Source organism: Oryzias latipes, chromosome 24 (genome assembly GCF_053564925.1).
Source record: "Oryzias latipes strain Hd-rR chromosome 24, Olatipes_Hd-rR_3.1".
Lineage (NCBI taxonomy): Eukaryota > Metazoa > Chordata > Actinopteri > Beloniformes > Adrianichthyidae > Oryzias > Oryzias latipes.
Window position 1 is genome coordinate 17,062,510 of NC_136260.1, and position 562,435 is coordinate 17,624,944.

At 39.1% G+C, this 562,435-nt stretch overlaps 24 protein-coding genes and 2 long non-coding RNA genes across 70 annotated transcripts; 13 read left to right on the top strand and 13 right to left on the bottom strand.

The window, feature by feature from the left end:
* Positions 1-13,487: 13,487 nt before the first annotated feature.
* Positions 13,488-17,109, top strand: alkal2a (ALK and LTK ligand 2a). Of its 3 annotated transcripts, none has more exons than XM_011491616.4 (6): positions 13,488-14,213; positions 14,551-14,865; positions 15,098-15,151; positions 15,334-15,414; positions 15,489-15,566; positions 16,197-17,109. In XM_011491616.4, exons 2-5 carry the CDS (start codon positions 14,592-14,594, stop codon positions 15,551-15,553), a joined length of 474 nt encoding a protein of 157 aa, XP_011489918.1. In that variant the 5' UTR covers positions 13,488-14,213; positions 14,551-14,591; the 3' UTR covers positions 15,554-15,566; positions 16,197-17,109. The 3 variants fall into 3 exon arrangements, with proteins under 3 accessions (XP_011489918.1, XP_078799370.1, XP_011489916.1); XM_078943244.1 differs by having other exon boundaries at positions 13,489-13,606; XM_011491614.4 differs by lacking the exon at positions 13,488-14,213 and adding an exon at positions 14,256-14,439.
* A 2,097-nt stretch (positions 17,110-19,206) lies between these two features.
* Positions 19,207-28,334, bottom strand: acp1 (acid phosphatase 1). 2 transcript variants are annotated; one of them, XM_004083485.5, is made up of 6 exons: positions 28,101-28,334; positions 27,062-27,135; positions 26,504-26,617; positions 22,792-22,853; positions 22,024-22,129; positions 19,207-19,513 (listed from the first exon to the last, which is right to left on the bottom strand). In XM_004083485.5, the coding sequence occupies exons 1-6, from the start codon at positions 28,141-28,143 to the stop codon at positions 19,436-19,438; spliced, it is 477 nt and encodes a 158-aa protein (XP_004083533.1). In that variant the 5' UTR covers positions 28,144-28,334; the 3' UTR covers positions 19,207-19,435. The 2 variants fall into 2 exon arrangements, with proteins under 2 accessions (XP_004083533.1, XP_004083534.1); XM_004083486.5 differs by lacking the exon at positions 26,504-26,617 and adding an exon at positions 26,331-26,444 and having other exon boundaries at positions 28,101-28,312.
* Positions 28,335-43,179: 14,845 nt separating this feature from the next.
* On the top strand, positions 43,180-46,149 carry fam110c (family with sequence similarity 110 member C). The gene has a single exon (XM_011491613.4). The coding sequence runs from the start codon at positions 43,359-43,361 to the stop codon at positions 44,385-44,387; it is 1,029 nt and encodes a 342-aa protein (XP_011489915.1). The 5' UTR covers positions 43,180-43,358; the 3' UTR covers positions 44,388-46,149.
* Positions 46,150-47,602: 1,453 nt separating this feature from the next.
* Positions 47,603-57,637, top strand: fbxo25 (F-box protein 25). 2 transcript variants are annotated; one of them, XM_004083484.5, is made up of 11 exons: positions 47,603-47,724; positions 48,277-48,455; positions 53,071-53,174; positions 53,929-53,978; positions 54,062-54,154; positions 54,231-54,324; positions 54,796-54,980; positions 55,169-55,351; positions 55,648-55,791; positions 56,636-56,662; positions 57,058-57,637. In XM_004083484.5, the coding sequence occupies exons 2-11, from the start codon at positions 48,328-48,330 to the stop codon at positions 57,145-57,147; spliced, it is 1,098 nt and encodes a 365-aa protein (XP_004083532.1). In that variant the 5' UTR covers positions 47,603-47,724; positions 48,277-48,327; the 3' UTR covers positions 57,148-57,637. The 2 variants fall into 2 exon arrangements, with proteins under 2 accessions (XP_004083532.1, XP_011489914.1); XM_011491612.4 differs by lacking the exon at positions 56,636-56,662.
* A 49-nt stretch (positions 57,638-57,686) lies between these two features.
* On the bottom strand, positions 57,687-70,724 carry si:ch211-225h24.2 (testis development-related protein). Its single transcript, XM_004083590.5, has 4 exons — positions 70,254-70,724; positions 64,838-64,894; positions 60,491-60,606; positions 57,687-59,595 (listed from the first exon to the last, which is right to left on the bottom strand). Exons 1-4 carry the CDS (start codon positions 70,338-70,340, stop codon positions 59,178-59,180), a joined length of 678 nt encoding a protein of 225 aa, XP_004083638.1. The 5' UTR covers positions 70,341-70,724; the 3' UTR covers positions 57,687-59,177.
* A 5,017-nt stretch (positions 70,725-75,741) lies between these two features.
* LOC105357153 (uncharacterized) lies at positions 75,742-78,809 on the bottom strand. Its single transcript, XR_911180.4, has 3 exons — positions 78,577-78,809; positions 77,696-77,860; positions 75,742-77,607 (listed from the first exon to the last, which is right to left on the bottom strand). It is a non-coding gene; the product is annotated as an uncharacterized LOC105357153 (long non-coding RNA).
* A 1,140-nt stretch (positions 78,810-79,949) lies between these two features.
* cmtr1 (cap methyltransferase 1) lies at positions 79,950-90,794 on the top strand. 2 transcript variants are annotated; one of them, XR_002293153.3, is made up of 24 exons: positions 79,950-80,368; positions 80,971-81,072; positions 82,821-82,960; positions 83,260-83,418; positions 83,514-83,606; positions 83,692-83,763; positions 83,994-84,088; positions 84,533-84,605; positions 84,678-84,876; positions 84,954-85,072; positions 85,160-85,256; positions 85,349-85,481; positions 86,139-86,318; positions 86,405-86,461; positions 86,539-86,596; positions 86,699-86,767; positions 86,954-87,085; positions 87,680-87,805; positions 87,909-88,000; positions 88,397-88,465; positions 89,258-89,315; positions 89,426-89,538; positions 89,616-89,724; positions 89,865-90,794. XR_002293153.3 is itself a non-coding variant. In XM_004083483.5 (24 exons), exons 2-24 carry the CDS (start codon positions 80,976-80,978, stop codon positions 89,998-90,000), a joined length of 2,466 nt encoding a protein of 821 aa, XP_004083531.1. In that variant the 5' UTR covers positions 79,950-80,368; positions 80,971-80,975; the 3' UTR covers positions 90,001-90,794. The 2 variants fall into 2 exon arrangements, 1 of the variants encoding a protein (XP_004083531.1); XM_004083483.5 differs by having other exon boundaries at positions 89,258-89,305.
* Positions 90,795-91,497: 703 nt separating this feature from the next.
* Positions 91,498-94,365, top strand: hebp2 (heme binding protein 2). Its single transcript, XM_023952836.2, has 5 exons — positions 91,498-91,605; positions 91,746-91,876; positions 92,375-92,510; positions 93,026-93,206; positions 93,326-94,365. Exons 2-5 carry the CDS (start codon positions 91,802-91,804, stop codon positions 93,510-93,512), a joined length of 579 nt encoding a protein of 192 aa, XP_023808604.1. The 5' UTR covers positions 91,498-91,605; positions 91,746-91,801; the 3' UTR covers positions 93,513-94,365.
* Positions 94,366-96,687: 2,322 nt separating this feature from the next.
* nhsl1b (NHS-like 1b) lies at positions 96,688-178,530 on the bottom strand. 9 transcript variants are annotated; one of them, XM_023953319.2, is made up of 8 exons: positions 177,842-178,530; positions 114,435-114,587; positions 108,653-108,780; positions 107,631-107,829; positions 107,037-107,168; positions 102,690-105,803; positions 101,856-101,988; positions 96,688-98,772 (listed from the first exon to the last, which is right to left on the bottom strand). In XM_023953319.2, the coding sequence occupies exons 1-8, from the start codon at positions 178,161-178,163 to the stop codon at positions 98,130-98,132; spliced, it is 4,824 nt and encodes a 1,607-aa protein (XP_023809087.1). In that variant the 5' UTR covers positions 178,164-178,530; the 3' UTR covers positions 96,688-98,129. The 9 variants fall into 9 exon arrangements, with proteins under 9 accessions (XP_023809087.1, XP_023809089.1, XP_023809094.1 ...); XM_023953321.2 differs by lacking the exon at positions 177,842-178,530 and adding an exon at positions 142,125-143,223; XM_023953326.2 differs by lacking the exon at positions 177,842-178,530 and adding an exon at positions 136,732-136,875.
* A 1,301-nt stretch (positions 178,531-179,831) lies between these two features.
* Positions 179,832-186,423, bottom strand: acbd3 (acyl-Coenzyme A binding domain containing 3). The gene is made up of 8 exons (XM_004083587.5): positions 186,084-186,423; positions 184,769-184,910; positions 184,466-184,606; positions 183,241-183,399; positions 182,923-183,097; positions 182,362-182,608; positions 181,832-182,119; positions 179,832-181,739 (listed from the first exon to the last, which is right to left on the bottom strand). Exons 1-8 carry the CDS (start codon positions 186,355-186,357, stop codon positions 181,525-181,527), a joined length of 1,641 nt encoding a protein of 546 aa, XP_004083635.1. The 5' UTR covers positions 186,358-186,423; the 3' UTR covers positions 179,832-181,524.
* Positions 186,424-189,091: 2,668 nt separating this feature from the next.
* mixl1 (Mix paired-like homeobox) lies at positions 189,092-190,797 on the top strand. Its single transcript, XM_004083482.5, has 4 exons — positions 189,092-189,382; positions 189,548-189,768; positions 189,873-189,996; positions 190,100-190,797. The coding sequence occupies exons 1-4, from the start codon at positions 189,286-189,288 to the stop codon at positions 190,663-190,665; spliced, it is 1,008 nt and encodes a 335-aa protein (XP_004083530.1). The 5' UTR covers positions 189,092-189,285; the 3' UTR covers positions 190,666-190,797.
* Positions 190,771-199,593, bottom strand: lin9 (lin-9 DREAM MuvB core complex component). 2 transcript variants are annotated; one of them, XM_004083481.5, is made up of 15 exons: positions 199,342-199,593; positions 198,488-198,520; positions 198,136-198,227; positions 196,525-196,638; positions 196,246-196,376; positions 196,008-196,133; positions 195,558-195,715; positions 193,924-194,057; positions 193,706-193,834; positions 193,303-193,404; positions 193,120-193,200; positions 192,904-193,029; positions 191,841-192,023; positions 191,623-191,720; positions 190,771-191,555 (listed from the first exon to the last, which is right to left on the bottom strand). In XM_004083481.5, exons 1-15 carry the CDS (start codon positions 199,370-199,372, stop codon positions 191,450-191,452), a joined length of 1,644 nt encoding a protein of 547 aa, XP_004083529.1. In that variant the 5' UTR covers positions 199,373-199,593; the 3' UTR covers positions 190,771-191,449. The 2 variants fall into 2 exon arrangements, with proteins under 2 accessions (XP_004083529.1, XP_078799117.1); XM_078942991.1 differs by lacking the exon at positions 199,342-199,593 and adding an exon at positions 198,729-199,305.
* Positions 199,594-201,399: 1,806 nt separating this feature from the next.
* parp1 (poly (ADP-ribose) polymerase 1) lies at positions 201,400-211,765 on the bottom strand. Its single transcript, XM_004083480.5, has 23 exons — positions 211,448-211,765; positions 209,789-209,954; positions 209,511-209,626; positions 209,226-209,440; positions 206,952-207,042; positions 206,761-206,877; positions 206,504-206,680; positions 205,647-205,809; positions 205,423-205,563; positions 205,111-205,350; positions 204,971-205,036; positions 204,747-204,879; positions 204,464-204,659; positions 204,256-204,384; positions 204,101-204,184; positions 203,558-203,680; positions 203,356-203,484; positions 203,139-203,237; positions 202,881-203,033; positions 202,668-202,795; positions 202,511-202,572; positions 202,254-202,368; positions 201,400-202,053 (listed from the first exon to the last, which is right to left on the bottom strand). Exons 1-23 carry the CDS (start codon positions 211,568-211,570, stop codon positions 201,972-201,974), a joined length of 3,048 nt encoding a protein of 1,015 aa, XP_004083528.1. The 5' UTR covers positions 211,571-211,765; the 3' UTR covers positions 201,400-201,971.
* On the top strand, positions 208,040-209,094 carry adorb1a (adenosine receptor B1a). The gene has a single exon (XM_078943236.1). It carries the CDS (start codon positions 208,123-208,125, stop codon positions 209,092-209,094), a length of 972 nt encoding a protein of 323 aa, XP_078799362.1. The 5' UTR covers positions 208,040-208,122.
* A 1,509-nt stretch (positions 211,766-213,274) lies between the features above and the next one.
* Positions 213,275-227,129, bottom strand: LOC101162414 (adenylate cyclase type 8). Of its 3 annotated transcripts, XM_078942986.1 has the most exons (22): positions 227,029-227,129; positions 226,666-226,738; positions 224,690-224,901; positions 223,847-224,581; positions 222,392-222,541; positions 222,190-222,320; positions 221,964-222,075; positions 221,762-221,889; positions 221,474-221,632; positions 220,366-220,594; positions 220,121-220,291; positions 219,936-220,036; positions 218,776-218,977; positions 217,270-217,362; positions 217,019-217,179; positions 216,864-216,945; positions 216,570-216,728; positions 215,593-215,739; positions 215,331-215,423; positions 215,140-215,254; positions 214,856-215,058; positions 213,275-214,712 (listed from the first exon to the last, which is right to left on the bottom strand). In XM_078942986.1, the coding sequence occupies exons 3-22, from the start codon at positions 224,864-224,866 to the stop codon at positions 214,497-214,499; spliced, it is 3,564 nt and encodes a 1,187-aa protein (XP_078799112.1). In that variant the 5' UTR covers positions 224,867-224,901; positions 226,666-226,738; positions 227,029-227,129; the 3' UTR covers positions 213,275-214,496. The 3 variants fall into 3 exon arrangements, with proteins under 3 accessions (XP_078799112.1, XP_011489911.1, XP_078799113.1); XM_011491609.4 differs by lacking the exon at positions 227,029-227,129 and having other exon boundaries at positions 226,666-226,972; XM_078942987.1 differs by lacking the exons at positions 216,864-216,945; positions 227,029-227,129 and having other exon boundaries at positions 216,570-216,795; positions 226,666-226,972.
* Positions 227,130-229,918: 2,789 nt separating this feature from the next.
* Positions 229,919-253,125, top strand: LOC101157100 (protein EFR3 homolog B). Of its 9 annotated transcripts, none has more exons than XM_011491606.4 (24): positions 229,919-230,128; positions 230,723-230,864; positions 239,095-239,171; positions 240,973-241,100; positions 241,391-241,541; positions 244,601-244,722; positions 244,983-245,144; positions 247,427-247,561; positions 248,350-248,428; positions 248,513-248,648; positions 248,736-248,897; positions 248,980-249,091; positions 249,200-249,251; positions 249,337-249,509; positions 249,585-249,660; positions 249,747-249,908; positions 249,989-250,120; positions 250,208-250,275; positions 250,360-250,487; positions 250,599-250,690; positions 250,773-250,821; positions 250,974-251,080; positions 251,158-251,207; positions 251,299-253,125. In XM_011491606.4, the coding sequence occupies exons 2-24, from the start codon at positions 230,858-230,860 to the stop codon at positions 251,402-251,404; spliced, it is 2,466 nt and encodes an 821-aa protein (XP_011489908.1). In that variant the 5' UTR covers positions 229,919-230,128; positions 230,723-230,857; the 3' UTR covers positions 251,405-253,125. The 9 variants fall into 9 exon arrangements, with proteins under 9 accessions (XP_011489908.1, XP_078799115.1, XP_011489909.1 ...); XM_078942989.1 differs by having other exon boundaries at positions 229,932-230,128; positions 230,726-230,864; positions 244,983-245,132; XM_011491607.4 differs by having other exon boundaries at positions 229,938-230,128; positions 230,726-230,864.
* Positions 253,126-254,636: 1,511 nt separating this feature from the next.
* sesn1 (sestrin 1) lies at positions 254,637-308,963 on the top strand. Of its 2 annotated transcripts, XM_011491602.4 has the most exons (10): positions 254,637-254,954; positions 255,575-255,885; positions 304,475-304,540; positions 304,616-304,816; positions 304,902-305,084; positions 305,259-305,495; positions 305,572-305,826; positions 305,906-306,096; positions 306,187-306,331; positions 306,421-308,963. In XM_011491602.4, exons 2-10 carry the CDS (start codon positions 255,613-255,615, stop codon positions 306,505-306,507), a joined length of 1,638 nt encoding a protein of 545 aa, XP_011489904.1. In that variant the 5' UTR covers positions 254,637-254,954; positions 255,575-255,612; the 3' UTR covers positions 306,508-308,963. The 2 variants fall into 2 exon arrangements, with proteins under 2 accessions (XP_011489904.1, XP_011489905.1); XM_011491603.3 differs by lacking the exons at positions 254,637-254,954; positions 255,575-255,885 and adding an exon at positions 303,624-303,884.
* Positions 308,964-309,671: 708 nt separating this feature from the next.
* Positions 309,672-322,659, bottom strand: armc2 (armadillo repeat containing 2). The gene is made up of 18 exons (XM_004083585.5): positions 322,475-322,659; positions 320,547-320,770; positions 320,406-320,478; positions 320,145-320,292; positions 319,605-319,713; positions 317,761-317,819; positions 317,130-317,228; positions 316,154-316,338; positions 315,967-316,069; positions 314,851-315,065; positions 314,260-314,405; positions 313,857-313,956; positions 313,302-313,605; positions 312,196-312,318; positions 311,993-312,106; positions 310,599-310,731; positions 310,123-310,277; positions 309,672-309,978 (listed from the first exon to the last, which is right to left on the bottom strand). Exons 2-18 carry the CDS (start codon positions 320,753-320,755, stop codon positions 309,830-309,832), a joined length of 2,424 nt encoding a protein of 807 aa, XP_004083633.1. The 5' UTR covers positions 320,756-320,770; positions 322,475-322,659; the 3' UTR covers positions 309,672-309,829.
* A 15,261-nt stretch (positions 322,660-337,920) lies between these two features.
* foxo3b (forkhead box O3b) lies at positions 337,921-372,742 on the bottom strand. 5 transcript variants are annotated; one of them, XM_011491476.4, is made up of 4 exons: positions 372,281-372,742; positions 371,259-371,961; positions 341,049-342,519; positions 337,921-340,844 (listed from the first exon to the last, which is right to left on the bottom strand). In XM_011491476.4, the coding sequence occupies exons 2-3, from the start codon at positions 371,811-371,813 to the stop codon at positions 341,068-341,070; spliced, it is 2,007 nt and encodes a 668-aa protein (XP_011489778.1). In that variant the 5' UTR covers positions 371,814-371,961; positions 372,281-372,742; the 3' UTR covers positions 337,921-340,844; positions 341,049-341,067. The 5 variants fall into 5 exon arrangements, with proteins under 5 accessions (XP_011489778.1, XP_011489777.1, XP_078798472.1 ...); XM_011491475.4 differs by having other exon boundaries at positions 341,042-342,519; XM_078942346.1 differs by lacking the exon at positions 372,281-372,742 and having other exon boundaries at positions 341,042-342,519; positions 371,259-372,201.
* A 2,363-nt stretch (positions 372,743-375,105) lies between these two features.
* afg1lb (AFG1 like ATPase b) lies at positions 375,106-424,843 on the bottom strand. 2 transcript variants are annotated; one of them, XM_078942993.1, is made up of 13 exons: positions 424,473-424,843; positions 424,085-424,353; positions 421,670-421,724; positions 421,460-421,561; positions 421,092-421,219; positions 393,770-393,869; positions 390,468-390,526; positions 382,116-382,198; positions 381,345-381,415; positions 380,064-380,164; positions 378,432-378,572; positions 375,700-375,807; positions 375,106-375,365 (listed from the first exon to the last, which is right to left on the bottom strand). In XM_078942993.1, exons 1-13 carry the CDS (start codon positions 424,579-424,581, stop codon positions 375,216-375,218), a joined length of 1,476 nt encoding a protein of 491 aa, XP_078799119.1. In that variant the 5' UTR covers positions 424,582-424,843; the 3' UTR covers positions 375,106-375,215. The 2 variants fall into 2 exon arrangements, with proteins under 2 accessions (XP_078799119.1, XP_078799120.1); XM_078942994.1 differs by lacking the exons at positions 390,468-390,526; positions 393,770-393,869.
* Positions 393,764-394,415, top strand: LOC144990161 (uncharacterized). The gene is made up of 2 exons (XR_013654140.1): positions 393,764-393,904; positions 394,033-394,415. It is a non-coding gene; the product is annotated as an uncharacterized LOC144990161 (long non-coding RNA).
* Positions 424,844-424,911: 68 nt separating the features above from the next.
* Positions 424,912-437,333, top strand: snx3 (sorting nexin 3). The gene is made up of 4 exons (XM_023952899.2): positions 424,912-425,365; positions 432,841-432,936; positions 433,122-433,246; positions 436,601-437,333. Exons 1-4 carry the CDS (start codon positions 425,204-425,206, stop codon positions 436,704-436,706), a joined length of 489 nt encoding a protein of 162 aa, XP_023808667.1. The 5' UTR covers positions 424,912-425,203; the 3' UTR covers positions 436,707-437,333.
* A 1,074-nt stretch (positions 437,334-438,407) lies between these two features.
* Positions 438,408-444,581, bottom strand: nr2e1 (nuclear receptor subfamily 2, group E, member 1). Its single transcript, NM_001104873.1, is given in 9 exon segments — positions 438,408-439,333; positions 439,482-439,587; positions 439,691-439,840; positions 439,921-440,017; positions 440,190-440,336; positions 440,727-440,962; positions 441,211-441,298; positions 441,893-442,038; positions 444,078-444,581. Coding segments are annotated over 9 exon segments (1,191 nt in total). The 5' UTR covers positions 444,136-444,581; the 3' UTR covers positions 438,408-439,170.
* A 14,551-nt stretch (positions 444,582-459,132) lies between these two features.
* On the top strand, positions 459,133-467,369 carry ostm1 (osteoclastogenesis associated transmembrane protein 1). The gene is made up of 6 exons (XM_004083474.5): positions 459,133-459,591; positions 460,956-461,070; positions 462,281-462,378; positions 462,448-462,552; positions 463,363-463,528; positions 466,454-467,369. The coding sequence occupies exons 1-6, from the start codon at positions 459,226-459,228 to the stop codon at positions 466,507-466,509; spliced, it is 906 nt and encodes a 301-aa protein (XP_004083522.1). The 5' UTR covers positions 459,133-459,225; the 3' UTR covers positions 466,510-467,369.
* Positions 467,370-472,862: 5,493 nt separating this feature from the next.
* Positions 472,863-478,797, top strand: drc1 (dynein regulatory complex subunit 1 homolog (Chlamydomonas)). Its single transcript, XM_023953258.2, has 14 exons — positions 472,863-473,066; positions 473,188-473,272; positions 473,681-473,787; positions 473,886-474,069; positions 474,151-474,288; positions 474,776-474,862; positions 474,962-475,072; positions 475,239-475,351; positions 476,438-476,581; positions 476,679-476,991; positions 477,724-477,851; positions 477,987-478,139; positions 478,211-478,313; positions 478,701-478,797. Exons 1-14 carry the CDS (start codon positions 472,984-472,986, stop codon positions 478,734-478,736), a joined length of 1,785 nt encoding a protein of 594 aa, XP_023809026.1. The 5' UTR covers positions 472,863-472,983; the 3' UTR covers positions 478,737-478,797.
* Positions 478,798-480,635: 1,838 nt separating this feature from the next.
* On the bottom strand, positions 480,636-557,868 carry otofa (otoferlin a). 15 transcript variants are annotated; one of them, XM_020714481.2, is made up of 48 exons: positions 557,534-557,848; positions 543,664-543,722; positions 532,737-532,825; positions 515,791-515,890; positions 512,472-512,671; positions 507,251-507,321; positions 507,052-507,178; positions 505,863-505,917; positions 505,121-505,252; positions 503,940-504,002; positions 503,610-503,694; positions 503,324-503,483; positions 502,329-502,515; positions 501,823-502,009; positions 501,034-501,257; positions 500,743-500,851; positions 500,425-500,611; positions 500,221-500,341; positions 499,945-500,045; positions 499,595-499,685; positions 499,203-499,319; positions 498,978-499,130; positions 498,671-498,863; positions 498,067-498,191; positions 497,851-497,985; positions 497,305-497,466; positions 496,987-497,058; positions 496,675-496,794; positions 496,438-496,599; positions 496,172-496,334; positions 493,987-494,153; positions 493,766-493,795; positions 493,524-493,661; positions 493,356-493,431; positions 492,757-492,872; positions 492,542-492,676; positions 492,320-492,457; positions 492,097-492,224; positions 491,829-491,999; positions 491,447-491,607; positions 491,220-491,362; positions 491,055-491,143; positions 490,416-490,514; positions 487,225-487,466; positions 486,254-486,432; positions 485,391-485,491; positions 484,864-485,051; positions 480,636-482,959 (listed from the first exon to the last, which is right to left on the bottom strand). In XM_020714481.2, the coding sequence occupies exons 1-47, from the start codon at positions 557,613-557,615 to the stop codon at positions 484,871-484,873; spliced, it is 6,126 nt and encodes a 2,041-aa protein (XP_020570140.1). In that variant the 5' UTR covers positions 557,616-557,848; the 3' UTR covers positions 480,636-482,959; positions 484,864-484,870. The 15 variants fall into 15 exon arrangements, with proteins under 15 accessions (XP_020570140.1, XP_078799196.1, XP_020570141.1 ...); XM_020714480.2 differs by lacking the exon at positions 490,416-490,514 and adding an exon at positions 490,704-490,802 and having other exon boundaries at positions 482,304-482,959; positions 484,828-485,051; XM_020714479.2 differs by lacking the exon at positions 490,416-490,514 and adding an exon at positions 490,704-490,802 and having other exon boundaries at positions 482,809-482,959; positions 557,534-557,868.
* Positions 557,869-562,435: the final 4,567 nt, after the last annotated feature.

Sequence of the window (562,435 nt, forward strand, 5' to 3'; positions counted from 1 at the left end):
TCGGCAGCATCTTGTTTTCCTCCAAGAGGTTGTTTTTGTTGTCTTTTAAAGCAGTTAAATCCGGCAAAATAAAGTTAAACTTCCTAATGCCGTCTGCCTCCTCCACTGCTTGTTTTCTTCACCAACAAAATAGACTTCTGTTTCAATGTGGGAACCTAATAAATACACCAAGTAGTTAAGCAGCTAACCGTTGCCTTTCACCAAGCACTTTGTATTCATTATTTTTTTAACTCACACTCGGTTAAGACAAAGTTTGTAATCCACGTTTGTTATCCTTATTCCATATTTGGTAATCCAATAGAGTTCAAACGGCAAGTTTCACAAACATTCAGAGAATTTAGAAAAGTGACGCGAAACCATTCAACCAATAATAACAATTAAGGAACCATCAACAACTGGATAGAATAGAATAGAATAGAATAGAATAGAATAGAATAGAATAGAATAGAATAGAATAGAATAGAATAGAATAGAATAGAATAGATATTTCTTTGTCAAATTAAAAGTACTTGTCTGTGCAACACTTAAACCTTAAATACCCATGGTAAAACTTACAATTAAAATTAATGAGAAATAAATTTTTATTTCATTTGTTGCTGAATACAAGTGTATTTTCTGTTTTTAAAAAATGGATCAGAATAACCTACACTCTATTTTTTAGAAGTTAAGCAATTCAAGAAGACAAAAACTACTGATCATGAAGGGTATGCTGCAGTTGTTTTTTTATATTTTATGTTTTTGTAAAAAGAATCAAAAATGTTGGATTTGGGTGTTTGAGCTCTGTGGAACCTTTTACACAAACCTATAGGTTTTCAAAAGTGAATTTAAAAGAAAAAAAGCATAAATTTGGATGCAACCCCATAAACTACCCCAAATGGAAGACATCAGAGTCTTGGCTCTGCATTGCTTTTGGTGTTGCAGTAAATACATGTTTGTGTTTTTTGTTTTTCATAGATTGTCTCAATATTGATGAGCTCTGGAACAATTTTGACGAGTATCTTTTTCTTTGGATCAACCGTGCACTTTTTCATCAATATTTACCAAATGGTTTCATGTGTGCATTATAAATCCTAAATTGAGAATGAAACTTTGACTTTCACAAAGAATTTGACTTGGCATTTTAACGATTCCTGTTTTGTATCAGTCTAATACGCAGCGGTCTGCCAAGTTGATCCAAACAATGAGAACAACTTGTCTTTACAGTTTACCTTGATTGTAACTTCGAAAAATAGAAACCAGACAGTAAAATAATCAATTACAAAGGCGCTCATCAATATTCTGCATGTGTTTGGGATCCGAATACAGCGACTTGTGTGCTTGTTAAGGCCACTTTTTAGCGTGGTTTTTAATGATGCCTTTGATCCAAAGCATCTTTTTCTTTTTAATTAAACTGAGTCACAAAGATTTCTGTTACTCCCTAAAATTCCTGCACGTCATGTTTAGTAAACTCCCTTGTAGAATCATTTCTGTCTCCCCATTTAGCTTATAGGAGCACAGAGGAACACCAATGCCACAGTGATGTCCTTTGATACCAATGAGCAGACAGGGAGGTAAGACAGAGTCAATTTATGAGATGACTAGGCTGTAATTAATCTTCTTAAGAGTGAAAAAACCTCCCACACGCTCCACCCTGTACACCTCAGAGAGATCACATTCATGACCTGTGAGGGTATGTTTGTGTGCGCATGCTCTTTTTAAATCTTTCCATGAAATGCAAAAAAGGCTGAGGAAAACAGCAGCTGTTTATCAATGCCAGGTTTACTTATTGACTACTTTCTAAGTTTTACTTTACATTTTTTACTTGGAAAGAGTGTGCAGAGCAGAAGTATCAAAGCAACTTAAGGTCAGGTTTTTGTGCAGTTTTTCTTTGACTGAAATTGAATGTCAGTAGAACAAAAAGCAGAGATATTGCCCTTCCACTGTAAACAAAAAAAGATAGGGTTAATAACACATGTCCAAAGGTTTCCATACATACTAACACTTTGTGAACCCACAAGTACCCGTGGAAAGACCTCTTAAAGACCCACTCCAATAATCTTTTGATCAGTGTTCCCAGTGGTCTTTAATTATGTTGTTTTCTAGGACATAGTTTCTGCAGAGCGGCAGCAGTAGTTCATTAGAAATTTGCCTCTCTGCTGTGGTTGGAAACGTTTGCCCTCTCCCCTTCCTGTCCCCGATAAATGAGAGCTACCTGTTCGCGTACTTACAGCCCCTCACAACCCCGACCTAACATATCGGGTGCAACAAAAATGGTAAGCAGTATTGGAGCTATCCAATTTTGAGTCCGATGATGGCTCAGAATAAGAAAATGAAGACTAGATCCATGGATCTGGTCGTCTGCAAGTGGATGCATCGGAATGGGGCTGAGCAGGGAGCTTAAGGCATGCCCAGTGTATTTTCTACGTCCCAAATAAGCTCTTTTTCAAATGGCACTCACAACGATTTGCATAAAGACATGCTCAGAAATACAATTTTAAGCTTAATTTTCTTAATCGATGTCCTCCATCATTAGAAAAATGCTACAAGAACATGTTTAAAACACCAAAAACAGGATTTTCATTGGAGTGGTTCTTTTAACACCCACTAAGAATGTGTTCTTACCACAGTTACATTTCTCTCCAACTGAGACAAAGACAACCAAGACACCCCTGGAACTTCCTGTTTGAAAATGATTACGTAATGCATGGATATTTGAAAATCTATAAAAGCATTGCATGTACAGTATAACAGTGGATATGATTACCCACAAGGCTGAGAGTCTTAAGCAGCTTCTTCTGTTATCTTTCCATCTTAGATATATAAACTGTTTGCACACTATATCCTTAACAATGCATCACATTTGATTTGCTTTTACAAACCAAAAGTAACAAAATGTCTCAGTTTCAGCCATTTTCAGGAAGGAATAAAAACTATGTATCTTACAAAGCTGTTGATTTTTTTTACTGCTTCTCTGGTGAAAGTAGTTTATTTGTGATTAGAAACACATGTTTACAGCTGCTGTGATCACAAAGAAATTCGGTGCAATGCTTGGTAACCATCTGCTGCCTGTAGAATGTATCTTGATAACTGCAGATACTCTTTTTCATCTCTCTCAATGTATTTGTATAGTCTGTCTTTACAGTTTTAATTATTTTAACTGTTTGCTACTTTTACATCGTGTTAAAATAGTTAAATTTACTACAATATTAATTTTGGTTTTGCCACGGCATGATGCTTGGCAATGAGCTTTTTTTTTTTATTTTGCTGTGTGTGGAAACACGTTAGGTCTGTGACGCTGCATTACACAGCAGACAATATCTGGTTTCATGCGTGAGGTCACAAGGTCCCTCTATCATCAGGGTCACAATGTAACCGGAACTCTGTATTTCCATCCAAGTGAGGGTAATGAGGAAAAAAAAGAATGATGGGAAGTGTTCACTCAATTATTACAACACAATAAATAAAAATATAGAAGTAATGCATCGTGTATGGCACACCGCGTTCATTGTCAGTAGTTTTAAAACTAAAACTGTTCTCTGAAAGAAAGTACTTATTGTATTAAAATAGCAAAAACTTCCTTCAAAGTGCATTCAAGGTCTGCTGGACACAGTTTTTGTCTTTTCACTTTCTACCTACTTTTAAGCGGATATAATTGACCTAATCTAAACCTGTCTGATCCTTCATGTGGTTGCACATTGTAAAAAGGAGATTAACTGTTAACCTGTAATCCCTGTGAAGCCTGTGTCTAATTGAACTAAGCACCTTAATTTGGATTTATATGAGAACTGCAATGTTGTGGTGATCAACTGCCCAAAAACAAGTCGAAGTTGTGAAAAACAAAATAAACAATTTTAATTTAATAGCCAAGAGTTTGTTGTAATCTGGATTAATGTTGTAATACCATTCCAGTCAGTCCACAAAAACTGTTGATCAACACTCAGGACCAGCAGAGTTTTCATGTCTGTTTTCCCTTTTGAATAGCCAAAAACAAAAATAATAACAATCAAGTGATCATAGTTTGACATTTTCTTTCATGGTGCAAATAGAAAGCATCATATCAGCCATGTTTACTATTTTATAAACTCATGTTAATACAGATGTGACCAAAAAGATCATTTAGTTCTTTGTCTTTAGGATGTCTGGTTGTCACAAATCTCTCCAAAGCATAAAAGGGAAGCAGAGCTGCAACTATCAGGCTCTTCTCTTGTGGAATCAATTATCTGCATCCATTCCAGAAGCAGACATCATCTCTGTCCTTAAAGATAGACCTTCAACTTTTTTTATCCTTGATAGGCTTGGAATGTCCCTGGGCCATGCTGCTAGTCATGAAGATAAAGATAAACTGTGATTTTATTTTTCATTGAAGATCTATCGTCCCTCTGTTCTCTTTAAATTGTTCTTATTGTAATGACTTGGACTAATCAGGATTATTACAATCTTCCTTTTTTGGTATTGATTATGGCCTTGATTATGATTTGGAACTCAAACAATCTTAACCAAACCAGATCTCTCATCTCATAAATCCCATTATTTCTGCCTCAAAACAAAAAAAAAGTAAAAAGGATTCGGTCAGCACACAGTAAGTCATAAACTAATAAGTTGATATAAAATATATATTTTCTTTCATGGGCCAGCTTAGCGAAGAGAAAGATTATGATAAAAAAATAAAAGACAGGCCAAAGCTGCAATTTACTTCCTTAAGTTTACCTGATTCTTGATCAAAATTGAATAAATTATAACCAAAAACCCATCTGAGAATTTTCTCTTTCAGTGTGGAAGTCAGAAGGGTTGTTGTTGTGCACTCTCCACCTGGTCTTTACTCTGGATTTCTTCACAGATAATGTAATCTAGGAAACTTGTGACGACACATAATGGTAAGTACCACAATCCTTCCAGGGAACTGGCCGCTGGTCGATGGCTGCAGCTACAGTAACTGATCCATGCCTGAGTGCATTTTCCGCACAGAGATGGTGAGGCCTTTTTCTTGAGAATGCAGTCAAAGAACAGTCTTCTATGAATTAATTATTATCTTGGATCTATTACCATATCTCTTAGAAATGTGCTTCTCTGAGGGCATTTGAGTCTTTCTTCCCTATAAAAGCTGTTCCTGTGCATCCTATCACAGACAATGTGACAGTATTCACACTCATGAGCACAATCTTCAGTGAAATACAACACAAGTGCATATGCTCCAGACTCTCAAAGAAATGTCCTTTTACAAACACCCAACTGACTTTATTTCATGGTTGTCTTACTATGAATTTCTCTTCATGTCACCTATCCTGAGTTGAATGGGGAGGCTTCCGCAGAAGTGTTCGTGTCGTCATTCCATTTTGCAGGGCATTCATCATTTTTACAAGATTCAGCTCACAAAAAAGGTGTTTTCAACCGTTCAATGATGGTGAATGAAAGGCCACTCTTATTGGCTTGCAGTTTCAGGATCAGATGAGCAAATATGACCATATGTGGAAACAAAAAGGACAATAGTTTCACAAACGGATGTCCGCTTGGACCTAATGGATACAAAATTAAATGACACTGTTGTGAAGCCTCACAATGTTTCTGCAGTAGGAAATAACTCCTCCAATTAAGTTCAGGTTATTTATAACAGCGGTAATTCTGCAGCCTTTCAAATTAAAAGCTGGGAGTGCAGCATCTGGCCATAGTGAGTAATTCAGCATGGGATAAACATTTCCCAGAAGTTTAACTGTTTCCACACTGGATATTGTGTCTGTCGCAAAACAGGCAGACAGCAGCAGGTTTTGTTAGCTCAGCTAAAAGTCCACAAAGCTAAATCAGGGTCAGGCAGGTAGGGTTCAACAACGAGCATGAGAGCGTCAGGGAAACAACAAAAATTCAGGGCAGGCGGCAGACAAATGGGGTCAGAGACAAAACAGGGTCAGGAAATCAGAAGTTTTAGTCTTTATTTTCAGTGCACTTTGGTGCACAAATAAACACAAGCAAAAACTCACAGCATACAACAGAAAGAAGCTTAAATATTTCCGATATTGGAACATTTAAAAATTAAAATTATATATTATAATGACAGCTCAAAAAAATAAGATAAAACAGAGGTAAATGCCATGTTAAAAAAGACAAAATATTTCTTAAATTAAATGTTTTCTTTAACACTGGTTTTTAAACTGTCTGCCTTTTTTAAAATATTTCTATTTATAAGTGGTAAAATGATTAAAGCGTTTAGACAATTTTTAATTTTCATTGTTGGTTTATTCTGGGGTTGTTGTTTTTTTGGTAGAATAAGTCTTTAATTTTTCTCGTTTTAAACTCAGCTTAAACAGAGGTGTGGTCCAGTCCAGCTTTGATTTCGCTCAGTCTTGAATACAAGTTACACATTTTTTGTTTTAAAACACTTGAAGAACTGATGCACACCTTTATTTCATGTAATCCAAACTCATGAATGTGCCTGGACTATGGAATTAATAAAAAACCCTAACAGTTTGCCTAAAACTCAGCTGCCAACAGACATCGCTGGGGTTGCTGGAGCCTATCCCAGTTAGTGCTGGGTAAAGGTGGTTACCATGGACAGGTCGCCAGTCCGTTGCAGGGCTTCAAAAAGAAGTCGAAGCTGCATTTACTATTTCTCATTGGTTTTTTGATGATGTTAGGGGTTGCTTTAGTAGTAAATTGACGCCTAATAAAGTTTCAATTTACATTACCCATAATGCATTCCTCTTAACCAATCATCACTTGCATTTTCTGTTTAGTTTTGTCACATTTTGGTAAATTTTCAAAGTCAAACAAGCCATTTTATATTATTATGAGACCACATTTGCTGCCATATTTTTTTTTGATTTGTTGTTGTTTTTAAACCAATAAAGTGTGCTAAAAAGTTTGAAACAGATTAGATTCTTCTTGTAACTTGCAGAATACCAGGTAAACGGTCAGTGTGGCAGCAGAAAACATACATGGGTGTGAGATGCATTTCTACCCTTCATGGATAATTAGCGCAATAAAACTGGAGGCAAGGAACCAAGAAAGAAATAGAAATTTCACACGGAATACAAAAACATCTCTTTACATTACCCCAACCCTGTCCATTCCAATTTACTTTGTATATTTTTTGTAAATTGGTTAAGCAATTATCAGATGATTTCGCTCTTTGCGCAATTAATCAAGATGTCACGGAAGATAAAGATGACCATAGGAGGCAACAGTTTGAAAGTTACAGCACAGATTTTTTTACACATTAATTGAACACTGTTCATGCGCTGCTAACAACACTTGGATCCATCAACACTGATAAAAAAAAATAAACAAATGTTGGTCTGAAGATAAGGACAGCAACAAGGAAAATGCAGTCATTTCTGAGGAAATTCTAAGGGACTCCTCAAAAATCAACACTGCCTTTGTTTGTTTTTTCCATATATTTCTGTGAATTCTTACATAAACTTAGAGATAATTCTTCTCCCTGGAAAGTTCAACATTTTCTTTTACCATAATTTGAACATTTGAGTTAATTTTTATGTTTGACAATAGATTGGAAATGAAAAAAAAAATGTGTAAGCAATTTTGAAAGATTGTAATAGCGTGCCTTCAAACAGTTGCTTGTTCTCGTTGTAGGCCAAAGACAGATTTCCGATCTTTTCTAATGACCAGAACGTGGTGTTCAGCCCAGACATCTCACGCGGCCAGTCAGTGGGATCATAGAAAGACAAAAGCAAATGAGTTATCATGCAAAGAAAGGAAGGGAAAACGTGCAGATTAATCAAAAGAAACATACAGGACAGCACTGGCTCAGGCGTGGATCTTTTGCTGCTTCCTAACTGTTTTTGCTGAGAAACAAATTTGGGAGTATGAAGTCCAGACACTGAACAACAGGGTAATTTTATGCACGTTATGGTTTGGTTCTAGTTTAATAAAACAGCTCTGGAGAACGCTTGAGTTGTCATGTAGTGCCAGATTATATGATATGAACAAAACCTTGTGCACATAAATCTCCTTTGACATGTGAAATCGAGCTTGTTATTATCAAATATTGCACTAAATAAAAGCCAACTTTTAGCTGGGGAAAGAGGCCAAAAGGCTGTATAAAAAGTAGATAATTGATAGTTGATTCCCGTAGTTTGTTTCATTCTGTTAGTCACATTATGATCTGGGATTTTCATATTTATTTTTGGTATTCTTGAAAAGCCAAAGCACAAAAACTTAATTTGAAGTTAAGAAAGTTTCTTTCATCTTAGGTTAGAGTGCAAATATCTCCAAATCAGAGGTCAAATTTTCATGCAAAGACGTCAAAGTTTTTGCCATTACCAATGTAAAATAAAACTTCACTCCTTCTAACCCTCTACATGCACAAATTGTTTTTTTTTAGTTCCTTCATAATAAGGGAAATTAAAAACTAAATTAGATAAAGGATTCTTTAGAAACATGTTTTAAGTTCAGTAAAGGTTTATATACACCAGGATGACAGAAAGGTTTTGGATAATTTTTAAGTCTCCATCCTGCTTTTTATCCTACCATACCTGCAAATTTGTTTATTGTCTAGAGTTGAGGTATAATAAAGGATCGCGTTAACAAAGAAAAATACCCAACTTATTGTTGACACCTGTTGATGCAAATATGCAGCTAACCGCTTTAGCTCCAAAATGTAAAATGATTTAACATGAAAGCAAAAACATACCTTGTTTTTTTCATAGCTGGGAATAAAGTCAACTGTCAAGCATTTAACCGTCTGTATCCTAACTTTCTGGCAAGCTTAAAGATAAAAATTCTAAACAAAAGCAGTAAAATTAGTATTTTTTATGTTGAAAATATTGTGAGAGACTTGTTTCAGGGTTGAGTCACATCTTGAGAATATTAATTTATTGTTTCATCTTTACATATAAAACTGGGTGATGGGAAGACCCGAGTGCATGACGGGAATCAGAAGGGGATGTTGCAGAAACTAAGTGTATTAATTGACCAAAAACTTGACCTAAAACTTTAGTTTGAAACACAACAGCATTGAAGGACTTAGACATAAAACACTAAAAACAACATAAAAACAACATAAAGAAAAATAAGACCCTAATACCGCCAGCTTAAATAATTCTGAGTTTATTGTTTATTTATTTATTTTAGGGTTTAATAAAATGATATGGAGGTGCAGACTTTATTATTTTTTTGCTCTTCTACATGCCCCATTTTATTCTTGTTTTGGTCATCTTTGTTCATTATAGTTTACTTATTTTGTAATATATGGAATGAAATAAAGGGGAATGAGGCTTTAGCTAAACTTCCTCATAGGTATAAATCAATCCTCCGGGATGTTTCCCTCTAACAGTGACGTTAGTATAAGCATTTCAGTAGCAGACACTTGATGCAAAAAATACAAATTAAGAAATAAAATTAACAAAGCTGTTGTTTAGGTTCCCTTAAATGCTCTAAAAGTCTTCTAGATTGTGACATAAGATTGACAGAGAAGTCTTACTAAATTTTAGCATGGTGTCTTATCTCTGGCTTAAATGTTACATGAACTTGTAACCTAATCAAACAACAATATGCATCTTTTCCTGCACTTTGAAGATTTTGAAACCTTTCACACACTTGTTAATCTCATTCAGTCAGCAGAGGAATATACGACGGAGTTTTAGGGCCACGGTGAGGAAAAAAAATTCTGGCCAACGTGGCGAGATTAAAGTCGTCACGTCGACTTTAATCTCGTCATGACGAGAAAAAACTCGACACAAAGTTTCGAGAAAAAACTCGTCTTGTCGAGATTAAAGTCGAAATAAAGTTTCGAGATTAAAGTCGCAATGTTGCGCGCGAGCGAAAAAAACTCATAAATTTACGAGATTATTGTGGAAGTGAGCATGCAGAGCAGCAGGTGAACGCCGTGCAGCAGCAGAGCAGACCGACTAAACTTTGTTGAACAGGTGAGCTGAATGTTAATTGATAACGTTCCAAATGTCTGGAAGCTCATTTGTTTGATTTAGAAGTTATTAAAGTTTTATTTATTGATGGTTGGTTTGCAGGATCACTGCAGCTCGATGAAGCCATCATCGGTTGTCCCTGCAGCTGTTTGCTTGAATCCTTTCTTCCTCCACCAGAGACCAGATCTCTACGTTTGGGTGACGCTTCCGTCTGAGGAGGAGAAGCACTTTTTGCCTTTTTCAACGTTGTAATGCTAATATAACAGACTATTTTCAATCATCTTTGTTTTTTAATGATCAAACGGGTCGCTTCATCTGCCGGAGGGGGCGTATGTAACACTGTTTACTTCCGCATTGGTGATCGGATGACAGATTCATGACGTAATGTGACAGATGAACTTCAGGTTATGTGAATGAAAAGGAGAATAAAGGCTGCAGCGGTCCTCTACACCCAAACGTGTCTCTGAGCTCCTTATTTTACATATAAAAGTCCGCTTTACTGACACCGAACCCTGGAAAGACTGCTACACGGAAACTAATCTGATTTTGAGTCGCCAAAAGACTCAGAATCTCTTTGTTTTAAACCTATAATAATCCGGAAATAAAGCTTCACAAAAGGCTCCACATATTTCATCTTCAAGCGATGCTCCGATAAACAGACAACTTCGGGGTTTTCTCCTTGTTAATCTATGACTTTTTTCCCGTAAATTTACGAGTTTTTATCTCCTAATAAAATTTCTTTTTTTGGTGGCCATAAAACTCTGTCGTCAACTCTTAAATACAAAGCCACTAGCTCACTAACATTAGCCATAACACTGAATATTCCTGAAAGACTCAGCTTCACTGCTCTCGCTCAACATTGCGACTTTAATCTCGAAACTTTATTTCGACTTTTATCTCGACAAGACGAGTTTTTTCTCGAAACTTTGTGTCGACTTTTTTCTCGTCATGACGAGATTAAAGTCGACGTGACGACTTTAATCTCGTCATGTTGGCCAGAATTTTTTTTCCTCACCGTGGCCCTAAAACAACATTGCGACTTTAATCTCGAAACTTTATTTCGACTTTTATCTCGACAAGACGAGTTTTTTCTCGAAACTTTGTGTCGACTTTTTTCTCGTCATGACGAGATTAAAGTCGACATGACGACTTTAATCTCGTCATGTTGGCCAGAATTTTTTTTCCTCACCGTGGCCCTAAAACTCCGTCGTAGGAATACAAGTGTAGATCTTGGAAAATAAAAAGAAACTGAAAGACAGGGGGAAAGTGTCAGAAGATGAAAAGCATGACCATTTCACAACAAATAAGTTGGGATTCTCAGCTACATATGGGTGTGCTTTAGACGATCCTGGTATTAAAACGGGTTATTTTGTAGAGTTCACATCCTCTTCGGATAATCAAACCGTGAACTTAAATAAGAGATGCTGCAGGTTAAGGAAATGTGACCACGTTTCAGGTCGTGGTGGACAGGAAAGATCTGACCTCATAGAGCAGCTAAGCCAATCAGGTTGCTTTAAATGAAGAGGGGGGAAATTAGGGGTACCGTTCATTCATAAAATCCCAAACCTGACAGGTAACAGTAACTCTGTGCCAGAAGACAGTTTGAAAGAGGTCCAACAACCCATAATTAGGTCAAATGGATGGTGACTCCATTTAAAGTGTCTTAGTAACAACATCATAGTACCTTCTTGTGGACAAAATGCTACTTCCCTTCAAGCAAAGGATATAAAATATGATTAAATCAACAACTATTTGCTGTAACTGGTTTATCTTTGTTTTTTCTGGTGCCTTCTAAGGCATTACTTTTCTCAACACCTCTGCCTTTTCAGCTAGGATTCACCGTGCTCCTCTTTCACTCAAAAGCGTCTGCTTCAGCACTCACATTCAAGGTGGTTTCAGGTCACGACCTCCTGGGAGCAACGATTCTCAAAGACTTCCACATATGTGGAAAAAAAGAAGAAAACAAAAGCTTTTATGATTCCAGAGAGCATACAAACAGCACAGATCGAGGAAGTGAAACTCAAACTTGTTGCTTGCATTTCATCTCAGCTTGACTCAACAGCATAAGCTGCTACTAATAAAAAACATTTGAACATGTGCAGATCTGACCCTAATAAGAATGTGAATCTGTTTGATTCTCAGACTATGGCTGTCAGAAAAATCAGTTTACCAATGGCTCACTACTTTTAACCAATGATAGAAACTAAGTTTTTTTGGAGTAAAGGAACAAGAAAAGTCAACAGGAAATAGTCACGTTCTTGGAAAGACAGACACATCCTCCTATGATTAATTCATTAAACAGACTTTTAGAAGAATCATGCCAGCAAGAGTTCAGGAGAAAAGAGAAAGTGAGACAATCAGTATGTTGACACAAGCCTTGCACCTCGCCTGTGAAGTTCACCACATGAGGTTTACTTGGAATCACATTAACTTGAGTCGCTGTCTTACACATTTGGTCTTCACTGCCCGACTACACGAATGCTTTGGGCTCACATTACTGTGCAAATTTAAAAGCAGAGGTTAAGCAAGGTTATTTACCAACCCACGTGGTCATTTCAACAAATGAAGTGATGATTTCTTTTTATCTAGACGGCAAGTAAAAGAAGAGCTGATTAAAATGAAACACAGAAAGGATTTCCAAATATTTCCAGAAGCAAGAAAAGTGCCAAAGCTGCACAGTCAGAGCGGTTCTTCTCCTGTCTTCACTGACCTCCAAGCCAGGCCACTGACAAGAAGGCTTCCCACAGATAAAAATCATTATATTTCCACAGTTTTTCACAAAGTTCTGCAAACATGTAAACGATTTTCTGTTTCTACAATGTTTTCCGTTTGTGTCATTGCAAGCTCAGAGACCTACAGACATGTTTCTTGTTTTGTAATCTGAGTCTTCAATATCTGTTTGTTTGAAGGTTTGCTCCTGAGACAAACCATTGCAGAAGGACGCCCCCTATTGAAAGTCCTCCTATTAACTATTGATGATAATGGCATCATTTTTTTCTCTTCTTGAAATGTTAAACACCTGCTTTATCTTTTAAACTAATGGAGTATCACACTTTTTCAGATTGTTCAGAAGTTGTCTGAAGGTTTCATTTCATTTGACGATTTGTATCTCAAATTAGTCAGCCACTCCAATTTGTAATAAAGTTGGATTCTTTATCTTTGTCAAACAATTTAATTAGCTTAGACAAAAGTCCTAGATAAAGATGTGAATTGTCGCTGGAATTTTGTGTCTTTTCGTTGTGCGCTCTTTGGATGCGTCATTTGGAGCAGGGTGGCCGTGCGCGCTGTCCTTTCAGCACCAAATTTTACTGAACGCATGCACAGGGAAGCACGTTACTCTGAAACAACCTTCTATTTATAGTCTGCAATAATCCGATTATGACAAAACAGGAAAAGTATGTGCAACAATATGTGTGGTTTCGTAGAGACCGCACGTAATGAATGTGGCACTTTCAGAAACTTTTACTCCACTTCAATAAAAGGCTGGACTTCAGTAGCACAATTTACAGGTCCGACAGTCTCCTCACAGAATACACTGGAAATACTTGGAAAGTCTGAGAGGCTTGAGGGGGTGGGCATGGAAGCCCCCTTGCACGCCCTGACTTTTATAAAGCTGTTCCAGCCTCAGCAGCCAATTGCAGACTTCATCTCCAGCAATGACAAACCTCAACAGGCTCCATGAGCTTCACTCTGAGCAGAAACTGCAGACAATTCGTCTTAAAAGATATCAAATTTTCAAAGAATCGTTTTAAAAGGTAGTTAATTGGGTTTTAATTTCCATTATGGATATAAAGCGCGCTACTGCTCTAAATGAGGTTATGAGGATCGCAAGAAGGATATGGGAGAATTTCCACTGAGATGTTCGTTGGTGTCTGCGCTGCTCGCTGGGCTGATTGGAAATTTCAGTGGAAGTATTAGTAGAGGAAGACGCTTCCTGTAACCGCGTATCGCACATATAATGGAGTAACAGAAAGGAGGGGGCGCAGAAAACTTGACACAGCCTTCAAGTGATGGTCAGTCAACTCGCGCAGACTTTACACTTCAGGTGCGCCTGTTATTTTTGATCCTCACCAGGGACGACTGGCCACTATACCGGAGAGAAACTTTAAATAGTGAGCTTCAACCTGGACAGACGGCTCTGCGGCTTCAGCGAGGACGCACGGTGGATTTGGGCCATTTTTGCTCTTTGCGCGCTCTCTGTGCTCCGTGACGGCGGATGACCGCGGATGCTGGGAGACACGTCACTTCTAAAGTTTTATCTCAAGACAAATAAGCCCCAAGAGCAGACGTCCGAACGGGAACTATACCAAATAATTTCTTTCTTTTTCATAAACAAGCAGGGCTCTCTATTTTTTTAAAAAGGTACAGAAAACTCTACGTTTGACTGAAATAATTTTGGGGATGCTCCTGTCTGCATTTGCTTAAAACTGCCCTAAGCTTTGATTTACTTAAAGAGCTCTCGGAAAGTCTCACTAAATGCTTGTAAAGCATGGTCCTCAATAACATCCTTGTCAATGGAAGCGTTTTGAAAGTGTTGGAGTGCAAGATTTACATCTTCTGGTGGTTATTTTCCATTTGAACTCAATAGGTGTGTGTTGTTGAAGGTAGCTTTAGGACCCTCTAATCAAATGTGAAGTCTCTGTGATGTTCTATGTTTTGATGGTGAAAAAACTCAACTTCATCTTACTCCCTCCTGCAGGTGCCACTGAAATAAAAGCTTCTTCTTACTTTGCGGGAACTATGAGCGGACCGCGCAGCCACACCATCATGGGACTGCTGTTACTGATGTGCGCGCTGACCGAGCACGTCTGCGAGAGCGCGCCCTCCACTGTGCCCGTGGTGCGCGGTGACGCGCGGCCGGACTTGAGGCGGATGCAACACATCATGAGGCACGTGGAGGACAACCGGGGACGACACCATAGCGCAAAAACGGAAGCCCCGGGGCTCACGGAGAGCTCCTACGCCGAGCAGAGGGACTTTCGCAACAAGGCAGACAAAGGGAACCAATCTGTCGGTGAGTGTTGTAAATGTCTGCTAAAAAATCCGCATAAAGTACATTTGGAATGATGCTCAAAACCTACGGATCTCCTTCATTCTTGCAATTTGTTAATGTTTGCATTTAATATCTGATATTTACACTCATTCCGGCATAATGCAAAAGCATTAACTGTTTTATTGGACTGCCTGCATGTGGCATCATAAAAAAACGCATGCGTAAAAACGCGTTTCTCCATCTTTTCCAACAGTTATATTTCCCAGAGATCTGAGAAAGAAAGAGAAGTTCATAAAACACATAACAGGTAAGACTTCCCCTAAAGTCAGAAACATTTTTTGTCTTAACAGACATACAGGTTGCATGACTAAAGGGAGTTTAATGTGCTATAAACTGAGTTATAGCCTTTAATAAAAGTCATAAAACAGATGTCGATGCATTAGAGGATGAAGGGAAAAAATTGCTTCAGTCTCTTCTGTCTTCTGTCAGGTCCTCTTTTCTTCAGTCCAAAGTGCAGGAAGATGGTGTACAGAGTTTACCACCACACCAGAGACTGCACAATACCTGCGTGTAAGCATCTGCAAATCAGCCAATGTCATGACTTTGTCACTTTGTCATCAATAACTGACATTTCTCTTTTAAAGACTTCAAAAGATGTGCACGACTACTCACGAGGCTGGCAGGAAGCCCACAGTGCACGGAGGGGTAGCAGCGCACACAAGGTACAGCTCCTGCTTCCTAAAGCGCACATACATATGTAGTTATTTATGTTTCAAGTGCATGAGATGTTTCAAGATGTTAACAAGTCCACCAGTGTTTGATACTGAAAACAGACACATTTTAGTTCCTCTTAACATGCAAACTCTACAAAAGTGTCTCAAGCTTTGCAAAAACTCAAAGTGAAGCGGATTTTCCTCAAATTTGCACTTCAGGAGTGTGTTTTTATACAGATTTCCAACTTTTTCCACATGTTGCTATAAAATAACATGCCGATTTATATTTCCAATCTTTGATCAAATATTAACCTCATGTTTCAAAATTAATTTGCAAAACTCCAAAGGGGTTCACAAATGCATCTGATGGTTAACTTTTTAGCTACAATTCGCAGCAGAGGATATACACAAAGAAACATCAAAGTCACTTAAGGCCCAGAACCTACTTGGAAATTGGATTTAAGTTCACAGAGTTTGATCATGCTGTTGAGGAAACACTTGGCCGTTTGTTCTCAGCGTTGTTCTGTGTTCATACAGCCAGGCTCTTGTGGTGGGACAAGGAGAGCAGCAGATTAGTGTCAAGTCCACACTCTTGATTTATCACTGAAGTTTACTTAACGTCTGTCTCCTTTATTTCAGGCTGAAAACAAAGCTCCAGAAGAAAAAATAAACACTTTGGAGATAAAAGTGCCTCGGACAGTTAAAGGATAGCCTAAATCTGAGAAGCCTGACAGATATTAGGCAAAGAATTGTCCTTCACTCAGGTCCTTTCAGCTGAGGCGTGGACTGCTGCCAACCATTACACTGTTTGGACCTTGAAGGCCAGCTGTCATGACCATGGGAGCAACAAGACCTGGACTGGTGTGGAGATGATGAAAGTGGGGACTGGACATAGAAAAAGTGACTGAGAAAGAAAACAGGGGCCTTTATGTCTTCGCTGGAATCCAAAAATATGTTCCTGAAACAAAGAAAACCACTATTTTTCAATGATCTGCTTTCAGCAATTAGTTTTCTTTTCCAGTTTGAGTTCATCAATTCTGCTGCAGCATTTAGAGACCAGTCGCACTGCAGGATCGTCTGATGTGTTTTCATAATTATGGGTAGACGTGAGCGGAACTCAAAAAGTTACCAACTTCTTGCTTAACTGTGGCAACATTTGACAAAAATGTAATTCCTGTATTTAAATCTACACAAATAATAATTTCTTGTAAATTCAAGTACAGTATAAAAAGCAAATATGCAGTTATTTGACAAAGCTTTACACATCAGAATGAAAATTAGAACTACAGATTTGATCAATATTTAAAGTTTTTCATCTGAATGCAACCTTAGATGACATCAAATTTGTTTCCATTAGTACTTCAAATAAAGATAAAATGCTAAATCTCCTTATAGAAGCTAATTACACCCATAGTTCTTTATTATAAAAAGCAAATCAAATGAGTTTGGAGTTTGCTGGTATAATTTAGAAGAGTGATGAGATGACATCATGAATGAATAGGCAGAACTAGAAACATCTGATCTACCTTCTTCTGGTTAGATGATAACAAAACAAGAGAATACACACACCTGATCCTACTGTTAGGTAGGATGGTGGATTTAAAAGGATTTGGGTTTTTCATCCATCTATTTTCCAAAACCACATTCTTCCCCTTCAGGGTCACAGGGATGCTAGAGTGAATCCCAGCTACTGTCCATTGCTCCATTGCAAGGCCTGATCACAAACATTAAAGTAAAAAAAAAAAAAAAAAAAAACAGGAAACAGAACAATGAGTTGAGCAAATCCAACAGGGCTGCTGAAAAAGAGCAGATTCCTGTGTTAATAACACTGATTAGGAAGCTGTGGTCCCTCCTCAAGACAGCTGCATGAGGAGAAACTCAAGAGATCATGTAAACATAGGGAAGTATTTGTCCCAAAAGCATAAAATCTCATTAACTTTATTCCAATTTATGTTTTTCATTTTCTTTTTGGGTTTTAAAGTGAGAGGTAACGTTTTTTATTTAAAGAAAATGCAGAAATGATTTGTTTTTCTTATCCAAGGCTGCAGAAAATACCCTATTAATTTACAAAATATGATGTGTAAATCTTTGACATAATATGGTTTTTTACACAACTTTCAGTCCATTTCAACAGAAATACCACAGTAAGTCAAGACAAATCCATCCAGCTTCCATCAATGATTAAAGGATGTTAAAAAAATGTAAAAAGTAAATATATTTAAATAAATTATGAGATTGATAGAAATGGGAGGAGTATTTTTTTGTTTGCATTCCCCTCTTAAATGTAAGAATGTACCGGAATGATCACATGACCAGACTAAGTCCTGGGACTTCAGATCTGGTGGACTTCACTGCTGCTTCACACAGAGCCGTTAAAAAAGGAGATGAATCTCAGAGAGCAAAGTGTTTCTTTGGAATAAATGTTGATGCAAAATCTTTTATGTAATTACTTTCTACTATAAATATGCATTGATTTTATTTTTTTCTTCCTCTTGTTTTATTTGATATTCCTGCATCTATTTACATCCTTATCCCCATTGTTTGGTTGTTTCACAATCAAGAATATCCTGGCTGGGGAAGGATTTTGTGATACTTGAAGAATATGTTTATTTTTAATAATTACATTTGCACTCAACTACCTGGGCTTGCATGAATGTCAACAGTGAAAAATACCATATTTATACATTTATATGTTCATTTTTTTATGTCTTCAGCAAGTATGAAGATGGTATTCAAAGATTGGTGTCACTGATTGTGACAAATTTTTGTTTAAATAGAAAATCCTAAAGATTTCTAATTGTAATCTAAACCCCACATTTTTCCACAAGACACCAGCAAAAGAAAAGAAGCAGAAAGAAAACAAAATTACATTATGGGTTAAATAAAAAAGCTATCGAGTAAGAATGCTAAACTTATAAAGTATTTGATTTAAACATTCACATTTCTCAGTTACCCATTAGTACTATGCATTAGCCTTATCAGCAAAAATGATAAAAGCTTTGGATATTCAGTATTTAAGTTTATAAAGTCCTTAAACTAACTTCTTTGTTTGAATGTAGCTACAGTCAAGTGTAAAATACTTAACAACCCTCGAAAATCTTTACATTGTCGTTTTTTTACTCTCCTTGAGGACTTTTTGATTTAATTTGCAGCTTTTCAAGAAAGTTTTACATTAAAAAAAACACTGAAAGGTTAAGGAAAAAAATGAATTCCGGGCAATGGGAATTCCAGCAAATGTATTTTATTTCTCTGTTCAAAATCCAATTGATTTTTGCAGTAGCAAGTATCATAATTTACTATCTTATTTCAAGTCCAACTCGTTTTATTTTCTATTAACCCTTGTGCTATCCTAGGCACTTTAACATTGGGAGTTGGGTCATCTAGACCCACTACAGAGTGCTCTGAACCTTTTTTCTTCAATGATTTGTGATTTTCAATGGTGTCCATGGATTACATGAAATCTTTCCACCTTTATCATGGTAGGCAGAACACGTCAATGTAAGGGTGAGGTCAGCTAAGATAGCACAAGGGTTACACTAAATATTTAGGTCATAAATGGGGCATTTTTTTAGCATTATTCTGCTACAACCTTCAGTTTTTGGTCTATAAACTCAAGATACAAAAATGAATCACTTCTAATGAAACAAAACACAGTCCAAATTCTCTTTTAATACAATCAACTGCATAAGTTTACAGTGCACGTGTACAGCTGTAACCCTCATTTAAATGTAATGTTTGCATCTCTTTTATTCAAACAATCCAAAAATATATGGGTCTTTAAGTGATTTAATGAACTATAATGGTAAGTGCTCGTATGACACAATCAAAAATATCAGGTTGATATTTGAGGTTTCTCCTTGAATCCGTGAAGATTTCAGTTAGGGGTTCGCCTCCAGGAAAGCTTTGCAGCATCGCAGACACTGTTCATAGACTTTTTCAAAGTCCTCGTCGCCCCCCTAAAACATAAATGTAAAAGTATTTAGAGTCACTTTGGAATAAACGTGAGGAATGTGAGAATGTAAATGTTTAACAGCATGAATCCCAGAGCCAAAATGAGTCGTAAATAGTTTTATGAAATATACCTTTTACTGCTAAGAAAGTGGAATTAACACCCCACTTTCTGCATATGAGTATATTTACCTGTACAGATGTGCATATTTAAACTCATGAAAGATTGAACTGTATTTGAAATGACTGATGTCACTAATATGGACTGTCCAGACAAGTTTTATCCTTTTAAACATATTGTTCCTATTAAGACACCTATCAAGATCCATCCCCATAGATAAAGAAGTGAGAAGAAAATACTTAAACGCATCTTCTGAGGGTTCATTTACTCGTTCAGCTGTTAATATAAATGTATTTTTGTTAACATAACGGCAAAAGGAAAGTCACAAAATAACTGTTTTCAGAGCTGAAATGTCTGAACTTAAACTGGAAACAAAAAAAATACATCCTTAAAAAAATCCTGTAGTTTGCAGGAAACTGATGAAAATTTTATCAAGTTGGACAAAAACCAAATAAAGTTTGACATTTAAACTGACAGTAATGCAAAGAAATAAAGTGGTTTTAGAGTCTGTGAAAAGAAATGAATCAAAAAAGGTTATTGGGAATTTTTTTTAAATAAAAAGAGTAATCAATTGAAGTGAGAAAAAAAAGTTTTTAGGTTTTAGGTCCAATTGTAAAAAGGAAATAAATGTCTCTGTTTATCCAGATTGTTTGGCTGCTTTTTGCTCATGAGGTTATTGGCGAAGAACCCCAAACTCAGTGCTCCTGAATGGCTAAAGTATTTACAAAACTTCAAAATCAGACTCATTATCCAGTGTCTGCCGGGAAGACCTTCAAGGTACATAAATGTTGATGGCTGCACAAACCCAACGTTTGCACAGCAGCCAAATATAAGAAAACTGCTTTATTTAGAGCCCTGACCTGCAATTGAGCTGAAAAGTAAATTCAATATTTGGTCAAACATAACCACCAAGACGACACCGTTAAGAAAAAATTGAATATCCAAGAGATTTATTAGTATTTAGTCAATTTTCCTTGGTGTTGAAGTAACGTAAGTAACACCACTTCTGCATATAGTGCTGTTAAACCAATTGATTAGTCTTTCTTAAAGTGTAGTATTAAAAGCAGAAGACTTTCCAAACAAACATCTTTCTCTGCTGTTTGGGTGATGAAGTGAGTCTTTTGATGTCTGTTCCTGTCATTTCGGTTAAGACAGAACTTTGTGAGGTAATCCTAGTCTCTCTCAGTTGCCCGTAGTTAGAGGTGGAAGACCCATGATGCCCTAACGGCGAACAGTTCACCCCACTAATCCAGAGGGTCGCATCCCTGCCCCTCTGGCTCTGGGACAAGTCTCTCAGTTAGGGGTGGGCGTATCGATCTGAGGGGAAGTATTGATACTAGCGTGATGAGATTGATACTTTCGTTAAAGTTTTTCTTGAATACCTACAGTAAAGAGCTTGAATTTACTTACAGAGTTCATGCGAGAGCGCAATTGTCTGTCTCCAGTGTTGCCAGATTGGGCAAAAAACAGCCCAATGTGAGCAAAAACCTGCCCAATTTGAGCGGAAATCTACCCAATCTGACAACCCTGTCTGCGTTACCCCCTCCTGATGCTCACAACTTGCCCCTCCCTGCTTCATCGGGCAGTGGAGAGACTCATCAAAGAGCCACATATCTGCACTTATAGCAGGATTGTTTATATTGTTCTTTACATTTTTGTATGTAAACCACCACAGGGTTCCTGAGCGGCTGTGTCTGCAGCGCACTGCTCCCCCAGCGGTCAAATGCAGAGAACAAATCTTCAACTTAACTTTATTACAGGGTCGCTTTTGGTTACTTCTTTTGAGACATTGTATTGGCGTCTTTTAAATTTCGCACTGATTACCGTTTTCTTATTATTATAACTGTATTATGCCATTACTAATATACAAGTTCTATATTTGATGCATGTTCATTTCAAATTTTTATTAAACATTTTTATTTGCCAAATGTCTCTGTCTTGTATTTTATTAGACATTTAATGAACAGAAAGATTTTCTATAATCACTCATTTTAAGAAAACGTATCGGCATCGTGATACTGGCCCTGAAATTACTTGGTATCGGATCGATTCCCATTTAGAGTTTCAATTTTTTTTCCTTCAGTTTCAGATTTTTTTATTTTGTGTTTTTCTTTAATGACAATTTCAGATCAAAATCTAGAGCAGGAAGTGCAGCTCCAGAAAATCCTCGGTAGAAAGATGTTATTTAGGACTTTTGTTTAAGTCTGTTAGAGATGTTTTACTTCATTTTTTAAAGAAGAAATGTAGTTGTACGATTATCCCGCCCAAATTCTGACTTTTTCGTTTACGGTCAATTTAAATGCACAAATCTGACGTGCTTGAAGTTTAAATGATGTTGTTCCAATAGATCCCAGATGAATAAAATAAGGATAGAACCCTAGAAGTTGCTATACTTACATAATACGGGTCTTTGATGATGAGCTCCTTCTCTGGGTCATATGAACCGAGAAGCTCGATCTTCGCAGTGCTGTTTTTCACCTGTTTTGCTTTTCTGTTCAAGTCACTGTGAAGATGAGAGAAAATATGCAACTTCAGAAGAACAAAGCACGAAACAACACTTTAAGGTTTTGACCTCTGGATCATCATCTGAACCCTTGTTAGATGGAGTTCAGGTAACGTTCTGCTCAGCAGGTGAGACCGAACTGCCAGCTTAACAGCTGGGACATAAACATCCAACGGCTGTCTAAATGCAAAAAAATGAGGTTTTATAAAAAGCAAAACTTCCCAAACACAAGATCAAACCAGTATTGAACTATCCGAGGAAGAACTTGAGGGGAACAGAATCTGCCTAAAGAGCAAAGACAAGGCATCCAAAGAACTCAGTAAGCTGCTTACAGATCAAATCTGCCACAGGCATGTGATCTCAAAATGATCCCTAAACGTTCAAAGTAGCACAAAATACCCCCCCTCTAACCTTTGGAAAGAGCTTAAGAAAGGTTATTGCTCATTAAAAGGAGGCGTTTTGCCAACAGTTTTTTTCCCCCACCGCTACGATGAAACTGCAGAGCGCAGATCGCTGTCAACCTTGTCAACAGCCCTGTGCGACCCTGCTCTGGGCTTAGATCCCATGAAGCCACTTGTGTAGAAAACTAGACGCTCAACCCTAACATTTTCAAAATCTGTGAGATCTAATAAACACTGCTTTGAGGAATGGAGCAACCGTACCTCAAATTGCTGTCGTCCATGCATAGAATGTGGCTGAAGCTCATAAAATCATCCTTGGTCACCTGTGTGGGGAGAAAAAAAAATACAGAAAAAAACTGCATGAATGGACAGTGAAGCAAAGACTAACAGAAAGCGTCCATAATTAAAAATATGGGTATGCAGTTAAAAACAAGAAAAGGGAATTTTAAAAAGAATTTCTGTCAGAAGTGATCACAGACAACATAAAGAGTGCATTTTCCCATATAAAAGGTGTCACAAAATTTACAATTATAGATTTTTATTTTTCAAAGTACGTGTTAAACCCTTAAAACTTGAAGTCGACCCTGACAGATCAAAAGGTCATCCGGGGTCTCAGCGCATAATTCACTCCGGTAAAGCCATGGCGCTACACACTTCCTCAGGACACCAGGCACTACAGTGTTTGCTAAAGCCATTAAATTAACATTAATCAAGCTTTATTTGTCGAGTGACAAGTGGATAAACTGTAAGAGATGTTGTCACGTCAGCTGTGAGAACATCTGTAAGCATTTTGAGGAGCCTCCACTTTGACTTGTAATGATTTAATGTGACAAAAGCAATTAAAGAAATAAAGAAAGGGAAAAAATGTGGGTAAAAAATAAAAATGGTCTTATATTTTCATTTAGAACTTGCTTTAGAAAACTTAGGCTTTGCATTTTGACTATTTTTTGTGTGTGACATTCTTTCAGTTCTCTGGTGGTGACAAACACTGATCACATTGACTGCTGACCTTTGCTCCCGCTGTCTCGACACTCACGGTTTACACGCAGCATAAGTAATCCAAAAAAAAAAAAAAAAACGGTTTACAAGCCTGGCAGAGATCTCGACTCGTTTTCTGAAATATTTGGCCGAGCATGAGCAGGGAGGGAGGCTTGTATTGGAAATGAGGAATGAGCGAGGGAGATGCAGATAGCAATGTTTGTGCTCTGATAAAATCTCAGAGATAAAGCTGTAATGAAGCCACGAGGGGAATGGTACTAGTACAGTTAGAAAAAAAAAAAAGAAAAATCAGTCTTTTTAGAGAGAATCTCCTTCAAAATATTGTTAACAATTCCAAATAATGTCAAGTTTTGATTCTATTAGTCATAGGGCTTGCACTTCAGTCAATGTATATGTGATGTCAATTAGTCCACATTTTGTAGAAATACATTCACGTCAAAGACCTTAAATGCTGTAAAACATGGAAGTGTCACAATTTAGCCTATATGTTTGAAATGCAACGTAACAGAGACTAGAAATGTTATTTTTTTAAACCCACTGCGTATTTACCCACACATTTTTAGGTTACTCAGATTGTGGAATAACACTGGTATGCAACAGATCACATTAGATAATATCGTGTGACTCATTAAAAAAAATAGGTAAAACAATCAAAAACCCTTTCAAAACGGCATGGTTTTCATGATTCAGTATGTGAAGAACCCGCAAACGACATTAAATAAAATTCAAACACAAATATATTAAACAGGACAAAAACAAACTATAACCGCAAAACATAACAAGCAGCAACTGATAGATGTGAAGATAAGTGATTGGGAACACCAGAAATAATTTACTAAAACCAGCTGGACAGGTAAACCTTAATTTCAAATCTTGAAATACGCCAGTATGTCCAAAAGATTTATTTTTAAAGTCAGCATAATATTTTATATAGTTTTTACCCAAAATGATGTAACCAGAAATTAAAAACATCACAGAAAAAAGTGGAAAGAACATCAGCTTCACAAGCATGCTGACAGCTGAAAACGATGACAGGACAAAATGTCAGTGATTACTGCTGATTTTTTTGGCTATCGTGGAAGTTCATTCCACATATTTTGTTGATTCAATGATAAAATTTCAGAGCACACAAAATTAAAATGTCATTCCTCCTAACTCGTTTGTTGGCAGCTGCTGAAGGAGAGAAATATCCCACAAATAACTAGGAAATGTGTGTTTTTTTTAACATGCGTGTTCATTTGGGAACACAAGAACCTCCCCTCTGACCTTCCTGTTGGACACAGACCAAAGAAAAGAAATTGTCAAATTATGAAAACAAGAAAATATAAAAACAAAATGTATAAAGAAAAAGGCAAAGGCTTGTGAAAGCTCACTGCACGGATTTGAACGGGTTTAAGACGAAAGGTCCAGACTTCCCATGCCTAATTTAAAGAGATTTAATCTGATTTAGCCGTTTCTTTCTGTAGGACCAACCTAGGAGGTGGCCGTTTTCAAGCTTGGTGTTAAATCCAAGAGCCAAAGGGTGAGAAAAACATTCTGAAAAGGCGTTTAGAATCCGCCACCACCGCTTAAGGGTTAGTCTAAGCATGAATCAGAACATGAGGCTGAAGGTCTTAAAATGGACTAACATACTGCGGGGTTTTTTAACAGAAATTTGGAAACATGTCATATAATGAAAGCTACAGAGGCTTCATGAACATATTATGAGCATTTAAACAGTTTAAAACGTTAAATGCAACGTTGGTGAGACAGCCCCTATCGTTTTTTTGTTTTTTTCAAATAAACAGTAAAATGATAAATACTTTTCATAAGCAAATTAAAAAATATATTTAAACAAGACAGCAGCAAGAGTAATTGCCATATTTGTTTTTTTAAAGCAAAAACAGAAAATCTCTTAAGCTACGTAAACACTATGTTCACACTGGACAAGCAGGGAGGGGTTTCTTCCTCCTCTTTCTGTTTTTTTACTGTTTACTAGTACATGTGCGCCACCTACGGTTGGATGAGGTTTGGTGCAAATCTTGCAAATTGGGCACAAAACTGACACGGTTCGGTTCATTGCTAGCGTCCTTAGCATTAGTTTTATATCAGGGGAGTGGCCTTGGTTTGCCTTTCTTTAAAAAAAGAATAACGCAGACGTCTTAAGGCTCATCAGCGTGTCTGGGTTTACCAGAAAAAAACAAATCTGTACTCCACTACCAAAGAAGAGTTCCTGATTGGTCAAAGTTTGACCTGGTTTAACTGGCAAGGCGCTTTCACTGGCCATGTGTTTTTGTATGCAGAGCGTGAAATCGGTCGTAAAAACTTGTGTAGCCGCGTGTGAACGCAAGAGCTTTGAACGCAGAAGCCCAAACGCGCGCTTACATAGACTTTTTATTGGAAGTGGCACGTTGCCGAGGGCAGTTTGAATGTAGCTTCACATTTCATTAAGGACACAACGGTCTTTGGATTGAAAATGAAAATGTTTTTTTGTTTTGTTTTTTTAATGTTTAAATGTTTCTTTTAATAAAAACCTTGCAAATTTTTTTGGCTTTGAAAATAATTTCTGAAAAACGTTACAACAAAAACTGTGAAATCATATGAAACACTTTAACCTCTTGGATTATTTTGCTCCTTCATCTTTTCCAAGCCTGTGCTTATTTTGAGCTTTGTTAAAAATAACGTGTGGAACCTGACAAGAATTCCACCTAAATTTGGACTCAGTAACAAGAGAGTGTTATCTGATATGACCTGGTTGCTATGGAGGCACCATAACTCAGACACCCACTTCCACTGGTGTTATGAACCAGGTTTGTTTGTACCTGTCGGGCTCTATGGCTTGTCTCAATGCCATGCTTCCTGAGGCAAGCCAGACCACGGGTGTCCGGTGAGCTGCCTGTATTCCAGTCAGATGTAGCAGCACTGTCTATGACCCACTGAAACAACAGAGAACAAAAATGCTAGCTACCCTAAGAAGTGTGGAGAGGGGTCGTACCTGCCTAGCCACATGCCTCATGGGCACGTTGTGCCTCTTCATGCACGCCTGACCGCGGTGGTCTGGAGGGTTTCCTATCTCATAGGTAGAGGTGGCAGCACTGTCTATCCGCCACTAGACAAAGAGAGGCATTGAATAATTTCACCAAAGACGTTTACTGCAGACTGGTTGACTCCTAAGGGGAAGAAATGACTGGAATGGTTAGAACATGGAAAACACTTAAATTAAATGTACGTTTAATATCCCACACATATTTAGGGATAGGAAGTACTAGATTAAAAAATAGATGAAATATGAGGACAACAGGTGACGCTGTCTCCCTCGATGTGTAACAATTGTTAAAAAGCTTCAGGATATCTTTTACGTTTTTCAGTGGGATTATTATTTAACAAGCAGTTGACAAAAAACAATCATATCAATAGTAAACACATTTTTTGCCCAATACTTACATTCTGATGGCTAAAAATTCCAATAAGACAAGCACTTGAATTGATGTCATCTTCACAACTGAGAAAATGAGATTTTCTTTTTTTTATATAGTGATAGAAGACACTTTACCTGATCAACAACACCAGAATCAGCTGCCATTTTCCTAAAAACAGCTTCAGCGATGGGGGACCTGCAGATATTCCCTGTTCCGGGAAGAAAAAAATTATGTTTTAATAATAAGAAAAACTAACTACAAAATCATCAAATTTGCTAAAAACAACTTAGATAGAAAAAGGAAAAACAAACTATGATAGAAAACATTTTTATTAAAGCAACCTAGTTAACCCTTTTTTTTTATTCTAACACCATTTGTACGTAAGGGAAGTATTACCAAATTAAATAAGAATCCATTTCAGTTGTACATTAACAAACTATTTTAAATAAAGCTGTATCTGTCTCACAACACAATTTTCTTTTCTTTTTTTTTTTACCGTTGGCTATGCCCAAACTTTTATTCAGTTTAGGGTTTTTAGCTTAGGTACATACATTTTTATACAAAAGTAAGATCTTCTAATCTTTTCTTTTCTTTCAGAAAAGTATCTAAAAATAATGTATTTTCCTTTAAATAAAAGAAATGCCAATTAAATAATCATTCTAATGCAAAGTAAACTTTAAGAGCAAAATTTTCCCTCGTTGCTCATCGCATGCGCCGTGTTCATCTACTGTATTCTCTTTTTTGAGTTCGTTTAATTAAAGTTAGTTATTTATTTGGATTAAAGCAGGATTTCAACAAATAAATGTTGTCATTTTTGTCGCAACCAGACTTATCTTAACCATTTTACACTGAAACCGGAAGCGCCTCGTGCCTTCTTCAAATACGCGGAGCAGCCAGTTATTCATCACTAACGACCACAAAGGGGTTAAACTATTAAGTAAATACTTAAAAGAAAAAAATTAAATTAACCCAAATACAATAATGATCTGGTCTGTCACAACCTGATTCCTCATGATGAATCATTTTGAATTGAAACCGAAAGCGCATGCTCTCAAACTCTTGAACCAATTGTTTCCCATTAGGAAAGACCGCAAAAGGTTTTTAGTTTTAATGCCAAGTGTCTGATTTAAAAATGATTTTAAATTTTGAATAGGTTCAACAAATAAATCTTACCTAGACAGACGAAAAGAACAGATTTTGAGCCGGGTGCCGCCATGTTGATTTTGTGGTCTTACTCTGACAGAGAAAATTGGCGACTAACTGCCGCCTGAGCAAAATAAAAAATAAAAAGATCATTTTGGCTTGACACTGTGGGATATTTTGATCTGGCACTTTTGTTGTTTCACCCTTAATTTCTTCCTGTTATGTTTACTATTTGTTTGCACCATGAGTTTGGGAAGGGGAGAGGATGATGACGTCAGTGCGATGCGCAATGAGAGGGTGTGGTCAACGCATCAGTTAAGTTCGTCATATGACGTCACTCTGTCCCCATTGCAGGGTTGCTGCAATGGCTTCAAATGATGTCATTTGATAATATTAAATGTTACTGTGGCATAATTTGACAACATATGACATCATTTGACATTCTTACAGTTGTCCAAAAAGTTAATATATACACCCTCTAATCGTCCTTGTCCTTCGTTTAAGGGAGTTAGAGAGGCATCTGAGAGATACAAAGAGATGGCGTGCAGAAACCCAATAGTTGCGGCACCGCGATATTATTTCTCTGAAAACAGCATTGTAACAGACAATGATGAAGTGATATTGTGGACGCAAAAGAAAAAAATGGAAGAACCAAAGAAAAAGAAGGTTCTCGAGCGCCAGAGAAAGCTGGAAGAAGAAAAAGACTTCCATGCTGAAAGGGATCAACATGAGGCTTTGAAGAAAATCAGCCATCAAAAGAAACTTGATGATCTTAAGGAAAAGAAGCACTACCATGAACAAAAGAAAAAAAAGGTAGTGGTCAAAAGAAAGAAGGTGGATCATCAAGCTCTTCTTTTACAAGAAGAAGGCAGAAAAACCCTGGACATAATAACGGCGTCACAAATGCGCGACATCGATGGCAATGTCTTAAAACGCCGTGGCAAAACTCTGCCTCTCCTCATAAAAAAGCGAGGAGTAGCTGAAGAAATATATTGGGATGAAGAGCCTACTGATGAAGAGCTTCAGACTGAGAAGGAACTTCAGCAGGCTCTGAAGAAAGTGCGTCATCAAGAGAGACTCGATGACATTAAAGAAAAACAGCACTCTCGCAAGCTACAGAAACAAAAAGAAGAGGCCAAAAGGGAGAAGGTAGCAAATGATCCAGCTTCTCTGTCACAAAAAGAAACAAAACCCATAAAAAAGTCAGAATACCACAGCGTCTGTGGCGCTATATTAACGCGTCGCGGTAAAGCTCCACCTCCCCCCATAAAAAAGCTAGGAATGGCGGCAGAATTAAATTGGGATGAAAAGCTTACTGATGAAGAGCTTAAGACTGAGAAGGAACTTCATCAGGCTTTAAAGAAAGTGCGTCATCAAGAGAGTATCGATGACATTAAAGAAAAACAGCACTCTCGCAAACAAAAGAAACAAAAAGGAGGGGCCAAAAGGGAGAAGGTAGCAGATGTCCGTGCTCGTCTTTCACAAAAAGAAAGCAAAAAAAGCACAGACTTAAATTTGGAGACACAAATTTGCGACGTCGAAGGCAATAGTTTGAAACGTTGTGGCAAACCTCTACCTCCCATCATAAAACGAGGAGTCGCTGAAGAATTGGAATGGAAGGTAGAGCTATCTGATGAAGAGCTTCATGCTAAGAAGGAACTCGAACAGATTTTGAAGAAAGTCTGCCATCAAGAGAGTCTCACTGACGAGGAAAAACGGCGCAACCGTGAGATGAGACGCAAAATGATGGATGAAGAAATGAAGTTCAAAGGTCGAATAACAAAGACCAAAGCAGAGCAATTCAATGAAGAATTCAGGGTCTGGATGGATAAAGTTAACAAAGCGGAGCAAAAGAGAAAAGAAGAAAGAAAGGCAGCTGCAGATTTGAAGCTCAAGGAAATGCGATTAAAACCCAAACTTCCTTACCCGCGGCAGGAGTATTGTGACAGCTATGGAAACCAACTTCCATGTCGTGGCAGATATACAAAATTACCCCCAATCAAACCTAAAGGGGCATCTGAAAAAGAGCTTCAGCAACTGCCTTTACAGAAATTCCACCCTGAAAAGCTTGACATCAAGGAAAAAGAAAGACAAAAAGACACAAAGACAGCTCTGGCCGAAAAAACAAGAAAATGTACGGCTGAGCTCTTGATGCCAGATTATCGCGACCTTGATTACAACAGACTTGGTCGTCGTGGTGTGAATCCAGAGATCAAACAGAAACTGGAGGCATGCCCACCACCGTTTGAAACCTTTGATTTTTATAATCAATGGACGAAACGTACGTCTGGTAACACACAAATAAATAAGACAGGAGCAGAGAGACTTCAGGAAACCAAGGACAAAGTGAGGTTTCAAAGGGAGCAAGAAGTGGTTGACACGAGGGAGAAAAAGACAGGTTTTGTCAGGCCATACATGAAGGAAGATTATTGCGACACTTATGGCAATCCCCTTTGTCGTTTTGGCACAAAGCAGACTTCTCTCACAAAAGAGACACTGCAAGACAGAACTCCCCTCCCACTTTTGGGGGATAGAAAGGATCCTTTTCAAAGGGTTCGAACTCCTGCCATGGACAAGTACCTGACGTCTCTGGCACAAGTGGTACACGCGCCATCACCTTATGCGCGCGGAAGAAGGACAGTTTTAGCAACAATGGGTTAAAAGATTAGCAATTTCAGTAGGATTAAGATTAGGGTTAGGGATAGAGTTAAGGTTAGTATTTAGAGGGTTTTTTTAGCTTAGAAAAAAATGGTAGGACACTGGACAATATAAATTCCTTATATTGTTCATTAAAAAAAAATCAAATAGAAAATTAGTTATGGTAGGTTAGAACTATTTTTTTATTTGTGTTAGTTACTGTTTTTTTCCCCAAAACATCAAATTGGCAGGATATTCCTGTGTTTTAGAATACACATTGAGAAAAAAATATAATAAAACATAAAATTAGTATAATCTTTCTATGTTCGAGAATCCATAGTAAAAAGGCGCAATTAAAATTTTATACAGCCTCTTCATTTGTAAAGCTCAAAACCCTTGGGCAAGAGCCTTTGCGCTATACTGCCTAACTGTATTGCCGCAAGGGAGCCCAAGACTGGGTCTCCCTGTGCCAGTCCTTAGACCTGATAAAATACAGGATTATGTCAGGAAAGGCATCTGGCATAAACATTCCTAAACACCTGTGCAAATCGGTTAAAGCTGATTTTCTATGGAAACCCTCTGAAGGGATGTGTCAAAAGATGAAGACCCTTCGCGCTACTGCCTAAATATGGGGCAACAAGGGGGCCCAAGACTGGGTCTCACAGTTGCACATGGGGCCTAAATCCAAAACACGCTTTAGGTTTTGGGCCTAACAAAACAAACATTTATTGGACACAATAAAGCTAAACTTTTAAAAAATTTTAACCTTTAAAACTTAACTTTTTGAACACAAATATGCATTATAAACAGACATGCATATTAATTAATTTCATTTTAAAGTTCAACCTTAAATAATGTATAATATTCTGCTCTTCATAAAAATATATTCTGTCAAAATTATACAATATATGAACATGCTGCAGAACAAAACAAACAAAGTCTGGAAATATTAGTGATAAGAAATAACAAATCAAATCCTTCAGTTTCTTTGCTCTTTAGTCAGTTTTTTTTGGGACTGTTCGCCCTTCTGTTAGCCATTTGGGGTTCAATTCAATTTAATTCAATTCAATTTTATTTGTATAGCCCAATATTTACAAGAATAGTCATCTCAATATGAAGCCCATTTGGGCGAATTTTAAATGAATCTGCTTCCTCCCACATTGAGGATTATGTGGGGAAATTGTTCAGTCTAAACGAGAAAGAAAATGTAAAAAAAAACATTTTATAAAATGCACTGGCTCACATAGAAACAACTGTATACTTGTAAATCACCAGGACAGATCGGTGTAGGCAGTCGCTGTTAAAACATGCCTGCTGGGGAGTAATTATAGACAGATTTACAGTTTTTATTGAACAGTGACACAATTAAATAAAAAGCAAAAAAAGAAAGAAAAACACTGTACTGTCAGATCAAAAAGAGTTTGACTCCGTTTGCTTCCTGTAAACAAGTAACTTATTGTCCCTGGTGTATTTAGGCTCAGTTTAGCCAGTAATTAGGAATATGATTTATTAGAAGTAATTGGCAGATATTGCAAGCACTCTGAAGGGATCACGTAAGCTTTAAAGAGGCTGTGGGTTTTCAGAATGCATTTCAAACATGTCAGTTTGACATACATAAAAAAATAATTTTATTTGTAAAAGAAAAAGAAAAGTTTTACCCATTTCTTTATATCAACTTTAAACTTTATTTGAAAAATAATTGTAAATTTTACAGTAAAATGCAAAAACTGAGAAAATTATTCTTTTTAAAGCATGTTGGTTGACTGAAAGGCTGGATAAGTTCCTCTGTAGAACCTCTGAGCCACATTAAAGAGACCACTGCAAAAATGCAAAGACTTACTAAATGGCAGCTAGTTGCAAAGAGAAGTCAGTCTACAGTTTTTCAGCTCTGCGAGGAATGTAGGAAGGTGTTGGGCTTTAAAATCTGACTAAAGATGAAAAAAGTAGTGTAGTGGGTTTGATAGGTTGCAGATGTACAGACAGACTCCTAAATTTCCAAATCCCAGTCTCCCATCCCCAAGTTGTGAAAGAAATACAATACTGACATTTATAGGATTTTGCAAAGCAAACCAAATGTTTTGGAAAAATAAAAAGTGTGTAGATTCAATTTAACAGAGAGGCCAAACAATGATGTGTTTGAAGATAATGTTTTGTTTAGCACCTTAACCAACACTGAGGTGTTTTGTTGGGATCTTGAAAAGTTGAGATCAGACACTTCTTATATTTTAAGTTAATTTGAAGTTTTATTTGGTTAAAGTGAATTGTGTAAATGGGAAACATCTGGTGAAGTTCAACTTTTTCAACACTATAAAATACAGAAAAACATGAGGGTATTAATTAAGATTTTGGAACAATTTGGTTCTAAAGTTGGAAGATGTAAAAAATAAACAAAAAAAATGACCCATTTATCATTACTTTAAATGTTTTAAGTTAAATGAAAACAAATAGCTTTTCTTTCTCCTCCGTGAACCGCCACCTTAACGTGGTGGGGGAGTTTGAGAGTTCGAGTATCCCACGAGCGTCTTAAACCCCTGGTAGGGTCTCCCATGGTGGACAGGTCCTGGGTGACGAGTCAGACAAAGAGCAGTTCGGGAGCCCCTCACGAGACCGGGGCTCTCCTCAATCCCACTGACAGGCCTTCTTTTTAGGAAACAGAGAATGAGGACTTTGGGGTGAGGCTGCCTATCACCCGAGCTTAAGTCACTGAGTGGCAAGGCTCCGGGAGAGGACAAAGTCCACCCTGAGTATCTCAAGTCTCTGGATGCTGTGGGAGTGTCATGGCTGACACGTCTCTGCAGCATCGCGTGGCAGTCGGGAACTGTACCACTGGACTGGCAGACGGGGTGGTGGTCCCCCTTTTTAAGAAGGGCGACCGGAGGGTGTGTTTCAACTACCGGCGAACCACGCTCCACAGCCTCCCTGGGAAAGTCTATGCAAAGAGTACTGGAGAGGAGAGTCCGTCCGATAGTCGAACCGCAGATCCAGAACCAGTGCAGTTTCTGTCCTGGTCATGGAACTACAGTGGCCCAGAATGGTCACAACAAAACACATTAATTCACAGCACAATAACTCACAAAACAATAACTCACAACACAAAATAATAACTCAAAACATAACACTTAAAGTCACAACACAATAACACCCAACACAAAACAATAACTCACAATCCAACACAATAACTCACAACACAATAACTCACCACACAACAAAATAACTCACAACAAAACACATGAACTCAAAGCACAAAACAATAAGTCACAACACACCACAATAACTCACAACACAATAACTCACCACACAACACAATAACTCACAACAAAAAACATTAACTCACAGCACAACACAATAAGTCCCAACACAACACAATAACTCACCACACAGCACAATAACTCACAACAAAACACATGAACTCAAAGCACAACACAACAAGTCACAACACAACACAATAACTCACAACAAAATAACTCACCACACAACACAATAACTCACAACAAAACACATTAACTCACAGCACAACACAATAAGTCACAACACAACACATTAACTCGCATCAAAACCACTTTATCCCAAAAATAATGGGGCAGCATTTGTGGGTTCTTTTAACTAGTTTTTAATGGGAGGATGCATTAAGAGTTTTAGAGGAAAAGCTATATAATAAAAGCTGATTTTTAAACTCACATCAAGGGTTAAAAAAGTAAAGTAAGAATAAAGCAGCACAGATGGTGGAGTTTAGTATCTCCAGCCACAGCGAAGCTCTGTGTTTTATCCATCTCCTCAGGGACATTGCATCTCTCCATACTGTCAAAGGTTTGGGTGGAAAATATTTGTGGTCTTTCTGTCCAGAGCAAACATCATCTTTATCCACTTATACTCACCATTTAATCCCAAAGGATTATTTCCATTAGAGCTGGAAGTAGGAGGTTAGACACAGACCTCGTCTCCTTGCAAAACTGTTAAAGTTTTACCTCCAGCTGTCAAGGTGTTGATGATGTTTTTGGACCTGAATCATGCTCTTCAGTGATATCTTTCAGTGATAACTTTATTAACAATTGAGTTATCATAAATCGATCAACAGTAACTATATAAACAACGTTACCACGAATAACAATCACCGTTGCCAAACATAACATATATATAGAACATAAAAGAAAAGACATGAACATAATGCACACACACATACAAAACAAAACAAACAAAACAACAAAAAGACATAAACTATCCAAATGGTTTAATACTTGTTAGGGGTTTTCATTAAGTTTATATTTCTGAACAAAACCAAGTAATTTCAAGTGATTAACATTAAAAACAGAGGTCTTTATGAAAAGTATTCAAAAGTGGTTTGGTCTTTTTTTGTTATATAAAATTTTCCTTGAAACATCAGGACATTGAGAACAATATTTTATGGTCTATTAGATACAAATAAAAATATTTTTGCATCTAAATGAACTGGAATTGCAATTTTGGAAGAAAACCAAAAGCAGAACTCTTCCCAAAATGTTTTTTTTTGACTCCATAGTTAAAGAACATATGATCCACAGTCTCAATATCATTCAAACAAAAACTACAGCCATTCTCTGCAATTCTTCAGTGATATCAGTCCAAGTAAAAGAAATTCTGTTCTAATGTCTATACCATCCCCAGAATTTTGGACTCCTTTCTATGTTTTTGTTAATCTGGTCCAGAATTCCATGTGGCGTTCATCCAAGCTGGCGTTAAAAGGGAGGAATTCCTTTAGGAACCTGGAGAATCTCCCATACTGTAAACACCAAAGCATTTAGTCCATTTCTCAAAAAGTTGAACCTGAATAATGATCATAAAAATGGATCCTGAAATCTTGCCACTTTTTAATAACCAATGTCTAAATCATTTCCATATATCAGAAGAATAAGAGGTGTTTATGTTGAGTCAGGGTGTATAACCGGCCAACAATTTAAACTGTTTGTAAGAAAGCAGAGTATGAAAGATCCTTGTAAAACTGCTTCGCATAAACTTCAATCATTGTAATCAATCAATTTTAACAATCACTTTAATCAGTCAAGTCCTTTCAATCAACAAACATACTGTCGAACTGAAGGTGCTTGACCTAAAAGGCATTTTAAAACATTAGTTAAAACCATAAAAAAATCAAAATTTACAATAAATTGAAAGCAACAATAATAGAAGAAAAACATTTAAAAGGAAACGTTGTGGCTAAATGTTATCAGTGGTCAAGAAATAATGCTAAAGGTCTGAAACACCAATGTAGGTGCTACAGAATAACACTGAATAAACCCTTTGCAAAGGAAACTTTTGTCTAATTTTTACTGGTCATGACAAAAAAAGTCAGAAACCTAAATTTATTTTAAGTCATGAATCTAAACTTCATTACTTGTTAATGTTACCCTTTTGAAACATGTTTTAAAGCAAAAAGTCCAGATTTTTCCATTCAAACATTAGCATTCAAACAACTTGACTTGCCAGACTACATTTTGCTTCTGATCCACTCTATATTATGTGTCTTTTATTGAAGTCTGCACAACATGTGAACTCTGGTTCCCAGCAATTATCAAAGACAGTGTGCTGAGTTTGACCCCTTTCAGTTAAAGAATCAGGTTTAAATAAATAGGAAGCTGTATAAGTGTAGCAGTTTTGTTTGTTGTGGAGCAGATCCAGAGGAATCATTGTACTTTATGGTAAAGGATTTATAGCCTAGCCATTATAAATGAATATTTTTAGACAAACATTTGCTGCTCAAATATTTATTTTATGTGTGACGTTGATTACTTTCAGAATTTGGCTCTGTTTTTATATCAGTGGTTCATATTTTATGTTTGCAGTTGTTTTGTCCCGTAGTGATAGATTTTGATGAATACTTTATGGAAAAAAGAGACCTACTCTTCTCATGTTTCATTTCTTTTTGAAGGAAAAGACTTCGCACTGCTAAATACAACAAACTAGGTGCCAACTTTCAAACTCATATTGCTTTCATTTTGTTCCTTTCATCATCATGTTTCAAATTATTTATCATCCTAAAACTAGTAAATGAAAGTTCACCAGCTGATAAGAGGAAATTAAAAAAAATAAAAAAATAAAAAGATTTATTCCTTTAGGTTACCCTAAGTGTGGCTGATTGAAATTCCGTTTTTTGCATGTCTCCATTCAAACGTCTTTGTCTGCCAATGAACTGCCTCACTGCCAAGTGGACAGACATTTACAAATGTGCAATTTGAATTATTTTCACAAATTTATTTCATTCTTTAAATCGTTTTCCAGAGATGCTGCATCTGAGAAAGTAAACAATTTTCACTCGTGTCTCATAGAGTGTGATATGAATCTTTTTCCAGGAGGAAGCCTCATTCATCATCACTGATGAGTGACCACCCACTCTAATATTTAAAAAACAAAGTTTGACTCGTGCTTGACTCACTTTTGCCAACAGCCTCCAATGGTCATTTGAGAAGCTGTGGGCTTCAAACTTGCTGTGTATTAAACCAGGTCACTGTTAAGAGTAGAGGATGGAAAGTTTTTTTATTCATTTTATTTTTTTTTTTTCAGGGCCAAACATCCAACATTAGATGGAGCTTGAAACATACTTAAAATTTCCATCCATCCAAATTCTGCTTTTTCACTTTCAGGGTCACATGGTAGCTGGAGCCTATCCCCGCTACTTTAGGCGAAGGCGGGGTACACTTTTGGACAGTTCGCCAGTTTGTCATCAGAAATTCTCCAAACACTGTCTGAATATTAACTATTTTCTTACTTATTGTATTAATAAATAATGTAATTTTGGAAATACATATATAGTGTATTTTAGAAAGTCTACAGCTTTTAAAACCATGTCATTTGTGAAGAGGGCTGTCAAAAAAATTCTAATTAACTGGTCCAAAATGATCAGTGATTTGTGTCGTTGTACGCATTGCTTTCCTAATAATTCTGCAGTTTTGTGACAGCATCGTGTCAACTTTCCTCCTGTGATTAGCATCTAGCTGATAGCCTTAAGAACTCCCACATCTGCTTTTAATTTGTGAAGAGCTACCATATCTGTTTTTTTGTGAATAACAAAACAAATAAGTTAATCCACTTATATTGTTAGTACACTTCATAAGCTTTAAAGCTTATAATATAGCACCCCAAAATGATTAAATTAAGCAATATGTGAAATTTCTGGCTTCACTCCAATTATGTTTTTCCTATTAGTGCTATTTTTGGAGGGATGTTTTTAGTCCATCAAAGCTCTAATTTTACAGGATCACTTGTCTATGCAAATGTAAACATTTTTCATTGTGGATTTTATTGAACTTTTTAGTATCAAACTGATTTCCGTTTTACAAAGTTTAAAAAATGCTGGAAAACGACAATGTAAATGGCAATTAACAGTGGATAACAGCGCATATGTCCATATGTCAAGGAAACGAACACTCCTGAAGAATGCATGGGAGTTGGTTAAATCCCTGTATGTCAAATACTACAAACTTCCTGCAAACACCAAAAAGATCATTTTCAGCAGGTAGGAATCTCTTTGTTAAAGTAGGACTTGCAACATTTTGCTTATTTATGTTAGGCGCATCATTATAATCCAGAGAATCCCAACTGAGAAATGTAAGTCTTAACAGGATTTACTTTAATCTAAGTTTAATAGCCATAAAAAGGCAATAATGCTAGCAAGAAGTCTAGTTTGAGTGTTGGTAAAACAAAGTGCTGTTATCTGTATCTTTCTATTATACAAATACTATTCTAATATATATGTCTTTGGAGTTGAAATAAATTGAAGTGTCCTTTATTTTTATTTAGCATGTAAAAAACCTAATTTGAGTCACTAAAAAGAAAATTACTTTTTTAGATTTCCATCTAATCAATGTTTGAGTTGTTTAATCTTTTATTTTTAATCGCAATTTGCTTAATTTAGAATAAAAAGAAAGAAAATAAGTGTTTTAAAGTGACTTTATAAAGTCTGTAAACCAAACGCAGTTGCTTTTTGGAATACAGTAAGACAAGTGCTTATTAAATAAACTGACTAATTGACTGTGATGTGACTTTTCAGTACAGGTAATTCAAGCTGAATGCATAATTACTAATCATAAGTTACTTTACATAATGCTAAGCCAAAAATGATAAAAAATAGAAGGATGAAATAATATTTGCAAACCAAATGGCATTTTTTAATTGAGGCAGTCAGTTTCATTCACGTCTCAGAGAAGGGCCATAATTATTATGAATGACACAATAAAAACACAATTAGCAAGATGATGCAGTGTCACATTAAAGAGGGAAATGTGTTTTTCCAACACGCATTTGAAGTTTAAAGCTGCTGAAAGCAAGAGGGCTTAGGGGAAAGGGGCAAATGCTGTCAGGTTTACTTTGCTCCCACATACTAACCAGTTTTTCTCATCCAGAACAGATTCATCATTCACCAAAATCAAATCAAATCAAACTTTATTTATATAAAAAGCGCAGAGCGTTTTCAAACAAAAACAAAACAAAAACAAAAGCACAATATTACAATGAAAACCCAACCCACCCTTCACCTTTCCCACTCTCCTCCATTAAAACCAACGGCCCATGACCTCGCACACAATGAATACTGATAAAAGTAACTTCTAAAAGAAATGTAAGGCTTGGCTCTGCTGTATGGTAACAGTATTTGGGAATCTCTTCATACCAGGAACCAGCTAGGCCGTAGGGACATCGCCACAGTGCCCACCCAGATCCGGGTCCAATTCACACCCATTAAACTCCAGCCGCCTCAACAAGGGCGACAACCGCAGCAACGACCACCGACCAAGCCGGCAAACCTGGCAGACAAGATCCCCACAAGAAACACTGGGGCTAAAATCATGATCAAGATACTAAAATTAAAGACATAAGATGAATATAAAAACAGAAAATTGAGAATAAGATTAAATGTATAGAATTAAATAAAATACATAAAATAATTTGTACGCAAACTAATGGAATAAAAAAGCAGATAAGATCAACTAAAAGCGAAATTAAAAAGGTGGGTCTTGAGCCTCTTCTTAAAAACTTCTACAGTCGCTGCGGCCCTGAGGTTCTCCGGCAGGCCGTTCCACAGGAGACAACCGTAATGGCATAACCAGGCCTCACCAGAAGTTTTGGTCCTCACCTTAGAGACAACAAGAAGTCCAGCACCGGAGGACCTCAGGGTCCGCAAGGGCTAACCAGAGGACATGCTAAACGTGGCATCCGCACTTTGTTTCAATCCCAGCATTACTGCTGGAGGATATGATGCGGGAATGAAAAGGAACAAAACCCTGAACTATTAAACGGTGTCAAGCTAAACATTAAAAGGTGCAACTTTCCAAATTTTAAAGCACATGTTTAAGTTATGCAATATTTTTCATTGAAAGCTTGTCTTCCAGCTTCCTCCCCCCAAGATAACAATTCCTTCCCTTAGCAAAAGGAATCTATTTAAGTGTACTTTAAGTATACTTAGTCTATGCTAAAAGTGAAGCAGCATACTTGAAGTTTACTGCCATATTGTGAACCTAAAATTTTCCAATTTAGTCTGAAGAAGGCTTCAGTATACTTCTAATACTTCATGTACATGGTCTTTAGCAGACTGGGTTCCCCTATACTCAAGAATACTTACCAAAAAAACGTTCTAGTGTAGTACTTTGTGCTAAGGGTTCATTTATTTAAGAAGCCTTTTTAGAATATTTCAGTTCTTTGCTGAGAATGACAAAAAAGAGGACATTTTTGACTTATTTTAGAATATTTACAAGTTGATAACAAGAAAAAAAAACATTTTAAAGCTGAAATGTACCTGTAATAGTATTAGCCCCTTAATCACAAGTAAAAATGTTATCATGTTTCCCATAATTTTATGTGATTTGTGATAAATAAAAAACATCATGTACAGTCAGCTCCCATGGGGATGATGGGCCAAAAAGTAGGTTGTCAACCTGAAGTCAAAATTAAGCTTGAAGGAGACCCAATTTCCAAAGATAACATTTTCCATTATATTTCATTATTAAAATATCAATAAATCCATCCAATGCTAACCTAATTCTGAGATATTTAACAGAGGATGTATGCAAAAACTGCATTTTAATTGAAAACATGTGAACACCATGAAAGAAACACAACTCAGGATTCTTGAATCTGATTTAGTTTAGGAACTACACAAATAACTTGAAAATGTTTGCATTCCTCAAATTTAAGTAAAAAAATGCAGTTGTTGCAAAATAAAATAAAATCATAGTTTCCATGATTTAATGTTTCTTTTATTATTTTCTTTGCTTATTTGCATGGTTTAATGAAAGCAGGTTTCATCAGTTGCAAAGATCAAAATGTAATAAATTGGAAAAATATTCATCAATCTCAGAAATACGGCCATGAAGCTGATAAAAGACAATCAAAAAGTAATTCCTTGAAATGTTATCTGTTTGTAATAACACACATTTGTCTCGTATTTTTCCTTTCTTTTTATATAAAGCTATGTCATCCCTGCAAAATATCATTAATCATAGTGACATGTCCGGCACAGAAAGTATCCATCGACTCTCATGATTTGTAATGGAGGTCAAGAGGACTTAAAATGCAACGCAGCTTGAATCCCAAGTGAGTTGTTTGAATTGATTTAAGGGAAGCCAATCAAAAGAAATCATGCAGCTGAATAAATGTAATCAGCACCAAAAGCAGATGTGGTATGAAAATTATCTTTAATTCTTTAAAAAAAATAGTCTCTTAAGATTATCCTTGTGTTTTTGTTTAAAACAAGCATTAAAAAACATCAATATCTTATGATTATAGAAAATCTCAGAGATGAGGGTTACAACTTGTTTTGGGGAATTTCTTTTGAGCCAGCAGCATGGGAGGTCCTATATCAATAACATCTATACTATCCATTCAAGTGCTGCCCTCTGCCTTTTCAGCAAGTAACCCTGGTAATCTGGCATCTTTCTGCCTCTCTGTGTACACATATGTTTCAGATTCTGCGTGAACAAATGTTTCCAATTATACGAGGAAGGAGAAAACAGGGAGTTTTGAAATGGGATTTGTGCATTGTTTTTTTCACTTTATGTTATCACCCGCTGCATTCACAGATGGAGAGGTTTTATACTGTACAGACATTGCCTTTTCACTGAAACAAAATGAAATTAACCAGGTTACACATGTGCTTTAAAGAAACAAAGTAATTAAATAAGTATGAAAAGCATAAAAAATAAACACATTCATGTTGCTTTGTGTTAGAATTGGCAGCACTGTCTCTGAGTATCCATTTTTTTTTTTAATATTCATGGGAAACCTTCAGTTTTCAGTTTAGGATGTTGCATAAAATGTGTTTAATTTCAACTGGTTTGTTGCGATGGTGAAATTAGCACACACAAAAAACACCAAATGTGAAATAAGCCTTCAAAGTAAAAGTTGTAAGACTTTTATTGTTGCTCTTTTTGAAGACAAAAATCTTCTTTATGTCGATTTATCTATATTTTTAAAGCTTCTTCTTTAATCAACGTTAAGCTTTGGCAACGTTGATGCATTCGTTGGATAATGAATGACCTCAACCTGTCAATGTCCAATAAGAAAAACATGATCAGAATTTCTTGAACATGAGCTTGGATTAAACCAGAGAGCAAAAACAGACTGACAACAGAAAAAAAGAAAACAGACGTAATCATTTATCCCGGAAAAACCTGCAGAAGAGTCTGTTTTGCCACAGCCGAGGCTTCACAGTAATATTGAAAAGTTCACTTCAAGTTTAACATTAGTAAAAAAAGAACTAAGTTCTAAGTTATGCATTAACTAGTTAATGGGAAGGAATAGAAATGTTGGCTTTGTAACTCTTGTCTTGCCATTGGTTAACAATAAAGCTAAGATTATTTTTACACAGCTTCTTTTTTTTTCAAAGCAAATGTTTTTTCTTTTTCTTTACACCCTTCCAGTCATTATTTTAGGAAATTTGAAGAAATGCAGAAAAATTTGGGGAAAGCATGTGACCCATGTAATGTGTTTTATGGAAAAATCGTGAAAATTCTAGGAAGAAAGGATGTTCAAAAACGAAAAAAGAGTGAAGACTTCTTGCTTTATTCTGAAATAATTCACATTTTTGGCCTTAGAGAAACATAGATTTCAGGCAATGTAGATAAATTAATCTGTGCCCCGAAATAAGCTTATTTTCCTATAAACATGACTTGGGTGCAACACTTGTCTTGCCTTAGCGATCTCTGTGTCACACTGTAACCACTACTTCCGAGATGAGCATAGATGGGGCAAACATTTCTTGCGCAATGTTTTTACAATGGGGACCTAAACTGTTCTTTGATGAGTCCAATTTCCTGGAAATTTGATAACAGTTAAACAGGAGATTTAGCTGCTAAAAACCAGTTCTCCAAACAGTTATTGTGTTCTGAAAACCCCACATTTCCACTCCTCAACAAAAAAAAGCAGTATCGACTCTCACAGTTCTCACCTGTGATGGTATCAGGTGTACTTTGGACATGCCTGTGTTTGGTTAAAACACAACCTTACGCAGAGTGGGTGGGGTGTATTGATGGGTGTTTGAGCAGACAAGGCGAAGTTTCCTGTCCTGACTCGTGCTCAGGCGAAGAACAGACTCGAATGGAATCTGTCAGGAGCAACTCTGGAAAGACCTAACTCCAAGTGATTAGCTTTCCTGTGGAAAGTGTAAGCCTGGATGCTCGCAAAACCACAATGGAGACCAACAGTGACGCCACAAAAATCCTGGGAAAGGGTCCTGAATACTTTCGCAAGCAAATGGAACGCGACAACAAAGGACACATGAGTGCTGTGGAGAGGCTCGCCGCAAGTAAGCCCATATATGTCAAGAGCCAACAAGTGGTCAACTCGTGCCAGGAGCCAGTGATCAACCTCAGCCCTTTTACTGTGAGCAGCTCTGGATCTTCCAACCTTCCATTGAAACATGGTGGGAATCTTGTTACAGGGAATAGCCCAACCAGTGTTGCACAAGACTCCTCACCAGGACAAGAGCGTCGGTCCAGCTCCAAAAAGAGACCAGATTCACTTCTAATCTACAGGCAGAAATGTGAGTCATTAAGAGGGCCTGCAAATAATCGCAAACATCCGATGTCTCGTAAGCTCCTGCTTGGTCCTGTGAATGGAAATGTCCCATTACTTGAGAATGCTAGCAAGGAATGTGAGTCTAAAGGCAACAAGGAAAAACTTTTGCTGGCTCAGGGAGCAGCAGAGAACTGCAGCTCCCGTGTCTTTGTCTCTCAGTCAGAGAAAAGGTCAAATAGAGCTGTGGAGGAACACAGCACGGAAAGCAGCAATGACTCTGGCACAAAGAAATGTGCTGGCGGTCTTCTGGAAGTTCCTCAAACTGAAAGGAGATCTGGGAAGGGGGTCAGCCGGTCCCACTCTGACATTAGTTCCCGGTATTCCACAAATTTTGCAGACTTTGACGTCTTTTTTAAATACTGCGGCTTGGACAGTGACATCATCGATTCTTTGGGAAGAGAGAACTTCTCAACATGTTCAGATGAAATCTCGATGAGCATCATTCGGAGCGTCAGTGTATCCACATCAGACGACGGCTTCTCCAGGGACAGTGGTGACAGTGATGGACTCCTGGAGAAGGAGTTGGAAAAAAAAGAGAACCAGGGCACGTCAGTTATTGAACGCAACGCACGGATCATCAAATGGCTTTACAGCTGCAAAAATGCAGCAGAGACTGGGAAGATGCTGCGAGATCTCAACTAATGTTTCTATAACACTTGCTTATTTGAATATACAGTACTTTATACACTCTTAGCAATTTATAATCTTTTGGTGTTGGTTGTGGAAATCTTTCACTCTTGGAGTATTTTCTGGAATTGTCAGCCAATTCCGATACTCCATGTTGATCCATCAATGACAAAATAGCTCAGCTGCCACCTTTAAACACAAATATTACACTTAAATTACACTTAAATAGTTCTGAGGGAACGCCTTTGTCAAGTCAGATAATTTAAATGTTATATAGAGTGACATTTTTCATACTCAATTAGTGTTTTCACACAAAGATTTCTGACTACTCAAGTCATGTTGTGAAAGAAAAATGTGAGATATTGTCGGCTGAATATTTTCTGCTGTAAGGATCCAGGGGCAGAGTCCATTCTACCCAAATAACAGGCTTGTTATCAAGTCCGATCAGAATTTCTTGGATGTTTGGGGGTAAAAAAAACCTCAGACTAATTTTTTTTTTTTGTATGAACTTCCACAACCCCGTTTTGTTGATGTCCTGAAGAGAGAGTTCTTTCCAGACTGTAGTTTTACTTTATTGGTCATTTCAAAATGAATATTAAAAATGTGTCATAAAACTGATGCATTTCTTTAACAACTAAACAGTGAATTTATGTGGCAAGTTTTTTGCTCTAAGCAGTCTAATACTTTTACCTTCAAAATTGTATAACTTCACAATCAAAGCACTAATATAAGTGACCACACCAAGATAAGAAGCTTAGAGCTCATGACTCCATGATTTATTGTTTCACACATTTAAGGATAGCTCTCAGCAATGCTGATACATTCTTCTTCTCGGGATGTCCTAAATTGTAGTTAATGTAACAAATCTTTGATGTATACAATTAACTTTTTGGTTTTCTCCAGGTGAAAGGTGCACTTTAAATTAAACATAAGCAGGTTTATATACATTCGTATGCATAAAAGAGATTATCTCATCATGCCTTTCAGTATTAGTAAAGGCGAGGTACAAAGAAAAGCTGTTATTTTCCACCCACCCTTTAAAATGTATATGTGAGGAATGTGCCAAGTAATCTGATGGGCTTATGTCCAGTGACCCGTTGAAACTGTATCTCCATTTCCCTCCCAGTTTACGCCTTCTTTGTCTCCTGACCACTTTCTGTGTTTCTGCCAAGTTTCTTTGTTGCTTTTTTTAAGCTCAGAAGCTGCAGAGAAAATCTTCAGAAGGTACTTAAGGTCACTCAGTTTCAGACTGAGTTTCTCTCTTGCAGAGCTAGACATGAACAGTTGTTTGGTGAAATAGTGTTTACAGCAAAATTTTGCTAAACAAGTTATTTTTGGCACATCTGTGATAAACAACATGTTTCACATCATTGTTTCTCGTGCTGAAGTTCAATTTTTAATATCTTTTTTATCAAGTGAGTTTTTCCATATTTGTTGTTAAAAGATGAATATTCTTGGTTAAAAACAGTTGGCAATCCTATGTCAAGGATGGTGATGCTGTTTTGAAAAGTAGAAGCTAATTTTAATGGATAAAAAGAGACATGTGACTAAAAGAAAGGCACAGTGTTCAATGTGATGAGGAAGACCATAGCATAGAAACTGAATTTAGCTACTTGAGCCTTCGGAGGGCAGTATTTAACCACAAGCCTGTTTAAGATCTGCTGAATGCAATTCAGAGGCAAAGAACTTTTTTTTTAAGCGATCATAAAAACATTTTTAAACTTGTTATGCAGCACATTTTTATAAAAATATACAGGAAATGTGTTGAACAACCAAACACTTGCTTCCTGATCTTTTTCTTCTTCAGAAAAGTGTTTCATAATATGGTTAGATGTTTTTCATTAGAGTAACTATTATTTTGGAACAGCTATGATGATGATGGAAGGCGGATGATGAAAGCAGGTGCTAAAAAAGTTTTTAAAATATGTTATTTTAAGGAAGTACAACAGACAGGACAGACAAGTTTAACCAGACATTTCAGACAAGAAAACTGTCTTGAAAATTACGTGTAAAGGAAGTAAAACACCGGCTTGATGAGCTAAGGCCAACATTACATAATTGTGAATCAGAAATTTTTTATTAACTTTTAAATAATAAGGATATAATATAAAAGGCAGAAGTAAAATTTATACCAGGCAAAAATCCAGCAGACAATTTCAACTGGGAATTCTTCACATCACTCTTCACTATAGCTAATTGAGGTGGTCTTTATGTATTTAAAATTATTTTATACCAATTCTTTTAACTTTAATGCAAATTGGAGTTTAAATATGTGTCTGAAAAGCTTTATCAAAGTTTGATCCACATTTTTGAAACTGTTGGGCAAATAAAATCCTACAAGCCAAGTCTGTGATTACCGTACTTGGTTGTTGTCCAGTAATGCAAGGCAGATAAAATATAAAATGTTAGCAGGCAGATAAAAGATAAAATGTTAGCAGGCAGATAAAAGATAAAATGTTAGCAAACCTACCAAATTAAATGCTTCACTAGTTTTGTCTAGGGATTAACATAAGGATAAGTCCTTGCAACAGCCCTGCGACTTGTCCAGGGTTTTCTTCACCTTTGCCCAGCAGTAGCTGGGATAGGCTCCAGCATCCATTTGATCCCAAAAAGGACATAGTGTGTTAAGAAAATGGATGGATGGAAAGTATAGGCCAAAAAAAGGCAGAGGTTTAGATTTAAGCTAAAACTTTAGACTTTCTTTTGTCAAATCAAACACATTTTATTTTAGTTCAGATGGACTGAAGACCAATGATATCCCTTGTGGTTAAGGATATATAATAAAAATAAGCATTTTATTTAATTTTGTTTGTATCTATCCTATTACCCAGGGGTGTATTGTTGTTAATGTTGATGTTTCTGAACATACATTGAAAAGAACAGGGACGTTGAGAACACAATGTGCTTTTTTCATTACGACATTATTGTTAAAATCAAGGGTTCGGGTAATCAATGCTGAGTTGTTGTTTTTTCTTTTTTTAATTACAATAATCTAAAAATAATTTTACTTCAGGCACACAGTAATCATTTCTGCAGCTTTTCCCCATCCCCCACTGCAAAATAAAACACAAGTACTAGTGCGCAGTCCTCTGTCACGTGTCGGAAAAGCCCCAACAAAACAGAACGGATTAGAAAGTTGTAGTTGACATCTCCTCTAACCAATCAGAAATTAGTCTCTGAGCAGAAGCGACGCACTTTTAGTGATTCTATCCAATCAGAGAGCGGAGGCGGGTGCACAGCCCATGATGACTCCGCCCCCTTGCATTTACTTCCGTCAATATTTCCAGCGCAGCAGTGGCAGAGGAGAGAAAACTGAGCCAGACAGCAACAAAGGAGTCGATTGACTTCAAAGGTTCGTCATATTCTGATGGTTCAATCGGTTCTTTAGAATCTCATTCTATCTATTATTGTAAAAACCTGGGTGTAAACGACTGACAGCTTGTTTTTACTTTTATTTTTAATCGTCAATGTCTGCTCTGACTGAGCGGCCGCCGCTTATGGAAAGCGTAGATCATTAATTAATGTGTTGTTGTTGTTGAACGAGAGTTATGCATTTTATTTTTGTATCAAAGCAGTTTATTTTTTAATTTACTACCAGTCACTGTCTTGTTTATTTTATTAGTACAGTTGTAGCCTTAGAGTCTAAACGGAGGCCCTCGTTGTTTATATTGTTTCATTAAGCCGTTTTAAAAACCGCATTTTTGCGCATATATTTTTATTTCTGTCTTCTACTTGCATGATCTAATTCAATATAATTTATTGGCGTATTTCCTTTAAGTAAACAATCTTATTTTAAAATGATGTCAACAGAGATCATCAATTAGCATCAGAAATGTGACATTGCTCCCATGTTTTTTCTTGAATGGTACATTCCTTAAGGAGCATTCTTCCTTCTGCTCCCCAGGAGCCTGGAGGGTGAGCTGCCCTCTCTCTGCTCAGTCCCTCCCCAGCTAAAATGCCTTTTCTGGGCCAAGACTGGAGGTCACCAGGTTGGAGTTGGAGAAAGACGGAGCACGGCTGGAAAAGGATGGTGTATTTTGGGCATGAACTAGAGGACAACAACAGAGAGATAAGCCTGAAAGAGTAAGACCATAACTCTGTTGATGTTTATCTGCCTATAAGTAGGTTATGCTTTTGTTGGTCACTGATTTACCAAAAATGAGTCATGGCATCAGTTCTACTAATCTTTCTTTTTCCTGTTCAGGACATTATTGTGAGTGCTAAATATGTAGTTCGTTGCAATAAATAATCCTTATTCTAATATTATCATGTAAAAAAAAATAAAGGGTGCCAAAACATTATATTTTTATATTTCACGCTTTTATTTTGAAAGAACTTCATCAGAAGGAAAGAGGGAACATTTAACCTCAATAACTTTTTTTTTTGCAGTACCTGCATCCTTATTTTTTTCAATTTTTGACTTTAATAATATAATTTCTAATTCTGTTTTAGGTTCTATAAAGTTCACCATTGTTTACAATATCTGTTGTCTACAGAGACACTATGTTGTTTTTTTCTGTTATGTATATGTTGTTTTGTCTGAGTTTCGTGGCATCCTCTCAACGCCACGTGTGAAAAGTAACCAGCTTGACCTCGTAATTCTTCAAGCCCCAGGCTGCAGCTACATTCAGGCTTGGTCGTGTCATTTTAGCTAAAGATCTGAGAAACTCTAAAACTCTGTTTGAAGTAGGGTTGTGCCGATGGACGATATCATCGTCCATCGTGATGGGTGACTGACATCCCGATGGAGAGACCACCATCGTGATGCCACGCCCCCGCCACGTTGCGCGTCGACACCATAAGCCGCGGTTACATGTACAAAATATCCTGATGGGATCAATGGTCGGATTAGAATCCAACCGTGTACATGGGCCCAGAAAAATGTTTTCAGAATATAAAAACGTTCACTAAGGTCACAATTTCGGTCGGAATAAATCATTCGCACACGCGCAGTATTCGCACATGCGCAGTTTGAAAACCGGAAGAGGATACAACTTCCGCCGAGCGGCTTTTTTTCCAAACTTTATTGAAGGTAACAATTCAATACAAAACGATAACAGCGCCGAGCGGCTATATGCATTGACATGTCAGCTCGGTAAAATACGAGACGATCTTCTAAACGTGCTTTTAATAATGTTACGGTTATTATCAAACACCTGTTCGCTCATCATTTGAATTTTAATCCGTGTGGTCAGTGCTTTTTCTGAACGAAGCCAGGATTAGCAGTATGCTAACACGGGCTAACAACATTAGCTTTGGGTGGCTCTGCATCCTGTGAATAACATCAGCCTTTATTTAGTCGGGACACGACTGGAAACACAAATCCACGTGATTGATTGAATGTTTTCTAAGGACTGAGCGACATTTCTGCTTTGAAGCTCAAACCGCTGTGTGTGCTGACGATCCGAACTGTGCTCAGACACACGTTTAGACCCGGTTCTGAGTTCGGTTGCTTGTACCCCTAGAGCTGCGGGACGGATCGCAGTCTTAAATCTCCCATACATAGCGCTCATGTAACAAAGCACCCCCCCCTTCCCCTCAAACACAAAGCTGTAAGTCCACGCTCCGCCGGTCCACTTCGCTAGTTAAGTGCGGGAGCGGACTACTTCTTTTCTATTTTGCTTGTTACTTTTTCTGTTAAAATCACTTCCCTCAGTTTATACTGGATCATCGCGGATTTACCATTAGTTGGGAAATAAAATGAAAAAAGCAAAATAACGAATAGCAGTTATATAAGAACGAAAAATGTAAAAATACCCCCCCCCCCCCCCCCCCCCCCCCCGACGATGTCATCGTCCATCCCGATGGTTGACAGCAAACATCGTCAACGGCCAAATTAGGGGACATCGCCCAACCCTAGTTTGAAGGCAGATTTGCCGCCAAGGCTCCCACTAAAAAGCCTCAACTGGAAATCTCCTTCCAGCTCGCAGAAATTCTTGAAACCATTTCAAAACCAAACAAGGTGAGCCGGTGCAGAAGCCTATAAAGTTTTGTCTCAAAGCGGAAATGTTTTATCACAGATGTTGAGCTATTACTGCTTAATATCTCTGATAAATCTCTTTGCGCTGCAGGCAAATGTGTTAAACTCCTGGCTCCAAATCTCATTTCCATTAAGATATACACCAATGAAAGATTAACGGCATATAAGCAATGACTTCACTGAGCAGGAAAAGAATTGTTTACATAGTCTGTGCTTTTTAAATACATTCCCTCTTAAACATGTTTGATTGGGATAACTTCTGAAAATGTCTCAATCAGGAGTTGGGATTGCATTTTAGCGCTGTTCTTTTTGACTTATAACTAATTGATTACTTTCGATGTAACTCCCTTTTCTCCATTTATTATACATTTGTATAACTTTATGCCTATATTCATGGTAAATTTTTGGGATCAAAAACTGTTAAAAACCTAAAAGTTTTAATTGTGAAAGTGTCGTATTTAGGCACTAAGTCTATTAAAAACTGAAATATATGTTAGTGTTTGGTAGCAAATTGGGCTATTATAAACAAGGAATAAAGTTAGTTTTGAATCCTTCCTAAGTTATTTTGTCACTAATCAACATTTCAGGCTTTTAATTATTTGGTCAATCTTTTGCTTTTTTTTAGTACAATGAAAAATGAGAAGCTAACTTGATTATTAGGAACCAGCTGTAACTATAAAGAGGTCTAGTTATTGTCCGCTGAGCGAGTCAAAGCTGGAGATATCTCCTGGTCTCAGCCTCTCGCTTTGTTTCTACCACTTTCCTCACACAAGCCTGTTGTGAATCTTGGCAAACAATGCAGCAACACACAGTGTGAACCCATGACGGTGTCTCTATAAACTGCCAGTCCTTTGTCATTCCAGTGATTTCATGGCCAGGCAGATAACAGTAGTCAGCAAACGTTTCCTCCAGCTGCAGTGTCTCTATGATGCATTCATTACCTGAATGGTTTTGTCTTAAGTCAACGTCATCATCACGCTCTGTTGTCTCACAGTCTTATATTCTGGATTTTATTGGAAGCTGTGTTTGAACTCAGAGCATGTTATTACGTTTATTCCTGGCTATAATTCGCTCTGACGTTTTTCTTCACTTTTCAGTACATTTGTGGTTTAAAAAAAAAAAAAGAATTCTTTGCCGCCAAAAAAGTTTAGTTCCTCCAGCAGGAAGTGATTAAAGTAACACATTGTGACTTTTTTTATGGGTAGCCTGACATCTGCATAAATTCTATAGCTGTTAGTGGTGTCAAGTCCTGCTTTTCAGAATGAGTCCACTGTTTGGATGGAGAAATCTTTGAGATTTGTTTCTAAACTTTTTAATTCCAATCTTTGATTATAGAAGAAACTATGGAAAGACAGCAAATTAAAGGTGCCTTCATTTTTTAATGTTTGCTGGGGGTTTTTTTCAGTAAACCTTAGTTAACACAAATATTCAAAAAAGCAAGGCAATAATTTAAGAAACATTCCCAAGTTGTAGAAAATAAAATGGCAAGGAGGACAATAAAACCTAAATAAAAAAATAACCAGACTTTGACCTATATCTTCTTACTGGTTATTCATTTATGAACCGTCTGAAAACTTTTTCAAGCTGAATTTTGTATATCGTTTTTAGTGTCAATCTATTTATAGTTAACAGTTTGACACTGAATCTTCCTACCCTGCGTCAATATAACAGAGTATTAAGGCCACCACTAAAGAAAGATGCATAAAGAAATATATGAGAAAATTGTTTAAAATCTTATATGGAAAAAAAGAAAAATTTTACAAGATTAAAATTGTACAATACTTTTTTTTTGTTGACAAAGACCTTCATTAGTTAAAATGTTTATTAGCTAGAAACTGGCCTGCTTTGAAACATTTTTTTGAAAAAATGTAAGCAGCAGTAAAAGATTTGAGCTGTAATTGAGTGGCTGATTTTGATGACCCATGAGCGTTGTGCAAATCATCTGTGCTTTGTTCAGTTTCTGCTCAACTTTGAGATGAAACAGCTGTTGCTCCACATTGAGTCTTTCCTATTGTTGCCTTCAGGTCATTTCCTGTTTGTCCAAAAAGTGGGAACCTAAATCCCAAATCTACATCTTGTCTACACCCCATTACAACATTTCTGAGTCTTTCCCGCCTTTTGATCTGAATTAGAAAAGATTCAGAAACAGAAAAACAAACTCCAAATAAAACTTTGGAGTTTTATTATTGTTTCATTTTCAATAAAAACTAATGCTTTCTCCCTGGAAATCATTAACTGGTTCTCTAAAAATCATCCGTGACGGTTAGTTTGTGTGGTAAACTTTAAAGTTCTAAAAAAATTGCTCAATGGAACCATCAAAAAGTAACATTTGATGACATAGAGCATGGAAGAGCCTGACGTATTCAGAACTACGACCCGTCAGAACCACAATCCCCTCTGTCAGGCTGATGGACATCTGCCATCTGCAAAGTCTCTCAGTTTCTGACAGACAGCTTGTCTTGATTAGTCTGGGTTCTGTTCCCTTCTTGATGGTGTTCCTTCGATGTCCAGTCAGATTTTTCATTCATTTTTGGCTCTGCGGACTGTAAAACAGCAGCTGGTCATCTGGCATGAAGCAAAAAAAAAAAAAACAGCCTCCTGAGCTTCTTCAGGATGCTGCAGAGCAAAGCTTTCACCGTGGCCTGTGTTTGACCAACAATCAGAATTCCCTGGTCTCTTTGAACGTGCTGTTAACTTCTCTTTTTTGTGTGTGAACAGGCTTTGCAGTGACAACAATGATCACTTGTTTGTGGGGGACGTGTGTGAACTCAACACTGCAAAGAGGAAAAAGGACTTCTACAACAACAACACCAAATTTCAGTGTGAGGATTGCCATTTATTCACATTTTTGCTGCTTTCTCAAACTTCACACACAGATTCTTGTTCTGCATTCAAGACCAAGACATCTGTCAGACTCATGTCGGACTATTAAAAAACCTCTGCCTTTGCTTTGTCTCTGCAGACATGAAAATTATGATTTTCAATCGATTTGCCTGCTGTACATCACATCTAGTGATGCATTTTTTGCAATCTGCTCTAAAAATGTACCTTTAAAACTATTTTACATTGTGTGAAAATGCTTTATATTTATTTTTTTAGTACTTCTCCAGCTTCCTTCCACATTCTTTCCACAATAAGACTGAAATGTCACAAAAAAAAACTTCTTAGTAGTACATTTTGTTCTTTTTTTGACTGCGAAAATTACAACATTTTAGATCAAACTGTGTTTATGTTTTCATAATAAAACTCAAAAGTGTAAAGACGAATTAAAAATGCATAAATCCAAAAAATAAGCAAAAACAAGGTCAAAACAATTAGAAAAATGACTTTAAAAGACAAACGAAACTTCTCTCAATGATTTAAAAGCTTCCAATTATGTGTCATAACTCTTTTTTTGTTTGATTTAAATAAAAAAATTCAAAGTTTTGAAACATTCACGTTAAATTTTAAAATGATAACTAAACTAATTGGCGTAAATCCGACATCATTGATATTAGCAAATGCACCAGTGAGTTCAGAGGCTTATATTTCAAAACAGGGGAATATATAATAACATTCATTTACTTTGCTTTTTAGTTGTTTTCCGTGACAAATGGATCTATGTGCAGAAAGGGAGCACCAAAGAGGTGAGCACCGAAGCCTTTTCTGTGGTTAACCAAAGGCGGTTTGGTTTGCGTATGGAGTTGATTTTCTCCCCTTTGCACCTCAGCGTCATGGGTACTGCACACTCGGTGAGGCACTTAACCGCCTCGACTTCTCCAGCGCCATCCAGGACGTGAGGAGATTCAACTACGTGGCAAAAGTGAGCAAAGACGAGCACGATCACCTGCTTTCGGAGCTTCATCACTCATGTTCGGATTCCTCTCTTTCATTTACAGCTTTTTCAGTTAATAGCCAGATCTCAGCTGCCATCTTTGAGCGGAGCTGCCCAGAAAAACTATTTCAACATTCTGGAGAAGATTGTGCGGAAGGGTAAGGAGGCCAGTCACCAATGGGGCCAACTTTTTCTATTTTCTGTGGGGACTGAAAGACTTTTAGCTCTTTAAAAGATATGGATTTCAATAAGTAAAACATCACATTCTCATGAGGTTTTTATTTATTTTTTAATCATCTGTAAAGTTAATTTGAAATACTATTCAGATAAGGCGCAGGTATTCCTCCCTCTGCAATTTTATGACAGATAAATCAAGGCTTTTTTCAGCGGATTCCTGGCCACTCCCTGATTTAATTGGCAGTTTTGTGTGTTGAATTCTCATTCATGAAGCTGTCCTCCATAAGAGTTCTCTAATTTGCTGTAATCTTTAAAAACATGTATTTGAAATGAACTTTTATTTTCTAGGTAAGAATAATAAAAGTTGTTTTATTTATTTAATTTACAGGATGTTTAGTTTATATTTAGAATTCAGTGTTTTCTTTTGTGTATATCTTGAATTTCCACTGAAGTGCTGGAGGATCACTACAATCCACGCCTCGTCAAGGAGCTTCTGCAGGACCTGAATTCCACTCTGCACAGTTTGACTCTCCACGTGGGCAGATGCGTCCTCGTCGGTAACGTCAACATCTGGTTGTGCCGCCTGGAGACCATCGTCAAGTGGCAGCAAGAGCTCAACGACCTAGAGATCCCCAAGGTGCTGGTACAGTTTCTTTTATATAGCATATGAATGGATAGGTCTGTTTTCCCTGAAAACCAAACCTCACTATGTGTCAGCATTTCTTTTTCTACTGTGGTAAGAAATTCTAGCATTCAAGCAAATCTGAGCTTTTCTTTATCTATAACCAGGTCTGTTTGTCCTTTTCTTGCTTTCTGTTTCTTCAGCAAATCTATAGTGGCATGTCATTTAGTGACCTGCCTCTGCACATGCACAACAAGATCCTCTGCAACCTATCCGATGCCTTTGACATCATAAACTTGGGACAAGCCACGCCAACACTGCAAGTCCTCAGCGAGAACGGGACTCTGTGGAAAAAACTCTGCCTCTTCCACTTTTCTGACAAACTGGTAAGAAAGGGATCCTTGTTTACCTATAATTATAACATTCTAAATACAGATTTGGACAGTAGCTGCTGGTGAAATTCCTGCACTGGAAAGAGAAAAAAAAGTTCCATTTGGGCCACTAGAGGGCAGAATTGTCAAAGCAATAGTTGTTGGTTTGTCTCATCTTTTCACACATGAATCATTTAAATACTCAGTCATAACCAGTGTTAATTATTAAGCAGATCTATTTCTTTAAATAGTAACTATATTAAAGCTCTAATTACGTGTCTCCTCTTTTCTGTCGGTTTCCAAAAACGCAGTTTTGTAGGAATTTGGTCATAAACAAGAATGATAACGTGGACTGGAAGCTGATGTACTACAGTTTGCTGAAGCACTACCCCATGAAGGAGCAGTACGGCGACACTCTGCACTTCTGCAAACACTGTAGCATCCTGTTTTGGAAGGTAAGCCCGACTGCAGCCACCAATCACCTCAAACACTCCTGTAAGAACATTGGGAACACATGCAAATTTAGTGGAGGGGTTCGTTTCTGGTAAGCAAGAAGGAGCAATCTTCCTTTATGAACTTTAATGACTTACTAGTGGAGCATCTGATTGGATATTCTGTTCAAAATATGTAGATCAAATGATTAAAAATGCTTGTAATTATTAGATTTATGACAATTTTGGCTTTAGGTGTTGGGCCTCTGACATTGGCACTTTCTGTACCAAATAATAAAAGTGAATGCAGAAACAAACCTGCAACGTAATAGTTTGCTTGTTTTGGAACTTTGGAAAAAAGCACATTTTGTTAAATCCGATTTCAGTGCCTGTGTTCTAATGATGATTTGAGAAGTCTCACTCCATCCCATTTTTTAGAATCTTTGGAAACAAAAAGCTTTTATTACGTTGAAGTCAAAACAAAAAATGGCATCAGTTCTTTTTTTAATAATAAAAGACTTTTGACTTAATTCTCTTGGCATGCAAACTTTTTGAACCTATTCAAGAACATGTGTGCCCTGCTGGCTCTGCTAATCCTTGAGTACTCTGGATTTGTGGACTCGTGTTTTCACACGTGTAAATGACGGCGTCTCCTTGGTGACTGCTCGTCAAACACAAGAAGAAAGAACCGCAGGAAATTCCACAGAGAATAATGTCACTCTTAAAGCTTCACTTCCCTTTCTTTTTTCCTCCTCGGCTGCTCCCTGTAAAGTTTAACCCTTTTTTTCTCTCCTTCCTTTTCCTTGCCCGGTTCCTCTCCTTCCTGCCTCTCCTCCTCCTGGTTACCTCCTCTCACTTTTCCCTTTAGGATCGCAGTGTGGCTTTGTTATTCAAGGTACTCATTGTCCTATTATGAGTTTTTGTTGGTCTTCTCTTTTATTTCCTGAAGATGTGACTGTGTCATTTTACTGAAATATTTTAAATAATTATTCAAAATTGTCCCTATTAGCTTAACATGTAATCCTATTTTTCATAGGGGAATGTTAGGAAAAACCTGTAATGTAATTAAAACAGGAATAAAAGAAGATGTGAGAACAAAATCTTTTAAATATTGCCCCCAATAATCAACCAACTTAGGTAAAAAAAACTGTTTTGATATTTCTGCGCACTCTTGAAAGGCTTTACAATTGAACCTGATAGTTCAAGATAAAAATGGTGTTTTCACATGTTCTTGTGTTATGTTTATGGGGGGTTCCTGCTGTTATTAATATGCTTGTCTTCTCTTCTCAGGACTTTGGCCATCCATGTACAGCCAGCGACCCGGACAGTTGTCTGATGCCCGTCTCTCCACAGCACTTTATCGACCTCTTTATGTTCTAAACTCCATTAATTTAATTTTTACTCCTTCGACCCACATCCAAAGGGCTCTTTTTTTTTTGTTTTTTAGCGCACAAATAGCTCCATAGGCCATTGTGAGGATCAAAGAGTCACCCTGAGGGAACATGTAAATAATTTATATGTAAAAAAACATATGTTGGATATTTGTGAGTAAATATTAGTTATGTGCAATATGACAAAAGACTTATTTATGGGAAGTCCAAAAAAAATCTGTAACTATTTGATTATAATGACTTTGCATTGCCAAGCCTGATCCTTTTTGAGTTCTTTAGTGTGAACAAAAATATTGACTGTCTTACTCAGATGTGGACACTTTTCTACTTTTGTTAGAAGTTTAAAGTGACAAAGGCATCAACATTGCTTAAGAAAAACCTTTTTTTTATCCGTGCTCCAAGTTTTTATACTGTTCCTTTATCATTCCAGCAGTTTTCATGGTACTATCTTGGCTTACAATAAAGCCTTTTTAAAATTCTCTGAGTATTTCTTTTTATTGGGTGAAGCTGTAAAGATAACAGAAGCAGAACAGTCATAAATTTCTTTTATTTTGCTTTGAGGAAATGTGAGCCAGCACTTTAGATGAGAAACAACAGGACACAGGTATCTGTGCACACCTCAGTGATCATCAATTCAGGAAACATTACAAAAAGAGGAGGAAAGACAAGTAAATACGTTTGTCAGTGGCAAAAGAAAAAAGGATATATTTAAAATGTAACTATACTTCATGTAATCTAACATCCAGATATGTACAAAGAATTTAAAAATAGATTTTTCTATTATTTTATTTTTTTGAAAATCTATTGCAGGTAACTGGAGATCGGAAGCAGGATAGTGTGAGATTACAAAGATTTGGTTAACCATTAAGGCACTTCAAAAGGTGCAGAACAGGAATTTTTACTATTATTTTTCTAACTGATAAACTTCGTCAGCATCTGATTTATTAAACAGTGCAATTTATTAAACAAATTTTCACAAATCTGGCTTTCATGAGCTACAAACCGATGCCAAGGAATGCAGAGAGTGGATGTTTGTGAGCATAAAACCTGGCATTAGCTGCAAGATTCCCATTACATTGCAATTTATAAGCTGTTTTGTGATTGCACAACCCAGTTTTTTTACATTTAGCTAAACGTCAGCAACACATCAGCGTGTTAAGGAGACATAAAAGTATTTTTTTCTCAGTTCTGTGCAACATCTCATGGATAAATGCAAGGACTTTGTAAATCACAGCTTGTTACAGCAGTTGCGTGCTTTTATTTGATCGGATTCTTTGCCAGTGAATCAAATGTCCTGTGAACTAAAAACAAAAGCATAAAATAAAAACTTGAAATCAAGAACTAAAAACTTAAAATAAAGAACTTCATAAATAAATTCAGTACTTCATCATGGTAAAATAACTGCAAACAGCAACTAAAAAAAGTGTGAACTGCCGATTTGAAGCCTCAAAATGAACTTTTGTGCCTTAAATGATTACCAGTATACTGACATGAGTGATAATAGGCTTGAAATGTGTAAAAGCTTTAATTGACTTACTATTATAAGACTTTATTTATTTAGCCCATTTTGGATGCAGAAGTCTGAAACAAAAAAGCGAATTAAAAGATGATTTCAGTCCAGCCTTTTCTGCTGTCATGGTGTGGAATAGGTGAAGGTGAAGTTGACAAAATTCTCATCAATGTCAGCTGGGATCAAAATATTCCAGGTTTTCTCAACATCTATTTATGTATGATGTTCAACTTCCATTTTTAGATTCTGTCTTGTCAAAAGCTGAAAAAGATTCCTAAAGTAGAAATGCAGCCAAAGTTGAAAAACGTGTCCTAATGGTCGTCAAGGGTACTGAAGTTAAGGCACTTTGGCATCATTGCCACACGTGATGGTTGCATATAGTTGTTTTAGTCAACAACACCTTTTTGTTTTTTTCTGCAGTTAGGAAACAATTGGATAGTTGGTTCAATTTGTTGCTCTTGGTTACAGTGAACTAATTAGGAGGTAGAAATGTTTTTCTTTAAAAACAGCTATTTGAAGCCCCCCCACACACCCTCAGACACAATCCCTTTTCTTATCCTGCTGATTCCAGCCAGCTTGACCTTGGCGCGGGCCGTCCATCTGACGGCCGCTGCTGAGTCGTTGGAGTCCGACAGGTTAGCGTAGCGGGAAGAGTCCTCCTCCAGACCCCGCCCTTCCCAGGTGGGTATTTCCACAGGAAAGCCTATGGAGTCAGCGGGCACCACGTCTTCTCCCAGTCCCGGGGGTTCATCACACGCAGTCTCTGGTAGATTCTCCAGCTGAGGCGGCTCCCACCCCTCTATCTTTTCTAGTTTTTTTGCAGGAGAGATTTGCCTCATCGTCATGGTGACGCTCTCCCAGAAGCAGAGTGCTTTTTCCTGTTTGTCCTTCTTCTCCTTCTCATCATCCTTGATTTTCTTCTGAGGCCTTGAGAGAAAACAAAGGGTAAAACTTGTTCACATATAGAACCATTATGAGTGAAGCACAAATACTGTAACTATAATTGGGACCGACCAGTTTGGGAAATGGTGTTTATAAGACGTCTAAACATTGTAGACTTGAACTTTCCCCATACAGTGAGAAGGAATTCCCTTTTGTTTGACAGAGCTAAGTGATTAATGTCGTTTTTTTCTTTTCATACATGTTCCACTTCCTTTGCAGGTCTAAAAAATAACAACTGCAAGGAAACTAAGTTCAGGGGTCCATATGAGCATTACCAAGTTTATGGAGATGATGATCATTTCTGGTCATATTTTCACACATATCCAAGTAAAAGCTGCAACTGTGATATAAAATAAAAAAATAAAAATGTGTGCATTTAATATACTAAACAAGTTATTGCACAATTTGTGTTTCCAGAAAAACAGAAAAGCTGATTTGTAATTAAGATTTAAAAAAAAACTAAAAAAAGACTTATGAACTAAAGCACACTTTAGAAAGCGTCCTGATCCTTATCTAGTATTTTTGGTGTTTATTTATTTGGTGTTTATTGATTTCTGTCAAAAAATTTTACCCAAGAAGCCTCATTTAAAGAAAACTGCTTTAATATGTGATGAAAACCTCAAATTTGGCCTAAATGTAATTTCAAATGTAATATCAAAAAGTTTCATTGGAATCCTATGTAAAGTAAAATGTCTAAACTCTAATTAGACCCAAAAAAAAAAGATAAATCCTTTTTGTTTTTTTCATACTTTCCCTTATATTTTCTGTATTTTTTGCATCTCCTCATCACAAGACTGAGTCTGTTCCCTCGCTAACATTAGTAAAAAAAAAAATTCTTATGTTAGTCAACTAATTTGCTAAATGAAAAGGGCCACCCTACCCTTTCCGATCAGCAGCATTCACTCCGGTCAGCAGAAGATGCTCATCGTCCTTGGAAGACAGCATCTTCTTCTCCCTCCTCTCCTTCTTGGACATAATTTTCTTGACTTTGGCCTCCTTGCAAAAAAGAAGAATAGAGCATGAATTCATATATCTCCACAGTAGCCTTATGCCCATCCCTATACAGTACATCAGGATTTACAATCTCTGGAAGATGGAGACTTTAAGGAATTAGAAAGATCTTGCAGTTTTCCAGACCAACTGTTCAATCTGTAAGCTTCCCGGGTTCTCAGCACATTCCAGAGGGAGACCTTTTACACTCCCTGTGAAACTCCCAGCTATCCTCCCTGCTCTTCAAATGCTCTCTAGTGAGTGAAGATATGTGCCTTTTCATAAGCAAAGGAGTAAAAATTTGGATTTGTTTTTTTGCCTGAGAGGAATTCCTGATCTCAGAGCTAAAGTTCACAACCTTTACTCCTCCTCACATCCATGCCTGCCTTTGCTTTACTTGTGCTACGCACAGGATTATCTGATTAAATCCAGACTGTCCCCCTCTGCAGCTCCCCTATTGTTACTATAAATTCATAAATCCAGACTCCTAGGAGACAAATAGGAACATCTTCAAAAATGTCTGTCACCGGATGAAACTTGGGAATGTCAGATTTTTATATTAGATAAGTGCACAGTTATGCTATTTAAAAAGAAAAAAACGATAATAAATGAAAAAAATAATTTCCTCCCAGTCGTTTCTGACTCTTCATCTTCACCAACAGCCCTGAGGACAAACCTCCCGCCGGTTTCTCTGACTTCATCGTAATCCAAAATAACCTCGGCATTTTGTCTTTTCTTTACTTATTTGCTAACAAACAATTTAATATACTGTGTTTTAAGTGTTTCAGGAAAGAAAGCGGATGCTAAAATAATGGAAAATCTATTGGAGCTTTTCATCCAGTTCCTCAACTCATAAACAGCTCTCACAAGAAGGCTGTTTGTCCTAATATGAGCATAAAACAACATAAGGAACAGGACAAGCAGCCGCGCGGAGTATTGAAGCGGTCTGAAGCTATTTTCAGAGTTGTTTTTCCTGCAAAGTTATTGTTCCAGTCCAAAAGGTACGGCTCCTCGAAAGAATGCCACATTTCCTTCCCTTCTCCAGACCAGACGCTCTTCTCCTGACAAACACGACTAAATATGTTCTGGGTTCAAGGTCGCCTACCGTAGACCAACAATGTCTGGAGCTGTGCATTGCCAAGGCAGTCACATTTTAACACATTTGTGTAAGCCATATTTTACTCAGTACATGACCAGTGACTCCATTATTACAGAAAAAATGTAGAAAACTGTGTTTCGTTCAGTCAAACCACGAGACACCAACAAATCAAAAATACCACAAGAAATGTTCTGTTAATGGTCAGAAATTTGAAGATTTCCGTGTTTGGTTTTGCTGACGGGGACATATTTCCTTTTAGGTTCAAGTTAATTATTGAGAATTTGGCATAATTATAGGTTTGCAAAGCTTGTCTTGTTTTTGGAGTCTAATTAATGGAAAGGTCCGCAGCCTTTTTTGGAATAAAGAAGTCAAAAGGCCACAAGTTTTCGATTTGATCAATCTGTTTTATTTTTATTCTAAGTAGATAAGATTGTACATTATATTTATTTTCTTCATTTTTTCATTGTAAACTACACTCACTGACTACTTTATTAGAGGCACCTGTCCTACTGCTTGTTGCTATGTGATTGGCTTCTAATCAGTCAATCACATAGCAGCAACTTAGTGCATTTATTCATGCAGACATGGTCAAGGTGATCTGCTGCAATTTAAACCAAGCATCAGAATGGAGAAGAAAGGTGATTTAGGTGACTTTGAACATGGCATGATTGAGATAGAAGGCCTGGTATTTCAGATACTGCTGATCTACTGGGATTTTCACCCACAACTTTTTCTAGGCTTTACAGAGAATGGTACAAAAAAGAGAAAATATCCAGAGAGCGTCAGTTCTGTGAGAGGAAATGCCTTGTTGATGCCAGAGGAGAATGGCCTGACTGGTTCCAGCTGATAGAAAGGCAACAGGAACTCAAACACCGGTTACGACCGAGGTCAGCAGAAATGAAATGCATCTCTGAACACACAACACGTTCAAGCTTTAGGCAAAACGTCTACAGCAGCAGAAGAACACACCGCATGGCACTCCTGTCAAATAAGAACAGGAAACTGAGGCTGTCATTCAAATTCAAAGTTTAAATTAATTTTATTTCTATAGCACCTTTCATGTAAAGAAAACAGCTCACGGTGCTGTACATAAAAACACACAAGAATGCAAAAACACCAATGCAAAAATAAATAAATAAGCCCCTCATAATAAAATACACAAAAATAAAATACACACGTAAAAGAGAAATTACTTAAAAAGAAAAAACCTTAAGAACAGAGAACCAAGAAGGTGCCGTCTGCTCTGTCCTCCTGGTGGCCTGGGTGTCAGCATAGACACAGGATCACCAAAATTAGACAACAGCAGATTGGAAAAACCTTGTCTGGTCCAATGAGTGTCCATTTCTGAGTCAGAATTTGGCATCAAAAACATGAAAGCATGGCTCCATCCTCCTTTGTATCAATGGTTCAGGTTGGTGGTGGTGGTATAGTGGTGTGGGTGTATTTTCTTGGCCCACTTTGGACCCCTTAGTACCAATTGACCATTGTTACAACGTCACAGCCTACCTGAGTACTGTTGCTGACCATGTCCATCCCTTTGTGACCACAGTGTACCATCTTCTGATGGCTACTTCCAGCAGGATAAGGTGCCATGTTATAAGCTAGAATTACCTCAGACTGGTTTCTTGAACATGACAATAAGTTCACTGGACTCAAATGGCCTCCATAATCTCCAGATCTCAACCCAGTAAAACAGCTTTGGGATGTGGTGGAACGGGAGATTGGCACCATGGATGTGCAGCCAACAAGTCTACAGCAACTGCGTGATGCTGTCATGTCAATATGGACCAAACTCTCTGAGGAATGTTTCCAGTATCTTGTTGAATGTGTGCCATAAAGAATTAAGGCAGTTCTGAAGGCAGAAGGGGGTCCAACCCAGTAGTAGCAAGGTGCACTTAATAAAGTACTGGTGACTGTATAATCCTTGAGGCCCAGACACCCCAAGGTTTTTCAAAAAGTAAAACTCTCTTCTGTTGTTTTCTTAAAAGTAAGTCGATTAGGAGTCCTTCAACACATTGAAACTCTAAGGCAGCAATGTTGTAATGTAACATGCTATTAAAATAGGTATTAAATAAGAGGGGTGGCAGACCAGAGTTTTGAGACAATGCATTCACGGCTTGTAGAAAGATTTGAGCACATAAAATATCAACAGGGCAACACCTTTCAGCAAAGCACGGCTGTCAGTGAAGATTATGAAATGATGCACACTTTTTAATATCCCGTGTTGAGAGAAAACAGCCTTCAAAAGCTTAGCTGGGAAGGTGAATTTCATAACTGAGAAAATTCTGTCATCATCTATTCAAAGCATTGATCTCCTCTTGTTGTAAATTTGCTTGTTTGCTGAGACAACCATAGACATTATGGTTTTTTACTTTAATAATTTAATGTTTCTTTAGTGTCGGGTTTTCAGCTCAGAAATTATACCATCTTGTTTGAATGTGAGGTCCTAAAACTAATATATTTTTCCAAAAAAAGGCGAAATTGGGCAAAAAACCAAACCCATAAGGCTCAGAAAGGCTATTCAAATGCCGCAAGAGTATGGAAACAATATTCATGCCCTCAGATCCCAAAACAAGAGAGAAAAGACATCAAATTTACGTCAGTTTATTATGTTTATTAAAAAGGAGTTGAATCTTTTCAATTTTAAATGTTCAGCTGGGTCGCTACGGCCTCTGAATGCAACGCACAGAATATTCAAAAGTCCCTGACGGTGACCTTATCTTGTAGCTTCTGCTCATCTGGATCAAGGATAGCTGTACAAGCATGAACCATAACAAGAAAGCAGTCAGTTTTTAAAGCCATGAGGCTCCTGATAAGGCAGCAGATGATTGCTGGTGTTTATAGATAAACAGTGCAGCTGAAGCCGTCCTCTGACTCACCATCTGAACTCCGGCTGCACTGTCACACTGTTCTTTCCAGGGAAACTATTGACTGTTTCTCTTCATAAACTATTGTTTATGAAGAGAAACATAGATAGACTGTTAGGGAAATTTAATACACTTTGTGTGTGTGTGTTGTCTTTCTTTATTGTCTGCAGAAGGAGATAAGAGAACAAGAGGTGAACGTGCTCAAAATGCAGAAGCAGAATCCATGTTTGCGTCTGGGTAACATCCAAACACCTCTAAAGGTGCTATTTACCTTGGAGAGGACCATGACAGCTTCCTCATCCTCTTCTTCTCCTTCTATGTCTTTATCCTGCAATACACAAACGGCAGCAGTAAGTTACAACAAATGGTGACGCACCAAAGTGCACAATTTACTGTTGTGCATCTGTTTGTGTGTCTGTTTTTTGTATCTGTGTGCAAGCATGTTCCTTTAAAAGAAGAGTTTTAGAGGAGTAACATAAACACTTTGCTGTGTGAAATGGATGAAAGGAAGAAAGGAACTCGAGGGACAAGTGTTCAGAGTTCACAAGAGTTCAGGTTCTTGTCAGAGAAAGCAGACTATCATAATCAAAGAACCCAAAAGCGAATCAAATCTGCCAGTGTGAATGTGCCCTAATAGCACGGCTGCATGCATTCATAGTCAGATCATGTCTTTTCACCTATTAGCTTCCTTTTATCTTTAATTTTGATCTTCATTAGATGTTTAAGATTCTATTCTTTGTTTTTTTGTTGTAGCATTTCAGGTTAAATTTTAATTGTTAAAGTTGTATTCACCTTTTTCTTTTTTTTACATTTCAGGCTTGTTTTGGCATCAACATCCCTAAAAACTAAACTGTGTTAAAGACATCGAACCTAATCTAAATTCAGCTGAGGTAAAAATAAAAAAATAAAAAAAACAGATTAAAAATAAAATTTGTAAAAAGACAACAAAGATAGTTTAGAACTATAAAAAAAAGTGGTGTCAAGGTAAGTAATCAACATTCACACAAAAATATATCTCTATATGCGGCTTAGTATTCATGCAACAAATCTACTGATATGCTAAACAATAATGTATCATTTTATAATACACAGATATTATATGAACATATATAACTGACCAATTTAAATATGATTACTTTCAATGTCTTTATTCAGCTTTTATTTTATTATCCTCTTCTATAATAAGGTAAATATTCTATTTAAAACTTGATATTGCTCAGCATTTATACCACAATGAGTCCTTAAATATTTCATTACTGAAGTATTGCATGATTATCAAAAGCACAAAACAGACCTTTCTGAATTCATTACAGGCATTAAATCCTGGGATGTCAAAACTTAATAGACTCCTGAAATGAGGCCATAATTCATCTGAAACAAAGTTCTAAGAACTTTCAACATAAGAACTTTGTGGAGAAAGCCTTGGAATTAACAAGTCTGAGCAAACTGCTGGACAAAAGCCACCTAAGCTGATCAAAGGCCCCTGTGCACACCCATGGTGAAAAGCACTAAAATTCACTTGGGTAGAAAGACGGTTGAAGGATCGCAGGTCCTAAAGGCAGCAATCAATTGAGTAAAAAAAAGGGGGAAAATCCTCCAAGCACAACAACAACAAAAAGGAAAGTTTTCCTATTTGTGCCCAAGAGGACACCTTTCTGCCGGCCTCTGTCTTTGTGTGTTGTATATGTTTCAAAACCCAGACTGGGTTTTCAGCTCTGCACCCAAAACGCCACACTTCCCCAAGTTCAACATAACACCTCAATTTCAAACAGAACAAGATTCCAGAAATCCGGGAAATTTTCCAATTCACTTTTTTTTTTCCTAAGACAGGAAGCCGATCCCACACGAGCTGGTGGTTAAAGCAAAGAATGAAGCATAAAATGGTAAAAATGTAAAAGAAAGTTGGGAATTTTTGGAAGACTTCTGCAGAATCCTGATCCAGGAGATAAAATAGTTTAGACTGCTCTTGGCCTTGAAGGGGTTTCTTTGTCAGCATTTTTCAAAGTCTAAGAAGCGTCATTCAGCCAACCTAATCCAATTAGTTTTTGCACAAAAGCAGAAATAAGATTTGGTGATAAATATTTGCTTGGATTGCTGTAACTTGACTCTTGCAGATCCGCAGATTTAGTCAGTTTTGCCCAAACATGTTTCCATGACCTGATGACATTTAGCGCGGAGGTCAAGAAAAATTCCTTCAAACAACGTTCACATCATGAACACGAGCAGGAACTCTCCATGAAGTAGAGACTAGCAGCAGGTAATCAAAAACCTTTTTATGGAGACCTACAGCTGGCAGCTCACATGTTTTACAAAAACCTTATCGTTCAGCAGAATGCTTCACTTTTTCATGCTTAAATCAACCTCAGCAATAGTTTTCAAATGCAACTTGATTTTGTTTTCTTCAGCAAAAGTAGAACACGGGCATCGCAAAGCAGAAAAACGTAAGAAAATGATTTTACCAACAGGATTTTGTGTATTTTATATTTTATCTGAGCAATAAAACTCAGATGATTAACCCCTTAAAGCCTGACTTAATTTTCAGTTACATAAAAATATTCTTCAAGGTTTTTCCTATTCAAAATAATGTGGAGTCCTAGTTTTAATTGTTTTATTGTAAATTAGCAACAAACAGAATGAAGGGGTTAAATCACTTCATTGCCAGAAATTGTAAAAAAAATATATATTTTTACATTTTTTGTTTGTATTTTTTTATTTATCTTATTGTGTCTATTTTTCATTTATGTATTATGGTGTTAATACATATATTGTGCTTTTTTCTGTTAAATTACTATTTTTAATTTTTAAGTGATTTTCAAGTTACTTAATTGGGACTATGAGGGGTTACGTGTTTTGGCCAAGGACACAACGATTGTCTAGCCAGGGATTTGAACCACTGACTGTCTGCTGGGCGGATATGATGCTCAAAGCAGGGAACTGGCATGAACAAGAGGCAGGTAGTGGTGACAAAAGTTGTACTTGAGTAAAAATATTTTCACATAAAAATTACATTTCTCAAAAAGACTGTTTTATTTTTAAATAACGATGCAGGTAAGAATTTAAAAAGTAGGTGATGAGAAAATTTGGCACGACAGTAAACATTACAAGTTTTTGAAAAGTTACTCATGTAAATAAAACGGACTGAGGCTACTGTATGTTCAAATTTCCTCACTAATCCCTAATTACTAAAATAAAAATATAGTGCGAGATGTTCTAGTGCCCTGGATTTTAAAAGCAATTTGAATCCCATGTGCACTACTTTTTTCTACTTTTTTCTTCAAATTACAAATTTAACGTCACCCATTTTTGGAAGTAAAAACCTAATAAACATTTCTACGGCACTAGATTTAGGATTTCTAGATTCGAACCCCTTGACAAAAGGGCGAACGTCCTATTTGGTGCACTAAGTAGTGAAGGAATTCAGACACAACCTGAATGAAACTGATTACTAACCAAGAGAGAAAATGATACAATTATTACATATTTATTGTTATTCTGCAAAAACGCAGAAAGATGTGTACAGAGTGAACATTGTTTGGATTTCATCTTTTATTTTATTTTATGGCTTGATGGTTAAGATGCGAGTCTATTGTATGCGTTCTTCAATGGGCCCTTATATGATCCCACTTCACAAAGAAACAGGAGTTCTTTAAGCAGGCAGGTGTGCCAACATCTTGAGCCAAAGACAAGCCTGCTGTACCTGCAGGCTTACAGTCACTCACTGCAAAATGAACTTCAGAGGAGTGACGGAGCATGCATGCCAGATGAAGATGATACCACCAGTGTTTCCTCTCCTCCCACCCGCTTTTATCTCCCTCCTCACCTCAAGATCCTTTAGATTTAGCATCTCTTCATTCTGTGTCTGTACCTGTCTGCCTCAGATGTGCTGATTTAACCTCTAAACATGTTAACTATCTGGTCCGCAGTTAAACCCTAGGGGAGATAAGAGGGAATAAATGTCTAATGACTGTGTAATTACAAGTGATTCATGAAATGGCCTTTTCTAACCCAATGTTACTCTGTTCAGGCTTGAAGGAAAACCAGGAGAAAGAAGTAAGGACCTCACAAACAAGGTCTCTGGCAGAGGAAAAACTACCTTAGGGTTGCTCTATAATTATGTCACTGATTAGATATGTTACATATTTTTGAATTATTTAAAACTAAAACAGCATTTGATTATATGTTAAAGACATTTTTGTTCTACTTTCAATCCTACTTTGTTTTAACAGATGATTAAGACACAAAAATGCCTCACATTTTATGACCTTTTTTCCATTTGAATGGTGCGTTTGAGGTAACTCTGATAAACCTGCTCTCTCATTTGAATGAATGAAAGACGCTGTTATCACAACTTTCACCCTTACTTCATCCTGTATCCCGGTTCTGCCCTATCTGCTGTGTCTATGACATTTTCACTTCCAAAACCTCGCCTTGACCCTTGGAAGTATTTTACTGCCATGGCAACTCAAGGAGACCTTCCTGATGATTTTCCCAGGAAATCTGCAAGGAACAAGCTGCTCCGTCTAATCTCAGATCGGCTCTTAAAGTCAAACCCAGCTCAAAGTCAGTTCTCAGATGTCGAAGGCCACAGGCGCTGATTCCCAGGATACATGAGGACCAAAAAAGTTAAGCCAGGGGTCTCAAACATTTGTGCCGCTCTGTATTAGAGGTTTTCTATTTTTATGTTATTTTTATTTCATTTTCCGTGAAGCTATACTTCTCTGTTCCAAAAGGGCACCTCATTTTGAGCAGGTTTATTCATCATTTATTTAGGTTCAGAGGTTACAGTTCCTTCCTTAGATCCCCTTTGTTGATTTTTGTTTCCAGTTTTATAAATATATACATTAAAAATGACAAGTTTTGATTTTTCTAAAGGTCAAGTTTGTGGTCATTTCTGTCAATCTTAATATTGGTGGAGTTAAAAGATGTTAAGAAAACTCTTTCAAATACTAAAGTGTAAAAGAATGATGTGTAAAACTTTAATAAAGCTTGTTATCAGAACAGTTTGATATTGCAGGACTGTTGCAAACGAGCTTGAATACATTTCCTGGCTAACTGCATGGCAAAATCTAATTTGATTAATCATTTTTAAGTTATCCTTTTTTATAAAATACAAAAAAATTTTTTGTCACCAAATAAAAAAATATTCTAGGGATCCACATTATTAAGACATTTCCACTAAAACGTTCAAAAACCATGTTTTTTCTTCATGGGGGGGCTGCTGGAGGCTCCCCCTGCAGCTTCTATGTGCGTGAAAATTCTGTCTACCCCCGTGGCCCCCACCATGATAGAACCAGCTGCAGGCAAGTGCTGATACAGACTCTATTCAGACCTCACACATGATGTTCTGGAGCACCTGGGACATATGGGCCTTACATAAGCACAACAAAGAATCGTTTATGGACTCCTCTGTCAACTCTGGAACTTGACCTAATAAATAAAATAAAATTAGAAAAAACTGGCTTGAAATGTTTTGTTTGTTACTGTAAGAAACTTTTGTCTCACCAAAACAGTTTTTTTTTTCACTTCAGTGCGCACTAGGTGAAAGACCGACAGGCGCTTCCTCTGGAGATCTCTCCAGAGGAGAGTTGAGAGTTGCTTTATAAATTACCACATCAGAAATGTCTGTTTTCTTATATCATAAATAGCAGAGGTGTCAGTAAAGTGCCGCTTTCTCTGCGCTCTCATACCTTATACGAGTGATGACTGTGCCAGGACATGTCGTCTTCCTCTGACGCATATTCCACCAAAACTTTGCTTTTGGTTTTCTTAAACATATCTTCCTTTTTTTCGTTGAAACAATCTCCCTAAAAACTATATTCAAAGGAGAATTCTTCGTCTTCTTCTTGAGAGGAGATTCACTGCGCTCCGCTGCCTTCTGGCGCCGCGATCGACGCTTTTCTCCCCGGAGCGCAGAAACGCGCGCAGCTCTGCGGCTTCTTCCTCAAACCCAGGACGCGCCGCTCCCCCAGAAAACAGCTCTGTTATCCGAAGATGATCAACAAGCGGCACTTCTTTCAGGAGGGTTTTTGCTGAGTTTCTGGACGGGCTGTACCACCTGAACCTCCTTTTTGGCTCCTCCCACATCCCCCCCTGGCCCGGATCCTTGAAGCCATCACAGGAGGGGAGGAAGGGGTCTCAGCAGGGGCCAACGAAACGCACTAAAACACTCATTTAGTCAAAACAAGGTAAATATATATATATATATATATATATATATATATATATATATATATATATATATATATATATATATATATATATATATATATATATATATATATATATATATATATATATATATATATATTTATGTATATCAAAATTTTCGAAGTTTTGATCCAAAACTGTTCATCATGTTTTCCAAAATTATGTACAACAGTAAATCCTTCAACCCACAGCTGTTTGTCAAATTAAACACAGAAATAACATATTAATTATAAGGTATTTTCATTAAAACCTTGTTCAGAGTAAAAGATCTCTTTAAGTTTTATCTCCAAATTTCTAAACAAAGGTCAAAATATTTTTATATCTAAGTTATGATGTTTCATCTGAGCTGTTATAGCTGTCTTTTAAGCTTTTTATACAAAGAAATTAGCTTTTCAAAATGACTAATCTCATAGATTCACACACACAGACTGCTTGTATAAATTATACAGTACCAGTCTGCAAACTAAATCTGTCCCTCTCTCTCAGAGGCCTCTGACGCCAGCGGAAACAAAAAACACATTATTCTGGTGGGCTAATCGAAAATAGCCACGGTTCAGCTCCAGTTAAGACCACTCACCTGATTCAATGATCCTTAAAGGCTTCAATGTCCACATTATACGACCAGTCCAGGGGGAATAAGTTCCTAAAACACGTACCGGAAAATTACAAACTTTCAAGCGCAGAAACTGTTTATTTCCGTTCCGTCCATCAGGCTTATCTATATTTACTCTTACAAGAATTTCATTACTTTGAAAAGCAACACAAATATCCCAAACTACACCTTTCCAATCCAGTTTTTATCAGTTTGTTTTGTAAAGCCCTTTATCAGGGTGAGCTGATAGAAACCATGACTGCCTCTGAGGACATTCCCATCACAAGTCAATGAGGTCAGTGACCCTTGACCTCCAGGCCATCTCTTTGTCAGCTGCTCAGTTGTTGACTTTTTGTACATTTGACATGTTTAGACAGTGAAAAAAAATCATTTCAAAACATTTTAACAAGAAAAGCATCTAGTAAAAATAAAAGTGGGGATAAACTCATTTCAAATCAGATTGTAAATTTTTTTAATGCTTTTTTTTACTACTTTTAAAAAGCATGTAAATCTTGTGTTTGTACTTGTCTAATATCTAATTAACTGTAGTTTTTGCACCTACACAAGATACAAGAACATACTAGGTCATGTTTGACTCATGCAGATTAAATGTTTTTTTTAATTTAAAGTACTTTAAGTATTGCTAATATGATGAACAGAAACATTTTATTTAAAAAATAAATAATCTACCAAAAAATGTAGAATTAGTGTTATATTTAAGTTTTGATGTCAACAATCAAGTTGTTCTAGTTTGTTAAAGTTTTACCAGTTATGCCAACAAATTACACCAACAAAGTTTATGATTAGAGATTTTAGTATCTATTTCAAGCCCTTAAACGGACATAAATGGCCATAAATGCATTAGAATCTATGTTAAAAAAAAGGCCATGTTGACATTTATGACAGTCCTGATACACAAATGACTGAAAACACAGAGCCCCAAAGGCTTTAGAATGATAAATACATGACTTGCATCAGCTGTTCTGATCTTTCAGAGGGCATGTAAAGTCACTGTCATAAACTGACACAACTGAGATGATCCAAACTGGTTTTCCAGCCTAACATGGAGCCCACAGCTTCAACAGCTGATCTATGCTTTGAACTGTGTCTGTCGTATTGTATCAAATATCATTTTCTATTAGGTTTTTTGCAACAACCAAAAAAGTTATATATGTTCAAAAGACAAAAATTTGGGGGATTTTTTTTAATTGCAAAGTAAACAAAATGTTACAAGAAAACTTTGAATCGTCAAATTGCTTTGAATTTTGAAGTTTAAAAATAATTTTAAATCAAATTCATGATTAGTCAGGTAAAAGTTTCTCTTTTTTTTCAAATTAAACCTGTTGTTTCACAGCCTATTGATGCAAATATGCATCAAACCACTTCAGCTTCAAAAATAACCTTTTTTAGCATCTACTTGAAAATAAAAATATAACTGAATTCTTTTTCATAGTTCGAAATTTGCTAGGTTAAAAATTCGTTTTCATACTGAAAAGAAATGAATAGGCGTTTGAAAAATAAAGTATACATTGTTGATTATACTAAAATGTTTAATCTAATCAAATTCTGAACCTGACAAATAACCTGTATATGACACCAAATTATGGTTAAAAGATAGACAGCTGCTCCACACTTGCTGAACAAACATGTTACACTGCATACCTGCAATTCCTAACCCAAAATATGACTTATAAACAATTCTTATCATTCTAATATTTGGAAATGGATTTTTTCCCCCGCTGTTTGAAAGTAGGCAGAAGCTTGTTAATTCAGTCATGCGATTTTCAGCTACAAAAAAAAAGTCAAATTTTTGAATCACCAACACTTTTTATGTAAATACAAACAAAAAATGCTTATTTTATTCATCTTGTAATAAATTGTACGTTTAGTTGAACAGTTGTTATCCAAGTTTGGCAAGGAATTATTTGTTTAAATGCACTATGTTCATGGCTTTTGATGTCAGAAAGACTTAACAGAGATTAACTGTGACTCAGCAATTGTCTGATGAGATTATCAGGTCATCAAATCAGCACTTGTTAGCCAGAAACAGAGATTAAAGCCTTAATTATGTTCAAGCAGTCAAAGATGTTCTTTTGACAGAGAACACGTTGCTTGTGATAACTTTCAAACTTTTGACGTCTGGATAAAAGGAATCGTTTTGATTTTAGAAAGAACAGTATAGTCAGATTTAGATATCTTGGAGTAAATTACAATTGGAGCACAAACTGTTCATGTGAAAGCAGAGAATGTCAAAGGTTTTACATCCTGATCCAACCACCACAAGCATAAATCAACTTCTTCTCAGATTTTAGATTTGTCATTTAGCTCATCCTGGTAAATTGCATGTACAACCTGTTTTTGCTGTTAAACACTAATCTAAACTTAAAAGCACTTTACATTTGTAAGATGCTCACTTCTTGTTCACTTATAGAGACTTTAACGCAAAAGTAAGCAATGATTTAACTCTAAGACAGTTGCACACACTAATCTGTTTATCCTTTTTAGGCTGCATTGCCATCAGACAGCTTTAGTTTTATGTCCGCCGCCTGCTTAAGAACACAGCGAGGTAACTATGTGTCACAGCTCAACAACTGGACCTAAAAAAGACTGTTTAGGCATAAACATTCCCTCTTTAGGATTTCAGGACATGTTAGCAGGTAGGATCACACTGTTTTTTCCACTGCCAGTCCATAAGTGAGGGCCAAAACAACAGAAAAGTATTCTATTGCACTTTATTAACCTGGAGGCTAACACTTGATTATTTTCAGTCTGCTTTTTTTTAAGTGCTATCAATAAGACCTTTTGAGTTATTAGCTAAAACTATTACACAAGTAAATTATTTCCATCATGCAGAAATAATATAATGATACATATTAACACTTAAAACAGTTGAGATCAAGTAAATGTGATGAAATCAAAGGGAATCAATGTGCAAATAAATGATAATCTAAAATAAACGTCAAAGTTGCTATTTGTTTTATTGGTTTGTTAAAATGTAGGAGAATGTAAATATTCAGAGGAGTGAATGCATTTAAAGAATTTATGGATATGTGGCAATGTTTATTTATGGACAGTTGTGTTTTGATTTAAACTTTTGTGACATCTAATTTGATACATGAAGTGTATGAATAGGAAAAGAAGTGGAATAAACTACTTTACACTTCCTGTTATTTAGTTTTATTTTATTCCTTTTTTCTTGTCTATATTTTGCTGTTTATTAAAACAAGCAAAAAATGTATATTGTCATTTTTTCATCCTCTTTTATGCGATCCTCATCCCCTTTGTGTGGTGTTGCTTGGTTTACCCACCAGAAAAACGAGTTCTACCACAGCCGAGATGCCCTTCAGCTCACAGAGGTTCACTGTTCCAAAAGCAGCAACCTTGAAATATTGTGTCTCATTACAAAGTGGCAAAAGAGACAGGTAACACACTTTTGTGTGAAGAAAAGTAAAAAAACATTTTGAATGAAATATGTCAAAAGTGGATTTAACCAAACGAGATGAAATATATATATTTAAATACTTTCTAGACTCCTTTTCTAGCATCTATTCTGTGGAAAAGACATTCACCTCTTTGTTTGTTGCCTGTAAAGTCAGGTAACAAGATCCTTCTGAGGAGGAAACCCTAAAGCCAACACACAAAGAGCCTCTGTGTGTGTTTGTGAAGGTGGAGAGAGTGTGTGGATGTCTAAGAAACTGGGTTTTTCCTCAACTCCACTGTTACTTGAGGCTGGAAATGTAAAGAAAAAATACCCAGCAGGTCTGTTTTATTGAGCAAAAAGTTTGTGAGCATGTGTATATGAGTGTGAGAGTCAACCTACAGTTTGAATGAAGGGTTTGGTTTCCAGTCCGTCACACGTTTCTTTGTGGAGCTCAAATCTAATCTGTTGGTGGAATAACTGCAACACCTGACTGGCTGCTGCTCAGATACATTTGGGCTCTTTTCCAAAGCGGCTTACATTTGTAAGTGGGTCATATCATGAGGCCCAAGCATTCATCCAGGTGCTGGATGCTAACAGACATCAACTTTCTGCACAGATAAAGAACTGTTTTTATTATTTTCACAATAATCAATCATTTCTTGGTGGGCTTAGAGGAGTTTGTCCCGTTATGTGGTAAAACATTAGATTGGGTACTACTGAAAAAAGAACGTCAAACCCTTTCTGGCTCTGAAAACAAAAATGTATCTGTGCTGACATCTAGTGCAAGCAATGGGCAAACCTATTTTCCCTTTAATTATATTGTATTGAAATGTGCTGCCTCTTGGCCAGGACTCCCTTGGAAAAGAGGTTTTTAATCTCAATGGGACTTCCTGGTTAAGTAAAGGTTTAATAAAAAAAAAATCAACTTTCTACCAAAAAAATCTCACACCCAAACCAAGGTTTGACCGCTTTATTAATATTTACAGAAAAGTTACATTAAAAACAAACATTCATATGATATGAAAGCCTTCATCAGTTCTAAAAAATTATAATAATTTTCTGTAATGGTACTGAAAAATATTTTTTAAGCTTACATGAACATTAACATGATAAGCATCGACAAAGCAAACGTTACAATCTCACAATGCAGTATTTTTCTTCCTCACGGTGATGTTAGGACATCCCATGTCCTAAATCCACCATTTTCTGACAGTAAGCAATTAATAATTTCATTTAAATCCTTAAAAGCATAATGAAATCATTGATTAAATATGTCCAACATCTTATAGCTTCAAAAATATCCTAAATGCGTTTGTTGATGTGCATCCCTGACCTTTAAAAGTGAGCAGGTCTCAAAATAAGACTTTTATCTTAAGAGGATCAAGAGGGGATTAATACATCACTGCTCTTGTCTTGTGACCTGTTTTTATCTTTCCTAATTATTCTCTTGTCATAAACTTTCATTGCTTTTTCAGGGATGGGGCAAAACAACCGCTTTTTTTAAACTTTACATAATACATTCATGTGCTGTCAAAGTTGTTTTACTTCATATAAAGTCACAGTGCAAATTAAAAATACAGCGTGTTAGGAGACCAAGGTGGTCATTTATCTAACAGCATTTTAACTGATGACAAGTGTGTGCAACTGGGAGAGATCCGGGTGGATTCACATGTTGATCCAGATGGTGTCCAGGGTGGCTGTCCTGGCCCCTGTGCCTGACAACATCACAGCAGTGCTGCGCGTCTATCCAGCTGGATGTCACCCAGTCCAGCTCACAACACAAGCTGGTCGCACACCATGTCCTGGATTACTAATCTCATACAGCATCCAAGTGACACGTGCATGTTTATTTACAGATATTGTACAAAAAAAGTGCAAAAGTTGCTTTTCTCATATCTTTATGTGTTCTTTTTAATATTTTTCTCGAGATTCTCGCGTTTCTAAATGACCCTCCTAAAGCAGAAAAGAAAATGACTTCAGTTACATAATGAAAATGACCAAAGCACCAAAGGAGAAGCAGGGGATGATTAAAAGATGAAGGATTTTGGAGCAGATTCCCTGATGCTGGCTCAGCTATCTTTACGGAGCTGACGCACTCGAGAAAATTACTAAAATGTGATGAATTTCGCAAGTAAATACTTGTTCGGGGCCAATATACTCCCATGATAAGGCACGGGGTAAGGAGGGGTGGGACATGTGGTCCAAGTGCAACATCTGTCAGGTTCAAAAAGAAACAGCTGCCTTTCTGCTGAACGTTAAATACAAATACTCCAATTTCTTAACAGAGGAGGTATAAGTAGGAGCTCTTTCAGATTTTACACACCCTTAAGGCAACAACTTCCTCAACTCACACAATAAAATACAAGAACGGACATGACTTTGAACCTGAACCACATGAACGGGATTAAAATCCCACACGGGAATCTGAAAGCATCACTTCTATTAGTTTTGGATGTATTTTCTGCCTTGAGTTTCAGTTTTAAGATCTTACAACCTAATTTAAAATTAAGCTAAACAACAAGCAGCTTAGCTGAGAGTAAAAAGTTTAACATCCTGGAATCTCCACTGATGTCGGCAACTTACAAAAGCCAGGAAAGATGTAGCATTTGTCAAAAACAGCTGAAGTAAATACATGTAAAGAAGAATAAAAAAGCCTCCATCTCTCGTCTCATCTGAAGAGGTTCCTTGATGGCTTGTAGTGCAGTGTGAGTTGGCGGGAGCTGTAGCCAGACACGCCAACCCCTATGAGGCCGAGCAGGATGGCCATGCACGGCGTGGCAGGACCGTCGCGGCTCTGCAGTACAGTCTGAGCTGCCTGAGTCTGAAAGAAGAATCAAGGTCAGGTCAGTACTTTGTGCTTTTGTTTTGGAAGTAACTGCATTGTTAGAGACTCGACTGTGGCCACACACCTGTCTCATGCCAGCAAGGGTCTTTCCAAAAGGGAAGAGCCTTGCTAAAATTTCCATTTTTGTCAAGTTTGAGGTCATATTCAACCAACCCATGGCTTTTTCTTTGTTTCAGTTGGGCCAGGATTTGAAGTCATCTTAGAGTTTAGCATCAATCCAAGACATGACCTAAAGCCAGATGCAAATTCAGTTATTTCTAAACTTTTTTACCAACATCTTGCAGAATAAGGTTTAAATTCTGTTTGAAAGGTGAACATTTTTCATTACTAAAGGAAATTATTACAATGAAAAATAAAATTTTAGTTTTTTCTTGATCCGTGATTGGATCATTATTATTACAAATCTTCCTATTAGTCAATAAAAACCAATAAAAGCTTAATGTTCCTGTGCAGAAATAACTCAAGGAACTTTTGTGTAATTAGTTTTTTAATTTTGAACTCGAATCAATAAACTCAGACAAGGATATTTTGCAAGGAGTAAACACACTCCCATTTCAAAATGTTGACAACGTTGTTTATAAAAGTCGGACAAGTCTCTGCATTTGCATTATGATTGGTTTTTGTTCAGGACATCCAAAGGCCATTCATCTCAAAGGTGAAACAGCTTAGGCTTACATCCTTATGAGGTTGCTGAAATCTCCCATCGGTTATGTTGTTTTTCTGCCAGAGTTCAATTTAAGGTCTCACTTGAAGTGACAATACTGTTTTTGTGAAACATCAAATTCCATTGAAAAAAGATTGATGGTCAAGGCAAAATAAATAAAATAAATAAATAAAACATTTTTTAATGATAAATGCTGAATTTATTCTGCTGCTCCACTACTATATATCTTTCATAATGAATAATCAGCAAACATAAAAGACACCAAACAGCCTCTTACCAACCTGAAGGTATCTAATATATCCAGGGGTTAGTCGAGGGATGCGGAAAAACATTTTTCTGTCACACAGCTTTGTCCCTTTTGCTTCAATTTCTCTGGAGCCTCCTGTTTAGTCCAACGCTCACCGGTTTCCAGAGACACGACTCACCCAGGTACCAACTCACACCTGCACTGAGCTCCTCTGAGGGAATCTAATCTCTACAGTAATATATAAAGCCTTGGCTTTGTTGTGTAAGATGATCACATGGCACATCTGTGTCTTTGTGCGCACCTCTATTTATGTCAGCACTGGATTAGCAAAGTCACTGCAGGTCCATTGGATTAAACTTGTGAGACGTCCTCTGAAGTCTTTTGACAATCACTTATGAGAGGAAGAAACACATCATCTCCTCAAAGGATGTCAAACATGAGCCTTATGACGTCTGCTAGGTCAGTCTAAAGTAGTTTTATCAATTACAAGTGATTAAAGGTTGTCTGTGGCAGCGGTATATAGGATTCTGGCACAGGCGTCTGCTGGCACAAAGAAAAGGGAACATTTAAAAGCCTATTTTCTGACCTGCATGTCATCTGATTCTAGTTTCGACAATTACATGATAGCCTCACTTGAAATAATACTACAAAACTGTAAAAACTTCCAATCTTATAGCAACACAAATTAGGCTTCTCACAACAATTAACAAAAGGCCAGATCTTTTTTGTAAATAAGAAATTCTTCTTTAACATATCTACCTGGGTAAATAAAATGTGGAATCATCTAATTTTTTTGTGTTCTTTTATTATTTATCTTTACTGTTTTGTAAGATGTTCTATAAAAGTCCTGAAATAATCAAAAAGTCTGCTTTACATTTATCATGTGTAAACATCTAATTTGAATAATTAAAATTAGGGAAGTGCTTATTCTAAATAGGTATTACAGCTTTACAGCATCAACTTTCAATATTAACAAAAGGTGGGAATGGTTCAAATACAGTGTTCAAAGCAGGATATTCTACACTGTAACTACCTTTTTCACTTCAAGACAGTGTGAAATCAAGACACCTATGTAAATAATAATATTTCAAAAAGAAAATGGGCCAAGAAAAGAAGACAATGTTTGTTACTTTTGGGATTTTTTTTTATTGAATTGTTTATTTATTGAATTTGTTCTGTTTCTCTATCCTCGTCTGTTTCTCATAAGTAATTTGTCACCAAAGGGTCTACATCATTAGTAATAAAATAGGCAATAAAATTATCTTTATATCAATCTAATTCTAACCATGATGATAGCTAAAGTAAATGTTCTATTTAATTCAAAAACAAAAAAAGTTTGACTTACATAAATATTGAATGGAAAAAAAAACAGAAATTCAAAATAACAATAATAGAATTTGATTGTTTACTTCTCAAAAGTTAAACTGTTGAACCGGCACTTGAGTCGACAGCCCGTGATGTCATCACCGAGCGTCGTCAGATTGAAGGACCCCTGTATGCAGCTGGCTAGCCGTTAGCTTACTGGTCTTGTAAACACTATTCTTCTACAAAGGTTTAGTGCAAATAAAAATGTAACGCAACTTTTTGAAAGCATCAGTGGACGCGAGAATTTATGGCCTTGTTTTCTATCAGAAGAGCAGGGGTTTCTGTGAGAGCGCTGGAAAAACAAACACTTTCCTAACGTCCAAGCTGCGCAGTTTCGTTTCTGCGGAAACATCGACGGCCCGACCCAGGAGTTTATTCACTGAAACCGGAATATTCCGCTCAAATAAGTTTTTAAAACTGACATGGGCCTGACTACAATATATCTGTGTCGCAACAAATAGGTAACGCTTCTGTATTGGATCTTTTTAAATGTATTTTCTAATTGATAAGCCTTAAGCCAAATTGAGTAGAAAAACAAATAAAAAAACTGTACCTTTGTTTATTTATTTTTATTTTTTAAAATTCATTTATTATAATTTTTTTGCATTATATGTATGCTTTAAGTATGTTAAAACAGAGGGAGCGTCGCAACAACGTCCAGTGTATCCTCATTCACGCTAAAGTTAACTAATCTGGACCAGTCAGTCAGTAAAGAAATTCCCACATATATCGTTTTGTGTAAATATACTTTAACATGTCCTACATGTCTATTTTAGAGATGTTCTTTTTTCTAACTAGATCAGCTTAAAAGTTATAGACCCTATAGGGAAAAACCTCATGCAGATTCTGATTTTCACAGAAGCAAATCACCTTAACCACAGTTTAAAAGAACATAAGCAAAACAACTGAATATAGTATAAATATTGCAAACATGTGTTTTCCAGTTTGTTACAATAAAGTTATAATATAAAATCTCTTCAAATGACGTGCTTCCAATGTCTTTTCGGTTGAGGGTAATGTTTGATCAATCTTGTTTCTCTTTTCTGATCCCTCTTTTTTTTAGTCACGATGAAAAGAAGAAACGATGCAACGCTTACTCTGCTGCATGGGAAAAAGAGATGTCTCGATGACAGCAGTTCAGATGAAGAGTCACAACCCACTCAAGGTAAACACGTTATTTATTTGACTACAAAAAAGCAGGAATCCTAATTTCTAACAAATATTTGCTTAGCATTCAAATGGATATTTGTGCTCATGCATTTATCTGCTTTTTAACATTTGTGGAAACATGGCAGACCTGTAGAGTTAAGTTATTTTTTAAACATAATCCTTACAAGTTGATCAGGGGAAATCCTCTAAGGAAATTGTTTACGTTATCTTAGTCCTTACTTTGATAAATCGTTTTTACTTGGAACGTCATTTGGAATGAGGAAACGCGATGAGGAGGCTTGGTGGAAGGAAGTTCAGGAGTGTGTGTATAGGAAAAGGTTAGTTAGAAGAAGTGCCGTACTGAAAAGACAGCAGACATGGAGATGCAGCACAAGGTGGAGCTGACCAAACAAGGAGCGTATGAAGACTTGTACAATAGGTTAGATACCAAGGAGGGAGAGGTTCAGATGACCAAGGACAGGAATGGAAGTGTGTAGACAAGAAGTAGCAAAGATCAGTAAGGATGAAGGGAGGAAGACATTGAAAAGGATGAAGAGTACAAAGGCATATGGTACCTTTTTTTTTTTCCTTTGTTAAGAAGCAGGGAGACATAGACTTGTGGAGACTACAAAGGAATAAAACTAAAATGTCACACAACAAAGTTATGAGAAACAGTAGTGGAAGCTAAGCTGAGGTCAGAAGTGAGCAACAGTGTGGATTTATGTAGAAAAAGAAAACTGCAGATGACACATTTGCTTTCTAGAGAAGAACGGAAAAGGAGCATTGTGTCTTTGTAGGTCTAGAAAAATCTATGAGGGGAGCTGTGGTTTGGATGAAGAAGCTTGGAGTAGCAGAGAAGTATGTTGGAGTTGTTCAGGACATGGATAAGAGCTGGAAGACAGTGGAGAGATGTCCAATAAGTGTGACAGAGGGGGAGGTCAGTTGCAGTGATCTGTATGTAAATGAAAGGAACTTAAGTGGGACAATGAGGTGACAGGGAGCAGAGGGGAAGAAAAGTTTGTAGGGTCACTAGTCCAAAACAACAGAGAGTGTGAGAAAGTGGGGAAGAGGCAAGCAGGTCGGAATAGGTGGAGGAAGGTTTCAGGTGTGATGAAAGAGTATAAGCAAGAATGAAATGCAAGGTGTAGAACTGGAGGCTGCAGAGCTGACGATGTGACGCTCTCTTTGGGACTGCCAAGGATGGGATGAATTAGTCAGAGGAAGAACTCCTGTTAGATGTTTTGCAAATAACTGCAAGAAGTAAACTGATATGGGTTGGACACGTTGAGAGGATGGGCAGTGATGACGTTAGTAAAGTGATGCCAGGAAGGAGGCCTAGAGGAAGACCAAAGGTGAGGTTCATGGATGTAGTGAAGCAGGACATGGGGGTTGTTAATGTGAAAAAATAAAGATGTAGAGAATAGGATTAGATGGCGGCAAAGGATGATGGCGGCAGTTGAAACACAAGGAAGTGTAAAGCACAAAGAATATAAAATATTAATATAAAAGGGGGCATCTCTGAACACTACGTCAAACCATAAGTGTGAGCAATATGTAAAAAACGTATTTTTTCTTTCTCAGGGAACCTCTGAAAAGCCATTAAATAAAAACAGACGATTCCTTTATTCATGTGTTAACCACTTGAACCTTTACAGACTCCTGGGAATTAGTGTGACATCTATTTTGCTTTTCTAATATTTCATGGCACATCAAACATTTCTAATGATCTGTTTCGTATATTCTAAATATTTTGAACATTTTTAGACGGCAGCCAAAATGAGTCCCTCAGTGACCCGGAGGATTACAGGCCAGGGTTATCCTCCCACCCTGTCTCACCCTCAGACGACCCAGATCAGAGCGCCTCAAAGTTTTCTATGTACAACAGCGTGTCACAGAAGCTCATGGTAAGAACTCACAAAAAGGGTCCAGGCCAGGTTTTCTGTTAGAACGTTTGTTCCAAAGAAACTAAAAATAAAATGTGCTTCTGCTTTTGCTTTATTATGAGGTTTATCTTTGAATTTTTTAAGTTAAAGTTTGATAGTCTTAGTGTTTAATTAGATTGTTGTAGTTCAAAGTTACATTTCAAATTTAAATTCTTATGTATTTGAAATAGGTGGAAAACACTATCAAAAAGTTGTGATAACTTTAAATGAAAAAGAAATTCCAGGATAATTATCTGACCCTTAACTTCCTACATCTGTAGGCCAAGATGGGCTTCAGAGAGGGTGAAGGTCTGGGAAAGTTCGGCCAAGGACGTAAGGAGATCGTGGAGGCTTCCACCCAGCGTGGCAGAAGAGGTCTTGGTCTCACACTTCAGGGTTTCCAGGGAGAGCTTAACATTGACTGGAGGGACGAACCAGAGGTCAGCAAAAAAATGAAATATAATAAAATGAACCACTTTAAAGTTTTGGATCAAACATTATTCTTTATCTTTTCTGTTGTCGCTTGTTTGCGCAGCCCAGCGCCATAGAAACTGTGCAGTGGTTCCCAGAATGCTCCACAGAGATGCCAGACGCAGATGAGCTCAGAGACTGGATGACTCTGGGGCCGGTAAAATCATTGGCTCTGGGAGCAGCGTGAAGCCAAGCGCCCTCAGTGCTCCGATTTAAACAAGTCCTGCTTTTTGTCTCTGCAGAGAAAACTGAAGATAGAAGATGAAACTGAGTTTTGTGCTGAAGATCTCCTGCACACTCTTCTGAGATGCAAGGTTGGTCTAAAAGCAAAAACCTTCGTTTGAACTGTTGCCTCCATTTAATAAGTTTAACAGAACAAAAGGTTTAAGTTCAACCAAATTTTGGTTTTTCCAAGCCTAATCTAATTTTAAACCTAAAATGTGCTTTTTCTTTTTAAAGAGATGTTACAGATTCTCTTGAGGCTCCTCTCATGGGTCACATTTTTGGGTTTCTTTTTGTCTCTTGGTTTGCGTTAATTTGTCAGACCGTGTTTGATGACTTGGAGGGGGAGGAGATGAGACGAGCACGGACACGCTCCAACCCTTATGAGACCATCAGGGGAGGCATCTTCCTCAACAGGTCAGTGTTTTAGAGGTACATCCTTCCCTCACTATATCGCCGTTCCTTTTTTTGCCGTATTGTTTTTAGTACAAATCTGCATGCCCCTTTATTTTTCAGTGCATTGTTTTCTGCGTCCTGGTCTATGAAGGTTTAGACTTTGAAATCAAGAGAGAAAGGTCTGATGTTAAAAATGTTCCTGTCTGTGTGAGAAAAGTGGATAAAGTGTGTAGTGAGGAGTTTTACAGCCTTAAACATCCGTAGTCCTACTTCACGGGTTACTTTTAAGATGTAACTCCCGTGTTAAACGAGGGACTAAAGATGAGAACAGAGCGAACATTTGAACCAACGATTGATTGATTTTCCACATTTAATCACAGAGACGTTCTTTAATGGATACATAGTGGAGTGGAGCTCTAACGTTTGTGAAGAATTTCAACATTTATTGAATGGTTGTGTGTTTAGAGCAGCCATGAAGATGGCCAACATCGACCACTGCTTTGACAACATGTTCACCAACCCAAAGGACGGTCAGGGGGTGAGTGGGATCTGCCGTGTGGTGAACTGTCCTGGGGTGCCGCCCACCGAGGTAAAGCCTCTCGTTGTGTAGAGACCCTTGACGAAGGACCGTGAAGGCGAGCTGTTGTACTTCGGTGACGTCTGCGCGGGGCCTGGAGGCTTTTCCGAGTACATCCTGTGGAAGAGACGCTGGCACGCCAAGGGTTTTGGAATGACGTTGAAAGGACCTTGCGACTTCAAGCTGGAGGATTTCTATGCGGCTCCTAGCGAGTTGTTTGAGCCTTACTATGGTAGTGTAAAAAACTTGTAGGTATAGGAATAAATGTGATAAATGATTGAGTAAACCCCTGATCACCGTGTGTCTCAGGTGAGGGAGGAGTAGACGGGGACGGTGACATTACTCGGCCCGAAAACATCACTGCGTTCCGCAACTTTGTCATGGAAAGTACAGAGAGGAGGGGGCTGCACTTCATCATGGCCGATGGGGTAACTTCTGGTTTGCTTCAGAGCATCTAAATATCCAGAAAAAGATTTTTTTTCCCAATTATTTGGGTTTTTCTTTGGCTCTTTTAGGGTTTCTCTGTTGAAGGTCAAGAAAACCTCCAGGAGATCCTGAGCAAACAGCTGCTGCTCTGCCAGTTCCTCACTGCTCTTTCCACTCTAAGGACAGGTACTGGGCATTCATGTCAGGTCTTTGGTTATGGGATCCGTGTACATTTGCGCTTCAACTGTTATCTTGTGTGTTTTTATTTCACTGTTTAGGTGGTCATTTTGTCTGTAAGACATTTGACCTCTTCACACCCTTCAGTGTGGGTTTGGTCTACCTCCTCTACCTCTGCTTTGACAGGATCTCCCTGTTCAAACCCGTCACCAGCAGACCAGCAAACTCTGAGCGGTGAGCAACATCAAACAATTTTAACTCCCCGAGAAGATCAATGTGACTATATTCTCAAAGCAAATTTGTCTTTAGCGATTTACTGTTTGTCAAATAGTCTTTAGCTCATTTGTGACATAGAAAATACACCGGGAGGACAACAAGCTCCCTCCCCCAAGGTCTCAGCAACAGGGACGGGAAAGGGGGACGGGATTGCTCGGTGCCAAAGGTCCCGCCCGCAACTCGGAGACGGATTTCTAATGAATTACTGCAGCTCTGTAGAAACTATTTTCTAGAAAACAACAAGCTTTTTTTTTTCTTCCGGCCAAAAACGACATGACCCTAGTTAAAAGGCCAATCGGGAGCGCGTTTAAAACATCACATTTGTGGACAGTCATAGCTGTAAAATGCTGCTTTTTCAAGCACTAAAGATGCTTTTTAAGAATCAAGCTATAATATTTTATCATTTATATCACTGTATTTGCTGTGATGAGCAGCCACAGTGTTTTTTTTACACTTTGATTCTTTTAAACCATAACATGTTTGTTCTAAGGAGCTTTTATCTGGAATTTCATTACCTCAAACTGTTTCCTTAACTCAGATTATAAAGGAGTTTTTTATTTTTTTAAGGAATAGCCCCTAAGCGGAGCTGCTGATGTCTCCTGTTGTCACCTGCAGGTACATCGTGTGTCGCAGTCTGAAACCCGGTTCAGGCGCCGTCAAAGATTACATGTTCAAAGTTAACATTAAACTCAACCAACTGCGCAACACCGACTCAGACGTGACCGACGTGGTGCCTCTACATATCGTAAAGGACGACCCAGACTTTTACCAGTTCATGGTCAACTCAAATGAGAGGCACAAACACATTTTCTATTGAAAAATGTTTTTTGTATATCTCACAGCAGAAGAAAACAAAATTCCCTTTTTGTCCTCTGTTGCAGCTTCTGTGCAGTCCAGATTAAGGCCTTGGCAAAGATCCACGCGTTTGTCGTAGAACCGTAAGTGTCACACCTCAACTCAACTACAGTTTGGACATTTCTCTGTAACTCTGCTGCACATCTGCTCTGTTTTTCAGGACGCTCTCAGAGCCAAAGCAGGCTGACATACGGAAGGAGTGCTTGAAGCTTTGGGGAGTAAGTGGAGAAACTCTTGACAAGAAAATCTGGCAGATTTTCTATTTCCTCGCATGATGTATATTAAAGACTTTAGGGCTTAAAATGTTTGTGTGTTTTCAGGTTCCAGACAAGGCCAGAGTGGCTCCTTCTTCATCAGACCCAAAGTCAAAGTTTTATGAGCTCACTGAGGTCAGACAAGTTGGTTTAGCAGCATTTCACTGAACATACATCTTATTTTAAGCTGTAAACTGAACTGAACTACCCGTAAATGCATTTAACTGATCTTTCCTGTAATGTTGGATGGAGGGATGTTGAGGATTTTGTTTCAACGTTCAGCCTCTGTGCCTGACTCTCTGTTCATCTGTTGCATCTCAGAATGCAGATGTGAATCTGTTCCAGTCTAAGCTCACCCCGCTCAACTCCAGCACACTGGAGAAGCTGCGTCCCATCCTGGACCACAGGTGCATTGTTGGAGGAGGAGAGCAGATCTTTCTTCTTGCAATGGGGGTGAGTTTTCAAAGACCTCCTTTCTGGGTCTCGCAAGCAGATCTGGCAAATGTGATTCCAGCTACATGAAGTAATTAAATAGATATAATAAAAGGATTTAGAGGAAAAATGATATGAATACAACCATCAAAATGCAGAGTTCAGCTGATGTTTTCTTTAATAGACCCCATAATGACCAAATGCAAGAAACGTTGTTTATATAGCACTTCATCATCATTTGGGTGCCTAGGTGTTTTACAATAATAAAAGAGATAAAAGGAAAATTAAACACAAAACATTCAAAACAACAGTAGAAATTACAAAAGGCAGTACAAAGAATTAAAAGACAGAAAAATAATTACAAAAAGAAAACAAGATGAATATTAAACGCAATATTAAAAAACATTCTAAAAGATAAGTCTTTAAGAAAGCTATAAATGCTTATATTTAGCTTTGTGATGGCAAATACGGTGTAAACCCCGCTTCCTTCCAGTGGAAACAGATTTATTGCAGACCTGAGTTAATTTTTCATTTTCCTAGAATATGATCAAATATGGAGCTTTAGGCTTCAGAGAACCTTTTTTTGGCATTCGACCTTGTATTGAAATGTTGCAGAAGTCTCAGATTTACACGTGGAACGGCAAGATGCCTCTACGATGGAAGAAGATGGAGAATTTTAAGCTGGAGCTGCCAAGAGATACACTTCTGAGTGTGGAGATTGTCCAGGAGCTGAAGGGGGAGGTAAGATGGAGCCTATAGAGAAGGAAAACTGCTGCTTTGGCATGTTAGGGTTTGAGATCTACTGTAGTTTTTATGTGACTGACTTCCTCCATGTGTTTCTCAGGGCAAGGCTCAGCGCAGAATCAATGCTGTTCATCTTATGGATGCACTGATACTGAATGGCACCGACGTCAGAGATCGGCACTTCAATCAGCGGTAACAAATTAATTTTCAAAAAAAGTCCAAAATCCAGGGCCATGGAAAGTCTTTGCCAAAAACTAGTGTACTTGACTGGCAAACATAGACCATATTGCATTGCAGTTGAACGATCCTCCAAGTTTTTATCATCAGAACAGAGTGGATTCATAAATAATTTTCATAAAATGTTCATATTTATTTGGTTTTTACTTCGGCAAATGGTAATGTCATTTTTGGTATTTTAAAAATAAAAAAATGTAGAGAAAAAGCGTGTGAATTCAATCAAAATCTAGGACACTGGATATTCTTGAACGATACAGTCTTTTTAGGGGTTAGAGAGTAGTGAGTGAATTGGGATACGGCCTAAATGGATTTTCTTTTTCACTTTAAATCCACATATTTTGTATTTCCCAGGATCCAAATGGCTGAGAAGTTTGTGAAGGCTGTGGCCAAACCCAGCAGACCAGACATGAACCCCATCAGGTATTCACTGAACTAAAGGTTTCTTTCATGCTTCCTTATTTAAGGACAGAGGAATTGCCAAATTGTAATATCTTCTTGTTTTTCATTCTTTTCTAAAGTTTTCTTCCACATGTTCAGGCCTAAAGGTGGAAAACCACTGTACTTGGTTCTTTCTATAGCTGCTGTATTTCAGAAACGCTGGTAGACGATTTTAGTTTGAGATTAAACACCTTAAGCATCACCTGTCATAAAAGCTGTCTGATCTGGTCAGTTAGTTATCATGGAATTGTGGTTGTAAAAGTAATTTTATTACTTTACGAGTGTCACCAAAAGTCATTTAAACTTCCCTTTAAACATGAGAGAGATCGCCATGAACTCTTAGATCAAATACTTTCTCAGAATTCACTTCCTGATCCTGAACTCAATCACTATTCAGTTGCCTCAAAAACATTTTTTAATCAAATTAATTATCTTGTTATGACTCATTTTTGTAAAAATACCTGTTGTGCTAAAAAAGATGAACACTCTAATGTAAAAAAAAAAAAAGTCAGAAAACATCCCAAGATGTTTCAAATAAAATTTGTATTTATTGAGTTTAAACCTTTGTGGCAGAATTTTTGAATAAATTCTGACAAAAATATAGAATTAATATTCAACTCCAAAGAAAAATTGTGTTTGCGGCGAGTCCATCACCTTTACAGAAAAGGTATTTTTGAATAAAAATGTGGAAAGAGATGGTTATTGCAGTAAAATATTTATAATGTATGGGAACTGAATTGGTAAAAACACCTTTTTTTAATCTTTTTTTTTTAGAGTGAAGGAAGTTTACCGGCTAGAGGAAATGGAAAAAATCTTTGTCAGGTAAATTTAGGTATTAGCCTGTTTAACCTGTACACATGTTCACAGATTGATCCTTCTTTTAATCGGCAATGCTGTTTTTATTGTTATAAAAATAATTTGTCTCGAATCTTTTGAGTTTAGGTTAGAAATGAAGGTAACGAAGAGTTCCGGAGGCGTCCCCCGACTGTCGTACACCGGCAGAGATGATCGTCACTTCCTTCCCACAGGCCTCTACATCGTTAAGACCGTCAACGGTTTGTACATCTGCGCTCCATCTGCAGAATACCTCAAGGGGTTTAAACCTCATTCTTTTCTGTTCATTCCCTTGCAGAACCGTGGACGATGGCGTACAGTAAAAACTCCAAGAAGAAGTTCTTTTATAACAAAACTACAAAAGAATCAACCTACGATATGCCGCCAAACTCTGCAGCTCCTTTCCAGTGCGTCTCCCTCTCTATACTGTCAATGTATTTGTTTTAAATTAGCCTTTACATTGCAACAAGCAGACGTGGGAGGAATATAATAAAGCATAAATCACTGATTATTTAACTGAATGAAGCTTTTTTTTCCTCTTTTTCAGCATTTGCCATTCTGAGTGTCTCTTCTGGGCCTGGGTGGACGGCGTTATAGTTCACGACTCCCAAACCCGGATCGACCCAGAGAAACTGTCCAAAGATGAACTGCTGTCCTTCATCCACCAACATTACCACCCCTGAAGAAGAAGAAGGGCTTCTGGAGATGATTCACAGAAAGGACTGGTTATGGAGCACATAAGCCGTTGGAAAGCGAATCTGTTTCGTTTATTTTAATTTGACACCAAAAGCAGGAAAATTGGAAGAAAAAGTCAATTATCTGCATTTATTTAGCAGCTGTGACGCTCATTGAGCTTCTTCAGTAGACGTGAAGACTGCAGGAGTTTGAATCTGAAGTGGGGACTGGTTTGTTGCCCGCTGTAGCAGAGATATCTTTAAAAACCAGTCTGCCTTTTCACTTTTTCAACAAATCTTTGTGTGTATTGAACAAAAAGATCAAGAAAAAGCTGCTGTTGTTTCTGCTTTGCTGTGCATGTTCATGTAGACTCCTTTTTATTCTCTGGTTTTTCCGCCGTTTTCTTCTTGGTTGTGTGTTGATCATACTATTAACGGCAGGTAGGGTAATAAATACAATATGCAACAGTTTTTTGTTGTTTTTAGTGCCCTGTAGCTTGTTTTATACCTGCTGTTAGAGAAGTTTGTCTGTTTGAAGTGGACACAGATCCTTTTTCTTCACCTAAAACTAACAGACTTGTGAAAAAATGTTCCTGAACTCCGCAAACATCATGCTAAGCATCTTACTCAGCGTTTCAGTGCAGATGTGTCCTATCTAGACTCCATCTACTTTGAAAAGTGTGACTGACTTTTTTAATTTGGGAGTGGTCTTTAAATGTTTTCATGTTCACATGCTAGGTTTTAGCTTTAGTTGACCCCTCAGACTCTGATGTAAATAAAAATAAAACACCCAAATAAATGAATCCAGTTCCTGCAATATTTATAAAAGTGGTAAGAATGAATGCACGTAATAGGAACAAAAAACATTAGTCACCAAGATCTTTTTTATTTTTATTAGATTATAAAAACCTGGTTTTCCCGCGTTATTTTACAATGGTTTGGGGGAAGCTTTCTTTAATATTTCTACGGTTTATTAAATTTCCAATGTTTAAGAAAGTAAATCCTTTATTTATTTGAAGGTGATCATTTGGCTTTATTTTAACTGGATGGTATTTTATTTTAAGTCTAAGTTAGTTGAAAATACTTTAGATAAGCCTTTTTGATTAAATATGCCTATTTTTAGCATAAAACTTGATATTGTAAAGTAAGGGAAAAATTAAGAATATTGCTATTTTTACTTTTAATAGAAAATATTGTAAATAGATATACTTGCTGAATTTTTCTATTCTGCAAAAGTATTTGTTTAGTCAAAATCTGACGAAAGCCGATGGCTTTCAATCTAAAATGTCGGTTAAAAAAAAGGATCGTGGATTTAATTTCAAACAAAGAGTGAAGAGTGAAGCGGTAGAAATCAGATATGTTGCCCAACTAACTTTAAAAACCTCTTATAATATATATATTTTTTAATATATTCGAAAAAAAAGTTCATCCAGGAGTGTCATGATGTAATCTTGCTACGTAATTGGGGCTTTTATTGTGAAGTTTTTTATGTTTTAACCAATCAGATTGTGCCGTTGCATTCGCCCCCCCCCCTCCCTTGAAACCGGAAGTGTATTGCATAAAACACAAACAAGTGCAACACCCTGAAGCAACACGGCGCGCACTCATTTCCAGGTAATTTGGGCTAATTTGTCTTCGTTTTTCGTTTGTTTTGTAACCTAAAATGATTTTTAAGGTTAAGAATTACGTTAAATTAAACTGGTGCCTCATCGCATTTTTTTAACTCTATATATGTTATGTATACTTCACTGTAGCTCGGAAGCCTGAGTTATCATTTCACCTGTGAAATAAACAAAACAGCGGCTCCGTCATGCTCAGAGCTGTGGGACAAGTCTTATTCTCATCTGGACTGCAGAATCCCAAATTTACAGCAGGAGAGAAGAAGGTAAATATTTCACAATAATAAAGCTTTTGGGGCCTTTGACCTGCTGCTTTTTGTTTGCCTAAACTTTTTTTTTTTTTTTTGGAGCAATCAAGCAAAGAACTTAAGAGAAAAGTCAACAATAAAAAGTATACTGCTGTAACTTTGATTACACATTAACTGTTTATGTTTAGTAGTAATCCTCACATCTCGTGACTCTGCTAGAATCACCTATAATGTCATTTTTATTTTAAAGATGATTTTTCTTTCCTTTTTATCTGTATTGGTTGTACATTCTGTGTTTTTAAAAGCTTATATTACTTTTTATTATGACTACTACTTATATTGTAGATTTCTTTGCATCCTTTACAGTCTTTATCTGCTGTTTTAGATCTTAAAGTTTTTACTTATTTCATTAATATTGGTCATTTTTGAGACACAACAAAACAAAAGTTTTTATGATCGATTTATGTCACTACAATGATTAAAATCGTAAAGTGAATGGAGTTTTTTTGGTGCCAGGCACAGGACTATGAGATCCGCACCTACCATCCTGCAAAGTGGGTGAGCACCACCCTGAGTGGGATGCAGGGTGAAGAACACATCAAAACTGGCTTCCGCAGACTCTTCAACTATATTCAGGGCAACAATAAAAACAGTGAGTGTGTTTTATTTTTGACATCTGTTTACTTTTTTTTTTTTTCATGGTTTGTGGTGAACAAACTGCAGGATATTTAGTCATTTTGAACTTTTATTTTGCGAGTAAGCTGAATTTGAAGGGCCAAAAGAGTCTGACGTGTGTTGAGGTGAACTTCCAGGTGAATAAAAGCTGCCATATAACTTTAACATAGGAGTTAATGAATAAATGCAGCAGAAATCAGGCTTTAGCTCCTGCTCAGCAGTTTGCTGCAGCGCCTTTGTCCAACTCAGCAGTTTCCTGCAGCATTATTGATGGAGCATCTGCATCCTCTGTGCTCTTCACTCAGGCTTGGAGCAGAGGAACAGTTTAGCTGTTCAGTCCTCTTATTTTGTTCACGTGTCTCCAATTGATGCATTGGTTTTAATGCAGCGGCTGGAAGCTGCTTAGAAACCATATTTCTATAGCTCTTACACAATCTGGTCACATGCCCCTTCAGTGCTCTCCTGAGGGTAAATTTGCTGTTTGTGCTTTAGAGACAAAGGTGGATATGACGGCCCCCGTGACTTGCCATGTGGTCCCTGGGGCCGGACCGGCGTGCGAGTCTCAGTTCACCATCTCCTTCTACCTGCCAGAGGAGCATCAGGCCAACCCCCCTGAACCCAGCGAGGCTGGGGTTTTTGTGGAGGACAGAAAGGAGTTCACTGCCTACGTCAGGTGAAGAGCAACTCTCCTCTTTTTTTAATTTCTTTTTTTATTTTTATTTATTTATTTTTGGTGCAGGCGAACAACATCTTTCCATAAAGCTTGAAACAATATCGTCTCTGTTCTTCTAGGACTTATGGCGGATTCTCAAATGAAAACATGAAGCGAGAAGAACTGCTGAAACTTCTGGAGAGCTTGAAGAGGGATGGCGTCGAATTTGTCGACAAGCCGTACTACACGGCCGGCTATGACAGCCCCTTTAAACTGACCAACCGCAGGAACGAGGTGTGGGTCCTCAAGAACGCAGAGAACCAGTAGATAGAAGTCTGTCCTCCTCAACCGTGTGCAGCTGACATTTACTTACATCAAAGGAAATTGTTTGACCACTTTCAGATTCCAGAATTATTTAACATAAAAACGTTGCAAATTGTTCTGTAAATAAATGATTTAAATAAGGGAACAGTTAGATGCAATGTGGTGGGATGTCCAGCAGGGGGAGACAGTCAAGTGCATTTCTCTCACTAAGTGCCCTTTATTTTTACTCTACATAAACATTTTAAGAGCACTAACTTTTAGGGGTTGATACAGACATTTGAATAAAAAATGACTGACAGATTAATCAAAAATACTTATAATAAATACACTAGTTGTTTACATTGTCCTTTTTATATGACCCTCTGGTGTCTCTCAGGTTAAATTTAGCCAAATCATTGTTGGGGGTGCTAAAAATAAATTTTTTCAAAGAATTGCGTTGGGTTATGTTCAACAAGGAGATATTTTAGGAATGGGAGTAAAGATTTATTTGCGTTACAGAAAAAATGTGCATAAAATAATTCCACGATCTTTGATGTTTTGTGTGAACTTGGACCCTGGATGTATAAATGGAACTTTAACTTTAAATGGAACAGCTAATGGAACTTTAACTTTTAATGTTTTTGGTTTTGTTATTTTGCTCTTTTGCTGACCTCAGTTTAACCTCCAAACCAACTGGTTGTTGTGAGTTTGTGAAGAGCAAATAAGAAAAAAAAAATGCTTTCAATTGAAACAATCTGCTTTAAAGGGATGCTACGATACTGCTTTAACAAAAGAGACCAATGATTTTTTTATGGTTTAAGTGGGTTCTAACTATAAAAATGTTTTGTTTAATAAACAATAAACAGGTTCCCAGACAGATGAATGTTCTGAACATTTATTCCTTCAATCCTGACTCACCTTTTTGGCTCCATGTGGAAAACTTCCCATTCAGCGCCACGGTTTGAGTGTTTTGACCTTTCTGTGGCCAAATGAGATCCTCTTCTTTATCCACCGTGACCCCCCCCCCCTCCTCCTCCTCCTTTTCGCTTGTCCCCGTCAGTCTGCTGAGTCAGTCGTTTTTTTTTTTTCGGTTGGAGGATTGCTCCAAATATCATGTTCAGACACTCAGCAGAAATCACACCTTTTTATCCTTTACAGCAAACGCGTCTGACGTCAGTCGTTTTCAGAGGCAAATCGCTGCTCCCAGATAAAAATCATGTGTCATGTTCTAAGTTTTACCTGTTATTTCAGAGTTTGTATGCTGATCTCAACTAAAATGTTGATTCTGCGGCTGGGTGTCACGGCCAAAATAAGAATCTGAATGAAAATATTGGAGAAGATACTAATTTAACTCCAACTCAAAAACATGTTTTGGTCTTGTTATAGTATAGAAAAGTGGTATTGCCTACAGATAAAAGAAAATCTAATGGTATTTTTTAGTTATTAAATATGACGTTTTTAATAAACAGTTTGTTCTGGTTGGTCTATTACTTAAAACTAGGCCATGTTAGTATTTCTTTGCCACTTTGACTTCATTTATTGTTTTTTATAGTGATTTGTGGACAAGCAGTCTTGCTTAAAACAGCTGCTCCACCTAGTGTCAAAACTAAGAATGCGTTTAATTGATCAGGAAATACTCTGAAATGCAGCAAAGTCAAAATTATTTTGTCTTCAGTGATGGAAAAATTGCTACAAAAACATATTAATTCCATAATATTTATATATATAATATATATAATATAATATATAATAATATATATAATAACTTATAAATTCCATCAAGTACGCACGCGCGCACGCACACACACACACATATGTGTGTGTGTATATATATATTGGAGTGGGGTTTTAACCCCTTCTATCTTATCTTAGATGACCCCACCCTTCCATTGACGTGTTCTCCCTACCATGACAAAGGTGGATAAAAGTGGAAAGATTTCATGTAATCCATGGACACCAGTGAAGATCACAAATCATTGAAGAAAAAAGGATCAGCGCACTGTCTAGTGGGTCTAGATGACCCAACTCCCACTGGTAAAGTGCCTAGGATAGCAAAGGGTATTACATGTGGGCAATCCTTCTAAACGTGAACTAAAGATAACAATTTAGCCCCAAAATACAGATCTATATAAAAATCCCATAGATCAGGCTGGTGACTGATGGACAGCAAAGTTGACTTTTTGGCTCAACATCCTGGATTTTACAAAGATACCTATGAAAACTCCCTGTTTTTTTTTTTTTTTTTTTTTTTTGCATCTAAAAAAAAATCTAAGTTCCGCCCCGCTGCCTCACCGTGTTTCTCTTGCAAATGTCAGCCAATCAGATCAACCGGAAAGGTTACCCTCTGAACACTGCACGGGGTGTCTTCTTTCACGTCCGCACCTCCCTCCTTACCGTTCGCATGCCGTCCTCTCCTAGGTCGTCTTTACCGAAGTCACACAACGACAAATTAGAGCCGCACCATAGGGCGCTGCGTACATTTTTGAGAACATTTGACCCTCGTGTTATCTTTGATGACCCCACCCTTACACTGACGTGTTCTCCCTACCATGACAAAGGTGGATAAAGGTGGAAAGATTTCATGTAATCCATGGACACCAGTGGAGATCACAAATCATTGAAGAAAAAAGGTTCAGAGCACTGTCTAGTGGGTCTAGATGACCCAACTCCCACTGGTAAAGTGCCTAGGATAGCACAAGGGTTAAATAAAGTTTAGCCTAAATTACAAAAGGGGTTTATACAAATTTACACCTCGTGTGTCAGAATATCCAGAACCTCCTGTTGTAACAGTAAAATATGTCAAACTCAAGAGGCCTTCAGCTCCCATCTGTTTGCTCAGCCGTTGGACAGGACCAGTTAAAAATAAATAAATGAATAAATAAAAAAGATGGAGGCTGTCCTTTGTGGAGCGTCAGACAGGACTGCTGGCTCAGAGGTGAAAACATTAAGAGCAAACCTGCCTCTCCTTGGCGGGTAAATATTTTTTTAAAACGATGCTAGACAGCTTCACTCAGAGGCTGTAATTCAGTTTGACTCTTTATGGGATGTCCAGGACACATAAATGATGAGCCCCGAGGGCTGTGGGGAGGCAAAGATGGCCTCTGGAGCCTTCCAGGTGACAGACGGTGCTGCGCCACCAAACGAGGCTTTGATTTGAGGCAAGCAGATGGTCATAAACCACACGAGAGAAACACGCCACTTAAATATCACCTTGTTTTTTTCTTTTTATTAGACAAACACAAGAGCGTCCAGCCTTTCATTCCTCTGTCCATTTTACAAACCGCTCACGATGAAGAGGCGATTCTGGACCCAAGTGCTTAAAGTGGGCAGCAGGTGGGAGAAACAATGTGGTTACAGGTGATTAAACCACAACCTGGTAGGTTTCTACCTCGTCACCGCCATGCAACACTCAGCTGCAACACCAGGGGCGCGTGCTACACAAACCTGAACAATAAATACCAACATTTCTGATTTTTTTAAGCACCATATCAAACAGGAAGCGGTGCATTCAGGATGTGGCCGGGTGATCCTCACGCCTTTCTTCCATTTCCAGTTTTTGATTAATCAATGAAAATAAATAATCTATAAAAAGAAAACCACTCCCTTCCAGCAAACGCAGGGCTCTAAAAATATACAAAGCATTTGAAAAGAAGGTAAATGTCACTGAAAACTAAACTCTCTATGTATTTACAGATAGAATCATATCAAACTGCAAAAGAGTTTAACATTAGCAGAAATCCTTTCAGGCTTGAGAGGGCCTCCGCGTCAGCTGGATCACATCCTTTGAAGAGCAGTCACACACAAAGACTGAGTTTGGATTAACAGCCAGTTCGGTTTAATGTCTGAACTCTTTGGTTACCCACATGAAAAGAAAAGACCTGGACAGTAAAACGAGGCTTTTACATTTATAATTTTATACTTAAATCTCAAACACATAACTCATTCATTAAAACATGTTATAAAACATACTTTTAAAGTCACGAAAAGAACTATGCACAGTGCAAAATCTACAAACTAAAAGAAAAAATAACGTTTTGTTTTTTTGGAGTAATGGTGCTGCTTTGGTTGTTTTCTCTTCCATCATCAGTAGGTGGCAGCACTGAGCCCTCTGCGCTGGCTATGAATCACTCTTGAAACGCAGAGAAGTGCAGCTGAGCTGTGAGTCTGTACCTCGTCCAAATAAACTGAAGCTGTTTAAGAAATCCTCTCACTAATGTGATGCAACGTTTTAATCTGCATGCAGGAGCTGGAAAAACCTTTGCAGCCCAAAACGGACATCAGGAAATCTCATTCCACTGCAGACTCTGAAGCCTCCAATGCGTACGTGTGAATCCTTTCCGGGGTGACCCAATCTCTCCTAGCAGAAGGCTGGGACTTTGCAGTTCCTTCATTTTTTCCATCTCCACTTTAAAGAAACTAAAATGTTGTTAAAACGAAAAAAAAAATCAAAACTAAAAACTCCAGGAGTTAACAAATCCCTCTTTATGAAACAAAAACTCCTCAACTGAAGGAGAGCATGGAATCAGACTGCATTCTGGGTGATCCGTAACGGGGCGGCGTCTCGGCTCGCATCAGGACCCGACACGTCACCGCCTCAGAGACGGCATCATTATTGTCTTCCATGAAGTGCGCTGCTTCTCCTTAACCTCTGCTCTCTTCGGATAAAGTGCCGTTGGTTTCTGGAAGCGTCTGGACTCCTTCCCGGCTCTCGCCGACCTCTCCAGATTCGCTCTCAGTCAGCTCCCCTTCACGCTCACAGATCACAGTCATCGGGCTGCTGAGGATTCGGCTGCGAGTGTTGTATTTGCTGCTGGCGGCGGAAGGCGGCGCGCGAGAGCGCCCGAACTTTGATCCAGGCGAATATGTCGGCGAGGACAGGGCATCGTAGCGGCTCCACTCATCCGTTACCCTCTTACTCCGCCCAAAAGAGGCAGAGGGGCTGTGAGGCGCCATCGGTGACGTGGGAGACGCAGTGGGGGGGTCCAGCGCAGACTCGGAGCGAGTTCGCTGGAAGCGCGGGTCGGTGGAGCGCAGCATTTCAGTAGCAGACATGCGGAAACTGTTCTCAGAGCGGCTTCCCTTCCGAAGCAGGAGGGCCTTGAAGTTGTCGCTGCTGGTGGCGGACTTGCGTAGGTTTCGCTGGATGGAACCCATCTGACGGGCCGACGGAGAAACCGGCCCAGGAGAGACGGGTGACGGGGTGGAGGGTGGAGACTGTGCCTGAACCCCGGGGCGGGACTTGTCTTCATCCGACTCTCTGCGACCGAGAACCTTTCGCTTTGACCTGTGAGTGGAAAGAAATGTAAAAGACTGAATTAAGTCTAAGAAACTTAATCTTAAAAATAAAAGTTTAACATTTTAGAATTTTGGATAAAGAAATGGACTAATGCAACTAAGCCAGAAAAGCTCCCATGAATATAAATAATCCTCAAACAGAAAGTTCTGAGCAGGTTTCTTATCAAACAGACCTCAGCCCACACTTAAAGACCAACTCGGATCTTTTATGTCAAGATACTTGAATTTTCTCTATTCAAATTGTCAATCAGGAGCAGACGGGGGAAAAAATGCAGAAAAAGAGCTTATTTCCTGGTCTGAGCGGGCATCTAGCTTCAAACTGCACTGATGGATAGCTCCATTCCAACATTGCTCGCCATTTTCGTTGGCCGCTAATATTAGGTCAGGGGTGTGAGATGCTTTAAGCTAGTGGGAGAGCACGTAAACAAAGAGGTGTTACTCCACAGCAGCCGTCCCGCCCACAACTCAAGAGGTACATTTTGAATAAACTACTGCCGCTCTGTAGAAACTATGTTCTAGAATTTTATTTTTTTGATTTTGGCTCAAATTAAACATAATCATAAATAAAAGACCACTGGGAATACTTTTAGAATAGATCAAAAGATGACCTTAACGAAACGTGGGCATCAAAGCAGCTTTAATGATATGGGCACTTAAGGCCCAGCAGGGAACTCTAAAAATGTAATGAATAAAGAGTTTATATCACAGACCAAACTAAGTGAAATCCCAAAACCCCACAAACATTTTATTTTCATCTTCTTTTTTTTTTTTTTTTTTTTAATACACTGTATTTTATCCCATGAAGGGAAATTCTTTCTCCCCATTTGACCCATCCCCTTGGGGAGCGGTGAGCTGCAGCCGAAACCACGCTCGGGAGGCAGTAGCGTTAAGGGTCTTGCCTAAGGACCCTCACTGGGTGATGTTAACTGCTCGCCATTGATATGGTAATTGCCCCCAGTACCATTGCTCATTCCCTTCCGGGAATCAAACCCTGGTTTCCTGCATGGTAGCTTCCCACCTTACCAACCGAGCTACCCAGCCGCTCCTTCTTGCTTAAATAGAACAAAAATCGGATGCAGATAACCTTTAAACTATTAGGTCTTGTTATTTATGTATTTAAAGATCGACTCCCATCATCTTTTGATTATCTTTAATTATTATTAAATACTTATTAGTTATGATTATGCCATTTTTAGTCAAAATCAAAAACCCTGTGTCCCTTTTAGGAGAGTTGTGGGCGGGACCGTTGTCACATAACAACCCCATACCCCTCCCTGTGGCTCAGAGCAAGGAGCAAGGAGCTTGTAGTCCACTCAGCGTATTGTCTATGTTAGAAAGAAATCTCTTTTTCAAAACGGCACTTTTTCATTTGCCATTGATTCACAACCTTTTAAATAAAGAAATACTCAGAAATGCAATTTTGAGTTTAATATATGTCATCTATTATTAGAAAAATGCCAGAAGAGCATGTTAAGAACACCAAAAATGTGATTTTTATTGGGTTTAAGTCTATTCCCGTCAAAATAAAATAGTCAAACAGAAAAATACATAAAATCTTTGAGTACTTAAGTGTTATTTTTCTTAATCTCTGTGACTTAATTTTATATTGCTAACATTTGCTTTTAGGGTTAATTTTATTGTCTTTTGTTATGTATCAATTTAAACTTAAAAGGGAGGGGTGGCCTAGTCTTTTGATTGACAGGTGAGCTTTAAGGTGGCTTTAGTTAGAAACTAGTTATTCTCCGCAATAAAGGTATTAAGGTGAGATTTTAAGACAACTTTTTGTCAACAAAGGTAAAAACCTACCATAGCTTTAATACGCCTTTACCAATATAAACATCCCCTTCATCTGAATGAAGATAATCTGCTAAACAAGTCAGTGGCCTAAATTCAGACTCATCTAGCAGAGTCCCGCTGTGAGTTGCCACATTAACATTACATAAGATATTTTTCCCTCTGATTCACATGTGCCAGCGCACACCTGAACTCGGTCAGCCTTAAGGAGCTGGCGGCTTCAAACGTGGAAAAACAAACGCCGCTGTAATCGGAGCTGCAGCTAAGAGCATCTGATCAATGCTTTCTTCTCATGGTGCTGCCTCTCAGAGGATCTCCCTCAAGATAAAGTCGTTTCTGCAGCAGCTGTGATGCCGCTTCACTTTGTTCTCACAGGAACAGACAGACGACTGGGAATTCTCCGGAAGACGAGTCCTGAAATGATGGCGTGTGCCGGCTTTACATGCAAAGATCTGTTACTGAATCAATTCCCAAATCTGATCAGATATTCTATATGTTCAGTCCTCCTGAGGAATTGTGCAGGAGCACAACAAGAAAAAACGCTTTTGGCTTCCAAGATGTACACAATAACCACATCTAATAAAACAAAATCCTAAACCAAGCTTGCACATGTGATGGGAGTCCAGAAAATGACCGTAAAAAATAATCACGTGAAGATCAAGGGAGTGCTGCTGCACGTGACCACGAATCAAAAACTGGCGCTGTCGCATGAGAAATTAATGTGTGCGCTCCATCGTATGTCAGAGCATGTGGAAGAGAAGGCGGACTCAGGGAGAATATACGTCTCCTGTGGTGTCTAACCCAGATTAGGACCAGGGGGTGTCAAAAAGCTCAATAATAAATGAAGCGCCAGAGTGTTTTCTCCTGCTGAGAATCAGGAGGAGTCTCTCCAAACATTTGCTAGGAAGCCCTATCGTTCTCTGTGTTGTTGCGGATTGTCTCGTCGCTGGCCAGGAACAGAAAAAGGCACTTTTCTCTAGGAGTGGGAGAATTTAGACATCTGCTCTGTGACAGCTGATTTATAGGAGAGAGGGGGCAAAGTTATGGCTGCTGGAGGAGTAGGAGGAGGGAGATGGAGGATGAGAAATGGTGAGCTAAAGGGAGGGACTCTAGAGTTCAGGGTGACAGGATTTATGAGGAGGGTGACGGATTTGTTATTAGAAACAGGCGAGGGGGTTAGTGTGGAGAAACACCATCAAAACAGCACTGGAGACTTCATAAACAGAGAAAAGTGGAACAAACAAGGATAAATACAAAATAGAGACATTTCTTACATACCTGTGTATGACAGCAAAAAGGTCATCAGTGGTTCGGGGTTTGGAGGGAGTCGGGGTCACCATTTTTTGCTCGCTTGCCCCTACGGCCGACTGGGGTGAAGGAGGTTCAGCCGGTCTGGATTCGAAAACTTCACCTGAGATGCAGAGACGAGCTATTTACATCCACCTGGTTAATTTGAAGTTAAAAGAGCAGGTGGAGGACTGTCCTCTCTTCTCCTCCTCCTCCTCCTCTCATCCGCTGAGCCTCAGCTGCCCGAGCCTCTGCACATTTAGCCCCCCCCCCCACATCCTACTTTATGAAGCCCCTCCCCCCCATCTCCCTCCAATCACAAAAAAAGCATCGTCTCCTGGGACAGTTGCCCCTTCTTTGAGGGAGAGGATGGGATGGAAAATACACAAGAGTTGGAAAGATCGGAAGATTACCTAAATGAAAAAGGGTACAGAGAAAGCTGACAGGCTGGAGGGGGGCGTCGGGGGCCAATGCAGGACAGTGTGATGGGACAGCAGCTATGGCAGCACTCTGCATATAGACTCCACGAGGAGGATTTAGACCAGTGTGTTGGATTTCATGAAGCTGCAGCGCTGCTCTCCGTGCGATAAGAAGCCTCTTCTGCCCCATTTTCACACATTTACACATCTTCAAAAGCTCCATTTATCAACCGTTTGCTTCAGAAAAATTGATTTACTAACACAAAAAGTGGCCAGAAGCCATTCCAAGTACAAAATTTATTCCTGGAGCATTTAACCGACAAAATAATCAGCGTTTTAGCACTAGGTTTAGATTGTACAAGGCAGACTTCTTGAAGAAAAAGAATAAATGATTTTTCAGACTCACTTGTGTCTTCCTCTTTTGAGCTGATGGACCCCGTGGTGCTGCTTGCTCCTTCTCCTTCTTCCTCTTCTTCATCCTCATCAAACACCTCTCCATTAGTGCAAATGTCGTGGTCAAGATCTGCATCTTGGCAGCTCTGGTCCAGGTTCTCAGTGGAAGCCTTTGTGCTCTCTGACGCCTCTTCCTCCCGGTTGTTCCTCTTATTTGTTACGTCATTTGTCGTTTGTGCATCGACCTGATCCTCTGGCGACAGACTGGCTGCATTGTCATTTTGAGTTTGAGCTGGCTCGCTGATTGGTTGGGATGGAACAAAGGTAAGTTTGGGTTTCTTGGAGACTGGCGGAGGCTTGGCTTTGATGGAGGAGCTTCCACATCTCTCTGGACAGCTAGGCAGTGGCAGCTCTTCCTCATTGTCTTTTCCATTTGATAGACAGTAACTCTGGTCCTCAGCTTTTCCATTGATGACACCACTATCCTGTGTGTCGATTATAAAACTGCAGTCCAGACTCAGCTCTTCCAGCAGTTTCGTCACAGGCGAAGGTGTGGACTCCCGCAGCTCTTCGTCTGGAGAGCTACTCGTGACAGTGGTGTGCTCCTGGATGGGGGATGGATCTAGACTATGGAGTTTCAGCTCCTGGAGAAGGTCCAGTCCATTTTCCTGAGGTTTCATTTGGTCCAGCTCCCCAGTGATCTCCTCTTGTGATCGCTTGACGGAGCGCAGCTGGACACTCTGCAGGGCGAAGGGGGTGATGAGGGGCTTGGGGGACTCTGTGGAGTGTTTGGAAGGATGTGGTTTAGGAGTATTTTTTGTCAATTTCCTAATATTTGGGGATCCAAAAGCTGGGGTGAAGTCAGGCAGTGGAGGTGGTGGAGGGATCCCGGTCTCAGGGGGAGGTGGAGGACTAAAGCTCCCATTTAAGGACGAACTGTGGTGCATCAACAGGTCTGGAGATGGAGGAGGAGGGAATTCTGGTGACGCAGATAGAGGGGCCAAGAAGGTTTCTCTTGGAGAGTTGGGTAATGGAGGAGGTGGAGGAGGAGATGAGGGAGCTGATGTAGAATTTGGAGGAAGAGGAGGAGGAAAGGGCGGAGGAGGACCAAGAGGGGTGTTTGGGGTAGAAGAGGTGAGATGGAGGGGATTAGGGGGTGGCAGAGGAGGACCTGAACTCTTTAGTGAGTCTGAAGTGTTGGAGGACAAAGAAGTAGAGGACGAAGAGACAGAACCCGAAGAGAGGAGCGAGGACTTCCTCTCCGGCACTTTGGGTTTGGGCCGACTCCCTGAGGAGGGAGACATGGATCTGACGAAGGCTGGCACCGGGGTTCCGGCTGTAGGCGTGTTGGACTGGCTGGAGTAACCGCTTGACGGGGAGGTAAGTCTGTGCACCCTGTCCGGTGAGGAGCTGGATGGTTTGGGCTTCCCTGACTGCCCTCCCTCCTGGCCTGGAGCTCCATCTGTTTGAGTATTGCTGTGAATCTCTCCTCCATTCTGTAGGACTCCTGGATGACCCCCAGCTGACATGTTATCTGTAGCATGGGCTGGTGGGGTCTGCCCCCCCTGGTCTCCAGGGTTACGAGGGTAGTCCATGTAGTATCCCCAGGACTCTGCATAGTCAGAACGCAAACTGCTGGTGTCACTATGCGTGGGCGTGACATGGCATAATGAGTAGACATTAGACACACCATTTGTGTTAGCTAATGAGGCGGCAGAGCTGCCTGCACTGATGCTACTCTGACTGCGCGGTCGCAACAACCAAGGGTCATCATAGTCACTGCTGGGGCTGTGAGAGGGTGAAGATAGAGAGGTACCCTTTCCCTTTGACCCCCTCAGTCCCATTTGCAGGCTCTGCTGCAAGCTAGCAAGGAACGTTTCATTGAGCATGTTAGCACCGTCCCCATTGGCAACAGTTGTTGGACCAACACCACCTAAGGGCTTTTTTGCGGCAGGCTTGCGCCTCAGAGAATCTGTGCGTGCCGGAGGTGGCGGTGGCTTCTTTGACTTGCGGAGCGAGATGCTGCGCGACAGAGAGCGGTCGCTGTACACGCTTCCAGAGTCTTCTCGATTGGCCATCTCGCGACACTCATACATGCTGTGTCGGGACCGCCCAGCTCCTGCGCCGTGCCCACTTCCGTGACTTCGGGAGCGCAGCCCTGAGTCCATGTGCATAGAGGTGAAGTATCCATCGTTGTCCTGGGAGTAGAGGGAGCTGGAATCAGTCCGTGAGGAATGGTCCAGGCTGCTATAAAGCTGGTTGATGGGAGTGGAACAGCTGGAGGTCAGAGTGCGGTGTGGAACCACATTTTCGGGTGAGTCATAGATCCACTGTTCTTCTGGAGGACATGATGGTGAAGTGGGAGCCAAAGTACTGTGACTATGAACACTTCCATCCAAGTGGCCCGACTCACTGGGGGGGCCTGAAGGCGTCACACCGTTCTCTTGTGGTGCACGCGTGGGGGTAGAAGTGGCCAAAGCTGAGACAGCTGATAAGGATAAATGACTAGATGAGCTGAGGGTGATAACATCCGTGGAGTTGGACAGGGTGGCATTGGGAATGAAGGAGGTGGAATAAGCTGCCTGAGGGGAGACCACACATGCTGGACCACCTCCCCACTCGCTGGACTGCGTCCTCCTCACCTCCTGAGACGTGGGTCTGGGCAAGGTGCTCGTTCGTGGGGCATTCCTGATGTGTACCGCTGTTTCGTCAACCTGGAATTTTCCAATATTCCTCTGCAACTGATCCTCTGACTTAATGGGCGTGCTGCTATAGATGGGATCAGCACTGAGGGACACTCTGGCACCCTGTCGCGGCAGACTGTGAAAGCGGGAAGGGTCTCTGAAAAACTGATTGGGCAGAATCAAGCCATCTGTGCTCGAGATGGAGATGCTTCCAGTAGAAGAGGAAGCAGATATCCCAGCCATTTGAGCGGCGATTCCCTGCCCTCTTTGTGCTCGAATTCTTCTCACAGATGGAGGGACAATCTTCACTTCTTCTGTCTGGCAGCTGGAGTCTCTTTTCTCGAAGCGGAGTGTTGAGTTGACACTCCCAACTCTCCCCAAAGTGGAGTACTGTCCTGGGATGAACATGGAATGTGGCCGAAGTTCCCCGCCTCGTCCTTTAGCTGCATAGATATTAAATAAAATCAGAGGAAAAATTCTAGCCAGTCTGTCTGATAAACTATGTTCTCAGACAAGCAAATTCATGTTCATGTCACTACAGCCCATCTGAAATAACTTTCATTAGGAAGGAAATGATGCAGGAAAAACATACTAATAAACTTCCCTGCTAATCTGGTTTGAGCTCAGACTGATAGAAATAGGAAGCAGTCTCTAAGGCTCTGGAACATATTCAAGCATCTCCACACATGTTAACATGCTCATGCATCATCACAAACAGACCACACAAATGCAGATGAATGCTAACATTTTTAAAAAAGCTGTGTAAGAAGTAAGAAATTCAACGCATCTCTCCCACGTGATCAATTCCTTGTAGATGATTTTAAGTCGTCCATACTTCTGTGCCCTTGCGTTATCCTCAAAACACCCTGTTTCGTCTTCGCTAAAAGCTGGAGTGACAGTCTGGCTGCGGCTGAAACAGATTAAGCTGCAGGTCTACTTTGCAGGCAGCTCCAGTGCAGGCAGAGGGAGGGGAGGAAGCACGGGGACAATTACCCCGACTCCATAATCATGGCATTCAGACGCTGTGGTCAAAGGCGAACCAACTACACTTTAAAGCCCCTTTTTTCCCCATCAGTAATGGTGATTGCACCACAAAATTGCATGGCTCCCCTGAATCTGACAGCTCAGTGGCATATAAATAAACTTCAGTCAGGCTGCATCATCAGCGCACGTTGTCGGGATTTTCCCAGACTAGACTCACATAAAGTAAATAAGATTAGGAGATATTTTGAACTTCTAAATTTAAGAGATTCCACATTGAACACCAAATAAATGACTCTCTACATAGATAATACAATCAAAGGGAACTTTTATGGACAGAATTGACAAATAAAATAATTTTTAAAGGACTATTATTCCTTGTGCATGTGTGGAAGCTTGTCATTTAGCCTTGTGATTAGCGTGTAAAGGCGGGAGGAAAGTTGGAAATAAAGTGGGTTCATCTCTAACCACTAAACTACTAGAAATGTTTGATTGATACAGTTTAGGTGGGTGTGTGGAAGCAAACTGACTATATATCATATGTAGAAATGAAATAACACAAGGGGGCCTTGATCCATCCTTTCAGCTTGTGTAAAGTATTTTTATTACATATAAGATAGGAGATGTTCATGCAGAGAGTTGCTGTAGATCTATGGACAGCGTACGGTGGCATTAAGCTCCACAGACATCCATACCTAGCTCCTGGTTGAAGTTGTCAGGCAGCCCTGATATAGTCTTTCTGCGTTTGACCTTCTTGGGCCGACGGGACACGGTATCAGTGTTAATGAGGGAGCGCCGGATGCTCGCCTGGCGGTCAAACACTGCCCCTGGTGGCCAAGAGGGCGAGAGCAAAGGCAGGCAGACACACAGGCAAACAGCAGTCGGTTAGTCAGAAGGAACCGAGTCAACAACATGCAGAGGGCGCTCGAACTTCTGAGTGAGCATGCAACATCAGCATTAAAAAAATAAAATCTGTTGCTGTGCATGCATGCTCGTCTGTCAAACACAGTGACATAAAATCAGAGTTTCTTGACCTTACGGTGGGTTAAGGTGAGGCACAGGGTTACACCTGAAAGCTTCTGTTTTAGCCCAAAGTTTTACATTAATGATTAGTACAGGCATACAGAAATGATTAAAACAAAAATAAGATATTTTAGAATTAAAGGTATAAGTTAGTGAAAAAGAACAGAAACCGAGGCCACACTAAAACTTCTCTGTCTTTAAAACATGGATGTGGGTACTCGCTAAAGGTGACAGGTTGGCTGGATGAGTCTTTATGGGGGGAATACCTGTGACATTGATGGGGACTATGTCCGTGGGCACGGCCTGAGCTGCTTGCCTCATCCTCTCCTCCGGCGTCGGGAGGGGAACCGCTTTATTCCACACCATCTGCCCGTCAACTTCCAACATCTCGCCCCTTTCACCGCAGCGCTCCTGCAACCTCAGCGAGAGCTGGGATTTATCATCCTCCATCGAGGATGCTAAAGACTGCAAGACGAAGGGAACAACAGAAATAGAAAGGGAGATTTCCTCACTTTGAACAACTAATAGTGAGCTGTCAAAAGAAAAGCCAGCAGACAAAACCGTTCATGTGCAAAAGTGTGCACTCTTTAATAGTGACAGCTCTGCTTTACAGCAGGCAGTTAACAAAAGAAAACAAAAAATCATATATGTGTTTAGAATGTCTAAACAAAAATAAGCTAAAAAAGAATGTCTCTGACCTATCCAAACATCGGATCGGCAAAGACAAAGGTTGTCAGTGTTTTGGAGGAAGGAACCCCAGCCATCACCCCAGCTAAACACACAGGGTTTTTTTTTTCCTTTTGGGGGGGGGGTGTTCTGTGACCCAACCAGGAGCACATTTCTCCTTTTGTCGCTGCTGTCAGGAAGAGTTAGGCTCAACAGCTTCAAGACGACAGAACAAAACTAAAAAAACAACAACAAAAAAAACCCACGGGGGGGGGGGGGGGGGGGGGTGAGCATGCAGAAATGGAAAGAAGAGACGAGTGAGGGGCCGTTTTTAACAACAAAGGTTGAAGGTCAGAGCAGGAAGTAAAGTTTTTTTGAGGGAAAACCACTGAAAATTTTCTTTATGAATCAATAGTGTATTGTTTCATACAAAACGTGTGTAAACAACGTTAAATAAACCAACAATTCGTTTGCTAGAATGTGAATTTTCACAATAAAAGAAGGAAGCCAAGTGACAATGTACTTGCAGTTTTTAACCACATGGGGGCAGACAGTTCAAACTCCAATGCTGCACACAATTTCCTGACCCCAGCATGTTTTGTGAGTATGTTAGTGCATGTACCTTCTTGTCATTTTCCTCATCTTCCTCGTCTTGCAGGCTGCTGCTGGACTGTAAGGGCTCGGAGAAGGTCGGGCCCTGAGAGTAGTACTGGGAGCTCCGGAAACCATCTTTCCTCAACTTATCACATTCTGAAAATTGCAACACACACAAAAAAACATTTTTTTTAAATGGATTTTCACATTTGTACTTGATTTTTATTAGTTTTCTGCCTTTTGGATTCTACTCATCCCTTTTCTAATCACCACCTGCTGCGATGAAGCTGTGGATGTGTGTCCGTTCGTGTGCGTCAGACAGAGACAGGAAGACACATTTGTGAGTCCAACCAAAAGAGGGGGTATCAGTCTGTTAGACACAGATGGCAGAACAGTCTACCCCTCCATCCCCCCTCTTCAGAGGACATATCCAGTTGTCTTATAGCTAATTTCAATGGAGGCATCCTTTTGCATGTTTAAATTAATTAATTACCCCAATTTTTTAAATATAGAATAGAATAGAATAGAATAGAATGCCTTTATTGTCACTGTACACATGTACAATTCACATCACACACACATGCAGTGAAATTAAAGCCGCTCACTATTCAGTGCAAACATACAAGAGAGAAAAAACTCGCAGAATAATATAATAATAAAATAAAATAATTTCTCAAAATGAAGGGCACAATTTACAAATTACAAACTACAAAAGAACAAAATCTACAATAGAAATTTCTGCAGAGAGGTAGTTATGACAGACAGAAGAAACCTGCTGTGTCTATGAATGCAGAGATATATTGCACTTAATGTATTGCACATGATGGGATGGTATTGCACATATTGGGATGGTTTTTACATGATGGGATGCGCATAGTGAGAGAGAGAGACATGGAGGTGGAGCTGTCAGTGACCGTGCATGTGGGAGTTCAGGATGGTTATGGCTTTTGGGAAAAAACTGTTTTTAAGGCGGTTTGTCCTTGATCTGATGCACCTGTAGCGCCTTCCTGAGGGCAACAGGTCAAACAGTCCAGAGCCAGGGTGGGAACTGTCTTTTATGATCTTCCCCGCTCTGCCTAGACAACGGGAGGAATAGATGTCCGACAGGGAGGGGAGGGGGGAGCCGATGATCCTCTGAGCTGCTTTGACTACCCTCTGCAGTTTCTCCCTGTCCGCCATGGTGCAGCTGCCGTACCACACTGTAATGCAGTACGTCAGAAGGCTTTCTATGGACGTGCGGTAGAAGGTTGTCAGCAGGCTGGGGTCCAGATTGTGCTTCCTGAGGACCCGCAGATAGTGGAGTCTCTGCTGAGCCTTCTTGATGACCTCTGTGATGTTCTCTGTCCAGGAGATGTTGTTGGACAATACAACACCCAGAAACCGGAAGGTGTGAACCCTCTCCACACGCTCTCCATTGATGTAGAGGGGAGCTGGGTCGGTGCTGTGCCTCCTGAAGTCCACGATGATCTCTTTGGTTTTCTTGGTGTTCAGAGCTAGGTTGTTGTCTGAGCACCAAGCTGCCAGCTTCAGGACCTCCTCCCTGTAGGCTACCTCGTCTCCCTTTGAGATGAGTCCGACGACTGTGGTGTCATCAGCAAACTTCACGAGGAGGTTGCTGTCGTGCTGCGGACTGCAGTCGTAGGTGTAGAGGCAGTACAGGAGGGGGCTCAGCACACAGCCCTGTGGGGAGCCAGTGCTCAGTGTGCGTGTGGGGGAGAGGTGGGGGCCCAGCCTCACTGCCTGGGGACGGTCAGTGAGGAAGTCCTTTATCCAGGCACATGTGAGGGGGGGCAGGCCTATAGTGTCCAGTTTCCTGATCAGAATGTCCGGGATGATTGTATTAAAGGCAGAGCTGTAGTCCACAAAGAGCATCCGGACATAGCTCTGCTGCTCCTCCAGGTGGCTCAGCGCAGCATGCAGGGCTAAGGCGATGGCATCTTCTGTAGACCGGTTTGTGCGGTATGCAAACTGGTGGGGGTCGAGGTCTGGGGGGAGGTGATCGTTGATGTGCTGGAGGACCAGTCTCTCGAAGCACTTCATGATTACTGGAGTGAGTGCCACTGGACGGTAATCGTTGAGGCTGGAGATGGGAAATTTCTTCGGTACTGGGATGATGGTTGCAGATTTTAGGCAGGAGGGTATCACTGCCTGGGCCAGGGAGAGGTTGAAGATTTCTGTGAAGATGGGTGCGAGCTGAGGAGCACATGCTCTAAGCACTTTGCCAGGAACCCCGTCTGGGCCAGCTGCCTTTCTGGGGTTCACTGCTAGGAGCGTCTTCCTGACGTCATCCTCAGTCACAGTTAGTGGCATGACTGGAGAAGGAGAAGAAGGAGGAGTGGAGCAGGATGGGATTGAGGGTGGGGGTGGGGCGGCAGAGTTCTGTTGGTTTGGAGCTTCAAAGCGTGCAAAGTAGTTATTCAGCTCCTCTGCCAGCACTGCACTCAGATGGTCTGTAGTTACTTGACATCCCCTGTAGTTGGTGATGTCATGTATGCCCTTCCACACCTCACGCGTGTTGTTGCTGGACAGATGGGCCTCAATGATCCTCCTGTGGTCCAGTTTAGCCTTTTTGACCCCCTTCCTCAGGTCAGCACGGGCAGCTCTGTACAGAGCTCTGTCGCCTGACCGGAAAGCAGCGTCACGGGCTTTGAGGAGTTTGCGGACTTGGGTGGTCATCCAGGGTTTCTGGTTAGGGAAAACCCGGATGCTTTTGTCCACAGTCACATTTCCGATGCAGAACTTGACGTAATCCAATACAGTGCTTGTGTGTGTTTCCAGCTCCTGGTGTTGGAACATATTCCAGTCCGTCTGCTCAAAGCAGTCTTGTAATCTGCTGAGTGCATCGTCAGGCCAGGTCGTTATGGTTTTTGTGATGGGCCTCCCACTGCGTCTGAGGGTGGTGTAGGTTGGGGGTAGCAGGAGGGAAAGGTGGTCTGACTGCCCAAGGTGGGGGAGGGGGATGGCTCTGTATGCATGTTTGATGTTGGTGTAAACATGATCCAGAGTGTTTTCACCCCTCGTGGCACACTTAACATGCTGGTAAAAATTCGGCAGTACAGTTTTCAGATTGGCCCTGTTGAGATATAGAGAGTTGAGCGTGTTTTTTCAGCTGCCCATCAGTCACTAAAACACAGATATTTACCATCTCATCTGCTTTCATAGATTTATTGAACATAAAATCGCTAAGTGACATTCCTGCCATGGTTATTATCAGCTTGGCTTTTTTTTATTTTGTTTTTATTTTTTAAAAGGGAGCCCTTTTATGAGCACTTTGTATCGAGTGATAAAAACTCCTGCCTGTTTTAAACACACCGATGCATGCATTATATCAGCAGCTAATGGGGATTCTGCATGCAAGTGACAAAACCAAGAGCTGCTGAAGTGGCAGCATGCAAAGTGGGACTTGTTAAGCATGATGCTAATTAGGATGACGACATGGCGTGGAACTGTTGAAATGAGTGGCGGTGCCCGATTGGGAGTCGGAGAAGGAGAAAAAAACTGACTGATAGGGCAGCTGCTTGTTGCCGGGGGAATTGCGAAAAAAATATAACTAAGCATGTAGAGATGAAGATTTCCTTTAAAAAGGTATCCATGATTAAAAAAAACAATTTTTAAACATGCTCTTGTCGCTTTTTCTAATGATGGAGGACATACATAAAAAAATAAGTATCTTAAATTGCATTTCTGAGTATTTCTCTATTCAAATTGTTGTGAATCAGGAGCAGACAAAAAATGCTGTTTAGAAAAAGATTGTATTTATTGCTTAGAAAATTCGCCGGGCGGGTCACAAGCTCCCTGCTTCGAGCTCTCAGCCATAGAGATGGGAAAGGGGGGTGGGGTTGTTGACACCAAAAATCCTACCTTACAACTACGATGTGACTTTCAAATGAACTACTGCCGCTCTGCCAAACTACAGAGTTTTTATTTTATTTTGCTATAATCATAATTAAAAGACCACTGGAAATGCTTTTATTATCAATCAATTGATGATTGGAGCGGGAAAAAAATGTTTTTTTTGCTCTAATCATATTTTGAAATGTCTCTTAATGCCAACATGGCTTCTAAATCAGCAAAATCAGCTCAACTTCTGGTTTGGTTTCTTAAAGGCAATATTTTCTGTCTGACATACTGCGTATTTTATATGAAATAATAATGATCAAATGTTAAAGTACATTTTATAAACCAGATTATGAATGGAGATTAAATATCAATTAATCTGGTTTCATAAATTTCACATGAACCAGAAACTTGGTGTCCATCAACCTGGTGGGAAGTTAGGGAAGACAATTGCTTCTATTCTGTAAAGTTTTTAAAAGGAGAACTTGATGAGCCCCCCACTGTGATCGAGGCAAATATAAACTGCTATCCAGTTTTCTCTCGGTAAGCACCCTCGTCATCCATTACAGCTGTCTTTGCAAATGGGCCGGACTATATTTTTAACCCTTGTTCTATCTTAGATGACCCCACCCTTACATTGACGTGTTCTCCCTACCATGACAAAGGTGGATAAAGGTGGAAAGATTTCATGTAATCCATGGACACCAGTGAAGATCACAAATCATTGAAGAAAAAAGGTTCAGAGCACTGTCTAGTGGGTCTAGATGACCCAACTCCCAATGGTAAAGTGCCTAGGATAGCACAAGGGTTACTTAGCATCTGTCAATCATCATCATCACCAATACAGATGTCCAATCTGCATTTGTTTTTATGAGTTCCATCAGAATGTTCAAGAACCTTGCATCGCTAAACTTTCAGCCTTAAATAAAGGCTGTTTTTTTTAACAAACCTTTACAATTGTACAGATTTTTATTCTTGAGTCTAAGGCAGGCGCTACGTAACATGATCATAAAATTCAATGTATTCAAAACAGTCAAAATGATAATTAAAGCAATGAAGATTACAAGAATGAACATCTAATTTAACAATCGGAAACCCCATCATTAAACGGGGCAGAGACCGGATGTATGCTGCCGCCTGATTGGTTATTGATCATTTTACCAGACTCATGCAACTTGTTCAACCTATTAAAGTAGCTCCAGGCATCCCATTCTAGCTGGTTTCAAAAAACTGCTGCAACGGATCCAACTCAGAGTTAAGCTGACTTTAATAAAGAAAGGTCTTTTTTTAGACAATGTTCAATGTCAGATTTCCAAACTCATCCAGCTCCTCCCTTAGAAAATGAAGTCCGTTTTCAGTTTACCCTCTCTGATTCCAATGAGGGGGCAAAGAGCTGCAGACCAGGGGGCTCAAATGGACAACCCAGGTGCTCTCGCTTGACACCTGTTGTTGTTCAGTTACGACCCCCCAGGGCTGAGAGTGTTGAACTCAACAAAAAGGCCTGGAGAAATCCTGCAGTGTCAGAGAAGGGGACATATATCCATGTTTTCCCTCTTTTACCACCATTTTGGGTGGACATAAACAAACAGCCTTGAGTCAGCGACAAATGTTTACTGCAGCACAAACCTGCATTCCTATTTTTGCCTCTTAGGTAAAAAAAGTGTTGGGAAAAGCATCTTGTCCATGAAACCAGTATCAGCATTTATTAACATTCCTACGTCCTCTTCTCAGCAGGTTGTGAGAAGTTGCCTCTGTGCTGTAATTCGACTCTGTGTTTGTTTGACAACAAGCTTTTTCTCTCATCACGCTCAACAAACAGGAAGGGAAGGGTGTGACGCCTTTGTGTTGTTGGCTAAACAACGTCTTGAGCAGTTTTACAGTCTAGAAAACATTAACCAGCAGCGGGTTTCAACCTGAGAAAGTAACTGTGGTGAACGTTTTGGTAGAGGAGTTTGAGAAAAAGTGATCCTTACCTCGCAGGGTGGTCTTGAGGTTGACTTTGGCTTGGCGGTGGAGGTCCTCCACGCAGGACGGCCTGCTGCCCGGCAGGAAGACGTTTTCCTGCTGGTGCCAAGGAGCCGTGTAGTGTACCGTCCATTTGCTCTCCTCATCCAGGTTTGACACAGCTGCAGAGACACAACAGCTTGATAAGGACATTTCTTTCCATCCTAAGGTGTCCTTGGAGTCTTCCGGAAACATTGAGGAATATCACTTATCCCACCAAGAGTAGAGTTATGGCACTTGGAGCATCCGTTTCTCCATATAAGATAAACCAAAAGTTTGTGGGAAAGACTGCAGAGTTTTGTGAGTGTTCACACCCTCAAGAGTACACTTCTCTGAGACATCACAACCAGCAGACAACACATGTGGGAGGGATAAACTATTCAAGCAAACATTTTTCAATAAAAATGAGTTTTTTCTGAATACCAAAGCCACTTCAAATGTCTCATTTTCAGATATTCATCAAATTTTTTGTTGGAAAAAAGCACAAGAAGTCCAGATGAAACAGAGAATCTGTCACTTCTTTTCAGTAAAATCCTCCTAAAATTCTAAAATGAGTCTTTTTACCAAACATCATGAACTCCAGAAACCAAATCCCTGATCTTACCGAGTGATTGTAACCACGCCGCAGTAGGTGATCGAGGATGCAGGACTACTTCCATTTAAGCAGAAAAATGTTTGACCATTACCGCATGTCTGTTGGACTGAAATAAAGGCAGAAGTCCGGATGAAAAAGGAGGAAGGGGCTGGGCGGTGGCTCTAGATGGAGGTGCGAGGAGTGTTTTTGTTGGAGGGGTTCTCCTTTTCTTCACAGGTGCAAATGAGCCACAGAAAGTGTGTGAAAGTGTGACGGGGGATGATGGGGACTAGCAATCATTTGGGCCATGGGGGCCTGAAAATGTGAAGGGGGCGGTGGTGGACAGCAAGCATTTCTTAAAAGATTTTTCCTGAAAAAAATATTTTAAAAAAAGTTTAAAATTAACCAGTTAGATTCAGATAAAAAGGCTTTTGGAGCCAACTTTTCTAACTAAAACTGCAGGCACCTACAAATTTCACAGACAATTTGTGAATGATTAGCAGCTTTTCTGCTGAGGACTGTTGTGTTTTTGTTAGTTTCTTAAGGGTTGTGTTGTGTATTTGTATTATAACTTTAGAAGTAGATTGCTAACAGTGTCATGTGTTTCCAGAATATATCATAGCTGCAACATCTTTAATTCCTTTGCAACCACTAGATGGCTTGTTACACAATCAAGCATGTTACCATTCACTTCAATGTAAAAGGACTCTGTGTTTAATTATTTTTTCATTTGTTTGGTTGAAATTGATTTGTTTCAAGCATTGCCTAAAAGGAATTGGAAGGAACCAAACTTAAAGTTGAATTTATGCAAAAATATAAACGCTTTTATATCATATTTAACAACTAAATAGGGAACAAATTGGGTCTTGGCCAGGGTGGGTCTTACTGACATGTGCCCGAATCTAACACACCTCAGCTGCTGTTCAACTGTTTGTCCTAAATGTGCAGATTTTTCGACTTAAGGGGTTCAATGTCATCATATTTGATTACAAGTAAGGACATCCATAAACCTGAAGAAAATGTCCTTAGAATAGACCAAATCATTGGGTCACATGACCACCGTCTTTTTTTTTTTTGTTCCTCAGTCGATGGTTATGGCCAATGGGTTAATTGGTCTGATCAGAGCAACCAAGCATGACAAATGGACGGATTAAAAGCCGTCAGCTAAGAAGCAAATCATAACTGTTGCACCAAGTTGCACTAACATTCTACAACTACTGAATTAATTTACAAGTAACCAATCCCAATTAGATCCAAGACCACATCCTCACCCCAAATGCTTGCACGTTCTACTTCACTGATGAGTTCATAAGGTAATCATTGGACTTCTGTCACTATCAATATAGCCTCCACCGACACCAAAATAAACACCTATACTGTCCCCTTAACACTCTTTTAAAAATCATTGGTGGATATCAAACTCCTGCTGTCCATCTAGATGTGCCGTCATTGGTTCAGACAGGAAGTCATTGAGTTTGTGCCCCTTTCTTCTACACATCTCCTTTTTATTGGATTCTTAATGTGTGTGTTTGTTTCTTACTCTAAATGCCATGTGACAATCCTACATTAAGTCTAATTGTGAACTTGTGATTTGAAATCGAATCCTATCCTAACCGTGATATCCAGCTTGACACCTGCCTAAAGACAGTTAATGAACAGAGAAAACACACAGATTCTGACAAAACAAACAATTTAAACCATAAAAATTCATTTCAAGACATGATTGTGAGAAAGAAATCAAGTTAGTTCTAACCACAGACACCCCCCCCTCCCCTACCAGTCTAACCATGGCGCTTGAATAGACCTCATGAGACTATAGGCAGACCAAGGACATAGGGACTATGGACACAAAGCTGGTATTGTCCCTCTGCACCAGTCCTGACAAAAACCCAGCAGCTTTTCCACAGAGTCTCAGACCCTCTGGACTCTGGTGTGCAGGTCCTTTCAGAAGTTCACTAATCCCTGTGCGCATTAGTGTCGCAGGCAAAAGGAGACTTCTAAAGAGCAGGTTCGAAGACGCGTCAGAGCTTTAAACTACAAAGGCTGCTCAGAAAACTCCCATAAACATGCATGTAAAACCCAACTGGAGTGTTAGCTGACGATGTCCGCATCCGTCGCAGTCAGCCTTTGCTATTTACCAACAAACAAATGGCTTTTCAAGGGGAAAAAACCCCTAAAAAAATTATCTTTGCTATTTAAAAAAAAATGATTCTGTGATTAAAAAAACAAAGAAACCCCTGATAATTGAGTTTTCTTTTGACCAATAATGCTCAAACTTAAGGTTTGCATAAACGTAAATATTTGTGAGGACAGATATGTCCTTAACAAGAGGGAAACGCTGATATAACAATTACAGGTATCAACTCAGACAGGAGTGGAGCTCACAAACACAAGCTATAAATACACCTTTATAGTCTCCACAAGCTGCTTACACTTACTCCTCACGTGTTTAATACACAACCATTGATAAAAACAACACACTCGCATCAGGGATTTATTAGCATTAGTTTATCCACAATCGATTTACGCGATGAGCTGATTTTAATACATAAAGAATGTACCCTAAGAGGTGTTAATTGTCTAACAAGCTAAAGCTTTTGGCTCCACCTGTTGTCACTTTTATTATTATTGAAAGGCCTTCAGTGTTGGGACTGGTTGGCTTTGACTGCCGGTTACCTGGTAACAGACTGCAACACAAGATGAGGATCAGTAGAGGCAGAAGCACAACAAAAACACATGAGGAATATTTTAAAAATCCCATTAAAAATAGTTGATCTGCAAAGACATTTACAACAGAAAAAAGTATCAACTAATCAAATCCTGTTTTTTTTAAACCACGATTTAATGCTATTTAATGACGTGGGCAGGTCTAATACACCTACAGAACACTATTTCTTTAAAACAGACCAGAAGCAACTTACCCTTTCTTTTAAAGTACTTAATTATAGACTTTAACGAGGTCCCGATAAACACCATTTTCCCGGCTGGCTGAAAATAATTCACTTTTTTAAAAAAATAAAAAAAAAATAAAAAAGAAGTAAGGCACAAAAACCTGACTAATCCGATGCAAAGAAAGGAGTTGGGCCGCTCACATCCTCACTCTGAGACAGCCGGTGAGTGAGCGCATCCCAGCGTCTACTACGCTGATAATGCTGCTATGTCACACACACACACACACACACACACACACACACACACACACACAAAGCCAAAACTCCTCCCTCAGGCAGTCCAGTCCTGGGAGATGTTTGCACACACAAACAGTGCAGGGAGGGTGTGGGACAGGCCTTTCTGCACTCTTCTGGCTGCTGGTTTCCTCTCATCTCACTACATTTATTTAATATGAGAAATTCTTGACAGCAACCAATTCCTGTTAACATATTTGCCTCCAAAAATCATGCATCTAATCAAAGTGTTAATGCTGATCAACCACGCTAACTAATCTCAGAAGGATGCAGCTTCAGCCTGGATGGAGAAACAACAGGACAAAAATGCAGAAACTGGTCCGTTTTCATGCTTTGCAGCAAAATATTTTTAATAATTCTTCACTTTTTAAAAATCGAACCATCATTAAGACCCCCTTTGTCCACGCACAGACACTGAAACCATGCTGCATAAAAATAGACCACATTCAATCCTCCCATTGTCCCATCAGCTAACAATCTATCACACACACACCAGAGCGCCAGCCTATTTAAACGGAGGGAGGGGGCGGCCCTCCTTTTGGGACCGTATTTCATTTCAGGCTCCCTGATAAAAGGACGGAGACACAGTGTGCAACAAAAGCTTGAATGGGGCTGCAAGTAATGGTTGATTTTAGGGGTAAAAAGGTTTTCTGCCCCATCAACACTGACGTTTTGGTCCAAATGAGGACTTTGAATTTCATTTCAAATGTCATTTTTGCATAATATTAATATTAATGCAGTAAAATCATAAGATATGACAAATTATTTTAATAATAAGATAGTATTAATAAGATTCATTAAGTAATTTATCCCATTAAGCTGCTATTTTAATGTTAATGGACTTGCTTTTTTGGAATGAAATTATATAAACAATGAATGTCAGCCAATTTAAAAACTATCACTAATACAGAAATCGGAGCATCTGCAACACCTCAGAGACGCACAAACTTTTTTGTTTATCCTGCTTGCAAAGCAGCAGTGATGAGTGACATTTTAACTGTACACACTTTTATCATAACTGTTGACTAAAAAAAAGAGTTTTTGTGTCCTGTCTTCAGTAAATAAAAGTTAAAATGTCATTTTTGTATCGACCACCATGTTTTAAAAATCCAAAGAAAAACACATTTTCATGCATCCCTAGTTTTTCTGCATCAAGAGTTAATTAAATGTACTATGTTTAGATAAAACATTTAAATTACCTGAGCAGAAGGTGTATTTTCTGTTTCTAAAGATAATTATCAAAACTAATTGGATTTAATTAAAGAAAATTCCACTTGACTTGAATCCTCAGCTGTCATACTCAGCTGCTCCGCTTGGCACGTGTACAGTATTAGTGTAATCAATGCAGACACAAGCTTAAGCAGCAGCTCTCATTAAAAAGCGTATTGTTCTCTGATCCATGCGAACCAGCATGCATGCAGGCCAGACAGGCAGGTCAACATCTCTATCTGCTGCAGCCTCAAATCTAGGACACCCTTCTGGATTAGGGATATCCATTCAGCCATACCTTCATCCTCTAAAGAGAGGAAGACCCCAAACACCATCAATCTTTCATCTGTTTTGGCTCTGAGCAGATCTCTAAGGAGACCCTCAATGCACATGTGGTATTTATTTGAAATAATATTGATTTATTCTGATAAATGACCACAGAACAGGACTAAATACTTTTGTGTGCAACATATTATAAGAGAAATGTAGAATTATAGGCTATAAAGGACCTAAATGTATCATCTTATGCAACTTTAAAAATGTATTTTATTAAATTTTACAAGCTCATACCACTTAATGCACACAAAACTGAAAAGAGAAAAGTTTTTGAATATTAATATGAAGTCAGAATTCTACATTGATTGATATTCTGACATTACTTATAAATCCCCTCCCAAACTGTTCTTTTACTGCTACACTGAGTATCGCTGCCAAAAGAATAAATCAACTTCAATTTGCAAGTCCAAATCCAATCTTTCAATGCAATGCAAAAAAGATAATTATTTGCATTTTAAAGTAATTTAATTTGGTTCAAGAGCAACATGTTTTGCCTAACTAGTGAAACAAATTAAACTTAAATGGAATAATTCATAACTAGATCACACTGCTACTGGGAATTATTATTTCGCAACTAACTAAAAACAAAAAATAATTTCAGTAAAATTGATTAAAAGAAGATTTTCTAAGTAATGTCTGTATCAATTAATGAGTTCTTAAAGTGCAGCCCTACACATTCTGAGACAAAAACTCACTATAGGAGTTTAAACCTTTTTAATCTAGAAACGTAAATATATTTTGCTACCAATTTTTTTGCTTTGAACCAAATTTGAGTTTTTCACTATTAAGTATGGAATGTTTGTAAAATAGATACAATGGAGTCTATGGACTCTATGGACAGTCATGCAGGACAGACGACTATACTCATCCTCAAGGGGACACTTGGTTCTCTGGTTTTCATAATATATAAATAAAAGTCCAAATTTTGCAGAGAAACTAATTTCTGTTATGCAGATTTAACTTTTTTTATTTTCAATATAATAATCCATGGCAGCAAGCAATTTTGTGAATAAAATAGAAAAGGAATTAGGTTTTCAGGCCAAAAATAAAGAGAAGAGTAAAATCAAAGTTATTAATGAGGGTCGGCTGCTCCTCCTGATTCTAAAGTGTTTTTATCCTCACGCTGCTTTTTTCACACCCCATTTGGATTTCCCCGTCAACCACGCCAAAGCAGCTGCACAATGTCTGCCACATAAACTCTGCTCCCCCAACCAAACCAAACATTCCGTGGACTTTCTCTGTTCAGCAATTTCCAGGTAAACACCTTTAAAATGCAGGTAAATATGGATAGATAAATAATTAATAGTTTAAGAACATAATCTGTTTTAACAGTTTTAGCTAATTATATCTGCATAACTGAACAAAAACGAATAATTAAAAAATAAAAATAATATACTATAAAATTCATCGCTCTTTTTTCTCTCTAAATGAAATGAATCTATTCATCCCTCTGTAAATGAATACTGAAAAACTGGATTGGAACTGGATCGCTTTGGTGTTTGCACTGAGCAGACAATGAATAATAGATTAGAAAAAGCCATGGAAGGGAGTCTCTGAAAATGTTAGGCTGCATCTGTAAAGGTGGAATGAATAACAACATAATCCTAATCAATGCAATGAAAAAAGCAGAAAGATGTAAAAATATAAATAAATAAATAAATAAAGAATCAAGTTCTGTTTCAAAGGGTCTAAAGTTTTAATCGATATACTTTTGTGCTTTTCTGAATAAATCGAAGCAAAATACTTAACTTTATTTTTCCCCCAGCTTTTTCCCAAAATGCATCGAAGGTTTTGAAATAATAATTCTCAAAGTTTAGCCGTCCTCTTTTTCTTTTTTTTTTTTGTTTGTTCAGGAACAAAACAGTTGTTCTGCTCCAAACACAAACTCCTAAAAAGAAAGCAGTTCAAAGCAAAGTTCAACTTTGAACTTTCCACTGAACAAAGGGCGATTTTCCCTCCAACGACACAAAGTGACCCAAAACAAGCGGGGAAAGCACTTTTAGGCACTGATGACTTTAGCATGTGGTGAAGTTCCCATGCAGCACACATCATGCTCAGAATTCTCACAGTTGTTTGGTGATCTGTGACCAAAAAAATAGACCCAACTTTCTTTTCCGTTTCTGTTGACTCATCAAATGGAAGCTTCTGGGTAACTTCAAAAAATCGTTAAAAAAGCATTTGTCAGTCACTGATTCTGCATGTTCTTCCACTTAAAAAGATGATAGAGCTCTGTAATGTTCATCATAGCTACAACTCAGAATTTAAAATAAGAATCCACTTCAATACTTCAAAAAGGCTTGAGAAATTGGACTCTCTTTACAGCAGCATGTGAAGTCAGGGTGAGTCCCAGCATGCCGTGCACCTACTTACACATCCCAAACACGATCAGAGCTCTTTGCATGTGTTCTTTCAAGAGCGTGCAGGTGCATGAAGCCTTGATGTGGTGAGAACAATCCTGTAAAATCTTCAAACGTGTTTCTTTTCTTCACACAATGCTAATGCAGGGGGGGGGGGGGGGGGGAATAGACGTGAACAAAGGCATAAACACTTTGAAAATGCATCATGTGATGTGGCTGAAACTGAGATGCAAGGCAGTGAAAGAGCAACAGGAAATCATAGAATCACAGGGTGGAAACGTCAGAGAGGGGATGCAGGGATGCAATACGACATCCACAAAAACCCCTAGGTTTAATCAAAATCGTGGTAACACACAGATTTAAAGAGGCACAAATGCTAAAGTCCAGCAGGATGGGCGGCCTTGCCTGATTTACTCTCCTGCAGCACCCTCTCCACAAAATGTCTGACATTTAACCCTAAATTAAAAAAAAGTTGGTTGAGACTAAATAGATCTCCTGCAAAAAAAAATCTTAACTTTAGAGCAAAAGATGCTTCAAAAAAAGATGCCAAGAGGGCAAAATACGACTTGACTGAAGAAAGAAACTTTAGTGGGTCACGTCAAAATAACTTTTTAAAATGTGCACGCCTTCAATGCTGAGGCTTAACTGCTCTGCGCCCACAAAAGAGCCGATTTATATGGATGGTCTTTTGAAGGAGGTGGCAGTTTAGTGGCTAACGTCACATTTTATGCCCTCTTTAAAGTGGGATTTGTAGCAAACACTTGATGTTCTCCATGGAGACACAGTTTTAAATCTATTGCAAACGGATGCCACCGGCCGGTCTGCTCAATGAAGCTGTTCAACCAAACCCCACTTGTGCTTGGAAACAGTTTGCATGCTTAGGATTTTCCCTCTCAAGAGTTTTAAGGCTACGAAATTTAGTGCATTTTCCCTCAGACCAACATTTGCAATCAGAAGAAGTGAAAAAACTAGAAAACAGAGGAGTTAAAGTCAGCTTTTTGTGTTTGTAAAATATGTCGGTGCAGTAAAGAGGTAAAGGCCTCGAATATAATTATTGGAGGTTACCGGTGAGCTAAATCAACAGTTTTCTGTGGGTCTTTAAAAGATTCCCTTTCTTCCATGTTCTACACATCATCAGGATTAAGGTGGGGCACAAGACTGACAAGATCTGAAAACCGACTCCCCACAAATAAAAAAAATAAAAAAAAGGCTCCCTCGATCCTGGAACTGTAACCCGAGGACCGACCCCCGCCCGCCTGCAGAGCACACTGGGATCCATTAGCATCCAGCCACTTCGTCTCCACTCACATTGACCCCCAGCCCCTCTGGTTCTCAGTGGTCCCTCCTAGGAGCAGACATATCAATGACCACTTGTGTTTACGAGGAGAAAGTAAATATGAGCCATTTTCCACCTCAGAATCCACGCAAGATGTGTATTCATGCCACATTTGTCTGGATTCAGACAACCAGTGCATCTGATAGCTCCGCTATGAGCTTCAACCCTACGAATGAATGCTTTTAAAAACCAAACAAACACTCTTTAGCCATTTTAAAGGTGTTTAAACACGTGTGGTTCATGCAGGCACGCTCACACCTCTCTCTTTGCACGTCCAAACACTGCGATGGCTGCCAGCCAGCCTCTCTGACCTACATTTCAACAGCAGGTTTGTCTGCTCGTCTCCCCTCAGGGACTCTGTGAGAGCGCCTTTCCTCCTTCATAGCATCACACAATCATTAAAGCTATTCTGTCATTACATTTACATCCAAACGCCATAACTCTGTCCTCATTAACACAGATCCAATCAATGCAACATAAAAAGCAATTCACAATTTATCTGAAAGAACAATGCTGGAAAAAAAGACACCAATGGGTTTTTTATTGGTCCAAACACAATCTTAACCTAACTTCTGTATTTTTCTGTTTAATGAATTGTAAGATGTTCTCACAGATTACTTAAATTTAGAAAACATGCCGTATTTTTTAAAGTATACTTTTTCACAGTTTTTCCAGGGGTGCAACATATACTCAGAAGTGACCTGTATGCAAATTTTTTATAACATATACAGCTTATCCCACACATGACAGGAGCGTCTGGTTTATGTACACTTTTTTGGACAAACGTTGAGTATTGAATTTGAAGCGCGTCGAAAAACCAGGCAGTGAAAGCAAATTTGACACGTGAATCGCAAGTGCTACTTATACTTCGGAGGGATTTTTATTAAATTTTTTTCTTCTTCATTATGCATTTTATGGCTCCTGCAACTTATACTCCAGTGCGACCTATACGCTGGAAAACTGTTCTTTTTTTTTTTTTTTTTTACTCCAACCATGAATAATGCGGGAATTAAAGGGAAAATGAACAAACTGAGCTACCGTATTTTCCGGACTATAAGTCGCCCTTTTTTTCATAGTTTGGCAAGGGGTGCGACTTATACTCCGCAGCGACTTATATTAGAAATAAATTGAAATAAATACATTGTTAACCCTCCTGTTATGTTCATTTGTGAGGAACAGAGATGATGTTCCTGGCTAAATTTGATGTATGAGGTATGTTAAGTGTTAAGAGTATGTTAAGTGACTCAGAGAATCAGCAAACCTTTTTTTACAGTAAGATCTTGAAGGCTAACAACATAATATTCTATTTTCCAATGATTTCATAGATTCAGAAATGCAATAAAAATGACAACTGTTTCTACAAATACAGGATGAAAACAGAGTATTAGTTGGCCAATGATGCTTCATGAAAAGAATAAATAAATAAGCTTGAGAAAAAATTACTGTGAAATTATTAGATAAACAGTCTGCTATGATTGTGTCATATAAGGTTGTGAAAGTTAAAATGCGACTTATAGTCCAGTGCGACTTATCTGTGTTTTTTTCTACTTTATAATGCATTTTTGGGCAGGTGCGACTTATACTCCGGTGCGACTTATAGTCCGGAAAATACGGTACTTTAGGTTGAGTGCCTCCAGGAGCAGAAAAGCATTAAGCCACCTATAGACATCTAAGTTACAGACAGAAAAAAACTATTTTAACCAATGTTACACAACCCAAGGGTTTAAGCAAATCAGCTGAAATGTGGAATGAGCCATTTTCTTCTATACAGTATTTAAACCCACAGACCCACTTCTCTGCTCTGCTTTTTCCTGCAGTATCAGGCTGATTATGATGTTTAAGGGGAGAAAGTTGGATTGCAAAAAAATATCATTGAATCTAAGAGCAATAAGAGACACGCCCCACTGATCAATGGTTACAAATTTCGGAAGCAAAGCAGACGATCAGTCTCGCCTGGGGAGGGGGACGACTGGAGGGATGGAGACTGAATCGGATGCAAGCGTTGGTGGCTGCTATCGACTGCTGTTGTCAACTAGTTATTTTACAATGCATTACTAATTTTAGCTGCAAATCCTCTCTAAACAGACTCTAAACAAACAGACAAATAATACATTTAGTGTGGAGAGCACATGAGAACATTTCAGGGGCTGGAGCTGTTTGGTTCAGGCCAGTGATCATTTCTAACCTATGGAAACATCAATCAAGAAAAAGTTAGAAAATGTTTCAAAGGCAAACGCAGAGTCAGTTTTTTTCTGGGGAGTCCTTTTTTGGGGGGAAATGTTTAAGTAGTTCGATCTCTAACAGAGCAGAATGTTGTGGGTTCATTTTCTCTCCAATGGACCAGAAAGGTGGAGAGTTTAGCTTCGAGACGTAGCCAAAGTTAGCTTTTGCCGGGAGTTCAGAGGAATAGTTACTAGAAAGATTAGTCCATTCTCAAAAGTGCATTGTGAACGAACACAGAACCAAATGAAGGCTAAGGCTTTTTGTCTATTTTACTATCCGGATCGCATTGTGTTTTCCTTTTGTAAACTCCTGCGACTCCCTAAATGAAAAAAAAAATGGAATGGATAGGATAAAATTTACATTTCACGTAATAAGGTTTTGAATGAACCTCAACTTTCTCAGATTCTTTCTTTGGATTGGTTCTTGACACAAAGCAGATCAGGTCTGCACAATATATCGCAAATTTATCGTTACTGCAATATCAAGCTGTGCAATTTGCATATCACAAAAGACGCGAATTAATTATGCTAAAACAATCTTATGGATACTTGAAGTATTTATTTATATCCCTTTATGTATTTGACCAATCGAATGGACTCCTTTACATCATAGACCACGATCGGATGGAGCCCTTTTATGTTAGATGTTCGTCTCCAATGTAGATGTGGGTCATTTGGTGTGTAATTTTTGAACTCTTGCAGTGAAATGAAAATTGTGTTTTTGGTTGTTTTGCTCTATGTTCATGTACCGCAAGATATATCGTCATCGCAATATAAATCCCGAACATCGCATTTTGCAAGTTTTCGTCATATCATGCAGCCCCCAAGCAAATGTTAGTTAACCTCAGACAGTACTGCCATGTATAACTTTGATCTGTCCGACTCTTTGAGCTTCTCCATCTGCCAACATGGATATGTGGTTGAGATAATGTCAAACTTGATTGCACAATGACCATCGGATCAAACCCTAATTGCAGCTTTTGTCAGGACTTTACAAACGAATGTTTGAACAATACTAGACAGTGATAAACGACACCATGCAGATGGCTCATCTAATTTCACATTGAATGAGAACAGATAAAATTCGTTGAAAAATGTGTCAGTTTTATTCATGTTCCACTTGACTGACAGTAATCCCAGAGTGTCATAAGTAAAGGTCATAGTTTGCTGTAGATGAACGTCATTTATAAAAAAATCTCCATGTAAAAACTGTTAATTTCTATTTAAAGGTAACTGAGAAAGAGGTTTGTACTTTGAGGGAGACCATCCATTTGTTAGACTAGACTCTTCCAACCATAATCCCATGTTTAGACCTCGTCTGGGAAAAAAACATGACCCCCAAATCTACTTAGCCCTGCTTTCCCTCCATCTATGCCCTCATCAATCCTTCCTTCTATAAAAAAACAGCAGCCCCCCTCCTTCTCACCGTCTATCACCCCTCATGTCCCATCTGGGCATGAATGGGTAGAGGGATGGAGGCTTTAATAGAGAGAGCAGGCCCCCCCTCTGACACAATGGCTTCTTCTAATGGGCCTCGAGGGAAACTAGTATATTTCCCTTATCACATTTTCCCAAACATTAATCCAAATTAAATTCTGGTGATGTCCACTGGGTCGTTTTCAGGTAACCAATGTGTTGATAGTGAGTTGAAGACACTTGATGTTTTTCTGGATTTTTTCCTCAAATCTATGTAAAAATCTATGTAAAATGTGTAAAAATAAATAAATTCTGAAACCTTTAATTATTTTATTCTAACCCAACTTTATTGTTCAAATAGATAAAATAATTAAACAAGGCAACATTCAGCTTTTGCTCTCTTCTGCCACCTAGTGGTGAACATGAGAAACAAATCACATCCTGACATTTGAAAATTATTCATTAAAAATTGGCAGCAACACATTTTTCTCCATTAGGAAAAGGTCATGCCCCCCCCATGTGGATTCAGCGGGAGTCTTCAATTTTCCATTATCTACAACCCAATTCCCTCTAAGCAGAAAGACTCTTAAAAACTTGTTGCCATGGTGAGGAAGACAACTCAGTAACAAGACAGATTTAAGGAGGTTCTTAAAACCACTTTCTCCCCCAGTCTGCTTCACTTTCTCTTTTTTATTAATATTTTTGGGACTTGACCTTTTTTTTTGGAGGTTTGGATGGCCTTCAGGGGATTATCGACACCTCCAGCTGATTGGAGCAAAATTGGGGGCCAGAGACGAAGAGAACTGAACCTGAAATAAAAGATTAGTCCCACTTTGATAAAAATCATGTTTTTAACATGTTCTTGTGGCATGATGGAGGACATATATAAAGAAAATAAAGCTTAGAATGGCATTTTTGAGTGTTTCTTTAGTTAAATCATTGTGAAATAGGAGCAGACGCAAAAAATGCTACTGGAAAAAGTGTGTAAGTCACTACTGCAAGCCAGAAGCTCCCTACTCCTCTCCATGCTGATGCATCCACCTTTGTTTTCCTCGTCTGAGATGGTAACTGGTTCAAAACTGTACAACTGGATAAGCTTTAATATTGCTCGCCATTTTTATTTGTTTGGGGTTGTGAGGGGCTGTAAGCTAGTGGAAGAGCGCGTAACAAATGGATGATGGGAATGGGGCAGGCTTACTCCACATACTCACCCACAACTCAGAGGCAGATTTCTAATAAACTCCTGCCGCTCTACTGAAACTATGTCCAAAAGATGATCCAGGTTTTTTGATTTTGGCTAAAAATGGCATAATCATAATTAAAAGATCGATCTAAAGATGATCGGAGTAGTACTTAAAAGAAAATAGAACATATTAAACACTGATTTCTGTACTTACATTAATGCATAAGTCATTGCTTATTCTGTGTAAAAGAGCTAGTAAAAAAGGGTTTGCAGGAGACTTAGTCCTCTTTGTGAACCATACAAAGAAACTGTGAGCAAACGGGGAGAAGGAGGTCAACAGGACAAACAAGGCTGCAAATCGCAGAGGAGACAAGTAAACGCAGCATGAGTGGAAGGAAAATAGGCTCCCCTCTTGCAGCAGCTTTCATTAAAAACAAGCTGAAGGAAGTCTGCTCAGCTTGGAGTGCTTAGAAATACCTCAATCAACACCAAACTCATTTAAATATTCTGTTACTTGTGTAATGTTTGCTGCGGAACTTTTTTCAGGAAGCCAAAAAGATAAAATGTCAGTGAAGAAATGCATTTTATCTCCGAATTCGACCTCTTCCACAATCTGGGTGCTCCACAGTGCAGTGTGTTGACTTCACCACTAGGGGTCTCCCTATGCCAACTGATACGGATATGCACAAACAAAAAGGCGAACAATTTAAGGATTTAAGTCCAACCAATCACTATTTCATGTCAGACCCTCAATATTAGACATTTCTAAGAGTAGCATCATGCAGACTTCAATGATCATCTGATTATATCCTGATGCAGCAATCAATGTTGCTGCACTCATAAGGGTGAGGGGCTCTTCCTTCAATCACCTCCTCCACTCCGTTCAATCATTCCCGTCATCCTCTTCCTCTTTTTTAATCACTTCCAGTGTCCCAAAGTGAAAAGAACAGCTGAGACCCGATCGAGTTAATCAATTCAAGCTTGTTTACACTCGTTCTTAGTACAAAACTGTTTGAAATTCACTTCATTTTAGGGAAGAGTTTAAGAGGCCTTCATCTAAATTAGTTCAGACAAGGGTAAAACATGTTGACAATTATCTGGTTTTATAAGTATAAAAATAATTTATAACTTTCTTGAACTGAAAATGCAGAAAAATAAAGGAAGACATACATTTCTTTGTTTGACTGCTTTATATGAGATTGGATGAAAAATTGGTAAAAATACAAAGTATGTAAATACGTTGCTGACTTTTTTTCACTTAAAATCACTTTTATTAGAAGACTTTGCTTCATTTTTCAATTGCTACTATCCATTATTTGTTAGTTTATCAGACTTTCAGTTATTTGGTCTCTAACCCGCCATTACTAAAGTGTTCAGCAAGTCATAAGGTGAGGAAAATAAGAAAGAAGTCAAGTTTTAATAACATAGGATGCATCAACATGCGCAATACAGAAAATGTATATGAATGTGTTTTTTTTGTTCTCCGTTTGCTGGAAACTGAAAACAACGTTAGCTGCATGTCTAACTGTCAGCTATAATTCACTGTTTTTAAAACATACTTGATGGATTTTTGGGTCACAGTTTTGTTTTGGTCCGATATACAATTTGTGTATAAATTCAGAAACATCCTTTTTAATTTTGTTTTACAAAAAAGTAAAAAGGAAGAGAAACCTTTCACAGTTGTCTTGCACTATGCTTGGTGTAATGAAATAAAACTAATGATAATAGCTCCCTAACCTGCACCTTCCCTACCTGATAGACAAATTCATCTAAGAAAAGTTAGAGAGTGAAGGCAGAAAATTGAATGCTGACGAGTCTACTTAGAACAAAAAAAAAGCAGAATATCAATTTTACAGTTGAGTGACTCTAACCGACCCCTGACCCCTGAAGGTGTGTGTCATTGGCCTGCGTGTCAATCTCTGCCCCACTGTGCTTTAAACTGATAATCAGCCTCATGCTGTCGATATCTTTACCCGTCTGAAATATGATTTTGCACCTGTAACCCCAAAAGACGACGAAGATGTGAGGCCGAGGTCAACCCCCCACTCCCAGCTTCCACAGAGCTAAGTGACATTACCCTAACTGGGTTTCAGCAGCCCCCCCACCCCCCCCCCCCCCCACCCCCATCCCCATAAATGCAGTCGATCCATTTCAATTGGCCTCATCCAGTAACTCTCCAAGGCCAGCCACCCTCAGGTGTTCCCCCCCTGGGAGCAGTTGGCTTGGATTGGCCGACAGCTGAACTTGCCTATACCCACTAAGGGATTATGGGGGATCCGGTTGAACACCTGCTCCACTTTTTAAGCTGGGACGAGACGGCGGTTAGAGAGTAAAATCAAGGTAAGATCACAGCTAAGCCCTGCAAAGTTCCAAAACGCCTCAGAGAGTAAGGTGAACCGTTGATGTCAACAAAACCAGACGCACAAAGAGTACAAGAAGCACGGCAAGGGAGCAAGAACACACAAAAGACGAATCAGCCAAACTTTAAACGGAGGGTTTTGTTCCATAGAAGCCTCGTTTGCTCAGCGATCCATGAACACAGACTAATTCAAGCTCCAGATCAGAGACAATACTGTACCAACAGCAGCGACATCTTGAGCTGTCACTGCGCATTAGCCAAAGAAGTCGTAAGACGGGCCAAGATGGGTCATTTGACTGAAAACTGCTGCTCCACATGCAGCAATTCTGCTTGAAAAAAGCATAATTCAGACAAACTTGAAAGGAAATAAGTAGAGAAAGTAAAACTGGGACAAGAAAAGAAGTTCAGAGGGATTCAAACTGTAGTTAAGAGTTATTTGTTAGAGCATAAAAACAGCAAACAAAGGAAGTCTGACCACAGGTCAAAGCCATTCCTTTCAGTTTGTCTTTTACACCGTCTTTCTTCCACTTAATGGCTCCTTTATATAGAATCGAAGGTGAAAGTGGGTCACCTCCATAACTCAAGCAGCATCAGCTCCGTCACCCCCAGACTTTCAGCCTTCCCCTGCAGGCCTGCTCATCACCTTCAGCTCCTGCAGTGGAGGCAGGGTGCTCAGATTTGTGACAAATGTGTAAAGCACAGCCTGGTAGACTTAAAGTCTAAACTCATGCAGCTGGAAAGTCGCATGAAAAAAGTTTTCTTAAGCCAAAGAGGTCTGAGGTCACAAATCTGGCATTTATCCGTGCACACAGATGAAGGCTGGGCTCCACTTCATGTGTCCGGCGTCTCTGGCATTTAGACTAGATGTAGATTTATTTACCACAAACAGTTCAGGCGACTTAAGGACACTGGGAGGAAGCAGCTTGTTGCTTAGCCAAGACAAATACAGATCACCTGTGCAGCAGAACAGCAATGTGTCACTAAGTCTCCTAATTCGTCCTAACAGAGGCTGCTGTTGTTGTTTTTTTAAATCTACAACACAAATAGTGACGTTTTTACCTTTCCCATCCTGACAACTTTGTGTTTTCCTCTGTAAGTCATCGGCCGCGGGTCCCAGCAGAGGTTTGGGAGTCCAGAGCGAGTCCGGCTTCTGGTGCACTTTCGACACAGAGAGCAGCCGCCTGCGCAGGCCCCCCTCCGGTCTGCACGGGTTGGAACTGGGGAGGGCCTGAACCTGGAGTTTGTTCCCCATCTCGCATCTGGGCTTGAAGGAGCAAAGAGTTTTGTTCTGGCCAGAGGGGTCCTCATAGCAGGCGCCGTGCCAGCAACTGACCGCCGGCTCCGAGGAGAGGCAGTGCATGTATGTGATCATCCTGGCTAAGAGCTAAACCCCCACCACCTGCCCTCCCCGGCTCTGCACGGGACCCTCAACTCCCCTCCTCCTCCTGCAGCTCCCCTCTCAGGACCCTCAGCTTGAGGTAACAGGATGAAGAGAGGCAAACCTCCCCCCGTACTCTCAAACCTTCAATAGGCTTTGCCCTCTATTACCGAGAAGACAGGGTGGAGGTTTGGTGGTCTGTGCAACCCACACGAGACCCTATCCCCCCCCTCTGTCTCCTCCTACTGTTTTTGTCTTTCCTTTCTCAGGGGAAGGTTGGAATTGATTTGCCTAACAAAGGAGGAATACGCTCAGCTTTCAACTCTTAGATTAAATTCCAGAAAATGTATTTTTTTGTAGCAAAAATCCATTTTCAAAATACCGCATGGCTGTTTTTTTTAAAAAGAAATCCTCAACAGAAGGAGAATCAACAAACCACAGAAAAGTCCCTGAACGCTCCAATAGAGTTAGAGTAAAAAACTGTTTTCCTTTTGACTGTTTTTCTGTCCTCACTGATGACAACTACAAAAAAAAAAAGAAGGCCACGAGCATCTCCTTCAAATCACAAAATCAAAACTTGTGCAAATGAAGCCTTCGCTCCCCTTGCATCCACATGGCTTCTCCTGATGGCTCCACCTCCTTCCCTCCTCTGCACCTAAATGCTGCTTTTCTAATCTGTAAACCCAGATTATCCAGCCCCCTGCCTCTGTTTGAGACAAGACGCAAACCACAGATGGACGCCGGGCTTCAGTGTAAGTTCATCAACTCCATCTGACAAATGTGTTGAAGTTTCAGGAGGTCAGGTGCATCGAGTGTCAGCAGATTAGCTCAGATGACGCAAAGTCAAGATGCATGAAGGATCTGGTCTGATGAAGGTCTGGTGTTGAAAGCTAAAATAGTTTAGGATGAAGAGCCGCAGCACATCTTACCCAAAATATATGGTAGGAAAAAAAAGTATATTTTTAGAATCAAGAAAAATAAAACTTATAAATGTCTCCCTCTAGTGGTGAATCTCATCACTGTCAAAAAGAAAATGCAGAGGGGGGAAGGAAATCTTTTGTCTGTGAAGGTGCACAAGTGAAATGATGCAGAAAAATCTGAACTGCAACCACGGTAGGATTAAGGAAGTGCAAAAACATAATTGAAGTCACACAATCTAATCATCTTTAATCTATTCTTAAAGCGTTCCCAGTGGTCTTTTATTTATGATTGTGCTGTTTTTAGTGAAAGTCAAAAAGCCTGTTTTCTAGAAAATATTTTTTTGCAGAGCAGCAGCAGTTCACTAGAAATTCACCTTCTAGTTGTGGGCGGGACTGCTGGCACAGAGTAAGCCTGCCTACTTCCTATCATCCATTTGTTTACACACTCTCCCGCTACCTCAGAGCCCCAAACCCAACATTACAGGTGCAACGAAAATGGCGGGCAAGTAGATGCATCGGCATGGATCACCATGCATCGGCAACTTTTTCCAACAGCATTTTTTCATCTGCTCCTGATTCATAATAATTTGAATAAATTAATACTCAGAAATGCATTTTCAGTCTTAATTTTCTTTATGCATGTCCTCCATCATCAGAAAAATACCACAAGACAAATAACAAAAATACGATTTTCCTCGAAATCCTGTCTTTAATTTGTTTAGAAGAAAAACGTTCCTTAAGCAAAAGAAAAAAAAGTCACTTGTGCTTAAATGGGAGTGTTGCATAAAACTAAATTAGAGCCAGCACTGTGTTAAAGCTCTAAAGCTGGCATTTCCCTAACAGTTTCAAGCCAAAATAAATGGTGTAAAACTGAAAATCTGGTGGCCTGCTTGCACAAAAAACCTCCTGCAACATTTGGTAACGGCGAGTGGTTATCCTCCCCAAAGCCTCAGCAGGAAACTGCAGAGCAAAATCATCCGTTTCAAACGGTTATCATCATTTCTGCGGCATGGTGAGGCAGCCAACACGCAAGCTGATTAGAAAAACCACAGCGGGTGCAATCCCATGCACAACTCACAAAAAGCAGGGAGAAAAAGTCAGCCAAAAAGACTCTGGCTGCATCCAAAACTGCACTTAACGCTGTTTTGTTGCCCTCAATCCAAAACGGCATAAATTTAGCAGATCATTGAGGTCAGAGCAGAACCAGGCAGAGAGGATCTTCATCATACATTCAGTCCAGTTCTTGTAAATGCCAATTAACAGAGCCTTGCTTTTGCAAACCGGGACACTCTGTGTATGTTTACATAAATAAATGTCCTTGTGTTTAAGAACTAATTAGTGTTTATGCGTGTGTGTGCATCCAAAGGGGGGAAGAGGAAGGCTTCAGCAGAGAAACAATGGTTACCAAGGAGACGAGCAAGTCTGAATGGCCTAAGAAGAGCACCTGCATGCTGAGTTAGTCCTCCGACTGGGGAAGTCATCCACTCGCCTATTGTCCTCTCAGACCCACAACTAAACTTTTCCACACTGGCCTGGGAAACATCTTTTCTACGCGGCATCTTTTCCGTCCACACGCAGAGTGGGACCTCATTAGTGACACAAACATCTTCCCGAAGGTTCTGCAGAAAGCTTTTGTCGTGCAAACCAGTTTTTCAACAAGACAAAGGGTCCGCTGGAGTCCCGGGCGGTCTTTTCAAAGACAACTGGAACTTTAGCATCTATTGTTTACGGATGAAAAGCAAACTCTTGAGGGATTTGATATTTCCATGAGCGTCCCTTCATTTAAGCTCCATACACCCGGTCATTCTGAACTACACGTTTCATCTATTACAGCACTGATAATTGCAGAATTGCATTGAATTGGTTTTAATAATGAGAATCCTATGTTGTAAAAATGGCCAAATCTCTCTAATCTGAAATGTAACCAGTTCATGAAAAGACTTTCTTGATATCAAAGAGCATAAAATACATCTAATCGATGTAACTCCTCCCTCCTGCTCTCCTCAGAGACAGCCTGCCTCGTTTGATGGAAGAGCATCCATCATTACCAGAACCCACCAGGCCAGAGGGCGGGTACCAGGTCAGCAGGTCTCAGACTCTGTAGACTCACAGCTCAGGTGCTTCTGAAGGTCCATCATGCTGAGAGTTCAAACAGGTCAACAAGATGAGGCACTAAAGGAGGAAGCAAGCTCCAATCAGGACTTTTGAGTCCCTAAAGCTCCAGTGAACATACCATTCCTGCTGAAGATTTCAGGAAACATCTGAGCTCATGGCCAGTTATGAAGGCAGTGGGTTTAACTTCAAGATATGAGGAACAGTTTAGACATTTGTTGTTAATTTAAAATGTTTTTTTAATAAACCAATAACAACAATAGCTGTTTAAAAAGGAAAGTAAAAAATGAAAACTGTGATTGTGTAGGACATCAAAAAGCAGCAAATAAAACAAAATCTATGGAAAAATTACTCATTTGGGATTGTATATTTTTAAAAATATATAAATATTTTTGTGTTCTGTGATTTTAAATAAAACTAAAACAATTTTTAAGCTCAGCAAAATTAAAATATTCAAATATCTTCATAAACAGGACTTTAAAAATATGTCTTTAAGTGACTAGAGGCTGAGCAAAACTTTAACTAAATCCAAAAACTGATGAACTCTTTGCAACACTTGTGTGACATAAATCCTAATCTTCACCAACATGTAAGAACTTCTTAAAATCTTGAACCTGTTAAAAAAACAAAAACAATCTTAGCAGCATCGGGGTCTCCGATAATCTGTCCAAACATCTCCTCTGACAGTCGGAGCATCCAAAAAAAAACCCTTATGTAATAAATCCTGTCTCGATCTGGCTCACACGCTCATATGAGGCTTTGCAGAAAAGCTCGGTTTTGGTGATGGAAGCAGGGGACCGAACTGAAATGAGTCTGGACAGAGGAGAGGGGCGGGGGTTCTTCTAATCACAACACGAGTCGACTGAGTGTTCGCTCTGTGATGTGCATGTTTCAGTCGGATGACAGGATGTAACGTGCCGAGTATTTGGGTCAGTGTGTTAAATGTTTCCAAGCTGAAAACAAACACCTAAAGACGTTGTAAACCTTGTGGCATGAAAATGATGAGGTACCACGTTCTTGCAGACATACAACATCTGTTTGAGTTCATTTACCAAATCAGAGTAACTTCATCCAGCAGGAGAAAAAGAAAAAAAATGTTTCACAGGATAAGAAGTCATTTCTGAGATAAAGTTTTAGTTCCGGCACATTTAGATGACTTACTCAGCACCTAAACAAGGTTAAATGACCTCATACTCTGATAAAAACAGCTGTGTTATTCCCAAACTTGCAAAAATGAAAAATATCATTTTGCACAAATGAGAACGCTGAAAGTTGCGACTTCATTTCCAGCTGATCCATAAGGTAGGAGCCAACACATGGCTTCAGCTGTCCGGCTTCAGCAGCTGTTACCTCAACAGAACCGCAGGAAAAGCACCACTCGCCGGAAAGTGAAGTGCTCTGAAGCATTAAGCTGCAAATAATCACCGTTTCCTTGAAGCCGAGGGAGGAGGGATCAAAACAGCAGGCAGAGAAAAGGAGGATCAAAGTCAGTGAACCTGAATGATTTAGACAGAAGACACGAGGAACAAAGGAGGAACTTCTCAAAGTCTCCAAAAATGGAGGGATCACTTTGGAGGAAAGTCTAGAAGAAGCTGCATGAAAGAGATGGAGTTTAACTTTTCTTTGTCTAAGAAAGTCAAGTTCAACCCCCAAACCAATCCACACACACACAGGCTTACCTTTCAGACAAAACATGGCTGTCTGCGTATTTCCACGGTCAAATCCAACTCTTCACTCCCGCTCCTCCACTTCCTCGCGGTCATCTCCCTTAGCTTCCCTCAGATCCTGACCCATGCACTCCTCTCTCCATCTCCCTGTCTCCCCCCAACCTCACACACAAAACAGAGAGGAAAGCCAACACTACAGGAAATCTCCCCAAGCCCCCCCCCCCCCCCCTTCCCCTCTGACTCAGTGTCCACCTCCCTCCTTTTAGACTCCTCCCCCTTTCAGCTCTTCATTTCTTCACAAAAACCTTCATTGGGTTCATCTGTGAGTCCTCTTTAGTTGTTTTTTTTTCTGCAGTTTGACACTCATAAATAAAAGTATCCAGCGCAGCATGAGGACCGCAGAGTCAGCAGTCCCCAATGAGACGGGGGCCCCCCAGCACGAGACCCACCCATTGTGCTCTTATCAAATGTAATTGCTTTGATCCTCACAATTCAACCGCGTGTTATCAGACGGGATGACAGGCTGGCCGTGTTCCTGCTTCACCTGCGGAGAGCCGCACAAAGCAGAAACGGCGTGAAGGCAAAAACACACCAGGAATAAATTCATCAAAAAACAAATTCCCCATACATATAACATATGTATGTTGTGAAGAGATTTTGATCCAAACTTGTAGCAAAAAACAGAAGTGATGGACATCAGATGAGGTCACATGACCAATTTGATTCCAAAACTCTGTTGTGTTTCTTGTTTATTTATTCATTTGCATGGGGAAACATTTAACTTCTGGGATGAAGCCTCTTTGAAAATGTAAGAAGCTGGAGCCAGGTGCAGTTAACCATGTAACCACTAGGGGGCTTGCTGAACCTAATGCCTTGTTCACAACTGCGCTTACGGTGGGATCAGAGCAGTCTGCATGGAAAAAATGGAAAAACCTGTACAGAACACCCAGGCGAGCCACATGAAATTTCAAAAAACGTAGGGCGCTCGGTCAGCTTGTAGAACTAATTGTTCAGACAATCAGAATCAAAAAGCCCTAGAGGATACTTAATGAACTGCTGCTGAAGCCATTTTCATTTACCAACCTGCTTCAACATGGAAGTCAAACTCTTGCCCCTTGGTAAGCACCAGCAAATAAAGGCAGACTGCTGAATAAAGATTCATTTTTGAGCCAATGCTGTCACGCAGGAGCAGCACAGGCTGTTGTAACGTGCAAAGCAAGCAGCAGGCATCTGCGGCTGAGCGGAGCGCCATAAAAAAAACACACAACTGGAAATAATTCACAAGTAAAACCACACAAATCCCACACTTAACCAACCTTACCAGAGTATTAAATCCCATCTCTCCAAACCACGTCTTTAACTGGAGGCTACTTTGCTTGTAATGGCTTTAATTTCAACCTTATCCAAAAACCTCCAGGCTCAGGCGCAACACTTTGAGGTCAACCCAAACCGGCACTCTTCAAACCAGAAGGGGGATTTTCTTCACTCATACAATAAAGCAAGTTAGGATTATAGGTACTTACACCTTCTGGGATGAGTTTTATTATAAGTTACTATGAGTATAATTTATTTTACTTCTTAGTGACACTGTTTCTTTTTTTTTTTGTGTGAAGACATCCATGCAAAACCGCTTTCACTCAGTGTGAGATCCTGCCATTTAAACACGTATAATTACCTCAATTATATGATAGAGAGGAAAATTATACACATTTCAGAGCATTTTTGTTGAAATTACTGTTAGCACGTTCATTGTAATGAGCAGTAAAAGTAAATCTCTGCCAGACCTCACACGTTTTTATATTCCTGCTGCAGCTCCATCAGTGCTTTCCATCAAGTGCTTCTGGACACCGTTTGCTCTTAATTTCTATTCAGTTTATGCAGCATCCAATTTCTCATGTGATTTAAGTATTTTACGGGAAAACAAATTTTATCTTCGGATCAAAACATCAACAGAGGCTCTGAATCACTTAAAAGGGGGCCCCCGCATTAGTCACCTATCTAAGAGTTCTTCGGTGCACTGCACATCCTCTGCACGGTGTCATTGTGCGCTCTGTCAGTGAAAGATAAGGACAATGAAACGGGCAGATAAAAGCCAACAAATCTACCCTGTGGACTATAAAAGCCTGCCAGGCCTCTCAGGTGAAACTGGTTTCTCAGTAAAACTAATACAATATGAGAAAAAAAAAATCCCTGATTGGATCTGAGCAGAAAAATGACACCGTCGTACTGTGTGCTGCAGTTTTTAAGCCGCTGGATTGTTGGGTAAACAGTATTGTATCCTATCAAAATAAACCCACTTCCTTTATCCCCTATCAAGCTCCAATCCTGTTCAGCAGGTAGGACCTTTTTTTTCCCCTGTGTCATGTGTCATATTATCGCAAAAAGGGTTTTTACAGAACTAAATTTAGAATCTTTGATGAAAAAACTTAGTATATTATCTGCAGATTTGCTTTTTTTATGTATTTCTATGTTTTGTCTTAATTTATTTTCAAATAATTAGGTTTTTTTAAACATTAAAAAGAGAACATTGATGAGCAAAACCATTTATGCTAAATATTTTAACACATGTGAAGAAATAAAATAAACCTATAAGTAAATGTAAGAATATAAATGTATAAACTTGAAAATTAGTTTAATTCTTTTATGCAGTTGGTTTAACTCTGACAAAGAGTTTTTTTTTCCCTAAAATACAATTAAAATTTTAAAAAATGTTTATAGTTTTTAACATGTATTTTATTTACAAGTCCCATACATTGAAATATTGATAGATTGCTTTTTTGCATTTTATCAATATATACGTGTGGGGAGCCAGTTTAGCTCGTGCTGGTTTGCGGCGCCTTCCGTCCGTGAAACCCAGGTTCGACTCCGGGCTGCTCCCTGTTCCCTTCTCTACCTCTGCCGGTTCCAAGCCCGGTTTGAGAAGGTTGCGTCAGGAAGGGCATCCGGCGTAAAACATTGCCAAATTTACCATGCGACTCGTTCGCTGTGGCGACCCCTGATGGGAGAAGCCGAAAGTGGAAGAAGAGATCAATATATACGTGTGCTGACACAAAACATCTGAATTTTTATTTATTTTAAAGCATTTAGGATACAGTTCAATCAGCTGATTTAGACCAAAAAAAAAAAAACGCTTTCCCAAAAACCACTACAGCATCATTTACACGTAGACAAAACTAGACCTAAAAACTGTCCTAGACATTTATAAAGTTTCTAGTGTGATTCATCATAAAGTTAGCATTTATGCAATGTTAGGTGTGCGTGTGCATTTATGGCGTTTGCTCATGTCCTCGGCATTCTGCCATATCCCCAGATTTCCCTGTCTGGGTTTTAATGAGACCCTGCTGGTTAATACATGTCATCTCTTCCCTTGAGCAAATCATCATCATCTGCTAATCTGGATTTATGCATGGACCACGATGACACGGAGAGCTGTTAGGAGTTGGGAAAGGTCTCCAAAACACCCAAAAAAAAGTCCTGTTAAGCAAGGGTTAAGCCGCGTATGAATCCTCTGGAAAGTCATTCCATTCTTTGTCAAACTTTCAAAACTCTGCACGTTCTTGTTTCGGCTTCTGTTTTACTAAGATGTGCTGAATATTTGGGTCAATTTTCTGCTGCTTTTGCATGTGTGGCTTGTTTCAAATGCCACATTTACATACTGTAGGTCCCTCAAAAAACTCCCAAATATCGACTAAAGCCCACTAATCCTCCAATCTCCCAACTTTCATGTTAACAGAAATCTCGTGCGCCAAAGATTTAAAATCAGTATTGGAGGGTTTTTTTGGGATAAATATGTAATTCAGAAAGAGGCTTTTCCAATGTTCTAATATTTGCATATAAGCATGCAATCAAAATGAGTATCTGAGTATATGAAAAAATTACAAGCTTGCTAATAAAGCTTAATAACATCTCAAACAAATATCCATGTTTTAGGTGAAACCAGAAAATCAAACCACAAGATTTTTATGAAAAGTCAAATCAAGCTAGCAGAGATGACAGCAGTTTTTAAATCCAGACTGTCCTTTACCACATTATTTATTCCTAGTGACCAACAAATGGAAGAGTAAACCATGCTCAGTCATAGTCACGTTCCCATGACGACGGAGTAAAATTAAGTTGGAGTTTGTGGAAAAATTGCAGGTTTTGGATCTCCAGGAGCTTATTTCAGTTCTATATTTACACCCAGGCAGTGAGCGTGTCTGCTTATGTGTCCTCCTCTGCGTCCTGGCATTGCAGGAACGCCAGCGCCAGATGTTATAAATACTTGGGGTTAAAAGAAGAAACTTATAAGATGTTTCCTCTGTGAGCAGAAGTTTATGCGAGCAGAGAATAAAATATACTGACCTGTCTGTGACACAAGAACTGGCTATAAAAAGACACGCAGTGTACAACCAACACAAAAACAATAGGAAATGTCTCTTCATTCATACATTCAGGTCTGCATAAGCAAATCTCCGTGTACATAGGAAAAGTACACTTAAAAATTGTGTTGCCCTACAAAAGCTCTTATAATCAACGATGGATAAAAGTTACAAATGACACAAGCGTTTCACAAAAGTTTGAAAAGATGAGTGACTAAGATAAATATTCCAACTTCTCCAGTGAAACATTTGAATTGCCGTATTTTTCGGACTATAAGTCGCTCCAGAGTATAAGTCGCACCGTTTGCCGAACTATGCAAAAAAACGTGACTTATGCTGCAAAAAATATGGTATATACAACAATATGATGTTGACACACAGAAGCATATAAAGTCTTCATTGTAACTCATTGTGTTACAAAACTAAAGTCTCACTTAAGAAACATTTCAGACGCTCAGATAATTCAAGTTATGTGCTTCCTTATGTTTTTTAGATATGAGCAGTTTTGGAATAAAAAACATTGTTTTCATTCCAGTAAAGCAAAAGCAGATGTAGTTGGAAAATAATTTCTGCGCATATAATCAGTTGAAACTATCGATGCCAGTAAGGGTCAAAGTTAACAAGCCAGTGTTGTTGCCATGGCGTAGCATCTGTATCTTTTTCCATTATCAGCTGAGCAAAGATTACTGATACCACTGATCCAATAAAAGGGGAATTTTCTGGATTAAACAGAGAACAGAATAAAGCAGAGATGTACATCTTACCTAAAGAAAGACGTCCAAATAAATTATGTGATAAAGTTTTCAGTGATAAGACAAGCACACCCTGAGCCTGGCACAGTTTGCATTTGTGCCCGCCTGTGACTTCATAAACAAAGCGGCCTTTGATCGGCTACAATGAGCTTCCGTTGTAGCAAGCAGGAAATCCAGGAACGAGAGGCAATAAAGAAGTTGGAATTTTGCTTGTGCATGTACTGAAGTCCCCTTACAGGATCCATCCCTGTGGTTGATTACAACAGCTTTGTGTGTGTGCAGCTTCTCCTCTCACCCATTTTGTGTTGAGGCTTGTACACCCAGCTATCGTCGTCCCCATCTCTGTCTGAGCCTTCGAGGTGAGCGCTCGAGGGGCTAGGAACGTGAAGCTCGTGTTGGCTCCGGAAGATCCGTCTCCTGTGCTCGGACAGCGAGGACAAGCTGAGCCAGCTGAAAGCCCGCGACAGGCCTGCTGGTCTCTCCCTGTGGAAGGATGCAGATCTCCTGCCTCCTTTCATCCTCGTCCAAGAAAACAGTCCAACACTACCGGACTTTTCAGGGCTTTTTCGGTTTTATCAAAAATCCTCAAACACTACCCCCTTTTGGTGTAGAAATGGAAACTAAGTTTGAAGTTCATAGGAATCCACACATTGGAAGCACTCTTTAAGAATCCAAACATGATCCGAAAAGCTTTTAATCCAACAGAAAGTAAAACTTAGTTATTTTAGTTTCCTTTGCTCCAACATTGCGACAGAAACTCAGCATCAAACGTCCTCAGGTCATCCATGTAAAAATCTAGACTTTAAATCATTTTGGTGTATAGTCAAGTGTGTTTTCCAACGTCAAAAGGTTAACCGTTTAGAATTTAAGTTCTGCTTCTATTCTCCAAATAGAAAAAGTCTTAGCCATGGCACTCCAGCATGTTTACATCCATGCGTGCTCTTGGGTGCCGTTATCCCCACTCGTTGGCTCATGCCGTGACATGCGACCCTACAGTTCCACAGGGTTAAAGGTCCGTGAGATTTCAGGTCATTTCCCTGCCTAATGAAGGCGGTTGCATGCTCCAAAACACACTCACGTGGGCCGAACAGAGAAACTTCCTGGTTAGCTCCTTTGTATTCCACTGCCTCCTGTTTTTTCCTTCCAGCGTTGTTTTTCCACTAAAGAAGTGGAAGAGGCAGCGCCGCTAAAATAAATATTATCAACAGGTGCTGACAGCCAGCTGGAGCAGGTGATCGGAGCAAGAAACGAGCAAGAATGAGGAAGACAAAAACCAAAGCTGCTGTTTTAGAAGAATAAAAGAGAAATGGTTTGTAGGTGAGGATCTCCTTCATTCCCCTTTGGTGGCTCCTCCAGACTGCAAATGTGTGACTACAAGAGTTGTCAATTTGTGCGAGGAGTTCAGGGTTAGAATTACAGCCAACCCTTCAATACTCAGCGCTGAAATTTGAGCCAGCCCATCCCTTCTTCCTTGTTCCATGGCTCTGTTTTCTTATGTTAGCCACGCCTCATTTCCACCTTCCCTCCTTTCTCACCTCCCTCGTTTTTGTTTCCCTCCATGTTAACCCACAGCCCCTCGGGCAGTTTTGCTCCTACCATATTCCCTGTTGACAGTTTGCTCCCCTATGAGTCATGTTTACTCACAAGTTCCCTTTAAAACCTCAAGCTTCGTGTTTACATGACGCAGAAATTCTTCTTAATGTGTAGTAACATCAGTTTTTTTTATCTATTGATTGCACAAGCTAAAACATGTTCAAAAAATCTTAGTGATAAAGGTGCCAAAAAAAAACACATTTATTCATGAATGAGGTGCAGAAAATTATTTAAAGCAAAAAAGTTACCCAGTAGAGTATTTTCTGACAAACTGTAAAAAAAATAATAATAATAATTAGGCAAAATTTCCTAAAATCTGGTTACTGTGGGAAAGTTAGTGCATGGAGGCCCTGCGGTACAACAGCAAAGACTTTACTTAGGTTATTGTGGGGGGTGGAGTTTTCCCACCCAAGTGTAACTGTGAAGGGTGTGTGTGACCACCGAGGTGTGACAAAAAACTGTCTACAGATCCCAGCAAACCCGCTCTCAGATTTCCACCTGCACAGTCTTGATCAAAAATAAATATTTGTCTCTGGCTGTAGATCCATGAATGAAGCCGGATCCCGTATTTGAGTAAACGCAACCGACAAGTTCTTATTTTCTATTTCCTTCCCTTTGCTGAGGATTGTCCTGCTGAAGCTGCAGACATGAACAGAAAGCTGCACATTCATAGGAACATTAACATGATGACACATGAGGACACGGCCCTTTAATAATTAACCTGCACTGCTGTTTATGTCGAGCAAAAACTCAAAGACCCATTGTAAGGAAATAAAAACATTAAAAAAACATGGACGTGAAAGCACAGGGGAAGCTCTAGATGTGGAAATGATTTCATCTCAGAACTTAAGACATTTATCATTAAAAAAGGCAAAAGTGACCCCCCCACCTCATATTCATTTCGTGGTCTGATCCCACAGATAATAATCAATATAAATATTTGGACATCTGCAGCAGAGGTCTACCAAAGCTGGACCACTTTCTACTGCCAACAGTCAGAATATATAAAAAACAAGCATAAAAACTTGACTTTAGTTTTATTTTTTAATTCTCATTTTATAATCAGACCTTCAACTAAATTCAAGTTTTTAAACGTTTAAATGAGGAGCTTTAACTACTAAAGAATGTACTTATCAATGTAAAGTCAAAATCAATAACCTCACTGAATCTTTTATGCAATACGTTTTTATTTTGCTCTCCTAAAATGTAGACTTTTTTTCCAATAGATGTACAACAGGCCTGCACAATAAATTGCACATTTATCGTTATCAAACTGTGCAATACGCATATCACAAATATGACATATTACGGTAGCTTGAAGTATTTAATGAATCAATTAAATCCCTTTATGCATTTGACCAATCGGGTGGACCCCTTTGATATTAGACGCTCACCTCCTATAGACAAGGGTCATTTGGAGTGTAATTTAAGTTATGTTGACTTTTATTTAAATTAAACTGTTGCAGTGAAATGGAAATGATGTATTTAGATGTTTTGCCATTTTCTCATCATCGCAATATTGATCACCAATATCACGAGGTTTCCTCATTTGTGCAGCCCTAATTTAAAACTTTATTCTAGTAAAATATAGACTTTTTTTTTTCTCAGAATCTGATTACTTTTTTATTTTACGACTTTATGTTCATTCATAAACTTTTTCCTTAATGGTGGCCTGAATACCAGATTGTATGTTTAAAAATAGAAATTTAACAAAAAAATTAATAGGAATTCATCTGAAATGTGGATCAAATCAACCCAGTTTCATCAGCCCAAGACAGGTTAGCTGGGGTTTTAAATAAATCATTTTATACTTTTTTTGGATCAAACAAAATACGTATTGGTACATAAATTAACTTCATATCAAGAGCCTGATATTGGTAAGCATCATGATATTTTATATGAGATCTGCAACATTAGAAAACAAAAGAAATTTAGCTAAAAATAGAATTTATAAAGAAAGGAGTAAAAAAAAAAAAAAAGCAGAACATGGCTTTTAAAATAAAATAGTTGCACAGGCAATATACATAATGTATCATATCCTGCTTTTATTTAAAAAAAAAAAAAAAAAGAATTAAATGAACAAGGAAGCTGCAGCCTTTAATCCTGACATGAAGGCTGTTAGCAGGACAGTATGATGGAAGAAAGCATGTTCAGCATAATATTTTCATAGAGATGATCTTGATTTTATCTGCTCGGCTCTAATTGCCAGAGCTTCACGGTGAGAAGATAAAAATACTAAACAAGCTCTAGGTTAGGCATGAGATGCAGGTCAAGAGAACCCGTTTCTGGCATTCATCCCAACGGAGAAGAAAAAGCACAAACCGCCCTAAAACGTCAAAGGCGGAGCTACCTGGTGGTTTAGGCGAAATTACATGAAATCAGAGAAGAATGGGGGGAAATCTGAGGAACAAGACGGACAGGGCATGTAATTTGAAGCTGATTAGTTGACATTAACGATTCAATGACATTTCTCACACAGATGGTGAAAATAAAGAACAAATAAAAAGAGAAAAAACTCAACTGATCATCACGAAAACCACGTAATTCAACTAAGCATGAAAGCTTCATGCTAAATTAAATTTTCTATTTCTGTGTCAAAAATGGCCAGCTCTGATCAGCTCTTGAGCTACCAGTATTTTAAAAGAATTCCCAGTCGTCTTTTAATCATAATTATGCAATTTTTAGCCTAAATAAAAAAAGGTATAGTTTCTAAAGAGTGCCAGTAGTCTATAGAAATTCACCTCTGAGGTTTGATTTTGTCTTGTATGGGTAGTAAAAGAGCTAAAAAAATAAAGAAATGCAAGAATCAATTTCATATCAGTAATTTTATCTTCTGTTTCAAGAGGAAAACAGGTCAAATATTCAGTTAAGATGTTTTTGGTGATAATTTATTAATTTCTTTTTAGTTTAAAACACAATGAAATGTATAAATAAAATAGGATTTTTTACATTATCTGTATGTAATTACAGTAAACTTTTAAGCATAATTATGCCATTTTTAGCCCAAATAAAACGACGCATAGTTTCTAAAGAGTGCCGGTAGTCTATAGAAATTCACCTCTGATGTTTGGGTGGAACCACTGGCTTGTTGAAAAGCAGGGAGCTTGTTTTTTCGATGTCACAATTACGCTCTTTTTCAAACAGCATTTTTCTGCGTCTGATTCGCAAGGATTTATATAAATCGTTTTGAGCTTTATTTTCTTTATGTCCTCCATCTTCAGAAAAATGCCACAAGAAAGGTCATTTTGATAGAAATGGATCTTTACGTTTGATACTGATTACTGAACTATTTTGATTCAGAAATTTTTAACACATTACAGCCTTAATAAAGTTCAAGCAATATTAAATAATTTGGTTTATGTAAAATTTGCTGCCTTTACCAGCCAATGATATTTTTTGGGTATCAAAAGTTGGAATTGAATGAAAACTATTCTTTCCATATGAAATAGTCTTGAGTTTGTGCTTTAAAAATATTGTACTTTATACCCAACCCTAAAACTAAACACCACAAAGTCCCAAAAACCCTCTCCGAGTGGAGATCGGATAACCTGGCAACCCAATCCTACAAGAGAGGCCGACCGCACCTGACACTGATCCAGCCTGACCAGACATGGCGAGCAACCACCTGTAAATCACAAGTAGGTCACAAACACACAGGGGTATAACTGTCCTCCTCACACAGACACTTTGGCGATGTTTGTTCTGTACTGAGCTGCTTCAGGGAGTAACAGACCTTTACGAGGAAGAGGAGGAACTTGTTCCTAGATAGGTAAACGTGTTTTCTATGTGTGTGAATGTCGGCTAAACAAGCAGAAACATGTACTTAGTTTTGTCATTCTTTACTGAAAATGGCACGTTGTGTTCCTGACGGACAACAGCTGCTCAGGAGATGAGAAATGACATTGAGCTGAAACACAACCATATTACCGTGAATAGGTTAGTAAATAGGATAAGTCTTTCATTCGTAATGTGATGGTTCTGATGTAAATAAATTTGGAGAAATGTCCTTAATGACTCTTTCAATTAAACTCTATTGGGAAAAAGGTTTGGCATCATTTCTTCCAGTCATTTATTTGTCCCCATAACTTTCTGAGTAAAATAAATCAACAGTATTTGTGTAATTCTTTTTGAACCACGAGTTCTACATGTGACCTTGCAGTCTCAAACTAAACTTTGAACAATTTTATTTTATTACTTGTGCCACTTGACTTAAGCCACATAAATAATGAGAAACGCAGGTTCGATTGAAAATCCCAGAGGATCCAAAGTATTATTACCACCGATAATTACATCAATTTTAAGGTTTTAAGCACCAGAAAATGAAAACTGTGCTATTTTTCTTGAAACTTGTGAGTATTGATAATGCTATTTTCAAATAACTTGCTGGTTAAGAAAAAACAAAACAATCTCTCAAATTAAAGCACTGTATTTGATTTCAGTAAAAAAAATGTGAAAAATAAAATGCTAAATTACATTAAAGGCAATAAACTCAAAAAATGGATGCCTGTAGTTTCGTCCAAAATAAAGGCAATCGTTTTTTTTAATGTTTTCTTTATTTATGAACATAAATGCACATATGAGCAGTTTCGTTACGAGGGTGTTAACTAAACTTATGATTGTATGAATTATTTATGAATTCCTATAATAAATGTATTGACCAATTATGTTACGAATTATTATATAGACTTTATTTTTCTATTTATTTGACAAGGACAAAGCATATCTGCCAATGCACCTGTTGGGTAAAAGGCTGTTTTTACTCTGTAGTCCCTGGACATGTAGTAAATGCATCTCCCTGAAAAAAAGTGACAAAAAGACAACATAAACATGAATATATAAATTAATATGTGTGAGTTACTCAGTAAGTTCCAAAAGGTTCAGGACACACATACAGCGCCCCCTGCTGATCATGACCTCTCAAGCCTGATTAGAAAACTTTTACCTATTTATTCTGGCTTAATACATTTTTAATTAATTTGTAAATCTGACCATAGCATGAAAATATTTTTTCCAGGTTAGGTATGAAATGGTTACCGTTTGTCTTTGTGCTGTAGTGAGTCACTACAGTCAGAGATTCAAAGGAAAACACAGAGATGAGAGTTATCTGGAAATTGAAAATAGGAGTCATGCCTGTCCCGTGATCAGGTGAAAGCACCTCCTGGAGTGTCACTGCTTACATTAACCCTTTAACTGCCTACTTAACCAAATGATAGAGCACATTTAGAAAACAAATAATTAAAACATTTTGTTTTACTTCCCCAAGGGCAATAAGCAGCAGAAAAAAACAATGTTTTTAATTTATTTTCTCTTGTATGGGTAGTTAAAGAGCTAAAAAATGCAAGAATCAATTTCATATCAATACCTTTATCTTCTTATCTTTATCTAACTCTTCTGTTTTCAAAAGGAAAACAAGTCAAATATTCAATTAAGATGGTTTTGGTAATAATTTTCTTTTTAGTTCAAAACACAACTTTGCAATGAAATGTAGAAAATAAAATAAGATTTTCTACATTATCTGTGTGTAATTACAGCGTTCTGCCACACGGGGGCACAGTCACATCAATGCCTCTTTCCAAAAGTTTTCAAAGCTGCTAACAATTCCTCAGGGCAAGGTTAAATGAGCCAGAAAATGGGTGCATGTGTGTGTCACTTCATTTGTGAGTGCCTGATTTGCTCTGATTGCAGTATATAAACAGATTCGCTGCCTGGAGGAAGGAAAGTTTCAGCGTTAATTGGTGTTTGTACATGAAGAGCGATAGGAGCTCTCGGTCAGTGATAACAAAGCTATTTCAAACATCTGAGGCCTATCTTTGGCCTCAGTGAAGGGTTAGTCCATTTAAAGGAACACAACTCACAAGAGGTGTTGCAGTCATCTGCTCCAATCCCCTGGAGTCAACTCGTCAGGGATCTTCAGCCATGTGCCTTCTTCCAGCATTTGAATTGCTAATATCTCATGTCAAATTGACAGAAAACTGAGTAATAGTTTGCATTATTAGTGTCAGCCAAAAACATGTTGTTAGCCGTGCAATCTTTACCGGTAACTATATGTCAGAGCATGATGGTGTGCAACTTAGAGGGGTTGGATTTGCAAAAAGGAGAAAACAGGAAGCAGATAATTGACCTTAGACCTCAAGCAGCAGCTGATTCAAAAGTGCTTCTGTGTGATCAACATTTGTGCACCAGATATACCCAACATGGGGAAATGGAGCATACATGATTGAGCACCTGAGCCACATCTGGGAAATTGCCTGCATAACAGGCAGCACAACAATGTTTGCAGCCAAGTTTAAAAGACTCTTTAGGTCATTCTACGAGAATAAAAACAGAAAAATAAAAGGAGAACACAGCACTAATCAAAAGGTTAGAAAAGAATTAAAGTTTGACAGAGGAGTGGCCTTGCAGTGTTGAAGAATGGACCGGTAATCCTAGAAGGGCCTTCACTCACACACCCAGCCGGCCTGAGTCCAGCGGCTGAGGCAGAGAAGGGGTGCGGTCGTCGATGCATTCCTGATCAGTCATGCCTGAACACAGGGACTTGAACAGCAGACCTGCAGCCAGATGTGGTCTGTATGTGCGCTTACATGCATTTCCCAACCCGTGCACAGATCATAAAGGTGTGGTGGCAGTGTTGGGTGTGAAGACTGGTGCTTAAGGCACATTTACAATAATAAAACAACTACACCTTTTACCCAGGAGAATTTTTGTTGACTGGAAAAAAGGACCATTTGTCTATGAAGCAAAAATCAAAAACATCAAAAATGTTTCATGATTCAGATTGACTGCCAGTTACTATAGGAGTTCCACAACGTTTTATTCCTGGCCCACACCTATTCAAAAATGAAGAGAGGGGGGATTTTGTTTATTAGATGGGTGACATTAATATTTATTTAATTCCACCAGCATGGGAAAAAGTACTTACAGTTGACCTTTGACAATGTTTTGTTCCAAATAGATCCGTCAGTTTTTGTGTGTGAATTACACAAAATGGGAAATGGCTTTCTTCAGGCTTTAATTAAGTTCATTCAGTCGCCATTTTTTTTCACAGTATGGATGCTGCCATGTTGAAGCCAGAAATTGTCAGTGAGCAGTGATTGGTCATAGTCTGTTTGAGCCATCGTTTCTGTAGCAACCACTCTGACCAATCAGGATTGAGCTTAATGGAAGTCCACACCCGTACCACTTGAAACGTAGGCTCGGGAGAATCTGTCAAACAAATGTTTCGAATTGACGTAAAACCACTTGCTTTCATTAAGCCATCTGATTGGCCAGTTTATGACTTCAATTCCTTACATTACAGGAAAAAAATGATGAGCAGGAACATGTAAGAAAAGAGGTAGCAGAGCAACAATGGTTATTTTGACAACTATGCTGACTAATAGCTGTTTCTTTCTCTATAGAAGTCTATGGGATTTTGGATTCTTAGAGTCTTCTTGTTTGTAATGCGAGGGGCGAGGCGTCACTCAGTCCAGTTCTCATTTACAGTGAATGGTTTTTGGACAGGTTTTTACCAGTGGTTACCACCTTTTACTTAGTCAATGACTTTGCAAACTCCTAATTATCTAGGCGGTTTCATCCACTTCAATAGATTCTTGAAAAACTGGTATGATGAACAACAGCAAAATAAAAGTCACTCAGTATTTCGTTGATATCTCACAGAAGAACCTGTTTATGACAGTTCCTGCATACTGTAAAAGCTGCTTGTGTTGAAGTGGCACGGGCCTGAACCGAATATTGTGGCAACACTTTCGGAGCAAATCCTTGACCAATCAAAGCAGAGGAAGGTTCAGGTGCATAGATACTGGTATGGAAACAATAACACCCTCAAAGTGGGATGTTTTCTGTCTGACCTTCACTTTAGATGCTTAATAGAAGGATGGAAACTAGTCAGTGTGTGTATGTATGTGCATGTAGGCATGATCATGCATGCCTATCCATCTATTTCCTAAACACGCATCGTCATGGTCAGGGTAACAGGGATGCTGGGGCCTATCCAGCTACTTTTGGGCTAAGGCGGAGGACAGCCTGGATGGTTCTCCAGTCCATTGCAATGCCACACAAAAACACACATCGACACTAAAGAGACAATTTCATGCTTTTGGACTGTTGGAGGAAGCCGAAGTGTCCGGGGAAGAGTGTGCAAATATCACACTGGAAGAATCCAGTGGGATTTGAACCACTACATCACCATGCAGCCCTGCTTAGAATGTGTTTTATTAAAATGTGAATCCTTGTTAAGTGACGTAAAAGCAGAAGAACTCATCTAAAATGAACTGTCGTTATTAATTCAGCACAAATTCAAAGACTTTTTGAATGACGGGATACCAGAATCTCCAGTCAGTCCAATTACCGTTTGTTAAGTTTTTGTTGTACTACATAATTTAAGAGTTTCCGATTTCCCTTCTGAACCAAACGGATGCAAAAGCACACAAAAGTAACTTAAGACAAAAGCTTTGATCTTCCGCCAAGACTGGACTCCCGTTTAAGATTTCTGCATAATCCAGGGGATGACAGTTGGACAGTCAGGCAAAAGTTCAGCAAAAAAAAGTTTGGCTCCTGCACTGACAGCCTTTCTGGCAACCCATCTGGCAGAGTGCCTAGCAAACCCCACAGGGGCCGGCCCTCTGCGGTGTGTCTGACAGCACATGTTTACAGCGAACATGCACACAAAAAAAACAAAAAGAAAATCCTCCCTGCAGTGGAGGGAGCGCTGCAGCACATGCAAGTTTACGGTCCAGAGGCGTGACTATTATGTGCTACGTGTTTACATATAACAAGCTTTTTTAACAAGCACACAGGAGGAACCAGAGAGAGGAAAACTCTAATAAAAGGCAGAATGTGTGGAGGAACAGTAGCAGGAGCCTCCAAATGCAGTCTTTGGAGTTTGGGTGGCCCTCGCCCACAATGTGACCATCTGACTGTGGATGTTTTCTTTAGTTTCCGGTCCTGCTTCAACACTGATACAGAAAGGAGTGTAAAAGAATGACAAGGGAAAGAAATGAAGCTGATAGGCAAGGACGTCTGTCACCGTGACAATAGCCAAAACCTTTGGCTTTTTCCACACACCAACACTCAGAGGCCAAACATGTGCCTTATCCTGGACTCATCCTTCTTATGCTGGCTCACATCAAAACATTAAGCTCCTCTCAGTGCTGGACTGAGACCAGCTTTGATTCACCAACGCACATGCTTAATCACGCCTGTTATCTCCTTCCAAAGCACAAGCTTACTTCCCTAGATGCTGATCCAGGAAAACAGCTCCACAATTGAGTCATCTGACTAGATTTAGATTTAAGAGCAGAATTCAGATCCGCGGTTGTTGCACAGACCTGATGACCAGTCAGATGCCAGCTTAGACAAGGAAAACGAAGACCTAGTCATCTGCAAATTGATGCATCAGAATGGAGCGGAGCAGGGAGTTTGCAGATTGTACTTCCAACGTCACAATTACAAGCTTTTTCCAACCACATTTGTTTCTTCTGCTACTGATTTACAACGATTTAATCAAAGAGTAACTGTCCTTTTATATGTCCTCCTTCATCAGAAAAGTGCCACAAGAACGTGTTAAAACCACCGAAAACACCATTCTCATCAGAGTGGGTCTTTAAACACGTCTCGCTTTCAATTCCGCCTTCCTCCATGATCCATCTTCTGTCTTTTCCATCTTCTTCCATTTTTCTTTGTCATCATCTGATCCCCATTTCAATATTTTCCCGTTTCCACACCTCTCTGCTTCACTTTCTCCTCAAACACAGCCTCTCTTTGTGTCTCTCTTAGGGGGAGGAACACAAACTCTGGGCCCACCTCCAATTCAAAGCCAAAGGCCACCAGTTGAGGCCACCCACCCACGGAGCTCCAGCTCAGTTGGGTCTTTCTGGGTTTGTGGCTGCAGGTGTGTTTATGCTGCATATCCAAGTGTCTGAAAAGCCTTTACAGTTTGCACATCGGCATATGATTTTATAAAACACCAAAGCATTAGAAGAACTAAAGCAGTTTAGAAAATTGTCCCTTCTATAAAAACTAAACTGTTAAATTTACCTTCTTTTCATTGAAGTCCTGATTTTGATACTGGTCTTTTCCCCGGTATCTCTCTCTCCTCAAATCATCTTATTTCTGACATTCTTAAGAATCTTTCATTAAAGCTTGACTGTGTGTCTTTCTAACCCCGACTTCAGAAGAAAAAACATTTCTGTTCATCGTTTTACAAGCCCAACTCTGAATTTCATTGGCAGTTTTTATTGGAAATCGTAGTATTTACTTGGTAAACAGAGACATATTTTCTTTAAAAGCCAACATTTCAAACAACAGATGAGGCCATGAAACCAAAGTTCTTCATTTGGGTCGAATTCCTAAAATATTGGAAACTTGTGTTCCAGCTGTGGTTTTCTACAAGCCAATAAAAAACTTTTATAATTCAAGTCTTTGACAGAATAGAAACATTTATGCCATACACCTAAAAAAAAAAACACAACTCAAAATTGAGACAAACTTTTACTAAACTTCCACATCAGAAGGGATGGATGACTGACGTTTTTACCAACTTCTGTTTAATCCAGCGTTCAGTAGTCTCCAGACCTCCAATAAAAGTCTAGTCATAAAACCTGCCGACCCAACTATAGCAGTGACTCACACAGCTCAGTGTTTGGTAAAGCCGTGGTTTGTTCCATGGTGTAAACAGGGTTACCTGTGGGTGTAGTCCACACAGCAGAACTCATCTGGACTACACAGTCACTCATAAGCTCCAGATTCAGATCGTAGCTGCTGCTTCAAAATAAAACGACATACTTTTCAAAATAAATACTTTAAATAGATTTTTTTATTTAGTTTAACTGGAGGAAACTTTTTTAGCGACAAGAAATGATTTCATGCTTTTGTAGTTCTGTGGATTCAACATCTTAAGAGAAACATCCATCCATCCAACAGCCTTGAAATAGTCTTAGCCCAACTTTGCACTATATTCAAGAAAACATAGTATAAAAATGTTAAAGCACATCAATTACTGAACCCAGACCAACATTATTTGCGGGCATACAACTTTGACTTGAAGTCACAAACAGCAGAAACACCTCCCTGAAAGAACTTCTTCTATATGCTTCTCCAGTCAAAGTCAAATATAAAGCTGAATAAATACAAAAAATAATAATATAAATATATATATATATATATATATATATATATATATATATATATATATATATATATATATATATATATATATATATATATATATATATATATATAAAGCTGAATAAATACAAAAAATAATAATTTTATATATATATATATATATATATATATATATATATATATATATATATATATATATATATATAAAAATAAAAAGCTAATTTTACAATAGGTTTTCAATTCATGAGTTATTTCAAAGTCTAAGACATTTAAATTTACCACTCTAAAAAATGCTAACATTAAAATTAATCTCATTTTTTCTCAGTAAAAATATAATAAGTTAACAAGCTCAACAGTAAAGTGAGTGACAAAGTAAACTACACTCAACACCTTCCTGATCTTTTCCTGCACTTCCCAAACCTTTCATCACTCAGAAATGGAGGCTCTACTTACTTACAAAAACATTTTTTCCCTGTGAAAATACCATAAATCTCCAGATTTAAGTGGTCGGTTACACTTGTCAGACAAGTCAGGACAGACAACCAGTGGGAGAAAAAGCAACAAGGGTCATGGGGCTGTGAGAACGAGTCAACCAATGTTTGAAACGTTAGATATGGAGGTCATCAGTGGGGTACCAATTTGCACGACTGTGGATTTAAATATTGGGAATGGTTTATTCCTGACAAAACTGAAAGTTGATGCCTCAAAAATATAACTTTCACAGTTCCCCTCAGTTTCCTTCCATCTCAATGGCTTCACCCTCAAAAACCAAAGAAAGACTTAAACATTCACCGCCCTTCTTTAGGTACATCTTTATGCTCCCTGGGACTAGAAATCCTTCAGAAACATTTGAAAAATGACCATCTGGGGAGTTTTAAGCATAAATGGCAAACATAAAGAACATTACATTAACATCTGGACCCATCCAAAACATCTTGATCCTGAGAGGGAACTGCACAGAATTGTAAATAAGTAGACACATGGTCATAAGGGACGAGATAGTGTCAAATAAATAAAGCACTTACCTGATGAGTTATGGAGAAAGGGGCAAAGAGCGGCCGAAGAATTGTCATGGGGAGGAGAAAAAAAAAGAAGAAGAAGTGATTTAGATACATTTGGCAGATGGAAAATTGAATGCTAAAGAGCGTATGTAGGAAATTTATAGAAACTTTATTTTTCATGAAAAAAAATGAGCAAAACTATTCGGGCTGAAAGAAAAAGGGATCTTTTAAAGTTCCTGGACAGGTAGAACGTCAGCGAGTACGACTGAGAAGCATCTGTTTTAGCTAAACTATGACAAATTCACAAATGCACAGTTAGTCAAGGTATATAAAATAAAACAATCCACAAGAGATGCAATATTTTCCAAATTTAGCAGATAAAGGAGAGATTCAATTATGAGTTAGGTAAGTATTAAATTAAATGTGGTAAAAAAAACTTAAAAATAAAACTAAAAAAAAAAGATTGTTTGCAAAAAATCAAAAAAGTGACTTTAAATAAGTAAACAATAATAATGAAAAGGTAAAAAAAATTTAAACTGAAGACTGCAGTCAAGATTTATGAAAATGTAATTTGAAGGGCTGCTGAAAATGTATGTCCACCTTCGTTTCATCTTTTACTGGGTTTCCATGGGTTCCAGGAAGGAGGAGCAGTCCAAGCAGAAAATGTATGAAGGATTTAAAAGCGATAAAGTTTGTTATGAATTTCTGAGACAGTGGATGCTAAAAGTGTGTTAAAATGTATGTAACCAGCAATAATGGTTATTTCACACCTGGATTGTATGAATATCTAATGGTTTGCTTAAAAAAAGTTCATGTGGTCTTTAGACCAAACAACAACCTTTGGTCCGTGACTGTATATAAGAACCGGACCAAGTTAGTGTGACTTAAATTTTAAAAATGTAGTTTTTGCAGTGCACCAGCTCATTTAAATCAAGACTGCTGAACCATCCTGGACGGAACGCACCAAAAAAAAAACAAAAAAAAAAAAACGCCCTGGTTTAATTAGAATTTGTGCAAACTTCTCCAACAGTCGGAGCTCGTCACTACAAGCTGCATGTTTGCAAACAGATGCAACCTTTTTTTGAGAACAACTGTCAACGGTGCCTCCCAGTGTATCAGTTTGCGTTCATTCCTCCGTGCACCTTTTTTCTTACAATGAATGTCCTGCTTCTCTTTACCTTTTCATGCCTGTGACTAAATAAATCAAGCTAAGATTCTTCCCTGCAGCAAGTTCCCATTACCACAGGCTTCGTACTAGTCACCCCTTACTTTCATTTTCATCTTACTTCTTTCTTTATAGGTTCCTTCTCACATTCACGCCACCTTTAAGTGCAGGTTATTCATTTTTTATTTGAGTAAACCAACACCATACAAGGACACCTACCACTGTACATGTTTATCTTTTGCTGTTTAGACAAAAACCTAGTGTCTTTCACAGGCATGATAGGAGAAAATGTTTACTTTGATGGGAGTCAAGAACCTGGTCTGGATCTACGTTCAATGAATCCAAAACGTGCTGCATTTGGAGGCACATTTTCTGTTTAAATCACTTCCTGAGAGTAATGGCGGCTAATCTTCAGAAATTTTGTTTGATTAGTTTTAAATCTAAATTGTACCCAAATATGAGCCCATTTCACCACTCCATTCCTTTTCTTGCTGCATTTCTAAGTCTTTCATATATCATACTTGGTCTCATGAAACAAAAGTCAAAAGTCTTGAGAATCTAAATCTATCTCATGCGCACAACTTTAGGATTACATTGTTAAAAATCATTTATATCCAGAGATTTAAAGATTATTGTGCATTATTGATGGTCTGGTTTAATCTTAGCCCCCAAAAAACAAGGAAACCTCAAAACCGACACTTTCTGCCGTCAAATTCATCAATGCTGCTCTGCTTTTCCCCTTTAGCAGGAAACAACTGCCGGACCCGTTTGGCATCCTGTGACGGGACAGGACGGTCACTGAGAAAATCCGAGGAAGGGGATTGGAAGAGGCAGCTGTCCGAGTGAGAATACTTTTCCTCGCAGGACTGAGAGGTGAGAACGGCGTCAGGCAGGAAACGGAGCAGGATGGAGCTGACAACGCCATCTCACACAGGATGCTGGGACATGCAGGGCTGACAAAGGGCTTAGTTCATGGTTAATGTCTTGAAGCATGATCAGGAAGAAGCGATTATCCTGAATATAAAGAGAGGGAGCCAGTAGAAACAAAATAAACGGATGTTTGAGTCTTCTTATTTTTTAAAGGAAGATTACAATTCACAAAAAATGTTAATTTAAAAAAGTGTTATTGTGCAACAACTTTATCTTAAATGTATGCAATTGTACATCAATTAGAGTAATTTAAGAGTGTTGTCAACTATTCCTATTATTTAGGACATCCTCATTCTGCAAATTTATCTGCCATTGTGAGTTTAAATTACAATAAATGCAATGTATTATATTCATACCTACAGGTAATCTCCGTTTGCCTCTAGTTAATTATCTTTTGTCTCATTTTCTAGACAAAAACCCCCTAAAAACTAGCTTTTACTGATAACAAAAAATATGAAAGAAAAAAGGGGATAAAGGACTAAAAGCCTCAAGATTCAAACTGTTTTTTACTACCAGACTTGAAAAACATTTACATAAAAGTCATATCTGCAATTCTTTGTGTTTCTTTAATAAATAAGACTTCTTCAGACATGTGATGTCTCATTTCAGCCTCTCACAAACACACTGAGATGAGCTCTAACATGCAACAACCACAAACAACTTCTCCTTTCAGACATTTTATTGAGTAAAAAAAGGTTTGATTCCGCTTTGTCCCCGTGGTGCAATACAGATGGAAAAAGCCAGGAAGGAGCCGCAAAAACAAGCGACGAAGCAAGAAATATAGAAGTCTGAAGTTCTTGGGCACCACGAGGCAGCAGTGTGCACGTGAGTGAGTGAGCGTCCCGGATAAAGCAGAACAAAGACAGGCACTGACCACACAGAAAAACAGCAGGAACGGTGAGCGTCATCTGTCAGCGGCTCCTGTCGAAGCGCTCTGTGACAGCTGGGATTTTATCTGTCGCCGACATGAGGCCAGACCAGATCAGCTGTTTTGGAACAAATTGGTGGTGTCTGCCATGACTATGTGGGTGCTTATGTCATGCACAGATTCTTGTAATTCAAATGTTGCACAATATACCTACCATAACCAGTCGAGACAACACCCAAACAAAGGTTGCATAACTCGTCTCGTTGTAACACACTGATTAATATTATCCTGCAGGAACATTTATTAAATATTGTAGCTCAGAAATGTTTCCATCTATATATTTCTGTATGTGTCTATATTTGTGTTGTCCACCAACAGACTAACAAATTTCCCCCCGCCTTTGCCTGACAGTGACTGCAGAGACTTCAGCAACCCCATGGCCCTAAACAGGACTAAGAGGGTTTAGAAAAGGTATGGATGTGCCTTTATCATGTTGCAACAAGGCCTAATGTTATACGTTTAGGTCTAGTTTGCACGTAAACATTTTTGGAATGCTAACTGCGGAAGACAGTCTGCATTCTTTGCAGGCAACCGCCTAATAGGTTGACCCACCTGAAGCACCATGTAAGGCTGGGCTTAAATGTCTTAGCTTACCCTTCTGAGTAATTTCTAAGAACTATAGATGACAACATTTAAACGCGGGCCACATTTGGCCCCCCAGACTTTGGACTTGCATGGTTTAAAGGATGTAAGACACTTTATAACTACAAGCTCGTCTTTGTTAATTAAATGTGTCGGTTTTCTTCTATTTTCCTAATGTGCCATCATTTCCAAATTCTGAATGTCCCGATTTTAAAGTTATCGTTATTCAGTTAATCATACAATACTATAAATTTGCATCCAACTCAGAATATTACCTATTGTTTCACCGCGCTCGGCTTAAAACTTTGGTTAAAAAGGCATATGACAGCTAAAAAATGGCTACCTCACACAAATACATATGCACACAGTAGAAAAAACATTACTTTAAAATCTAAAATATGCATTCCTTGGCCGGTTACATCCACAACTGGATTCCCATAATCGGAGGATTTATCTGTGCATCTCTTGACTCCCTATAGTAAATATTTGGGAATATAAACACAAATCTGGATCCAGAGCAGACATTTTGTGCCCTTTATATTGATTCATATCCATTTTTGTAGCTGGAGATGTGAAAATTGGTGAAAACAGGAAGCAGATGTAGAAAAATCCCTGGGAAAGAATTTATTCAACAAAAAATGGAGGGAATTTGTAATTTGTAAAAAAAACAAAAAAGCTTATTCTGCAACATCCATCAGGGGATTTATGCAACACAATAGAAAGCCACGATTATGGAACAGAAAACCTACAAGACAATTTACAGGTATTAAAGTGCAAATGTGGCTTATAGATCTGTTTCTACAGATTCTGCCCAACCAAAAACTGCACCGGTGTAAACATGGCGCGTAGAACCATCTTATTCTTCTGTCAGAGCACAGAAGATAAAAGGAATGTAGAGCGTCCTGTAAATCAACCGCCCCGCCTTTTAGCTTAGATCTCTGTTACCAAGCTCAGCCAGGGTTTTAAATATCATTTTACAAAAGATAATTTGGCTTTTTTTTAAGGATCTTCAAGAGTTCTCATGAATCATAGGGGAAGTACCATAAAAAGGCTTATTCGCAAATGTTGCATCATTGTTTCAAGGGAAAATCCTTTGGCAAAGCATTGGGGTGCAACTTTTAATTACTTAACCAAACATGTGGCAAAACTTAGTTGACTACACCCACAGTGCCACGCCTACCTTCTGGCAAAAGCAAAAAAATAATTAAAAATTGGAAGCTATTGAAACCACAAATCTGTGTTGCTTTAGGTCCTTGTAGAAATGCGAACCCCACCTCGTCATGTAAGTCGAGAGCTGAAACAAAGAGATGAAGAGAACTGCTAAGACCTCGAATGTCACCTCCCTGCTCTTGAAACCGCCTCCCTCCCTTCACTCTCATCCTTTTTCCTACCAGAGCCCGCAACCACATGAAAGGCCGGCTGGGTTGGGCTCCCAAATGGGGAGGAGACCGTGGGGTGTAAGTGTTTGGACGGCTCCCTCCGACTCCTCGGCCTGAAGACAGTTACTCATCAAATATAGTCACTGGATAGCTAGCAAGGAAGGACACATTGTTTTTGTGGCTCTCTGTAATAAACCCTGCTCTCCTTTTTTGTCTTAATACACTTTTATCCTGATGAATAACTGTCAGAGAAAATGCCTATGTTTCTATGGTGAACATCTACCATAACAGTGAACAGAGGACGCAAAGCCGGCAAAATGGGTCGTAAAACAGCAGGATGGGCAACACGGCCCACACTTATATATGATTGATCGCTAAAAGAGTACGAGTGATTGATTTCTCTTTTCCTCTCAGCCCTCAGGGATCTGACATTTTCAAGCAGACCAGTCACCACTGCCCCACAACAAAGGCTCCCAGTCTCCTCTCCAGACTCTCTGGAACACAGAGCTCCCCCCGTGGGACTGTTACTCCGCTAAACCAACTTGATTCAGGAGCTTTTCACATCTAGAAGTTAGAGCAACGGTTCCAAAGGGGGGTTGAGAGGGGAGGCGTCAAATCTCCTGAGCAAAAGAAAAGGAGTCAAAGCTGACTGGGTGATTTCAGTTCAAATTTTGCCAGGGTGGGGGCACACTGTTGGGATTTGAGAGTGTTTGGCTGAAAGGGGGGGGGGCTTCTTTCATGTGGTGCTTGTTAGTTGGGCCCCAATCGGGCAGACAAATCAAACAAAGAAGAGATGTTTGGGCGTATATGTGGAAGAGGCAGGCAAATAGCTCATTATGAACGCATCCAACTGTCTGAATCAAACTTAAATTTACTTGGAAAACCTTTTACACAGATTCCCTTTTCTATAATTTTCTTTATTTACATGCTTTTTTCGATAATTATTTGGGGTTTTCTTGCAAATGGATTTCATGAGTTTTCATCTCCATGTAGCCTTTGCTCTGACACTTTGGGAGATTAAATAGAAGAAGAAACAGTGACATTTTATTTGTTGATCATTAGGTTTTTGATTCTATTTTTAGTTTTAAACTATATTTGTATTTTGTACATTTTTGGGGGGTGTTTCCATGTGAATAAACCCATGTGTTTCTGTCACACATCATCTCATTTTCTGTGTTTGATTGTTGAACATGAATGTTTTTTATGCGAAATTACACAAATTAAATTAAATCAAACCAATAAGAGACCATTTATTTTTTTCTCCTCTGATGAAAGCCTTTACTATCTATGAAATAGAAAGAAAGTCTCCTATTTGAGTTCTCTTGGACTAAAATAAGTTTCAAAATCCAATATTTATACTTAACTATTGAAAGTGCAATTCCAATTGCAGAATGCTACTTTTAATGTAAAATTTCATTGAACTTTCAATGTGTTTTTCAATTTAAATTAAATTGTAGCATATTTAGCAAGCATTAGATCAAAAGGCTGTTTTAAAGAAACTCTTGGTCCTCTATAAAAACAGATAAAATGTTAAAGTCCCATTATCTGTCACCTGGGTGTGTGAAATTTGTGCTCCGCATTTGACCCCCTGGGGAAGCGGTGAGCTGCAAACACGCTCAGGAACCACTTGGTGGTTAAACCTCCAATCTAAATCCTTGGGAGGTATTGGGTCACATTTTTAAAGTCTTTGGTTTGATAAGGCCTGGATTTGAGCTCACGATCTTCCATTCACGGGGCAGACACTCTACCACAAGACCACTGAGCTGGTAGAAATCTCAGAGGTCGAAAGCAGATCATTTACTGTTGTGTAAGTCCACCCTGAATGAAACTCCCCAAAGCTACTTCTGTCAAGAAGACGCCACAAAAGAAGATACCTGATATGCTGATACCACAGGTCGTGTCCTACACCCCTGAGCAGTCATGTCACACAAATGTTCCAAGCACCTTACGCTGAGACGTGTTGGGATGAGAACAAAGCAGCGAACATGCAACACATCTATTACTGAAGACACACTATTCAATTCAATTTTATTTGTATAGCCCAAATTCACAACAACAGTCGTCTCGATGGGCTTTGTACAGGTAATTGAAAAAGTTATAAAGTGAAAAACTCCTTAAAAAATGGATTCCGGAAAAAACGAAGAAACCTCAGCGGTGCCCACATGAAGGAGGGATCCTCCCCCAGGACGGACAGGCGATTAACCAGAACTCATAGGAGAAGAACTAACTTATCTAACTCTACAACTACATATTTAAAATCCAGCAGACGAGCTTCATCCAGCCGGAGTTGGGGGGACAGTCGGGGGTGCGAGTCGAGCCGGAGACAGGATCCACAGCCAGGTACTAATGGGTAACGTCAGAAATACTTTCAATACCACAAAATTTGAGGGAAATTAACTTTCTCATTTAAAAAAGGTCCACTCAATCATCTTTTGATCCATTCTCAAAGTTTTCCCTTTGGGTTTTTTAATAATGATTATGCTGTTTTAAAAAAAAAAACCTGTGTGGTTTTCTACAACATAGTTTCTGCAGAGTGGCAGTTCATCAGAAATTTGCCTCCGTGTTGTTCATGGGATTGTTGGCCTGGGATGATTTCCCATCATTCCTTTGTTTACATTCTCTCCCACAAGCTTACAGCCCTTCGCAACCCCAACCTAACATTAGCAACAAAAAGGGCAAGCAATGTCAGAGCTATCCAGCCGTACAGATTTTTTAGCCAGATGCCAGCTTGGATGAGGAAAACAAAGACGTTAATGGATCTATTTGTCTGCACATGGATGCTTCTGAATGAAGCTAAACAGAGAACTAGAAGCCGGTGTGGGTACCGGATGTTCTCGTGTTGCCGGATGTTCTCGGGGTCCTTCGGGATCCTTCCAATGAGTTATATCACTAGAGGAGACATTATAACATTTAATAAAGAGCTCTTTTTTACTTTCAATCACTTCACTATATGAAAAAGAAGAATGGCTTGAAATTGCTTAGTTTTGTTCAGAAATACAAACTTCACGAGTACCCCTAACTTAACTAGTATTAGACTATTTAGATTTTTTCTATGTTCCTTTATTTTGTTTTACTTATGTTTTTATTTATTTGTGTGTTATGTTCATTGTTTCTTTTTCCCCCTCTTTTCTTTATTTTCTATGTTAATATGTTATGTTTGGCAATGATGACTGATCTTCGAAGCAATATTCATTACATCGTTATTGTTCGTTGTTAACGTTAATGTCATTGTTAATGTATGATACCGCAATTGTCAATAAAGTTTTTTTTAAAACTTAGCGACGTTAACTCATTGGTCGTGGCAACTTACAGCCAATCAAATAGTGTGACGTCATCATTGGTCGAAGGACCCCGAAGGACCCCGAGAACATACGGCAACCCGAGAACATCCGGTACCCACACCGGCTGAGGTTGTAGTTTGTACCCAAACAACTACTGTACACGCTTTTACAAACTGCATTTTTTCATCTGCTCCTGATTCACCACAACTTAAATAAATAAAATACTTAGAAATACAATTTTTATCCTAATTGTCTTTCTTGCCAGATGTCTGGCATTTGAAAAATGCTACAAGAATGGGTAAAAAACATTAAAACAAAACACAATTTTCATTGGATTCTTCAATCATTTTAGAACAAAATACTGTATTTTGTGTTAAGGGGGACGTTTTACAAAAAATAGAGCATCTTTCCACTGGAAAATCAAACTTTCCTTACACTTCCCCAATGAAATCAAAAATACGATCACTGACAATCTCCCTCCACCTGGAGCACCATGTGAGGTCTCACCTGGTGGGGTACAAAGGAGCCCAGAACAAAAGGAGGGAACTGGTTAATGACCTGAAGAGAACTGGTTCTACTGGAACAGGTTACCATAGTAAGACATGATGTCAGCATGAATTCAAATTCTGCAGTGCTCTAAAAAAGAGAATTAGGAGAATTTCACGTGATTAGATGAGACCAATATGCAAATCTTTGGTATAATGATTGATCAAGACTGATCTTTCAGCTTTTAAGTAGTTCTTACATGTCCACAAGCTTTTATTTGATTTTACTGACTGATTGCTTTTATGGGATGCATCTGTGTGTTGGGTTTTTATTCATTTTTCCTATTGATTGCCATTTTTAATTATTATTTTTTACTATTATCTATTTCATCATGTAAAGCACTTTGAGGTGCTCTTTAGCAGGAAAAGTGCCATACAAATCAAATTGGATCTGACTTTGAATAAACGCCACTCGCTGTGTTTGGAGGGGGAAGAATGATGAGTTGCATCCCAAGAACACCCAACCCGCTGACTGTGAAGCATGGGAGTGGAAACATCATGCTTTGGGCTGCTTTTCTGCAAAAATGGGACAAGACGACTGATCCGATTTAAGGAAAGGATGAATGTGGCCGTGTTTAGGTTTTTTTTGGGAAAAAACCTCCTTCCAGTGGTGAGAACAGTGGGGATGAAACACCAAACATCATGATTGTGTACCATGCAGGTTTTGTGAAGCTTCTGTTTTGTCAGCAAAAATTTCTCAGAAGCTTTGGATTCTTTAAGCAACAAACGTTGATTGGGTTTTTCAGCAACAGAGTATTTCGGTTTCATTTTATGATCTGCACAAAACCCAACATGTGCAACGGAGAACCATTCAATCCAACAACAGCAGAGGATGAAATCTGGCCACAATGCATTTACAATCACAAAGAGAGCTCAAACCAACATCTAACTCGGTTTTAAATAACGTGCAATTACGCCAATCCATAATTACACGCCTGAACAGCCGTGTTTCCTTAAACCTACAGGTGAGACAATTATGTACATAAACACACGTCTGCTGTCCAGTCTCATCTCAGCCTCACATCCATGGGAAAACAGCATGAATGGGCACACAGACCCCAGATGGGCTTAAAGAGATTAACAATCCTTTAGCAGTAAGAAAAGATATTCCTCATAATCCCCATCAGTGACTCCAACAATTCTGTCGTGGTGGGAAATGCTTTCCTCCTGCCATTTTGTTCTTTTTAACAAACATATAGGCATAAAAGCTGCATTTTGAGAAGTCGTTTATGAAAATGATTGATATTAAAATAATATTTTTTAAATAAAAATTCATATCTAGGTGCTTAAAAGATACACAATGCTTAAGCAACGGTAGAATAATGAAAAAACACTTTTTAAAAGGAAAATAATCCCAAATCTAGTAAAAGAATGTACATTAAAACGTAAAAACATAACTGTACATATAATACAAAAGCTACAAAAACAAAAATGGAGTACCAAGACCACTCCCCATGAGCCAGCTATTTATAAATCTTCCAAAAATGAGACAGAAAATTATTCAAAAAAAGAAAAAGTTTTGTACTGTGAGCCATCAAATACCCTCAGCCTCAAAGGTTTATGAAAAGCTACCCACAAAACAGTCCGGTCCATAGCCAATATTTGGTTTGTTCGTTCCAAAGCTGCTAGAAAAACCTTCAGGTTTTTTTCTGTTTAGCAAACAAAAGATCTTTCATTTTGATAGTCCAAGGAACAAAAATACAGTTCTGAATATTATATTACATCTTTTTTAATCAAGCCTCCCTGCTGCTAACCCACAATAACACAGTTAGTTGTGGTTTGGAGTCAACTTACAGCGTTTTTAACCACAAGGTGATCAGGCAGAAATCAGAAGCAGCCCAAAAACCCCAAACGTTATTTTAAAGTTGCTAAAATGTCTTTTTCTTACCAATAATTTTTTTTTTTTTTTTGGTTTCACTTTTAATGAACAAATTCTTTATCTCCTGGCAATGTTCTGTCAGAAATGTCAGCACATGCTGAAACCAGTCCTACACCTCCTTTCTCCCCCAGGTAAGAAAAAAAATCCTGTTTGATAATCCGTATCACTCCAAAAAAATAAAAAGTCCTGATTGATGTGCAACTGCATGAAAAGTGCAAGTACACAGAAACACTTTGTGGGGGAAAATGTGCAGACTTCTTCCCAAAAACGCACAAACAAAGCATCATAAGAGTCCTTGCATCTCCCAAAATACTTCAGGATTCAAAAGACGGAGATGAGCACAACTGCACTCTCATTCACATAAACACAGACACAATGAGGTCTCTGTATAAAATCCAGCAAAAGCTCCTTCACAGGATAATGAAGTCAATGGGGATTCCAGGGGACACCATGTCATATTTCACAGAGAGGTGGGAGGAAACCAAACGATGAAGAGTAGAGCTCCAGAAATCAAATGTTCTGAGTCTTTATTAAAGAAAGAAGGAAAAAATGTATCCGGTCAATTAAGACAGTTGGGGTTATGCCAAGCAATAAAGGAAAATCCTCATTATCCACGTTTCAGGTCCAACTGTAAAAACATTAGTAAAATGTCTCGTTTTTTTTTCCACAGGACCGGAACAATTGACTGTATTGGAGAGCCGGACAGAGTGAGTGTGACGTCACCCGTAAAAAAAGGCTTGCTTTCAGGTTCAAAGAAATTGTTTCAAGTCAGTTGCGATACAAACACCACCATGTTGGAATCAGAAATTGTCAGTAAGCAGTGATTGGTCAGAGTCGGACGGAATCGACATTTCCATGGCAACCACTCTCAGCAATCAGGGGTGAGTTTGTTATAAGGCCACACCTTGAAAGCGGGGACAGGAGAATTTGTCAACCGTTTTGAATAACTAGCAATTAAGAAAGAAATATCATGAAAAATTAGGCTAAAATTAAGAACATGTTAAAAAAGTTACCAGAGAAATATATTCTGACAAATATAATGACTGTATAGTTCTCTATAGAAGTGGATGGGATTTTAGCTATTTTAGCTTGGCTTTCCTATTTGGAACGCCAAGGGGGAGGAGTCACTCAGTCAAGTTCCCATATGCTGTGAATGCACCGAACAGATAAAATTCTGATGCCTGAAGCGGATTGAACGTAAATACAAGAGTTTACTTCACTCACTTAGCCATTTAAAAAAACAGGCAATCAGAATGCAGTAAGGTGAGTTGGCTGCACCCTCCTGCCAATCAAAATAAAAACACCTGTAATTATGTACAACTTTGAGCTCTGGTAAAAAAACTGGTTTAATATTTGTTATAGGTAGAACCTGAAAACATTTATGAACTAGACTGTACTTTATTTTTGAATTAAAAGTTGGACGTGTAAAATTAGAATTCAATGGAAATGGCTCACATTTGGAACCAGCCTCTATTGGTGATTTGAGGAACTGCAGCATTTGGTACTTTTGGGTTTGCTTCAAATTCAGGACTGGAATCTGGGGTCTCGTTTTCCCTAAACAACAGTTTTTAGACGAAGCTATAATCTAAAGGCTCTAAGGTGAGAGTTGAGTGGTTACTAAAAGCTGCACAGAAATAGAGTTTCATTCGTATGTATTTGTTCAAGTGGCACAGAGTCCTGTTTGTTTTTGTTTTTTTAAAGGAACCAAAGAAAAACTGTTTTCACTGGTGGAAGCCACATTGTTGGGGTTGGACAGGAATATTGTAGCCCAGATCAACTGGATAAGAATGAATTATTTGAGTCCCGACAGGATTTAGGTACCAAATATTGTGTTCCTGTTCAGCAACACAGACACAAATGAGGCAGGAAGTTAACTTTTCCTTTTCTTTTCTTTTTTTGAAAACTGCCAGGATCCAGATTTTTTTTTCCTCCACGAGGAAATGAATGATGATCATTTGTATGTGGGGCCTTCCCATCTCCTCTCTTTACAGACCCTAAACACAGCTGTTAAATAAATCTGATGCTTCCATCGTGGGATTGCAGCAGGATATCAACCCGAATCCAAACTAAACCGATCTATTTGTTGTCATTTCAGACATTTATTCTGGATATGGAGGGAGGGCAACCAACACTGCAAGCAGGGACATTAAGAAAGAGCAAAACACAAACTTCATGACCTTCCTGTTGCTTGTCTTGTTTTTACAGCTGAAGAATTTTAAGCTCGGACGTTAATTTATGCCTGGAAGGAGCAGGACAGCAGCTGTTTGTAGCGGTTTATCAGGCAATGCAAACATAAGCAGGGTTACAGCCTGACCTTCCTTTGAAAATGCAAATACTCTGCATGTAACAAACAGCAGGTTTGACTCACTTTAACCTGCAGATGGGGAGATTTTCTTTTTTGGTTTTATTTGCATTACAGCAGTCACTAGTGTAGTATGGCTGCAGTTTTTATGACTTGTTCAGTGTTTAAGGGGGTAAAGTGGTTTAATTTTTTCCTAGGGTGTATGGACAATTGGAAATTTATAGTCTGAGCTCCAAACGCAACTCGACAATAGCTTTTATGTTCCTGTTAGACGAGCTCCCAGCTGCTTTTCTGTGTCATCACGAACCGTATGAATGTTTGTTTGCCTGCCCTTTGAACGCACCACTGAGAGACTATAATGTTACACAGGATGTAGAGCAACATGTACTTTGCCGTAAGCAAAGGTGGCAACTCTGCAGCTTTACACGAATCCATTTTTTTTAGAGCCAATGGTCCGAATATCTCATCTTTCCTGAAACACTAACTTTCCACTCATCAAAGTAAAGTAGACCTAGAACGAAATCCACTGTGGTGCATCTTTACTGCACGACTAATAAATTATTTCTCTTAAAAAGGACTCATAATTAATCCAAAAATATATATCTAAGGATGTATATAGAGATGTACAAAAAGCAAACTACATTTATAATAACATTACTGCTATTCAGATTTTAAAATGTGTTTTTCTTTTCATTTATCAACACAAAGAGCAAAAAAAAAATGTTTAAATTTAATAAAATAAAATACACATGTATGTGCTTTAAATGTGCAAAATCTAAATCACTTTTCTTCCAGATTTGCACAATGCCACAACCTGCACAGATGTAAATTCAGCAAACATTTAAATGCTCCCGAAATGTTACATCAGCCATCAAACTCCCAGCTCTGAGCTCATCCGGTATGGAAATTGTAAGCTCAGTTGTTTTAAATAGATAAGAGTTGCAGGCTCAAACTTTTACCTGATTTTTATTTCTAAGCGTTCTTTGGAAAATTCCTTAAAAAAAGCTTTAGTGAATGCAGGCTTGCAAAAATACAAAACAGACATTGGATAGGAAATAAAACTCTGCATCTTTTAACATCAGAACTAAAGTGTCTAAAATAACAGAAAGCTGCCAAAATGTGTTGAAAGTTGGATCCAGCAGTGTATAGTTTTAAAAGCTGATCATTGGATCTTTAAATCTTTGCTGTATGCAAACATACTTGTTCTTTGAAATAAAAAAAAAAGTAATATGTTTTGATGAGTGCATTAAAAAAAAAAAAAAAAATCACCTTTTAGAACGTAGTTTAAAATACAAAGAATAAAAAGCAAAGCATTCAAAGGTTCAAAGAAATGTCAACTTATTTCTGATCGATCAGAAAAGGGAGGCAAGTCAAAAGCAGAGTGTCCTAAAGTAAAAAAAAAAGATGAGGCTGAATATCAAACAGTTTCAAAAAGATGCAAAGGAGAAGCGTGCCAAAGACGTGCATTCACAGGAGAAGAAGGAGAGCAGGCGTGTGGTGAGGCTGCAAATTGATCATAAAAGAGACGGAGCGTGCAGATGATGGAGCGGGAAGCTGGAGTCTCGTCTTTGTTGTGGCCAGCGCCGTGCTATGGAGGACTGACATCAAAGTGAGGAGGACAGCCACAGATGTGGAAGAGGAAAGGTCTGGAAACCATATGAAAGGGCAGAATGAGAAAAGAGGAGATAAGACGGGGAGGAGTGACTGACAGTGGGAGATGCTGAAGCATCAGGTCACATCTGTACACGGACTCAACACAACCAAGCTGGTAAAGACTCACTCCTATCATCTTTTGTAAAAGCGTTTCAAGTGACATTTTAATAACGATTATGATGTTTTTGGGCAAAAAAAAATTGTAAAAATTTGTTATTAGAAAAGTTCCTGCAGAGTGGCAGTAATGGAAAATTGTAGGGGGGGGCTTTTGAAGTGGAGCACCCCACCCCTTTTCCTCTCTCCATTGCTCTCTGACTAGGGAGCTTTTGGCCCGCCTACATCATATCTTTTTTCAAACAGAATCTATCGTCTGCTCCTGATTCACGATTTGAATAAAGAAATACTCAGAAATGCAATTTTAAGTTTCATTTTCTCTATACATGTCATCCATTGTCAGAAAACTGCCACAAGAATATGTTAAAAAAAACGCCACACAAAAAAAAAGGATATCATCAGAGAGGGGCTTTAAGACTGTGGTTGTTGACAGAGAAGTGATCGAAACATAAAAAAAAATCTTGCTTTGCTTTTCCGTTTTTTCCAGACACTTTCTTTGCCTTTCCCAAATAAAAACCCAGATTTGCTCCATATTAGATGAAAGCAAAAATGTTTCAAACTTTTGTCATTAAAGAATTATGATAAAATTAGGCCTGCACAATATACCGCAAATTTATCGTTATCGCAATATCCAGCTCTGCAATATGCATATCGCAAAAGACGGCGAATATCGCAATAAATCGCAAACCCAAAATGTGTTAAAACAATCTTCTAGCAGCTTGAAGCATTTAACGAATCAAATAAATCCCTTTATGCTTTGACCAATCAGATGGACGCCTTCCCATTGTTGACCAATCAGATGGAGGCCTATTATGTTAACCCTGGTCCTGAAGAGCCTCAACCCTGCCTGTTTTCCAGCTCTCCTTAACCAGCTTGCTGTTGATTGGCTGACTCAAGTGATTTCACATCCTGATTGACTGAACACACCGGATTTTGGTTATCATTGTCGAGCAGTCTAGGGAGAATTGGAAAACAGACAGGGTTGAGGCTCTTGAGGACCAGGGTTAGCCACCCTGACGTTTGTCCCCCATGTCGATGAAGGTCATTTGGAGTATAATTTTTAAACTGTTGCAATGAAATGGGAATGATGTTTTTGTTTTATTTTTCTATTTGTTTATTTACCGCAAATTTATCGTTATCGCAATATTGATCACTAATATCGCATCTCGCAAGTTTTCCTCATATCGTGCAGCCCTAATAAAAATGTAAAATATATTTATAAAAACTGTCGCCCGTTTAACAAACACATAATGTCAATAGGAAATCCTACTAAATTCCTGAATTGAAATGTCCAAAGAAATTGCACAAAGATTTCCAATAAAAACAAATTAGGTGAGTTCCAGAAAGTCTCAGCATCTCCTCTAAGGCAGAAGTTAAATCTTGTTCATCTCATCACTGGCTTCCTCCAGCCAGAACTACCTGATCCTTACACCACCAGTTTAAAGAGGTTTTCAGTGGATGTAGAACGGAGAAATAGAAAGAAAGTTGCCGTGTTTACTTTAAAATCTGTTTTTATAACATCTATAGAAACTATGGAGTCTCCTAAGCCTCAAAACTGATTGAGTTCAGCTCACCAAAGGTAGAAAGCAGCTGAAGAGAAAAGTGAACAAAGCATGAACTGTAAACAGTTCATCAGCAGAAACTGGATTGAGCTAAAATTGTGATCAACTCAACATACATTATGCACAAACCAAGACAACGGTGCACACATGCACGACTCTAAAAATAAACCTCTTCCTAATAACTTTACAGAGTTAAATGATATTTTTCAAATCAGCCTCTGATTGGGTCAAATTATGCAGAAATTGCTTGCTGGAGAGTAGAAATGTCTGAGACGAGAACAGGAAATGTGATGACTGGCAGGCAAGGATAAAAGTTACAGCCTGCTGAGGGAAAAGTGGGTTCGAGAATTGAAAAAAAATTCAACAATAGATTCCCCTGTACGTACACAGAGTCCTGAGAGACGGCAGCTGCACTCACAATCAGATGCAACACAGAGCCGAACCTTCAAAAATATCTCCCATTATTTCTTTCCGTCCTTCCAGGCTGCTTTGTCTCTAATGGGAGCAGGTCAGCCTCCAGAACCGGGCCAGGCGCTGTGAAAACCCCCTCTGTGGGAACCAGTTTGTGGATGCTGACTGCATAATGACTGCTCTCTCTGTGAATGGAGTGAGCACCGTTGGAGTAAATGAGACAGGGGCTCGGTGCCGCTGCGCCCCAAACATGAAGAGAGAAGTTAAAGAAGGTTCTCCAAGCGTGACTGAAAACGGATCAACCTGGAACTTGATCAAGGTATTCAGCGCCAACGTTCTCCACAAACGTCTTTCAGCACCAGAGGAGCACAAGTTCCCACACATACACATAGCAGCACACCCTAAACATTCAACAGATTAAATATCATAACGACTACAGAAATATCTATGAGGGGTGTGGGTATGGTCACCATACACAGTTTATTTTTGTAGGATAAAATATCCTATTGACATTAGTGGGTCAGCTGGAAACTCATTGTTTTTTCTCTGCGCGAGTATCTGTTTTAATACCCAGCTGATGCCTGACAGGAGAGCCCCAAGTCTCCCACAATTCCAATTAACCTTCACAAGTTTGACCTACTTTTAGCACTAAAATAACACACTTCTAGTTTGCTCCGCATTTAGCGTCTGAGACTTAAGCTCGAGACGTAGTTAAAGCCACCTTTTGTATATCTTGACACGCCTTCTGTCCACTCCAGACTCAAAGCTTAGGTGGGTTGGAAGGAGAAGACGGCGCACATTTTTAGAGGCAAGAGGTAAGATAACTGTCAAAAGGAAACGTATGCACACCGACAAAGTGGTGGAAATACCAGAATAAATGTGGAAAATTTTGAATTCAAATAAAGACTAAAGATGGAAAATAATGGTTAGTAATATGGGCATTTGGATGGCACCAAGAGTCTGCAGACATTTCTACAACTCTAATGGATCGCTCCAATATTGCTCTGCATTTTTGTTGCTCCGATAATGTGAGGGGCAGTAAACTAGTAGTAGAGCTTGTCAACAGATGGGTGACGAGAAATGGGGGCGGGCTTACTCAGAGTCAACAACAAAATTCTGATGAACTCCTGCCGCTCTACAGAAACTATGTCCTAGAAAACGACACCGTTTTTTGGATTTTGGCTAAAAACTGCATAATCGTATTTAAAAGACCACTGGGAACACTTTGAAAACAGATCCAAAGATGATTGGAGTGGGACTGAAAACCAGTCGGGGGATTTTTTCCCCCCAACCCTGGTCCTCAGGGTACACCGTCCTGTATATTGTCAGTGCTCAAACACATCTACCATTGAGGATTGTCATTGTCAGGCTTCTGCAGAGGCAACATGGAAAACATGCAGGACAGTGTGCTCTGAGGACCAGGGATGGGAAACACTGCTGTAAACCATTCAGGTTTAGAGAAATATTGGCCCAAAGAAGTACATCCCAGACTATACAGACTTTCACATTTTAAAAACCATAAGATCACTGTTGGATCTCTTCAATCCATAGCATTTTTGGAACGACCTGACCAAATTGTCTCGAATTTGCAGAATCTATTGTTGGGTCATTGTAGTCTCCAAACTGCTCTTCAAGCATCTGCTAACTGCACATACTGCCCGGTACCAGAAATCCTTCCTGCCAAATACTATAACCCTGTTCAATAATTCACAATGCAGAAGATAACCTTTGCACATTTTTTTTTTTTTTTTTTCCTCTTTTCTTTATTTTGCACATTTCTTTTGCACATCTCTTTACCTGCACTGTTATGTAAATAGCTCTTTAAATTATACCACATTTTCCTTGTTCTCTTTTTTATTTTTATTTATATTATTCTTACTCTTTTTTTCCTGTCAGTTGTTATGGTAACGAACAAATTTCCCACGTGTGGGATCAATAAAGTATTTCTGATTCTGATTCTGATTCTGATTCAAACCAGGACTGTTTGATCTGGATCAGAGATTTGTTCTTCTGGAGAAGTCTGAAAGCTCATTTTAACTGAAGTGCAGTTTACTGCTGTGTGAATGCAAATAAACTATACAGGAAACTAAAGGGCAAAGCAAAAATGGAGTGGTGTTAGAAAAGTTCAAATCCAAGCAAGTTTCAGGGGTTCAAATCCAGTCCCTTCCTGCTGCTGTTTACCTGGGATGAGATGTGTTCTGTCAAAACTAAAGACATTTGGGTGGAAAAAAGGAGGATTGGAGATGATTACAACTAACAAAATATATCAGTTGGGCGTGCACAACAAATCGCAAATTTATCGTTATCGCAGTTTTAAGCAGTGAAATAAGGATAACGCAAAAAAACGGCGAAAATTGCAATAAATAGTAACCTTAAATGTGCTAAAACAATCTTTTGGCAGCCTGAAGTATTTAACAAATTAAATAAGTCCATTTATGCATTTGACCAATCGGATGGAACCCTTTTATTTTAGAAACTTGCCTCCCATGTAGACCAGGGTCATTTGGAGTGTAATTTAAGTTATATTATTTAAATTAAATAACATATTCTCTTATTTAAATTAAACTGTTGCAGTGAAATGAAAAATAAGGCTTTTGGTTGTTTTGCTTTTTGTTCATGTACCGCAAGTTATATCGTCATCGCAATATTGATCACTAATATCGCAAATCGTAAGTTTTCCTCATATGGTGCAGCCCTAATATCAGTCATAAGAGATCTTTAAGAGTCATATAATTTTTTTTCCCATTTTTCCTTTTTTTGCGCCTGATGCCTGATCCCCAGAGCTGTTGTAACAATAGAATTTCCCTACCACAGGATCAATAACGGTTTTTTTTTTAAATCATTTAAAAGCCCCACCCCATCCAAAAAACAAGGAGAAACCATTTGAATTCAACATTTAAAACAGGTTACTAAGTAAAGTGGATCAAAAACTGTAAGTCACGATCGTTTCAAGATATCCAACTGTACATAAAAATAAAAAAAACACATTCTGCAAAGTGTTCTGCTACATTAAATATCTGTTTTTTTATACATTTCACAATAAAGTTGCAAACAACTTGGGTGTGTCCAACTTTTTCTCCAATTTTTGCTAACATCATCACATCTAAATCAAGATGACTGCAGCCACATGAGAGAAAACATTCAAATCCACTGTTTTAAAAGAACTAGGTCATGTGACAACTTTTAATATCCATCTTTTAATCTTATAGACATATAGTGTGACATTCTCCAGGTAACTGGGTCTGAAAAGTGCAGTGTGAAACCAAGCCAAATACAGGTGCGACATTTCTTAGCAATCTCGTCCACATTAACAGAGCCTATTCTTGTCCTAACCATCTGATATTGATGCCAAGCACTAGTTGGTTATTTCTGGTGTCTGTGTTTTTATAGTCTACTCTCCTGAACGATCCACATACACAACCTGTAAAGACTTTTCAAGTTTATTTCACAGCAAGTCCTCTCTTAAGTCCAACCTCTGACATTCTTTAAAAACTGCAGGGATGCAGCTTAATTCTTGCAGTCAATTCTGAACTTTTGGCTTATATGTAATAGAAATTAATAACAAACAAAAGGTGATGTGAAGTGCTGTTCCAGCTCTGATCTAGGACTTTAGAACAAGGGGCTGTAAACCTTTAACACAAAGAGCTACAACCCAGTAGGAGCCACACAGTCTTACTTCACCCTTTAATAAAATAAGACACCGTTTTAGATTTATGTTATTGTAGGATGAATATAAAACAAACTATTGTTTTTTGGAAAAAACAAAACATAAATATAAAGAGAAAGTAGCCTTTTTGTCTAAATATGAACTGATTATTACTCCTGACAGAGGTTCATATGACTTCCTTTCAAAATAAGACATTCTATATCATATAGGACCATCTCAATGCAGAAAATGTATTATTGGGTAAGTAAAATATATATATATATATATATATATATATATATATATATATATATATATATATATATATATATATATATATATATATATATATATATATATATATGTTTTACAGTCTGTGGTGCATCTGAGCCAGAAATATGTAAATCTAACAAACAAAAATTGAATCAGAGCTATTAAGGAACTCTTACAGGACATTTCAGACCATAATCCACACTTAGAATACTTGAATTAAAAAAAAAGTAACAGAAAATCCACCTTAAGTATGAATTCTGGTTATGCTAACTGATCTCCAAAGAACTCCCTGTGGTACAAGGCGCCCAAAACCAGTCTAATTGTTTTAGTGCGACTTTGGTAAACTAAGAAGCCCCACCCCTTGATGGATTGTTGTCACATTTTTAAAATAAAAACATTTTATTTTTCTTCAACCAGAGTCACAATGGAGGGGTCAAAGAGCCACGTGTGGATCCAGAGCCTCAGGTTGCAGACGCCTGCTTTAGACAAACCCACATATGTGCCTTAATGCAGTAAATCTCCTTTGCCAGCACCTTTAAGCAAACTCTGATGACTCTGAGCTGATGGGCAGATACCAGACATGCACACACTTCTGGCAGCCTCTCAGCACAAAGGAGCCCCCTCTTGTTGCCCCTCACCAGTAATCCGAGCCACCTTCTGAGCTGGGGCTGCACTCACAGTAGTGGAAGACGACAGAACGGCCAGCTGCTGCAAAACATTTACAAGCAAACTCTAAGCTGCTGAAATGATGTAACGCGGCACACTCGCCACAGCTGGGACGGCCATCAAACGCCAACACAAGATTAGTTCTCAGGGAGGGTCTGGGGTAAAACCTTTCAATACATGCCGAGGGTTTTTGAAGCACATCGAGTTAAAAAAGTAACTTTCATTCAAATATCGAAACAGCGCCCCAGGCGGTTCCGTTTGGTGCCTTTGAAGCATTTTTAAAATGAGTAAAAGCATCCAAGGGCAGGTGTTTCTGCACGCTGAGTGAGCTGGAGTCAAGTAGGTTTTTTTTGCTTGTGGATACGCCACATTCCTGTCGGCTCCCACGCCTCACCTCCAAATTATGGCTGACAAATGACTCGAGAAGTTATAGATTACTGAAGAAGAAGAGCCAGGATGCTTGATAATTAGGCTTCTTCATTGGTCCATAATTCCCTAATACACAGTTCAGGGACGCTCTGAGAAATCCAGGCTGGTCTTCTGGGTCAGGTGTGTTTCAAAACACCTCAGAGGTAAACAGTCCCCCAAAAACTACAGAGTTTGATAGGACGATCTGCTAAATGTTGACATCCCATGAGATAAGATGACAGCATTCAGTGCAGCCTCAGGCACAACAGTGTGAGTCAATGCCTGAGTTAATGTGTAACCATCACGTAAGCAGGCACATTAAAAAACACAATTGATTTTCCATCTGTGTCTCTGTTTAAATGATTAGAAATTGCATATTTACTGGACTTTTAGTATTAAATGGGATATAAATAAATGCAGATTTAGAGGATCTTCACTAGTGGTTAGTAGTTTTATTAGCTATTTAAATCCCAAAACATTGAAAAGAGTATTTTTATTCCAGGTTTATAGTTTGGTCCTAAATAGAAGCTAGAAAGTTCAATTAAAGGTCTAGAGGGAGGGAAAACTCACGGATTTTGACTTTCTTGGGGTCCAGTCTGCAGACTTCATCCTGCAGAAATTGCAGGCGCCCCTGGATCCTGCAGGATCTCCTGAAGACCGCTCCTGCCTCCACCTCGATGCCCAGGAAGATGTCGCTGGCATGCCGGGAAAGGTCTGAAAGTTGGTGGATCAAGCCGGTCAAAGTGTGACAGCTAACTTCGTCCAAGGAGGAGAAGAGAACCAGCCGTCGGGTTTTGCGTTTGCCCGGTTCTTCTTCCCTCGCTTTCCAGCCGTACCTCGCCGATAACCGACTCACTCGGCGGGGTTCAACAGTCCTCTGATGGAAGGGCATTTTCAAAAACTCATATTACTACCAGGGCGGCGGACAAAAAGTATTCACGGGTTCGGGAACCCTCCGCTTTAAAACAAAGGTTGCGTTCCTGCTCTGTGGTTCCTCAGCCCGGCGATGTTTCCTGAAGCAGCAGACCGGAGCAGCTGAGCCCCGGAGACGTTGCCTCCCATCGTCTATTCAAATTCGAGCAGACAGTGCAGGCTGGAGGGACAAAAACGCCAGGAACAAGTGTGGGAAAGTGCAGAGGAAAACCCGGAAATACTATAACCACCTGTGGAAACTGGAGCGGGAGCCGGTTACCTGCTCCGAGCGGACGGAAGGAAAACAAGAAACGGAGTTTAAATAGGAAAATACTACGGAAGACCCCGAGGGTCAAGAGAGAGAAATAAACTTTATTCAAATAAATGTAACTTAAAAGCGTTATTTATTAGTTCATCACTAAATTAACCCTTATTCTATTTATTTAGTCAGGATTTATTAAAATAACACGTGACACATGAATATACAAAATAAAAGAATTTTGGTATTTTTTATCCTTCTATAATTTAGCCAAAAATTACATCTATTAGTTTCTAAATAGACGTTTTAAAAAATATTGTTTGAATGGTTTAAATTGAATCAAATGAGTTTTTATGCATGATAAACGTGTGTCAGATGTTTCCAAGTGGATATGTTTAGTTATATGTGTATATGTGGGTTTCTGGAACTAATTACGTACTTATTAAAGAGGAAACAAGACTATAATACATAGAGGGCCTAATGCATTTGGTCTAAGGCATGGGGGTGAGAATCTATAATGCCTTTACTTCTTCTCACTGCCTTTTTGGTGTTTCTTTATTTTCATTTGTATTTTACAAAAAAAGTAAAGTTGTCAAATATAGGTTGATGTACATCAAAAACACAAGGCCCCTATTTTTTAGTTTGAGTTCCCTTTATGAATCCCAAACTTTCAAAATATGTTTTGTTTTAAAAACAAATAAAACTAATCTCCTTGGCAAACAGAAACATGATATTTTAGTGATGCATAACTTTTTTCACTACCTTTTTATGACAGAAGAACCAACAAGGGTGTTTTCATATTTGCACTGTCACCATTACCTTCACCTTTGGATAAACAGTGAGTCGGGAAATCGGTTTGCCCTCTACTGTCTGACATCATATTTTTCCAATTGTCAGTTTCCTCCAGTTCTGTTCCACCATGACAGCAGCAGTTTGAAGGGTTGCTCAACAGATTAGATTCAAGAACTGATGTGGGTGGACACTCATGGCCCCCCCATCTGACTGTAATGACACCCCCACACCATGTGATTCATTAAAAAAAAAAAAAGGAGAGGAAAGCTCTCTCTCAGTTACACATGAGTAACATCCGCACTTGTAAATGTGTTTGACAGGAAAGCTGCAGGAAAACCCCAAATGCGGCAGGAAAAAGTGCTGTCAAGGCCTTCATGTTCAGTCAAAATAAATGATTGCTTTGGAAAATACCTAATATCCTCTCGCAACTTATCAGTGGCAACGGAAAAATTAATAATACAACATTTTTGAGTAAACGATATTAGTAAAAAAAGTAAAATGTAATAGTTCTCCTGCAGCTTAACTCTCTCTTTAAATATAGCTTTAGATAAATGTGTGCAGATGAAGCCAAAACAAAAAAATGAGCAAACAAAGCAGTTGTATAGATGAAGTTTAATCAAGATTAAATATATGCCCAAAGAGATCTTCCAACTTAAAGAGACAAAAACAATTTAAAAAGAAAAGAACTTCTGTAATTTCTAGAGCCAAACTTCAAGTCATTAAAGACTTGAATCTGGGCCACAACTGAACTCTGTATCCTCTTACTATACAGTGCATTGATATGCAACACCAGCCTGTTTCCACATTTTAAAACCCATTTATAAACTCATTTGAAGAATTACAAACATACAAAAGTCAAGCAAAACAAACCACTTAAAGAAAACACGAGTGGACAGGAATGATGCTGAAAATTAATTTGACAATTACTAAACGCGACTTGTTCCTGCTTTTTCTCAACTTTGCTGCAAAAATGCAAAGGAAGTGAGGGAAACATGTCTTTTAAACACCAGATGAATACATTCCCCATGAAACCAATGTCCTTCAGAGAGCAAATTACAAGAACAGTTGAGCCTGAAACAGAAGAACGCCACAGCGACTGTCAGCCAAAAACACAAGGTCAGAATTATCTCAACTTTATTCACAACAGAGAGGATGACGAGTCACGACGGTGTGACGGAAAACCATGAACTCCTGAACCCTGCACAGACGTAACAGTGTCATGACCTGCAAAATGTGGAAGGTTAGGGGATTTTTTTTTTTGTTTTTTTAATCGGCACTTTTGTGGAAGTTATAATGCAGTCAAAGCGAAACACACAAAAGTGAAAAACTAAAAGTCACTGAAGGTTTAATGGTTATTTTTGTGAACCAAGAAATGGACTGAAACAAATCTGGACAAAAATAAAAATCTCCAGGGTTTTTTTTCTTCTCTATTCCATATACTGAGATCCTTTGTGGTTACTACCATACTTTATCACATGCATGTTACTTTGATTTTGAACACCATGTGACTTAATTTCTTCTTAATTATTCTTCACAACTTTAGGAAACACTATCAAGTCATTAAGGTGAGAAACAGGCTGTTGAATGAGTCCTTCTGCTGCTCAGTAATTCTTTCACATCTTCATTTATGTAAGATGGCAAATGAATACAGTAACACACTCCTGTTTAACAACAAAAAAAGAAGATTTAGGTTGTGTACAGTGTTTTCAATGTGCAGAAATAATCTGTGTAAAAGGCATAGTGTTATTATGAAGGACATTTGCACTACGGCTGGATTCTCGACATCCTCTGCATTTTTTTACGGGGCGATCAGCCACCAGTTCCTTACAACAGGAAACACCGATTCCTGCCAAGTTTCCACACTGTGGTCACCGGTCAGGCGGTGCAGGCGTGGCATCGAGGCCAAGGCGATGGCCCGGCCGCTCGCCGGCTAAAAGCCCGGGAGGGCGAGTAGTTGAATACAAATTAACAGCATATCCGTTCAGCTCGGAGATAACGAATGCTGCAAAGACAGGAAGTGATTTCACAACAGGAACGCACACTTCTTTTTAGGTTTGATGACGGGATGTAGCATAAGTGAAAATTGGAGAAACACGCACACACCCAGACGCATACAGGAGGAGCATATTCGCTGATGAATGGGCTCCAGTTTTGTCTCTTTGTCCCCCTCTGGTGGTTTTTGCCCAGAACAGATCACTTCGTCATTCTCTCGCACACAAACACCTTCACACATATATCTCCATTTGCACGTACACACTCTCCTTGGATCTCCCACTGTCTGTATTCAGGCTTATCTGGTGTAGTAGACTCGGTAGTAAACACTCTTGGAGCGCCAGAGTGAATAGGAGTTGTCAAATTTGAGCAGGTACACTCCACGGCCGGGGTACTGGTGGCTGCCAGCGTACACCTCTTCATGACAGTCCCGCCGGTACACTGGCACAATCTCATCCACCTGGGGCTTCCCTGCTTCCTTCTTTGCCTTCTCCTCTTCAGTGGGAGGATCCCCTACGACCACAAACAAAGCATGGCATAAAAAAGACGACAACAAATCTCATACGAACCCTTCCCCCTTAGTAGACTCAAGCAGTGAAGCTCACCATCTTCATCTTCGTCCTCATCGCTGGACTCTGACACGTGAACGCTGACCGAAGCAGAGGCAGAGTCCGTCCACTCAAAGAATACCCCAAAGCCGATGTCATAATAGTCTGTGGCAAACTCCCAGAACAAGTAGGACCCCTGTTCGTGGGTAGGAACGCGCACCGTCACCACCTCACCACGTCCCACCGTGATCACGCTGTCTGCATCCTGCCGGATTTTCTCCTTGAAGTCTTTGATCTGCGGCCGTGTCCACATGGAGGGAGCTGCTATCACAGGTGGGGAGTCCGCTGTGATCAAATGACGAAGACAGTGTATGTTACAAAAATGATCTTATATTACTTCCTGTATGTTCTGAATCTATTTATTTGTCTGTAACCGAGTGAAACTTTAACCAGCAGGTTGGTATTCTTCTTTTTTTGTCCTTCCTGCTCTCCAGCTCATGTCACAAGTTTCAGGTTTGTGTTGATGTGCAACCCGTCTCTCTACCCTGTAGCCATTGATTTTTTTTTCTTAAACAATGATTACCAACCTAATAAAGGCCCGTTCTCTGACACCTCCTCAGCAGGCTCGGGCTCTGGCTCCTGATCCAAGCTCTCCGAGTACGAGTCTGACTGGCCTCCATTGACCGTTGGAGCCTCCTCACTTGACAGTGGCAAGGAAGAACACAGCGGTCCTGCTGTTGAGGCCGCGATCGGATCTCTGACATTAAAGCTGCTTGATTGTAGGGAACCCTGCAGAACCGAGTCCGTCTGATGCTGCTGCCTCATTAGGGCCGCCTAATGAAAAGAAGAGAGATTAACCTCGAAAGTCCTCTCTAGTGTTGGAACACATGTTTCTTCCTAACACACACAGTTACTACTGTGTATATGTTGAGGTAGCTCACAGATGAAGCAAAACTGATACAAATAAAATAAAATAAAAAATCTTCATTATTAATAAGCTTTTTGTTGAATATTGCATTTTGAGTTCCCTCACCTTTTTTTTAACTGAATATTAGAAAACATTTTGATAAAGCTAAATAGAGGTGAAATAGTTTTCAGTATTTTCTCTTTAACAAAAGGAATGTAGAAATCTCTGCTGCCCAGCCTACCTGCTGCTGTGCCAACTGGACTTGGTAGAGCTGCTGCATATACTGTTGGTAGTGCTGCTCTTGAAGCTGGCGGATCAGACTGATCTGCTGCTCGGGGTTGTTGGGGTACTGCTGTGCAGCATACTGCTGGAACTGCACTGCTGTCTGAGCGTTCAATGCCGCCATTATCTGTTGTCTGGTTAAAGTTACACACATGTTAGATTCAATCATTTATTTCTTCACTAAATGTTTTCGCCTAAAGGAGGCGGACAAAGAGGACAAAGTCATCAAAACTGAAAAGTTCTCAGTCACTTTAAGCAACAACAAAATCAGACTTACTTCTGCTGTTCAATACGCAGCCTCTCTTCCTCTGCCAATCTCTGCTCCTCTTCTTCTCGTCTCAACCTTTCCTCCTCTTCAAACCTCCGTCTCTCCTCCTCCTGCCTCTGTCGCTCTCTCTCCTCTTCCTCACGCCTAAGTCGCTCCTCCTCTTCCCTCCTAAGACAACAAAATAAATACAGATTTAAAAAAATGGGGATTCAATTCTGCAGAAGAAATTTTAATCTATTAAACCATCGCTGTTCATTTATAAAGTTTTATCTAAAAATCATAATGCATCAGATGTTTGCAAATGCAATCTCGACAGAAGTTTCTTTTAGTGCCGCAAAATAATGATTAACAAAACAAAAAAGAAAATCATTAAAGAGGGGCAGATGTCAATTACAATAGTAACATATTAAGAAGAGAAAAACAGTAGACAAAGTTTGTTTCCCTGTATGAGGTTGAACAGGTAAAAAAAAAAAAAAAAAAAAAATGGTGGTAGAGTTTTGATGAAATGCAGGCAACCATACAGGGAACCATGACTTAAGATTTAAATGGAGAGGATCAGCCTTTCACCGCCCATGCTGGGTTTGTTTGGTGCCAACTTGTGAAAAACGAACAAAGACTTTTATGCACTTTGGGTTTTTTTTAAGGCCACATTAAATGCAAAATGGATTCAAATAGCCATCTGAATAATTAAAGTCTGTAATGGCCAAACCGTGGTTAAGAAAGTCTACATTAAAAGGTGCAAAAAAAAAAAAAAAAAAAAAGAATAAAAACAAGCTTTGCACATTGTGAGACAACTAAAATCTTGTTTTATGGACAGCCCTCACCCTCTAAATTTTAAGTAAAGATGAATTTCGTTTTCTTTCCATTGATGACAAAGACGTGTTTGAGTGTGTGGGTGGGGGTGGGGGTGTTTGTCTGTGTGTGTGTGTGTTTGTGTGTGTGTTGGGTGTGGGGTGTGGGTTAGAAATGAAATCATGGGTAGACTTGACAGAAGAGCCAGTATACTTCTTCCTGCCTCATCACACTAAAGAGATGTTGTCGAGGTCAACGGAGTAAACAAACCAAGGCTTCAACTCTGCGGCTCAAAATGAATGAAATTGGTGATGCCAGAGTTTATCGATCCAGTGCATATGTATGTCTATGCGGTGGGACTGTGCATAAACATCTCCAGAAAAGCTTTAATAAACAAAAACAATTTAGGATTCGTAACATGATATAAAGCCAAGCTTGTTACCTTTTCCTCTCCTGCTCCTCCTTTTCAATTTTGTGTGAAGTGACATAAGGAGCAAAGAGGTTACAGCACTTGTTGAGTAGTTTAACAAACTCGATCATAGCTTCCTCTTTTTCCATGTTACCCAGAGAAGCCCACTCTTTCCTGCAGACAAAACAAAGATTATAATAGACATCGTTTTCATCAACGGATGAGATAAACAGTTGGATATCTAAACGTTTTAAGAGCTTTTAAACAGTTTTAGGTTTCAATTTTACCTCTATGCACAAACACAGACACATTAATCAATAGGTTTTGTTGGATTACCTTCGGTCGTTGCCTAGGACATCAAAAAAGCCGACCTCAGGCGAGGCATCTGGATTATAAGGGCCAAGCAACACCTGTTTGTGCAGAGCCACCAGCCGAAGCTTTTCTTCATATGTTGGGTGGAAAGCCTTCCCGTCTTTGTCTGAAAGAGGCAATATGGGGGGGGTTAAAGTCAAAAGTTATGTTTTTCTACAAGAAGAAACTGAAAAACTTTTAAACAATAAAAAAGGAGAGCAGTGATCTTGATATTTTTGGGTAAGACTAGGCCTGCACAATATACCGCAAATTTATCGTTATTGCGAAATCAAGCCGTGCAATATGCATACCGCAAAAGACTGCAAAAATCGCAATAAATGATTACCTTAAATGTGCTAAAACAAACTCATGGCAGCTTGAAATATTGAACAAATGAAAGAAATCCCTTTATGCATTTAACCAATCAGAAGGACCCGTTTACGTTTTTGATGAATAAGATGAGCCCTTTTATGTTTGATGTTTGCCTCCTGGGTCGACAAGGGTCATTTGGAGTATAATTCTTAAACTGTTGCAGTGAAATGGAAATTATGTTTTTGTTTTTTTTTGCTATTTGTTTATATACCGCAATTTATATCGTTATCGCAATATTAATTACCAATATCGCATATCGCGAGTTTTCCTCATATCGTGCAGCCCTAGGTAAGACAAAGCAAAATTATTGTATATAACAGTTAAGACAACCGACAGTAACTAATACAATGCATTAAATACAACTAGAAGTGCCAAACTCAAACCTGCTAGCAGTTATCACAACCAATCTTCTCCCTAAAACCTGTCAAACAGCTCAACAGTTAAGATTTCTCACATTTATGACTGCTGTTTGTCCAGCAAAATGTGTAAATAAAGTTATGCAAAAAAACACAAATACAAACACCTTCATCCTCATCCAGACATACAAAGCAAACATACAAATTGTAGAGAACATGGGAGGGGCCTTCTGGATTCAGACAAACTTAATTCCACCGCTTTCCAATATGGTGAAACAAACCCGCCTTGACGTTGATTTTATCGCATAAATCTTGGAAAACAAGCTAAGAGATTAAAGCTCCTCATCAGCTTCGAGGACCAGCCAATACCAAAAATTGCTATTTTTCCATACATGTTTGTTAGCAACTGATTAGCAAGGAAGCTAACACACTGAAGCTGACAACAATCCTGACAGCTAGCCGCTAACATGCTAACAAACCAGAGGTCAGTTGTCCTAAATAAAACCCTAAAAAGGGGAAAAATAAAGGTTCCTTTGAGTTAAATAGTCTCACTTGTTATCAATTAAACATACCTTTGAAAAATTTTAGGGCCATTCCGTACAGCTCCTGCAAAGAAAAGCTCCATTTCCTTTCAATCGCCTCTTTGGCAGTCTCCTCATCTTGATCTTCGCCATCGACACCTGGCTTGTTATCCGCCTCTGGCTCGGGGTAGGCAGGGTCCGGCGCCTCGCCTTGGCTCTGGTCGCCCTCCGGATCTGGGCTGAGGGTGAGGCCATCGATGGAAACTTCGAGCCGGCTGGACGTAGCGCTGTCGAGGTCGCCGCTCTGAACCTCTGTCGCCATCATGTACACTGTCAGCTGAAGCGGCCACGTACCTACTTCCGCTTAGGTTTGGCGGAAGTTACGTTTTTCCCCCTACCTAAAAGTGGTGACGATTAAATTCACATTATTAGCCTCAAATACTCGTCATTAAAAAATATATACCAACTTTACATGTTTTAAAATTGTTTTAAATGAAAAATCAGAAGGATTATGATTTTTTTTTTTACTCACAAAATTGTTTTTATACTTTAACAATGTACACGTGTTCCTGTGTGTTCAGGTTGGACTGGTTATGTGTAGAAGCCTAAAAATTGTATTGATCATAACTTATCACAAAATGCTATAAAATCTAACCTTAGTAGTTTTTTTTCCCTGATTTAGATTTTGGGATGTGTTGGTCTTTTAATTGCTTACATTTGTAAGGGAAAGCATATTTGTGGGTTGAGCATTCAGCTATTTATGTTGGTTGTGTCAATAAAATAAAGTCCAATTTTCTCTTCCAATGCCATATTTTTATATATTGCTGTTGCACCACAGGCTCCTTTATGTTTGTCAAAGATTTGGCAGATTTCTCATAGCGGACATAATCACTTCTTACTGTTAATTGGAAGTGTATGTTCACCACAAATGTTGCAGCATTTCAATGAATAAATTAAAGGTTTTCTATCATCATTGACATTATTACAACTAAAAAATAACTATAAAACGTCTTTTCTTACTTTTTGAGTTACATTTATGTATAGGTTTTGAGTATTATCCAACTAATTTGTTCAATAAAAAAACAATTCGAGGTTTAAACTGGACCAATGCTCTATTATTTACCGATTATAGAAATCGAAAGTAATGTAGGCAAATGCAAGTGATGTAAATAAATACTAAGACTATGGTCTCAATGGAGATTACAAATCTCAACGGCAAAAGAAACATTACAAAAAGTTCCCTATGATGAAATCTGAAGACTAGAAAAAAAACAAAAAGTAGGCAAGTATACAATAAATAAAATAAATCAAAATACAAGTCTAGTAGGAAAAAATGACATCCAAACTTAAGTGAGAATAATAATAGACCATGAAACTCAAATGAAACCCAAAAATGAAAGGATAAACATTAAAAAGATGTAAAAGTGTCTTTAGAAAAAACAGAACGAGACAGAAATAACTAGTATAAAAAAAGAAAATATATATTTTAACAGTTTTAAATCATGATGAATAGCTATTGTTGCAAAATTTGACATTTGGCTTTTCTTTCATTGATTTTGACAGATTTTCAGTGTCAAAGTGCCTCTGAGCAAGACACTAAACACTTATCAGTTTGCATGTAAGATGCTTTGCAAAGTATTATCCAAATAAGACCACTTTTAATATTACAAATGAAACAAAGAATCTTGCTTTCTGTCAAACATACATATAATATATGATATATATATTATTATATATAAGATATATAATATAAAGATATAACAAATCGTGCACCTTTGCACTGATCACACTCCTGTGTTACAGGAAGCTCAATTAAACACATTCATGTTTCCTGAATCCTTTTCAAATACACAAAGTCCACAGTCAAATGAAAGGCCCATAAGACCGTTGTCAGTGTCACATATCTATGCAAACTTGTGAAGATTTTTTGTCATCTGTCTGTGGGAAAATCTTTTCAGGCAGAGTTAAACCATACAGGCTGCTGAATCTTTAAAGGGGTGATGTTTTATTTTTTATTTTTTTCCTTCATGATCCACAGCACTCTGTCACTGACCAATATATAGCAGGAAATTCAACACCAGGATTTTAGCATAGCAATCAGGGTTTTGCTGGCAGGCAATACTCAATTAGGACCCCCAGACAGAGCAGCTTCTCAACTGTGAATGCACTAACCAACAAGCACATCTTACCTGAGTAAAGATCCAAGTGTCAAAAGTGCAGAGATCAATAAACGCAGAGTTGTTGTGAAAAGATGCAGCATTTTCTCAAACTCAACAGACAACTGGCAAAGACAATTCACTTTCATGTGAGGTCTTTTCAAAATCAAACAAAGAAATCTCTCTATGTGGCCAAAAACCTAAATCAAAATATAGATGTGCTTTAAAAAAAATCATTCAATTTGATTAATATAAAAAGTTTTAATATATTTCCAAACACATGAAATAGGTAACTGTCTAAATTGTCATTGATCCCCTTTGATCCACTCAATAGAAATAAGTGGCCACTCTTCCAGGACTCTCTACAAAAGGTTTGTGTATTGAAATGAACACGTTTTTGCAGAATACTGGATTTCCTTTAAAGCTGTATAGATCAACATTGAGGAGGTTAATTTGGAAGATCAAGAGGGCCTGTGTGCTGTAACATTATCCTCCTTGTACAAGATTGACTTCTTAAATAAAATTTAGTGTTTCTGTTTGCACACTGGCCTTTGGTTTAGGCCACTTTAAACACAGTTTTTGTTCCTAACTGTTTCAAAATTGAACAGATATTTGGATATCTATGGCTGGAGAGCTTTTTAATTGTTGATATTTGTGTATTTTTTGTCTTGTGATAACATGTGTATTTATTTTTCAGAATGACATGTGAACTTTATTGAAAAAAGTCCTTTAAAGGGGCACAACACCCCTGCTGGGGAAATTTCCTTCAGATTTTCAGCTACTGCCGGCATGTTGCGGCTTTACTCTTCCCACAGCAGGTAAATGTTTTTTCTGCAAATGTGTATTGAGGCCTCAGCTCACGTTAACCCCGCTTTAACAGGCCTGCAGTCGCTGCATCGTTCCAGGTGTGATGCTTTCACACCTCCGGGCTCCGCAGACGTCTGAAGTCGCTGCGCAGCCTCTGCTGTGCCAGCCGGCACGGATGGTCGGCCCATTCACACATTCCCTCGGTACCACCTTTGATCGCGGCTGGGATATAACCCCCAGAGAGCCCACGGGTCACAGTCAGCGGCTGCAGCTCCAGAGGCAGGAGGACAATGTCTGCGGTTGGTGGGAAAATGCGCGTCCGGGACCTGAACCACTTTCAGATGCTTCACGACGGGCCTCCGCACATGAGCCGCGTGGTGAGCTCAGGTGAGTGACCAACCGATCTGAACTGTTCCAACTCCTCCAATACTTGCTTTTTCAAATAATAGGTTTTATACAAAGATCCAGTTTTTGCGCTTCTCGCTGTGCGTCATTTACGCACCAAGTTCGCTTCCCGAAGTTAAACTCTCTCCGATTCTCTTGAAATCACAGAATTCGGATCCTCGGATGTTACGAACTACTTTACCCCCACAAACTCTGCACCAAGGGAGGAGAAATGCATGACCATTCTAACGCACAGGAGAAAGAGGACCAACTTCACCCAGCAGCAAATACAAGTGCTGGAAAAAGTTTATTCTGACACAAAATATCCTGACATCTACCTCCGAGAGCGCCTGGAGGCTCTGACTGGACTGCCAGAGTCCAGGATTCAGGTAAGGATGTGCTTAACTGGGATTTTGTTAGTCAAACATATAGTTACAACCAGGAAAGTTTAAAAAATAATCTCTAAATGTCCCATTTGTATTTATTATTTTAGGTTTGGTTTCAGAACAGAAGGGCCAAGTCTCGTAGGCAGGTGGGATCCTCAGTCTCCAAGGTCTCAAACACCCCAGGAGGTGTCACCTTCAGCCAAATCCAGAGCAGAATGTCCTCTCAAAAAGGTAATTTCATCCTTCTGTCCTGGATATATTTTCCTTTCTGATTTAATAAGACAGAGGAATAAAAAGCACACCTTTTTTGAAAATGTTTCCTACTGTTTTTCAGCTTATGAGCACAACTCTGAGATGCAAAGGATGGGAGCTTTTAAAGCACATGATAGTTTTATGCCGCTTATTCAACAAAGCGCTGTGGATCCTCACATGACCAGACTTCCAGGGAATTCCAGCAATTACACTCAGAAATCTTCATCATGCCTTTATGACATCAAGGGACCCAGAGGCCCGGCTGGCCAAGTGCAGCAACACAAACCCACCATCCCCACCCCAAGCTTCCATCTCTATCCCACCCAGAACGAGCATCAAGTCAAGACTGAAGCCAACAAGCCTGATAACCAGGCTCCAAAAGTCTTAGTGGAGTACGACAACTTCCCACCTAATAAAACTATCGGGCCGGAGATGAAAATTGTGATACCTCCGATCCCCAGCAGTTTCACAAGGTCGTCTCCAAATGATAGCGTGTGTCAGATGCAGTATCCACAAATGAGACTTACAGGTGGAGGACTCGGCCACTTCTCTCCCATTCAAAACATGGAAGCACAGAACATTTCCGACACGGATTCTGACTGGGAACAGGAAACGATGGCCGGCTTCAGTGGCTTCTGCGATCTTTAAGGAGCCTCCAAGATCCACGGGAGTCTGTATTTATTGTAAAACGTAATAATATTCATGACTGTATTTGTATTTTCCGAGTTGTGTATAAAATAAAAGAAAAAAAAAGACTTTTGCACCATTATGTTTAATAAAAAAGGAGGGAAACATTTACAGTTGCCCTGAGGCATTTTCATATACAACTGTACAATACTGAAAAAAGGGGTTCCCTAAGAAGAAAAAAAAAATTAACTTGAGATTTTTGGGGTCTGGGGGGTGATGGGGATGCAGGCTTTAGGTCGAGGGGATCAGCAGCCATGCCAGATGTGGTAATGCTAACATCTTAAGAGTAAAAGGCATCAAAAACCCAGAGATCTCGTTTACAAAAATACCAAAATCTCTTTAGTGCACACAAAATTACAAAAAGCCTTTTCTGAATATGAGGCAGAAATGTTAATATTCTATTAATTAGAGATATTGTACAGTTATCTACAACAATAAACTTTTCATTAAACATTCTTTTGCTTCCCAACACAACAGAAGTTTCATAGGAAGAAACAGTTTTTTTATCAACATACACAACTACACAAAAATAAATAAATATCAACAATAAAAACTGTTGGAATCAATGCTTGGCACGTTGGAGGTGTTGTCTTTAGCGTCAGGAGCTCAAACATTTCCCATAAAACAAAACGGATGGGTAAAAACGAGAACATCGTTGCTCCGGTGAGATCAAATCCCGTTTAGATGGAAGCACCGACCGTGAGGTGGCACGCCTCCATGCGCGTGCAGGAGAAAATGCTGGTGCTTAGACTGCATTGGTGTTGTTTGCAGCGAATGCGTGGAGATTTCCCAGTTGACTCAAACCACTCTGAATGTGAGCAACGTGGATTTCTACGTTGTTCTGAAAGCAACTGGAAATGAGGGAGACTGTAAGTAAAGACATGTAAGGAGTTCAAAAATAGAGGAGGGTTGATCTACCTGAGGTTGGAAGGATCGACTGAAGCTTTGATGTCATTCAGGGAGTCTGTCAGGGATTTAAACTCAAATGAGTTCAGATCCCCTTCATCTGCCAGACACTGAAACGAAGCAGGAGGTCAGATAAGCAGCTAATCAACTTATGAATAACACATGAGTTGCCTCTCCGGCTGAAGACTATCAGCTTCCTTCAGCTGCAGAACTTGTGAAATGCTCTCCACCTTTATCTGTAAGAGCAGAGCAGTGAGGCGGGAGATGAGGCTCGTGAGGCCGGGGTTTGTGATGATGTGCTGTCCGTCCCACTGCGGGTTGTACATCTGCACCATCTGCTGGGCTTGCTCTTCACAACGCCGCCGCAGCTCTGTGGGATGGTCAGCTGGAACCATGCCCTGATCCGGAGAAAGCTGGACAAAGATTTAAGGTGAATACACTGCAGCATCAGTCTTCCCAAACACTCAGGAAGAGCACCTTTTGTGTTCCCAACATTATTTAAAATCCTGTCACGTACAGAAATCCAGACGTGGAGACCTAGTTTTTGCTAAAGCAACTTTACAACAGACAGCTTTGTGATAAAAATCCAACATGAAACAATATTTGTGACAAATCGATTTCTCAAATCAGGGAGGTTTTTAATTAGCCTGGAGTTTGCTAATAAATCTCAATTTCAGCTTTAACTCTGAAACTACAAAGAATGGATCAGTGCACTTAACATCAAACATCAGGATGTGAAAACATTTCTGCTGTTCAAATTATTTGTTAAGCCGCTGTGATGTGTTGCAGTGCGACAATATGCAATTAACAACAATTATTACCTGCATAACATCTTTAATACACAAAAAAAAGTTTTAAAACATCAATTTCTCCATTGCGGGATCCATAATCTACTCTATTCTATTCAGGTTATCGGTGAACTTCCAATGTCTTAGGTCCTCGTTTTATTCTGCACATCAGTAAAAGCCTCACTGTTGCTAAAACTGACTGATCTAATAGACTTTAGACTATAAATCAGTCACATTCTGTTACTCAGTCCTTTAAATGCATTTCATTTCTAACTTAATAAAACTTATTTTTCTCTCCTATTCCAGTATAATGTTGGGATACTCCAAACTCCAAACCAGTAGAATTCAACAGACGAAGGCTCAGTCGGAAAAGATCAGTTTGAATGTTTAAGATAGGCTTGCCTACAAAACCGTACGTCCCCTTTAACTGGTCAAAACGTATGAAAAAAGTACTTTATGTACCTGAGAGACCTTCAAACAGTCAGACTTGACAGGATGAACTTACATCGCAACAGAACTGCTGCACTTCATGAAATACTTTGTTCAGATCTTTGTTAAGCTGGTCCAGCTCAAGCACAGTGATGGCATATCGCTTTTGAAAGTCCAGGTCGATGGGCATCGAGTACGACTTCTGAATACAAGAAGCAGGAATGTTATTTAGTCTTTCTTTAAACCTATTTGAGAATTGAAAGCGTTTTCAGTCATTCTGTGAATAGCATACCAGCCTTTCTGCCTCCGTGTTCATTTCTTTTAAATGCTTGATGTGCTCTTTCTTTATCATCAGGATTTTGGACAATCTGGTCTGGAAACAAAAACAAACAAACAAAAGTCATTTAGAGTGCGTGTCCAGTTCCACATTTAAAAAAAGAATATTGCAAATTTCTTTTACAAAAAAAAGGCTTACAACTTGAACCAAGAATTTTACAGGAAATCCTCCGAGTGTTTCTCCCTCAGAACACGACAGTTTGTTCCTCCAAGGCGATTGGCTCATAAGAGGATCATTGTCCTGGGAGAAAATACATACATGTAGAGAAATGAGGCAGATTTCACAAGCGATTGACATGAAAAACCAACAAAATTAAGATTTGCATGTAACATGTTAAAGAAAACATTCAGGTACCAAGTTATAAAAGAGAACTGTAAAAAGATTTCACCATCACTGAGTTTAATTTTATCTATAGGCTTCATAAATTGAACAAAACGATTCTGAAGGCACATTTCAGGCAGCAGACAGAAATGTTTACAGTTCGCATGTAAATATGAAATGGCAGCCCATTATTGTTGGATTAGACTGATGTTACGGTTACCATGTGGACAGGTGTCGTGACGGACGGATACGTCGCTCTGGGCGGAGTCATGACGTTCTGCATGTACCGCGCTGACCGGTGTTTCTGAGCGAAAGCCGAGATGGGCATGGTTTCATTGGGTTCGTTGCTCTGGAAAAACAAATCGTTAGATTAGGAAAACGAGCTTCAGAGTTCCTGCTGCCGGTTGTTTTGGTGAAACCATTTATTTACACATTTACCAAAACTTCGTAATCAGGCACGGTGTGAGTTCCCAGGCCAGTGCGGTCGAAGGTGACACGATAGGTGGCCGCGCTTGTGTCGACTGCATCAATCTGCCCCGTGAACAAGCCATCGTGGTTGCCTCGGAGTCGAGCTGGAAAAAGTGAGCAGGATTAGCGTTCCAACAACACATCATCAGTATGACGGTCTAATCCCAGCTCACATTCAACATACAACATCCTACATACAAACTAAAGTTTCAAAAAGAAATTAAATCATAAATAAATCTAAATATAAATTAGAATACAACAGTAGATATTTGTTATAATGCTTCTTAATACTAACATATTTCACCTACTGTATAGAAATGTGGTGTAATAATTATAAGAGTTCACTACATCCTCTCTTTTTACTTCAAAAACGAGCCATCAGTATTGTACATAAAGCCGGCTATGTATCTATCATACAAACAATTTATTTGATCAATCTAGACTTGCACTAAACTTTGGAATGAGCTCAAACAATGTTCAAATATCCAAATATTCCAGAAAATCTATAAAGAAACTCTGATTTCAGGATATAAAGATAAGAGGAGTTAAGGATCAACAGGTGTTTGAATAATTACAAATACATTTGTGAACTTGATTGTGGTGAAATAATCAAAGCTCTTTTAATTACAACCAATGGGTATTAAATAGTAATGTGCAATAATGATTACTAAAATGTTTTAAATTACAGTCAATAAGTTATAGATTTTCTTTACTTGATCTGCAACGTGTAGCAATAATTACTGGTTTATTGTGATCATGTGTTCTAATGATAATCAATGATTACATATTGATTACCTAAAGTGTAAATCATTACTGTTTACTGAAAAGATGTAGTTCTTTCTGAGGATAATCAATAAGCACTCGATTTTGTAAATAACTTGATCTGCAATGTGTAGCAATGATATCTGGATTTATTAAAATTGTGTTCTGGTTATAATCAATGAGTATTACATTGGTTACATGGTGCGTGATTCACATTACTGTTTACTAAAATCATAAATGAATGTTTTCTGCAGATAATCATCAATAAGCACTTGATTATATTACTTGAAAAGAATCTATCGGATCATAACCGGATTACGAAAAACTATGTAAAACGAAAAATGAAATAACTCCGAAGGGGTGGGATTATATATACTTGCTTCTTCCCACTCCTTTATAAGCAATAAATCAAGCTCTACTTATACTTTAGTTAATGATCACAATAGTTAACTAAGCAAATATGACTTAAGTGTGTCTTTGTGTTTGTTTTTAATCTATGCATTTCATCATTTCTGTAATGAGTTTGATGAATCTTTGTGACTTTTTTTATTGTATTGACTGCAATTAATGTTTGAAATAAAAATAAATCAAATCAAATTAAAAGTAAATAAACATGTTCAGACATTCTTGTGTTTGTCTGGAACAACCTTTTCTTCGTTTCTAACTTTCAATCTTGATCCCAACCTGAGTACTTGTTTCTTTGTAGTTTAGTCATTACTTTTAAGCTTGACATGTTTTAACTCTTGCATTTGTCGAGACCTGCTGGAAGTTCACATAAAGTCATTTATTGCCCGTCGCTCCCAGCATTTACTGAGGGTTTATACTCATTATAGTGATCTCACCGGTGACTTTGGTTCCTATGATAAGAGGCAAAGGGATTTCTTCAGGAAGATCTTTGCAGTTTGACAAATCGGACAGTTTTCTCTGCTGCAGAAGACGCATTTTCTGCCGCTTCTGTCTCAGCGCTGTTCTCTCCTCAGCAAAAAATGCTGAAGAACACCTGAAACAGACATGAGGGAACATCTGTTTTTCTTTACACATCATGTTTATGAGGAATTTACCAAAAAATAAAATAGAATGTGATAAACTCAAGACTAAAGAAAAATCCTCTATGAAATATTTTTTTTGATGTAGCAAAAGAAATGTTTTCAAATAACATCCACAGTTTCTGGCTCTGCTGTTGTTTTCATTTTACGTAGTTTTAAATATGTCCTAATCACTTTTTGTCCTCAACTTTTCACAATAAAACATGATTTGGAATTTGAAATAAATAAAATTCAATTGTGTTTTACCTTCGAGGTTTCCCCATCAGTCGTCGGATTGTTCCCCACTCAACTCGCGTCAGTTTTCTTGTTTTCAAATTGGGGAACGACTCTTTGAGGCACAGACAAAACTCATTGTCACCCTCAAAAAGAGGTCTAAAGGTGGAAAAGAGGAAAGGAAATAATACGAAAAGAGTTGGTCAAAAAAAAGGAAGAATTAGTCAAAAAGTTTCAACCAGTAGTCTGGTGGGGGGAAAGTGAGATTTACCGGTCTATGTTGGAATAGAACCACTCATAAATGCACCACTTGTGAGCTTTGGGAAGTTTAAGGAGGTTTCTTAGTCTCAGCCCTATTTTCTGGGATGCCTTTTTGTCTGGTGTGACAACATTTGAAAATTTCTGAAACAAAATAGAAATTAAAAAATATTATTTTAAACATTTGCTAAAAAAAAAAAAAAAAGCACTTAAATTTGATGGTCAGTGTAGAAACCTAGCATTAGTCTCAAATCTCCTCGTTCCATATCAACCCATAGGTTGTTGTCTTTACCTGCGGTGTAATAGTGACCCTCTGGCTCCGACGAGGGGATCTGGAAGGGAGACGCTGTTGAGGCGATTCCTCTTCATCTCGGAACAGACGGCTCCTCTTTGAGCTCCGTGTTGGCTGCAGGAAAAAAACTGAGCTTTATTAACCTCAACTCATTTAGATAGCAGCCTCTAAATCAGTGCGAAAGATTTGTACTAGAAAGCTCCAGGTTTTAAGGAAAATACATCCAATGGACACAGTTATTAAAGGAATTTTAGAGAGTTGAGTTTAGATTTTAACATATTTGTGTTGTATTTTTTAAAATATCCCTGTAAGAATTTTAAAAATGAAACCAAACGTACATCTATTACAGCCAAACTAAAGAGGATTACAGGTTTATATAGTGTACATCCTGAAGCTGCATGGTAGCAAGAAGTTAACAGAGGCTGGTGTCATTAAATATTAATACAAGCAACTTATTAAAAGACGAAAACTTCAAGACATTTTTTTTGTGGATAATAATATGCAAATATGTGTTGTATGCAGGTTGAACCACAAGCCCATTCATTTGAGTTCTCCAAGTTCTTCCAAATAAATGAAGCTTGTGCAGTCTTTGTTCATAAACATGTAACATGAGAAATGAAGACTGTAGAATTTTTTTTTTTTTTACATTTACCAGTAATTTACTTTTACTAGTAAATGGCTTAGACTTGTATAGCGCTTTTCTACCTTGCTCAAAGGCCCAAAGCGCTTTACAGTCATAGTCCCATTCACTTATTCACACAAACATTCACACTGATGGCAGCTCTGCTGCTGAACGCTGGCGCCAACCTATATTCACCAGAGGCAAAGTGGGGTTCAGTGTTTTTAAATGTCTTTACTCTTTAGGACAATTTTTAGGATAATTGACCAACTAATGCTTTATATTTGATATTGACTCAACATGAGATGTATTCAAATCATCCCTAAAGTTGAAAGTACAGTACTTTTCTGCTCAACTTTGTAAACATTAAAATCAAATATAATAAGCAGGATTTTAGACACTTGTAAATTCCCACTCCAAACATCTTTTGATCCATTTTAAAAGCATTCCGAGTGGTCTTTTAATTATGATTATGCTATTTTTTTTGCTAAAATCAAAAATATTCATCGAAAGTTTCAGCAGAGCGGCAGTAGTTCATTAGAAATTCCCCTCTGAGTTGTGGGCAGGCCTGTCCTGACTTCCCATGGTTCCTTTGTTTACAGCCACTCACAACCCCAAGCTAACATTTCAGACGCATCAAAAATAACAAGCAATGTTGGAGCTTTCCAGCTGTACAGTTTTGAGCCGGATACCAGCTCGGAAGAGGAAAACAGAGACGTGCAATCATTCATTTGTCTGCAAGTAGATGCACCGGAAAAAAGTGGAGCAAGGAACTTGCGATTGTAGCGCCTACATCATAGCTGCAGGCTTTTTTAAAACAGCATTTTTCGTCTGCTCCTGATTAACAATGATTTGAATAAAGAAATAATCAGAAATGATATTTTAATCTTAATTTTCTTTATATACTGTGTGCCCTCCATCATAACACTAAAAACATTATTTTCATCTTGGAAAAAAAAAATTCTAATTCCAACCAGAATCACTGTTCTTACTGTATCCATTGTGAGGGAGGAATGTCTTCCTCTGGTGTTGTGAGTTCTTGGGAAATTGTTCTTTTCATTTAGAGTGTTGGACAAACTTCCTTCTGTAGGGAAAAAAAAAGATTTATTGATAATATTGTGAGTAAAAAATATAAAATTGAAATATCCAGTTCGTTTTACGGCTTCTTTTTTGTAATATAAATAGGTAAATATAAGTAAAACATGAATTCAAAGATATCTATTATTTTAAATAAACAAGGTCTTGTACAGTCTAATGTCAGGCATAAAAATGACAATTCCAAATACAAGTTATCATTTTGTCAGTTTAAAGACCAGTCCACAAATGATAAAACTGTTGACATACCCTTAAGACTGACGAGAGCCTCTGCCGAGGAACCTGAGAAAGAAGACAAAACGAGCTGCATTAATCATTATGTACAAAATAACACAGCATAAAGATGAAAAGGCTAGCGTACAAAAAAAACAATGCAACAACAACAACACAAAAAAGCAAGCGTACTACACACAAGCTAGTTCAACCAAACCCATCATGACATCTGTCAACGACTGGATACGTTGACTGGCAATTAAGGCCTTTACTTTACCTCAGTCCGAGCTGTCAAAACCAGGACTAACTAGCAAAAAAATAAACGAGATGCGGTCGCCTCGGTTTTCAAGAACTATACAATACATTAGCTGCGTTCAAATTATTTTCCATTGATGAGAACCTTTCGGTTTTCAAATTAGACTTTAAAATGCGAAATAACACACCAGAAACTCACTTAAATCCGCATTAGCTAACATTTAATATATCACTGTGTCGCGAGAAAATAAAAATAGTATTGACCAAATACACCGATACCAAACTAGCAGGCTAGAACGTTGAGGAAACCCTTTTGTTATTATTACCGATAGCGACACAAAGTTAGCAGTTGTTGGCTCCTAGCTAAGCTAGCAGGCATAGTTTACCCATTTGAGCCAAACTAACTAGTTAACCCTACATTAGCTATGGTTAGCCGCTCCAGCTAACAGACGTTAGCTGATTTGAACAAACCGGTGTCTCTTTTACGTTCAAATTGACCTTCTAAATAAACAAAAATCTTGAAGTGACCCCTAAACGAAAAATTAAATTTGTCTGACAAAACGAGTTTCGTCTGATTAGGTGAAAAGCAACGCTCTCTTATTCCACTAACTCGGTAAATTCGTGTTTTTACTCACTCTCGTCTAACAGCTGGTCCATCTCCGCCATCTTGAATTAGCCGCGCTGCTTTTTCAAAGACGTTGTCAAAATGCATTCTGGGTCGGGAATCTGTGGAGGGCGATTTGAGAAACAAGAGTCAAAAACGGCCCGCAAAGTGAAGGTTTGCCATCAAAGTCATGGAAATAACACATTCACGGTTCTAAAATAAACTCCTTGTTTAATTTATGGCACGAAGAAAGCACAAAATGCTGTTTGAATGGACTTGAGCTCTTTGGATGTTTCGATTGGGGGATCATTCAGATTTATTATTGTTTTGATTATGTTCATAACTTGTATTTATTAATATGAAAGCATTTTATTTATTTATTTATTTATTTTTTAATTTTTAATTGAAGTAATGTTACCCTTGTTTGGATAGTTTATCACATATTCATATTTTCAACCTATTCAAACACGACCAACTCTACATCAAAATAAGACTGGTATCGTTGCTAACTTATTGCATTTGTCTTCCAACAGCTGTCTTCTGACAGTGTATTAATCTGTCTGTACTTTTTTTTAAAACGTTTTATTGTAATTGTTTGCACGCTTTACGTAAAGAATTAAATGAAATAAAAGTAAAGCAAAATTCCCCAAATATTTGCTTTGTTTAAACTTCTGTAAAAACAAAAAATAAACAAATAATTAAAGCATAGGATTATAATGTGATGCAGAGACTAAAACTTGTAAAATAAGGTAGGCAGAAAATGGGGGGACTGGTGTGCAATGTGTGATACTTTTAAAATATTTGGATAACATTCTGAAGTTACAATAAAAAATATATTTGTATACATATTTTTGGCAAACCCTGATTTGTAGATTAAAACAAAGATGCACAATCTTGGATTTTTTATTTCTTTTTTGTGTACATGCCAGTATTTTTAAACATGATGGCTGATAATAACTGACATCAGATATGTCAATCTTTCTTATCAGATGTAACACAAAACCTCCCATACTATATTTATTAATGAGTTTATAACTATTATTAGTTGTAAAATGTTTTAAAATACCCAGAATTCTCTGCTCCTTTACAAAAACAACAAAGATGTTTATCTGCATTAGAGATTTTAAAATATCCCATCTTACAATTTCAAATTAGTTGATTGCATATACCAGCAATTATTAATTTACATCACCAAAAACAAAATGCTGCAAATGTTACACCCACAAAACTTGCTAGAATAATATAGCCTATGTGGCAGAGTAAAAGTACTAGTTTTTTATTATAAATCTGTTTAACTGAAAAGGAAGGAACAGTGTACTTTTAGAAATCATTTTTCAAAAGTTACTTAGATAGGAAAAAGAAATGAATACTTTTTTTCCTATATCAAGGCATATATTTTCTTATTATGGTCCAAAACAGTCAGTTGATTTTCATTAAACTTAATGGGATCATTAAAAAAAAGGGGTCTACATTTTTACACATTCCTTTATAATAACAACCGACTGAAGATATTTTTTCTATATGTCTATACAGGAGACAACACCCAATCCTGCAGCAGAGGAATTCATTCATTCATTTTCTAATCTGTCCCTTTCAGGGTCACGGGGCTGCCGGAGCCACTTGCGGGCAAAGGCTGGGGACACCCTGGACAGGTCGCAAGGCCACAAATCACACACTCATGCACACTTGCTTTCTTACCTATGGACAATTTAGAGAAACCAATTACGGTAACCATGTTTTTTGACGGTGAGAGGAAGCTGGAGAAAACCCACGCATACACAGGGAGAACATGCACACTCCACACAGAAAGGTCCCCCATTGATGTTCTGTTTCAAGTGAACCAGGGGCCTTCTTGCTGTGAGGCAAGAGCACTACCCACTGCACCACTGAGCAGCCAAAGCAATTAAACTCAAATGTGGGATTCCCATTGCTAGCAGGTGCCCAATGTCTTATACTCGTCAGGTTGTCAAATGTTTGCATTTTGAACCATTTCCACAGCTATATAACCTCTGTCCTGGAACAATGGGGATAGAAAATAACCTCTTTGAAATTGGGGAGAAAAAAAACAACTCCAAAAAAAAACGAATCATTTTTAAGTCACATTTTATTGTATTTAAGTATAAAAAATAACAAGAAAACATCAGGATGTAAGTTCAATTTTTTAAACACTAGAGATGTACAACTTATTATTTTTAAGTGAAGACAGTGACCCGAAACTTTGAGATAGAAACGAGTGTACACATTCAAAACTTTATTAACTCCTTGTCTACAAAACATGCATTTAAAGTGGTCATTTTTGGAGACCTTGCAAATATAAACACCACTATGCGTGGGTCAGCAGATGGGAAACTAAAACTCAAAACGTGCTCTTAGACTAGTGGAAATACAGAATAGTCTAGCTTCAAAAGAAGGTGTCAGTTAGGTTACTGTTGAGGTTTCCCTCTGCCCCCTTTCCAGGACTATTCCGGCTGTAATGCTTTCAGTCCTTTATCCGTACAGGTTTTATCTACCTAATGATGACTGGAACTTAACAAAAAGTGGTAAAGTGACAAAAGGTTACAGATAACAGAACAGCTTGGCATTTGTTCTTTTCACATTGGTGCAGATAATGAAGCCTAGGCGGAAATCACAGTTGTCCTTTTTGTTTGTTTAAAGCTCCCCTCACCACAAGGATGTCTGGTAGTTAAACTTGATCTTCAGAAGATACTTCAAGTTGATCTGGGCTACATCATACACAATGTATCTAGAGGAAAAAGTAGTTAAGAAAAGAAGATATGAACAATGCAGTGAAAAATAAAAGCTTTGGATGATTGTGCACAATGTTACGATCACTTTTGAAACTTTTTAACTCTTGTTTCAGTCTTTTTTTTGCAGAAAATAATTTAAAGCAGCACAAACAGATTATGGTGAAAGCCATTATAAAAGGCAATTGTTTAAGGATACTCGTTGTAGAGTAGGCTTGTATCGTCTATGTTTGTTTGGACTCCTTTTCCCAGAGGCACTTGCACTCCGTCCAAAGTGACAGTAGCACTTGGATCAGGAGCGGTTCTACCCAGACCTAAAAGAAAAAAGTTAAAGCAGCACAAGCAAAACATTAAACTGCAATAAAACTGGCTTTAAGCATGCCATTTTGTAACCCAAATACCACAATTTAATAGAAGCAAACCCTTTAGCCGAATCTTGGCAAATCCAATTCTCACCTTTGACACTGTGCTTTCCCTTTGGCAATTTCGTGATGTGACTGGCCTTCTTCAGTTCATGCCTGCGTCATAAAAGATCAAAGAAATGAGAAAGCTAGAACCTGAAAGACGATAACCTGAAAGACGATAACCTTCAGAGACGCAAACCATCACTCACATGTTTCCTAACGCCACCTCTGCCAGCAGTATGAGGCCAACGGGGTCTGACTGCGAGGTATGACAGTAGTTTGCACTCTTGGACACCATGTCAGCAAAGTATACACCTTTACCAAACATGTAACCGGTCTAGAGAGAAAGAATAAAAAGAAAATGAAATAAAAGGTCATATAAACACTTTACCCACCACAGCTCTGTGACAGAAAACACTCACCACTGGGGCTTCAGGAGGAGCGATGCGGAGACCCTGAGACATGATGCCGGCGTAGTTTGTTGCGCGAGAGCCGTGCCACAACAACTGTCTGTTGTGAAGCTCCTCGAAGGGACGGAAGCGTTGGCGCTCTCCTTCTCGGCCAATTTTGAAGATCTAAAAAACAAAAAAAAAGTGTTTGAGAAAAATCCACTCAGATCTCTAAAATTTTGCTTAATCTAATGTCATTTTTAAATAATCTTCCTGCAAAAAAGAACTTACTTCTTGTACTTCCAGAGTGTATGTGTTGTGCGTAGCAGCATGGGTGTTCTTCACATACTGGGTAATGACCTCAGCCTCCTGGGTTGACTTGTCAACAACCTGTGGAGCAAACGTCACAAAAACCCAAAACTCGCAGTCAACCCTGTGTACAGGTGCTCATGACTAAGGCTCAGTCACTAAAGAAAATAAAAAAAAGTTTAAAAGTGAGATTCAGTACCTCAATCTTGGTTTTGAGTTTCTCGTAGTTGATATCGATGGGATCGTGTTCATTGTCCTGAGCTCCTCCTCTTAGCAGACTGTAAGCCACTTCAATGTCCAACAGGTTGTCCAACATCTCAACTTTAGCCTAGAGAGAGAAGTCGCTTAAAAATCTCCTTTGGATCCACTGAGGGGAAATTACCCAATGAATGCAAGCTTACTTGAATGTAATCCAAGCTGTTGAGTAGTGGAGGCTTTTTCATGCCAAAGTCATGAGGTATGAGTGTGTAGAAGCGGTTAGAGAGATCCAGTATCTGTGCTTCGGGCACACAGTCTGACACCGCCTGCATGAGAGCAACACAAATGTTCGATAAGCCCCTTTATGGTCATGTTTAACCCTTTAACACCGGAGCTGCCGCCAGCGACAGCAAAATAACACGCAGTCTTTAAACTACCCTTTGACAAAATTAACGCAATTCCAACGGATTGCAATACACAGAAAAGCCGCTTTTCTCCGGGTCAGAATCAGCTGATTTACTTTGCGTTATCACTTCCCTGCTGTAAAGTGTTGCATATCAGCACAAAGCTGCTTTTCTTCGCCGCAGAATAGTTAGATTTACGTTAATTGGGTAAACGGTTGAAGACTTAACCCTAATTCAAAGACACCCGTGCTAAAGTTTTGGTGTTAAAGGGTTAAAAAATTTTAACACATTTCAAAGCAACACAGGAGAAGACTTCCGACACCTTTTTGAGGGACAACACACCTGCTGGACTTCAGTGAGGAGAGCGTAGGCGCTCTGAATTTGTCTTTTACTCAGCTTGCCCAGAGGCATCTTCTGGAGGTCGATCTGCAAACAGAAATTAGTTTAATGAAAAGAAATCCTAATTACAGAAAGAAGCTAAAATGCAGACTCCTTACTTCAAACTCCACCATGGCCTTCTTCATGCTCTCCACATCAAAAATCATCTTAATCAGCTCCTGAACGGGTTTGGGAAGCTTGGACTTGGTGCCAGCAGAGGCCGTCAGCCTCTTCACGGCTTCCTCATCCTGCAAAAAAAAAAAAAGGCCACACCTTAATAATCTAACCACCTTCCAGCATAGTGAAGAACATCTGTGTTTCCCCCACCTGTCCATAATCAATCTCCAGTGGGTAGAACTTAGTGGGATATTTGATAAAGTTAGACGAGCCCCATTCGTTTCCCGTCTTTTCTTTATAAACACTAAGAAAATTATCCAAAGCCGAGTTCTTGTCATGGAATTTGTCCAGTTTGTTTCCTCCGATGGTGGTACCCACTCTGCCCCATGATCTGAACACCCAGTACCTTCAAACAGACGAGACACAACCAAGAGGAAGAATCCATTCAGACAGGTTCCAGGTGGAAAAGTCAAATAAACAAAAAAATGCATACCTTTTCTGCAGATCGTCCTCCAGCAGCTGCAGTTTGTAGTAGGAGTTGGTCCCTCTCACGATGTCCACCAGGCCCAGAGTGGCACTGTACATCTTCCCGCTCTGTTCCAGGACATGGGCGCTGTTTTCAAGACCTACAGGCAAACAAACAAACATGCATCAAAAAAAAGGGGGAGCCAAAAACAAGAGAGACATGGGACGTTTCCTCTAGAAAGTCCATCAAACCTGAGTCTGGATCCACGGCAGCTCCACCTTTGACCGTGAGCTTCATTTTCTTGGATTTGCTGCCACCTGTACAAATTGTATAGTAGGGTTAAACTGAAAGCAGATGGGTCCTCCATGACTTCTGCAGACGAGGCTTTTACCTTCTTCCTCCTTCACCTTGCCGCTGCTCTTTGCAGCAAGAGCTCCAGACTTTGAGGCTGCAGCTGGAGCCTGTGGCTCTACTTTAACCTCCACGCCCCATGTTGAGATGGCGTGCAGAGAGACCAGCTCCTGAAGAGCTTTGCCTGAAGACTTTATGTCTAGGAGGAAATCCTCAGAGACCACGCGCACTCCGGCGTCCCGAACTTCCTCCATCTTTTTTCCCATTTTCTCCACCTCCTCTGAACACACAAGAACAGAGAGTGAGTTCAAGTTGAGAATGCTCACACTGCTTTCCCTGGGGTGTCACTCACTCTTGGTGCTGAGACAGAGAGACGCCTTGTTGGCTGAGCCGGTGATCTTTCCACCCATCTCCTCCACTTCAGCCTTCAGCTCCTCCTTGTTCTTGGACAGTTTTCCAACAGCCAGCAGCTTCATTCCAGTCAGAGGTTTATCTACAAGTCAACAGGACAATTTCTTTGCATGTTTTTCTCCTACTCAGTGTTCAGTTGGTTCAAAACTGTGGGCTCAATCCCACCTGCAGGTGCTCCTTCTGGCAGCTGCTCCTTCAGGGCTCCAGATCCACTCGCCAGAGGTTCAGCTTTAGCTGTTGTCAATGTTTGGGTCGGAGCTTCTTTGGGATAAACTCGGTCTTGACGCTTGAACTTGAACTTTTTCAAAAATGGAACTTCATGGAATTCCTGAAACAGCAAGCAGAAGTTTTCCAAGCTTTTTCAAAGGTTTTTGAGGTACTGGGCTTTAACGAGTATCCGAATACCTGGATATTCTCGATCTGTTCTTGAAAATTCGAGAACGAATATTTACGACATCCAAGATCGCTGACTCGTGATCTTTATAAATACAAAAATATAATTTAGGCAGTGTAATTAGCGCTCTAAAATGCAGAGCAATGTTGGATTATAAGTATATAAACTAAACAGCGTAAACCTATGTTACAGGAAGTAAAACGGCGATTAAAATTCTATTTTTTAAAGTAAAGGTATAGAGTGTTTTGTAGATAAAAAAAATGAGACCAAAGTTCAGTTTACTAAATTACGTTCTGAAAAAAAAGGATAATATAGTTGACAATTTGAATTTTTTATTGTTGATTCTGATCTGTTCAAATAAAAAGGTATAAAAGATGATGTTTAAATACACATTATTTTATTTTTCATACATGCAGTATAAAGATGTATGATAGTTTTTTTATCATATATCTTATTGTATCATAAATCGTATGAAATTAAATAATTAATATTATTTAATTTTAATAACTAAATAGTAAGAATTGTGGTTCAATCTCTGAATCGTTTCTCTTGAATCGTGAATCGGATCGCCACCTGAGTAACGATCCACGGCCCTAGAGATCCATGCAGGCTCACGTGAGGGACACACCTTCGGGATGATCCAGTCTTTGCGCAGGGGTGTTGCAGTTTTGAACACGCACTTAGTCCAGGCTGAGATGTCTCCTGTGCAGTAATACGCATCCCCTTTAAACACCAGTTGACCTTGGCACTCGTTACAGGCCTCCAGAGCCCCGAAGGCCATACCGTCAGCCACTCTGTCGACCACCTGAGTTCAAAACCGGCAGTGAGTCACCAGAGACTTTGGCTTAAGCAGCATAGGATTCTTCATTTGTGACTTTTTCTTACGTTGGACTCCCCAGAAGGAACTTCCTGACCGTTTGCAATCAGCAGCTCCTTCATGTCGTTGGTTGAACAGTATTTCCTGAGTTTGTCCTTAATCCCCCAAATTAGCTGACTTTGATTCTGCAACCACAACAACACAATCAATCTATTAACAAGAAAACAAACAAAATTAATCTTGAACATAAAAAAAGCACCTTTAAATTCTCCACCAACTGTTTATTCTCTTCCTCCTCTTCTTGCTTCAGCTTCTTTGAAACTCCGTCCAACTCGTCGCCTGGACGTTTTCTGCAAATGTAATTATTATCATAGTTACAGAACAAAAAATACTAAGAAAAAAGAAATAGAAAGCATAAAGAGTGAGGCATTTCTCCCCTGCAGGTGAAACTATTTTGTAGTCTGACAGTGTCCTGGACCTCCATTTACAGAACGGTGGAAAACTGTTCTGGGTTCTGGCTCCCAGTTTGGAGCCAGAACCCAACTTCATCCTGTTTTTTTTTTTGGCTTTCCACTTCTTCAGGGGGTTGAATCATTGAGTGGAATCTTTAAACTCCTGAAGTAATAGAACCAAGGTTGATAAGAAGAGAAGATCCAGTTTTTCTGTTGCAGAATCATTTTTGACGAAAAAAGGGTACCAGCTGGGGTCTGGTAGAACCTGACCAGTAGATTCTGTGGGACGTGAACCTACTTCAGCTTCATCAGGAAGTTAAGAGTCTCGTCTGTGTGAATGAGTCAGGTGTTTTGCCTAAATAAGAAGTTACCTCCCAGGTTGCTGCCCTAAACCAGTCCATTCGTTTTTCGACCAAGCCAAACAAGATGATGAGAAAACATCCCATTAGGAACCCAAATAAGGCGCACAGGGATGAAGGTGACGGCCATGATGAGGAACAAACAAGCCTGCGTGTGACACCTTTCTTCATGGAGTAGACTCGTGAGGGTCTCTGCAGCAAACGGACACAAACAAGCAAGCTGGTACACGTCTGAACGCTCCCAGGGGCCGGGGGCCAGAGCAGCTCCTGTGACACCTCCATACCATAAATGACCATCTGGAGGACAAAGCATCAAGACAACGGCTGACATGAAGTAAAGGACAGAGGGGTGTCTGGTTTTCTGGGTGGGGGGGGTTGATGATGAATCCTTGATAGGTCTGTGGAGCAGATTGGTGAGACGTTTGGATGTTAACATGAATTTTACATCTGAAATTTGCTCTTTTGCAGGAGAGCTATGGAGAATGAAACTGTGCCACTTATTGTTTTCCAACAAACCAGCAACTCCTGGCTTCAGTTCTTTTTTCAGTATCCCCGCAACTTCACCAACCGGCTCTCCGCCACCACCTCCTCCCCTTCTGCGCCACCAGCTGACCCGGTGATGCACCCAAATGTGCCATACATGGTGGCCGAGCTCGTGATCGCCTTGTGCTCCACCTTGGGGAACCTCCTGGTCTGTGCTGCTGTGGGTCTCAACCGTAAGCTTCGCACCGTCACCAACTACTTCTTGGTCTCGCTGGCGGTAGCAGACATCTGTGTGGGAACCATTGCCATTCCCTGTGCCATCCTGACCGACGTCGGTCTACCGCGCTACAACTTCTACCTGTGTCTGCTAATGCTCAGCGTGCTGATAATGTTCACCCAGAGCTCCATCTTCAGCCTGCTGGCAGTGGCTGTGGAGCGTTATGTCGCCATCTTCATGCCGCTGCGTTACGGCGTCCTGATGACGCCTCGGAACGCCCTGATGGTGATCCTCGGCACGTGGCTGCTGGCCTCCCTCATCGGCTTGGTCCCCCTGATGGGCTGGCACAAGAGACCGCCAGATTCCAGCTACTGCTTCTTCGTCCTGGTGGTGGACATGACCTACATGGTCTACTTCAACTTCTTCGCTTGCGTGCTCGCACCTCTGCTCATCATGTTCCTCATCTACGCCCAGATCTTCCTCACGGTGAAGCAGCAGATGAGGCGCATCGCGACTGAGAAAGGTGAAGGATGGGAGCGACAGGGCAGGACGGCAGCCACCATGCGCAAGGAGATGAAGATGGCCACGTCGCTCTTCCTCGTTCTTTTTCTCTTCACAATCTGCTGGATTCCGCTCCATGTGATCAACTGCTTCCTCCTGCTTTGCCCAAAGTGCCCCGTTCCGCTGGAGCTGCTGCTCACCACCATCATCCTGTCCCACGCCAACTCTGCTGTGAACCCCTTCCTGTATGCATACACCATGACGGCTTTCAGGGACGCCTTTAAGGCCATTTTTCTGTGCTGCAGGTCGATGGGAGAGGCAGAGATTTTAAGTGGAAACAACAGAGGAGATGAGAGAACTTCTAGACCAAACCAAGTCTGTGAGAGCTGAGTCAAAGCTCTTAGTCAAACTTTTATATATATATATATATATATATATATATATATATATATATATATATATATATATATATATATATATATATATATATATATATATATATAGTTTTTGTTACTCCTCACCCCTCAGTTTTTACAGCAGGAAGCCTCTTCTTCAGCTCCTCCTTGTCTTCTGCCCGCAGCACATTGAATCCCTTCAGCTGAGCAGCGCTGTAATCAGGTTTGAAAGCCAGCTCCTCTCTGCGGCTCACAAAACATGCAGTGTGGTACCAGCGGTCGATCAGGCCCAGCTGAGGCTTCTCTGCATCCACCACTTTCTTAGACACACGAATCTGATCCTGGAGGAGAGGTCAGAGGTCACAGGCGTGCTTTCCGTTAATGAACTGTTTAAACGAAGCTGCAGCAAACCTTTTCTATTTTCTGCTGACATCCTTTGCACGTGCTGCGGTTTGATTTGGCGTACTCCACCGCAAAGTCGTTCAGCGTCTTTTCTCCTTTAGCCGCACCACCAGAGTTTCCCTTTCCTGCAAGATGGAGACCTCAATTTACCCCGCTGTGCTTTAAGTCAGAATTTTCAACAACCTACAAAAAGTAAACAAAAGCGACTTTCCGATGACTAACATTCACCACGCTGATAAACGTCAATTCATTTCCCGTGTGCACAAACAGCTCAGACAAGCACAGACCTGTTCCGGCCACTCCACCACTTTCTATGGCTTTTTTGACAGCTTCCTGGTCCGCCCAGCGGAGATCCGAAAACCCGCCGACATCGGCCGTGGACTGCACCGAGGCTCGCTGCCAGAAGCAGGAGAAGTGATGCCAGTGAGGGACCTTCCCGTCGAACATGGGGGACTGCGGGACACAGAGTAAACATAGGCGTGAACACATTCAGCTGCAGAGTTATAGTTTTCAGTCTGTCTGTATCTGCCGGGTTTGGATGATTCTGGAAAAAAATGATGGGTTTGCTGCTCATATCAGATCATCTGAAAGCTCCAGTGTAGTTTGGTGGTGAATTGAACAAGATAGTTGAAAAGTTGAACAAAGAACAGACAAAAAACATTTTTATGAGACGAGTAAAGGATGTAAAATAATTTAGCAATACCGTAATATTTTTTGAAGGTGAAATGGGAGGAAAAAACTAACCCTTTGAAAAAAATAATTGTACTATTGTCGCCATGTCCTGCTCCTTTTAAAAATGACTTTTCTCAATTTTTCTGTACAGTTTAAGAAAAATAAGAGGCTTTTCAAATTATCTTTAACATTTTAGCTGTAGTGACTCGCCAAAACAAAAGCGCAATTTTGTTTTTATTTAAATCATAAAAAATACCTTCAAATAAAAACTTGAACATCTTTCTAATTCCACAAACAAATACAAACTGTAATAAAAGTTTTGTTTATATATGTGTTTAATTATTATTTTTACATTTTATTCCTTACGTTTAGATTTAAATTGCTCGCCTTAAATTAAACATTTTAACTGTTTATTTAATAATATCAATAACCATCAATTGATCAGTCTGAAGGATGGGAAATTTACAAATATAAATCTGAATACAAATGATTTAAATATATATATATATATATATATATATATATATTTTTTTTTTTTTAAAGTTTAGTTGGTGCCAATTTTTACTCTGTGCTTTTGATATAAAATTTTTGACAATAAAAGCAATCAGTCTAGATATGATCTATTTTTTTTTTATAAATACCTGTGATTGATATTTACATTTTTCATCCTAATTTTTAAATTTGCATTAGAAATTAGTTTTATACAATTTACTGGATTATAGATAATAATTTTTTTACCTGCATATTAATTTACTTGAATGTCAACGTATTTTTCCAAAAATATAAATTCTACTTGCATTAATTGCTTGTAGAATAATAATTAATTATGCAAAGTTTAGTATTTCAAATCCATCTGCTGAAACGGAAGCCTGTGGTAGACAAAATACTAAATGAATAAATAAAAGGAAAAAGCGAATGAAGTAAAGAAAGTAGTGAGCGGTACACGTTCCCCCGAAAGACAAGCGATAGAATCACCAAGACTGAGTCAGACTGAGAGGCAGCAGTGATTTTTCCTCACATTTCTGCTTGAATGCCGGAAAGTGCATTTATTTGGAGCATCTCTGCGGCTCTTTGTGCGGAAGATTTAGCAGCCATAAATGCTAACGAGGGCCCAAACCAGTCCAGACGAAACCGGAACTACTCAGGCCTATATATCACATTTTCAAAAACACACTTTTATTTTTTTTTTACATCTGCTGAAGCTGCTTGGTAAACAAGTGAGTCTGTAGGAATAATTCCGCTCCCGGGTGTTTCCTTGGACCGCCGCTGCTTACCTGCACCACGATGGCCATCCTCAGCGAGTCCTTCGCGATTTTCTCCTTGCATTTCTTGCACGAAGCCTGGCCGCTTTTGGCGTACTCTGCTCGGAACAGCTTGTCATTCTGGGAGTCGGCCATAGCTTCCCTTTATCCTTAAAAAGCTGAACCGAAGACGACAAAGTTTCTCCACCAGAGCACGAGGAGCAACAACAGGGACAACGCGAAGAGCAGCGAGCAAGATCCAGTAAAGAGGGCTTACTCTGACTCTTTTTTGTCAAACCTCCGATACAAGCGTTAGTTGCCAATGGACGCTGAACCTGGGCGCATGTCCACAAATATCTGATAGATGCGGGCATATTTATCCAGATAGCTACAGAAATCACAGCTAACCGAACCTAAGAAACGGGGTTACATACTTCCATTCCTTCAGCATATCTTTCAAAACATCTTTGCATGCAGAGCCTGTAGAATGGAAGTTTATGTTTTTTGTTGTTGTTATGAAAATCATATTTATTGTTTAAGTTATCCATACTCACAAGCTCTTATTTAGAAATTTAGAAAACAGCCGGCTTCTGATATTCCTTGGACATCATTAAAAGAAAATGACAATTGGCTTTTCTGCAGGAAGCTTCTTTTCTTTCTGCTTTCATTTACTTACTACCATTCTACCTTTTCTTTCGTTTTCTTTTATCTATCTACCTATCTATCTACCTATCTATCTATCTATCTATCTATCTATCTATCTATCTATCTATCTATCTATCTATCTATCTATCTATCTATCTATCTATCTATCTATCTATCTATCTATCTATCTATCTATCTATCTATCTATCTATCTATCTATCTATCTATCTATCTATCTATCTATCTATCTATCTATCTATCTATCTATCTATCTATCTATCTATCTATCTATCTATCTATCTATCTATCCATCCATCCATCCATCCATCCATCCATCCATCCATCCATATCTATATATCTAATTTTCAGAAAGTAAATAGTTTAAAGTAAATTAGACAAAAAAGTAAGACGTACAAGAAGAAATATGATTTTGTGAAGATCTCTTGGTATGTAAATCACTTTTTTCATTGAAAAAAATCAGATGGACAACATAATTATTATCCTATAACTGTTGGAATAAACTGTCAATCGTGGAAATAAATCAAATATTACATTTTTTGTGTGCATGTATACTTCTACTTTTTGTTACAAGTTTTTCTTCATAATGCAACTTCTTCTGTATGTTTATGTTTTTAAGTCTGACCTTAATAAGAAGAGCTAGGCTATTGTTTTCGTATTATTATCCTTAGATGTTTTTTAGAACAATGGTAATTTTTTTGTTCAGTTTTGTCGATTGGAAGAATTAAAGAAAGAACTTAAGATTTGATCAACTGAAATATATTTATTTATAAATTTATTTAAAAAAACAAAAACGAAATATTATTATTTATGTATATTTATTTGTCCTCTTGGTCATTCCTCAGGAGCCACTCAACCGCATAAACAACACTCCTCTAAAATATGTTCAACAAAAAGTATTCAAACTTGAAATGTTTCATAAAAAAATGTCAAGCGATCCATTTTTCACAATAGACGATATTTGGATACCTCACAGAGTACCCGCGCTCGCTTCAGTCTAAAACAATCGAATGAAGAGAAGTCGATCCTTGCAGTCTGAAAAGAAAGTAAATCCTTCACTTTCAAAATTATAGGTTTCCATTCCATGTAATGGGTACGTTTAACCAATAAAACTTAAATTGTATGACTAGTGTGATAAAAGTAGAATGCAATAAGTATTAAATCGTTTTTTAAATTATTTTAAGTATCAAAAACAGACAGAAAATGTGTTTATTTGATGGACGGCAATCATACAATTAAACATTTCTGTAAAAAATGTATAAAAGCATGGTATACATGTAAAATGAACAGCACATGATGTCTAAAACACCAACACGGTTGCATTTATAGAGTTCGTATGGAAGATACAGACAAAAACCAACTCATGTGTGATGAAATAGAACAGGGGTCTGCAACCTGTGGCTCCAGAGCCACATGCTGCTCTTTTATCCCTTCATTGTGGTTCTTTTGCTTTGAAGAAAAATGCTAACATTTTGAAGAAATAATAGGGTTGTTGGTCATTTATTTTTAGATTTTTAAACTGAGGTGAACTTAGATGAGAAAAATGTACGTTTTAACCACTACGTTATACTAAATCAAGAGCCCTTGACACGTTCACTCCATAATGCAAACATGTCAAATACAAGCAATTAAATAGTAAAAGATCTGATTTATGTCAGAGTGGTTTCTTTTTAGAATAAGTTCAAACTCACATTCTTTTCTTAAGCCTAGTTGTCTTTCAGAGACAAATGTATTAAAGTATAATCGCTGCAGCAGGGTCTTATTTGACACAGGATACATTTTATTTTGAAAGGAACTTGTCTGTGCAATGGTAATATAACACTGTTATAATTCAATAATTGTAAATGTTTCAAAGCTACATTTTATGAATAAATAAACAAATGACTTAATGACCGCAAAAATATAAATTTAGAACATTTTTCTAAACAGTAGAGTGTGACTTTGCAGCTCTTGCTGGGTTTATGGCTGTTAGAAACTGTAACAAATGGCTCTTTGAGCGCTAAAGGTTGCAGAACCCTGAACTATAGAGTGTGATTTAGCTGTTTTTTAGAGGTATTCTAGTTTTTGGCTCAAATGTTTGATATACCTTGCAATACAAGATATGAAAAAAGACATGTTGGCTTTTGTTTTACTGTAAAAATGGCAACAAGAAAGCTAGAAAAAGCAGAGATCCCCCTAATATTTGCTGTACTTCACAAGAAGTCAGTGGAAGAGAAAGGCCCATTCTAGGAAACGTTCCATTTCCAATCTCCTCTTGGTAAGTTTAGAAATAGACTTTTCCAACATGTTCTTCTCCTAACTCGTTGGGTTGATGGACAAAACCTGGAATAAACTCTGCAAGATCCTTGGAGGATTTGATCCACCCTGTAAACATGCAGGAACAGCCCTGCCTGGATGAGTCCTCTCCTCTGCGTGCCTCTCAACACTTCAGTTTGCAGGAAATCAGACCAAAGTTACTGTTGGTTTCTCTTATTTTCTCCTTTTGTCGGGCTTGGACCAGCCCAAATACGACCTCGGCTAGTGTCAGGCGTCCTGATGGGCGCCCCCCAAGCCTGCTGTACTTCCCAGCATTGCCCTGCTTACTGCGCGTGGTGCTGATGAAGTATGTACGCACTTTTCCCTGGCACTCACTTACCTGCATTAAACAAAAAATCTTTTTAGGTTACTCCTTCAATTTAAAATGAATAAAAATTAAACATTTTCCTTTTAATAAAGCTTTCCTTACGTTATCTGCAAAGTTACCACAGACTATATGGACTAGGCTCAGCCCCCACTCACCCCCTTGATAAATATTTCTCCTCGTAGCTCCAGGGCAAAGCCCCACTCTGACAGGACTTTTCGGGTGGCTTCAGGCACCTGGATTCGTCCACTCACTCCTGTGGTGTCCATACGACTCGCCAGGTTCACTGTCATCCCCCAGATGTCATACTGCGGTTTGGTGGCTCCGATCACCCCCGCAACTACTGGCCCATGAGCAATTCCTTAAAAGAGTCCATCATGAAATCTTGGTCACTGGTCTCAGATTCTCCTCACTGTTTACTACAATAATGAAATCGACTCACCGACACGCAGCTTAAAACTCTGAGCAGAGAGCCGGTTGGTCTCCTTCAAGGTCTCCTGCATCGCCAACGCAAACAAAACCAGCTCGCTCAGGTGATTCCACTTATCCATGGATGCCTGGAAAACATAAATCCAGACGAGTGAGTTTCCCTAAAGAAATTCAACTGAAATGACTCTGAAACTGACCTCCCACCTGTTTATTTGGAGCTAAACCAGAGGCTGCCATATAGCAACTTCCAATGGTTTTGATCTTCTCTACGCAGTGGAAATACGACTCCTCCAACAACTAGAAAAGATTCAATTTCAGACAGCTGCTTCTAATATAACTGGGCAAACTACTTCTGTTGGTAGAAAAGGATGAACTTTTCACTTTAGTAGCGTTCAAACTCAGAACCAGCTGGTATTTTTCTCTGATGAACTACTAACGGTTGTTAGAACAATTGAAGTTTGCTCACCTCATCAAAGCCAGCAATGATCTCATTGAGCAGTCGCAGGCAGTCCACTCCTTCATGTTTAATCTCTTTCTGCTCAAAGTACTCATTGAAGCCGGCGACCGAGGCAAACATGACACCCACTTCATCATAAGACTGGGAGTAAAGCTCCTGAAATGACCATTGTTACACGCAGTTTCACCTGCTCATATGAGATAACACAGACCTGAGGAAAATCAAACATTTCTGCGCAATAACCCGGTTCATGTGGATGTTCTCTGTGTCTAAGACCATAAAGACCCACTCTAAATAAAGATTGTGTTTTTAACATGTTCTTGTGGCATTTTTCTGATGATTGAGAGCTAAAATAAAAAAAATTAACCTTAAAATAGCATTTCTGAGAATTCTTTATTCAAATTGTTGTGAATAAGGAGCAGATGAAAAAAAAATGCCATTTGAAAAAAAGATTGTAGTGTCGACGAATAGACGTCTTTGTTTTTCTTGTCTGAGCTGACTTTTGGCTCAGAACTGTACCGTTGGATAGCTCCAATGTTGCTCTCTTTTTTTTGCATCTCTAATGTTAGGTTGGGGGTGTGAGGGTCTGTAAGCAAGTGGGAGACTGTGTAAACAGAGAGCTCTCAGCAATGGGGAAGGGAAGAATGGGCGGTGTTGCCCACCCAAAACTTAGAGGCAAATTTCTAATGAACTACTGCCACACTGCAGAAACTATGTCCTAAAAAACAGTTTTTTTTTGGGAGGGGGGGGGGGGCTAAAAACGACATAATCATAATTTTACAACACATCGAAAGATAATTGGTAACAGAATGTGCTTCTTGTTATGAAAAAAAGTTTACTATGTGGGAATAAATTACATTAAATTAAAATAAGACTTTTTTTTCTTGGTCTGTTTGACAAAATAAAACAGCATGTTAACAATTAATATGTCTGTAAATCACATGATATTACATTTCCTGTAATAGGTCAGGGTTTGTTTTTGGTACCTGGTCGTTTCTGTTCCGCTCCAGAAAATGCTGCGCCACGTGCACAGGTAGGATGTTGTGTAACAAACTCTCGTTGTGCTCCCTCAGCGCCCTCATGTCCTCCACCTCCTGCTGGGCCTGCAGACGCCACAGGAAGTCCAGCCTGGCGGTGGCCTCCCACTGGAGAGAGCAGAAGAAACAGCAACGTGATGGAAGATCACCCAGCATCACCTTGGTTTTATTGTACCTGGTCATTCAGATTGAAAAAACAAAAAAAAGATTGGAAAATCAGTGCTGGGAAATGTTTCTTTGTACCTGTCGTCCATTATAAAAAACAGCCACTGTGAACATGATCATGAGAAGAATGGAAATCCCTTTTCTTCTCACATAGTTAGACCTGTAAGACAGGTTGGTAGCTTGACAAACTCATAATTGAAGTCAGAAACTATAGATGGACTTTTAGGACAAACCTTTGCAGTGTGTCGTAGCGTGCAAGCGTGACGAAGGCCAGGTGAATGGCATAGGAGTACAGAGTGACTACAAACAGCAGCACCGCCAGCTTTAGCAGGGAGTTCAGTCGCAGAAATACAGCACACGTAACCATGGCAACCACGCCACTCAGCACGAAGATCTGAATTTGACAGACATGACTTATTTATGAAGTAACAGACTGAGGTCACGCTGGAGCAAAAGGAAATGAACTTATTGGGCTTCTCCTTACCTCAGGGTAGGTGCAGATGGTGAAAGGAACTGAGCTTAGTTTCATCTTCTCCATCATGTCAGTCTCATTCGTCACTGATAGAAGACACCAGACCTGCACACAGCACATGATCTACAAATAGGACAAGCCACGACCTATAACATGCACTTAACACTTGAGTTATACTCAGTTCTTTATGCTTACAGATTTTAGAGTCTCTCATTAATGTAATTCTGGTTTGGGTTTCTATATCCATTAAAACATTGAACTGAAAGGCATATTTGTCTCCAACTTACAAGGATTCCCAACCTGATATTTGTGTTTATGTTGCATTTAAATATGATTTAAAGTTTAACATCGCAATTTATTTTTTTTCTAAGTACAATATATTTGTTCTTCAAGTTTATTTTTGCTCAGTTGCTCTCATTCCAGGGAAAATGAGTAAGTGTGTCTGCTTTGCTCCGTCAATGATGCAACATTATGAATTTGTAGATTTTTTAGAAACCCTTGAAAGTGTGTGTTTTTGTTGTAAAGGATGGCAGAATCAGATATTTTTACCAGGCAGCAGTGAATGCACTTTATTTTTTTACAAACAGAAATTAAGCAGGAGGCGTTTTCTTATTGAATTACTTTAGTGAGGACAGGTATGGGGATGAAAAAAAAGTGAAGATGGAGTCTTATTTATCTTATTATCTGAGTTTAAATAATGTAGATATGTATGTATTGAAAAAATGATATAGATATGTGATTTATTTTATATTCTGTCTAAAGATCATCACTAATAACTCCCTGGTTATATGGAATTAAATTGGATGTTGTTGTTATTTAGCTCTTAACTGCTCGTTCTTTGTACAACACTTGCTGCCAGTTTAGAAATCTAACCCAGATAGAAGAGAGCTATTATGAAGTGAGAGGTTTGGGTTCAGCCAGATAGAAAAAGCTTTGAAAAAGCAAAGTACAGTAAAGAGAGATGTGATTTAGATTGGATTGCCTTTACAGTAAACACAGCGATGCAAAAAAACAAAAAAGAAATCTTTAGCCACAAGGTGGCAGCACTAGCTAGTTTTGAGGCATTTGGATTTTCCACAGATAATGCAACGTTTTAGCATTATAAAGTTAAATTGTAATAGTACAACAAATTTGTAAAGTTAGAAATAGTAAAAATAAAAAAACGGCTAAAACAAAAGCAACTTGTGTTTTTCATCTGACTCTAGTATCATTTTTAAGATCCTTCATTTGTAAATAAAGACATTTATAGGCTGCTACTTTCTGTATGTGCATATGATTTTTTTTAAGTGGCTTCTTGTCAAGCATTTGGAGAAGCAGCATTGTCTGAAACGTGTTATGCAAATAAAGTTGATCTGAAACTGATTAAATGCTCTCTTCTTACACACATTTATTGTAATACTGTGTGGTTTTTTGTTTTGTTTTGTTTTTTTGATCTAAATGTTAAAGTGCTTCAAGTTGCGCAATGTAGGACAAGTGCTTTTTTTTAATACATAAAGTTTGATTTGATTTGATTCTCACCATATCTGAAGAGGCCAGGGCAAAGTTGATGAGAATGGCAGTGAGAGTGAGGAGGTTGCGAGCGCTGTTGTTTTCGTGGAACCAGCAGCAGATGTTCTGCAGCACTACAGGAGTGCTCTTGAACTGTTCAGCGAGGGAAACCAGCAGCAGCATCATGTATGCAAGCAGGAAAAGAGCAAACTGGAGGACAGCCGGAAACTGCCTGCATTTTAGGGGAAACAGAAGAAGAAAAACAGAATTAGGAGTCAAGAAGAGAAGAGTGAACACGTAGAAACAATTTTATTTAACTCTTATTTTGCATGAATAATTATTTTGTATCATTCGATTTCAAATAGTTTATGTTTTAGTGTGTTTCTCCAACTGCCTTGCTTCCATTTTTCTGCAATATTCCTGTTTCTTTTAGTTTGTACATTTTATTGTATTATTAAACTCCACCTCAAGAAACTATAGAGCCCTGGAAGAGACATTCAAAAAAATTGTTCCCTTAATTTAATGTTTTTTTGGCCACAAATCAGCAACAAACTAGTACTTTTATGACATGAATTCCTACAACTAATTTGTGCATACAAAGTACTAATTCCCGTGCACAAAATACAAATTTGTGCCCACAAAATACTAATATGTGCACACAAAATGAACGACCCTGGGAGTATTTCAGGCAGACAACTCGAGCAGTGCGTTTACCTGGTTACTCCTCCCCGCGGGCGGTTCAGTTTAATTAACTCACCTGTTTAGCATCCTACTTAAGTTCCAGGTTTGCAGTCCAATCCCTCTTCTTCCATTTCCGCGAGCTCTGGGTTCGTTACCCCCCCCTCTTCCCCGGCTTCCACCTGTGAGCTCCGTTAGGGGTAGATTAATACTCAAAGTTTTCCATGGAGATCTTTGTTTTATATATTTGAATAGAGCCTTCTGCCAAACTAAAAGAAATATGGAAATAAATCTTCTTTACTGCATGAGTTGTCTGACTGAAATACTAATGTGTGCACAAAAGATGCTAATTTGTAACTACAAAGCACCAATTGTGTACACAATAATCTAATTCGTGGCCACAAATATTAATTTGAGCGATACATTTTTCTTTTTTTCATGTCCTGAGCTCCGTAGGAAACAGGAAAAAAAAGATGTGATGAAGGCAGAGATTTGAATGTTTGGGGCTTCACCTGGGAATGGACATGAAGGCCTGGGCAGCCATGAGAAAGAGGAGTACGATGAAGGAGCAGACCATGTTGGAGTTGAACATTTCATCTCTGATTTGAGAGAACTAGACCAAAGAAAATTGTCAATTCTGGTTATTGCAGAGATATTTTTAGCTAACTTTCAAGGTTGATTGTCTCTACCTGCATACCTTGGCCTCAATCAGGGCATCCTTGAACACAAGGGTCAGTGGAGTGATGTGCTCCTTGTGCATGCGCTCGCTGCTTCGAACCTCAATCGCATGTTTGATGCGTTTCTTGATTTCTCTGGAATTTGACTGCCATATGCTGGGCAGCGAGCCATTTGTGAATGATGCCAGGATCTGGATTGAACAAACATGAACGGTTAAGGTTCTCAGCTGACTGTGGTATCACCAACTATCCATGATGGACTCACACTATTCATGTCAATGACATGACCAAAAGGGATCTCAGGGTTCCAGGTCCGAATAGTTCTCTGGACTTTGATGGGCTCGATGAAACCATTCCTCTCCTCTGAAGGGCAGATGAGGAAGGTGTCTATGTTATGTTTCATTAAGAACTCGTTCCTGTCCCCTCCGTGACCGTCCTCTGTCTTGTAGATTCCCCCTAGACAGTCCAAAGTTGTCCTTGAGATGTGGATGCGCCTGAATGATAAAAAATAAAATCAAATGAAACAACCAATTGAATAGCCTGACTTATTCACATGAATCATTTTGTTAGAGTTAATTTAAATAATTAATTAAAGTTAATTTTAGGACCACAAGTATGCTTGCATTTTTTAAAATTGTTAATGAGATCGTTTGAACATTTATAAAAATAGCTCTGTTGAAGTATCACATTCAGCCAATGAGCATGTCACAAAGACTGGATCTTTTCAAAATTGCTAAACCAATACTCTTTTTTTCCATTTATTACTTTCAGAATTTATGTATGTAAGGTTCACCTATCTGGTCATTCCCATCTAACGTGGACTCCTGCAAAACTGTTGACTAAGACCAGATAGACAGCACAAGTTACACCATTCTTGAGGTCTCTTCACTGACTTCCAGACAGCTTTAAGACTGACTTGAAGACCATTTTACGTGTTTTTACAGCAACTACTTTTCCTTGACTGCCAGTATTTATTTATTTTTTCTACAAAATTTAAAGTCCAATTATTTTTAAAAAGGCATTTAAAACCTTTTGGAGAAATACCCAGACATGAAGGATTCATTAATGCATACTCTTTTAAAAAAATAAACATTTTAGGCCCATTTATAGAAAAGGTTTTTTGTTTTTTAAATTTACATTTTTACATGTATTTTCATTTTGTCATTCAAAACTCTAATATAATTTGTGCTATTGCCTATCTTGGCCAGGACCCTTGCAAACACAAAAATGTAACTGGTTACATCGAGGTTAACTTATCTTCAGAAAATAGAATAAAGTGAGCATAAATCTTCATTCTATGAGTCAAGATGCCTAGAGATCTTTGCTGTAAATTTCAATAGCGTACATGAAATTGTGCCTTTTAGGATACTCACCCTGGTATTCCTCCAGCTTCCAGCATGTTGGCGATGCCCACGTCCCATGACCAGACGTCAAACTGCCACTTCTGCAGGCCCAGCACACCACACAGGACAGAACCAGAGTGTATACCGATCCTCATGTCCAAGTCAAAGTTCAGCTGCTTCCTCACGAGTCTGTTGTAGATATTAGGCTGAAATAAGTTATATCATTAAAATGAACGGAAAATTTTAAAGACTGCAGCAGAATTCTGCTTGGATCGGAATGTGACTTCTATGGATATCACTCCTCTAGTCAGCACCAACCGTATGGTGGCGATCATAGCCAGCCCCATTTCTACACAACAGCGGGCATGGGCATGCTGTGGTTCAGGCACCCCAGACACACAGTAGTAACAGTCCCCCAGTATCTTTATCCGCAAGCAGTGGTGCTCCTGTTGTGAGAGATGAAAGAAAATGTAAAAAAAACAAGGGATTTATTTAAAAAAGAAATATCAAGGATTTTCACCTCAGCCAGGCGGTCAAAACGTCCAAAGAGCTCATTGAGGGTTTGAACCAAATCCTGAGCCGATAGATTCATGGATAACTGAGTAAAACCTTTAATATCTGCAAAAAGGATGCTACAGATGACAAAAAATTTAAAAATTCTTTATTTTAAAAGCACTTTCTTGAAAGACAAAGGTGTACCTGCATGGGTTTTATAGCTTCTGCTGGATGACCAAAGAATTTTTTACCTGACATCTTTGTACTCATGTATATAGATCTTATGAAACTCTTGAGGGTTCAGTTCGTCCTCCCAAGAACTCATGTCTGCAATCATTTCCAAGGCAACGAAGCGAGGCAGAATTGACAGGACCAGGCGTTCCTGTCAGGCAGCATCACAAAATTAACCTTCTTGAATCAATAACTTGTAACATTCTTTTCTTTCAACTTTACCTGTCTCTGGTTCTCTTGCTCAAGTTTGAGACGACCTTCAATGCAGCGTCGCGTCTCCAGGAAAACCTGTCTCTGGACATGATCTGTCAGGTAGTGGATGAATAAGCCGGCTGTGTTCATACCCAGGTACAGAAGGCCTTTGCCAAACACCTGAAACGGAAAAAAAATCACTTTAGACTTTAAGCTCCTTCATTTAACCTTAAATAAACACAATAACCTGCAACAGCAAGTCAAATACCAATAAATTAGGAGCCTAATGACAGCATCAGGTTGCAGAAGACAAACAATAGGGAAAACGTTTTTATTTAAAACTGGTTTCTAATTGTAGCTAGAAGTACAATAAATAAAAAAATTGTCATGAACAATAGCTCAAAGCTAAAAAAAAGAGAGGGCATAACTCTTCTGAATGCCAAAACTGTTACCACATTGGTTTTATTACACTTTTTAGGTCCTTCTTGACAACAATCCACCTTCCAACAGCAGTTTTCTGTTTTCCAGAAGGAAATCAGATAGATTTCTGTCAGGAAAACAAACTTTTTTTGAACAAATTTGCATGATGAAGACTTCCGGAGTGAGATAATGTTCCTGTGAGGAAGGGGAGGTGTGGAAACCATGGTTGCTCTTTAACATATAAACCTGTAAGATAACTGATAACCTCCAGGAGCAATGTAGGGTTCAGTGTCTTGCTCTAGAACACTTTGACACATAGGCATGAGGAGCAGGAACTAAACCTGCAATCGTTCAGTCAGAGGTCGACTGCTCTATGGGCACAGAGCTAGATATAGTAGAACAAATGCAACATTTGCAACAAATTAGATCAAAAAACGGTGTTGGCATCATTTTTTTCATTTACTATCATCAGATTTGCAATAATTATAGAGATATTTTCCTCAATCAGTGTTTTATGTCAGTGTTTCTCATTTTAACATAAAGGTCTGCATTTCAGCTTCTGTCTCTTTAACAGGTTTAACAGTTTAACCGGTCCAGAGAGTTCAATATAAAGTTAAGGCACAGCCTTTGCCAAACAAGGCATGAAACAGAGACTGTGCACAACACGGGGAAAAAACCCAGCAATAAAGGAAATACTTTAGAGGGTTTAGGAGGATTTGCAATATATTTTTCTGTATCTATTTTGGTTTAAATTAAAGCAAGTAAATTTACATTTGTTTTTAGTAGAATATGTTTTTTTCCGAAGGGAAATATCCTCTCTCGGAACACCCACGTTGGGTGTTTCCAGAAAGCTGCAAAGCCACCATGCAGGCAGTTAGGTGTCATGCTTAAGGGCATTTCAGTCAATATGGAAGTCCAACATTGTGCAAGTCAATGGGAATCAGACTGGCAACCTTCAAGTCACAACTTGCCTAAATCCAATTCTTAACTTGTAAATTTTTGTTTTGCACAGATCAGGAAAAAGTGTAAGGAAGTGAATTTTAACATGACATATGTTTGTCTCACCTTTTTTAAAAGCACAGCATCTTTGTAGTAAGACAAAATCTCCACAACAAGGTGCAGCAATGAGGTAATGGATCCGGCGCAAATAGCCCACAGCAGAGGAAGTGGTAGCAGTGTGTATGTAGCAAAAAGTGTGAATAAAACATACCAGGATGGATCTGTCTCTAGTCCAAAAACAAACCCTCCCAAAATCTGTGTGGTTTGAGAAAACCAGCTTGCAAGGCCAGCATAGTGAAGCCACTTTGGGGACAAGGAGTCTTTGCAGTTCAAAACCACAACGCACAGAGCTACAGCTATCATCATGAAAATGCTTGTAAAGTAAGAACGCAGGGTGTCTGTGTTGGGCTCTGGGGCCAGCACCAGGTACAGGACCAACACGTGCAGCTTGGCCACTGCATCGATCACATTGGTGATGGCTAGAGAGTTGCGTCTTTGGTGAGAAGAGTATAGTTGGTAGAGCTTCTCCAGGTCACGGGACTTGAACGTGTGCCGCAGCATGGGTATGTAAACACCGCGGATGGTGTTGCCCCAGCAAACAAAGAAATCTGCATCACTGGTGTAGTCACAGGTAGAACCTCCAACACTGCCATAGGTGCTGGTGGATCCCCGGGTCTGGACTCTGACAGTGGATGAGCGCCGTTTTGTCACCCCACGTGAGGCCTTGCTGCGGATCTGCCTGTTGATATCCTCAATGTAGGAATCTGTCACAAAGATTTTGCGTGCTGGTTCAACACCCGCCTTAAAAAAAGGGAGCCACAAGGTTAAAAAAATATATTTTTAGAGCTAAATCACAGAGCAGAATAATTAGGGAGGAGTTTAGGATAATTTCATTCCCTTGAAAATCACCTGAGCATTGAGCTCCTGCTGGATAATTATGTGTTTGACAGCATTCTGCCACAGCATCTTTTTCCGCCTGAGCCCAGGAGACAGCGTGGCGCTCAGACACGGAGGCTCATGCAGCTCTACAGGCGAGACCTTTGCTGTGTCAGCAAAGGTCACCATGGTGATAACCTTAGCCGACATCAGCCCTTAGTCTTAGGAGAAAACAGGCCCTGAAACTTAAAGGAAAAGGGGACGGAATAAAGAACCAGTTAAAAAAAGCAAACCAACAAGTTTCCTTTAGCTATTTTCACATGTTCAGATCCAATAATGAAAAAAAAACACAAAACTTTTTACTTGTTTGAAGTAATCAGATAGTGTCAATATAAATTTTACAAACATAATTTGTACACTTAATTTATATTACTGTTACGCAAAGCTTTATGACCTCGTTTTTGACCTAGTTTTACATTCTTTAAAGTTTTTTCAGCTCTTATCGTACATAAAGAGGAAAGAAATGCAACATAATTCATTTCTTTTTCCTAAAAATTAAAATTATATCAGTGAAATAAAATACATCCTAATGGTGGCCTATGGGTGAAACTTATTATTTCTGGTGTAAATTATACAAAAACGTATTTTTTCTCCTCTAAATTAAAAATTAGAGTCCTTAAATGTGAATGAATTTACCAGGAAATAATTGTTTACTTGTTTGCTTGTAAACATATTTTATTTACACTTGATTAGCTTGTATGAAATGCAAGGAATCTGGAAAACCAGTTGAGGTTTTGGCTAAAGATGTCCTGGATCGATTTTAGGTCAATGAATCGGATCATTTAAAATGAACTAATATCGACAATGAATTGGATCGGCAAACACAAATTATGAAATGAAAATAATTCATTACAGCACTATAGAAGTTAAGAAAAAATCTTGACTTTAAATAAAACATTTGATTTGAATATCGTACTAAAGAACTTCATAAATACAGAATATGCACCTCCTTCTTTCTCATTTTCTTCTCAAGTGGATGCATCAGAATAGAGCGGAGCAGGGAGCTTTTGGCCCGCCCAGCATAGTTATTTTTACATAAAAAAATAACCTACTTCAAACTGCATTTTTTCATCTGCTCCTGATTCACAACGATTTGACTAAAGAAATACTCAGAAGTGCACTTTTAAGATGAATTTTCTTCATACATGTCCGTCATTATAAAAAAATGGCCCTAGAACATGAAAAAACAACACTATTTTATTTGGAGTGAGTCTTTAAGAAATTTATAGAGATAAACAATAAACTAACTTTAAATTTGTATAAAGTAACAAACAATTAGTAAACATTCCCTGCTAGTAACACAAATTCATGACTAATAAAAATGTTTGTTTTCTTTCCATCAATTTCTCTTTGGAGTTTGGACAAATTCATTATATTTTTGACTCAAAGAGCAGCACTGAAAGTGATTATTCCTTTGTTTCATGGACTTCAGCAGCTCTACAGAAACAGCACTGCCTTGACATCCTTCAGCTATAATCCAGCTCCTTCTGTCCAAGATTCACGCAGTCATGCAGCTCGCACTCACAACGCCACCTGTCTGGCTCCACGTGTTGACACAGTCTGTGCCAGAGAAAAAGGCAGCTTTCAAATGAATTATTTGGGATCCAGATTTAGCCCTGAGCTGGTTAATGCTCAGAGTTAAACTCCTCCGGGCCCTTCTGGCTCCTCATGCTGCTGTCCAGCACTTTGCTTCTCATCAAGCTCATGTTTCCTCATTTAACAGGCTTGATGCAGAAACAGCGTTTGACAGTAAACACAGCATATTTAATTAACTCTGCCATGATGCCAGTCAGCTAACTCATTCCTTACTTATAGGTATTTTGGCAGCATCAAACAGAATACAAATATGTAGTGTTATGTGCTTTGATCAAACCGCGTTTAACTGATAAAATAATCTTTTATTTTGGGTTTTCCAGAGATCTAAAAATGAGATGGTGTGTTTTACTGACCTTTGCTGGCTCACAGAGTCCATCTTCACTTTTCATGTCCATCTTTTGACCCAAACCTGATATCAAAGGGTTGCTTTCATCGGGCAGATTTAATTGGGAAACAGATGTAGGTGAAGAAAAGAAAAAAAAATCAGTAAAAGGAAAAAATAGAAAGTTTTGAGTAGTCCCCACTGTGTTGAAGAACTTAGTTCTTGTATTTGAAGCAAGTTATGAATCCATCAAAGGTGTGTGTGGATCTGCTCTGCTGGATTTTAGGTCACCACCTGAGCTCCTCTGAGAGCAAGTCAACAACTGCCACGAAGCAAAGCTGGAGGAGTGAAGAACGCAAAGAGGATTAATTAGTCAGCAGCCACTCTCACTGACCTGCTCGGCTGAGTTCACTGACATCAAGACGAGTCGTGGCTGCCTTTTTAGAACAAAATCACAGAAGAGAAATAGCTTTAAGATGACAGACAAAGTCTCGTTGCACTCTTTTTTTAGAGTGTTTATACTGTATCTATGATTCTTTCAAACTAAGATAGTTTGGCAAAGTTAGTTAAATTTAATTGCTGATCCATCCTTTATAGATGGAATTAATTCAAAGCGATATTCAATTTTCAATTGACAAATCAATTTGCAATTTGAAAATGAATTTAACAACTTAGAATTCAATATGAAAACTCTTCAATTCAATCTTACATTTTCAAAATGAAAATTTCAAATAACAACAAAATCTATTGCATTTCAAACTTTCATGGGTTTTTAGTACCATTATTCAAATGAAATGTATTTTGCAACAAACTATTCAATGTTAGGTTTGGTCGTGCGTTATGAAAATGCATTTATTACTTCACAACTCAATATTTATAAAAGTACATTTTAATTGCTTGTTTGCTTTAAATTCATTTTTAAGTAATTTATAATCTAAACTCTGGAATGTGGCCCCGTTCTCCCTGCATTCCCTGGACTCTGGGAATTCTTTTAAAAACCAATTGAAAACTTTTTATTTTGCTAAGCATTTTAACTCAAACTGTTTTTATTTGAATTTGAAATGATTGTTTTATATGGCGGCACTTGGTTTTTTTTTTTTGTCTTTTATGTTTTTAACTTGTGGAGCACCTTGTGACTTCTGTCTGCAAAAGGCGCTATACAAATAATAGTTACTTACTTACCTACTTACTTATTACATTGTAATTTGTCATTTGTCAAAATTTAAAAGAAATTGCCAAACATAAATTCCTCTGGCTATCATACATTTGAATGTGCCTCCATCCTCTTACTATGTCATGATTACTGATTTTTTGGGTTTTTTAATATCATATTTGTTTATACTGTAGATCTTTAAGCGGTTTGTCTAATTCAAAATCCAGTGGAATTATGCAAGTTCACACTGTTTCTGATCCATACCACGGTTCAGATGAGCTTTCGCTGTAGTTTATCAAAGCAGAGCATCTGGGGAAACACAGTGTTTTGGGACTAAAAAGCTCAGTGTGATTCTTTCATAGCCAAAGTGACTCACTTACTTTAAATCTGCTGACTTGAAAATGAGCTAAATTGTCTTTTCCTCCCTAAGAACAACATTAAACCTTTAATATAAAAAATTAGCTAAATATAACAGGTTTTTCTTTACTATTAACAAGTGTGATTTTTTTTTAATTTGTGGTTATATGAAGTGTAGAGAAGCAATTAATAATAATTGACAATCATTACATTCAATGTGACATGAGTGTGTACTAGAGCAAATAAGACCATGTATGATTTGGATCAATTATAATGACACTTATTAATTTATGAACTATTGCAAATAGGTTTATTATATCTGTGTATTTTACAATATGAATCAAAAGTGTTGTGGAAATTGCAGAAGTGTTTTTAAAATAGATATTTTGTTGTGATTGTATGCTTTGTGTTCAAACATTAATTGAACTGACCGTGCATTTTAAGACTGAGACAAACCAATCTCTTCTCTTGGCCTAAAGCTCAGTGAGGCCTGAAGTCCTGCTAAGCTGGTTATGTTTCTGAGACTGCTAATTGTTTCCAGGCAACACTCAAAGCTCTTAAGGCTGATCTAATGAGCTCCCATCTGTCCCCGGGTGACTGTGTGGCTCGGAGCTTTCATACTGGTTACCGCACCTCTAAAAATAACTCTTCGGTCTGAGACGCGCAGCTCAACTGTAACTAATGCACCAACTCAACAACCAACTTGCAATGACTTCAGTGTCCACAACAAAATAAACAAAATGTTGGACATTTCTCAAGTCAAACTAGTTTGACTGCTGAAGACAAACCCTCATAACTGAATTCTTTCTGACTACTTTGTATATTTAGCAGCTAGCTGACTCACACTTTACATTTATAATCAAACAATGGATCCAGCCCGACTGCATGAGACTTCTTGCCAAACATCTGTTTGGATCCAGTTGGTAGGTTTGGTTGTGTTTGTCTCCATGATCTGCTCTTGTAACGTGCTTCAGATGTTGGAAGTCAGCCAAAGATCTTTAAGTTAATGTGTGATGAGTGATTTAAGGACAAAGTGGAGAGTTTTTGTTAAGGACAGTCCACCTTAAATGCTCTTTGGCTTATATTTTCCTAAACTTTTATCTTCTTGCTTGTATCTACAGAGATCTGGTTTGATCTCCCACAGAACCAGTAGTGGAAAAATGTTTGTCTGTAAAAAAAAACATACTTCTTACTAAATGTACTTTAATATAATTAAAAACCTCAGACATTCTGTATAAAAAAAAAACAGCTATATTTGCCTCAAAATATTACTACTCACAATCAGTGGATGTCATATTTACTTTCACTGCATAGATTTTTACCTCAGATAAACATCATGAGGAGCATAAAACGTCGCTGTCATGCTATCATTATGGAACTTTTTTGTTATTTGAAGCTATGTTTATTATGTTCTTAATTTTAGGGGGTAATAAATATCAAACTAATGAAAAATATTTTAAATTTAAAAAAAAATTGAAATTGTTAAAAGTAGTTTGATGAATTTCCACTGCTTGATGACTTTTATTCAGTCTTTTGAACAAATTTTTTATTCAGTCCTTTGAACAAATTAATTTAATCATCCAAAAGTGATTTAAAAAATAAAATAAAAATACAATTGACAATACTAACATATAACTCAAAGCCTCTTTTCAAACTAAAGTTGTTTGTGCTTTTCACCTCATTTCATCTGAAATATTGATAAATAAATTTGTACTTTTTGTAGTACATTATTTTATCTATTGCAGAATATTTTTAACATGTTATTAGAATTTTTAGGGACATCCGGTATCCATCATGGGTGGTTCTCATGGTTTCAGCCCTGGGCTGACAGTCAAAGGTAGCCAGCCTCTGCTGCTGCTGGCTAAATGAAAGATGCTCTGTGGTGTTTAGACGTTTTTATTTTATTTTATTATTTTGAGCCAAGCCTCCTCTGACAGCCCCTCGCATGCCAAATCTTAAAGGGATTTATTTTACCTACTTCATGGTAAGAAAATTAGATTTTTTTAAGAGAGAAAAGTAATTTAGACATGTTTGGGCTATGTAGCTATAGCAAGAGTGTCCAGTGGCATAGTTCGATGTAATTTTTAAAGTTAATTTACATATAAACAACACGAGTAAGCACTTTTTAAGACTTTAGGTCTGCAAATATGATTTTAAAATGTCATATCTTTAACAGTAATCCACATGAGTAGCATCCGATACTGAATTCAATCCTGTTTTTTTGGCTAATGTAGCGGTTAGCAGGACTGGATAGTCGCATATTTAAATGTGATATTTAATATAAAAAATATATGTATATACAACTAACGCGATGAAGAGATCTGTATTGTGGCCTACAAATTATTTTTAATGTCACATCTTTATTAGAAACTAAGATGAAGTAACATCCGGGACTGTGCGACTATTAGCTTGTTTGCTAATAGTTAACGATGCTACTACATATTCCAGCTTTTACGTGTCTGTCACTTTCTTGCTCCAAGCTACATACTTATTATAAAGTTTTTTGGTTTGTAAAAAAGATTTTATAAAATAGTCCATTTATTCGGGCCTTGAATAACTTATGAATGCTGATTTTTAGCAGGCCAAAGAGAAGCCAGCGGGTTTCTTGATTTTCAAACCCCCAGTGGGAGACTCGCTCCAGCCTTGACGCGCATCCGTTCACCTCGTCCTTTTGACTCGGAAACGTAGCGCCCCCTTGTGGCTCCCATCAATCATGACAGGTAAGAAACACCAAACGACAACCCATCAGCGGTATGAGGGAGAAATTCACACTTAAAAAGTGTATTAAAGTGCCTAAAATATATGTTCACTATAAGAACAAATTGGGGAAAAAGTTTTTAAAATGTATCTTGAGCTTTGTGTCTGGTATCTAAATTTGCCGTCAGGTGTGTGAGGTGTGAACTTACAAAGAAATCAGAAATAATATACGTCCTGCAGCAACTGGCATCCATAGCTTTGTTCCCTGAAGTTTCAAACCCACTCACTGAGGAACAGCCTCACAGTGCCCTTCTTTCTTTGCCCTTCTCCACCCTCTTTCTATGGTTGTTCGATAGTAAGGCCCATTGTTTCAGAGATGTTTTTTTAATGAGCGAGATTCACACTGAGGGCAGACCTGCTGTTGGAAGGGCTTATCGTTAATCTCTTAGTTAATGCGGGCAATGTACCTATGCAGTAATATGAATTATCAAGAAGCCTCAGGACAGGGACGGGGATGTTTTTAGCTCAAGGAGCTCCTCTGTTGGATTTATGAGCGTTTTTGAAACTTTATGCAAACGTTGCAATGTGGCAGTAAAAGTGTTTATGTGAAGTTTGTAAAAAGAAACAGCAACAACTCAGCTGCACAGATCGGAACTTTTATTTCTTTTTTGAGCGACGGTTTTGGCCTTGGATTTGATTGCTGCCGTGTTTCTGAAAGGAATGTTGTGTGCTTGAGCGTGTGCGTTTGTTGCCTGCGATGCCCTTGCCTGCATCTGATGTTCCAGCCACTCAGAGGCTGGCACTTGACTGCCGCACCCTTCTTGACCATCATGTTGGCAGGGGTAAGTGGCAAAATTGAGCCCTGTTTGTCTTTTGTTTTTCAACTAGTTTCATGTGTACATGTTTACTGTCCTTACAAAAGAGGATTTAATGTTGTTTTCTGAATATGCTTGACTTTTTAGTAATGGTGATTAGTTTGTAAATTATTAAATTAATCAAAGGCTTTTGCTGCTGAATTCTAGATAAGAAATTTGGAATCTCCTACACAACCTTGAATTAATTTAAAAGACGTTAAACAATAATATTGAAGAACCACTGATCAGAATCTTATTTTTAGTTTTTTTAACATGTTCTTGTGGCATTTGTCCATGGAGGATGTATATAAAGAAAATCTAGCTCAAAATTGCTTTTTGAGGATTGCTGTTCAAATAGTTGTGAATCAGAAGCAGACGAAAAAAATTCTGTTCTTATTTGTGACGTAGAAAATGGGCTGGGAAGACCACAAGCTGTTCAGTTCCATTCCGATGCATCCACTTGCAACTAGATCCATGAATGTCTTTTACCTCATCCGGGCTGGCATCTGGATCAAAACTGTACGGCTAGATAACTCCGATATTTCTTGCCATTTTTGTTGCGCTGTTAATGTTTGGTTGGCATTGTAAGGGGCTGTAAGCTAGCAAGAGAGCGTATAAATGGAAAACTCTCAGGACAACTGTCACACCCAGGGAAATTTCGAATGAACTACCTCTGCTCTGCAGAAATTATGTCAACAGGGCTTTTCAGTTTGCCTAAAAATGGCATAATCATAATTAAAAGATCACTGGGAAGGCTTTTAGAAAAGCTCCAAAGTTGATTGGAGTGTGACCAAAGTTATGTAGCGTTACAGGTCAATACTTTGGGGTTGGAAGAGCAAAGCAGGGGGATGCCAAAAGCTTTGAAAAAGCCAAAAACGCAGCCCAGTGCTTCTTGAAATTAAGTGCATCATTTACAAATGTCAAAAGGGATGCAGTACAATATCAGCAGATTATTTCATAGGCAGATATTAATAAAAATACGTATTATTAGCTTAAAAAATTGCTGCACTGATGTAGCTTTCACCATCAAAAATGTCAGTATAAGAAAACAACCTGACATTTCATAAGCATAAAAATGTTTTAGTCAATGGTACATTGAGGGTTGCTGCAGTGTCCCTGTGCTTGAGTTAATGTGGATCTAAACAGGAGTCGAGGTTTCTGCTCGAGTAGAGAATTTGTTTGGCGCAGGTGGGAAGATTTGTCATCACACTCCACCGCCTGGGCTGTTCTGTTTATGCACTGTCTGGAAAGAAAAAAAAAGAAGCTAGGCACAGAAGAAGATCTTCTTCCTCTGATGTCAATCTAATGAAATATTTTAAGGGTGAACCATTAGGAGGTTCACAGAGACATGAAATAGCAACCTTTCTGTTCTCTACTTAAATAGGCTGTTACTAAAACACAGTTAGTTGTTGCAAATATGAGGGCATAACAAGTATTGAACTACTTGAAATCAATAGGATTGTACTTTTTGCTTGTTTTGATGCTTCTGCTTGCATTTTATGAGTAAATAAAAGTATCGAATCGATTCATGTAGAAATGCATGTCTGAACAGACTGCAAACCTCTGTGCTTTAAAGTGTCTCGCTGAAGGAGACAATGTGATTATTTGTGCATATACACATGGATATGGAAGGTATTGTGGTTACATAAACAAGATAAAGGTGGAAAATCTGAATGATGGGAAGAGGGGGAGTGACAATTGAGGAGGAAGAAAGGAGGGGGGGATATTTTGCGCCAGAGGGATCTCTGTCCTTGATGCATTTATTTTTTGCTCTGTGACTTCAGTTTTTCCATATTTTTCCCTTTGCAATATAGTTTATGTTAAAAAAAATAGTGCATGTGTTTGGTGTGACTCAGAAGGAGCACTGTTGCAGAATGATGGGAAAACCCAAGGTCATTGCAGCATGCTTTTTCTCTGGTGTTGTCAGTCAGCCCCATTTTGTGTGCAAGCGTGTGAGTCTGCATGGCAGAGAGAGAGAGCGTGTGTGTGTTCGTGTGTTTCATAGCGTCAAGGCAGGCTTTGCACCAATCATGGAGCACGCTTCATATGCTTTTTAGCTGCTAGAACACGTGCAGGCATTTTTTTTTTATTCCCAGAGTGAGAGGTGTGCATTTCTAGTGCCTTTCGGCACAGCAGTGTGTCTGAATGAGAAGCCGAAGCAACATTTAGCAAAGCGTGTGTAGTGAGACATCACGATCAATGTACGGTAAGGAAAACGATCCTTTTTACCTCTGTGTCACGTCTGACAGCGTCAGCGTGTGAACTCGGTTGAGCCAGTTTTGCTGCATTCTTTAAACCAGTTTCTTTTGCTGCTTCCCTGGAACAGATTTCAGTTTGAACGTCTCTCGGAGAAGCTTATAGGAGTTTTTTTTTTAATGGTTGTGGAGATTCTCTACCCTACAAAATAAAGGACAAGGACACCTGGATTCAAAGATGTTCATTTTTTTTGGTAACAGCTTTCGATTTGTTTAAAATCTTCTGGTTTCATCTGTCGCAGTCGTACTCTAAAAGTCTTTTCATTCATTACCTTTCAATATAAGACATAACCAGGTGGTGACTATAGTTCTTGGTAATTTGGTGTTTTCTTAAAAACCAAACAGGAGTGTGGGCAGATAGAGCTTTAGATCATGTGACATTACTCCTTATTGATGATCTAGGTTACTGTGGTCGAACTATTACTGGAGCTTGTAGACATTCTGTGGAGATGGAAAAAAGGCATTTTAATTATGATAATATTGAAACTTGAGTATCTGGGCTTTCAGGCTCATAAATTATCTACACTTGAAGTTCATACTTGAGAATTTAAATAGTTCTGAGTGAATATAAATGAAATTTAGAGTTTAATGTCTTTGTAGCCTAGTTGCTGCTTGACTCTGATTTATGGTGCTTTAAAATAACTTTGTGTCATGAGAATTTGTTGGCTGCTATGTCCGATTATCAATGTGTTGGCCTCTCTTTTTCAGCCGTGTTCACTGCCGCCCACACTGGATTGTGTGCTTTGAACCTACATAGATTTACTGCCAGAGAAGACCTCTCTGTGTGTCTCTACACATGTGTGTGCGTACCTGTGAGAGCGTTTGACATATTGACGTTTTTCTGCTCGCTTTAATGACCAACATGAAGGCTTCTCTCATTTACATTTACACTCTTATAATACCCCTCTCCTCATCTCCTGCACAGCTTCAACAAACTAAGGCCCAGATTTGATGGATCTTGGCTCTTATTATTCATTTCATTCATTCATTCATCTTCTAAACCCGTTTTTTCCCTTTCGGGGTCCCGGAGGTGCTGCAGCCTATTGTTTTTTCTTTAATTGAATTTTTTTCTTCTGATGTTTGCAGAATTAGCTTTATGTTTGAACATTTCTGGAAGCCTAGAAATAGCAGGAGGTTGCCTCTTTTCGCCTCCCTCTTACATAATGATAACCCCAAAGGGTGACAGGCTTGTTACAATCCTGAGAAGTGACTTGGATGTGTTAGACAAGTATTGATACCACAGTAGTGTGTTGGTTTTGCTTCTCTCTGACTGTTTTCTGCTTAATGAGTTCACTCATCATTCTGCGGGTCTCATAATACATATAAACCACACAAATTGGATTGATATATGCAAATAGGTCAACGTTTATACTTTATTATATACTTTTGTGATACAAAAACATTTTTGTACCACAGTTTTAACTCTTCTTCATCAGTCATTCACTCTGTGAAAGCGCTAAGCCTTCCTGGGGGAAATGGAAAGTGTAATCTGTTAATGCCCCAGCCCCCATTCTTTTGAGGATAAAAACTGATTTGTGATTGGCTGGCTTCTTGGTGTGATCAGTGTAGGGGTGGAAACCCCCCCTTTATGTGTACATTCACATATTAAATCTCTAAGTAAGGAACCACACAGATATGCCCACCTTCTTCTGGTTTTGTTGAATTCATCTCTTCATGACTCATTCGTTTATCTGCAAATGAGGTTTTATAAATGCGAGGTGTGTTTGGAAGTGTGGGGTAGCTTGCTGTCTTATCTGCCTAATGTGTTGGTCATCACATCATGCAGGGTGGGTGGATGTCATGAGACCCCCGCCTGGTTCGCCTTCCACCGCTGTCATGCAAATCCACCCACCGTGTTTTGCTGACAACCCAACCAACCTATATTATGAACAACACAAAACGGCTGCCCCGCTTTCTTTTTGACGCAATCTAAACCAAGCTTATTGGATTTTTCTCTGCCACTGAGTCAGATTAAATATTATTTGGAGCTGTGGTAATGCAGATTTTTTTCTATAATTACAGGTGGACTGAAATTAAAATTATGTAACTGCTCTTAGCAGTGACAGCTTTTTCCCCTTCTTAACTCACATTCAGGTTGTTATCACTGTTTCTTTAGCTGAAAAAAAGGCTTTTAGTTAGTGCTGCAAAATCTCTGGTTGCTTTGATGGTAAATTCACGAACAACTACTTAATTGTCGTTCAAGGAATAAAAGTGAATGTAAGAGCAATAAAACGCTTGGAAATTTTTTCTTATTTAGCAACCAAAAGTGAGTTTTGTGCTGAACAGAAGGAATGCATTTGTCACATTGTTCTGTTACTTAATTTCCACCTCGATGTCTTCCCTTTCTTTTAACTTCTGCCTTTTTCTTTTCTCCACCTCTTCATTTTTATGAATTCATCACCTGAACTCTGGGCTGAAGCTGCAAGAATGAGCAAGATGCAGCACCTATAGATTCTGAAGGCTCATTTGTTTCAGGTCCTACTAAACTTCAGCAGAAGTTCTGCTGCTGAAGTTCATGTCACCTCGCTTGAGGATGATAGAACTTTTGGTACAGATGCTTAGACAGTAATTAAAAGATTCAGGCCCCCCGCTACACTCGATGTCCTCCTTCCAGGCCTGTTGCTGTCACCCTGTGATAACTGGTCACCTCGCTTGAGGATGATAGAACTTTTGGTACAGATGCTTGACAGTAATTAAAAGATTTCAGGCCCCCCGCTTACCTCGATCGTCCTCTTCCAGGCCTGTTGCTGTTCACCCCTTGTGATAATGGTACTGTTTAATCGTTGGATCACTGTTCTGTAATCATGAGGGTTTAGTGTCAAATAGCTGAACTAAAGGGCTTGTTGGGGAAGGTTTGTGGGGTAAAATGAGAAAGGAAAAGAAATTGCAGGTTGTTTTGCTTTGGGCTGAAAAAAAACAAACAGTTTTATACATATATATTCTATCTATCTATCTATCTATCTATCTATCTATCTATCTATCTATCTATCTATCTATCTATCTATCTATCTATCTATCTATCTATCTATCTATCTATCTATCTATCTATCTATCTATCTATCTATCTATCTATCTATCTATCTATCTATCTATCTATCTATCTATCTATCTATCTATCTATCTATCTATCTATCTATCTATCTATCTATCTATCTATCTATCTATCTATCTATCTATCTATCTATCTATCTATCTATCTATCTATCTATCTATCTATCTATCTATCTATCTATCTATCTATCTATCTATCTATCTATCTATCTATCTATCTATCTATCTATCTATCTATCTATCTATCTATCTATCTATCTATCTATCTATCTATCTATCTATCTATCTATCTATCTATCTATCTATCTATCTATCTATCTATCTATCTATCTATCTATCTATCTATCTATCTATCTATCTATCTATCTATCTATCTATCTATCTATCTATCTATCTATCTATCTATCTATCTATCTATCTATCTATCTATCTATCTATCTATCTATCTATCTATCTATCTATCTATCTATCTATCTATCTATCTATCTATCTATCTATCTATCTATCTATCTATCTATCTATCTATCTATCTATCTATCTATCTATCTATCTATCTATCTATCTATCTATCTATCTATCTATCTATCTATCTATCTATCTATCTATCTATCTATCTATCTATCTATCTATCTATCTATCTATCTATCTATCTATCTATCTATCTATCTATCTATCTATCTATCTATCTATCTATCTATCTATCTATCTATCTATCTATCTATCTATCTATCTATCTATCTATCTATCTATCTATCTATCTATCTATCTATCTATCTATCTATCTATCTATCTATCTATCTATCTATCTATCTATCTATCTATCTATCTATCTATCTATCTATCTATCTATCTATCTATCTATCTATCTATCTATCTATCTATCTATCTATCTATCTATCTATCTATCTATCTATCTATCTATCTATCTATCTATCTATCTATCTATCTATCTATCTATCTATCTATCTATCTATCTATCTATCTATCTATCTATCTATCTATCTATCTATCTATCTATCTATCTATCTATCTATCTATCTATCTATCTATCTATCTATCTATCTATCTATACACATACACACACACACATCATTACTGTATTTGGGTGTAGTTCTTACAGCTTGCTAAATGCTATTTTGATTTGGAGCTCACATCATGACATCACATTAAACAGAACTGAAAAAAAGGCAAATTAAGAGATTTTTTGTGGACTTTCTGCACATTTTCCCAGCATTCCCAATGACTCATTGCCGCCATTTCGTTTCAACCAATCAGAATCCTCCTCTCTCAAGCTTAGAACGCCAATTTACCGGGTATACGTGTTTATGTTGTACACAAGCGTATCTTTATTGAAAGGAAACTGTATCTTTGCTGCACTGCTGTTGTTCATAAACTTCAGAACAAGCATTTCTATGAGTTGTTTGTTTTTTGTTTTTTACTGACCCTATCTTAACACATTTGTTAGACAAATTAAAGACATAATGTTTTAGAGCTGGAAGAGCAATTAGTTCAAAGTTTGCATAATTTTTTTCTGTATTTTCTTGGACATTTGTTATATTTTTGCTGGTATTTAAAGTTGTGATGAACTCTGGCTGTAAAGGAAATCAATTCTTGTGTGAAGATTATTTCTTCTTTGGATAAATAACAGACACATTTAAGATTTAAGTCTGAAACTTGATTAGAAACAGTTGTAAGTGGTGTGTCTTTAGTTGTCTTATTTTAATTTTACTGGCATCTGCCATTTTATTATTGACAAATACATTCAACGTACCGGTAGTTTTTTTTTTTACCGCCATTTATACGCAGTTGTTAACACTGGAATTGATGGAGAATGAAAGCTACAAAGGGGATTTTTGAGGCAACATATATGAAAGATTTATTTTTTTGAATCAATGGAAAATTCATTTTTTTTTAAAATTGTTTTTCATTTTTACATTCAACACATGCAGGGGAAATGAAAGAAATGTTTTAATGATATTTAATGAGACATAAATTAGGTTTATATTTTCTTTTCCTTCTGCCATACATGTCCTATATATCTCTACTGTGGATGTCCATTTTGTTCACTCCCATGTGTTTGTGTCTGTCGTTAGGGGTTTGTGGATGCTGTGGGGCCCTCAGACCTCGATACAAAAGACTGGTGGACAACATCTTCCCAGAAGATCCAGAGGTGAGAGGATTCTGCTCGTTTCCCCCAATCACTTTTCCAATAAATCTGGATGCTAACATTAACGCATTTCTAGTTTATTAGAACTAAAAGATGTTTTGTAGTTTATCTGTCTATTAACCATTTATTTAAACATGAATACAGTGATAAAGTGGTTTGATAAAACTTATTCCTGATCGTACAGACATGTTTGTGTCTAAATGCCTTTCTTGATACAGATATGTCAATTGTTTACGGTAGTTACTTTTAATTTAAAATATGTTTCTTACCTTCCAATATTTTCACACAAATATTTATATTTCATTTAAGAGTTTTAAAGTCCCGCTCTGATCAACTTTTGATCTATTTTAAAAATGTTTCCAGTTGTCTTTTAATTCTAATTGTGCAGTTTTTAGCCTAAATATAAAAAAGGCCTGTGTCATTTACTTGGACATAGTTTCTGCTGTAGCGCATTAGAAATTTGATTCCGAGTTGTGGGTGGGACCATTGGAGTGGAGTAACTCCGCCCCTCTTCCCCTCCCCGTGACTAAAAGCTAAGAGCAGGGGGCTTGTGGCTTGCTTAGTGTTTAATCTATGTCTTAAATAAGCTCTCTTTCAAACGATTAAGAAATGCAATTTTTAGCCAAATTTTCTTCCTCCTTCATCATCAGAAAAATGCCACTAGAAAAATGCTCTTCATTGCAGTGGGTCTTGGTGATGGATTATGTTCATCAGTTGTAGAGAATCCTAAGGAAGTTTGCTGATAACCTGAAAAACCCTCAGATTTGGGAGCCAGCTAATGATACAAATGAGGCTGCTTTGAAAGCAGTTGTATCAGCAAAACATTGTGTACCAGTCAGCTCAGTAAAGACGAATGCATTGCTGCATGGCTGGATGTTCCAGCTTTGCTTTTGTTTTTATTCAGCTTTTCTCTATTCATCTTTTATAGCGTTTCTGTAGATTATTGCATAGTACAAGTTTGAATTCCTTCTCCACCTACTACATAGTGCACTATATAGCACTAAATCGCTGAACATAGACCACAATGCATTGTGTTTGAACAATTGTTGTGGAAAAAATGTGTTTACATGTATTTTTTTAATAAACCATCAATGTTTTCATCATCAGAAAACAGTGGATTCATAAAATAGTCATAAAAAAATCATATCGGTTAAATTGTCACTTTTTTTCATATTCCCCGTTTTAAATAGAGTGGTGAACATGGTTTTTGAATTGCTTTTAAAATTCAGGGCGCTAGATAGCCCCGCACTATATAGTTTTTTATTAGTTGGGGGTTAGGGTGGGAATTCGAACAAAAAACCTGAATATCTGAGCTAGTCTAATTTAGTGAGGCAATCCTGCTTCTGGAATACTTATCACATTAAAAACACTGACTGAAAGCATCTTTTAAAATAGATTTACTTATTCATAACTATTTTAATGCATCTTATTTGTGCTCTTTGAGTAGGACTCCAGCAGACGATGGATGTTTTTAGCACTCTGCAGACCAAAGTGAGGCTCAGTGAATTGGGTCAAGGGGAAAACAGGAGGAAAAACTACAACATAGTTATATTTTTCTAGTGAAAGATTTTGATTTGAAACTCCGTTTCATGCAGATATGACTGATGTAGTTAGATAATTTCAACAATACTTACTGTACTGTGAGAGAATCTCTTTAATAAAAGGTTCTCACATCAACACATCTCACATCATGGGCTCTGTTTTGACAAGGACAAAATGTTTGAGTTCCACTTTTTACTAGCTAAAAAAAAAGACATTAGAGTTATTTCCTATATTTCTTAAACTTTTGCTTCCCCCCGTCCAGGATGGGTTAGTAAAATCCAACATGGAGAAGCTGACGTTTTACGCCTTGTCAGCTCCAGAGAAGCTGGACCGCATCGGCGCCTATCTTTCCGAGAGGCTGTCGAGAGACGTGGCTCGTCACAGATATGGGTACGCTGGTGTTGGCCGTGTATTAACTTTGCAAAGTAAATCCTGAACCTTGGTTTTTCTTCAGTCAGGCATGCAAGGTTGGTCTTTTTAATAGCTTTGACTTGATTGGGTCACCAGTCTCCTCTGTCTCTTGTTAAACTCATCATAGCGGTAAAAAAAAAAACCTTCCCAGATTACAGTCCATCTGAAATATGTTCTGCATGAGCGGGTTTACTACGTCCTCATTTCTTCTGGACACAGATTAATTTTTTCCCACGAGATTAAAGGCTCTGTTTTTCCTTCCGATTTAGATATGTGTGCATCGCCATGGAGGCTCTGGACCAGCTGCTGATGGCCTGCCACTGCCAGAGCATCAACCTGTTTGTGGAGAGCTTTCTAAAGATGGTGCGAAAGCTGCTGGAATCTGACAAACCCAGCTTGCAAATCTTAGGAACCAACTCGGTGAGTTTTAGAATGCAGTATGGCATCATTTGTTTTTGTGATGCAGTGACTAATAACAGAGATCCTCAGCTCTGCTGTTAGAAGCGTTTTCATGGAAAGTGAACATAAAAATGTTATTTTTTCCTTCAAACATTGATTTTTCTTCATAAAGCATAAATTAGAAAGCCTAGAAATGCACGTTTCTAATTTTTTTCTTCTGTAAGCACCATAAAGCCGACAAGATGCCGTGATTTATCTCCATAAATATCACCCAAGCTGCCTCTCACTAATGTGTCTCAGAGTCTAAAGCCTTCCTGTTGCATAAAAATGCTTTCCACGGCACTGGCTTTAGTGCTATTATCTAATCAGAAGACAGGAAGCGTAATGTATCTCATGTCAGAGCATTAAAAAAAAGATGGGGGAATCTTGAGAGGAGTACATAGTAGCATCCCAAACTAGACAAGAGCTTAATGGCAGATTGGTGGACGGAGAGTGACGAACGTCAACTGATGTGGGAAGCGGCTATTGTCTCTGTGAGACGGGTCATCCGAGGACAAGTAAAGGAAATCTGATTAGCTGCAGACCAATGAAGATAAAGCTTTGCATTCTCAGACATGAGCTTCACACTCATCCTGACCCGCTTTGAGTTTCTCCTGAACTTAAGTTTGTGTCTAAAAGTAATAGATGTTTTAATAAAGTAGGTAAAATTGAAAAAATACCTTTTGGACTTAAATTTAATCCATTTAGAAAAAATTTGTCTAGAAGACACAAAACCATCAAACCCAACAAAATTTATTACAGATGATTAAAAACTATTATTCATTGGAATCCAAAATAATCACAGTAATGGTATTTAATATTTTTATAATAATCTATATAAGTAACTAACCTATAAATGTTAAAAACTTCAAGAATATTTGTGAATCTCAACCTTTTCTCTGAATTACAAATTAAAATCTCACTGAAAGTCCAACTTTGGTGAAATTGTATTTATGTTGTTTTGTTTCTTGTAACATTTTTCTAAAGATGAAGGACATATATAAAGGCAATTGAGCTTAAGGCCAAATCTGAATTACTTCTCTACCTCTCTGGCTTCTCTTTCCCTACATTTATCCCTCCAAGAAAAGATATATGGAAAAAAAACAGTCTTTTTAAATTTGGACGTTACTATCGCTTGATGACATCATGACGCCGTCATCTTGGTTAGCGCTTAGCTGCCAGCGCTCGGAAAATACATAACATTGCTTTTAGAACTTTGAAAAGGCAAAGACAGAAACACAATACTTTCATTTAAATGTAAACTACTGTGCTTCATAACACACCCACGTGAAGAAATGCAGCCACAAGCGTGACCTATCCCCCTACCGGCGGAGGGATAGCCAGCTCTAAGTCGCTACAGCTCCTCCTTAAAAACCCTTTTTGGACACCACTAAAGCCTCAAATGCCCCTACAATGTGAGCAATAGGGAGAAGAAGGAGGGGTAGGGAATCAATTCAGATTAGGTCTAAAATTGCGTAATTGAGTATTGCTTTATTCAAATTGCTGTGAATCAGGAGCAGACGAAAAAATGCAGCTTAAAAAAAGAGCCTATTTGTGACGTAGAAAATACGCTGGGCGGACCACAAGCTTGCTACTGCGAGCTCTCAGCAACGGGAAGTGGGGCGGGGTTGCTTTGCACCAGAAGTGCCACAACTTGGAGATGAAGTTCTAATGAACTACTGCCGAAACTATGTCCTAGAAAAATGACACAGGTTTTTCAATTGGCTAAAAAATTGCAAAGACCAGTGAGAACGCTTTTTAGATAAGTCAAAAGATGATTGGAGTGCGTCTTTAAATGCTCATCATAGACTTTCATATTTGCTTTTGATTATTCTGTTGAACTCCAGTTTGAAGGTTCTGATTTTAGTCCCAATTTCTAAAAGGTTGTATTTACTAAAACAGCATTAATGGAAGTAATGTGGGATGACTTCCAGGCAGACGTGAATCGCTGCTGCAGCTTTATAGGATCTCTCAGAAGCTCACTTCAATTTAATTAGCGTGCAGGATAAAGTCAAGTATGGGACTTTAATTAAAAAAAGCATTCTGGTTACACACTGAGGATTAAAAACATAGACTTTAATAGACTAAATTAACTTTTACATTCTGGTGCTTTTCCAGTCTTTGCTTCAGTTTCCGTCTCGTTAAATCTTAAAGATGTAATGATTGCTTTGGGTAGCGTCATTACCGGACGTGATCCTGAAGAGATCTCCTTCATAACTCGTTAAGTGGAGACGGGTTTGAAGCCAAATGTCAGACATTAGCAGGCGCGGTGGGAGAGCCAACCCCCCTCTGTTGTTTTTAACGCCTAATGAAATGTTTGGAGCCGCGGTGCAACTTGAACTTTACAGATGTTGACATATTTGAATGAAATTCATTTAAAATTAATGTGTAAAGTGCATCACAAACTATTGATCTCATTATGGAAAATACCTTTGGAAAAAAAACAGAGTAATTACAAATTGAAAGGATGTGGAAGTTAAAGAAAGCTTCTATACTGGGTATCGGGTTATGGAATCATTTACAACAATAAATCAAAGAGTCCAAATCAATAAACAAATTAAAAAATGTAGCAGTCCCAGAAAATGAACAACAGTAGTTGTTGGTTATTTTTTGTCTAAATTCTATAGTTGTTTTAAAAATAAGGAACCCTCATTTGTTGTTTTTTTGCTTCTTTTTCGTTTTAGAGAAGGAAAAAATGGCTATATTAAATATATAAAGGGTGCAGAAATAAGTTTTCTTCTTCTACTCGCCTTTCATTGTCACAGAAAAAAAATTCAGTGTGGCATTGTTTTGTTTTTTAAATTATGTTGTGGTAATAGTCAAAGAAATCGGGAAGATTGTCTTAATCTTTTTAGTCTTCTGTGTTTTGTTTGATGTAAAAACAAATGGTCTTTATTATCCCTTCAACTAGCCACACAAGACCAAATCAATATTATTTTCCTTGTACACAATCGGTGCTTTTAATAAGATGTTTTCGAAATGTGTTGTACTGTTTGGTTGCACGGGCAGTTATGGGGTCCAAATTTTTCTGCTCGTTTCAGTTTGTAAAGTTTGCAAATATTGAGGAGGACACGCCCTCGTACCACCGCAGTTACGACTTTTTTGTGTCGCGCTTCAGTGAGATGTGCCATTCAAGCTACGAAGACCCTGATATCCGCACCAAGTGAGTCTGCTTCAGACATAACTGCTATTTAAAGACCACTTTGGTTTATTTTGTCTTTGTAGATTATTTTAAGAAGTTTTTTTTTAACTTGTCATTTGTTTTGCTTAAAATAGACATATGTATCTTTGACAGGACAAATATAACTTTCAAGATAAAAAAAAAAGATGAATGCCAAGGATAAAAATCATAGTCTGAGCTAAATCCAGGTGCCCTTCCTTTTCTGGGTTGTAATCAAAATGCCTTGTGGTTCTTCCCGTCAGCATCCGCATGGCAGGCATTCGGGGTTTGCAAGGTGTAGTGAGGAAGACGGTGAACGATGAGCTGCAGGCTAACATCTGGGATCCTCAGCACATGGACAAGATCGTCCCCTCTCTGCTGTTCAACCTGCAGAGTGAAGAAGGAACTGAGAGGTATGCAGGCAGGTATGCAGGTCTCTTACAAGTGAAAGAAAGAAATGTTTTTCAAACCTGTTTGATAACTCCTGAACCAGGAAGTCCTACATTTTTTGCCTTTTATCGGACTCTGTCCTTAGTGTTTCTGCCCAGATGAAACAAAGAACTCACGCTATTTTAATAATGGAGAATCTGATGACCATGAGCTGATGTAAACTGACAGAGGGTTTTATTTCTGTCTCAACTGCCACAGGAAAAATCTGCTTCTTAAGCCTTTGTGACCTGTAATCACAAACGGAGCTAAAGTCTTAGTCCTTAATGCCTTAGTCACAACTGCCCGTATGGGGACAAGAAAACAGGCTGTCTGCGGGCGAAAAATGGGCAAACCTGTATGGAGCACGTGGGTGGCCTTCATGAAATATTAAGATCATAGACCATAGAGCAAAAATCGTAAACATGTTTTCTTTTTGTCCAACCCACCCCAAATCCTGCATGCTGGCAAGTAGCTCATTAGTGCTGTTCAAGTGATAACTTTATGCTAACTTATGGACACTTGGATATCATGTGCAGACTGTGTGCGTGCAGCATTTGCTTGTGGTTGGTGAGGAGCCAGTTCTCACACCTTACTAATGACTAGAACGCATTAACATTATAAAGGCTCTAAACTTCCTCATTTTACAAAAATAAATGTTCTGCCTCTGCTGGAGAGCGTTCCAGTTTAGCCACTAGGTGAAGTTAGCGCTACAGCATTACACTGTATTCCAAAATGATTTGAGCAAAACACTGTGCTTTAGACCACAAAAGGTTACTTTTAAAAACATTTTTCCTTAAAAAAGTTTGGAAAATTCCTGCCTGTAAGTATATATAGCTGTTCATTTAGTCAGCAATGTAAGTTTAGGTTAGCATTAACCGTCCTATGGGAAATTCCATTATACGTTAGCATTAAGCTAGTGGACTCATTTTTGTTATGTGTTAGATCATCAGGAAAGGCTTAAAAGATCAATCTCTACTTTTATGGGTCGATTATTGATAGATCGATTCAGATCGATTGAGCGATTTCATCAACCCAGCCCTAAAAAACATAGGTGATATTGTTCTTCTAGCTGGAAAAAGATTCATGCATCAATGGGTTAAGATGCGGCCGCTCCTCTCGTCAACCCTCCACAGATTTGGACAACCCAAAAACCTGCAGCACACGTATGGGTCAGCCCCCCATGTGGAGGGTTACAGTCTGGCAGATTTGAACACTTCTCATGTCACGTTTTTGAGATGTTGGGAGGTCTAACAGTTTGCTGAAATGGATCAAACAGAAGCATGTAACAAGACTTTTATATTCACAGTCCTGACGCCTGCTTGTTCAGGCATTAGTGATGTCAGACAGGGACAGTGGGGGGCAATAACGTGAACAGAAATAGTGCAGTAGACAGAGAATTAAAGCTCTCACACACAGAGCATGAGGATTCAAGCATCAGTCTCTGTTGGCAGCACCATACGTGCTGAAATTCACTTTGACGTCACGACTGAGATCAAAGAACTGTGGAGACAAAGGGGGGGCTGTAACATGGACAGATTGGGTGGAGGATAGATAATAAAAAAAATAGAAAGATGTTGGAGTGAGAGAGTAATATTGTTCTGCGCCTGCTGGGCGTCCTCATTTCCTCCATCTCATTGTCACCCTTCGCTGTCTGTACAGAAGGTACTGACCTCCAGGTGGTGCCTTTCTTACCACTTAAATCTCTGCAGACATGCACAAAATCATCGAAAGTCGGAGTTTGGAAAATTAGATTTAAATTCTGCACATTGCATAATCATTTTTTTTCCTATTATTTTTGGCTTTACAAGCTGGAAATGTTACAGGTAAATAAACTATAATAAAACTGAAGGATTTTTTTTAAAAGCATGGACAAATGTGAACATTTGGGATAAATTTAAAGAAAATTCGAAAGGCAACTCCTGGAGTTGAAGGCGCCTCACAGGCAGGATTTCATATTTTCTCCTCTAGCAGCAAACAAGATGAAAGAGTGAGGATGTTAATAAATAATGTCGTAATTGTCGACTAGCAGAGGCGAGTCATGGCCGTGCTGCAGCGGGGTTTTTAACTATGCATAGGAACAACCCACACACGAGGATCCAGTCACAAACACGTCCCAACAGTCAAAACAAAGGCTCTTTTTTCCCAAGAAAGCCTGTCTTTTGTGGAAATATTGCCCTCTGACTCTTCTCTCCCACTCCCTTCATCCCTCCCTCCTGTTTGCCCTTTCCTCTCCTCTACTTCTTTTGCTTCTTCCTCACCTTCACCGCCCCCCCTCCAGCCGCTCTCCCTCTCCGCTGCAGGCATCAGAGAAGGAGAAGGAAAGCCCGGTGGAGCTGACGGAGCGCTGCTTCAGGGAGCTGCTGGGAAGAGCCGCCTTCGGCAACATCAAGAGCGCCGTCACACCGGTCCTGATGTGAGGCAACCTGAACCCTTCCATCTCCGTAGTTGTTTCTCCGTTTGTTTTTGATGCGTCTAGAAGGCTGCATCCTAGTGCTCTATGCAGTGTCGACATGGGGCGCGACAAGGGCGACGCAAGGTTGCACAGTTGTTACTTGTGTGTCTGAAGATGGCAGATTGAAATTTTAGATCCCTGTTGTGATTCAAGGTTTCCTGCTTTTAATCTGTGATCGCTGGCTTTAGTTAATCCCGTGTTTTAGTTTGTATTTGCTGTTGCAGACAGACCGATAATCTCTGCCTCTGCTAAAAACTTGCTTCAGCTGATCCAGGAATAATTTACTAAACTGGAAGATTTACTAGTTGCTCCTATTCAACTTTGTTGTCTGAGTTAAATCCTACTTTTTTTTATTTTTAAATCTTATAGTCTTTAGAAAAGCCAAATTAGAATGTCATGTCAACATAGCCCACTAAATACAATGCATGGATATGATATTTTCATAATTCTATTAGATTTTTTAATAGTTTGTTCATTCTTTTTTTTAATTTTGAAACTAATTGCTTGTCAATTTTAATATTCTTATGCATATTTCTTTTTCGTCCATCCAGCTGTTCAGTTGTTGTTCCTTAATTTTGCATATAGTTTTGTAAAACGTATTGTTTATATATACCGGTAGTTTTATAGACTTCAACAGCAGCATTGAACTTGTGATCTTCTCTGGGGATTTCGGTTCCTCCTCTCCATCTTTCCTGACAGTTTTCTAATGATCTCCTTTGTCTTCTCTTGCCTCTCCTCTCCGCCTTCAGGCACTTGGATAACCACTCTCTATGGGAGGGGAAGACCTTCGCAGTGCGTTGCTTCAAAATCATCATGTACTCCATCCAGGTGAGGGATCATCACCTCCATATTTTTTCTCTGCAGGAAACGTCTTTTCACAGATTTATAACATTGTTTGTGCTGTTGATTCAGTCCCAGCACTCTCATCTGGTAATCCAGCAACTCCTCGGCCATCTGGATGCAAACAGCAAGAACTCCGCCACAGTTCGGGCTGGAATAGTAGAGGTTCTGTTGGAGGCAGCCGCCATTGCAGCCAGCGGCTCTGTAGGTCAGTGACTTGCATGCAGGCGTGGCGTCCGTGTGGGAAACTAAGTGGCTACGATTTGATCAAAGTTTGTGCTCATGGTGTTTGCAGGTCCCACAGTCTTGGAGGTCTTTAACACTTTGGTCAAGCAGCTCCGCCTGAGTGTGGATTATGAGTTGACGGGTTCGTATGACGGCAGCACAAACATCGGGACCAAGATCATCAAAGCTCACGAGGAGAGGCAGCTGCAGGAAGCTGTCATTCGGACCATCGGTGAATCTGCAGGCTGAACATCTTCTTAGACTTTGATCTCTGATTTGATTTCTCTGATGTTCATCTTTCTTTTCTCTTTCAGGCTCTTTTGCCAACACCTTACCCACCTACCAGAGATCAGAAGTTATGCTGTTTATAATGGGCAAGATCCCTGTCCCTGGAGTTTCTCTAACTCTGCCCTCCTCAGACTCTGGGTGCGCCATCCATTTTGCAAATTTCACTTTTCTGAAATCCTTCATTTATTCAGACTCTTATTGAAAATGCTAAGGATGTATTTGAATTCTGTCTTGGTGGATGTGCAGGCCGGAAGTCACAAGAATGATTCAAATCATGTTACTGAAGTCTTTAGTTCAGGTAAGTGTAACTAATTGCTGATTTTGAGATACTAATTTGAAATTGTTCCAACTTTTTTGTACAAATATGTCTGCTAATCCTTCAGGTGACAGCCGGTTTCCAGACCACAAACATGCTCACAGCGCTGCCCAGCTCCTTCCTGGAGCCGCTGCTGTCCTTCTCTCTAACAGAAGACCCTGAGATTCGACTGCTGGTGCTGGAAATTCTTCTCAGTCTTATCGACAGGCATGAGAACAGACCCAAGTTCTCCAGAATCAGGTGTGCATCCTTTCAGTCAATGAACACAGCTTGCTCCAGCTTGTGTTGACTTTGTTGGGATTTTTTTGTGCACAGCATCGTCTCTGACATCTCTGTGCTCAAGCTGAAACTGGACAAATGCTCCAGACAGGACAATTTGTTTATGAAAAAGGTCAGATTTTGTTGTGTAGAAAAGTTTGATAAATGAATTTGTTCTTAAAGCTGTAGAATAGTCGCTCATTTTTGTGTATTCTCCAGCACGGACAGCAGCTGTATCGACACATCTACCTGAACTGTAAGGAGGAGACCAGCGCTCAGGAGCACTACGAGACCCTCTTTGCACTTTTGGGCCTTCTCAGCGTGGAGCTGGCCAACGAGGAAGTGGTGGTGGACCTCATCCGCTTGGCCCTCGCTTTGCAGGTCCAGATGGGTCCCCTTAAGTTGTTTGTAGTTTTGTCAGCTGGAAAGCGCGGACCTCATCACTCTGTGCTTCTTTGCAGGATCTGGCTCTGTGTACAGATGAGCCTCTGCCCACTTATAACCGCTGCGCCGTCCACGCCCTCGCTGCTGCCTACCTCAACCTCATCTGCCAGCTCACCACTGTTCCAGCCTTCTGCCAGCACATACATGAGGTGTCCTTCTGCACCAGTTTTTTTTCTCCCCCTATCTGTTGGCGCTAAAACCGCTTCTAAACTCCCCGTCCTCTCTTTGTCCTTCAGGTAATTGAGGTCAGACGAAAAGAAAAACCCTACCTTCTGCCTGAAGATGTCTTCACACAGAAATCCAAGTATGGATCTTGCAATTAACGGCCAAAATATGACCTACTAATACATGATCATTCAATGTTCTCTCTTTGTTTTTTTAAATCTAGGCTGCCTTCTTCTCTGGATAAGATAGATGCGGATGTCTTGTTTCTTCAGTCAAAGATTACTGAAGTCCTTGGAGGAAGTGGTTATAATACAGAGAGGCTGGGGACACCGTATGTCCCCCAGTACACAGGTGAGGAGCCCCTGAAGTCTGCCTCACTAATGAAGAAACAAACCCATCACTTGCAACTATTTCTGAATGTTCACCCCTCCAAAAATGTGAAATGTCTACAATTTCTTTCAGATGAGGACCGGCTTTCTAAGAGGAAGAGTATTGGAGAGACCATCTCTATCCAGATGGATGTAGAGTCTCGAAATAGTCCAGAGAAAAAGGAGGTAACGTCTCTAAAAAACTTAAAATGCACACATTTAAATTGACCTTAGCTTGGTTTTTATTTCCTATTCTTTCACTGTATAGAGGACACCAGCTGAAGAGATCACATTTGAAACACTGAAAAATGCTATTGGTACGTTCACTTTTATTATTTTCTTTTGTTTTAAACTATTTATTTGTCTAAATTATTTGGCTGCAAGTTTTTAAATGACAATAAAAAAAAAAATCTTGTTTTTCTTGTCAATCATTCTGTCAAATAAAAACTGGTATTCTGTCGCCCCCTAGTGGACAGTGTTGGTATGGAAGAGCAGGAAAGGGAGCGGAGACGACAAGTAGTGGAGAAGTTCCAAAAGGCTCCTTTTGAGGAGATAGCTGCCCACTGTGGTGCTAGGGTACGTCGAAAATAAACGTTTCAATCCACAATTATTTGTGGATTCAGATGATTTCTGACACATCTTTTTCTTTTTAGGCCACAATGCTGCAGAGCAAATTGAATCAGATATTTGAGATCACAATCAGGTACACAGATTTTTTTTTTTTTAGAAAAGTCAACAATGGCTGTTGTGTTCGACTCACTGATGATAGCAGCTTCTTTGTTTCTGTCGTTCAGGCCTCCTCCCAGCCCTTCTGGAACCATATCGTCAGGTTACGGCCAAACCCAGAGTCGATCTGTTCCCATTTATGAGATGAAGTTTCCTGACCTTTGCGTGTACTGAGCCACAAACTCTGCAGCAGCGTGACAAAACGGATTAACCTTTGAGTACGGGGAAGGGGATCCGTGGAACCGATCTTCACTGTAAAGTCCTCTTGACTGTGGAATCTAACATCCATTATATACATTTGGGGAAATCTCGACTGCAGCTGCAGAAAAAGCCTCTCCTAGATCACATTCTGAGACCTGTTGTAATAGATAAGGAACCAAACGTAGTCAGTCATTCATTTCTAATTAGACATTTCTTCAAAAACTCCACTGGTTGGAGTTTTCTTTTTAAATGCCAAAAAAAGATGGTGACAAATTTTGATATCAATTTTATTCCCTTTTTTAATCCTTATAGGGTGCCATATTTCAGTCACAAAATTGGATCAAAGATCAATTCTTCTAATATTTTTTGATAAACAGGCGTTAAAGGTAAGCTTACTGGGACTTAGTGTGTTTGATGTGTCCCCTCCAGCACTCAAACTGTGCTGAGCTGTAGTTTTTCTTTTGCCTTTTTAGTGTTAACCAAAAGTGCTTTTTCTTTTATGTTTAGGCATTAACTTCATATTTTTACATTATTTATTATATAGGTTTTAATTGCTTACTGAAGAATCAACAATGCGCAATCTTGATCACAGGAAACTCCCTGTTTACTGCAGTGTTTACATCCAACTAGAGAAATATTTTTTCTTTCCATATACATATATGTGTACATATACAAAGAAAGGAATCTTTAAGATGGTGTACAGAGCACTGAGGATTTATGTGTGTATATTGTATATTCTAAATTTGAAATAGAGTGGTTGTGACCATAGTTAAGGTAGTGTTAGCCATCTTTAAAAATCTGCATCCAGAGACTCATCGAATTGAAAGAAATCCAGACCCAGCAACCCGACGTGCGTCCTCGCCGTGTCATCCTCAGTCCTGCTGGAACGGCGGTGCATGCAGCTTTGCAGCGGTGCACCCGTCACACAGAGACCCGAAAGCCATTTTGTGTGCAGACGTTCATGCACACGTAGGTATTTAAGATTATATTGGCAATAATTTGGTGCGGGTCTGGCTTACACAGTCCAGGTGTGAGTAGCAGATCATTATATTTTGAACTTTTTGCAGTTCTGTGACGACTCGGTATGTGATCCATTGTTGAGGCCTCCAGCTGTCTTCAATGTGTTTCTTTGGAACTCTGCTTTCAATTTGGTCATTAACTTTTCAACTTCTGAATGTGGCGCCTGCTGTATGTGTAATTCTTGTCGTGGTATGGACAATCTGTTGATGGTGACCCTTTTATTTTTTTAAATAATGCGAGCGAACATTTGTGTCTGTCTTCAGTTAGCGTTCCTGTCACGGTTTCCTGCTTTGTTCAGAGTCTTCAAGCGAACAAAGGACAGGCTGGTAAAGATCAACCATCTAAACCCTCCAGTGATAATTTCCAATGTGTTTTTTTTTTTTTTTTTTTTTTTTTAGGATCTTGAACTTCTAGTCAAGATCTGTAAATCTATCGGTCCATGTCGTCATTGCACCATGAAATTTGAGGGAATTATTTTTGTTTTTCCATACATCTGTTTACGGTGTAGTGTTGTATGTCTAATCCTTTAATTCTGTAAGTTTGCACTTTAAAATTGGGATAACCTAGTGACAAAGGCAGCTTTTCCATAAAGAAAATGCCTTACACGTGTCATTCCTGACTGCATGCTAATGTTGTTGCTGTGGTGTACAATAAATGTATCTGTAAGCTCCTGACGGTTTGCTTTTTTTTGTTCATTTTAACTTTGAATTGCTCCTGTTGGCTGTTTTTATATTAGAAGTTTCCGAACACAAACCAAAGAACAGGGGTGTCCCCCCCGATCAAGGTCTTATGGTCAGTGTCATACTTGTTTTTTACCTTTGTCCTAATCACTGCCGATTATCTAGATCAGGAGCGTTCCATGAAGCAGAAGCTGCAGGGGCATTTGAAAAACAAACAGTGTAGGCCGCAGGGACGGGGATGGAAATGAACAAAGTACACCATCAGAGCAAAGCACTAATTCTTTGAAATGGAACCAACACAATACTCATCATTTACCATCTTACTTTATACTGTTATTTTTTAGTTTTGTGTTAAATGCATTGGGGTAAAACTGGAGCACCTGAAAAAAAATCTCAAAACTGCAAAGAAATTAAAGTTTGTACTTTTTGTTTGGTGGCTGTCAATACATTGGACTCTGCTTTGATTTACAACTTATAAACCTCATCAACGTTGTTGAAGGGAATCTTCCAGAAGTGACCAAATGAAGGGGACAACAGAGGTGATGTATAGACGTGAAGGACATCAGGTTTGCAACACTGGACAAAAAAAAAGGCAACCTTTAACACAATTTGTGTTTACAGTCTTGGATTCTTTTAATGTTTCATAATTCATTAAATTTGACAAAACAAAGAACACGCACCATCCGTCTTCTAAAAAATAAATCTAACAAATAAGTGCTTTCCTACTGCATTTTTTTCATCTCAGTTCATAATTAACAAAAAATGTTAAATTTTTGTTTCGAAACTTTCATTAAAAAAAAAAACCTCTGCATTTTGACAGGCAAAAACCCATTCTGAGCACAATTTGGGTCAACATTTTGGATGAATTCCCCTATAGGGTCAACAATAAAAACTATATATTTTTAATGAGGGTTTTCTTGTATGATTGACCTGTAAAAAAACAGTTTAAAAAAAACCAACCACATATTAGCATACTTTTGTGCTAGTGTACTTCAATTTACTATACCAGCTAAAATTCCGGATTAGGTCTTTACATTTTCCTTACAATTCTGTATAAGGAGCATCATATTTTAGTCAGGTCTGATATTCATTTTTATACTATGAAGAACCTGAAGACACATGTTACAACATACGGTTTGTACATGTAGAGAAAAATACAAAAGAGTTTAAAAAGTCTAAGTATTATTTAAATTGTTGCAAAATACTATCTTATTAAAATTAAATTCCAATATTCTCATCAAAAATATATGTATTTATATGCGCAAAGTTAAATGTAAAGTAAATCTTTTTTTCAATACTAACAGTAAAAAAATATCATATTTTGGTTAAAATGTTATGTTTTTTTATTTATTCCATCACAGTAAAATTGTTTTCTTAAAACATTTAGGTCAGTAGATAAAGACAATTGAGCTAAATAACACGAACTGAACGGAAATGTACATCATTTCTCTCCCCTTTCTGTTTCTCTGCTTGTTTCTGATAAACAAGTGGAAGGGGGGCTGCTTGTGCTCGGGAAAGGCATTGTGGGAAAGAAAGTTCAGTTTACATTCACGCTGTATTAACTGTCACACAGTAAACTCAATTTCCCAGAAAGTTTTCGCCAGCCATGCCAGCTACTTCCCATCAACCAATCATTTTTGAGTACTCAAAAGTGACCGCCTCTAAAGGCTGAAGTACCGCGCTCATTGGTCGAGGATTGGTGCCAATCAGATGTTTACCTCTCAAGTTGTTGCCTCCTATCGTTTCTGCCCTGGAGTAACTGGTCACTGTGCAGAGATAAGGCGTCCCGTTTTGGAGGACCTGCACTAAATAATGAGGACAAAGTGAGTTTTGAAGAATGACACTGTGTCTTTTTTGGCTTTTCTGGAAAGGTTTGTTTGTGGCTGTTCTGTTTGCGCCGCGGATCTGCTGCACTTTCTGGCTTCTTTGTTAACGGTCGGCTTGAAAGTATTGACAGTCGACAAGACACAGAGACAGACACACAGACCGGCGGATTGAATGGGGTTTTCCCCTTCAGAGAGCATTGCTTTAGAACAGACTGTAGAGATTGTAAAGCATCAGGTTTAATTTTTTTAAAGCAACTTTTGCAAATTTGTTAAAGGTTTTTCTAGTAAAAACCTCGTAGGAATCAGATTTTGGTTGATTTATGATGCATATTGGATTTTGTGAGAAAAGTAATTCATTGATGTTTAATGCAATCTGATGGAAAAACCTTGAGGAGATTGCAAAAATGCAAATGACATTTTCTTCTTAGCGTTTGCATTCAATGAAGCTCATCTTTTGCACATTTAAAGTAGAAATTTTAAGGATCGAAGGCAATAATTGCATCGAATGATCAATTTTTTATTTATTCCACAACAATAAAGAACACATACCATATTATTTAAAATTAGATGTGTAACAATGTACCTAAAAAAAAAACACATTTATTTTTGCCTTTTAGCTGGTTGTGAGACACTTCAAGCATTAGCCGTGCGTCAAATGATGGAGGTGCAGGACCAGGAATCCTTGGGTAGGTGGGACAGGCTGGGCAGCCGGGACCTCAGCACCAGACTCGAAGCGATGGAGATCATTTCCCAGGAGGTGACAAGGAAAGTGGAGGCCATCGGACCTCTGACATCGTCGCCCCCGGCAACTGGGACTGTGCTCAGCAGTGATCTGAATGACATCTTGGCTCATCTTCTTATGCTCTCCAAACGGTGTCCTTTTGAAGATGTGAGAGAGAGGTGCATTCAGCTCCTTCAGGAGGTCCAGGTAGGATGTTGTTCCTTTCTTCCCAACGTTTGTACCATGAAGCTGCCATCTGGCATCCTCCTCTTTTCACCTTTTAACAAGCACAGCAAATGTTGTCAAATTTCACAGAAATATTGCACTTTTTTTTGGGTGGCTCACAACTGAAGATATAGGGAAACACCTTCAGATCATCTACCTGAAAATGCTGCCTAATCTGAGGTTAAATAATAGAATCTGTTCATTTAACCGCATGCAGCCAATTGCAACCATAATTTGAACAAAAAATGATTTTGGGAATAAATCTTACCGTATTTTTCAGACTATATGCACGCTTCACCACTGTAACACATTGATGCTTATTTAGCTTCAATCAGGTATATTAGCGAAATATATGAATTATTATTCAGATACCATAGCAAAAAAAAAAGCTCTTTGATGAGGCTTGGGGCAAAATGACGAAGCAGTGCAAATCATCACAAAGATTTTTCTTTTACAGCTCTATTCCAATATATGAAAGACTTGGTCTCATATCATTCCAGCCTAGAACAAGCTGCAATTATTGATTTAGTTATTTTTGCACTTCCATGAATAAAAAAGATGCTACTTATACGTCACTACCAAATCTGAGTCCCTGATTGTTCAACTGGTTTCACTTTCAACTCGCGCTTGATGGCCGTGCGTTTTTTCTTTTTGTAACACAGAACCCAAAAACCTGCGTAGCGATGCGCAAACACGAGACTTTTAAAAGCGTAAACCCAAAACTAGCACATACGCGCGTGTACACAGACACGGTTTTAACATGGCATAAGACTGAGTGGTGCTTCTTCTGCTGCTGTTGCTGTTTGTAGTAAATACTGATACACACACCTGCAGTGCCCTCTAGTGGTATTGCTTTTTATTTTTGAAAGTCTCACATAAGTCGCACTAAGCAAAACAACTGCGACTTATACACTGAAAAATACGACAGTCGAGGTTCAAAATTAGCTAAAATAAAACAAGTTTGTACTTAAATAGATGTATTATTCTTATAATACTTCATTAGTCCTTTAAACTTAGTGTAAGCAAAATATAGTGGTAGCTAAAAGGTTTAGTCCTATATGCTACACTGCTTTTGTAAATCACGTTAATTGAATTTATCTCATTGAATACGATATTTAACCCAATCATATATCCTGTTTTGCAATTCTATTGTTGTACAGATTGAAAACGGTAAATGCAACAATTATTCCCTTTTTAGTTACTTTTTTTCATATATACAGTAGTTTATCCAACAATATCTCCAGGATAAGCCTTTGTGGCTCAAACGTTGGAGGCGTCTGTGTACAATCAGCATGCAGGCCACTTTTATGGGGCGGTAGCTGTCAACAGGGGCAGCTTCAGCTCAGCTCAGCCACTGCCTCTGAAAAGGCTGTTTTATCTCCGTGGTCAAAGTTCACGTGAACGACCGATACCTCATTCAGGACTTTCTGAGCAGCTTCTGGTTTGGACTTTCCAGGTGTTTTTTTGTTTTTAAACCAATTCATGCATCAGTCAGAAGATTTTTATTAATGTTTGGATGTTGGTCACTTCTCATCAAGATTACTGGAGGTTTTTGGTTTTTTTCCATTTCCGTTAATGTTGGATTTCTGTCTGATATCTTTAAGGATAAAAAAAAATATGTTTTTTTTTCTGGTTTCTGCTGTTAGTTTGGCTTGTTCCCCTTCACAAACAAACACTAGGACATTTAATGGGCTGGCAGGCTGTTATTCCTGGGAAGTCCACAGTTGGAGCCATGCAGAATTCCTGTTTGTGCGGAAGTGCTTTTGGAAGAGATGAGAGATGAGGTGGTGTTGGTGGTGGTGGTGGGGTGGGGGGTGGAGAAAGCTGCTTTGAGGGTTTTAGCTCTGTACAGACTGTCTGGAATTTCTGAATTATGCTAAGCTGCCTTTGCACAGTACAGACTACATTTATGGACACTGCTTTGTCGCTCATCTTTTCCTCCGTTCAAGATGCACACACTGCAACCTTTTTTTTTAAGGTAGGGGGCCAGCATGGAGGACGGAGTTCTGGCTCAGACAGTTCTCTAAATCCAGCAGATCTGCCTTAAAAGACAAAATCCTGAAAAGCACAGATGCAGTTCTGTAAAAGGAGGCCTCCTGCTAGGGGAGAATAAATTACCTAAATGAAACTGTAAATCCTTGACCAATCTAGTTTATATGTATTAATATATAGAAAATAGCCTGAAAAGTATCTAGATTTAAATATAAATAATGGTTTAGGCACTCCGACTTATTTTTTAAATATGAATTTGTGAGTAATTTATAAATAAAAATAGGGTTGCACAATATGAGGAAAACTCACGATATTAGTGATCAATATTGCGATGACAATATAACTCGAGATACATGGATAAATAGCAAAACAACCAAAAGCATCATTTCCTTTTTACTTTGACAGTTTATTTAAATAATTCAACATACCTTTAGTTATAATTAAATGACCATAGTCTACATAGGAGGCGAGCATCTAACAGAAAAGTGCTCCATCTGATTGGTCAATAACGTGAAAGCGTCTATCAGATTGGTCAAATCCATAAATGGATTTATTTGATTCGTTAAATACTTCAAGATGCCGTCAGATTGTTTTAGCACATTTAAAGTAACCATTTATCGCAAATTTTCAACGTCTTTTGCCATATTTGTCTAACACCTGGATATCCCAACAATGATACATTTGTGATTTGGCATAAATAAAAATATTTATTTGGAATTTTACATTTCACCTACTAAGTAGAGCGCCCCCTCTAGGTCAGGAAAGCTACAGTCCACCTGTGCCAAGTAGCTTATAAAAGAGTCCAAATTTCCTCATTCTTTTTAGGTTTTTGTGGAATTTTGTCTAAGAAATTATTCATTAGGACTCATTTTAATCTCATCTTAATTGAGACAATGCTTTACCCTTTATTTTCCTTAAAAGCAGTTTAATGTTTTTAAAACAGGTTTCTGTTTGTATTTAAATGTAAGAAATTCTTTTTTTTTAACTGAAAGTTAATTCTTTTACATCACTAGTTATTTTTCATTTGTTTTGTATCTAAACACAATTGGTTTTAACAAAATAAAATTTAAACAATAAGTCCTTGCTTTTGGTTTAATCATAGAAGAATTTTTTTGGGAAAAAGGGAATTCTTTCCTTGTTTTATTATTTATAAAATTCCTTATTTGAGCACAAGCAGACCAGCTGGAACCAGGTTCACACAGATTTTCAGTTATATCTCTCATTATTCCCGAAAATGTTCTTTTTTTGTTTGTTTAATCTGCCGTATTTTTTTGTTCATGAGCCCCCATGAACACTGCAAGTGCCACAGCGGAGCGGATTCAAAGCCCACAGAACCAAATCCTGTGTTGCCCTAATATTGCTGAGTTGCGAAGGTCAAAGGTCAGTGGGTCGCAGGCTAAAATAGAGTTGTGTGTGTGTGTGAGGAGGGGTCAGGTTCCCATACACGTCCTTGTGTAGGGGCGTGCTGGAGCAAAGCCAGGTCAGAACGGCTTATCCGAGCAATACAGGATGGTGAGAATGAGCAGACGCTGTCAGACGGCCAAACTGTCGCCTGGGAGCTGAATCTTACAACGCAGATGGAGGGAAATGAAAACGGATATAACCACAAACCAACAGAGAATACTTGTTTGATTGAACGTCTAAAGCTGCGGACTTATCGAGCATTTGATGCGCATTCAAGAACACGCGCTCTTGAATGTGCGTTTAGCCCACGGTGTTCACACTTCACTAGCTGGGAGGGGCTTCCTCTTCTTTTTCTATTTTTTCCATTTATTAGCTCATGTCCGCCACCTACAGGGGGAAGGGTCTTGGTGTAAAATGTCGAAGCGAATCTCTAATTTCACTCCAGGATTTTTCTTTTCACAGCTCTAATCTGATATATGAAAGACTTGGTGTCATAGAATTCAAACGCAAAACCCAATTATTTACATCTCCTCCTTGATCAATTTTCATATGATTGGCACTTCTGTGAATTAAAAAGAATGCCATCCATTCGTCACTACCAAATCCGAGTCCCTTATTGCTCAAAGTTCGACCTGGTTAGCCTTTAACTTCAATGCCTGTACATGGAGTCTGAAAATGGCTATCCCACATTTTTAGGCCTGGAAAAATTGGGAAACTAATGAACAGTTTTAGGTTCTTCGTGTGATTTATTTAAAGCTCTGTATAGGGACCTCTCTTTTTTATTTTGTGATGAAACCTACCCCTCTTCAGGTTCCATACTGTTTCCATGTTTGGAAAAAAAATAAACTATTTCTTTTTTTTTACTGTAATGGCATTAAGTATCAAAACCAATTCTTTTTCTGTTAAAGTGTTTAAAATCATAGTATTTCAACATTTAGTCCAGAATACATTTCAGTTCAATTTAGTTTCCAAATGATTAATTATCAATACCTTAGTAATTATGTTCATCTATAAATCCATAACTTTGATTTCTAAATGCTCCTTTTGATGGAGATTTAAAGTGCACAGTTTTCTTTTTTTCTTTTTATTTGAGAGGTTCTGTGCAGGATAAGCTGTAATGGCTAATTGGTCAAGTTTCCTGTTTTTCCCTTTAAATGTAATTATCCATTTAAATGTGCTCCACGGGGCTTTTAAACCGTGTTTAACTGCTGCCTGACTAGATGTTGTTTTGCCTTTACTGAATGTTTATGAAATGGAAGAAATCCAATGAGATTCAAGTTGTGCACAAATCAAGTTGCTAATAAAAATGGCTTTATTAATTATGTACAGACAGTCCTATTTATCAAAATCTCACATTGAAAAAGGCTTTTCTCCAGAAGTAAAGAAAAAAATTAGGATTTTTCAAATGAAAATGCAACGTATGTCAGTTTTTGTGATGGGGAATCGTGCGCTTCCTGATGAAACACCACTTTTGCTGATCAAGGGTGACTAACAAGTCCCTTAATGAGGTAATAACCTCCCGGTTTGGCGTGTTCCCCGATAAACTGAGAACATGTGAAGCTCCAGGCCCTCGGAGCTAACGTTACATGTCTATTTTTGTTTTCTTTTTTTCTCTTTCCGATTTATGGAACAGAAAGACATCGTTCATAATTGTTTCAAAGTACATACCGTTTCTTGTTTTTCCAGACTGAAATACTGTAAGTGTGATGGCGCAAGCATGGTCGTTTGGTGTTGCAGGGTAAAATGTTGCAACATTTTTGTCATTTTTAAATCACATTAGAACATTTATTGACATTTCTGTCTGTAAAAGCTTCTCGGTGTTGACAATGACGTGTTTCCTCAGATGACCCACTCAGGTTCTGTTCAACTGGAGTTCTTGTTCAAAAGTGCAACAAAAGCCCTGATGGGTTTTCTGTGTCTTTATGCATACATTGATGATTTCTGTGCACGGGCCTTCTTTGTTTTTGTTTTCTGTTGTGAACCCTAAAATCGAACTTAATGAAGATTAGAAACATGCAATAGAGGCAATTAAAACATGCGATAGAGGCAATAAAATAAAGCACTTTTAATTAGCTTAATCTCAACACAATGTACATGTTTAATAGTATCTTGTCATATAAATGCATATTTATTATCAGTACTTGATTAGCTTCCCTGCTTTTGACATTTAAGGGTTGAAACAGATCTTCATTGCGCCTTTTGTCCAAAACAGTTTTTTCAGCAGACGTCTGGCAAGTTCAAAGGTTCCCTAATTTAAGAAGTGATAAATTCAGCATCAAGTAGCACAAACAAATCAAACTTTCAATGCACTTTCTGATAAAAAACTGTTTAGGACAAAGCCGCATTTCTTAAGTGACTTTATAATACTAAGACGTAAGCTACACAGCTGATGTACTTTAGGTTTTACTGGGTAAAAACTGGACAACCAACTCTACTGCTACACTACCAAGTCCTGTGGCCTGCTAAGCCAATCATGGCTCAAGATTTTTCCAACATCACAGGTTCTGAACATATTTCAAAACAACCAAACAGAGGTCATTTTGGGAGATGAACTGTTGCAGATTGGTACTCAGAAACGCACATTAGGACTTTGAATTATTACATTTATTACAACTATTTTGTATTATGTACAAACATTTTATTTGGGGGGGAAAAAAGCACAAAAGCAATGACCTGCTTGATTGTGGACTATTTTCCTTGTTCAGGCGGGGTTGGTGAAAGTGGTGTGTACGGAAAAGACGGCGGCAGAAGCAGGCAGTGCCCTCTGGCACAGTGAAATGAGTACAAAGGACATGACAGAGAAGGAGAGCTGTGGATTTACAGCTGCTTGCCAGTTGGGCAGAGTAGTGGAAAAGAGTAGAGATTGGATCTCAGCTGAATGGCAGGAGCTGCTGTTTGCCTTCAGTCAGTGACATATTTTCATTACAGATTCCCTTTGAAGCCAGAGCTAGTGCATTCACTCTTATTTTTTTTTACACTTCAAACTTGGTTTGGTTGAAGTTTCCCTGCTTCTCTAGACGTGGAGGTGGGATTTATGTCTCATTTGGATCAAAGGAAGTTGTCAATAGAACATAAATCAATTATTTTACAGAAGTAATTATGTGTTCTTGGCATAATTTGCACTTTTTTGGCTTTCCTCCCCTTCAGTTCCTGAATAGCACAGTTAAAAATGGCCATCACCTCCACTTCCGAGTAACCAACGACAACACCCCATCATTGCACCTTGTACCACTGGTTCAATTCTAAGATGTTGTATTTTAAAATCTAAAGCTTTCGGATGAAAACTGACGACAGAAACTGAACATGTGAAGGAATTGAAAGCTGCACTATTTAAAACATTTTTCTTACATTCCTGCCATTCAAACTAAAAAATGAAAGATTTTACATCATTTATTCACTTGCAAAAGATTGTCAGTGACCTAGTTGCACATTTCTCACGTGCCCTCCCCTCCTTTAGATCTTGAGTGTGCAGCCGGCGGCTCATTTCACTGGTGGGAGCGGGTGTTTGTGTGCTCCCCCACAAACAAGGGTTGGATCCCGGCCGGATAGAAACGCAGAGGAACATGGAGACGCACGTGACGAATGGGTTTAGTTGAAGTTAATGATTAGAAATTGTGGTTTTAAAGAGAGAAGAGGTGAATGCAAAGGAGGAGGCAGAACAAACAGTGTCTTTCTTAGTATTCCGTTAGCAACCTTCAGCGGAAAACTACCAGCACCCCGGAAGAACAAAGAGCCTTCCTTCACTTTGAGCTGGGAGACTGATTTATACTGCCTCTCAAAAGTACATTTTTTCAGTTTTCAGGAGACATTTTTTAGTGTTGGAACTAAGGCAGACAAATTATGTTGAAAATATTACACTGACTACACCGAGCGCTCTCAACAACGCGTCTTTTTCTTTTTCTTTTTTTTAACAAAAATATTATTATTACTACACAATAGCCTGAAACTGCCCTAAAAACTCAATTCCGAGTGGTAAATTTAGTCATTTTTGTGCTGCAAAAATCACAAAATATGCTTTTATGACAAAACATGTAAAGACAAAATAAAAATGTTTAAATTAAAAGACAAAGCAAAGAGAAGGTCATAACAGTGTTAAAAATGTCTAAAAAATTGGATGAAGCTCCACTAAACTACATAGAGTTCCAAGGATTGACTCCAAAGGGTTTCTACAATTCTTATGTTTGTTTTCAACCAAAAATGCTCAAATTTAAAAACTTTTTGAAATGTTAGAGTTACATTTTTGAAGGAAAACAATGCCATTGGAGGGTTCGGTGCCATTCCTGCAGTGTAAACAGTGATGGACAAACTCACCGGTGAGTTTAGTGACTACTGCTGTAAAGTGTAAAGTGATTCATTCAGTTTTTTTTGTGTATTTCTCTTTAAAAAGGTTAAATAATTGAGACAAGACTTGACAGAATTTCTGCAAATAGAAGGTATGCTTGCTTCCTGAAGAGTTCTACCGTGCCTTTACTTATATTTTGACAGATTTTTTTTCATTTGAAATAGGACACAGATTAGAAAATCCTGAACCCAATGCATTGATATTGTCATTATTGTATTCTATATTAAAAAGACATACACTACCCTTCAGTAGGGAGGTTCGATTTGTCTCCAAGGCGGACTGGCCCCACAGGATTAACAGAGCTATAATTCCACTAATGGTGGTTTGTAAATGAAGTGGCTAAAGCCCCGCCTCTTTTATCCAAAAGTCTTCCAACACCGTGTTTTAAAAACTGTCTCTTTTTGAGATTAATTAGTTGTAATTATCTCTCCACTGAGTGCTTTTGTCAAAGTTCGTGTTTTTCACAATAAAAGCCTCAAAAGCAACAGACCTAACAAAGCTGCTGCACAAACCTTTTTATTCAGACTAAAGAAGAGTGTTTTGTTGCAGCACTTCAGTGAAACCCTGCCATCTTCATTGCTCTGTTTATATTGAACAGCTGACAGTGGGCGGGGCTTCACATGTCATCACCCTCCCGCGTTAGCAGCTGCTGTGGAGCCATCACACAGACTCGCCCTCACCTGTTTGCTCTTATTCTCCCCTTTTTTCCAGCCAGACTCGGGTCAAACAGAAGTCATGGTTATCTCACTGCACGGTCCAACGACCTGGACTCTTCACCGCGATTTTATCTCACCTTGCTCATCAACGGGGGGTTTCTAAGTGCAAAATAGTCTGTGCAAAAGTCATAAAAAAGTGTCTTCAGTCATGTAATATATACATATTTCTTAAACATTCTAAAATTCGTACTTATTTTCATGACATAATATTAACGTTACTCAAAAATACTTTTTTAATTGATGTCCCACAAGAATAGGAGTGTCCGTTCTGGTATGCACTTAAAGGGACGGAGGAAAGTTTCTCCCACTATATGGGAGAAACTGTGGAAAAGAAGGAAATTGGGGAAACAAGGATTTTTTTTTCCTACCTTTGTTCCAGCAGATTTATTTAAAACAGGTCGATTATCTCATCTGTGTAGGGGTGCGCCTGTGTGTATCTTTGCTGGAACATATTCTACTTCGGTTTATTTTGAAAAGAAGTTTTCATTCTGAAGGCCGGCTCTGTCCTTCCTGTTGGTCTGATATTATCAGTTTTATGTTTGACTTTGGGAAGTTCCGTTCAGGGAATTATTTTATATTTCCTAGTCTTTTAAAAGCAAGTTGATACAAAAAAAACAACCTATTAGATTCCAAAATTCTTCCCATTACTCTTCAAAGGCTCTTTTACAGCCTTTTCATTTAGGAAAAGAAACATTTTAAGAGCTTTTTCTTAATGTTTTTATAAATAATAGCAACAGAAGGATAGTTCTGCAGCTCGTTCGAGAGAAACTGCTGAAGAATTGCTCAAACGGAAACCTGAACCCAAAGTTCAGCTGCTGCAAACCTTAAACTGTCAAGTGTCACAAAACACTCCAGACTATGATTTAAGTTTGTTTTATTGAGGCAGAACAGATTCAACGGTTTTAAACTGTCTCATTTTGGATGAAATGTGCACTTGAACATCCCACATAGTCCAGAAACATCAGTATGGATAAGCTGCTTCCTGTCATCTGCTGGATGTTGGCCGACTTAAAGTTTGACTGCGATCATCTTTTGATCTTTTTTTAAAGTGTTCTCAGTGGTCTTTTAATTATGATTTTGGCGTTTTTAGCAAAAATCCCCAAAACCTGTGTTGTTTTCTAGGACATTGGTTCTTCAACTCCCGTTGTTAAGAGCTCTGTCTAGGGACCTTGTGGCCCGTCAAGCACATTTTCCACCTCACAAATACCATCTTTTTTAAACAGCATTTTATCGTCTGATCCTGATTCACAAAAAATTACTAAAGAAATACTCAAAAATACAAGTTTGATCTTATATTCTTCATCATCATCAGAAAAATGCCACACAACACAATTTTAATCTGGAGTGGGTTTCTACAATTAATTTGGCGCTGTTAAAAATATTTCATATCTCATCATGTGTAACTTTTCCTGCACATCTACATATCTTGAATGAAAAGATATCCTTAACCTTTACTCTGACATTGTTCTACTCTACCAGAGGAGATGATGAGAGGTCAAACAAAAGGACTAAGCAGTTCTACTTTCTTTTTCAGCTCGGTGATAATGCCACGCCATTCCCGCTGATATAAGTATGAGGCATTAATCAAGATTTAAATTGCATGTATGACTGGCAACATATTCTCCAGTAAAATCTTTAGACATTTTGGGGTAACTGCCTATAGCTTGCATCATCTCTACTGTCTCCAACTGTTTCATCTTGGGGCGTATTTGTCATCTGTTTGGAGTAAATTTAATTGCAACTATAAATGAATTATGAGGGATATTGCGTGGTTAATGGATTGCTTTAAAAACAAAATCATTATATAAGTTTTTCAGTGCTCAACCTCGAGCAACTTGTCTTCAGTGTCAGCTGTCATTGAAGTTCACCTCTTCCGCCACACGGGGGAGCCCTTAACCAGTCCTTCACTGCTTTTCAGCTCCTCTCCGGTTTCTCAATGGGAATTTTCCATGCACTGTGCAGAATGCATGCAATGCTGCACATGATTTTCAGTTTTTCCTTGGGCCCCGGTCACTTAATGTCCATCCAGTCTATGTGTTTATCGAGATGTGTGCCGGACCTTCTGCCTTTGAATGTGAGCCGGCTTGTGTGCACGCCTGTTTACACATTTTTAGAGATTTATTGCAGCAAACACGCAGGTTTTAAAGGCAGCTGCAGATCAGGTCGCAAACATGAATAGACCGGTGGCTGCAGTCCAGGCCTTGCTCCGTATCAGGACACCAAGCACTCACTCAACACCGAGCATGGCTAAGGACAGCACACAAACAAAATATTAGGAACACTTGCTCCGGCCTATACCCAGAAATTGTGTAAGAACATAAGCTGCTCTTTTTTGTTCTGTGTGCTGACGTTATTACTGAAAAGAAGGGGATCACTTGAACTCGAAATGAAAAACTTTCTGAAACAGTGAACTTGTAAAAACAGCGATACAGCGGCATTTGGAGTTCAGAAAAGTGTCAAAAAACATATTTAAGGCACAAATCAAGAATCAATTTTCCTTTCATTCTGATATATGAACTTTACTGTTTCTCCTGACAGGTCATTTCCCTTTACAGTTACTTCAAACCTCCCACAGAGCCGGGCTGGCTTAGAATCGGCCGTGATGTTGTTTCAGCATGTATGCTATTGTTTTAGGCCCAGTGCGTCGAGGTGGAGGGTATTGTACTCTCTTCTCAGGAGGATTGTCCCAGTCTGATGCGTGCATGCGTGTTTATGTTCCCGGCCAGTTTGTCAGGAGGGCGACGGCGACAGCGCCAGCGCTACGGGACCTCCAGCGTTCCCACAGTCGTGCCCCGCTGACCCCTGCCCCGCTGCTCCACGGTTGAAGTGGTCCAGCGGCGGACACAGAGTGCAATTCGGCTCGTGTGATTGACGGGCTGCGTTTGTAGTCGTTTCTTGGACATCTTTGCCCTGGAGTATTTACTTAGTGTAGGAAAAGCACTCACTCCCTCAGACTGACCTGAGTGTCTGACCTAATTTGTCTGCATTCATGCTGGTAGTTTTTGGATGTCATCTTAAAACACACCAAAAAATGCATTTCTTTTTTAAATAAAAAAGTGAAATTTGCTTGGATTCTGACATTTGAATCATTAAAACTTGAAGGATATGTGCTGGTCACACTCACCTCAGTGGTATTCATGGTGTTGAGTTGCAGTCAGCTGTCACAAGACTTCTAACTTTAAAACTGTAATGACATCCTCTTCTTCCCACTGATGTTTGTACTTACTGTGACACTGATTAAATGCAGGTTTATGAAAACTTTATGGCTATTTCCATCAAAAAAAAGGGAAAAAAAACATTTCATTCATTCTTATTTATGTTTTTGCAGCTGTTTTTCAGCACTATGTATTTTTTACAAGCAATTAATTCATGCCATAACAATCTAACCGCCTATGTCTATACTTTTGCAATCAAATCAAATGTTTTAGTATCAAACCAAGTGTAGTGACTTTATCAGCTCTGAAGTGCTTCAGGCGTGCTGGCACTTCTGTCCCCTGAGAGCATGTGCATCAGCGTCCACCTCAGAGGACCCGCTGAAGAGCAGGTGCATCCAGAGAATGCACTTGCAGAATAATCCTGATTAAACAAACACTTTGAAAGTAGATCAAAATACTTTAATGTCACACAATACGTTGCAATGTCCGGATGTGGGAGCAGCAGTTTTGGCTCACCTGCTAATAAAGAGTACTACACAATACTTGCCTTATCAAATCATTAATAAAACAAACCTGTAATAAAAGCTGTAACTGTATCTGGTATTCTGATAATGGAGTGCCACAACAAAAGAAGTGTTAGTTCTTTGGCTTTTAAGGCTCTCAAAGTCCCTGCAGATGACTTTTCTGTCACAGAAGTCTACATCCAGCTTATGTAAAAAGTGGAGTAAAACTTTTATTTTTATGTACTTTTTTTTTTTTTTTTACTGTGTTTTGTGAGGAAGAATAAAAAAGACTTTTACCACAGAGTATTTTTGCTACAAACAGCAAAAAGATTTTTATCTTAACGCCTTCTTTAAAAGCTGTCATTTTGTAAATGTATGCCTTTCTCTTAAGTATGAAGCATAAAAAAAAGGTGTTCTCAAATGTTATTAGTGCCTCTGTTTGCATGTTTCTTTCCCCACACGGTCACACTTTTCTATATCTGGATGTGTCTGTGCTGAGACTTTGAGGTGTCTGGGATTCTCACTGGTGGTGGGTGTTTGCAGCTTGTTTGGGTCCCTGCAGAACCTCGTGTCTCAACTGAAAACAACACTCACGTGTCAAAGAGGAAATAGGAATGTTCCTTTTTTTTCTTCTTGCAACTTTTAACAGTCCGGTGGTTCTAAAGTTCACTACGGAATAAAGAACAGAAACTCCTGCCTAAAAAAGGAGCAAAGCTGGTGATTTGTTTACTTTAACAGTGGTGACCGGCTAGTACTGGATGTCCCATCCTGGCAGATGAAAGTGTTACAGTTGCATCATACATCATACCTCAGATATTTTTATTCATTTTTTTGGACCCTGAGCTGCAGCCAGCAGGAGTGATACAGTCTCTCATAAACACACCTTCTATGTACGCATCGTTTTGATAGCATATTACTCAAGACCAAATACTACTTTAGCATGTTTTAACAGTATTTTTCTGGGGAAAACCAATACATTTTTTGTAAAACAGAATGTTTTTGTGTACAATTAGAGCTAAATATAAATGAATTTTGTTTAAAATTAAAGATCTGAGTTATAAAAGTGTTAAAAAAATTGTTTTTACATGTATAAAGTCTGTAAAACATTTAAAAATAGAAATAAAACCTCTTTTTTTGGTCTTTTTATTATCTAACTCTAAGAAAGTAAGATATATTTTTGCCCAAAAGTCAGCAGATTTATCTGACTATGCTCAGAAAATACATATACTAGAAGGTAACAAGGAAAGGGAAAATAGGATGGAATGATTAAAAAAAAACCTAAAAGGGAAATGTTTCACAATCCGCTCACAACGTGTTTAAAGGACCAGGCACCACAACCCATGTTAGCCTTCCTAAACATACTGTTCTTCTCTAATAGTTGGAATACTTTGTCAGTGAGCAATTGTTTCTTCTTCTAGTCGCAAAACTATAGCTGCAGCAAATACCATTAAGTGAGTAATCTGAAGTTTCAAATTTACTTGATTGAATTCAAATGCAGGATTTAGGATTTAATCTCTTATTTATTTTTTTTTTGAAATTACAAGTGAAAGCCTGTTAATAAACCCCAAAAATTGCATTTAAGTAAAGGCAAAAGTACAAAAATAGCTCCGTCAACAAAATTCTTGCTAGAGAAGTATCTGAGTCATTTGGGGAGGGCAGAAGAGGAGGCGGAGGGGTAGGGGGGGGGGGCAGATGATTAGAGACAAAAACAACTTCTCCATTTGGTTCCTCAGTAATGTTTAGCTGGCGTGTTGCCACACCTTGTCTGTTGCTCTGTAGGTTTCTAGGCGCATCAGCTGTAAACACGCCTCAGGTAGGTAGGCATGTAAAGTTTGGCAGATGACCAACACAAAGCCTAAACAAGCCCCCCCCCCCCAGACTGCCTGCCTCCTTTTTTCCTACAGCGGTTAAAACATCTACGCAAAATATCGGTAAAACCGTATTAGCTATTGTCAATATTGACCAATAATCATGCAGATGGCAGGAGAACGTATGCATCTGCTGTGGAGCTCCCAGCAGGATATTAATCAGCTGCTTTGGGGTTGTTTCGCAGAGCCATTAACTTGCCTGACGCCAGAAAAGAAAGGAAGTGGATCGATATTGACCAGTTGTAAATTTCAAACAGCACCGTCGCTAACAGCGTGGGACTGAGCGAGAGCAAGCGTCATTAAGACACTTATGCAACAGTTTAAAAGATGTCAACACAGAGACCAAACCATTGATTCAAGCCTGTCCTTTTGATTTTTTTCATTTATATTTGATGTTGCAATCCAATCAAACTTAAAGATGCTCTCCAATCTTCTTTGGAGCTTATTTTATTATTTTTATTTTTTTTAAGTGTCCTCTATCATCAAATCAGTCCATCTGTCCAAATATCTTCTCCTTTGATTGATTTGATATGTCCCATAAGTTTTATGTTGTTCATTTTTTGCTTATTTTACTTTTTTTTTTTTTTTTTAAATTTCTTAATTTTGGATTTTTGCAGACTATCACGTTTGAGGGGGCAGTCACAGCCTCTAACCCCCCTACCCCTGCTTATATATGGCCTTGTTTCCCAGTGGGAAATTACGATTTTGTCATTTTTAGCTAAAAAGCTAAAAACCTGTGTCATTTTCTAGCACATAATTTCTGCAGAGCGGCAGTAGTTCAGTAGACGTTTGCCTCTGAGTTTTGGGCGCCCCCCCCCTTCCCATCGCCCATAACTGAGCACTCTCTGTTTGCAGACTCTTCCACTAGCTTACAGCCGCCCCCGGGCAACAACAAGTAATCTATGTCCTCCTCCATCACGAGAAAAATGCTACGGCAAAAACACGATTTTTATCTGAGTGGCTCTTTAAAAAAAAGAAACAAGTTTGGTTACGTTGACTAGGCAGATAGTTGCAGATAACCCGGTCCACCCCTCATTCTTCACACATCAGTCAACACGTAATCAAATGTGTCGACCGAGAAACCCCTGTGAGTCTGAGCGGCCTGTCTGTCATCTTCCATGTCGGTTCTATATTTGCTTATCTTCATCTGCTTGTTTATCTTTGCAGCGCTGCCTAGCAGAATACTCCTCGCAGACGCTGTTTGTTTACGTGTTATATCTTGTGTGCATAACAGAATATCCTTAACCAATTGTTGCCTGGCGGTCAGGTGCTGTCACATGCTTCAGTCCACACAAACAACGGCGTCTTAAACATGATGGGGTCTTGTTTTAGCGGCTGCTGCTTTCCTCTATCATATAAAGACTATTAAGGAGTTCAAGCTTTCTTTGCACTGGGAAGAAATTCAAGTTTGGTTTGTTTGAAATCCAATTTATAAATGCATTTGATTTTTATTGCAGCTCTTAAAAAAAAACAATTAGGAGAAACATGCTTAATGACATACAAAATCCTGTAGAAAAACCAAAAACTTTAACTCTCTAATCATCCAGTGATTGTGATTTACTAGTTCTGATGTACAGAAGAGGTTGCAAACGTTGACTAACTTAAAACACAAAGCTTCTCTTTTATGTGAAAATATGTAAAAGTGTTGCCACAGGCCTCAAAATCTGTTGAGCTGAAAAGCAAAAAAACAAAACAAAAACGCTCTGCATGACTCGTCTTTCTCACTTTGTCCTTTTTCTCTTGTCACCACATTCATGCGTTGAGGTTTTATTGCTCAACAACGACGCTGCAATGGTATTTGTGCCCTGTTTACCTCCAATCAATATGTTAATCGATACAAGATTACAAAATTCTATAGGCTGCTTAAAGATCCACTCTTTTGATATATTTTTTAAAATATTTTCATAGGTCTTTTAATTATGATTATGCTGTTTTTAGCCCCCCCCCCCCCAAAAAAAAAATACCCGTGTTTTTTACTAGGACAGTTCCTGCACTACTGACATTACTGGTGCAACAAAAATGGCGAATAATATTGGATCTATCAAGGCGCACAGTTTGGAGCCAGATGCCTGAAAACAAAGACCTGCATGGATCTATTCGTCTCCAAGTGGATGAACCGGAATGGAGGGAATCTTTTTCCAACCACATTTTTTCATCTGCTCCTGATTCACTGATTTGAATAAAGAAATACCCAAAAATACAATTTGAAGCTCAGTTTCCTTTATATATGTCCTCCATCATCAGAATAAAGCCACAAGAACATGTTAAAATCACCCAAAACCCCACTTTTGTCCAACTGGGTCTGTAAAAAGGGTCAGCTCTGGACTGAAAGTGTTTTGGAGAAGGACTTGTGTGGTTTCCTGTTATTTCTAAAGAGATTCATGCTGATTTTGTTCTTTTTCTCTCTCTCGTACAAATATAGGTTATCAGGGCTCTGCTGTAACGTATGTTTGAGAAAAAGCAAATACAGGACTGTAGGTGTTGTTTGACTAAAGAATCTGTGCAAAATATCACAGGTGACTGTCCATTTCTCAAGGCAAGTGTGTGTCAGGATGGCTTTCCAAGCGCTCCATTTACACTCAGAAGATAAAAAACAAGACAATTGTAAGGCAAAACTTGGTTAAAAAACAATTTAGTTAAAAGGGGAACTTTTAATAATCTTAAAAGAAATGGCTGCAAACCTACGAAAGAGGTTTGGATTTTGCAAAGATTTTTACTTATAAGTTGGTGGTTATAACCCCCCCCCCCCCCCCCCCCCATTATGGTTTCATTGTTGTGCAATGCTTGTTGCACAAAATTGGAAACACAAAGGAGGAAGAAAAAGTTGGTAAAACAAGTTGTGGATGATTTTATTGTACTTGTATTGTCATTTCAAAGTCTTAAAGGTAATTACATTTAGTTTCCTTGTATTTGTTGGTGCAAAAACTTTTGTTTGAATGTAGTTTTAGTTGTGGAACAAAGTGGTAAACAAGGAAGATCAAGGGAAATCTATTACAAGAAAAACTCACCCCAGTGTTTATTTATAACCTGGGAGGTTAAGGAGTTGCATCTTGAACTTAATTGGAATGCTTTATAAAAATGGCCCCTCGTCTGCGTTTCTGTAAGCTGTTTGCTGGATATGTGAGCAGATCTACATCTGTGTCCCTGAAAAACAACCGTGCAATGCTTGCATATGGTGTAAAAGTAGGTCCCGTCCAAAGGCAAGAGGGCCCGTTAAAGCCTGACCTGACCTTCTCTTTTATTTCCTCTATCCATTACTCCGAGGCCTCGGAGAAAACAGAGCAAACAGGAAAACAACAACTGCCGTTAACAGACGGCTGCTCCGGGCGCCTGCTCCGATTGGTTGTGCTGCTGCACGGGCAAGGGCTGCTATTGGCTGAAAGCAGACACACCTCTAGAATCTGTTTGTGCAGCCAGAAAGCAAAGGGTGGGTGAATGGAGGGGACATTAGAAGGAGGGGTTTGATGGCTAAATGGCCGGCTGGGGGATTTTACATTTCCAGAAGGGTGGAGATTTGAAAGGGCAGCATGCACACTGGACAGTCTTTCTTGAAGTTTGTTAGGAACTTCTAGGAAACTAGGATGTGTGTGTGTTTTTTTTTTTTATGCATGTGTGTTTGTGGGTTGTGCTCGGCTTTCCTAAAATCACAAACAGGCGAGCCTCATTTAGACCCACCATTTCTGAACTTTCCCAGAAACTTGACCAAGAAGTAGAGGAAAACTTCCTTGATCGGAGGAGAAAACATTTTTATCTTTGAATCAGATCAACATGCTGCTGCCGTCAGGCCTGCCTATGCTTGTCATAAAGGCTCCATTCTGCTCTCATCTGCTGCTACTAAATCAATCATGTTTTTCATTTTTGACACCCATGGATGCTGTGTCTCTACAGGAGCTTTTGTTTGTGATGCGATAAACAAGTGTGAGTCGTTTTGTTTGGTAGGATTTCTGACTATTTTTATGAAAAATAATAGTAGTGGAATTTGTTTTTTATTTGCAACAATGGAGTAAACAAAGTAAAATAAAAAGTTTCAAATTGTGGCCACAAAGTTGATAACATCGTGTAATTTTCCACAACAAGACAAAGCCAGGATAGCTTAAAAAAGGCACGAACGTGTCACAAGCTCATCTGATGATCTCCTCCAGAATCAGCTCATATTTAGGACAAGCTGCTTTGGGGACGGGACAGATGGGTTATAATGATTTTATTCGGACTTTTCCAGCATGTAGACACCAGTAAAAACATGAGAAGACTCTAATGGTTTTCATCGTTTTTATTACATCAGCTGACAGTTTGGTGGATAAGATGTTCTCCACAGATTCTTTTTATTTCCATATTCTGTAAACTTTTTGCCTTTACGCCGTATGTCGCAAACGTACCATTAAATCCGGACTCCAACTAATTTAGCATCACCTAGAAATAAAAAAAACACTGTAAAAATAAGTCTTCTATTAAAATTGGAAATAAATATAAGCATGAAAGGGTTTTCAAAATGACTAAATCATGAAAAATAACAGTTTTTCAGTTTTTTTAAATGAAATTTGATACACTACATGACTTCTTCCATTTTGTTTTAAGCAAAAACATTTCTCAAAATGATAGTTTTCACCTCCAGGCTGGCTTAAAATAATATAGAATTACAAAATATGCATACATACATTTTCTCAAGCATATGTGTGACATAAACATGACTGCATCTCGGAAAAAAAGTGGATAAGTGCAAGCAGATGCACCAGCAATCCTCCAAGCAAAACAACCGCACCCAAAACACCCATAATATTTTATTTCATGGCTTTTCTTTTCTTGTTTGCTTCTTCGTGAACCACAGAGATCAATAAAACTTGTGACTCTCCTAAGCTGTGTCGCAGTCACGCTGTTTTATGTGTTACTAAGAGAATTTGAGGCAGATTAAAAGCCGATCTGTTTAGAATCAAAACTTCTAAATGGACGATAATCGGTTACATTTGGAATGTTTTTCATTGTAGAAATACAAAATGCTGTGTGTTTGAACTGTTCAACCTCTTGTTACCCTCAAGCATAAGACTGCTTCAGGCTGTTTTTTTGCTGAGTATGATGTTGAAGCAGGTTGGGACATGTTACTCTGAGCTTCCTTTACATCTCCTCTTCTTTTTTGGACAAACAGACGGGGGTGTCTGCAAATCCAGTTGAAGATAACGTTTGCATATATATATATATATATGGCGTATATGTTCTTTTTTTCTTTCCTCCTACAGAGTGAGGTCAATCTGTATGGATATGCAAACAATCTATACCCTTGTATAAGTCAACCATTGGTGTTAACTACAAACTTGTTCAAACTGAAGCTCAGTCTGTTTGAAACTTGTAAAAATCTTTGCATTGGCAATAGAAAAGGGTTGATTGTAGACATGATCTTTGGGTCTTGACTGGTGTTTGAGGGAGGACTGTGATCCCTGATGTGCACTGGCTGGACCTGCTGTCCCCACTGCTTCAAAGCAGCGCATTCATCTGTGTGAGGCATGTGGAATTGGCTGTGTCACCCAAAACCCACTCGGATGACTGCGAGGGGCTTGTTCTGCTGGACGGATTGTGTTGGTGTGAAAGGTGGGGCGTTTGGACCAGGGGGCTGCAACCTTCAACACCTAAAGAGCCATTCGGCTCAATTTCTCACTGACAACAACCCAGTAGGAGCCACAAAGTCTTACTTCCCCCTTTATCACCACGGATTTATATTTGTGTTATTGTTACTATTATGATAAATGTAAAAGAACAGATGCTTTTTTGGCATAAAAAACAAAAGAAAAAAGCAGCTTGTTAAAAATACATATAAAATTGTTTATAACTTTTGAAAGAGATTCACGTGATGCCCTTTCAAAATAAAAGACAGAGTCTCACATATCATCTCAATGTAACAAATTAAGTTGTAGGTCGTATGATTTAAAATAAAAAAAGAACAGTTTATTTTACCACGTGTGGTGCATCTCAGCCATAAATTTGTGAATCTAATTAACTAAAATTAATTCTGAACTAATTAAGTGACCCGTACTTTCGTTTTTTTAACCACAAGGCACATTTAAATCCTTTTTAAATTTGTTCAAAAGTAGAAAATCTGCTGTATAATGCGATATGCCTTAATTCGGAAGTGCTTAGTGACCTCCAACTGTTTTTCTGTAATACATGGCACACAAAATTCTGTCAAAATGTTTCAGTTCAACTTGAGATTCACTTTGCGTATGAAATGAATAAAGTTTGACTTCATTTACTTTACTAACAGGGATTTATTTATTTATTTTTGACCAGAGAGCCACAATGGAGGGGTAAACGAGCCCCATGTGGCTCCGGAACCGCAGGTTACAGACCCCTGGATTCGACAGATGCAGGAATCATCAGCCATCCTCTCAGATAGAATTCTGAGTCGGACAATAACACGCGTAGAAAGATACAAGCTCTGCATGAAAGTGAGAAATACAGTATAGGGTTTTTAGGTTGGGGACTGACTCGGAAAGGATTGGGAGGGAAAGACTGTCTTTCACAGGAAGTGAAGCTCACAGTGTGATACCCCATACAGGAAGTAAAGGAGTGGGTGAAAGTTTGTCTGAGACCACAGGGGAAGTTTCTCCAGTTTCACCAGCTGAGCTTTATCTGCCCTGCAGCCTACTTGCACATCACAAACACCGCGTATTAACATGTTTGCAAGCTTTCAACTTTTTTTATCTTCACATGCATGTCAGCATGTGGAAGAAGGCTTATGTGGTCAAAAATAAAAGGAAAGTTCAAAGTAAATGCAGCCGTTGGCTGTCAGCCCCTTTTTATGGCTGTTTTTAGTGATACGGGACTTTCACACAATAGAGAAACGGGTTACTTGCTTAGTTTGAAGATCAGCAACTTCAGAAACAATTTCTGGTGAAGCTTTTGACTCACCTCCACCTAATCTTACGTCTTGTTTCTTTTGTGTGAGAATGAATATTTTTTTATTTACATTTGTTACAGTTCCCTTAAAATCTCTGCAATCAATATTGATATTAGGTTTTTTCTCAGTTTTCTATAAAAATGGTTTATTTTGGAGAGAAAAAAATCAACCTCATGACCAAAAGTACAATTCCACATAAAAGAGAAACCAGTCAAAATTGTGTAGTCTACATTAAAAACGTACAATTATTTTAGTGACACATATTGGCCTTTACATTTATTCTAATAAACTTTTGTTTCAGAATGTGTTTTATCAAATGTTTTGGTGCATTCAATAGCAATTGAAAAATAGGAGTTTAAAACTTCTGGCTGGAAAAAAACAAAACATTATGAGTAAGAACAAATAAAAATAAGTGGAACTTTTTAATTTAGACAGAAACATTTGATTTTAGGTGAGATAAAACACTGTTTATGCAGAGTAAAGGCAATCCACACAGTTTTGAATTTGTTTTACCTTAAGGATGCAGCCATTTTTGCAGCTATAATTTCTATTCAATAAAAAAAATCTTTTCCTTTTGAGTTATATTATTATCACAATCAGTTGTCATATATACATATCTCATATATGTTGTTATATTGTGCTTCTCACAGACTCTCTGTAAGAGCTAGAATGACGGCGTAAGGCCGGCGTGTTGTTGTAGGCAGCTGGTGGAGGGCTTTCCTGTCCAAACAGGCCAAACGCTGAGGTGGCAAGCTGTGAGGGACAGCTAGAGGGAGAAAAGTGGGGTGACCACCACTAATCCCTGATCCAGCCGGGGGGGTGGAGCAAAACAAACAGGGTTTGCTAAATGAACGGGGGCTACATGTTCTTCTCCCCCAGTGAAGCTCCATGTGTGCATAAAGCTTACATTCCAGTGTTGATACCCTTTTCTTCATCAAAGACAAACTCGTCTTAATTAGTGAAACAATTATAAACTGATTAAAGTGATTATGAAACAAATGGTACCATAAAATACGCCACTGTTTAAAATAATCATTTTTTTATTGATTTTCTGATACAAATTGTGCTTTTGGTATTTTAACATGTTTTTGTTGCAAATTTCTGACAATGGAGGACATGTATTAAGGAAATTAAGCTTTAAATTGCATTTCTGAGTATTTCTTTATTCAAATTGTTGTGAATCAGGAGCAGACAAAAAAATGCTGTTGGAAAACATTGTATTTGTTGCGTAGAAAACATCAATATTGCTCTCCGTTTTTGTTGCACCGGTAATGTTAGGTTGGGGATGTAAGGGGCTGTAAGCTAGCAGAAGAGTGTGTGAAAAGCTCTCAGTTATAGGTGACGGGAAGAGGGGGCGGGGTTTCACCAAGCCAATCGTCCCGTCCACAACTCTATAGTGAAGCTCCAAGGAATAACTGCCGCTCTGCAGAAAGTTTTATTTTTGCGTTTGACTAAAAACAGCATAATCATAATTAAAAGACCACTGGGAAGGCTTTTAAAAAGATAAAAATGATTGGAATGGGACTTTAAGACAAACTAAGTAAACAAGAATGGGCTGAAATGAGTTTAACTTCTATTTTGTGTTGTCCAAGTGTGCTGGGATGTTCTTCAAGACTTTTTTGGGCCATTTTACAGCAGAAAACCTTAACTTGAGCTTCAGTTATTGGACAATAGCTGTAATCACCTCAGGATTTCATCTTCATCTTATTCAAATTATTCTAAGTTGGATATGTCTTTGTATGAATGTATAACTGCTGATTGTATTGTTTTGTGCATTATTCTTGCTTTGATTGCTTGAAATAAACAATTTCAAATCAAATTAAAATCTCCATTTTAGTCACTACAGTGGAAAATTCCAAATCTTTATCTTTATTTTTTAAGCCATACTTTTATTTTTCAAAGTTTACTCTACAAAATCTTAGTGGGTGAACAATCAGGCAGACTTCTTTGGTGTTCAAAAGTTTTCATTCTGCGTATTATGTCTCTGTAAACAGTGGGCGTTTTTACTGATTAGGATGCAGATTACTTGTACGTCACAAACAGTTTCGCAGCTAAAAAATGTCAGTCCCTGACGACGGCTTTGTTATCTACAAAATCACAGGTGATTGTTTCGATATTCTATTTTTATTTCCGGTTTTATGACATTCAAAGTTCTTTTTTGTTTTCCAATGGATCAGAACCCTGTAAAGCCAGTTTAACACTTGATGAAAAGTGCAGGGAGGCTGGTAAAAGGCCAGAGACGGTCTGACTTTTATATAAAGAGAAGAAGAATATTAAAATATGTGATAAATATGTCACATCCCCCATTACCCGCTGAAACCTGTTAGTGTGAACCCCTTAAGGCCTGTTCACACCGGGACGAATTTCGCCGGCGATTTTCGCCGACGTTTAACGCCTCGTGACTAAACAAAGGGCACCAATGAGAGTGTGCACACCGACGCAAAAAAACGCCACGCGTTAAAGCGTCAAAAAAAAAAAACGCCTCGGGTTCGTTTTTTTTTTTCGACGCGTCGAAATCTATTCGACCAATGAGAATGGCGCTTTTGCACACGTGTCTGGAGCTTCTGAAGTTACAGTAAAACACAACTTGGGGGCGCTCAAACACAAAACTGCCTTGCTGAGCACACATACCAGCGAAGAAGATAGACGCCAAGTAGCGTCAACACTGCCGCAAAGAAATAATGACGGACATTCTTAAATATCCCCTTACCAAGTACCAGTTGGAGCTACTGATGCTTGAAATATTCATGTTTTCTTTGTATTATTCTGACAAGCGCGTAAATACTTGCTATCTTCTTCTGAGTGAAAAGCGACTTTAAGAAGCGTAGAGTTGCGCAGCGCCACCTTGTGTACAGGAGTATTTCTGTTTACATTAAGCGCCATCTAATGTCAGGGAATGGAATTGCATGTTCGCTCGGCTCACCGTCAGCGAAAATCGCCTGGGTGTGAACACAAAAAACGTGGCGAAAAACGCTGGCGAATAACGCCTGGCGAATATTCGTCCCGGTGTGTACGGGCCTTTAGGATAACTTCACACTAAAGGCCTGTTCACACCGGGACGAATTTCGCCGGCGATTTTCGCCGACGTTTAACGCCTCGTGACTAAACAAAGGGCACCAACGAGAGTGTGCACACCGACGCGAAAAAACGCCACGCGTTAAAGCGTCAAAAAAAAAAAAAACGCCTCGGGTTCGTTTTTTTTTTTCGACGCGTCGCGTCGAAATCTACTCGACCAATGAGAATGGCGCTTTTGCTCACGTGTCTGGAGCTTCTGAAGTTACAGTAAAACACAACTTGGGGGCGCTCAAACACAAAACTGCCTTGCTGAGCACACATACCAGCGAAGAAGATAGACGCCAAGTAGCGTCTACACAGCCGCGAAGCAATAATGACGGACATTCTAAAATATCCCCGAACCAAGCACCAGTTGGAGCTACTGGCTCTTGAAATATTCATGTTTTCTTTGTATGATTCTGACAAGCGCGTAAATACTTGCTCTCTTCTTCTGATTGAAAAGCGACTTTAAGAAGCGTGAAGTTGCGCAGCGCCACCTTGTGTACAGGAGTATTTCTGTTTTACATTAAGCGCCATCTAATGTCAGGGAATGAAATTGCATGTTCACTCCACTCATCGTCAGCGAAAATCGCCTGGGTGTGAACACAAAAAACGTGGCGAAAAACGCTGGCGAATAACGCCTGGCGAATATTCGTCCCGGTCTGTACGGGCCTTAAGTCGTCAAGAGTTTTGACCAAGGCTGTTTGGAAGGCTTTTTGGAAGAGAGCAAACACAATTCTGTGACAATCAATAACTTCATAAATCCTGCTGAAAAGAAAGTTTTTGCTGGATTAAATTCTGACAACTGTACAAGAATTCACAAATCTATTGTGTAAAGTTTGCCATTTATAGTGATTTATTTAAAACAAAAATCTTTTGGTGATAATTTGTTTAAGTCTATAGTTTAGTAAACAAGGAGATGAGGCTAATTCTGTTATTTTTTAATTGTTTTTTTGCAAATAATTACTACAAAAAGAAACTGAATGCAATCTGTCATTTGTAAAAACGTTTACTGTTGCAATCATTGACATAAATTTAATAAATGCAAATTTGTGAAGATTCTTTGAAAAAGTCAGAAGCCCCCAAAAAGTTTAACATCCCGCATTAATGAAAATTGTGTTTTTAACGCAAGCTTGTGGTCTTTTTCTGATGGAGGACATAGATGAAGAAATTTAAACTTAAAATTGCATTTCTGAGTTCAAATTGTTGTAAATCAGGAGCAGACAAAGGGTTAAGTGCACTAAACTCTCAGATTAGGGGATGGGAAGGGGGGAGGTTTCTGCACCAACAGTCCTGCCAAAACTCAGAGGTGAATTTTTAATAAACTCCTGCCACTCTGCAGAAACTATGTCCTAGAAAACAACTGATTAAAAAAAAAAATTGCCTAAAAGGGGCATAGTCATAATTAAAAGACCACTGGGAACGCCTTGAAAAGTCAACAGTTGTTTCCTCTGCTATGTGAACAGTCTAAATGGATTGTTCCAGTGTTTTTCCTGTATATTTATCCAAGAGTGTGTTGAGTCCTAATAATATGTCATGCTTAAATAAGCTTTATTACCTGAGATTCTGACCTCTTATGCAACGGCAAAGTCCAAATGACAGCTGCATGCAGTTTGTTTTTGTGCTTTGTCACTCCTGTGTGACATTCTGCCGTGTCCTCTACTGATGGACTCTCCAGTTTGTTTCCCTGATTGGAGAAACACACATTTGGTGGCAGGAATATAAAGGAAAGCATTGACAACCCTCCTGACATTAGTTTTGCGTGAGGGAAGGAAAAGGGAAGGAACAGAAACAACACAAGCACAGGAGCAGCCCTGTTTGAGCACAAAGGCAAGAGCTGCTATTTCATGTCGCTCTGCCAGATTTATATTTTTTCTCCTTGAGGTAAAAAAGAAAAAAAAGGAGATAGTGAAAAGACAATAAAAAGAGAGGAAGAGGGTAGAGTGAATGTGGTTTTGTTGGCTGATTGCCTGTACAGCTGCTTCAGACAAGGCCTCCACTGGTAAATATCTGGAGAACATTAGCTGTACTGATCTAGTTGCCTAATTTCAGCAGAGATTTACTTTTATCAACTGTGGGGGTTCTTAATCAGTCTCAAAATGAGAGATAGCTCTCAGTGGAAGCTTTGTGCTCCCTTTCTTATTCCCATTGTTATTTTTTTCCATGCTATTTTTCCCTCAACAAGAACATTTTCCTCATCTTCTTCTTCCACTTTCGGCTTCTCCCATCAGGGGTCGCCACAGCGAACGAGTCGCATGGTAAATTTTGGCAATGTTTTACGCCGGATGCCCTTCCTGACGCAACCTTCTCAAACCGGGCTTGGAACCGGCACAGAAGTAGAGAAGGGAACAGGGAGCAGCCTGGAGTCGAACCCGGGTTTCACGGACGGAAGGCGCCGCAAACCAGCACGAGCTAAACTGGCTCCGAACAAGAACATTTTCCTGCAGAACCAAAACATTAAAACTAGATTTTTACACCGAAAATTGATGGAAGTCTAAACCTAGTTGAAGTGGATGAACACCTCTGACTTTGCTCAGCAGATTCAGTTCCTTTTTGAAGGGTTGGTGTAAATTGTTCTCTTCTGTCAACCATAACCAATAAGCATCGAGTTGAAAGTGTTTGTGTCGCATGAAAGGAGTTGCCAGCGGCAGTTGGTAACACACGCACACAAAGTACACACTTGCAAGTACAGTCCCACCCATGTCCTGAGGGGACAAAATGTTTTTGACCCCTTCAGTATGATGATTACAGAGAAATATCGTTAGCCACCCCAGCTATATATCTATTAGCATGCCTGTGAGAAACAGAACCCCCTTTAAACCCCCCAGGCAACCTCCTCTTATTGAACTGTGTGGAATTTTTGCATCTCTCTTATAAAGACCTGCTCAAGATGGGTGGAAAACAAGTCAACACTTTTGTAGAAAATTTTGGGATCCAAAGTTTTCCCCTTACTGTTGGCTTCTGATCTCAGAGAGGTCATTTTATATTTAATCTACTTTCACAACGAGCATTTGATGCATGTTCTTGGACGTATGTTTAGCACGTTCACACTGGACTGTCCCTATCGGATACCAGCGCATGTCCGTCTCCTACAGTTGTAAGAGGCTTGGCTCGAAATATTGAAGTGGTCTGAATCTCGCCAATCTTGCTCCAGGCCTTTTTCTTTCACAGTTCTATTCCGATATATGAAAGATTTGGTTTCATATAATTCCGGTTGGCACTTCCATGAAATAAAGGGGGACACCAACCATACGCCACTGTCAAGATTGGTTCAAAACTTGACCTGGTTCAGCTTTCTGCGCGCGTTCAATGGCCACAGCTTTTGCTTGTAGAGCCCGAAACTATTTTTCCTTTTACTGTCATGACTGGCAAAAACAGAATATTTAAATTCAAGGGACTTAGGAAAGATGGATCATAATACGCTTTTTTTCAAATTAAATAAGTGCTGTGCAAGCAGGCTTACTAAAAGTAAACCTGGACCAAATGCATTTAAAAAAAAAGCTACTGGTTACAACATTTAAAATCAGTTGATATAAGTGTGTTTTTAACATAAACTCGCAGCTTTCATGTATTCATTTAGATTTACCTGTAGCCATGGTTTGTTGAGGTGATAACACACTGAACTGTGACCCGTCTGCTGCTGTTTTATATTGGCACCGCTGCTATTAAAGTTTGTTGAACTTACCTTAGAGTGCGTCTGCAAAAAAAGCAACTGGAACAAAAGTAAAACCTGGAATCTGCAAAGGTCCGCACCCTTCGAAACCCTACGACACCCTACGAAAGCAAAATACATCTTACCATCCTGTGTTCTTTACAGCCCAGGCAGAAAACTGTTGGGTATCTTTTTGGGAAAATAGTGTTTAGTGTTTGTGTTTAATTTAGTTTTTGACATGATGCAACAGACATTATTATTTTTAAAAGGAGCACTTGCTGCAAACTGAGATTCTGACCCTTTAAATAAAGAGGAGAAGTGTGTCCTTTGACATTCTCCTGGGACTTTCTGATTTTCTGACTTTTTTTTTTAAACTATTTAAACCACGGGTGTCAAACTCCTGGCCTCAAGGGCCGGTATATGTTTTCTAACCAACCTGCCATCGAAGCTCCTTATTGGCTAAACACACCTGATCCAAGTAATCAACAGCAGATGAGGCAGGATTTCTGAAAAGCTAGCAGGCGTTTGACACCTATGGCGGCAGGCAACACACACTGATGTACCGTCATTCTTCAACGTGAACTACATGTTTCTGACACGGAGAAAAGCCGCTGTTAAATGCAACACATTACTAATGTAAAGTGCTGAATAGCTGCCCAAAACCAGTTTTCTCAGCGACAGAATCAGCTGATTTACGCTGACTACGTAAGCACATCACTACTGCAAAGTGTTGCATATCAGTGCAAGGCTACTTTTCTCTGCTTCAGCATCCACTGGCATAAAGTTACAGTGGTCAAAAGAATGTAAACACTGGAGCTAAAGCTCCTGCGTTTTTGAACATTCTAACAATGTTTTCTATTACTGCAGAGTTGTGTAAACTTCTGTAAAAACCAAAAAATATTTGCTCGTCTTAACAAGCAGCAGGTGCTGCCGTTGACCCCTCCCACAAGCCCAGGCAGTTAAGGCACACAGCTGAAGAAGCAGACTCGTGCAACAGCAGCACTAGTTATTTGTTTTTGTTACACTTTATGCATTACCTTGCAGCTAATATGAATCACTTTACCAGACATGTACATAAAATCATATAATTTAGCTTTTTATAAAGTGTCAGGAAAAATACTGAAGTTATATTTTGTGTCTTTTATAAAAGATGTAAGTAGTTTCTCTCAGTTTTTAGAAACTTTTGTTGGACAACTTTTACCCATTTTAAGGACTAGTGATTCAATTTGTTGTCAAACTTAAAGAGCATTTCTGACACGGTTAGTTCAAAACTAACAAAGTGATGTGTGTTCGTGCGTTCTTGCATGTATTTTTGCATGCGTCTGTGCGTGCGTTGTGTGTGTGTGCCGTCTTTCCTGGCTGCTTCCTTTTTCAGATTCATGGGCGGCTTCTTTTCCTTCCTGTGTAGCTACAGTCTCGGCCAGGCTTCCTTAAAGCCTTTCAGCTTCACAAAGCGGGGCTGTGTGGGCTCGCATGTATGCTTGAAACATGCGCATTTGCAGCTGCTGAGAGTGCAGACGGGAAACGCGACATGGGTCTCCTCTGTGATGTGATCTTTGCTTAAGGCGAGCAAACAGGGTGCACCACCCTGAGGTCAGAGACAGATAAGAGGAAACATGGATTAAGTTTCTCACAGAGTGATGTCAGAGCTTGTGAAAATGCTGTCACAAACCAGTCTGTTTACGGACCCTTTTAATCAGGGCCACTCGGACAGACTTTGTCTTGTGTCACTGATACCTGCTGAGAGGACACATGGTCACTGCCGATGGCTCAGACATGCAGAAAAACAAGAAACACTTTGGTTTTCTGTTTGTGGTCATCACCTCTTCATCGTTGATGAAATATCAATTCTCTTGCAAAACAGAAAAATGTCTGGACTTTCTGTTTGGGTGCAGCTGTTTTGACCTTTGAAGACCTTGTTGTTCTGGCTAACAATCAAATCCTACATCTGAATGTTATCAAGATGAAATACAAATGTTTGTTTACTTGAATGAAATCAATAATGACACGAAGAGGTTGTTAAATGTTCAGATTTTGAAAAAAGGTTCATATAACCAGTTTAGGTGCTTCCAGTGCCTCTGTGTCTCAACCGTGTTAACCTTTGTAGTGTATACTAAGTCATGGAATGGTGTTCATATGTGTACCAAAGCAGGAGCAGTCCACTTGAGGTTTACTCCCAGTTTTATTTCATTCCAAATAGACCCCCCAAATACGGTATGTTTGGTTGCTGTGATCATTTGGTTTCAATTGGTTTCCTCTTGGAAATGTTCCACAAAACTGTTCTATGGACTTGAGAACGGTACGACCGCACAGAACAGGACAGAGTGTGTTTAGACGTCAATTGTACGACTGTACAGTGGTGCGTGACCGGTGTCCTGTCAAGGTCATTTGAGTTGGTACATGAAACCGACAAACGTGAAGCCAAAAGGCTCCATTTGGCCTGGAGGTGAAGGAATAGCTGAGCAGTCCTATGTTCCTGATGTAGCCGTGATGCGTCTCACGACTGATAGGAGTAAACATCACCACCAACTGTACTAGCAAACACAGCAACTAAGAGTACTGTGGTCCCTGCGAAGGGGGGTCTAAGGGCAGGGATGTCCAGTTTAGTTTAGTCAGTTTGTTAGTTCAATTTAGTATTTTCCTATTGAATTCTATGTATTCATGATCCTTTCGATTTTATGTTTTACTTTTTCAATTACCTATACGAAGCCTATCAAGATGACTGTTGTTGTGAATTTGGGCAATACAAATATAATTGAATTGAAAAATCGAATTGAATTCCTCGCTTCATCTTATGCTTTTTTTAAAAAAATTTTAAGCAGGGCACTGTGTTCTACGTCCTGATTGGCTGTAGACCATTATCAATCAGTCTCCTCTTTGTCGCGTCTCCCGTACAGGAAGTGCTCAGTTTGCCAGATCTACAGACATTTTTGACATGAGCAGATCTTATTTTCCTACAAAGGTTTGAACTTTCATTTTAAACATGAGAAAAGTGTGAAAATATTCATGTCTGTCTGAGAAAAGCGTATAAAGTGTGTAGTAATGAGTTTTACAGCCTTAAAGCATCTACAATCCTGCTTTGCAGAGTTTACCTGTCGCAGGCAATTTTAGGAACTTAAGTCCCGCAGTTAATGAAGGACCACTATATTTCAAGTAGTGTTATGGAAGGATTTGTGTCAGATGGGTGCTGTCCTAGCAGTAGACATGTGAGTTCCAAAGAAACATTAATTCTTCCCTGTTGAGGTATTGCAATTGGCTCAGAGTGTAAACCAAGACTTACAGTACAGTAAAGCAACGCATCAAAAAATGGAAACATTCCAAAGAAGACATGTTGTAACAACGTGTGTTTCACATCACAAGCTGGCCATTGTCTATGCAGACTTATTAACTAAATGTCACGCTTGAGAAGTGCCAAATGCATCAGCAGTCTTAAGCAAATGTGGATTGCATTTTACAATCCAAACTTTGTCCACAAATCTGTCTTTCTTCCTTTTACACAAACAGCCTGCACTGTCCCACTTCCCCTTCAAGCCGCAAAGACTCGAAACAAAGCCTCTCTGACTTTAACCACTTTTCCAGGAGAGTGTTTTTTTACTTTTATTTGAATGATTCTTAGAAAACAGAAGACTTGCCCAATGCTTTTTATGCTTTTTGTTATGAGTGCAGGAGTGTCGGTCTGTCCAAGTGTCTCTGATAAGAGAAAAAGAGTTGGGAAATGCTGGTATGTAACTGTAGAAAGTTAAAATAGCTTATTGCTTTTAAACCAAAACTGGGAGGAGTTTTGTCTTTAAAGTCCGTCTCCAATCCTCTTTTAATTTATTTTCTAAGTATTCCCAGTGGTCTTTTCATTATAATTATGCCATTTTTAGCCAACAAAAAAAAAACAACCTGTGTTGTTTTCTTGGACATAATTTCTGTAGAGCAGCAGTAGTTCATTAGAGATTCACCTCTGAGATTTGGGTGGGACCGTGGGTGCAGAGCAACCCCGCCCCCCTTCCCTTCCTTGTTGCTGAGAGTTTAGAGCAGGGAGCTTGTGGCCTGCCCAGTGTATTTTATATGTTACAAATACCCTCTTTTTAAACTGCATTCTTTTGTCTGCTCATAATTCACAACAATTTGAATAAAAAATACTCAGAAATGCTGTTTAAAGTTTAATTCTCTTAATAGATGTCATCATCAGAAAAGCCACAAGAACATGTTAAAAACACGATTTTCATCTAAATGGCTCTTTAAAAACCAAGTCACATATGGAGATAACCCTGTTATGTTTCATTGCTGCTCATACATACAGCCTTTCTCTGCAGGCAGCCTTGACTTTGCTTTTTTTCCCTTACTTTTGGCAGAGCTGCTAGAATTTGAGTCACAGCATCTGTTGATTTGAGGGGGCCTGCTACTCATCAAACTGAAGCTAGCTCTGCTGGGACCCCAAAGGGGAAGAAATATGGCATACTATAATCTGCAGGTCCAACACTATTACCCCATCTCACTTTATTTCTCCCCCAGCCTTAACTTTTCTCTCTCCCTTCATCTGAAGAAAGGCTCTACACGTGTTTTGTCATCCGAATAACAAAAACCGGCCAAGTTGGCATGTTTAAAGAAAAGGTTCAGAACTCATAGATCTTTCTAGGATGTCATATAAAAAAGGTCATTGTTCTAGGTGATAGTTGGTTGGTCTTTAGCGTTCAACACAATCCCAAAGAGGAAATGCAACCCAGATTTTCTTAGAGTACAATCATTCACTTGTCTTCAAACGCAGTTACTACTCCTTAGAGGGGACTGTGAGCAATTTTCTCCAAGATCAGACGATGTTCAGAGAAAAACACCAGAAAAATCCCCAAAGCTGCATCTCGAACCCTACCGGCTTTTGTTAACAAGTTAAATGTTCATGACTGGATACTTCAAAAAGACTACTAAGGAAAGCTGTTGCATTGGTTTCCCCATTTTTGTGTGGAAAAAGTTAAAATATTTGGTCAGTTTTAGTTTATCTATTGGTTTTTAAGAAGCCTAAAACATTTGGGTTGCACGAAAACTTGGAAGATCAAGATAACTGGCAGAGATTGAGTGTCCAATCATTGTTCCCTAGAGTCAACAGAAAATGGGATGGTTAAAAAAGAAAAAGTTATTAGATCTTTTTTTTTGTTTTATGGCTAGAACTTTGAACAAAAAAGGCATTTTGTCTTCATCTTTAGTGTTTTGTCACTATTTAACAAGAGAATGACACAACCACCAATTCTAAGATGTAGATATATTTCAAATGCCACATACTCAGAAAGTGCTCGAACCTTTACCTTTACAATGGAACACTTCTCAGTCACATAACAATCCCCAGAATATCTTTGAGTTGTGCTTTGACTACATTCCTTATTTTTCCAACAACAAGAAATGTGGTCTGTTAAGTTTGCCTCAAGCGTACGATGATATGAAACAAATCAAACCAGGTAGAACGGATTAGGCAACGAGAAAGCATTTAGATGATGATCATAACTAGAATATCAGCTATGGCAGGTATAGGAAAAGGAACTTTAACATTTAATTTTTCCTCAAAAATTAAAAAATAAAATTGTAATAAGAAGCAGAACATGGAACTATACTTTTAGGCATTTAAAAAGTGTATTTTATGGGGTTTTCGCCTTCTTGGAAGTCTAAAATCTGTGTTTTTGCTTGTGATACCTCCTTTTAGTTAAGAATGCTTCTAATCCCAATCCATCTATTTATGATTTGATATGAAATTAACTGACGGTCAAGAAAACTGAGTTTGGAGCGGAACTGGGTAACCCAAAAAAACAATATGAATAAAATAAAGGGTTCTAAGCTACTCAGCATCTCGTTTGTTTACTCTTCCTTTTTAGTCATCCGAGTTTTGTTGCCCACAACAGCTTTTATTGACAGTGGATGTTTCTGCAAACTCCAGAATGAAGACAGATTATCCCAAAAATCATCGTTTAATTTTGTCCCTCGTCTTTGCAAAAGTGTGTCAAAAAGGGCAGAATTCTGCGACAGATCTGAACTGACTTTTACTTTGTTGAAATGTGAAAGACTTCAGGGCGCAGAAGCTCTTTGAAAAAGCCTTTGGTCATGTGGTGATGTAGGTCAAAATGTGACCTTTTGACATCCATACACCCAGTTAAGGTTTATTACCTGAACAACAGTTTAATTCAGATGCTTATTGTTTTCCTCACCTTCATGGCTCCACTCCCACAACCTGCAGTAATCTCTCTTTCTGCTGTTTTAATTGATGACGTGCCCTTCCCCCCCCCCCACTGCTGTGTCATTTTCTTTTCTTTGCCTTCGTCTTTTCCTGACTCGGAGCGCGCTCATACCTCAGCTGTGATGTAACTCTCTAACAAACATGTTTACTTGACGGCGGTTTGCTTTGCTCGGCACACAGAGGCTCCATTCATGTGTGTTTTTTTTCTTCTTTTTTTTTTTGTACTGTACATTTAGCAACATAACAGAGCAAGTGGCTCACGAATGTCCTGTCTCTTCCATCCTGCTGTGGCCTGTGTGCCCTTTATTTGTGCAGAATGACTATTGTTTTGGGTTTGGCCGCGACAAAACATGACTCCTAAGAGAAAATTAGGATGGGGGAAAAATGCTGGATTGACGTTTCTTTTCCACTGTTAACAAAGCAGAAATGAGAGATCATAAGCCGTTGCTGCAGGGTAAGGCTCTTACCTTCTCTGGAACTCACACACTTGCATACTTCTGCACGGCACGCTCTGCAATCAAAACTCTTAACGCTGAGCCACATGAACTGGTCAACAGGATACCAAACCTTGTTTTTCTTTCTCCCTCCTCTCAGAACTGACCTTTTTTTCTTTGTCGTTCTGCTCTTTGTGCCTCTTGAGGGAGCATTTTTGCCGTTTTTGTGGTTTACTCAAATTTGTTTGACTTTTTGGGCCTTTCACGTTCATCACTAAAGCCAATTTAAAGCTGGGTTTCGTCTGGCTCGGCACACGCGGGCCTGGTAAGCTCTCCGTTTCCGTGCTGCGGCTCGGGGCTTGCAGACGATCAGTGTCCAGATTATTTGCTTTATACATTATGGGTGAGTCATTCCCATGTACTGTGAAAGGTTCTCCTTCAGTTATCACTCTGACGAGCCTCGCCTCTCCCTTTCCTCCAGCTTGGCGTTCGTCAAAGGGAAGATGACCATCTGCTGCCCCAGTTGCCCAGTGACTGGACAACAGCCTTCCCTCATGGCACAGTTCCACTGTCCATTGTCTGGATGAGATTCTGGGTCTAAGGGTGTTTTCTTTTATTATGTCTGTCTCAGACATGAATTCTTTGGAGCATTAATCGATTAAGTGCATCTCAATATAAAGCTGTTGCAGCTTACATTTATATTTATGTTTATATATTAACACTCTTGGCATAAAAGGTAAAGTATAGCAATACTTCCTTTTTATTCTTTTTAAAAACAATTAAAGACTCACTCTGATCATCTTTTGATCTACTTTAAAAGTGTTCCCAGTGTTCCTTTAATTATGATTACGGCGTTTTTAGCCACACAAAAAAAAGCAAAACTGTCATTTTGTAAGACAAAGTTTCTGCAGAACGGCAGTAGTTTGTTAGAAATTTTCCTCTGAGTTGTGGGCAGGACCATTGTTGTGGAGCAACCCCACCCCCCATTCCCCTTCCCATTGCTAAGAGCTCGGAGCGGGGAGCTTGTGACCCACGCAGCGTGTTTTTTCTACATCATAAATGCGCCTTATTTTCTGAGTTTGTCCGGCTCCTCCTGATCCACAATAATTTGAATTAAGGAATACTCAGAAATGCCATTTTGAGCTTACATTTTTTTTTATATATGTCCTCTATCATCAGATAAATGCCACTGCGACACGTTAAACACACCAGAAACAGGTTCATCAGAGTGGGTCTTTAAAAAGTTCTGCACACAGCTCACACTTCTGTCACAATGTTACACAAAGCAAAAGACTCCTCAAAGAAACTTTTGTATCTCCTTTTGCCCAGCTGAGAAGTCTTTGAGTACATGTAATCTATTTCTTTTTATTTTTGCATCCTCTTAAAGCAGAGCTGAGTAATGTACAATGTTTTCCTGCACCCTCCAAAACGGCAGGATGCTCCTCTGCGCTGCGTTGTTAATTCAAGGTTATGCTGGGAAGACTGAGCTTGCCTAGCTGATGGCGTACAGAAGGATCAGATTTTCAAACCTTTGCTTTGGAGCATAAAGAGAATCTTTTTCCTCTTCAAAAGTTCATCTACACCCGCACAAACAGAAATAGGATCCTGAATTTGCTGTATTTGAAAAAGGGGGGAGGAGTTATTAAAGGTAATATTATATAAAACCTAGCTGAGCAGGAGTACTTCTGTCTCACTTGAACTTTTTTGGTTTTTTTTATTTTCACTTTGTATTCCTCCAGCGTCCTGTTCCAGGCAGACAAAAGCCCATCTCAGTGGAAAAGCGTTGACACCTCTGCAGCTCTGTAGCCTCATCACTCTAATTAGAAGAAACTAGTTTGAAAGAGCGATAGTTTCTCAGCCCTCACATGGGTTTTCCCATCTTTTCTTTGCACTTCAAGCCAGAAAGCAAATGAACAAGTTTCAATTGAGCTAGATCCGATGGAAATTAGGAGCGCTCAGTTGTGGGCTCAAGTCCAAACTGGACAACCAAGTCAAGTGTGCTGATGCAAAGTGAAAGGAAAGTACATCGTGGACACTTGGCAGGCCGTCAAAGACTTTGTTCAAACTCAAAGAGCAGAAGTCTTTGCGGGATGTCTGGAGTAATTTTGTTTAAAAGCTGTCAGATCTGACTGGAGAAACCCTTAAAGAGCCACCCCGATAAAAATAAAGATTTTGGCATTTTTAACATGTTCTTGTGGCATTTCATGTTGAGGGAGAACATGTATTAAGAAAATGAATGTGAATCAGGAGAATACTTGCGTACAAAAAAATTGGGCGGGCCCAAGCTCCCTGCTCCACTCCATTCTGATGCATGCACTTGTAGACGACTAAATCCAAGCATGTCTTCGTTTTCATCGTCCGAGCTGGAACCTGGCTCAAAACAGTACTGCTTTAAGAAACTACTGCCAATCTGCAGAAACTGTCCTACAAACAATTTTGATTTGGGCTAAAAATGACATAATCATAATTTAAAAAACACTTTAAAAATAGATCAAAAGATGGTCAGAGTGGGTCTTTTGAAGATAAATCCGCTACGTCCTTTTTAACTTGTATTTTCTGAGACAATGTAGGCATTTTATTGTGAATTATTCATAAAAAATGTATGCTGCAATGTCAGAGAGTGAAAAAATATGCCAAATCAGAACAATTTGGGAAAACATTAAATTTTTTTCAAAATATTGAAACTGGTCTTTTTTCAGCCCAAAAAACCTCAGTATTTAGCCTTTCCGTGTGTCAAACCTGTGACAGTAATAGCCTCAGCTCACTGCTAATGTTTGTTGTAACACACAAAACCAATATTGAAAGATGTGTGGTGACTAACCGCTCATATTGTTACCAACACAAGATTGATGTGTGAGTCATGAATTTCTGGTGAAAGAAATCCGGCCTCTCAATGACTGAATCCTCATTTTTCTGAACAAATGCAGATTTTCTGTGATTCTGACATTTTGTCCTAAGCTTTTTTTTTGTTTTTTTTGTTTCTCTTGTTCTCTTAACACTTCCAGGTGATCCCTCCATCTTCCTTTTTCTGATGATGAATCTCAGCTCCTTCTCCCTGACATTCACAGCAGAAAATCGAGTTGTTTTCTTCGTCTTCCGTAACTGAAAAGACTTCTCCGAGCTCTAGCCGTGACTCTTCATTGGAGCCTGACGCTCGGATCACATTCCAGACATTCAGCTGTCAGTGAAAATTTTTGGGATTGTTGTTAAATGCTTGTTTGCTTCCTTCTAACTGTGGACTCTGTGACACTATTGCTTGACGACAAACTGTAAGAATTGCAGAAAAAAAAACATGCAGTGTGAACAGAAGCCCAGAAAAACACCTGAAGAAAAGCCGGGGATCAGAGAGATTTGTAGATCAGGTGGGTTTGTATGTGTTTATGTGGGAAACCTGATAGAAATGTTTTTTTTTTTTTGCAGAGCCATTATCCCCTTTAGACTTCCACAGTAGACCTACACTGTGCTGTGGCTGCTGCTAATCCCATAATGGGCTGACTGCACTGGAGCTGCACAAATACGGCTCCGCTCGGTCAAAACTGAGAGTGTGTGGGGCTGCATTACAGTATAAGTTGCGTGCAACGAGTGTGTGTGCTTTGCGCCTCCTCAGGTGAGTGAGCAATGATAGGTAATCTAGTGAACAAAGTCATCGATTTTTCCCACTGCGCAGGAAGTGGCTGGTTATTGATTTTCAGGGACAATGATGTAACTCCAGACGTTCTGGGGTGTTTACTTATCCATGATAAGGTACGAGGAGCTTTCTCTTAGCGCACTGGTCAAATAATCCCCTCTCTCTGTCCTCTCTCCGCCTATCGCTCTTTCCACCTCCTTTTCTTTTATTGCGAACGCCCTCTTTAACCTCAACATCCATCTTGTAGGACTTAAACACAAACGAAGGTAGCCATTTCATAAGTTAACACTGAAAACTGCAATAAGAAAGTAAACCAAAGAAAGCACATTTATTTAATAAAAGATTCTGAAATGTTTAGTTTTATTTTAGAATAAATAATCATATTCAGTCAAAAGAGTCTTTACTTTCTAAATTAAAACCGTTGTAAACGGATCCAGTCCAACCAGACAACAATTATGTCAAACAAGCTTGACTACTTTGATTGGAAATGTTTGTTATTTTTAATTATCTGTGTGTCTTTTGAAAAATACTAGATGGCATTCAGATAATCTTTGATTTAAAGAAAAACTGTGTATTTGTTGCATAAACTCAACAACGAATAAAGCTTTTAAAAACCTCCTTGTTTCTGATCCGTCACCTGTAACCCGCTGAAATATTTAACACAAATTCAGATCCAGTCGGGGGAAAATGACATGAAACTTTTCTATTCACTGGTTTATTCATTTCTTGCTCCCACAAGTCTGTGACTCATTAACCACAGAGCAAATGCATTCACCACTACCTGTGGCATGACACATAGAGGACAACACACACAAACGCACAATGCAGGCACACTTATGTCGGGGTTACGAGGTCCATGAAGAGTTTGTAAACATTCAAACCAGCCCTTTCACAAAACGAACGAATCAATCGTGGGAATATTTAATTCATATGTTTTTTTTTACAAGCACATAGATGGAATAATATTTGTCATATTGCAGGATTTTAAATGAAAGTGCATCTAAAGTGAATAAATTATACATGTTTGATTTTCTGTGGGGTTTATTTTGGTGCAAAATACAAAAGAAATGTAATTATTTTTAATGAAGTGAATGAATAAAATATATTTTTAAGACTGTCTAATAAAATATTTAATTTTAGACTTTAACAGTTTTAAAATATTCTCACACTCAGGATCCCACATCATGTGCAAGTCATTTCCTACTCCACTGGCCTCAAATGAACAATGTATCTGTGCTATGAGTCTGTGTGTGTTGTGTCCATCCCGCTCATGTTTACACACATTAAATCGGCTGGTTCTGCTGTTTATATTTTGCGTACTGCTGTTCAAAGTCAAACTTATGGAGCCACAGAGAGAAAATTGGGCAACTGAGAGGTTTGCAGAATGGCCTGCGGTGATCAGCCATAATCTGGAGGCCAGGAATAGTTGTGGTGAACCTTCTGGATCAATACTTGTTGACTTTTTGGAGCCTTACTGTAAAAAAAAAATGACAGATCAACACAAAATAGTGTTTGTTTCTTTTATTTTAACGGATCTAATACTTTGAAATCCCTCTGCATATTAATTGTTTTTATGTACAATTAGGTCTCAATTCACTTATTTTTGCTGACATTTTATTTGCTCCTTTCTTCAACAACACACAAAAGACAATGTCGGATTTTGTCTTAAAAAATCAGCTTCATGTTTTCCTATACATACTTTATGGACTCCAAATATTCCAAAGCCCTTATTTAGATTATTAGTTCACAGAGGGTATTTCATGTAAGAAACTGCAGTAATATAGAGTCAGTCTGTCTCAGAGAAAAAACCTGTTTTAACATGTTCTTGTGGTATTTTTTTTAACGATGGAGGACATTTGTAAAGAAAATTAAATTTAAAATTGCATTTTTGCGTGATAGTTTTTTTTCAAATCAAGAGTAGACAAAACAATGTCCTTTGAAAAATGTTTGTAGGTGTCATGTAGAAGAGAGCGGAAGGGATTGTAAACAAAGGGATCATGGGAAATAAGGACAGGCTTACTCCTTGCCAAATGTCCCAGTGGATTTTTAATAATCTCCTGCCGCTCTGTAGAAAATATGTCCAAGAAAACGACACAGTTTCTTTTTTTATTGTGGCTAAAAACGGCATAATCATAATAAAAAGACAAATAGGAATGCTTTTTAAATGGATCAAAAGATGATCGGAGTGGGACTTTATAACTAAGTCTGGACTTTTAAAATTGGAACTGGAATTGGTTCATTTCAAGCAATCAAAATAACCCAAAAACTAAAGAAGACAAGCAAAATATATAGATCAATACATAGATTGTTTAAATTTAGTTAGAAAAAATAGTCTTGAATTAACTGAAAATAGAACAATTAAGAAGTAAAAGAAGAAGTACATTAGAAATACACACATATGTACACGTATAGATGGACTTTTGATGATACAGCTGAGAGAATCTTTTTTTTTGTCGTTTTTAATGAACCTAGCTAAGTAAATGTAGATTTTTGAATACATTTAATTTGGTGTATTTCAAACTGATTTACTATCTTGTTTTGCTTTGACAAAGTTTGAAGTGAAAGTTGTAGGAGATGTTTTAATTTAGTGGTAGTTTCAGTAACTCAAATTAAAGTATAAATATCAGATAATGGTTATCTGGAATCGACCGGCTCGTGTTTGGAAATATTCACGTTAGATATTGGCAAAAATCCAACCTATTATTTTTTAAGTTTTAATTTTTAATCGAAACTTCCCATAACAAAGAAAACTTTGAAAGACTTTTTTTGTTCAAATATTCCACTAACTCTTCTAGTTAATTGAATTCTAAACCTCTGTGATCATCAAGTTTCTGTTTAGTTTAGGAGTCCATCTTTGACTTTGTTTGCTGAAGGCTTCGCTGCACAAGTTGCTTCTTGGTATTTTTGGCAGCGAACCACCATCTCTGTTTTCTCACTCAAGCAGGTGAAAGGTGAGGTCTTTTGTCTGTGATTTACAATGTCTGTGAAGAGTTATAACCAACAACATATTGGCCACCTTCCTATTCTGATGAGTCATATTTTGCACAGTCAGCTCTTGTCAAAAAAAAAAAAGGGGGGGGGGTGGACAGCTGTGCTTTCCAAAGCAGGCAAACAGCAGCATCCGACCGCAGGGGACTTGTTTTTTGGACAGTTGTTATGAGTCCTGATGCTGATCTAATCTTGGCTTTGTTAGATCATGTTTTGGTACAAGACAAGATGAGCTTTGATAGTTCACGTCTTTAGCATCTGTAGGACAAGGTAAAGTATAACTGAGGTTGTTTGTGCAGAAAGTGTTCAGGTGGAGTTGGATGAAGAGCTTCATAAAGATTTCTGCTGCCTGTATCATATCAGGATTAAGATAGAAAGAAAAGGTTAGGTTTTTTTTTTCTCCGATGGATCTTTTTTCTCTGAGCCTGCTGTATTGTGACAGCTGCCCTCCCTCTGTTAGAATAACATCCCAGGCAACCCGCTCTTCCACTCAGGCACACCAGCCTTGCAGAGTAACGCCTCTTCCCCTGGATTCTCAACCACAGAACTTATAGGTCACTATGAGATTTATGCAAATACATGGACCTGCTTCGCAGCATACAGTTCCAAAAACATGTTTTCCTTATTTCCCTGTTATCCCATAGTTCCTTGTATATGTTGCAAATTTCGTAGAATCATTAAAAGTGGGTTGTGCGTTCGGGTCCGGGGGGCTGGAGGTCTGCTGTGGAGGGGTGTGCCTGCCCCTCTCAGGAAAGTTGGAACTTGGCAAGTCCACACTTCTGAAATCCTGCCAGAACATACAGATAAGAGAATAGGAGGAGAGGAAAGAAGAGAAAGAAGGGCAAAAGGCAAAATGAGTTCCCACACAAGTCCAGATATGAGTCTTTAAAAACCCATTTGAATAAAAATCAAGTTTTTGGTGTTTTAAAATAATGTTTGGTAATGTTTGGTTGGGGTTGTGAGGGGCTGTAAGCTGGAAGGAGAAAGTGTAAACAAGGGGATGATAGGAAATTAGGGGAGGCTTACTCTGCACCAATAGTCCCGCCGACAACTCGGATGTGAATTTCTAAAGAACTACATCCGTTCTTTAGAAACTTATGTCCTAGAAAACAACACACGTTTTTTTGATTTTGCCTAAAAACAACATAATCACAATTAAAGGACCACTGAGAACACCTTTAATAACAACAACAAAAAGAATGAATCTATCTCTTTTAAGGCTTTTTAGGAGATATGCTGCTGCAGGTTGCACACTGTTGGGCAAATAAGGGTTAACTTTCTAACTTGGTGAGTTGAAGAGACTTGAACTCAAAGCTCTATTTGAAGAGTGATATGACTTCACTTTTTCTCCTTTGCAGAATCTCTCACTATCTTACAACTAAATAAATACCAGCCACAACTCAAAAGTTGTTTTTCCTCTTTTTCTTTTATAGCAGTTGAATTTGTTTACATGGAAACTGTTCTGCAGTTGTTTTTCACAGACCAGAGTTGCTGTTTTGAACCTCCGGGCTAATTTGAAACATGTGGTTTTGGTGTTTGCTTTAAGGTTAGGCGACATTTGCTTAGCCTCTTTTTACTCGGCGAAACGGAAACAGACAAATTATAATGTTGTCAGCAAACTAACAAACTAAATAAAATTGTTTTTCACAAAAAAACACACACCATGAAGTTGTGAACTTCATACTTCGGCACAACTTTTTTCTGCTTTCTTTTCCACCTTTTTTTTTCTTTTCTTAGAGAAACAAGAGAGGCAGAGAGGCAGGGCAGAGAAGATTGGTTCCTGAAAGTGTTGTTCTACCCTGTCATTGGTGGAAGCCTGTTGCTAGGCTTATGTCAGTGTTTTACTGCTTTCTGCTTCCTCCCCTCTTTGCTCCGATAGGTCGGGTTTGAACTGGTCTTATGGTGGACGTCTGCCACTTGTTGAACAAACCCACGGTTTCTGCAGCTCAAATGGCATGAGAAAACACTGCAGCCGCAGCGCTCGCACACTCGTGCAGACTTTGCTTTGGGGTCGAAAAGCCCCTTTATTGTGCGCTCCTGCACTGCTGCTTTCAACAGCAGCTCAAAAGGGAGCAAAGACTTTCAAACTTTACAAATGTGATTCATTTAGGCTTTAATCAAACTCCTCTGTTGTCATAAAATGGGATTTATACTAACTTACCAGTTTAAAACACAATATTACAGCCTCTGTTAAGATTATTGGGCCGTTTATTCTAAAATAATACAAAATATGAACATAAAAAAAATTATCCAGGAATCCATTTTTGATTTGTTGTACTCACTTCACTTTTTTAATGTTTTTTATTATTATTTAACATTCACACCGAGGAGCATCGGCATTTACAGCTTTTAAAATACAGAAACAAATCTGCTTTGATCTGATATGACTTTAGTTTACGACAAGAATTCACTAAGGAGATGTTTTTAAAACGTTACCATACTTTTTCCAAAACCTAAACCATAAATGTCAATTCGTGGCATTTCTGTTCTTAAATTGAAAACTAGCTGATCCTAGTCTTGTTTTTTTTTATTTTTATCATCCTGTCTAAAACTGAGATATCTGAGTTGACATCTTAGTGAAATGTTTTTATATACCAGCGCCTTTTAAATGCCAGCACTCTTCAGTTCATATTGTCTACCAAGAATAAAACTTAAAAAACCTTCACACCTAAAAGGTTTCACTAAACAAATGAATCTGACGCCTGACGACGTAGGTCTTCAGACTTCCTTCAGACACCTGCAGTGTGGTTAACATGTGTCACACTGTGTTCGCAAACGACTTCAATAGATGCTCAAGAACATGCAGCACTACACCGGGTTACAGCAGCGAGGCCCAACTGTCAACATCGGATGCAGAAGAAAGCTCATGTTGGGTTTGATGTTAACCTTTTAGAAGGTCTTTTGGCGTTCCGTTTAGGCAACTAAAAAGGTGAAACGGAATGCCACTCAAAGGAAACCGCGTTGTTGTTCAATCGCACTCAAGACAACAAAAATATGTGTTTTACCTTATGGAATGATGAAACATCTTAGAATAGCAATTATTGCCTGCTATCAGTTTTAGGATCATTTCAAAAGAATTTGGAGTCCTTTGTTCTACAGGGATGAGTTCACCCCAACGCCTGACCGAACAGCATGACGTCATATCTTAGTCCTGAAGAGAAAACCATTGCTTTTATAATGTCCTGTACAAAAGTGACCATCTCCAACCTTAAAATGCTCATTAGTTCCAGATTTCTTTGCAGCACTGTTTTAGAGCAGTACCATGTGATTATTTTATGGGTTAGCTGTCAGGATTTACAAAAATAATATTAAACGTCTTTTTAAAATTTGGACAGTCTTTCCAAAACTATAGTAAGTGTTTAATAGGAAAAGGACTTTAGAAAATACAACAAAAGTTGATTAATACTTTCATTATTTTATTGGCCATTATTGTATACAGTTAGGAAAATTTGACCTTAATGCAGCAAGTTGGACCATAATAATCTCCACTATTGGTCTTGTTGTTGATCTTTTTTTGTAGGGTCTTGGGCTGACTTTGGTTTTGAATTGGCGCGGTACAAAAAAAACAAAAAAATTATTTATTGGAAATAATTGGAAGAGAAAAAAAACAACACGAACACCTTAAAGCATGTTTTGTTCTAATTCACCAACCAGCATTTGAACCAGATTGATGCCGTTGACTGTGTATGTCACCAATAAAAAATTACCTATTCTGGCTCCAACGAAAGGAAGTCAATTCAGTTGCCTTTTTTTTTTTTTTTTTTTTTTGCGATACAGACGTCTCTATGTTGTAACCAGATGACTTCAGTAAACAGTGATTCATCTGAGCCAATCTGAGTTGTCACTTCTATGGCAACCAATCTCGCCAATCCGGATGGAGGTTGTTGGAAGGCCACACCCGTACCACTAATCAGCGTGCTACATTAGCCGCGTTTACATGGGCAAAAGTAATCGGAAAGAACGCCTGATCGGAAAGAAAATGCGTCATGTAAACACGCCGTTCGGAATACTCTGCCCCGATCAGACTCATTCGGATCAAAATTTCTTTCCGATCGAGATAGGTGGGTTATACCGATCGTTTATCCGATCGTGGAGCATGTAAACGGTCATTCCGATCGTGTGTCACTACTGCTCTGGGTTACGTCACGCATAGATGGTGTTTCGCTGAGAGAAAGCTTTGGAGCACATAGGGGACCGACCAGCTGCTTGGCGGAGGCCCCGTGAAAAGCGCCGCTCTGCTCTCACCCCGCTGGCTCTCTGCCTCTCCCCCCTTCACGAGGGGTATGCGGGGCAGCAGCGCTTCGGTCCACTGGCACCCGAGCCCCGGTGAGCGAGCAGGCGCTTCATAATATTCATAACATTAATAAAAGCACGTTTGGAAGATCGCCTCGTCTCGTGTTACAGAGCTGCTGCAAAAGTCTGTGGCAGCGGTCTGTTTACAACGGGACGCATCTCTTCTTCCGGTTTTTTTTTTTTTACCACTACTGCGCATGCCCAAATGATTAATTCCGACCAAAGGTGTGCGCCATGGGAACGTTTGTTCTAATCGGAAAAAGGTTTTCTGATCCCATGTGCACGGGTGAATTTTAACCCGAACATTGATCCGATCAAGATATTCTGCCCATGTAACCGCGGCTACTGAATCCGTCTATCAAACGTTTTCTACGTTCGATGTGAGAACAGTTTTATTGAAGCATCTGGTTGTTAAAAAAATTTAGTATTATTAATAACATGTTACAAAAGATAGCAGTAATATCTGCTTATTCTTCTATAGAAGTCCATGGGATTTTGGCTTCTTGGAATTAGCAGGTACTTCATGTTTGGAATGTGAGGAGGGAGGGATCACTCAGTCCAGTTCTCTTATACAGTCAATGATCTATACACACACTTCATTAATCAAACATGACAGTGAAGTTGTGGTGATTTGGGCTCATTGCACATCCAAGTTCTCTACGGTCTAATGTGAGACTGTCTGCCTGTCAGCTTAGGCTCAATATACAAGAAAATGATCTCCAGCATAAGTGAACCAACAAATGAACAACAGAATAGCTGAAAAGAGACTGAGGTGTTGCAACGTCCCAGTCAAAGTCCAGGCCTCAGCCTGATTAAAATGTCGTGACAGGACTTTAATAGAGCTGTGCACAAACAAATGCCTGGAGACCTCGGTGAACCCTAACAACGTTGTAAAGAAGACTTCTTCATCTAAGAGACCTGAGAGAATTGCAATGTCCTGCAGAAATTAGATATTGGAAGTTGGGGAACGTTCAATGTGCTGCTTATGTTTATTTTATTTAGCAATTATAGGATCAGTAAAGGTAAAAATGGGTCATAGGTTTTTAGATTGGGCTTTTTGTGCAAACTTGTGAGAATTCATCCACTTAATTTGCAAAGAAAAATAAATATTTTTCATAAATCACATGCATTAACCCCCCAATGTACAAACAGTATCATATGTACAACAGTATTTGGCTGCCTATGAGGTTGGACCCCCCGAGCCTAAGCGCTTTTATCTGAAAGGTTTGGTGTGCCGTCAGCCTAAACACTGTCCAACCTCCTCTGCAGCTTTTTCTGAGCCACGGGGCTCCTGTCAGACCCCGGATTGCTGACTCCAGCCCTGGGAACATGTTTACCGCTTGCCTGCACCCCACCCTGTGGCTTCAGCGGAGGGCCTGGCAGGGGGTGGCTCGGTGCACACAATGAACCTGCTGAACACAGTGCTATCTAGTTATCTGTGCTGCGGAATAGCAAGCAGTTGACAAACTGGCCAGGCAGGCAAACAGGGGAAGACTTGCCTCGTCTTGGCTTCCTCTTTCATTTATCACGTCTAAATTTAACTTGTTTGTCAGGGTTGACATCACTGCAAAGTCCATCCCAACGCCGTCCCAAACAAGGACGGCCTTTCAGACAGATTTGCAGCTTTTTCAGAAAGTCTGAACGGGACCAGTTGTGAAATCCTGAGAGAAAATTGTTTATTGATTTGCTTGAGAAGCAGTTTTGTAATGTTACTCACAGGCATGTGACTCGGGCATGTATGTGCGGAACGTAGGGGCTTCTGTAAATGTGGTCATCACACAGGAAACTGCACTTCGAGCCTCGCATGTGCGACAATAAAGGAAAAGATATTAAATTGAAAAAAAGAAAAGAATGCAACATTTTGTTGAACACAATCCTGACTTTGTATTAAAAGGAGGGTTATAAAGCGGTCATACACTGCTCCACTGAGCATGTTTTTGTCAGAGTGGGATAAACAAAGCCATAAGAGCTGCCTTTTCTTATCTCTGGCATTTAAAGGGCTCTTCCAGAGAGGGCAGATTGGTGGAGAAATGTCATTATCTGTGGTGTGACAAACCACCAACTGAAAGTCTGTTGTTTGCAGCAGGTCCTCGATGGCCCGATGCTGATTGTTGCTCAGTGGACCTCTTCCTTTTTTCTGTTGCACCCCCCCCCCCTCCCCCGCCCCTCCACCGCTCCTTCGCTTCAACAAAAGGCCAACAGGGGGACTTGATGCAGCTTGCATCACCTGGTTGTTGTTTTAAGTTTTTCTGCAAATTGAACAGCAAAGATGTTCTTTCAGCATTTTACAAAACTATTTAAAGCACCCCCGACCTCCCTTTGATGTTTTCATAAGCTATTCTGGTGTAAAATCAATCATTGATCGGCTTAAATTGATTAGTTAACATACAGAGCAACACTAAATTCAATCATGATCAATTGCAGCTCTGAACAAAAGGAGAAAGAAGTGATGTTTTCCAAGAGAAGGAGGAGGAGGGAATCACTCTTCTCACGTTTAGCGCCCCTCCTCTTTCTGCACCCTTAGCCACGCCTCCTCCCGCTTGCCGCGCGCTGATTGGCCGCGGCCGCTGCCACTCCGCAGGAGCCATGACTTATTTACCGAATGTATGAGCTGAAGGGGACGGTATTCTGCTGAGGGTCCGCAACAGCTGACAGCTGAGCGCTTCGCCCAGGGCTTCGAGGAACAAAGAGGCAGCAGAGAAGCGCTCGCGCCGCACTTTTCTTTTTTAATTTCCACACCTGAGAAAGTAAGAGGGATGAGGCACGCGGTCGCCTCGGCACAAAACGTGGAAAATACTTCTATTGCGGTGACAGATCTGTTTAAGATATGCAACCATTGTGAGCGGCTCAGGAAAAAGGTAAAATCCCCCTTTTCTGCACCTTAGATCTCCATAAACTTAATGTCACGTTCAGTTGTTTCATTTCTTGTTTATCAGCTGCATTTGTGCTTTCAGTAAACAAGCTGCACTGCAGTCTTTTGTCCAGGCTTGTTTTACGGGATGTAGACTAAATCATATATGTGGCTTAAAACATGCATTTGCTAGGGAAAAAAGGTTAAACAATCCTAATGTTTTTGGCATTTTGGTTAAAAAAGTCCCCCTCAAAGTCGATGTCACCTTAGTTTTTTTTTTTTTTTGCGCATTTGCTCCATTTGCGCAGCCGCCCGGACGGTGACCGACAGACATGTCTCGACAAGCAGCGGAAAGTTACCGGACAGAGCAGAGACAATGTAAAGCTTTTTGCTCCCTATTTATTTTTCATGAAGGGGAAATGTCGCTGCTGTGTTCGGATTTCTCATTTATCCTTAGATTTTGTCTGCACCTGGCGAATGTGTGATTGCAAAATCTCAGAGAGGCAAAAAAAAAAGCCACTAATAAAAAAAATGGAGAAGTGGAGGCTTTTTTTAAAATAAATCTTTTTTTTTTTTTTTTTTTTTTTTGTCTTTCAGGACTTGGGGGTAAGAATCCCAAGACCCCTAGGAAACGGACCGAGCAGATTCATCCCTGAAAAAGAGGTACAAGATTAATTTCTTTACTAAGTTTAAATCCTGCTTTGGAGACAAAAATCTAACTTTTTATTTATTTTCCAGATTCTTCAAGTCAGTAAAGTGGACTCCAGGACGCAGTCGATATTTGAGGATGCATTTGCAGCCCTTGGTCGCCTGGACAACATCTCCCTCGTGATGGGCTTCCACCCTCAGTACCTGGAGAGCTTCCTCCGAACGCAGCACTACCTGCTGCAGATGGACGGACCTCTTCCTTTGCACTACAGACACTATATCGGCATCATGGTAATGTTTTTTCAGATTGGATTGAGATTCAACCCCCCACTCTGCCTTTCAAGGACTTGATTGTATTCTGTCTTATCACTTTCAGGCGGCGGCGAGACATCAGTGTTCCTATTTGGTCAACCTACACGTGAATGACTTCCTCCAGGTTGGCGGGGACGCTAAGTGGTTGAACGGTCTGGGTGAAGCTCCGCAAAAGCTGCAGCAGCTTGGAGAACTCAACAAAATCCTGGCTCACCGTCCTTGGCTTATCACCAAGGAACACATGGAGGTGAGTGAATCATGGGTGGGGGTTAACTGCAGCTGCGCCGTTCAGGCAGGTTTGCTTTGAAGCTAAAAAACTCAAAGATAATCAGGTTTTTTAGAGAGTGTATTCCAGAGAGAGTGTTTCCACCGCCTGGCTGCCTGCGGCTGACGTCACCTGCGGGTTTTCGTGTGGTTTCAGGCTCTTCTAAAGGCGGAGGAGCACAGCTGGTCCCTGGCGGAGCTGATCCACGCCGTGGTTCTGCTCACACACTACCACTCCCTCGCCTCCTTCACCTTCGGCTGCGGCATCACGCCGGAGATCCACTGCGACGGTGGCCACACGTTCAGACCGCCCTCGCTCAGCCAGTACTGCGTGTGCGACATTGCAAACGGGAACGGCCACGCCAATCAGCACGACGATCAGCTGGACGATCAGGTGAGTCATCGCAAGAAAAATGTGCTGAACCAACAAAGCACAGAAAAGGGATTTAACTCCTCTTTGATCTTTCTAGGACATGTGTGGGGAGGTGGAGGTGCTGATGGAGAGGATGAAGCAGCTGCAGGAGTGTCGCGATGACGAGGAGGCGAGCCAGGAGGAGATGGCGACCCGCTTTGAGAGGGAGAAGACTGAGAGCATGCTGGTGGTCACATCAGAGGATGAGGAGTGCGTTCCATCCAGAGACATCTCCCGCCACTTTGAGGACCCCAGCTACGGCTACAAGGACTTCTCCCGCCGGGGGGAGCATGTGCCAACATTCAGAGCACAGGTTAGAGATCAGACCTACTTTGACTGTCCTGAGGCAATCTCTTGAACCTTTTTGACCTCTGGATGTTGGTGTCCTGCAGGACTACAGCTGGGAGGACCACGGTTACTCACTCGTCAACAGACTTTATCCCGACGTCGGGCAGATGCTGGATGAGAAGTTTCAGATGGCCTACAATCTGACATACAACACCATGGCAACGCACAAGGATGTGGACACCAGCATGCTGCGTAGAGCCATCTGGAACTACATCCACTGCATGTTTGGCATCAGGTCAGTGACCGGCTATGACATAACTTTTATACCTCATTTACTGCTGGTCTCTCTGGGGCTTGTTGCTGACGCCGTTTCTGTTTTCTGCAGGTATGACGACTATGATTACGGGGAGATAAACCAGCTTTTGGACCGTAGCTTTAAGATCTATATTAAAACCATGGTGTGCAGCCCTGAAAAGACCACCAAACGAATGTATGAGAGTTTCTGGAGGCAGTTTCAGCACTCCGAGAAGGTAAACTCAGCTTCAAATCTTTGCTTCTTCTTCTTGTCTTTGCAAAAATGACACGTTTTTTTCTTATTTCTCTTGTTTTTTTTATGCAGGTCCACGTTAATTTGCTTCTTATGGAAGCACGGATGCAAGCAGAACTGTTATACGCTCTGAGAGCGATCACACGCTACATGACATGAAGTGCTTTTGCTGTTTTTTTTATTGTCCTTTTACTGTCGTTGTTGTATACTGGGACACATAGAGACACAAACTTAAAAAAAAGAAAAAGAGGACAGGGGGAATTCAACAAAAATGTGGAAAACAGCCTTGTTAGTTGGATGTTGAGGAGGATCAGAACAAAATGGCAAGCAAGAAAAAAAAAACCCAATCTGCTGTGGAAACGTCATCTCAAGACTACAAGTGGACGCACATTCAGCGGCTCTGCCTGCAGTGCCAAAGCTGACCAAGAGGTGACAGCCTGGAGCAAGCTCCTGTCCTGCTGAAGGGGTTTTAAGCCAGGCCTGACCATCAACGAGAGACACCCTGGACTGCATTTCAGTATTCCACAATGTCGCGGACTGGTTTCCAATTTCACATGTCTCCCTGTTGAACCCTGAGAACCCCCCCCCCCTCCCTTAAGAAAAAAAAAAAGAAGCAAGCTGTGCAGCCAGAAAGCCTGCACTGATTCTCACTGTTTCATGTGTTTCTTTTCTTATCTTTTTATTTCATATGTGGATGTTTTTGTGGAAACTGGAGATGGACACGTTAACTCAAGGCAGTGTTTTTTTTTTCTTCCTCTTTTAAACGTGTGCCTGAACTATCCAGCACAGAGTACACATGTGCTGATGCTGCTGCTCCCAAGTTGGATTTTTTTTTTTTTTTTTTTGTGGGATCATATTGATCCCCAAATACCCCCACCCCCCAATCCCTTTATACAAGCCCCTGTCCACTTCAAATCCATCGCATTACCTCCCATTCACCCTTCCCACATCCCAAATGTTCGTGTAAGCTAATCCGAGGAGTGTGAAACCATAGAGATGTTTAGAAAAACTCATTGAACACTGTCTGAGGCTTTGTGTTTGACTGTCAAAATGTGAATGGGACAAATGTGTGTTTGTGTGTGCGCGTGTGTGTAGGAAGTAAAGAAAGGTAGAATACGTATTGGAATTTCATGTGTCAAATAAGTGAGGCAGTTTAAAGGGAGGTCTTCCTGAGTCTCCTGTAGCTTTGTTTTTGTGGGATTTTATTTTGTGTGTGTAAGAGGCGGGTTTTCAATCAAAAAAAAAAAAACCACCCAGGTTCTCCTGTAGGGATTGGCTTCTGTTTGCTGTGACCACACCGTGTTCGTCTTCCGCTCTTCCCAGCTGCCTGTTGGCCCTCACACTTTCAAAAAGCTTTTGATTTGTGAATTTTACAAGTAAACGAATACCTCTTCTGTTTTCTCTTAATGAAATGTATATGAAGTGCTCTTTTGTGAGCAGAGACTCTTTTCTGAGCTGCCACGTCTTGGCTGCTTGGAGACCCCGGCGGGTCCGTTCAGCTGATGGCTTTCCAACAGGAGAGGTTGCAGCTGTGCTTTTTTCCCTTGCTGGGAAAGTCTAACCAGTGCACACAGCTTATTTTCCTTTTTTTCTGGGGTGTGAACCCTCAAAGGTTTTGTTTTTCTGTTTACTAAAATCCGTACTGCATTGTTGTGAGAGTAGACTGAGAGAATTGCACAGATGAATGATGGGGAGGCGGAGAATTCCTCTGGTGATAAAGGAATGGTACATTTGGAGTCTGTTTAAGAAGCTTTTTTTTTTTTTAAAGCCTCTGACTGATGTCAGATACACTTTTTATATGAAAAATTTCAGAAAAGAAATAAACAATAAGACTGCATTGTTGTGTATCATTGATAGTTTTCTCCTAAAAGAGTTTGAGAAAATCTGGGATGCGAAGACCTGAAGCACAATTAGTGTCCATCCTGTCGTTGTTACTCTTCAGCAAAGAAATGAGTTAACTTGTCAAAGTAATGACGGATGACTCATTTAAAAGTTTGGAGTTTTACTCTATAAAATGGTTCAAAGTTCATTCAGCTGTTAGATAAAAGCTGAAGTTACAATAAGCTGAGCTCAGGGGAAAGGATCAGGGACTTACCGGCATACAAATCTGAGTTTTATGTCACTGTATGACCCATTGAGAAGCAGGTTAACAGTCTATGGTCAAAGTGCAGTCAGTGTTCCATCTCTTTGCTCCTGACCATCATTTTAACTCACCAGCTGAGGCTGATGACCTCATCTTCACAGTGTTCTCCCATCAAGGCCACAGGAGCTCATCTCTGTCAGACAACACCAGCAGGAACCTTCCTTCCCCTTACGTTTCAGTGGCTTCGCCATATTTGTATGGAGTATGACGCTATTTATCAGCCAACAGCTTTTTCAGTGGCTTTAAAAGCCTTTGTTGTCTGGGTGTCAACAGGTCACTACTGTGTGAGCACTGGGAGAAGAGGTAGTGGGGGAGGGGGGAGGGGGGGGTGAACTTCAAGTACTGTTTTTGATTTGTTTCAATGTAATACAATTGTGATTTTTGAAATGCTGTACTTTGGCTGCTTGGTGTAACTTGTAAGCACTGCCTGGCCCCATATCTGTGTAATAATAAACACTTTAAGAAGCAAGAATTTTTTTATTTTCTATTTAACTGTCCACCAGTTCAAATTCTACACGAGCAAAGGCGGTAAAAGTTTGAAGACGCGAACTCCAGGTCAGTAAAAAAAGTGTCTCTCCAGTGCAACATAAGAACAAGGTTTAACTTTGTGTTTCATCCAGAAAATATGATCAATAGTTTTCCTTTTTTTTTTAAATAAGGGTCCCTTTGTTGATGTTAATGTTTGTTTTTGGTGGGGCAGTGGTTGGCGCTCTTGCCCCACAGCAAGAGGGCCCTGGTTTAAGTCCTGACTGGGGTACCTGGAACAGAATCACTAGTGCAGACCTTTCTGTGTGGAGTTTGCACGCTTTCTCAGTGCATGCATGGGTTTTGTTCCAGCTAAACATGCTTTATAGGTTAATTGGTTACTCTAAATTGTCCCCAGGTGGGTATGATTGTGGCGCTGCGACTGGCGACCTGTCAAGGGTGTCCCCCACTTTCGGCCACGAGTGGCGGGGTTAGGCTGCAGCAGCCCTGTGACCCTGAACGGGACAAAACAGACTTAGAAAAATTGATGGCTAATGCTTCTGTTATACATTGACTAAATATTAAATATAGTGTTTTGCATTACTTTACATTATTACTTGATGCAGTAGTGAACTAACCAACATTAAGAAAGGGACCCTTTTTATAAAGTGTTAACGTTTTTTTTTTCTTAATTAATACTTAAACGCATTCAGTCTCCTTGTTACAGTTTGTTTAATTTGTTGTATAGAAGACATTTACCTGATATTTATATTCAGGAGGTGATGAGGAGTTTCCATTTAATGTCTGTTCACGTTCAAAAACAGCACACAATTGATTCCTTAAAGATAAAGAATGACTGCTTCTATAATGCAGTTAAAAACATGGAGTATGTTCAGCTGTGAGGTCCGGACCCTGCAGTGCCTTCATCAGTTCTTCAGCAATAGGGAGGAACTCTAACTCCCAGCATGCACTGTGGGGTTCCATTTTAACTTCCTTTTCAATCTTCTCCAGACCGCCTTCATCTGAGGAGTTGACATGAGAAAAGGCTGAGAAACAATTCAGGCTAAAGTTTATGTCAACATTTTAGCATGAAGTGATAAAAATGTGGATTTCGTTGGTTTAGACTAAAGGCTTTTGATGTGTTTGGATTAGATATTGACACAAACCTAAGTATGTGGTGAGAATCCTAAGCAGCATTTCTCTTTCTTGGGTGTCTAACAGCTCTTCTGAACCCCCACCAGTCAGATTCCACACAGCCCGGCATGCCTGGCCTGCTAGCTGCCAGTCACATGGTCCAAAATCTCCCAGGCAGTCCACCAGCCTGCTCACACACAAACAGACACACACACATGTGAACACGCGTCATGTGACCTGAAAAAGGGAGACTCACATGACCATCAGCTTAGCAAACATTTGCCTGACCTAACCACACCTTCATCAAGAGAGGGGACGTGTGAGGTGGAAAAAGTGTTTAAATGTTTGGAGGAAGGCTGCACTAAAACCTAAGATAAATGCATCATTTTATTCCAGCTCACTTTGATGTAGGGCACACATAAAGCTGCTTTTTCATCACATTTGCCATTTCCTGGAACCTCAGTCACTTGGTTCTTGCAGCCAAATCTCTAAGGGTTTCAGTCCTTACTTGGCTAATGCTCCCTCTGACGCCAGACGGACCCTGTTGAGGGGGTCCAGAGCCAGGTTAGTCAGGACCCCGCAGGCAGAAAAGCACATCTCAGCACTCCCGGAGTCGAGCAGAGTCACCACAAACCGGTGCACTGAGGGAGAAAACGATGAAGCAGTGATGGAAAGCAGGAGAACAAAGCAGGGCGAGGATAAGAGGGCGGATATCAGCAGCTGGCAGATGTATTTATGCTGTGAAGAGCCAGCCTTGTAGATAAGTGAAACCTCAACGTGACACAGTGATTTACAGAGGTGCAATTCTCACTTTCCCCCAAAGCTGGATAGTAATAATACCATGATTTACATGTTTTTTTAAGTTCAAATAGACTTTTATAGAAAAATCTGACATTTTCTCTGTGAATATATCTATGAAGACATCCAGGTTGATTCCATCATAGTAGTAGGGTTAAGGGCTGTCATCTGGACTTGGTTTTTAAAGTTGAAGACATTTTCACCTCTTATCCAAGAGGCTTTGTCAATTCATCTTTTTCAAAATTGACAAAGCCTTTTGGATAAGAGGTGAAACGTCTTCACCTTTAAAAACCAAGTCCAGATGACAGCCCTTAAACCTGCTACTATGATGGTTCTCTGTGAATAGTTTCCAAGAAAATCAGAAAAAGAATGCAATTGTTTGCAAATCCTTTAAAATGGGAAAATAATAAAAATAACATTTCAAAAGGTCGTAACCCTTGTGCTGTCCTAGGCACTTTAACGTTGGGAGTTGGGTCATCTAGACCCACTAGACAGTGCGCTGAACCTTTTTTCCTCAATGATTTGTGATCTTCACTGGTGTCCACGGATTACATGAAATCTTTCCACCTTTATCCACCTTTGTCATGGTAGGAATAACACGTCAATGTAAGGGTGGGGTCATCTAAGTTAGCACAAGGGTTAAGAACTGCTTACACTGCAGTTATGCAATATTTACCAGTCAAGCAAACATTATTTTGAGTGACTGTCAAAGAGAATCAGTTTCATGATTTCACACCCACACTAACACCAATTGCTAAAACTGAAAGTCTGCATTGGTTGTTTGATCTGAGTTCAATTTACCAGCAGAAAGAGATTTATAAACAGGAAAACAGTGCAACTAAAGGGAAAAAAAATTATTTTTGCAAATGTAATGTGAAGCGTGCACGTCTCACAAAAAAAGGAAAAATGCCCATATATGCTCTGCACATTGCCTCATCATTTCGGATCACATCAGGCCGAGCTGATAACTTATCTTTGTGGGTTTAGATGATTCGCAAACCCTTGTCATCTGGTTTTAATATCCTATGTCATTTCGGAATTGGTTGTTGAGAACACAAAAGCAAAACTAGTTAAAGCAGAAACAGATTTTTGAAGTTCCTGCACCTTTGTTTTGCATGATAAAGTCCCGGACATCCTTGTGATGCGACAGGTTGCCAAAAATGCGAGTGGCCTCCAGCGTGGCATCCATGCTGGAACTCAGCATCAGCTTCAGCATCACTGTGGGTCCAAAATAACATAAAGAAAGAGTAATGAAACAGAAAAACACTCAAGTTGTATCTTTAATGTCTCCTGTCTCCTGGTCTTACACTTTGCTGTGGTGAGATGATTGCATCTGATCTCTGAGCTTTCTTCTAGATAGAATGACAGGTTGTTGATGGTGGCAGCCACCTTCACCAGCAGCTCCTCGCTCTCCTGCATAGATCTCAGCTCTGTGCCGCCCACGCGTTGCATTAAAATACAACAGTAATAAGAAAAAGGAAACACAAATGTCACATCACTCTGGCATTAACACACTGTCAGCAGGAGTACACACTAAATATGCCTTCATTTATTTATCAGAAGGCACAGATAGTTAGACTATGCTGAAATCTTTCAGCCTTTTGCAGATGTATACGTCTGAAAATGAATCTGTGTGAAAGCATTGCAAAAGAAAACAGTATGCACAGTAATCTTTTAATGATTTATTTTAATGACAAAAATATTTGAATTTTTTTAACTGAAGAGACTCAGTTTGGTTGTCTTTTTAAATGGCATATATTGTGGTTGCTACCGTAAACTGGCACCTGTTGAGCAGAAATTTGTTTCGTGCTCTGACTGAAAGTGCTTTGTTGTTGCCCAAACTGCAAAATAAATCAGTTCCTTCCTCCTTTATTGATTATTTTTGCAAAAAAAAACATTCCGTACCAACTCTGAGGTGCAGAACATGCTTTTAAACTGAACCAATATTTAATATTTGTTGTTTTTTTCCACCAATTTACATCTGTTTTGTTTATGTCTCTCCCAACCGTCACAAAGTTTTGTGTAGGAGGCAGGCAGGCAGGCAGGCAGCAGAGAAGAGTTTCACACCCACCTACGTGTATCAGTTTAACCTGTTCTGAAACCATCTAACCACATGGGAAAAACTCTTGTGTGATGTGACTGAAAATCCTGCTCCTGCAGCGAAGCGTTTCGCTCTGAAGACCTAACACAACAGGTAAACCAGAGGAGGACGTGTTGTGTGTCAACGCTGCAGGGAACACACAGAGGAGGATGTGTTTTCAACTAAAGTCGCAGCACATTACCAGCACAGGGGAAGTGGTTGGTTACCCTGCATTTACTTACAAGTGCAACGTCTTTGATTTTCTTTGTCTTTTTTTTTTCAGAAGCTTCTATGTTTTTTGCACCTGTAGCTTCCTCATCTCTGCTTACTTACCCAGCGTCTCCATCAGAAGATGAATGCAGGCCGTGTTTGCGGCGAGCAAAGGTCCGACAGCTGGGTGGATGCTCATGTTCGCCAGCAGCCTGACCAGTTTCACCAGCACATCATCGGCTTCCTTCAGACTGATGGAAGGGGCATCAGGATCTTTCTGCGGGGCCAACTGGTCTCTCCTCTGGTAGATGTTGTATAGCTGGATGACAGTGTCCATGCAGCCGTCGCACTCGTAGAGCTGCTGCCGGGACTCGCTGCTTTTGGCTGTGAGGTTCCCGAGGGTGAAGAGAAGCCGCACGACGAGGTCCTGTGATGGAGACGGGTCTTAAATTAAGGGCAATCATATTTGCTAGAATCTGACAGTAAATCATTAGTTTGGCTTCAGTCATAGGGTACAAAAAAACGTCCATCAGTGCTGGAAATGATATCGTTATGTAAAGTAAACGCAGCAGATATTCTCAACTTGACTTTCTCTTTTAGCTTACTCCACTCCTCTTCAGATGATGGCAGCAGACGAAAAGCAGGTGAAAAGACCCCACAGGATGCTGGCGGACTCACCTGCTTTTGGGGGTGTTTGCTCAGCACTTCTAAAGTCGTTGGGTAGGATTCAGGGATTTGAGCCAGAGCGAGACAGCACTCAGAGTAAGATGAGAGTTTACTGGAGGCGAAACGAACAATTACGTTTTTTTATATAAACGATGACACAACCAGAACCGACTTAGACAAGGAGATCAAAACGTGGCATCTTTTTGTGGAAAATTCTCAAACTGTATCAGATTTATCTGCTTAGATTAAATTGTACAAGTAGCTCCTCTTACATTATAAATAAAATGTACCAGATCACATCAAAGGGAATGAAAACGGAGTGACTTTTGCTTGGCTCCTAACTACAAAGCTGTGATTCCTTATAGTCAGAAAAGAGGGGTAAAGCTGAATTGCTAAAAAATGTAAAGGATGGTACCTGAAAATTCTGGAGATGTTAGTGCAGACATCCTGATCGTCCCAGTGCAGACTCAGCACCATGCAGAGAGTGGGCAGAATTGAAATGGAGATAAAGAGCGTTCGGGCCTCAGGGTGATCTGCAAGATTCCTCAAAGTGGCCGTCAGCTGCAGGGGTGAAAGGAAAACCCCCCAAAAAATCTTCAAACTGGAGGAAACTGTCATTTTTTAGGAATCAAGGAAAAAAGCTCGACTTGTTTGCCTCCTCAGACAGGATAATGAGAAGGGTTGAACATCCTATTAGGAACTGTTTGTTTGGGCCGGCTTTAATGTGGTCCGCAGCACACATTTCCAGCAGAGGAGTGCACAGTGTGCTTGGACTGAAGCTGCCTGACCAGCAGAGAACATTATCCTCACTGAGCAGAATAAACCAGACAAAAACAAAAACATTTTTGCCAAATGGTTGGAAAATCTACTTAGGCCAAAAAAACACTTTGAAAGAACATTTCACATTCCTCTTTGTTGACAGAGTGCAGCATTTTGAGGAGAATTCAGAGGAAACTCCCAAACAGTCTCCATAATGTAAGCCACAACAACGGCATCGGTGACAGACCTGTACAAGGATGTGTCCTGCAGTTGTGAGGTTGACCTCCTCTGCCTTGCAGAGCTTGTAGATGAGCGTCTGAACCACAGCAACAAAGTTCTGGTCAAGCAAGACTTTGAGGACCGACGTGTTTCCAGAGAGAAATTTGAAAGTGGCAACGCAGTACAGCAACGCTTCTCCTGACAAACACACATCTTCAGTGTTCAGCACGCCCAGTAGCAGTTCTAGAAAGCAAAACAGCAAAAATTACTTTTGGATGTCAGAGCCTAAGTCAGAGGTCTGGAACCTGAGGGTCCAAAGCCACAAAAATTTGGCTCTTTAATCCCTCTCTTGTGTCTCTTATATTTTGAAGAAAAAAAACTAACAATTTGAATAAATCATTTTTTTTCATTATTATTTTAGTGAATTCGTTTTAGTTGAGTTTTGTCGTATTAGTTGTCAGATAAATGAGTTAAATGTTGGTAAAAGGTTTAATCTACTGTAAGCATATTCTTATTTTCTGACCAAACAGGAGGCACAGTTTTTAAAATATAATTGCATTTACATCCAAAACACTTTAAAAAAAATTGGATTCTACACCAGTCTTGTCGTGTTTATTTAGAATTGTAAAAGGACGAAAAGGATGAAGGCGCACCTAAGTTATGATGACAAAAAAATTCCATGTTTAAATTGGCTTTCTTGCAATTTTTATTCAAGTAAATCTGCTGCAGCAGGAGGATTTTATACTCAGGGTGTATTTTATTTTGAAAGAAACTTCTATGGGGTGCAGTAAAAATGAAAAAGAGGTTCCAATTACTATATATAGAAACATTTAAATCATTTTTATCTATATTTTATAAATAATGTTCCCTTTCGGCCACAATAATGAGGTGGGACTTTGTGGCTCTTGTTGGGTTTTGGTCAGTTAGAAACTGGACCAAATGGCTCTTTTAGAGTTAAAGGTTGCAGACCCCTGGTCTACGAGGAGGGGAATATCCAGGCCTGAAGGGCCACTGCTGATCCCCTGGATCAGGTGTATTCACTAAAGCAGAAAATGCTGATGTCGTGGTGCTACAGGTCTGGAGGTCTCCATGCCTGGCGTAAAGGCTTTCAAGCATTTAAAAAAAAGTAAATTTGATTTCTAACCGATGATAGACGTGTGTCTGAAGAGGATATCATTGCTTTCACTGCGGCTAATCTTGTAGATGAGTTTACAGATGTTGAGCAGATTGTTTCCACTGACAGAGAGCTGCAGAAAGGGAAAAAAAAAGCTTTACCTGACATGAACCTTAAAACACACACACACACACCTGCATATTCACTGCTCACTCACAGCAAGGCAGAGCTTGGCGATGTGCAGGCTGAGCTGAGCTGACCGGAGATCAATGAGACGGAACAAGATTCGTAGGATCTCTGACCTCGTCTTACAGTGCCGACCGAGCATGCGGGCCTCGCTCAGGGTACCGTGGAGACGCTCACACAGCTCACACAGGTGCGTCAAGGAGGCCGTTGAACTGCCTGATGGGTAAACATGTGGTAAGAAATCACAAAAGCCCGTCTGTATTCATTATCCAAATAATTTTTTTTGCATGTTGTGGTCTGTGTGCAGAAATGCTCCTCTGATTGTGTGATAGATTTATTAATTTGCTGGTCAGCACTTTAAAATCATTTTCCTTCCTCCTCCAAAAAGCAGCTGAGAGTTTCAGCACTCTAATTCAGAAAAACAATGCAGCGACAGGCAATTGACGCAAAGGAAAAGAGAGGGTGGAGCCTTTTCCTTGTTTTTGAGATGAAATAAATGTTTTCCCTGCATAAATAACAGAGTCTGGACTTTTTTCTCTTCAGAAAGGTTAAACAGAGTGGCACGCACTTACAGAGCACAGCCAGATCTCTCAAGTGTTTTATGCATGAGCCAGAAGGCCCTTAGTACAATAAATATTTAATATTTATCTTTTAAACGAATTTTCCATTAAATTTGTAGAGTGCTGAAATATTTATGTCCCCCAGATTTCATTTGCTAGTTTCAAGTTTTAAACTGAGATGATTCTGCACTGACTCTGATCATAACACAGACATATTTGTCTTTCTTGAGTGGGTGAAATGACAGAGCTTTTTTATATTCTGAGGCTTTATGCAAGGAGAAGGAAAGAAATTTCTAAACCTCCTGGCTGAAGATGAAATGTCAAAAAGACAAACAACGAATAGAATTTGACAGGAATAGTTTAGTTTTAGTACAAAGAAATTACCAGAATTGTAGAAAAAAAAGGGAATATGTCTATTTATGTGTTTGCCTTTTTTGCACTCAGTACCTGCAGCCTCACTTTCCAGCTCTTGGAGGAGAAGAATAACCTTATTTTTAAACATCAACGCATCTGCATCCTCTGTGCTTGAGTTTCCATCATTAAGACCTGAAATGTGCAAAGAGGGTGACAGTTATCTGGTTGCCTCCTACAGGCACAGAGGTGACGTGTGTGGTTCACAAGTTCACTGTCTTAAAATAAAACAGAAAGAAGTTTTGGTGCCACAGCAAAAGATCACCATCCACTTCCTCTCATTTCTCTCTGGGATGATGCAAAATAGTCTAAATGTGGGCATGTGTAGTGAAAACAAGCATGCATGCGTTTTCTGGACGCAAATGTCTGCAATCGCCTGTGCATCTTTTTTTTTTCTTCCTTCCTGAATATTTGCATTTGCTGGCTGTGATGCAGGAAACTGTGGTTGAACAACCAACAGCTCTCTCAGTGATTGGCTGGCTGCCCGTCACGGTGAAAATTGGGCCCTTAGCAACAACTCCCCAATCAAAGTCTGGCTGTCAGCGAGGTCTGCTCAGTTAAAGGAGCAGATTACACTAACATCCTTATATACGTCTAACTATATGTCAGTTATGCATTCAGGAGACAAAAGGATGTATTGAGGTGGATGTAATATAATTGGACAAACCTGTTTTGTGATGGCTTTGCTCTGTGGTTTTGTCTCCAACGGGCTGCACTGTTTTAGAGCTGAAACAAGAATACGAACATACATCAGTTTGTATTTGATTCTTGTGCAGTTTCATTTTCCCTATATTAGCTCACCTGGATAGCAAAAATAATAACTAGAATGTTAAATAAATAAAGTATAGCTAATAAAAAACACATCCAAGAGAAGAAGTCAGTTTCTGCCACAGAAAAATGTATTCAGTTACCACTAGGTGTCACTGTTGGAGCAGTAGCTGAAAACTGTGACAGGGAGGCCCTGTAATCCACCTCGTGCGTGCATCTTTGCAAGCACAGAGACAAGTGTGTGTCTGCCCACAGCCTTTATGTGTTTAATCTGTGACTTTGTCGTTGGTGAGGCCCATGCTGCAATCCCTCACAAAGAGGAACTAAGGGTCTCCACTTTGTGGGCAGTTTGGATGAAGGCGTTCATGCTTTGTCACTGTGAGTCGTCTGCACAGTCTGTGCTGTAACATAAAGCACAAACAAGGGTCCCTCCTCTTCTTTTTGTCCCAGCACACCCTCTGTTTTTCTTTTCTGCACTAAATAATAATTACATAGACATAAAAACTCCAGAAAATCTTTTCATTTGTTGCATGTTCTTCCTCATAATCTTTGCTTTGCCACAACTGAAGCCCCGGTGGCTTTACTGTCTACCCCTTTCATTATAGGGATGTTTTGCACACTTGCTGTTTGGTCCAAACTGCGACATGCTGCAGTGAATGTTAGGGGGCTTTGGCTGTGTAGGATTAGCAGTCTCATAATAAGCCCTCTTTGTGTGATTCTGCCTTCTCTGAGACATGACCTCATCCTTGTCTTAGGCCTGGACAGTGCAGGGCAATCACACTCTGCGCCGCTTGCCCAGCCTTGCCCAGATGGGCACTCAAATCTAATAGAGAGCCATTTGGAGCTATACGGCTCCGGCTTATACTGAGAGAAGAACCGAGTGGATGTCTAATCTCCCATATCTTCATATCTCATCACATTAATCTGTCGTGCTGTTTCCATTTCCATTGACGAAGCTTCTGACTTGGTAGTCTCAACCATCTCCTTTGAACTGATTCAGCATTGAGTGAAAGAGCTTCAAAACTGTCATTTTGGCCAATAAAGAAGCCTCCAATTGCCAGCAACAAGTTACACAAACGTGGTAACTGGGCCTCAGAGGGGTTGCACTCTGGACGTCAGCCCAGAATTCTTGTAAAAGTGTTTTATGGTACGTCCACTCCCCCTTGGACAGCTCCAGCTGCTCCACCCGATCAATACACTGATGGATCCTACCAGCAGCCCTCCCTACGACATTAAACCCAAAATTATTTCCATAGCTGATTAGGTCGGCAGAAAATAAACCCAGCTTTGAGCTGTAAAAGTGTAAAGATGACAGTTATAAAGCCGTTTGGTTGGGAAAGGAACTCAGGGAGGAGCTGAACTTGTGACAAAGATTGGAAGTACAGTTATGGTGGTCTTAAAAACAGGACTGAGTATTTAAGACTTGCTCATTTGTTCCATCTATCATTAATTCAGCCAATTGTATTTCAAATCCTTAACTGTATGCGTTGCAACTGATAGCTGTGGGAAATATTAGAAAAAGAAACATAAAAAGAACGAGTAAGGTGAGCTGGATTTGAAATGAGGGGAAAAATTAAAATAGCAACACAGTCTAGTAACGTCTGACCCTGTAAACCCTGTGTGCTTATAAATCTTTAGCTCATTGTTGCGCTGTCATCACAAAAGAAAAAGAATTAACAGAGCAGGAGAAGGTGGAAGGGCACATGAGAAAGAGGCTATTGTGCAGTCAAATAAAAGTTTTACCTATCGCTTGCCGGTCTGTGAGTCCCAGGTTTAACTGGACCTCTGTGAGGTGTGGTACGCCTAGCTGGCAGGGGCTTTGGATCTGAACCTGAATTCAGTCTGGATTTATCTGCAAAAAGAAAAAGAAAATCTGGTATTGAAACTTGCATTTGTAGTTATGTCTTATAGAGGTAAATTCTCCACATTCTGCCACAGGCTCAGCTATGTGAACCTTTTTTGATGGAGGAATTCTGCAAAATAAAGAGAAGATGTGCAGTCATCTCCGACTAAACACCTGCAGATCATCAGATTTTTACTCAGACCAACACCTGAGAAGGTAAACCAGCTAAACCATCACAAAGTCAAAGGGTTCTTTCAGAAAATTAGCTTGACAAAATGTTATAATGTAAAATGTTGTAGGACGTTGAGTAAACAAGTTACTTTTAGATAAAAACAAATGGGTATCTATATTATTATGTGTGTGACACAAATTTGCACTTTCCTTTGTATTAATTTACAGGATTTCTTCAAAGTTGAAAGCCCTTGAGTTATAGTCATCACCATTTTTTGTGTGTGTTTGTAAAGGCTGCAAAGTGGGAACAGCTCCAGCTTTAAGGACGGCCACCCGAGCTCCTGCAAGCCCTCTCCTGGCCTCCAGTGGGGGTTTGGGAACAGTTTCAGCAACACTGGGCACTGGAAATGTGGGTTTCTGAAGTAAAGTAAAAGATATTCAATAATGTGTGAGCAGGGTGGAACTCACAGGGGTTTCACCTTTTTTGCAGAATAAATCTGTGAATTAAATTGTATTGAGTGGAAAAATACATGATTCAGAGGAGGAAGACGATTTCCTGAAGCCGGTCTGGAGTTTGAAGCATCAAAGTTCCGAGCACACACACTGTAAAAGAAACACAGTTGTATAAATATTTTTAAAATGCATCTTAAATGGAGCAGAATGCTCCTAACCTGAATGTAGAGGATGGTCTATTGTCATGTCCTGCTCGAACAGAGTTTGCTCCAAAGAGCTGCCTGTGGCTCTCCTTTGGAGTGAAGGGTCTCTGGGTAGACTGGACCCGCAGTGACTGCCTGGCTTCCCGGATGATCTCTGAACATGTTTTCTTTGACATGTTGGAGTGTGAGATGAAAGGGCAACGAATCTGGTGCTTCAGCTCCATGGCAGGGGTTCCGGTCTGGGGAAACGTAATAAAAAAATAGATTTTCTTTATTGCATCCCACATTTTGAACCAAATGAGACTGATAGAAAATAGTCAAAATGACAAGATCTCAAATTCCTGTAAGATTAGATGAAGACATCTCCTTGGTTTGGAAAAGGTTTAACTTTTGCTTATTTAAAAGTGAGAAAACATCTGTAAATTATGTTATTTGCTTTCTACAGAACCTACTTTTACAGATATACAGACAAACACATACAGAAACAAGATGCACAAATTTGATTTCAATTCATTTCAATGGGAGCAAGCTAGAGAATGAATTTTAAGAGAGGACGCCTTCTGCTCCTTGATTTTCCCCCTGGAACTTATCCTTTTTGTCCATTTAGGTCTTATTTTATAATGATAAAAATAATAATTATTGTCACTATTTTGCAGAAGATACTACTACAAATACATGCGGTAAAAAAAAAGATTTTTTTCTGGCTATATTCCACTCTTGTTAAGGAATTGTTGAAAGCTGCAAGCAAAGAAACTAACAATTTTCTTTATTAAGGACATTTAATAACAAAATTCCTCCATTTTCTGAATCCGCTGAAACCCTTTGGGGTCACAAGGATGCTAACCCAGCTACTGTAATGTGAAAGCGGGGTATACCCTCAATAGGTCACAAGTCTGTTGCAGAGACAAACATTTACATGAAATCCAACATAAAGGGACAATTTAGAGTCAACTATTAACCTGATGCATTAGCATGTATTTGGACTATGGTAGGAAACCGGAATGTCCGGAGAAAACCACGCATGCACAAGGAGAACATGCAAACTCCACACAGAAAGGTCTCAGCCGGGATTCAAACCAGGGCCTTCCTGCTGTGAGGTAAGAGTGCTAACCACTACCCTACCATGCCATCCCAACAACAAGATTTCTTTAAAAATTTAAATAAAAAGTAAACTTTCAACTGATGTGGTTGGATGATAGCAGATTCTCAGAGATGATAGCATGGAGACTTTCAAAATAATATTTCAAAATTGTTACAAAGATTAGCTGATAACCTATTTAATTGCTTTCTGCAGCCCAAAAAGTATTCTCTTTTTACTTTTTTTTTTTTTTAAAAATAAGAGACTTTGTTGTTGGTGCAAGCGTTTTTTTTTAAAGAGACTAAAGTGAGGATACAGACGTTAGAATGTCTCACATTTAATCGAGGAATACACATCGATATGAATATTTACTAATTAATAAAGCATACTGTTTAATAATATTTATTTAAAGAGAACTATAGCATATTTATACTTTACCTATACTATAATAAAATGACCAAATGCTGAAAACATTTGTCATTCATTTTGATTTCAAAATAAATTACGCAAACATTTTTTTAATGGAGCATGTCAATAAAATTGCTTTAAATATTGACTTCTAATCAATTTTCTATTCATAAACTCTTTTCCATGAAACAATGCGCTTTCATAGAGCTGCAGACTTTGCGCGATCACGCTCCGTCTCCATGGTAACGAATGTTGTCAAACTACAATTCGCTCGAAGAAAAACTTAACCATGTGAAACTTATTTGTCCAGTGACTGCAAAATTGATTTTTTTGGTCTCATTTAAAGAGTAAAAGTAATCCCCCTCTTTTTAAAATAAATAAACAAATGGTCAAAACTAAAACCATGACCGAAGTTCAATTCAAAAGAAAGCGTTGGTTGCTGGTTAAATGTGCTCACCCTTCTTCACGCTCCTCCTGCGTCATAGAAGAGATGAGAGTCTCTCCGTGTGCAAGTTCACGATAATAACAGCAAAACATGAATACAAAACAAGCCAATCTACATTTTCTGGTTACTTAAAGTCTAAAAGTTTAACCAGAAGGGGCAACAAGCGCATGCGTAGTTCCCACCACTATCAGGTGCACGAGTTTCAGAAAGCTCCGCCCATTCATGAGGAGACAAAAAACCGTGGTGTGGCACATCAGTGAGAATGAGTGATTAGTCGTCTTCAGAAAATTTACTAAATTAATGATGTTGTCTTGGTGTCTTGTTTAAAGATCCATTCCAAATAAAATGATGTTTTTGGTGTTTTTAACACGTTCTTGGTGCAGTTTTTTCAGGATAGAGGACAATTATGAATTATTTTTTTCGTCCGCTCCTGATTCACAATGATTTGAACAAAGTAATACTCAGAGACACAATTTTGAGCTTAATTGTTTTGATATATGTCCTCCACCATCAGAAAAATGCTCCAAAAACACTGTTTTCATCTGAGTGGGTGTTAAGGATTCACAAATCAAACACACAGTTTGTGATTCGACACCTGAAAGACTCTTTCAGGTGTAGAAAAAAATCTTTTTATGCAGTCAACTGCTTACAAACTCTATCAAATCAATAAACACTTAAAATATTCACTTTTAAATTTGTTGATTTTTTAATATAAACACAAACTATGATCATTTTGACCCAGAATGGCTCCAGAATAAACCTGTTTTGTTGCACTATTTTTGCTTCACGTGTCAGTAAATTTAAAAGGCTTAAAAACTCAGATTTTCTTCTTAATTTCAAACCACAGCTGGTCTTTTCAAGCTTTTTTTTACTGACGTCAAAAATCAATGCAGAAAGGAAGCATGAGATCAATTTTCATAGATTAAGAGTTCAGCAGCAGTACACACTGACAAAGTTCCCTCACTTGTTTGTGCTTTACTGTTTTTTTGCCACCAATTTGTTCTGATAATGCTAACACCAATCGAATGTGTTTGAATCTTTACATTGATTTATTCCTAAACCTTCTCTGGCTGGCCTTTATTATTTTGTTGTAATTCCCCAAACACATCTGAACAATCTTGAGAGACTCAGGTTGGATTTTAATAACCCTTCATGCTTCAGTCTCTTGGATACAGTGAGCCCAATTGGCCGGCAATGCGCATGCTGGGAATGCCCAATCACAGGGCATCACCATGGAGCTCACCAGCCAATGAGAGCAAGACGATGCTCTAACTGTCACTATGAGAGGGAGGAACACACTGCTGGGACAGGAGTGGACACTCTCAACCAGATTGTATCTGTGGTGTGAGATCATGAGTGAAAATCAAGCTGTAAATGTAAAAAAACATGACGCTTACAGGAGCAAAAGATGCCCACTTTTATGCTTCAAGAGCATCTGTGTCATTGATATTGGTGCTGATCACGTCAGGGAGTAAATGGGTTGATCTCGAGAGCCATGTGCTGCTTGAAGGTGATATGTCTCCCTGGTTACAAGCGTCATCTCCAGGCGGAGGCTTAGACTGACAATGAGCACTTAGCTCTTGGAAATGGAACCTCTTAACTTTTCCACGGATTTCCATTTAACCTGTTCTAAAACCAGTTTTTTTTTTAATTCTTCTGCTACTGACATGTCTTTTAATTCTTGAAACATCAAAAGCCCACTCTTTATGTTTTCTTTTTGGGAGTTTCCTGCTTAAAGATAAAAAATACATTTGAATATTTCAATATCTGCTTATTTCACGTTTATGGTTTGATTTCATCCATTTATCTTCTATTCTTGCTTAGTCCTGAGCAGAGTGACGGAATTGCTGGAGCCTATCCCAGCTTCTTCAGGACAAATGTGGGGTACACCCTGATTTGGTCGCTAGTACATCCGGCCAAACATAAACAAACTCACATTCACCCCTACAACAATTTACAGTTACCAATTAATGAAGCATGCTTTTGGACTATTGGAGGAAATCTACGGTGGCCCTGAAGTGCAAATTATATCAATAGATTGCTCAACACAAAAACATATAGATCGGAACAACAATTAAAAAAGCAAAGCAAATACTAAAAAAAAAGTCACATTTTAGAAATTAAAAGAACAATTCCAGAAACCAGGTCTTGGACATTGCTGATCGGATGATTTTAGACATTTGATTTTTTTTTTCAAATGTGTCTTTAATGTCTGCATACTTATAAACATTTTATGATTAGTGCGGAGCATATCCAGTATCTCTTCATGTCAAATAACCATCAGTGGACAAATGTCATCATCATTGTTTTTCTAATATTTGTTTTGCTTTTTAAAATTTTTGTTGTGATTTTTTAGCTGTTTTTGCATTGAGGGATTTGTTGGTGTGATTTGCACTTCAGGATCACTGTAGAAATCGGAGAAACCCATAAATGCTTAAGGAGAACAAGCACACTCCACACAGAAAAGACCTTGTCAGGATTTGAACCATCAAACCAGACACCACTATGGAGCCTTTTTGATTGATTAATTATTCTAAAACGTAGAGATAAGCCAGCTCAACCTTGTTTATTTCAAACTGGGTTAATTTACCCAAAAAATTAGTTAGTTAAATAGCAAATTAGATTATAGAGGAGCTTCTGTGAGCTAATATTATGTTTAGCTTTATTGTTGGTGCTAATTTGCGTCTGTTTCTTAAATGAGTTTGTTTTGCTTAAAAATTTCAAAAACTTTGAAATTTGTGCACCAACAAAATAAATGATTATGCTTTTTGGGAGACGACAGGCCTCTGAAATGTGAAAAGATGGAGAAGAGCTGTTCTCTTAACAGTAGCGAGGAAGAAGTTTTCTGGAGGTGGTGGGACTGCAGGTGGGAGGGTCAATGAAGACAGAAAGAAATTTTAATAGAGAGAACAGGAAAAGCAAATATGAAAAATGACAGATTCTGACAGAATCAGCAGTGAAATCCCAAGGATTTCTGCTGTGAATCTGCTGAACATCACTTAAGGCACATAAAAATGAGGTCAGACATCCTGTCTGTTCTCGCACTTTTCTAAGAATTGTGCTATCCTAGGCACTTTAACGTTGGGAGTTGGGTCATCTAGACTCACTAGACAGTGCGCTGAACCTTTTTTCTTCAATGATTTGTAAACCTCACTGGTGTCCATGGATTACATGAAATCCTCTCCACCTTTGTCATGGTAGGGAGACACGTCAATGTAAGGATGGGGTCATCTAAGATAGCACAAGGGAAGCTGCATTTACTGTCAGGAACTGAAGAAAAACTTTTCAGAAGAAAACTCTCACAATGCCAGTATTACTTCTACAAAAAACCCAAAAAAAAAACCAGTGAGTTTCAGTAGAAGTTTCTGCATCAGCTTTGATAAGTTTTTGCCGAAAAGAATTTCTGGGAAATTGACAACTGATAAAGTTTGCTTTGCAGCTTGATTCTTGAAAGATGTTGCATTTGCAATACTTTGAAAGAAAGTGGCCTTTCATCACACTTGGCTTGCCTGCACAGACCCGTCTTGGCTGATTAGCTTGTGAAGGAGATAAGTAAAGTCCTGCAGATTTAGCTTTTTAACAAAGTTAACCGTTTTGCTTGAGTGATTTAAAAAACAACCAAGAAGTCTACATTCGAAGCAAATCCAAACTAACCCATTCTCAATTGTTCATGTAACTTGTTGATGGTAAGTTTCTAAAAGAAATCAGCTCTAAACCAAATAGGAATCTAAAACAAATGATTAGTTTATTATGTCTAACTTATATTGTAAACAATTTTTAGATTGCAGGCTTGATAAAATTTCTGTTTCTTTTTTAATTCTATTAGATTTTCTGAAATTGCATAACTTAGGACGTGCAGAAAGTGTTTCAGGAGACAGATTACTGCCCTCAGATTGTGACAGAACTTTTATTCAACCACATCCTAGATTCAACATATGTGCTTACAAACAAATATAATAAAAATTGTCTTTATTGTTGAAGCAAGACCACCCCATTTTTTCCAATGAAATCTGCAAAATATTTTTTTAATGAAGTCGTCTTTCCACACTCTTCAGCCGGAGGGCAATGGGCGGGGAGCCAGACGCTCCAGTTTCTGTTGGAACTGAGGCTCAAAGACACTGCGCAATGTACAGACATTTAAAAGAGAGAGAAAAAAGGAGGCATGTCTGTTGGAGCACATGGAAAAATAAAATGCCACAGGGATTCACTTGTTTTGCATGGATACTTTTTTATAAAGCCTTAGGAGGAAGAGTCAACCTTTTGTCTTTACAAAATTATATATTTTATTACTTTCTTTCTCTTTCGGCTGTTTCCCATCAGGGGTCGCCACAGCGAAACAAACTCTCTTTCGAGGGAAGAGTCGCATGGTTAACTTGGCAATGTTTTACGCCGGATGCCCTTCCTGACGCAACCCTCTCAATTTATCTGGGCTTGGGACCGGCACAGAGGCAGAGAAGGGAATAGGGAGCAGCCTGAAATCGAACCCTGGTTTCACGGATGGAAGGTGCTGCAAACCAGCACGAGCTAAACTGGCTCCCTTTTTTCTAATTACATTTCTTCTAAATAGTTTAACAGAAATATTTATGTATATTTCTGTGGTGTGTCTACTCTGATAACCCTGATGAATCCTGGTGAAGCATACTTATCTCATATACACTCATTTTTAATGCCGCCTTTCATCCCTTCCTTCACATGACCTATGTCTGTTTCTATGAATAGACGCGTGGGCGTGAGTGCTGACTTGCTTGTGTTGCTCACCACGATCCTCCCCTGCAATAGGTCTTTCAGAAACATACATCAACTGACACACTCACACATTTTAGGTGGTATTTTTCTTACTTTTTCTTCCTCATTGTCATTAGGTATGAATAAGAGAGAAAAGATGAGTCAAAAGTAGCATCAGTCTTTAGTATTCTTGCAGAAGATTTTTCTAGTAGCCTATACACCACCATCTGAGGCCTTTAGCTAATGCTGGTCCAGGGGTCTGCAGCCTTTGACATTAAAACAGGGTTGTTTCTCACTGACCAAAATCCAGTGGTAGCTGAAAAATCTTACTCCCACTTTAGAGAAAACAATTGTTGCTTTGTATTTGTTATTGACACTATTACAAATGAATTACTGTTTTTTTTGTGTGCTTAAAACTTAGAAATATAAAGAATAACTTGCTTTATTTTCTAATTTGATGCTGTTTTTTTTGTTTGGCAACATAGGATCAATGTGCTGCAAGATAGAAACTCCAAAGAAAATTTGAATTAGCCAAGCCAAAATTTTCTATTGTTATGCCTTAAATCTATTGTTATGCCTTAAATCAACTTTGACTAACACACACTCTTAAAACAATTGGGTCTTTCATCAACCCAATTTTTGACTATTATAACCCATGTATTTGGTGGTCTCAAAATACACCTGGAAAACTGTGCTAATTGCATCTCATAATACAAGGTTTTATCACACAGTTTTGCCTATTTTTCCTGAGTTTATACGTTTATTTTATTAGACAATATATACTTTTTTTGCCATTTGAATTTATTAATTGAAAAAAAAAAAGAAAAACATGGGAGCAGAAAGAGAAGGGAGGAAAAACAACTCAGTTAATAACTACCATCTAAATATTTTCAATTGCATTTAAATCTACAGTACAATTTATGGGTTATATATACAATTTCTTCGGGTTGGTAATAGTGGTTTAATTTGAACCCAATGAATGTTTTTATTTTATTTATTTATTTAATTAATTTTGTCCCTTTTTAATCTTGGTGTTGGGTTAAATACAACCCTTGGGTTATTTTTAACAAAGTAGTTTTTAGTGTGCAATTACTGCCACATAATTACATGTAGGTATCCAGTAGGTACAAAAAGTACATTATAAATACCCCTTAAGTATCCTGTACTGTACGGTAAACGGAAGTATTAACACAAGGGAATTTATATAAAAGAGCTGTAGCTCTATTTTCTTCCACATTTTGGTGAATAGGCTCTTAACCTACCGTATTTTAGCTTTGTGTATTTTAAAAATACTCCAGTTTCTTTTTTATTGTCAGTCCAAAATTGGCATTGAAAGAAAAAAAAAATCTACAGCTTTTAAATGCAGAAGCTTAATAATTATTTCATTATTACAACAAAAATGAAACACTATCAGCAAAAATCATTTTTTTCCTTGCTGAAGAGATGCTTATCAGATGGAAACAATAAACACTGGGCGCGCATCTTTCCGCCACTGCTGCATTTACAGATTTTCACAGAAAAGCTGAGTCCACTGGAAAAATAGAAATGAAAAGAAAAATATGAGACAGCTGCTTTCACCGATGATTCCCGTTTAATACTGTCTTTTAAAACAAACAGAATCAAAGCTGGCTACAGATTGGAAAGGTGATAAGGTGGAGCAACATCCCTGTAAAATGTCATTTTTAAAGGTTTCAGTTGTGTAATATATGTCATTACACCTTTCGTGGCTACTGTTTAATGGTATATTAGATTCCTTTGTTGGAAAATCCATCAATGGTGCTTCCAATAGAGGAACCAAAAGAGATGAAAAGCAGGTTTGGAGGTTGGGAGACTGAGAGAGCGAGCCGTGACCCTCTGTGAAGGATTTCCCTGGTGGTTTCCCGGTGAGCTCAGGTCATAATTCACCAAAGCAGAAATAAATGTGTCCCTGTACACATGTGTATGCCCATAAACAGAAAAAAATCTGTCTCTTTGTGTGTGTGTGTGTGTGTGTGTGTACCACTCTCCCTTTGTGCAGCGATATATGGATGCCTAACCTTGAAGCTCAGGATACATGTATAAAATAGGGTGAGTGTCCACACTGTCCGAGCACCATAAACTGCTTTATTATTAGTCATAGTGGTTCATCACTGCATTTGTTTTCACATGGAAATCCTCCATTTAAAGTGGCGTAACGTCTGCCAATGTTATATTGATATTTCACAGATAAGATCTTGTATTCTTTTATTTTAATAAATGACGTTGGACAATTTATTTTGTCCAGGTTGACAACAGACAAGAAACAGTTGACCAGAAGTCTAAAAATAAAAACAACAAAGACAGAAGTGAACTGAAAACATAAACCGATCGTCTTTTGATCTATTGTCAAAGTGTTCCTATTGGTCTTTTAATTATGATTATTAAAAAACCTATCTCGTTTTCTAGGACATTTCTGTAGAGCAGAAATTCATCTCTGAGCTGCTGGGAGGACCGTTGGCGGAGAGCAACACCGGTCCCTTTCCCCTTCCCTTTGCTGAGAGCTTAGAGCAGGGAGCTTGCGGCCCACCCAGCGCCCCCCCCAATTTGCTCTTTTGTAAACAACAATCTTTTTTGTCTGCTCCTGATTCACATTGACTTCAAAAAATAAATACTAAGAAATGCAAATTTGAGCTTTATTTTCTTATATGTGCTTCATCATCTGAAAAGCCCACAAGAACATGCTAAAAACACCCCAAAACACAATTTTCTTTAAAACGGGTCTGTGATACATGGCTGGGAGCAGATGTGAGTGATTAACAGGAGAAGAATTATTGGAAAAAGAATTAGCAAGATCCAACATTTTAGTAAACCTAACAAAACAAAACAAAACCAACCAACAATGCAAAATCTCAAAATCCTTGATTGTATGTCTTATTTCTAGTCAAATTGAATAATAGCAACTCATATATAAGACACAACAACTGTGTCAGTTAAGTTTTATGAAAGAAATGTATGATAAATGAAAATTTGCTGCTGTATTTTTGAGATCAATTGTTACATCAAAGCCAGTTTGCCTTTAAAGCTGTTGCCTGTGTCTTATATCAACTATATATATTTTTTGTTTTTTTACAGTGATAAAAAAAAGATCAAGCCGAGGTCTGGTTACCATTTTTTTACAGCATTGATAATTGTCATTTTCTATAAACTCTTAAAATAAAAATCTTCTGCCAAAACATTCAGTACAAAGGAATCCCCTGCATACAGACAAATCCCTGCTTGAATTCATTCATTCATTTTTGATCTAAAGCTATGAACACCCCAGGAGATAACAGAAAAGTTTGAGATGAATGATGCAAGAGGAGCATAACACGTGCAACAGGACGGCTTGCACATGCTCAGTAAGTGCAGTGGAAGACAGTGACATTTAAGGAAGAACCATCATATCATGATGTATCTTGTGTTTGCACCACAGTCACATTTATCATCGCTGATGTACAGAATTTATTGGGGTTTTGGGTTTGAGCAAGATGGTGATCATGGACATTTCAAAATAAAACACACCAGCTCTATGTGTGTTCATGAAAGAAGATTTTATAAACACCCATACATTTCTACTTGTAGAAAAATTCTAAAATATATATTTTAAAATATCATTACCAGTCTTCTAATTCCTCAGTGCTTTGCTGTTCTTAAAATTAAATGGAATTTTAGAAAGAATAAGATTAAGTCAAAAGGGCCAAAAGAAGGAATTTACACTTTGAAAACAACAACACAAAGTTTTGTTGTTTTTATATTATTGAGCAATTGAGCAGGTTACACAATGATTTTGGTAATATAGAACATTGCGTGACATTTTCAAATCTGTTATCACTCCAAAACAAATCAATGTCACTCATGAAAGGCATCAATCAACACAATGATCCACCCACTGCTGACAATCTCAAGTTAAGGCGCGTCACTGACTAATGTTTGTCCCAAAATGGGTTTTAAGGCAAAACTTTGGCACATTGCTATTGGACCATCCTGCCAATTTTGTTATGAAACTACACAGAAAATTAGGAGAATGTGCGATCATGGCTTCAAAGCACTACTCAGCTTTGGTTTTCAGGGGTTATTAGTCATGTTTTGGGGTTTCTTTGACTGAAGATTTCAATTGTGGGCTAATCAACTAAGTTAAATTTGAAAGACATTGACTCATCCTGCCTCAAAAAGTGAAGCTTTTGACAAATGTTTTTCTCTGCTCTTCTCTTCTTGATTTCACTGTAAAGTTTCTCAATTAACGTGGGGTTTGCTTATTTGACACTTTATGTTGCAACTTGACCAGAAACCCAAGTCAGCCATTGTAACTGGAGCCCTGTAACAGAGAAGATGGTTAAACCCTGAGAGCACAACACACAAAGAAAACCCACACGAGAAAAGATTTTAGATTATAATAAAACCAAAACCATATTGATTAAAGTGGATGAGGGCCTCTTAGAATGCGTAATCCTTGTTGACTGAATCAAACGACTGGAGTAAGTATGGCCCTCTGAGTTCACAATGGAAAAACAGGGATAGGGTTCTTCTTCTTTCTCTTTTGCTACTGTTTTCTAGCGTGTGTATGCCACGTGCAATTGGAAGAGGCTTGCTGAGAAATGTTGAAACAGAAAAAATTTCACGAATTTGAAGTTATTAATTTCTCCTGTCGTGATCGATTTTCAAACACTTGGCACTTCCATGAAATAAAAGGGATGCCATCCTTAAGTCATAACTAGGTCTGAGTCCCTGATTGGTCAAAGTTTGACCTGGTTTAACTTTCAACGTGCGTTCAATGGCAACGTGTTTGTATTCAGCCCGATAACAGTTGTAAAAGCTCGAATAGCACGATAGTTTTGAATGTGGAAGCAGAAAATGTAATAGTGCTTACATAGACTTTTCATTGGAAGTGGTAGCTTGAACACCCATTCCAGGGATAGTTATCATCACAGTTCTCTATTTTTGTCATTTCATTCTCACCTGTGCCTGACGCCATTCAAATTCTCTCCGGTTTGTGCTTCCCACTGCATATTTCTCTGTATCTTAGAGGAAAACAAAGAAGGCTGTGAAAGGATTGAGATCCACAATGAAAGCATCACAATAAGCGATTTTTTAAAAATTCTGTTGGTCCTTGTGTGTGAGCAAATGTGTGATGACAAAGGGGCTGCAGAGTGTAAAGAGACCTGTCTTCCCACCACAGGCTGTGAGGCTGAGCTATAATCTGCCTTGATGACGCTCATCACCGGCTGTGAATGCTGCGGGACAATGCTCGACGGCTCTGTGCCAGTGTGCCATTACAGAGATGACATCATTCCTCTGCAGCACTTAGCGCACACTCCCCCCACGTGCACACACACGTATAAGTGAGGGGGGGGGGCATCGTTAGCTGCTGCTCAGTCTACAGTCCACCCCCACCACCACATTGACCGCAGCCAGAAAGCAATCAGAGTGTGTGTTGGTGTACGTTTGTGTGAAGCAGCAGTTTGGATGAGGTGTAGAGATCAAGATTAAGAGAAGACCCCTTACATCCATCAGTGGGGCAGTCAGTGTCAGTGTGTGTGTGTGTGTGTGTGGGGGGGGGGGGGGGTTGAAAAGCCCACTAATGACTGTTTCCATCACATCTCCATCTTGTTTACACTTTTAACCCCCACAACACATGATGACTCACTCCTCCTTAGCCAGTCGATGTGTGTGAGAGCGGCATCATGTGTCTTCGTTTATCTGTGGGATAAAAAATAGGTGAATTGCGATCCAAAAAAGGCTTCATTTTTCGATTTCTTTGAGTTCAACCTCCTACCAGTGTCACAATGAGCACTGTAGCAAAAAGGTTTGGCTGTTCTTCACCTGCTCTGCCTCGTCTTTATTGGTGGTTGCTTTGTTGCAGCCACTGATGCATCACTGTCAATGTTAAGGATCAGACTGTTTTCTGGGATGAGATCTGAACCTGTCTACCAGGGACTCTTCATTCTGGACTTTAGTTGTGAAACCATTTATAAACTTATCTTAACTGGAACCTGAAATACCTATCTGCTCAAATTTTCACTTTACAGAGAGTGGCTGGTGGATATAAATCTGTTTACTCTCAAATTTTTCTCTTTTTACCTATTTAAAGGCTTACATTGATCATCCTTTAGTCTTTTTTAAAAGTGTTCCCAGTAGTCTTTCAATTGTGATTATGCCATTTTTAGGCAAAATCCAGAAACCTAGTTTCCGCAGAGTAGCAATAGTTCATGAGAAATTTGCTGGGCGGGAGATTTTGGCCCGTCCAGCGTATTCTCTGCATCACAAATACACTCCTTTTTTAAATGGCATTTTCTGGGCTGCCTCGATTCACAATGATTTGAAAAAAGAAATACTCAGAAATGTAATTTTGAGCTGAATCTTTTTTATACATGTCCTCCATCATCAGAAAAATCCCACCAGAAGATGTTAAAAACAACAAAAACACAATTTCCATCTGATTTTTCTGAGCAGAGTTTTACTGTTTTCTTTACAAGCTTTCTCACATAAAATGGCAGCTTTCCTTGTTTAAATGATAAATGGTATAGACTTATACAGCAGTTTATTACTTTCCTTAAAGGCCCGGAGAGCTTTCCAGTCTCTATCCCATTCGCCCCATTCACACACTTATGGTGGTTCCGCTGCCTAACACTGGTCGTCCTCTCCATCTCTGCACCATGGCTGCCCTCTAAATTATTAGACATATAATTATTTTAGAAATTAAATCGACAATAATGTTGTGACATACCTGTCATTGTTTCAACTTTTTTTTCCATCATACAGTGATTTATGCCACGGTTTATGTATCTGATTTATTTTACTTTAGCAGATCAAAACCACTTTTTCTGCTATTATCAACTGTATTTATGTTTTGATTTTGTAACTCTTTCGCATATTTGTTTTGGTCACTTTTGCTTCCTGCTGTGAAAATCAAGTTTGCAGACATTCTGACTTTACCTAAACTGTCTTGTGTTCGTCATCCATCATCTTCAGCACTCTTGGTTTGCTTTGTTGTTTGCCCCTTTATTCTCGGATGACTCAGTTGTCAATTTCATTTCCTCCTAGCAACACCTTTGTTTTGGGTTTCTGTTTTGATTTTAATATATTTTTTTGCATCACGTTTAAATTGTATCTAAATGCATATTTTCTGGTAATTTATCATGAGGATCTAAGGCTGTGAAAAAGCTGTGTTTAAATATTTGAAATGACTGAACTGCCACAATTAAAGAAGAAATGAGATGGAACAAAAGTAAAAAAAGAAACTGATATACAAACCCTATTTTTACTGTGTTATCTGTCTGATGCATCTCTAAACTCTTTGTGTTGACGACTAAGATCTTTGTTTGTGTTTCTCGTGACTCACACGGTGCTCATAACAAGTGTGCTACAGAGTTTCCATTATCAAACACAATACTGTATACACTGACAGTAACAAATGATAACAGGAATACACCTATGCATGCTAAGAGTCACATGGTACCCAAAGGTTGGGAACACACCTGTCTGCCTCAGCTAGAGTTACATCCTGATTATTTAAATCACAGTTTTGTGACTCACGAAGCTGACGTCCTGTTCTCACACAACATTAAATCAAAATTAGCAGGATTAGTATGGTTACGCTGTCAAGTACAGTTGAGTTGTCAAACCTTGGAGAGCACTGAGTACACAAGTGAAATGTTAAAGCAAACATCAGAAAAGGGCAGACATGGAACGGCGGGAAACAAAGAGTAATGGGTGGAGATTAACCCTTGTGCTATCCTAGGCACGTTAACATTGGGAGTTGGGTCATCTAGACCCACTAGACATTGCGCTGAACCTTTTTTCTTCAATGATTTGTGAACCTCACTGGTGTCCATGGATTACATGAAATCTTTCCACCTTTATCCACCTTTGTCATGATAGGGACAACACGTCAATGTAAGGGTGGGGTCATAGGAGAGCACAAGGGATGAGATGGCGTGAGACAATAAAGTTATGAAGAAATAACGTCACTGCATGCCGGGACATTTTTGTGCTTACGGTGACACACCAAACCAGACGTGTCCATCACATGACCAGACTGGGTGCTGCCTTTGAAATGGCTTTTGGTTTCTGAATGTTGTTTACTCTGCTTGTCTTAAAGTTTGGAGATTGCAGTGAACAAGAAAAGGAAGAGCAATGGAACAGTTTTGTCTGTTAGTTCTTTTAATTTGTATAAAACTAGGAGAATTGTTTGTTTTAGACTTTGTTCTTTCTATTCCTGCACAAAGGATAGGGCCACACTTGTAAACCTGAAGTCTCTAATACATGTCCTCGGTTTGGTAAAGATGATAAACATTGTGGTTTTAAATGTTGCTTTCTGCGTGTGACACAGCAGATTTTCAAACTGCTTTGTGTGGGCTATACACTTAATACAAAGTTAAATACCATGTATTTATGGAACTATTTGCCACATAGATTTTGAAAAACAGAAATTTATTTTAGCTGGTTAGGCTGAGGTTATAGAAACTGTGTTGAAACTGCCCAACCTCTTTTTTTCCAGTGACGCATGGCAAGCTTTTAAACTGTTACGCCTGTGTGCACTCATTGCATAGGTCCTTTTTTGCTTTACTTGTCCACAGCCATATCATAGGAATGATAACCCGAGGATAGTATTTCACTGGGCTGCAACAGCTCAAGACAAATTGCAAAAAGCACTCGAGAGGTACTCCACAAAATGTCTGTGGAAGAGTGTTAGTCTTGACACTGAAAATTAGGAACTGGTGTCAGTTTTGTATGAAGCACCAAGAGTCGGGGTTAGATTCACCTAAATGTAAGTAGGTACATTTTTATTCACATAGCACCATTTAAAGAGTAAAATTTAGAAAGTGCTACGCAAAAATAAAAGACGGCATGAAACCAAAGCCCAGGCACAAACAGATAAAAATGTGCAAGACTGACAGGACCTGCTAAAAGTAAAACCATAACTTCTAAATCACCATTAGATTAAGATCACAGTACAACTTTTCTAAATAGAAAAGTCTTGACTTGGGTTTGAAAACATTCAACGGAGTTGGTCTGGTGAGGAGCATCAGTTTGAAACGTGACATTTCCTTTTGTTTTGTAGTGGGTTTTTGGAATATTTAAAAGATTTTCGCAGGTAACTAACCTCAAGAATTAGACTGAAAAGACGAGGGTTTAAAGATCAGTTAATGCATGTTGGAGTTTGTCTGCGCAAAGATTTAAAAAATCTTAAATTAAAATATTTTTAAGATGACTCCTTGTCACCACAGGATGTAGGAATAAAATAAATTTTGCCCACTAGCTGCACTTAAAACAAATGACCTAAATTATTCACACTTCAAGGGAATTTTGACTTAAAGTCTCACTCCAATCATCTTTTTTTCTATTGTAAAAGTGTTCCCAGTGGTCTTTTAATTATGAATAAACTGTTTTAGCCGACTAAAGAAAAAAACCTGTGTGATTTTCTACAACATAGTTTCTGCAGAGTGGCAGGAGTTCGCCTCTGAGCTGCTGGTGGAACTGTTGGCGAGGAGTACACCTGGCCTATTTCCCATCATCCATCTGTTTATGAGCTTACTTACAGCCCCTCCCAACCCAAACCTAACATTACCGGTGCAACAAAAATGGCGTGTTTGTTGATGATCAGTAACAAAATGCCTTCAATGCGTTTTCAGACTGAAAGTTTGGTATATCCTTTCAGGGGTCACCACAGCAAATCCGCTTTTGCTGATTTGCACAGGTGGTTTGGCAGAGATTTTTATGCTGGATGTCGTCCTGACACAACCCTGTATTTTATCCGGGCTAGGGACCAGCACACGGGGACCCAAACTTGGGCCCCTTGTGGCTACCTATTTAGGCAGTAGCGTGAAGGGTCTTGCCAGTAATTTGTGCAAAACTGGTGGCTGATCAGAGTCCTAATGGCCCCTCAAACAATGTCTGCTCAAGCAGTTTCCTTTGAAAAAATTAGTTAACAAATTCTTAAAACTAAAGTTTGTTCAGAACAAAAATAAGACTGAAAAAACATGAACCTTCCGTTTTCTTCTGTTTTTTTTATGGTTATCTGCATATACTGATTTCATTTGCATTAACTTAGTAAATAATGTTCTATGAGACCTCAACATCTGCATTTAATTATTGTGCATTTGTATTTTTTCTCTCCATGTCTTTTGTGCACAAAACAAGCTAAAAGACTGCAGCACCAAACTCAGAGCGGCTAAATTAATTCAATGATTTTGAGTTCTTTTCCCTTCACATCAGGTTTCAACTTGAAAGTGAAGATCCAGCCCATCCTACTTTTGTAGTAAAAACAAGGGGATTGGGTTGAAAAGGTTAGAGCACAAGGATTTAAGTCCCACACCCCTCCTTCTCTAATGACTCTGCCCCTCTTTTGCCTGTACAGTATGTTTCACAACAAAAGAAGGAAAAGTACCCTGCCTCGTGTCAGGTATCAGAGCATAGCTGTATGCCTGCTCCTATTTAAGACAGCCTCATGCAAAACAAACATTGTGAAAGCTGACTTCCAGGAACCCAAGAAGAACATAAAGTTGCTTTGCTTTATGAATTCCCCCACCACATACCGACATGAGGAAGAGATTTATGTTCTGCAGGGAGTGTGAGGTTAAAGTATGAGTACTGCAATACACTTTTATTAACAGTTCATGGAAGGCGTGCAAGAGCTACATTTTCCCCAGCTGGGCTGAAAACTCCCATCTTGCAGAGGAATTGTCTGTTTTTTTAACCCAAATGTGCAAAAATAAATCACGACAAAAACACAAATGTGGAGTCTCACCAAGGTTTATTTACATGCGCACCATTTCTTATACAAACTAGATTACAATTCAGATTGGAATACACAGGAAAAAATACCCACTAACATTGAAATGAGTAGAAGCGAGATAAAAAAAAAAGCAGAGATCAGAGGGGGTGCGCAGAGAGGAGCTGGCAGGGCTTTTCAAAAAGAGAAGCTGATTTTTGAAAAAGAAAAAAAATACAAAGAAACAAGAGGTCATTAAGGTATTTAGTGGTGTGTTTACTTTTCTGTCTTTTTTATATTCAGGAGCTGAATTTAAACAAAGCTTTAAGTGGTTGAATAGAGGACAAGCTTTACTTTATTGGTGTAAAACACCCCCCCCCAAAAAAGCAAAAACGCTAAACACTGAATGTAGAAAAGGACAGAATTCTATCTCAGTTCACTGTTTCAAGGACATTTTTTAAAAGAGGATTAGAGATTTACCTCAATCATGTTGAGTATTGTTTAGGTACATTCTGCAAGATGAATTGCTTCTTATGTTTAGCAGGTCAGGTGATGCTTCGAGACTCTCTTTGCCAAAAGAAACGAGTGTTGTGGAAACGTCAGATGTAAGGAGGTTCTGGACATTCAGATGACACTTTCACAACATCAGGGTTGGCCGGCCGATCGGGGAGTGCACCAGATTTTGTGGAGGAGGCCTTTCCTGTGATAGCATTTGTGCACATTTATCAAAACAAAGCCAAAGAAAAGGTAGGCTGGCATGAGAGCTCCTTTGTTTTTTGTTTTGTTTTAAATAGGAGCAGAGTTTTTTAGTGCTGCAAAGTAAAAGGGTTCCTAATTACAACTTCTGTGGAGGGACGGAACGGCTGCATGAGTGGAGGGGGAACAGCTAGCTCACACCTAAGATAGAACTGGTTGTTGCCCACCACCCACTCGTTTGCCTTGGCCTCAAATATGATATACTCAAATCTGTACACTATTATACAAAAGCAGTGAATACACTTCATGTCACGACCCCGGGGATTCCAAATGCTACAACAACGGCAACCATCACCGCTTAAAAAAAAAAAAAAAAAAAAACTGCTGGTAACAGTGTTCCCTCCTACCCGGCACGTAACGTTGTTCAATTTTTTCTTCAACTTCCGAGGTATCACAAAAAACTCAGGGTCAAGTACTACATGAGTATATAAAGACATACAACAAGTATATATGCATTCTCAAACAACTCTTAATGCATACATGCAGACATGCATACAGTCGTCTGTGCTGTATGCACTGTGAGAGATTACACATCCTGGTGGGATTATTTCAACTGAAAGGAACTCGACAGAAAAACACACACACACACAGACACGCACACACACACCCACACACCCACAAACACACATTAACATGTAAGTCAGGAGAAGTCACCTGCAGGAGCACCAGGCGTGTCCATGAGGGGATTTAGGTGTGAATAAGTCCAACAAGAGATAAAAAGCTATGAGTGAATAAAACCTAAAATAAAAGACATGCATGTGATAATAATCCTGATGTTTATCCTCCTCCTCATCTCATTAGCCAAAAAGTTCACAGGTTACAAGTTCACAAGCACAACGTATTAGGCTTTATGATCAAGAAATGGTACATTGTATACCTTTTGAATGTTACAGAATTTTTTTTTAAATGAGAAGCCTCCTTTCTCCCCCCCTGAGTGATTCTGTATATGCTTAACAAGCCTCACGACAAGAAGAGCCAAACACAGAGCCCTGCTGTCTGCGTTTGTGTAAAATGTCTGCGTGTGCATGTGTGATTTGGCTGCCAGCATATCCTACTGTTGGTTTCAAGTAATTTGGCAATATACAGAAATAGCTTATTGTTTTACAAGAGAAACAAATGGCTTCTAGAGGAATGAGCCGAAAAGAAGCGCTCCTGCTCTTGTCCCTCCGTCGTCTTACGACTTTTCCCGCGCTACATGTGGCTCCAACTCTTGGCCTCTGCAGGTCAAAACAAGCAACGTGCACGGCTTTTACTCAGGACTGGATTAAACACTGTTTATATAGCACCTGTTTGGCGTAAAAATGCTCACAACCCCAGAACACAGGTATTGATTTTGGCTACATGGTAAGATAAAATGACCCCAACATAACTCAAGCAAAAAAAAAGATAACATCTATTATTCTCCTTCTTTTTGTACACTTTAATGTACAGATCATGTGTCGCAATATTCGGTTATTTGTAATAAAGCCTCTGTATGCTGCTGGTAATTTAAATTCAAGCAATATACAAAGAGAAAACAGTAAGTGCATGGCATAAAATGAGGAATTTTAACTTCTTTGAGGTTTGCAAAGTGTCAGTATTGTCTGCTTTTGTTTATGCAAGATTTGTACGCCGAGTAAAACCCTCCTGTCCCGTCTCTTCATTTCACCAAAACGCAATATTTTTGTACAGACAGGTATGATCCAGAAACACATTATAACAGAAAACCCAAAAAAGCAAACACTGAACATATAAAATCACAAACAACAGAAGGATTTTTTTGTCGTTTTCATCATTAACACACTCCAGGTGGATTAGATGTACACAATATCACTTCTTGACTTTTGTCGCCTTTTCACCTTCAGCTGAAAAAAACAGTTTCTGTCTCTGCTCCTTGAAGTCCATGTTTGACCACTTCTACTGCAGATTTTATTTTACATCAATGCCAAAGGAAAGTTGCATGTTCTTGTGGATTTTTTGTGATTGTTTCATGTAGCTTTGTGATGTTGTTTCAAAAGAGGTTTTGAGGGATCGTGCAGCATCTCTAGAGTCTGTCGGATCGTTTATGACTGACCAGTACGGGAGCGAAGGTAAAGCTCGTGAGAGGAAGTCTTCTTCTGTAAACACAGGGTTTGTATTTTACATTGTGCTGATGGCAGGTTTGGCAAAAGGATGCTGTGTGTCTGATCTTCTCACGGAACAAACAGGTGAAACCTGGAGAAATACGTAAAAAAATAAGTCTTAATAATCACACCATGTTCGGAAACACAATTATTTTTCTGAGCTGGAAACAACTACTTTGATAAACTTTTCAATGCAGAAACTTTACATCTGTGATGCCAAAAAGTGTGACTAAATGTAAATATTATAAATATGCCCTCAGACAACAACATGGCTACAAAATCACTTACATCATACCAAATCTGCTGCTCCATTCTCAGCCAGGTACCCAGCTCTGAGAGCTCTGCTTGGTGCTCGTGAAGTTGCTTACTCCGTTCATGTTTACCAGAGAGTCAAAGTTAAAATCCAGGCCATCTGCATCCATCAGGTCGTTTCTGATGATGGAGTCCATGTCACACTCCAGGCTGCCGTTGAATATGTCCAGGTCCAGATCGGTGGGGAAGCGATCCTGAGAAACTCCTCCGCTGCTGCTGACGGTGCCGTTAAGAAAGATGGAGGGGTCGATCTGCATGGTGGACGAACCATTTCCTCCTAATGGTGAGAGCAGGAGCTGCTGTTTAGCATTAGCCAGAGTATTAGCCTCGTTGACGAGGTTCAGACCTCCATTTCTTGACCTCATGGAGCTCTGGTTTTGGTTGTTAGTTTGTAGCACGTCCCTCTGGCTGGCTTGAATACCTCCACTGGTCCCAAAGGTCATCACAGGATCGTTACGGAGGATCAGACCACGGCGGGAGTTTTGGGAATTGACAGCAGCTGAGCTGGCTTGCGACATCAAAGGGTCAGACTGGGTCATCATCACATCACTATGGTTGTGACTACCAGAGTTAAGCAGGTCTTGTAGTGTTTGGCTGCCAAAACCAGACATGCTGATGCTGGAGAAAGATGTTTGCTTGTTCTCCTGGATGGTTTGCATTGGGGAGGAGCGCAGAGAGGAACCTATTGCTTGGGAGCCAAAGATGGAGTTACTGTAACCATTACTTCCACCATTAGATGAAGAGTTGGACGATGGAGAGGATGTGGAGGAAGTTAAGCTTATTCCATTGGATTTGGACCCAAAAGTGAAGCCTGAAGAGCCATTTTGGAGGTTCTGGCTGGAGGAAGGTGGTACCAACTTGATGTTGTCAAGCAAATCGTCCATCAGTTCATCTGTGATTCCATCATTCAAGTTCATCGTACCTGTCAGGTCCGCTAGGCGGGGCAGCTCAGCAGGGGCTGCTTTCCCGTTGGATATGGCATTTCCAGGAGACAGCGCCCTGCCAGGACTGGAGTAGATCATGGGGGAGAGAGGAGCCTCATCATCGGGTACTTCGTCAAGTTCAGGGTTGGCCATAATGGGTGAGAGGTGGCCACTAACAGTGCTGGCATTGGAGTTGGTGCGAGAGCGGAAATCTGTCCATCCACCATCAAGCTCCTCTGTGCTGTGGGATGTTGGACTCCCAGGCCACCTGGAAAGACCTGAAGGACTGTCTCCACCACCTTCACCTGCTGCGGCAGCAGCAGCCTGCAGTGCAGCCTTTTTCTTAGCAGCACGACCACGGGCGGACTTGGTGTACTTGTTGCTGTTGTCCATGGAAACAGCCCGACGTCTTGGAGCCTTGCCGCCTTTTCCTCCTTCCGGATTGATCATCCACCAGGAACTCTTTCCTGTCCCTTCGTTTTGGACGCGAATGAACCGACTGTGGAGGGAGAGGTTGTGCCGGATGGAGTTCTAAGAAACAAAAACAGAAAAAGAGACTTTTTAAATAATGGCTGCTAAAACTCTGGGTCCAAAAAACATCAGTTGATTCTACTTAATATTACTAGAATCAACAAACATATTTTAAGGACAAAGAAATTTGATAAAACATCACTTCTTTTGTAGCAATGTAAACACTTTCCATTCATTACTGATTTAAATGAAGCAAAAAGCATTTTCCTCTAATTGTATTTAGCACTGATGTCTGCATTAACTCCTCTTAAGCTTTTGTTCTATGGATATGCAGAGGAAAAAGAGACAGTGGGCTGTAGTCACACACTTTTTCTGTGTCAAATGACACAAACAGAGTCATTGAAAGCTAGATTGTGCCCTTTTGTGTTTGTATTTCGTCTAGTTTGTGTTTATCAACTCCATGCTGATCTTTTATGAGAATCTAAGAGGTTTGTTGTGTAACTGCAACAAAAGTTATATTCACAATGCAGATGTACGCACACATAAAAAAATACACAGTTGGATCACTTGTTGTACAACTGCAGATGTTGTTTACGCAAAGATATCAGATGGGTTTTTGTTCATCCTTGATATTCATTGTGTTGCACATTTGGATGGATAACAGTTTTTTTTTTTCCTATTTTTTTTTTTACTGTTTTTAACTTTTACTTTTTACTGTTACTTTTACAGGTTTCCAAACTTGTTTCTTCAAGTCCTGTCCTGATAAAAGTGATAAAACTTGATCAAATAAAGGAATTCGGTTCTTGAAATGAATCTCTTCCCTGAATACGGCATTCTGACCCGACTCTAGCTTTGATTTAAGTCTTTATCTCCGTCTCCCAAAAGTGTCCATGAGGCCTGGACAGTTCTTTAATTTTTTTCTTTCCGTATTTTCTCTCCCCCTCTATCTTCCACAGTTTCTGTTGTTTCACAAACACATAGCTCTTCTGGCCCTGGTGTGACTCTGGGGCCACGCTTTACCCCCTCATATAAACAACCACCATCCACAATATGTGAGCATTTTTCTGTCTGTTTTCCCTGTCGTGAATATTTTTACTCGCTAAAAGGCAGCAGATTTCTGGGTTCGAGTACCAGGTTGCTATTTTGTTTTGCGTGAAAGAGTGCCATCACTTGTGTCCAACAGTTTGCAGACGAACGGTCAGCTATGTTATTCTGGTGAGTTTAATCACAGGGCTTAAGTTACATGTACTTATACACATCGCTGGCATTAAGTTACATTTTTAGCAGTCATAGCAGGCTGAGAAACATGTCTTTAGCACTAGTGATGCAATATAAAAGTTATTTCTGATGTATTATGCATTAAAAAAAATCCATAAATTGTGCACAGAATGAAAAGTTGCGACTTCTGCCCCATAAAGTAACATAAGACAAAACACCGGAAAGACCAGTGTTTATCCTTTGCATGCATCTCTTGAGGCATGACGCAATGCGGATTTATTATCAAACTTGTTAAAGACACCCAAATGCAGACTTGGTCAAAATGCTTCCAGCTGCCAGGAAAAGGCGAATGACGGCAGAAAATAGATCTGGTTAGGGAATAAAATCATGGTGGGAAGAATGAGAGGAGTGTAAGTGGAATGTGAGTTTCCTTTCTCTCACCATCACCTGCCAGACCCTCGAGCATTCACAAATCCATTTATTCCTCCAGTCAGCCCTCATCTCTCCCAGCAAAGCCACTTGTTTAATGTTTCCCTTTTCCATGCCACTCCTCGCATCCTTCAAATGTCAAGTGAGACATTTCATAACCGATTGCGAAGGAGCAGCAATGAAAAGGAAACAGGACATCTGCACCCAGAGCCTCGACAGTGATGGAGCGAGAGGGAAAAATTGAGTGCCAAATGAAAGCGAGAGTGACGGATGGTGAGAAGACGATGAGAGGAGGGAAGAAAAAAGAACATTTCAGAAGGCCATGTGATGGACAGTATGTCTCCAGCACCACTTGTATCAGATCCTCCCACATAGTCCTTCTTGAAAACTTCATTTCAAGTCAAAAATGAATTCATGAGTATATAGTTTAAGCACATATTTACAGAATATGTATATTTTTGTGTGTACATGGCACTTCATGACATCACCTGATAGTGTTTGCTCACTACTGTAGCTCCTCTTGGGCATTCTCAAAAGCCCATTAATAAAAACAGCAACTGAGGCAACAGCGCTGATTCATAACACGTAGCCAAGAGAGTTAAACACCAAAACACACACAAACACAAGAAGCACACACACTGTACAGCCAGTCAGAAAAAAGGATGACTCATTGAGAATTTCTTAAACCTTCCTTTTTCCCTCTTGGTTTGATGAGAGGATGAACTTCAAACGTCAACAAGCCAAAGTGTGTCTCCTTAATAATGAAAGAGTGTGTCCGTTTAAACTCAACAAAGACTGACAATAGGGACACCTGTCGCCTGGCAACTGAGCTGCGATAACACTGCAGACTGAGAACATGAGAACATGCTCCTTTAGTGACATTTCTGGAAATGTTCTGTCCTGTACAGTGGAACAAAATAAGCTGAACATCAATGTGCAGATGATTTTGGAAAGATGAGTAAATCTCTGCAGGGGGGTGATTTTATTCAGGCAATATTGCGGTAAAAATGGGCATGTTTGCTGTCAATCCCAAGCCTGATGCAGTCTAAATGAAGAAACATTTTCATATTAAGGTTTAACACTCTCAGGTCGTGTCCGAATTCCCTCACTACTCACTAACTATAGGGTGTTGGTCATATTCTATAAGTTCAAAATCCAGTGCCTTGGAATTTTCCCAGAAGTCTCTGAGAAAAACTATTGGACATCGATGCTAAATGGACTGGCGAATATAAACCAAAAGGCATTGCAATTGAAGGATTTGTCTTTTTTTTAAAATATATAAATTTATTTATATTAATTCATTCAAATTTGTATCATTAGAACTCAGAGGACTCATAAATAGTTTTCGTAAAATGTTCATTTTTGTTAGGTTGTCACTTCAGCAAATGGGCGGAATCATATTTCTGTTTAAATATCCACTCCAATCGTCTTTTGAGCTATTCTAGAAACATTCCCAGTGGTCTTTTAATTATGAGTATCTAATTTTTAGTCAAAATAAAAAAAAAACCTTTGTCGTTTTCTAGGATATTGTTTCTGCAGAGCAGCCGTACTTCAGTAGAAATTTGCCTCTGAGTTGTGGGTGGGACCGTTGGAGCTGAGCAACTCCGCCCCCCCTTCCCCTCCTTGTTGCTAAGTCTCAGAGCAGGGAGCTTGTAGCCTGCCCAGCGTATTTTCTAGGTCACAAATAAGGTTTTACAAACTGAAATTGTTTTCATCTGCCCCTGAGTTACAAGATTCGAATAAAGAAACACTCGGAAACGCAGTTTTAAGCTTGAATTTCTTATGTCCTCTATCATCAGAAAAATGCCATGAAAAGATGTTAAAATGACAATTTTAATCATTGGGTCTTTACAGAAAGTAGTCAGTGAGTATATGTCATTAAAGACCAGGGCACTAGATATGGCCAACACAATGATCCTTCAGGGGGGAGTGGTGAGTCTTTTTAAAAATCCCTTTAAAAAAAAAGGGATTTTTTTTAACCCAAAATATCTTTACTTTCTATTTCACTGACTGCTTTAGACATTTTATGATTTTGTACCTCTGGTAACATTAATGACGTGTGACATTCCTTTCTGATGAGCGATTAATCATCTTTGACAAGTGTGGTTAGTCACCAAAAAACACCTTCTTTCTATAAATAACTCATACGTTTCCTATAAGAGTAACTGGAACCGTTTGACAGCTCAAGGAAAACTCAAAAATCTGTTTTTTACACAAACGTACAAGATGAGCCCTTCGTAAATGCCATTTCAGTTCATTAAATTGATTACTGTCCAAGTTAACAAGATGAAATGATCAGAGTTGTTTGACATTGAATACAGGCTGAACTGTCAGCTGCTCATATAACCGGTTTTCCAGGTTTGTCTGTGGTGTTTTATGAGGAGTGTTAGCTCAAAGTCGCCTGACGAGGCATAACTTGCTTCATGAAGTAGGCCTGCTCACGCATATGTGTGTGTGTGGGTGTGTTATTGTGCACTTCTGCAGCAGCTGCACAGAAATACAGGGCTCTTCTTGTCCATCTGCAAAATGTGGGAACAATTAATCCCTGTCAGCAGCAACGCAAAGAATCTCCTTCCCGCCTCTTTCTAAATCTCTGATATTTCTGGGTGTGCAGTCTAACTCCAGTCTCTTCTTTCATGCACAGCTGAATGTGGAGCACATTTGTATTTTACATATATTTTTTTTAGTTCTAAATGCCAAAGAAAAACATCAACATATAAATGAAGCTTAAATGCGGAAATGAAACTCCTGTAAAAAAAAGATTTGACAAATCCTGATTGGTTCAGATGAATCTGAGTGTCTCTTGTGCGACTGAATTGGGTTTGTGTAGCCAGGCAGTGCAGAGAAAGGGCGGATCTACATGGTGTTGCAAGTGTATTTCATCATCCAGGCACAGCACATATCTGAACTCCACTACATGAACTGGGTCAGTTTCCCTTTGTCATGTTCCTGTACTTCATGTTCTTGAGGGAAATTATACCTGTTAATTAAAGTTAGTAAAGTCTGGTGTGAAGGGAGGGGAGACACAGGTATTTATTGTTTTATTCTGCAGGAAGAGCTGTGTCAAAGGGTTAAGATGGAACTCATGCAGCTGGAGACAGCAAGGAGTCAAAGGTCAAAGAGGTTTGGGCTTGTGTTGCTCCACCCCTAACACACAAACTGCACCACCTTAGCTCCGCTTCAGCTAAAGCCTATGACCTGAGCCCCACAACCACCCACTGGCACAGAGTGCACGTGTGTGATTCTTGGCTGGGGATAGCCACACTTTTTCAACCATTATGTAAACGAGCTCTAATCTGAGTCTAATGTCAACAGTGCTGCTGGGTCAAGCAGACAATTAGCACAGTGTCACTTGTGATTTGAAATGAGGGAGCAAAAATGGCCTGGACATAAAATCATTTAATCCCAAATTATAAATATATTAAGAAATGCAAAGGTAGTCAGTTTATTTTCAAAAATTTTCTACGATATAGATAACCTCTATTTAAGATGACATTTTTCCGTCTGCTCCTGATTTGAACACAGAAATAAAATTTCGAGCCTAATTTTCTGTATATATGTCCTCTAACAGCAAAAAAATGCCCTAGAACTGGTTAAAAAACACGACAAATTATGATTTGCATCGGAGTAAGTCTTTAAAGAGTGTATATTCACTCAAAAAGACATTAAAAATTGTTTGTTTTCGTTCTGATGATATATGCATTTTATTTTAGACATAAAATAGTGTATGACGATCAGCAATTATTTGAAACAAAAACAGTCGAACTTCTAATTAGGTTGATAACGGCCCTGGAGGTAAATGTGGTAAAAACGACAAAAATTATATGAATAGATCTATACAGTATTTGCCTGAACTTTTACCATTAGCATACTTTCGGGAACAGTTACATGAGCATACTCCTGTCCAAAATATCTTAGTCAAGTGCAACGAGGGTTAAGCGTCTTGCCCAAGGGCAGATCAATTTTGAGTGCTGACAAACGAATGAGTTCGATGCCAGCTGCTCCAGCAGACAAGCGAGTGTGATGCAAGCGTTGAGCTTACTCCATCAAAATATGTACGTTTACAGAACTTAAAAGTGTGAGAACCCGATTTCACTCAAGCTGCTCTGCTTTTGCTGTCAGTTATGGGTCAGCCAGTGGGAAAACGCAGGAAGCGTGGGGCAATCTTCTTTAAGTTAAAAAAAAAAGTTATTAAAACAACTTTGAGGTGTCAGCAGCTTCCCACGTGCAAGCTTGTGAGGGAATATATAATTCTGGCCTGAGGCAGAGGTGCGGACAACACGCTGGTCTTGACACGTATGAAACCCCTTATAAATAAACAGCGTGGCTGGTCTGTGCTAACACTGCTGAGAGAGGACGGTTATTTATACTGCAGCGGTACAAAAACACACACACACTCAAGACAAACTTGCGCAAACACGCACACTGGATCCAGGTTCCAGCTGCCCCGAGCTCTGGACGGCAGACAGAACATTCCATTCTCTTCAATCATGTGTGCATTTCCCGGCCAGCGGCTGGAAGCTGCGCTTATATGAAGAGCTAAAAAGGAATCTGGAACCCTGCTGTTCCGTCTTTAGCCTGTTGTAAAACTTTCCAAGAATACAAGGAATTGTGCTCCCATGATGCTTTGGGCACAACTTTACTACTCTTTTTCCGCCTGTTTCTCTTAATCTTTTTTTATTTGTTCCCTTTCTGACTTTGCCTGCATTTACCCTGTTGTGTAAGGCCACATGCCTCAAAGAACTCCTTGTCTGCTTCTGTTTTTCCTCCAATCGCTTGGCCTGAGGTCGGGGGGATTGGCAGACCCATCCCACTTACAACAGCCAATCCGTTTCGGCCATCCAAAAGCATGCTAGTCATGTTACTCTTGTACATTTTCAGCAGGTCAGAGTGCTTTGATCTGGACTGGACTGGTCACCTTGGTAAATGAACACATAAAGGGTAAACTGATGTAGTGTGGTTTAATATCTTGAATATTTATGCAGAAAAAAAAAATTCAACAGACAAAGAGAAGAGTTGCTATTATGTCTGTTGTGAGTGAGAGAGAAACAAGACGCATCACATGTTTGCGTTACATAACCTGAGGGGAACATTTTTATTGCCATCAATTCCCATTACAACAGCTATTATCACTGAGATCATCGCTCATTACTAACACTCTTATGTGACGGGAGCTTTTCACTTCCTGGAGAATTTTCAGTTATCTATAATGTTTGCCTCATTTATCTTTTACTCTTCAGAGTAAAAGATAAAACTTTGTTCTCAGGAACAGCAGTAAGTATTTAAGTTTGTTTACTCATCTAACAACTTCTCATAGTCGACATACCAGCTGCTATTTTGTAATACACGCAGTGTGGACAGGCCAACAACAGAAAAAAGCCCAAACCGAGGATCAAATTTTGTTTTTTTTTTCCGACCACCTTTGCAGTCACATCGTTATAAGTCTGGTGTGACTTATACTCCGGTACGAGTCGCACCGGAGTATAAGTCACACTTTTTGGAGAAAGGTGCAACACTTCCGCAACAACCCAACATAATGCTGCGATCTCACCGAACGCCATTCATGGCTCAAATTCTTGTCTGCTGCCTCTCTTTTTGCCACATGTCAAATTTGATGCCCAACACGATTTACGTTTATAAAATTACCAATAAGTCGCTCCTCAGTTTAATTTGCACCCTTGGCCAAACAATGTCAAAAACCGTGACTTATACTCCAAAGAATACAGTAAATCCTCCCCCGTTTCTTGGTTTTCCCACATGAAAAGCTCCCACACTGATAGTTATTAACGATTCTGCCTTCTGAACACATCGCTGCATGTATCATCACAGGCCTGCTATTAATCATGGAGATTCCCCGCTTATCTTTAAAGCTAGAGGTGCCCTCTTCTCCTCTTTTACCTCGCTCCGTCTCTTTCTCACAAGCAATTAACTTTTGACGTCATTAATCACTCGTTCACAGAAAAGCTTCGTGTGATCATTTCACAGTAGCCCGTCTCATCTTTGTGCCTGGTTGTGTTTTACGCCTCGGTGCACCTCTGTTTTCTGCCTCTTAAGTGGACGTGGTTTCATGCTGCATAGCTCCTGTCACGGGCGTGCTCATATGCCGGGATAAGTACGATAATCATCCCCAGCAGACTTGCCCTCTGCGCTTTCTCTATTTTTAGACATCAGATGATAAAATGGTTTAAGTCCTTTTAAAAAAAAAAGGCAGACTGCCAGCCACCAAAGCCTCACCACAAACTACCACAAAGCCAGAGCAAAGGATTGCAAATTCATCAAACAGACTTGAAGCATGCTAATACTGCACCACCATGATAAATTACAGTCATATTTTTATCCATTTGAGCGTCTTTATAATGTACAACACTAAGTATGGCGATTTGCAGAGCTTGGCTTCGAAAAGAAGCTGTCCCTTGTTTGCCCTGTATTTTATCATAACTACAATAAAGAGATTGGATGTTTTGTTCTTAGTGTAACTACACACCAAGATAAGGAACCCGACCCACCCGCGTAAAAGTTTATCTGAGAATATAGTTGTGTTGCAGTCACAATTCCTCAAAATCTTAAATAAAAACAAAAGGAAAACACTCTTATCTGCAAACAGCTTCTTGCTGCTTTGGATTCCGTTTCTCCCTCCACATGAATAAGTTGCCTTTTGTTTCTGCTGCAAAGTTTCTGTTGACAGTGTGCCTGAGTTCTGTGTTTGTGTTCTTGGCAGGCTGAGTTGGGCTCCTGCTTAAGGACGCCGTGTCCTGGAACTCGGGTTGATAAAACCCAGCAGGGATGTCCTGTGCTGTCCCTGAAGCACAGAGAGCACATCCTGCATTCTGCTGTAATGAAGACAGAACCAGCTATGCAGAAGACGAAAATTTGCATGCGCGTGTTTATATTTTCAGAATCAGTGTCTGATGACAAACTTCCACCCCCTTCTTGCTCTCTCATCCGTCCTCTAGTTTGAATACACTGTGGTTTTGATTCAATGTTTCCACAACAAGGGCTGCTAAGTTCCTCCGAGCTTTATCGCAGTCATGGGAATTCGTTTGGACACTTCTTTTCTGTCTGTTGTTGTTCTCGAATTAATACTGTACCTTCAAAAGCTCCGGTTTGCTGAGGTGAGCTGTGATCCTTTGAGGACAGCGAACTCATAATAGCATTACACATAAACATGTTGCCCAACTTAACATCAGGGCCACAAATCCAGTTGGATTTCAGCCTTTCCTCCGTGTTGTGCTGCCGTTACTTGTTTGTGTTCAATTTCGGTGCAGCATGAAAGATCACATCTGGTCCATGTTAGTGCTGCTATTTATGAGACTTTAATAGGGCTAAAAAGAGACAAAGTAGGCAACACATACCATTACTCAAATGGTCAAAGACACTTTAGATAAAACAGCCCTCGTCTGAAGGATTCAGAAAGGTTTTTCTCCTATTCCAGATTTGCTGTTAATTGGAGTAAAAAAACTAAAAATAAAAAGACGTGGCAGGAAATTAAAGTTATATATGACTTTGCTTAACCCCGTACATTCCTCTATATCAAAAGACAGAAAGTTAAATAAAAACCCTTAGATGAAATCCACAAAAACAAATTTGCTATTTCATTTTTTATGATATATAGACAGTATCAATTAGGATACGTTAAGTGATTTAGTAAGTTCTTGTTCATAGCAAAGTTACTTGAAGATGCAAAGATATTAACATGAGTGTTCAGGAACAGGTGCACCTTTATTACCCACTGTCTCAAATTTGATGAACACGTTTATATCATGGTGTCACTTTAATATATAGAATTATTTATCAACTACTTTTGCATTTTTTCAATGTGTATGTGTGTTGGGGAGATTTTATTAAGATGACTATTTTTACAGTTATTTTTTATTTATTTATTTTATGTAAAGCAGTTTGAGGTGCTCTGTTACAGGAAAAGTGTTCTATAAATAAAGCTACATTTGAATTTAAACTGGTGACACAGTAAAAGTAAAAAGTAAAAAAACCAGGTAAACATTGTCATTATGGCTGAAGTTAGTAAAAGCTAAAGCATTAACAAGCAAATATGGGCAATTATTTGTTTCTTTGTCTGACCTTAAAGGTCAAAAGAGAGCTGATGTGGTAGGATAGGGTGTTGCTGGTCTAGGATCAGAATCTGATATTATCTGAGAAATGGTAAAAGCTGCCAGGTTCATTCATGCCAGGTTGATTACTGAAATGTTTAAATTACAATTAATAAACTATTGATTTTCTTTACTTGATCTGTAATGTGTAGCAATAATTACTGGTTTATTGTGATAATGTGTTCTAATAATAATCAATGATTATTAAATATTGCTTACCCATACTGTTTACTGAAATCATGAATGAATGTTTTCCGAAGATAATCAATCATTTTGAAAAGAATCTATTGGATCAGAACCGGATTACAAAACATGTAAAACTATGAAATGAATTAACTCAGCAGGGGTGGGATTGTATAAGTTCTCTTCTTCCCACTCCTGTTTAAGCAATAAATCAAGCTCTACTTCACTTTAGTTAATGATCACTGTTTGTAATTAAGCAAAATGTGATATAAGTGACTTTTTTGTTTTGTTTTGTTTTCTGTATTTTTAAACTATGCATTTCAACATTTCTGTAATGAGTTTGATAAATATATGTAAATTCTTTATTGCTTTGACTACAATGCTTGAAATAAATCAATAAGTCAAATCAAATCACTCAAATCGGGTTAGCCGACCGTAAGCCCGCAGCAGCGTTCTCCTTTTTAGGAACTGAAATACATTTATTTATTATCTGCAGATGTTCCAACAAGGGAAAGTGGAGGTGAAACTTTCTAGAATCTCCAGGTGAGGGTGGGGATATACCTGGATGTTTTAGCTTTTTAATCGGTTTATAGGCAAACCAAATTATGTTGTTTTTTTTTAGTTTGACTGCTGATGTCAGCTTTTTCTGAGTGGTCAGCGCTCCTCACTCCACAGCTGGATAGAGGAAGGGGAGGCTCACTGGGGTCTTTGGCACGCACGCATTCAGGAAGTTTGTGCTGATTGTGCATTTCACATGTCTTGGCATCGGGGCTGGTCTTAACCTTTGCAATGCAAAAACACCCAAAGACGCGGAATGTGTGCACACGCACGAATTTCCCCCCCAGCAACAGTGAGCTTTTCTCTCAGCCCCTCCAGGCCCAGCTCCCCTGAGGAGTCACATGACTTCCTGTATCAAGACAAAAGAAAGGAAAGCAGAAGCTTGCCTCAACTCTCTGCTTGTCCTCTTTACTTCTGCAGCCTCTGCAAATGCAAGGAGCAGTTTTAGTTTTTTTAAATACAGTTAGTTTGTGGAATTAAACCAAAAGTCCAAAGTAAAAGACAATAATCTAACCCCCTTTTGCCCCTCTATCAGTGTTCCCTGCTCTCCTCTCACTCCTGCATCATTTCCTGTACAACCAAAGTCAACGGATCCTTTGAAATGCTGCTTTCTGGAGCAAAGCTATTGTTTTGTGACCCTCTGACCTACTTTGCTGGTATGTTTAAAGTGCAGTTATGCTGCTACAATTATGCTTGATTGCATGTGTGCATCAGAGGATGTTTGCTTATGAGCAGGAGAGAGAAGTATCTGCATGCAGATCTATTTATGTGTATGAAAGTGTGCTGCTGTTAAGCTTATGAATCATCGCCAAAGGAGATGATGCCAAACCCTGCGCTGCTGTGTCAGCTCAAAGCAGCCCGTCCTCCTTTCCGCTGCAAACTGCATTTCTGCATACATTTTTGTTTGCAGGTTCTGACACTTGTTGGAGTTTCCCTCCGCGTACTGCGGCTATCACTATATGAAAGTTTTATTTGTTATTTTTCTCAAGCAAAAAAAAGCAACTACATGCAAACTGTTTCCAGTCTGAAACCAAGAGACAGCTGAGCTGACTGAAACTAACCCCCTGATTTTATCTGCACGTGTGGTTGTTTGAAACAGGACATGAACTCCTAAAACCGCAGCTGTAGAAGACAATCTTGCGTCATGACTTTCAACTGTACTTCGTCTCTTATTTCTTTACTGAAAGACACAACGTTTGGGTTTGCATACATTGCATATATTTGATACAAAAGTCTAATTAAAAACAATCGTCTTGCACAAATAGTGGAACTCCACTCCTCTTCACCTAACTTCTTATCTCCTTCACCTCACTGAAAGAAAATGAAACAACACTGCAAACTATTTGATCCGTGCAAACATTCAAGATATTTTACCAGGTTTTTAATTTACCAAAAATTTTCTCAAATGTGCTGCCTGTCCTATTAGGAGCTAGAAATAAGGAAATTGTTATTATTAAAATGAGTCAAAATCCTTTTGTTCCAAACTCTTGACGATAGAAAAACGATTTAAGACTCAAAAAAACTTCAAATTGCACTGTAATTTTTGGTAATATTTTAAGGTTGTCTTTTTAAAGTTTAATAAATATTGATTGGCATCCATTATCATTACTTTGGAAAACAAATGTTGAGATATTTTTCCAAGAATAAATGCTAGTTTTAGATTTTATATGGATTTAAGATGGGCCAACTTGTACTCAGATTCTTATTTTGTTCTAAAATGAGTCATTACACTAGTTTTCTGCATAGAGTTAGCAAAAAAAAAATAGAATTTTAATTAACTGTAACAGTTAGCTTTTTTAGCTTATTTTCCCCCGTTTGAATGCCTATGTGGAACTCCTTGTATATCTTATCATAAGATTTCTTGTTAAGTAAAAAGGATTTGCTCCATGGAGAGATAATTGAACTACTTTCCAGTGATTTTCTTCTTGAGATTGACATACTTCCACACCTAAACATATTTTTGTTTAACATTTTCTGGGACCTGGCTATTGTTTAATTGCTAGACCCCTCCAAATACCATGCTCCTCTTTTTCTGTCCTCCCTGCTTGAGGTAAGCCTCCCTGCCATGGTGATTCTACTGGAATTTCATTAGCAAAGCCGAAGCACATTGTATATTGTCATGGCCTCTCATGTTGCGCCCATGGATGACATGAACTTAAACATCCCCTTCGTATGGGGTTTATAAGGAGGTAACAAGTATGGGCATCTGTGCCCCACTTTACCCTGAAACAGAGAAGGTTCAACGGGGTCGTTGGAGGCCCTCCGTCCCCTCCCTTTGTCCCGGCTCTGTCAGGCGCTCACAGCTTAACACTCAGTCCCATACATAACAAAATGTATACAAACATGCTTAGGACCGCTCACAGGTCAGCCTGGCGTGTCCTCACATCGACTGCACAATGGCAGGTACCCTTTTTCTGCTCATTTTGCTTAATTCACTATAAAAAAGTGTTTGCAACTGTAGATATGCTTGATCAATTCATCTTTTTTGTCATTTCCCACTCCTTTCTGAGAGTTGTAACTCTTCTAAAGCTGCATGGTGGCAGCTGCTGGCTACAGACCAGAGCCCTGATTTCTCCCCATCTGCAACGGTGACCACAAATCATTCAAACCATCCTCTCCTGCAATAAATCATCTTTTTTTGTGGTCCCTTTTGTTTATCTTCTTCATGGAGGCAGGGTGGATGCTAAAATGTTCTTTTACACGCAACACAGTGTGTTGAGTGCAGGGCTTAAGGGCTGATTGCTTCTGAAAGGGGTGTGCCTAATAATCCTTAGGAGCTTGTGTGTGAAGGCCTCGTTAAATGAATGCGCACAACGAAGAAGATGGAAAGAGTGGAGGGCAAAGCAAAAAAATGGCGTGACAGAATTTTCTTAAAAAAACAAAGAAGACCGAATAAAACAATAATACACCCAGTAATAATGGACTAACTCGTCACGCAACAAGCTCACATTCCCTGTTGTTTAGCCTCAGAGCGACATCCACTACAAGTAACTTTTAACCTCATGAACTCATGAGCTGATCCTGACCAGTCACTAGCCTTCACGTCCTGGCATGTGCAGTCAGCAGCTGCCAGCCTCAAACCGACACAAATAAGCAAAGAAAAAGGAAGTGCAGGTGTTACATGTGCTCACTGGTCTGCGGCTTATTGCTTAGTCACAAGCTTGAGGAGAGCCAAACAGCTGAACTGGCAATTTCCAAATTCAAGCTTTGCAGCTTAAAAATGTAAAGTAAACAAGAGAGCTAAACAAAGAGCATGCTTCAGAGGTTTTTTTTAAGAAAGCGACTAAAAATGTTTCATATTTACACAAAAGTGAGCGTTTTACAAGAAAAAGAAACTACTGTTCTTCAGTACAACCAAGTTGACTTATTAATCCTGAAGAGACAAAAACAGATTAGAATTTCATGATTTTAACTAAAAACAAAAAAAAACACAAATGAACAATTGGCTGTAAAAAGTCACAAAAATATGTGAATTTTGTTTTGATCTAGTCATTTCCCATCATCCCTTTGTCTACATGTTCTTCTGCTAGCTTACAGCCCCTCAGAACCCCAAGCTAACATTATAGGTTCAACAAAAATGGTGAGTAATATCAGAGCTATTCAGTTTGAATAAATTTGAACAGTGAAATACACAGAAACACAGTTTTAATCTTCATTTTCTTCGCATATGTCCTGCATCATGAGAAAAAGGCTACACGATTATGTTATAAACACCAAAACCACAATTTGTTGTGGGTGTTTAAGGTGTTGTTTCTGGACCAAGCTGCATGATAGTGGAGACGTTAGGATGCAAAGTTGCGACTACGTGGATCGCCTTAGAGTCAAAACCTGTCTTTGCATATGCAGACTTTGTTGTTTTTTTTCAGCTTTTTTTTCCCCAGGATGCCTGGGAGGGAAAATGCCTGCCTGGTGTGTCTTTGCGCGCTAAGTGGGTCAGCGTCTGGGTGAGTAAGAGGGTAAAGTCAGGCTAAAGTCTGCCATCCTGAGCGTGTGCACGTTCATGGGTGGGTGCAAGGAGAAGCGCTTACATCCACTATAATGAGTTCACAGCTAGGGCAGGATGGAAGAATGTGTTTGACACGGTGTGGGTTGAGCCGACTCAAAAACGCTTCTACTGTACGATTTAGGAGGTTTCTAATAAAAGAAAACGTAGGGTGCAGAAGGCAGACGTAGAGAGGGAGGGCTATGAGGCTCAGACTGCTGCAGGATAAGGGGGCCGAGGGAGAAGTAAAGTGAAGTGTACATGATTTTATTTAGTCTCCTATTCACAGTCTGCTTGTCTGGGTTAGTTGACTCTGGGCATCGTCTTGGGAGTGACACTCGCTGTGGGCAGTCGGGGTGTTTTTGTGCGTCTGTGAGAGCACTTACGGGTAAACGCTACGGAAAAAATGTAGAATATTGTGAATTATTCACTGACATGTCGGTCTGGGTTCTCCTTGGGCGCTGCACTTAGTTTAAAAGCTTCAAAGGGACATGTAAGGCAGCTGGGGTTGAACTGAATATGAATGGATCTTCTGTGTTCACCTAGTCAAAACATCCTGACAGATGAGATTGACCGCCAAACTCCTTTATCTGTTGGTGATCTGTGATGTGTCTAAACAAACGAGGAGCTCGCTTTTTGTCTTCATCCTTCTCATTCTCCAGCCTTCCAATCATAGATAACAAAAAGAAAATAAACACTTCCGTCTCCGGGAGGTTCGACCAACATACTGTTGCAGCCTCGATTGCAACACGGAGCCCCGATGTTGAATCATCTTTCCCCTCCACGCTCCCTCCTCTTCGAACCTTCATTCCCTCCAGTCTCCTCTCTGAGTTTGAGATATGGAACGTGGCCAATTAACACAACAGCCGGTTCACCAAACCAAGGTGGTGGAGGAGGGGAAGCAGAGAGACAGAGACAGCTCACATCACCACCGCACTGACCTACATACACTTCCATCCAGCTGATTGAATGCTACACTGAGGCCTGCGGCCAATCACAAGTGGGGGTGGAGTGCCAGTCAGCCAATGACATGGGCCACTCTTTACTGAGCTCTTGCACTGTCTCCATACAGTTTTCCCTGATCGTACAAATGACAGAGAGTTCGACAGACGAGAGACGGAAAATGAGCAAGAGGAAGTGACAGAGGGGGCAAAGAGGAGGCTGAGAGACGAAGGCAAAAATAAAAGCTTTCTTGCTTCCTTGTTTGCCCTCAGCCTCGACGTGTTGTGGTGGTACCACAGCACACAGATGAAGGCTTATAGTGGCTCATGCTAAAGCGTGGATTAGAGCACCATATTTGTCCTTACTGCTTTCCTGGCCTGAGACACTGGTCAGACTCTTTTGAACCCCTCTGCCTTTCATCCTCCTGCCCCGGATACACCAAACCAAGCCCCTTATATATATTACAACTGGTTAAATTCATCAATATGGTTTCTAAATATTTTCTTTCCTTTAAAAAACAGTATATGATGACTACTGAGCTCAAATAGAAGTCTGTCATTTCCTGTATTTGGATTCCAAACATGCCAAGCTTCACCTCCTTTAAAGAGAAGTTTCCAGGTTTTATGCAACAATCACGCAACAACCATTTTTAGCAGTTATCCTTGTCATGATTATCGCAGCCACTAACCCCCTTAATCCCACAATGACCAAAATAGCTGCATTAGATCTGATCTCTCCCTGATCCCACTCATCTTGCTTCGACTCGATGAGGTTTGCGGGCATCTCTGCATGTCCCAGCGCTGTCCTTTGAATCAAACTCTTAACTTGGTCCTCTTTTAGATTTGCAGGGATCATTGTCACGCTGCATGACCCAGTTTGGCGAAGCTTTAGCTGTCGGACAGATGGATTTTCGTTTTACTCCAGAATACTTTGGAATAAAGAGTTCAGATCCAGCGGCTGCAAAACAAGCACAAATCAGCAGTTCTTTCACGGTTTCTGACAACTGGAATGAGCTGGTCGGTTCCAAGACTTTTAGCACACTCCATGCAATAATGCATACTCTTCCTAACTGGCTGTAAAGCAGTTGTTTCAAATAGTGCCATGAAGTCTGAAATGCCAGCAGAAATCTCTACACTCCGAGAAATAGCTTCTGGCATTCTTGTCATTTTCATTGAAACCCTGACCGTGCTGTGAACTTGCCACATGTGGCCATTGGCAACTGTCCTCAATATTTTCTATTATTGTTCTGAAATCTATCTGCAGTCTATGCAACCATTAAAAAAAAGCACAAGTCTTACTATGGATCTGAATTTGTCTATTAAAATATAACATCCTATAGAGAAAGAGATGCCAAGATAATTCACTGTCCTCACAGCGAGCTTACACATTTGAAAATAAGATGCCACCACATATAGCATACTATTCTACCTCGAGCCATTTGGGGGGAAAAAACAGCTAGCTTTTAGATCACAGAAAAACACATGTGCTGAAGCTTTTCTGTTCTGTTCTATTCTACTCTATTCTATTCTGCTGTGGTGTCAAAATAACAAGAAGGAAGTGAAAAAAATGCCTAAAGCAAGACAATAAAAGCAGCTCAGAAAAGCGCTCTGAAAAACGGGGCAGCAGAGAGAGGCACACTAACCTATATTTGAAGAGATGGAGGCTTATAAAGCCCCCCAAACATGGCTAATACTCTCTGGAAATGATGCTCTTTTTCACTTCACTACTGAACCAATGAGGGTGAGGAGGTTCATGAGTAAGGCGCAAATTGATGATTGCTCAAAAATGGATTTTTGATTAATACTGTACTACAATGTACTACCATGTAGCGGTGTAGTGTTACACATTCACAGAGCAACTCAAAATCTGGATATGAGAAGGTATAACACAAGATTTGTGTCAATATTAAAAATAATTAAGAAGAGGATGTATTCGGTTTTGTGGCAGCCGTTAAATCTTATAAATGACCCAGCATTAATGTTCCTCACCATTGTTTTGTACCAGTTACATTAGGTTGGGGTTGTGAGGGGATGTAAGATAGTGGTGAGGGTAAACAAAAGGGTGATGGGAAATGGGGGTAAGGCTTACTCTGCACCAACAGTCCCGCCCACAACACAGAAGCAAATTTCTCATGAACTACTGCCGCTCTGCAGAGACGATGTTTTTGATTTAGGCTAAAAAAACAGCGTAATCTGTTACGGTTTCTGTTTCTTTGCCCTTGTCCCTTGTTTCCTTTTTGTTCTGTGATGTTTTGAGTTTAACTTCCTGTTTTATTTTGTAGTGTTTCCTGGTTTGTTGTAGTTTTGAGTTTTACTTTGGTCCCCATCCTTCCTGAGTGTTTCCACCTGTGTCTCGTTTGTCTGTATGTATTTAAGTCTTGTCATTCCCTTCCTCCTGTGCTGGTCCATATTGTATTCTGGTCTTCCCCTGTTTCGAGCGTTTCTAGTGTTTCGAGTTTTGCCTGCCTGTTGCATTGGTTTTGTTTTTGTAGTTTCGAGTTTATGTTATTAAACCCTATTCCCTGCATCCTCCTGCCTCCTCTCCTCTATGCGCCTGGGTACTTCCCTTTCCCCCCGTGACATAATCAGGATGCTTTTACAATCGATGAAAAGACAATCAGAGTGGGACCTTAATTCCTAAAATGCTCCTGAAAACATTAACTGTACACAAAAACTAAAAAAAAATAAGAGAGAAGAAAAAACTCCCAAAGGAATAATAAGCGAGTTCTGGATTCAAAACCCCTTCAATCATCCACCAGTGCTGTTCCAGCAGTGTGAACTCACTATAACGTAACAGGGTGGGTCTGCACATTTAAGTCCAGCTAAATCACGAGTTTAAACACTGTACGCGCCCATCCCCCAGAAGAATAAAGACCAAGAAGAAGGATAAGAAGAAGGAGGAAAAAGGCGGTGGTGGGGGGCCCACTTTCTTCTCAACTCTCTTTTGCTTTGCTGGCTATGGCGACCTGAAGGTTTTTTTTTTTTTTGCAGAAAGTGTAAGAGGGAGGAAAGAGAGGATCTCTCTGGGGGGAAACAGATGGCAGCAGCTGAGGCCCGGGCTTTCCTCTGCGTACAGTACTACACTCACGTGGCTTCATATTCACAGTGAGCACAAAGGCCACACTATGTGAGGGCCCCTATACATTCAGATGCCTGAAGCAGACCGTGGAAACAAGACATGTGGACAGGTGAATGTCTCCAAGAACCGGTGCTCTGTGGAGTATTTGATAAAGAAAGCTTATTGAAGCATTCCCATCCCACGTCAAGCGTGCTTCCTTTGATCTGCTTTTGCGGAAGGATTATGGGAATCTCTTCATTTCAGCAACAAAAGGCCTCGTCGCCGATGGGTAAAGATGAGAGTCCAGAACAGAGGGATTGTCCTCCGAAGGGCCACACAGGGCTGTGCCAATGTATGCTCTGTCTCCACACAGCGGTGTGCCTTTGGGCTTTAGGGCGATTTCATGCCCCCATAAGCAATGAAACACACACATATCCCGACACACAAAAACACACTTCTGGGCATTCTACCAACCCGGTCCCCAAATCAAATTATTAACAGTACGTGGTCAAAGGTGGTTAGCAAAGCTCTGCACACTAGCATGCTAGAACATGCAACAGAGCATTTTGCTTCACTGACCGGGCCTCTGCCTGTCTTGAAAGAACACACACCTAGCTTAACTGGATGAACCTGAAGAGTCTGCACAACCAAGTTCTTAGAAAGCATAAAATACCCTTTCAACCTCTGCATTAAAAAAGTTATCTTGTGCAGCTGTAAAAATTTTGACTTTGGAAAGTCTACAAGACTAACAGGTCTGTCGCTGAAGGGTGGGAAGTGTACAAACACAAACAAGGACAGAGCATGTGCATATGTTTCCATTTGTCCAACATTTAGTGTCTCTGTGTGTGCAAGATTGCATGCAGTCAGGAACAGATCGAATAGACGCTTTCAGGGCCCTTTAATAGAAATCACAGTGATCACAACTCCGTCCCCTCGTCACTTACCTTGATGCTTTATCAGCACCTTCAAGCTCTGCACCAAATGCAACAACCTTGTGGTAAATTTCAGCAGAGTATGTGGGAAAAGGGTGGAGGAGGTTGAGCGTTATCAGCCCAGCAGCTGCACAGGATCTGTGGATCTATGGGTGAGAGGCTTCACGAAAATCTTCCCCTTCGGGTTACTAGGCCACCGGTCAAATTCTGATCTTTCTCTCTGTCAGCTTTGGGTGTGTTCCCTCCCACAACCGCTGCATCCAATTTCACAGACTAAGCACTTTCTCAGCTAAAAGTGACACTTTAAAGGAACTGCATTTGCTTCAAGAGTCTTCTGTTGGACCTTCGGTTTTGAACTCTTCCCTACTGATGAGAACATTTCCAAAAAAAAAAAGGAGAAAGAAAAAAATTTGGACTGGGGCCAAATCAGTTTGTGCAGTGTCAGCATGTGAGCGTGTGCTTATTAGATCGACCCATATCTGCTGCAGCTGTGCAAGGCAGGCTTATCTCCTGTCTCTTATCAAGCCCCACGCCTCCCTCACTGTCCCTTATAAAATCCAGGTGAACAAACACAAAGGTTTGCCTTGGCCCCATAAATGATAAAAGATAAGGCAAGATTATGGAAGAAACAAAAAGAACAGAGTGGGACTCTTCAACGACACAATGACCTTCTGTCACACAATAGTTTACTGTTTCTAGGCAGTGATGAACATCAGAATGTTGATGTAACGCCTTAACAAATCTGACTGACTCAGAAAAAATGAACCATTAGAATGTTTACATGCACCAAGCATGGCCATTATAGTTCATTTTGGATACTATAGAGGGTGATATGAGCTCTACCATTCACAAATAAATTAAAAAGATCTGTGTGTACAAAAAAAAGCATCAACAACAACAAAAACTGTTAAGTTTTTGTTTTGTCTCACAGAGTACAATGTAACTCACAGCTTTGTTTATGGTTTTGCGTTTGCTATAAGCCCCATCTAACACATTTACACAGGAGATTAGATGTAGCTTGATACTCATTATGGCTTTGGTGCCCCAAACACAAACAATCGTTTAGCGATCAGATGTGCGCCATGCCAGAGTTCACCCAACTTAACTCTGGTCCATCTCTTCAAGTCTAAGCGTGAAGCTCCCACAACTCAACTTTGAAGCTACGCTTACACCACCCTCGGCATCGCGCGTTCAAGCGACCACTTCCAAAGAAAAGTCCATCTAAACATGCGTTTCAGGATTCCACGTTCAAAACTCACACATGTATGCGTTGCTACGGAAGTTTCCACAACTGTTTTTGGGCTCTGCATACAAAATACATGGCCATTGAACACGCGTTGAAAGTTAAACCAGTAGAAAAACAGTGGAGAAAGCAAAGAAGAAGAATCTCCTCCATGCTCATCCAGTGTGAACATCGTGGGCTAAACTATCCATCCCGGATGTGCCCCGCCTTTGCCCAAAGGTGGTTGGGATAGGCTCAGGCAATCCCCTGATCTTGAAATTCAGCGTGTTGAGAAAATGGATGGATGGACTCTAAATCCCTACACCACCAGAATTCTACTAAACCTTATTGGTCCATTCGCTCAATCATGCCCAAGCATAAAATCATCAGATCAAGCTGGCTAAAAGAATCAGACTTTCGGGGTCAAAGGTGACCTGGTACGTATTATTTTTTGAGATTAGCAGATGCTAGTATGAAATACCGTCAAGGTTTTCCCGCAGACAATTAGATAGCTTTTTACATGCTTCATATCCATATCTACATGATCAGACAGCCTTTTTAAATTGGAGCCGGCTGTAGTTCCTCCAACGAAACATCACAGAGAATGAACCATCTGAACAGGACCATAATCGAGAAATCGAGAAATTAGGATTTTACATTTCCTTCTGAAATGACCTAAAACTATATGTTTTATTAAATAAGCTTTTGCTAAAGTGACCAGTTCATACAGCAAAGATGTTTAAGAGGACACATTAAAACTGTTAATTAAGTTGTAAAAATGTTTGACATGACACTGCCCCAAAACAGATGGCTTCCAGTTTTAAGAGTGATTTGAGGAGGGGGGGGAGGGGGGGGGGGGGGCTAATTGAAATTCTATCCTTTGCATCTTTTTCTGGACCCTGTCATTCAGCCTCTCTTGCGAGCACGCAAGGAAAACAAACAGGGTTGTTCAATCTGTGAAACAAAAGTGACTTCTTTTTAGGTTTCTGTGAAAACTTTTGGAAAAGATGTGATAATTTAGTAAAGTTTTTGACGATTTAAAAAAAAAGACTGAAAGGTTTGTGCAACAACACCTCTCCCTCACCAAGACCGCAGCAATGACATCCTTTTGTATTAGAACCAGCCTGTGGCCCACATAAATTGTCCAGAGTTGAAGACTTTTCAAGGACATTATGGGACCTATTATTTGATGGCCAGAAAGAACAGAACCCTTCCTCAATGATGCATGGAGGACAACGAACATTGGAGCCCCAGATTTGCACAGAAACCCATCTGAAGCTGTGTAAATTCAGACATGACTGACCTCTAATATTTTACAGACGCAAGAGGATCCTGTGTGTCCACAAAGGAGGGCTGAGGAAGCAACAGGTGGCTGATGGAGCAGCTTTTTAATGGCACCCTCTCTCTTTGCTCATCATATCTGGGTGTGCCAATTTCTGGTTGTAAAGTCTGAGGCAAAATCAGAAAAACTTTGATCATTTTATTTTCTTACAGATTAACCCACGAAGAATTTACTCTGGGTAATCTTTTACGCTATAAAATGAGAAAGAGCTGTTTGATTAACAAAGTTCCTGCAGTTTGAAAGAAAAAGCACCTGTTTTTGTGTGTGGCTATGCTGTTATTAGTCCTTCCAACAGTAGTGCAAACAGTGACACAATTCCTCACTCCACTCAGCCAGCTAATCATATTCAGCATCTGATTCTTTGACTTAGACACGTGCAAACACACGCAAATACTAAACAGGCTACGCTTTAGTCACAACTGCCCTTATGGGTGGATACAGGCTGTCTGCAGGTGAGAAATGGGCAAACCTGTAGGTGGCCCACACAAAATGCTAAAGTCGTGGAACCCCCGTAGAGTGAAAATCTTCATGCACATTTTTTTTTAACCAACGTCGTGGGTGACAAGTTGTAGCAAACGCTTATACAACTCACGAGGGTGAGGTAGGTGAGACGCAGGCGTATCGTATTGATTTTACATTTTTTCAATCCCCCAACTCCTGTGCACTGCGCAAGGAGTCTGATAGTGTTGTTCAAGCGATAAGTTAGCGCTCGCTCAGCATCATCCATCTGTCATAAGCTCATGTAACTTCCATTATTCTTTCAAATACTTCACGATATACTTACCTCACGCACAATAGTTGTACATTTCATTTTAATGACGTCCTTTAAGGTGGCTGTACAACTCTCTAGAGACCTGCAAGAGAACACCTTACAATAACCTTAAGATACGGCCCCTTGTGTCTACAACCCTCCACGAGCCTGCCAAAGAATCACTTCAACCCCCTTACGGGTGTATGTGACTAAACATTTGATCTAAAATAATCTGGATTTAACACGCTCATTGATCTGGCTTGCACCAACAAAGCAAAAGCATGAGTGGATCATGGAGGAAGATGTCTTAGAAGGGAGATATATTCACCCGTCAAAGTGAATTAAAGAAAAAATGAGTAGGAGTTTTCTTTCAAATAAGCAGCACGCTACTTTATCTGCCCTTCCTGGCAGAAAGCTTTAATTATAGAATATTAAATGTTAATCGAGAGCGGTAGCTTGGTCCACCTAGCTAGAAGGGCCTAATTAAACCAGACAGGCTCCGAAGAAAACAAATTAAAGTTTAAAAGCCAAGAGTTGCATCATAGAACTGGATTCAGAGAGGATTACTTTTAATGCAGGACACCTTGGAGCAAGTCACCACCATTGAGGGGCGCGCAGCTAACTCTGTGAAGCTGAGAGGCAAGGGGCCCTCTTTTAGCAATGTGGTTATCAGGAGAACTGAGATGGGAGGCAGGAATTAAAAGTCTGTGGAGGCCGTGTGTTAGAGAGATGCGGTTACTGGCTCGCTCTGTTATCAGTTTCACCCAAACTGCTCACTGAGCGCTGAGCAGGTTGACAAGTAATTCATTGTTATGGAGACAGATAGATAAACTTAACCTCTGTCTGTCAACAGAAAGATGCATGAACACATCTATAATGAGTTCAGCTCAAAGCAGCCGTTTGTTATGTTTTTAGAAGCTGGGCGAAAAGGGGAGACGGGTAATGACTGGTTTCTTGCAAGTTTTATTTGTTTTTACACAGACAGACAGTATGTCTCTGAGCAAAGAATATGTCACGATCCTCCAGTCCAACCAGCGTTTCAGCTCGCAGTAATTTATTGACTGTGCTCCAAAAAGGTGGGGGCCCCCTTTGCCTCAACTGTTCTTCAGTCAATGCGAAGGTCGGGTCAGTTCCAGAGCAAACACGAAGCAGCCGAGAGATGTGTTGACATGCTTTCAAGGAAACTATAGAACCCCCCCCCTAACTCATACCCAAGTGTCTAAAGGCAGAAAAAAGCTCAGAAGAAATGTGTAGCTCTTCATCTCTGCCTCCAGTTGAACCCACCATTCCTTCAACCTCAAGCTTCAGTTATCTGGCTGGGGCAGCAGTTTCATGCAGCAACAGTTGGAGGAGATCCACCTAATCTGATATTGCATGAGCTGCTGAGCAAATGTCTTATGCTGTGAGGCGGCAATCATACAACCAGCAGAAAAGGTTGGCGATCCAACTCGCTTAAAAAAATTGAGTAAAGCTGTAGTTTTTCTAGAAACCAAGTCTTCTTTTGGTTTGCTAGCCCGCCGTGGACCGTTACACCATTCATATTACACTTACTATTGGCACGACAGCTATTATTAGGCCTGAAAAATAAATCGAAAACTTATCGACATTGCGATTTCAGCTTATGCGACATCGCAAAAGATGGCATAAACCGTAGGAAATGTTTAAACACATGTATAGACAGAGAAACCATTATGATTTAAATAAAAAGCCCAAGTCCAAACCACCAGCATTGGTTTTAATTGTTGTCACTATTAATTTTGACCAGTACTACCAGAAGGGTAGATAATTGTTATTTGGTGTGTTTCCCAGACATACAAGTTCTTACCTGTCTTCTATTGGGATAACTTGCAGTATAATTTTTGTTGACTTTTAATTAAATAAAACTGCTGCAGTAAAATGAAAATGATGTATTAGTTGTGTATCGCATCGTCTATCGCAAGTCATATCGACATCGCAATATTGAGCATTAATATCGACCGTTGCAAGGTTTTCTCATATCGTGCAGCTCTCGTTAATATTTTGTTTTAGGCTTTAAGGATAATAAAATGGAAAAAAAAAAGTTTTTTTTAATGTTCAGTCTTCCCTGGAGACAGCATTTTCTCGGTTTGAGTTTAACTAATTATAACCCTCTTAAAATTAAAGATACTAAGCTGACGTATTTAATCAAATTATCTAGGTTAACCAGGGAGTTTTTTTAAACTATTTTCTGCATCTTCAAGACATCCATACCCAGCAATACCCAAAAAGCTTAAAAAACTTGAGTTGTCATGTTGGAACAAAGACCATAAACTTCTCTTCAAACATTAAAACACAGCAGATTTGCACAGACGGGTGAAAGCTAAAGGGAAATAGCTCTTTGCTTTTTTTTTTGTACCCACAACAATGTTTTCATCCTGACTAAGGATGCAGTGAGCAGGGAAAAAAAAGGAGAGATGGCGTGAGAAGGGATTAAAGAGAGTGAGGCGAAAACAAGCCAGCGACAGACACGCAGAGAGAGGGTTAGCCTTTAGCCCAGAACAGCCCTTAAAAATTAATAAAGAGATCTGTATTCATCCCAAGAGCACTGAATAATTAAGTCGTCTACAAGGAGAACAGAGCACACAAGGGTGGCGAGGACGCCAAAAATGATGGGGAAAATCTGCTTTACTTTCTTTTCTGTGCCGCTTTAAAACCTATTTGTGCTTTGAAATCAATTATAGAAAATATTTCATCCAGTATTAAAGGAAATGAGGACAATGATTGTAGAGATGCACTGGGTTGCCAAATCAGGCGGGCACCTCTATGTTAATATTTCTCCTAGATATTAAATTGCTCCTCATCACACTCCCCCTCGAAAAAGAGAGAAAAAGAAATTCTGTTAATTGGAAATGGAAGTGAAGTAGAACCTGAAGGTTTAATCTCCACCTGGAGCTTGATTTAACTCATGTGCCCTTCGGACTTCTGCATCCTCAATACGGAGCCAAAGCCAGGGGGGGTGGATGTAATACCAGAAATTGGTGAGGCATGTTCATTTGGTACTGCCAAATCCCCCTTTTTTTTGTCTTTACAGTTAGAAAACAGATCTGTGCGGTGGCCCTGAAAGGCAAATCACATCAAAAAATCACTCAGCACAAAACATATTTAAGATCACAACAATGACAAATTCCAGAAACCAAAACATAATTCCAAAAAAAACCCAGACAGAATTCCAAAAGAACTTTTCTCTCCAACACAAAGTACCTTCAAATGTCCATCAATCACCTGAGAACTCAGAAGCTAAAGTATAGTTTGTACAAAAAGCACTGTCACATATCATGACCTGAAAGTTAAAGACTTAAAGATTTTCTTATCTAACTGAAAAGATACAATGAGTGAAACTAACTCCAGCCTCCTGTAGAAACTCAAAGCTGTAAACTGTGGTGATAAGACTGAACATGACCAGACAAATTCTCTATAAAAAGTATGTCTGTGCATGTCTGTACAAGTCTAACAGGTTTTAAAACACACACACACAGAGGACAGCCTGTATCACCAATGTCATATGCAGTTGTTCGAGTGTCTTTGCCATCAATAAAATTGTGGCGTCAGCATGTGCCAGCTTTTAATGTGTGGTTACTGGGAGCTTGTTACAACACGGTGGAGTCAAACTAAAACACAGGGTTCATTGCCATCGGGCAAAGATGTGGACATGCACACGGGTGTACTTGCAAACAAATTCAGACAGGTGCGACTAATGTTTCATTTGTGCTCACGCTCAGACTGTTATGTGCTATTTTGATGTGCAGCCTGTTACTCCCACGGCATGCTGCAGCACATGCTGGAGCTCCCATGAGCGCAGCTCACAGCTCAGATGCAGACCAGGTCCTCTCAGCTGTTAAAAGACAAGCAGCCTTAAGAGACCCCGCCAAAGTAAAAGTGGCAAAAACGCAATCATTAAGGCTTATATGAAGCCCACTTCATTGTGTAAGTGAGTGATCTGCCAGTATCTTTTATTTTGGGCATTTCCAATTGGCTTCATTAGTAAAAGATTCACTCAGAACATCTTTTGGTTTATTTGCAAAGCCTTCTCAGTGGTCTTTTAATTATGATTATGGGATTTTTTAGCTCAAATCAAAAAACTTGTGTCATTTTCAGACATAGTTTCTGCAGAGCAGCAGCAACTTCTTAGAAATTTGCCTTTGAGTTGTGGGAGAAACAGTTGTTGCAGAGTAAACCTGCCCTCTCTTCCCAACATCCATCTATTTACACTCTCTCCCACTAGCTTACAGCCCTTCACACCCCTAACATAACATTACCGGCGCAACAAAGATGGCGAGCAATATTGGAGCTATCCACCGTACAGTTTTGATCCGAAATGAAGACAATACGTGGATCTATTTGTTTACTAGTGGATGCATTGGTTGCAGGGAGCTTGTGGCTAAACCGAAGCAGTTTCTAAGTTCACCCATACAAGCTTTTTCCAACTGCATTTTTTTCATCAGCTACTGATTCACAATTTCAATAAAAATATACTCATAAAATTGAATTCATAAGCTTAATTTTCTTTAAATATGTCATCCATCATGAGGAAAATACCACAAGAACATGTTAAAAACCCAACTTTCATCAGAGGTCTTTAAAGACAATAAGGTGATAACAGCACCTTTGTTGGCAGGCTTCTACCTGGTCTGATCATTAACTAACAAAGATATGAAGTAGAATGATGTAATCGGTAACCTGTAGGAAAGACCCAAAAGGATTAGCAGGATTTGTTTAGCAAATCTTCTCTACAAATGAGCACAGCCATAGGTAGGTTTTGAAACTCAACTCTGTGCAAATGCTGAAACGTCAAAGTCGACATGACTGTAATGATCAAGGAGCTCAGAGATGGTGTTTTTCCACAACCTGAAGGCACACAAGGCCTTCACACTGAAGTGTTGATCACTTTAGCTTAACACAGAATTGGGATTCAAAGCTCATATAATTCTGTGTTGGAAAGAGTGTCCTGAAAAGAGAAGAAGGCCTTAGAGGAGGGCAAAGGCTGCGAGCTCCAGCGAAGACTTACAGACATCCCATGTGTAACACTACACCAGTGACCGGCTGGCCTTCATGCCCGGAATTCCTGGAGTAACAAGCCTGCCTGGTGACGGTGAACCCGGCCTTGACTCGGAGGGCTCCACTCACAACCTTCTCTGCTCCTCACCGACTCATATCAAATAGCAAAACTTGAGAAGCCCTTACAAAATATGGCCTGAAGGCTCCCCAACCCCTGAGACCAGACTGTCGGCCCATGGTGGGTGTTAATCTTTGCTCTCTGACCTTTTTTGCCAAGCCCCCATGCTCTTATCCACTGGTCCCATATGCCGTTATGATGACCGTTTGGTTTTTGAAAAGAAGCTTTACCTTTAACACCTCACCCAAGCTCGTGGTGGCTCAGCTATTATGTAACTGCCCTCATGCCATGATAAGCAACCTTGGCAGTTGCCTACCTGACCTAAAAGACTCATAGCTCCCTGCCAAGGTTTACATAACAAATGGGGAAAAAGGACTACTGCTTTGCCTTACACCTGCAATATTTTGGCAATAAAAGCCAGAAAGTCAATAAACCTTTTTTTTTTTAAAGTCTTGTCTGTTTCATAACATCAGAGTTATATCATTTTTTTTCCTTGCAGTTCTTGAGCTCATGTTTGGACTGGCTGCTGTACTGAGACTGCCTTATGTAACTGTGTCATTCTTTGTTTTAGATGCCGTTACATCACTCTATATGGGCCACTGGGTTTCCAGACAAACTGGTTGCAATGTCAATTTGTTCTGATGTGTGCCACCCAATGGAAAGACAAACAGCAGCCTGCACCAATACTTTACATGCTATGCAAAGTTTTGGTGCAAGCTGTATGCAAATGCAGAAAAGGGTGGTTTGCTGGGAAAAAAAGATAAGTCGTTAAGATCAAGTGATGCTGAGATTTAGAGGATGAGATGCTCTAATGTGTGCGCAAACATTGCGTTTGTGCGCGCATCTCCATCCTCTGAGGAGGTGTTTACCAGCCACATGCGTTTTTGTTTTTGTTTTGATGGAGGAAGGAGGGGGCTCGGGTGGGCGCTGCGTGGAGCCACGCTTACCTTCCATCCCGCAGAGCTGTTGCTGTCGCCTTTGTCTTTGAAGTAGGGGATGGATCTCACCATCCAGTCATAAATCTGGGACAGAGTCAGCCTCTTCTCGGGCGAACTCTCAATGGCCTGGGTGATCAGGTCGGCGTAGGAGAGGTTCCCCCAGGCGTTGCGGCGGGAGGAGGTCTTCCTCGGGGTCTGCGCTGCAGCCAAGCCGCTGGGAGTCAAGGCGCCGGAGGTGGCCGCCGGGGAGTGCGAGGAGAGCGGCGAGCCTCCGCTCTCTTGACCGGGGGAAGGCAGCGCTCCATCACCCACGGGGCTGTTGCTGCTCTGGTCCTCCGCGGCTGCAACGGAGCCGTTGACGCGTGCAGCTGTGGGGGTAGCATCCTCCTCATCGTCTTCCTCCTCCGGTATAATATCTGTGTCGTTGCTCTCCGGCTTCACCGCAGCGGAGTCCGGCCGTGGAAGCGGCCAAGTGCAGGATCTGGGCCGCTTTTGAGGCTCAAAGTCCGGGTCGATGGCCACGTCCAAGTCCGGTAGCGCGTCGGGAAGCGGGGCCTCGGCCATAATCTCCTTTTATTTTTCCTGACGAATAAACTTACAAGACAAGAAGCGGAGAGCTGTCAAAGTCCCATGAATGCGCGCTCCCGTCCTTTGTTGCTGCTCTACGGCAGAGAAGTCCCGACTGGACCGAAAGCAACTTCGCTCCTGACGCCTGTTGAGGGCACAAAGGGAGAATGAGCGAACGAAATTCGGTGGACAAGTTCAAGACAAAGAGCCTGTCGTTGCTAAACGACTTCCTGAAGAGCAGCAAAATCATTAAAACTGTCTCCGAGCTTCACTTCATTTCAGACACTGCTTGCTCCCCTGAATGGGAGATCTGCACAAAAATTCGTCCTGGTACAAAGATCTGATCCTCCTACTGGCGATTTAGGAGGAGAGACTGCAGAAATACAACCCCCCCCCCCCCCCCCCCACACACACACACACACAAAAATGCCCTTCAAAAGAATCAAACACCTGGAAGGAATTACCTTGTTGTAGCCCCGTGCGCTTGTAGCAAACACAAATACTGATAGAAATGACTAAACCCCGGGTTGTCCACTGAGACGTCCAGATGCCATCTTGACTGCGGAGCTCGTGCGCTGCGCTGCGCTACAAAGATGTGATGTGTGCGGGGGCAGGTCGGTGTCGATGTGGAATAAGGCTGCCACTTCACTCTAGGTTACTACTGTATCTTGATTTGCTTTGCACGCAGGGTGACACGCACACACAGAGTCGAGCACACACGCGCTTTTACGCACACGCGCTTTTACGCACACGCGCTTCAGCACGCGTCGGAGAACCAGCCACCCTGAATCATGCGCATGTGATCGCCTTCTAAAGACATATGAAGAAAGAGAGCTGCGGCGCAGGTGGAGGCTGGGACACGTCCGAACATGTTGCTGCTGCGCAGACTCATGCATGCCGCCGCTGCAGAATAGAGGTGGGAAAAATACCCGTTCGCTTGATAGATCTGCTCAGTGCTGATGAAAGTACTTCCTGCATCCAGAATGAGTCGATTGTCCCTTTATTAAAGATAACCCCTTTATCCAAATGCTTTAAATGAGACTTTTAATGACTTAAGTGGTTATTTATGGAGAATTCACGGAAACAAAGTCACATATTTGCACAGTTTGATTGCAGACATGCTACATAAAGCCTTCAAATGTGTTTTGAGATAAAAAAATAAGATATTTTAGTTTGAAAAAAAAAAGGAGTTTATAACGTTTTAAAAACAACAATGGCAGCTTAATAAGCCCTCCAGGTTGTTCTAGTGTCCAGGCCACGCCCCTTTAGAGTGTGAAATGACGTCAGGTATGCATTAACCAAAGATATGAGGAAAAATACTGGACAGTGAAGGGATGCTCGTGTCTCATCTTCTTTTTGCAGGAACTTTGATCACTACTAACAACCTGTATTTAAAAAGAAATTAAAATGATTGAAAATATGATGCAACAAAATAATAAATCAGCTTTTACTTTTTTTGTTGTTGAAACTTTTGAGAGGCTTTGCAGCTTACAGAGTCACATCAAGGCAGGTTATTGCTACTCAGAGTCATATTTGTAGCAGGAGACGGTGGCTCCACACATATTTCTGTCTTTACACACATCAAACTGAATATTTGATGCTGCAGTTCAGCTCCTGCTAAGTTAACTGCTCCCCTGATGTACAGCGGGAGGTCTGGAAAACATCAGTTTCAGTTCAGAATCCCCACATTTAGAAATATACATCTGGGCATACAGTTTAGTGTCACAAATGTCTTTTTTTTAACATATTGTTTGGATTTTTTGTTTGCTGCTACTTAGAAGAAGGATTTTGTTGCACATCACATCACTAGAAGGAGTCCATAAAATGAAAATGTATGTTACACCTGACATGGCTAAAAAAACACCTATTTGTTTCACTCAGAGAGTGACAATACCAAGAAATCCGTATAATGGTGGCATCTAATGTTCCAAAGGCCATGAAGGAATGGGTGCTGCCTTTCATTTCCTGCCACCAGCAGGAGGTAGGAAAGCAAATGACCATTCCTCCAAACATCCAGTCAAGCCAATCAGAAAGCACAGCAGCCATCTTTACCGTGGTCTGAAGCTTTCTTTAAACTGCAGTACTGCTCTGATTAGATTAATGGGCCTTAGCATAGGACGGGATTGATTTTTCTTTAATTGAAAGGTATGGAGAGGGATCAGGCTGGAGCCTCACAAGCTGACACATACTGTCACATGCTGTCACATCCTCGTAAAAGCACAAACTGACAGGATCCTTTGCATCTGATTACGATATTTACTGTAACATGTTGACTAGTTGGACTCTTTTGTATAAACACAGGGTATTATATAATGTTCTTGGCTGAAATGCATGGCTGTTATCAAAGCAGGCTGGTCCAGGCTGCAGTGATGCACTGGGATGACCTCATCCTTAGATGGACAACAATGAACATGAGCTGTAGCTTGATTTATGCTGCCACCTATAGGTTATTATGAGAAACTACAAGCTTCCTAAAGAAATAGCCAGATTTGGAGGAATAAACTCAGAAAGATTTTTTTGAAAAACAAAAAACAAAAACAAAAGAAAATGATGCATTAGTTAAATATAGAATCTAATCTACAAAATAATACGTTTTTGGATTCATTACAAAAACGTTGCCTTAAGAGACCGAAAATAATGGAAAAAGTCGTTTTATTCACACATTGGTACATATTAAAAATCACAAATAAATATCTATATTCAACTTCAGAAAATAAACTCAACTTCTTTATTTTAAATAAATGTTTAACAAATTAATTTTTTGCTTTTTAAATTTCCCAACTTCAAATATTTCCTTTAAAAAACTTTTTTTCTCCATTATCTAGTCTACAACTTCTTCAGAAAAATAGCTTCTTTCTTTAATTCTTAATTATTCAGACTTTGTGGACTTTATTCCTTTTAATTTAAACTGCAAATCTGTCAGGAAATGTAAATAAATATTACCACGCATCAAAATCTCTGCAGTTTTGGTTTGAGCTTGCCACACTCATAAAACGTTTCATAACAAGACTCTTATGGTACATTTTAACACTAAATTTTACATTATTATCAGCTCTTTCCTCTCAAATCCATACCGTTGTGGGTTTACTCACAACCGCAGACATTTCTATCATAAGTAGATTCTGACATTTATCCACTAGAGGGCACTAACCCCCCACATTAAAGGACACTTGTTAGATTCAAGTGCCTTAAGTGAGCTGCTGGTTACCTTTAAACATCATTTCTACCCATAAAAAAGTAAGGAAAAGATTAAATAATTGAAAAAAATAGACTTTATCAGTAAATAAAAGAGTTTGTCAATCATATGTTTATTTTTAAGTTGTGAACATCACTCTTGGGTCCCTAAAATCCCAGAATGTGGCTAATTAATGAAGTTTTCCTGTGCCGTTTTGACATAGATTATGAACATGTCAGGATTTGCTGTGTCTTTGTGCGATCTCCATCCATCCAGTATGACTCTGTCTGCATCTCCCTGAGTCTGGATACGGTCCTCTGGAAGGCAAAGATCTCCTCCTCAGCAGTAAACAGCGTGAGGCGCTCTGCTGCTTCCTGAAAGGAAGAGACAACAACAAATACAAGTTCAATTTAAAAAAGAAAAGAATAAAAGTGGAAAGGTTAGAGCTGCAGGGTTGTGATCAAGGGCTCATCTATTCAAACCTGAATGCAGAAAAATAATTAACTGGGAATGTGAATATGACTATCGAAAAGAAGGGAGAGAAAAAAAAAACAAGCCTGGTTGAAGTGAAACTTTCAGAGAAAAACAAATTGAAATGCAGAAAGCCAAACACCTCATCCCTCTGCTGTGAGTGGATGTGGAAGGGGGTTTTGTGAGCGAAGCAAATAATAAGGTGACGTCTGGTAGAGAACGGAGATGAGATCTTACCCCGCTGAGGCCAAGGTCATCCAGTAGCTGCCGATCCCTCTCGTCCTCCCCTCCAGTGTGGACAAACAGTCGGTCTAAAGGAGCGGCTGCCAGCAGCACCACTCTCACCTTGGATGAGGGGGACACAAAGAGGCGATGGGGGGGTGTTATACACAAACACAGCTAGCTTTCTTGCAATTTTAATCGTTTTTGAACTGTGAGTTATAATAAATTACTTACATATTGGGAGTCAATCAAATTAAAAAAAAAAACAAGTCTGAAGGGAGTGGGTCAATAAGAATGACAGTTTATAGAAAAAGTGAAAGATGTTGCAAAAAACAACAACAAAGAAACACATTCTACAGCTGACTGAAAACATTCCAGCAAATCAGAGGAACACAAAAGCCTTTATGTCACACTTGGACATCATTTACATATGTGGGCAAAATCATTCCTCTGTCAGTGAAAGATACAGAAGACTGAAAAAGGTATAATAAATGAAAATCAACCCAAAAGTTCATTTAGATTTCTTTTTAAAGCTGAATCACTAACAAACACAACTAATAAAAAAGAGGACGCCAGCTTTAGCTGAATGTTGCACTACCTTTCAAGGGAATCGCTGCAGTAAAAACCAATTCTGCACCTGTCAGTGGGTGTCACGGCCCTCCATCTAGAGCAAACACCTCAAACTGTCTCCGGTTTGAGGGGTGTCTTCTCCAGACAACATATTTCAGCTTCTAACACACATTTTTAAACAGCATTTAGATCATAGCTCATGAAAAGCTAAAGTTCTTAGCTATGTGCGTGTGTTTGATCCAGCTAAAACCGCTCCAGCAGCCCAGACCATAACCGTGCCTCCTCTTTATTTCAAAAATCCTAGAAAGAGTTGTAGTTAAGCAGTTTTACCACCACCTACAGGACAATAGCTACTTTGAAGACTTTTAGTGAGTCAGACCTCACCACAGAACTGAAACTGCACTAGTTAGAGTTTCTCATGGCTTGTAATTGGCCTCAGAAAAGGGTTTACTCTCTGTTCTGGTCCTGTTAGACCTCAGTGCAGCCTTTGACACCATCGACCACAGTATTTTCCTCCAAAGATTAGAGCAAGACATTGGGATCAGAGGATCTGCCCTCCAGTGGTTTGAATCCTATTTATCCGTTAGGTACCAGTTTGTTAATGTAAATGGACAGTCCTCTCATTGCACTGGAGTTAGCTACGGAGTCCCACAAGGCTCAGTTCTAGGAACCATCCTGTTTAAGCTTTACATGCTGCCCTTAGGAAACATAATCAGGAAACACAGCATTAATTCAGTTGTATTGATCCATTAACCCTGATCAGAATGACCATATAGAGAAACGTAATTCCTGCATCAGAGACATCAAGACCTGGATGACAATTAATTACCTCTTAAACCCAGAAAAAAACTAGGTCCTAAAAACCTGACAGATGCTCTGTCTGATCAGATAGTCTCCCTAAATGGTGTAAGAATAGTTACAAACCTAGGGGTTTCATTTGACCAGGATTTATCATTTAAGGCTCACATATCACAGGCTTGTATAAATGCATTTTCTCACCTGCGCAATATAGCTGAGATCAGAAATAAATGATCTAAAAGTGATGCTGAAAAACTCATCCATGCATTTGTCCCATCCAGACTGGATTACTGTAACTCTTTGTTAGCAGCGTGTCCTAAAAGTTCCTTAAAAAGTCTCCAGCTTGTTCAGAACGCAGCAGCTAGATTTTTAGCAGGAACTAGCAGAAGACAACACATAACTCCTGTGTTAGTTTCACTTCACTGACTCCCAGTTGAATCTGGAATCAAGTTCAAATCTATGCTTTAAAGTGAGGATGTTTTTTTCTTGCTGTGCTTCATTTTTCCAACTGTGAACATGGAGCTGATGTGGTAAAAAAACAAACAAACAAAAAGCTCCAGTTTTGCCTAAAAGGACAAGAGGATTTGTGGATGCATGGAGGGTTTCATCGGTGCTGTCCTCATGGTCTTCCGTGAATTCCACACCCAAGAACTGTGTGATCTAAAACTTATGGACATTAACCTTAAAGTTCAACTTAAGTGAAGCGTTTGGCCCAATTCAATTAAGAAAGATCTACCTCATTTACAGGTTTGCTGGGTTGTTGCGCCACTCTACACACCATTATCAATTAGGCCTTCACTTTACACCAATAGCTAAAAAGCCCGCCTTTCATCTCAGCCAATCACAATCATATTTTTGCCTTTTTGATGGTTTGCCAGCCCTTCTCCACCATGTTCTCTACCTGGAGCGATGCTTTAGAATGGTCAGGCCTCTAACCACCATTAGCATCTAGGCTCTGAGGTTTATGCATCTAAGGTCTGAGTTCATACAAAGCATGCATGACATCATTGACCCAGAGGTCCACCTCCAAAGATTATGGACTTATTTTATCTACATTTTACTGTAATAAAAGTAAATCTCTACTACTATGGGGCTGCCGGAGCCCAAAGGCAAAGGCAGGGGGCACCCTGGACAGGTCGCCAGTCTGTCGCAGTCCTTTTTACTTACTTAATATAATGAATTATAAGAAATTCTGCTTTAACTCATGACAAAGTATTTTTCATGTTGTATTTTGAGTTTTATGCAGAACATCATTAGAAGGAACAAAAATTGGCTCCACAGGCACAGTGAGACCCAGATGAAGAGTAAATATGCAGCAAAAACATTTATTAAAACACTTTGAGTAAGAAATAATGTTTTCCTTTTGTTCGGTCATATACCTTGCGGTCGTAGAGGTTGTCTATGAGGGTGGTGAAGCGTCGGACTTGGTCCTTCAGCGATAAAGTCAACGTGGGAACGTGGCGAATAAAAACAGTGTCGAAAAGCCGCGCTATCTCCAGGTAGTCGACGGCACCCAGAGGCTGGAGAGGACGAGAAACGGAACAAAACTTCATGAGGTAAAAAGAAAAAGAAAAAATTGCCATAGGAAGCAAACAGATTAACTGAACTGAATACTCTGCATGCTTGGCCTTAGAAGAGACAGAGAAAGAACGACAGTTTAACAAGAGCACATTTTGCTGAAGACCCTTGCTGATGTACTGTCCTTGAGCCTTTGCTATTCAGTTTGATTGCTCTTAAAATTAATGAGTACATGGCGGCATATGTCAGAGGAATCCTTGAAGCTCGCATGTCCTCCAAAACTCACCGCGCTGCATCTGGGCTGAGGCCTTACATGCAGTTTACAGCACAACAAGGCTTTGTGCAGTGTCCAGCGTGCTCCGCTAATCAGAAAAATAACCAATAGACTTGCTTTTTGACATTGAGCGGCAAACAGAATCAAGATGGAGGGTGAAGGCCTGACGATGACAGGAGGAGGAGAGAAAATACATACAGATGGAATAATGACACAAAGGATTACCATCATCGAAAAAAAAGTTTACAAAATAACAGAAAATAAGACATTATGACTAATTTTTCTTCCTTAGAAAAAGTGATATAAAACCTCTCTTCTTTGTTTTATCTTTTTTTTTTTCCTTAAAACTTTTCATTTTCAAGATAAAAAGTCTATTGGTTAGAAATTAAACTTTTTAAAATAAGACGTTTTCTTTCTTTTTTCTGTTAAATTAAAGTATATTCGAAACCATAATATCATAATTGACAATTAGGCAAATTTTATAAAAATATTTTCTTAAAACAAAACAAAAAACCCCTTTAAACATTGCATTTTAGCCAAGAACTTTAACAGTTTCTGACTATTAACACAAATTAAGTATTTGATTGACGACATATCTTTTGAAGTTTTACTTTTTCTCAGTTATGTTCCTTTTCTCCACAGAATTCAAGCGCTCATTATTTAAAATTTGTTGTCCTGTTTATAAAAAAAGTTTGACTTTAATCTCTTCACTACAAAAAACAGAATCTTATGAAAGTAAAAGTTGCTCATTTTCCTGTCTTGCAAGAAAGTAATCTTATCGAGAATGTTTTAACGGCAAAAAAATCTTAGTTTGAGAAAACTTAAGGACTTAGTCTTACTGGCTAGAATTTTTCTTTTAAATAAGAATTCTACAAAATGTTCCTACCTCATTGACCGAAGTTTCTTTGCATGTTTGAAGAATATTTTTCAAATTTTAAGAATTTTTGATTTAGCTAGGGTGTCTGTTTTTGCAGCATTCAGATATTTTCTTATAATTTTAAAAATATTTCATAGAATTTTGAGTACAAAAGGAAAACAAGTAAAATGAGCAAATCGTACATTTGAAAAGTTTTGTGAATTGGGGCTTTAAGAAAGCAAATTCCACCGGAGAACACATCCTGTGAGACCAATAATAGGTATCTTTTATTACAGAATAACAATAATAACAGCAGAATAGACCAACAGAAATTCCCCTCCTTTCCGTATACTGTAAACTCACTCTGCCACACAGCTCGTCAAAGGTGCAGTCAGCAACAGATCCACAGGTCTTCTGCAGAGTCAAACGTCGGCCCAGCACAGTAATCACCCGCGGAGCCGTAACTGACAAAACACAACAGTAATCAATGTGTAGTTGTTTTTATGATTGATGATTTTATAATTCAAGCTCATTAGCTAATAAAGAACTACTAGTTCACCCCTCCTACCTGCATAAAATTGTATACAAAGAAATATGTATTAAAATAGGAGGGATATGTTCATTTGTGTCTAAAAATCGAACTGTTTATATTAAGATGGATTTAAATATCTAAATCGAAATGCGAGTTTTCCATTTTTAGATGATAAGAAGTGTAGTCCTGCTCTTAATTTGTGCTTTTATTTTATGTTAGAGATAATAGAAACTCATAATTTCATCTGTTTAATACTGAATTAATAGTAGGGAGTTAAAGGTCTCTTTTTTCTAGAGTAGAACATTTAACATTTGAGATTTCTAAAAACAAAATAATAAACAAATTCTAGTTAATTCTGAAAGTTTTTATTGTCATCCACTGAGGTTATTTCTTAATGAGCTGTACAACCATAAACTAATGGTTTTCAGTATCTGTTTTATTGTGTGTTTATGAGTTTGGTATTTTGCGTACAAAGTTTTCCTTAGATTACTCAAATTTTAATGTTAATAATGTTTTAATGTTAATAGAATAATTTACACTTTCAAGAATATTTTCCTCTCCTACTCCATCATTTTGGTCCCAGATCTTCATCAATAAAATCGTGCATGTGTGCTGGAGGCTATCACGGCTGTTTCTGGGTAAAGGCGGGTCCACCCTGAACAGGCTGCCTGTCCATCACAAATCAGTTACCAGTAATTATTTGTTATCAAATGTTTCCAAATTAGAAAACATTTCTGTCATCAAGGTTTCTTTTTTTTTTTTTTTTCCTGAAAGAATCAAACAACTGCACGACTGACAACAGTTTGATTTTAATTTTGGTGCTTCGTAGAAAATTCCTCCACATTGTTTTAACTAATTGCAGCCGTTTATTTAAAAAAGCCTTTTATTAAAATTAATTACATTAAATTAGTGCAATACAACTAACGAGTTAATTCAATTACCAATTTTACAAGATGTTTAAAACAGTAAAAACTGAGCAGGAATAAAAGGCATAATAATACTTTTATGTTTAGAACTTTGGATTAAAATATATTGAAATAACAGAGAGGGAACTGGGTCTTTTTATTTTGGAGAAAAAGTAGACAGTCAGCGTTCTCCTTTCATTTCCTTACCAGTCTTTTGTCTTAATGTTAGCTCCTCAAACAGGGAATCCAGGTGGGCCTCTGCACCAGGCTCTCCTGAGCTGCACAACACCGCCAACGCACAGGAAATAATAGGTTATGAAATTAATAAAGCTGAAGTGGCTGCATCAAATGGTGGCAGCCAGCAGAGCTTGGAGTTAGTTTTTTCCTCCATCAGCAAAAAAAATTAAAAATAAAAGGACGATAGGCTCCTTAACACAAGCATTAGTGTGTGATTGCATATCAGAGTGAATTTGCGAAGTGAGATAGTTTCATCCGCTTGTGTTTCAACTCCATGTAAAAGGCTCTAGTGTGCTTTATTTACATACAGTGAAAGGACAAAAGCAGTTGTTTGGCCGAGTGAGTGCGGGGGCAACTAACAGCTTATACGTAATGAGGAAAATAGAAAACTAGCTTTTAAGGCTTTGCCATTTTCTCATGTTCTATTGATTCTTTTTTTGATTCTTTTCATGGCTCTCTCAAGGTAATGCAGGTCTTTATAAATCCCCCTGCCTGCTTGTGCCCATTCATGCATCTGTTTGCCTTCTCTCTCCATCCTTTAAAAATAATCAAGCTAAATGATATGCACAAACATTTCTTGTGTGGGGTCGCTTGTGTGCACATTCACTTCCACAGAACAGACGCCATAACTGAGATAATCTGGGTTGCAAATGGAGAGAATTGCAATAAGAAGCCTTTTTTATTGCGAAAATTGGAGGAAAATCTCAAAAGTGCTGTGGAATCAACAAAGCAGAGACTTACAGGTAGTAGAGTTTTCCAGCTGCAGGTTGATCCAAAGTCCTGTAATCAATCCCTGAGTCCAGGCAGACGGTGTGACAATAATTCTGCACACAAAACAATAAAAAAAGATAAAAAATCCAATCGAAAGAGCCAAAATAAAATCCTAAATTAATCGGATTTTTGTAAACCATAATATAATTATAAAAGTAAACTTCATTTTAGAAAACACGACAAATCAGAAAATACACTTTTTTAAACAAGTTATTTGTCACACTTATATTTATTTTTGCCTTTGTTTAATTTTAAACAAAATAATCTGATTTATAAACCTAAAGAAAATGAAATATACATTCCTTCAAAATAAATCTTAAGGAGTTCGTTCTGTCCAATTGTAAAGGATAAATTATATACGAAATGCATATTAAGGAGTTTATTATGATCAAACTGATATGCCATACTTTAAAGTACCACTCCAATAATGTTTTTGTTGTTTTTAACACGTTCTTGTGGCATTTTGCTGATGATGAAGGGGGGGGGGGGGGGGGGGGCACAAGCTCCCTGCTCTGGCCTCTCAGCAATGGTGGTGGTGGGGGGGCATAGTTGCTCCATGCCAATGGTCCTGCCCACAACTCATAGGTGAATTTCTGATGAGCTCCTGCCGCTCTGCAGACACTTTGTCCTAAAAATAAGTTTTTTGACTTCAGCTAAAAACAGATAATCATAGTTAAAAGACCACAGAGAATGATTTTAAATTAGATCAAAAGATGATCAGAGTGGGACTTTCAGCTGGATAAAAAAAGCTTTTATGCATCAAACAACATTCATTCAATCATCTAAACCAGTTTTGACCCTTTCGGGGTCTTTGGGCTGCTGGAGCCTATCCCGGTCACTTGTGGGCGAAGGCAGGGGACATCCTGGGCAGGTCGCCAGTCTGTTGCAGGTCATCAAACGACATTTAAAACAAAAAAGAATTCAATGCAGCTCTCTTATTTGAAGTTTGAACAAAATCAACTTTTTTATACTCCTAATAATAGTTTTTAGAGGATATTTTAAAGCGGGATGCACTTTTAACGAAGTTTCAACTTATTAACGTGAGAAAATGAACCATTATTTCAAATGTTTCTAAATTCTTGTACAAAGTCTTTGTCTTTGCAGTTTTTTATTGGAGTTTGAATGTCAGGTTTAGCTCCATGTATTGTTCGGTGGAGATTTAAAGTTTTTGTCTATGAAAATAATCAATCGACCAAAGAGCAAATTCTGGATGAGCGATGAAAATGACGGGGCAGCGCAGCCGGCAGCAGTCATCTAGCTTTCCTCTGACAGCTCTCTGATTTTGTGTCGCCTCTTCGGGGCTTCTTGAGCTGAGCCATTGTTCTGCGGGGACTCGAGTGCGTTGCAGCTGGCGTGAACATGCGATGTGAAGTTCAAACTCTTCCAGATAGTGTAAAACGTCAACAGGATTCATGTCAGGGAGTTCAGCGCAAACTATAATCATCATCTCCACTATTCTATCAAAGAAAAAAGAGGAATTGCATATCATTTCATGCAAGCCATCAACGGCTGACTGAGTATGCACCGACAGCTCCATCAAATTATGAAATCAGTGAATTTCTGCCACTGGCCTTCTTAAGCTGCAGGATAATTAGTAATCATCACAAAGCAAGGGGACGGAAATACTCCATTCTTTGCTGCTGTCAACTTTTTATCTCCGTGTCCGCTCACAAAACCGGGGTTCCCACTCTGAGCCAATTGGCTGAATCAGGCTTAATAACAACCTGACAAACTCGCCCTCCCCCATGCACAAAAGGGAGGTGTCATTTCATCAACCTTCTGTGACCCCACCAACCGGTAAATAGCCTTTCTGAAGAGAAAGGAAAGGGAAAAAAAATAAACCTTGTCATTATTGGCGCCGCATCATTAGAACCTCAGTTTGTCTTTTCTACTGCCGTCTTGTGCCCCCCTCCCTTTACGAGCGGCTCCTACCTACAGTAAAGACGGTTGACGGAGGTACAAATAGGAGAGGGGGAAAGAAGGAGGAATGGAAACACAATCAGAGATGATGATTTCATTGGTTATTTATAATCAGATGAAGCTGAGGCCTCATGGGTCATTACTTGATTATCCATCTTGAGAGGATTGTCAAGTTCTTACTCCTTCAAGATTTTCTCCGCCCACACATTGTGGTCTTTGGGCCCCCCTACCCCTCTGTCACCACGTTCAACTCACGACAAGACACAAATTTCAGTCGGTCTACTTTAAAACTTTCAACTCTTATGTCAAATATTCGTTTTATCTGATGTGGAAATCTGTTAAACTGCAAAAACATTCACACTGTTTGACATTCACAGAATTCATTCATTTCTATTTAAAAAATGCACCAAGAAAACTATGAATCAACTCACATTATTGTTTCTGTCTTGGTCTTTTGAGGTGAAATGATATCAAGCAATGGCAGGGAAGCAGTGACATCACAGTTTCTCTGGTTTCACCAACACATTTTCAAATCTAGACTTAAACTACGTTCACACCGCCCTAAATACATTTCCAATGAAAAGTCTAAGCAAAAGTATGTAAATGTGCGTTTCAGGCTTCTGCATTCAAAAGTCTGACGTTCATATGTAGCTATGGAAGTTTGTACGACCGTTTTCGCCTACGTGCAAAGAAAGAGCAAGAAGAAACTCCTCCCTGCTTAAACACCATGGGCTAAATGTTCAGACTTGACAAGCAGGGAGGGGCTACTCTTCCTTTTTCTACTGTTTACTAACTGAAATAGGCTTGGTGCAAATTGTCAAAGTGGTGAAAATCTTGCAACTCTTGCTCCAGGATTTTTCTTTCACAGCTCTATTCCGATATATGAAAGACTTGGTGTCATATATCGGGCACAAACCACAATTACTGATTTCTCCTCCATGATCAATTTTCGAATGGTTGGCACTTTCATGAATAAAAAAGGACCCCATTTATGCGTCACTACCAAATCCAAGTCCCTGATCCAAAGTTCAACCTGGTTTGACTTTCAACGAACGTTCAATGGCAGCACATTTTGTGCTTTGAGCCCCAAAAAGAATGTGTAGCTGTGTGTGTCAAAGTGGAAGCCCAAAATGTGCATTTACATAGACTTTTCATTGACAGTGTAAAGCTTTAGTGAGAGATGGCAAACATGAAACCCTAAGACTTTTTTAAGGAATGGAATCATGTCGCCCAACTACATCTCTGTGTGAGCCCAGGACATTTCTCTCCACGGCTGCGTCTCCTCGCCCCTCTTTCTGTGACATATCTCCGTTCTTTACTCCTCAAAAAGTTGCTTTTGAGTTTTTTCAAAGAGCGCCGTGCCATTGAGCTGCAACAAAAGCCAAGGATAGCTGACTACTGGGCCCTGATGAGGTCCACTCCCTCATTACCCGACAGCAGAAAACATTTGATGCTTTTTTTTTTGTCAAAGAATTGACCGGGCCTCAAAGAAATGGAGGGTGGGAAGGCTGAAAAGGGGGAGGGAGAGAAGGGGTAAGGTGGTAGTGGTGGTGGTGGGGGTTGTCGTTCATTCAGCCGTGTGTGTCTTACCGCCTTGTGTGCAGGGACAGAAGGAAAATGGGAGTGGGCAGGGACAGAAGGGTCGAGGGAGAAGGACGGAAAAGAGGGGAGGCTTAAAACACTGCCTTTATGCAGGCAAATTCTGGATGACTCTTCCGACATCAAAGTGTTTTCAGTAACTGAAGAGCTAATGTGGGTGTGTGAGTGAGTGAACTGGGGCTGTCTCTGGTGAGTTCATTCATTCGTGGACACTCTTTTGGGGGGGTACGTGACAATGTGAACACCATAATTACACCTAATGATCTATTCCCTTAAAGTGTGACCGCCTTAGGCCACCGGTGGATTGTTTTGCAGGGTCGTTCTCACAACCTCCTCCTGCCTTGGCTGCTCCTCTTGGGGAAACATCCATTGAGGTGTGGGTCCCACTTTTGTGATGTGGGACCCCCCACCCTCAGCCTATCTTGAGTTTTGTTCCCTAAAAGCTCAATCAATGCAAAAGCCCGGGGAGGGTGCTGTTCCTGCACCTGGCCAGCAGAGGCTCCATGTGTTGATAACGGCACCAACAAAAAACAAACAAACAACTAAACTAAAGAATTTTAGGGTCAAAAGACTGAAAGCACTAACTTAAAAAATACTTGTGACATTTTGTTGATGGGGTAAGACATATAAAAGAAAAATTAAGATTAAATTTGCATTTCTGAGAATATCTTTATTCACGTCGTTGTGAATCAGGAGCACACGTCAGGAGAAAAAGAGAATATTTATCAAGTAGAAAAAACGGTGGGTGGGTCACAAGCTCCCTCTCTGAGCTCTCAGCAATGGCGAGGGTAAAGGGGGCGGGGTTGTTCCACGCCAACGATTCCACCCACAATTCAAAGGAAAATGTCTAATAAACTAATGCTGCTCTGGAGAAACTATCCTAGAAAACGACTAAAAAAAGGGTATAATCATAGTTAGGACCACTGAGAGCACTTTTATAATAGATCAAAAGATAATTGAAGTCGGTCTTTAAGGAGCTTTCACACTGGCCTATTTGGTCTGCCTAGTGCGATGATGGGATTGCAAACAAACTACTAAGAAAACCAAAGAAAATGAGCAATTAATACAAAAAACAAAACTGTTCTTGTGACATTTTTCTGATGATGGAGGACATATATGATAAAAATTAAGCTCAAAATTGCATTTCTGATAATTTCTTCACCCAAAGCGTTGTGAAACAGGAGCAGGAAAAAAAACACCATTTGAAAAAGAGCTTATTTGTGACTTAGAAAATACGCTGGGTGCCCCCTGAACTCCTGAACTTTCTGAACTCCTGCCGCTCTGCGGAAACTTTTTCCCAGAAAACATTACAGGCTTTTTGATTTTAGCTAAAAAATGTATATTCATGATTAAAAGACCGCTGGAAACACTTCAAGATCAATAAAAGATGATTGGAGTGGGTCTGTAATGAGATTTTTAAGTAATTGAGGGGATGTTTTAACTGTAAGAGCAAGTTAAAGGTCCTGACTCCACTCCCTTGTATGTGTTGTTGACATCATGAAGTCTTTAAAACTGTTGGCGGTAAAGAAGAGTCTAAATGAAAAACTCTTGATGCATCTTGACATCACTATGAAGTTTACAAGAATAAATACATTTATTGTGTAGTTTGAGGTGGTATTTGTTATCTTGCCATCTGGGAGAATGAAGGTCTGCATCTTTTTTTAGGGTTACTAATAAATTCCAAAGTGTTTTCCTAAGTGAGGCCATCAGTAACTGCATTAATTTACTTTGATCCCCTCTTTAAGCACTTGTCTTTTACTTGACCAAAACAGGCTTTTTCTTATATGCCTTTAATGTGAAAAGAAAAATCCATAAATGAAAAAGAAAAACACATTTAAGTTGCATTTGATAAACAAGGTTGGTTCTGCCCTCCTGGAATCTAATGCAAACCCAATAAATCATGAGCCACTGTCCTTTGATGCAAACAATATCACTTAATGTTTGTAAGGATTTACGGATACGCTTATTTGTGTTGTTTTTAATCATCTTCTTAAGTCGATCACATAAAAAAATAAGGAACCAAATTCCATTTTTGAAATGTTGTGCAAAAAAAAAACTTGAACAAAAGTTGTTGGCTGCCCTCGAGGCGCACAGTTAGTGTCACTGCCTTGCCATCCAATGCTCTAGGAAAACAAAAACGGCCAATAAATATTAAGCTCCATTTAATTTGAGCTGTCAGATTCTTCTGTCCTACAAACATGTTCACCAAGGTCTTCACTGCAGAACCACAACCTTCTCATCTTTTTTCTCTATTGCTCTGATTTTATTCATGCATTTCCTTTTTCTCTCATTGCTTACTGCACAGCTGATTGCAATTACCAACAATGACCCACGCACACATGCACGCAAAACGAGAAGGAGAGCGGATCAAAAGAAGGGTTAAAAAGAGCAGGAAACCCAGAGATACTTCAAGTTGCCTCAGGGTTGCTGTCATGTTTTTTGTCCATATCTGCGGCTTTGTGTGGAACAACAATCGAACAAGCAGAGGGAAAATAAAGTCACTATTCTGCTGGCAGAATACAGAGACCTGACCTTGGGTAAGTAAAGCCAGTGAGCAGCACAGGATGGCGATGGAATAAAGAGCGGGCATAGAAGGGCGGAGAGACGAGATGAGTGATGAAAAGTGGAGTGGAGAGGAAGGATGGCTCACCAGAGAGAAATGAGTGTCTTGGTTACAATAATGCCAGTGTCCATTTATGGAGAAATAAAAAAGGAAGTAGATAAAGTCTGTGTTATAAAGAAACAAGCTAAACAGAAAAATTGGCCAAAACAGCCAAAAAAGCTGACAGAGGAACCAAGAAAAAAATTCAAAGTGGATCTCCTCAGCTCACGCTTCATCTGACAATTTCTTCTGTTTAGCAGAGAAAATAGGCAGATAGTGAAAGAGAGATGACTGAGGAAAAGGGGATTTAACTAATCAGAAGTCAATGGTTAAATAAAGACTTCAGCTCAGGCGGACAGAGATGCTGGATTGACCTCTGGAGCTCAGGTGATGAGGAGGGGGTGGAGAGGTCAGTGGCTATTTTTACGTGTTAACACCCTCATTCTCCCCCGAGGTTAACGCACTCTTTCTCTTCTTCCCTCACTATAGAAACGCACACGCAAGAGTGATCTGCATCCAAGACTGCTGCTCCCCGCAAGCTTTAATTCAATCCATTAGGGGTCAGCTGGTTAGCAATGCCACCCCACTAAAGCAAGCTTTAACACAGCCGAGCGGACCGCCGGCGCAGTGCATCGCTGCAAAAAAGAAAAAACAACACACCCAGACCTCAAAAAGCAGATGGCTTCACAAAAGCGAACATGGAGCCTCCAAAGAAAGGAGATCTGGGAGCTTGATGAGGATCAGGGAGGCCAAGGGTGTAGCTCAGAAAGTGTGTGCAGTTTTCCAGAAACGTCTGATCAACCTGTCGCGTTAAAGTTGCAGTCATAATAATTCAAAACATTACACCTGTATCTTTTTCACAGAATATGGAGCTATTTTTAAACAAAACTTGCCGTTAAAGTGGATACAAGTCCTCATAGAAACAGGATTTTTAAATTCTTAAAAATCTAGAATTGAGTTAAAGCTGGCCAAATACAAAAATAAAAATAAAAACAAATATGAAAACTTTTTTTTTAATTAGACGTACAAGTTTAAGAAACCAATTACAAAATAACGAAAGTTTGATCCGAGTTTGTAATCTGCTACTTCACAACTGACACAGGAAAGTCAAAAATGTGAAAACGACAAATAGTTTGGATTGATGAACATTTAAAAAGAAATCTTTACAAAACTAATGTTTAAAACATAACCCTAAGCGTAGAAGCTTTTTTTCTCATGGCATCTCAAAATATTTTGAGTTTTCCTTCTTTACACTTCTGTTGTTGGTCAAAAATAAATACAATTTACTGATCTATTGTTAGTGGTAGACTTTCAAATGGAAAATGATCTTACGAAATATTACAGTTATATATAGTAACACAGTGCACAGATTTCCAACGGCTAAATATTTTGCTAAAAATCCTGGAAATGAACAAAAATATGGCGTTTTTCTAACCTAAATTCTCATGGCGAAGTCAGTGCAGAAACTTTCTAAATACGTAATTTTGCACATAAACAGAATCTGCTTCAGACAAATTCTAATTAAAAACAGTTTACACTTGATGTTTAATGAAATCTTTATCACAAAATAACATCAATTAAGTAAATTGTGGCCATATTTTGAAATATTGGCGTAAAACGGGTCAGGTGACGGCGTTTTATTTTGTCTAAATACCAATAAAAGGTGCAAGAATGCTGCCCTCCTCTGTTGCAAAATGCATGACAAATAAATTATTATGCAATTATTTATGATTATGATCACTCCAAACACATCAATGATCATCTGAGATGCAGGCAGGATAATGGTGCTACCTGCTTAAATTGCAAAGTAGATTTTTTGCTAGAAAAGGCTAACCACCACCTCGTCTCCCCCTCTTCTCCTCCCCCTCTTCCACAACGCATCCCGTCTTTTTGAAATGCAAGCAGTCTGAGTCAGTCAATCAGCTCGTCCACCTTTCTCCCGCTCTGTTTTTTTGTGCCCACCATCGCTCTTCCCATCTCTCCTCAGCTTCCTGCGAGCGAGTCTTTCAGTGCGCCGTGGCATGATCAAAGACAGCTTTGTGACACTTTGTGAGGCACGCAAGAAGCAGAAAACATCAAACCACTAACATGGAAAGGGACGCATGCAGAGGGACAGAGTCGCCCTTGCAGGTGTGTGAAAGTGTGTGTGCAATAAACAAATGAATAAATTAAAAAAGGGAGAGGGGTGACTTTTTCTCTACCTTCAGCACGTGGATGAAAGGCAGGAAGGTGTCCCTCTGAAGTCCATTTTTGTACAGATCTGAAAGAGGAGGGGAGGGCCTGTATTAGAGGTGCTGTTTAGCCTCCTGATAATGTCATTCCCCCGCCACAGATTGGCAGATAAAGTGGCTATTGATGAACTGAAGGATGGGTTGGGAAGCGCGACAAAAGGACTGGGAGCAGGGGGAGAAAAATGGATTTCTGCACCGGCAGCGGCAGCAACATAAAATTCATTACATTCCCAAACAATGGTGGCGAGAGAAAGGACTGTCGCCTTTTCAGCACGGACAATGTCCACAGCGGTTCACTGAATAGAGGTTTCAATTAGCTCGGCTGGAACAAATTACATCTGAAGTAGCATCCCTGATAGATAGATAAAACAGACGGGGACTCACACACAAACAGGGACAAAGATGCTCAGAGACGCGCCGGCAGCAGGGCTTAACGAATGCAAACAAATGTTGATGTTTAGGCTTCAGCTTATTAGAGTTGGACCACACACAAATAAACCTCCCTTTGTAACTCCTAACACTGTACAGTGCTGTAAATTACTATATTTAGATTTAACCAAAGCAAAATGAAAAAAAAAAAACTTTGTTTCTTTAGAACAATCAGAAGATCAAAACCTCTGTGACGTTACTGATTTTTAAAAAATCATTTAATGTGTTGATACGCTAACTTTATGTATTGATTATATCCAGTTCAGTAAAAAGGCTTAAAGGATTTTGCATGAAAAAAGGAGCATGAATAATCTGAAAAACTCTTCATCTCATATGCCTTTTAAGTATATTTTTTACTCTTGTTTTATCAATTTTAACTATCAATTTATTAATTTCTGTAAATTATTGTTTTTAATAACTGATGCACTTTTGGTAGTTATAAATCAATAAATTCGTTGTAATTTCTTGTTTTAAATGACTTTTTATGTATTAGTAGTAAATCAATTACCTGTAATTGCCGTTTTTGAATTGAAAGAGTACTTTTAAAATGTTGTTGCACATGGGACAGTGAGAATAAAATATCCATCTGTTTCATCTTTAATCTACCTTTTATAACATGCTTTAAGGGAAATTTTCTTTTGCACGGGGCAACAAATGGTACGTTAAAGCACCGTTTGCTCCCACAACCCCACCAAAACCTTTTCGATTCACATTAAACATCATTAAAAATGAAAAAACAAAACACTACACATGCAACCGTCACTGAATTCCCCCCACAAATACATCTAGGGCTTTATTGATACCTGCATCTCCACATCAATAAAAATGGAAAACATATGCCTTTCATGCCCAGTTGTCTCCTATGGCTTTTAGTGTTCCATTAACCTTGTAATTAATACCAAGTAGGCTCTCTATCAAGTTTCCCTGGTTTGTGGCTTTGTTCTTTATAGCTAGTAAATATCAGAGACATGTGTCTTTGTCTACAAGAGCCATCTTGCTGCCATCCACTTCACTCAAGGCTTTTAGGCATCAACATCTTCGCCTGAGAAACGGAGGCGTCAAATGGCACATGATGCATTTATCTCCAGCTTGATCACCATTTTGCTAATTCTTTCTCCACCCTGGCTCTGCTGGCAGTAAATGCAACATCAAAGTCGAAGAAAATCATGAAAATGCAAAGTTGAGAGGTGCAGAGGATGTTCCCTCCTTTCCGGTGAGAATTTGAAGCAGAGGCGTTTGGTGTGACCCTGTTGTCATAAATAGATTCTTGTAAGAAGCCAAACACTTATGAAAGGAACTAGTTAATAAATACCTAGGAAAGACACCAACACTTATGATGGTGACAGAGCAAACGTTGTCTGGGAAGGAGCAATCCAGCTGCTGTAAACATTTATGGACATTTTTATTAAACCTAAAAGAAAAAGACATTATAATTCACTGTTCGAAAAGGCTGGACGCAAAAATCGATGAATAACTCACTGAAAATAAAAATAATAAATGCATTTCCTGCTTTGACCTTTTTGATTGGACTCTTTAAATGTAGAAATGCACAAAAAATAGATTTATCGTGCATGTTTTTTTTACTATTGTACATATGATTTTCTTCCAAAAATGCATGAATTTCCACTTTTAAATGTATTGATTCAGATCTGGGAAAAGTCCTGTTTTACAAGACGGAACATTTCTTAATTGGGTTTTTGATTTTCATGATTTTATCCAGCTTAATTATTTTCTTCTTATCTTCAATTTTTATTCTAAAACCATATTCGCTTGGTTACGCAATAATGTTTTTTGGAATAGAAGACCGAGGATGTGTGAAGGGTTGGCGTAAGTGAGGGGGATGCAGAGGAGAGGGTGAGATGGAGGCATATGATTGGCTGTGGCGACCCCCCAAGAGAGCAGCCGAAAAGCAAAAAAAAGAAGCATTTCAAACCAGACTATGGTTGAACTTTCATTAATAAAGCAACAATTATTTACATCTAAACGTAGAAGTTTAAACCCTGGTGACCTGGGCATCTATTGAAATCAAAATTTACAATAAAGTTTAGAACGGCTGCTTTGAATCCTGAAATTAAGGCTGTTTAAGTGTTTTGAGTCATTTTTGTTTTTTATAAGCATCCTCAAATCCAGAGTTATCCCCTCCTGTGTGAACATGCTTCTTGGTGTGGGAGATTAAACCTGTATTATGCTGATGTTATTTGGAACATGTGAACAGATTAGAAGAACCGTGGGAATAAACAAAGTGTGATGTGATGATTTTGTGTCCGCCTAAACTCATTGACAGTTTACCAAGTGAAACCAGTGCAGAAATGACATGCAAACAAACCTCACGGACCCATTTTCTTTACCTAGAAGGTCTCGCTAATGTGATGCAGAATATTTTAAAATATGAAGCAAAGCTGCAAATGAAAAGATGTTCAACGGTGGTTTTAAAGTTATGACTGAAAAAAATGACCTCATCAACTCTTTTTTTTTCATACCTAGAATATGTTCACAAACACAAGAACAGGAAAAACGTGGATGTAGACACAGTAACTGATGATTAGTTTGGTGACTTTAGGAATTATAAACTGTAATATTTCAGTTTCTACTAGTTCTGTCTTCTTCTTTTAGACAAAGTATAACCTGTACATGCATACTCATATAAAATACTTTTCAATACTCAATATTAGTTGTCGCAACAACTAGAAGAAAATGTTGATAATGTCTTTGTCCTGTTGCAGAGCTCCTGTTCCTTTTTCTGAAAACCGCATGCTAACCTGTCTTCTGAAAGGTAATTAAGTGACTAATTTCTAGAAAGCACAAAAGCGTCTCATGCTTTGTGTCACAGGTGAGGGTCATACCGTCAGGGCATCTATTGGACGTGGCCACGACTACCACTCCAGTTTTGAACAGTGTCCCGAACAGCTGCTTCAGAATCATAGCGTCAGCGATGTCAGTCACCTAACAGAAAAGAACAAGAGAAGAACCACATTCAGGTACACCGAACCCCCTTTGTTCGCACACGTGTGTGTGTGTGTGAGAGATAGAGAGAGCAAATCAAGCCTTCAACACTCCATGTTTATTAGTGTCATTCAGGTGTGCTCATTCAGTTCTCTTTGTCTAGTCAAGGTCAGCCGCTCTTACATGTGTAAGTACACGCACATGCAGTCACACAAACGGACACAAAGACGTGACTGAACCACTTGAACCGACTGCAAATGGTCACAAAGCCGTTTTCTGGTGAGGCCAAGTAGCTGAAGTAAGGAAGAAGACTTGAGTTGATCACCTGAGCAGCCGCAACCCTCCGCCGCCGAGGAGCAGAAAAGTCAAGTCAGTGATGAGGTCATTAAAGCTTGCATTAAAATAAAAAAAAGCCCCACAAAAGGCCCATATAACTGCGCCTGTGAGCCACACACAAGGCCATACAGAGTTACGATAAATAAATTCAATTCAACTGCCTGCTGTCTTTTTCATCTACATCATTTCCATGAATCCACAATGAACAAAGGTCGATGAAAACACTGACGCAAGGACGTTTATGAGTCGCTGGCTGTTAAATGAAGAGCTCTGACCTTTCTGTTTGTAATCCAGTGCTCTCACTTTTGTTCTTCTTCTCTCATCTCCCCTCTTCCACCTATGTTGTTCTTTTGAACATCCATAAAGGGAGAAATCATGTTCCAGTCAGAGCGGCACACATTAAACATGTCTAGTGCTGATTGACTGATGAGAGTGGAATGACAGAAAATTAATCACTTGGGAGTATTGTGCAAATGATTAAACTGAATCAGGCAGAAACAAAAAAATGACTCAAATAAACCTTTAAAAATGCTGGTATGAACACAACTGAGGTATTTAAATTTCATTTAAAATAACCAACACGTTGATGAAAAGTGTGCTTAGGTTTTTTGTCTGGGGATGGGAGGACATATTAAAAAAGAATAAAGCTCAAAATTGTATTTGTACATATTTTTTGTTCAAATCAGGAGCAGACATAAAAAAATGGCGTTTGAAAAAGCTTGTAGTTGTGACTCCTAAAATACGCTGGATGGGCCACAAGCTCCCTGCTCCAAGCTCTCAGCAACAGTGATGGGAAGGGGGGTGGGGTTGCTCCGTGCCAACAGAGTTTTTATAGGTTTTTATAATTTGGCCAAAATAAGCATAATAATAAAAATTAAAGCTACAAGTAGCATTTAGCGGGCCCGAGCACGTGCGACCGCATGGCACGAGCGACCGCCCCGTGAGCAACGCCCTGCTCGAGCCATTCTCGTCGTTTTTTCTTGTCCATTCTGGAGCTCCAAGCTATTGTTAATACGACAGCAGCCTGGGGGGGGGGGGGGGGGGGGGGGGGCTGTAATCTGTTGCCTTAAGGGACAAAGACTTTTGCATATAGCATGAAAAAAATTCAAGCAATGATGATAATTGCTATCACTGTCCCTAAGGATGAGAACAATAGAACTCATTCAATTTCCACTACAATGTCTAGATGAGTGTCAGCTATGTCTGATAACTTGGCCAATTAGCTGGACCGGGATCTTGCAAAGTGCAGGTGGTTAACGTCCAGTGTGATGAGTCTGTGGACGGCAACAGTACAGCATAGCTTTTGGTTTCCACAAGAGAAGAACTCCTGACACATCTGCCCTAACAGACAACTACAAGAGGAGTTGAAATGTATAACACGGTGAAGGAGTTTTTGTGCAGAAAAAGGTACAATTAGAAAAGCTGGTAGCAGTGACTGCAGATGGGACTCCTGCTATGATCAATAGACAAACAGGTTTCATCACTCACTGTAAAGCTGACCCAGACTTTCCAAAATGTCTGCATTACTGCTGCGTCATTCACCAGCAGGCCTTATGTGCAGAAGTGATTGGCTCTGGACATATAATGACTCTTATTCTGAAAATCGTAAACAACCTCAGCTGCAAAGCAAAACAGCACAGGATTTTTAAGGTGCTATTGGAGGAGATGTCTGTTGAATATGGTGAATATGAACATTGTGAATCTGAACTTGCATTCTTGACTGACATTACTGGAAAACTAAACCACTTGATCTGCGAGCTGCAAGACAATGGCAAAACTATTTTTTTTTGACCAGCCTGCCTGAGCCAGTGTTTTTCTTGTGGGGATCTTTTCTGCCAGGGCTTGTCAGCTTGGTCAGTGGATGTTGCTGCAGTTGTCTCCCTTGCTGGGACAGCTGGAGTTAAACACAGCAGCTCACGGCTCTGAAGTGGACCCCGTTGCTGTCCCAGTCTGGATGGGCACTGTGGCGATGTTCCAATGGCCAGGCTGGCTCCTGGTATAAAGAGATTCCCAAATACCATTTCCTAACCGCAGAGCCAAGGATGTGTTTACATGTTTAGGTCAAAAATGTGATGGACAGCTTCATGTTGTCTAAACATGCCACCCTGTTATTAATCCAGTTGATATGGTTCTCCATCTGTGTCTAGGTGATAGAAAAGCATTTTTTTTATATTTACAGCTCTAAGCAAACAAACAGTTGTCTATATAAAAGAGCTTTTACAATTGTGCACTTTTAGCAGGTCTCTGAGTTCATGTGACCAATGTATGGTGGATTTTCACAGACCTTGTTTAAAACTGAAGGTGAGAGAGACTTAGAGAAATGGCTTCATTGTTCTGGAGTTCTTTGTTTCATCCACAGAAGAGTAGAATTGGTGATTGATTTTGAAAAGCTGCTGAAAAAAGTATCTTTTCAAATTGCAATTTCTAACTTGGGTTTTACATTTTGTGTTCCATTTTTTGTGCTTTATTTGGGAAGCATTTGTTATTTGTTTGGTGTTTTTAAGGTTCTGCAAATATACACATCATTTTTTAGAGACATTTGTTATCAGTTGTGTTTGTTGATTTGTAGTTTAATTTCATTGGATGTATAGATGTCGTGTGGGGGGGAGGCTCGACAGCAGGTAGGACCCAGGCGCAGAGACGGGAGGCAAACGGGTTCAGGGCAAGTGGGTTTATTTAACTAACAAAAAGCGCTGCAGAGCAGGATGACAAAACTAAAAACAAAAACTTACTGTGGCATGGCAAGGGACATGGACGCCAGACAAGAAGACGTGATCAACATGAGCAGAAGTTAATGGACCAGCACAGGAGGAAGGCAGAGACAAGACTTATATACAGACAGGGCAGACAAGACACAGGTGAACACGATTAGGGCAGATGGGGACCAAAGGAAGTAAAACTCAAAAACATGACAAGACAGGAAACCTTTCAAAATAAAACAGGAAACAGAACACAACAAGACAGAACAAGAACTAAAGCGAAAAAAAAGACAACAAACTGAAACCATGACAATACAAAGGAAAAGAAGTTCAAACATTGATTATAAAAAAGGATATAAGTTAAACACAGCAGCCTCACGGCTGTGAAGTGGACCCCGTTGCTGTCCCAGTCTGGATGGGCACTGTGGTGATGTTCCAATGTTCAGGCTGGCTCCTGGTATGAAGAGATTCCCAAGTACCATTTCCTAACCGCAGAGCCAAGGATGTGTTTACATGTTTAGGTCAAAAATGTGATGAACAGCTTCATGTTGTCTATTGATGTAAGTTTAAACCTAAACATGTTTCCCTGTTACTAATCCAGTTGATATGGTTCTCCATCTTTGTCTAGGTGATAGAAAAGCATTTTTTTATATTTAGAGCTCCAAGCAAACAAACAGTTGTCTATATAAAAGAGCTTTTACAATTGTGGACTTTTAGCAGGTCTCTGAATACATGTGACCAATGTATGGTGGATTTTCACAGACTTTGTGTAAAACTGAAGGTGACAGAGACTTTGGAGAAGTGGCTACATTGTTCTGGACTTCTTTGTTTCATCCACAGAAGAGTAAAATATGTGATTGATTTTGAAAAGCTGCTGAAAAATGTATCTTTTTAAAATTGCAATTTCTAATTTGGGTTTTACATTTTTTGTTCCATTTTTTGTGATTGTATTAGAAAGATTTGTTATTTATTTGGTGTTTAAAGGTGGTACATAATGTATATACACAATCTTCTTAGAGACATTTGCTATATGTTGTGTTTGTTGTCGTTGTAGTTTAATTTCATTGGATGTATTGAAAGGAAATGAAAAGAAGTTGCAGCATTGATTAAAAAAGCATAAAAGAGACATTTACTGTCTGATGTTACATCTGTAGGAGTGTACTGAGACTGGGTTTTGTTTTGGAGCACATTCATATATTTTGTTTGTGAAAAAAAAAAGATAAAATATAAAGTTAATTGTATTTTGGATGAATAAAAAAGCAATGATTAGTGCTAAGGATGTATAAAAGACAAACAAAACAAAGGAAATTGCTGTATTTTAGTGTTGAACTAGGCTTTCTAACTGTTCTACTTTCTGTCTGCCACTCCTGGCTAATTTACATGTGAGCACACAGCCGGGGGGGGGGGCTAACTCCACTCCTGCAGCAGGGGAGACTGATGAAAAGCTTGAGGATGTAAGATTGAATAAATAAAATCCTAGAGTTGACCAGTTCATTTTATAAATGTAAATATTTTTTATTTTGGTGCTGATAAACTAAACAGATGTTATGATAAAAATATTTGCTTGAGTCAAAATGTCCAAAAATTTGCTTTCAGCACAATAGGGTGATTAAGGTGGTTAAATGTTTCTCGTACGTATAGTGCTGCTTTTCAAACGTGGAGCTTTGTAAGACGCATCTAATTCTGAAATCTCAGCTTCCTGAGACAAACGGCTGATTTCCTATGAAGCTTGATTATATGATCATGCTTCATGATCATTTATGAACATATATAGCTCGTCCAAAATTGTCATATCCATGGGTTCAGAATGGAAGTTTCATCAAATCTATTTAATTTCAGTGAGATCAGACAAAGAATGTGAACGTGAGAGCAACATTTGTGCATGGCGAGATACCCAACTTCGCCGCTCTGTCACGACCACACCCCCGCGTTGAAAGATTTGTTTTTCATCAGAGTAAACTTCAATGGTTTTTCAACAGGTGGACGTCATTTTGAGGTGTGTTTGCTCATCCTACTTGGAGCAGTGATGCTCCAAGTAAAACATGTCATTTCCTGTTGCCAACAGGTGGCGCTACACCTGTTTCGGATTTTTCCACTGCAGATGTGTTCAAAGTCAGACTACAATAATGCACAACAAATTTGGATCAGATTAGATTATTTATGGCTGAGTAATGGCCATTTTTCTTTTCATGGCGTGATTTCGAAACGACCTCAAATTTTGACGCGCCGCCACGGTCACAAACAACCGTAAAAACTTAAAAGCTTCGCAATTTAAGATCGGACATGTGTTTAGTTTACAAAACCAAAGTTTGGAGTCATTGTTCAAAAATCTCTAGGAGGAGTTCGTTCTAGAACGAGGCCTGCAAGGGACCAAAATAGAGCAAAACTGACATATTGACATCAATATAGCAGACTTCCTGTGCGACTGACAGCTTGGTCCCAAGAGACTTTTTTGTAGGTCTCCATCTGACGAACATGTCCTGTAAATATCAAGCTTGTATGTTAAAGAACATGGCGGGGCTCTCAAAAACAAACATGGTAGGTGGCGCTATTGAGCCGTTTTTTGTTCACCCATGCAAGTGCTGTGTATCTAAGTTGGAGATATGTAAGAGGCCTCTCATTGTGAAATCTCAGCCTCGTGATACAAACGGCTGATTTTTTATGAATTTTTAATTATCTGACTGCAACGCAATCAACCACTTCCTGTTTGGCGGTGGCTTGCGCAGGCACCGTCAGGTGTACGCCCATGAAACTTTAAACGATGAGAGAAGACCCTTATGAGTATCTCCTGTTGTAATTTTATGAATGTCGGACAAAGCACAGAGAAAAGATAGGTCAGAATGTGACATAAAATGTATTTGTCAATATCTAGGTGGCGCTGTGGAGCTCGTCCAAGATTGTCATATCCATTGGTTCAGAATGGAAGCCTCATCACCTCTATTGAATTTCAGTGAGATTGGACAAGGAATGTGCACGTGAGAGCAACTTTTGTGTGCATGGCGAGACGCCCAACTTCGCCGCTCTGTCACGACCACACCCCCGCATTGAAAGTTATGGCTTTTTATCAGAGTAAACATCAATGGCTTTTCAACAGGTGGACATCATTTTGAGGTGTGTCGGCTCATCCTACTTGGAGCAGTGATGCTCCAAGTAAAACATGTCATTTCCTTTTACCAGCAGGTGGCGCTACACCTATTCCAGATTCTTCCACTGCAGATGTGTTCAAAGTCAGACTACAATCATGCATATCAACTTTGGATCATATTGGATTTTGCATGGCTGAGTAATGGCCATTTTTCTTTTCATGGCGTGTTTTCAAAATGACCTCCATTTTCGACGCGCCGCCACGGTCACAAACATCCGTAAAAACTTAAAAGCTTCGCAATTTAACATCGGACATGTGTTTAGTTTACAAAACCAAAGTTTGGAGTCATTATTCACAAATCTCTAGGAGGAGTTCGTTCTAGAACGAGGCCTGCAAGGGACCAAAATAGAGCAAAACTGACATATTGACATCAATATAGCAGACTTCCTGTGCGACTGACAGCTTGGTCCCAAGAGACTTTTTTGTAGGTCTCCATCTGACGAACATGTCCTGTAAATATCAAGCTTGTATGTTAAAGAACATGGCGGGGCTCTCAAAAACAAACATGGTAGGTGGCGCTATTGAGCCGTTTTTTGTTCACCCATGCAAGTGCTGTGTATCTAAGTTGGAGATATGTAAGAGGCCTCTCATTGTGAAATCTCAGCCTCGTGATACAAACGGCTGATTTTTTATGAATTTTTAATTATCTGACTGCAACGCAATCAACCACTTCCTGTTTGGCGGTGGCTTGCGCAGGCACCGTCAGGTGTACGCCCATGAAACTTTAAACGATGAGAGAAGACCCTTATGAGTATCTCCTGTTGTAATTTTATGAATGTCGGACAAAGCACAGAGAAAAGATAGGTCAGAATGTGACATAAAATGTATTTGTCAATATCTAGGTGGCGCTGTGGAGCTCGTCCAAGATTGTCATATCCATTGGTTCAGAATGGAAGCCTCATCACCTCTATTGAATTTCAGTGAGATTGGACAAGGAATGTGCACGTGAGAGCAACTTTTGTGTGCATGGCGAGACGCCCAACTTCGCCGCTCTGTCACGACCACACCCCCGCATTGAAAGTTATGGCTTTTTATCAGAGTAAACATCAATGGCTTTTCAACAGGTGGACATCATTTTGAGGTGTGTCGGCTCATCCTACTTGGAGCAGTGATGCTCCAAGTAAAACATGTCATTTCCTTTTACCAGCAGGTGGCGCTACACCTATTCCAGATTCTTCCACTGCAGATGTGTTCAAAGTCAGACTACAATCATGCATATCAACTTTGGATCATATTGGATTTTGCATGGCTGAGTAATGGCCATTTTTCTTTTCATGGCGTGTTTTCAAAATGACCTCCATTTTCGACGCGCCGCCACGGTCACAAACATCCGTAAAAACTTAAAAGCTTCGCAATTTAACATCGGACATGTGTTTAGTTTACAAAACCAAAGTTTGGAGTCATTATTCACAAATCTCTAGGAGGAGTTCGCTCTAGAGTGAGGCCTGCAAATGTCCAAAATGGAGCAAAAATGACATATTGACCTCAATATATCAGACTTCCTGTGCGAGTGACAGGTGGGTCCTTTCAGACTTTTTTGTAGGTCTCCATCTGAAGAACATGCCCTGTAAAAATCAAGCTTGTACGTTAAAGCGTATGCGGGGCGTCGGGACAAAAGTCACTGTAGGTGGCGCTATCGAGCCGTTTTTCTGCGCCCATGCCAATCTCCTATAAAATACGAAATTTTTCGCGACTCCTGATGTGTGTGCCAAATTTGGTGAGTTTTGGGGTATGTTAAAGGCCTCAAAAAGGCGACTCTTCCGGTAGAATAATAATAATAATAATTAAAGCTACAAGTAGCATTTAGCGGGCCCGAGCACGTGCCACCGCCTGGCACGAGTGACCGCCCCGTGAGCAACGCCCTGCTCGAGCCATTCTCGTCGTTTTTTCTTGTCCATTCTGGAGCTCCAAGCTATTGTTAATACGACAGCAGCCGGGGGGGGGGGGGGGGGGGGGGGGGGCTGTAATCTGTTGCCTTAAGGGACAAAGACTTTTGCATATAGCATGAAAAAAATTCAAGCAATGATGATAATTGCTATCACTGTCCCTAAGGATGAGAACAATAGAACTCATTCAATTTCCACTACAATGTCTAGATGAGTGTCAGCTATGTCTGATAACTTGGCCAATTAGCTGGACCGGGATCTTGCAAAGTGCAGGTGGTTAACGTCCAGTGTGATGAGTCTGTGGACGGCAACAGTACAGCATAGCTTTTGGTTTCCACAAGAGAAGAACTCCTGACACATCTGCCCTAACAGACAATTACAAGAGGAGTTGAAATGTATAACACGGTGAAGGAGTTTTTGTGCAGAAAAAGGTACAATTAGAAAAGCTGGTAGCAGTGACTGCAGATGGGACTCCTGCTATGATCAATAGACAAACAGGTTTCATCACTCACTGTAAAGCTGACCCAGACTTTCCAAAATGTCTGCATTACTGCTGCGTCATTCACCAGCAGGCCTTATGTGCAGAAGTGATTGGCTCTGGACATATAATGACTCTTATTCTGAAAATCGTAAACAACCTCAGCTGCAAAGCTAAACAGCACAGGATTTTTAAGGTGCTATTGGAGGAGATGTCTGTTGAATATGGTGAATATGAACATTGTGAATCTGAACTTGCATTCTTGACTGACATTACTGGAAAACTAAACCACTTGATCTGCGAGCTGCAAGACAATGGCAAAACTATTTTTTTTTTGACCAGCCTGCCTGAGCCAGTGTTTTTCTTGTGGGGATCTTTTCTGCCAGGGCTTGTCAGCTTGGTCAGTGGATGTTGCTGCAGTTGTCTACCTTGCTGGGACAGCTGGAGTTAAACACAGCAGCTCACGGCTCTGAAGTGGACCCCGTTGCTGTCCCAGTCTGGATGGGCACTGTGGCGATGTTCCAATGGCCAGGCTGGCTCCTGGTATAAAGAGATTCCCAAATACCATTTCCTAACCGCAGAGCCAAGGATGTGTTTACATGTTTAGGTCAAAAATGTGATGGACAGCTTCATGTTGTCTAAACATGCCACCCTGTTATTAATCCAGTTGATATGGTTCTCCATCTGTGTCTAGGTGATAGAAAAGCATTTTTTTTATATTTAGAGCTCTAAGCAAACAAACAGTTGTCTATATAAAAGAGCTTTTACAATTGTGCACTTTTAGCAGGTCTCTGAGTTCATGTGACCAATGTATGGTGGATTTTCACAGACCTTGTTTAAAACTGAAGGTGAGAGAGACTTAGAGAAATGGCTTCATTGTTCTGGAGTTCTTTGTTTCATCCACAGAAGAGTAGAATTGGTGATTGATTTTTAAAAGCTGCTGAAAAAAGTATCTTTTTCAAATTGCAATTTCTAACTTGGGTTTTACATTTTGTGTTCCATTTTTTGTGCTTTAATTGGGAAGCATTTGTTATTTGTTTGGTGTTTTTAAGGTTCTGCAAATATACACATCATTTTTTAGAGACATTTGTTATCAGTTGTGTTTGTTGATTTGTAGTTTAATTTCATTGGATGTATAGATGTCGTGTGGGGGGGAGGCTCGAGAGCAGGTAGGACCCAGGCGCAGAGACGGGAGGCAAACGGGTTCAGGGCAAGTGGGTTTATTTAACTAACAAAAAGCGCTGCAGAGCAGGATGACAAAACTAAAAACAAAAACTTACTGTGGCATGGCAAGGGACATGGACGCCAGACAAGAAGACGTGATCAACATGAGCAGAAGTTAATGGACCAGCACAGGAGGAAGGCAGAGACAAGACTTATATACAGACAGGGCAGACAAGACACAGGTGAACACGATTAGGGCAGATGGGGACCAAAGGAAGTAAAACTCAAAAACATGACAAGACAGGAAACCTTTCAAAATAAAACAGGAAACAGAACCAAACAAGACAGAACAAGAACTAAAGCGAAAAAAAAGACAACAAACTGAAACCATGACAATAGAAAGGAAAAGAAGTTCAAACATTGATTATAAAAAAGGATATAAGAGATAAAAAAAAAGAAAAAGGAAAAGAAAAAAGATAAAATATTGATTTAATTGCATTTTGAATGAATAAAAAACAATGATTAATAGAATCAGAAATCAGAAAAAGTTTTATTGCCAGGTTCAGTAGAGCGCACTTTACAAAACGAGGAATTTGACTTGGTGTATAGTGCAATTAAGAATAAGTTAAAAATTAAGTTAACAACAACAACACACTATATACAGTAGAGTAAGGTGAATTATGCACAGATGGGCTGGGATGGTGGGGCCTGTAAGTGGCACCGACAGTCCTTTGGTGGGCGGGGGGGGGGGGGGGGGTCACCTGGGGGAGTTGGGGTACTGTTCAGCAGGCTGACTGCAGTGGGGAAGAAGCTGTTCTTGTGGCGCGAGGTCCTGGTCCTGATGGACCGGAGCCTCTTGCCAGAAGGGAGGGGCCGAAAGAGATTATGTCCTGGATGAGAGGGGTTGGCTACAATCCTGGCTGCCCGCCTCCAGGTCCTGGAGATGTGCAGCTCCTGGAGAGACGGGAGGTGGCAGCCGATCACCTTCTCTGCTGAGTGGATGACGCGTTGCAGCTTGGCCTTGTCTCTGGCCGTGGCCGCAGCGAACCAGACTGTGATGGAGGACGTGAGGGTGGATTCGATGATGGCGGTGTAAAAGTCTACCAGCATCTTTTCAGGGAGGTGAAACTTCTTCAGCTGCCTCAGGAAGTACATCCTCTGCTGGACCTTCTTAGTGATGGAGCTGATGTTCTGCTCCCACTTGAGGTCCTGGCTGATGATGGTTCCCAGGAAGCAGAAGGACTCCACAGAGGTCACCGGGGAGTCACAGAGGATGACAGGGGGGAGGGGGGCTGGGGCCTTCCTGAAGTCCACTGTCATCTCCACTGTCTTCAGAGCATTAAGCTCCAGGTTGTTAGCGCTGCACTATGACACCAGCCTGGCTATTTCACTCCTGTAGGCCGACTCATCTCCGTCAGAGATGAGGCCGATGAGTGTGGTGTCGTCAGCAAACTTCAGGAGTTTGACAGACAGGTGACCAGCTGTGCAGCTGTTTGTGTACAGGGAGAGTAACAGGGGTGAAAGGACACAGCCCTGGGGGGATCCGGTGCTTGTGGTCCGAGTATCTGAGACGAGCTTCCCCAGCCTCACATACTGCTGTCTGTCCGTCAGGAAGTCTGTGATCCACCTGCAGGTGGAGTCAGGCACATTCATCTTGGAGAGTTTTTAATACTAAGTCTAGACAGATTTAACACAGGTTTTTGGATGAAAAAGGATTTTTTATAAATCATCTGTTACACTTTTAAGTCTGAAAAAAATATGGAAGGCAGCAAACACAGATCCCTACCGTTTTTAATTTTTTTGTGCTGATATTTGAAAGATAAGTTATGCAAAAAAATAGGTGTTTGCAGTTTTGCCTAAAAAGACGTTTTCGGACCTTTTTGGATCAAATGTTGTCTAAAAGTTCACCTGTAACTTCAATCATTCTGAATTTTTTTAGGAAAACTAAACCACTTCAACTGTGATCTGCAAGGCAATGGTAAAACTATATTTTTTATGGAACAGCCTGCAGTGTTTCTTGTGGGGATCTTTTCTGCCAGGGCTTGCCGGCTTGGTCGGTGGTTGTTGCTGTTACCAATCCAGTTGATATGGTTCTCCATCTGTGTCTAAGTGATATAATCAGAATCAGAATCGTTTATTGTCATTGTACATGGGGATACAATGAAATTGCAGCAGCCTTGGAGTGAAGGAGTTACATAAAATAAAAATAAAAATAGAATAGAAAAAGAAATACTGTATTTACAACTCTTAACAAAAAATGAACAATATGGACAGAAACTGTTAAATATTAAATATTTGTGAATAAAATAGAATGGAATTACATGAGTTGCTGTGAGCACAGCTTAATAAATATCAAGTTATTGCACAGTGACCCGGTTAGACAGTCAGGATATTGCACGCATTGTAGTAAAATTAGAGTGAGGTGTGGTTGGTGGACGTATGTGCATTCCGTATGATAATTGCCTATGGAAAAAAGCTGTTTCTTAGTCTGTTTGTCCTGGTTCTGATGGACCTGTACCTCCTTCCAGAGGGCAGCAGTTCAAACAGAGGGAAAGCAGAATGGGTGGAGTTAGTGGTGATGCTAGTCACTCTGCTGAGGCAGCGAGACTGGTAAATGTCCTTCAGTGAGGGGAGGGGGCAGCCGATGATCCTCTGCGCTGTCTTTACCACTCTCTGGAGACTCTGCCGTTCTGCTTCAGTGCAGTGGGAAAACCACACTGTGATGCCATAGGACAGAATGCTCTCAATGGTTGAGCGGTAGAACGTTACCAGCAGCTCCTGGCTGACGTCGTTCCTCCTAAGTTTTCTCAGGAAGTGCAGGCGTTGCTGGGCCTTCCTGATGACAGTCATGGTGTTGTTAGACCATGTGAGGTCAGCAGAGATGGTGGTGCCCAGGAGGGTGAAGCTGTGGACCCTCTCCACACAGTTTCCATCGATGTAGAGTGGGGGTGGATCTGTTCTGTTTTTTCTGAAGTCCAGGATGATCTCCTTGGTCTTGGTGGTGTTCAGGATGAGGTTATTAGCCTGACACCACCTTGAGAGTTTCAGGACTTCGTCTCTGTAGGCCGTCTCGTCGTCCCCAGAGATCAGCCCCACCACAGTAGTGTCGTCTGCAAACTTCACCACGGTGTTGCTGGTGTGGGCTGGTCTGCAGTCTGCTGTGTACAGTGTATACAGCAGAGGACTCAGCACACATCCCTGTGTGGAGCCTATGCTCAGCGTCCGGGTGGAGGAGAGGTGGGGGTCAAGTTTGACTGTCTGTGGTCTGTTTGTCAGGAAGTCCTTGATCCACGAGCAGGTGAGTGGGTGGAGTCCTAGTTCAGACAGTTTGTTGACCAGAATGTCAGGAATGATTGTGTTAAAGGCTGAGCTATAGTCCACAAAGAGCATCCTGGCGTAGGTGTCTCTGTGTTCCAGGTGGCTCAGCGCAGTGTGGAGGGTGATGGAAATGGCATCATCCGTTGATCTGTTTGCTTTGTAAGCAAACTGGTGGGGGACGAAGATTGGAGGGAGGGAGTCTTTGATGTGTCCCAGGAGCAGCCGCTCCAGACACTTTGTGATGACAGCAGTGAGTGCAACTGGGCGGAAGTCCGTGAGGAAGACTGTGGATGAGGACTTTTTGGGTATCGGGATGATAGTGGATGACTTCAGGCAAGCAGGGATGAAAGCCTGAGCTAGCGACAGGTTGAAGATTTTTGTGAAGACCTGGGAGAGTTGATCGGCGCAGGCCCGCAGAACCTTTCCGGGAACTCCATCAGGTCCCGCCGCTTTCCTGGGGTTTACCCTGCTGAACATCCGTGCCACGTCCATAAAGGCATTGTTTTTATATTTAGAGCTCTAAGCAACCAAACAGTTGTCTATATAAAAGAGCTTTTACAATTGTGCACTTTTAGCAGGCTGAAAAAATTATCTTTTTAAAATTGCCATTTCAAATTTGGGTTTTAAATTTTGTGTTCCATTTTTCTGTGCTTGTATTGGAAGGATTTGTTATTATTTTGTTTAAAAGTGCTACATATTGTATATACACATAATTTATTTAGAGAAATTTGCTATACGTTGTGTTTTTTGGTTTTGTAGTTTAATTTCATTGGATTTATATTAAGGAAAAGAAGTTGCAGCATTGATTAAAAAAGGATAAAAGAGACATTTACTGTCTAAGTCTTATGTTACATCTGTAGAACTGTACTGAGAGTTGGGTTTTGTTTTGGAGCACATTCATATGTTTTGTTTGTAAAAAAAAAAGATAAAATATTAGGTTAATTGCATTTTACATGACTAGAAAAGCAATGATTATTCATAAAAATCTATGAAAGACATACAAAACAAATGAAAAAGCAGTCTGCCCTCCCTCTTGTGTCTAAACTATTGTCACCTCACTTCTGGGTTAGTTAGCATATGAACTGGCAGCTGGTGTGTGTGTGTGGGGGGGGGGGGGGGGTGAAATTTGACTCCAGCAACAGGGATGATTGAGGAGCAGGCTGCAGCATGAGGAAAAGACTTAAGCATGTAAGAGGAAATGACATCCTACAGTTGACCAGTTCATTTTATATCTGTAAAGAATATTCAAGAAGCATTTAGACATGTTCAGCTATATGCGTGTGAAACTTGGTGTGGATATTTGAAGCATAAGTAATTTTAAAACACACTTGTTTGGAGTCCAGACGGAAAAAGCACAGGTTTTGGGATGAATCAGGATTTTTTTAAAATCATCTGTTTCACCTGGACTTCTGAAAAAAATATGGAAGGCAGCAAACACAGATCCCTACATTTAAAAAAATAAATGGTGTTGATATATGATGATTAAGTTATGAAAAAAAATAGGTGTTTGTAGTTTTGCCTAAAAAGACGTTTTCGGACCTTTTTGGATGTAATGCTCTCTAAGATGTCACCTGTAACTTCAATCATTCTGAATTTTTTTAGGAAGCAGTAGCACATAAATGCCTATGAAAGTTGAATTCTTGGTGCTGATAACCTAAACAGAATTTATGCTAAAAATCTTTGTTCAGTCCAAAATTTCATTAAAAAAATCAAGTGATGAAGTTTCTCGTAGACCCTATAGTGTTACATATCAAAGCTGGAGGTTATTAAAGGCATCTAATTCTGAAATCTCAGCTTCCTGAGACAAACGGCTGATTTATAATAAATTTCTATTATTTGGGTGCACATAATCGACCACTTCCTGTTACGCAGGCACCGTCAGGTGTACACCCATGAAACTTTACATGATGAGAGAGGACCCTTCTGAGTATCTCCAGTTTTAATTTCATGCACATCGGACAAAGCAAAGAGAAAATACAGGGCAGAATGTGCCCAATGCAATAACTAGGTGGCGCTATAGAGCTCGTCCAAGATTGTCATATCCATGGGTTCAGAATAGAAGCTTCATCATATCCATTGAATTTCAGTGAGATTGGACAAGGAATGTGCACGTGAGAGCAACTTTTGTGTGCATAGCGAGATGCCCAACTTTGCCGCTCTGTCACGACCACACCCCCGCATTGAAAGTTATGGTTTTTTGTCAGAGTAAACTTCAATGGCTTTTCAACAGGTGGACGTCATTTTCAGGTGTGTCGGCTCATCCTACTCGGAGTAGTGATGCTCCAAGTAAAACATGTCATTTCCTCTTGCCAGCAGGTGGCGCTACACTTTTTCCAGATTTTTTCACTGCAGATGTGTTCAGAGTCAGACTACAATCATGCACATCAATTTTGGATCAGATTGGATTATGCATGGCTGAGTAATGGCCATTTTTCTTTTCATGGCGTGTTTTCGAAACGACCTCCAATTTTGACGCGCCGCCATGGTCACAAACATCCATAAAAACTTAAAAGCTTTGCAATTTAACATCGGACATGTGTCTAGTTTACAAAACCAAAGTTTGGAGTCATTACTCTCAAATCTCTAGGAGGAGTTCGTTCTAGAGCGAGGCCTGCAAATGACCAAAATACAGCAAAAATGACATATTGTCATCAAAATATCAGACTTCCTGTGCGACTGACAGCTTGGTCCCAAGAGACTTTTTTGTAGGTTTCTATCCGATGAACATGCCCTGTTAAAATCAGGTTTGTACTATAAAGCATATGGAGGTGCTCGCGAAAACAAATTTTGCAGGTGGCGCTATCGAGCCATTTTTGTTTACCTATGCCGTTCTCCTATAAAATATGAAATTTTTCGCGACTCCTGACGTGTATACAAAATTTGGTGAGTTTTGGGGTATGTTAAAGGCCTCAAAAAGGCGACGGAAAAGTCGGAAGAATAATAATAATAATAATTAAAGCTACAAGTAGCATTTAGCGGGCCCGAGCACGTGCGACCGCATGGCACGAGCGACCGCCCCGTGAGCAACACCCTGCTCGAGCCATTCTCGTCGTTTTTTCTTGTCCATTCTGGAGCTCCAAGCTATTGTTAATACGACAGCAGCCTGGGGGGGGGGGGGGGGGGGCTGTAATCTGTTGCCTTAAGGGACAAAGACTTTTGCATATAGCATGAAAAAAATTCAAGCAATGATGATAATTGCTATCACTGTCCCTAAGGATGAGAACAATAGAACTCATTCAATTTCCACTACAATGTCTAGATGAGTGTCAGCTATGTCTGATAACTTGGCCAATTAGCTGGACCGGGATCTTGCAAAGTGCAGGTGGTTAACGTCCAGTGTGATGAGTCTGTGGACGGCAACAGTACAGCATAGCTTTTGGTTTCCACAAGAGAAGAACTCCTGACACATCTGCCCTAACAGACAACTACAAGAGGAGTTGAAATGTATAACACGGTGAAGGAGTTTTTGTGCAGAAAAAGGTACAATTAGAAAAGCTGGTAGCAGTGACTGCAGATGGGACTCCTGCTATGATCAATAGACAAACAGGTTTCATCACTCACTGTAAAGCTGACCCAGACTTTCCAAAATGTCTGCATTACTGCTGCGTCATTCACCAGCAGTTCTTATGTGCAGAAGTGATTGGCTCTGGACATATAATGACTCTTATTCTGAAAATCGTAAACAACCTCAGCTGCAAAGCAAAACAGCACAGGATTTTTAAGGTGCTATTGGAGGAGATGTCTGTTGAATATGGTGAATATGAACATTGTGAATCTGAACTTGCATTCTTGACTGACATTACTGGAAAACTAAACCACTTGATCTGCGAGCTGCAAGACAATGGCAAAACTATTTTTTTTTGACCAGCCTGCCTGAGCCAGTGTTTTTCTTGTGGGGATCTTTTCTGCCAGGGCTTGTCAGCTTGGTCAGTGGATGTTGCTGCAGTTGTCTCCCTTGCTGGGACAGCTGGAGTTAAACACAGCAGCTCACGGCTCTGAAGTGGACCCCGTTGCTGTCCCAGTCTGGATGGGCACTGTGGCGATGTTCCAATGGCCAGGCTGGCTCCTGGTATAAAGAGATTCCCAAATACCATTTCCTAACCGCAGAGCCAAGGATGTGTTTACATGTTTAGGTCAAAAATGTGATGGACAGCTTCATGTTGTCTAAACATGCCACCCTGTTATTAATCCAGTTGATATGGTTCTCCATCTGTGTCTAGGTGATAGAAAAGCATTTTTTTTTATATCTACAGCTCTAAGCAAACAAACAGTTGTCTATATAAAAGAGCTTTTACAATTGTGCACTTTTAGCAGGTCTCTGAGTTCATGTGACCAATGTATGGTGGATTTTCACAGACCTTGTTTAAAACTGAAGGTGAGAGAGACTTAGAGAAATGGCTTCATTGTTCTGGAGTTCTTTGTTTCATCCACAGAAGAGTAGAATTGGTGATTGATTTTGAAAAGCTGCTGAAAAAAGTATCTTTTCAAATTGCAATTTCTAACTTGGGTTTTACATTTTGTGTTCCATTTTTTGTGCTTTATTTGGGAAGCATTTGTTATTTGTTTGGTGTTTTTAAGGTTCTGCAAATATACACATCATTTTTTAGAGACATTTGTTATCAGTTGTGTTTGTTGATTTGTAGTTTAATTTCATTGGATGTATAGATGTCGTGTGGGGGGGAGGCTCGACAGCAGGTAGGACCCAGGCGCAGAGACGGGAGGCAAACGGGTTCAGGGCAAGTGGGTTTATTTAACTAACAAAAAGCGCTGCAGAGCAGGATGACAAAACTAAAAACAAAAACTTACTATGGCATGGCAAGGGACATGGACGCCAGACAAGAAGACGTGATCAACATGAGCAGAAGTTAATGGACCAGCACAGGAGGAAGGCAGAGACAAGACTTATATACAGACAGGGCAGACAAGACACAGGTGAACACGATTAGGGCAGATGGGGACCAAAGGAAGTAAAACTCAAAAACATGACAAGACAGGAAACCTTTCAAAATAAAACAGGAAACAGAACCAAACAAGACAGAACAAGAACTAAAGCGAAAAAAAAGACAACAAACTGAAACCATGACAATAGAAAGGAAAAGAAGTTCAAACATTGATTATAAAAAAGGATATAAGAGATAAAAAAAAAAAAAAAGGAAAAGAAAAAAGATAAAATATTGATTTAATTGCATTTTGAATGAATAAAAAACAATGATTAATAGAATCAGAAATCAGAAAAAGTTTTATTGCCAGGTTCAGTAGAGCGCACTTTACAAAACGAGGAATTTGACTTGGTGTATAGTGCAATTAAGAATAAGTTAAAAATTAAGTTAACAACAACAACACACTATATACAGTAGAGTAAGGTGAATTAAAGTGGGAGCACAGATGGGCTGGGATGGTGGGGCCTGTAAGTGGCACCGACAGTCCTTTGGTGGGCGGGGGGGGGGGGGAGGGGGGGGTCACCTGGGGGAGTTGGGGTACTGTTCAGCAGGCTGACTGCAGTGGGGAAGAAGCTGTTCTTGTGGCGCGAGGTCCTGGTCCTGATGGACCGGAGCCTCTTGCCAGAAGGGAGGGGCCGAAAGAGATTATGTCCTGGATGAGAGGGGTTGGCTACAATCCTGGCTGCCCGCCTCCAGGTCCTGGAGATGTGCAGCTCCTGGAGAGACGGGAGGTGGCAGCCGATCACCTTCTCTGCTGAGTGGATGACGCGTTGCAGCTTGGCCTTGTCTCTGGCCGTGGCCGCAGCGAACCAGACTGTGATGGAGGACGTGAGGGTGGATTCGATGATGGCGGTGTAAAAGTCTACCAGCATCTTTTCAGGGAGGTGAAACTTCTTCAGCTGCCTCAGGAAGTACATCCTCTGCTGGACCTTCTTAGTGATGGAGCTGATGTTCTGCTCCCACTTGAGGTCCTGGCTGATGATGGTTCCCAGGAAGCAGAAGGACTCCACAGAGGTCACCGGGGAGTCACAGAGGATGACAGGGGGGAGGGGGGCTGGGGCCTTCCTGAAGTCCACTGTCATCTCCACTGTCTTCAGAGCATTAAGCTCCAGGTTGTTAGCGCTGCACTATGACACCAGCCTGGCTATTTCACTCCTGTAGGCCGACTCATCTCCGTCAGAGATGAGGCCGATGAGTGTGGTGTCGTCAGCAAACTTCAGGAGTTTGACAGACAGGTGACCAGCTGTGCAGCTGTTTGTGTACAGGGAGAGTAACAGGGGTGAAAGGACACAGCCCTGGGGGGATCCGGTGCTTGTGGTCCGAGTATCTGAGACGAGCTTCCCCAGCCTCACATACTGCTGTCTGTCCGTCAGGAAGTCTGTGATCCACCTGCAGGTGGAGTCAGGCACATTCATCTTGGAGAGTTTTTAATACTAAGTCTAGACAGATTTAACACAGGTTTTTGGATGAAAAAGGATTTTTTATAAATCATCTGTTACACTTTTAAGTCTGAAAAAAATATGGAAGGCAGCAAACACAGATCCCTACCGTTTTTAATTTTTTTGTGCTGATATTTGAAAGATAAGTTATGCAAAAAAATAGGTGTTTGCAGTTTTGCCTAAAAAGACGTTTTCGGACCTTTTTGGATGAAATGTTGTCTAAAAGTTCACCTGTAACTTCAATCATTCTGAATTTTTTTAGGAAAACTAAACCACTTCAACTGTGATCTGCAAGGCAATGGTAAAACTATATTTTTTATGGAACAGCCTGCAGTGTTTCTTGTGGGGATCTTTTCTGCCAGGGCTTGCCGGCTTGGTCGGTGGTTGTTGCTGTTACCAATCCAGTTGATATGGTTCTCCATCTGTGTCTAAGTGATATAATCAGAATCAGAATCGTTTATTGTCATTGTACATGGGGATACAATGAAATTGCAGCAGCCTTGGAGTGAAGGAGTTACATAAAATAAAAATAAAAATAGAATAGAAAAAGAAATACTGTATTTACAACTCTTAACAAAAAATGAACAATATGGACAGAAACTGTTAAATATTAAATATTTGTGAATAAAATAGAATGGAATTACATGAGTTGCTGTGAGCACAGCTTAATAAATATCAAGTTATTGCACAGTGACCCGGTTAGACAGTCAGGATATTGCACGCATTGTAGTAAAATTAGAGTGAGGTGTGGTTGGTGGACGTATGTGCATTCCGTATGATAATTGCCTGTGGAAAAAAGCTGTTTCTTAGTCTGTTTGTCCTGGTTCTGATGGACCTGTACCTCCTTCCAGAGGGCAGCAGTTCAAACAGAGGGAAAGCAGAATGGGTGGAGTTAGTGGTGATGCTAGTCACTCTGCTGAGGCAGCGAGACTGGTAAATGTCCTTCAGTGAGGGGAGGGGGCAGCCGATGATCCTCTGCGCTGTCTTTACCACTCTCTGGAGACTCTGCCGTTCTGCTTCAGTGCAGTGGGAAAACCACACTGTGATGCCATAGGACAGAATGCTCTCAATGGTTGAGCGGTAGAACGTTACCAGCAGCTCCTGGCTGACGTCGTTCCTCCTAAGTTTTCTCAGGAAGTGCAGGCGTTGCTGGGCCTTCCTGATGACAGTCATGGTGTTGTTAGACCATGTGAGGTCAGCAGAGATGGTGGTGCCCAGGAGGGTGAAGCTGTGGACCCTCTCCACACAGTTTCCATCGATGTAGAGTGGGGGTGGATCTGTTCTGTTTTTTCTGAAGTCCAGGATGATCTCCTTGGTCTTGGTGGTGTTCAGGATGAGGTTATTAGCCTGACACCACCTTGAGAGTTTCAGGACTTCGTCTCTGTAGGCCGTCTCGTCGTCCCCAGAGATCAGCCCCACCACAGTAGTGTCGTCTGCAAACTTCACCACGGTGTTGCTGGTGTGGGCTGGTCTGCAGTCTGCTGTGTACAGTGTATACAGCAGAGGACTCAGCACACATCCCTGTGTGGAGCCTGTGCTCAGCGTCCGGGTGGAGGAGAGGTGGGGGTCAAGTTTGACTGTCTGTGGTCTGTTTGTCAGGAAGTCCTTGATCCACAAGCAGGTGAGTGGGTGGAGTCCTAGTTCAGACAGTTTGTTGACCAGAATGTCAGGAATGATTGTGTTAAAGGCTGAGCTATAGTCCACAAAGAGCATCCTGGCGTAGGTGTCTCTGTGTTCCAGGTGGCTCAGCGCAGTGTGGAGGGTGATGGAAATGGCATCATCCGTTGATCTGTTTGCTTTGTAAGCAAACTGGTGGGGGACGAAGATTGGAGGGAGGGAGTCTTTGATGTGTCCCAGGAGCAGCCGCTCCAGACACTTTGTGATGACAGCAGTGAGTGCAACTGGGCGGAAGTCCGTGAGGAAGGCTGTGGATGAGGACTTTTTGGGTATCGGGATGATAGTGGATGACTTCAGGCAAGCAGGGATGAAAGCCTGAGCTAGCGACAGGTTGAAGATTTTTGTGAAGACCTGGGAGAGTTGATCGGCGCAGGCCCGCAGAACCTTTCCGGGAACTCCATCAGGTCCCGCCGCTTTCCTGGGGTTTACCCTGCTGAACATCCGTGCCATCCGTGCCACGTCCATAAAGGCATTGTTTTTATATTTAGAGCTCTAAGCAACCAAACAGTTGTCTATATAAAAGAGCTTTTACAATTGTGCACTTTTAGCAGGCTGAAAAAATTATCTTTTTAAAATTGCCATTTCAAATTTGGGTTTTAAATTTTGTGTTCCATTTTTCTGTGCTTGTATTGGAAGGATTTGTTATTATTTTGTTTAAAAGTGCTACATATTGTATATACACATAATTTATTTAGAGAAATTTGCTATACGTTGTGTTTTTTGGTTTTGTAGTTTAATTTCATTGGATTTATATTAAGGAAAAGAAGTTGCAGCATTGATTAAAAAAGGATAAAAGAGACATTTACTGTCTAAGTCTTATGTTACATCTGTAGAACTGTACTGAGAGTTGGGTTTTGTTTTGGAGCACATTCATATGTTTTGTTTGTAAAAAAAAAAGATAAAATATTAGGTTAATTGCATTTTACATGACTAGAAAAGCAATGATTATTCATAAAAATCTATGAAAGACATACAAAACAAATGAAAAAGCAGTCTGCCCTCCCTCTTGTGTCTAAACTCTTGTCACCTCACTTCTGGGTTAGTTAGCATATGAACTGGCAGCTGGTGTGTGTGTGTGTGTGGGGGGGGGGGGGGGGGGTGAAATTTGACTCCAGCAACAGGGATGATTGAGGAGCAGGCTGCAGCATGAGGAAAAGACTTAAGCATGTAAGAGGAAATGACATCCTACAGTTGACCAGTTCATTTTATATCTGTAAAGAATATTCAAGAAGCATTTAGACATGTTCAGCTATATGCGTGTGAAACTTGGTGTGGATATTTGAAGCATAAGTAATTTTAAAACACACTTGTTTGGAGTCCAGACGGAAAAAGCACAGGTTTTGGGATGAATCAGGATTTTTTTAAAATCATCTGTTTCACCTGGACTTCTGAAAAAAATATGGAAGGCAGCAAACACAGATCCCTACATTTAAAAAAATAAATGGTGTTGATATATGATGATTAAGTTATGAAAAAAAATAGGTGTTTGTAGTTTTGCCTAAAAAGACGTTTTCGGACCTTTTTGGATGTAATGCTCTCTAAGATGTCACCTGTAACTTCAATCATTCTGAATTTTTTTAGGAAGCAGTAGCACATAAATGCCTATGAAAGTTGAATTCTTGGTGCTGATAACCTAAACAGAATTTATGCTAAAAATCTTTGTTCAGTCCAAAATTTCATTAAAAAAATCAAGTGATGAAGTTTCTCGTAGACCCTATAGTGTTACATATCAAAGCTGGAGGTTATTAAAGGCATCTAATTCTGAAATCTCAGCTTCCTGAGACAAACGGCTGATTTATAATAAATTTCTATTATTTGGGTGCACATAATCGACCACTTCCTGTTACGCAGGCACCGTCAGGTGTACACCCATGAAACTTTACATGATGAGAGAGGACCCTTTTGAGTATCTCCAGTTTTAATTTCATGCACATCGGACAAAGCAAAGAGAAAATACAGGGCAGAATGTGCCCAATGCAATAACTAGGTGGCGCTATAGAGCTCGTCCAAGATTGTCATATCCATGGGTTCAGAATAGAAGCTTCATCATATCCATTGAATTTCAGTGAGATTGGACAAGGAATGTGCACGTGAGAGCAACTTTTGTGTGCATAGCGAGATGCCCAACTTTGCCGCTCTGTCACGACCACACCCCCGCATTGAAAGTTATGGTTTTTTGTCAGAGTAAACTTCAATGGCTTTTCAATAGGTGGACGTCATTTTCAGGTGTGTCGGCTCATCCTACTCGGAGTAGTGATGCTCCAAGTAAAACATGTCATTTCCTCTTGCCAGCAGGTGGCGCTACACTTTTTCCAGATTTTTTCACTGCAGATGTGTTCAGAGTCAGACTACAATCATGCACATCAATTTTGGATCAGATTGGATTATGCATGGCTGAGTAATGGCCATTTTTCTTTTCATGGCGTGTTTTCGAAACGACCTCCAATTTTGACGCGCCGCCATGGTCACAAACATCCATAAAAACTTAAAAGCTTTGCAATTTAACATCGGACATGTGTCTAGTTTACAAAACCAAAGTTTGGAGTCATTACTCTCAAATCTCTAGGAGGAGTTCGTTCTAGAGCGAGGCCTGCAAATGACCAAAATACAGCAAAAATGACATATTGTCATCAAAATATCAGACTTCCTGTGCGACTGACAGCTTGGTACCAGGAGACTTTTTTGTAGGTTTCTATCCGATGAACATGTCCTGAAAAAATCAAGCTTGTATGTCAAAGCATATGCGGGGGCTCGGGACAAATGTCACTGTAGGTGGCGCTGTCGAGCCGTTTTTGTGCGCCCATGCCAATCTCCTGTAAAATACGAAATTTTTCGCGACTCCTGATGTGTGTGCCAAATTTGGTGAGTTTTGGGGTATGTTAAAGGCCTCAAAAAGGCGACTCTTCCGTCGGAAGAAAAAGAATAATAATAATAATAACTCTTACAGATACAATAGGGTCCTTGCACTCCGTGCTCGGGCCCTAATAATAATAAACCTAACAGATACAATAGGGTCCTTGCACTCCGTGCTCGGGCCCTAATAATAATAATAAACATTCGAATTACAATAGGGTCCTTGCACTCCGTGCTCGGGCCCTAATAACAGACCACTGGGATCAAAAGAGGACTGGAGTGTGGCTTTAAAGGTTTTCTGTGATTTGAAATAAAAAAAACTTGTTTTAAAATGCAGATTTTAAAGTAAAGATGGGGATGTTCACACCTCTAACAGAGAGCTTCAATCTCTAAAAATATTTTTTTAATTATTTACAGTAGAAAGAATTGGATAATCTGAAAATGTCTTTCAATTTGCAAATCCAGAAACTTTCTTCCAATTAATTGAATCAAAATAGCCAGGAGTTAAAGTCTGTTTTGGGAAAGTTCTAAATTCAACAGAAAAAGTAATTGTTTTATTCTTGGAGCACAGCGCAGTTTTTATAGGGATGCAAACAATTCACTTTCCCCACGATTCGGTTCAAATCTCGATTTTTGGGTCTTGGTCTTGGTTTTGATTCAGTTCAATGTGATTTGTGTACTACAAAAAGACAAAAAAACAAAAACAAAAAATACGAAAAAATACTTTTTTTTAATTTGCTATTAAGCGAGTAACAAAGAAAAAAAAATCCTTCAGTTGGCTCATTCCAAGCCTGGTGTAATGTAATAAAACCATAAATAACTAATCCTTCATAAATTTAGTAACACTTTCAACGGCAACATACTAGTCTGCAGTGGGAATATAATGATTCCCTTTCCCTATGATTCGGTTTAATGTTGTAAAATATTTTCGATTGAGAATTGTGGAATCCCTTGCAGTTTTAGAGAAGCAATGTCAGGTTCACCTGCGATCAGAGCAAAGAATAGAAGGAAGCTGCTCCAAACAAATAACAACAAACAAAGTTTTGTAACCACACACATATCTCTGCTGAGGTATGACCTTCTGTTCAGCTCTCTTGGAAATGCTGCAGGTCTTAAATGTTCTACAAAGTTTTAAAGTTTTCTGTACCTACCCGCCCGCTTCCTCCCTCTACCTACCCTGCTGCATATAACAGGCACTTGTGATGGCCAAAGCATATGTCTCCTTTCATACTCTGGAGAGTCTTCTGCTTTTGCATATTAGCCCCACTGCCCTTTCCAATACTTGATTAACATTTGTGTTTAAGCCTTGATTTTGCAGAGAAGAGGTGGCTAAGGGCATCAAATTAGAGTGTGCGCGCGAGCGATTGTGCGTGTGCGTAATGAGAATCAACAGAAAGCCAAGGCTCTGTGTCTCTCTGAAGGGGCCCGCATTTCCTGCGACCACAGGATTTTATTTTCATTTCAAAAGAATCATTTAAAACTGACCTTTTATACAGCAAGGACTTGTTTATTCATGTACCCTCAACACGGGCACGGTAGCGGGGGTAATACTGATTGCTGGGTGAGCTCGACGGGGAGAGGGGGTGAAAAAAAAGAGAATGGGTGCCCACCGAATGAGAAAGGTGGAGGGGACTGATGCGGCACTTGTGGAGCACAAAAAAATAATGGCGCAATCTCCGGCGGCCATTGGCGTTATTAAAATGAGCATCCAATTACTCAAGCGTCTGTCAGTTTACAGCGAAGCACGGGGTGCCAAGTGAAACCTCTTTTGATGTTACACCTCTTTATGTACACAACCTTCCAGCAATTTCCCAGAAGCTGCAGAGACTGAAGCCCTGAGACGAGAATGCTTAAAGCATTTTCTTCTCGCTCTTCCTCCTCCTTTCCCACTTTCCTTCCATCTTTCCATCCTGGACCTCTCAATGGTGAGTATTCATTAGGGATACAGCGCGGGGCTAGGAAGAGGAAAAAAAGGGGGCTACAAATTACTGATAATGGCAAGGCGCTAATGAAGAGAATGGAGAAATGTCATTAGCATTTAAGAGGATAAGATCCATCTGACCCGCTGCCGCCAGTCGCTTTCTAGCTCCACTCACTTAAGGAAGCAGAAGAGTGCGACTGATACCCAGGGCCTCATTTGCATGGCTGAGAGGACGAAGATGCTGATTGGCATAGACACCCCCTCCACACTGCACCCCAACTCTCCCAACCTCTTGTTTATGCATCACAAACAACGCGCACATGTCTACTTGTTTCCCCCTCCATTCACCGGTAGCAACAGTCGACAAGTGAAAACAGCAAAGCCGGCGACAGTAAACAAAACCAATCAATGCTCAAACAGCGCGCCGGTTTCAAACGTGAAAGAGGCGCAGATGAAAGGAGCAGCTCTTGATCCTCGCAGATGCATCGAGAGTTATTAGAGAGAACAACTGCACCTTCTGTGACCTCTGACCTTCTGACAATCCCTGTAATGATTCTGCTGAGAGGAGCAAGACTGTGCTGCCAACAGATGTATTTAGCTAATGGAGAGGAGAGTCCTTTTCTCTGCACTGACTGACAGCAAACAGGGGAGAACGCTGAGCGTTTCTGCAACAGTAATGATCAAACAGTGATTCAGGGCTGAAATTATATGAGAACAAACCAACAGTGAATTAAACTTGAACAAGCAAGAACACTGAAATGGATTGTGGGACACTGACAGGTCATTGTGTTTATGAGGTTTAGCTCAAACCACATTCCCTGTTTTCTGAAGATTATGATAAACTACAAACTAGACAGGAAGTTTCTGCCTGATGAAGGTTATGTTCCCAAGAAGCCACTAGGTGTCCCCAGTCATACTAGAAGAGGACTTACAGTAGAGTGATTACAATAAACTCTGAATCAAGAAGACACAGATTTAGAATTTCAAATGTGTCTCTAGTCTAGCCAAATTTCCATGTTAAAAACAAAAAGAAATTGAGCCATCAGTCTCATTTTTCTGTAAGATCTCTCATTTTTTGAGTTATTTTCAAAATCCTTTGATTGAATTTATGCTGAATTATAATACCTTTCATGTGCAGGGTTCATGTGACAAAAAAACAAGAAATCACCTTTTTTTTTTCACCAACATCTCATCCAGTTAACTTTAAAACATTAATTCAGTAAAAAAAAAGAAAAAAAAACAAACGATGATGTAAACACAATTTAGAACAAAATGCCATCAAGTATAAAAAGCTGTTATGTGCAGTAACAAAGTGTACATATTTTAGTCAGCCTTAAGAATAACGATGTCTAAGTTATTTGCTCACCTGAAACTCATCAAAACACAACAGACTGGTCTCATTGGCTATTTCCATGGCAACCGGTGATATGGGGTCATAGGTGAACATTTTCCCCAGCCTTCGTTGTGGCAGGCTTTGTTTCCTCTGATGGATCCCTTTAAGCAGCACACAAACATAAGGCACATCTTACAGCACACCTGCATCGGCAAGCCACAACTGATTCTGAATAAAGAAGTAATTTCTCCTGAATGCATAATAGTGGACAATTTGCATGAGGTCTTTAGGACAAACAGGGAGATAAATATAGGATCATCACTGGGAGAGTGAGGGGAAAAAAAAAGATTAAAGTCATGCAAGTCAGCCTTTGTGGTACGAAAAGAGAGCATGCAACTCACTTTTGTGGATGTCCAACATGAAGGCGTTGAAGTGCACTCTTTTTTTGCAGCTGTGCTCCACGTGGGAGTAAAACAGATCCATGAGCATGGTCTTCCCCGTGCCTGATGGGAAAGTAATGGAAAGAAAAGAGATCCTGAAAGCTGGTATCTTTCGAGAGCGGAAAAAAAAAACTGCAAAGGTTTTTTGCTTTTTGGTGAAAAGAAAATTACCGACGTCTCCGTATATGTAGAAGCCTTTCGGAGGTGGCACAGGAGCAGGTCTACGCTTTAGGGTCAACATGAAAACCAGGTTTACATCACATCATAACTGGCGTTACTTCCTCATTAAAAGCACGAAACAATAAAGCTGGAAACAAACATAAACTTCTTAAAATTCATTAGCTTAGATGTTTGAATTATCGTTTAATAAACAAAGTATGCTAAGGCATTAAGCCACAGCTACAGTGTGAGGTTTCACATTCTCAAGCCTGGCCCGCAGCAGGGGAGGAAGACAAAGGGGATCTAATCAACAAGACAAGCCAGGGTTCCCACGAAAGAAAAGCATCATCAGAGGAACAATGGGGGGATTTGTCAGACAAAACGGAGAGGACTGGATGAGGCTCCATACGAGATGGAGAGGACTTGTCTGTGCAGACTGTTTAGCGCTGCTAATTGTGATACGGTACTGTTGCATTGAGGTGCTGCTGGAAGTCATTGTGCTGCCTGCCTCCTATTATCAAAAGGTCTGTGCTTCAAAAAAAATATTGTCTGTGTGACCAAGCTGAGAATACACAGGAAAGCCAACTAACCCCAAAGAGGACCCGAGCCATGCAAATGCATGTGTCATCGGTCTGAACGCAATGATGAACTGGAGTGTATTTATCTAGACGGCTAAATTATGGATCTTTTGTGCGGGTTTTAGGAAGATCGCGGTCAAGGGGCTCTGTGACCGGGCAACTCTTAATGGCTTTGAAATGAGATCATACGCCAAAGCAGAAAAGATTGTTCTCTTCATATTTAATTTATTAACCACCGCATGAAGATAGTACTCAGCATCCACCTGCACTTGCACAAGGAACACTTAACTTGGATAAACATCAAGAAAGGCACATTGAAAACTAATTTCGTTTTTTTTTTAAAAGTGATCCATTCTCGCTGTTCTCCCACCCCTCGCTTGTTCTGAGTTTGATGTGGAATACTGGAAGAGCAACAGGCCTTTTCCTGTCTCTTTTGGCATAACAGCGTGTGACTTCTCCCTGACTTCCAAAGCTGCCCTTTGGCATTTCGGGGTAATTGTCAGCAGTGGCTGGTAGCCATTCTGCTACACCAGAGTGGAGAAGGACAAGGCTGTCCCTCATCTACTTCGTCTAGCTGAGTTTGGTGGCCAAGTCTCACCTCTTGATGGAGCCACATGAGTCAAAAGTTCACAAGCGGGACATGGTCGCTTTGGCTTTCAGATAACTCAAGGGGAGAAAAGTGTTTTTGAATAGAGTTAAACATGCAATTTATTAGACCATTATGGTGGATGAAATGACGGTTTAAGTTTGGTTTAACTCGCAGGGATTGACTGTACAAGAAGATTCTGTGATGCAGGTCTGACTTGAAGAGGGGCGGCTCTCACTAAACAATACCCCATTGTCAGCCAACCATCCGCAAAACCACGCCACATTGGGTCAATATTAAGTCAAGTGTACTCTCTTCATAGACTTGGTCAGTTAGTGAGGACAATGGCGGCACATTTCACAGAGACATCAGACTCCCAATGCACAGTCGTATGACCTAATTTAAACTGGAATAATTGCATAAGAACTCCAGTCAGCACGGACGTGGTCAAGAGAAAAAAAATAGGTGAAAAATAAAAAGGGGGCGGGCAGGACGGTGGTGTTTATAGCCTAACACCAAAGCATTTGTCAGAGTTCCCAAATCAAAAGCAAACAGGACACGAATGGCCCAAATAATAGGGATCCCCTCATTACTGCATGGGGACAGTGAAACAGTGACAGGGGTGCTGGGACAGGCCCAGCAGGAGGTCTGCCCTGCTGCCTTCCAAAATATCTGCTTAACCCCCTGCAACTGTGCCAGCCAACCAACACGCTCAAAAACCTCTCACCATTGGATCTGAGACAGTCAGCTCCTCTGACCTAAAAACAACAGCCCCCTGCATGATGCCATTCCATAACTTACATGCACAATAAACTTCCCAGACCCCGTCTCTGCCTTTGACCTGAACCCCACCGCCGCCGTCAGTGATGCAACTACAGAATGGAGTTCCCTCACACAGTAGATGGTTTTACAACAGTTTTGGCCCAAATTTGACTTTGTAACTGAAGGAAATATATCCAATACATGCTGTCTTATTAATTACATAAGGAAATAAATATTGTTGCAAGCTGTATTACAACACATTTAAAAGCAATAGGACTGTATCAGTCTCTAAATGCATCTGCTGTGTTTGAGTCTCTCTGAGACCAATTATCTCAAATTAAAGTAAAACATAAAAAAATGCTAAAATTCAACAAGGAAGCCCTGATTAAAGAAGAGTAAACATCTCTAAAAATAAACGTCTTATGTTTTGTGGTTACATACATGATCAGGAAAATAACCGCTTGTTTGGACCAACACATGCTAGTATGATAAGGAATTTACATTTTTAGCTGTAAATATTGAGGTTTTTCCATCCTGACGTTGAATGCTCTCATCGTTTGACTCCATGGTTGTTGTGTTCAGGTACGGGCGGTTGCTGTACGTCTTCAACGTGAGCTGCAGCTGAGCTAGCCGCAGGATGACCCGTCTCTGCTGGGCATCAATCCTTAGAGATCCACCTTGAACCAGGCGGTCAAAGTGATCTACAATGTCACAGCCATCGGGGGCTGCAAAATCACGGGAGCGGTATGAACCGAACAACCTCCGGTTACCTAAAAAAAAACAGCAGTTTTAATCTTGACGCCACAATAATAATAAAAAATACAAACACTTAAGCGAGCTTCGATCTTCCAAAGCCTTAAAACGTTAGTATTAGATAAACAACACTCACCGTTTGCAGTGCAAGTGCTCAACAGGAAGCGGATTTTCTTCAAAAATATGTCTTTTAATAAAACATTTGAAGAGCCTGTAACAGCTGAAGTGACGATGCGCGTCGCCATGATGGTTCAAACTAAAACTTTATTGACACTTTAAAAATGCAGATTTAAGTTGTTGCATTTGAATGCATTAAATTTGAAAGGTTTTAATCAACTTATGTGTTGGTTTGGGATAAAATGTACAAAAGTAATGATTTAAAAACATTAAAAGACGAAAACCTAAAATAATTTTTTGTGATGCATTAAAACCATTGCAGGAAATAAAATCTAAGTTCATCCTTTAAACAAAAACACGCATGCCCCCTCACTACTGTTTAATTAATTCCGGGAGCAGGTGGTTCAACCCTGTCAGCTGAACCTCAGCTGATCGGAAGTGTAGCCAGATTTAATTTTAAGCGAGCGAAACTGAGCGATAAAAGCAACACCGGAAGTGTTTCTGCCTCTTCAACATGGATAATTTCATTGGTTTTCTAATATCCGATTATAATACAACCATATTTGAAGATACGTTTTTAAACTATAAATAGTAAGAAAACAACACGGATATGTTGGTTTGTCTATTTAAAAAAAACATCAACCAAAAAGATTTGACGTTTGAAAAGGTATTTTATTTTGAAGGAATACAACGGAAACTACATATTCGTGTTTTACGTCAATTGCCACCATACCTAGCTGTAAGGGAGAAATGGCTGATGCCATAGCCGATACAAGAAGGCTTTTTACTAAGCCTCAAAATCTGAATGATGCGTATGGACCTCCGAGTAACTTTCTAGAGATTGATGTGAGCAACCCCGAGACTGTCGGAGTTGGCAGAGGCAGATTTACGACGTATGAGATCAGATTGAAGGTGAGCCTGCACTACCAAGTGCTAAGGTGTTAGCTTGTAGCTAGCCTTAATAGTATGACATATGTCTGTTTACTTATCGAACGCTTAACATATTTTGACGGTACTATGACTCTACTCTAACTTTTCTGCATAGGTATATTTAAGTAAACGGTTAGAATGTGTAGTTTCCCTATTGCGTTTTACGAGCGCTTGCTAGGACCATTCGTGTGACAAAATGTTTATCGAAAGTATATTAGCTTATTTTGTTATTGTGTTCCTGTCATTTTCTTCTGTCTTACTTGGTTTATTCAATCGAAAAAACAACGCCCATAGATAGTGGTTGCTTATCAGCCATATCACACTTGTTATACCTTAGAGTAGAGCAAATAATCAAAATTTGGTATAAAACGATGCCGTCGACGAGGATTACGTAACAACTGAATTACCAAATTCATTTTCCGCAAAATTAACTGTTGACACTTTATACCCAAAATGTTACACATGTAAAACTCCACCCAGATAAGTCCAGAGAAACCCTGCCACACCCTATTGTCTGATTGCAAACTCCATGAAACCGCATTAGTGCCTCTAAAATTTCAAAGGCGACGTGCAAGTCAGCCTTCATGATCAGCTGCTCAACTTTCTCCCACTAAAGATTTATCACGCTGCTGTGCTGTGGAGTTTAAACTTGTTCAGGAATGTCAGGATTCAAATTAATTACTTTGCAGATTATGAGAATTATGCACATTGCCAACACACTGTATGAGATCTCTCTTTGGTTTCTTAAGACACACACACATATACATTTAAAACTGTCCCTCCTGTGAGGTTAAATTTGGTTAATACTTGAGGGTATAGTGCAAAGAGACACTGATATATAAGGCATGTCCGCAACAGGATGTACTCCTGGGCCTTATCCTCCGTGGTTCAACCCTCACACCACAAGACATTTCCTTCCTCATTGCAGCTCCATTGAGCTACTTTCCAAAGTTTCTGTCGTCCATTTGTACAAAGTTGTTGGCATCTCTGAGTTAAAATTCTTACTAAATGTGAGATTTTAATACTTCACATTATATCATAAGTATAGTTTTATCATCAAGTGCCATTTATCCCAATCAAATTTAAAACAAATGACACGTTTACAGCTTTTCCAGGGCGAATTACCCACTTATGCAGTCATGTCAGAATTTATTGCCTATTACACTACAGTTACACTTTAGTTGTTTATTAGAATGCAAATCTAAAAATATAATGTTTATCAGCAACATGTTCTCAATGTTAGTCTATCTTATTAAATACAGACATATATGGGTAAGAAATTCATCAGCTGGTTCGAAGTTGAGCTATATTAAGTTGTATTCAACAGGTACTTTTTCTTTCTGTAATCTGAACGTCTGTGACAGAGCAAAGTCTGAAAAGAGCTTATTTGTATGGCGAGGTTTAAATGTCAGGACTCATTGTAGTAAAAATAGACAAACTTTAACTTCACGTTTTGACACAACTGACGGTATAATTTGGCTGCTTAGATGAGTCAAATACATTTTTCTAAAGGTTTTTAGTTTCTGTAGAGGTTGTAAAAATGCTCCTTTAGTCATTTGACACTAAAAGCTGTAGAATTGTGAAATCTTTTGAGAGCAATTCTACATACTTATTGGTTAAAATTGTCAAGGAATTCAGAAGGCTAATGTTTGGCTCATGTTTCATATTAAGATTGTTGTTTCAGTTGACTGACACCTCTATGCTTAGTGGTCTAAGAGTGTTTAGATTAGTTACCAGCACTTTTTAGTCAGCCCTTACCTTAAAGAAAAGAATGAAGGGTACAGAAGGCCGTCCCCAGGCGTTAATGTTGAATATAAGGCTACTGTACTTGATTAGCGTGTCATAATTAGCATATGCGTGTAATCAGTATTATTGTGCATCTCCTAGGCCTGTGTCACCCTGCTTTGCATAAGACCAAAGAAGACGTGACCCATCCTTGTCTTGTCTGTAAATGTGGTGTCAACTTTGCTTTGCCGCTCTTCGTCTTTGGCCTTCTTTTTATTTTATTCTATCTCCATTATTTTTTGCATCTTAATCAAATTGTTTTTGTTAAAAATGTTCAAGATTCTTTGTAATGTATATACATTTTCTGTCATCCTATTAATTTTCTTTTTTTGTTATTTTTGTTGCATCTTCTACGTCGATTTTATCCTTTCACTCTTCCACACATTTTCTCCTAATAACCTTTTGTCCTGTTCTCACTGCTGTCCTGCTATCCACCCCAAAACTGAGAGAGCTCTTGTGGCCGCACTGAGAGAGTCTGCTTAATCCCCTCATTGAGAAAAGAGAAGAATGAAACGGCCCAAAGTGTATGTATGTGCGTGCGTATCTGTGCGTGTGTGTTGGGGAGACTGTGATTGTGAAGGGAAGGGAGGCTTGAGCATTTACTCCCCATCTTCTCCCCTCCACCCACCCATGTGAGGGCAGTAAGCCACCCCTTCACCAGCCTCCGTCTCATCTCCCACTTATCCCATTTTGCTCCCAGCTGTGTGTAGTCAGTTGTTTACTTGATTGTGTGAATACTAATGTATGTTTGACAGATATAAATCTTTACCTTTTTCTTTTATTTTTTTTTTACTTCAACACTGATTTTTTTTTTTATTCTCTAACTGGGAAACTCTTCAGGATAATTGGAAGGTTATTAAAGAAACATGCGATTTATCGTTTTGGTAAAGAGTTGAACGTCTTGTTGCTTGTATGAAATTTAAAAAAAGGAATGAAACAAATGGAATTTGACCGTGATCAGAGATGAATTGACTGTACAACAATTAAATGACTTTCCCATTTCATCTGAGAAAAAACTAATGTTTGTGATCTTAAAACCACTTTTTTTCACTCTCTATATCCTTTCCGTTTATATTTGACTTTTCATTTATGTTTTATCAACCGTGTTGAATTAATTTTTAATGATTAATCTTCTGACTCTTTTTTTTTTTAAATCGTTTTTTAATTATTATTTTTTCAATACTGCCTAGTCTTCTTGTTGTGGAGAATTTTGTTTTGTACGTTCGTTGTTTGGGTTCTGGGCAAACACTTGGCTAGAGCTGGGATGCGGATTTGTAAAAGAGGGAGGAAGAGGTGATGGTATTATCAAAATTTCTTGTTTTTTTGGTTGGTTCCCATCTCATCCAGATAGTACATTCAGGGGAGCGAACTTTGGGATCTCACTTTGTTTATGGATAAGAGTACATAAAAGGGCTCTTATGGCTCTGTCTCTCCCTCAGTCTTCTACCCCTCCTTTTCCCTTCTCCCATAGCTTCTCTCTGTTTCTTTCTCTTTTCTATTTGGGCACCAGGGTGGGGGCCTTTGGTCATTAATAAAATAGGGAGAGACTAGGGATTGGATGTGTGTGTGTAAGTGTGTGGAGGTGGGGTGGGGGGCTTGTCAGGCACAGTCAAGTGTAATCCAAAGTCTACAGCATCCTCTTCGACAACTATTTTAATGGAAATAAGGAACATATTGTATCAAGGCTACCATATCCTACTTGAAATGACAGTATCAAAAGTGGGAGTTGATACTATGGCAACAAAGCAGCTTTTTGCCAACTAGGCAAGTCGGAGAGAGGGTAGGCTGTCAGGCCACGGGGGCCGGGAAGCGAGGGAACGAATGAGAGAGTACACAGAGTGACGATAGCGAAAGACCTATGGCCCCATTGCTTTTGTTCCCATCCTTTTTTCCCATTTTGGAATATGATGCAATGAGGTGGTATTGTGTTTCCATTTTTTAATGTTAGTATTCTGAAAGGGGACTTTATGGGAGGGGTAAAAAGGGAGCATGGGGGGAGGTTTAGGATGCATGCTCTCAAACTTGACTTAATCCATCCTGCTAAAAGCTAATGCATGCTGGCCTTGAACTAGTCTCTCAGAAGATGAATGATCTTTGTCCTTTCTCTCCCTCTTTCTGTCTCTTGCTTTTTTTAAGGGTTATATCTCTTTTCAACCCATTTTCTGTGGAGACTTGGATATTTCATTTCACACAATACCTGCTCTTCCTATATGGCGCAGACTTGTACATACATAATTGAGAGTGAACCTGACGGATCTCCATGTAGCTTTGACTGAACATGTCTCTTATTCCTTCTTTTATTGGGAACTTTAAGTCTCTCATTTTCCACTTTTTACTTCTTCTTCTCAAAGGTGAGAAAAGCAAAGCTCTCTTTTGCACAATGACACGCTAACCCATGTGGGACGGTCCTGTGTTCCAATCACTACTGGGGCCAGTAAGCTGAGACACCCGCTCCCTAACCTCCATCCAGCCGTGAAGAGAACAGGGGCCGGCGAAACTCGATCTTTGACTCGCACCACTCTCACGCACCGCCTCTTCCCATGTGTTTGTGTGTGAGAGGAGGAGTTTGTGAGACTTCTCATTTTTCAGCTCTGTGGTTTCCATTCCTCCCCTTGTCCTGGGAGGCCAATCTCTTAATCACAGGGTTTTAGTGGGTGAAGGAATTGAAAGGCCAGGTGACTCTTCACGCACACTCTCACTGCCGGCTTCATTGGTTTTAGATGAGGGGTCTGGGTAGGACTGGATGTGTGCACACAGCCTCAGGGGATTTGGGCTTTTATATTGACGTCGTCCACTTTGCGGCTGGTCAAGTCTTGTAATTAACACCTGTACATGCATCAGTGTGACCTCGCGCATGGTCAAGTGTTTTCTGTGCGCCCGTGATGGGATTAGAGTCACGGCAGTGGCAGATTACCTGTAACTGCGATCTGCTGTTGGAGGGATTAACTTTGTGGCGTTCCATGCTGTGAGGTAACACAACGCAGCTGGACACACCACAGTGAGAGCAGAGTGATGTTAATGCCGGAGCACTGGGGCGATAAAGCTAAGATAATCCACTTCTCCTGTGACCTGAGGAAGAGGAGTGAGCTGTCCATTGATGGCTTCACCTGGCGAGAGCTTGGAGGAAGCGGCAGAGATTTCACATCTTGATGATGCTCTTTTCAGTTACTTGTGAGTTTTATTGTCACAAGTTTTTACTTGTTTGGAACCTTATGAAGGAGATTTTGCAGGGATTAACACGATTACAGATTTCAGTGTTCTACCACAAATCCATCTGTGGTTGAAATGGGCAAAAAGGGTGAACACTGCTAGTATCTGTCCTATTAAGATTTAATCAAACTGGTCCTTAGAGGCCCTCCACTAGGCTAGCATGACCATGTTCATATAGAGCGTTTCCTCTTATTGTGTCGTCAAGCTTCTTCTTATAGATTCCAACTCTTTCTTTTTATTCTGTCCACCACATGTGAGTCATTCTTGGCCACGTGTTGAAAATACATTCGCTGCTTTCATGAAGCGACTGTGCCGACAGCTAAATAGTAACCCCCCCCAAACTTTACAAATACTTTGGGGTTTTTTTTGTTAAGTTTCTTTGCGAAGATAACAGCGAATGAGGAAATGGAAGAAGAGCCTTTGACTTCAAATTAAAAACAAAGCTGCATTTAACAGACAAAGCCAGCAGTCTTTACCTCTAAAAATGGATTCAAAAAGTCAGACAGGCGCTTCAGCCTCGTTACAGGACGGTTCATGAAATATTGTCTGAAATTAAACTGGTTTGTGGTCTGAAAAGGGTTTCAGACCGCTGGCTTGAATCATATTTGGTACCAATGAAACAACTAAAACCTTCTGTAGTGACTGCTGGTAATTCAAACGGGTGATGAGGATGATTGGAAAAGTATAGGAGTATTTTCAGGGCATATAAGTGCTTTTTTTGTCTTTCAATGCAAATTTTAAAATGCTGTTTTACTCCTAGAACCATAAATCTGACTTGCACCACTTTCTTTAAACTTTATTAAAAAATAAATGCATTTTGACCTTCTAGTTTAGTTTTCACATGGTGGAAAGTACTGCTTGTTTTGTCCACAGATGGAAAAAATATGAAAAAAAACATACAAATATTTTGCTTCATCGATAAAGAGCTACAGAAAAATGGCAAAGAAAAAAAATACAACTAAACTCCATAAGAACAGAATGAACTTTACTCAGACAGTAAAAGAGGAGCATCAAAAGAAAAAATAGCAGAATCTTCCCCATTGTTGTTTTTTTGGATAAACTGTTAAAATCATTAGTATTTTTAAGGATTCAACATGATTGGATATGCATTCTTAAAATACATTTTCACATTTTTTTTAGAAATTAGAGACAGTAAAACAAAAATCAAAATGTAGTTATAACAGAGAAATGTGACCGAATATACAGATTATGGAGAATAACTGACCACCAGAGCAGAAGACCACCTCCATTTTTCCTGCCTTAAGCAGATGAAGCTCACAGGCTCTGCAGTCTCGTTCTTCTTTTTTTCTAACTACATACACACCTCATTTTTTCTTTTGTGCCACTATTTACTCAGCCTTCTGGTTAACTCTTCATCTCTTTTTCCCGCAGTCATACTCGTCTGCTCATCGATTAGTCTGCTGCTCAGCCTCCCTTTGTACCTACTAGTTCAATTGCTTTGCTTTTGTGATTTCCTCTTCCCTGAATTCTGACCTTCTGTGAAATGGTTGCCCATGAAATGTTCATTCACTTCCTCCTCCTTCTGACATTGTCTTGGGTTGGCCATGTACTGTCAGGACGGGTGAAGAGCTTTGGCATTGTGCTGTTTGCTTCAGTGTTCCTGTCAGTGTCGAACCATCTCCTGCTTTTAATGTGAAACTCACTTTTGAGTGCTTGTCAACAGCAGCTTAAAATTACAAACACATCAGTGCGCTGATGTACATCAACACACACGACAAGGAAAAAGGAGTCTGAGTCAGATGGACCTTGGTGTTCAAATCACAGAAAAACCTTTTTTTTATTGCATGTTGGACCCTTTTCATTTCACCTATTCAGTTTTTGTATTCTAAAAGAAATGTAGAGAAGGCAGCTCAAGGCTGTTTTTATTACAATGAAAAGCTATGCTCTTTTTATTACAATTATTAGTCAACTTGTGTATTTTTTTTCCAGTGTCTCCAAACGTTTTGCCCATTTAAATGATAAAAATGTAATTTAATCAAATCTAAATATTTATTGTTGACCCCATTGAATTAAAAATATTGCAATTTATGACTAAAACTGTTCACTTAACAAAAGTATCTTTAGTTTCCAAATGACTTATGAAAAAATGATACAAACTCAACCTTCTCTAACCGGTTTGTTTCCATCAGAAATCCATTTTCTTTTCCTGTCATCCTGTTTGCGATGGGGAAGAAGAGCAGGAGCCTCCTTGGTGTCATTTCAATTATCGGGACAGTTTAACACAGATTTTAGGGTTATGTCAGTTTTATGAATAAGCTTTCATGGAAATTGTTAGATTTTTTTTTTTTAATCGGTGCTAAAGATGATAAATTTTGCACGCTCACTGTCCAACTAAACTGAGCTGGACCAAAAACCTTTCTCTGTTTTCATGTATATAACTGAATTTTAGGACTGTTTCAAAGGCATTACACGTTTTGCAAAGTTTTGCTCTGTGTTTCCAGACCAACTTACCCATCTTCAAGCTGAAGGAGTCTTCCGTACGGAGACGGTACAGCGACTTTGAGTGGCTAAGAGCAGAGCTGGAGCGAGAAAGCAAGGTGAGCCGTTGAAGTGAGATGGAAACACAAGGGCTACTAAAAGCAGAATATTGAAGAGGCTCACTCTGTGGAAAACATCTGCAATGTTCTGACAGAGTTTCAGATCTCTGCTCTCAAGATCCCATCGTATTGTTTACAAATGTACATTTTCCAGCCGTTTCAGTGTTGTTGGTTTTTTTTGTTAGGTGGTTGTGCCTCCTCTGCCAGGCAAAGCTCTGTTCAGGCAGCTTCCGTTTAGAGGGGACGACGGCATTTTCGACGACTCGTTCATCGAAGAGCGGAGGCAAGGTCTGGAGCAGTTCCTCAACAAGTAAGCCTGAACACACGTGTGTGTTTCTACTTACACAAGTACAAGTTCACCAAGCCACCATGCAGGATCTTCAACTTCATCTAAGGAGAATAAAATAAGCCTTCCTGTCATCACATGCATCCATCTCAACTGTCGATATGGGTTAAAGCATCCGATAAGCAGCAGTTATAAGATATTTCTACGGTTTTGTGCCAAAGTTTAGTCAAAATATGAATGCCTACATTTGTCCAAGTAGCTTATTCAGCTAAATCTGGCTGAATTAGCCCCCAGTGTCCTGTCCCAACATGGGACTGACCATGTGAAGGTTGTCCAATATTTGTTTTTAAGCAGGGATGAAGTTTTTCTGCAGATGCCAGACATATTTATGTCCTTTTATTTATCAAAAGTGTTAAACCTAACTTGTAAAAGACAAATACCCATCAGACAAACTGTAAATACTTGGGTGATGTGGATTAAGATTCTCCCTCTTTCCGTCTCTTTTCTAATAAAACCACATGCTGATGCAGCTTGCTAAACGGTACAGTTTTATATGTTCAGAACAAAGCTGTTAGTGTTGACTCTGGAATTCTGCCAGTGATGTATACGACGTCACCAATAGAAATGGCTTACTTCCGACAAAATTAAGTCTGTTCAGTCGCCGTGTTTTCCCGATGTTCTCGCCAATCAATGTTGAGCTTGTTGGAGACCGACGCCCCTTCCACTTGAACGCCAGCTCTGGAGAATCCGTCAAACGTTTCAAACGTGAAACCACGTACTTTTATTGAAGCATCCGAGTGGTCAGTTTATAACTTGAATAACTTGCATTACAGAAAAAATATGAAAAGAGGACTATCAAGAACATGTTAAAAAAAAAGTTAGCAGAGCAAGAATGGTTATTCTGACAAATAATATGATTAATTCATTTATTTATAGAAACCTATGAGATCTTGGTTTCTTGGAGAAGCTTTGGAGACTTGCGCTTTGGAAAGCCAGGGGGGAGGAATCAATAAACTCAATGGATTTGCCAAACAAACAGGAAAAGATTCAAAATGAAAATGAACTCCAGTTTTGCAACATTTGTAAAAATAGACAGAATTCTGCCAAATTAGCAATTGGGAGCAACAGATCAATTCCTTTTCAGTTAGCGTTGAACTCAGTCCTTAGTAATTCTTTAAAGTCCTTATCTAAACATCTCTTAATCCATTTTAAAACTGCTTTTAATATATATATTATATATCCAAGATGGAGGACATGTATATATATATATTTATATATATATATATATATGTCCTCCATCTTCAGAAAAATGTGACAAAACATTTTAAAAACACCAAAAACACAATTTCCATCGTCTTTAGGTATATTCTCTTTAGTTGTGGAAATGTGTTCAGCCTCAATAATTTCAGTTTGTTCTTCCTTTTTTAAGTTTACAGTAAATATTTGTAAAACTTACTAAACCATTTGTTTTTGGGTTATGAAATATTATTATTTTAGGAATCTCTCTTGTAGTTCTGGAGACTTCTCTCAAAATCCTCTTTTGATTTAGAAACGAGTCTAACCATTACAAATCATCCAATATCTCCAAGTTCCTCTGCAGCTCTGAGTTGAATCCAGATGTTGGTTTAACTTTTCAAACAAAGCAACACTTTGTTCAACAGGGACCCTCAACTTGTTCACTTTTCTCTGTGAATGTATGAACCCTCAGAGACAGATGTGTTTTTATGCCTCACCATCCTCTCTTAGTCTTTATTCTAATCGCCTTGCAAAGAACAAGAACAACCAAAGAGGACTCAAGTATACACCCCCACAGCATATTTTCTTCCCACATTTGTTTTGTTGTGGATGTGTAATTTATGTTAATTGCAGCTGAAATTACTTGCGCGTTACGCGGGACGCTGTTGCACCTCTGCTTATTTCTGATCCAGCGTGTCCTCGTCTTCAGCTGCAGAACAATAAAAGTTACAGTGCGACTGTAATCATTTGCTTTGATTGCAGGCTCGCCGATTATCTTTGTTTCATGTGGAAATGCCACCGTGTTTCCCGTTAGAATATTAAGTGTGTAAAGACAGTAGGACCCCCCCCCCCCCCTACTTATAAACTGCTTTCTGTGAATGAAACACCGCTGTTGATCATCTTATTGTTCAGACTTAACACTCAGAATGCAGAGAAGAGCTTTCTTTTATTTGTAATTAAGAGCATTTTAAAGGGTCATTTCTTTGCAATCTTAAAATGGTTATTAGCATGAAGAAGATGAAAGAACTAGTCTGTTTATGCTAGTTAAACATCCTTAAACTAAAAGAGAGATGCTTGATCAGAAATGCATGAAAGATTTTTTTTTTTTTTTTTTTACTGTTCCCCCTTAAAGCCAACATTCTTTTAACAGGGATTTATCTTTTTCTGACCTTTCCGTCATTAACTGCTGCTTGGTTTCTCTCTCCAAATATTTCCCCATCAGATGTTCAGATGCATGCATTTGTGCATCCTGATCCTCCTGGTCTGAGACCTGCTTTGGGGTCTCAGGTGCACCGGCTCATTCTCATTAAGCTCTTGTGCGTCATCCGAAGGGACATCCGGAAAAGTTGATATCACCGCGCCTTAAGAGACCAAAAGAAGCACTTTGGTTAAATCGGTTAACGTTGCTATTTAGCCTCGCCAAAGTTTAGGCCCTTTATAAATCCCTGTTCGATTTACAGGAAGTTAAAATTTTCAGTTATTAAAGAAGTTGAGAAACGGTTTTTTATATTTAAAGAAATATATATAAGTTGTTGCACGAAAGACATTTATGTCATCATCAGGATTTTTTCTGATACCTTTTAAAATTGGAGGAAAGTTGATAGATGTTACCTTTGTTTATACTTTCCTGTCAATTTAGAAGCGATTTGCTGTTTTTTTTTTTTAGTCTACACACCCATTTAGAGCAAAAAACTCCTGATTTGAAGCTTCTTTGTTGAGTTTTATTTTTTTATTTATTTAATTATTTTTTCTCTTTTTAGATGTAAAACTTTACACAAGCATTGTAATTTTATGCATGTTTTTTTTTACACTGATCCTTCAAAATAAAACACCTGAAGCTCCAACTTTTAGGCTCATCTCACATCTCAGTGTTTCACTTTTTGAATTTGGGTTGGTGAAACTCATTCAAACGTGCTTTGATGGAAGAAATAAAGACCAAGCTCACAACAAAAGACAAAAGATTTTTAAAAAAAAGTTTCAAATTTGACAGACATGTAGTCAATAATTTTGCCATGGTTGATCAAAAACCTCTTTTTTGATTTCTTGATTTTTTTTTCATTTCCCTGTACAATTGTTTGCTTTCCTGTGTTTTCGTGCACAGATGTTTTGTTTCCTCTCAGATCTTCCTCTTGCGTCTTACAGGGTGGCCGGTCATCCTCTAGCTCAGAACGAACGCTGCCTGCACATGTTTCTACAGGACGAGTCCGTGGACAAGAACTACACCCCATCCAAAATCAGACAAGCCTAAAGAGAAGAGACGGCTGTGGCCTGCCTCGTCCGGCTCCAAGCTCGGCTGTCCCAAAGCTTCCTCCACGGCCTCGTGTTCGTCTCAACAGAAACATTTCGGTGACAGATTGTTCTCTTAAGCCCCCTTTGAATGCCGTCATTATTGTCTTATTTTATTTTGAACTCTTCACCTGATAAAGCTTGTTTTCACCGTCTAAATGGAGAGAAAAAAATTGTGGCTCAAAGTGATTTATAGTTATTTGTCTTTGTCTGGAGATGCCACTTATATAGAAATATGATGTATTTATCATTTATAAGTGTCATGAATATATTCCTTTATAAAGGTTCCCTGAAAGAGCGTTATATGTATGCAAAGCTCTTCCTATGACCCACACCTCGTACCCAGCACTGGCATGTTGATTCACTGTAACTAACCAAACACCTGCAGACACACTTTCAGACCACATCTGGATGTTAGGAACTGAAACATCTGTGTCAACCAGCACCTGCCCAGCGCTCACAATGTTTTCTAACAATTTACACAGAGGGAACCGCAGTATTTGTAAGAGCTATATGCATTTTGAGATTTGTATACTGCTGTGCCATTTTTGTTTATTTTGAGAATTTTTCCAATAAAAAGTTAAATATCTTCATGCACAACTATCTTTGTTGATCAGGGATGCTGCATTTTTGAAAATTAAATATTGTTTGCATGCTACTGCTATGCCTGCCTTGATGCCCACATAGAAACTTAGCCCAACTATGTTCAGGTGGAGTAAATCCTGGATGGGAGGTCAGCCCATCACAGGGACGCATGCAGAGACAAACATACACTGAGATTCTCTGTTGAGGGACACAATCTGCAATCAAACAGAAGACAGTTTTTGTTCTGAGAAGAAGAAAGAACAAAGAAAACCCAAACTCAGCAGACCCTTCACCTTTAATGAGGCGATGCTGATGCCGCTTTTCTTCCTGCAAGAGGAACTGTTTTTCTAGAAAGACAGTAAATTTTAAAGCACATTTTATTTAAAAATATGAGAATTTCTCCTTGTTTTGTTTCTAATAGTCTTAATGCAATTATCATTTTGTTTCTCCATAAAGTAATTATTTTTTGCTGTTTTCTTCCATACTCTTAGATTTGGATGACTATTTTTTCAAGAATTTTAGGTTTAGAGTAACACTTTTGCTTTTCAAAAAATACATTTAAACAAACTTATAGTTTTTTTTATAATACTAAATCATTGTTGTATTGTGAATTTATTTAAGCAAATGATCAACAAATTCTGTGATGAGTACTCAACATAAATACCGAAGACTAATTTAAAATCAGCAGGGATAATTCAGATGTGACTAAACTATGATCCAGATGTTCATTAATTTATTTTACATGGAGATTCAGCATTTTAAAGTCAAAAAACAAATTACTGATCCATGAGTATGTTTAAAAGTTTCTATTTCAAGAAATTGCATTGGTCACACTAAAGTCTCCATATAAATGACCCAAGTTGAGTTATCTGAGGCTAAAAATTGGCTGACCTTTTGCCGGGTTATTTTAACAAAAATTGGGTTAAAATGAAACCACTACAACCCCAAAAATTACTACTGCTCCACAATGTAACCCAAAATATGTCCCAACATCAATAACCCAATAAATTAGTGCAAGGTTGCTCAAGGAGAAAACAATAAATGATGTTCCATCATCAAATCCAGATAATGTGACAGCTGGATTTACAATCTTTTATTATGATTGTTACAACTCTAAATAGTTATAACTCCAGATATTTACAACAAAAGTAAAACATCACAGGCCACAAAAAAACATCTCCAAGTGCTGAACATGGATGTATCTGGTGGTCGTGTCTGAACGTAACACAGCTGACCCGCAAGCATTTTTAATGCTGCGCCTCAAACACCGACACGAACAGGACAGTATAACCACTGAAAGACAGACACCCTCCTCGGGTTAATTAAGGTCAGAGGAAATGCGTATGTGTGTTGGGGGGGAAGGCTGTGCAACACAGTCTTTTGATTGTTTTCCACATTGCGCAGGCGTCTCGTCTCGTCTCCTCTGCGCCGTGCGTTTGGTTTCAGCACTGGATGGAGGAACAGCGCCTGTCCGCGCCTCATCTTTTTGGTTTCCTCCATCGGGGGGTGTTGAAGAATTAAAAGATTGAATTGGTCGTCAAGCTCATTGGTCTCACAGACTCGAATAACATCGTAACATTTAACAATTCAGTCTCAAAAGGGGGTCTGGCAGACGCTCTCAGTCTTAAGGCGAAGCTCAGTCCGCAAAAACTTCTGTTTTCAGACACAGGCAAGGGCGCTACATGCTAATCCTCAACTAGCGCAGCTGTTAACAGGCTATCTGGTGATCTGCTGCAGTTTTTGCACTTTTAATAAGTGTGTCCACTGCAAGAAAAAGGGGGGAAAGTTCCACCCACAGCTGCACCTGCTGAGCATTGCGCGCGGACGGTTTGGGAAAGGGTTCATATATCGCTGGACTTGTACATGTCGGAGAGGAGCCTGGTGATGGGAACGTTTCCGATGGTCTTTTTGAAGAACACCTCCTCTATAGTGGAGGGGCTGACGGAACGCAGCGCAGGCAGGAGGAGCAGGAGCTTGCCGAAGCGGCAGGGCTGGGTGGGATACCTGAAACGTAGAAGTGGGGGCCAATCAGCGCGTGATCGAAAGCGTTTACGCATAAAAAACGTAAACATAAATGTTAACCAAGGCGTTCACGTTATGGCTGGTGCGTAACGTGCGTCATCAGGTATATTATTGTGTAATTGCTTCTCACCTGGTGTGTATGTAGCTGTTGAGAGTCAGCTGCGCCTCGTCTTGGAGCGCAGCGATTGCGCTCGCGTTGCGGAAAGCTCTTAGTTCGGCGCTGCCTTGCGTTGGAACTGCAAAACACACATTACTTTTTAACAAAAAATGAGACATTTCCTTTCCACATTTCTCCTCCTGTTTCCTCAAACGCACAGCAACTTTCTTCCAAGAACAAACCTGCTTTGAACGTCACGATGCATTTCAAACAGGCGAACTCTGTTGCGTCAAGACGCATTTGTCTGAACCTGGTGACCACCTCTTGCAGCGCTTGGATCTCAGTCATGATCTTGTTCATCCGCTGAGCCTCCATGTTTTCGCTGTTCAGTCCTTTCGACAGTGAATAGACGCAAATGTCAGCAAGCAGGAAAACTCAGCAGCAGCTGGCTGCTCAATCAAAGCCCACATACCGGAAACGGCGAGAAGAGTGGTGGAATCCACAGGAATGGCCCACTGCGCAATGCCCAGAACAAACAATTCCCTCCATGCATCCTCCAGTAAAATCAGCTGTGAACAGATGGGTTTGGCGTTAAACCACAACACACAGAATAAACGTGTCCTCTAATTAGCCTTGTAAAGACTAACGTTAGTAGTATTTGTACACTTTTTTTCTCTATTATGACGATTCACTTCAAGTATTGACAAAAAATGTGAACTGCCTTGCTATTCCAAATTGTACCTGATCCGATAATGGGAGGGTGGAGAAGGCGGGCACACTCTTTGCCCACTTGATGCTCATGAATAGCAGGCGCGCTGCAGACTCGCACACCGACTCTGTTGCCACCTCATAGAGATACATGGGGGTCCCACTGACCTCGTGGGGGTACTGCAGGGCACACAGAACAAACACAATCAGCAATAATGCTCCTTTGCATGGAAGTACTGAGAATTTTTTTGGGGGGAAAACTAGGAAGGAAAAGGTGAAATTCCAAGCTCCAGCACCTGATTTTATAATCATTAGCGTTGCTTGTGCGGGATTTACAGTGAAAAATCTAATTGGCGGATTTATGGCTCTTATTCTAAATCGGGACAAGAATTTCAACTTCTAACCCCACTGCGTAAACTTAATCCCGAAAAGAAAAACAGTGAGGAAAACGTATGGCTCAAACTGACCCATCAAGAATTTTTGTTTTGCAAAATTCGTTTTATTAAATATAAAAAAACTGACTTAACGCAAGAGGAGAACATAAACAGGTAATTAAAAAAGAGTTTGCACCTTGGGGGTTGGCTGTGCCAGACCAACGATGGCCTGCCTTTCCGGTGTGGTGGCCACTGAGCTCATCTCCAGATTGTGAGGCTCCAGCTGCGTGACTGTGGTGAAGAAAGGGGGTCCGGGGAGTGAGGAACCAGGGAAATGCGTGGAGGATCCGTTCACCTCCTTGTGGCCCCTGAAATACAGCGCGACCTGTTTGCGGATGGTGGATGTCCGGGGCCCCCTTTCATGCTGAACGGCTGTGGAATCAGGACACACAGAAGAGACTGAAGAACAAACAATTAACTGTAATGAGCCCCCATCAGAGCTCCTGCAGAGTTCAAATAAAATCCGCCTTTGAAACAAACAAATAGGTAATTATCAACTTATTTAAGGCCTTTATTAACACCCTTTAATGCCTTTCCCCATCTGAGCTGCTTCATTCGAACCCAAGCGCCTCAGCGCAGCGTTTCTATAGTCAAAGTGATAATTCAATTAACCCATTTACCGTCTTTATTCATGTTCACTTCCAGACACTTTTTCAAACGACACGCTCGGCACTGGTTCCTGTGCGTTTTGTCAACGGGACAGCCACCCTGCGCAGTCACAAGAGAGGAGGGAGATGAAAAAGAGGTTACAGCATCCAGTTTTAAGTTCTTCCGCAAAATGCCGCATGCTATTATCCTCTTGGGAGGCCAATTTCCAGGTAAAAGATCGTGCTATTATCTTGCAGTTATGGACCTGCTCCCCCGCGGGTTCAGAGCGGCTTCATCCCGCAGGATAAGTACTCGATCCCGCCCTCTACCGCTTAAATCTTCGAGTCCTCACATTAGATGGGATTACAGCTGATATGCTGCAGCAGCGCGGGGTTTATCCCAGAACTAAATAGCGCAGGCATGACACAATTAGGGTCATCATGGAAGATTGATGAAAAAAAAGAAAAGAAGTCTGTGCGTAAATTGGATGAAAGTTAATAGGTAATGTAAGTATTTCATTATTGAATTTATGATTTTAAACATTAATTTAAAATGTCTACTCGCATAGGTCTCCAAAAATAAGTTGTGATAATCAAAAATATAGTTCACTTAAACCGGGTCAGCCTTGGTCCAATTTGCCACTAAAATCCCCAATGTGTTTTAATATGATTTTTTTTTTTAAAGAAAAGGTTGTGTTTGAATAAAACACCGCACCTGTGAGCCAGATTTACACAAGTAAGTCCGGTTTCTGCGGATGCTCCTCTTGAAGAATCCCGAGCAACCGTCGCAGGCGTAAACACCGTAGTGTTTCCCTGAGCTGCGGTCGCCGCACACTTTGCAGGGGATGTCTAGAATACGACCTGGATGGGAACAGGAAAAATTAAGAGCTCAGCGATGGTCAAGACAAAAACAAACGTTATTGATATAGTTGTAAATCAGTTTTATCGTTTTGTTTGGTGAAGTTGCTGTTAGTTTTGCTCAAAGCAGGCGTGCGTAAAGAATGCCCTGTTCTTGTCCTGCAAACAAACACACCAACACGCACACAGACAGGACAACGCCCGTGCCTCATCCGACCAGAAGCATGGGAATTCACTGTGCACATTTCAAAAATAAAGTCTGGTGGGAAGCGTCATATTTGAGCTCCCTGAAACAATGGCCTAAGTGCGCACAATGGAGACATTAAGGGAAAGTGTTAACTTAATGATTTTCCCCCATTGAACCTCGTCTGACTGCCTGGATCTCGACAAGCTGCCAAGTCCACTTCATAATGGAACTCGACAGCTGCTTTATCCCACAGGTCTATAGGCCCCAGGATTAGGGAGTGACACTGCACCATGAGAATAATGCGCACCAACTCGTTTCACCAACTCAAATGAAGTGTATGTAAATCGACCCCAGTGTAGATAAAAAAAATGTGATTTTTCTTAAGGTGAAGATTTGTATTCAAATCTCTTAAAAAGAACTATATTTGTATGCATATGAGGGAGTCTTTTTCATTCTGGAGGGAAAAGCCGTCTATGTAATTACACTGACGTTTTGCCACCTGCTCATTGATTCACCGGTGACCCGTCAAAAAGGGTAGCATGGGAATAACTACTCGGCAGCAAAAACAATGACTTCAGGGGAGAGAGTTGAGTTTTAGGACTTGGACTGATTACTTATTCAGAACCAGGAGGCTGTGCAGGCTTTTCAATCGCACATTGCCCGAAGCTATTGGTAAAAGGCGCCGATTTTTCATGTGATTTCTATGCCAGCCCTATTAATAAGTGAGGTTTGGCACATTTGTCATCCATTAAATTACGCATCCGTCAGCTGAGCGTTTTTCCTCCCCAAAATCACGATCATGCAAGCTTCAAATTGACCCTATACCAAAAATCTCATCATTTAGAAATCATGCGCAAAGGTGAGACAATTTTTTTAACGTTAACAGACAGTTCATGACAGCTTTTTTAAAAGCGGATGCAGACAGTCAATTAAATAAAACGACACACAATTTTGTTGTGAAAGGAGGAACTGTATTTAACTCCCCGCTGTAGGGGTCCAATGCGTCTCATTGTGCGCAGTAATTGGTTGAAGATCTATGGCATATTCCATTAACGTAATCACCATCAAGCCGAACACTGGCGGAGAGGAGGGGAATCTGAAAATTCTGAGATTTCTGCTCTGCTGTCAGGAAAACGAGACAACCACTGTTCTATTTCATTCAATTATTTTATCAACTATTTAAAACTATTTTGTTAATGAACTGTTTGTTGGGGGTAAAACATAGAGGAAAAAAACAATATTAATCAGCCAGAATGTGGAAATCTATTGATATTTTTTTAGATGAATTTTTAAAGCTTGTAATATGTGTATAGTTTGATCTAAATCCAAACCATGATGTGAAGTCATCAAAATTGGGTTAAATCTAATTAATTTCAATATAAATATTTTACAGGGATTATTAACCAAAGCTGCACATCATCAAAAGACATAAATATAGAAATTATTCCAAAAACATCATTCTAGTTTAACGAGAATATGCGGATTTGTTTTTACATTTTTGCTGTAAAGATGTGATTCAAAATTGAATTTTGGGCAACAAGTGGCATCAAGTGGGAAAGAAGTAGAGCACCAAGAACTACTCGTTATGCAGCTTATGATTCTACATTAAAAAACACGTTTTCGGTCGTTTTCCTGTAATTTTCTTTTGACGAGAATCTTCACGGATTTTAAATAAAACAATAAAATACAGTATGAATCACTGCACTAGCAGATCTTAGAGAAATAAATTGACTTCACTATTTCAGAAAAGCTGCGACAAAAACGGCTGCAGGAACAGAGCTGAAGCTGTCCAACTCCAGGTCAGAGGAAAGGCCTGTAAAGCGTTTCGGTAACATTTGGAACTGCATGAACTTACTTGATTTGACATTCAGAATATCCAAACAGCCACTTGTGGAGCCGGTGGGTTTACTCATCATGGATCCTCAATCCGTTAAAAGAACCGAAATGGGAATGGTCCACTTTCTCTTTCCCTCACCGACAAGAGGAACACAACAGGTGAAGCTGCGGCACTTTCAGCTGTGAGGTCGCCGGGGAGGGGGGGGAAATCCTGCTGGCCAACTTTGTTACATGGAGTCAGACTCCCAGAGCCAAACCCAAAAGTCTTCGTGTCTTTAACGCATGGCGGAAACCGGTCAGAAAGCTGGGAGCAACCTGTTATCAGCGGCCGCAGCCCTCCAGCAGGTCGAAGCGCAGTAGCCGGTCCATAAAGTTGAAGGTGTGAAAAAATAACCCCCACAAACAAAAAAGGAAAAACGACACTGTGTCTGGAAAGCAGTGAATGGTACCAACAGCAGAAAAGAAGAGGCGAAATCTGGGAAAGTGACAGGTGAAAGCTTGTTCAAACCGAGACGCGCTGTGACTTAGTGCTGCGCGTCGCCCTGAATGAGCCTCGGTAATATTTATGAGAAGTGTTGGGGGGAGGCTGGAGGGTGGAGATCTCCGCTTTCTTCATCCACTTGGCTTTCTACTCCAAACTCCAGCCTTACGTCACTGCCGTGTGAGGGAGTGCGGGTTTGTTTGAATGTGCGTGCGTGCTGAGAAGTCCAGAGCCTCTGCCAAGAGGGGAAAAAGTTGCGTTTTAACAATCTTTAAGGTTTAAGGTTTTCGGACTTTAAACTCACACAAAATAAAATTGAAAACAAGCTTTTTTTCGTTTTTTTTTTTTTTAGAATTTCAAGAGGATGGTACCATTTTTTTGCTGGTTTACCACCTTGTAGTTTACCTTGTGGAGTTTAGTCATGTCGCGCACTTTTACGCACGCACGTCAGATACGCGGAGTGCAACAGCCAGAGCTGCTGTGACATCCCAGCAACACGTGGAATATTTTCTCATGAAACAGATAAAATTCTCCAACATTTATTATCATTTGGCCAACTTTTTTCTGTTTTTCAGAAGTAACAGCGTATGTCCTCATTGTCTCATTTTCTCCAGGCACGACTGAAAACCATTTAAACTGTTGAAGCTGTTACAGATGTTTAACGAAGTTTTTATTGTAAAACTAATTAAAGGTTTAACCATCAATTGATGAGTTATTAACTGGGTCTATTTTTTCTTTGCAACATTTTCTGATTTTTGTTGTTGTTGGATTTGTTTCAATTCACAAAGAATTCTTCATCCATTTTAAATGTATCTGTCAGGAATAAGGGGAAACAATACTAAATCAATAAAATAATAATAATTAAAAAAATCTCCTAAATGAAACAGTTTTTTTTCATGCAGTAGGCTCAGCCCCCTGCAGCCACCGGGCCCGGGGGCCAGACTCAGTCCGGATGGGGTCGGGGTCAGTTAGCGGGCTGCAGGGCGCGTTCACTGTCACCCTGACCTTGACAGCTTGCTGCGCTTTCGCCGGGTAACTCCAGAAATCCATATTCTGTTTTTAATTGTCTTCATTCCCACGGTACGCAGAGGACCATATGGGCGCACAAAGTGTCGATTTAAGCGGACAGGAGCGAGGCGGAGAGGCGTAGTTAATTGCAATTAGCCATTGTTGCGTCTTTCAACCACTGCTGCAGACTAACAAGCCCGGCGAGAAATCACTATAATATTCCTTTGATTTTCCTAAAGGAACACATGGAGAGCTTTTGCCCTCACTATAGGAAGTTTATGTGGTTTTACGTCTTCAAGAAATGGTTCAATCAAAGCATCAAAACTCCTTCATGACGTGTGGGATTCCTCAACCTCTCCTCTGAGGGACTCCTTATTGATAATTAGTCACATGCACACAGACATCCCAATAATTGATCAAGAGGCTGGATTGTGTCATCACAGATCAATGAGGTTTCTCAGACGTTTTGAAGTGCACGTGTGAGCGGTGTGTGTGTGCGCATGTGGGTGGCTGGCGGGGTGTGTGAATGGTGAATGTGGACCCTAATCTCCTTAACTCGTCCTAATCCTCGTCATTCACTGATAGCCTTTACACAAATATAACCAACATCATGGTTGCCGGGGCATCTCTCTTTCACTTTTTTTTCGTTTTAGTGACTCCCTTCTTCTCCGTCAGTCAATGAAACGAGGCGAACAAAGGATATAGTGGATTGTGTTTCTGATTTTATTTCTTTCTTTTCGGAATTCTGCATCCGAGGGTACTTGACGTGCCATTGGGTTAACAACAATTTGTCCCAGCAGAAAACGTGTGGTTATCACCTAAATGTAAAATAATCTTGAAATCATAAATGTGGTTATTTCTTTTAAAAAAACACATTCAAGAATGTCAGTTTTATTATTTCGATTTCAAAAAACTTATTTTGCAAACAAAAGAAGCAAAACTAATTAAAAATGTTTACGTTTAAACTCAATATCCTGTTTTATCTACTTTTTCTTTTACTACCACAAGAAGCCATCTTTTTGAACTGCTATCACTGTGGCAGGCCTGCAGCCAACCAGGCGTAAACCAATTGGCTTTAGGGAGAAGTCACTAAGCTCCACAGAGCAAATAATGGGGAGAATTCAAGCCGACCAAACCCCATGCAGCCTGTGGATCATTTAAAACTGTCTGGGGGATCACGGTCACTCGTCTTACAGCCCCTTAAAGGCTCTAATACATATAAAAAGTCACTCTATTCGCTGATGCCATTAAAACACTTTCAGACCATTTGGTGTGAAAGATTTCTTCCTTCTACCAACATGTTTCCTGATATATGAATTAAAACCAGCTCTAATTAAAGATTTTAGAATCACAAAATATTCAGTCTGACTTCAGGACCACGGACAGTTCTACTAAAAGAGTCACTACCTGTGCTCAAAGTAAAAACACATCAGATTTAAGCTCTGTGGACCATGAAGGGGGGTATTCTCTTTTATTCAATGCCAGTCAAATTTAACTCCATCACTGGAAACTTAAAACAATATAATTAAGCAATGTAGTGCAATATCTAATAATCAGTTCACAAAGTTCTGTTGTGACATTGATAGATTAGGTATATGTCTAGAGCTTCAACAAGATTTTGAAAATCAATAAAAAATGATTGTATATTTTTGTATTTGACAGTAAAGCAATAGCTTCAAAGATATCATCTGATTTTTAATTAGAACAAAAAAATGTGGATTTTACTGGAATCTTTTTCCTGTTTTGTCCGATTTTCTTTTTTACAATTGCACCAACACATTTACATCCAAGTAAGATTGTAAGCAGTTTTTTTTGCGGTGTGGTCCCAGTGCTTTTGACTTAATAAAACCCAATCAGATGCTTTCTAAGAGAGTTGCAGGATAGTTTTTGGAGATTCTTTCTGCTCACAAACAATTGTGACAAATGTTGTATCAAAAGGAATCAATTAATTGTGGATGGATTAATTTGTGCTGTTTGAGAAGCAACTGTTTTTTTATTTGAGGTAAACAGGTGAAGAAAATTGAGTTTTTAGTGTTTATGACCTCAGCGTAAAAGTCTGTCTCCTTAAAGTGTTCAGAAAAAAGCATTTTGCTGTGTTTCATGAATAGGATCCACGACTTTGAATACAACATGGATACCCCACCTTGTCACACCTGTGTAGGGGGACATGTGTTCACCTCACGCCGTGGCCCTGTCATCACATCAGAAAAAGCTCAGACTCAGTGTCCAAATCCAGAAACCCACAGGTTGGTGAGGTAGTTGGACGCTCTGACAATTCTATTTGGGGCAAATTGTCAGTGAGAAACTTCCGCTCGAACTGCCTTGGACAAAACTGGCTGTTGGGGAGAGCAAATCCCGCTGCATGAGGGTGGGGGACAATGGGGGGCGAATGTGTTGATGTGCGGCCGGTGGCTGGGGAGGGACAATGGACGGATTAGTCAGTCCCCTGGCTGACTGATTTGAGATGGCTCCTCTCAGCCTCTCGCTGTGGGGAGTCCCATTGTGCTGCTTCTGATTCCCACTTCTCACAAACTCCAAACAAAAGTCAATCTCTTTCTCAAGGGGGGGAGAATATCGACCTGTGTTTCAGCTGGGGAAAGTGACTCAAAAACTTATTTGCAAGAGACCGCTGACTCTCTAACTCCTCTTCCACTGTTCATCTCCTTTTCCTTTGCACCCGCCTTCATCCTCTTAATTTGGCTTTGCTGACCAGTGGAGGTGGTGGAGGACAACTGGGCAGCTGAATGATCCCAGTTTTTCGGACTTGAGTGGAGCTTGGGCACCTGTTGGAAGCTTAGAAACGGCTTTACGGCCTGGGTCATTAATATTAAAATATACAGAGATGCCATCACAGGCTGCTCTGAAATCGGCCTGATGTCGCCCCTGGGTTCCCTCTCTGGATGGACTTCTGCTTTCAGCTCCTCTTAAATAGTTTTCTTTTCCTTTTTTCTGCCTCCTCTCTTTCTTTTTTCCTCCCTGAAAAGAATCGTTAACAAATTATGACAGCTGAGTAGAGGGGCTTAGGCTGTTCACGCTGCAAAGACAAACATGTGAGAGCCAAGCAGCCCGCAATGTGATCAACGTATCTACAGTTCATTAAATATTCCGCCTGTGGCGAATAAGACAGCTGGGATTTGCACCCTGAAAGAACAGATTTCAGTCCTGCAGAGGTGACTGGAATCTGGGTGAAATGCTCACAAATTCAAAAGGTTGAAATTAACTCTGGATTTCAAAGAACTCAAGATTGAAATGGAAAAAAATCCCTGTACTGGATATTTTTCTGAATTTGATGATCAAAAATTATTTTTTTAAACAGACAAATGTTCAACCCTTCATGAAAATGTAATGAGTTTGAATAATTGAAAAGTAAATATTTGTCATGTCAGATGTTTAAGCTGCTAGCCTTTCGAATTTCTTCGTCCCTCAAAAAAGTCTTTATTTCAATCCAACACTTTTTGTTTTTTTTCTAAACAAAGGCTGAAGCAACCTTTCAAACTGAGTCAAGGTGAGATTTGGATGTTAAACAAGAAAAAAAAGAAGAAAAGGATCAACATTTTTTTTTAAATAAAAACAAAATTGGAACAAGAAAGAAAAACTAAAAATAGAGGAAGATTTGGAAATAAACAGAAGATCTCTTGGCTGTACTGGATAAAGATGACCTTTTGATCAACAATAACAGAAATAAGACAGCACCATCCAAATACATTGTTTTAAGCTCATCAGTGAGTCATTACAGGAGAAGGCAGCGTGCACTTCATGCGATAATGACCGCAGCCATAGAGGCGGCGTGGACTTCAGATTAATCACGGGACGGTTGTCACCTCGAGTCACTCTGTCAGCGTTTCCTCTGCTCCGTCTCCCCTGACATCACCCTGCAGACTCCACAGGTCAGGTTCAATGATCACACTCTGAGGTCACAACTTCTGCTCATCGTTAACTCTCTGGGACTCTCAAGCAGGAGGGGCGGCCTGCAGTAGCCTCACTCTGACCTCAAAAACGGGAGGATGGAGCATCATGCAGCCTTCAGACAGATTTGGAGAGCAGATTTACTGCATGTGAGTGAATGCATGTGCAGGGTTACACACAAGATTGACATGTAGCTTTGATCAGAAGATTTTAAAATGATCCCCTTAAAGGTTTTTATACATATTAAATATTCAGATTGGTGAGGCATTTGACTAATATTCCAAGTGAAGGTGACACATTTTTAAAATTGATTACTACATAAAGTAAAATTCTAATCCAGATTTTGAAAATGTTTTACAAAAAATCCAACCGAAATTATTAATCAAAACAGCTCAAATCAAACCACAGTATTTGCAGCAGTTAGATTGTATTATATAATACATAAAAAAAAAACAAATAAAAAAGAGCTAGAGCCTGTGTAGCATGGTTTGATGACAAAAAAGCAGAAGTCTGAAAAAAATGAGAAAGGGAAAAAAAGGAAAATCTGAATTTTAGCTTTTTTTTTCCTTACAAAACAATCAAATTAAAAGGGACAACTTTAAAAAAGTCAGGCCACAATTCCTAAATAAAAAAAAGTTAAAATTGGATAGCTTGTACCAGATTATTCAATAAAGTATAAAGCTATATGACTCTTGTACTTTTTCTAAAAGCTTATTTTAAAAAGTTAAAACCGATTTCACTCTTTTATTTTTTGTGTGTTTTTAATTAGTAGTTTGTTGTTGGGTTATCCTCACAATAGCTTAAAATGTCCATAAACTTTAATGCCACAAACGTTGATTTAGCTTTTCAGATATATGTGTATCAAGTCAAGGCAAAGCTTACATCTACTTTTATTAATAAAAAAATATTGTATTGGTCAACCTATATGCAGCAGAAAAACAATGAATATTTCTCATAATGTAAAAGCTGCTTTGGGTTAGGAAAATGGAGAAATGTGTGACTTATTACACTAAAGGAAAATTTATTAGAACATTTGTTGACAGAGGTGGATGTTGTGGCAATATCTGTTGGAAACTGACCTCTAGATTTATGCCTTCTAGAAAAAAAATATGAAACATAGCAGGAGGGGGTTTTGTCTTGTGTTTGCTCACACATTTGACCTAAAATAAAATCTATTTTGTGACACTCACAAATAAGCATATGTTCTGAGAGTAATTTGTCAAACAAGGAGATGTGAAGGTAGATTTTCCTTTCATATTTAAAAGATTGTAAAAAATATTCTGTAATGTTAGTTAGGATCTGTGATTTTTGCCAGCAAACAACAGTGTAAAGGTCTTTAACGAGTCCCTTTATGAAGTTTTCTTCATTTGTTAAGAAAGTCCCCTGGTCATTCCGTATCCCACAAAAATGCATTCATTTTTCCCCTAAATGAAACTGGATAATAATAAAAAACTGGATAATAAAAACAGTCGGAAGGCAGTTTCATCACACAAACAGTCCTAAAAACAGTAAAAAATAAGCTCGGCTTCTGCCCACTCCCTTTCCCTTTCCGATATGCCCAAAATGCTTTGTTTGAAATAATATCCACATTTTTCACTATTTTTTTGTCATTGTTTAAACTCTGTTGTTAAGAAATTTTCTTTTATCTTGACTTTTTCCATTTGCATATTGGAAATTAAATAAAAATAAGCAAGGATGATTTGACCTTTGACACTAGACCTCCACGTTGTTGATGTGCTTCTTTCTAAAAACAGGGATGTTTATTTGCTGCCCCTGATGGGGCTTTAAAGGGTGCAGAAGAATTTGAAAAAGAAACATCATAGTAATAATAATTCATTTAGGTGAGACAGAACAATAGGACAGGTCAGTTATAACATTTTTTCGAATAATTGATTTTTTAATTTGTCAACAAATTAAGAGAGATGACATCGATTAACAAACAGGTTGTATGTAATGTGAAAGCGTCTCTGTTATTTAGTTATTTTTTTAAGAACTGATGAAAGCAGCTGGGAGGGCATGGGGTCCTTTAGAAACACCCAAACAATAATGAGGGCAAAGAGGCACTTATTTTTTTCTCATATTCACCACATTTTCTCCATCATCCACCCCACCACCCAGCAGCTCAGCAAGTTCCCATCCTCAGATTCCCTCAAAGTTTTAGATGCTCACAATCCCACAATGCCCAGATGCTGTCCTTTGGCCCTTTACCCCCCTCAACCCAGAGCTATCATTCATAACCTTTCTGTGGAGCTCAGAGTGAAAGAGGTGGGATAAGGGAGAAAAAAGAGGGGGGGGAGCGGAGAGCAACATGGCAGCTTATTTAGAAGACTTCCTTTATTGGAACATGTGCAAGCAGTTCACTCACAAAGGACTTAAATAGGATATTTTCTGTTCCCTATACTTGCTTTCCCCTTTTAAGTGCCGAGGCAAAAAAAGTAAGTTTACAACTCCCTCCTCAATGGGAGCTCTTCACTCTCAGGTTGCGGGGACCTGAGTGACCTAGGAAAGTTAATTAGGAGGCGAACAAAGAGCGAGCTGGAGCAGAATGCCTCGCCTCTCCTCCAGCCAAAGATGTCATCCATTAATTAGGAAAATCTTTAAGGTGGCCTTATTGAATTTACAGAAAGCCCTGTGGTTGGCGGGCAACAGTTTTTTGATCAAGCCTTGACTCAAACAATGCCTTTCTGGGGGTTAAAAAAGAAGAAGAAGGGAGGAGATTGGTGGTAGAAGAAGTGAGGAAGAAAAGGAGGATGGAGGGGGGAGACGTATGGGTTCGCAAGAGCAGTACAGTTTAATGGGGGGGGCAGCTGCTGATTGTGACAGCTCAGATTCACATGGGTATGGGGGGCATAGTTTGGGAATGATGTCATGCAAAGGCAACCTGGGGGCTTGGGAAGTAAGAAAGAGGGGGTACTGAGCTTGAGCCACAGGGGCCACTCAAAGTTAACATCTCTGCCTGCATCTGGGCCAAATCCTTTTCTCGCCGAGCAGGAGAGGCGTCCCCATACAGGCTGAGCCCCCACCACTCCTCCAACTCGCTTGTTGACAAATCGAGCCATTCTTTAAAGCTCAACTCCTGCTAACAAACAAGATACCTATCAATGATAATGACTGCAAACAACAATCCAAAAATATCTCCCCTCTCTGTTTTATTTATTTGCATTATACATTTTTTCAACTTAATTACCATAATATTATTCAACTTACTGAGAGGCATGTCCAAAGTCCGGCGGCCTGTGTTCACAGGCTCGCAAGCTCACACAATTAATAACAGGCAGCCCCCAGCACTTTAACTGTGTGTACGATTATTGTATTGTGATTGGCTAAATTCCGTTCAAAGAGTGTCGGGAGCGTCATACATTTTCACCTTACCAAATCTGGCGCTCTGCAAAAGGTTTGGACACCCCTGACCCACATGTTTGTATTATGTTCATATTGTTATTATTTTGTTTTACTGATATGGTGATGACATTTAGTCTCTTTACACATGTGGACAGTGACAGAAAAGAAGGATTCTGTTTTATTCTAAGTCTTAGAAAACAAGCAACTTGTTGCCATTTATTTAGCATTTTAGTTTGCTCAAATTACACTGTTTATGAAAATATCATTACAAAAAATAGATTTTTAATAATTCTAATCCCAGTAAAAAATTAGATTAAAGCAACAAATGTGGTTTTTAATCTTTCAAACCTATATTAGTCTATGTGATCACAATATTCCAGCATTACAGTATTTTAACTTTAAGGTTCAGAGTCTTTTTCTCAGAGGAGATTAAGTATGATAATTTTTTTTTTAAATAAATGACTACCCATGTTTGTTTTATTTTGGTCATGGTAACTTTAACTCAATAAACCCCTTGAATAAAAGTATTTAACTCTACAGAAAGTTTTGTTTTCTAGCAAATAAAATAAAATCCAAGAAAATTGATCATTTTCATGCAATAAAACCTCTCTGTTCATAGACTGTTTTAAGTTTGATTACTGTGGAAAAATGAACCTTATTATTTAAAATTAAAGGATCTTTTGCAAAACATGCAACAAAATTTTCGTTTTTCTAGGTACAGAGGTGTGGTAAAAAAAAAAAAAACCTTCTCCATCATCTGTACCTGCAAAGGAGGAGAGATGCCTGCATGCTCCTGCATATGCTGGCATGCTGTTGTGTTCATGCGTCTCCTGGGACGTGAACCCCTCACCCCACCCCCTCCTGGGGGACTAATTTGAGGGGAGGAGCGATGTGTTTTGTTGCTTGTCAGAAACAATCACCCCCCAGCCCATTACATTTACAGCACGTCGTGCTTTCATCGCTGTAACACACTGAAGTCTGAGTGGGAGGGGTGGTGGTGGCCCTCAGGGGTGGTGGTGGCCCTCAGGGAGCAGACCAGAAAGGATAAATTGTTAAAAAGCTGGAAAACATCAGAGAAAAAGTTTCATTGAAGATAAGTGCTGGTGTTCTTTGCTTGAAAATGATTTATCTTTGTTTTTTGTGAGGTATAAAGTGGATAACAACTCCATTTAGTCAGCCTGGTGTTGCCCCCACCTCTCTCTGTCCCAACCCACCTTCTCCTCTCTTTTCTGTTTGGGCACTGGAGGTTGTCAGTCGGGGTTTATGTCCAGTTCACTGGAGCTGAAAAAAGTCAGTTTCGCGTCTTGTTATGAAACAAGTGGTCCTCCCTCTTGGAGTGACGGTCTGGGGGAGCAGGCTAAGCAGGGAGAGGGACCTTCCACCAAAGACAACCCGCAGTTAGGAAGTCAATGCAGCTTTTATGTCACTGCTGTTGGCTGCGTGTTTGGTCATTATCCCCTCTCCATACAAGCACAATCTAGACTTTTCATATCTAGCCAACAAACACACAGACGATTGCAGAACAAACTGTCAAATAACTTTGTTGTCTCCCCCTCATTTTTATTGGATTTCTCTAAACCTGCAACTTTCTGAAAGAAAAAAAAATCTTTGTGAAAGATTTATCTTTTACTTATTGAATACTGCAATGGGTTGTTTCAGAAAGAAACACCTGAAAAAAAGGTTTACAGGTTTTATTAAGACAGTTATATTGCATTTTCTGTAACTTGTAGGTGCAAAGCAGTAAAACAAATTTTGAAAAAGCCAAGCTTCATTGAGGGTTGGGCTAAAAAGGTGACTCCACCCCCTAAACCAGCCTCCGTGAAAGATCTGTAAACACGCTTAAAAAGAACCAATGTTCTGTTATTTCTGTATTATTCAATGAATGTTTGCCACAGGCAAGGATACATTTCAAACTGACAAAATAGTTTCACAAAAAAAGAGTAAAACACAATACTTGTGATACTTTAAGAAAATACTATTTGATTAGTTTAGTTTTTTCAGTTTAACAAAAAAATAAAAAATAAAACAATTCCCAGTTTCAAGTTTAGATCAAACAAAAGCAGCTTAAATACTTGTTTATTTGCTCCACAATCATCATAATAAATGATTCCATAAAGTTAGGGTTCTTTAAAACTCTATCTGACTGCTTTAAACTTAATTTATTTTAGTTTTTTGGTTCAAAAGTGAATGCATTCAAGTATATAAATGAAAGGGAAATCGATAAACTACATATTTTATTTATCATTAGCTCTTCCATCGAGCCATTAGGAATCCAATCACACAAATCCAATCCAAAATCAAGGATATCACTGAAAACATAAGCAAAATAAAACATTTATTTAACCATAATAAGCGTCCTTTTAATGTCAAAGTAGATCATTACAAATTTGAAATCTTATTCCTGATTCCAAACTAAACTTCATGTTTCAAACCATTAACTTTAAATGCAGCAAACTTTTGTGATCATGATGCAGTTTTCATCATGAACAGATTCACCATATGAAGTTTTGTGTCTACTACATTTACACATATTGATCAGTTACAGATTTTTCTTTCTTAATCCCATCCCTGTCAGCAATCTGAAATCTTGTATTTAGAGAAAAAAAAAAGCTCAAATACTGAAGAGCATTGGTTAGTTCAGTTAAAACTCCCCCACATGAACCCGCCTCAGCTCGAGTCTTTTCAAAGTCTGCAGAATGGGCCGGCCTTGATCTGCATCACTTGTCATCTTCAGGGGCACTTTGGCGGCCGGTGTTGCGAGCAAAGTCAGGGATAATCCCTGAAGGAGGGGAGAATCACGGGAGAGGAGAAAAGCAACAATAACCAAGTCAAGCGTACAAAATGAAAGCGAAATCTCTATTATCAGTCCCTGCGATTCCCAGAAAAGTGGTGAAAATCGGGGTTAGTTTGTGATGCGAGTCAGACGCCAAAGAAGAATATGGGGGTCCCTGCGGGTTGGGAGACTCACACGACGAATAGGGCAAAATTTGGGGGAAAAGGAGAAGAAGAAAAGGCCCTCTCTCATCCTGACATAACCATTAAATGCAGTCTGACTTTATGTTGTATAGAGAGGGGGGGTGGCAAGAAAGGAGCCACAGTTCTCTGATGAAAGAATGAGGTTTTTGGCAGATTAGGGCCGGCCCAAAAGATAAAAAAAATAACTTCTGCATAGCTTTAAAGTTACTTTCACTCCCCGTGTTAGGCTAGCAGGTTTGGGTTAACCCTTTACGCACTTTCACAAGGTCATCTGTTTTGCTTAGTAAACAAAATACATCCAACTTGCAATAAAATTAATCTGAAATTATTATTTAATTTGAGTTTTAACTGCCGTCATCACAGCAAACACTGGATTTGGTTCTTGCAGAGAACAACTAACACATTTTCCCCAATGCAGATTTATAACTAGTATATTTAAGACCAGTTACTGTAAGTTTATTTCTGATTTGTAGCATTACAATGGGAAATTCCTCAAAAGTAATTCATTGGTTTAAAAATATTCACCTTAAATGTGTAATAATCCATGACATTTTTCCTTTCGTTTTCCACAATTCCACCAACTTTAGCCAAAACTAAAGCGACTATCAAACAATCAGTGCATAATGGTTTTAAATGTCATAAAACTTAAAAATGTATTTACAAAAATAGTTTTTTAAATATAAATGTTTTCAAAAGGTTTAAACAAAGCCACATTTCAACCACCTGTGATTTCTCTAAGAAGTTTATTTTTACCACACACGTGAAAACATTTGATCTAAAATAATAGAAATACAAAGTTGAGAAAAATGCTTAGATATACTTTTAAAACTGCTTTTGATTTGTTTTTTTTCAAATATCTCTTAATCAGATTTGATTTCAAACTACATAATAAACTAGAAAAAAGAGTTCTTACATTCTAGGGAATGAACATTCTAGGAAGTAGAAAATCAAGATTTTTGAAAAAACCATTTACATTTACACAGACAAATGTATATTTTTTCAGTTGCCATGCCATTATCAAAAAGATAATGGTCACTTATACATATTTTGGTTTATTTGGGGTTTTACTTAAATATATTTTTACACTTGCTTGCTATTTGTTGATATTGCTGTCATGTGTAAAAAAAGATTGTTGGAAACTTCTTAGTCTTCTGGATATTCATGGCATTTTTTATATATGTTAACTGAACATTACTCTCCAAATCACTAAGAGCTTGGCAGGCAGAGTTCCTGAAGGACTCCCATCATCACATTGTCTAATTTGAGGGCCTAATTATTGATTTATGTCCTCTTGGTTTTCAGTCTGTCACATGCTAATGAAGGCCTTTCAATTCACATAGCTATGATATGGCAGTGAAACTTCCTAAGGATCCATAAGGCAGAAATCGTTCTTGACGATGATAATATATACTATAGCATTTAATTTTCTGTGAAATACGAGATATAACAGCTCAAATCTGCAATCACATCTATTTTTAGGTGCTAGAGCAGAAAAACATAAAGGAATGAGGAACATCTGAACAATTAGGTGAACTCTGATCCAGAGAAGAAGAGTTAATGAGTCGCCATGTGCAGCGTGGAGAGCACCAGGGGCCAGAATTATAAGAGGAGTAGCCTCTAACGCAGGCATCAAGATTGCACGCATTCTCTCCCCGCTTATTTTCATTAGGCTCTGATGACTGTTGAATTGCTGCGGCCTGCAAGTTATCAAGAGCCACTAATTTCACATTAACAACCATTGACTGCAGTCGCTCACTCCAGTGAGGCATTTTTGACAATTATCACAATCAGGATTGGAGCCCAAATCGTTTACCTTGACTCTGTGATTATTTGTTGCGTGCCGTGTGCACAATGTAAAATTGTATGGTGTCAAGAACCTGCAAATAACTGAGGAGAGACGGAGGAAGGGCCACTTCTTTTCTCTTTGCACTGATTTTTCACCTGCCTGTAAAGTCGTATCTTGAAGTCAGATTCCCCCCAAAACATGCTACTTTGCCATTAACATAACTTTTGCTTACAGGCAAGAGATGAAACATGGTGGTCTTCTTTAAAGCAAACAAATGATTAAGAAAATAAATACTTTACCAGAGAATAGTAAAGAAAAATCAGCACCATCCTACCTTTTTAAGCCTTTGCATCACTCTAATCCAATCTGTCTCTATGTGCCCAATTCAAAAGACCAAAGGGCTTTAAAAAGGAGAAAAAGAAGAACAACCCACACAAAAATTATACAATGTTTCTAAAAAATAAACAATCCAAAAACCAGTTTTATCAGCTCCTTGTATTGTAATCACATTACAATATAGAGTAGGCAAACCCTGACTTTGAATGTCATCTGGTATCTTTTTTACTGTATAATTGAATATGTAAAATATTGTAATAAATTTAAATGTGATGTAATTATCTTAGCTGGAATCTGATTTATTTAAATTTAATCTAATTACTTTGACTGTCTCGATCGATCGATCCATCGATCCATCGATCCATCGATCCATCGATCCATCCATCCATCCATCCATCCATCCATCCATCCATCCATCCATCCATCCATCCATCCATCCATCCATCCATCCATCCATCCATCCACACTCAGATTCACAATTTTAAAGGCACAAATGAATAATCTGATTACCGGTACTTGTAAAGTGATGCAATTTCTTTGAAAATGATCTGAATACTCTAACTGAAATCCTGATACTTTTGAAGTGGAATTTATGATGGTCTTTGTATTCAATGACATGACATACAAATATGTTAGAACTTAATAGCAACTTTATGTGTGGAATGTGTGGAAACAACACATTATTTTATAGGCATCACAGTAATATTGTTACTACATTGTTACAATATTGTTAATATTGACAAGTAAATTCATCTTTGACTGTGAATAGCCCATTTTATATTTACAGAACTAATATAAAATAATAAAAGAAGAAATATTTTATATATTTTTTCATATACAATTATATTCAAACTTGGAAACTCAGTGAAATGTAGCCTATTATCATACCTAAATAGACGTAAGTGTAGGTGGAAAAAAATCACATTGAATAAATAGCAATATGTGTATGGGGTTTTTTTTGGGGGGGGGGGGGGGGCTTTCTTTAATGAACACGATATGTCAGGTCAAACAAATGTTTTCAAAGCAGATTTTGTTTTTTAAAGAAAACAAAATGCAAATATATTACTTTTGAAAATAAATGAAAACAAAGCATTAAAAGGCAACATTTTTTATTTTATCTTCTTCAAAAAGTTTAAAAAAAGGGTAAAGAGGTGAAGATAAAAAGATGCTACACAGAAAAAAGGAAACATTGGAAGGAAAAAAAACGTCCTTGTTTTCGGAAGTCTCGCGGGAATTCACGTTTGAGTCACATGATCTCTGTGGCCGAAAACGAGGAAGTCATTGGTTGTTTTGGGGTGGCAACAAAAGTCTCCTCGGCGTCTCTTTCTCGTAATGTCGCCCTGCGGAAATTGTTTGATTTTTGTGTTTTTTGTAATAAATATTTGCGCGTTTGTAAACTGTGACGAAGGGACGTCTTTAGATTCGGGGGACCAGGTAAGACCTGACTCGCCGGGTTTACCCCGCGTCCCCAGCTCTCTTCTTGCGGACTCGTTTGTCCCCCTCAGTTTGATGTCTTCCTTCCCTGAGGACCTGGAGATCAGCAACTACTGCCTGGAGTTGCTAAGTATCTTCAGCCAGCGTTACTCTGACTATGTGAAGTGCTTGGTTCCTGCTGCTAGACCCGTCAGGGTTTGCATGAAGTGCTACTCTGGTTATGGGAGTCTGCTGAACGCCTACATGAACATCTCATCCGACCAGGTAAACACTAGTCCCGGTTCTTCTAGTTTGGTCGCAGAAGGTGGAGCAGGCCCTGTTTGGTGTGCAATCATGGATCACGAGGTTGTGACATGACTGAGAAAATACAGGAAACGCCTCAACGGTCAGCTGTCTGAAAGGGAAGAATTATTGCCTTTACAGATTATTCAAGTGAATCTGTAATCAAAATCAATCCCTTTTTAAAATCCGATTATGTCAGTTATATTGTTTTAAAAAATCGGATTGACACTCCTGAGATTTTCTCCAGATTTGTTGCTCAGTTAGTTTTTGGACACATGCAGGAAGAAAGTGGAATATCAGATATATGATTAAAGAAAACTTTATTGATCCCACAAAGGGGACATTGTCATATAACCTGGCCTAGCCCCATTAAAACCAGCAAACAGATTTTAAATAACACCAAAAATACACTTAAAGCAATACTAAAAATAATGATTGTCCAGTCCTTTCAGTCTAAAACTGACTGGAAGAAAAGATCTGTGCAGCAAGGTATTAAAGCCTCTGACTGAAGAAGTTTCTCAGTGCACCCAGAGTCTCATGCAGAAGATGATGATGGAAAGAATTGTCCATGATAGATTGCAAATTCCTTAACAATCTCCTCCCACCCACTAGAGTCACAGACTCTGGGGGACGTCCTAGAACGAAGCCAAACTGCTGCCCCAGTTTCCCGATCCTCTTCCTGTTCCTGTCACTGCATCCACTCCTCCAGCAGTTCACTCCATAGTAGAGGACAGATGCAACAATGTTGTCAAAAAAAAAAAAAAAAAAAAAAAAAACTCTTTAAGAGTACTGCGAACTCTCCTCATCCTCTGTGCGATCTCTAAATGCTTTTCTGGTAGCATTTTGGAGCTGATCGTGAAAACAATGCACATGCAGGTCATACTTCCGACCCAGAAGTGGTGGAAAATAATCCAAAAAAAGGAGTAGCTGGTATGCTACAGCACTCATTACGTGTTAAAAGAAGTCCATGTCCGTCAAAAACAGCTTCTTAGTAAAAGAATAGCTAAAAAAAAAACACATAAGTAAGCTACTATAGAGCTTTGGTAACTGGGAGGCTACTATGACACCACTTTAAAAAATTATATGAAGGATATAATGATTAAAGATATGTTTTAATTAACATAATTGTGTTCTCTTGCATGTAAGTATGTGTTCATCTAAATGCATCAGAACCTGTGCAGTTTTCTGATTAATCCCTGTTACCAGGTTTGTGGTTTCATGTAGACAGACTGTTTTCTAAAATAAGACAGAAAAAAAATCAGAAAATCTAAAGATTTAGCCAAGAAATAGTTTCAAAGTCATTGATTGATCAATCATGTTCAACGCTTCCTCCTCTGCGTCCTCAGATGGGTCCTGGTAATGAGAGCTGCAGGGACAGCCTGATGCGCAGCGACCGGCTGATGCTGGTTTACGTGCTCTTCAGCAACATGCAGGATCTCTGGGAAAAATCCAACTGTGACTGTAAGCACAGAAGAAACTACGTCTTTAGGCTGATGTTTGGAATCATTTGACATTTAATTATCTCACCAATTATTCATTGGATCGTCGCTTTTATAGGAACATTTCATCTTTCTTTTAATGTGGGAAAAACTAATAATTTGATTTCAGATTAAGATTTCCTTTTTTTTTATTAACCCATATCTATCTGTAAACCCCCAAATACTCAAAAAGAAAAAGAAAAACACACGAAGAAGTTGACGGTAAACAAAAACTGAATTACTTTTCTGACAGAAGCAGGCAAGGCTGCATTGATAATTTGTTAAGTTAAGGGCGACTTTACAAAATTAACAAAACTGTACTTAAAACTTAGTTCATAATAAGAAATCGGTTAATTAATTTACATTTTTCAAAGGTACAAAAAATGTTGTGTTTAAGTTTAAGAGTTCCTAATTAATTCTAATAAATGTTCCTCCTGGTTTTCCTAATATAAAATATTATATAAGATAATATTACTTCTCTATTTTAATCATTTGAATATTCAAAACAGTAAAATCATCTAATATGATCATATTTGAAGCAATAGAGTTTTAGGTGTTTTTAAGTTATTTCTTTGGATTTAACCCCTTGGTGCCTATTGACCTAAATATCCTCCAAACTTACCTTAATTTTGCATCTACTAAAGAGCCAAAAATATGTTTTTTTTTCCATATTCATGGAAATAAATGTAGGTGTCAAGGGGTTAAAAAGGTATGTTGTAATTTCTGATGGCAACAAGATTCATCTGTAGCATTTTAAAAATCTCTCAATTGTTTAGTTCCAGAAAAAAAAACTTCTTTCATTAATTTGGATCTCTGATTAAAAACTTTCCAATTTTTTTTTCTTTTAATAAATTTGACCTTATTAGCTCCTGTAGGGGTGTTTATCAAAGTTTCTCTAAAATATTTACTATAACTTCATTTGAATTTTAGGTGGAAAATTCTTATAAAACGTCACATTTCTGAAAAAATCAAATAAAAATAAAACTCCCTTTCTCTGTAAAAACTCTCAGGTCCCCAAAAGCAAAGTGTCCAAGATTTTTACATATGAACCATTTTAGACATTAACCAGTTTTTATTGACCCTCTAAAAATAAGTTAGGAAGACAAAAAGCTAAAATCTTGAAAGATAAATGAAACATATCTTCTGCTTTTCAAATTTAGTAACCTGGCCTTTCTCATGAATATTTTTTATAGTTTGCATCACTGAGAAGTTCCAGGGGGTAAATAACGAGACAACGCATTTTATGAAGAACCTCAACCAAACGCTCAGCTGCTTTGAAAAGTACCAGCAGGTACACCTTTACGTTTGAGCAGATGTTTTCAGATACGTTTTCACAAATGACCACTGTTTTTCTCTACAGGGGAACCACACGGAACTTTGCAAAAACTGTAAGAGCTCATACAAGGGGTTAAATGAGCTTTACAGCAGCATGGAGAAGACTCTGTGCATTGACGTTGAAGATGCGGTATGTATGTAAGACGCAAAGATGGACCTTCTTTTTTAAGACAAATAAAATGTCAGAACTACACTGACCTGCAGGTTTATAATCCAAGTGTTTAGTTTCTTTAAAAATTATATTTATGTCTTGTAAAACTCCTTATATGTCCAACTATCTGTTAGCTACTTCACCACCTCATGGAGCATAAGCCTGAGAATGTGGAGATTTCTTCTGACACTTCAAATGCCTTTCCACCTTTTTTGAACAGCAGAATATCGTCAGAAACTACGACAGTATTGTGCAGACTGGATCCATCAGTGCAGCCATTGATGGCGTTTTATCATAGAAGTCCATGTGCCACAGTGCATTTATACCTCTGTATCTGTTCTGCCGACCCCCCCTTTTCTTCTGAAGAGACCCACATTCCTGCAAACTCTTTTCAGGGTCCTTATACTAACAATCAGTCAATGTTGACTCACTCAAAGTCTTACTAATTTCTTTTTTGTGAAACCAATACTGAAGTAACCACTTATAATGCTCTCCAAGTCTCATACTGAATCACCAAATTTCTGGTGTTCATATTTTCTTATTATACTATTGTTTAAAAATGTAAGACTTTAATCTAGTAAATTCTCAATTTATAACTTATAAATTATAATTTTTTCCTCATAGTTTTACTACTTTATTCTCGTAAAATTAGGACTTTTTTGGTCTTTTCATAATTTTAAGACTTATCCTCGTCAGTTTATTTATTTATTTTTATGGTGGGATTAATACTCCATCTTAAAAAAAAACTAAGCAGTTGGTTCAAATAAATTCATCTCTGCCTTGTTTCAGATGAACATGACTCGTATTCTGTGGAGCAAGAACTTTAACTGCTCCATGCCTCGTGGCGAGACCGTGCCGGTCATTGCTGTGTCCAGCTTTATGCTCTTTCTGCCCATCATCTTCTACCTGAGCAGCTTCCTTCACTCTGAGCAGAAGAAACGCAAGCTCATCCATCGTAAGTGACATGTACCTCTCATCACTAATGATGTTTTTTTTATTAAAGAAAAAGTTGGAGGATTTAACGACAACATTTCAGCCAACTTTCAACAGGAATATTCCTTTTGTTTCATTAGAAATGTGATGTTTCCCAAGTTTGACCAATTCTTGAGAAAATCTCCAAACTCTGCATCTAAATTGGTAAACTCAGTGGAGCATAGGTTTGAAATGTTGTCTTGAGTGCTTTCAGAGCCATGTCATAGCTTCTTTTTAATTAAAATTCCTAACATGGAAAAACAGCTTGCAAGCAATTTCAAGGGTAAAAAAAAATTTTTTTTACTCATTTTTTTTAAACGTAGCTAGTTTGTTAATTTATTTATTCAATTTTATTCACTAAAACGGATGCTTTTTCTAAGTAAAACTCAACTTTTTGTTGGGTTTGAATTATTTAATTAAACATGTGATAAACATGTTTTCCATATAACAACTTTTTGATTTAGTTTAAAACAGTCATGTGAAATTTTGTAAAATGTTGTGATTTATGTCTCAGCCTCAGCTAAAAATTCTTAATTTAAAGTATTTCTAACATAAACAGTTTGTAAGATTATTTTTAACATGCTGCATTGCTGCACAGGTGAAACAACAAACAAATTGTTTATTATTTCATTTTAACCCCAAGACACTAGCGAATGATTTATTTTATTGTTATTGGCCATATGTTTTTTTTTTGCTATACTCATATTTTAAAACATTCATACAGCCCGAAATATTTTGGCATAATAATGTCTTTGTCAAATTAGAAACACCTGGTTATCTTTAAAACACATTTTGTTGATTTTAGTTTCAGAAAGAAACTTAAGTTCAGAAAGAAAAAATAATTCAAATGACATATTTATATTTATTGTTAACCAGTTTATTCTTAACTTAAAAAGGAAGTAAAGTTTATTTTTACTTTTTTTTTCTACCGGTAGTGTACTTATTAAACTTTTTTTCAACTTGTAGAAATTAAATTTTCTTTTGAATCAATCAAACTAATCATTTTATGTTTGACCACTTTGCTTGTGTGTTTTATTGAAATGATTATTTATTCCTTTTTAAAACAGCTTGTGTTACAGGTTAGAGCTTCAGCACCGCAGACAGCTCCTAAAAACGCTGTGTAAATCACTATGAACTATATGTTGTGCTAAATCCGAACAATTTTACTAAAATTCTTTTAGTTATTCTTATATAATCCTTCAGAGACAAGTCATTATGTAGTTTTTCCTGCACATTGTGTAAATGTAGCCTGACATCCTCTTGGGTTTCCCATCTGAAACTCACTCCAGCTTTACTTAAAACTCTGACTGATGTGGAGTTTATGTGTGGAAAAGTACAAAAAATGTTGAATGTAAACAAACACTGGATTTGCAGATTGAATGATGTTTTAAAAATACTTTGTGCAATTTACCAAGTAACCACAAGGACCTCCATGGTTACTCCAGGGGGGTATTCCAGGATGCATGTTTAAACTACCCTGACTTTAACCCTGAGCTCTGGCTGAAATCCGCCTGAACTTGCTTACTCTGGGTATGTCGGTTCCAAAAGACCGTATATGAGTTAGCGTATTTACGCTCGACTTGTTAACCCTGGGTTAATGCGTGTGCACGGCAAGTACATAAAGTCATTCTCAATGGATCGCCGATTTCTGGAGTCACCATGGAAACGCGTGGGGAAAAAAGAGAGCGCTATACTCCAGTGAGACGGAGTCTGAGATTTTAATGACGGCGTATGAAGATTATACGTCCATCAAAAAAGTAATACGGCTGCATCAACAAAAAAAGAGTTTCCGCTTGGAGAAAAATAACGGACAAAGTAAACGCACGAGTTTCTATCTCACTTCCATTTTCATTTTGACACAGAATGCTTTCGAAAATATATATCCAATTTATCCAACTTAAATACCTCCTTTTTTGGAACTGTAAGCTGAAGTTATCCGCTTCCTTAGCCTCAAACTTACCATGGTAACTAGCATAATCTGCTTTCTGGAATACCCCCCTGTTATAAAAGAGTCAAACATGAACACACGTAGACTTATCTATAATTGTTAGGTATTTGGGACGGAAATTTAACGAACCACATTACTTTGTGATGTTTAACCACAAAGCCCGGTGGGTATTGTAGGAAACAGCAGGCATCTGTGACATCACATTCTGCCAAAATCATGGAAATGTAAAAGTAGTTTCAAATTGTCCCTAATTTATTACTTTTTAACCTAATTCATTATCCTATTTTCTTTTTACAATTATTAATTCATAGACATAAAGAGATGAATTCTTACTTTGTTCTTCAAAGTGGAGGAATCACATTTTCATCACAAAAAAAAATCAAAACGGACACATCAGTCAACACAGCAGCTTTTGTTTGCTTCTACTCGTTACGCATTTCTTTAAAAAAAATAAATTAACATTTTCAACCTTTACACCAACAGGGAATATTTTAATTGCTTTTTAAAAACTCACTCTGATGAAAATTGTGATTTTAACACGTTCTTGTGGCGTTTTTCTGATGATGGAGGACATATATTAAGCAAATTAAGCTTTATTTCAGAGTATTTTTATTTCAAATTGTTAAGAATCAGGAGCAGAGGAAAAAAATGCAGTTTGAAAAAGAGCTTATTTGTAAGGTAGAGCAACTAGCTCCCTGTTCCAAGCTCTCATCGGCAGGAAGGGGAAGGGGGTGGGGTTGCTCTGTGCCAACGGCCCCACTATGTCCTAAAAACATCAGTTTTATTCAAATTCTTGGATAAATTTGGCAAAATCATGTTTTTTAATATGTGCGTAAGTCATTTTTTCTAATGAAGTTTAACTTAAACTAAATGTTTTGTTGTGAAAATGGAAGCTCTTTCCCCACAGCTCATGCATAAGTGGCACATTTGAATTGTTCGGGGATTCTTGTCTCGTTACAGCGAAGCGGATGAAGTCGTACTCCAGTCTGATGAACATTCAGGACAAGCGGAGCTGAAAGGAAGCGGCTGAACACGTTCGAGTCTACCTGATGAGTCTAGAGGAGTGAATAGCAGCCCGCCCTGCAGTTTCTTTTGTACCAAACAGTATTCAGAGGCCTACATGAAGTAAAAAAAGCAAACAAAAAACATGTTGAACAGCAGCGCACATGCATGCAGTTTTAACATGCACTAACTTTGGGAACATCAGTCATTTTTCATGAAGTCCTCTCTTTGTAACGCACAAACCTATGCAGAATTTTTATCCTTTTTGTGATTGTTTTTGTTGAAATATGCTTTAGGAATACAAATCAATGTGCATTCAACTTTACAACTTCTAACCAGGCATTGGTTAATGAATGCTTTTGGGGCTCCTAATCCTCTAATGGGCTTTCCTTCCTTTTTAACTTTCACAATCTTCTGGTCATTTCATCCTGCAGTCAGTGGATGGAATGAAGGGTTTGAATCCTGTGTGTGTGTGTGTGCGTGAGTGTGCACGTCTGCTCTATTTATGGAGGAAGAAATGGGTTTTCTGTCTCTAATGTATGTGCAGAAGAGACTTGCAAAAAGGAAGCACTTGATATCCATTAGTGGTGACATGTATCTGCTGTAATAGGTGGTGGAGGGGGCCGCACGTTGGTGGGGTTGGAAGTAAATAAAGACATGACACACCATGCAAGACCACTCCAAAGGACCACAATATGATGTCACCTGTTTTTTAGTCAGTTTTCTTTTGTGGTTGCATAAAGCTTTTAATGTGCTTCCTTGTCATTTTTCCACTGATGTGTGATTTGTTAAAAGTTTCTCTGCAGAGATGAGGAATATGCTGTGAAGTAATGTACACTGATGCATAAGCCTAAATAAATGGCTTTATGGCAAACTGAATGTTTTTTATTCTGATTTCATAGATCATTTCAATAGTTCTTACTATATATATTTCTCCTAAAACTCTTAATTAGTTACAAAAGCAAAGCTAGAGCAAAAATTAATTAGAAAAACAACCTCTTATTCAAACGAGATATTTTTGTTTATCAGGAGGCAGTAAAAAGGGAAAATATCCCTCAAGGTTTGATCAAAACAAATTAAAGAACAGATTTAGTTAGAGAAATATAATTAATTTAATTTGTCAAAACATTTTCAGTCCTTTGGAGGAAGTTGTTTGTCTAAAACAAGGTTTGCAAGGAAATAGTATTTTTCTAGATGTTAATTATTTATGCGTCACAGTCCCATATCACTTTATGAAATTATTAAATCAATAGATTAAACTGGATCTGGAAAGAGCTGAAATCCCATCCGAACTCAGACTGTTAGATGCACTCGTTCCTTTAAAGCCTTTGGCTTCTTGCTTTCTTCTGGGCCTAATATAAGCACCTTGTAGTCGTGTAATTCAGCTGCGACCAACAGAAAAACCTTTCTTCTAGCATTTCTACTGTTTAAAATGTGTTGACTGGCTCAAATCTGGAAGTAGGAGTGGAAGTCAAGGCATTCAGACACGTGACAGAAGGGATGGATTCAGAGAATTAGTGGGAAGTTATAGATGAAGGAAGTATTTAGATCCCTGACGGACTAATAAGAGTTTGAAATGCAGGAAATTCCTCCACTTTAATTCCAACTGGGAGTTTAAGTTGACTACATTTATGCTCAGTGCAGTTAATGTGCCAAAATTTTAAAATCAAAACGCATTTATCTTTGTTTAATCCTGACTTTTTAATGGTTCTTATGCAAGCAAATACATACCGGTATTTATTTCATTTATAAAGTATTCCTCCTTTGGAAAAGAAAAAAGTAGTGTCAAATTTTTTTGAAGAAATTCCTTTCTGTCAATTTGCATTTTTCTGAGGTGGAAGCAGCTTGACCGATACATGTATAAGTGATTGAAATTGTTATTTATCTGTTGCTCCTTGTCTTATTTTAATAAACCTTTGTACTTTAACAATAAAATCTATTTCCTTACAAAGATGTTTGTTTGACGCAAACTGGAATCAAGACAGATGATTTTTTATTGCACAGAAATTGCGAAAATATTACATTTTATGGACATTATCTAACCGTCTCTGGTGAGTTTGTCAGTAAATTCTGTGGCAGATTTGATCCTTTTTTTTGCGTTGAATGTCATCATCTCTGTATAACAAACTGCTACAACAAAGGCAGCTTATTTACCTTCTCACTGAACTGACTGCAGAGCAGAAAAACAACAATTCACCACTAATTATAGTCTAATTCTGCACGGTGATTGTGCTCTTAATCCACTCATACAAGGCCATGATTTAGAAAATAATAACACCGCTGTATTCGGGCTGAACCGAGGGGGAAAGTCAGTGCCAAAACCCCCCAATATCTTGATCTTTTTTTGGGATTTTTAAAGATGAATAACAGCGATAAATGTAAAACAAACACAAATAACATAGGCAGTAGAAAATATACTACTTTTTATTTTTTAATTCATTTTTAATTGTGTATTTGAGATTCTTGCCGTCCTTCAAATGGTCATCACAGCATCAATGAAACTTTTTAACTTCTTCTTCTAAATACTAAGCAAACAGTTGTTCAAGCTTTAGGAAAAATAAAATTGTTTCTTCCACCAGTTCAGCAAATGAAAAGAAATGTAATTTCTATTGCAGGGTTCGTTTATATGCCTGCATCAGCTGCTTAACACCTAAAACAGGTGAATATTTAAGGAACAGCTATAGTTTGGGGAAGGAGACTATTGTACTGATTTAATGCTATTTAAGAATATATTTTCCCACTAATAAAATTGATCAAACTTCACATATTAACGACTTTCTGAAAGGTTTTTTTCTGCTCTTAACGACTTTTTACGGTCTGCCCTTATTATCCTCCAGTCAAGTTCAAGTGCAGCATTGGTTATGGGGATATTCAGAAACAGTTCATTGGGACTTTCAGGGTTATGCAATGCCCACCAACAAAACTCTAAGCTGTCAGTTAGCTAACTGGCTAAAGGTCAGGCTCAGATTATGCACCTCTCAATATAATGCTTTGTTAAAGAAGGGAGGAACATATTGCCCTGAGGGCTGAAGTGGCACACGCACATGCACACTTGCTGCAGAGAGCACAGAGTGAATGAGGCTCTTTCTACACCTGTGAGTCGGGTCAAAGTCTGTCAAGCCCTGGCTTATAGTATTATGCTAGATTAGAATCACTCTCTAATAGCAGTCATTCAGTTTGTAATCTCGGTAGCTTTATGCGAAAGAACTCAGAGTTTCAGAGAAAGGTGCAACCAAAACAGAGGCCTTCTACAGTTTCAGCCCCCCTCCTTCTTTAAAAGGTCTTATGACAAGTCAGCTGTTAGTGACATCAGAGATGATGGATCAAGTGCCAAAAACCTTTGCCGGCCAATTGCGCCTCTGCAGCCAAGGCCACTTGAGGGCAAAGGAGTGCAATGGGCCCCAGGGGTCAGGGCACAGATGGGTGGGAGGGAGCACTCTTCAGGGCAAAAACATCTGACCCAAGTGGGAGTTTGTATGTCATTGTAACCAGACCGTGGTCATCTTGCCATCAGCTTGAGAGGACATGTATCATGGACAGGGGTGTGGGGGTGGGGTGTGTGTTGGAAAGTCTGAATTGTTTGCATGCAAATATCCAGATCTTACGACATTTTTCTGAGGCTTTTGTCTGAGACCATTTGGTTTTGAAGCACAGAGGCATGAAGACACCTCATTTTCAACAATAAATGGAAACGTAACTTAATACATTTAAATTATTAGAAAGGCTATTGTGTCATCTCCATTTTTTCATGATGAAAGGGTCATAGCACCACCTTTTATTAAAGTCACAATAACTGTTTTAACACCTGCTTGAAGGTCATATGTATAATATATTATTTTGTACTTGACATCAACTGGACTGTATGTTAAAGTTCTTGTTTGATGGGTTTTTTTCTTTAAAGAAAAAGAATGTGTTAATTTGAGGGTCACCGTGTACAAGTTATTTAATCTACTGATAACTTCTGTGAAAATTATTAAGAGCAGAAATGTATTAAACCCTTTAATCATCAGGTTTTGGGTTATGAAGTCTAAACATTTATTTGATTTTGGTTTTGATTCACATATTCAGGAAAGGAAAAAAGGAAGTTATTACAGCCGGAAGGAAAAGAAAATCTTCTAAATTCTAAGTGATGAAATAAAAAAAAAAGTTTGTATTTAAGGAACAATCTGGAAAATGAAATCAAAGAATAAAGGACAAAACGTGTGTTTGGAAAAAAGTATAATTTCTAATCCACTGAGGAAACTTGTGATTAAACTAAACATCTGTGTTAATTGTCTTGTAATGAATTGAGTTGTGAACGATGTAACTATCAATAATGAATCCAGATATAAAGAATATTTATAAAAGGGTATAAAAGAAATAAGAAGATATTTTAAAAAAATTCAGAATAAATACATTCACTTTGTGTGAACATTAATGCTACTATATTGCTATTATGTTCAGGGCAGAATCTAGAGAAACTTCTTGGTGAGATAACGCAGGAATTTTACATCTAAAACATTGGTTTAGTAAGAACAAATTATCTTTGAATCTAAAAAAGACTAAATTTATGCTCTTTAGGAGGAAATGCAAGGAAGTGCCAGTGGAAATTATTATTAATGATACACCAATTGAGAGAGTGCATAAACATGTGTTTTTGGGTGTAATTATTGATGATAAGCTTTGTTGGAAATCCCATATACTTCATTTAAGTTCTAAAGTGGCTGAATGTGTTGGTTTGATGAAAAGGTGTAGCTTGATGCTTAACCAATCTGCTTTATTTATTTTGTATCATTCCTTTATAATGGCATATCTAAATTATTGTATTGAAGTGTGGGGAAATTGCTACAAAACTAATTTGCATCCTTTAGTTATACTCCAAAAGCGAGCTATCAGATTAGTTCACAAAGTTAAATATAATGAGCACACCAATCCACTTTTTCTTAATACTTTTAATTTAAAATTACAGGACTTGGTAGATTTTAAAACGGCCCAAATCATGTTTAAAGCATCAATAAATTCTCTGCCGACAAACATTCAATCTTTGTTTCAAAACAGAGATGCTGTTAATAAATATAAATTGAGAGAAATCAACATATTCTGTCAACCTAAAATAAGGACAACATTAAAATCGATGTGTATCTCAGTAAAGGGTGTCACACTCTGGAACAATTTATTGGACAACATGAAAACTTGTAAAAATCATTTTAAAGTTATGTTTAAAAGATATATAATGAATGTGTACCAAGTTGCAATGTAACAATGATGAGTATGTGTATTCTCGGACTTTGAAGGATCATTACCAAAGTAGTTGTTTTGTTTTATTTAGTTTTATTCTGTTCCTGTTCCTTTATGGGGGGGTTGGTGTTTGGTCTGAGTTTTTGGGCATGTCTGTCTGTCGTCATCAGGTGTTTTTTGTATGTTAGCGTTATTATGTCAAATGTTTAATTTCGTTGTTTTGTTGTTATGAGTGTTGTTGAGTGGGGGTTTGGATTTTTATAAGCTTTCGCTTCTTCCATTCCCCTTTCAAATATTATTTTCCTAGTCATGTATTGACTTATATTTTATTTTTCCAGGTAAATGTTGATTTGATTTGAAATAAACTTGTTACTATTGCTACTATTATTACTAATGCTACAGTGTTGAAATGGGACAGGTTTTAGGTTTTTTTTCTCCTTTTCATTATTTTTATGGTGTTGATAGGAAGTTAAATGAATTTTCTTTGCTTTTACTTTTAAACTAAACTAAACTAAACTAAACTAAACTAAACTAAACTAAACTAAACTAAACTAAACTAAACTAAACTAAACTAAACTAAACTAAACTAAACTAAACTAAACTAAACTAAACTAAACCTAAAATCTTTCATTCTATATGTGGAGTATCCACTCATATGTGAAATATTCATCCCATTCTACTGTACAGTCTTATGTATTATTTTTTTTATATAGTATTTTCAATATTGTTGGAAAGGAGCTGCTGGAAAAAATTTCATTGTGCACTGCATAATGACAATAAAAGATTTTGATTTCTGATTCCTGATCTATTGACTCTAAGTTCACAGTTGGCTTCCAGAGGCCACTAGATGGCAGTAATGACACATAAATATGAATTTGATAAATATTCATTAATTTAGCTTGTTTTTATTTAATTGTTTTAAAATAAATCTAGGAGAAAACTTTTCAATTAAATATTATTATAATTATTATTTTATTGTATTATAGTAAACAATTATAATGATAACTACTATTTATTTTTAGGGTTGTAAATAATATGTTTTTTTTCTAGTTAAAGCAGAGAGATTTATTTACAAGACAGAACACTAAACAGGGATATTCTAACGTTTGCTCCAGAGTTTCTACATTACGAGGGTACTTGAAAGCAGCATTTTTGTAGTTACTGGTTGCCTCAGCAACGGATCAAACAGCCGCAAGGAGACGTTTCTGTACATTCGGACCAAAACTTTACGGCTTTTTCTTCTTATTTGAGTGCTAGAAAAAAATCTGAAAATGGATGGAAAGGAGAAAGGGTCGAAAAAAAAGAAGAAATCTCTTTCGTCGTTTTCTGCAATTTCGAACGAAACAAACAGCAGGTGAGCTGCGTTTTTAGCCCTTTTTAATTTATTTTAATGAGTTTATCGTGTTTATTCCTGAGCAGTGGTGATTTTCCAATTTGTTTGGATTGTGTGAAACGAACTTTATGAACCTTTTCAGCTTCATGTCCTCAAATGTGACTAACGAAGAGCCAAACGATGAGGGGGACAAAACTCCAGAGAACCCCGAGGAAGAAAGTCACATGGTTAGTTTTTATTTTCTTTAATCAGGACTAACTTTATTACTTACAATGCTCATTGACGGTCTTAAAAATACTTTGAAACAAAACTTTAAATAACTACAACAATGTCCAGATTAAAAAAAGGCAATAAAAATGTTAAAAACCTATATAACAATAATGAAAAATGTAAACAATTTCATCATGTTAACTATTAATTTTATGTCTGATGCTCCAATTCAAATTCGTAGGATGTTTTGTCTTTGTTAATTGATTAGCTATTACAAATAAATTAATATTTTCTTTTCTTTTTACCATCTCTAAAGAAATAAAAGTCAGGGAATTTAAGGAACGTTTTACATTTCAGTACTTTATTACTATTGTTTATATTTTTACAATGTTTTTATTTGTTTATTTTACTTTTTTCATTTTTAGAGAATCCTTAGCCTGCATAGAGATCTGACAGCAGCATTAATCAACATCCAAACTGCAGCTGTTGCCATAGTTGCAACAACAAAACTGGAAAATGCTCAAGGAACCATGTAATTCCATGAAATCGCATGTAAACTGACATTTTTGGGATTTACATCTTATTGTGGCTAAGCTGTTTTTTCACCACACCCATCTGTCTGTTCCACAGAGCGGAGCTGCAGGAGAAAAACGAACAGTCCAGCCAGAAAATATTTGAGGAACTCATAGAAGGGTGGTCAACAGCTCATCAGAAGGAGGCCCACCAGGACTTGCTGGAAGCCTTAGAAAGTCAGCAGCATCTGTGTGCTGCTGTGATAAGAGACAAGAAAATTCTTATTAATGACTTAAAACAGGTAATCTTACATGCACATTTATGATTAATTTATTTCCAAATGAAAGCTGTTCCCTCTTGTCTCATGATTATGATGCTTTAGGAACTGAACCGGAGGCATGAGTCTTATGTAAGGACCTTGAGGAAGAACGCAGAGGAGTTGAACCTGGTGACAGTGATGATGGAGGAGAAAATGAAAATAATGACAGACGTCTACAGGGAAGAGTCCGAACAGATGGAGGTGGAACCACATTCTTCACAATCTCAGTTCTTGAACAGATAAAACTGACCCACATTAAGACATTTTTTTATTTGCAGATATTATGTGCTCGTATAATTGTTTTGCATATGAGACTCAAAAAGTATGTCGTACGAAAAGTGCTGTTTCTGAATATTTTTACCAATGAGTCAACCAACATTCCACACTGCAAAAAAATGCCCTGTAGAAATAAGTTTAAAAAAATCATACTCCATTGGCAGATTGTCTTTAAATAGTAAAATAAAAGTCTGCCAATGGGGAAAGAAAACCAAAAAATTCTTATTTTGAGAAAAAACTTCTAGAAACTAAGACATGTTTGCTTAATCAAAGACTTTTTTCCTTTTGAAAATGTTCTGGATAAGATTATTTTTCTTGCAAGACAGAAAAAAAGGTTCAGTTTTTGCTGTGTACATTCAAACCACAGACCTGGAAAGACATCCAAGTGTACTAATCCTAATGTTCTTGGCAGAGGATTCACCAGCAGGAAGTGGAAATCCTACTTACAAAAGACAAGGATCAATGGGAAAAACAAATCAAGGCACTTTGCGACAAAGAGGTAAAGTAACAAAACAAAATTTTGAGGAGAAAAAATCAATCTTAAATTTGTTTTATTCTTATATTTACGCTGTTTTCATTACAACATATTTCTTTCTAGCTGCAGCTACTGACGGAAAGGAAAAAGAAAGTGAAAGAGTACGAAGAGAAGTGCCATGACAAGATTCTGGGGGATGTTATCAATAATGCAAAATCTAAAGTCTCAGTGAAGGTTGGTCTAGCAGTTTATCACCTGGAGCTCTGCTGTTCAGTTCTATGCAGTCAACGGTTATGACAGGCATTTGTTTGAGAGATACAAAGCAATGTCAATGTGATAGGAAGATCTAATCCTTTAGTGATGAATCATTTAGTGTTTTTTTTATTTATTCATTCTGCAGAACCTTCACAAGAAGGTCCCCAGTGATCTCCTGGTTCCAAAAAACAACTTGCACGCTCAACTCGCCAAACAATCAAAGGAGATGTCAACCTTTCTTAATGGAAGGATTTTCAGGTACTGCAGCTACTTTCATAAATTTGCATAGACAAACATGTACAAGTGTTTATATAAAACAAAATCAAGTATAGTGAGGAAGTTCAATATTTTTTTGTCAGTTATTGCAAAAGGGAAACTTGTACGGACTGAATTATTTTAAGCATTTACTTCTTGTAAGTTTGTTCACCTGGATCAGGTGTGTCTAGTCAATCAGAACATGCCAGAACATTGGAAAACACGCAGGAAAGCGGGCCTTAGAGCCAATCCCTGATTAGAGGATGCTTTCAATAAACATGTTTATGCATGTAAAAACCATGGTTACCTCTATGGAACTGTGTGGAAACAGATAGCTGCTTAGGGCATCTGCATTGTTGGGTCTGCCTGTCTCCCATGCTCCTCTTTACATCAGTCCATAGATTTTCCATCTGCTTCAGGTCAGATAGTTTGCTGGCTAGTCAAGCAGAGTAAAACCGTGGTCACTAAACCAGTTTTTGGCACCACACTTTTTCCTTCCACTCAACTCTCTATTAACCCTTTAACACAGGAGTTAACTAAAATAACACAGGCCGTTGGACATATGACTAAAAGATGGTATCGCGATCAAGGTGGATTAGCTGATTCTAATGTAAAGTGTTGCCTAACAGAATCAGATGATTTATATTGACTAACATTTCACTACTTTAAAGAAAACTCATGGTGTCACACATACAGCTAATTTATTAGAAAAGAAAACTGCATTAAAAATAGCTGCTAGTCAAAAAAGGTCATTGCTAAAGATGCTGGTTAACCTTTTAAAAGTGGAACTGAAGCTAAAGTTCTGGTTCTAAAGGGTGTGCTTAGATGAAGCACTTTATTAACAACCAGCAATGACATTTTGTGTTTTCATTTCTAATAAATTACCCACTTTATGTGTGACACCATAAATTTGCAAATACTGAATTTTATCACAAGTTCCCATTTTTCTGAGTTACAGAATGTAAAGGTTTGTTTTACCTATAGTCGTACCCATGAAAATACAAGAAATAAAGGCTTGACTATTAACAATATTCAGAATTGTGAAAATGGTCTTGTGTATGTGAAATTGATCTTTTTACTTTGTTTTAGCCTCAAGAATGACATTAAAAAGCTGAGAGAAACATACACAGAGAAAGAAAGAGAATTAAAAAACTGCACCGATAAGTTGTATGGGGAATACCAGCGGAGCTACCAGAGGGTCCAGAGGTGTAATCAAATGCAGATGAAAACCAGGTGAGAGATATCTTCTTATTTTTTTGAGGTCAATCAATATGATCATCATGTAAGAATATTTCCTTCAGATGTTTTATATTTTTATTTTTTTATGCAGGCACAATTCAGTTGATGCAAAACAATTTAAAGAGTTGCAGCAAATGATTGATGGAGAGTTGAATCAGTTAGCTCAGAGGGCCTTGACCATAGACTCCTTGATCTGCCAGTACCTTGGTCTACCCTGGAAGCAGGATAACATGGCCATGCTGGAACTCCTCAGTCCGATTCAGGAACAAGTTCCCAATTTTGGTCAACTGAACTATGAAACTGACAAGTGCAACCAAGGAATGATTGAATCTGATAATAAAGAGAAGGAGAAGCTGTGCAAGGAGGCACTGGAGACATCTGTAGATCCACTGTGGGATGAAATGGTGAGAAATTAGTTCAAAATTTTATCTTTCATATGCAGATCAAAGTCAAAAGGTTTTTAGCCTATATTTAAAAACCCGTGTCGTTTTCTAGAACATATTTTCTGCAGAGTGACAATTCCCCTTTGAGTTGTGGGCGCTGCTCTTCTCCATCCATTTACTGAGAGCTCTCTGTTTACTCCCGCTACCTTACAGCCTCTCACACCTCTAACCTCACATTAGTGGTGCAACAAAAATGGCGAGCAATGTTAGGGCTATCCAGCTGTACAGTCGTGAACCAAACGCCAGCTCAGATGAGGAAAATAAAGATGCGCATAGATCTATTTGTCTACAAGTGGATGCATCAGAATGGAGCTGAGCAGGGAAAATCAAGGGCGTTTTGAGTCTGTTCCTGATGCAATTTTAATCTCTGTTCTTCGTCATTGGAAAAATGCCACAAAAACATGTTAAAAAAAAATCCCAAAACATTATTTTCATCTGAGTTGGTTCATAATTAAACATTTTAATGCATGTTTACCTTTGTTTAAACCAAATTAAAACTTTAACTTTTTGATTTTTGTTAATCGCCTGTTTAACATATTTTTGGTTTTGAACTGGAGTGGATCAAGCAGATTTGATGTTGCGTCTTTCATTCATTCATTATCAATGACAGACAGAAAAACCCTTTTACAATGATGAAGTGTTCCATTTGTGTTTACCATGATTCCTTTTTACAAGCCCTCTGTGTGTTTGCAGAAATCTTCTGCTGGTTGCAGTGGAATGATGAAGGCAGTGGAGGCCAGCCCCCCCACAAACTCCTCCATCCATCACAAACCCTTCTTACCTCCTCTGAAACTTCACCCAGGCCTGAAGAGGGAGTCCAGGTGAGTCATCAGTTTAAGGAAAATTTGTTTTCCCCCTTTGTTACTCACTCAAAACCACTGCACACCCTAGCAGACCATAAATCATGTTTGTTTTTCTCTTCATGCCTGATGCCAAATATCATAATAATTCTTAAGGGAGAGCTCAGAAAAACAGATATCTAGCTCCTGGCATGGTCAGGTCTTGGATGCTTCAGAAGTTGGTGCCAGGTGGGAAAGGCTAGCCAATGTCATCCCTGAAGAAAAAGTCAGAATGTGGGAAATAGCACAAAAACAGCTGCTCCAGCACCAGTAAGTCTGTGCAGAAAAAGAATAATTTATTTGTATCAAAATAGACATTTCCTGAGTGTGATTGTTTCCAGTTCAGTGCTACGAGAAATTTCAGATCTCAGTCTTGAGACGGAGAATCTGAGGCAGAAGAACCTGCAACTAAAGAAACAGCTTCAGGAACGCGGCATTTCAGTGGTACGTCTGTTTCTTCTCTTGGACATTTTTGCTCGATGAGGAAATAAAATGTTTTGTTCTCTGTTTACTAGATAGTTTTTCTTAGATAGCCTTGAGCCAATTTGGCATTTAAAAATATTTAAGTCAGAATGTGAAACAGAGGGGATGTTTTCTCTTTTTTAAATATTTTTAACTTTTTCTATTTAGGGCCTTTTTGAAGCATATTTTGGAAAAAAAAAGAAAGTCATCTTTTCAAATTTGAATTTCTTTATCTGTCCATTATCATAAATCATGTTCATGTATAATCTTGGTAAAACAGCCACATGGTCAAGATCAAACAAGATAAATGATGTAAGTTGTAGAGACTTCTAACTAACTGAATGCATCTGACGTGTTGTTTTCTGACAGACCAACTCTTGCGCCTTTGACCCAAAGGAAGGCTGAAGTTGAACATGCATGATCTTTTCAAGCAACAAAGACTGCTATTAAAATCGATGCAATTTGACTTTTTGAATTTTGTATTTCTTATCATCGTAGCTGCTTCTGTCTCTGTTCTGTGTGTTTTTGTCTTTGTTTTTAGCTGTTTTATGCAGATCCTGCACCTTTTACATTTTCGGATATCTCATATATTTGTTACGGTTTCAGTCACTTTGTGTTTTGTTCCTTGATTTCCTGTTTTATTTTGTAGTATTTCCTGTTTTGTTGTTGTTTCGAGATTCTAGCCTGCCGTATGCAGTGGTTTTGTTTTTGTCTTTAGTTTATGTTATTAAACCCTATTCCCTGCATCCTCCTGCCTCCTCTCCTCTCTGCGCCTGGGTACTTCCCATTCCCTCCGTAACAATATTGTCTTGTAATTAAATTCAGTTATTTGATTTTTGTCATGTCTTTGCTTTTTTTTTCTTCTTCTTGTATTTCAGTTTATTTCTGAAATGATTCAAACAATCACTATCATCAGAATACTCCATTATATCATTAATGCCACTTGGGTTCTTTTTCCCTTTGACTGAATTATTGAAACTTTGCCTTTTGTTGTAGCAAATTCTTCTTCGATCAGCAGTTACATGACTCAAAATGCCTCAGCAAGGCATTTAACTGGAGAAAGGGTTGCATTACTTCTGTCTTGGCTGCTTTATTTAAAGTGTGTAAAGGTCTTATTAAAGCCAAAAATTCCTCCATGAAACCAAGAGGAACTTGGTTTGCAGCATTTGTGTGGAACCCCCTTTGTCTATTCTCACAAAACAGGTTAAGACAGATTTTAGTTGCCCTTTTTTTTGTTTTAGTCATTTATCTATATTTAGTTGGGCATGTTTTTGGTCCAAAAACATGCTTCATAGGTTGATTGGCAACTCTAAATTGACCATAGGTGTGAGTGTGAGAGTGAATGGACGTGTGATTGAGGATATTCTACCCTGTGACAGACTGGCGACCAGTCCAGGGTGTCCCTTGCCTACGCCCAAGTGGCCGGGATAGGCTCCGGCAACCCCGTGACCCCGAAAGGGAAAAACGGTCAAGAAGATGAATGAATGAAAAAAAATGAATGAATAGTTGGGCATGTTTATTACCATCTCATTTGAAGTACCCTGTTATAATTCTGTTTTGTCATATTTTGAAATGCAAAACATGTGATTTTTCATTAAGTAAATGGGATGTATAACAGCAGATGATTTAAGAGAGTTTTTGTGAGAGAAAAAAAGAATAAACCAATTGAATACTTCAAGATAAAAATGAATAAAACTGATTACTTTGCGTTGGGATTAAACTAAATTCAAATAGGTTTATGGCGGAATTAAAAAAAAACAACCTAATGTTAAAACCCAGATGTCTGGATAGTGTTTATCCCTTGTGCTATCTTAGATGACCCCACCCTTGCATTGACGTGTTCTTCCTACCATGACAAAGGTGGATAAAGGTGGAAAGATTTCATGTAATCCATGGACACCAGTGAAGATCACAAATCATTGAAGAAAAAAGGTTCAGAGCACTGTCTAGTGGGTCTAGATGACCCAACTCCCAACATTAAAGTGGCTAGGATAGCACAAGGGTTACAATGGGTTGAATTCATGGGAAAAGGCGTTACAGAAGAAAAAAATGTGACTGCTTGTTTTACCTTTACAGGTTTACAGACTACTATTTTTTTTGGTAGTTTTTACAGACTAAACTCTGTCATATTTTGTTTTTGATGCTTTTGCAAAATTGTGTCTTCGTTTACTAAAAAATTTGAAATATATTTTTTCATCCATGTGTTTGGATGGCATTTTAATCTCCTTATAGAATCTTGTAATATTACAGTTAAGTGTTGAATTGCAAAACAAATAAAACATTTTTTTTTCATTTTTTTAAACATTATCATTGAAATTCAGTTTATTTCAAATAGTCAAAACAACCCAAAATAAATATTGCACCCGTCTGAACACACATGTACATCTTAAAAACAGGCAATTTTAGTTTAGTGCAAACCATTATTCTATTTTGTGGAATGCAGATTTACAAGAATTGCAACACAAATGGAGTCAACAGGTCACAGATCAAATATGGGAAGTTTTTGGACAGCACACAAAACACCAGCTGATGAGGAGACAGATTTTTTTGTTTGTTTGTTTTCTGGACACTGCTGCGTTCCTCCTCAGGAATCCGTTCAAGTGCACTTATTCATGTTCTCTACATTTCCACCTTTCAATAACCTCAAAGACGACAGGATGGGTGGTTTCAAGAAAAATACGTCATGCCAACACACATGACCTCTTTGGTCAGTTGTCACAGTACATGCATATTAACACACGGGTCTCAACTTTGCAAGACAACAGTGATAAGTTTAATATTTCCCCAATCAGATCTTGTCAAATGATGTTTGCAGATAATTTATTTCATTCGACTAAAATAATTGTATCAGTGACCTGTAACAGTAAAGCATTTGCACAGAAACACAACATATTGCTTATAAATGCATACATTTGGAGAATACCAACTTTGAGAACATAAAAATTGAAAGTCTGATTATTTGCAAACACTATTTAACCCAGATCTGACCTTTTTGCTTTGATTCTAGCGATTAAATAGTTAATACTGTACTTTAACCACCAGTCTTCTCACAGATTTACCCGATCAGTTGTTCCCCGTCTCACGAGAATTTTCAGGAAAATGTTGAATTCTTCATTATTACTTCTAAAGAAGTGTGCAAAGACTGCAAAAGCTTTATGTTTCAACTAAAAAGAAGGTTAGACCTTTTGGAACGTCCTTTTCTTAAAGTATCTGAAAACATGTCAGAATGAGCTATAATTTATAATCCATAGCTGATAAAAGCAATGGTGTTTTTCCATCACCTACAATGCCTTCTGGAGAAACAGGAGGTAAATAAACCTTAGATGAGAAAAGAGGAAAAACTGGGCTTTCTGTTGAGATGATATTAGCTGTAAAACACTGTAAATAACCATTTTGTACAAACCTGTTTTTCAAATTATGCAAAAAATATGACCCTTTGTGCTCCCTGTATGCTTCATTTATGAGCAGATGCAGTGATAACAGATTTACAGCAGCGTCAATTGAAAACCAAAAGACTTTTTAAATCAGGGGTCTGAAACCTTTAATGGTAAAAGAGCCATTTGGTCTGTTTTTTTAACTGACAAAGGCCCAGGCAGAGACGCAAAGTCCCACCTTACCATTTAGAAAAATACATTTTATTAATGTTTGTGTGACTATCAAGCCATTCATTCATAAATTGTATTTGTCTTGTATTTATAAGGCTTGAATTCTAACAGTGTCAAAATGTTCTATCAATAAAACGTTTGACAGCAGCATAGACACCTACCTTTCAAAATAAAATACACTTGCTGCAGCAGATTGACTTGCAATTATATACTTTGAAGAAGTTTGCCTCCAGACAGCAACAAGACACTAATGTGGAGCTGAAGATAAGATTCTGTGCTTCAAGTTTATTCCAATAACAAACAGCTCTGACAATCGATTAAGCCTTTAACCATTATTTTGCTCAGTTATCTGACGTCTGCATTCTGGAGGTTTGGTAAAGCACACAAGGTTTCTTAATTTAGTGCAATGCCAGCAACGTTTAAACATTTCTTTTATTTTACTAATATAAGATAACCTCAGTTCAAAATCTAAACATAAATACTAAAGCCCCTTATTTATTTAAATCATTTGAAATTTTCTTTAAAGCTAAGACTCCAGAGCCTCAGGTTGCAGACCCCTGGTTTATATAGAGACATTTACTGTCCAACAATATGTATGAACAAGAGGAAGTTAGATTGAAGGTTGCTTGTTTTTGGAAAACTATTTTTTTTATAAACCTTTTTCTGATGTATTTGAAGGTTTAGATAGTTCTTTATTACTTGGGTTAAAACAGTAATGTTTGCCCATCTTCCTAACAAGTGGATGACAAAATGAAAAGACCAGACTTTGTTCCGCCTCCCGTCTTGTTGGTGAGCCAGCGTTTGTCGCCGACCACTGCCCTCCTCTTCCTCCCAGCAGGGATTTAAGCGCCCAGCATCTTCTTGACTAGGTAGCCTGGCATGCTGTAGAGGAAGAGGCCCACCATGATAAGCAGCAGCAGGGCCAGCACAATCTTGATGATCAGCCACTTGTAGCGGTTGCACACCAGGTAGCGGATGGCTTTCAGGGGGCTGAGGAACCACAGGAAGGTGGTGTCTGGGCGACTGGATGGGTCAAGTTGAGGTTTTAGGAAGAAGTGAGGCAATGGTGAGGCGTAGGTGGGTGGAGGAGTAGATCAATGTAGATGAGAAAGAAATAAAATGAAACATGGAGGGATAAAAGACACAGAGAGAAAGCTTGCATTAGTTTCTTTTTAGAGATGAGTGGTGCAATTTCAAGTAATACAAGCTTCCAGTTCACATTTATATTATTGCTATTTCCAAGAAGAAGAAAAAAACATAATGTGAAGTGGAAGCTTTGCAAAATGCAAAGTGGGTGTACTGGTATAAATAGACAACTGAAAAGTAGTTTTTAGGATCACTTGGGAAATGTTTTTCCAAGTGCAACCGTCTCAGTCATAAACTGCTGAGTGTATTAGAGTCAGCGTGAGATGTCATGACCCATGAATACAGCTACTGTTGAATTCAAACAGGGTATAAGCTGGTTCATGCTCTGCCAGAAGCAAAACAGACAGAACTGATGTCAGTTTTTTGTCTGCAGCATCAAATATGAGGTCATGACTTCTCTTCTCAACAAATCATCCTATATAAGGTTTGTTTTGTCTGCCATGCAAGACTTTAATCTTAGAGGCATGGCCTACGATCAACAGTTTTAAGGTTCAGTGCTTATTCTCTGTTGACATACAGTCCTGTTACATTTACAGAAGCATTTTGGTGTTTTTAATGCCCAATCCAACCCTTTCTGCTGAGTTTAAAAGAGGCATTGGTCCAAGAGTCTCTGGCATGATTTGATTGTGGATTGGAACCTATAACCTCCAGATCTTAGAGTAGAAATTAAACTATTTTGCCACAAATTTAAGTTTAAGCTTCTTTAAAATACAAACATTTGACATAAAAAATGGTGAACATAAGAGAGGATCTGTCATGCTTTTACTCCTTTTTTCTCTCCAGTTCCTCTGCAATGAATTATTGTAAGTCCATTTTTAAAACTGAATTTAAGTGCACTAAGCTTTCTCTGTTTGTTTAACTTGGCCCTGTTGGAAGCAGTCACTGGTCAACCATCACAGTAGCCTATTATAAGATCTTAGCAGTCTCTTTTTACATAGTGCCTCTGAGAATTTACTGCATCCTGGTGTCATAAGCCTCAGCCACTGTTTTTTTATTACGTTTTCTAGCTTTGTCTCTGAAGTTTCTGAAACAATCTGTCTTTTCATTTTTATCTGTCTTAGACCCCATTCTGAAACAGGATATAATTGTCCTTACAGATTCTGTTTCTGCTGGATTTTTTTTCTTAACCCTCCACTTAGAGATCCTATTTACTGTCATCTTTTGCTTGCTCGGAAAACACAAAAATCCTTTCAAAGTAATTTACAGCAAACATAATCTGGAATATTTGGGACTGAGCTAAATTGTTACAATTAAGATCCGTCTGACGTTTTGAATTGTTGAGTGCAAACACAAGGGTATCTATAGTATATTTTTATCCTGCTCCAATTATATGTTTTTCTTCTTTAATCTGCTCAGAAATGGTGTTTTCTTCAGGTTCTGCTATGTTGTCAAAATAAAGGTAGCTGTAATATGTGCTGCAATGACTGGGTCATTTAAGTACTTCCCTGGAGTTTTCTCCTGAATTATAAAAAGTAAAAAAGGCTAATGTTTTTGCAGCCATCTTTGTAAGCGCAAATGCCAAACTTCTCATGGAGTTTGAACCAGCCTAAGAGTCGAAATGTTTTATACACTTTAAGACAAAAACATTTAAAATGTACAAAAACACTTGAATCCCAGACAAGGCACAATCAAAACTACAGCAAACACCGAAGACTACTGCTAAAACCAGGAGAGATTAAGGAAGTGTAAGAAAGACCAACAAACACTAAACAGGACAGAGAAGAGGTTAAACTACAGAACACAACCCAGAGGAGATGGTATGAGGAGGGGGCAGAGGCTACCAGCGCATCAGGCCCCCAGTAGCTTCTTGACAAGATAGCCAGGGATTGAGTAGAGGAAGAGGCCCAGCATGAGCAGCAGAAGTATCAGCCCCAAGGCCTTTAGGATCAGCCAGCGGTAGTTGTGCCAGATGAAGTAGCGAATGGACTTCAGGGGGCCCAGAAACCACATAAGACTTGTATCTGGACGACTTTTAGGTAGAAAGGAGAGAAAGGAGGAGGGAAGGAATGCAGATGGGACAAATAAGGGGAGAAAAGGTGAGTCGAGTGTACAAAAAAGGAAAAAAAGAAGGGGAGGAAAGAGACAGGGAGACACTTAAAGAGATGGTGGGAGCAGAAACGAGTGTGTAACAGTGACCTTGTGACAGTGCAGAGAGCAGAGCTGATATTTGAAAAAAGCTTTAAGTTTTAAATATTCTGCTTTTTGCACTGTTTGAATGAATTTACAGATGTTTTCCTATAAAAAGCATTCAGATGTTTGCAAACTGAAAACCGCTTTTTTTCAAGTGCTGGATGTCTTCAGAACTTACTTTGGTTTCTCCAGTGGATCTGGTTCATTTCGACCCAGCCCCACAGGACTTTTCTCTGCTTCTTCTGCTGTCACTAAGTGAAGTTCAGCTTCAACCTTACCCTGTATTCACAATCAAATTCATGTCAAAACTTTTACCTCGCACAATATAGTCATAGATTATTTCAATGATAGATTATATTTTGTCTCATTTGAAGACCCACTCTGATGAGAATGGTGTTTTTCTCATGTTCTTGTGGCATTTTTCTGATGATGGAAGACACATATAAAGAAAGTTAAGCTAAAAATTTCATTTCTGTGCATTTACTTTTTCAAATTATAGTGAATCAGGAGCAGTCTAAAATGCAGTTTTTCTTTTGGGATGTCACAAATGCGCTGGGCAAGCCAAAAGCTCTCTGCTCCGCTCCATTCGGATGGATCCACTTGCAGACACATAGACCCATGTACATCTTTTCCTCATCCGAGCTGGCCTCTGGCTCAAAACTGGATGGCTGGATAGCTCAGATATTGCTCGCCATTTTTGTTGCATCACAAATGTTAGCTTGAGGTTGTGAGGGGGTTTAAGATGGCGGGAGAGAGTGTAAACAAATCAGCCCAGGCTTAATCCAGAGCCATGCCCACAACTCAGAGGTGAATTTCTAAAAACTCTACAGAAACTATATCCTAGAAACCACACAGTTTTTTTTATTTTTATTTTGGCCTAAAAAAATCGTCATAATTACTAGACCACTGGGAAGGCTTTTAAAATAGATCAAAAGCACATCAGAGTGGATCTTTATTGTGTTTCTCAGGATGTTTCTTAAAGATAAAAAAAAAGTCATCCTAAAGTTTAGTACTTTCAGTATCTTTCCAGCACAAGCTTACCGTGAGCTCCATCTCATCATTCTCATCTCGAGCTACAAACGGCCACCATCCTTTCACTCTCTTCTGTTTGAAGATGGAAATGGTGGGCAGCTCATGCTCATTTCGGATCATGTCAAGGGAGCACTGTTTGGCTGTCTTTGCGCCCCGAGGGAACCGGTTTAGGTCCAACTCAATTGCACCTGGAGGTGGAGAAAGCAACGGCAGTCAGCCAAGCTACTTTCCATTTGGGGACATCTGGGATTTGTCCCTTTGAGGGTGGGGGACTGTAAGAATTTGGAATCACAGCAGATTTAAATCACAGCAATCGTTTTGGATTTAGGTAAATTACTTTTTCAATAGATAAGCTATTTTCTGCCTTGTTTTAAATCCTAACGTTAACATTTTTGTTTCTCCTGGTTGTGTTTTAGTTTTATTGTTGCTTTTTTTAATGTTTAAGATTGTGACAATGAAATTCAAGATCAAAAAACAATAGTAATAAAACATGCTTGTCAATTAGTATTTTTTTTGTAGAAAAAAACAAGGAAAACATATAAATGGAAAAAAAAAATAATCTTTCAGTTATAAAGTATCTGTGGATGCAAACAAATACCAATAATCAACAGTTTATCTTACTCTTCCTACAGTGGCATAACATGTTTTAATCATTTGATGGTTAGTTTTTCTTAAGAGTTACGAGGAGGTTTAAACCTGCTAACAGCACATTGCAAAACGGACTTAGAATGCCTCTTTAAAATGGGAAATATCTTAGAGTTCAGGTTTCTGGACAAGATTCAATAAGAAGCTAAAAGAGGCCAAATGTTTACAATAAGATGCACATTTTGGTCAAAAGAATCCACACAAAGACAACTGAATATTCCTTTGAGATCCTTTTGCCTTGACTAAAACAAACCAACGTTGGCCACTGTTGGCTCCATTATCAGCAAGGAAAAACAAAATCTGAATTAAAAACAAAACATGATGTGATTTCTCACCAAGGAAGTCATCGGCTGAGAAGTGATCTGCATCCCAGACCTGCAGCGTGAGACGAGGAGGGATTTTGTACTCAGTCTCGTCCCAGGAGAACATGGACTCTTTCTTGGAGATGACTATCTTCTCTTCAGCCACAAGGTATTCGAAGGGGAAGACGAAGCGCCAGTTAAAGTTGCCCTCGCCAGTCAGGGAGTGGTAATGCACGTCTGTGTCCTGCTTGTCTTCCTGCTGCCCTTTAAGCCATCTATGCAAATAGATGTGAAATTTGAGGGATCCCCCGCAATTACATAATGTGTAAATGAACATTTTGCCAGATCATGCTTACACAAAGTTAAAAAATTGCAGTAATCAGTCAAATATTCATAACATTTTAGAGATTGAATCAAATGCACTGGGCAGAAAATGTACCAGACAAGAGAGATGATGCTTCAGTAACATCAAATGTGTCTCCCCAAAAACAAATCAGGATTCTTGTAAGAATTAAAAATCAGTTTTACACAAATAAATGAGAAACTGATTTGATGTTGGAGTTTCACACTATTTAAAATTCCATGCACAAACAAACAATAAAAAAAATAAAAAAAACATTGTTTATTGAAAGCTAATATTAGGGATTTGATTATAAACTTGAGGCGAAATTGCAATTTTAAGCATCAGCTTTCTGTAATTGTTGTGTTAGGCTGACTCCTTTGTCAGGAGGAAAAGACGAGAGCCTGCTCTCAGTTATCAAAATTCACAAGAAGTAAGTAGTCTCATATTTACTTTCAGTCGTGTATAAATAATAAATATAGGGCAGGAAAGTGAAAATATTTGGTAACTGAGATATGCAGGGAAAGAGGCTGCAGGAAGCTGCATTAGGAAAATATAATTTGGATTAAAAAAATAGGAAACATGCCTGACGTGCGCTGCAAGCTTGACTAATTAAAGGTGTCTGATAGCATCATTTCCATCTGTAACACCTCCATTTTTAATTTAGTATCTGTGACAGTGTCACATTTTTTAATTGGTTTCAATAAAATTCACTTTTACGTCATTTAATCTTACAGCTATGGGTGTTTATGGATGTTACAGTTGTATCAAGAGATGGAATTTTCACAGATGAAATAAATAATAATGGAAACAGCAGAAAAAGGGAGGTTGGATTTTTAAAAAGTGAGGTAAGCTACATTTTCTTTGCATTTAATGACTTCATTAATACAGGGCTGCATAACCAAATCACGAAAAAAAAACATAAGCTCATGCAGGCATGCAATGATTCACTCAGCACTGTATCAAGAACGCACTAAGATTAGGTGATAAACTCTGTGACTTTGAGCTGCAGGTTCCTACACCACAGAGTTAAATCAAGTATTGTTTTGCACAGAAGTACTAAAAGTGGTTGGACCAAAACAAACTTTTAAAGCATAACTGTACCTTTAGATAGGAGGGAAAATTAGGGAGCTGGGGTAAAAACTGGAGAAAGTTTTCCACTAATGCTGATAATCTTTGTTTAATACAGTGAAATGTTAACATATAGAAACATTTCTTTCATTTGAGCTTGTTGCCAAACAGTCATCATGTGTCGCAATTATTTTGAATATTGGGCAGTCTTTCTCATGTCTGTCACAAATTCAATTCAAATTCAGAATGCTATTCTGAATAAAGTGCTCAGTCAGGTTAAAAAAACAGTGTTCTGTCATGCAAGAGTCTCTTTTTTTAAAATAGTTGCTTGATTAAATAAGATTGATGTAGTGCATTAAAGTTTTTGCAGCAGCACAGAACCAAACCACTTTAGTAAAATGGAGGGGAGACCATTTAAGATGAGGGATTTCATTCCATTCATTGTTAAATTTCTCATTCCAGGCACTCTGGACGGCGCTGTGACACTGACATTGACTATTTAACTAGACATCCTTCCTACAGTTGGAAGTTCTAACAATTTGTAGGTAGATGAGATGCTTGTTTTCAGGGTTGGGGAAATAAGCCTTGGCTTCACCCAACACCTTTTTTGGTTTATTTTGTTCAATTTTTATTCTTTTTTATCAATTTTTATGTTGACATTGTTCAGTGTCAATGCTTATGTTGATGTTTTTAAGTTTGTGTGTTTAACATAACCGAAATTAATGTCTCTTAAATAAAAAAAAATAAAAATAGATTTGGTGCCAAATGTCAAAGTGGTGCAAAAATCACAAATTTTTCTCCTGGCTTTTTCTTTCACACCTTTATCCCAATATATGAAAGACTTGGTGTCACATAATTTTGATAGTGCACAAGTTGAAATTTTACATTGTTTTTACATGATCCATTTTTGAACGGTTGGCACTTCCATTAATTAAAAGGAACGCCATCCAAACGTTACAACGAAATGCGAGTCTCTGATTGGTCAAAGTTCGGCCTGGTTTAACTTGCAACGCGCCTTTAATGATCACACATGTGGAACCCAAAAACAGTCTTAACAATGTGCATAGCTACGTGTGAACATGCAAATTTTGAATGTGGAAGCCCAAGATGTGTATTTATGTACGTTTACAAAGACTTTTCATTGAAAAGTGGCCGCTTGAACACGCATTGACAAACGTAGCTTTAAACAAGCCGGGTGCTAGTTCTTGAGGACAAGGATTGGGCGGCCCTGGATTACCGGATTTGTGTTTCTGGTAAAACAAACCAAAAGAGTCATTAAAAAGAATATAAAGGCAGACAATTAGAAAAAAGAATTATTGCTTCTTTGCAACTGAAACAGTGTGTTTTTTATGTATTTTAAATAAAAGCCAGCTATAAAATTGTCATTTAATGACAATCAGTTTTAAATCATTTAGGTTTTTACACGTTCCTTCCATTAATTATTAATTTACTTGGAAGACAGAACATTAAATTAAATAAGATTTGGTCTATTTATGTTCATTAAACACAGGCAAGGATAAGTGTCGTGAAATGGACATTAATCTATGGATTAAACCAAGGAAAAAATTCCCTTTAATACTTTTTAAAAGTGTTATTCTGAGATATTTTTTGGAATTTTGTTATTATATATTTATCATAAAAAATTGGCGGCCTTCAGTAGTTTTCTTTGGTTTGGTCCCTAGTGTTCTAGGTTAAGGAGTTTTGTGCTGCATTGGAGTTAAATTCAGAAATGTCTGAAATAAATGATTAAAGGGTTTCAAGAGGAGCACAGAAAGGGTTTGGTACGAGCCATGCGATGGATTTGTGTGTTTACCCCCTGACATAGATGTCAGACATCTTCTCTCCTGTCATGAAAGCATCGTCCTCTAGAATTACGTCATCAGTGTTCCAAATAATAACACGAAGCTCAAAGCTAGACAACAGCAATGACCAGAGAGAAGAGAGAAAGGACGACAGACAAGAGAGGAGAACACGCCACGCACGGACACCACACACAAACACACAAAATGAAAACAAAACAAACAAAAGCAGGTTAAAAAAAATCCACACACAACTGACACCCACGGGAAGAGGCGTGGCTGCCTCGACCCTCTGTACCTACCCCCTGACAAATATGTCACTGGACTTTTCCCCAGTGAAGTAATCATCGTCCTCCAGAATTACTTCATCTGTATTCCAAATTATCACCCTGAGCTCATATCTGGTAAGGGGGGAGGAGGAAGGAACACATACACAGTTGTACGTATGTTTGACATTTAAAATACACATTCAGAAGTCTGTGTTTCTCTGCACTTGAGTCGGCAGACTCACCATGAGGCAAACTGGTAGTAAGTTACATATTCTGCTGAAAATAACTTCTGACGCTTTAGTTAAATAGTCTGATTGCTGGTTATATTGAGGCAAAATAGACAAATGTAATAATTGAACTTCAAAGTTGTTGATTAGTTTGTACCTCTTTGGTTTTCTTGGTGAAATGTCAAGTGCGGGTCCAGGAGCGGGCATGTCTGAGGGGAACATGTCCACCCACATCTCAATGCGGCCCTAAAAGCATTGCAAATGAGGGCATCTATCATAACTCTGCTTTTGCCATTTTACTGGTTAAGACATGGTATCTTACCTGTTCGATTCCTGGTTTGTCAGGGTTCAACAGGGGTCGGGTCTCCACGTGCTCAGGTACGAGCTTGCAGCCAACTCGGGGGATTTCCTCCCAATGATTCAACACAGTCAGGGCTAAATGCTCCTCAGTTTGCTTCTTCAGACCTGAAAAAGTGAGAAACAAAGACAGCTACCAACACGTTAATCTAAAAAGAGAGACGATGTTTGGATGATCATTTGTACTCATACCATTTTCATCCTCGATTTCTGTGGGTCCTGTAAAAATTCGGTTTGCCACCTTGACCTTTCCTCCAGGCCCATAATGTGGTCCATCGATCTTGCCTTCTTTGCAGAGCCTGGTCAGGATCTGGGTGGGTTTCATGGGGTCTCGCCAAATATTGTATCCATGGCTAACATGAGAGACAGATAAGACATGGGACCAAACACCACAAGTTTATTCATGAGTTTGACCATCCATCCATCCATCCATCCATCCATCCATCCATCCATCCATCCATCCATCCATCCATCCATCCATCCATCCATCCATCCATCCATCCATCCATCCATCCATCCATCCATCCATCCATCCATCCATCCATCCATTTGGATAAATCCTGGTTCTGCTTACACAGAGTAGCTGGATGATATCCCACATGTTGCTCTGAATTTGCTGTAGAAGCGGTTCTCCAAGTCAATCTTTGTCTCTCCAATCAGATCATCGGTGCCAACCAGATCCCAGTCGTACACAGACACCGTCAGCATGGATTCCATCGGGAAAGTGGCCTCAATGTCAAATGATCTAGATGCAAATGGGAATGAATTGAGGTTCTGGTGAAAACCTGCATGAACTGAAATACCATAAATGCTCAGAAAGAGAAGCTTTCCTTCCAACTCACTTGCCAAAAACAGGGTTTAGCTGCTTGGAGATGTAGTTCTCTTTGTCCTTGACTTCTGTTTTGCCCAACCTGATGACGATGTAAGGATCAGCCTTACCGTTAATATCAGCAGGGTGGAGATCTGTTGCCTGGTAGAAAGAATGAAAGACATAAGCTAAAGTTTTTATTATTATTATTATTTGGGGGGATTTATTAAAGACAATAATATGAGGAATGCACCCACCCTGACCACATAGATACGGACAAGGACATTGATGGGATCATTGTGTGGAATGCTCTGGAACATCCCCATGTTTGGATCATATCCTGCCTCTCTTGTGATCTCCTCGGATAAAGGAAGCTTGTACATACACAAGGATCCCTGGTTTTGTAGGAAAAAAAGTACAAATATTTTATTTTTTATTTTTAGAGAGCGGGCTCAGCTGCATGGTTGGTGTTTTCTTGCCTTGAACCTGCCAACGATCCTATCATCATCCAGAGCGTGTTCGTCGTCATCTCCAGCTTTTCCTCTGTACAAGTTAAAGGTATGAAGCCAGTCTTCAAAGTTGCCAAACTCGCTCTCCAGCTCCTTGTTGAATACCTGGATGATCCAATCAGCAATAAAATTACAAATGTTCTTAAATACTTGTGCTTCAGCTCATATTTGTCTGAAACACTCACCACCAGCTCATCCACTTTTGCTTTGAGTGGTTGTTTCTCTGAGCTTTCGGGTGGTTGACCCTTCTTCTTGTCCTTCACACCCTTCTTTTCTCTGCTCTTTTCCTTGATCTTGGAGCCTTTCAGAAGAAGATCATTAGGTTTGACGTCTGATCAGTGATGCAGTTTGATGTTGATAACATAGTTGTGGACTTGTGTAGGGAACTAAAAGCAGAGCCACACAAACAAGTCAAGCATGGAGGTTGACGCTCTCTCAAATGTAGATTAGGGAATATAATCAGCATTTTTTCTGCTGTAAAAAAGACCTAAAATAAAATAGTCATGTCTTGAATTAAAAATAACCAACATTCCTTTGTGCTGTAGAGCAGGGAGGTTTTGAATAATACATCTGTGATCCACAGAAAGATAGATGGGTTCATGGAATGAACGAGAGGAAGACTTAGAGGCTCTTGATGATCATTTCAAAAAATACCATACGGTCACAAACTTGTCGACCATAGTAGAGGTACAGATCATGTAGATTATTTTCTTTTTTAAGGAATTACAGAGCCAAGGAGAAAAGCACCATTTCAGGAACTTCCTGACGTGATCAAGTTCAATACCTGCCACTTCTGCAGCTATCTCCAGGTCTTCTCTCTCCTCCGCCTCAGCATGAGCCGCCTCCTGAGTTCTGAGAGCCTGACACCAACACAAACACATCCAGGGACTTTAAATAAAAATGTCAAAAATCATGAAAGTAATCCAGAGAAACAAACAAAAAAACAGATAACCTCCTTCAAGGTCTCTATTGAGGCAAAGTATTTAGACCACCAGTCCAGCACTCTCTCATCTGTCTCCTCTTCTTCATCCAATCCTCCCTTCTTCTTCTTTTTCTTCTTCTTTTTCTCTTTATCGCTCTCCTCTTCAGTCTGTCAAAAAGGCACAGATGCTGCAGTGAATCTCTGCAAACCCGACTTCTGATTCGTCCCTTTCAAACATGTCAGTCTGCAGTATCTGGATGGAAGCCACTCACCATGTCAACTTTTACAACAGCGTCAGACATCTATGACGGAGGGATTTCACAACGGACATCACAAGGATTAATGCACAGAGTGGATGGTTTAAGCAGAAGTACATATATATAAAGGATTGGACAAGAAACAGAGTTTCTACTTCCATCATTTACATACATAAATACAGCAGGCATGCTTAAAAACATTGAAATAGGTACAAAAATTTTAAGGAACAGCTCACAGCATCTAACTTGACCACTGTGTCCATCTTTCTGATTTGAGGCTCCGTGTCCAAATTGACAATGACGTCACCTGCAGGACGAGAAAAGGTGCGGGAAGAAAGGCTGGGTAAGGAGCGGGGCTGGGTGCTGCCATCGGTTAGGACCATGTAGCCATTCATAAGCTTAGCTGGAGTGAAGTCGAGGGTTAAGGACAGCAGCAGAAGCAGGAGGCAGCAGGACGGGAAAGGACAGGACAGGCAGGGACATGCAGAAGAGGAGTGAGATGACAGATGAAGAGCGGATATAGATGAGGGTGATGGTCAGGGCAGAAAGGAAGCACAGAAATGATAGCAGTTAATAAAGAAGAAGATTTCTTCTTTATGAACAAGAGAGCTACATCAGAAGAAAAGGATTAACACTTACAGAGAGCTTCATGAACAGTTTTTATGTCCTTAAACTTCCAGAAAAGTAAACTTTAAAAAAATTGATGACTTTTATTTGTGGATTTCTGTCCATTAAGACCTGAATGCTCTAAACACAGAGAAACTTTAAGCACAAAAGTGGGAAAATTATGCTTCAGGTTTCAAAGCTTCAAAAGGTAAAAACTCACCACAACACCTAAACAGTCATTTTTAAAACCTACTGTAAATTATATTTTTTTAGATAAACATGATTAAAATTAACTGATTTGAAAAAAGGTTTGACACAAACAACTAAATAATTCTTCAAATTTGAAAATGTTTGGTTTCGAAAAATGGTTACCAAGAATTTTTATTTTTAGGAAAGAATGCTTTCCTAAACTTAGATTATATTGTTATTGTGAAATTTTATTTATAGGATTAGTTTTCTTGCAAGAAAATTTTTTTTTTCTAGAAATGAAGTTCTTTTTACTTTCTTAATGCTCAGTTTTCCTCCTTCAGGATTTAAAGGGTATTGTTCATTATCCCTTCTTTAAAAATTATATTTAGCAGTTATCAAAGAAGATTTTTATTCTGTTTCCTGTTTAAGGTACTAGAGAAATCCAAAAGTGGTAATCTAAATCAGATAAATACTTAATATATAACATCCACTATTTAGTATTTCAATTCGTTACAGTTACTGTTTGAAGATTCTTTACCGAGTGTAATTTAAGACAATAAGGAATATTACTTTAAATAAAATAAAATAAAAAAACTCTTAAAGCATTAATAAGCTACAGAAAATAAATGTTTAAAAAAAAGATCATAATAGGACGTAGTCATTTCAAACTCAATATAGCTATACACAGTATTTGGAACTACTCAACAGAAAAGACCAACAAGCATACATAAATTTAAAGGGCATGTCACACAGTCAATATGTACATTTGTGCACATTGCACGGATGAAAATTGGTCATACGTGAATAGATGTGGAAAAAGTAAGAAAAGTTGTGGGAATTTTTTACAGTTGTATAGGCGAATTATCCACGCTAAAACCATGGAAAAAGTAGCAATAAACCACGCAAAGGACACTTAAATCAACGCAACATGAACCGTTTGTATTTACTGCGCTGTTTACATGTTATTCATTAGTGATTCGTTCATCAATTACGTCATTTTTACTTGATATGCGCGCCGTCTTCACAATGTATAAGTTATACATTGGTGAGACATACCTGAAAAGTCTGTTAGACATACTTGAAACGGTCACGGAAAGCAACAAATTTGGGTGCGCATTTCGGAAAAATCACGCACAGTTGCGTAACATTTATGTAATAATTGCGTGTAAATAATGTGAAATAACGCAAAAACTTCGTAATTTTTAACCAACCGAAAATTTTGAACAGCTCAAGACTCACATAAAGACCCTTTGGCCGAAACCCTCGACGGACATCTACGCACATCGACGAAAGATAAACGCAAGAAACACTTATGTATTATGTATTTCACGCATGTATCAGGAAAGACCCCAATTTTATACGTGGGAAATGTGCAAAATGTACGGAGTGGCTGTGTGACACGGCCTTAAGTGCTGTTGGTGGAAATAAGAGCGGTGTTTTATCTTAAAAAAACATATCTGGTGTTTTTTATTTGTAGTTGTGACAAATCGTATGACTACTATCCGCTAATGTTTATTTCACAAAAGCACAGAATAAAAGGAGCAAATGTTGCATTTGTGTATATTACAGTGAACTTTTTATTCCCTGTTTTTTAGGGAATAAAAATGTTTTATCAGAGTATGGCACCTGCAGATGCCCAGTTGTTGGAGGTTTTGTCCGGCGGACTGTAGATGAAGCGTCTCAGGCTGGAAACAGCATGAGTTCCCACCAGGATGTAGCGACCAAACGCTCTACAGTCCACTACCCTGATGTTGAGAGGAGGATGGAGAAGCTCGTTTTCCGGAAGGTCCTTTGGCCACAGAATTAAAAAAAAAGCTTAGAATTAAAAAAAAAGCTTAGAATTTGCTCAACTTGAAGGATTTAACTACTGTGAAGATGGCTGGTCAACTCACCACTTCAAACCATTTGACAAGGGTGCTGAAGTTGGGATTCTTCTTGTAGTTTTGGATAAGTGCAGATTGAACTCCTCGACCTGCACACTCAATGTCCACTCGGGGCCGATCCACCTGAGCCAAGTTGATCCTTTTCAGGTCTCTTAACCCCCAGAACAAAACCTAAAGCACAGAAAAGTAAGTCAGGGGGATCTCCTCAAGTGCAAACACAGAGTCATAGCAGCAGATAAAATTCACCTCTATGCGGTAGCGACTCAGGACAGGTCTGATGCCCAGAGGCACAGGGAGGATGGGCCCACGCTCAGAATCTGTTGACCCTTCAATGGGGGGAAGGTCAGCTTTGCCTCCTTGACCAATCTACAAAAAGAGGGAATGTCCTTGAAATGGTGACAAAAAAAACTCAAGAGAAAAACACCTAAAATTTCTCTTTGTGTACCAACTCAAAGAAGAGAGACAATGTCATAATGAGAAGACTCGGTTGCTGAAGAGAAACGCAGACTGCATTACAATCAGAAACAGTAAAGTGAAAAGAGAGGATGAAAGGAAAACCTTTATTTTGGGCACAGCAAAGTCATGGACAGCGATCAGAGCTCGTCTGATCTCTTCAGAATCAAACGGTATCTGCAGGAAGCAGGAGGAGGAAAAACAGGGAAAAAACATATTTAAGAGAGGTGAAGGGAACTGAAGCAAATGAAGAAAGATGGGTGTTAGTCTAAGGTTATCTAAAGAGTGAGAGAATGCAAATTATGATGCCTGATGATAGTGGCTGAGACAACCACAAACCCAATTCCTGATTTTCTGAAGAACTTTTAACTCCAGTTGAAATACTAACTACTTTACAGTGTGAAGGTTATGCTGTTTTCTTACCTGTAGAAGCTCAAAGGCCGCCAGCAGTTCACCGGCGGTGCAGTTCCCTCTGTAGATCTGGAAGTACTCCAGCTGAGGCGGGAACCTCGGAGGCCCGTAATGCTCATCACACATCTTGATAGTGGGTTTTGCAAACGTTCGACCGATAAATTCAGCCTTTCCCTGCACGCCAACATGCAGAACACAAACCCACCAACACAGTAAGGGAGACAAGGGAAAGGGGGGGGGTTAAACACAGGTGGGGTAGTTTCAAGAACGGCCACTTGGTATCAGTATTGTTCAAAAGATCAAAAAGCTTCATTTGCACAAAATGTTTTACATTTTTGAGAGTTTTAAAGAACTTTCATAAAGAATTCTCTACAGCTACAGTGGTTTGAACTCTGATTTATTCAGCACAGCAAAAATGAGAACCGAATTCACATAAAAGGGCAAAATGGAGAAAGGTGGGTAGATGGAAAACGGGAAGGAAAAAAGAGGACATTTTCAATAACAAAAAAATAAAATCACAACATTAACTATGCAGTGCAGAGGATCAAAGGGTCCTACCACAGTATCCTGATCATAGATCTCAACCACAATGATTGGAGGGTCTTCTCTCAGCTCACTGGCCTCCCCAAACAGCTCCACATCATCAAACACCAGCAGCTGGTCCCAAGTGGGGCAAAGCGTCTCACTCAGAACCTGAATGCCAGCAGGATTAACATGAATATGACGCAGCCACATGCAGACAAGAAGATGCTCTTCAAAGCTCTGATGTGTTACCTCAGTAACCTGGCTGTGTGTGGAGAAGAAGACTCGAGCGAAGGGGTCTGAGAGACCGCTGCTGTCTGCAGCAAACAGACTGCGGGCCTGGTACATGTGTGCCCTCAGCTGAAACACCTGCTTCACTGGTGAGAACACACATGCTGACAGTCAGTGCTTCTAATCTAAAAAAGCTGATTTTTTTTTGTACTTTGGTCCACTTAGTATTCAACTTTTTTTGTGCATTTGGCCTTTTAGAGATAAGAAAAAGAAAAGTTTGTATTCATTGATTTATATTTTTTGTTTTAAAAAACAAAATAGTTCATAAAGACAATAAACAATAAACAAGAGTGCAAAAAAATGAGTTGGTAGAAGAAAATCCTACTATATTTTATGCATACATTTTTACAAATTAAACATATAATCATTATTCACATAAACACAAAATAATTAAGGAAATAAAGTCGAGGAGATAAAAGCAAAAACTTGAAAATGATAAGAGATATTTAAGAAAATGATACATAATTTTGTGTATTTTGGTATATATGCATATAAAACCTGAATGAATGAACCTGCTTGTAGGATGTTTGACTTAGTAAAAAATCTGTGGATGAGTGCTCCTTACTTGAGTAGACAAGGCTCAGAGGAGGAAGGGAGAGAAAACCAGGGCCTCCTTCAACAGCTTTGACCTCTTCAAAACCATTGGGCAGACCGCTGAGGAAGTCCTTACGCTGCCTGTTGACACCCAGCCAAAGATACAACTCCAGTTTAGCCTGAACGGTCCAGCCGGCAGGACCAAAGCTCTTCTTACCCGGCAGCTGTGGACACAGGTTCCAACACTTAGCTGATATAGTTCAGGAATAAGCACAGCCTTTTGTTTTATTTATGTCACAAACTGATAAATGATTAACAATACAGAGAAGTGGGGGCACCTTAAGGAAGGCAGCTTTCACTTTTCCACAGTCTTTGCCAGTTTCCTCTTCCACTGTGGAATACAGGATGTCTTTCGATGGGATCCGAGCGTAAGCAATGCGCTTGTTGTTGCTCATCATCCAGATGAAAACATCTGGAATGCTGTGCTGAGGCTGAAGATAATGCAAAACGGAAGTGATTAACTTTGGAAAATGTTTGAAACTACCAAGGTTTTGACTCTGTACCTCGTCAGCGAGGAATCGGAGCCTCTGCAGGAAGCTCTGAGCCAGTTTGAGTCGGTCTTTAACCGTGTTTTTCTTGACCTGAGTGCGCAGCTGCTTGGCCTGTTGGCCCATGCTGTCCTGCAAAATAAACAGTGATGAGTGCTGATGATGGTTACTGGTCAAACAGTAAGTGTACCGCTGAAAACATACTATTCCCTATGATGTTTTCCAAAGCTTTTACTTTTATTAAATGCACCTGATGTTAAAATTTTGTATTCCTAATAAAACACTGATCATGTGAGATCACAACATAGTTTTTTTTAATTATTTCTTGTCTTTTAAAATTGCGACATTTGCTTTTATCAGCCAAACTTCAGCTTCGATCTGCATTTTAGGACCTAAGTTGTCCTTACAAGCTCCCTCATGCAGGATTTGAGTCGTTCTCGGTCCAGTTTGGTTCTTCCTGCCAGGTTCACATCCTTGTTGGCCAGAGCCACAAACCGGCTGCAAAAACACAGAGAACGATAAAGTCATAAGAAAAATCCAGTGTTTTTCTGGTGGGATTTACAAAATCATTGATTTATCGAAACAAAAAATGCTTTTACTGTAATTCCTTTCATGGCTGTTAACCTCTTTATAGTGGTAAAAGTCTTAATTATATGATAAGATTTAAAAGTTAAGATTTTTCTCCTGTTACCTGCTTAGTACTGTTCGTTTTTCTCAATGACAGTTTGAACACACGCTTGATTTCTATCAGGATTACCTGCAGCCGACGCTGAGCTCCTCCAGCACTCCTCTAAGTCTGCGCTCAGGAAACGCTTTCTCTGTCTTAATGATCTCCTGAACATCATTCAGACCCTCTTCCTGTTAGGAAACATAAGAAATGTGTGGGGAAATGTCTGAGATGTCTAAAAGAAAAGTCAGATTCCACCTGTTTTTTAAATAATTAAACAGATTAAACAGTGCTAATTTAGTGCTCTCTGGGATTATCAGTTTATGTGAACTTCTTATTGTCAGAGTGAGGTTCATTTCTACTGACCAGCTTATCTGCAATCTTATCCATGATGTTGGAATTATAAAGTCGTCTCCTCTGGTCTTGCCACCAGCTCTTGATGTAGACACACGGTTTCTTCTCAAAGTACGGCAAATGGAAGTAGTTTCTGGAAATTTTAAACACAATCTTAAACTGTTTTGTTTTCATTACTGTCTTTTTTTATTGACATATTGTAAAGTGACCCCTGACCTATCAGTGATGACAGGCTTCATGAGAGGAGTCGTGGAGACCGAGACAAGGTCACCTTCCTCCTCTGCCTCATCCTCACTGGAGTTCAGGATCAGCTCGTTTTCATCCTCTTCGTTCTCCCCATCTTTCTTTTTCTTCTTGGCTGCGGGGGATTTACTAACGCCGTCTATCTGGTTACCATAGTTACCTGTTGCATGGGCATTTTACAGAGAACAAATGCTTAAAGGAAGCTATTGATTGAAGTTGGCTATCACATTTATTTGACTTGTGGTGTGCAGATCAATGTAAGGATGGTGGGGGAAAAAACAGCTTAGTTACCGATTGTGATTTCAAAAGTGATTGGCTTGTCACCAATCTTCCTGTCGACCATGGTGGCTTCCAGGAAGGAACCAAAGAGGAAGAACTCTTCCATTTTTCCAGTGGCACTCTGAAGGAAGACCAAAAAAAAAACCAATACTTTTGAACATGGGGATGTGGAGAAAAATTCATCCAAGTTCGATCAGTAAAATGTTCATTTAACTTGAACTTAAATGCTGCACTTTTGGCAGATAAAACCCTAAAAAGAATCTTTGAAAAGAAAAGTAAAATAATCAAGTAGAGCTTGCTCACCTCTGAGATGTTGGAAACTCCTTCCACTTGAACATCACTGGAGCTGATGATCTCAGGTGAAGTGGTGTCCAGGATCTCCACAGCTACAGAGACCAGGAGGCGGGCTCTGAAGGACACCCCCTCTCCAATTCCCTCATTCAGGTCCTGGTGCTCATCCATGAGTGTGTACTGACGGGTGGATCCGTACATGTTGACCCACGCTGGCCCCAAAGTGGGCAAAAAGCCTGAAGAAGATCACAGAAGGGAAAGGCTTATTTTTATATGTCAACCTTTCTCTTCCATTGGCTAACAATAGATGCAGTTGTACATTGTAATGCTGAGAATGTTCATTTTTTACTGGAATATTTGTGCAGTTAGGAAAAACAGCATTTTTTGATGGACAAAAATGAAAATGAAGTTAGGCTTTTTATTTAGCATTTTCAACTCATTTCAACATAAACGTTACTATTATTATTATTTTCCTATCGTGATATTTCTAGTTACACTTTAAAATAATTCATAAAACCATAAACACATATATTTAAATGTTAAATTTGCATCAGAATAAAGTTTTATACTTTCAAATGAAACAGTTTTCAGCTTAGTATTATTAAAAAGAGATTTTATAAATGTATTCATGGATTGACTACTAGTCAATTGAATTAAAAGCAGGGATTCCAAGAGGGTCATGGCTCTCTTTACAAGCCTCCATAACTAATAATGACATGCAGAACATTTCTATCTTTATAAGGCAGAATAACATCTTTCAAGACTCAGAATTTTTTGTTTTCTTTTCGTATTAAATCTTACCTTTGTCACCATCGTTTGATATTTTGCGCAGATCGATGAAGTGAGTTCCTATAGCAACATCATTGACCTTATCAGAATCTCTTATTTGGACCTTGATCCGCTTGCAGAGAGGAGGGAACAGTTCTGTGAAGACAATCTGCTCATTCCAGATGGGTTCATAGCTGCTCTTCTGCACTGAAGTCTTCCCCTGGAGAAGAGGAATCAAGCTGAGCAAAGGATGTGTTTCAACTGAGCCACTGCAAAACAAACTCAACAAAACTCAGAAAATAAAATCTAACTTGGATCTGCTCATGGTTCTGACTTCTTATTCCTCGTTGTTTTGAGTGTACATAAAGACCACTGCCGCTTTAGGCTAAAAATCAACCTTCTGCAGCAAGAAGTGGTGCTAACTTACTAAAAAAGACTTCAGAATATCAGAAACTTTAAGTGAGTTATTGAAAACAGGCCATTTCAAGCTAATTTTAACTCGTAAAAGTTTTAAAAAATGTGGGTGCAGAGATAAGTACCTTCTGCCCAGCAAATTGTACTTGAACATATGGGTCCACCAAGTCTCTGTTCTCTCCTATGAAGGCCTTCTTCACGTTAGCCATGATGGTGGTGTTCATTTTCGGAAGACCCTCAGCGCGGTAGATCTTGACGTAAAACCTCGCCCACTGCCTCTCAGCTGGAATGCCCTCTGGGAGCAAAAGATTTCTGGAGCACAGAAGCAGAGGCACACATTTACAAACTGTCGTCTGGAGCTCCATCTGCTATTGGTAAAGCTTCAGAAATGAGCTTTAATGACCTATTCTGATTACATTTTTGTTCTTCACATGTTTTTATGGCATTTTTCAGACGATGTAGGATATATATTAAGAAAATTAACATTAAGTATTTTTTTGTTTAAATTGTTGTAACTCAGGAGCAAATGCAAAATTGCAGGTGAAAAAATATTGCATTTGTTATGTAGAAAATAGGCTGGGTGGGCCACAAGCTCCCTGCTCTGCTCCATACCGATGCATCAACTTTTAGATGGCTAGTTTACGTACGTCTTCGTTCTCTTCATATGAGTTGGCATCTGGCTCAAAACTGTACGGCATTGCTCTGCATTTTTTTTGCACCGGTAATGTTAGGTTGGGTTGTGAGGGACTGTAAGCTAGCGGTAGGGCGCTTAAACAGAGAGCTCTCAGCAACAGGAAGGGGGGTGTCCTGCCCACAACTCATAGGCAAATTTCTAATGAACTACTGTTCATTCTTCTGTCCTAAAATATGACACAGGTTTTTTGAATAAAAACAGCATATTCATAATTAAAAGATCAATGGGAACACTTTGAAAATCAATCAAAATATGATCAGAGCGCGATTTTTAAGGACAGATTTAGATCAATGGATACTAAAAGCACTTCTACCGTGGCAAAGAATAAAATGAGATGATGACTGGTGTTGCTAGTTAAGGTCCTGAACTTTAAAACAATTATTTTCCCCATCATTGTCAAGGTGTGCGACATTGTCGCCTCCATACCCTTCTATGTCGTCCTCATCCGTCTCATTGGCTTTGTGTGGGGTCTTGATGTTGTCTCCCTTCCCAACGACAGCAATATCGCATTTGACATATCCTTTGCAACCCGCTGTGATGTCATCTGGATCAGAGAGGATGGCCCACTTGTGGTAAAACTGGTGTTCTGGATGTCAGTAAATGAATCACGAAAAACAAGGAAAATACTTTAAAAATAATTTGTCTAAACAAGGTCACCAAGACAAATGTTTTTTTTTTTTAAGGCTAAGACATAATGGAGATGCTAAATTACCAGGCTGGAAGTAAACAGTCCCAACATCCATCTTGAAGGTCCCCACCAAAGTCCCGCTGCGTAAAAGGTTTTTAGAATGAATAACCTAATTAGACAGAAAGAGCAAGGAATTAACACAATCTGGAGACCTGGAGCGCACAAAACTCACATGGATTCCATAATCACATTCAATGTTACAACTGTAATAACAAGTACAATATGTGCAATAAAAAGCTTAAAAAAGAAAAAGTAATCAGTTTATATCCATGTGTTGTAAGTGGGACAAAAATGTATAATGAATTGAATTTTGTTTTTTCTTTCTTTCATTGATGCAGACTGTTTAATACTCACTGAGAGCTTAATGATCTTGTCAAACAAGACGTCTGGAGGGACGTGGAAGTCAAATACAAAATACTGCAGGGAAGAGATGAAGAGTTTTCCATTAAATTACTTTTTTTTTTTACTTAGTCTCACGGTCTGGATAACATGGCAGCTGACATGACTTTCTTGGAGTACATTTTACTAGAAAATAAAACGAAAATCAAAACCATATTTTCCTGTATTCATGCTGTCCTCTCACTCCTCTTTTTAGTGTTTTTTAAAGTGTTTGCATGAGGAAACCACTAAAATGAAACACATAAAAATGGATTTTAATTGATGAAGAAAAATCTGGGTAAAACACAATAGTAGGGCGTGTCACATTTTTAGAAGAATGAAAGCTTCTAATTAACATCAGTAATTAAATTAAGGAAGAACCTGATAATAAATACATCACCTAAATGTTGACCAACTTTTGGTATATCTTTATTTGCAAACATTTTATGCTAAAGCAGCTTTATATCAAATGCAGAAGCTTTTCTAAAGATGCACAATAGAGGTAGTTCAGGCGAGACGGATGCAGACACAGCAGGAGCTGAAACCACCTCAGTCTGAGAACACAAAGCATGAGAAAAAAGCATCTCAAACACTTCAGTTCTCCGTTTGCCTAACAACAGGGAGAAGAATCGGAGAAGATCGATGGTTGACAAGCTGTCACTTTGAGTTGCAGCAAGACCAAAAACAAAAAGAGGGGAAAAAAGGTACACTTTGTAACACATTGCATTATGAGATCATTGTTTGAAAGTATTTGAAAATAAAAACACAATCAGATCATTAATAATAATTTTCAATAAACTTGAACCTCAAATCAACCTCTTTGGCTTTAATTCTGTTTTGGAGGGTTTATATGAGCGGTCATGAAAAGTTTGTGGGTGAAGGTGCTGTTCTTTTATACAAAAAGTAGAAATATAATGTTTGCTGGTGTTTTGTACATGAGGACCTGGCTGGAGACATCAACAACCAAAACCGGAAGTCCACCCATCTCACTCGAAATAATTTGATTTTAACTGGCGACCATAACACAATAACACCATAAAGTGCCCACCCCTGTTTAAGCTTTAATAATAGAGCTTTTTACATCATGGGTTAGGGTCTTCCGGTCGATGATCTCTTGTTCTGGATGGTAAAAAGATTGAAAAGCTAATCGCTCTCACCTCATTGTAGTACGGACAGTTGGTAGACTCCTTCATAGATGTGTATTTCTTGTCATCTCCAACCTCCACGCACACCACGGGGTCCATGTTGAGGCCTATTAGCTGTCGGGCCTCAACAACTGTGATGCTGATCTGATGGGAAACAGTTGTTTATCAAGTCTGACTGAACTCTTTAATGAACCTAATGTCTTCCAACAGTGAGTCTTTAAACATCAGTTCTATTTTCATAAATAATCTAAATGTATTCTAATTACAATAAAAACCAGCAGGGAGAATTATGAGATGTCTTAGTGCGCCTGAACATTTGGCTCAGATTGGCAGCCTGAGGCGCCTCTTTCTTCAGCAACTTTTCATTTAATCACATTGATTGCTTTTTCTGAATCATTATTTTTGACTGATTCCACACAGAGACGACTCATTATTTAAAACAGTTGACTAAAAGAAAAAGAAAAATCACAGGACCTATTAAGTGGTTAGAAAAATAAAAAAACAGGAATGAATTTATTTAATAAAGAAGTATTTTTGAATAGGTGGGTTATGATGGGCTTTAAAACAGCCATCTTGAAGTTTACAAATGATTGTTGCCAATGAATAAAAATTAAGGTTATTTCAATGTGAACCTGAAGCAAAAAAGTATAACTTTCAAAATTTGAAGAGCATGCATTTAAAAACCAAACACTGTAGAAATGTCTTTCTATTTATCATGAGTTCATTATCATCTTGGGAATTTGAAAAGACACACCTGATAATCAACAGGTCTTCCAGAGCCTGGCTCCATCTTAATATCGGGCTTTGACCTAAAAAGAAAAACATTTTTAAAGTGGTTCATCTAATTAGTTATTCTGTTTCTTTACTTTAATAAGAATGTTTTATTTATACAGGGCCTATAAGACACTTTAATTGTGGAATAAATTTCAGGTCAACTGAGTATAGAACTGCAATCAGTCATTGCGCTTTAGTTTTTAGCACCAAACTAAATTTCTTTAAAAATAAACAATCTTTTAATCTCACTTTCTTTTTTTTTTGCACAGATTCTTCTTTTCTACTAACCCCATTTCCGTTATAATGATGAACACAATTTTTTTCTTAATTTTAATCGCTAACATTTGATTGTAGAATCAGAACTTGCAATGGCATAAACTTGCCACCAGAGGTCCCAGCTCTTTGTTTGACAGAAGCCTTGAAAATTCACAATTTTCATGGTACAACCACTATAAATTCAATGGATAATTTCTGTTGCTGCCAGATAGGACTCTGATGTGGACTTGGGCACCTGGACCACAAATTTCTCTGCTCACACCAGCATCAAAACTGTGAATATTACTCTCATTGTAGTGGTGCAAGTATAACTTCATAAAGTTTGAGCTCTAGCAAAATTAAAACAACTGCTTAATTAAAAAGTTGTCATGAAAAAACAGTAAACCCCAACAGATTTGACTTTTTAACATAAGAGTCAATGGAACATTTGCTCCCTTTTGACTCCAGCCTCTAGTGGTCTAGCGTAAAACTACGAATAAAAGATGGGGGTTTGTGCAAAACCAGATTTAAATGGTTTTATGTTAAATTTTGATGGGGCCCTCACTGTTGTGAATAAGAAAATTTGGGCATATAAATGGATAACGAAACTCCTTTAAACAGGATTATTTAGAGGGAATTTATCATATTAGGCATTAATTTTAAATGTTGGCAAATCTAACATTTTAATAATGACATAACTGATAATGTTGACTATTTGACCAACTAGCAAACAAACTGACATTAAAATATTATAGAATTGGGGGCACATATTTGATAATTCTCCACTTCAACTACATAACTTCTTGATTTGAGCTCTTGCAAAATGTTGGCGTTATGTCATTCATTTTTATCTTTAAAACAAAAACAAAAAAATTGTAGTTATATTTATGCTTGAGTGTGTTTTTGTTTAAGACCTCTTGTTGGAAACGTTGGTGGTGACAGCAGTCACAGAGGCCAAAGAAATGGTGTCCGGTTCCAGAGTTCCAGCGAGACGCTTTGCTTTTCTGTCCAGGTCCTCCATGTCCAGAACTGCAGGCTCATCTGCTCAAATCAAGCAGAGCAACCATTTACATAACTATTAAATAAAAAAAATGCTCAACAAAAACTTCTTGCCTCTCTTGTGGTCGTCTTTGGAGTTCTTAATCTTGCCGAGCTTCATGGCTGAAAAAACTCCCTTCCCTGCTCTGATGAAGAGAACAGAAAAAAAGGAAAACCCGTCACAACTGATCTCTCCTCACATCCACCACCTGGTCACTCTTCATCAGTGGGGTTGACAACCCGTGAGATTATTTTTCACAATTAAATGGGGTATTTGACATAAATTCAATTTAAATCCATTCGATCGTGTTTCTCACAGTGTCGCCAAACAATTCCCCAAACCTTCAATCACAAAGCAAGAGTATCCGGTGCCTCCACATTGATATTAGCTAGATCACATTTCACTGCAGCAACAAAGAGCTTTGATGCTATCAGGGGGGTGACAAATGAGGGGCCTTAATAATTAAAGATGAGTGTGACTGTCCAATTTTCTTCGGATATGGATACATGTCAGGACATTAATGAACAGGACTGTTTTCCATTTACTTCTTTGGGCATTCAGAGTGGAGCATATCAGAGTTCAGAGATGCCTTTGATAATCCCATTGAGATTATAGTATAACCCTCAAAATTAATCCTATAGTTAAACACTAACATATGGTTATGGATGATAACACGTCTTTTGATAAGTTCAAAGTCATATTTTTAGAGCAATTTAACAAAGTTCAGTCAATGAATGTGTTAGCATTGGCCTACTGTCACTAACATCAAAGATTTTCTAAAGTCCTCCTAAATACTTTTTATGATACAGAATAAATATATTAAATAAATAAATGTAAAAATTAATTAAAAAAAAGTAAGTTTTTGTTACATTTTACACTCCCAGTAATTCACCACTTCCTTTTACTTGTGGTGAAAATGCAAGTTAAGGAAGAAATGCAAACACATGTGCACAAAGTTTTTCTACATACCACATCAAAGACGAACTGTTGCCACTCAACTCCACAAAGAAGTCACTGTAAATCCACGCAAAGCCCCTTCTATCGACAAACTTTAATTCCACATGAACCTGTCAGGTGCAAAATTCACACAGCGAGCTGGCAGGTATAGTCGGATTGATGAGTGGAAACAGCAGGGAAGGTGGGGAGGAGGGAAGAGTGGGTTGGGGGGGTGGGATTATAGCATCTTGAGGTCTTTGTTTAAACTCAAGAAAGCTAGAAACAATTCACACTTTTATTTTTATTCATAAGGTATTCAGAGGTGGGTTTGTGAATCTAACATTCAGTTTGGGCTTTATTTTTTTGTCTATTAATTCATCAACTAATTCAAGTGAGACAGTAAAGCATCTACAAAGCTCTACACAGGAAAGGTTTTGGGATTCAAATGTGCACAGGGAAATTACTGGACCCTGAGATGTATCCAGAGCCACCTCCATATACAATTTGGAATAGGGCTTCATGCTAAATTTACAAAGTTCACCTAACAAGAATAACAATTCTGCAAAAGCTGAGAAATGGCATGCATTTTTTTGGCTTTTAATAAATCACATTGCTCTACATGCTGTTAAAAATTGTGCTAAAAAATTACATCTGCTAAAATCAATCAATTATATCCATGGGGTAACTTCCAGTTCAATCACAATTCTAATTTATTTATTTAGTCATTTTTCCATTTGCCATAACAGGTATTTTATTTCCTCACAATAGACAACTGCAAAAAGTAAAATCCGCTTGTATCTCGATGATCCAGATCCCTTTATGACTTGGGTATGTAACACCTGACGTGCATCTTCAAAGATGTGTTGCATTCATAGCCTTTAAAAACTCAGCGGGGTTCTTTGATACAAGCAACACTGAAGAGCTCATCAATAAAGCAATATGTCTGCCATGACTCACACACATGAAAATAAAAGAATAAAGAAGAAAATAACCTGGAGTTATTCAATATTCATCGATATACTCCACATTCTTCTCACGGAGCTTGTTGAATAATAGAAGTCGTGGTGAGATCTGCACCAGTTTGCTCTCATATAGTTGCAGATTGTATACCATACTACGTTTCAGTGCTTCCAAGATGTGCTGTACCTGAGATAAGCTCTACCCGAAAATGCAGGGAATTAAGAAGTCATTAGGTGCAGAGCTCTGTGCTAAGATCCTATTGATTCGTCTGCACTTCTCTCACCTTATCAACCCCCCCCCCACACACACACACAAACACAACTTTTTTTGTCTTTTTAAATCTTTTTCATCCAGTTTCTGGTCAGCAACATTCCACATTTTTAAAAGCATCAAAGAAAACACTATGTCAATATCATGAACTGATATTAAGATCTTTTCGCAAGTCAGTTCTCACATCATTTGCCTTTGCCTGTCTGCTAAAATCTGTCTCATTCAAATGAATGGGAAGGTGTGTCCGAACTTTTGGTCTGTACTGTATACACACCATTAATTATTATTATTTTTAATAATTTATTTTTAACCTTTTTTTAACCAAGTGAAAAACCCACTAAGTTCAAGATCTCCTTTGTAACACACGTAACAAAACATGATAACAATATAAAATAAAACAATGGGATTGGAGTTGTTACAATTTATAATATAAATGTTGAATGTGTTTATGTTTTTTTTAATATAGATGAGACAATAAAAGTATAACGAGCTTTACAAAATAAAGGTCTTAAGGATTTGCTATAGCACAGCTGACAAACACAATTGATCAGTCATTTTACAAACAAAACACTCTCCTTTAAAATTTCTCAACACTGTGGAAAGGGTTAAACAGAGAAGAGACTGTAAGCCTTAACTGTGCAGCAATGCTCCGATTCAATGAGCCGAACATTTCTGCTGACCGTTACTGACCGTAAGTTTGAAAGATGACAACAATGTTCACTCCATAACCCTGACTGCAAGAAGATTGCTTTCTTACTGGGCGTAAAAAATATTAATTAGAGTAAATACAACTGCTTAAAAGTTTATTTAAACATATTTATTGATAGTTTTCATGTAACGGGAAATTACGAGGCAGGGGTTTCCAAACTTTTTGCAAAGATGGCCTGATTTGCTAGGGTGAAAATGTGTGAGGGGCAACCATTTGATATAACATTAAACTGAATCATTTTACATTTTAACTAAATTGACTGTAAATTTCTGATTTGAAGACCAGAAATGAACACGGATTGAGGGTAAAAATCTTTAAAGGTCCTGTGTCTGCCTGCTTATTATGATCACCATTTTCAAAAATGCCAGACAAATGTGCCGTTTGAAGGAGCCAGGCGAAGAGTTTGACTTTAGAATTCACCCAGAAAAGCACATCCAGAGCGTAGGAGGCTGTGGATTTCTGCTAATGAGGATTATTGACTATGACAACACAAAGGTTGCTGCAAAAGAATCACAAAAACCTAAACCTCAGCTTTTTCCTCAAAATGGTGGTTTTTATTTTTTCAGGGGTAATTCAAACCTTTGCTAAACTAAATCATAAAAATTTGAACAGTTTTTATAGCTTCATAACATAAGCCATGTGTCAGCCACCATCTTTGACCACTATTTGTCATTGCATGTCATGATACGATGATAAACTAATACATTTATTTGCACATTTTACGCGTGGCAGCGGTTATTATTGAACTTTTTGTTCCAACCAAATGCTAAACTCATGTAATTTAATATATAATGAGATTTTTCAGGCCAAAATACCAATTGTACACAAGCAGACAGAGGCAGACTGTTCTGAAAGAACTTCTGTAATTAGAAAAAATGAGAGCCACCATTACCAACTACTTTCTAAGATACAGAACATGAGCCTATTTTTGAAGTTATATCTTCTTTAGAGACAACATTCTGCAACAGACCACAACCGTCAAAAGACCCTAAGGTCCCAGTATTTTTAGGGCGTAAAAGGATGCCTATGATTACGCATCAGTAAAAATGGGAAGAGAAAGTATATAAAAACGTACTATAAGTACGTAAATATTTCAGCGTTTTCCGTCTCCAAGCCTTAATTTCCAAACAGACACTTGTGTCTCCACAGACCCTTTTCTCCAGGTCTGCTACAGCGGCTGTAAATCCACACATCAGGTAATTTATTACTCTAGAATAACAACAAGCAAAACAGGCTGGCTTATTGTGGTGTCACGATAGCACAAAATGTTTTATGGCTTGTGCCATAAATCATTCTGTTGGAGCAGGGGAGAAATTGAGGGAGGGGGGCACAGGAGAGGTGCCGGGCAGATAGGAGATTGTCAGTTTCTGTGAGGGGATGAGAGGAAACTGAAGGATCTTAATGAGGCAAGAGTGCACTTTTAAACGAAAAAGTTTCCTGGAAGACTTTTAGGCTACTGTTGGGGGGGGGGGGGGGGGGGTCTTTCCACTCAGTTGTGAATAAAAGCAAATCACAAATTTAAATAGTAATAGAGCTGAGAGTACTAAAGTTATCATTTTCTTGTACATCCTAAAAATTGATTTGTCACAATTAAAGGAATAATTTCAGCGCTAAAAATTAACAAGCAGCACGTTAAAGAAGATAAAAACTGAACAATTTCTTTTCTTTATCCACAAAGTTACCTTCGCTTTAGGAATATGAAATCTGCTCCAAGTCTTCATCTCATGCAGTCACGCCTCATTACTGAGAGACAATTAGAGTTTTTTGCCATAAAGCCACAACATCTCAGGCGTGATGAAAAAGTCAGAAAACTGCTCTACCAGAAGAAAACCGTCCTGCCAAAAAATTCTGGATACAATAGAAGTAGATAAAAAGTGACAGAGCTATTACATAGAAATATCAAAGGCTGATTTCTTGGCTGCTCTATCCGTTTCTCTCATATTTCTTAACCGGCAGCAAGAAGTACAAGACGACAAAATAAAAAAGCTTGTAAACGAGACATATATAACGTTTCAAAAACTGCTAACCTTATCTTTTTTTTAATTTTGTGAGCATATGAGACATGTTAAGAAGAGCAAGTACATTTATGCTGACATCTAAACACAAACCACTGTGAATCATAATGATGGATTTGTCTGTTTGTGATAGTCTTTGTGGAAATAAATGCTACTCACGCTTTTATAAAACCCCAACGGATCAAGGATCTTCACAAAAACAGCACACTGTAAAAATATTTGGTAAGTTTTTCCATAAGAAAAAATATTTTTTGATATAGGACCAAAAACTGATAATGGGAACAAACCAAATCCTTTATAAGATGTTAAGGCGAATGCCTGGCAATAACACATTATATGTTTCTGTAGTGCTCTCACTAGCTTAAGCTCTAAATTAATCAGAATTTAATTCAATGTAAGACTCACTTTCTGAAGGTGGGTATTGATCCATGTAGAGATCGTCCATGGGATGTCCCAGACCCATGACTCTGTCCTGACAGCAAGCTGTCTGTTTCAAAGGCAAACACCCCGTCCCGGTCATCAGGGACCTCCAGGAACTCGCCGTCGATCCACGTCCCCGTGCTGCCATCCATTGCCTGGTACCTGATCTCTATGGTAACACTGGTCTGCAAATTACAGATCATACCATAAAAGGAGTTTTAACTGTGACATCATTGTTTTTGGACCTTTTTAAATACAGACTGCAAAAAGTTAAAAAAAAAACTCAAAATCACTTGTTTGTTTTACTTTTTCACATATTTCCAGTATCCTTCAAGTTAAAAAAAAAAAACGTAAAAGACCTACTCTGATGAAAATTTTGTTAGCATGTTCTTGCGGTATTTTTCTCATGATGGAGGATGTATATTTAGAAAAAAAAAGTCTAAATTACATTGTTGAGTATCTCTTTATTGGAATCATTGGGAATCAGGAGCTGATAAAACCATGCGTTTAAAAACTATTGCATTTGTCACACAGAATTTATGTTGGGCGGGCTCTAAGCTGGCTGCTGGCTCCATTCTGATCCACTTGTAGACGACTAGATGCATCTATGTCTTCCTTTTTCTCGTCCAAGCTGGCATCTGGCAATAAACTGTACAGCTGGACAGCTCTGATATTTATTGCCTGCCATATTTGTTGCACCGGTAAGGTTAAGTTAGGGGTGTGAGGGGCTGTAAGCTAGCAGAAGAGTGTGTAAGCAGAGAACTCTCAGCAACGGCAAGTGGACGGGGGAACGGGACTGCAATGTGGCGTTGGTCCTGCCTACTACTCAGAGGTGAATTTCTAATGAACTACTGCTGCTCTGCAAAAACGCAAGCTAATATTTTGGCTAAAAACGGCACAATCCTAATTAAAAACCACCGTGAATGCTTTACAAATAGATCAAAAGAAGATCAGAGTGGGAATTTAAATGCTTAGCCTTGGTGAAAATATTAAATACTCCCCCCCCCCCCCCCCCCCCCCAAAAAAAAAAAAAAAAAACTGCTTTGCAAATAAGGAAATGTAGATGCACATTTTATTTTTCTGGAGCTATGTTTTTACTGATATTATCATCCCGATAGTTTCCTGATCTTTATCACAGAGTGACCAATTTATCCCTCTGACAAGGATGGATGAAGATAAATGCATGTTGGGTTCTTGCTCTCTCCCTTTTCTGTCTCTGCTTCGTTCGCTTTTCCCTCCAGTAAATCCTCACTCAGCAATCACTGTGTTCCACCAGGAGTTACACATGTTACTATGGAAACAACACTGGAGCTGTATGTCAAAGTGTTTTTGTCAGGTTGTGTCTGGTTAAGTTTTACTGTGTTTCGAGCTATAAAGGTTGCACTGCACGCTTATAAACCGCTTTGCAATGTTTCATCATCTGTGCATCATCCTTCCTCGCTGTTCTCTGAACATGATTTGAAATCAATAGAAAATTCTGGATCACGGTGAACTCAGAGAGCCTGGATGTGCTGACACTGCAACCAGAACACTGAACACCCCTGTTGTTGTGGTGCTCTTCTTTATGGGCCAAATGATGGCTGTTACCACACCTTCTGGGAATTAAAAAGCAGATGAAAAGCGATAACTTCTCTATTTAAGGATCCCTCCTGTGATTGTGAGTGCACTTTACTGGCATCTCCTTACCACTCAGAAGGGTAAGACTAAAAAACTACAAATGCCAATGGCCGAAACAAAAGTAGATCACAGTTTTACGTAAAACTGTCTTCTTTTCAACTTTGTGAATTTGTAACATCTCCTTGCATATTTTCCAAAAATATTTAAATAACATTTCTCTATGAGCAATCTTGGACTGACAAAACCAAGCAAGCGCTTAGCTTGGATCTTGTCTCACAGCAACTTTCCCAGGATGATGCCATTTGTTAGCAAGCACAGAAACCCCTCTCAATTTCTTTCACTCACTCTCTGATCTGTCTCTTCACTAGTTTATTCATTAAAAAACTGAATTTTGTTGTGTTCTTGTTGCCTTGCTATATAATGAAACACATAATACTGAATCCCCCATAATTTCACTCTGTCTTTTTTCTTAATCTGTTTCTCTTTTGGCTTTTCCCATCAGGGGTCACCACAGCGAATGAGTCGCATGGTAAACTTGGCAATGTTTTACGCCGGATGCCCTTCCTGACGCAACTCTCTCAAAGCCACCGGGCTAGGTACCGGCACAGAAGTAGAGAAGGGAACAGGGAGCAGCCCGGAGTTGAACCCTGGTTTCACGGACGGAAGGCGCCGCAAACCAGCACGAGCTAAACCGGCTCCGCATATCAGCATATCAGCAGATTCTCCTTGATCTTCTGAAGTAACCTTTGTTCCACTAAAGTGAGAACAAAAGTCCATTTGGGAAATAAAAACATACATAACTGTAAATAAAATGTAAGTTTTTTTTATAATATTGCTTTTCAAGTATTTCCCTGCAACAGGCTTTATATGATCTACAACAGCACCAGAAAACAAGAAAAGTTGATTAGAATGTAATTAAAGGTTGGAGTTTCTGAGAAAAAGTTTTATTTACAGCTACTTTATGATTGTTTAGGAAGTCAAATTGTTCCAAAATCAATAACGTTGCCCTGCAAAGGACTGGCTTCCTGTCCAGAATGTAGCCTGCCTTCTCCCAACAGTTACTAACTCCCAAAAGGAACTAAGCGGATTTGGAAGATGGATGGATCAACAGTTTTTTGTTTAAAGTTGGGAAACTAGGTCTAAATATTCTATTTTGTCTTTCTTTTAGTTCTACTCAACTTTTAAAACTACTTGTTTTATTTTAGCTGGGATTTGGGATCATTTTTACTTAAAAAAAGGAACAGTTGTAACCATTGGTATGAATCTGCTGTATATAAAAAAAGCAAATAAAAAAAGTCTCAAATTTATATATATTACTCTGTGCCAAATGGAGTCATGTTACATATATATTTTGGACCCTTATAGGCATAATTTTCAAGTATGAGGCCTCATTTAATGACTTTTTTTCTTGATTAAACAATATAAGTATAAAATAATCAGAAAAGGTCACTCATTCAAAATAAATTATTTTGAGGGATAAAAGAAAAAAAGACTCCACTGGTGTAATTTTGGTAAAATTTAAATGTGGATAACGCAGGGCACAACACTACACTGATCTGACAAGATAAAAGATTTTAAAGAAGATCTTTGGTTATAATCACCATCACAATATTGTGTTTTTCATCTCAGCTCTTCAGTTTGACAAATTAGATGCATCAGAACGTCTCCCTTCAGAATGAGTACTTACTTTTATCGATGTGTTGTTTTCATCGATGAGAGTGTCTGTTAGTTCCAAATGCCCCTCTTCAGCCACCTTCTGAAGCACCATGCAGAAAGTCCCAACCAGTCTGCAGAAAAACCGCCATCAGAAAGCCATAAAAACAACAATCACTAAGATCAATATGCCATTGTGTGATTTCTTTTTTGTTCCCTTCAGCTGCCCATCTGTTCAACCCTGCTGAAAGTCCTATTAAGTCATCGTCACTTTGCCTCAGCCTTTTCAGTTTCTGTAATAAACTCAGACTGTATAATCTTCTCACCAGATGCATCTCTTCTCCTCCATGGTTTCATTTGCTGCTGCAGTGAGGCGAGTTTGTGTATGAAAGCTTGAATAGATGTAACTACGGCTAATGGAGTCCCATAGAAAAGGTGTAGCACCATGTCTGCAGCTTAGTTTTATAAAGAAAGATGTGGGCAAAGCATTACAGCAGTGTTTGATTACACATTTAAAGTGCTTAAGGATTTTCTAGCTTTTAGGTACAATTATAAAATGTTGTTTTTTTTGCAGTAAAAATACATGTTTGCATATATTCAGATGCAGTTTGACTGAGATTTTAAAAGAGATCATTTACTGATCTCGTTTTGTCCAAAGGCTATAACTGTATTAGGCCTTACTAAACTAAAGAAATAATGTTCCATACGGATGTCTATATAAGAGGTTAGCAATGATTTAAAGTCATTTGTTAAGGCCTTTATTGTGTTTAAAGTATATGATGAGTCTCATGTCACCTTGAACACAATAAATTTATAAATAGTATTTCAGACATTTTCTTTTTAAAAGGTTGTAATACTTCACTTTTAGGACCTTAAAAACATGGAAATCCAATATGTTAGCAACTTTTTCACAAAAGAAATCAATTCTGTATAATGTGAGGCTTTCTACACAATCTATTCACGTTGGCTGAGCAGCAATTCAATGCAACTCGTCTTACTTTCTTACCCTAAGGACAATACTAAATAAAGATCCATGAAGCGTTTCTTTTACTTTTTCTTAGTTAATTAAAGTTTTATTTTTTCCTACAAAGTTTGTTTTTACCCAGACAAACCCAAATGTATGTAACTGTAGTTCTGACATGACCTTAAACACACTTTTAAAATGTGAAACACCTTTTAGGTTTAAGTGTAAGCCTTAATGTTGAAAATATGCATTTAAATTAGGTATATGCAGCAAACTGGCAGGTAAAAATTCATACTTGAGACTGATTTAAGTTGACCGATTAATCAAGCAGGGAGGAAGGTGAGAATTCAGGGTTCCAAAAAGTTATGAAGACACAAAATGGGTGTTTGGCACACAAGATGTCCCAACAATAAAAATTTAAAAACAACTATTAAGATGGTTTTTAGCAGTCTTTACATAATTATGAATGCAGAAAACAAACACAGTTAATGTCTTCGGCAATGTTCTGTAAAGGAAAGTTACGGTTAAATAAACAATAAAGACCAACCAAAAACGGGTGGAAACAAAAGACGTATAGTCATGCAATGGACCTTCATCTCCAGCATCCCCTTTTGCTTTTCTTGGCCCCTTCACTGACCACTATGCTACACCTTTTGAAAACTTAAGTGCAGGTGAGGGACACGTTCTGCTTGTTTTGTTTTTGTTTTTCACTTTATGATGTTGTGCAGGCCTGCTGTGGTTTCTCCTCCACTCACCTGTGCTTCCTGCTGGAGTCCACATCTGCACCTTGTTAGCTGATTAAGCGGTCTACCTATTTAAGCCACCTTGTTTACTGTCTTGGTGTTGGAGCATTTTGCATGCTGGTGTGTTGTCATTTTGTGGTGCAGATGCTGCGCCTTGGTTTTGGATTTACTGACCTTTCCCTTGGTTTTCCCTCTTGTGAGGTAATCCTTCGTAATTGTCATTAAACAGTCTTCCACTTGCCCTTTCAGCATTTGACCTGTGAATGTGGACTGTATGGGAGTTACCTGTTTGAGGTGACATTATCTGAGACAAGCTTGATCTACACCAGAATCCAGATTGATCGGAAGAGTTTTCCCATCCAGCCAAATAAAGTGGACTTTAAACTCTAATTGGGACCAAATAGTCCATAGTGGGAATTCACCTTATGAGTAAGATGATTGTGTAACCAATCTCATGATGTCATCGAGCCATAACGAACAACAATAAATACGTTTTTCCAGTTTTTTTTTTAAACGCTAGAAAAAAAACTGAGGTCTATTGTTGTTGTTTTTTTAACATTAAGTATGGTTTTACGGACTCACTATATTTACTAGATACTAGAGTGGAAAATGTAATTGTTTTGGACGATGATGTTGCACAAACATAATGTAGGGTTCATCCTAAAATAGTTACAGATGCTCATTTCTCATCTCTTGAGAATCTTTCTATAAAAACGATAGTGTAAAAACACCACCATTCAGAAAGGTCCTTACATATTGATGCTTTACTATGCACAAAAACTGGCAAAACAAAACGTCAGCATTCTTCTTCTCCTAGAATTTTTAAAAATCACAGAAAGAATCGGGACATAATGCAGCTTCTGGACAATCGCTGCAGCTTGCAAGTTTTTTAGGCTGCCAAATGTGTGCAAGGATCATTCATAGAACATATGAGGGGGAAGAAACCCAGTAAGTCTCCATTCAAGCTGACAATTAAAGCTAGTGAATAATTTAAAGAGTTTCCTCCATAGCAGTATGTTGTTTGCAGAATGAATATATTGTCGTCTCTGCCATATGTCATTTCTGCTACTTTCTGGACACATTTTCTTTTAAAATCTGGACCAAAAATAACTATTCTTTTGCATATTTTGTTGCACAAATATACTGTGGGGCGATGCATGTACAAGGGCAACAACAAAAGACTCATTAGGAAAGCAAACTGCACTAAAGTCCAGATACTTTGCAACAAGACATGTTGCAAAACAGGAGCATTTGACATTTCAAGACCTGGTAGGTTTGCAAGATGAGACGGGTAGTGTAAACAGCAACTAAACACACAAAAAATAGAGGAAAGCAAATGCGGCGGCGGGGGCTTTTTGTTTTTATACTACAAGACTAAATGGATAAAAGAGAATGAGTACACACTCAAAGTACACAAACACACCTGCACCAGCATATGAAAGCCACCAAATACTATCATTAAATTCATGAGCAAAGACTAACAACAAAGGCAGGCGCCTCTTATCAGTGCACAAATAGAAAAGATATTATATGTAATTATTCTCTCTATGTCCCCCTGTTTTCCACCTGAAGTGAGGTTGCATGTATCTGCAGTGCTTCAAAACTTCCTAATGAGGTAAAGGGAAACTTCCAGAACCTTTTTTTTATATTTTTTAGCTTTTTGAAGCAACGTATGCCCCTCTGGCACAAACAGATGCTTTCTTCACGAAGGTGTCTTCCTGTCAGGCAAGTCTCCTCAGCTTAACCAGCTCTGATGTAACAGAGGAAAAAAGCCAGCAAGAGGAGAACCAGTTCAGAAACACTTCTTTTAGAGGACAAAACCAGAATGTATTTCTTTTTAAACATTTTATTGGAGCTATGTGTACCCACTGAGGAGCAAAGAAGGATTTTTTTAGCCCATCCATGATGTGATCAATATGTCCAGGGCTGTTTAGATAAGAAAAAGCTCTGTAATTTCCTTTTGGCCATTGTAAGGCATGTACCAGCGCTGAATAATTGAACTGAAGGGGCCCTATCGTGTTCTAACTCACTTTTTAGCATTTCAAAGGGTTGCATTTATTATTGACAAACAATTTACTTTCATCCGTTTCCATAATTCAGAGCTTTATTGTGTCATTTTAAAAATCTATAGTGATCCTCAAAGGTTTTCGGAGTCAATCCGGTCGTGACGGGGACAGGAGACTCGTACCAGAGGATTCAAGAAGTGTAAAATATCTGTTCAGTTTAAGTCTTCTGCAACAGCTTGTGAGGTTTAGTAGCTCTTGTTTCTGCAATGCCTGCAGGCAGAGTACTGTTAGAGCTACACAAGCCTTACAAAGACTCCTGCAGATATGCAACATGACCCAGATTTCTAATACAAACTCACTGGTGGAAAAAAGGGAAGGGGGCAGCACTTTGTACTTAAGCATGTAGATGGACCACAAGGTTGCAGATATTTGAGAAAACCTGAATGAAATGTCCTATTATGATAGAAGTTTCAATACAGTTCATTTATATGTGCTTGGAAAAAACGATTGGCTACTAAAATTTAATTTTGCCATAAAAATGTTCTGAGTGCTTTATAAATTGTTGACTGTCCAAACACATCAAGTTAAAATTTGATGAGATTGTAAACTTGAATGTACCTCTGTCCAACATTTAATTTAAAAACAGGGCAGTATATTCAAGATATTCATCTGCATACTGCAGTGCTGCCAGACTTTTTATGAACTCAAATTTATACTTGGTGATGATGGCTGATGGAGTGTTGGATTTATTTTTTGGAGTCTGTAATTGTCTGTACAAATGTTTTTGGAATCTATCAAAAAAAAACAAATTAACAGATTCACATTTAAAGCTAAAATGCTGGAAATTTGGCTTATAACCTTCCGGTCCAACTTTCCAGAAGGTTTAAACCAGGAAGTTAAATATAAATGTATGCATTATGCTTAAGGCGTTTGAGAGGCAGAGTGAGTTTTTTTTTTTTTGAGTAAACTGTAACGACAAGTACAAACTACAGAATAAGGACTTTGGGGGGGGGGGGGGGGGGAGTCTTACTGGATCTGGCTTGTGGATAAATGTTTAAAGTTTAAATTAAATCTTATTACTGTAAAATCTTAACCAGGTGCTATAGTGAAAAAACAAAAAGAACAAAATTACTCTGAAAAACAAATAAAATAACATAAAATGACGATTTATCGTATTTCGGGCAGATACTCGCTGCAGTGTTTTTCAGGTAAATACCCTAGGGCGGTTCAGTTAATTAACTCACCTGCTCAGCGTCCTATTTAAGCCAGGTGCGCAGTTGTTCATTCTTTCTTACCTTCAGCGCTCATTCTTCGCCGGTCTCAGTGCCCGCGGGTCTCCGTCTCTTTCGGCGTCTTGCTGTGTTCCCACCGTTCTTCGGATGGATGATCCCCGTTTTTTTTATGATGTGGGGTTTTCGTTTCGCCGCGTCTGCTCTGCTTTGCAGTGATCCGCGGGCGGCTGACGGCGCACAGCGCGTTCGTTTCGCCGCGGTCGCGTGCATTTGCAGGGGGTGTGCTTTCCGCGATGTTCGGGATGTCCATGGCCCCCGATCAGGAGCAGTCCGGGTCTTCTCGTCTGCCGTGGTCAGCCGACTTTCTGCGGTGAGCGGCAATCAGTCCTTTCCCGTGTAGTTTTCTAAGGCTGCGTTTTTTCTTCCTGTTTACTTCGGGACGTCACGCCCCTAAGGACCCTGGGAATTGTAGTTTTTGTCTCCGGGTCCTTCTTGATGCACTTCTGATTCCTTTTCTGCTGCGTAGTTCTGCGTCGTCCGGTTGTTTTTTTTCAGGGGTTGTGGGGTCCTTTCTGTGGTTGTGAAGGCTGGCAGTCCTCGTTTGGACAGGTTTCTCATGCTGGCTGAATTTATCGTGGCTTTTAGCATTTGTTTTCTGTTGCTGTTTTGTTCTTTGGGAGCTGTGTGTAAATCTTATCTTTAATTTGATGCTGGCTTTATTATTATGGCGGTTCTTCTGTTTGTTTTCTTCGTTGTTGTAGCTGCTGGTTAGTTAGAATGTGAATCGGTGTCTCTTGGACCCGTCTCGGCTCTGTGGATATTTTTCCCTATGATTGGTCTCTCTTATGCAGCGTCTATGGCTCATTTTATTCACTCAGCGATCCTCTTTCATTGCCCCCGCACATTCTGCATCTGGTTCTGCTCCGCCTGTGTTTTCCCTGCTCTGTGTACCCCAGTGGGTCCTGCCCTGTCCTCAGGGACTTGCGTCGGCCGCATTAGTGAGTGTGTCGGTCTCGTCGCGGCCTTGTTTTCTCGGCTGGACAGTTAATTTGTTATTCTCTCTCTAGTTTGGTTGGAGGTTTGTGGGTTCTATGTGATGGATTCTTCCGGGGCATCGTTTTCAAAGCCGCCACTGAGGGTGGCCCCTGGGAAGTGTTCAGGTTGACGTGACTTGATCTGGACCTGTTAGCGCCTCGCAGTTTATCTTCTGGGCATCAGTGGCCTGGTTCCCCATGCGCCTTCAGGATTATTATATGTTTTCTTCAGCTCCCCATGCTGTCTCCACGAGTTTCCTCCGAACGCGATATAAGGCTGAGGATGACTGTCACTGATGGTTTCACTGTTCTGCCTCTATGCCTCTCAGTGGCGTCTCTTGGCCTTCAGTTGGCGCTCGAGGTGTTTGCCGGTTTACCTTTCCGTTGTCGTGGCAGTCCTCATAAAATCGACTTTATCGCCCTGTACTGGATATTTGTAGGCGATGGGTGCCCTTCATTTTGCATGTTACTGATGATTTCTTGGTGGCCAACTTTCCTCTGTATCCCTGGTCTTTTGAATCTCTGTGGAAAACTTTATTTTCAAAATTGGGTTTCCACGTTATCTATAATGTACGGTCCTCCACCCGTCCGGATTTATTTTTCTTCTATAGTTTTTGGTGGTTCATTGATGCTTGTCTCTCCCCATTATGTCATCTCTAGCTTTTGTGCAGCATGTCGTTTATTCAAATTCTGGTTGGATATAATTCGTCAATGATTGGGCCACCTGACATTTGCTGTAGCTTTGGTCCTATGGTCATCCGTTCATTTTGTGTTCTTGTTCTGGGTAGTTCGATCCTGGGCCACGTGTTCCTGTTCTGGATTTTCGTGTTTTGCGCTTGATCTTTCCCTCTCTATGCCTGGAGTGGTTTTGTGATACCTGTTGTGTCTTCAGGCTCCCTCCACTTGTTCTCCTGAGTCTGCGCCTTCTGGTTTGGGGGAAAGGATTTAAGAAGAGTGGTTTGTGTTTGTCCGGCCGCCAGAATCTACAGCTCTGATGGTTCTTAAGGGGTCGTCCGGTTATTTCATCCTTGGAGATTATATTAAGGCTGTTTCAATATTGAATAATAGTATTGTGTCATCGGTTGACTTGGTTAATGTTTAAATAACACCTTGAGCAACTTCTACCCTGACCGTAGGAAATATATCACTTGCGCTCTCAAGCTTAGTTCAAGGGTTAAATCTTGTGTCCACAAGTCAGTCTTCTATCTGCCTTTTTTAAGCAGATGACACTCTGCTAGATGCATCCCCATTTAGAGGCTTGTTATACTCCGCCTCTAAATGCTTAAGGTTCAGTCTAGCAAAAATACTATCAAAACCTATGATCCCTCATGGCTCTCAAGTTCTCTTTTGCAGTATCCAGTCACCCTTGGCTAATTAAAAAATTTGAGAACCACTAATATCATATACAAGGCATCAAATCCAGCCGAGCTGTAATCCTCTGCTACGTGGGATGTTGACCTTCCTCATCTACAAATCTCCTTGGCTACTCTTCCCATCTACTACTCCTCGATGGCCTCCTGAAGGTGCGTCCCTCTGAAACTGTCAAAGGTTACCTTTCTCATCATTGGAATATATAAAAAATTGGTGTTAAGATTTCGTGCAGGTCATATATTTTACTATCATTTCACTGTTGGAATTTGTAATTATGGTGATTTCTAGGGTGCGATAAATCCACAATGGGTCTTTACCTTAACTATCTACTAAATTTCACTTTCTCAGATTTGTTTTTTTTTAAAGCACTGTTATTTAATTTATCTCAATCATTTTGAAACTGATCAGTTTCTGGGTTATTTATATATTCTTGTCAAGACTAATACTGCTTTGTTTTTATCTATGCATCGCATCCTGAGCCTGCAAACCCATACGCCCCGATCAGCTTCTCCGTTTCCAGGAAATGATGTCACCCATGCATTCCTTGATTTGATGCTGCAACGATGACTGCTCGACGTACCTATTGCTGCACTGAAAGTGAAAGGGCGGTGGACCTCCTCTGCATTCCAATGACACTTCTGACTGAATGAATTAATCAATGTCAACCGCAGAATGAATGTAAATTCTTCGATTATAGATGTTAAAAGAAAATTATAGCCAGGTGGAAGCCTCAAAATTTGGGTTGCTTTAAGTTGTATCATAGTATGCGCGGAGCTCGAATCTGGTTCTTAAGCTCATTTGTTTGTAGTATGCCAATGAAGCATAGTAAATATGGGCGTTGAACTCGTTCTTAATATTGGGATGGAACCTCATTTATATGGATGTTCCTTGAGCGCTTATAATTGGTATGCCAAATGGAGAAAATTATGGCTATTAAGCTCGTTCGTGGTACTGTCGTTGGGAGCTTCAAAATAATGGATGTTACTTAAGCGCGTGTATATATAGTTGCCCAAATGGAAGAGTTTATGGCCATCAAACTTGTTCTTAGTTTAATAGAAGTTTGAATAATGGCTGTTAAGCATGTCATACGCCATCGGAAGCTTTGGATTGGATGTTAAGTTAGTGTATCATACGGGTTGTTTGGCGGTTTAAATTATAGTTCTGCACAGCGTTTTGCGGAAGTGAGCTTACGTTCTAAGATCAGGTATAAGTAATTTTATGTTGGCTCCCCTTTTATTTCTTTCCCTCTCTCTTTCAGATAGTATGTTCATCTAGTGGTTTCCACGAACGGGAGCGACCCTACGGTCAATGGTGCCGGGTCACACATAGCAGATCCACTAGATAGCATGTCCCCTTCGTGGCGCTGTACTCGAACGGGGCGGCCCAACGGTCAATGGTGCCGGGTCACACATAGCAGATCCACTAGATAGCATGTCCCCTTCGTGGCGCTGTACTCGAACGGGGCGGCCCAACGGTCAATGGTGCCGGGTCACACATAGCAAATCCACTAGATAGCATGTTCCCTTCGTGGCGCTGTACTCGAACGGGGGCGGCCCAACGGTCAATGGTGCCGGGTCACACATAGTAGATCCACTAGTTAGCATGTTCCCTTCGTGGCGCTGTACTCGAACGGGGGCGGCCCAAACGGTCAATGGTGCCGGGTCACACATAGCAGATCCACTAGATAGCATGTTCCCTTCGTGGCGCTGTACTCGAACGGGGGCGGCCCAAACGGTCAATGGTGCCGGGTCACACATAGCAGTCATACTGGGAAATGAAATGAAAATGGAATGCTGCCGAAAACACACCCCATTTTATTACACATTGATTATACATTCACACTTTTCTTCTTCTGGATGATTTTAGTGTTGGGGGTTTTGTTACCCGAAAGTTTTATGGAAATTTTATGGAAGTTTTATGGAATTGAACGGAGCCTTATGCCAAACGAAAATATGTGAATGCCAACTTAAAGAATGTGGAAAAATGTCAAATAAATATTTCTTACTGCAAGAGTTGTCTGACTGAAATGACGATTTATCGTATTTCGGGCAGATACTCGCTGCAGTGTTTTTCAGGTAAATACCCTAGGGCGGTTCAGTTAATTAACTCACCTGCTCAGCGTCCTATTTAAGCCAGGTGCGCAGTTGTTCATTCTTTCTTACCTTCAGCGCTCATTCTTCGCCCCACCCTCCTCCCCGGCTTCCACCTGTGGGCTCCGTAAAGGGGGGTTTTGTTACCCGAAAGTTTTATGGAAATTTTATGGAAGTTTTATGGAATTGAACGGAGCCTTATGCCAAACGAAAATATGTGAATGCCAACTTAAAGAATGTGGAAAAATGTCAAATAAATATTTCTTACTGCAAGAGTTGTCTGACTGAAATGTTTACTTACAAAGTAAAATATTTCCAAGAATTTGTATAAGGTGCTTTTTTAGATCAGTGGTGTGTGTTGGGCAGCTCTTACTCCAATTTGGTACCAAACAGTTTTCGGAATGCACAGATATGCCGTGTTTATGGCATAAAAGTATGCACGGTCTTTAAAAAAGCAAAAAACAGAATATACAAACAAAAACTGTGTATTTCAGAGATTTTTTTGTCTCTCCTCGAATACAGAAAAATAAATGAATGTGCTTTTCAAAAATCAAAACCCAAACGCAGACTTTATTGTTGATGTCATGCTAATTCTAAGCAACAAAATACACACACAGGCTCATGATCAAATCAATATGTCCTGGACAAGATATTTTATCTTATAGACAAATCTAAAAAGACTGAGTTTGTTGCTCAGCAAAAAATGTGAGACTATGATTTGTGAGAAGCTCAGCTCCATAGACTGTGGGTCAGCATACATTTTTATGCTTTTCAGAGCTGTTATGTTCTTCGTTTTCTGGTTTTAGAAAACCTTTGCTGTTTTTTCTTCCTATCAAATTTCCACAGTTGTTGAGTTTTGCTTGTTTTTCTTTCTCAAATTGTGTTTTGGTTTTGATTGAATTAGCGCTCGGCTCAAACAGACTCACAAGTCCTGTGTTCTTAGGGCTGAATGTGATGCCGACAGTACAAACATGAGACCTCCTCTTTGCTTCACACATACACACACACACAGGGTACAGTATTTCACATACTGTACCCTGTAATGTTCTGAAAGCAAAAACAAAAACTGAAACCTGCCCTTGTAGCACCAACGATGTCTCGGATCACTGCCTCCGCTTTGTGTTGTGGTAATGTGACCACACTTATGTTTGCAGGGGTGTGACACACTGGCCTTGCTGTGTTCTGGTGCTTACAGTGATGAAGTAGATCAGTTATCATGGTAATGATGCAACCTGTGGACTTATGAAGCAGGTGTGAAGAACAACAGCAGCTATGTCTGACCTTAAATTATTCACCAACAACAGTGTGTTAGGTTGCATTCATGTTTGCATTTCTATGCCTGCAAGACCTTTTCTGCACAAAATAAGAATTCTAGTATATGTGTGCAGTTTAGTTGGTGGTAGTTAAATTTTTGTGGTTTTTGAGAGCTAAAAATATAAAACTCTATCATAATGTTTCTGTGTTTTTGGCAATTATATATATATATATATATATATATATATATATATATATATATATATATATATATTGTTTAGGCTGCCACTTTTGCCTGCAAAAATCTGACTACATATAGAAAGTGGGATTAAAAAAAGATAGTCATCGTCATATTCCATCTTTTATTCGCGTTGATGAAGGTTCTTATTCATTTAGGTGATGTCTGAGAATTGAGTTTGGATTTAAAGTAAAAGACTTAAAAACGTTTAAGTCCAGATGCACCAACTGAACTTCAAGACACCTTAAATTTATGTTTGCATTCACCATTGTTTCACTACAGATTATGATTTGAAAAATTGCCTTTGAATAGCAGTTTGTTTCTTTGTTGTATAATTATGGCTATGAGTCCATAGTTTAGGTAAAAATGGAAAAAAGAGGACAAAGATAGCAGCCTCTGGGGACACAACATTCTAATCTTTCTCTACTAAAGTTTACCAATTATTTGAACTTAGAGTTATTTGTTAATGAAGTAAAAAATCTTTAAAGACCAGCACAATGATCACATGTTCTGGAAGCAGTTAACCCTTGTGCTATCTTAGATGACCCCACCCTTACACTGATGTGTTCTCCCTACCATGACAAAGGTGGATAAAGCTGGAAAGATTTCATGTAATCCATGGACACCAGTGAAGATCACAAATCAGGGAATAAAAAAGGTTCAGAGCACTGTATAGTGGGGTCTAGATGACCCAACTCCCAACATTAAAGTGCCTAGGATAGCACAAGGGTTACGGGATTTATAATTATCTGTACCACATACAGAATGTATTGGCTGTGTTCCATTAAATTAAACTATTTTGATTGTAGTATCCACTAAAATCTTTTGTTTTTGGTGTTCGTAACCCCTTGTGCTATCTTAGATGACCCCACCCTTACATTGGCGTGTTCTCCCTACCATGACAAAGGTGGAAAAGATTTCATGTAATCCATGGACACCAGTGAAGATCACAAATCATTGAAGAAAAAAGGTTCAGAGCACTGTCTAGTGGGTCTAGATGACCCAACTCCCAATGGTAAAGCAAGGGTTAACATGTTCTTGAGGCATTCTTCTGATGATGGAGGACATATGTATTGAAAATTGGGATTAAAATTGCATTTCTGAGCATTTCTTTGTTCCATTGTTGTGAATCAGGAGCGGACAAAAAAAATGCAGTTTAATAATGACTGTGTTTGTACACAGAAAATAGGATGGACGGGCCATAGACTCCCTGCTCCGCTCCATTCAGATCCATCCACTTATAGACGACTGGATCTATGGACTTCTTCGTTTTACTCGTCTGAGCTGGTAACTGTCTTAAGAACTGTATGGCTCCAAAATGGCTTGCCATTTTATTTTTTGTACCGGTAATGTTAGGCTGGGGGGTGCGAGGGGCTGTGGGCTAGCAGGAGAAAGTGAAAAAAAATGGATGGTAGGAAATCAACACAGGCCAAGTCCTGGCCAACACCCCTGCCCACAACTCAGAGACAAATTTCTAACAAACTTCTGACGCTCTGCAGAAACTACGTCCTAAAAAAATGACATTTTTTTTGTTGCTTTGGCTAAAAATGGCATAGTCATAATTAAAAGATAACTTGGATGCTTTTACAATAGATTAAAAGATGATCAGAGTAGGTCTTTAACACTTTGTGTTTGATCATTTATGTTTTAAGCTTGAATCCTATCAAAAATGACTACTACCCTAAATAGAAATGAAGCTAACGGTCTTAAAATACATGACCCCAGTGCAGTAAACCTTCTTTCTCTCAACTTAACTAATGGCAGCTCCTGAAATCTTGCCGACAGATTGGATCTGCCACGGTGAGGAGCTGCTGTTACTCTGTCCTACACTCCTGTCACTTACTTTTAACCTTCAGTCTGCTTCCTAAGTGGCAAGGAGTCAACAACCACACAGCACACTGTCAAACAACAACCAATACTGACATGTGCATGCAGGCATCATTTAGGTCCCCCCAGAGACAAGCATACCAACTAAACTGACTGTGTGGATAATGTGATTTCCTCAACCTGTGCCATTAGAGACATTTCTGTTCTTTTACTTCCTGTTTTTTGGTCTCTCTGTTGGACATTTGTACTACTTCTCTATTCTGTCTCCTTCAGCAAATCATTTCTATAATTATTGCTGAATCTGATGGACGTACATTTTGGGATGGCCACTGATTATTAGTTTAATGCATCAAAAACACATCAATCAACCAAGAAAATAAAGAGGAAAATTGTTTATAATCTCATTTATATTCGAAATAGCTCAAAAATCCACAGTAAATTAGCTGGAGACGACAGAACAAAGTATCATCCAGAGGAGGTGAGGAAAATGAAAGAAACAGGCAGTGAAGTGAAGGGGTGGGAAGTTTAATTAGCCAATTTCAGCACATTACCCTGAACAAATGCTTTAGTACACACTTTGCTATACTGATGAAACATTAGCTTGTAGATCCGCTCTTATTATTATCTTCAGTTCTAAAAAGCAACAAGTTGTGTCAAAAATCTTCAAAAAAAAAAACGTATTTGAAAATGGAAGAAAACTGTGTGTAAAATGTTGGTTTCTAATCAAATACTCCAGTTAGGTTTTTGTGTTGAGCTGATAATCAGCATAAAGAGATGGCAGGAATGTCAGTGGGGCCTGCTTTATTGGCATTTCATTACCTGTGGCTCCATCTTAAAGGTAAACTGACTCATGGCCAGCTTTGTGGTTTCCAATGTGTTACACAGGCCATTTAATCCATTTAGGTCAAGCTCTTGGGAAATTTCAGCTTGTTCTCTCTTAGTTGAAAAACACTTGCAATGTGTCAATTTGAATTGGTCACAGGCTGTGACAAATGCAGCAGGCGCTGAGACCACAAACTGTTTACGGTAAAATGGTGTTTGGCACCGCTTTTCTCGCATGGATCAAATTGGGGTAAAGTTTGTACGGCCCCTGGGTTCTTTTGGAAACAAACAGCATGTCCTGCTGTCACGCATGTGGAACAAACAGCAAGAAAAGCTGGAGTGGTCAACACTGTCAAGATAAATTGAGATGACATGTTTGGGGAGTCACGGTCTGTGTTTCAGACACATTTACTTAAGGCCCTTTCATGCAGAAGTACGAGTGATCACTTTTCTGTTGCCGTTATAACAGATATTTGTTGGGGTACGATTGCTCTTCTAAAACTCTTTGTGATGTTACCTAAAGATGCATGACTGGAATCTTCTCCTGTCAATACTGTGATTGAGTCATAATGAACATGTGACCACACCAATGAGAGATGACAGAACAATCACCTGTGATTGTAGGCTGCAGACTTCACACCCTCCCCGTCCTGTTAGCAGCAAATCTCCTCAGATGGTAATCAAATCAAAATCTTTATTTACATACCACTTGTCATACATGGTGAGGCTGAACACCTAATTGAGTCATGAAAAAATATGCATTGAAAAAAATAGCGCTCTAGCCCCCTCACACCTTCCATTCCTTTTGTCACACTCCAATCATCCTTTGATCCATTCAAAAAGTGTTCCCAGTTATGAATTTTACATGTGAAAAAGCTGTTTTTAGCCAAAATAAAAATCTGTGTCATTCTCTAAGACACAGTTACCACAGAGCAGCAGGAGTTCATTTGAAATTTACCTCTGAGTTGTGGGCGGGACCGTTGCCCTAACATTACCTGCTCAACAAAAATGATGAGCAATATTGGAGCTATCCAGCCGTACAGTTTTGAGGCAGATGCCAGCTTGGACGAGGAAAACAAAAATGCTCAGCGCTGTGACTCAGGAAGCTGGTGGCTCACCCAATTAATTTTCTACCCCACAAATAAGCTATTTTTCAAACTACATTTTTTCGTCTACTCCTGATTCATAGCTATTTAAATAAGGAAATACCAGTACTCAGAAATACAAATTTGAGCTTAAATTTCTTCAGATATTTTCTCCATAATCACAAAAATGCCACAAGAATATGTCAAAAACACAATTTTTGTCGGAGTGGGTCTTTAACTGATGAGGTTATCAAGTTGGGAGGTGGAAAGGTTAATAATTGGGACCTCTTTCTTTGTGGGTAGATGCAAAGCCACCATGTAGAGCCATGTAAATTACAGCAAAAGATTCATTTTCCTTTATAGCTACAGACATGCAGCTATGTTGTGAAATGTGAAGGTTCATCAACTTGTTTTGTTTTGGTGTTCTTCTGAAAAACTATCTGCATAGCAGCAAACTAAAGGGAAAAAAAAGTGTTTCCTTTTTGTGCCTCAATATGACCTATTTGTTTTCACGAGTATTATATCTAGGTCGGGGCTGAACAGTGGTATGGTACTACCTCACAGACAGAAGCTGCTGGTTCCAATCCCAGCTCAGTCCCCCTGCATAAAGGTGGTGTATTCACCCTTTAATTAAACTAGCCCTCTCCAAGCACTCTAGCTTTTCCCCACAGTTTAAAAAGACAACATAGGCTACGTTCACACTGCAGGGCTTAATGCTCCATTCCGACTTTTTGAAAAAACTCAATTTTTTTGCAAGGCTGTTCAAATTTCCAATTAAATGTGAATTTTTGTGATCTCCTGTGTGACTGTGAAATGACCCAGAAGTGACCCGCACTCGCACAAGAGTACTCAACGGTGAACGAAGTCACTCGTTGTTTGCGGAAGTAGCTAACATTAACAATGGATGTCAACGACATTGTGGTCAACAGTGGAGCTCTTTTTGCATTATTACATTTATTTTCACAAAGGAGCCAGCACAATTACAATCTTCTCATTTTAAGAAGGCATTGGAGCCAGGATCGTCTGTACCCACTGCTGTGGAATGGGGCTGTGTATGTGCTGGGGCCGAGCGCGTGTGTGTTGAGAGAGGAGAGAGCGCATGCAGCACAGAGTAGGGAATGGGAGGGGCAGTGGGGGCGCGCATTCATGTTGTGTGTTTGGGAGGAAGGAGAACAGTAATAAATGAAGGTTCCCTCCAGCAGAACTGCTATTGACTCTTTATTAACCCGCTCTGGAGAATCTGAGGGTCCGAACAGAAATGTGAACCCGAAGGAGGATCCGCCTTTGGCCCTGGAGAAAGTCTCCCCCACGCTTCTGACCACGGTCGGAAAGGATAAAAAGTCATCGCGGGAAAGGTTCAACACCACGCTCGAACATTTCGCTGGAAAAATTTTCAAAAACTGCCCGGTTGCGATAAGTTCCCTCGAGTTTGGCCTGAATAGAGCTGTCACCCCTAATATTAATCCAATCGGTGACCTCGCTTCCCTTCCACTGACTGGTCTCAGCAGCATCGCCCGCCATGGTTGATGTTTATGTTCTCATCCCCGCCCACTTCAACGCAGAATTATGGGGTTTGTAGCTTATCAATGGCGTACGGGTCGGATACATGTGGCCTGGCCGTTCAGACGGAGGTCGCATTTCAAAAGATCAGATGCGTATCGGATTCAGGACCACATACCCAAGTGGTCTGGGTCACATTTGATAAGATCGGATCTATGAAAAGATCAGATACAGGTCGCATAAGGGCATAAAATATGAATTTGGGTCGTTTCAGCCTTCAGTGTGAACCTAGCCTTAGTCATATTTCAAGTATGTGGCCTGCACAAAATTTTCAAATAATACCGCTTCTGACTACATAAGCTGGGATAATCCCCCAAAACCCCATGACTCTGCACAGGTAAGGATTTAGGTATGGATGGATACCAAGCAGCTCTTAGTCTAACTTTTTTCTTCAAAAAGTTTGGCCTATTTAAAAATGCTCTCTATTAGCGTCTTAGAGATAAAACATCACCAGAAAGTCACACCCAAATGGTGCAGAGGTCTACACTTGTTCATAAAGTTCCCATCTTGCATCTGTAGCTTGATCTCTTGAGGCATCACACAGATTGTACGGAGGATGTTCCACTTTCTGCAGGCTTACGGAAACGATTAAGTTATCCAGTCCAACTCAGTTTACTTCATGTTAACTTCCTTGATTAAGTTTAGGCATCCTTCTTTTTCAGTCACACATGTACAGTGATAAAATGATCCCTATAAGATGAAAATTATTTGAAAAAGTGTTAAAAGAAGCTTTGTATAATTAACTAAATCTCACCTGTTAGAGAAAACTTTACTATAATTGAACACTTGGATCTCCAGCATCTCGTTTTCATCCAGCCTGCTGGCAATGGGCCATCGAAACGTCTGCAACAGAAGCAACACGTCAACACAATAAAATTATTTTTAAAAAATACAGTAAAAACACACTCTAAATTGGTGCTTTGACTCATTTTACTTGGATATTTTTATTTTTTATTTTTGTTATTTCAGCTAGCCAAGCCAAGTCTATGTGCATATCAGATTTTGTGCATAAAGACATGTCGAAGTTTTTTTCAAAAAATTAAATGTCAAAAGAACTGAATTTAAAAGAGAGCTTCAAGAAACAAAGAACAGCTGATAACATGTGGGTCTTTAACCTGGACCTAAATAAACTTAATGTTTCAGCTGAGCTAAGGCTTTCTGGAAATCTGTTCTAGATATGTGGAGCATAGAAGCTCAATGCAGCTTCTCCGCGTTTGGTTTTGACACTAGGAACTGTCAAAAGTGGAGATGAGTGGAGAGGTCTTGTTGGTAGTGCTAAACTATTCAAAGCTTTGTAAACCAGTAACAGAGATTTAGTCAATCCTCTGGCAGAAACGTAGCCAGTGTCAAACCTCAGAACTGGACTGGACTGATGTTATCTACTTATTTGGTCCTAAGCAGCAGAGTTCTGAATAAGCATCAGTTCCTGATTTTTTTTTTTATATTAGTAGTACAGAAAAGACACTGTCAAGACGACTAAAGATGAACGCATCAACTAGTTTCTCCAAGTTCTGCTAAGACATCAGATATTTAATCTTTGAAATATTTTAAGATGATGGGCTCTTTAGTGACTGCCTTAAAATGTTTATCCAAATTTAGATCTGGCAGCTAAACAACAACTTAAAAAACTAAGGAGGTTTAGTGAAAAAAGTTCAGAAACGTCTTTGAGGTCATCTGCAATGCATTTTGATAATAACAGTATAAGCTGAGAAAGAGAAAACATTGATATCATCCAACAACATTCTCATAAAAGTGCTGACCAAAACCCAAATCCAGAGATAGAAGAGCAGTGTATCCTCGAAAACAGAGAGCTGAAAGGTCAAGCGTGATGTCTATTCAATATATTTCACAGATGAGTGTACATATTAAAAACTGACAGCCCAATCCATTATAGAGTATGATGTTTGGCATTTATGAAAATCGATCGGTGTGTTGCATCTAATTCAAGGCCTCTGTCAGCATTCCCCTGAATGAAACCTTGATTTTGAAAACGAATGCATTCAAAGCATTTCTCAAATGTGAACAAAACACCTAATATGTAGCTAAATTCCACGAACATCTCATAGTTATGCAGAAGTATATAAGAAAAAAAAGAATTTTAGCAGAAGGATTGATTAAGAGTGCGTCAGGGAAAAAAATCCCCATAACTCATGACTTACTTCAATAATTCAGCTCAATTATTTAATGTTTGCCTTTGATTTTATGTCCAAAAGCAAGTACACACTAAATATATCAAAAGTATTTAAAAATTATTAACTCCACAAGCAAATGTTTATACCGTCCTCATCATAATGATAAAAACATGGTCACTTTTCATTTAAATTCTGCTAAAAGCCTATATTTTACTGCATCTTTGCAAACAGGCTGCAGAAGTGCTGAAGGTTGAACAGGTGATTAAAATCTCATCCACCCCCTGGAGTTTACAATCTCTCTGTCATAAAAAGCCTGCATGATGTCAGGAAAGAGATTTATCCAGTGTCCCATTACTGAACCCTGTGGTTTCCACCTGCTCCTGTTCAGATCTGGGACCATGCTTGCATCTGTATGCACAACTTTCTGTCAGAGCTTTTGACCCCACACCTGAAGTATGTGCTCTTGTTTATCCCACACAACAGGAAGGTGAGGTCTAACTCCTTTTGCTTCCCCTGAACATTTCTGCAGTCTACTTGAATTTCACTGCCAGATCTCATTAAGTGGTCTTTAGTGATAAAAAAAACAGAAGAAGAAACCTGAGAGTTGGAGTAATGATGCTCAAATAGAAACGACAGGACTTACTACAGCATTATCCAAAGAGATGCAAAGCAGCATGAGATTAGTTTTTATTTATCTTCCTCAAGAAAGTATAGACACACATTTTAATTTCCCAGGAGCACAAAAGATGCAAATCACACCAGACCACCCCAATTACACAAAACACCATGTTACAAAAGCCTTTTACTGTGGCCAGTTTACGGCACACTTATACAATAATCATGCTGTCTTATCTCCATTGTGATATGGCACACCTGTGAGGTTGGATAGATTATATCAGCAAAGATCCCTGTGTTCATCTCATGACAAATTTTTACTCTGATGGTAATTCAGTCTTACAGGGTACAAATTAACCCTTGTGCTATCTTAGATGACCCCACCCTTACATTGACGTGTTCTTCCTACCATGACAAAGGTGGATAAAGGTGGAAAGATTTCATGTAATCCATGGAGACCCGTGAAGATCACAAATCATTGAAGAAAAAAGGTTCGGTGTACTGTCTAGTGGGTCCACATGACCCAACTCCCAATGTTAAAGTGGCTAGGATAGCACAAGGGTTACACCCAGCAAAAAAAAAAAATCATAAATATATTAACCTTATTTTGCCACTATCTGCTTTGAAATGCAAAACCTCACAGTTCATTCACGTTGGTCTAAATAAAAAATTATATATAAGATTCGAGATTGAAAAAGGTGCTGTACATTTTATTTTTTTTAATCTCAGTTTTGAAATAGGAAAACATCTAAATTGGCTGCAAAAAAAATTGATTAAACTTAAACATAAATAAAAAGAAAATACATTGTACACTAATCAAAAAACAGGAAAAGATATAGACATGAGTATCCAGTATCTGAGACTAATGAGAAACTACTGCATTTTTCTTCAGCACTGAACGTCACTAATCATTTGGGCGATGAGACGTAGAAAAAGAAGAAGAAAAATCCCAGGATGGGCTTCTTTTATTTTTAAAGATCTATCCAGACTCAACTATTTTAGCTGCAGTTCATGGATGCTGAGAGTACTTGGCGGAGCGAGGCTGCTCATTAAAATTGTCGGAGATTATCTCACCAACCACATCGTCTGAGGCTGCAGTGGGCTAAATGCTGCAGACTGCTGTGATCCTGCGTCTCTCTCTGAGGAGATCAGCTGGATGACCGGGTCACCCTCAGTTTCCAAGTGTACTTTTTCGTGTTTTATGATTGTTGCCATGGACACGGAGGATGAGAACCTCCCCGTCATGTGATTTTCTGATGCCCTCATGTGTAAAACCAATTATTTCACATAGCTTCTGTTTAAATCAATATGAAAAAAGAGTTAGTGTTGGAAAAACAAAATATCCAATTCTTGACCCTCCCTGGATGAACTGAGTCAACATTGTTTACCAGTCTTCTGACTCTCAGAATGTGGTAAAACAACTGAAACTATCTCTTTTTTTACAGTTTATGTTTGTGCAGCAAATTTGGAGTGAAAAGCTTCACTCCAGCAGTAAAGTTACTCTGCTGAAGTCATCATTTATTCATAATGTTAGAGATGGGAAAGCTCTTCCATGAAGTTGCCTGGAGTGTGAAAAACTGATGAAGTTGAAAACTGTTTCAAACACTGGCCGTGTTTGTTTTGTCCTGCAGGCAAACTGATTCTCGTCTTTCTCCCACTGATGATCAAGATGATGGGAGAAAAAAAAACGGCTGAAATATAATCTGCAGAGAAAAGACTGGTATAATGCATAAAGTTTTTTATTATCTGAAAAAAGCAGTGAACGGGGGATCTTATCGGTTTAAGAGCACAACCTACATAGTGCTATGGTTTGTGCTCGTATAACTTGATTATCTAAATATTTTGGGAAGTGGTTTGGAACTGAGCTCACACTGGTGCTTTCCTGCTCACTTTAATCATCCAGGAGATGCCCACATGTGAGAGCTGCTCAAATGATGAGCCATCAGTCAATGGCTTCAGCTAAGTCCCAAAACACTAATAGTCAACTTAGAAAGCCTTTTGCATTAATGATGTCTTCGGTGTGAAGTGAAGTGGTGGGGATCTGGGCATAATTCCTTCAGCTTGAAGGAGTTGAAGTGACTGCTTGAGAAAACGCTAAGAAGACTGAAGTCATAAAGACATGGATGACATGTTCACTGAAAAGCTCTGATTATGAAAGCACGGGATTATACATAAAAATGAAGAGATTTACAATTTCTATTAAATGCTTTCAAGGAATGGCTTTGAGCAGCCATTTTGGTTTTAAACCATGTATCACTTATTGTTATGGCTCAATTCAAGCCACATAATGTTTGTAGCAGTTAGACTAGTTAGGAAAAGGTTTACCAAAATGTTACGGTATGGTTACACCAGGTATGTGACGCATATTCAGCACATTCAGCACACGGTGTTCACACTGGACAAGCAGGGAGGGGCTTTTTCTACTGTTTAATATGTACAGTATGTCGGCCACCTACAGCTGGAAGAGGTGAAATGTCAAAGTAGTGCAAATATTGCAAATATTGCTCCAGGCTTTTTCTTTCACAGCTCCATTCCAATATAAGAAAGATTTGGTGTAACTATGGTGCACAGGGGTTCTGTCCTCTTTTCTCATCTACTTTTACTCTCCTTTTCTCCTCTATTCTTGATCATTTATTTATCATTTAGTTCTCCATGCCTCTGTTTGGTGCAGTGTGATTCATGTACTGTCCCTCTATCCCACTCCCCTTCAGGTGAGTGGGAGCACGTCCAGATTCCATTTTGCTCATCCATGCTCCTGTACCTGACCATGTACTTCGTCTCTGACTTGCCTCTACCACTGCTCCTACACCTGGTTGTGGATCCTGTCTCCGGCTCGTCTCGCGCCCCCAGCCATCCCCCAACTCCATCTGGATGAAGATAATTTGCTGGACTTTAAATATGTAGTTGTAGCGTTTGATGAGATAATTCTTTCTATGAGTTCTGGTACATTGCCTGTCCGTCCTGGGGGAGGATCCCTCCTTCATGTGGGCACCCCTCAGGTTTCTTAGTTTTTTTCCGGATTCCAGTTTTTTAGGACTTTTACCTTACCGCAAACGGGGGTCTACGGGCAGGGATGCCAGTTTAGTTTAATCTGTTTAGTTAAAGTTTTAGTATCATCCCATTGAATTCTACGCATTTATGATCCTTTTTGATTGTCTGTTTACCTTACAATTACTGGTACAAAGCCCACTGAGACAACTATTGTTGTGTATTTGGGCTATATACATAAAACTGAATTTAATTGAAATCATTGAATAAAAAAAGGACACTAATCTAGCCACAGGGGTTGCAAATCTAGCCACAGGGGTTGCAAGCCAGTAACTTCTGTGCCGGTCCCAAGCCCGGATAAATAGAGAGGGTTGCGTCAGGAAGGGCATCCGGCGTAAAAATTGCCAAAATAACCATGCGAATCATCCACAACACTTTAGACATACCGGATCGGTCGAGGCCCGGGTTAACAACGACCGCCACCGATGCTGTTAACCTACAGGGTGTCGGTGGAAATTTGACTACTGTTGGTGGAAGAAAGAGGGGAGGCAGAAGGGTCCGTGGCCAGAGAGAGAAGGGAAAAGGCAGGAACATAGGTTTGAGAATAGGGACTCTTAACGTTGGCACAATGACAGGGAAAGGCAGAGAGCTGGCAGACATGATGGAGAGAAGGAAGGTAGATGTACTGTGTGTGCAGGAGACAAGGTGGAAGGGCAGCAAGGCACGTAGTATTGGAGGAGGATACAAACTGTTCTATCATGGTGTTGATAGGAAGAGAAACGGGGTAGGAGTGATTCTGAAGGGGGAGTTTGTAAACAGTGTTCTAGAGGTGAAAAGAGTCTCAGACAGGATGATGAGCCTAAAGTTAGAAATTGAAGGGGTGATGGTGAATGTAGTCAGTGGGTATGCGCCACAGGTTGGCTGTGAGTTAGAAGTGAAGGAGAGATTCTGGAGTGAGTTGGATGAGGTCATAGAGAGTTTTCCCAGAGGAGAGAGAGTTGTTATTGGAGCAGACTTTAATGGGCATGTTGGTGAGGGCAACAGAGGTGATGAGGAGGTGATGGGCAGGTTTGGTGTGAAGGAAAGGAATCTGGAGGGACAGATGGTGGTGGACTTCGCGAAGAGGATGGAAATGGCTGTAGTCAACACTTACTTCCAGAAGAGAGAGGAACATAGAGTGACATACAGAAGTGGAGGTAGGAGTACTCAGGTGGACTACATCCTATGTAGACGAGGTCATTTGAGAGAGGTTAATGACTGCAAAGTGGTGGTAGGAGAGAGTGTAGCCAGACAGCACCGCATGGTGGTGTGTAAGATGACTCTGGAGGTCAGGAAGAAGAAGAGAGGGAAAACAGAAAAGAAGACCAAGTGGTGGAAGCTACAGAATGAAGAAACTTGTGAGGAATTTAGGCAGAAGTTGAGGCAGGTCCTGGGTGGTCAGGATGAGCTTCCAGAGGACTGGGAAACTACAGCAGAGATTATCAGGGAAACAGGTAGGAAGGTGCTAGGTGTGTCATCTGGAAAGAGGAAAGACGGTAAAGACACTTGGTGGTGGAATGAGGAAGTACAGGAATGCGTCCAGAGGAAGAGGTTGGCTAAAAGGAAGTGGGATGTAGAAAGGACTGAGGAAGGTAGACAGGAGTACAAGGAAGCGCAGCGTAAAGTGAAGAGAGAGGTGGCAAAGGCCAAACAGAAAGCTTACGATGAGCTATATGACAGGTTAGACACAAAGGAAGGAGAGAAGGACTTGTACAGGCTAGCCAGACAGAGAGACAGAGATGGGAAGGACGTGCAACAGATAAGGGTGATTAAGGACAGAGATGGAAAGGTGCTAACAACCCAAGAGAGTGTACAGAAAAGATGGAAGGAGTATTTTGAGGAGCTGATGAACGAGGAAAATGACAGGGAAAGAAGGGAGGAAGATGTGGTTGTTGTGGAGCAGGAAGTAGCAGAGATTGGAAAGGATGAGGTTAGGAAGGCTCTGAAAAGGATGAAGAGCGGAAAGGCCGTTGGTCCTGATGACGTACCTGTGAAGGTATGGAAGTGCCTAGGAGAGACAGCAGTGGAATTTCTAACAAGGTTGTTCAATAGGATTTTAGAGAGTGAGAAGATGCCTGAGGAATGGAGGAGAAGCGTTCTGGTCCCAATCTTTAAGAACAAGGGTGACACGCAGAACTGCAGCAACTATAGAGGAATAAAGTTGATGAGCCACACAATGAAGCTGTGGGAAAGAGTAGTGGAAGCCAGGCTTAGGAAGAAGGTGGAGATTTGTGAGCAGCAGTATGGTTTCATGCCCCGTAAGAGCACCACTGATGCCATTTTTGCTTTGAGAATGTTGATGGAAAAGTACAGAGACATCAGAGGGACGGCTCATGTTGCCTGTGTCAGCGACAAAGTCAGAGAAGCCAGACTGAGATGGTTTGGACATGTTCAGAGGAGGGATAGTGGATATATTGGTAGAAGGATGTTGGAGATGGAGCTGCCTGGCAGGAGGGCAAGAGGACGGCCAAAGAGGAGATACATGGATGTCTTAACAGAGGACATGAAGTTGGCTAATGTTAGGGTAGAAGATGTCCATGATAGAGTGAGGTGGAGGACGATGATTCGCTGTGGCGACCCCTGATGGGAAAAGCCGAAAGAGAAAGAAGAAGAAGAAGAATAAAAAAAGGACACCATGCTACCAAATCCGAGTTCCTGACTTGTTAACTTTCCACTTTTTGTGCATAGAACCCAAAAATGGTCTTGAAATGTCCATAGCTACGCATAAACGCAAAAACCCGAAACAGGGATTTATGTTATCATCAATTTTTTATTGAAAAGTGGTGAAGGACGATGTGAACATAGCTATACAGTACACAAATTTAAATATAGAAACACCTTTCTTTATCTTAACAGAATGCTGCAAAAATGTGAAAATAACAGAAAGTTTACTTTTTAAAATGTTTCCATTTTTGGCAATCAATGCCAGGTTGTTTGCCACATTAAAATAGAAGACTGGCCAAATTAAGATACTTTATTAATTATTTATTTTATTTATTATTCATTGTGTGCGTTGCAGCATTATAACTTTGTAGATTTAGAAAGAGGTCGGCAAAACGAACATATCTTTGACATTTGCAGATTAAATTACGTAGGCAGTTTCAACCTAGACAATCTGAGACACAAAAGGGAAAAATATTAACTTTGATGAGGACAAGTTTTCAGAACTTTGCTTGAAGAGAAGCCCAGAGGGTAATATTGTATTTCCTCCTTTAGTTATCAGAAATGAATGGCTGGCACAGCTGAGACCAGCTCTTATCAGCCTCTTTGTTTTTATCAGCAGAAGTGTGGCGACGTCCTGAAGCTCATATGAAACTGTCCGCTGAAAATTAATGTTCAATTAATATTCTTTAAAACGGAGTCAGAGTAAAGTTCCTGTGATGTTTCGGAAGAACTTTCAGTTGAAGGAATGAGGCACATGCTCCAGTGATAAAAAAGTAAAAAGGGAAGGGGAATCTGAGTTACATAATCCCAAGACTCCCATTAAAAAGTCAGATACACCAAACGTGGAGCTATTTTAGCCGTTACGTAGTGCTTGTATTCCTTTTTGCTTGCATAATTATTCCCCAAGCATTATCTGCATCATTTAGTTTTCTATACACTTTGTAGGAAAATCAGGAACACACCATCTTATCATAAACACACACACATTGATTGCTTCTGCAGCAGCTAGACTGAACCTCCAAGCTACATGTGGTGCAGGACTCTCTGTTCTGTGCTCCGCTTCTGTCTAGCTTTTGCAGGGGAAAGCCCTGGTGTTCTGCGGCTAAAAGCCCCACCATGCAATGAATAATGAATACAGATTCCCCACGCAGGCCTAGTTCAAAGGCATGCTGCTAGTCCATGCATAAAGCAACAAGAAGTACAACTCTATGTTAATGGCCCTCAGTTCCAGAGGCTGGACTGAGCTTACTGAGCCATGCGAAGAATGCAGAGACCAGGACAAAGATGCAGACAGGAATTACTTGAGCATTTGCAGGAGTCAAGATAAAAGTGGACACAAGGAGCACTCTCACACATATAGACACACATGAACAAACAGTCTCAGAAAGTAGTGGATGCAGAAGAGGTCAGAAAGGAATGCTGGACATTTCATTGATGCAGTGATGCCAATGACCCCTCGGAAAATGCAGGACTTTGGACAGGGTGTCAGAAGAGATCACGGTGCATGTAGAACTCAACTCTGTACTTGTTACTGTTGCGCAGCCTCACCAGTAATACATTTCACAATTTTAAATCTATTCAGACACATTTCTCTTTTTGTCTACTTTAATATCTTGCATTGCTCTCAGTGTGCAGACATTCTCTCAGTGTTAATGTGTGCCATTTTGCCATTTTCCTGATTACACTGAAAACAAAAGAGCTAGTTATCAACAAAGGAAGCAGCTCTGCTTACGAGCCAGTAAAAAAAACATGTTTTTCTGGCGGCATCTGAGAAACAAAAAGGAAAAAAAAACTAAAGTTCTTCAGGGAAAGAACAGCATGTGTTTACACTTTCCTTTTTTTTTCTTTTGGTATCATATATGTCTTACTGTACTCCTGCTTCTGCAAAATTCCTGCAGCATTTCTTGTATTTAAATCCCCATCTTTCATATTTTGCTCATTTCGCCTGACTGTAAGTCTTTGCCACTCCATTTTATTTCCTCCTGTTAGTCACTGTTTTGTCAGTGTCAAGGGCTTAAGGGACTAGGATTAGGAACATTTCTCACAATCTCAAAGCAGCCAGAGGGAAAAGTGACAGACCAACAAGCTTGGAGGACCTGAAATGAGACGTTTGTGTGCTGCTGCTCAGAATGATTAATTTACACAGTTGAAAAAAAAGACACAGTTGACGTTTTTCTGTCTGTTCTCACTGTAGCAGTGGATGGAGAAGTACTCTAAAACAAATACAGCCTGTGCAGAATGATAAAATGCTGTGCAAATATCAGTTTTCTAAAATTATAGTGTGGTAAAATAAAAGTGTGCAGAATTGTCTGCACTGATTTTTACATGAGATTTGGATTTCATTAAGGTTGGTTTTTGGATTTTCAAATCATGAAGAATAAAACTAAACACATCAGAAAAGTTGTCAAGTAATGACTTTACCTCGGTAGTTTTAAAAGCTTCACAAAAAGGCCTTTGCAGAAAACAGTATTAAATTGATTTGCATCTCATTACATTTATTTGGTGATGTAGGACAATTAATTTTGGCTGTCATTTTGGAGACCCTTTACTTTTGTTTGTTTGAACTAAATGCTGTCTCATAATTTTATAAATATAGTTGCATTTTTCATAATTATGGTCTGAAGGTTAAAAAAAAGGTTAATTGAGCATATTTTTTAATAATGACCCTGCTAAAGTTGCTTCTTTCAAAAAACCATAATAAATCCAAGGCGTTGATTTCAGGAAACACTGGACTTCAATAAACCAAGGAGACCACAGGGGGGCGCTTCATCAGAACCCAGCACACGTTTATGGTCTTTGTGTTCACGCAGTGAATCACGTCAGTCTCTGCTGTTTTATTCTGTCAAAAGGGGCACTGAAGCCTCTTAAAATGATCGAAATGCTTAAATAGTGTTCTTACTTGTGAAGCCGAAGAACCTTTTTTGATGCCAACAGATTTTACACAAAGCAGCAGTGGATACAGTTTATCTTTTTCCACATATAGCATGGTTTTTTTAAAAAAAATTTCAAGTGACTAAAAGTTTCCTAAAAAATTTGAGACTATCTTTGAAAGGACAAATTTCCCTAATGGAATTATTTTCAAAACAAAGTAAATACTTGGTTTATACAATTTTCACTATAAGTCTGAAAAAAGTTTTCTGCAACACTAAAGAGCAACTAGTGTTTCATGTGACTTTGAACTGTTGTAAACCTTTAGTCAGCACTATTTGTTTGTTTATTGAAAGTGCAAGAAAAGAAACAGACCTCATTAAAGTGAGCCACATCCCCACAGTTCTCTGCAACACGGCTACAGAGGGGGAGACCTGGAAGACAAGAGGAAGGAACCGATAAAAGATAAGATATTTGCAAAGTAAACATAGAACACATCACAGGTGTTATCTATTGGTTGCGAAAAAGTTAAACTGAGAAACAAAGAATCCAACCAATTTTGGTGCTTTCTATTAACAACAATTGAGGCTAATTGAGAAATATTGAAAGAAATAAAAAAAACAACAACATTTTTTTACCACGTTCCTGTGGTATTTTTCTAATGATTAAGGAGATGTTTAAGGACATTTCTGAGTATTTCTTTATTCACATCTGAGTGAATCAGGAAACAACAGACAATATGTGATGAAAATGATGTCATTGAAGATTTTAGACAATTGATCTTTTTTTATTAAATCATATGTACTCTTCAGTATTCTTTAAAAATCTATTATTTAAAATTCAAATAAAATTGATCACTTAAATAAAAGCCATGTTAGTATTCAAACTTTTTTAATTTTTTAAATAAATAACTTAACAAAAGCATTTCCATATTATATTTATGCTTTTTTTGGCCACTTAAAACATCTTTTAACTGACTGTCCTGCAGTGTTTGGTCCTCTGGTAAATACTAAGCCCATTTTGTGTTGTCAGGGTTGCAGAAAAAAAAAAAAGAAAAGACAAAACTTCTATAATTTTTCCAGAAGAAATGAAATGTAAAGAACTGAACTAAAACCTAAAACCTGGAGAAAGAGAAATACATTAAAATGAGGTGGCATGATGGTAGAGCAGAACTAAAATACTTGCACTAAATAATGTAGATGAACGCTAATTTTAGTTCTGTTTCTCTGTACTAAAGTAATGTAGGACTCTTGAGTAAATGTCAGTGTCACAGACATTTAATAGAATGGAAAATGGCCATGATGTCGTCTGGATTACATTAAAAACAAATTAACATTTTAACATCATAACAAAGAAACATCTGTGGAGCCACAGGAGACAAAGGAAATGAACAGACATAATATTACTCCATGACTCACTTGAAGAATACATTTGTATACATAGACATAGAACGAATTCATTAAGTCATTAAGACTAAGTCCTTGGTTCACATGTCTGTAGCTCCCTTTCTGCATGTGTGCTGCGGCCTCTGCTCACCTGGCTGCTTCCCAGCATGGTTCCACATGTATGTTCTGCTTTGTTGTGTTTGTTTGCTTTCTGCATGCAAAGCTTTATGTTCTTGAATATTGACACATCAGCAGAGCATGGTTGTTAATAAAACATCCTGTCAGATTGGCTTAGGTAATCATTTTAATAAGGAATATATTGATCCTGCCTGGGCTGTGATGACATAATTATAGTCAAACTAAAGGTTTGTGTTTAAGCTGACTTTAGATGAGGCCATTACTTCAAGATGAATTTAAGGAAAAATAAATCCTGGACAGATCATTTCTTAATTCTTATTATCATTACAAGTGTGCCATACAAAGCAATTTGTGGTAAAAAAAAAAAAAAAGTGAAAGAATAAAAAACAGGTACACAAACAGCGTAGCTGTCATGCTAGCATTTCTTGTGGGTTTAAAACAAATCCATTTTATGTAAGGTGCTCCACACCAAACCTAAGCAGCACTGATCAGCTGAGCTTTACAAGAAACAAAGAGAACACGGAGCAATTTGAAGCACTAAAATAATTGACCTAAAAAAGAAACAGAATAAATTTCTGAGGAGAAAAAAAAGAAGCACAACATAACTTTTTTGCTTTTTTCATGCATTTTTAGGAAAGAAGGAAAAAATAAGAAAAGCACACCTTGATTTAATAGGATTTAGTTTTACATTTTTAACAAGACCTAAAAAACGAAATTCACAATAACACAAAAACACAGGACATCACACACCATGCAAAAAATAAACTTTGATTTGTTATTTCTTATTACTAATATTTCCAGACTTTGTTTATTTTGTTCTGCAGCATGTTCATATTTGTGTAATTTTGACAGAATTTATTTTTATGAAGAGCACATTATTCTACGTTATTTAAGGTTCAATTTGATTTATTTTGAATTAATATTTATGTCTGTTTTTATTCATATTTTTGTTCAAAAAGTTATGTTTTATAGGTTTAAAAGTTTTAAAAGGTTATCTTTAGTGTGTTCAATAAATGTTTATCTTGTTCGGCCCAAAACCTAAAGCGTGTTTTGGATTTAGGCCCCCTGTATGACTGAGTTTGACCCCCCCTGTGTTACGAATTCATAACATTCATGTATTTTTTGTGTAAAATGGGCAAATAAAATAAGGGAACACAAAAGCATGTCATCAAATCGTACGTGTGTGCTGGGGGGGTTACTCGCCCAAGTAAGTTAGTGTAGAATCGCCAGTGAATGTAAAAACAAATATTTTTAGTTAAGCATAAGATGTGATGATGAAATAGGAAAGAATAAAATGTCACAATAGAAAGTTTTGGTATAATTTAGTTTCTGCTGGTTACAGTAATTGAACAGAAAGCATTCCTTAATGCATGTCTTCACTTTTTAAAATTAAATTAAGACACCAAAAGTGTCCTTATAAACTGTTAGTCATGTGACATTTGCCGTGTTAAAAGTGTACTTTTTTGAGAAACCAGTGAACCACAGAAGCACAACGACACACTTTACTTCAGTTTGTGAGTAAAAAATTGTATGCGTCTGCTAAAATATGCTATGCTAAAATAGGATGTCAAAAACTGATCAAAGCAAGGTTCATTCAGGAAAATATCAATACCAAAGCTTGAGTGAACTCAAGAAGAAAGTGCTTCAGGGATGTCAAAGTCAACAAACCATACCGCGTTTTGTTTTTTTAAACATGAAAAAATGATTAAAATACTAAATTTTGTGCATCCTATACCTCCTATATTAAGGCAAAAATAAAATGTGAGGGGTCTTCAATAGGATTTAATCTTTATATGAATCCCATCAACTAACATGCATAGTAGGCCTGCACAATATACCGCAATTTTATAGTTATCGCCACATTAAGCTGTGCAATATGCATACCGCAAAAGACGGCGAAAATCGCAATAAATGTTTACCTTAAATGTGCTAAAACAATCTCATGGCAGCTTGAAATATTGAAAAAATGAAATAAATCCCTTTATGCATTTAACAAATCGGAAGGACCCGTTTACGTTGTTGATCAATCAGATGAGCCCTTTTATTTTTGATGTTTGCCTCCTACGTCGACAAGGGTCAGTTGGAGTATAACTTTTAAACTGTTGCAATGAAATGGAAATGATGTTTTTGGTTGTTGTGGTATTTGTTTATATACCGCGAATCATATCGTTATCGCAATATTAATCACCAATATCGCACATCGCGAGTTTTCCTCATATCGTGCAGCCCTAATGCATTGCAATGAAATGTCATGAGCTGCTGGTTGGGACCCTCAAACTCTCATGCATGATGCAAATATACACAAAGTCCAGCGCAGATAAGAAAATTCAGCACAAAAGAGAAAGTGGAGCCACTAAGTCAATTTACAAAAACTGACATTGAGGAGTTACCTCAACGGAACAACTCAAAGCCAAGCATATGGTGCTGCTGCAGAAAATGTTTTTTTTTTGCTGGCTCTAGAGAATTTATAGGTAATTAAACCAAAAGCTTCAATAAACCGACATGAAACCATAAAAAGTCTGCTGATGGTTCAGGCATGTTAATGTTTTTACTTTGTTAATATCATAGCCTTTTAACCTCAAATTTTATATACTTTTACTATGCTTTAAGATCGCATGAACTCTGCCTGCCTTGGTTTTGGTGACAAACTTCTTTCTCTGCACACAGGAAATCTTAATCGCAAATCAGTCAGGAAACTGGAGAGAAAACACTTAAGCTTTTGTGGGGAACTCTCATCGAGCTTTCAAAAGAGCCCGGAAGTGAGCCAAAATAACAAATTGTGTTTAAGAAAATGTTGACAGGCCATTATGTTCTAATCAAAATGTAGGATATTTTGAGAAAACCAGAGAAAAAACCTCAAATCTTTGTAACTGAAAATGCTTATATTTTTTGTCTAAAGGAAGCAATAAACAGTTTTGACTCTAATATCTGGGAGTTTTAACTAAACATAAGGCCTTAAAGAGTCATAGTCTTAATAAAATAAGGAATATCAAGTCAAAAGCTTTATATTTCAATCCAATCTAGGTGGAGATCAGACAGTGAAAACTAACGTGAAAATTAACGTGAAAACTAACACAATTCTTGTGCCCTGCTGCTTTGAAGTGTCCACTGATGGAAGATTAAACTGTACTCTTTGGGCTCAGAGCTCAGAAAAGGTATTAAACAAAAAAAATACAATAACATAGGCTTTTTGTTGAGAGCATAAGCAGTTTGAATTTGCCTCAGGGCACAAAACATTGAAAGCTGTGGCACATTAAACAGTGAATAGACCTTGTCAAACCTTACTTTTTTTCAAACCATTGTTCACAAGTTTCTCTTAGAAGGTCTGCCATGTACCTTTAATGCTTTTATCATCTGTACAATAGATTATTGTAACTCCCTGCTTGCTGGTCTTCCAAAAAATATATATATATATACGGTATATTAAGAACCTTCAGCTTCTCCAGAATTCTGCTGCACAAATTCTTACTAGAAAACAAACTAACATCATCCTGATTTTAAGATCTGCATGTGTACAATAGATCCCCATATCTCAAGATTGGTTTTAAGATACTTATCAGTTTAAAATGTCTGAACGGTCTTACGCCTTTTTATCTGTCAGACCTTTTAGTAAAATTTGAACTTCATGGACTCCGAGATCCTCTGGCACTAGTCTGCTGACCTTTCTAACTGTAAAAACCAAAAGAGATTAAGAATAAAAGGAAAAAGAATTGCTCTTTGTGTTAAGTATGAAAAGTGCTATAAAAATAAAATTTATGTGATTGAAAGATTTGGAAATTATTGATTGCAAAGGGTTTAAAAACTTTCCAATATTTTTCAGACTTAAAATGATTTCTTCTTTTTTTAATTGTATTATTTTTTATGATTAGTTGTAGGCTAAAAACACGGAATTATAAAAAAATAAAAATAATAATAAACCAACACAAATGGAGAGAAAGCCACCTTTGTGCTTGCAGTTGATGCACAAAACAGCAGAACATCCCCTTTCTGAATATAATATCTCCATTTACGTAATTCAAGACCCAGAAAAAAAAATGACTGCAGTGCAGAGCTTAACAGAGAGCAGGTGGATGTGAATCCATTGCCCCCATCGGCACCTGGACTCATCTCAGACCAGCGGGACTCCACACCTAAGAGAACACTCTTCACTGTCCAGGGTGCTGAAAGGTGCATGCCTCCCTCTTCCTGTATCTGTGTGCATCTCTCACAAAAGAGAAGCTATAATATATTCATACATTTTTTAGCTGCATTTTCTTCCAAAATCCAATAGGCGCTAGTGGCTACTATACAGTCTAAAAATTCTGCAAGAAAAAAATAAAAACAACAATTTACTGTAAATCTGAGGCTGTAAATAAACCAGGATCACTGCAGCAACACAAACTAAAAAAAAATAAGAGCAATAATGGGGAATCGTTATTTTGTGTTTTTTTTAAAGAAAATTGAGAGTGACCGATAAAAAAAACAACAACAATTAAAGCTACAAGTAGCATTTAGCGGGCCCGAGCACGTGCGACCGCATGGCACGAGCGACCGCCCCGTGAGCAACGCCCTGCTCGAGCCATTCTCGTCGTTTTTTCTTGTCCATTCTGGAGCTCCAAGCTATTGTTAATACGACAGCAGCCTGGGGGGGGGGGGGGCTGTAATCTGTTGCCTTAAGGGACAAAGACTTTTGCATATAGCATGAAAAAAATTCAAGCAATGATGATAATTGCTATCACTGTCCCTAAGGATGAGAACAATAGAACTCATTCAATTTCCACTACAATGTCTAGATGAGTGTCAGCTATGTCTGATAACTTGGCCAATTAGCTGGACCGGGATCTTTCAAAGTGCAGGTGGTTAACGTCCAGTGTAATGAGTCTGTGGACGGCAACAGTACAGCATAGCTTTTGGTTTCCACAAGAGAAGAACTCCTGACACATCTGCCCTAACAGACAACTACAAGAGGAGTTGAAATGTATAACACGGTGAAGGAGTTTTTGTGCAGAAAAAGGTACAATTAGAAAAGCTGGTAGCAGTGACTGCAGATGGGACTCCTGCTATGATCAATAGACAAACAGGTTTCATCACTCACTGTAAAGCTGACCCAGACTTTCCAAAATGTCTGCATTACTGCTGCGTCATTCACCAGCAGGCCTTATGTGCAGAAGTGATTGGCTCTGGACATATAATGACTCTTATTCTGAAAATCGTAAACAACCTCAGCTGCAAAGCAAAACAGCACAGGATTTTTAAGGTGCTATTGGAGGAGATGTCTGTTGAATATGGTGAATATGAACATTGTGAATCTGAACTTGCATTCTTGACTGACATTACTGGAAAACTAAACCACTTGATCTGCGAGCTGCAAGAGAATGGCAAAACTATTTTTTTTTGACCAGCCTGCCTGAGCCAGTGTTTTTCTTGTGGGGATCTTTTCTGCCAGGGCTTGTCAGCTTGGTCAGTGGATGTTGCTGCAGTTGTCTCCCTTGCTGGGACAGCTGGAGTTAAACACAGCAGCTCACGGCTCTGAAGTGGACCCCGTTGCTGTCCCAGTCTGGATGGGCACTGTGGCGATGTTCCAATGGCCAGGCTGGCTCCTGGTATAAAGAGATTCCCAAATACCATTTCCTAACCGCAGAGCCAAGGATGTGTTTACATGTTTAGGTCAAAAATGTGATGGACAGCTTCATGTTGTCTAAACATGCCACCCTGTTATTAATCCAGTTGATATGGTTCTCCATCTGTGTCTAGGTGATAGAAAAGCCTTTTTTTTTATATTTACAGCTCTAAGCAAACAAACAGTTGTCTATATAAAAGAGCTTTTACAATTGTGCACTTTTAGCAGGTCTCTGAGTTCATGTGACCAATGTATGGTGGATTTTCACAGACCTTGTTTAAAACTGAAGGTGAGAGAGACTTAGAGAAATGGCTTCATTGTTCTGGAGTTCTTTGTTTCATCCACAGAAGAGTAGAATTGGTGATTGATTTTGAAAAGCTGCTGAAAAAAGTATCTTTTCAAATTGCAATTTCTAACTTGGGTTTTACATTTTGTGTTCCATTTTTTGTGCTTTATTTGGGAAGCATTTGTTATTTGTTTGGTGTTTTTAAGGTTCTGCAAATATACACATCATTTTTTAGAGACATTTGTTATCAGTTGTGTTTGTTGATTTGTAGTTTAATTTCATTGGATGTATAGATGTCGTGTGGGGGGGAGGCTCGAGAGCAGGTAGGACCCAGGCGCAGAGACGGGAGGCAAACGGGTTCAGGGCAAGTGGGTTTATTTAACTAACAAAAAGCGCTGCAGAGCAGGATGACAAAACTAAAAACAAAAACTTACTGTGGCATGGCAAGGGACATGGACGCCAGACAAGAAGACGTGATCAACATGAGCAGAAGTTAATGGACCAGCACAGGAGGAAGGCAGAGACAAGACTTATATACAGACAGGGCAGACAAGACACAGGTGAACACGATTAGGGCAGATGGGGACCAAAGGAAGTAAAACTCAAAAACATGACAAGACAGGAAACCTTTCAAAATAAAACAGGAAACAGAACCAAACAAGACAGAACAAGAACTAAAGCGAAAAAAAAGACAACAAACTGAAACCATGACAATAGAAAGGAAAAGAAGTTCAAACATTGATTATAAAAAAGGATGTAAGAGATAAAAAAAAGAAAAAGGAAAAGAAAAAAGATAAAATATTGATTTAATTGCATTTTGAATGAATAAAAAACAATGATTAATAGAATCAGAAATCAGAAAAAGTTTTATTGCCAGGTTCAGTAGAGCGCACTTTACAAAACGAGGAATTTGACTTGGTGTATAGTGCAATTAAGAATAAGTTAAAAATTAAGTTAACAACAACAACACACTATATACAGTAGAGTAAGGTGAATTAAAGTGGGAGCACAGATGGGCTGGGATGGTGGGGCCTGTAAGTGGCACCGACAGTCCTTTGGTGGGCGGGGGGGGGGGGGGGGGAGGGGGGTCACCTGGGGGAGTTGGGGTTCTGTTCAGCAGGCTGGCTGCAGTGGGGAAGAAGCTGTTCTTGTGGCGCGAGGTCCTGGTCCTGATGGACCGGAGCCTCTTGCCAGAAGGGAGGGGCCGAAAGAGATTATGTCCTGGATGAGAGGGGTTGGCTACAATCCTGGCTGCCCGCCTCCAGGTCCTGGAGATGTGCAGCTCCTGGAGAGACGGGAGGTGGCAGCCGATCACCTTCTCTGCTGAGTGGATGACGCGTTGCAGCTTGGCCTTGTCTCTGGCCGTGGCCGCAGCGAACCAGACTGTGATGGAGGACGTGAGGGTGGATTCGATGATGGCGGTGTAAAAGTCTACCAGCATCTTTTCAGGGAGGTGAAACTTCTTCAGCTGCCTCAGGAAGTACATCCTCTGCTGGACCTTCTTAGTGATGGAGCTGATGTTCTGCTCCCACTTGAGGTCCTGGCTGATGATGGTTCCCAGGAAGCAGAAGGACTCCACAGAGGTCACCGGGGAGTCACAGAGGATGACAGGGGGGAGGGGGGCTGGGGCCTTCCTGAAGTCCACTGTCATCTCCACTGTCTTCAGAGCATTAAGCTCCAGGTTGTTAGCGCTGCACTATGACACCAGCCTGGCTATTTCACTCCTGTAGGCCGACTCATCTCCGTCAGAGATGAGGCCGATGAGTGTGGTGTCGTCAGCAAACTTCAGGAGTTTGACAGACAGGTGACCAGCTGTGCAGCTGTTTGTGTACAGGGAGAGTAACAGGGGTGAAAGGACACAGCCCTGGGGGGATCCGGTGCTTGTGGTCCGAGTATCTGAGACGAGCTTCCCCAGCCTCACATACTGCTGTCTGTCCGTCAGGAAGTCTGTGATCCACCTGCAGGTGGAGTCAGGCACATTCATCTTGGAGAGTTTTTAATACTAAGTCTAGACAGATTTAACACAGGTTTTTGGATGAAAAAGGATTTTTTATAAATCATCTGTTACACTTTTAAGTCTGAAAAAAATATGGAAGGCAGCAAACACAGATCCCTACCGTTTTTAATTTTTTTGTGCTGATATTTGAAAGATAAGTTATGCAAAAAAATAGGTGTTTGCAGTTTTGCCTAAAAAGACGTTTTCGGACCTTTTTGGATCAAATGTTGTCTAAAAGTTCACCTGTAACTTCAATCATTCTGAATTTTTTTAGGAAAACTAAACCACTTCAACTGTGATCTGCAAGGCAATGGTAAAACTATATTTTTTATGGAACAGCCTGCAGTGTTTCTTGTGGGGATCTTTTCTGCCAGGGCTTGCCGGCTTGGTCGGTGGTTGTTGCTGTTACCAATCCAGTTGATATGGTTCTCCATCTGTGTCTAAGTGATATAATCAGAATCAGAATCGTTTATTGTCATTGTACATGGGGATACAATGAAATTGCAGCAGCCTTGGAGTGAAGGAGTTACATAAAATAAAAATAAAAATAGAATAGAAAAAGAAATACTGTATTTACAACTCTTAACAAAAAATGAACAATATGGACAGAAACTGTTAAATATTAAATATTTGTGAATAAAATAGAATGGAATTACATGAGTTGCTGTGAGCACAGCTTAATAAATATCAAGTTATTGCACAGTGACCCGGTTAGACAGTCAGGATATTGCACGCATTGTAGTAAAATTAGAGTGAGGTGTGGTTGGTGGACGTATGTGCATTCCGTATGATAATTGCCTGTGGAAAAAAGCTGTTTCTTAGTCTGTTTGTCCTGGTTCTGATGGACCTGTACCTCCTTCCAGAGGACAGCAGTTCAAACAGAGGGAAAGCAGAATGGGTGGAGTTAGTGGTGATGCTAGTCACTCTGCTGAGGCAGCGAGACTGGTAAATGTCCTTCAGTGAGGGGAGGGGGCAGCCGATGATCCTCTGCGCTGTCTTTACCACTCTCTGGAGGCTCTGCCGTTCTGCTTCAGTGCAGTGGGAAAACCACACTTTGATGCCATAGGACAGAATGCTCTCAATGGTTGAGCGGTAGAACGTTACCAGCAGCTCCTGGCTGACGTCGTTCCTCCTAAGTTTTCTCAGGAAGTGCAGGCGTTGCTGGGCCTTCCTGATGACAGTCATGGTGTTGTTAGACCATGTGAGGTCAGCAGAGATGGTGGTGCCCAGGAGGGTGAAGCTGTGGACCCTCTCCACACAGTTTCCATCGATGTAGAGTGGGGGTGGATCTGTTCTGTTTTTTCTGAAGTCCAGGATGATCTCCTTGGTCTTGGTGGTGTTCAGGATGAGGTTATTAGCCTGACACCACCTTGAGAGTTTCAGGACTTCGTCTCTGTAGGCCGTCTCGTCGTCCCCAGAGATCAGCCCCACCACAGTAGTGTCGTCTGCAAACTTCACCACGGTGTTGCTGGTGTGGGCTGGTCTGCAGTCTGCTGTGTACAGTGTATACAGCAGAGGACTCAGCACACATCCCTGTGTGGAGCCTGTGCTCAGCGTCCGGGTGGAGGAGAGGTGGGGGTCAAGTTTGACTGTCTGTGGTCTGTTTGTCAGGAAGTCCTTGATCCACGAGCAGGTGAGTGGGTGGAGTCCTAGTTCAGACAGTTTGTTGACCAGAATGTCAGGAATGATTGTGTTAAAGGCTGAGCTATAGTCCACAAAGAGCATCCTGGCGTAGGTGTCTCTGTGTTCCAGGTGGCTCAGCGCAGTGTGGAGGGTGATGGAAATGGCATCATCCGTTGATCTGTTTGCTTTGTAAGCAAACTGGTGGGGGACGAAGATTGGAGGGAGGGAGTCTTTGATGTGTCCCAGGAGCAGCCGCTCCAGACACTTTGTGATGACAGCAGTGAGTGCAACTGGGCGGAAGTCCGTGAGGAAGGCTGTGGATGAGGACTTTTTGGGTATCGGGATGATAGTGGATGACTTCAGGCAAGCAGGGATGAAAGCCTGAGCTAGCGACAGGTTGAAGATTTTTGTGAAGACCTGGGAGAGTTGATCGGCGCAGGCCCGCAGAACCTTTCCGGGAACTCCATCAGGTCCCGCCGCTTTCCTGGGGTTTACCCTGCTGAACATCCGTGCCATCCGTGCCACGTCCATAAAGGCATTGTTTTTATATTTAGAGCTCTAAGCAACCAAACAGTTGTCTATATAAAAGAGCTTTTACAATTGTGCACTTTTAGCAGGCTGAAAAAATTATCTTTTTAAAATTGCCATTTCAAATTTGGGTTTTAAATTTTGTGTTCCATTTTTCTGTGCTTGTATTGGAAGGATTTGTTATTATTTTGTTTAAAAGTGCTACATATTGTATATACACATAATTTATTTAGAGAAATTTGCTATACGTTGTGTTTTTTGGTTTTGTAGTTTAATTTCATTGGATTTATATTAAGGAAAAGAAGTTGCAGCATTGATTAAAAAAGGATAAAAGAGACATTTACTGTCTAAGTCTTATGTTACATCTGTAGAACTGTACTGAGAGTTGGGTTTTGTTTTGGAGCACATTCATATGTTTTGTTTGTAAAAAAAAAAGATAAAATATTAGGTTAATTGCATTTTACATGACTAGAAAAGCAATGATTATTCATAAAAATCTATGAAAGACATACAAAACAAATGAAAAAGCAGTCTGCCCTCCCTCTTGTGTCTAAACTCTTGTCACCTCACTTCTGGGTTAGTTAGCATATGAACTGGCAGCTGGTGTGTGTGTGTGTGGGGGGGGGGGGGGGGGGGGGTGAAATTTGACTCCAGCAACAGGGATGATTGAGGAGCAGGCTGCAGCATGAGGAAAAGACTTAAGCATGTAAGAGGAAATGACATCCTACAGTTGACCAGTTCATTTTATATCTGTAAAGAATATTCAAGAAGCATTTAGACATGTTCAGCTATATGCGTGTGAAACTTGGTGTGGATATTTGAAGCATAAGTAATTTTAAAACACACTTGTTTGGAGTCCAGACGGAAAAAGCACAGGTTTTGGGATGAATCAGGATTTTTTTAAAATCATCTGTTTCACCTGGACTTCTGAAAAAAATATGGAAGGCAGCAAACACAGATCCCTACATTTGAAAAAATAAATGGTGTTGATATATGATGATTAAGTTATGAAAAAAAATAGGTGTTTGTAGTTTTGCCTAAAAAGACGTTTTCGGACCTTTTTGGATGTAATGCTCTCTAAGATGTCACCTGTAACTTCAATCATTCTGAATTTTTTTAGGAAGCAGTAGCACATAAATGCCTATGAAAGTTGAATTCTTGGTGCTGATAACCTAAACAGAATTTATGCTAAAAATCTTTGTTCAGTCCAAAATTTCATTAAAAAAATCAAGTGATGAAGTTTCTCGTAGACCCTATAGTGTTACATATCAAAGCTGGAGGTTATTAAAGGCATCTAATTCTGAAATCTCAGCTTCCTGAGACAAACGGCTGATTTATAATAAATTTCTATTATTTGGGTGCACATAATCGACCACTTCCTGTTTCGCAGGCACCGTCAGGTGTACACCCATGAAACTTTACATGATGAGAGAGGACCCTTCTGAGTATCTCCAGTTTTAATTTCATGCACATCGGACAAAGCAAAGAGAAAATACAGGGCAGAATGTGCCCAATGCAATAACTAGGTGGCGCTATAGAGCTCGTCCAAGATTGTCATATCCATGGGTTCAGAATAGAAGCTTCATCATATCCATTGAATTTCAGTGAGATTGGACAAGGAATGTGCACGTGAGAGCAACTTTTGTGTGCATAGCGAGATGCCCAACTTTGCCGCTCTGTCACGACCACACCCCCGCATTGAAAGTTATGGTTTTTTGTCAGAGTAAACTTCAATGGCTTTTCAACAGGTGGACGTCATTTTCAGGTGTGTCGGCTCATCCTACTCGGAGCAGTGATGCTCCAAGTCAAACATGTCATTTCCTCTTGCCAGCAGGTGGCGCTACACTTTTTCCAGATTCTTTCACTGCAGATGTGTTCAGAGTCAGACTACAATCATGCATATCAATTTTTGATCACATTGGATTATGCATGGCTGAGTTATGGCCATTTTTCTTTTCATGGCGTGTTTTCGAAACAACGTCGAATTTCTACGCGCCGCCACGGTCACAAACTTCTGTAAAAACTTAAAAGCTTTGCAATTTAACATCGGACATGTGTCTAGTTTACAAAACCAAAGTTTGGAGTCATTATTCACAAATCTCTAGGAGGAGTTCGTTCTAGAAGGAGGCCTGCAAATGTCCAAAATAGAGCAAAAATGACATATTGACATCAATATAGCAGACTTCCTGTGCGACTGACAGCTTGGTACCTACAGACTTTTTTGTAGGTTTCCATCTGATGAACATGCCCTGAAAAAATCAAGCTTGTACGTTAAAGCGTATGCGGGGCGTCGGGACAAAAGTCAGTGTAGGTGGCGCTGTCGAGCCATTTTTGCGCACCCATGCCAATTTCTCATAAAATACGAAATTTTTCGCGACCCCTGATGTGTGTGCCAAATTTGGTGAGTTTTGGGGTATGTTAAAGGCCTCAAAAATGCGATTCTTCCGGCAGAAGAAAAATAATAATAATAATAATAAACCTAACAGATACAATAGGGTCCTTGCACTCCGTGCTCGGGCCCTAAAAATGTGATTTTAATTTTGTCGCAAAAATGAATCAATTAGTAACAGTTTCCATGCAACTTTTCCATGCAGGCCAGATAACAGCTTTTAACAGCTTGACACAGAAAAACCTGTTTCGCATCTAAATCGTCTTTAAAGCCCAAAGTTTACCACAAAAAAATCTCCTACCTCTGAATGAAACTTTGGCAATCCTGTCACCTTTCCCCCGAAGGTGAGACACCTTCTTCAGGTGAACCACGAGAGCCATCATCGTCCCGCTGGGAGCGGGGGAGGATTTTACTCCTCTCTGAAGTAAAAACAAGAAACAAAAAATAAAAACTTGAACCGAATTGGTGCAATCAGGGTTTGGATTCAATGGATCCCAAACCCGTTTTCTCCGCGGGAAGCATCAATAGTTCGATAAAAAAAACAAAGAAGTGGATGAATCTGGGCTCCTGTTAACGTTTCCTCATACTTGGCGCGTTTGTGCTCCGGTTGAATCTCATCTCCAAGCCGCCTGTGCCACTTGCGCAGGAAGGGTGGGTGGGGGTGGGCTTTAGCTGCTGGGGGAGGATGCTGGATGCCTTTATTACAAATAAATGAGGACATGGGAAGAATATTTTCCACCTTTTTTGTTGCTGTTTTCATCCATTTTTCTCCTTCATGAGGGCTTGTTGATTAAAATTTCAAAATAACCACAAGATTCTTAAGTTTTTCTTTTTCTGTGAGAAATTACATAAGTGCAATTTTTCTTTTTATTTAGAATGGAATACAAGATTGTAGTTTAGTATACACTCACTGGCCTCTTTATAGGCACACCTGTCCAATTGCTTCTTAATTTCTAATCAGCCAATCACTTAGCAGCAACTTAATGCATTTATGTATGCAGACATGGTCCGCTGCAGTTTAAACCGAGCATTAAAAAAAACAAAAAAATAATAATAATAAAAATAAAAATAAACCGAGCATCAGAATGGGGCAGTAAGGTGATTTAAGTGGCTTTGAATGTGGCATGCTTGTTTGTGCCAGATGTGCTGGTATTTCAGAAACTGCTGATCTACTGGGATTTTCACACAAAACCATTTCTAGAGTTTACATAAAATGGTCCAAAAGAGAGAAAGTATTCAGTGAACTGCAGTTCTGTGGGTGGAAATGCCTTGTTGATGCCAGAGGCCAGACTGGTTCCAGCTGATAGAAAGGCAACAGGAACTCAACCACTGGTTACAACCGAGGTCTGCAGAAAAGCATCTCTGAACTCAAAACATGTCCAACATTTTGGCTGAACATCTACAGCAGCAGAAGAACACACCACAACTAAGAACAGGAAATTGAGGCTACAATTCCCGCAGGCTCACCAAAATTGGACAACATAAGATTGGAAAAACCTTGCCTGGTCTGATGAGTCTATATTTCTGCCCTGACATAGGGTCAGAATTTAAAAGCATGGATCCATCCCGCCTTGTATCAATGGTTCAGGCTGGTTGTGGTGAAGTAGTGTGTGGGGAATTTTTTTCTTGGCACACTTTGGGCACCGTAGCACCAATCGAGCATGGTTACAACGTCACAGCCTACCTGAGTATTGTTGCTGACCATGTCCACCCCTTTCTGACCACAGTGTACCATCTTCTGATGGCTACTTCCAGTAAGATAAGGTGCCATGTCGTAAAGCTGGAATCATCTCAGGCTGGTTTCTTGAACATGACAATGACTTCAGTGGACCTCCAAAGTTACCAGATCTCAACCCAATAGATCATCTTTGGGATGTAGTGGAATAGGAGATTGGCAACATGGATGTGCAGCCAAATAAATCTGTCTCAGCTGTGTGAGGCTATCATGTCAATATGGACCAAACTCTCTGAGGAATATTTCCAGTACCTTGTTGAATTTATGCCACCAAGGATAAAGGCAGTTTCTGAAAGCAAAAGGGGGTTCAACCCAGTACTAGCAAGGTGCACCTATTAGAGTGCCCGGTGAGGGTATTTTTTCCCAAATCCATCAATGCAATTTCCCCCCAATCCCATTTCTTTTTTTGTGTATGTTTTTTTTTTTTTTTACAGAGCCGACATGAATACAACTCCTTAACACTGAGTACAGTATGGTTGCCAGGCAACTAACTCATTTTGCCCCGATGTAAGACATTAGGGTGACTCTCAGAGGTCAGATCAACGTTATCTTCCTCTGGTTAATGGATATTGTCCCTGGAGTCAATGTCTCCAATGAGGAAGATGACTGGAGATCCAGCATTTTTTTTTTCACAAAGACCATCTTACAAGTATAAAAGCTCAGCTTTCTCCAGGTATTGGTGCGAAATAAATTTAAGTCAGTTTGTGATTTTAAAAAAACATTAGGTGAAAACAAAACCTTTTCTTCCCTGCTTTACTATAAAGATCATATAATTTACATATATAAATTATTGATTATTTAATGAACTAAAGTAAAAGTTTGCAAGTGTGAAAACATACAGATGAAGGGCTTCTTTTCTCCTTCCAAGTCTCAGCTGTCGCAGATAAACTCTGAAAATCAGTCTAAGACAAGCAAATAAGACAACAAAGTGCAATAATGTGACACTTTGAAAGCAATGTCTATGCATAAATGACAAACAAGAACATAAAAGAGAAAGCTTTCCCTCTTAGCTCTTTTCGTTTCTGTTTATTAAACCTCCCTGGTGTTGGCATGGTCTAAGAAAGCTAATTAACCCCCTCCAAGCTCTCAGGAATTCAGCGTGGAAAAAAAAGCTGTTTGCTGTTTCATCGCCTCTGCAGAAGAAAAATGCAGTAAGTAAGACTTGAAGAATGCTGTCTGACAAAAACAAGAAAAGAAAAGCTCATAAAGTTAGATGTTAGCATATCCTGACAGTTGCAGTTGATGGTTTAAAAAGACAAACAAAAATGATGGAGTTGGATGGTGATGGAATGAGAGCGTTAAAACAAATCTTTGCTGGACATTGGGTGCTCTTGTGTGGCAGAAATTCAGTGCAGATGACCTGTTTCCTCTGAGTCTCGTGTTTGCACTCGGGGCGATGAGCAGCAACTGTCACAAACAACCTTCTGGCTGGAATATAACTAGATGCTTTGTGTACTAAGGTGACTAAAGTCCCACCTGAAGAGCCTATTTTGTCTTTGACGGGGTGTGTTTGCATGTGGGTTAGAATCTGGGACAACATTTTTGCTTATTAGCAGAGACAAACATCTGGAGGGACGACAGTATTTTGTCAAAAAATGTAGAAAATTATTTCTACAGTCAGTAGTAGGTATGCTGAAACACTTTCAGTGTTTAAATAAAACCAGATAAATTCCTTATCTGTAATGAATTCCTAAAAATGTAGGTTTTGAGGACACATCCTTATTTATAGACCCTTTAAAAAAATAGAATATCAGCAAAAAGTGTAATCATTTCCATAAATCCATTAAAAAAATTTAACTTTCATAGTATATAGCCCACTGTTAAATTAATTTCAAGTATTTAATTATTTTACATAAATTGCGCGCAAAACCTTAAAATCCTGTTGCTACAAAGAAAATCTATTATCACCCCTCCACCAGAATGTTTCACAGGCATTTTTCTTATTCACTATTGACTCTTTTCACCAAAACTGCAGATATTTAAAGACCCACTCAATACAAAAATGGTCTTTTTGGTGTTTTTAACAAGTGGCATACTGATTATGGACGACATTTATGATGGAACACTGTGACAAAGTAGTTGTATCTACTTGTCACCTGTCTGTCATAGCTCATCACTTTTAGACACATCATGTATGTAAAACACAACCACCAAATGTTTAAGACTTGTTTGATTTGGTCATGTTTCTCTACTTCTCTTCCTGGTGCCCAAATACCAAAATGGTGGCCAAGGCCTTCACTTCCTGTTTAGGAGTTGGACATAGGATGTGGAAAGGATTTGGATTTCTTTGTGTACCTTTTGGTTGTAATGATTTAAGTTGTTTGTTTTATTTGTTTTCCTTGTTTACAGGACTTTAACTGTATGATTTAAAATACATTTCTTTTGCAATAGATCAAGAAATGATGAGAGTGGGACTTTATAATTGTTCTCTAATCCATTTCAAACAAGTCAAAGGCCTACTTTCTTTATAAGTTTAGCTGTTGTTATTGCAAAATTAAACATGGTGCAGGTTTTGTTGTCTAACAGTGGGCGGAGGTTTTCCCTTTCCTGGCTGTGTGAACTCCTAGAAATGCTGTGATGTGAACTTTATCAAGAAAGAATAAAACACCACGGCTAAAGAAAAACCCAAACTTAAAGAAACATGTTGACACTTGCAGAGGATTTGTCCAGCAGAACACTGCTTCTAAATTAATTTTTTACTGATGATGTAAAAGTGTAATTAGCGTTAACTAATTTTCGGACGTGTCTAAAAGTAAGTATGGATAATAAATAGATGGTAAACCCCTCTGTAATATTTCTCCTTTACCTTGTTTATGTTTTGGCACACTAAAATAGGAGCATCATAAAGACAATGTGCCAACAACAAGCTCATGAAAAAATTCTATGCAGTAAAATGAATATAAGGTCATTTTTCATACACTGTGGAGAAACAATACACCCGTAGATGCAAATGAAGAAATACTTTCACTGAATTTTCATTTTTATCTTTATTATCTTTGTGCAACATTAACAATAAAAAAAGGATTTTTTTTGCCAGTTTTGTATGTCACTTTGTGGCTCTGATTAAAACAAAGTTTTTCTTTAAATCTTTTACTATGCCATTACAGAGAATTGCAAATAGAGGAATAAAAATGGCTAAAAACACAAAACAAAAAGAAGCAACAAAGCAGAATTTGACCAAAAGAGGGTGTTGTTGGACAGAATTAAAATTCTCACACCAATAAGAATAATCATTTTTATGTTATTATAAAACCCATGGGGTTTTATCATATGGTTACATAAAAATGATAAAATACTGTCTTCATTCTGAAAAATATGTTCATTTTTGTTTTTTACATTTTTTACATTAATGCAGGTCTTGTGGATTATCTATTTACAATCTATGAAACACAAAAGAAATATTACCAAAGACAAGAAAGACATATATTAATGTGCATGAAAATACATTAACGTTTACCATGGACAATT

Excerpts from the sequence above, each read along its gene's own strand:
- alkal2a (XM_011491616.4), top strand. The coding sequence starts at position 14,592 with ATGAGCGGACCGCGCAGCCACACCATCATGGGACTGCTGTTACTGATG. Across the intron at positions 15,152-15,333 it reads GTTCATAAAACACATAACAG|GTCCTCTTTTCTTCAGTCCA; the intron begins GTAAGACTTCCC and ends GTCTTCTGTCAG. Across the intron at positions 15,415-15,488 it reads AGACTGCACAATACCTGCGT|ACTTCAAAAGATGTGCACGA; the intron begins GTAAGCATCTGC and ends TCTCTTTTAAAG.
- acp1 (XM_004083485.5), bottom strand. The coding sequence starts at position 28,143 with ATGGCGGCACCCGGCTCAAAATCTGTTCTTTTCGTCTGTCTAG. Across the intron at positions 22,854-26,503 it reads TGAGGCATGTGGCTAGGCAG|GTGACCAAGGATGATTTTAT; the intron begins GTACGACCCCTC and ends CTCCCCACACAG. Across the intron at positions 19,514-22,023 it reads TCATCAAAGACCCGTATTAT|GGGGGCGACGAGGACTTTGA; the intron begins GTAAGTATAGCA and ends TTTATGTTTTAG.
- fam110c (XM_011491613.4), top strand. The coding sequence starts at position 43,359 with ATGGAGACCAACAGTGACGCCACAAAAATCCTGGGAAAGGGTCCTGAA.
- fbxo25 (XM_004083484.5), top strand. The coding sequence starts at position 48,328 with ATGCCTTTTCTGGGCCAAGACTGGAGGTCACCAGGTTGGAGTTGGAGA. Across the intron at positions 55,352-55,647 it reads TCCACTTTTCTGACAAACTG|TTTTGTAGGAATTTGGTCAT; the intron begins GTAAGAAAGGGA and ends CCAAAAACGCAG. Across the intron at positions 56,663-57,057 it reads GTGTGGCTTTGTTATTCAAG|GACTTTGGCCATCCATGTAC; the intron begins GTACTCATTGTC and ends TTCTCTTCTCAG.
- si:ch211-225h24.2 (XM_004083590.5), bottom strand. The coding sequence starts at position 70,340 with ATGTTTAAGAAAACCAAAAGCAAAGTTTTGGTGGAATATGCGTCAGAG. Across the intron at positions 64,895-70,253 it reads ACAGTCATCACTCGTATAAG|GATAAAGACATAGAAGGAGA; the intron begins GTATGAGAGCGC and ends TGTGTATTGCAG. Across the intron at positions 60,607-64,837 it reads CTGTCATGGTCCTCTCCAAG|GAGGCCAAAGTCAAGAAAAT; the intron begins GTAAATAGCACC and ends CTTTTTTGCAAG.
- cmtr1 (XM_004083483.5), top strand. The coding sequence starts at position 80,976 with ATGAAAAGAAGAAACGATGCAACGCTTACTCTGCTGCATGGGAAAAAG. Across the intron at positions 83,764-83,993 it reads ACACTCTTCTGAGATGCAAG|ACCGTGTTTGATGACTTGGA; the intron begins GTTGGTCTAAAA and ends TTAATTTGTCAG. Across the intron at positions 86,319-86,404 it reads ATGGTCAACTCAAATGAGAG|CTTCTGTGCAGTCCAGATTA; the intron begins GCACAAACACAT and ends CCTCTGTTGCAG.
- hebp2 (XM_023952836.2), top strand. The coding sequence starts at position 91,802 with ATGCTCAGAGCTGTGGGACAAGTCTTATTCTCATCTGGACTGCAGAAT. Across the intron at positions 92,511-93,025 it reads TCAGGGCAACAATAAAAACA|AGACAAAGGTGGATATGACG; the intron begins GTGAGTGTGTTT and ends TTTGTGCTTTAG. Across the intron at positions 93,207-93,325 it reads GAGTTCACTGCCTACGTCAG|GACTTATGGCGGATTCTCAA; the intron begins GTGAAGAGCAAC and ends CTGTTCTTCTAG.
- nhsl1b (XM_023953319.2), bottom strand. The coding sequence starts at position 178,163 with ATGCCCTTCCATCAGAGGACTGTTGAACCCCGCCGAGTGAGTCGGTTA. Across the intron at positions 108,781-114,434 it reads CCTCAAGACCACCCTGCGAG|AATGTGATAAGTTGAGGAAA; the intron begins GTAAGGATCACT and ends TGCAATTTTCAG. Across the intron at positions 101,989-102,689 it reads CTCAAAAGAGGAAGACACAA|GTGAAGTTTTCGAATCCAGA; the intron begins GTGAGTCTGAAA and ends TCTGCATCTCAG.
- acbd3 (XM_004083587.5), bottom strand. The coding sequence starts at position 186,357 with ATGATGGCGACAGAGGTTCAGAGCGGCGACCTCGACAGCGCTACGTCC. Across the intron at positions 184,607-184,768 it reads GTCCTAGGCAACGACCGAAG|GAAAGAGTGGGCTTCTCTGG; the intron begins GTAATCCAACAA and ends TTTTGTCTGCAG. Across the intron at positions 182,120-182,361 it reads AGAGAACGGGCCTTTATTAG|CGGACTCCCCACCTGTGATA; the intron begins GTTGGTAATCAT and ends ATTTGATCACAG.
- mixl1 (XM_004083482.5), top strand. The coding sequence starts at position 189,286 with ATGTCTGCGGTTGGTGGGAAAATGCGCGTCCGGGACCTGAACCACTTT. Across the intron at positions 189,383-189,547 it reads GAGCCGCGTGGTGAGCTCAG|AATTCGGATCCTCGGATGTT; the intron begins GTGAGTGACCAA and ends TTGAAATCACAG. Across the intron at positions 189,997-190,099 it reads CAGAATGTCCTCTCAAAAAG|CTTATGAGCACAACTCTGAG; the intron begins GTAATTTCATCC and ends ACTGTTTTTCAG.
- lin9 (XM_004083481.5), bottom strand. The coding sequence starts at position 199,372 with ATGGCGGAGATGGACCAGCTGTTAGACGAGA. Across the intron at positions 193,405-193,705 it reads TCACGACACCTGTCCACATG|GACAATGATCCTCTTATGAG; the intron begins GTAACCGTAACA and ends ATTTTCTCCCAG. Across the intron at positions 192,024-192,903 it reads TGCAGCAGTTCTGTTGCGAT|CTTTCTCCGGATCAGGGCAT; the intron begins GTAAGTTCATCC and ends ATCTTTGTCCAG.
- adorb1a (XM_078943236.1), top strand. The coding sequence starts at position 208,123 with ATGCACCCAAATGTGCCATACATGGTGGCCGAGCTCGTGATCGCCTTG.
- parp1 (XM_004083480.5), bottom strand. The coding sequence starts at position 211,570 with ATGGCCGACTCCCAGAATGACAAGCTGTTCCGAGCAGAGTACGCCAAA. Across the intron at positions 205,564-205,646 it reads GCCAGAAGGAGCACCTGCAG|ATAAACCTCTGACTGGAATG; the intron begins GTGGGATTGAGC and ends GTTGACTTGTAG. Across the intron at positions 203,238-203,355 it reads AACTCAAAACCAAGATTGAG|GTTGTTGACAAGTCAACCCA; the intron begins GTACTGAATCTC and ends TTTGCTCCACAG.
- LOC101162414 (XM_078942986.1), bottom strand. The coding sequence starts at position 224,866 with ATGTCGGCTAAGGTTATCACCATGGTGACCTTTGCTGACACAGCAAAG. Across the intron at positions 222,542-223,846 it reads ATGCTGTGCTTTTAAAAAAG|GTGTTTGGCAAAGGCCTTCT; the intron begins GTGAGACAAACA and ends TTTCCGTTTCAG. Across the intron at positions 220,037-220,120 it reads ATGCCCTGATTGAGGCCAAG|TTCTCTCAAATCAGAGATGA; the intron begins GTATGCAGGTAG and ends TCTTTGGTCTAG.
- LOC101157100 (XM_011491604.4), top strand. The coding sequence starts at position 231,599 with ATGCCCTTGCCTGCATCTGATGTTCCAGCCACTCAGAGGCTGGCACTT. Across the intron at positions 249,909-249,988 it reads GCTTGGCCCTCGCTTTGCAG|GATCTGGCTCTGTGTACAGA; the intron begins GTCCAGATGGGT and ends GCTTCTTTGCAG. Across the intron at positions 250,691-250,772 it reads ATAGTCCAGAGAAAAAGGAG|AGGACACCAGCTGAAGAGAT; the intron begins GTAACGTCTCTA and ends TTCACTGTATAG.
- sesn1 (XM_011491602.4), top strand. The coding sequence starts at position 255,613 with ATGATGGAGGTGCAGGACCAGGAATCCTTGGGTAGGTGGGACAGGCTG. Across the intron at positions 305,496-305,571 it reads ACGATCAGCTGGACGATCAG|GACATGTGTGGGGAGGTGGA; the intron begins GTGAGTCATCGC and ends TGATCTTTCTAG. Across the intron at positions 306,332-306,420 it reads AGTTTCAGCACTCCGAGAAG|GTCCACGTTAATTTGCTTCT; the intron begins GTAAACTCAGCT and ends TTTTTTATGCAG.
- armc2 (XM_004083585.5), bottom strand. The coding sequence starts at position 320,755 with ATGGAGCTGAAGCACCAGATTCGTTGCCCTTTCATCTCACACTCCAAC. Across the intron at positions 317,229-317,760 it reads GCAAAGCCATCACAAAACAG|GTCTTAATGATGGAAACTCA; the intron begins GTTTGTCCAATT and ends TGCACATTTCAG. Across the intron at positions 313,957-314,259 it reads AACATCTCCAGAATTTTCAG|TAAACTCTCATCTTACTCTG; the intron begins GTACCATCCTTT and ends TTTCGCCTCCAG.
- foxo3b (XM_011491476.4), bottom strand. The coding sequence starts at position 371,813 with ATGGCCGAGGCCCCGCTTCCCGACGCGCTACCGGACTTGGACGTGGCC. Across the intron at positions 342,520-371,258 it reads ACAGCTCTGCGGGATGGAAG|AACTCCATCCGGCACAACCT; the intron begins GTAAGCGTGGCT and ends TTTGTTTCTTAG.
- afg1lb (XM_078942993.1), bottom strand. The coding sequence starts at position 424,581 with ATGGCGACGCGCATCGTCACTTCAGCTGTTACAGGCTCTTCAAATGTT. Across the intron at positions 421,562-421,669 it reads CTACATATACGGAGACGTCG|GCACGGGGAAGACCATGCTC; the intron begins GTAATTTTCTTT and ends CTTTCCCATCAG. Across the intron at positions 375,366-375,699 it reads ATGACCTTGGCCTCAGCGGG|GAAGCAGCAGAGCGCCTCAC; the intron begins GTAAGATCTCAT and ends TCTTCCTTTCAG.
- snx3 (XM_023952899.2), top strand. The coding sequence starts at position 425,204 with ATGGCTGATGCCATAGCCGATACAAGAAGGCTTTTTACTAAGCCTCAA. Across the intron at positions 432,937-433,121 it reads AGCTGGAGCGAGAAAGCAAG|GTGGTTGTGCCTCCTCTGCC; the intron begins GTGAGCCGTTGA and ends TTTTTTTGTTAG. Across the intron at positions 433,247-436,600 it reads CTGGAGCAGTTCCTCAACAA|GGTGGCCGGTCATCCTCTAG; the intron begins GTAAGCCTGAAC and ends TGCGTCTTACAG.
- ostm1 (XM_004083474.5), top strand. The coding sequence starts at position 459,226 with ATGTCGCCCTGCGGAAATTGTTTGATTTTTGTGTTTTTTGTAATAAAT. Across the intron at positions 459,592-460,955 it reads TGAACATCTCATCCGACCAG|ATGGGTCCTGGTAATGAGAG; the intron begins GTAAACACTAGT and ends CTGCGTCCTCAG. Across the intron at positions 463,529-466,453 it reads GAAACGCAAGCTCATCCATC|CGAAGCGGATGAAGTCGTAC; the intron begins GTAAGTGACATG and ends GTCTCGTTACAG.
- drc1 (XM_023953258.2), top strand. The coding sequence starts at position 472,984 with ATGGATGGAAAGGAGAAAGGGTCGAAAAAAAAGAAGAAATCTCTTTCG. Across the intron at positions 473,273-473,680 it reads CCGAGGAAGAAAGTCACATG|AGAATCCTTAGCCTGCATAG; the intron begins GTTAGTTTTTAT and ends TTTCATTTTTAG. Across the intron at positions 474,070-474,150 it reads TTATTAATGACTTAAAACAG|GAACTGAACCGGAGGCATGA; the intron begins GTAATCTTACAT and ends ATGATGCTTTAG.
- otofa (XM_020714481.2), bottom strand. The coding sequence starts at position 557,615 with ATGATGGCTCTCGTGGTTCACCTGAAGAAGGTGTCTCACCTTCGGGGG. Across the intron at positions 507,179-507,250 it reads CAAAGACGACCACAAGAGAG|ATGAGCCTGCAGTTCTGGAC; the intron begins GCAAGAAGTTTT and ends TGATTTGAGCAG. Across the intron at positions 503,695-503,939 it reads ACAAGATCATTAAGCTCTCA|GTTATTCATTCTAAAAACCT; the intron begins GTGAGTATTAAA and ends CTGTCTAATTAG.